Below are 457,464 nucleotides of genomic sequence, written 5' to 3'. Positions count from 1 at the left end.
ACCATGGCTCGGGGGATGCTCGGGGCGATGCTTGGGGTGGTGCTTGGGGCATTGCTTTGGGGGGATTCTTGGATTGATGCTGGGGGGATGCTCGGAGAGGGAGGCTGGAGCCCTGCATCCTGCCCCTGCCCCCTGCACGGCTGCGGGTCCATCCTCCCGTGTCCGAGGGCCGCAGACGCAGGGCCATATGGCAGGCGAGATTACTGGAATTTGATTTTCAGATAAATCACAAACCTGGATGAGCGAGCGCTGCTCCAGATGCATTATCCATAATCCCCTGGAAGGGAACCCTTTTGGAGGAGACGGTCCCGGGGCCAGCTTGGGAGCAGCTGGGTAATCCCAGCGAGGGATGCGGGGCTCTCCGCGTACACCCCGGTGTCACCGCGCTCGCCTCGACCCACATTTGGTCCTGCCGAGCCCGGGAGGGAGCAGATGGGGCCAGATGGAGTCACACCAGGAGCAGGCGGGCAGCAGGGCCAGCCCGTGCCGGGGCGCCCACGGGGCTCCGTGCTGCTGGAGGAGGCAGGAACGGGGCTGGGGGAGGCAGGGGGGTGCTGACAGAGGCCCTCCCGCTGCCAGCAGTGCCCGGAGCATCCCCACGCTGGCCCTTTTGGGGATGTGGGCACCATGGGGAGCCCCTTGGAGCATCCCCACTGTGCCTGCACATCAAGCCACAGATGCCTCTCTGCTTGCTGCACCTATTAATGCCTGGGCTTGGTGCACTTGCTGTCCTGGGTATATGCCCTGGGGGCACGCTGAGCTTTTGGGGATCCTGGGTTTGGCTGCAGCTTTCCCAAACCCCAGGACTCCTCCTCGCCTTCGGAAGCAGCCCCCTGGACCTCCCCTTATCCTGCAGAAATTCAGATTTAGGGACCACACAGCTTCTTCAAATAAACACCCCCCCTTGCTGGGGGAAGACGCGGAGCCCCCTCATCCCCGCTGTTTGGGTACGAAGCCACCTATTCCCCCGTGCTGCTGCTGACCCCGATTTCCAGCCGCAGCGCCGGGTCGCGCTGGCCCCAGCCGGGCCATCCATCACGGCTGCACCACGGCGGAGAGCGAGCTTAACCAGGGGCTGGTGCCGATCGATAGGCGCATTAACCTGTGCCCGCGCTCCTCCTCCCCGGGGGCCGAAGGTGGCCGGGGCAGGCAGCAAATATTAATTCCTCCCCGGCTCCTGGAGGAAGGGGAGATGGGGAGAGCGAAGCTTTGTCTGGCCGGGCACTGCTGACCCAGTGCCGCTCCTCCGAGGCCACGAATTTCCCCCCACGGTGCCTCCCCCGGGGCTCGGGGCTCCCCCCGGCCCCTGCTGCTGGCGTGGGAGCACGCGGGAGGCGAGCGGAGCCGTGCGTTCCCCCAGCGCTGAAATTTACATTGAGCCACAAATTAATTTCATAATTTTTTCCTCTCTAATTATGCCAACATCTGCTGCGAGGCCCAAGCTGTGCACATGCATTTTAATACATCCCTCCCCCCCCTGCCCACCCCCCCACCCCCCCCCGTGTCTCTCCCAGCACTGAACTTTTCGGTAATTATCGGCAGGAGAAGGGCTCCATCCGCGGGAGGGCGAGGCAGAGCGCGGGGAAGGCTGCGCCCTGCCCTGCTCCAAAGGCTTTGGGGCTCCTGCGTGCCATGGTGCAGGGAGCTGCAGCTTTTTAGGGGCTTTTCCTGCTTGTTAGAGGCTGTTTCCATGGCTGGGAGAGGGGAGGAGGAGGAGGAGGGGGTGGCAAGGGGAGGCAGCCCTTGGCACGCTGAGCCCCGAGGATGCTCCAAGCCAAGGCAAGGAGCCCCGTGGCCACTTGTCCCCTTCCCCTCGGGATGCACCAGGACACCTCAGTCCTGTTCTCACCCAAATACCTCCAGCTGTGCAGTGGGGTCATGGTGTGGCCCCCCCTTTACCTGCAGCACCCTGGGGTGGTGCCTAGGGGCGGGGGGTGTCCCCATGCGCAGCCCCCTGTGCTCTGTCCTTGTCACCGGCCGGTCTGGGTGACCCCAAAGCCCTGGCAGCCCCCTCCTCGTCCCGCTGCACGTCTGCTCCCACTCGGGGAGACGTCTCACGGCCTCACCAGCAGGTGCAAAAGGTCACTGGGATACCGAGTAATTAAAACCTGGCAATTACCAATTTCCAGCAGCGAGCTCCTGGCCCGCCGAGCGCTCAGACCATCCCCTGCGAGCTGCAGGGGAAACACGGGGGGGAAAGGGGGGACACGGGGCAGGCACCGGGGAGGGGACACGGGGATGCTGGGGCTTCACCTCCAGCACAAGCAGCTCGGGAACGCCACCAGAGATCTCCTCACGCCTTGCCTACGAGGCAGGGGCTGTGCGTGACATTTCGGGGCGCAAAGCCCCCGCGCAACCCCAACCCGTCTGGGGACCCACGCAGCCGAGCTCCCCCCTGGGAGCTTCCCCTTCCCGGAGCGAGCCCGCGGGTGGCGGCTCTCGCAGCAGCCCAGGTGTGACAGCAGGAGTGGGGCCGCGTCAGCCCCGTTAGGCTGCTGCCGCCCGCCTGACTCGCAGCCGGGAACAGATGGCAGGCGACAGAAGCTGCCGATGAATAATCCGCGGCTGATGAGCGCCGCTCCCAGCCGCCCGCGCTCCCCGCGCTGCCCCGCGCGCTCCATCTGCGCCCGACGCCTCGCTCGGGGCCCCACGCAGGGCGCCCCGGCCACCCATGGGTGCTGCCCCGTAGCCAGGGCACCTCATCATGCTCCTAGCACCCTTGGGTGCTGCCTTGTACTCAGGGCACCTCGCCATGCGCGTGGCACTCATGGGTGCCGCCCCGTACTGGGATGCCACCCACTACATGTATGGCACCCGTGGGTGCTGCCCGTATGGGGATGCTCCCAGCACCTGCACGCCCCCACGCTGGGGTTGTCCCCACTGCTCCATGGGTGCTGGAGCAGCAGGATGGCCGGGGAGGGTGCTGGACCCACCCATGGGGGATCCAGGCTGGGAAGGGGCTGCGCTGTCCCACAGGACCCTGGTGTCCCCGTTGTATTGGTGCAAGTCACTCAGGGTGGTGTGGTGAAGGAGAGGGGGCTTCCCTCCTTGTCTCACTGATGAGGTCCCGGCTAATTAGGGCTCAAGGGGGGCTGCTGCTGGGAAGGCAGCATCCCTTGGAGCCCCGAACTCGCTCCTTGTGAGCAGCACGTGGCCAAAGTCCCCATTGCCCCTCTCCTGGGATGCTCCCGTGCCAGCTCCACAGGCCCTGTGCCCCCAAATCCCGGTGCCCAGCCTGGTCCCCGACCACCAGCACCATCCTGCAGCTCTGAGCCACCCCGGTCCTGCCGGGAAGGGGAGGAGGAGGCCAGAAAACAAAACGGTGATGGATGGCAAAGCTATTGAAGCGCCGGCGAGTAAACTCCATATTTTTAACGGCATTTAAATGCCTCCAAGCAGATTAATAAGGTCTAGGTAATAGCAGAACCAGTCTATATTTATTCTATCTTAAACGCCAGTTTGTCAGGCTGTATTAATATTGATGGTAAGGCTTGGATTGAGGACAGTAAACGCTGGGACTTCACTTTATCTCTCCCAAACAGGCTGCCTCAGACCCTTTATCAGGGCTGCGGCTGCCGCAGCAGCTGCCTCTTCAAGGGCTCAGCGCATCCCCTCTCCTCCCCCCGCTCTCTCTTTTTAATCAGAGGAGGAGAAGTTGCTGGCTTGATCGTTCCATTTTTATCTCTTTTATTTACTCCATTTTCATGTCTTTCAGTGCATATTTTATTCCCATCAAGGCAGGACCATTGATAGCTTAAGCTGTCCCCCCCCCACCACTCCTCCCCACGCGGTGTGACAGGGAAGGACGAGGGGGAATCACGGGGGACTCGCCCCTCTGCCCTCCCCTCCTGCCCCTTGGAGCATCCCAGACCCACTGCCTGATGTCCCCAAGCACCCAGAACCACTTCCACCACCCGTGCTGACCCCCCAGCACGGCATGGGGCACGCAGGCACCCCAAAAAGTGCTCGGTGAGGAGCTGCAGCCCCGCGGGGCGCACCCGCTGTGCGCGGTGGTGGCGATGGGGCGAGGGGAGGCTGAGGACAGGGGCCTTTCCTTGCACATTCCCCAAAGCCCGGACTCCTGCCTGGCTGTTCCCTGGCAGCATTTGAAATTCAGGGCTTGCTCTGCCTCGATTATTTATACAAACCACCCAGCCGGGCAGCCGAGGGCAGCGGTGCCTCCCTGCTCGCAGCCCCGCGCGCGCACCTCGCCCGCCGCGCACGGCGCTGGGGAAATTTGCCCGTCGGCTCTCAGCTCCGCTGGTAATGAATGCTAAACCATCACAATAAATGCTAATCGCACGAGGAGGGCTGCAGCCTGCCACAGGTTTGGAGAGGATGTTCTGTAAAATGGTGTGGTGCTGGGGGGGCTCCGTCCTGCACCCCGGTCCTCGCCCCGTGCCGGCGCCCGCAGCCCCTCGCCCACCGCAGTGCCCGCGAGCAGCCAGCAGCCCTGCCAGCATCAAAGGGCCCCTCTGCTGGAAAATGAAAATCCTCATTAACTAATAAAAAGCCCATCGCTCGCTCTGCCTTTAATATAATTAATGGCAGCCAAGACTTCAATTAAGGTTTTATCCAAACTTCAAGACGCCACTCTCGCTCCGTAATTACGCCGGGCGGGCGCAGCCGCTGCAGCCTTCGCTGGGGCTCCCCGGCCGTGCCCACGAGCACTGGGGCTGCACGGAGCTGCTCGTCCCAAATAGGAAATGTTTGTGTGATCTCTCCTTGGCAGGACTCGGCCGCTTTGCCGGGCGGCTCTGACTTCAGCAGGGAAATATGCTGCCGGCGAGGGGAGGTGGTGCGGGGTGCTGGGAACGGGCCCGTTCTCACCGCCCTTGGGGCCGGGTGGGAAGGGCGAGGGGCTGGGGGATGTGGTGCCGAGGCAAATCTCTTTGGGGAGATTTGGAGCAGCCCCAAATCTCCCCAAATGAGCAGCAGGGTTTGGGTGTACGGGGCTGAGCTCCTGGTGCCCGCAGGAGGATGCTGCAGCAGGGTCAGTTCCCATCTGGGGCTAATGGCATCGCCTTTGTTAGTGCGGTGGGCAAGGGGAGCACTGGGGGGGGGAAGTTCTGGGGTGCTCAGCCTGTTCCCTCCTTCCTGTCCACTTTTTTCCAAAGGTGGCACCTCTCAGGGCAAAGAGCAGGGGCTCTGTGGCTGTGGCACCAAGCAAGCCCCCAGCCCACACCCTCACACCCTGCCCGGCTCTGTGCCAGCGCTGGCATGGCCACGGCGTCCTTTTCTGTCTTTATTGACCCCAAAAAAGCATCCCTGGGTTTCCCTTTTGCAGCACGAGGCATTGCCACGCTACTCCCCCAGCCCCACACCAGTGCCACAGGCTGTGATTTGCGGTGCACGGGACCCTGGGCTGATTTTAGGGCAGGATCCGGGAACCTCACCCGGATTTTCCCCACGCAATGGCCTCAGCGCATCTCCGGGGATGCCAGGAGCCCCGGGGACGTGCAGGGACGCTGGGCACTGTGCGGTGAGCAGGACAGCACGGCTCCTGCCCCACATGGCCACGGGCCCCTGAGATCAGTGCCACTGCCCCGGTGCTGGCCGCGGGCGAGGGAGAAGCCGGGCCAGGAGACGGCCACGCAGATGGCAGCGCTCTTGGAGAGCCGGGGACGGTAATCCTCCCTCCGGGCCCCATTATCATCTCTATCTGGTGAAAAAACTCCCGTCCTGGATGCGTCTAATCCTAATCGCTCCCTATCGCACGGGGCCACTTCAGACGGGCCAGACGGGCAGGCGAAGCCCCCCGGCCCCGCATATCTGCACAGGCAGCCCGCGGCCGGGGGGGGGGGGGGAGAGGCCACCCCTCTGCTCCTAATCCCTCCGCGAGGGCTTCATTTAAAAGGGGATTTGCTGCTTATTCCCTCCGCGGGCTGAGCGATCATTACAGGGGTCAGCATCTGATCTGGGCGAGCCTTGTTAAAAAATAATAACGGCACGTTAATTTGGGGGGGGGGGGGATGGGGGAAACGCACCGGCGAGTTTCCAAGCGCAGAGGTTTTCCTTCCCGAGAGCGTGGCTGGGGCTGCACGAAGGGCTCTGTGGGGCTGGGGGCGCTCCCCAGGACACACATTTCCCCCCCTGCAAGCATCCCCACCTGCACGTTTTGCTCAGATCTCTCCGTGTTTATGGGGGAAGCCAACGGGGCCGGCACGGGGAGGTCTCCCGGCCCCGCTGGGTGCCTGGGGCTGCTGGGGGCTGGCTGGGATTAAATCCAGCAGGGAAAATATCCTGCAGCAGGTGCAGCTTGCGACAGGTCTGAACGGCTGCCAGCCGGCTCTGAAATCCCGAGCACATCTGCGCTCCTCACTTGGACACCAGATGGGCCCCGCTTCGTATTTTTGGGACGGGGTTGGCTCCAGGGGGGGTGCTGGGGCGACGATGGGGTCCGGCTGCCCCGGGACAGCAGCAGGGCGCGCCCTGGGACGCTCACACACCGCCGGCATTCCCGGGTATTCTTAGCCCTGTATTTTTAGCCTGTTTTGCCAGCTGGAAGCCAGACACTGGCTCGGGGAGTGGGGCAGTTCGGGGCTGCACCACAGAGCCCAGCGATCCCCGACAGCCTCCGGGTTCCCCTGAGCCCCGAGGGCACCCCACATCCCACCCATATCCTCACCCGGACGGGGTCTCGCCGGGCTGAGAGCTGCAAACCCTGCAAAAGGCCTGAGTCAACCCAACCCTCTGCACCCCAACCCCGTGAACCACAGCCCCGTGCACCCCAACCCCAATGACCCCAGTCCCACAGGGGACCCCCCAGCCAGCAGCCAGCCCGCGGCTGCTCCGCTCCCTGCCCGCTCCCCGGCGCAGCAGACGCTGCTCGCCAGCCTCCCAGCTCCCAGCTATTTTTAGGAGCCCGTCGGTGGCTAAATCTGGCACCGTGTGGGCCCGGGGCAGCCCCGGAGGCGTGACGGCTGCCGCCCTGCTCTCTCGGGGCACGGCGTTTCCCGAGGTTGAAGAGCAAGCCCTGACACTAAGCATGGGCTTGACCAAATTTTGCTGCAGGGTATTACCCCACCTGGGACCTGCACACCACGAGGAGAGGACGAGGAGGAAAAGGAGGAGGAGGAGGAGTTGCCTTCCCCCAGCCCTACCCATACCCAACAGGGCTGAGCAGACAAGCCATAGGACTACAAGGGGCCTGCTCCCTACATCACCCTCCATTCCCACTGCCCACACTGACACAACCCTAATGCTGGTACCCATCCCCATCTCATCCCATCCCATCCCATCCCATCCCACCCCATCCCATCCCATCCCATCCCATCCCATCCCATCCCATCCCATCCCATCCTATCCCCATCCCCATCCCCATCCCCATCCCCATCCCCATCCCCATCCCATCCCATCCCATCCCATCCCATCCCATCCTATCCCCATCCCCATCCCCATCCCCATCCCCATCCCCATCCCCATCCCCATCCCATCCCATCCCATCCCATCCCATCCCATCCCATCCCCATCCCCATCCCCATCCCCCTGCCTGTCCCTGTCCCCATCCCCAGCTCTTTTCCCTGTCCCAAAGCCCCACAGACCCCAGCGCAGCCCCTGGGGACGCTCAGGGTCGGTCTGTCCCGGGCGCAGAGCCCATCCCAGCACCCCGGCTCAGGGTGGCTGTGCATCCCCAGGGCTCACGGCAGCGTTTCTTCTCCTCTTTCCCCCTCCCCTCTCTCCCCCTTTCTGAAAATTGATAATTAACCTTTTGTCCATGTGGCTGTTGTGTTTATTTGGTGCAGGCGGCTGCAGGACGCTGATATGGAAATCGCAGCCGGCAGGCAGCTCCGCGTCCTCTGCGCAATCTGCAGCCGTGCACAGCCGTTGGGCAGAGATAAGCAGGTGCTTATTCACAGCCCTGCAGCTGCCTGCGAGGGCAGCCCTACCTGATCACTCCAATCTCAGTGAAAAACTACTTGAGGTTAGGCTACCGTGATGGAGAGAGCCGATAGGGACCGCGCGAGACAGCTCCCCCGGCTCCCCGACTTCGCCTCCGCCTGCGCCTCCTGCCTCCCGCTCCCCGCGTCCTCTCCACTCCGTGCGTCTCACTGCTCTGTCTTCCTCTTATCTCCCTCTCCACATCCCTTTGATTTTTTATTTTTTCTTAAAGAATTCGTCTTTGTGTTTCATGTGAACTCTCGGCGGCTCCCTTCTCCCCGGCTCGGCCGCGGCTCTCCCTTTCATTCCCAGCTCCCTGCCTCGGCTCTCGCTTCCCCTTCCTCCCGTCCTGCACCCGCGTTTCCTCGGGGTGAAAGAGGCCGATAAGGGCACGGGGGGGCACGCCAAAAAGCCCCATCCCCTCACCCCCCTGCTGTGCCCACCCCAGGAAACGGCTGCATCCGGAGAGCGCGCGCCCATGGCCCCACGCACCCTGTGCCACCCGCCTTGGGACGCAATCACCGCCTTGGGGTTGAGAAGATGTTATTATTTTGCTCATGGGTTATGGCTGCGGCTTCCTCTGACCTCGGGTTTCCCAGCCGGGGTGGCCCCATCGCCCCCGCCGCGTGTCACACTGAGGGGACAGCGTGCCGTGCCGTGCCATGCCGTGCCGTGCCGTGCCGTGCCGTGCCGTGCCGTGCCGTGGGGGTTTCTTGCTTCCCTTCTCACTCCTGCTCTGAGTGTCGGGGCGGGGAGCGCCGCGCCTGCTTCTCCTTTACCACACGGGAAGTTTCTTCTCGGCCCCAAAAGCTCAGCTCTGACTCAGACAGAAAGCACCCAGCAGCACCGTGAGGCTCCACGGGAAGGGGTCACCTGCGCCGGGCACAGCCCAGGACCCCCGGGGTTCCCCCGGGTGGGGGCAGACCCCACGGCCCCGCGTTGGGGCATTCCCCACGCTGCTGCCCCACGGCCCCTGCAGCTGCCCAGCAGGTGCCTGCTGGAGAAAACCCTGCTGCTGCAGGTGACGTGGGGGACACGGGGCCGCAGCTGGCGGGGATTTTTCTTGCTGGCCCTGAAAGCCTCTGGCTTTGACTCAGTGCCCCGGCACGCGCCCCGGGAGCAGCCCCTGCTGTGTGATCTCCCGCACGCTTTCGGTCTCTCTTTGCCTGTGCCCTGCCGCAGGGCGCCTTGGCAAACCCCCCGGGCTGCTGATGCCGAGCCCACCTGGGGCCACAGGAAATAAAAGGGGAAGAAGTGGGAGCCCGAGAAGGGGAGGGAAACCCTCCGGCCCCAGCGTCGTGCCCCACGCAGCCCCACACCACCGAAACCTCAGGCAGCCCTCAGTCCCCACGAGCTGACTACTCTGTCCCTCCTGGCAGACCGTGGGCATCCGGGGGGGAGCAGGATGGAGCTGAGCCCCCCGAAATCATGGGATGTGGGTCCGGGGCTGAGGCTGTGTCCCCCTGAGAGGCAGCAGGCTGGGTGCACGCCGTCCTGCCTGCCATGGAGCTGTGTGTCCCCTTGGCCCCGTGCTGGGGCTTCCCCTCACCCCCCAGCAGCACGCAGAGCCACGTGCACCATCCCCTGGGGTGCCCAGCACCGCAGTGCTCAGCCCTCCCCGCCCCGCTGGCAGTGATGCTGCAAACCAGTGGCTTCCCCTTCACCCTGCTCTGTGCAGCCCCAGCATCCTCCTCCCCGTTTGCACCCCACCATCCCCTCCCCGTCCCCCCCCCGGCAGCCCCAGGGCTGAGGGGAACGGAGCGGGGAGCCCCGGGAGCCATCTGCGGGAGCCCAGGTGGCCGCCGAGACACGCCATCTGCTGAGCCACCTTCGGGGACCGTGCAGGCGCTGCTGTATTTTTAGGACACGTTTCCTCCCTCCCACCTGCAGCCCGGAGCAGCCTCTCGGTTTTCTAACAAGTCGCTTCTCTCGCTTGCGGCTGCTCTGCCCGACAGCGGCTGTTGGAGAGCCCCAACCCCGGCACTGGGGGGGCTGGCCTGGGGGTGCACGGATCCACGGCGCTGAAAGGGGGCTCAGCACCCACTGGGGGGGTCGTCCTGTGCAGAGAGCAGGCAGGGAAGTGCGTGGAGCAGGCACCAGGATAGAGCAGGCACCAGGATAGAGCAGCCAAGGGAGATCCCTGTCCCCACAGCCAGGCAAAGAGAGCAGCGTGCTGCAACGGGGTGAGCCCCTGGTGCCACAGCGTGCACTGGGCATGCCGTGCCGGGCTGCACCACGCTGTGCTGGGCTACACGACGCCGTGCCAGGCTGCACCGTGCCATGCCGGGCTGCGCCACGCCGTGCCAGGCTGCACCACGCTGCCTGTGCCGCCGTGCACCTTGCTGGCCGTGCCGTGCCACGCCGTGCCATGCTGTGCCGTGCCTCGCCACCCTGCTGCGGTGCTGCCCATGCCGAGCTGCACCGCGCTGGCCCCTCGCAGTGAGGAAGTGAAGCCGGCGCGAAGGGGAAGTTGTTGGAAAGTCAGACCGGAATGGCTGATAGGGAAGGCAGAGCTGGGCTTGGTCGCAGATGGTTCCTGTTGGGGAAGGACACGGGCGCAGCTGCCCGGCCTCCCCCCACCCGCCGCATTATCACTGCCCGGCAGCTGTTCACCTTCCCCCTCGCCATGGGACACGGCTCTGCTGCCACCCCGGCCCCGGCAGTCACATGAACGGCCCTCACGGCAGGGCAGGCACCGTTCGGGCAGGACGCCCCGCACCTCACCGCGCCGCACCGAGCACGACGGTGCTCAGCATCCTCTTCCCCGGTGCAGAGACTCGTGCCTGCACCAGGAGCGGGCTGGCTGTGCTGGGCACCGCTGATCCCGCACCCCTGGGATGCCCGGGGGCCCCCCCAAGCCCGACAGCCACCCCTCCAGCACCAGGGCACCGGGCAGGACCGGCCAAGGTAAGGCTGAGGCAGCGGTGGGAGCAGGGAGGCGGGGGGCTGTGGGCGACCCACGTGCACGTGGCGCGGTGCAGGTGACTTGTCCCGATGTCACACGCAGCCCTGGGGCCAGGCAGGTGCTGCCCAAGTGGTGCGTGGGGGTCCCCAGTGGGGTTGTCCCCATGGGGCCGGTTGGAGCTGGCAATAGGGCAGGGGGTTGGGGCACAGCCGAGCTCGTAGCACCAGCAGGATGGGGCACGGGGACCCGTCCGCAGCCCGCTCTGCAATTAACCTTTCTGTAATGAGCAATCAGCCGCGATTAGGTTTTATTTGCAGGGTTTAAATCCCCTGTTTACCCAGTGCTTTCTTTCATTATTGGGTCAGCAGCTCACGTGTGGCTCGGGAGCACATTCCCACGCTCGCTCCCCGGCAGCAGCCAGACCCTGCCCGCAGCAGCTCCATCCCCCCACGGTCAGGATGCGGCCCCGAGGGCTCCCCAGCTGCTTTTGCTGCTCCCTTGCAGCGTGACAGCATCGGGGCCAGCTCCGGGGGCTGGGACATCCCCATGCCTTGTGCTGGGCATCCCTCAGCACCCCGTGCAGGGACCCGGTGGGGCTGTGCCGGGCGCGGGAAGGAAAGCGGCGGCCGGCTGAGTCACCGGCGTTTGTCTGCCCCGAGCGAACAATGCTGGCCCTCTGCCGTGCTTCCCCTCACACACCCCTTCCCCCGGTGGCTGCGAGCCCTGCGGCACCATGCACCGGGCACAGCACCCTGCCCCGCTGCCCGGCCCTAATATCCACCGTGCCGGATGGGGATGCGGCCAGCTTGGGTTTGAGGACAGGGTTTGGGCAGCGTGGGGACCTCCCAGGTCCCCATCCTGGCTCCATCTCTTGGCAAAGGTGGCGTGGCCAGGGGTCAGGATGAAGCCCTCGCTGCTGAGCCTGCATGCTGGGCTGGGGACAGGGACATGGGGTGCTCCCAAGCTCCTTCTCCTGGGTGCTGCATCACTGTGGGAGCACAGCAGGTGCCAGCGCTGCGCCCCTCTGATGGGACACCAGCACCCGAGCTCCTATTTGAGGCAGAGACACCCAAAATGCTGAAGCCAGGGAGTGATCCCCTTGTGGGAGCAATGGGGACACCGGTCCCTGCCCCGTGCCAGCACACAGCACCCCGCTGATGCCCCCAGCCCCACAGGGCGAGGGGAAACCCCCGATAACACGCGGGGCCAGCGGGTGCCATTGACCGGAGGGGCGCAGCGAGCGGAGCCGTGCAGATTGCTGCGGGCTGGCGGAGGTGCCGGTTAGGTGCTTGGCAGGAGAAACGTTTATTTTGTTGGCCAAATATCTCGGCAAACTTCCTGATTTACTCGCAGCCAGCGAGGCAGCGATAGGGTTGGTGAGGCCGTTGCCTGCTCCTCGCTCCGGCTTCAGCGCGGAGAGCTGTTATCTCAGATGCACAGCGGGCAGGGAAGAGGTGGAGAAAGGGAAATGAAATACAACAGAGGTGGCACATTTTTTGCTCTTGATAACAAGCCCTGCTTTTAGCCTGGGAACTTGGAAACGATGCAGGTGGCCAGAGGCAGCCGCAACGTCCCCCGCTGCCACAGTGCATCTGGACCTTGTAACGAATCCCAGACCTCTGGGATGGCCCCGCCACGAGGCTGGGGCTCCCCATGGCACGGCGCGGCACGGCATGGCATGGTGTGGCACAGCACCAACACCCTCCTGGTGCTGCTGTGCTGTCCTGGACAGAGCCGGAGCAGAGGCAGGCCGTGCTGGCCCAACTCCTGCTCGTTCCTATTGATTTTTGCAGGGACCCGAGGTGCTGGAAGAGCAGTGCAAACTAATTAAATTCCCACCGTTAAAGAGCACGGCGCAGGCAGCTGCAGCCCGTCGGGCGGGGAGCTCTGGCAGGCAGCTGGTACCTGCGGCTCAGCCAGGGGAGCAAGAGCAGAAACTGCACAGAGCTGGAGATGGGAGGGCAGCCGTGGAGCTTCAGCAGGGCCAGGAGATGCTTTCAGCTCCCCAGGCCCCTCTGCTGCAGGGGGGTCTCGCAGGGAGCGCAGGGACCCCACAAGAAGGACGGGGCTCTCGGGGAGGCTCAGCTCCGTGTGCCCCCTGTCCGGTCAGGGGACATCACCGGGACAGGGAGCGGAGGAGCTGAGGGATCCTGTGCTGTGCTCCCAGTGTGCTGCGTGTGCTGGGCACCTGCTGGGGTTCTGCTCAGCACCTCTGGCACCTTCCCTCAGGCCAAGAAGGGGACGTGCTGCTGGCCGACTGCTGCTTACACCAGGGTGGCAGCGGTGTCTCCGTGCACCCCCAGGCACCAGGAGGCAAGGGGCACGAGGCCGTCTCCACTTAGGACAGTTTCCAGGCACCCCGTGGCAAAGGAAAGCTGCAAACACGGCCCCAGCAGCCCCGAAACCTGGAATTTTAAAGCATCCAGAGGGACGGCGACATATCCCAAAGCCTCCCAGTGTCTAAGCCGGGACGGTGATTTTTTGGAGGCTGCGGTGCAGGGCGCGCCGGGATGATAAGCAGTAGGGCCCGGTTTCCCTTTGAAAGGGAAGCAGGAACGAATCTGTCAGCCAGGAAAACATGATTTTTTTTTCCTTTTCATGTTCATGGAAGTTGTGCAGAAGCCACAAAGCCCTCAGCTCACTCCCCACAGGCAGTGACAGGCAGGGGCTGCTCCCACCAGCCTTCATCCCAACGGCGGCGAGGGCCAGGGCGGTGGCGGGGCGGGGGGCTGCGACGCCGGGAGCCCCCGCGAGCGGGCGCAGGGGGAAGCCAGGCACAAACGAAGCCCCTTTCTTAAGAAAAGCTGGCGAGAGGCGCTTCCTGAGCAGCAGATGTCCCCACGGCGGATGCAGCTGCGGCGGGCGATAGCCGGCGCGCGGGCGAGCTGTCTTCCCCGGCCGCTGGCTCCCCACCAGCCCCTTATCTCCCCCGCGCATTCCCTGCCAAATTGCCCTGCGGGGAAGGGGAGCACCAGCCTGGGCTCCAGCTGCAAGCAAAATGCCAAGGGGAGAGCGCTGGGGGCTGCAGGGGATGGATTTAGGAGCTGGGATTAAGGCCACCACCTCCGTGCACGCAGCCAGGGTGAGGGGCTCTGCATCACCAAGGGCTCACTTGGTGCTGCGCCGGGCTGGCACCCCTGGCACGGCCAAAGGACTGCAGAGAGGCACCCGGGGATGCTCAGCTCCCTGTGAGGCTGCGTGTAGAGACGGAGAGACCCAGACGGGCAGCCAGACTCCTGGGGGTGACACAGGAAACCTGCGGCATGCCGGGGCTGAGCGCGGGCACGGCTCGGTGCCTTCGCCCCCAGATGAGCCCCGGCGCGGCGGAGCAGGTCTGCGCGGCGGCACGGGGATGACTCACGGCACGGCGAGGGGGAAGGTGCGAGAAACCAGCAGCGAGGGCTCTCTTACAAGGCTTGAGGCTTGGGAAGGGGGGACATCCTCCTCTGTGCACCCACAGCGGGCAGCACCTGCGAGCAGAAGCGGTGCCCTGCGGTGCCATCACCACCCCAGGGGGCCGCGGCACCTGGAGGGCAGCGCTGGTGGGCACAGGGCTGGTGCTCAGCAGCAGGAGATGCCATCTCCTCGCCACGAAGGGAGCATAAATTGACACAACACGTGTGCTTCATCCCCACACCAGCCGGCTGCACGCAGGTCTCGGGCTGCTGTGGGACCCACGCGTGTCCGTGGGGTGCGTGGCAGCGGCGGGGAGGGCTCCGGAGTGGGCTAAGGGGCACGAAGGGGTTAAGGCGGGGAAGTTTGCTCACTCTCGGCAGTGATTTAAACCAGACAGAAAGGTTCTGTCATCCATCACGCTAACAGCCAGATCATTGTGTTTTAAAGTGTCTGTAATTGCAGCAATACAGAGACTGGGAGGAAGATAAAGGCTGGGAAGATGCAAATGCGGAGGGGAAAGCACCAGCCCCCAGCACCAGCACCCAGCACCCGCTGCGAGGGGAACCCAGCCAGGGACAGGGCAGCCCTGTGCAGGGTTGGGGCTGGATTGGAGCACCTGGGGGTCACCTCGGTGCCCCCCCGCCCTCGCTGGGGACAGTGCAGCCCAGGGAGCACCCAAAAAAGTACACAAACTGACCCAGGGATGAGCGCAACACTTTTGGACATGCCGCAGGTTTCATCCCCAAAATATCGCATTTTTTTGAGGTGGCCTCGCCGCCAGCTCCATCGTCATCCCTGGTGTAGCACAAGGTGACACTTCCCTACCCATCTCCTGTCTGCTGGGCTCCAGGGATGGCACAGGACAGCAGGTGACAGCCTGCTGCAGGCGAGGAGGTGGCACGGGCACGGGCACGGGTGCCAGGGTCTGTGCCGACGGCCAAGGCCACGTGCGAGCGCGCCGGCAGGGCATTATTAACATTCAGACGAGGCCCGCCGAATAAAGCGAGCTAACACAAATGTTTATTTTCTCAGCGGTGAATTATGACTTCAATAGACCAAAATTACAGGCTGCGCGCGCGGAATAGAAACGAGGCAGACCCTGCCACCCAAACGCCGCCGGGGGGGACGCGGCAGGGTCCCCCCCCTGCCCACGGTGCCCCGTGCACATCGTGGTGCCGCTGCCACCGGCTCGTCCCACCACGGGACTCAACAGCATCCTGCATCTACACCCAAAATGAACCAAAGCTGGCAAGGTTGCAGCTGGTACCTGCAGGTCGCTGGGCGCGGAGCCAGTGCTGGTCACCCTTGGGTTCTGGCTGGGCTTCACCCGCTGGACATTTACTGGTGGGTTTCAGCATGAATTTAACAGCTTGCAGGGTGTGGGGCGCACATGCAGGACAGCATATTTGGCTGAGAGCGTGGCCACCCCCACAGCCCCCTCCTGAAATTGGGGTTCAGCCTCGGGAAGCGCTCTTGGGATGCCTGGGTGCTCCAAGAACCGGGGACGTGTGCGCCGGGGGAGGTTGCACCATGCACCGCGTGCCCAAATTCACCCACGCCGTTGCATTTGCATGTGCCAGCCGGGGCTGCTGCTGCACGGCGTGCAGCTGTGCGCGGGGGCGGATGGTGCTGCGCCCGCGGGGCCTCGATGGTGGGGCCGTGGTGCTTCCAGTGAGGGGCTCCTGGGGCAACCCCAGCGCTCGGGGCAGGGAGATGCAGGGCAGGAGGAGGGCTCCGTGCACGGCAGCAGGAGCTGAGAGGGGGTGACCCTGCCAGCACCTTGGGGTGGGATGAGGCACCATCCTGCGACCCGAGGTGATGCAGGTGGGAGCTTGGACACGCAGTGGTTGTTTACTGGCCATGCAGAATTATTTACTAGCCACACAACGGCCACTTAGTGGCCACGCAATGGTCGTTTGGCAATTGCACAATGGCCACGCAGCGACCATGCGACGTGCACGTTGTGCAGAGCCTGTGCCCTCTGCAGAGGTGGTGCCATGAGTGCCCTGGCAGTGCTGGTGCCCCAGTGGAGCCCCACTGCCCGGCAGGGCCCTGCCGTGGTCCCCAGCGCCCCGCGCCCCGGGGAGAGCAGCGGATGAGTAATGCAACAAGCACCCGGGCGCAGGGGCTCCTGGCGGCAACTCGCAGAGGGAAGGCAGCTGCCAAGCCGAGTAATTACGCAAAGAGGCAGGGCTTCAGCTCGCAGGGAAATTAGCAGGGCTTGCGCTAGCCAGCAACAACATCGTAGTAGGGTTTGGGGGGGGGAGAGGGACGCTTTTAGTGCCCCCCCAGCCGGCACAGGGCACGCAGGATGGGTGTGCTGGGCACCCAGCGTGGGCAGGGAGCCACCTCCGTGGGCATCCCCGTGGTGCCGATGCTGTGCGGCCACCCGGGGCAGCCTGGATGAGGCCGTGTGGGGTGGGGGGACCCCGAGGCCAGGCTGCGTGGGTTGCGGGGTGCCCGTGGGGCTCGCCCTGCACAGATGTTGCAGCCGCATGTGGGGCTGCTCCCACTGTAACCCCAGCCCGTGGGCATCCCCGGGGCAGCCGGGGACAGAAGCAAAGCGAGCGCAGCCCCAGCCCCTCGCAGCCCCCCCAGTCCTTGGGGTGCCAGCCCCCTGCCAGCCCAAGCCCCACGCTGACACCTCCCAAACCCTGCAAACCCCCAGCCCCAGCCCCTTGTTGCCCCCAGAATCATTTACACCCCCCAACCCTCATCAACCCCCCAACCTTTCCCACCCCCCAACCCTCGGCATCCCCCCAGCCTTCCCCACCCCCCCGCAGCCCCCAACCCCCGCGCACCCCCTCCCACCCCCACCCCCTCTACATCCCCGTGTCCCCGCGCAACCCCCTCTCCCTCGTCCCCCCTCCCCCCCCCTAACCCCGGCTCCCACCGCCCCCTCCCCGACCGCGCACCGGGGGCGCTCCCCCCCCCCTTCTCCGGCGGCGGCGGCGGGGCGCCCCCTGCCGGGATCGGCTGCGGCTCGGTGTAAGGCGGCGGCGGGGGCGGGCGGCGCTCACTCCGGGGCGGGCGGGCGGCGGGGCGGCAGCGGGGGCTGCGGGCGGCCCGGCCCGGCACGGAGCTCGGCCGCGGGCGCCCCGGGGCCGGGGCGCGGCGCCGGGGGATGCGCAGGGGGTGAAGCGACCCCCGCGGCTCTCCCCCGGGCTTCTCCGCCCTCCCCCTTCCCGGCGGCGCCCCCCCTTCCTTCCCTTCCCTTCCCCTCCCCTTCCATACCCACCCCTTGGTGTCCGTCCCCGGGGGGGGGCAGCGCCCCGATCCCCCGGGCTGGCGGCCCCCGGCGGCGGTGGCGAGGGGCGGCGGGCAGGTGCCGGGGGCGGCAGCCGCCGCCGAGGGGCCGCGCTCCGGTTCTGCCGGCCTTAACGGGGCCGGGGCCGTCGCCGCCGCCGGGGGCCGCCGCCGGTTCTGCCCGCACCGCTCGGCTCTGCCTCGGGACTTAGCGCACGCCGCCGCCGCGCCTCAGCACGGTAAGGGCCGGGCACGGGGCGCCGGGGGCGCGGGGAGAGGAGAGCGGGGGGCTGCCGGTGGTGTTAGGGGGCTGCCGGTGGTGTTAGGGGGCTGCCGGTACCCGGGGGATGCTGCTGGTACTCGGGGGTGCTGCTGGTATTCGGGGGTGCTGCCGGTGCGCGGGGGACCGGGATGCTGCCGGTACCCGGGGGTGCTGTCGGTGTCGGGGCGCTGCCGCCGCCTGCAGAAAGCCCCCGGTGCGCAGCGCTCGGGGGATGCTGCCGGTGCTCCGGGGGTGCTGCTGGTACCCGGGGAACGCTCCCGGAGCCCTGGGGTGCTGCCGGTGCCCGGGGAACGCTCCCGGTGCGCAGCGGTCGGGGACGGGGACGGGGACGGTGCCGGGGAGGCTCCCGGTGCCCCAGCCCGCTCCGGTCCCTGGCAGGGCAGCGGGGCCCGGCCCGGTTCCCCCTCCCCGGAGGCGACAGCAGCCGGGGCGAGGGCGCACCGCAGCCTCCGGCAGTGCCCGGGGGCGCTCCCCGGGGGCAGGGGGCGGGCGGGGGGCGAGGGTCGGCGCTGCCCCGCTGCGAGCTGCCCCCGGGGGTCCGGGGGGAACGGGGAGGCTGCAGCTCGCCCGCCGCGCCCAGGGCTCCCCCCGCGCTGCCCCCGTTCGGCTGCTCACGGGCACCTTTTGCTGGATTTTTCTTTTTTTTTTATTATTATTTTTTTATTATTTTTTTTTCCCGTTAGCCGAGAAAAACTTTGCAACTTCCCTTCGGTGCCGGAGAGCTGCCGCCGCTGCTGCCGGGTTTCATTTTGTTTTTTTAATTCGGGGTCACGTGCGCCTTGACAGTGCCTTTGGATCTAAGCGATGGTCTCGTCTCTCGCTTAGAAAGGAGCTCCGGAGCTCTTCCCTCTGTTGTTTTCTCTCTGTTCAGGAACAAAGAGATTTTTCTGCCTTTAATTAAAAGGAATATTAATCCCGCGCTCCTTTGTCGAGCGCCTCGAAGACGCTCTGCAGCCGTTCGCCTGCTCGGCACCTCGGCGGGGTGAGCTCTGCTGCCTTGCACGGAGGCAGCCGGGGCACGGAGATGCTGGGGATCCATCCCGAAAGCGCACAGCGAGCGCGGAGCAGCGGCCGGGCAGGATGCTGAGGGCCCCGGCGCCCGCCGCCCCGCGCTGGTGCTCGGGTGAGGAGCTGCTCGTGGCCCCGTGGAGCCCTGAGGCGCATGGAGAAGTTTAGGGGCTTGCTTTTGGGGAGCCCTGGGAAGGAGACCGGAGATGTGCTGGGCTGTGTGCGGCTTTTTCCCCTCCTGCTGCCTCCCGGCAGGCCCAGCTGTATGGGAGACGCGTGGCTGTGGGTGTTGGGGTGTAGGGAGGAAAAGCCTGGGGGGCGCGGGCAGCAGGGGCCGTGCTCCCGTGGTGCTGGGTGCTGGCGCGGGGCTGGCCGCTTGTTTTGGGTGCGGCGGCAGCCAGGCCTCGCGTGGATGCAGGATTTGCCTCTTACAGCGAGGACTTGCAGGGTGAAGGATGCAAAAACGCTCTGGTGTTGTGTAGGTTCTGTGGGTTTGGAGGGTCGAGCAAGCTCCAGGCTCTGCCTGTTTCTGTGGCACGCGTGGGAAGGGGGCTCGGGGCTGCGCTGGCAGCTCGGGGACCCCGCAGCGTGGCTGGGGTGGGCTGCGTGCGCCTGTCCTGGGTTTGCCGTGGAAATGGGCTCTCGGCTCCGCTCGCTGCATGCAGGCAGCTCAAATCCCCCTCGGGCTCTCGGGGTGGTGCGGCTCCCTGCCTGCGGCCGTGCAGCCTCCCTGCGCCCCGGGGAAGAGGTGCGGGGTGCTGTGAGACCCCCAGGGCTGAGAGGCACCCCGTAAACCATTAAACATCTCCTAACGGGTTCAGGGCATTGCTGGTGAGCTGGACCCGGAGCACAGGGATACTGGCGAGGTGTAAGCGTGTGCTGGCAGCGGGATGTGTGCTCCTGTCCCCACGGCACAAGGGACACCAACCACAGCCACCAGCACTGGTTCTGCCCCCGGCCGTGCTGGCACCGTCGCGGGGTGCGCAGCATTCGGGCAGATCAGGGCCTGATCCTGCAGCCGGGCTGGGAAGGAGCAGGGAGCTCGGTGCAAAGACAGGGTGAAATGGGGCGACCAGAAGTGGGGGCACTCAGCAGGGGCTTTGTGATGGACTGGGCAGGGCGAGGCCAGGCTGGGGCACAGAGGTGAGAGCCCACCGGGTGCCGAGCTGGCGTTAGTGCCCCTGCCCGGCTCTGGGCTTATTTTTAGATTTCCTGAAGCTTGTTTTCTGCCTTCCCTCCCCGCTCGCTCAGCCTCCCCAGAGGCAACCCCACCTTGACAAGCCCACAGCTTTCCTTCGGAAGATGCTGACCAATGTTTCCAGAAAGCATCCGAAGGATTTCCTGTTTATTTTTCAAAATTCTCATTAATATTTTTTTTTATTTTTTTTTTTTGTCTCCTGCGTTATTGCATTAAATCTCGCACGGGCAAAATTGCCTTGAAATGGAGCCTGTGGTTAAAAAGAGACAAAGAGTCAGCGACGCAGCAGCCCGGAGGCTGTGGGGATGCACCGCTGGATTCGGCACCCCCCTTGGAGCCGTCACCGTCCTGGCGCCTCCGGGGCAGGATCTGGCCCGGCATCCCCGGGGAGCCGGCGGTGCCTCGGCGTTCCCACGCTGCGGGGACCTGCACGGAGCTCCCCGCCAGCTTTCGGAGAGGGACTGCTTCCCTTCCCAACTGCTCCGTGCCTCCGAAGTGCCCCCAGCCCCCTTGCTGCTCGTGCCACTTGTCCCTGCTCGAGGCCACCTCCGGACACAAGTGTCCCCGTGCATACGTGGCTGCAAAAATGTCATGGAGCGTTTCAGCCCGGGGCTCTGCCTGTTTGAGGAGCGCGTGGCTCTGCAGCTTGGGCAGGAGCCTGGTTTTGGGGTGCCCCTCCTGCAGCTCGTCACCGGATCGGTCGCCCTTTCGGCACGGACGCCGTGGCCTGGTGGCCTCATGGCACGCCGCTCGCTGCTGCAAGGAGGATGTGAGCGCAGAGCAGGGCAGCCCCGAGCCTCGCGCCGCCCTGCGTGCCCACGCAAAGCCTGGTGCTCAAGCCCTCTGTTTGCTCGCCGTGTTTGGAGAGCATATTTAATTTCCAGGTGCGCGGGACAGCTGGGGAGCAGCGAGGGCGTGTGCGTGCCCACCTCCTCCCGCGCCCACGAGCTGCTGGTGGGACGGGGCAGGCACAAAGCTCATGGTCATGAGCCAGGATCCATCCTGTGCTCCCCCAGCACCTGGGGAGCGAGTCCCACACTCAGAAAGATGTAGAGGGGACGTGGGGACCCCACTCGTGGCTTTTCTCCCTCAGGCTGTCCGGTGGCGTTGTCCCACGCTGCCGTCAGCTTTTGCGCCCCGGCGCTCGGTCCCGAGACGGTTTTACAGGCAAGGCTGAACTGCACAAAATGTTCGACTTGTAAAATATGTAGCGTGAGAAAATAGCCTTTTCTGCTCTCCTCCTCGCCGCCGCGGCTCCCCCTGCCCCATCTGCTTGCTTGGAAAGCTTCCCGCAGCCGGGGAAAGAGGGAGGGGGGGGGGGGGTGCGAGGCCGGCGCAGCTGACGGCACGAGGGTCACCCGGCGATCGCCGCCGGGACGGCCGGGCTGCAGGATGGTGCTCGCCCCGTGGGCATCGTGGGCACACCCAGGGTGTGTTTGGTCCACGATGCGCGGGCAATGAGTCCTCTGCAAGTGGCCGTGTGGCTCCGGGGGCTGCTGTCCTCCGGGGATGCGCCGTGGGGATAGCACCGGGAGAGGTGGCCGGGCTGTGCCGCGGTCCCGGAGCGATGCAGGCACCTCTGGTGGGGTTCCCAAAATGGGGGGCGTCACGGGGAGGGCAACGGGAAATACCCCTGTGAGGCACCCGGCCGGGGGCGAGGAGGGAGCCGAAATCCCCGGAGCTGGCGACGAGCCATTGTTTTCACCAGCCACCTTAATCCATCATTATCTGGGCATATTTCGGATCCTTGCCAAGAGCAAGGTGGGAAGGGGGGGGGGGGGGGGGGGGCTGTAAGCATGCTTTCCCTATTCCCCTGCCATCCTTTTTGCTGCCTGTGTGTAATTAACAGAGTAATTAAAAACAGGATGAGTTAATTGGTATTCATTTATGTGGCAGATGTTTTTAATTGAGATACGAAACAATTTACCTGTTTACATAAACAATAGCAAATGAAGGCTTGTAAAACAGAGAGGGCTTTTTTTTTTTTTCCTTTTTTTTTTTTTTTTTTTTGAGGAAAATCAGAATAACATCCCTCTCCCTCCTTCTCCCTCCACCCTGGCTCCAGCTGACCGGCAGCTGATGGCTGTGGCCCTGGGGGGGCTGCAGGTCCTTGGGGGGGCTACTCAGGGCAGCGGACAGGGCTCTGGGGTCCCTGAATCCCCGGGGAGCACGGGCACCTCTGCGGTGCCCACCCAGCCAGGGGCTGCAGGGAAAGGGAAGGAAATTGGGATGTGCCAAAGGGAAACCCACCGTGCTCCCCGCGTGGGGTGGCTGAAAGTGTCCCAGGTTAGGGCACGGCTCAGGGCACCCATGGGTGAGGGCTGCCCAAATCCACCGGCTGCATGGCGTGGTGCATGGCGTGGATTTTGGGGGAGCAGGGAGTGTGCTGCCCGTGGTGTGAGCATCTCTGAGAGCAGGGGATGCCCGAGCACCGTGGGGTGCCCGCAGTGCCGGGTGCGTCTGTGTGCTGCCCGGCTTCCTGGCGGCGGTGGCTCTGCAGCCACAGCTCCCCGTTTGCAGGGCGCCTGCAAGTGCCTCGCCGGGCCTGGAGCTGCCAGAGGCCAGGTTTCGTTTACATCTTCTGCAGAGGCTTTAATTAATTTGATTTCCTTTTAAAAGGCTTCATTTGTGCTGACTGGTGCTGGGGCTTGCATCGCTTCCCCGCTTCCACCCCCCCCACCAACTCCTCCCGCACCCTGCAGCCCGGCTCCCCAAAATGTGCTGCTTCAGGGAAACCTCAGAAAGTTGTCAGAGCGAGGAGGAGACACCGGTGCCACCTGTGTGGGGTGGTGGGACCCGTGGGGGGTCCCCATTTCCTCCTGCACCCCTCGGCTCTGCCTGGATCCAGCCCTTGGCAGAGCAGCCTTCCCTCAGCTGGGCACCGCCAGCACCTCGCCGTGGGGTTCCCCATGGGTCCAGCACCCCAGCCCCCACTGCTGCACCTTCTCCACCCCCTCACCTCTTTCCAAAGCCCCCTGGGGACATGGGACACCCCAGCCGTGGCTGTGTGATAGGCCTGGAGGTGCGCAGCATCCTTCTGGCACACCACCATCCTGCTTCCTTCCCCTTCATGTGCAATTTGGGGGTGAGCCACGTCCTCCCCCACTAGGTTCCTGCCATCGTCACCATGTCCCAGGGGTGGGGACCTTTCCCCACGCCGGGGCTGTCCCCAGGAGCTGACAGCAGGGTGCTGGGGAGGGTTTGTCCCGTGCGCCATGACCCCGGGGCGCACGGCTCCGGCTGCTCCTTGGGGTGCCCACGCTGGGATTTGGGGCATGGGCGCCCCCACAACACCCCCGTTCTCTGCGCCAGGAAGGCACCGGGGTGGCTGGCGCTGCGTGCGCCCACCCTGGGGTGCTGGACAGAGCTCGGGGGCGCCGGCGCCCTGCGGTTTTCCCCCCACCCGTGCCCGGCTCGCACACGTGGGAGCGCGGCCGCCCGGCTGCCGGCGCGGAGCGCTGCCCTAACGCGGTCCAGATGGAGCGGCTCCGGCCCTCGCGATCTTATCGGGGAGTTGTTCTTGGCCCCCGTGGCACCAGCAGCTGAGCAGCAGGAATGCTTTCCTTTGTTTGGGAGGCAGCCTGGCTTCGGGGAGACGTCGCCTCCAGCATCTGGATTTCATTTGTGGCCATTTGGAGAGCATGAAGGATGCTGTTCTTTTAATTCCCTTTTAACCCCTTCCTCGATGGCAGAGCCTCGCCGGGAGGCTCGCAGGCAGCCGGAGCTTTCCGACAGCCTCTGCTGCACCGGGATGGCTCCGTGCCCACGGGAGCAGAGCGGGCACTGCCTTTGGGTGCCACGCAGCCACACAGGGGCTGGCATGTCCCTGTCCTTGTCCCCAGCCACCCCAAGGCCTGGCTAAAGGGTGTGCAGAGAGCAGGGGGCACAGCAGGGGGATTTGCACCCCCAGGCTTGGGAAGCTGGCTGGCGCACGTGGTGCCCTGCTTTGGCACCCGCAGGGGTGGCCGTGGTCACGGTTGTGGCCGTGTGGCACCAGTGGGCACCGTCCCCAGCCAGCACGTGGGGGGTTAAGGCCTCCGGTGTGACAAATCGGGGTCGGGGGGTGCGTGGGGTTCGGCATCTGATTCCCACCGGGAGGCAGGGCGGGGTACGGCCCCGCTCCGGCCAGCGGAGGAGAAAATACTAATCCTTTTATTTTTATATTATTACTTATTCATCTGGGCTGCACAGGCCTAATGGAAACCAGATGTAGGAAAACAGACACAGCCCCGAGCGGCTGGGACAAATTACCCCAAAGAAAAAGAAAAAAGAAAAAAAAAAAAAAAAAAAGGGAAAAAAAAAAAAAAGGATTCCAGTGGAGTTTGAGCGGTGCCGGGGAATTGGTGCCACGCTCGGAGGCGCTGCCAGGGGGGGCAGAGCCTGGGCACGGGCTGGCGACCTCCTGCCGCCGATGGGGAGGGAAGGACGGACAGAGGGACACGTGGCAGGACAGCAGGACACGGCCAGGCTGCTGTCACCGGTGCTTCAGAGCCTCACAGGAGCTTCGTGGGGCTGGAGGCAAAAGCTGGGGCTTCCAGGGTGGTTTGGCGAAGCGAGGGGCAGCGCCCTGCTGCTGGCACGTGTGACGCCGCGGGGACGGTGCCACCGGGGCGCACGGGTGTCCCAGCAGCCTGGCTCCGTTTGCTTTGGGCTTTTCTGGGCTTCGGCACCGAGAAATCTGGCACTTCGGGGGCTGCCTCCTGCTCCTGTGCCCGCGCAGCGGTGTTTGGATTGCAAACGCAGCAGGAAAAACTTATGGCTTCAAGAGATGGAGGAGGGAAAAAAAAAAAAAAAAAAAAGTGAGAGAGAGAGAAATAACACACCCAGACGCAGTTTCCCCTGGTGTTTGTTCAGCTTCGTGGAGACTTTCCTCCTGATGGGAAGCTGCGGAGCAGCCGTGCCGGCGCCAGGATGAGCGGATTTGTGCTTTTTTCCCCCAAGCCCAGGCAGAGCCAGGCCCCTCTGCTGCAGCCCCTTGGAGCCAGATCTGTGCAGGGAGCGTGGGGCAGGTGCCGTGGCACAGGGTCCCCAGGGTGCCACCTCCTCACCTTCTTCTCCAGCTGGATGAGCCCCGTGGCCTCCGTGCCGTGCCCCTGCTTGGGGGGACGCTGGCCAAGGGGAAGGATGCCTGGATCCGTGCTTTGCCAAGGGGCAGGGAGTGCTGCCCGGGGGTGCTGTGCCCTGTTGCAAGCTTTATGGATGAAGGGACTGGCTGTGCTCACACCCACCTCGTGGTGGGCTCGTGGGGGCCACGTGGACGGCAGCCCCCCGGCCGTGCCAGGGCTCCCCCCTGTCTCCATGCATCCTGGGGACACTCGGCAGGGGCTGGGCTTGGCAGCATCGAGGGCACCCGTGGGATGTGGGCTGCAGGCTGACCTCTCCTTGTCACCCTTTTTGTCCTCGGGGCCGGATCCTGCTCTGCTGGTTGGCACAAAACCCGTGCTCTGCATCCCTTCTGGTGCTGGAGCCTCGTGAGCCTGCGGACACATCTCCATGTGGGCAGCCAGAGCTGGTTCCAGTCCGAAGCACTGGACCCACCACCTCTTGTGCCTCCCCCATGCCGGGGCTGTCCCTGGGGCTGTTACACCTGGCGTAAAGCTGCAGAGCCACACAACGGGCCCAGGAGGTGGGAGGGAGGCTGCAGGTCGGGGTGCGAGCCAGGCACCTCTCGGCATCGTTCCCAAACCCCCAGCATCTTCCAACAAGTCCCTTCTGTCCTGCCTGCAGGAGCTGTTCCCGAACCCCGTGGCAAGGAAAAGCAGAGGTGTTTTTCAAAGCATCCCGTTTATTTTGGCAGAGCCCGCAAACAAACTGCTGCTCCGTGGCAGAGGTGCTGTTTAGCCTTGGGGTTTCTCCTGTGGCTGGAGAAGGGAGAAGGGGGTGCAGAAAGGCAAAGCCCAGCACGCAGTGCCAGGATGGCCGTGCACACCAGCCAAGGACACTCACGCGGTGCCAGGGGTGCCGTGGGACCGCGGTGGTGACCTCCAGCCCTCCTGGCTCCCCGCTCCTCCCCACGTGGCATCAGCTGCAGGACGAGCCCTGCTAGCATCTTGCTCGGGACGAGGCCCCGGTTTTATTTAGCCCGGACCACGTGCTCTCGCCGGGCTCGATTAATCTCCCGACAGTTGCAGCGGATTAGGCGTGCGCGTTAGATGAGCGGGTAGCAGCCGTGCCTGGTGGCGAGCCCGCTGCGTGCAGCGGGGACCCTGGCCAGGATGGTGACAGACCTGTGCAGCTGGCGTGCTCGTGGCCACCTGGCACAGCACGGCATGGCATGGCACAGCATGGCACGGCAGCCTCTGGGCTGTGGGTGACACAGGGAGCAGCATCGTGTGCCACCCGTCGTGCACCCAGGATTTGCTGCCCGTGCGCAATCCCTGCCCGGCACCACGATGCCCGCAATCGCCCTGGGGCTGGCGAGGTGCTAGCGGGCAGCCTGGGCACGGGATCCCCGAGGTAGCTGCTGGCAGGCGGGTGGCTTTGCAGGGATGGCAGCTGTGATAATGCTGTGATAATGTGCCCAGGCCGTGCTGTGTGCAAGGTGTGGAGCTCACGTGGCACAGGGCAGTGCCTACAGAGCCGTGCCCTGTCCCTTCTCCAGTGCCACACATCCGTGGAGGATTCAGGGCACCGTCCCCACCACCCCACAGCGACACAGGGCACCGGGCACCGTCCCCGCTTGTCCCCGCGCTCCCTCTCCACCTGGGGACCGGTGACACCCGAGGTCCCCGAGGCCTTGACCCGCCGGGCAGGGGCTGTCCCCCGCGGCGCTGCCCCGCTCACCGCGCGCGCCCTGTCCCCGCAGATCCCGCGGCGAAGCGGGCCGCCACCATGCCCGACTCGCCGGCCGACGTCAAGACGCAGCCCAGGTCCACGCCGCCCAGCATGCCGCCACCGCCGCCGGCTGTCACGCAGGGAGCCACGCGCCACCCCTCCTTCACACCCAGCACCAGTGAGTACGGGGACGGGGAGGGGACGGCGCGCAGGGGGGCTGCCCGGCTCCCTCGGCCACGCGCTGCCTTCGGGATCCGTCGCGACCTCGTTGCGCTGCGCGGTGCTGGCCGTGCCGTGGGGTGGTGATCCTTGTTGGTGTGCTGGAGAAGGGATTTGGGCTGTGCGTGGGCTCTGCCTGTCCCCAGCGAGGTGCTTGGGGACAGGAACGCCCTGGTTTCCTGATGCGTGGTCACCAAATGGGAGCACGGAGCAGCTGGAGGAGGCTGCAGGGCTCGGAGCTGGGCACAGCCACGTGGGTGCGTGTGGCACCGGGCGGTGCGGGGCAGTGTCACGGCTGGCTGTGGTGGTGGGGACCTGCTGGCTGTGCCCAGGTGACAGAGTGGTGGCATCAAGGTGCTCTGTAGGGACTGCAGGTCCCTGCACGCTGGCTGCCGCGGCCCTGCTGCGCTCCCAAGCAGATGTTCTCTAATTAGAAATCGGATTGTGCTCTCTGCGCTCTGATGGGTTTTGCTTTTTAATCCGAGCCCTGCAGCGGATGCAGGGCTCCGGGATCCGTGTGCGGGGCTGGTGCAGGCGTCCCCATCCTGCCGGTGTGGGCACCGCGTGGGCAGCCTGCTGCCAGCCCCACCAGGGCTCGGGACGGAGTTTCGGTTGTTCTTGGTCTCGAGGAATTTCCACAAGCTGCCCCTCCAGCTGGGGCTGGGCAGGGACTGTACGAGGAGGGGGGCATCCTCGGAGCCTTTCCGTGGGCTGTGTGGGGTTGATGGACCCGGTTCCATCCCCGGCACGTCGGGCTCCACGCGGCTTCGCCCGCAGGACGAGCGGGCCGTGCCCAACGGGACCCCCGGCCGAGAGCTGCCGCCTCTGCTCTCTCATCATAGCGTGTTTTATTTTGCTTGCAGATCGAGACGCTGGCCCTCCGACGTTTCTGCCTCGCGGCCGTTTTCATGGTTGCTTGAAATGGTCGATGGTCTGTCTTTGTAAGTAAAATGAAACGTACGCTCTAATGAGAGACCCGAGACGCAGCCCGAGCCCCCCCGGCCGGTGCCCCGGGCAGGGCTCTGCCCCCCCAGCCCCTCTCCTTGCCCCGTCCCAAGGATGCAAACCCCGGCCCCGGCCCGGCCGAGGGACACGTGCGGCGTCTAACTTAGTCACCACCTGTCGTGGGAATAAAAGCAGTTGTGGCCGGGGGTTATTTTCGGCACCTCTTTAGCGGGCGGCTGGGACCGGCCGGCCGGAGAGCGAGGGGGAGCCCGTGGAAGCAGCCAGGGCAGGCAGGGCTGCAGCACCCCGCAGCACCAGTACCACCAGGTCAGGGCGATGGTGGGAGCAGCACGGTGCATGCCCGGGTGCTGGCGGAGGGGTTCGAGGCTGTTCTGCACAGGGGGGGACGGGCTGCAGGGTGCTGTCACCCGTGCTGCCCACGGAGAGGTCGCTGTGCCGAGGGCTGGCACGGGAACGGGGTGCGCCCTGCTGTGCGCCGGGGTCCTGCCCACCCCCTGGCGCTGGGTGCTGTGGGCAGCATCCAGGTGAAGGCTCCTGGATGGGCAGCGTGGGGAGCGCACAGCTTCTGGCAGCTCGTGGCTGCCGGGATGGCAAGGAGCAGGATCAGGCCCTCACCACAACCCATCCACCACCCCTGCGTCTGCCCCAGGGGCGCAGCAGCACCCCCGGGCACCCCAGGCCGTGGGAGGACGCTGGTTTCTCAGTGCCTAGCATGATGCTCGGGTCCCCCCAGCCCAGCGCCGTCCCCGCAGCGCCGTTCTCACCTCCCCTCCTCTCCGCTCGCAGTGATGAACGGCAGCAGCCACTCACCCACCGCCATCAACGGGGCCCCGTCCACCCCAAACGGCTTCAGCAACGGGCCGGCCACCTCCTCCACCGCCTCCCTCTCCACCCACCAGCTCCCACCAGCCTGCGGCGCCCGCCAGCTCAGCAAGCTCAAGCGCTTCCTCACCACCCTGCAGCAGTTTGGCAACGACATCTCGCCCGAGATCGGGGAGCGGGTGCGCACCCTCGTCCTGGGGCTCGTGGTACGTTCGCCGGGCGCGGGGACCAGTTTTGGGGAGCCCCTGGGGCTGGCGGGTGATGCTCCAGCCATGTCGCCGAGCGGGGCTTCTGATTTTTAATTTGGGGATGGAGGTGATGCTAAATGGGGAAGAGAAGCCTCTTGGCGCTGGGTTGACTTAAATTCTGGAAAAATGGGGGCGTCTTGCAGGGTCTGCATGGTTCCCAGGGTGGGAGATGGATGGAGTGGATGCCACCAGCGTGGTTGTGGTGTGGGGCTGGGTCCCCAATGCTGGCACCACCAGCAAACCCTGCGGGGTTTTCCCAGAGCAGGTGGGGAGCAGAGCAAGGGAGCAGCACCAGGGGGCACAGGGTGGGCTGGGGGCTGCGTGCGGCCGGCGCTGAGCCCGGGCTGTCCCCGCAGAACTCCACGCTCACCATCGAGGAGTTCCACGCCAAGCTCCAGGAGGCCACCAACTTCCCACTGCGGCCCTTCGTCATCCCCTTCCTGAAGGTGGGTGCCCTGCACGGCCCCGGGGCGCATAAATCCCCCCCTCACGGGCAGTCCCGTCAGGCCAAGGCGCTCGTGGAGCTGTTTGCAATAACACACGGGGTTAGGCCCATCTGGAAACCATTTGCAATTCATTAAAAATCTCCCCCCCCCTCTTTTTTTTTTTTTCTTTAATTTTCCTTCTGATTTCGTGCTGACTCTGCACTGCCACCCTGCTCCGGAGGGATTCGCTGACTGCTGGCACTCCTGGCACCACGGGCACGGGTGGCAGATGTTTGAGCCTGGCATCGCTCACCCCTCGTTAGCAGAGGAGTAAAAAAAAAAAACGTGCCCCCAGCCACCTTTGCAGCCCTTGCAGCAGGAAGCCACCCCGCAGGGAAGGCAGAGCCAAGCAGGGCTGATCAGGGGGGGCACGGAGCCCCCCACCACCTCGCCAGGGGGTGTCCCCGAGGCCAGCAGCACTCCCCGTGCCGCCGGCCGCCCCGGCACCCTGCTCCAGCTGCTTCCACCTTGGGCTCCAGCTGCTTCTCATTACCCTAAGTGCAAGCAGCCGGGCGCGGCGTGCTTCCCAGACTCAGGGGCTTTTTTGGTTTTCGGGGTCGTTCCCTCAGCCGGGGAAGGGGCGGGAGCTGCAGCGTGCCTCTCCTCCCCGAGCGCTAACGCGTCCAACAGATGGGGCCTTGGCTGCCGATCAGCTGCCTGAAGAGAAAAGCAGAGCTGGCAGCAGCAGGGCCCGGGCAGAAATGTGTTTCTGCTGCTTCAGGGACAGCTCTGGGAGGGGAGAGCACGGGTGCGTGGGCAGCTCACAGCACCCTGGTGCCCCGTGGGTGCCAGGAGGGTTGGGGGTGGCCCCGGTGCCGAGCGCGCACCCACTGGGGCTCCCCAGAGTTGGGGGCTCAGGTCCCCAAAGTGAGAACTGGAGGGATGGGGAGATCGAGGGTGGCTGGGGTGGATGATTTTTGGGGAGCGTGGCTGTGCCGTGGTGGGCTCTGGACTCCTGCTCCCCTCGCAGGCCAACCTGCCGCTGCTGCAGCGCGAGCTGCTGCACTGCGCCCGCATGGCCAAGCAGAGCCCGGCGCAGTACCTGGCGCAGCACGAGCAGCTGCTGCTGGACGCCAACGCCTCCTCTCCCATCGACTCCTCCGAGCTGCTCCTGGAGGTCAGCGAGAGCGGCAAGAGGAGGACACCAGACAGGTGAGGGCGCACGGGGCGCCGCTTTTCGGGGCGCACCCCCCCGGCACGGGGCGCTGGACGCGGGAACGGGCACCCGGGCGCGGAGCTGCGCACGGATGCTCGGGGACCCCGCGGGGACCGACCTCCTCTGCACCCCCCCCAGGACCAAAGAGAACGGTTTGGACCGCGACCCCCTGCACCCCGAGCACCTCAGCAAGCGGCCGTGCACCATGAGCCCCGCGCAGCGCTACAGCCCCAGCAACGGGCTGAGCCACGCGCCCAACGGGCTGCCCCCCCCCGCCGCCCCCCTGCCCCAGCACTACCGCCTCGAGGACATGGCCATGGCGCACCACTACCGTGACGCCTACCGCCACGCCGACCCCCGGGAGCTCCGCGAGCGCCCGCGGCCCGCCGGTGAGCTCAGCACCCCCCCGAGCCCCCTGGTTTGGGGAGGTGGGGGACACGGCGTGGGGTTGGGGGCGATGCCGGGGTGACCCCCCCTCATCCTGCGCTCGTCTTGCAGCGGTGCACGGGGCGCGCCAGGAGGAGGTGATCGACCACCGGCTCACTGACAGGGAGTGGGCGGAGGAGTGGAAGCACCTCAACAATGTACGTAGAGCCCCCAGCCTGCCCCCCCAAATTGCTGCATGCACGGGGCAGCCGTGCTGTGCCCGCCCCGCTTTGCTCCCCGCTCCCACCGTGTCCCCCTGTGGTTTTCCTCCCGAGCATCCTCAGCTCCCACAGCCCCCAGCACCACCCTGCACGGCCCAGATATCCCCCCAGCGCCCAGCGCTGTGTCCCCCAGCCCCTCCGTTGCCCCCCCCACAGCTGCTGAACTGCATCATGGACATGGTGGAGAAGACGCGCCGGTCGCTGACGGTGCTGCGGCGGTGCCAGGAGGCCGACCGCGAGGAGCTCAACCACTGGATCCGGCGCTACAGCGACGCCGAGGACATGAAGAAAGGCAGCCCCCCCTCCGCCCGCCCCCACAACAGCTCCTCCAGCTCCGAGGCACCCCAGTTAGGTATTGACCCGGGGGGGCTGCAGCCCGGCCCCGGCCCCTCTCCGGGGTGCCCGTGCCGTTCCCCTGGGACCGGCTCGGCCGGCGGGTCGGGTCACGGGGGGGGGGTTGCCTTTTGCTAACGGCGTTGTCATCTCCCCCCTGGCTCCTTCGCAGACGCTCACCGGGACTTCGCACCGCGGCCCCTCTCCGGTTACATGCCCGAGGAGATCTGGAGGAAGGCTGGTGAGTGTGGCCCCGCCAGCGTGCCCAGCCGGCAGCGTCCCCGCTGCGTCCCCTCCCCGTGCCCGCGGGGCCGGAGGGGGCTGGGAGCCCCCCAGGGTCCCTGCACGCCCCGTGCCACGCTCGCCCGCCTTCCTTCCAGAAGAAGCTGTGAACGAGGTGAAGCGTCAGGCCATGTCCGAGCTGCAGAAGGCCGTGTCGGACGCCGAGCGCAAAGCCCACGAGCTGATCACGACGGAGCGAGCCAAGATGGAGCGAGCCCTGGCCGAGGCCAAGCGCCAGGCTTCGGAGGACGCCCTGACCGTCATCAATCAGCAGGAGGACTCGAGCGAGGTGGGGCTGGCGGGCACGAGGCCGGGGGGGGGGACGGGGTGGGTGCTGGGGACCTGCTCAGCAGCACCGGGGTGGCTGCGGCACCGCTGGTGGGGATGGGATGGGGAGCGTGGTCTGGCACGGGGTGTGCGTGGTCTGGGATGAGGACGCATGGTCCAGGATAAGAAATATAAAGTCAGGGATGTGGCACATGGTCCAGGATGTGACACAAAATCCGGGATGAGGTGCACGGTCCGGGATGGGTTATGTGGTTTGGGCTGTGGTGCACGGACAGGGTTTGGGTACGGGGTTTGGGACGTGGTGCACGGTCCAGGATGGGGTGTGTGGTTTGGGATGTGGTGCACGGAATGGGATGGGGTACATGGTCCAGGATGGGTCGCACAGTCCGGGAATAAGTATGTGGTTTGGGCTGTGGTGCAGGGACTGGGTTTGGGTACATATTTAGGGCTGTGGCGCACGGTCCGGGATGGGGTATGCGGCTTGGGATGCGGTGCGCAGCCTGGGTACGTGGTTAGGGCTGTGGCTAATGGTCCGGGATGCAGCACCCAGCCCAGGAATGGGGCTCTGCACGCCCCAGCACTGAGGTTGGCCCCCCGCTGTCCCCGCAGAGCTGCTGGAACTGCGGGCGCAAAGCCAGCGAGACCTGCAGCGGCTGCAACACCGCCCGCTACTGCGGCTCCTTCTGCCAGCACAAGGATTGGGAGAAGCACCACCACGTCTGCGGGCAGACTCTGCAGGGGCTGCCGGCCCCCGCCACCGCCCCCACACTGCCGGGGGGCTCGGCGCAGCCCGAGGGGGTGCCCCCCATGGCCAGCAGCCCCAGCGAGACGGGCTCGGGGGCCGCGTCCCGCGCCGGCACGCCGGCCACCCCGGCCCCGTTGGAGAGCGCGTCCCGCTGAGCCGCCCCCCCCCCCCCCCCCGCTGCCGCCACCGCCGCGGCGCGCCAAAAGAACCAGACTGCACTCGATGCAATTTCCTCAGCTACCTGACTCGTGTGACCTCCAAAACGACCTCTCTATCTCTCACAAATAATCCTCACGGATCCTCAAACCGGGCTTTAAGTGGAGTTTAAGGCAAACGCCGGTTCTTCTCTGTTCTCTCTTCGGTCTTTTGTTTTGGCTCTTTTTTTTTTTTTTTTTTTTTTTGGTTGGTTTTCTAGCGTTTGGGGGATTGCTGTTCGTTGCTACCGGGTGTTTTTTTTTTTTTTAATATATATATTTTTATATTTTTATTTTTCTCCTCCTTTCTGGATGAGGGGTTTGCCGCAGGCTGGCCGCGCCATGCGGCGCTGCCCAGGAGCTCGCTCGCAGGAGGAAGGAAACTTCTTTTCTTCGTCTCTCTTTCTCTTTTTCTTTTTTTTTTTCCTCTTTTTTTTTTTTTTGTAAAAAAAAAAAAATAAAGAAAATAAAAATGAAAACGTCGGACTCTTTGGCTTTAAGTAAGATATTGTAAAAAAAAAAAAAAAAAAAAAGGAAAAAAAAAAGAAAAATAAAAAAAACAAAACAGACACCGCCAAGTCAAGCGGCGTGCCAGAAGCTCACCTGTAAACTACCTTGCTAGCTAGCCAAGAACAGACCAGACTCACCTCTGCTCCAAAGGAAATCCAAAAACGAGAAAGATCCAAACGTCTCTCCACTGCCAAAGTTCGTTTCGTTCTGTTGTCGCTTGCTCCGACGCTTCCCGTCCTCGCTGGCCTGGGGGGAGCCCAGCGCGCCTGGGGGTTGGACGAGTTTCTATCCTAAAATAAAGCAAAAAAAAGATTTTTTTTTGTTTTGGAAATAAACAGAGGAGCGCTCCCCAAGTGGCATGGGGGGCACGGGCAGGAGCCCCCGGGTTTCCCTACCTCTGCCCGCCGCCGGAGGAGAGGAACGAGGAGCGCGAGGGACGAATTCTGCTGCTCTCCCAGCCCCCGTGCGCCGACACCCCGGGGTTTTTGTCCTTTTTATCCGCTCCCCGTGTTGGATTATAATGTTTAATTTTTTTTTTTTTTTGCAACGATTTCCAGGAGGCAAGAAAAAAAATAATAAAAAAAAAAAAGGCAAGAAGGCACCACCTCCTCCCTCGCAGAGGAGGCGGACAAAGACGATGTAGGAGATGCTGTAACTTCGCGCAGCGTTGTACAAAGCGCAGAGGACGGGAGTGCAATACGGAAAGTCCCACGGCTCCGGGAGGAGGGAAGGAAGCCAGAGCGTGCCCCGGCGCGGCCGGGCAGGAGTGCTGTACGTTAATGTGAATGTAAATAGCGTCCGCAGAGGTCCAAAAATAATAATAATACCGACGGCGATAATAATAAGAGACACTTTGCCAAATAAAAGGGTGATGAGAAACCACGGGAGGATGTGGTGTGTGTAGGAGCTAGGCTGAACCGAGAAGAAGTCGTGTGCTCGATAGGAGCTGTAGTTTTCCGCATTTGCAAAAACCATCCTGTGTGTTTGCTGGAGGCAAGGCGGGAGGAAGACGGGCTCGGGGCCGCTCGGATGGCATCGCGGGTGCCCTCGTGCCACCCTCCTGCAGCAGGAGCTGACGTGGGGCTGTGCCGTGCCGTGCCGTGCCGCAGCAGGGCCTGGTGCACCCCAAGGTGACGTTTCCTGCCCCGTGCCACCAGCACCGAGCCCTGCTGCAGGTCCCTGCGCACCCCGAGACCTCGGGGCGTCCCCTCGGGGAGCGGGGTTCCCGCGCACCCCGCGCTGGGAGCGCTTGGCCGGGTGCCCCTCGAGCGAGCGTTGGCTTTATTTATGGTGTGACATATGTAATATTGTCTATTTTTCTTACGTTTCCTGAGAAGAGGTAATATATAAGGGTTTTGCAGATGCTCCTGCTGCGGGGCCGCCTGCTGCCCTGGGTGTCCGTCCCCTCCCCGCCGCGTGCCCCCTGTCCCCCCCGCACCGGGACCCTGCCTCTCTACCTCCGCCTCGCCGGGAAACCGCAGACGAGAGCATTTACACAGAGTCTGCTCTTGTTTCCACTCCTTTCTGTTTTGCTTTTATTTTATTTTTAATTTTTTTTTTCTGTTTTCCTTTGTGTTTTTTTTTTTTCTTTCTTTCTTTCTTTCTTAATAATAAAAATTCCCTAAAGAACCTTGCATTGAAACCAAAAGCCGAGGGAGGGAGGGGGCGGGCGGTGCGGCGCTAGCAGACGTCCAAACCAGAACGACAGCTTTAACGTGTGATATTTCCAAAAAATAGCGGTGCGGGGAGGACGGCGGCCGTGGTGGTGGCCAGGGAGGCTCTGACCGGGTGCTTCCATGGTTTTTTTTTTTGCCCCACACCGGTGCTGGGACGTGCGTGGGGCTGGGGCGTGCGTGCCCGGCGCGATGCCCAAGCCTTGTTTTTGGTGGCTTTGTGGCACCGGGTGCTGGCAGAGGGATGTGCCGCGTGGTCCTGGTACAGCTGCAGGGCTTGGGAACACCCCGGGTGCTGCGGGGTAGCTCGGGGACACGGGGGACAGGGTGGCACAGCCCTGTGCCGGATCAGGTCCCCGTGGCCACCCGCAGCGCCCGTCTTGGGTTTCCTGGTGGGGGGACAGCCTGCCTGTGGTCCCCAGGCATTCCCAAATGGAAACCCCAGCTGAAACCAAAGTGCTGCCTCCCGGCAAGGCTCTGGGAACCCCAAACCTCCCCGGAATGACCCCTGGCACCGCCTGCCACAGCCGCCCCTCGCCCACCTCCTCCGGGGCATCCCCAGCTCCTCGGGGGTCCCTGTGCCCGGGTGGGTTTGGGGTTGGGGGCACGGCGTCGCCTTGCTCCCGGAGCAGCTCCCGGGTGCTGTGCAGGGTGTTTGCAGTGGCAGGGCCGCCCGCAGCACCCGGCAGCACCCTGGGGTCTCCCCCGATGCCACCAAAAGGCACAGCCCCGGCAGGGAGGCATCGTGCCCCCGACCCCCCTGCCCACGGCTGCGGGGGCAGCACCGGTTCCCAAACCCTGCCAGCCCCGGGGACGGGGACACCGGGGTGCGGGGGTCCCAAGGGCTGGGGGCTGGAGAGCAGAGCCCCCACCAAGGGCCGGGTGGGTTTGGGGGCGCCCACCCTGCTCTGCTGCCTGGGTTTGCAGGGCCAGCACGGAGAGATGACGCGGTAGGACTTTCCTTCGGCATGCTGTCCCCCCCCCCCCCCGTCCCACCCCAACCCCTCTTTGCTGTTTCCTGCTTTCTCTAAGTGTACTGTATGTTTGACCTGTGGAAGATGTAAACTTTATGATTCAGGTTATGTCTGTTCTTTACTCTGTATCTGTGTAATAAAGACGATTTAATATCAACCCCAGGTCTCCCTAGCATGGGCTTGCGCTGGGTGCCCTCGCTCCTGCTGCCGGCAGCACCCTGCTACCCCTGTCCCGAGCCGGGCACGTTGGACCCCGGGGTCATGCAGTGGCCCCCACCCAGCCCTGGGAAGGGGGGTCCCAGCGGGGTCCCCCCCCAATTTTGCACCACACAGCCTAGGGCAGGCAGGCGGAGCTGTGCCCAGTCCCCAGCGGGGTCAGCAGACAGGAAGGGCCGGGGGTGTCCCCACACCGGGGGGGGTGTCCCCAAACCCATGGGGGTGTCCCCAAACCCGGGGGGGTGTCCCCAAACCCGGGGGGTGTCCCCAAACCCGGGGGGGGGCGCCACGCGTAGCCGCAGCCGCCCGCGGGACTCGAACCCGCGGCCTCGGGGTCCCAGCGGGGCGGGGCGGGGCCGCCCCCTCCCTTCCCGCCCAGCCGGCGGAGGGCGTGGCCCGGCGGCGCGGCGCGGCCCGCGATTGGCTGCTGATGTGTGAAAGTGGCGCGCCGGCGGGAAAAGCGCACGTGGCGGCGGGGCACGGCGCGAGGGCGAGCAGGGAGCAGCATGTTCGCGGGCAGGGGCAGGTAAGGGGCTGGGGGCCGGGATGGGGCTGCCGTGGGGCTGCCCAGGTTTTGGGGGGCTTGTCCTGGGGTGTGCCCATCCCTGGGCGTCCCTGAAGCACAATCGAGTCGGGGTCTGGAGGGCTGGGGGTTTTCCCTTCGCTCTGTGCAGCCTGGGGGTGATGCCTGTAGGGTAGGTCCTCCTCCCTGTTCCTTTTCCTCGGTGAGGTTGGGGTGTTTCCCACTTTTTTTTTTGCCCGTGGGAAGCTGCTCCCAGGTTCTCTGCGTGGTTCCCTGAGCTGGGCAACGATTCTGGGAACTGGAGGTGTCTCAGTAGTTCTCCCTGCTGCAGCTCTGGGGTTTTGCTGCGAGCCTGCCTGCAGCATTGAGAGCTTTGCAGGTGGTTCCTCCTCCTGGAAGTAGCCTTAAAGCCTTTGTGAGGCTGGCGTTCTGTCTTTGCTTCTGTGTTACGTGGCTGCCTGTTGAATTGCTTTTTACCTCTGATCCTGCCCAGTCCTCTCTTCCTGGACACTTCTGGGATCTGGTGGCAGGACCCGCCATCCCTGGCAGCAGAGGAGGCGTCGTGGGGCATGGCGGGGATGGCAGCTCCGCACAAAGCTGTGGATGAAGACTCAGACCTGAGCCACCTGGAGGGGGACAGCGCGGAGGAGCTGGGCGTGCAGGACCCGGTGAGCATGGGCTAAATGTGGAATTGCTTTTTCCCCTTTCCATAAGGGATCAGGAAACTTTCTACAGCTCTGTCCAAGTGCAGGGCTGCATCACCGCGGTCCGCGGGTGTCCCCACGCCGTGTGCTGCTCACACGAGTCGTGCTTTGGGTTTCAGGAGCTGGAGGCCATCAAAGCTCGAGTGCGGGAGATGGAGAAGGAGGACGAGAGGCTGAAGGCGCTGCAGCTGGAAGCTGAGAGCCGCCTCATCATGAGCTCGGAGGCAGGTACGGGCTGTCCCTGCTCCCAGGCTGGTATGGGATTAATGCAGGTCATACCCACTTATACCTCCCACCTTTGCCAACCAGCTGAGATGCACTGAATTAATTAAAGTCAATTAAGTAATGGAGTTTAGCACAAAAGCCCTATAAAGCAGTCACCTGGTGTCATTCTTTTCCTATGGAGAGATAGGACAAAGGGGTGGAGGAGGCTGGAGTGGTGAGGTTTGGGAATATGTGATGGGACTGTGGAGCTGGCAGTGTGGCCGTGCACCAGCTTGGTGCCAGCTGTACTGAGAGCCACCACGAGCTGGTCCCTCTGCTGTGGTTCCATCCATGGTGACCTCATTTCTGCAGGTCTCTTCCCAAAGACAACAGAGGAGAAGATGGAGGTCGACCAGCGGTCCATCTACGTGGGCAATGTAAGTGGGACACCCTGGGGCAGCGCCCACCTCCCTGCTCAATTCCTGGGGGGTGTTCGCTGTGTTCCCTGCCCCGGGGACCCGTCCCATCTCCCTGCTAGAGGCTGGTCCCAAACTGGATGCTTTGCTCCTGCTCAGCCCACACAGGGAACACAGCTTGAGCCTCGCAGCTCAGTGCCTGCCCGTAATCCTCAGCCACTTGCAGGTAACGTGCTGCAAGCGTCAGCCACCCCAAATACCCCGCTGGAAGCTGTGGGTGGTGCAGTGTTCCTTGTTCCCTCAAAGCGGGGCTCTCCCTTGGATTTGGGGTTTGTGGGCTGGGGGATTCAGGTGGAAGGGTCTCCTGAACCTCAGGAGGTGGTGAGGCCGTGGTGGCACAGCGTGTGGCCTGGGGGCACAGAGTGTGGCCCCTTGCTGGCTCGCCGAGGTGTGATGGTGAGCAAGGAGCTCCCTTGAGGTGCTCATGAGGCTGTGGTTGCAGGTGGACTACGGGGGCACGGCGGAGGAGCTGGAGTCTCACTTCAACAGCTGCGGGCAGATCAACCGCGTCACCATCCTCTGTGACAAGTTCTCGGGGCACCCCAAAGGGTCAGTGCTGGGTGTGGGGTGCCGAGGTTGTGGTGGGTCTCAGCCTGGCTGCCCTGCAGCATCGCTGCTGGTCGTGGTGGAGGACGTCTCCTCCAAAGCCAGTGGCTCTGGGACTTGGCTGAAGCTCGACTGGAAACGTCCAGTGCAGGGAACGGGTTGGTGGTGAAGGGGCATTCAGGCTGGGAGCTTGGCTTCAGCCCTACAGCAGCATCCTGCAGGTGCCTGCTTCCTAAAAGCACAGAGGATGGGGCTGTGTGTGCAGAGAAGGCAGGGATTTATTCTATTCTTGGTGTGCCCTCGAGAAGGATGCTGCTGTCCCCAAGCAGAGCCCGTGCCAGGCTCGATGTCCCTGGGGCTCTGCTCACCCCTTCCCCTCGCAGGTACGCCTACATCGAGTTCGAAGAGAAGAGCTCTGTGAAAGCTGCTGTGGAGCTGGATGAGAGCTTGTTCAGAGGCAGAGTCATTAAGGTAGGAGCAGGATGAGACCCTGGGATGTCCGTCTGTCCCTGCCCTGCTGTCTGGGGCTTGTGCTGAGCCCCCGCTGCCTTCCAGGTGCTGCCCAAGAGGACCAACATGCCAGGCATCAGCAGCACCGACCGAGGGGGCTACCGGGGCCGCTTCCAAGCCCGGGGAGGGCTGGGGCAACGAGGGGGCTTCTACAGGGGGCAGCAGGCGAGGCTGCGAGGGAGGATGTACAGGTGAGGCTGGGGGGTGTCCTGGTGCGTGGGGGGATGGAGAAGCCCTCTGGCCTTAGGGGTACCTGGGTTTGGTTGAGGTTAGCTGGGGCCAAAGGGTAAATATCTGCTCTGGGGGGGCTGTCAGCAGGTAGCCGTGCTTTTTGGCAGCACCCGACCCCTGGCACCTCGGGCTGAGCGATGCCCTGGTGCTCCAGGACACCCTTTTGTTCCTGTCTAGGGGTCGGGCAAGGCTGTTGCCTTGGTATTTTCCATACTAGAAAGGAGGACTGCGCTGCCCCGGAAGATGCCAATGGGACTGGAATGAAGAGATGGGATTGGAGAGACTTAAATGTGCCTACCCGAGCCAAAAAAAAAAAAAAAAAAGATTAATTTTAAAAAAAAGCCATCTGCCTGGCTGCGAGGATTACTGGTGAGGCAGCTGTGTGCAGTGCAGCTGGAGCTGGGCTGCCAGGGGGAAGACTGGATCTGCTCTGTCCATGCTTCGGCCGGATCCCTGCTGGCATCCCAGGAGGGGCTTAGGGGATGGGGTTTGTGTGGAGAAAGGCCCTGTTCCAGGGAACAGCGTGCCCAGGGATGGGAAGTGCTTCCCCAGTCCTCCCTTTCATCCTTTTTCCTATGGGGGCAGAGCTGTGTTGGGGGGTTTGTAAGCCTTGTTTGGGTTTTAGGTGCGTGAATGCTGTGCACCCTGCAGCGGGGGGAGTCCTGTCCTGCTCGGCCCCTGAAGAACCCTGCTCTGGGTGCTTTCAGATCCTCCAGCACACGAAGCTTTCCTCTCTGGCACTTCCTTCCTGGCTATTTCTACAGCAGCCGGGCCCTTTTTTCTCTTGCCCATAAGAAAATCCTAAAGACCTTTCCAAAGACCCCAAATCGGCGGGGAGAGCCTTGGGATGCAGCTCTAGGTGTGACTGCCGGGGAGCTTTTCTGCAGCTGGAAAGACTCAGAACTGGAAAGGCCCAGCACTGTGGATTTCTGACCTCTTGGGAGGAAGATCAAGCCTAGTGATGCATTTTGGGGTCTAGTTTTTTATCTTGCTAGCTACTCCACCTCTTAAGAACCAGGGCAGGGAGAAGGCACCCCTTGCTGTTTGCCTGGAAGCCTCCCTCTCTCTTCTTTAACCAAGACCTGGGTGTCAAAAAAACAAACCTTCCCCCTCCTGCTTTGATTCCAAAGCCACAGGGATCAAAGTGTGCTGCTAATGCATCCTTTTGCTTCATTCCTAGCAATAGCAGCATTTCAAGATGATCTGTTTTTGCAGATTTGGCCTGATCTTGCTCTTTATTCCTGGCTCTGTTCCTGCTCTCTGTTTGGGATGGGTGTGAGCTCACCTGAACTCGAGGCTCAGCACTGCCTGGCCCTTGCCCTTCCTGCTGATCTTGTGTTTCTGAGCTCTGAATCTGCTCGTTTTTAAAGGCAAAACTTTGTTAAAAGAGGCGGGCTGGGACACCAGCAATCAGCATTACCGCGTGAAGTTCTGCATTGCGATGGGTTTTATTACGTAATTCTCACGCTAATCTTTCAGGATCCTTGGTTAGGGTTCCCCTAACCCAGATGCAACTGACTCCTAAAGCAGCTTTTCACAGCTCAGGGGGCACTGCCAGACTGAAATCCCACTGCTTTTCTTTTTCCTTTGGACCTCAGGATTTTTTTAAAGCTCAGGGCCTTAACTCTTCAGTTGATTTTTGCCCTCTGCCCAGTGCGGGCTGTGCTGCCGAGGCTGGCCTTAGTTTCTCAATCTGAGCTACCCTTGGGCTCAGGCTACAAAACTGGCTTTTTCTCAAGGGCTTTAAACCTTCTATGAGTAGCTTTGTAAATTACTGAGATTTAATTTTTAATAAAAATTACTTTGGGGTGTGCTTCTAAGTGAAAAAAAATGAAGACTTTTTATGTGGAATTGTTTCAGAGTAACAGCATGCAGCTGTGCCTTGTTGAGATGCTGGGAGGGGCTCAGACACTTCCATCTCCCATCATTTGGCAGGTTGTTGTTGACTAAATGTATTTCTGTTTGAGAAAGAATTGTCAATGTCACTTATTTTTAAAAATAAATGATTTTGCTGTGTGAACTTGATCTGCAGTGAGAGGCTGGCTGGGAGCTGACACGCCGTACTGACCTGGCTTTCTCCAGGTTTTGTATCCTTTGGAGCTTTGTAGCTATTTTTTTTTTTAATTATTTTTAATTGATTAGGTGCTCAGAGCAGACTGCTGTGTGCTGCTGGTGGAGCAGCCTAGGTTGCTGTACTTCTGATCAGGAGTGTGTGCTGGGAGCTGCTGGGATTTGCAGATAATCTGGCAGAAAACTTGTCCTGTGGGGCAGCTCTGAATTTGCTGTAGCTGCACAGCCTCACTGAGTGTACTGTACAAGTGATTAAGAGGCTGGGATGACCTTCTAGTCTACTTTTTAAAATATAAATACCTGCTATTGATTTGATAGTCTTTAATTAGATCAGCAGTGAGCTGCAGGAGGAGATGTTAACAGATTAGTTCGGGATGAGCCAGGCATCTGCAGTCCTGATGTCTTCATCTGGGTGTGGGTTTATCCCAGCTGCACTACCTGTGCTCCCTGACCTGGCCCAGAATTGCTGCTCAGTGTGCCTGCTCTGTTTCAGGGAGCGATAAAAGCAAATGCTGTCAAATCTGAGTCACCCACAGATCTTCCCCAGGAAGGTAAGATCAGTGCAGGGCTCCATCAGGTGCAAGGTGGTGCTGTGAGAGCAGCTGTTTGTCTGCCTGCCAGATCCTCCTCAAGCATGTAAGCAGTGGCTGACTGTAAAGAGACCTGGAGCCTTCTGATCCGTGCAGCTTTCTCTTTCCAAGAACTACTGAAGTAAGTACATGCAGATCTGAGTGTTCCCAGTCAAGGCAAAACAGGACGAGGAGGCCACGTTTTTGAAATAAGCATTGCTTCGACTGTTCCTGACAGAACTGAACAGTCCTGAGCAGCAGCAAAGGGGTCTGGAAAACAGCAGAAGGGCTGCTGCTGCTGCTATGCTCCTTCTGCATTAAAGAACTGCTCTGAAGCACGGGTACTTCTGAGGAACAGTGTCACTATTTCAGCTGACTGAAATTCAGGCTGACCCCAATAACAATCTCTTAGCTGTCTCTCGTGCAGCTGTGCTTGCTCTCATCACAAGCACAGCAGGAACTGCTGTTTTTCTACAAAGCCCAGTTTCTACAGAAACATCTGAGTTACAGAGGAGCACAGCTGTGTACATTTCTGTGGGGAACAGGCCTCCTCTGATGCTGCTGACCTTCCTGAAGGAAGAGCTGGCTACTGCAGGGTACCTGAAGGCACAAGGAGTTGAGCAGAGACTTCTGTGCTGTACTTTGGTTTGCTGGAGTAGGAACGCACGCAGAGCTTGCAGGTGCCGAGTTTATTTTACATAGAACAGCTTTAAAGTATGACACAGAACAAAGACCATATATACATCACTTTGTAGGGCGCGTTCCTGTACACGGGGGAATGCTCTCAACACTTGGGTGAGAATGGGCAGAGCCTCAGCACACCTGCATCATCATGGAGTTCACCATGTTATCAAAAGCCCTGGGGAAGGAAACGAACACAGCATTAAAGGAAGCAGCTAGCCCTGCACACCAGCCCTCCTAACAATGCCAGCAGCTAACAATGCCTCTTGCTGGTTAACGAGCTGGCTGAATACGTAGTTTCACTCTAACTACAGCGTGTTCTGTTGAGTAATTACTTTAATTAAGCTGAAGTAAGGACAGGGCTTATCCTGGCAAAGCGTAGTAGTTTTCTTGCCTAGGCAATGCAGACTCCCAGTGTTATTAAAATTCCCTGTGAGATTTCAGCTTAGAAATGGGGAGCACTGGCCCTCACACAGGGGGAGGTTACAAGTGTTGATCCCAGCTGTTGTCACTCCAGGATAAACCCTGGCCAGCTGCAGTAATTTACTCCATTTAACCCCCTCTATTTACCAAGGTTCCAGCTAATCAGGTAACTCTCTGCCCCCAGTGACACCATTTTCTCTGTTTTTAACACCAGTTCTGAAGTGGGAGTGAGACAGCTCCGTGTGACTTCTCAGGGGATTTTCAGAGTTTCCTATTAGGCTGTAATGACCCAAAACCAATACAGCTGTTCTCCATCTGAGCAGTCTGAACTGGTCAAGCACAGGGGTTATGTTCCTGGTCCTGTTATACCACAGGTGTGCTGCAGGTCCCAGAGAGATGGCACAGGTCAGCGTCGTCATCCCACACTTACCTGGAATGGATGCGGTCCCCGGGGTTGTAGAAAGGGTTGCACATTATGTCTGTGTATGAATTATGCAGCTTTCGGAACATCTGAAAAGGGAGTGCAGCTTAATTAATATTTTTTTCTTTTTGGTTCTCAGCACTTTATGAATAAGCGGAAGTAGCAAAAACACGGATGGGGCAAGTTGTGCTCTGATTTCCTGCACTTACGCTGCGGATCTCATTGTCTCGGAGCGCTGTGTTTGAAGAATCCACCACCATAACAAACTTCACCTTTGAGTTTGTCACGTAGCCGTAGCTGGGCAGCTGTTAAGGACCATGCTCCTGACACACCAGAGGCTGGCAAAGCAACCAGTACAAGGCAGGAATACACTCAAAAAAAGCTGAGGAGAGGAAATATCTTGCTCTTACTGCACCCAGCACAGAACCAGGCCCAGGTGAGGTAAGCAAGACACCAGAGTGCTCCCTCTCCACCTGATTTCTGCCCCCTTTGGTAACTCCTGATCCCATTTGCTCCTCTGCTGGCCAGTAACGATGCCTTGCATTTTGCAGACAGCCCCATGTTAGCTGTTTGGTGAGGGTTTCTCTCTTCTGAAGAATGGTTTCATTGACCCAGCCACCTTAGCCTCATTCAGGAGGCCGCAGTCAGAGGCCTGGAGGCCCTTTCAATATCAGGGACCCCAAAAGTTAACCCATAAGTCAGGTCTGTTAGAGCAGATAACCTCTTAGGCATTCAGAGAACAAGCCAAAAAGCATTCAAAAGGTCACATTTTTGTGACCAAAAACCCTGGGACAGCTGTGACCTTGGGATCTGAGAGAGGCTGCGGGGTGCACCTGGGACCTCGGTCCTGAGAGCTGACCCAGTGACACCACCATGCTCCTGCCACATTCATTAGTGCTATTAAGGAGTCCCAGCCTTGTTGTCGTTACTCACCTGCTTTAATTAAGCAGAGAATGAGGAGAAAGAACCACATTTATGAAATGGTGCTGCTTGATGTAGGCCGAATGCCCGTAGGGGTGAGGCCTGGCCACCCTGTCAGGCAACAAACAGCAGCAGCAGCAGCCAAACTGAGCAAAGCACTGAGCCCAGCCCTTGATGTGCCTGCAAACAAGGCTGTGAACCTCCTGCTGCTGCCTTTAAGGTGGCACCAAACAGCAAGAGAGCTTCCTCACAAGGTGCAGGCATGGTTTGGTGAACAACAGCACGTGGTGTGACTGCAGGGAGAGCGTGCCACGCAGGGGTTAGATCAGATGGTGTTGTAAAGATACACTTGGTGTTGTAAAGATACACTTTGTAGTCCTCGGTGGGGTAGAGGAGCCCCAGGTACAGCTCCCTCTGATCCACCAGGGCCTTGCCCATGGCGGAGATCTTCTCATCCACCACATCCAGGGAGGTGTGCACCGTGTAGTGGAACTTCAGCTCGTTCTCCGTCGGAACGCTCCGGATGTAGAGGGGGTAGTTCTGAGGAGGATGACAAATTGTGCTCGTGAGGACAGGCTGCTCTGTTCTGGTGACCCTCTCAGGCCCCACAGCATGACCTAGACCCACAGCCTCTCTTAGGGCCCATATTCCCACCTGGCCCCGCTATCCCGTTGCCCCTCTCAGATCCCATAACACCACCTGGCCCCACTGCACCACCTCTCAGGTCCTACAAACAGCCCTTCTCACCCCTGCTCTGGCCCCACAACTCCTCTGAGGCCCTACAGTCCCACCTGTGCCCCACAGCACCTCTGAGGCCCCATAGCATCACCCTGGGCCCCACAGCCCCTCTCCCCAGGTTGGGCTCCACAGCCTCTTTTTGGCCCCACCTTGAGCCCCACAACCCCTCTGAGGCCCTATATTCCCACCTGGCCCTATAGCACCACCCTGAGCCCCACAGCCCCTCTCCGCTCACCCCTGCTTGGGCTCCATAGCCCCCCAGCCCCTCTCAGACCCCACAGCACCACTTTGAGCCCTATAACCCCACCTGGCCCTACAACCCCTGTAAGGCCCCATAATCCCACCCTATGCCCCCAGCCCCTCTCTGCTCACCCCTGCTTGGGCTCCACAGCCCCACCTGAGCCCCCAAAACCCCTCTGAGGCCCTATAACCCCACCTGGCCCTACAACCCCTGTAAGACCCCACAGCCCCACCCTATACCCCCAGCCCCTCTCCCCTCACCCCATCTCGGGCTCCACAGCCCCCCCGCGCCCCCCATCCCCCCCTTGAACCCTTAAATCCCCCAATATCCCCCCAAAACCCCCTCCCAGCCCCCCCCCCCCTTCGCCCCCACCTCCTTGGCGATCACGGCCACGCACACCGCCATCTTGCCCCGCCCCACGTCACGTGACGGGGGAGGGGGGTCACGTGAGGCGGGCGGGTCACGTGAGGCGGGCGCCGTTGCCATGGCGAGGGCGGTGCTGGGGCCGCTCTGCCTCTGCTGGGCCCTGGGCCGCGCCGCCCCCCCCAACCTGCTGCTGCTGCTCATGGACGATGTGAGGGGGACGGGGGGCTCGGGGGGATGTGAGGGGATGTGGGGGGGGGCGGTGGAAGCCGCCTGGAGGCTGTTTTGGGGCGGGGGGAGGCGGTGCTTGCCTCCAAGGGGGTGTTTGTGGGGTTGGGGGGGGGCTGTGAGGGGCCAGAGGGGGTCATTGGGGGGGTCTGCGGGGTCGGTGGGGCCTGTATGGGGCCAAGGATGGCGTTGTGGGGCCGTGGGGGGCTGTATATGGGGCTGAGGATGTTGTTGTGGGGCTGGGGGAGGGGGTATATGGGGCTGGGGGGGTCTCTGTGGGATCCCGGGGGTGTATATGGGGCCGGGGGGGGTCATTGGGGTGTCTGTGGTGTCGGGGAGTGTCGTTGTGGAGCCTGGGGGCCTGTATGGGGCCGGGGAGGGGTCATTGAGGGGTATGTGGGGCTGGAGGGGGCTGTATATGGGACCGAGGATGTTGTTTTGGGGCAGGGGGAGGGTGTATATGGGGCCAGGGGGGTTTATATGGGGCTGGAGGAGGTCTCTGTGGGGTCCCAGGGGTGTATATGGGGCCGGGGGGGGGTCACTGGGGTCTCTGTGGGGCTGGGGGATGTCTATGGGGACAGGGGGATCTCTGTGGGGCCAGGGGATCGTTCTGGGGCTGGGAGTAGGGGTCTGGCAGGCTGGTCCCGATATCCTGCAGGGATGGGACTGGGGAGAACAGCCTCAAGTTGTGCCAGATGAGGGTCAGGCTGGAAATTAGGGGCCGTTTCCTCTCAGAAAGAGCTGTCAGGCGTTGGGACGGGTTGCCTGGGGGGGTTGGTGGGGTCACAGCACCCGGCCCCGATCACTCGGCCGCTGTGCGGGGCAGCAGGGGGGCAGGGGCAGCGTCCTGAGTCACGGCCACGGGGCCGGGGCGCGGTGATTCAGGCTCGTGGGTCGGTGGCACGGTGTGGAAAGGTTTGAGTGGAACAAGCAGAGCATTTCAGGGGTTGGAAGAACTTACTGAGGGATCTGCCACGCTCGGCTGCTTTCCTTCTCAAGTCCTTTCCCAATTTTATGTAAAAAACATTGCTGATTTCAAGGCCCTGCCCCTCCCGCGGGGCACAGCTACCCCAGGGGACGTTTTAGCCCTTGTTTGTGGGTGTCCTGAGGAAAACACATGAGATTTCTCAAATCTTTATACATTTGAAAGCCTGCATTGAGGTCTTGTTGCTTGCCACCCTATGCCCCTTATCAAGAAGCTAAGTGACCTCGTCAGCCCGTTCCTAATGACTGAGCAATTAAACCAAGGATCGGCCTTGCAGCCTACAAAAAATAATAGTCCAACGCCTTCTAATACTGGAGATGGACGTGGTTTCGGATGGGGAATATTTCCCCTGAGAATCTGTCGAGATGATCAGCCTGCTCCAGGAGTGTTGGCGGGGCACGGGTCCTGGTGGGGCTTCCGCGGGCTGTTTGTGGATGTGTACGCTGCTCGTTAAACCTGCAGCTCCCTGCTCTCTTGCCTTTGATCCCTCAGTAACTCCCGTGTGAATCAGAGCACCCCAACATTCCTTTTTTTCTTTCTTTCATGTCGATAAAGACGCTGAAGAGGTGAGAACCGAGGGCTGATCCACGGAACCCGATTTAACTCCATGCCCTCTGTCAGGTCCCACCGTTTAATTGCCCTCTGCTCAAGCCTCAAAATCGGGCTCTACAGCTCTCCAGGAGTTTTTTTATCCAAACTGGAAAAGAAAGTGCAAACAGGAGGCTCTCAGCTGGGCCCAGGCAGATGGTTTCCTGCAGCTCTGGATACATCACCCCTCTCTGTTAGCTGCTCACCTGACACATGCCTGCGTTAGAGCCAGCTTTTGCGCTTTTTAAAGCACGATATAAGCTCTAGCAACCGTGGGGCCTAATTGCTCGTTAAGCTGTTCCCTTCCAGAACCTTCTGTTTGAAGTCGCTGGCTGTTATTGGTGTTATTACCCACCAGCGTTCTCAGCAGCGAGCACAGGCAGCACGGCGGTGGCTTTATGGCCCTCCTGGGTAGGGATGCACGACCCTGCTGTGCTGGAAAGGCACAGGATAAAACCCCTGGCTCGCACACGATGCCCCCAGCAGGTTTTTTTTTAGAGCTGGCTTTTAAAATAAGCATTTTTTTTTCCTTTCTAAGCTTTTCCTTGCCTCCGTAGTTGAGTACACGCGGGTGGACAGGCAGAGTGCTGGGCTCCAAGACAAAGACACGTGGCCAGGGACTGAGCAATTTGGCTTTGCAGCTGTGCAACACTGAGCAGATCGGGTGCAACTTCCTCCTTGCAAGTCTTCGGGCACTGCAGTAAGAGAGGAGATGTTAGGGTTCCTTATCCAGTTCCTCTGCAAGCTTTTAAAAGTCCTCCAGCAAGCCAGTTATCTCACATGTGCCTCAGTTTCTTGTTTGCCAGTGAAAACTCGAATAGTTCCCTGCTTCACGGGGCTGGGGGAGAGCATTTTTATGACGTTGGTGAAGTGCTCCCTGAGTAGGGAGATGAGCACTATAAAGACAGAAATGAAGGGATAAAATAAAGGTTTTATGTGAGCCCAGAAGCACTGGCATTTATGGAGGAGTAAAAGTACTTTTACGTCTTGTGCTGTGTTCTTTTTTTACAGATGGGTTGGGGGGATTTGGGAGCTTTCGGAGAGCCTTCGAAGGAAACTCCTAACCTGGACCAGATGGCTTCGGAAGGGATGCTTTTCATGGACTTTTATACTGCCAACCCCCTCTGTTCGCCATGTAAGTACGCTGGATGTGAGGATGCCACCTTCTGAGACGCTTGGGATGTTTGCCAGCCTCTGCCATCAACTAGCAACCAAACCAGTGATTACCCTGGGGGCAGAGTTGGGGTTCAGTGCTTTGATCTTTTGTTTTGTCTCCTTTTTCTTTACTTTTTGAGTGGGAAGCCTACAATCGTAAGTTCATTCAAAGCGGTGTTGTAGTGATCGAATCAGTGCAGTTAAAGGATTTTATAAAATATTCTGGTTTGGTTTTCTAGCCTCAGTCATTGCATTTTTAGTTCTTTCTCATTCTGGAACAGACCAAGCAGTATTTAAGTGATTGCTGAGCAGAAAGGTACGAAGGTTGTCTGATTCCACTAACATTGGTGAGACTTTTGTGCAAGGAAGGCAGCAGGTCCTGTCCTGTTGTTGACCCCCATGGCTTGTGAGATTCCTGGGGAAGGGACAAGAGACGAAAGAAACAGTTCAGTTTGGGAAATAAAGGTTATTTACTTTTAATCCTTCTTTGTGTGTGTGTGTTCCCAGCTTTATTGGCAACCAAGAACTGAAATGAAAATGAGGAACAGAGGCTTTCTGTTTGGGTTTTCATTTAGCAAATCATTTGTCAACGTGCTAATGACTGTCCTTGCTCAGAACAGGCATTTAATATATGCTGCAGTCCTGCTAAGTCCAGTAGTACTTCAGCATCTGTTTAAGTGTTTGCAGAGTTCAGGAGCTGATTTTTATTGTCAAAGCTGGACAGCTTCTTTTTGTTCACTACTACGTGGCTTCCATTCAGGCAAGTTTGAAAACTTAGCCTTAGATATGAGCGTGTAATTGATCTGTGCTAGGATTCCCTCTTAAATACACACACCAGGTATTCCTTTTTATTATTTTTTTTTATTAATTACTGGGGTAGGAGGGCTGCTTTGGTTACAGTTGGAAATGATAACTTCTCAGCAGTGGGTAAAGTAATTTAACAGAGGGGCCAAATTTCAGTTGGGTTCATCCTGGCATAACTAATGGTGTTGTATCACAACCTGGCCATCACCTTGGCTCCCTTGGGAAGGGTTTCTTGTTGAGTTCTGATGTGAGTGATCCTAGCAGCTGGCTGTGGCAGGACACTGACGCGCTTCGGTTGTTGTGTCCTCAGCCTGAATACAATAGTGCTAACTGTAACCAGAGTGCATGGAAAAAAAAAAATGTTTTTTGTTGTTGTTTGTAGCAAGGGCAGCGCTGCTGACGGGCCGTCTCCCGGTCAGGAATGGTTTTTACACCACGAATGGACATGCCAGAAACGGTATGGGCTTCATTCCCGATTCCTCTTGAGATTTCTCTCCGTGCTTTGTGCAAAGTTTTGCTTTGAACAAAGGCTTGGCTCGGTTATCTTCCCTTATGGGTCTTCCAGAGTGGCACAAAAAGATTACCATGTTAACTGCTGGTAATAAGCGTGAAATTTATTGCTTCCTCCTCATCAAGCAGAAAACCTTCTCAAATGAGGAGACACAAACAAGGCTGGTTGATCCGTTTGCTTCTGCTGGCAGAGAAGTGTTTCCTCTGCTTGGTGTAATTGGTGTCTGGTTAAAGAAAATCACACAGGGTGTGTGTTAACGCCCAGAGTAAAGAACAAGCTGCTTACAGTTTTATTCAGCATCTGGTTTTCTGCCCGTTTCAGAAAGGGCACTTTTATAGCCCCGTGGTGCTCCCAGGAAGGATTACCAGTACATAAAGTCTCTGGGTTGATTTTTGGTTCTGGAATGCCAGAAGCTGCGTGAGACCACGCGTGCTTGGGCAGGAGGCAGCAGCTGCGTGTTGCTTCACACACAGCTCGGCCATCTCCACCCTCACCAAAAACACACCAGAGAGCTGCAGACTGGGAGAGACCTCATTTCCTTCAGCTCTTGCAGCCTGAGCAAGTTCGTCAATCGTTTCATCTAGGAAAAAAATGCCTTCGTTTTGGGAAATATAAGGCAAATTTGCAGAAGTAAAGGCAGCTCCAATGGATGCTTAAAGCACTTGTTTTCTTTATGATCCTCACCCCTCTTTCTGCCCTATTCATGGGCCTTGCCTTCCTTCTGTGATAGCAGCTCCTTTTTTTTATTGGTCGTGGTGTGTAGGCAGATGGAGATTTCCCTTTACTTGAGGTGTGTGTTTGCTGAATCAACTTTTCCTCTTCATCTCCTGGTCCGGGAAGACTTCCAGAGAGCGATATTGCTGGAACTTCAAACTAATTGCTATTTCTGATCCAGTAATAATGCTTCTAATGATGGGTGGCCATGAGCTGTTTGCTGTAGTGCTTGTAAGAGACAGAAAGACTTCTTGTTTGTTTGTTTTACGCAGCGTACACACCACAGGATATAGTAGGAGGAATCCCAGATTCTGAATTACTGCTTCCGGAGTTGCTGAAGAAAGCTGGCTACGTCAATAAGATCATTGGCAAATGGTAAACTTGTTTTAAGATCTCTTGCTTTGAGATTTCAGTACGTGTGTGTATGTATCATGAAAGAGCAGCAGGGCAACCAGAAGCGTAGGAGAAAGCCTGTTTTGAAGTTCAGACGTCTGCCTTTTGAAATTTGTGGTGGATCTTCCCCCCTGCTGTGATCAATTTCCAAACTGAGTGTTACCATTACAAGTACACGCGTAGATCCATGCTTATATATCAAGCCTGCGGCTCTTTGTGCTTTCATCCATGTGCCACACTACTTAATGTTATCAAGAAGTGCCAAGATGTTTTCTGTTGGAACTTGCCTTCAGCACCTATGTGCTTTTTGTCTTTGGCAGGATGAGTGTATGGTACAAAAACAGAGATGCAGATGCTTGAGGATGAGCAAATTGATATCAGAGCTATGCTGAAGTCTGTTCACCTGCTGTAGAAGATCAGGGCGGGTAGGGAGGGACTTAATGAGGACAGCTGATACTTCTGGGTGTTTTAAAAGAACTAGAGGGCTGAGCCAGTACTCTCTGAACGTCGTCCTTTGGCTTTATTGACTTGCATGATAGTACGATAAAATCTTTGCAGATCTTGTGCAATGGCTGCGAAGGATTGGGAAGGAAACGCCTGAGAGGTATTCAGTTCAAACAAAGACCGAATTACGGGTGTAGTAGTTGAAGCTGGTACATTTGTAACATTCGAAATTCAGATGCACTCGTGGGCTGTAATGGAATCCCACGGTGTCTGGAGATCTCCAAACAGTTAATTCACAGTTTGGAACAGTGCTGTAATAAATAAATGTATAAATAGCAACTTCAAAACTACATAGACCCCCGACGAGTACTGCTTGGTTAACAGAGTAATTGTTAATGAAGAGGCTTCAGACGGGATTAGTACCAGGGGGATACTGTTTAGGAAAGTAATGGGATACATTTTATTTAGCAGTTTTGCTAACAAGTTAGAGAAGAGTGAGATTGAATTGTGGTTGGATTCACCCATGCTGCTGAAATTGGAAAGAAAGCAAACTAACCTAAGACAGTGAATTATTTATTACCATGAATCCAAACAGCAGAGTGGCCATGAAGAATCGGATCAGTGGGCTGAATGCAATAAGATGCAGTTCAGTGCTAATAAATGCAAATTCATACACCCAGGGAAAAGAAATAAACAACGCAAATACAGATTGGTTCCAGGCAGTTATTTGGAAAACAGCAAATCTGGAAGGACCTGCAGCTGTTAGCAAGCAGCAGCCTAAATATGGATGTGCAGTGTGCTATCATTACAGACCCAAGAACTGTTGTACCGGAGAGGACTGGGGAATGATACCGTGCAGCAGGAGTCTCTGGCAGTTGTGAACATCACCTGCTTCCCAGAAAGATGTTTAAAAGAAAAAGAAAAAGGCAGCGTGCAATAGTTAATTTGGAGTCTCATCCCAGCTCCCTGTAGAATTATGGGGCTTGTAGAGATCTTAAAGTTTTCTGGCAGAAGATTTTGTATCTTTTTCAGCATCCCTTTTAAAAGCATCTCAGAATGACAGTGAGTTCCACAGTTAAATTATACGTTTGCAAGTCAAGTATTTTCCGTGACCTTTTTGGAATTTGTTGCATCTATTTATTTTTGTATTGTAAAAGAGAGAGAACAATCTACCTTCTGTATCTCAGTAATTATTTGATACATTTTTCATGTTTCTTCCTTTGTAAGTTCTCTTAGGGCTTTCTTAGAATATTTTCTCTTATTCCCTGTTCTTGTGGAAACAGCCAGGAATAGCTTTGTAGTATTGTGTATATAAATGAGGAAACAGGAGAGTCCTGTACTGGAGATTTGCAGTTTTAGTTACATCACCAAGATACGATTGTAGCTGGAATGATGATTATTTTATGCTTTAACTCATTTTGGAATAGCTCAAAATGACATCACGGATCGCTTTAGTTCAGGTAATGCATTTTATGTCCCTTATGTTCAGAAAGTGTGCAGACAGCGATAGCACAAAACGGACAGGTTGCGAATGCAGGCTTGTGAGTAGAATCTGCAATGATTAAATAAACACTTGGGTACGAAGATCTAGAGTCTGAAAGGACGGGCATTCTTTCTTTTCAAGACAGAGAATTTGCAGTTGAGAAGTTGGAGATTAGAAAGGAGCGTCAGCTTGAAGTTAGGAGCGTTTTCAAGCAGCGTAGATGAATGCAGCTGTCATCAGGAGTAGCTAAATGTGCTTTAGGTTCACGTGTGTGTAAAGAACTCGTTCTCATTTACATTCAGGTCTCTCTCTACCGTTTTGGCCACATAAAGACTCCATAAAGGGAATGCAAATACAGTGGTATGTTTCATGAGTTTTCCCGTGTGTTTTTTACAGCTTAGTGGTATAAAAGTGACTTGTAGATCAGAATCCTCCACAAAACATTACGTGCAGCTTTGCGGTGGCTTTGAGCAGTGTAGTCCATCAGTGCAGATAATCAAGACAGCATGAGAGAAGGCACCGATAGAAGCAAATAACAGAAAACAGACTGGACAGTAGGCTAAAATGGGATGCGTGGGTCTGGCATGGTCTGCATGGGTCCGTTTGCAACAAGTAAGATCAAGACAATGCTCTGCAGTCATTTATTTAATTAAAATGCTTGAAGTTTTTCTTCTTGGGCAAAGATTGTTTTCTTGCATGCCATTCTGATGAGATTACGGCACTGAAGCAAAAAATAGAACTTAAATTCATCTATTTCTTTTGTTCCTAGGCATCTGGGCCACAGGCCCCAATTCCATCCCCTGAAGCACGGGTTTGATGAATGGTTTGGATCCCCAAATTGCCATTTTGGACCTTATGATAACAAAGCAGTCCCCAATATCCCTGTGTATAGGGACTGGGAAATGATTGGCAGGTAATTCAGCTGCTTGCCTGCCAGTTGTTTTCCAAACCGTGACCTCGTTGCTGGTAATGCTGCTCTCCTTGCTCTCCCTGCTGATACTGCTGTGTTGGAATACAAGTACTGGCATAGCAAAGCAGTTTCAGTGAAAAAGTGTTGGCAAAACCAGAAGCTGCTCCAGAATCAGGCAAATTTCCAGGCTTGGTTAGATGGCCAGTGACCTCCAGGTGATTCACCCCAAGCAGGGGACTTTTAGAGCATGTCACTTATTAAAAACATCCTGCTTCAGATGTGTTCTAAGATGCTTACTACTGAATGCCCCCTCTGCTCTGCAGCTCAGCAGTAAGCTGATGCAGAAAAGATGCTTGTAAAAGCTCATGAAACATAGGAACGGCTCTTCAGAGTCCAGCACAAAGCTGGTTTAATCCACTGTGCTCTGCAACGGCTACCTGCAGTGGGTACCTCGAGGAGGGGTATAAGAAAACAAACATGCAATCGTCCTTTTTTTATGTGGCTGTCCATCTTCCTGAACTGAAGGTTGTCTCCAGGTCTTCAAGTTTAATAGCCACTGCTTAACATCCATGAACTAATCTAAGGATGGTCATTTCCATTGGAGCTAGGGCAGAAGGGGGAATACCTTGTGGAAAAATGCTCCAGGTAGATAGAAACACGAGTCTGAGTGCCAAGCCCAACCTGCAGGTTGCACACAGACCGTGTAGGGATTGTGGCTGCTCTAGAGAACCTCTCAGAGATGTTTGCTTATCCTGTTGTGCCCTAAAGGCTTCCTGTGATGATTTCATTCCACTACTTCTCTTGGAAACTGGTTCCTTTCTGTACTGAAAGAATGCTTTATTCCTCCTCTGCCTGTTTTGTAGTAACCTTTTGTCTGTTTGCCTAATACCATCCTAGGCTCCAAACATGCAGTATGTACGTACCATTCTCACCCATTCGGTTTTCTGCCTGGTGTCATCTCATTTCACATACTATTATTCTCACGAGGTCTGCAGCCTGCCCTTCTTTGCATAATTGGTGTCTGAAGATGCTTCCAGCACGACGTTCTCAGGGCAGCCCAAGTTCTGATTCCAGGGTTGCTCTATCTCAATGAAAGTTTCTGTGCTCTTCTGAAAATATTACTCACATACCAAACAGCTCTCTATTGAAGGAGCACTGCCTTATATCCATGTTCTAATAGCTTAATATTGAAAAGCTAGTGTAGTGGCTCACATTTGTCCAAATCTTGCAGTTGTGATTCATTCAAATCTGGCCATTTCACTGCTTTCTCCCATAAGAGAAAAATAAGATGACGTTCTTTTAATTATCTGAAGAGAATTGGCTTGTTACGTAAGTTATGTTTTCACCTTTTCTGCTAAGTAGCAACAGTGCCTTGCTTGTATAAATAATGGGGGCAGGGGCAGCTTTTTTGTGTTGTGTATTCCTTAAGTTTTATTCTTTTTTTTCTCTCTGATTCATTTTATCTTAAGATATTATGAAGATTTCAAAATCGATCTGAAGACAGGTGAAGCCAACTTGACTCAGATCTACCTACAGGTACCATTTATTTCAGTACTGGTTTCTGACCCACAGTGACTTTATGCTTCTTTTTTTTTTGGAGAGACTTAGATGGCAGAGGATGATTCTGTTAAATTCATTTTTACTGTTGTTTACAGGAAGCTCTCGATTTTATTAGCCGGCAGCAGGCCAGCCAGCAGCCATTCTTTTTATACTGGGCAATTGATGCTACCCACGCTCCTGTTTATGCCTCCAAACATTTCCTGGGCTCTAGTCAGAGAGGACTGTAAGTCTTGTTTTTGTGTGTTTTGGTGGTTTTTGTTTATTATTACTATTTTATTTATTTATAATTAATATCTCATGCTGGAGAAATGGAAAATCTAGGCTGCATTCATTAGATCCAGCTATATAGATCAGTTCTCAAAGTGTGGGCTGAAGTACATGACGATATATATTAGTTAGTGAGAACTTTGGTTCTTTATTTTTGCTATAATCTGAAATGAGGATCATGAGACCGAAATGGAGGGGAGAAATCTAAGCTCCTTTGCCAGTTGTGTGAGTAATGAAGTGCTGTATGTGGCATAGATGAAGTTTTGGAAGCCCTTTGTATGGTTTGTGCCTGTTGTAAAAACTTATAAATCAGAGGGGCGAGTAGAAAAGCATGCACGAAAAATGCAGTTTACAGAAGGCAAGAGTAGCTCTGTAGGTGCTGTGAGCCTTGCTTCTGAGAGTATGATTTCAAACCAGCATTTATAAGAAAAATGGTGTAATTTGCTTCAAGACAACGGCAAAGTGGCATTGCCTATATCTGAGAACTTTATAGCTAAACTTTTATCCATTGCTGGTCTCTGTCCAAGCGTAGCTCAGATCTGAACAGATTCTGACTCCTAGTATCCAGGAGAAGTTGCTCCATACAGGAAAGAGGTTTTGCAGTGACCCTGGCAAACTTTAATATGGTACCTGATGCATATGAAAAGTATTTCCTTCTGTAGGCCAGGTGTAAATTGTGTTCACTAAAAGCATCGTGGCTTATTGCAATACATTATTCTGCATCAGACTTTTATTCTTCTATTGCCTTTAATGTTTTTTTCATCTACTTTTGCCTCAGATATGGGGATGCCGTACGGGAAATTGATGATAGCATTGGAAAAATCCTAAAACATCTTCAAAAGCTTGGTATCAGTGAGAACACTTTCGTGTTTTTCACCTCTGATAATGGGGCTGCTCTCATTTCAGCTCCTAAACAAGGTGAGTCTCGAATGAACAAACCTGGACTGGGATTGTGAAATCTAGGTTTATATTTCCATGTGTGAACAGGGGGATGGAAAGAGACCTGTACCTGTTTTTTGGTGGGTTTTGGTTTTCTTTCCTTATCCCCTGTGCAGTCAGGAGAAGCCTCAAAGTTCAGAGCTCTCATGTTTAGAGGTACCTCATGAAGGATCTATTTATGTTCGTTACTTCTGGCCACTGGTGGAGGAGAGGTAACTTTGGCCAACTGGACTTTGGCCTAACCTGGTGTAGCTGTTCACCTGTGTGCATTTCCACTTCGTGCTCCTCTGTCAGGGGGTGAATGTTTTTTTATTTTATTTAGGCCCACACAGGCACAAAAACTTCACAGGATTTTTATTCTCCAGCTGCCAAACGCATATCTGAACTTTCTGAGTAATTACAGTTTGAGACCCTCCCTCTTTAGATCTCCTGAAAAATTATTAGGAAGAAATAGTATTTTTATTGTTTCTACTCACGTTTTCCTTTGTTTAAATGATTTTTTTCTCTCAGAGTCATTGCAAATTGATTTTATAACCCACTCTCTTCTCTTTGGAGGCAGGCTGTCTAGTGGTTATTAGACCACAAAGCAGGGAGTATCCTGAGTTCTGATTTCAGCTGAGCCACTGTGTTTGACTTTGTGTGACCTGGAGTCAGTCATAGCCCTTCCCTGTTTGCTCTTCAGTAAGCTCAGCTGTAAGAGTGGCTTAAAAACACCAATATTCTTGCAAAAAAAGCCTTCCTAGCTCTGAGAGGGAAACATTCAGGGAATGTATAACTTATTTTTTTCATTCTCGTATCTGCATCTCATACTGGTCTGGTACTTTAAAAGGTTATGAAAAAAAAAATACTATTTCTTCCTGAAAGTGTCAGATTTCTCTAGTTACAAACAGCAGTTAACATCCATAAAGGGAAGGAAAATGCTGCAGTCTTATCTGTTTTGTTTGTTTTGTTTTGTCTTTGTCCAGCTGACAGCAAGTTGTGTTTAATTGTCAAGTTTCTCTCTGTGCTGAAAAGACACTCTTAAAATTCATCATAAAGGAATATTTAAAGAAAACAGCTCTGGACATCTTATTTCAAGAAGGATTCGTGCACAAATGAAAACTCATTTAAAACTAGCTTAAAATTTTTGTAGTTGCCAGTGTCCCTTTGAAATGCATTATTGGCATATCATGGGTTTTATGGGTTTTCTTCTTTCTCTAGGAGGAAGCAACGGTCGTTTTCTCTGTGGCAAACAAACCACCTTTGAAGGTGGCATGAGAGAGCCAGCGATCGCTTGGTGGCCTGGACATATTCCTGCAGGAGGGGTGAGTATCTGCTTTTAATGATTCTGATCAGTCGTGAGTGAACTGAAATAAACGGAAAGGTTCTTGCTGGATTCAGTGGGCTTTGGATCTGACTTTTAACACATCAGTCCAGCCACTTGCCTAAATAAGGAGCTGAATGCTACCCCTCAGAACAATGCCATTTCTGTTCATTAGCACAAATTTGCATCTCGAGTGTCTGTGATCAGCACTTCTGTGAATACCACACAGCCTGGTCGTTTTGTCCTCGTGGTCTAAACCCTTTAGTCTTCTGGTCCACAGTATTTTAGCGGGTTACATAGCTGAACAAGTAGAAGTATAAACACAGATGTGTGTCCCAGTGTGGAGCAGGAGCATGGTGAAAATGCACTCTCTGTGCTTTGAAGTATCAAATGATTTGACCCTTGCAGCTCTTGCTTTGGTGTTCAATAAAAGTTCCTCTCGGGGAGGTCTAGATACCAGAATATTGCTCTTTCCTGCCTGTAGACAAATTCAGATATGATCCCTTCAAAATAATCCTCTGGTGGTACTACCAGCCTCTCTTGTCCCAGTTCTCATTAAAGAAAGATGCAATCAATTCTTCTGCAGGGAGGGCTCATAGTAAATAACACAGATTCCCTCCCCTTTGTGAGCACCTCTCATCCCCGAAGAATGTGATACTTCATTAACTGGGCACTGTGCTTAAGATTGCAAACTATTCATAAATAAAACATTTATTTTTCTGAGTTGCATTCCTTTTCAGTGGTTTAATTGAGTCAGGATAATGATAATTTATCATTTGCATTTAGGAGAATACCATCAGATATCTTAGATCTGCAGCTGAGGGTACGAGGGTAGTTAGGTTTCATCGCTTTTTAGAGTCCACAAAACCTACTAAGGATATTTTATTATTTTTTTAATTTGAAATGAAAACAATCTTTTTGTTTAAATTTAAACATTTCCATAAAGTCTTTACAAGCCAAGTACAACAGCCTTGGGCTAGCATATGAGAACATGAAACTGAAGCCGACTGTTTTGTTTTCCATGTCCAAACTGAATAATGTGCTAAAAGTAAACATGCATTATAAATGAGGACAAGTAAATACCAAATTTTTAAATTCTTTCCATTGTAGTAACGCTAATGGTAATTAGGAACATGAGCAGAGAAATCCGTGTGCCTGTTCATTTTCTGACTGTAACTTGCTGGTACCACTCTTACAGGTAGCCTTTTGCATGTAGCCAGAGTGTAGCAGATGAAGCTTTGCGTGGTGAGAAACCTTCTCGGTAGCTTGGTGTGATGCATGGCTTCCTGCTTGAGGTTACAGCTGAAGCTGCTCTCTGAATTTCTGTGAAACAGTCATTTCTGTGCAGAGCTGACGTGTCTGCATATGCAGATGGACTGACCAGGGCTGTGCTGTGAGGACCACGTGCATGCTCAGCGGGCTGGAGAGCGTGCGTAAGGCTTATGGGGCACAAAATTCCCTCCTGCACCACCGTTGGTATCATCTTTGGCACTTAAGCATGTGCTTAACTCCAAATTCTTCCTATCCTGGGCTCCAGTTTGTGCCTGCCAAGTGCCTGCGTGTGCAGGTGTTTGGATCCCAGGTGTCCTCTTGGACTTGGCTCAGGTACCCTGGGAAGCCTGTTCTGAACCGTGGCCCTGGGATGCGCTGCTTTGCTCCGAATTGAACCCCCAGTGTGATGCTCCTAATAAGAAAATATGTAACAGCTACTTACATGTCTTTTCTGCTTGTATTCTTGCTGTCGAGGCTCCAGCAGTGATACCCACAGCAGCACTGACTGCAGGTGAGAGGTATGGCATTGCTTCTGTGAAATAGTTTTTGCTTCTCTAGCATGTAGGGTGCCTGGGGTTGCTGCTTCTTAATCTCCTCTTTGGACCTAGTAAGTGAGGAGACGTGTTTGCTAGTACATTTCTGGCTTCTTTTTGATATCTTATGGAGTCTGTAGCTTCAATACCTTCTTGACTGCAAGTTAAAACTAGTCTGTCTAAGTGGTGCGGAGTCCAAGTAGCTGTAAAATGTGGAAAAACTGCTTCAAAGTGCCTCGTTGCTTTTTCTTCTTGAAAGAGTTGATGGAAACAAAGGGTTGGGTGCCCTGAACCAGGGTGGAAGCACAGAGCTTCTCAGCACTGCCAGATGCAAAGCTTGAAGGGGCAGCTCATCCCTCCTGCGCTGGGGCTGTTCCATTCCAGCCACGGAGGTTTTGGAGCCACGGAGATTTTGGAGAGCAGGCAGTGGGCCAGCCCCCATTTCAGCTGGCACAGCTGCAGCCAAAAAAAAAAAAAAAAAAGAGTATTTTGAGGCCAGTGAAATCCAGTTATTGGCTGGAAGGCTCATCCTGCTGATGGGACCTGGCAGCCTGGTAATAACCTCATTGATGTATTTATGTTTTGTTTTGTTGCTGTTAAAGGGTGCGTGAGCTTATTTGAAGGAAGGAGCATCTTTTTACATAAACAAAAGAAGTCAGGTGGCAGGACCATGAGCACTCGACAGGATATCGATAGAGGGGAAGGATAATTGGTGCAGTCGGCTGACTTGCAGTTATTTTGGGGAGAGGGATGCCTCGGGAGCCTGAGTTGCTCTTGGCATCAACATTGAGTTAATTCTGGTCCCCCATCAGGAATATTTATTCGCACACAAACAGCCTTTCTGCAGTTTCTTTCTCGGCTGTGTTTTCCAGGTGAATTCACAACAAATCAGCATTTCAGCATTCCCCACATCACATCTGCCTTCTGGAAGGATCCAGCTGGAAAAAAAAGAAAAAAAAAAAATCATATTCTGTTGGTATTTGAATCCTCCTCCTCCTCTTTTCCCTCGCCCTCCTCCCCTTCCTCTCTCGTGCCTGCTTCCTGAAGGAGAAAAGAACATATCAACCCAAAGACAGCATTGCAACCTTTTCTTCGCTATCTCCCATGGGGCGCAAATTGAAATTGAATTAGACAGGGATATCAGGTCTGCTCGCTGTGATAACTGTAAAAGGATTTTATTTAAAAACACCCTGACATTTGTTCACCCAGTTTCAAATATTTAGCTTTCCTCCTTTCCATTCCTGGCGGGGGCGACTTTATTAATTGTCGCCTTTGATTCAGAGTTAAAGCTTGAAAGCACTGATAACAGCAGTGGTGACTATTTCTTCTAGCGACGTGGCCCACAGCAAAAGGATTTCATTTTCTTAAAGACGTTATGTGTATACTGAGAGTTTATTAAAAAGAAGGGGGGGAAGGAGGGGGGAAAAATCCGTTCTTACGTGCGTAATACCGGCTGTTTCTCACTGATACGAGCAATATCTGATCTCACTCTTTTTTTTTTTTTATATATTATTTATTTTCTCTGGGCTGTTGCCCTCTCTGGATTTTTATTTTTCTTTAAGAAAAGAAAAAGGAGGAAAAAAAAGGGAAAGGCAACTAGAATGAAAGAGCACTGTTGACAGGAGAAAATGGTAATTTTTTTATTTTTCTCTGAAAATACTTCAAAGTTTTATATAAATATTAACCTTTTTTCCCCACCCATTCTTCAGCGTGGTGCTGCAGAGCACAGATAAATCCAAGTGGCTGTGGCATGGGCATTTAATTTCCTTAAGAAGTTTTCTCTGCTTCATGGAAAAATGTTGTCTGAGACCAGAAACGTAATTGGATGATTAAAGAGAGTCATCTACATCTGGTTATGGTTAATAAGGGCCAGTACAAGAAGACTGGGGTGGCCCCGCAGGATTGTCACAGCGCGCTCTATAAATTAGGTGATATTAGAGGCACGAGTCTCAGGTCAGTGATTGCCTCTCGCGGCTTGTTATCAGAAGATTGAGGCGAGGGAATGGGGTGACAACAAGAAAAGTGCCTTTTGGATTTGCCGTCTGAATTGTGAGAGGCCTAATTACAAAAAGTCTCGGGCACCAGCCTGCCTGTGCCTGGCGTGGCAGGAACCAGGGAGCAGGCATGTGCCGGATCTGCTCCTTATTAGACTCCGAGCTCTGCATATGGTGTTCTGCTGACCCCACGGCTCTCCTAAGGCATGCTTGGGGGAAATTAGCCAGCAGATGAGCCTACGAGGGACTGAGCATCTTTGCTGAGACCCTGAGCTCTTGTAATCCCCTTTGACTTCAGGCAGAGAGAAGCGCTCCCAGCACCAGTGTTGTCCTGAAGCTGTCCTGCTGTGAAAGGAGCAAGCTGATTATTTATTTTTTTGGAACATGTGTGCACTGATTTGTAGGATTTCATTCTTTTCTGAGCACGTGCCCAAGAGGAGCCTGTGTAAGGAGACAGTGGCAGGAGCACGCAGCAGTGTCTGTGTCCCATGGATGATCCAGCCAGCTTCGGTTCAGTTTGGTTTCCCCCCTGGAGGGCTCAGTTGTGTTTCTTCCCCCACAGCTGTAAATCAGAAGATCCCGATCCTCTTCTGCACATGCAGAGAGGGAACTTCATGTGTACATCTGCTTCTTGTGAGGGATCTGTGGGTTCATCTCTGCTCATTGCTGCCTGATGCAGCAAAGCCCATGAACGAGGCTTAACTTTTAATGCCCAAGACCTTCCCCAAGACTATTGATCGGGGTCCACTGATCCAACTGCCTTCCTGGGTAAGGCTTTCTGTGGTCAGGGCTTCATCTTGAGCTTCGAGCTTGGATTGCTTCGTAGGAGTTGTGAAAGCATTCTTACATGCAGCTTTAATATTGTGTGTTTCTGCCAACACTTTTTGATGAATGAAAGCCATTACAGTTTGAAATTGCTGTAATCAAGTAATGTGATATTGTAATGTTAAACTTGTAATCAGTTCCCTGCATGTTGCTCTCTCCAGGTTTTTTTAACTTGCTAATTCTTCCTTTAAGTGTTCATTTTGTTCAGCCCAGCCCCTTAATGAAAGGCTTAGTATCCCAGCAAAAATAGCATTTTCCCTTTATTTTTTTTTGTTTCTCTAGAGCAAGGGAAACAACATCTTGCCAATACTCATTTATCATGTTATCAGTTGTTATCATTTTCTAATAATTAGTATCAGCCTCCAGGCTGGGGGGTCTGTTTGTGACTAGAGAGAGGATTCAGAGATAAAAAGACTTTGATAGTCTCAGCGTCGTAATGTTCACACTGACATTAGCGAGGCTGCTGGTAGGACTTGGATTTCACTCAGAATGTGCTTCTGAACTTACAGATGTGAGCTCGTATCAGATGGCTTCTTGTCTCTGAACAAGTGGTGTGGCTGAAAAGGCTCTTTTCATGTCACATCTTGTGCTGGTGCATCCTGGTGCTAAACATGCTTGCTCTTGCTCTTGATTTGAATGTATCTGCTTCCATTTACTGTGTCGCTGGCTAATTAAACATTCTACTGCAGATAACTGTAGCATACCCCAAGGAGGATGGGAGCAAAGCTTCAGAAAGAATCAGAAGAGAGTTTTAGGTTTTTAAAACATAAATAAGACCAGAGAGATAAGTATGGCTTCCAATTAAAGCAAAAAACAAACAGGAAAACAACAACAACAAAAAATCTTTGTAAATCTCCTTTGGAGCCAAAACCAGATGTTTTTCTCCCTTATTAAAATATATACTAAAAATACCACAACTTTATAGTTCTTGAATTGTTGGAAATGGTTTGCAGATGAAGTCATTGGGCTCTTTTTGTTGTTATCCATCTATCCTTGTGCTTTCTGCAAACCCTCTCAGGGTATTTTGGACTACAGAGATGATCTGGTGAGGGAACAAATCAAGGACTTTTTTTTTTTTTCTTTTTTTCCTTGTTTTAAATGTTGATTTTTCAATTCACAAGTGACTCAGAATTTGCTAAATGAGGTTGAACTCTGCAAAAAGATGCTCTGGTAGGTGGCCACATGGAGAGAAGTGAGAGAAAAGAGAAAAACGAAACAAAATGCAAATGCTTTTTGGAAACGAAGAAATATTAATCATCTCCTTTCGTTTTTCTTTTAATGTGAGGTTTGCTGGTGACTGCAGAGGGAGGTATTCTTAAAAGATGCTTAGCAGGGAAGGCGGATCAGGAAGCAATACTGCTGCCTGGGAGGAAACCAGCCTCTCATTATGGCTTTTACCGAAGGTCTTTTTGCAAAAAGCGTTTCTGTTGATTTTTCAGGTCAGTCATCAGCTGGGCAACGTGATGGATCTCTTCACTACCAGCCTCTCCCTGGCGGGTCTGCAGCCTCCGAGTGACAGACAGATTGACGGCATCGACCTTTTACCTGCCATCTTGCAGGGCAAGCTAATTGACAGGTTAGTTACGAGCCCAGAGCTACGACCCTTGCCTCCTAACTGAAGTGGTGCCAAAGTTTGGATTATTTAAAAAAAAATAAAAAAATTTACAGGAATATTTAATAAGCTGAGCTGACACATATTTGCTCCTACTCAGTGAAGTGAGGTAGCACCAGAGATTTACCCTGTGAATTAATCCTCTGCTGGAGCAAGCGGAGGTGACATTTCCTGACACGCAGCGTATGCCATTCAGTGGAGTCTGGGGACAGATGCAAATGTCAGGGGGTTAGCAGGGATCCCTGAAATAGCATATGGCAACAAGGGAGATAGGTCTGGGAACTGTAGCCAGGGTAGGGGCAAAGATATCATTTTTAATACTGGAAAAACATCCAAGACGTTGGCTCTTTGCAGAATATAATTCCAGTTTGAGAGAGGTTGAAGTTAAAGGCTGGGCTGCTGCAGGTAAGCCAGAAGCCCACCTCTTCCCAAGGTCCTGGTTCTTTGGTTGCCTTTAGAATCAGAGAATCATTCAGGATGGAAAAGATCTCTAAGGATATATTTGGATTAGAGACCTGGGATCTTTATGAGCACGGAGGAGTACTGTCAGCAGTTGGGTAGAGGCGCTAAGATTTGACAGCAAATATCCTTGATGCCCTCTTTGAAAGGTTTGGGGGTCAAGACAAATCTTTTAGTTCTGATTTTGGTAACTAATTTGGCACCCTGGAAATCTGAATACAAACGTATTATTTGTCTGTGACACAACAAGGAAACATACATATGCAAAACATTTGAATTCTTTTCTTTGTTGGATGTGAGCCTTTGTTCCATAAAATTCCTCTTTGTTAAAGCAAGGAATGTGTGCCAGTTACCTGAAGAGTTCGTCCAGTGGCTGCTAGGAGGTGTTGCATGTTCCTCAAACACAGCCTATCACCATCTTTACATCTGAAAGTTTGTGGAGCTGCTGTGTCTTATAAAAGAGAATTTCACTGCAGCCACCAATCTCTTGCAACAGTGCCATTTGTGTTACAATAATAGTCACTCAAGGGCACGATAGCTTGCTTTTTTTTTTTTTTTTTTTTTTTTTCCCAGACCTGAATGGGAGGTCACAATTCCAAGAGCCCCCAAAACGTTGCAGAGGATGCAGTTGTAGTGTTGTGGTTTTTTTCTTTTTTTTTGAAGTTTAAAAGGTTAAAGCAATCAAGGAAAAAAAAGTTGGTAACAACAGAATTTTGAGTATAAGGTGTAAGCCTCTTCCAGAGATGGATTTTTTTTAATTTTTTTTTTTTTAAATGCAAACCTAACCCCCACACCTTCAGTTCCATAGGTACTTACAGCTTGTCACACAATCAGTATTTATGGCAATAAAAAAGGAGACTAATGTGTTTTCAAGCGTGGCATATTTGTTTGGACACTTTATTTTGTTAATGGGCCTGGTTTAGATCAGGTTCTGCATTTTGTCACGTTTCTCAAGCAGTCTTTATTTCACAGACATTTCAGGTGTTAGGATGCAGGACTGGGCACTGTGAGCAACAGCATTTCCCCTTTCTTCAGGAGCAGTTCCTGCTGACAAAGGACAAAGGCTCATTTTTTGTGCAAGGAACCTGCAGGGGAGGCCGCAATTTTGCAATAGAAAAGATCTAAGGCCATTCTTGTCGTTCAGATGTGGAGATTTTAATCTTATCTTGTGTGTAGGGACTGTTTTTTTTTCAAGGTGGCATCACCAGAGAGGAGTTCTTGCTTAGTGCCATCTGAATCAAAGACGAAGATGTCTGCCCTTACCACCGTGATAAGCAACTTTGTGGTCTCATCCTGTCAGCAGCCTGAAGCAGCTGGAGAGAGCGATGTCTGATGTCCTTGTGTGAAGAGCTGCAGCGACAAATCAAACCTCTCTCCTGCAGATAGCCCATTTCTGTAAAAATTTTTTACCGTTCCCTCAAAAAAACGAGAGCACGTTATCAGGAAAACCAACGAGTGTGGTGCTGGGATGCCCAGGTAGTGCCCGTACTTGGGTGCAGACTGTGCTCTGCACGGGGGATCTGTAATCAGGAGAACCGTAGGGAAGATTTTGGAGGTTTCAGTGATGTGTTTAGGTGATGCAAAGGGAAATTCAGGGAAAGCAGACAGGAGTTCAGTATGGCTGGTTGCCAGTTTTTTTCACATGGGATTTTTCTGAGCTGACACCCAGAGCAGGTCAGCAGCTGGTGTCCTCCCCAACCATCCTGTCTGTCTGACAGCAACGGCATAGATCTCGGTGTTGCCATAAAGAGGAGTCTAAGCATTGCATATTCTGTGAATCCCTGTTTTTTTTTCACTCTCTGGCAGACGCACGCCACTTCTGAGACATTTGGTGTTTAAATCGGCGTGCTCTATAGGAAATAACAGGGTCTGATAGTTCAAGGATTAACAATCACTGGCAGCCAAGCTGTATAATGTTTCATTCTTGCGCCGTGTGAGCTCTCAACTTGATGAACACTTTAAAAAATGTTAATTGAAAACCTTGCAGTGGAGACTATTAGGAGGCAGCCTGTTTCTGACTGATAGCTGGATCGGAAGTCAGACGCCATTAAAGTGTTTGTCTCCCTTATCAGCAAGGCTGCGGCGGCAGCTGCCCAGGCCCGGCGTGTTGGTGTTTCTCATGCAGTTCTGCTCTCCCTTGCAGGCCCATATTCTATTATCGGGGCAACGAGATGATGGCTGTGAGAGTCGGGCTTTACAAGGCTCACTACTGGACCTGGAGCAACTCCTGGGAGGAGTACAGCAAGGTAACAGGACGCTGACCCTTGTCTCGTTCCTTCTCCCCTTCCCTGGTCGTTCTCCTGGGGGGAATAACCATTTACAGAGGAGTTTTAAATTGGGGGATGTCACAGAGCTCTTGCAAACCAGCCTTTTATCAACAGCTTCTGAAGAGCTACCAGATCTAATGGTACTGGTGTCACCAGCACGCCAGTACTGAAGTCAGAGACAAACAGAGGAAAATGAGCAAAGTCTTAAGTTGTTTTACATGGCACTCACTTTTAGCAGCACTTAAATTTCCTTAATGTTAAGCTTCTTTCCCTGCTGAATTCTGAACTTTCATGTGTATCCTTACAAAGTCTGGAAGCAAATTGGTCACGTACCTTGCAATATCTGGTGGAAAAGACTGAGTGTGCCCTGAACTATACAAATGGAGTAGGGCTGTGATTTGTGGTTTAATTTTGTTTGTTTGTTTTGGTGTTTGCTTGTTTTTTGTTCCTTTTTCCTAAATGGGAAAAGGAAAGCTGTAGGGACCTTGCAGTGGAAAGAACAGCAGTCACTGAAAACAGTAGAGTACATATGTTTAATCTATTACCAGCACTCTTTGCAAGCCCATATCACTCCAGAAGATGTTTTATATTTTGTTTGCCAAGTAGGCACTGCTTTTGTAATTTCCTCGCTGATCTTCTCACAATTAGATGTTAAGCGCTGTTATTTTTCTTCTTTTGTGTCTTTCTTGCCTCAGACTTGGGTACTAAACTCTGGGGCATTTCTTGAAAGGCAGGTTCACACATGTGCCTTGCTGATTATACCGTTAGCCATGAACTAAATGTATTATGGCACAGCTCTCAGCAATTTTGACAGCAGGCTGGTATTGGGGAGGAATTGTTTGTATGATTTATTTTTTATGTCTTTTTTTTTTTTTTTTAACTTATGGTGGCTCCTCAAGGCATCACAGGTGCAGAAATAAGTGCTGATGACATTTATAGATGTAAAAGTGCGTGATTTCACTGGGAAGTCCTGGAGGTAGAAGGAAGCACCAGCTCCGAGGGAATCATTTACACTCAGGGCTGTAAACGTGTGTGTTTGTCTTTTTTAGGACTGTATTGCTCCGGGAGTCAAAGTTTGTTTTACATGGAGTAGGAAGGAAAGTTGACTCAAAATGCCTTGCACGCTCTGTGTCAATGCTAATACTGCCCGGCTAAAATGAGATAATGTATTTGTTGAGGTTTGTACGTGAGCAAAGCCCACGTGTCATATGTGGCTCAGCGTGGAGGATTTTCCTGGGTGAGAGCAACTGGGAGCTTCTATGTTCGTGTGTGTGAGTGTAGGAATGGGCTCAGGCATGCTTTTCCCATGTGCCTGGAAGATAATGTCACACATGACTAATTGCTTTCTGTTGTAATATATGCACATACACACACCTACACACCTAGTTTGGAAATAAATAAATGCCTGCATTGATCTGAGCTTATTTGTAGATGTCTGGGTATGTGTGTGGCTGTGATAATGGGGAGCGGTTCCTCATTTCCAAAGCTCTCCTACTGCGAGAAATGGCAGTTGTGCAATTAAGGAATATTTATTTCTTTCTGAGTCTTTGTTTAACTGCTGTCTGATAAAAGTCAGCAATTATACTGTACATCAGAGAGATGATTAAAAATTCACTTGCTTTCCTGCAGCTTGTATCACATGTGGTTGATGCGGGTAAAATTGGAGCACATTAGTGGACAGACTAGCCATTAACAACACGCAGAGGAAGCTGAGGCTGAAATTTGTTCCAATTCTCCTCATGTCCTCGAGCCATTAATTACAAGCCTTGCAAGTTTAAAAATAGAAATAAATCAGAATGCAGAGCAGCTCCACAGTTCTGAGCCTTGGTTGAGGAGTTTTGTAATCTCACCTTATGATACGGTTGCCTCTCTCAGTGCCTCGTGTTCTCGGCTGTTTTGGTACTGGATTAAATTATTCTGCCAGAACCAAAAAGGCCGATTTGTTTGCTAACCAGCGAGTTTCTTTTGACCAGTAACTTTTGACCAGTGGGTTTCAATCCATGCATGTGTGGCATTAGAAATTCTGCCTGTCGTCAGGTTTGCCGTTCGATAAATTTGATTTGCCATCCCATTAGAACTCCAGCTAACGAGGCCTCATTAGTTGTGTGATCTCCATGGGTGCTTCCCTCGGTGTGAATCCAGTTTAAAGATTTATTAAACTTTCAAACGTAAAATTCTTCCTGTCCGAAGGGTCCCAACTCAGAGCTGGGATAAATAGCTGTATCTGGCTGGCATGTCAGTCGTTTGGAAGAGGGCTGGGGTTGGCCAGATGTGTCAAAACAGCTGTCTGCAGTTTTTTTCAAGGTTTGTTTTATGGGTAGTTGAGTATCTAATTATTTTGACGGATACAATGCACGTTTTAGCCAAACCTCCTTTTGCTTTCAAATTCCCTTGTTAATTGGCAGTGTGGGAAATCGGTGATTGATACAGAAATCGTGCACTGGTTTTAATCCGTGCGGTGTGCATTTTTGTGTGACTTTTAGATGAGATTATACCCCGAAAGCATCCAGAATCGCATTTTCATGTTGATATTGGAAAAACGTGCAATTGTTGCATGCCCTGGGTCTGAGCACAGTCGTGTCACTTTAGGACTACCAGGCCTTTGAGGATTAACTAGAAAGAATGTGTGCAATGTTGGCCTCTAACCTGGAAAGCTATGCGCTCGAATGTAGTGTAAGTTAGTTAAGTAATAAAGTATGTATGTACAAATAAAAACTCGACCAGAGAGAAGCAGCTTATAGAAAGCAAAGCCTTGGAAAGCATAACAGGCATGTGAGTACTTCTCTCTATATGGCACGTGGAGTATTTACACTGGAAAGGTCCCACACGAGCAGTGCGCAGGTTTATGGTCGTCCCACACTCCCATGACATTAGCATGCCCTTACTGGTCTGCGTCCCCTGCCTTATGGCTTGGGATTAAGATCTGTTATCTTTCACAAAGCTGAAGTGTGCTGTTCTGTTCCTCCTATTTCTTATTTTTTAACCCCCAAGCGATTTTTCCTAATTGACTCCTCTCATAAGCTCTTGCAGTCTTTCTCAGTGCTGGAGGACGCCCTGGTGCCATCTTTCCTGCTGCCTTAACGTGATTACTTAAGCAACTTACGTGCTTGAACGGTTTGTCTCCTGGAAGCATGAAGGGAGCACTCATCAGAAGTGAGAGTAAGCGCTCTGTGGGGCATTGTTCCAGCAGATTTTGGGACAGGCGTGTCCTCCAGTGTTCAGGAGATACAGCAAATGCCCACAGCTGTATCATAGCTTCACACTGCACCCAGGCAGAATTCAATAACTGGTCTTTTCCCAGCACGGGGCAGAAGGGAACACAGAACTAAGGATAAACCCAGGGAGCTCCCCTCCTGTGCAGCAGAAGACATGTGAGCCTCTTACTGGGTTGCAAAAAGGGTGACAAATAACTTGTGTGGACCTGGTGTTTCATGCACTGGTGTTTTATCGCTGCTGGTGCCCGCAGCAGTGATGCTGGGTGCACAGCTTCCCGTTCCTAAACTTTTTGCTCAGGGTTTCCATTGTTTTGTCCAGCTGATGGAAGGGAGAGGGACGTTTGATTGTCCTTGTTTGGACGCTGGGGCCTGAAAGAGATAAAAATAGGTGTTCTCTGTGGCTTTACCCGAGTAGCCAGCGAGCCTTTCAGGAACTGAACTGCCTCATTTAGTGCTGTGTGGAGGAGGCAGGAGTACGAGCCAGCAGAAGAAAGGAGATCTCCTCTCTACCTGCCACAGAGATTATCCAGCAGAGAATAGCTCTTGTGCCTTCCAAGAGCAGTGATGCACGAAGGGAAAAAAAGTAAATTAAAAAAAAATCATGGTAAAAGCCCCCTGGTTCATTGGAGAGTGGCTGATAACATCAACCTTGCTGCCGTCAGCTGAGGATCTTGTTAGTAGTCGACAGCGATTTTTCATAAGAGCTCCTGTGTCTTTAAGTGCTCGGGGTAGGTGCCGGTGAGAAGACCCCATTGTTTTAATGTGAAATGCCAACGGGGTTATTCCTGCACGGTCTGTCTGATTGCCCTTCTCGGCAGCGTGAAGGGATCGATAAAGCCTTTTCTGCAAGGGGGATGTGAAGTCAAGTAGAACCTCACAAATAATGACATTTGATTGTGGTCCTCCGAGCGCCGGAGCTGGCCATTGATCGCTTCTGCTTGGAGGCTCGCCGATCTGCCCATCTTCTGGGGGCTCTTCCAGACGCTTAACACATTAGGAGCAATTTTTGTTCGCCAGGGTTGAAACTTGGCAGTCACACTCGGAGGTGTCTGGTCCATCAGAGCTCCGGCCTGCGAGGCTTTCGCTGGGAATTGCCAGGGGAGCGAGAGCGGCCGCTTACCAGCGCCGTGGCGAGCAGCGAGAAGCAACGTCCCTGGCTTTAATTAACTGTTCTCTCCCTCTGATATGAGCACAGCTCTGCCGCTCCAGGTCTCGTGTGGTGGGACGAGGAGACGTGGGCAGGAGACGGACCCCGGATTTGCTGCGCCGCTATCGAAATCCGCAGCCGCTCGTCGAGTCGGAGCGATCTGGGATAGCGCCAGGGTGACGAATTGCCAGAGGGCTGACGTTGACACAAGTGGTGATTCCATCGCCTGGCGGAGAGCCCAAACTGGCAACCGGCTGTATTTGTCTCATGTCTATATTGACATAGCATCTGTGGTCCATTTGCTCTGGAAATTAAAGCATAAGCTGTGCAACCGATTGCCACTAGGTCTTACGAACGGAAAAACGATCCAGGTTACACAATTGCTGGGAAGAAGAGCAGAAAGACGTGCTCGCTGAAAGGTTTACCTGATGTGCAAGAAGGTTTTTTTTTTATTTTTATTTAAAAAAAAGGATTGCTGGAATTTCTCCTACAGCAAACAGCTCTGCATGGTGGTGCAAAGCACTGCCTGTGTGAGAGCTCTGGTGCAGAAGCCGAGATCCTTCTGGTTGCCATCTGATGCTCTTTTATTGGTTCCCGGAGAAGCAGAGCTGATGTGCTTTAGATAGGATCTTCTGGTTTGGCTTTCATGCTTTTATAGCTGAGGAGGAAAGCTCCAAGAAAAGCTTAAACACAGGGTGACCTTTCTACTTTGTTTGATCAGTGTTACTGTAAACATGCAAATTACCTTGGACTGTGTGCAGAGTGAAATATTAGGCATGTGCTTTAACTGGCTATTGATCCCCTGCATATTGTTATTAACAGCCTGCCAAAGAAAGAGCTTTGAGTAAATAATAACGGGCAGAGTGGGGTTTTGTTATCCTGGTGGGCAGGCAGGCGTGCCCACCTACCTCTTTGCTCTTTGCCACATAACATAACTTCACTTTTGAGGGAAGTTTGCAGTCCTGCTGGCAGTGATAGAGAAGCTGAGCCAGCCCCTTGCCGGTGTAAATCAGGGCAGTTCCCCTGCTGCCCGTGGAATAAGGTGGCTTTTCTCCAGCTGAGAATTTGGCACATCTGTGTTTACTGGTAAAGCCTGCAGTGTCCTTAGAGGCTATAGGGCATGTTGTCAGATCAGGCTTCTACAAGGGGGAAAAAAAAAAAGGAAAAAAGTTTAAGGAAGAGCAAGAAACAATTGAAAACATTGATGTGATTTAAAATGGTCATCTAGTGACCATCACCAACAAGAGGAGACTGCCCTCCCTCACCAGGTCTGTTGTCCTCCACCCTTACAGGGGAGCAGAGCTGGTTTCCCTTCTGCCCTGCTGGGGGGCAGCTCCAGCTCTCCCAGCAAAAAGGGCTTTGGCACATCCCTTCCCCATCTCTCAGCAGCACCCGTGGCCAAATCTGCACGCTTTCCAAGCAACTAGAGGCATTGTCCAGATGCTCCAGAGTGTGGGTTGTCTCATCGTTAAATGCTGCTCACATCTCGGGCAGCTTTAGTGTACACTGGTTTGGCTCCAGAAAATAAAAGCAATCCAGACTCGAGGATCCCAGACTTGCAGCTTGCTGATGGAGCTGACTTCTCTTTCCATCCTGAGAACCGAAAATGCTTTGAGATAAGAATCAGAAGAGAGTAGAGCTTGTGAATGATAAATTAAATGTTCTTTTCTGTCAAATGGGCAGAAGACCAAGCTCCACCAGCTGAGGCTCAGTGCGTTGCTTCCTGGGATGCTGGGCAGTGCCTTGAGAGCAGGGGAGTGAGGGTTATAATTTTATATCTTGTATTTTGCTCATTTGCCAATGACTGACTAGAAAACATTTTAAGCTGTCTGTGTTGGTTGGATATTAGCAGCCACACACTACATAAAGATAATAACGGCCTGTTATATTTGTGGAGATGAAGTTGAAAAGCCTCGGAAATTCAACGTGTGGTTCCAGCAGCGCTTGAGGAGAGTTATTTCTGCGTCACAAAACAGTCGGTTTGGTTATTGCTTTCCCCAGCAGCCTGCCTTTGAGCAGGGCATTGGCTGCTGGGGTTAGGGGACAGCTTTTGGCTGGAGGCACCAGGCGAGGAGTCGCAGCACCTTTCCGAGCATCCCCTGGGACCTGGCCTGGGCCGTGTTCTGGAGCCTCAGCCACGGGGAGCAGAAGAGGAAATGCAAACAGAGCAATGGATAAACAAATACCCAGGAGACTGAAATCTTTCAGACTAACGCATTTGCAGCTGAAGAGTATTGTACCAATTAGCAGGCTCTTAATTAAATTGCTTGTTTGATTTGCATCCAAATTATAATTTGGATGTTATGTAGGCTTTGATACCTTTTCATTAACTGTTCCTTTTGGAAGAAAAAAAAAACAAAAATCTATTTTTCACTCGGTTTCAGAGGCCTGTGGCATCAGAAGGTGGGAAGGTCAATCATTTTTGTATCCATTTAAAGTCCATTATTGGTCGGTCACTACAACCTATCAAGCAACTCTCTTATTTTTCCAGTCAGTGAGTCAGGAATCTATAGCTGTGTGCAGATAAATGGGATTTTATGGGCTTCTAACCTTCTTGCTTTATTGAAAAGCAGAATATTAACTGCTCCACTGACCAGCTGTCCATTAAAAACACGGGATATTTTTAGAAAATTGTTTGCCAATCAAATCCTACCCACATCTGTAGAGAGCCTTTCAGTTTGTTTGTTTTATAAGCAAATCCTGCAGCTGCCTTCCCACCTCCATTGAAATATTCCCACTTACCTTCTCTCCACGTCTCTGTCCGTGTCTCGGGGCATTTTGAGGCATTGTAAGGGCGCAGCGTGGCAGCTGGAATTGTAAAACCCAGCTTTAACAAGTCCGCTCGGTGCTAGCCCGTGCTGGTCTGTGGGGCCCCCTGCTTTATTTGCTGTTCAGTGAAATGAGCGCTTTACATTTTTTGCAGTTCCCAGGGCTAAATGAGCTCTGTTCGCCCCCCAGCCCAGGCTCGGGGTTATTAGGGAGCTTGGCATCTGGCTAATCACCCGCTGGAGCTGGGGAGACGCAGCCTGGCGAGGCGTGCGAGGGCAGATCTGCATCTGCTCTGGATCTGGGAGCAGACAGCTCGCTCTGTCCCTCGCCGAGCACTTGAACCTGTTGCTGCTGGCAAGCAGCGAGTCCCAGCCCTTGTGCCCTTCATGCTGCTGGGGAAATCCCAGCCTCTCACCCTGCAGACTTAAATGTTAGCAACAGGAATCTCTCCAGGCATAACGGGGTTCTTTCAGCACAGCTCTCGATCCCAGGTGAGTGCCTCAGTGCCAGCTTTGAGATGCTGCAAATCAGGTCAACAAATGCACCCCCATTTCTTTAAAATTAACTGGATTTTCTCTGCTCTTCAGTGAAGCAGATCCTTCAGGCCTGATGGCACGACAGGTTTTCAGGGAGGCTGGTGGGTGCCCACTGCCTCTCAGGGTGATGCCCCTCGGTTTGGCCAGATCTTTCCTGGGAAATTGCTGCTTTTTGATGAGAATTGCCACGTGATCTGAATCCCTGGTTATTTCCAAGCCATGGAAAACCAAAGAGAGGAGATGCTTTCCCCATGAAAAATTCTTATGATTAAATGGTTTCGTGTTTTTCGTCTTCTGTTGTGCCATTTCATTTTAATGAATATTTTATAGAGATTATTTTTTTTTTTATAAGGCAAAACTATAAGGCCTGCTTTAGCTTTTATGTCAGTACAGTGCCAATGTTGTCACCTTGTTTTACCTCATCAGATCAGAATACGTTTTGGACGCTATAGTGGACTCTCTGGGTTTAAACCAATTCTGGGGTTTGTGGCTGTGTTGGAGTAAGATGCTGAAGAAAGCAGCACCAGCTAAAACGTTGCTCCCTCACCTGCTTCACCCCTGGTGACCTCTTTTCTCCTCTTCACTGCAGGGCATTGATTTCTGCCCTGGGCAGAACGTCTCTGGAGTGACAACGCATACGCAGGAGGAGCATACCACGCTGCCGCTGCTCTTCCATCTGGGGAGGGACCCTGGAGAAAAGTACCCATTAAGGTGAGCGGTTAACAAAGATGTGCAAACCCTCAGCACCATCAGCGTTTGCTTTATGTGATTCATTTGCCTCAATAGCTGGTTTTTACAATCTGCTTGAAAACTGGCCCAAGAAGCTATCGCTAGTGAGAACAGTAAATAAAAAGGACCAAATATTTTCAGTTGGTCGAGCTTAGATGGATGTGCACATGTCCGTGGCTCCACTTGTGAGTCTTGTTCTGTGTCCTAGCACCCCTGATGGAGAAGGCAAAATGTTTGCTTTTGGATAGAACAGAGGAACTAAGTGAAGGGCAGATATGGAACGAAGCAGTGGTGAGGAGTGCGTGCACTGGAGCTAGTCTCCTGCAATTCCCAGTGTGTTTTGGGGCTAGGGAGGAAGCATCTAGTGATCTTTCTTGCCATGGTGTTTTTTCTACACGCTGCATTGGAATCTGGGAAGGCAAATTGGGTAATCTTCCAATTTCCTAGCCCCTGCTAGAGGAGCTTCTCCAGAGAGTCTTTGCAAGAGGACTTTCTGCCCAATCCTTTTCCCTCTCTGTCTCTCCTGGCTATCTAAATCCATTTTCCTATAAGCCTACTATTGTAATATTTATCTCCAGCACACACCATGCCCTGAGAGATTTCTGTACGGATTTATGTAGCCATCAGCCGGCGCAGTCCACACATCAATCTGGCATCTCCAAAATAGCTGCCAAGGTGTCCCCACCTCCCTCCCGCCTTCTGCTGGCTTCAGTTTTACCCTCTGGCAGAACAAGATGCAGCCAGAGGCCTGCAGCCTCGTCCCTCACTAGTGGCCCTGCCTCAGGGAATGTGGAAATAAATAAAGGGAAAACCAGTGCTGCTGTGCCTGCCTGTGCAGAAATGGTTTTGTGCAGCAGCTTTACCAGAGAGATGTTTTCGGAGCTGACAGGGCTGCAATTACTCAACTGTTTTAAATAATTGAGTGGATAGACTCGCTCCATTACTTCCAAAAGAACTGAGCCTGTGCTGTCCACTAAGTGTTTTCACTAGAGAGAGAAGGGGAGGAAAAATATTTTCACTTCTCTCTCACTTAACAGACGAGCACCCTAGAGGTACATTATACAGCGTATAAAGCTCTTCAGAAGCCCAGCACGTTAGCTCTTGCTTTCTATTGCATTTCAGCACTAATGAATAAAGCAACTCTGCAGCTCCTGTATTTTAAATTCAGCTCAGTGAAATGATGCTACTGGGTTGAGATTCCAGATGAGATTATGCTCTATTCAGTTTAACAGCTATTTTATTTTAGGAAGATGGATGGATAGAGAAAGACCTCTTTTTCCTAAAATCAAACAAATGGTAGTGTTAAGTAAACTGTAGTTTCTCTTATTTGTGTACTCTCAAATTCTCCCAAATGTGAGGGAGAGGAAATCTTGCTTAAAGGGTGTTTGCAGGACACATGCTTCCCTCTTATTAGCTGTTCCTTACAGCCACCGTGGGCTGAGCATTGAAATAAATTCCAGTGTTACATCTGCAGTCACTTCTTATATGGCTTCATTGATTATTTTTTTTATTATTATTATTATTTGGACACTCAAAGCTGTTTTCTTGATTGAATTTTTTTTTACCAAGAAGAATACACGATTGTGGAGAGCTGCGATGTTGGTTAATATACAGACCGTAATAGAAAGCTTCTTCTAGTAAATGAATCTTCCTTTCTGCAGCACGTTATGTTGCTATTGTCTCCTCTCTGGTCACAATGGAAAACTCATGGGAAGTGGGTCTCCTATATCCAACGCGGTAATTAAATTATCCTCATTTGTGGAGCTGTTTCTGTTGTGTATTTTTATTTAGCTTAATTATCCCCCTTGGCAGCCAGCCTGTTGGGAGTCCCGACACTGATGTTTCTCAGAAGGGAATCCAGCATTCCCCTCCAAGCATGTATCTGTCTGTCCGTACACGCTGGCTGTATTCAGATCACTTCAGCTCCTGCCTGAGGTTTTTGTGTGTTCGCAGTCCGTGTTGGCCCCGCTCCTCCCTTCGTCCTCAGGCAGCCGTGGAGGAACAGGGTGTATCATACAGCTCTTCCACCAGCGTGGCTCCTCTGGAGAGTCATTACGTTGCCAAAGCATTCAGAAAAAATTGTGTTGCATCCCTGATTTCTTGGTACCTTCCTCTCTTCTATTTAATTTACTTTTACTACTTTGCCTCGTGAAATCCACACTGGGTTTCGTTATTTTATTTTTGCTGCTGTTCTGAAGACTGGGAAGAGGCAGCACGGTACACTGATTTCCTCTGTTTCTCTGTCTGCTTTCAATTATTTATTTATTTATTTATTTTAGTGCTACCTTTCCTTCTCCCTAAGATGATTTTAGTCATCTGTTACGTCTCTTGATTTGAGTTAGTTTGGCACAGGGTCGCATGCAAAACCACCCGTAAAGAAGTTTCGTTGCTTCAGCTGAAGGACAGTTGTCTCACACACCTCCAAAGAGATTTTAGTGCTGATATATTTGGGCTCCTTTTAGGATCTTAGGAGATCTCAGAGCCAGGGCATCCTGGAAATCAATCAGATCAGTCAGCTGTGGCGATGCTCTTGGCTTACACTCAGGCAGTCTCATTTGAACAGGCTTTGGGTCGTGACACTGCGCACCAGGTACTGTGTGGCTTTTTCTAGGCTTTGATTTCAGTTCATCTCCAAACGTGGGGATTAGCTTTTTCAGTCTTTCCTGGAGAACTAAAGGGATCGCTGCAGATTCAAGCCCTTTGAGATCTAGGGACAACACGTCAAGTTCTCAGCTCTCTGGGTCTTGTGGTGAAGCAGGACAAGTCCTTCCTCTTCCTGACACAGCTTGCTGGATTTCCTGGAGTTTGCCTGGAAACATTATCAGCAAAAGCTTCTCTCCCCCAGGAGCACTTTTCATGCGGTGGAAAAAATGGTCAGGCAATTACAAGCAGCCCCTGTCATCATGTTGAGGACACGTCTGGCAGTCCGGGGCCATATGGCACCCTGCACTTCTGTTCCTTGACGTGTAAGATCGTGCACGCATCCCTGTGCATGTCTCTTCCTTCCTGCTCCTGCCCCTCTGTTTTGGGCTGGATCACCTCCAGCATCTCGGCTGCTGCCAAGGGGCATAATTGTGTTGGTCCCTGTTGCCTTGAAAAGATAATTGCTGACATTTCTCTGTCTGGTTTGGGACTTCACCCCGGCAGCCCAGCAGCTCCACCAGCTTTGCGTGTGGTTAATCGGAGCTCACAGCAATGCCAGAAGCACGTTATGAATTCTCACGCTGCCTGAGCTTGCCCAAGGCATATTCACATCAGCACGTCAGTGGGCTGCATGGGGCAGGATCCCTGTCCTGGAGCTGACCTTCAGGACTCGTGTGTTCAGCATTAGCATCAGAGACATTCACAACCAAGCTTTTATCCCCCTCTCTTCTGCAAGGAGGAGGATTCTTCTGATAGCTGTGGGGTTCTGGAGTTGAGAGGAGCTTGGCAAGCTCTACGTTTGTATGGCTGCAGGATGAGGTAGGGCACGAACATGTCTACAGGTACTGATAAGGCAAAATTGACATCTGGAGAGGTACCTGGAATAAGAACACCTGCAATCTGAAGGTATATGTGGGCAGTCTGTTTCAAAGAAGGGTGGTTACTGGTAAATAATCTTTCTTTTGGTTGCCAGACATGGTAATGTAACTCTTATATAAGTAAGTTACCTTGTTATCTAGTCCTTGTCTAGAGAGAAGTGAACTTTGTGTGTCTTGTCATCCAAGAGATTGACTAGATCTGTGTAGGCTGTGTGATAGAAGGGTTTTTTTCCTCGTTTGTTTTGTAAGCTCTCAACTTTTAAATCTAAATGAGATTGTGCGTTAAGCACCACACAAGCAGAAGTGTTTCTGTAAGCCTAAGCAGTATTTTGCTCCTTCCCTAGATGCAGTGTTTGTTTGGTTTTCTCTTCGTATGAAAGCACTCCAACTGCGGGGTGCCTCTGGTACCAGATTTATCAGAATGCAGGGCTAAAAGATCTGATCACTGCCTTTCTTTACCAAAGTCTGTTACGTTCAGGGGATTGTGTGGCCCCTAAATCACACACAGGGAATTTGTTTCTCCATCCAACCTGTATTTGAGAAATTCAGTCAAATTACCTGTTGGTATCTTCACAACCAATTGCCAGCTTTACTACCCACGTCAAATATTATTGGTTTTATACGCTTTTAGTAAAATACTCCATGCCAGTCAGGAAGAGCACAAGCAATAATACCTAGCAAAATCTGGCATGGCTAAAAATACAGTTACCAAAAGACACCACACAAACGGAAGGACAAAGTGCAGATCAGGTCAGACTCCGAAGCTGCCAAAGGAGTTCATAACAGAAACCTCTGAAATTGTCAGTTTGCACCAGAGGTACAAAACAAAGCCTTGATAACAATTAAGTGCAGCTCACACCTTGCCGGTACTCCAGGTTAATAGCGACTTCTGCTTTGAACTATTGGCTCTGCTCAGAACCGAGTTTAATAAATTGTGAATGTCAAAATCCCTATATTTTACTTAGGGCAATAGATTTTACTATTATGGAGGGAAAAAATGGAAGTGATAAGGCTTGGTTGATGAACATAATGATTTTAGAACACATTAATTAACAAAAGAGCTCACAAGTGCCTATTTTGAGCAGATGGAAAATCCTGAAAATCATCAGAGAGGTAATTGCACTGGTTATGGAACCAGAAAAGACGGGGAGAAGCTCCTGAAGGGAAGCTAAAGGGGAAAGGATCTGATAGGAAAGCTGCCAGTCTCACCTTACCCATCAGGGCAGAAACCTCTCTGTTGAGAAAAGAGAGAGAAGGTGCAAAACAGGGAGAAAAAAAAAAAAAAAAAAAAGTGTAACAAAGCCGGAATTTTGCCCAGGGGAGATGCTGACTCCTCATCTTGTTGAAAACAGAAGGAAATGGCAACAGCTGCATTGCAGGAGCGAATTCACTGCTGCCACAGGAGAGGTGGCTTCGAGGAGAACTACAACTGTGGAAACCGTGGTGAACAGTGGATAAAAAGCCTCAGCAATGAACCTGCTGTCTGGTGCCTTACAGCATGGGCTACCCCGTGCTTTTCTATTTGATTCCTTTTTGTTTTTTCTGTGGCTTTGAGTCTCTCCAGTAACTGCAAGTTGCCACGTTCTGGAGTCCTAAACCTGTTGTCTGTGTCATCTATTGTACAGACTTTACATTCCAGATAAATTTGATAATAGGAAAGAGGAACAGAGGAAGACTGAGTAATGGGACAAGATCAAAACTTGGATACCATATTGCGGAGCAGCCTCACAGCACTGATAACAGATAAAACCAAATTACCTGAGCCTGGGCGTGAGTATTTCACAATTACAAACCAAAGTTTAATTAAAATAATTCAGTGAAGAAGGAATTAAAATACACAAATTGTTAGCCAAGTTTTGTGCTCTGCCCTGACTTCACGTGTGTCTGGTGAAACATGCTGCAGATCTGAAAGCTGCTGTGGAGAGCCCGCTGTCAGATTTCAGTGAATTGCTCTGCAAAATAACCACTGGTACGTTCTTCTGAATAATAACGTGGTCCTGTCACTGCCAGGGCCGAGATACGGTGTTGTGCCCCTATATGAATCATCAGGAAGAGCTAGAAATTAATACATCAAGATCTAGATTTAAAAAATGCTGAAAGCGCTCTTTGATTTCCTGTGGTTTGGGTGTATTCATTAGGTGGAGAATCGCCCTGTCCTCCTCCTCCTCACAGCTCAGGATGTCAGAAGACCTAAAGGCAGAGGACTGAGACGCTGCTTCAACACCGGAATCAGGGTGTCAGACAAACCCTTCTCCTTCCAAACCCGAATTTCACCGGAGGGCACGGTGGGGTTAATAGCCGAGCAGGTTACACTCGGAGCTGCTTGGCGAGGGAGGAGATGGGAGCAGATTGCCAAGGCACAATTACACTAAATGAACTAAGCACAGGCCACACCTGTGCCTGGGACCCCGCGCTCGCCATCCAGCCCTGATTGGCTCCCCAGAGACTTCCCGGAGGTAAAGTGTCAATTAGTGTAATGACCCTGGACTTTGTCCACCCCGCGCGCTCATTCTGAGCGTGGAATAATTCTGTGTGCGCTGGGGGATCTCTTTTAGCAAACTCCTCACAACACCACCTGCTCACCCGCGCTGCTGCGCTCTCATTCTTCCAGTGATATTCCCAGCTCTCCTTCTGCAGGATTGTCGAGCTCGAATAGAAAGCACGGCGTGCCCTGGAGGCAGCGAGGTCTGGATCCTCGTTCAGGCAATAATGCCTGAACACCTGTATAGAGAATATTATTTTTTCTTGTCGTGGAGAATGCAGCAAGCCCTGCCCTTGCAGCCCAGTTCGTATGCACTCAAGGAAAGGATGGGACTCTGGTGTAAGAAGAGGAGAGGTTCTCGTCTCCATTAACAACTCAGACTGATTACCATGAAGCAATTATCCCCATCTTACATGCAGATTAAAGGCGTTCTTCCCTTGCAGATTTTGTCACGAAACGCATTTCTTTCATAGGGCTGGAGACAGCTTTAACCCACTGCATGCAGTCAGTAAATAATTCACAGAACATTGCGTGGATGCTGGGGCTTGTGAGGCGTTGTGGAGCTGAACAGCTTGGTCTGAGCAAGATCCGAGCTCCTCAGAGTGAGGAACGGGGACTCTCCAAGTGCTGTGATCCTTCAACAGCAAAAACAGCCACCAGCACTGTTTCATCTCGATGCTGGCTCCAGTGTCACTGCAAATGCAAGCCTCGGGTGAGTGCCATCCTGCAGGAATCGGAGACCAGACGTGCCTCTGGGTGAGAGGCACAGCTCCTGTGATTAACTGAGCCATCTGAAGCCGATCTTTGGTGATCTCCCAGCCTTGAATGACACCTTACGGCACTCTGTCGCTGCTGTGTACTCGGACACCAGGAAGACAGCTGCAATCGGATATGTTTTAAGCTAGTGTCAACAGGTTTAGTCAGCTTAAGAGCATGTTAAGCCCTACGGAGACAAGGTTTATAGGTTAGCAGTGTGACTCGGAGCATAATCTATACATGTTCTTTAGCTTGAGCCAGCTTTGTGCTTATGTGAGAAGTGCAAGTCTTTTATACGTGCCAAGCCATTTCTAGCATGCTTTGGGGAAGTCATTCAGCCTATGCTAAATGCTCAAATAATCTAAGAGTGGAGGAGCTGCAGGGGAGAGCAGTTCAAAACCACCAGGAGCTGAGGTTAGGCCAAGATTTCCTGTCGCTGCTGAGCTAGCTGAAACAGCCGGGAGCATCCCCAACACAGGAATTAAAGCAAGAGGATGATTTAAATGACGTGAGCCTACTTTGTTATGCTGCAGCGTTCACGTGGCTTAGGTCGCTAATGAGCAACAATGCTGTGAATAAATGCGGTATTCAAGATTACAGCAAAAAGATTTTATTTTTTTTTTTTGCACTGTAACAGGACTGGTATATTTGGAGCAAAAACCAGCAGTCACGACAACATATTGTTTATCGTTCATCCAGACCACAGCTGTGTTTTCCAGTGGTCTGTCCAGATTATAGCTAATTTGGAATCGTATGTATGAAAAGCCCTTTCGAAGGATGAAATTGGGCTCTTTAGCACTTAAATATTTGCAAAGATGCTGTGGAGCTTAATTAGTTAGCAGCAACACTATCTTATGCGTCCACTTCCAAAAGAAGATCTTAAACGCTGGAGAGATGACACGAGTATGTGACAAAAATAAACATATTAGGTAGTTACAAGAGCAGCAGCAGAAGGCATTAAATGATCAGATATCTGCGATATCTGTTAGACTCCAACAATTGATTGAAGTCTGTATTAATTGACATTAATCCTTAATACGAGGATTTTAATGAAGTGTGATTAGCTAGGGGCTTGGAAGAGCTTCCCAACCCCGGAACAATAAGTGCGTTAGAAAATCTGAAAACGCTGCAGCACGCGTGTCTCCCTAAGCCACGTTTTGTCACCATTTACATCCCTCGAGCGTGCAGGCTCTGAAATAAAGCCTGTGACACCCCCGTTTCCTCCGGTCTCAGCAGAGCAGGCTGCAGCTCCCATGTCCAACACGCTGCGTGCACCCCTGGCACTCGCCCTGGTTTTGGGTACGCTCCGTCTGTATGCCTGTCTGTTGCCTTTTCTCTCTGCACGCAGGCTCTCCCCTGTTGGCCGTCCTCTGTGTGTCACCAAGGGTTAGCTTGAAATGCTCTCTGCCTCTTTGAAGGATCTGTTTTGATTTTTTTTTTTCCCAAGCGTGCTGCTGCGCTGGCAGTCCTGCGCATCTGAAACGCGAGCGGAGGGCTGCCAGATAAAATCTTGCCGAGCCGAAAGGCCATTGTGCCACCAGGATGCGACGCTCCCACCTCACTGAGCCAAGCCACTGCTGCCTCGAGTGTCCTCAGCAAGGGCGTGAGTCACAGCTGGTCTTTGGCAGCTCCCAAACTTCTGCAGCCATCCTTTTTTCAGCTGCCTGCCGTGGGAGCTGAGGTATGGGATGCGCGGGAAGAGGAGCGCGCAAATTCGGGAGCTTCGCCGCAGCGATCTTTTAGGGTGATCCACGGGGATCTGATCCTGGTGATTCCCGCTCCCTCAGGATCCAGCCAGCTGGGTGTGAGAGCAACAGCTTCGTTTGCAGGAGCTTGTCATTTCCAATTCCCTTCCGGTTCTCTATCAGCAAAGCTCAGGCCCATCCCCGCAATCAGCTTCTCCCTGGATGGCTGCCGAGATGCGATATTTATAGGGCTTACTGGAAACTGTTGGCACATTGCTGGGCTTCGAAATGTGATTGTTTTTTAAAGAAGGAAATTAGCTGGAGTATGGGGCTGGTGGCCAGCTTGGACTGGAAGCAAAGGGAGCCTGAGGTCAGGACCAGGCTGCATTGTTCCTCTTTTATCTTCAGAAGCAATTTGCCGCTCTCTGTTTTTTGAAGTGGCTCTGAACGTGATGGGCAAAATGAGATCATTGGGAAGCCGTCCTCCGTTTTAGGAATACTTGAAATATTAGCGGAGTGCACCCCGAACTGCTTAAACAAGTGCCTACCAGGGTAAGAGTTTGGATACAAAGCTGGTAATTTATAACGTGGTATGAGGGCTTGGAGCATGACAGATGGGTCCCAGCTTGGAATAATAAAGCCCAAATGGAAGAATGTAGAGGGGCAGAACCCCGGGGTGGATGTTGCGAAACGGAGGAGGTATTCTTGTCTTGGACAAGTAACTTCTATTCTTCTCCATCTTCCTGTTTGCATAATGTTAGTTCTTTTTACTCGGTGATTGTGAAGTTTTACTGGCTAATGGGTGGTTGTGTTTGAAACCCTTCGCTTAAGAACACTTGAAAATCCAAGCATTGACATCGACTCCCTTCCCTTCCCTAAATGCCTCCGTGCTACAGAAAAGCCCTCGAAAGAGCAGAGGATGAAAATATCCAGAACTGGGTGATCTCACACGTGGCACAACCCCAACACCCTTCCTTCCTAGTGGCATCCCCCAGGGAATCAGGCATTTGGGGCCGTGGGGCAGGCGGTTTTCCAAGCTGAAGCCCCAGGCTGATGATCTGCGGGGAGCCACGTGCCTCTGTGCTGTGCTCCCCCGGGCTGGGCAGCTCAACCCTGCAGCCTCCAGGCCCAGCCAGGATGGATTTTGCCAGCTCAGATGCTTCATTCCCCCACGGACCCGTGGGCGGTTAGCGTCGGCTGCGTGTTTACAGGCTCTCCTCCTTTGCTATGGCCCAGAAAAAGGCTGACGTAGCTGAGCGATGTGGATGCTTTAACCATGCTCTGTCTCCAAACAGTTGCATTCTGGAAGCCCCGCTAATAACTTCCATCATTTGTTCCCGTTCTAGTTTTGCCAGTGAAGAATACCAAGGAGTTATGGAGCGAATATCGGCCGTGGTGCAGCAGCACAAGGAGACCATGGTGCCAGGAGTGCCACAGCTTAACGTGTGCGACAAGGCCGTCATGGTGAGTAGCTAAAACATCAAAAAAAATCTCATCTTAAACTATATTTTGCATTTAAAAACGTCACCTGCTGTCGGGAAGGGATGGAGAAGAAGGAGGCTGTCCTTCCACAGAGGGGAGGGCTGGGCAATGTCTGCCAAGTCCCTCAGCATGCTGTGATAAACTGTGAGTTCCTTCCTTCGAGATATCGACAACTGCAGATGCTTCTCCTTTCTAGTCCCCCCTCTGCAAATCTCACAAGTCCTCTACATTTCGAGTGGTGGGACTGAGACAGAGCCTCTTGTCTTTTTTTTGTGCTGTATCAGCGAGTATCTGTGGTGTAGCTCAGTCCTCTCCAAGTCCACCTGTGCCTGTCTTTTCCAAAGTCCTTCTGGCTTGAAGCAGGCCAAATGTGTTTGCAGTTCTGCAGGCCAGTTTGAATTAAACACTGGAAAGTCACAGTTTACCTTTCCTATCAAACGCCACTTGCTTTGTTGTGAACCTGGAAAAAACCTGGATGGTCCATAGGAGATAAAGCTGTCGGATGACAAGAGGTTGTGTAGTTTTAAGGGGATGTGCCTGTAAAGACTGACATGAAATAGTAACAGGCAAAGTCTTCCTGACACTGAAATAATCTCCTCAAACAAACAGTGAGTACCTGCTGCTTGGGGTCTGCCTCCAGCCAGATAGAAAAGTGCAAAATGTGGAGCTGTCTGTTAGTAAGAAGGCAAGGATCTTTTTTAGTTTAGTAACATCTTTTATTTTTGGATGTTAAGCAGCAAAAAAGATTTGAAGTACCATTGTTCCTGTGTTATTTTGTTATTCAACATTGCCCTTAACAAGCACTGTTCTGTGCACCTCTGGGACTTTCTGGGTTCAGGGACTCTCCCCAGTGCCTGCCAGACCACTTCACTGTAAGGGCATTTCTTCTGGGTGGACTCCAGCTCCAAATCTGCTTCATAAAGTGTAGGCATACACTAAACATCTCCTGGACTTCATCCCAAATCCCCAGCTCTCAGTTTGGAGCTGCTGACGGTCAGTTTTCTCCCTGAACACATCTGGTTCTTTTCTCAGCTGGGCAGAAGTTTTGCCTTTCCTCTCACCAGACCACAAGCTGCCTCTTCTGGCTTTGGCTGTGGCAGTATCCTGGCTGAGCCTAGGCCAGTTGTACCTGCCATCTATAAGCAAAAGAGGTTAAAGACTGCATCAAACCAGGTCATTCAGGCTGTCTGAGGGGGAGAGCCCTCCCCAGTGGGCTGGGTGATGCTCTAATCTCGGTAGAAATGTTCAAATCTCAGCAGGAAGCTTTTTTACATCACAAATTTTCTATTCGACGTACACTTCTAATTGGCCGATGACGCAGTCACAAAACTAAAATAAACAGGCACCAAATTATTGTCTGCCTTTTGAGACCAGAATCAAAGGTAACCAAATCTTCTTGGAGCACCAGGATTGGTGGGGTTGGTTGGACCCTAAACCTGACTTTGGGGGGTGCTGGGAGATAACCATCGCTTCTTAATGCCGTGCCCCAAAACGTCTTTGAAATTCTGCTGGCCCATCCGTAGCGTAGCCCACCAGCAGTGGAGATGGAGCTCCTCGGGGCTCTCAGCTCTTACAGCCCTGATCCACAAAAGCTGACTTAGACTGTGAAACTGAAGCAGATGCAGTCTGTTTTTTCCCTCAAAAAATGAATATTTTCTTTGTTTCTTTGAATCTCTGTTGCCTCTACAGAGTGGTCAAGCATCTGAAATTCCCAGTGGTGTGTGCGCGTTTTAAAATTGAGGAGCAGAGTTAGAAATCAGCATTAATTGCTCCTGAATCATCTGAAGCCCTTCACGCAGCGCTGTGTGCTGCTCTGCCTGGCAGATAGCTGGTGTCTCACTGCCATCTGTTGTCAGCTGGAGGGAACAGAAACCTGCTCCGGCATTTTTTCTGGGGTTAAGCTTTCCTTTCCCTCCATAGGAATTTAATCCCACGCAAACGTAAATGACTTGAAAAAATAAATAGAAGGCGATGGGTCAGGGCTGAACGGACCTTTAGTAGTGATAAAAACTCGCCTGTGGATGGGTAGACCTGAAGAGGAAGGGGGTCAGAGAAAGACCATAAAAGATTTCTGAAGGCAGAATGGGAAAACGGAGTTCCACCAAAACCTCATGATCTGTTTGCTCCTACAAGAAAGAGAAGAAATCACCAGAGTCCTGGCAGGCTGCATTTGTACAGGAGAGCCCACGGTACCCCAGCAAAGGGAATTGTCTGCTGTGTAACCATTTGAAGTCCTTCCTAAAGCCTTTGTGAACAGGATTTGGAGTTGGAAATGTGATGAGCCCAGAAGCATCAGTTGTGAGATGGGTTTTATTTTTCAAGGAGGACATAAGAGCATCTTTGTGAGAACTGAAAGGGGTCACTTAGGGTACAGGGCTCAGCACATACCTGATATGAATGCCTGACTTCATTTTTCTCTATATTTTGTTTGTTTCTAACAGAATTGGTCTCCCCCAGGCTGTGAGAAACTAGGGAAGTGCCTGCAGCCACCCGAGTCGAATCCTAAGAAGTGCTTTTGGCCTCATTGACCTTTTATGCAGCCCTCAGGAGCTACTCAGAAAAGCCATAACCAGCTGGACACGGCGTTTACAATGCATGTCTTCTCATGTTGGCACTCCTGTTTACACAGGAAGGGTGTGATGTATATGTGATATCATCATTTGCTCTTCCAAAAGGGCCAGTGTTTATATTGCTAGTGCTCAGGGTTTAGCCTGTACTCCTCTCTTGTTTTAGTTCTTTCCGTAAATGGTAAATTCTCAGTGAAGACTACTTCAACTCTAAAAGCTCTCTGGACAAGCACAACTTTGCTGTTAGCTCAGAACCACCACGGATGCACCTTTCCTCTGGCTCCTTCCACCCAACCTCTCAAATCAGTGCTCATGCGGATGCCCCAACAGCAGCCACGGGGTGCAGGAAATGTACAGTAGCCAGAAAAGCCTGCCCAAACTCCCCGTGTTTTCTTTGCCTGTCGCTTGTTGTTTTAACATTCGATTTCCATTGTGCACTCTTTGGACACCAGCCTGTTTTTTTCCCCGTTCTTCCTAAATTTGCAAGTACTGGGTGCAGCTTTACTGCTGAGCATCGCTGAGTGCCCACAAGTGCTCCCTCCTGTTCTCGACCAAGGGGTTGGCTCCAGGGACGACGCACACCCTGCGTTCGTGCCATCTGTAGCTGCAAACATTCTCTAGGTCAAGTTGTAAAGAAATTTGAAGACAGTGTTCCTGTAAGTATTGCCTTGTCGATGGCATGCAGCATGTTCTTGGGGAGCTGCGGGGCAGTTGTTCAGTTAAGGGGGTTTCTTCGTTTCCAAAAATCTAGGTCCAAATATGGTTTAAGTCACGCTTCTGGCCTCATGATCTGGGCCCAGCCCCAACTGCAGGCTCAGAAATGCCCGTTTACACCAGATGTTAACTCTTGACCCTGTTTGCAGTCTATGCTCTCTGAGGAATTCTCCTTGTGCAAACTTTCCAGGGCCTGGGTGCAGCACTTCTCTAAACAGAGTTCACGGTAAATGCAGATTCTTCGCATAACTTCGCATTGCAAATTTCTCCTCTGATTTTGAGCAGTTTTCACACTCCTCACTACTGCTAATAAACATCTCTTGGACAGAACAGAACCTAGCCAGGTTATTGCGGGTCTGCAAGAATGGCCAGAAGCAATCATGAACGCGCCGTTTGCACCAGTGACGGCTTCACTTCCAGCCCTCCTGTGTTTGAGACAGGACACATGCCCTTTCTGCGTGGCATTTTGCTGCCTTGGGACTATAAACAGTCCTGCTTCCGTCCCAAGCAAAGCCTGGGGCTGGCGTGAGACGTGCTGAGAGCTTGTGTTACCCGCTGTGTTCCGCCTGCTGCGGGCTCCTCCACTTTGTGTTCTTACCTGCCCTGTAATCCCAAACACTCTTTCTCCCCGTTCCCATGATTTATGCTACCTGTAATCTCCTCGGCAGTAATTCCTCGTGTACGTCTGATGGAGCTGGATAATCCTGTAAGATTGCAATGAGTACAGCCCCTGAGTCAGCTCCTCGCACCCCATCCATCAGAATCCCAGCCAGCAGCGCCGGCTGCCAGCCCCTCGGAACCTCGCTGCCTGCTCATCTGCAGATGACATTTGTTTGCAGTCCAAGCGTCTTAGCTGCTCTGCCTCGTTCCTAATTGTCCCCGCTGGCATCTCAAGGCATTTTTCAGTTCACTCATAACATTTCTCCCTGTTTTGGCAGGGTGTCATCAGTTTTGAGGCTCAGCTCCCCCTGTTCCTGGTGGTGCTGTTTGGTAGGAGGGCTGGCAGCAGCTGTGTGTCTGTCCACACACGAAACCCCCAGCTTTCTATTTTCTGGGTCTGAACCTCCTCTGCGTTAGTGCTTGTGTCACAGAGACGTGTTCAGAGCCCTGTTATCAGCAGATAAAGATCCCACCAGACGAGGGAGTCCGTCACTGCAGCTCCCTGAGAACTGCTGGCAGCTCTTGCATAGCTCTGCCCGTGTCTGCTGCAAACTGCACCAGCGCTTTGTCTTTCCGTGTGCTGCTTATTGAGAGATCCCAACACAGGCTCACAGCTCACCAGAGCACTAGCCTGGACACGTTTCTTCTTCTTACCACTTGCATCGTGCACATTGTGAGCATACTGAGCGCCTGTTGCCCCGTGTCCCCTGCCTGCCACTTCATTCACTTCATTCTTTTCTTTTTCCCAGCTTGCAGTTTTGCAGCTAGGGCTTTTCGCCCCGTCTGCAGGGCTTGCTCGGACAAGCCGTCCTGTTCTCAGCCTGCTCGGTGTTTGTCTGGTTACCCAGCACCCGAAGTCGTCCCCCCACTGCTGACACAGGCGCTCGGTGCATGGGTGCTGGGTGTAAACTTTGCGCTTCGAAGGCTGGCTGCTGCCACAGAGCCGACCCGGTGCTTGTTTACTCATCTGCTTTGTGTTCATTTATTATAAAAGATCAAAGCTTCGCATGAAGAAGCGACTGCTTTAAATTTAAATAAGCGTAGTAGTTTTACAGCTGGATGGCTAGGAATTTTAAGTCCGTTCCTTTCCCAAAGATGTACAGATTTTAGAGTTGTGAGATAAGGAACTGATGAAAATAAACTAACTTATCAGCAGTGCACAATGTGGTTTGTCTGCACACACCTGTAAAACAACTGACTGGCACCCTGCTTCGGGGTAGATTCACGGATGTGCCTTGCAGGTCACGGGACTGACTTGGGTTTAAAATAACTTGTTTTGTTTTCCCTGTATTATTTTTACCCTGGATCAATTTCGCAGCCCACACAGCTGCCCGAGCACAATTGGGAGGCTGGTGTGGGGACCAGGGCACCGAGTGGCTGCCAACAGCAGCACAGCCGCAGGGATAAACGCCTGGCAGCCTGCAGCTCTGCTGGGGGGCAGCTAAAAGCCCCCCAGGCACACCCTGGGGGACGAGGCAGCCAGCACGTGTTCCCACATCTGCCCTTAATAATTACCCAGAGCCCCTGATCCGCAGTTGGTCCCGTTTTGGGGGCATCCCAGGGGCTGCCTGGGGTTGCGCACACGATCGCTGTGGGTCTGGCAGGATTTGCTGACCGACAGCGGTGGCTTCCTTCCCCGAGCTGCAAGATACAGGGGCTGAGGGGAAGATGATGTCAGCCTCACTGCTTCTTTGTGGCATTCCTTCCTTTGTATTTAAATGCATCTCCAAAATGCTGAAAGCTTAATATCTGCTCGGGCTGAGAGTCCAAGGAATTCCTCTCCGGCCTTTAATTTCCAATTAGCTGAGCGACTCTCCCTCCTCTGCCCCTGAGGCTGTGTTATCATCCAGCCCTCCACGCGGAGAAGCTCCTGAAATTGATGTAACTAATAATCGTGGCCAAAGTCCCCCTGCATTTACAGGCTGTGGCTGCAAAAACGGAGCCCTGATGTAAAAACCGGCAGCGACAAATGGATTATTTCGGTGGCAAATTAGTCCCTGCGGACCGACAATTTGGGGATCTGAACAGTGGAATTGGAAAGCAGAAGATCAATTCCAAACACTTAGAGCCGAGGTTAATGCCCTTCAAGCAGCATTGAGTGCAGCGATGAGAGATAACGCGCCTTTGCATTTCAAGCGCGGAGCCGGGGAGCGCGGCTTGAAAAGTGAAAATGGGAAAGTTCGGAGCAGAACAAGAGCAGGAGATGCCCCGTGGTTGCTAATAAAACCTTTCACGGTGTCTGGGGACTGAGTTTTCGGGCAAGTATTGAGGATGCCAGCGGGCTTTTACTAAAGGAAGTGGAACTAATGGTGCCGAGAAGGAGGTTGTGGAACTGGGGACGGTGGCTGCCGTGCAGAAGCTTGGCAAGCTTGGCGCTCGCAGCTCTCAGTACCTGCCGAATCGAGCCTTGCCCAGCCGTGGTGGACGGCTTCCAAAAGCCTCCTGGCTTTGTGCAAAGTGAGGCAGCTGAGACGAAGCTCTCCTGGAGGTTTGAGAGCGCTCCTCCTTCCGCTGAGGGCATCTCCGCAGTCGTCACGCGAAGTAATTCCAGCAGCTGAAGGAAAATGTTTGAAGGTGAGAATGGTTTCACTCGGGGACTTGGGGGGGAGCCAGTGCTGGGAGGCAGCTCGGTGCAGAGCTGCAAGCAGCCTCTCCAGCACTGCTGGATGAGAATCTCTGAGAATCTCTCCCCAGGGATCCTGCTGTGGTCCTCAGCACTGGGAAGCTTTACAGCCTGCGCTCCAAGAGTTACTCCGAGTGCTTCTTCGTATCCAAATAACTGTTTTGCAGCTGGAGTGCCTTGTTTTCCGTTTTTCTTAACAGTTTTAATACTTGGAAAAAAACTTTTGCTTTTGTTTTCTGATGCTGTTTGGTGTTTCTCATTTGTTATCAGAAAGCGACACAGTGGTGCCTCTTGAATTAAACTGTTAGTATTAAAGAGCAACTGCAGGGGAAGGACTGAAATCCCATTTTTAGGTCCCTTCTTTTCGCTGGAAAATGTCTATTTTAGACACGGCGAGAAGCCCCTGTTTGCTGGTTTTCTTCATATCCCCTGCCGCAGTTTAGAGTTTTGTTGTTGCTCGAAGTCTAGTTCAGATTATATAAATCCTAAATAAAGGGGGAGCCCTAGCCAAAAGCCTGTGGTCGCTTAGAAGACCAGAAAACCCTCTGCCATCCAGCTTCTCGAGAGCCAATCTGGCAGCTGACGTGCGATTCTCTCTGCCTTTTTCCCTCCTGGAGTCACTTAACACCCTTCTGGGCGATACGGGGGCTGGCGGGGCGCTTCCCATCCGAAAGGGATGGGGACAGAGAAGCCCTGGGCCTCTTTGCCAGCGCAGCGAGGAACGCGTGCCAAATCCATTTGCTCTGGATCGGGCTCCAAACCCCCTCCTGGCCGGCTGGGGAAGGGAGATGAGCTCTGTGCCTTCTCCCAGGGCCTGATCCTGCCTCCTGCAGCGGGCAGGGGGTGCTGGGCGAGGATGCTGCGGAAGGGCAGAGCTGGCTGGCGGCGCCTTCGCCTCTGCTGGGGGAAACGAAGCTCACTGCTCGGAGCTGGAGCGTCGGTCCGGGGAGCTGGCTGGGGAGCCGCATTCTTGGGCTGTTGAAATAAGATATTTCAAATTCGATTTAAAAAAAAAAAAAAAGAAAAAAAGAAGAAAAAAAAAAGAAAAAGAAAAAATGGTTTTAAAGTGCATGCGTTTCTCAAGCTGAAATTGAAATCGAGCGTTCCAGTGGATTCGAGAGGAAAGTTGAGTTCCCGTTTCCCCTTGCGAGGCGTGTTGAAATTTCGGGCACTTTGTTCCACTTCACGCTGAAGTTTCTCAAAATCCCCTGACGGAACAGAAACTTCCGCGCTCAGCACAGCCCCGCTGACTGCCGGGGTAAGAATTAGCTCCCCAGCCTTCACGCACCCCCTTTCTGTGTTCATAACCTCAGTACCATCTCTCCCAGCAGGATCCCAAAGCACTTTTAATCTCTGCGTCAGAAGGAGAGGTGAGGACGGCGTTTCCCCTGCCCTGGAGCCGTGGGGGGGTCCGGCTGCGAGGCTGCGGTTCCCTGGCAGGCACCGAGCAGCCCTGAACCTCCCCGAGCCGCAAGCGGATGCTGACACCTCCCGGGTGATATTCCAGAACTGGAGCCCTTTGACATCACATTTGGAAATTGGTTCTAGGAAAGTTCTTTTTTTTCGGATGGAAAACTGCGGTAGGAGTCAGCGCTGCTGCTTGAAAGGTTGAACAATTACAGGGAAACTAATTTAGCTCGGATGTTAAAACCAGTCTGTGCTGGTAGGCGCAGTCCTTCGAAACGGGGGATTAACGAGGTGAAGTCGTGACAAAAGGTTTGAGGAGAGTTTTTAAACCCGAGCTGGCATGCGAGGTAACTCCTGGCAGCTGAAGCCTTACAAGTAGGACTTGGAGTAACCTCTCACGGGATGGCTCGGGGTGGAAGGGACCTTACAGATCAACTCGTGCCAACCCCTAGGGATGTCTCCTACTAGATCAGTGATCCTCTCTCTGGCAGAACTGTGGTGTTGGAGATTCCCCCCAGCTCCTCCTTCACCCAGCTTTGGGATGCCAAGGGAGCGGTGGGAGCCCTCGGCAGCCCATGCTGGTGAGAGCTGCTGGTTTGGTGGGGTCAGGAAGCACAGAGCCCGGGAACCTCGCTTAGAAAACCCGGTGGTGGCTGCTAATAACGGTGGTGGCTGCCTAGGAGGGTGACAAAAATGAATTCAGTTGCATCTCAGAAAAAAAAAACAAACACGTGATGAAGCCCCCAGCTCCTCCAGGGGTGCGAGCAGAAGGCAGGGCTGCCTGGCTTGGTGCTCCGGGAGGCTGCAGAAGGGCCCTGTCCCATCTCCTTGCTCGTTTCCATGGGTAGGCAGAGTAATTCCATCGCTTCCAGCCGCCAGGAAGACGAGGAGCTGCTGGCCTAGCTCGCTGTCCGGTGTTGTGCTTGGGAAGCTCACAAGAAAATCCCTTCCAGGTCCGCGGGAGCAGGGCCGCGGCGAAGCCCCCGTTCCAGTGGACGGCCGCGTGCCTCAGCTGTGGCTGCTTCTCTGGAACAGCTGTCGGGATTCTTCTGGTGCCAAAGAGATAATCTGACTTCAGGGAAAATCTTGCTTTTGGAGGGAATGGTTGTGAAAGGAGGCACGCTGACCTGTGTGGGCTGGCTCTGGCAAGAGAGCCTGGTGAGAGGGAACTGCTCTGACCTTCGGATGGCTCCTCAGCAGCCGTCCCTTACGCAGGAGCCCCGTGCCAGCAGGCCAAAGAGACCCACAGCCACCTACAGATGGAGTGGGAAGGAAACAGAGCAGCGGAGGATTCAGCTGCAGCGAGCAAAGAACCAGAGGCTGCCACAGGATGGGATGTGCGAGGTGTAGAGCAGGCCACCTTCCCCTCCTGTCGGCTTCTCCTGCCGTGCCAGACCTCATCTGGGAGCTGGGGGGACCCGCAGGGTGTTGGGGGGACCCGCAGGGTGTTGGGGGGACCTGCAGGGTTTTGGGGGGACTGATCCAGATGGAGCAGGGGAAGGATGCTGTGTCCCTTACCCCGCACACAGCCCTCGGCACCCAACCTGTGGGGTCTGCACCAAATCACTGCAAAACGGCAGCTGCTGGCTCGTCACCCCGTGGGACACACAGCACAGACGGGCCCTAACGGCTGTCCCAGGGGACGTGGAGCTGAGTTGTCCCCTGGCTGTCCCCAGGGACGTGGAGCCCAGTTGTCCCCACGCAGCTCCCAGCAGCGGGCACCCAGCTTGGCCCTTGCGGGACCTTTGCTGCAGCAGGGGCTGTGCCCAGCTGTGCCTGGAGCAGATCCAAGCCCCAGCTGCTGCCCCAGGAGATGTGGAACCGTCCTTTAGGGCTCCCGACCGCAGCGCAGGGCGCAGGGGAACACGGGGAGCGGGGAGCACCCTGACCTGCCCCACCAAAGCCGAGCCGCTTATCTCCCCCGCTGCCAACCCAAACCACACACAGGCTTTACAAACACATGGGAGACAGAAAAAGCAAAACAACCCAGCCTAAAAAAAAAAAAAAAAAAAAAAGGTGCTAACCGGGCAGGGGGAAGGGGCTGCAGGGGCTTTTTTGGGCACGGGACCCCCTCCGGAGGGTCTCGGTGCGCCGGCTCCCGGGCACAGCGGGCAGGGGCTGCGCGCCCTGGGGCGCACCGGGGGGCGCTGGGGCCGGGACCCCGGGGAAACCCGGCCCGATCCTGGGGAAACCCGGCCCGATCCCGGCGCAGCCGCACCGGGGAAGGCTCCGGGAGGGGGCACCGCCTGCAATCGGCGGCGGCTGCGCAGTGCTGGGGAGGCAATGGAGGAGAGGCTGAAAGCTGTGCGCGCACGGGTGCGCTCCTTCCCCGACTTCCCCGTGCCCGGAGTGCTGTTCCGGTGCGCGGAGGGGCTGGGGGGGAGGATAAAGGGGTTGGGGGGGGGGAAAGGGGTTGGGGATGGGGCAGGGGTTGGAGGAGAGGGGCTGGAGATGGAGCAGGGGGCCTGGGAATGGAACAACGGGGTTGGGGATGGAGCAGGAGAGCAGGGGGTGGAGAAAAGGGGATGGAGGAAAGGGCCTGGGGAGGGAGTAATAGGGTTGGGGAGGGAGGAAAGGGGCTGAGGATGGAGCAGGAGATAGGGCAGGGGTTGGAGGAGAGGGGCTGGAGATGGAGCAGGGGGCCTGGGGATGGAGGAAAGGGGCTGGGGATGGAGGAAAGGGGCTGGGAATGGAGCAAGGAGCTGCTTAAGGGGTGATTCAGCAGCATGGCAGGTCTGGGCTTGCTTCGTGGCTGGGGCTTTGGTCCCTCCCCAGGAAACCACAGATGCCTCTGCAGCAGCCCCGCTACCCGTCTTCCCCCGTGCCTGCACGCCTGCTCTGCTGGGCACGCTTCCCCTGGGTGCAGCAGCTCCACCACGTGCACCTCTGGGTGCTGGCTAAGCGCTCTTCCTGTCTTTGCAGAGACATCAGCCCCTTGCTGAAGGATCCCGTGGCCTTCAGGGCTCTGATTGATCTGCTGGAAGATCACCTGAGGACATCTGTGCCCCCCATCGACTTCATTGCAGGTGGGTGTTCACTGGGACAGAGCACGGTGTGCTGGTGCTGCCCGGGTGGTCGGTGTGGGGAGACGCCTCCCCGAGGGGCCAGGAGATATCGTAGCCCTCGGGTGTCATCCGAATTACAGCCTGTGTCATAGGTAACACCAGCAGGGGCTCTACCCTTGCCCCAGTACTGTGGTTTCCTGAAATACTGGTTTGGGATGTGGCAGACGTCATCTGATGATGCTGCAGTGCCAGTTTTGTAATTCACTCCTTCCCTCAATAAGCAAAGAGGCATTCACTGAGCACCGAAGCCCGGTGTGCCATGGCTGGAAGGTCTCACGCAGTCCCCAGGGCATGGAGCTCCTGTTTCCAGCATGTTTTCCTTTTCGGAGGGTTTTATCAAGCCAACTGAAACAGGCTTTGTGGTGATAACACACTGCAGCACACATTTTAAAGAGGCTGAGAATGAAAGTGCTCAGGAAGGTGCTGCTTGGACTGGGCGATAGCCCAGGGCTTGGGGAGCCTCAAGCAAACCTAGCCAAGTGGCTCGCTGATAACCAGGCTCTGCCCCTGGAGGTGCAAAGTCCCTGGGTGCGTGGCCGGACTGATAGCGGGGCTGAGCTGAGCTTGCTGCTGTAAAGAAGAGCTGGGAGGGAGGCAGAAAGGGCTGCCGAGCTGCTGGGGGAGTCACTGCCGTGCCCCACGGGTCCCCAGCAGCCCGTCTGGGTGAGCACGGTGCCGTGGTGCACGTCTCAAACCCCTGCAAACGACCACGAGGGCAAAATGCTCCTGCAGTAATTGTAGATGGCTTGCTTGCAGCACGGGAGGATGAACCTGGGGTGTCGCACGGTGGCTCTCAGGCGTTGGCTCTGCTGAGTTTTTCCTGCTCTGCCCCCCAGGTCTGGACTCCCGCGGCTTCCTCATAGGCCCCCCTCTGGCTCAGAGGCTGGGGGTGGGCTTCGTGCCCATCCGAAAGAAGGGGAAGCTTCCCGGGCCGACCGAGTCTGTCTCGTACAGCCTGGAGTATGGCAAGGTAACGCCCGGGGGGGGAAAAAGGGTTTTCCAGGCTGTGGTTGGGGCTGTGAGTAGAGGGGGCGATGAGGCTGGTGGAGGATGCCCCGGCCAGCCCCGATGGGTGCTGAGCCCAGGGGCATGGCACAAATTTTGGGAGCTCCCCGGGGCTTTGTCTCCACGCCACGCACCCGGGGTTGGTGTCGGCGAGCCGTGCTGTGGGTTTTTTTTTGGGGGAAGGCAGGATGTGGGATAAGAGTCGGTGCTAAATTGCTTTCTTTGGCTTGAATTCAAGGGCATGACCATCGAGCTCCCCCTCTTCCAGTAAGTGCTCTGGGTAAATGCCTTTACTGCATGGCTTCGGGGCCGGGCGCTCACCCCGTAACACCGCACCCCTTTGGGATGGCAGAGCCCTAGGCCCCGTAACCCGCTACGGCTGGTAACTAACAGCAGCAGGAGCTCCACGCTGCCACTACTCACGAGATCTGTTTGGGCCAAGCCCCAAATTCATCCGACAAAGGACGTGCCTGCAGCTTTTCCCCACTCCAGCCCTCTGCAGCGTGCGTTTTGGGGCTGATCTCGCTGAAGACGTGTCCGCGTTCCTCGCCGTGTGGGAGGTGTTTCCCTGGGAGGCAAGGCTAAAATGAGGCTGCTCTTTCCACCCTGCAGGCTGAACTTGAAATCCAGAGCGACGCCGTGGAACCGGGGCAGAAAGTGGTAATTGTGGATGACTTGCTTGCGACTGGAGGTGAGCGAAACGCGGGCAGAGGGCACGGGGAACGCGCATGAGAGCTCCACGTGCGGGTCTGCCTGCCATCGCCCTGATTTCCCCCCGGGGGAGTGACTTTAACCGAGACTTTGTGCATGGAAACTGCCACCCCGTAACGCTTTGCAACAAGGGAGAGGGCAGGAGCAATGCCTGTGGTGGTTAAAATCGTTGTGGGTGCTAAAACTTGGGCTGTGCGAGGCGCAGGAATGCGCTTTGGGGCTGCCTGTGGTTGCTGCTGACCCTCTGTGTCCTGCAGGTACGATGCGGGCAGCCTGCGAGCTGGTGAAGAGGCTGAAGGCGGAGATCCTGGAGTGCCTGGTGATCATAGAGCTCAAATTCCTGAAAGGGGTGGAAAAGCTCGAGTCCGTCCCCTTCTTCTCCCTGCTCCAGTACGACTGAGGCTCAGGCCGCGGACGGAGGCTGCAGGGTGCTCGCTGCCAGCCCCGGCCCCCTCCTGCCTTGGAGTTGTCGCTGGCTTGATGCCACGAGGGGGTGGGCAGGGGGGAACCTACAATTTCAGTCTGAACTCTGGGCCAGATGCTCCACGAGAGTAAGTCCCAGTCATTTTCCAAGCCACAGATCAAAGCATATTCAGCGCATGGATCCTTTTTTGGGTTCATCCCGTTGGAAATAGGGAACAGACTGCCTGGGGGGAGGGAGACCACAAAGGGGTAGATTTATTTTTTTTATTATTATTTTTTAGGATACCGAAGTGAAAATGTTGCTGCTGAGGCAGGGCAGGGCTGAGAGCTTTGTGGGGTCCAGCACATGCTGTTGTTTGAGCCGTACCTGGCCAGCCTCCTTTCAAGGGGTTCCTAAAAAACTCAGAAGGTGGGCACAAAGTGATGATTTGTCTCGGGGGTGACCTGATGTACCTGCCACCGGAGGAAAAGCTGCCAAAGCACCAGCTGAGGCAGCGTGATGGACTGAGGAGGGTTCAGCAGAGCCCATCGCATGGTTCGGGTCAGCCCCAAGAGCAGGCAGGACTCAACGTGCCAAAATTTGCACCACTGAACACAGCACAGCCTGCGGCCCCGCCTCAGCAGGGGCTGAACCCACTGGTAAAATAAACATTGACTTCTTTTTATTTTTTCTAAACGGTCTCAGAGCTCTCCTTGCCATAGCTGAAGCTGTTCCATACCCTCCTGAGCATCTCCCTCCGGTCCCAAGCCATCAGCAGAGGCTGTGGTGTGCGCTCCCCACGGCCACCCCAAATGCTTGGAAGGAAGCACCAACCAGGGAGGCAGGATTTGGCCCTTCCAGGTATTTTTTTTCTCCCCAGTCTGGCTGCAGGGGGGGCACCCAGGCTGATCCTGGTGGGCTTTCACGGAAATAATTTCCCTGCGCTGGGGATGGAGCGCACCCAGCCCCGTGCTTCCAGCTGTCGGGACCGTGGGGGCTATTTTTTATCCCCGTTTTCCTGAAAAGCCACTTCAGCGCTGCTCAGGGAGCGCTGAGGAACATCAAACATCGTTCCTCCCCCCGGGGGAGAAACCTACCCCAGGGCACTGGGATTTACAGCCAGCCCCTGCGTGGAGCCGGGCAGCGCAGAGCCTCGCACGCATTCTTGGCACGAGGCTGCGGGTCCCCGCTGCGAGGCAGAGAGGGGAAAAAAAGTCGGTTCCACCCCGAAGAGCTGTGGAAAAGCAGCTGCTCACCGTGGAAGCGAGCACGAGCCCCGGCCGGTGCCAGGGCTGGCAGCGTGCGAGGCCAAGGGGTGACATCAGGGAACGTGGGGACACTGCCTGCGCCTGGGCGGGCAGGGAGAGCCCCCCCCTTGGTGCAGGCAGGAGGAAGATTTTGGGTCCCAGCGGCAAACGGGAGTTCCCAAAGGGGGTCTTGTGCTGAGCCCAGCCCCATACCCTCACCCCACAGCCTCTGCAGTGGGTTTAAACCCCCCCTGTAAGCCCCCAGGGTTGCTCCTGCTGGGAGCGGGGCTGGCTGCAGGCAGGGTGCTGGAGGAGGCTTTCTTGGGGCATCGCAACCAGCAGGATGAAGGATGGGCACCTCCCCGCTGCTTCTTCCACCTTTTTAACCAAAATCTGCGATTCTGAGCAGCCGAGGTGAGCACACCCAGCACCAGGCAGCCCCCTCCTGCGCCGTGCCTGCCCCACAGCAGCTCCCCAAGCTGGGTGCACCCCGGGCAGGCACCTCTCGCTGCAGCCGGGACCCTTCTCAGAGCACCCATCCCTCCTCCCCAAACCCTACAACTGGTCCCCAGCAGGAGCAGCCGGAGCTGGGACCTGCCCCAAACCAACCCCCCGCTGCCTCCAGCCCTCTCCCAGCTCCCGTCCCGTCCCTGTGCCGCCCGGGGCCCTATTGACAAAAGCTGCATTCAGCTCTCGGCGAGCCCACGCTCACTTTTTCCAGTCAGTTTTTCCCCAGGAGTTGGCCGAGGACCCGGCCCTTCCCTGCGTGAGCGGCCGGGGCCCGGTGCCACGGGAGAAGCGCGGGGCGGACGAGAGCCGGCTCGATTTAAAACATTTAATGCAAAGATGTTTGGACAAAAGTCCCGTCGTCGTTTCCAGCCGGGGCTGGAGATGCCCGTTGCCCTCGCCCTTAAAAACACAACAAGGCCCCGGAGAGCCAAAACAGCAATTGGGGACTTCTCCTCTCGCTCCTTTCCTCCTCGTCACCCTCTCTCCCCTTGCCTCCACCCCAACACCAGTCCCTGGGGGGAAGCTCCTGCCTCGAGCCTTCAGGAGAAGGACCAGGACAGGTCAGAAACTCCTCGTCACCACCCCAGGACTGCCTGCCTTCACCCTGGGGTCAACTACAGCCCCCCGGGGACCCTGGCAAAGGAACTAGTTACAATTAATGCCCGCTCTCCTCTTCCTCAACCACCCCCGGGGCTCGCTACGCCTACGGAGACGATTGCACAGGGGAAAAGCCCGGACCCTCGTCGGGCTCAGAGCGCTTCAGCCTCCTTGGCCACCTTGGTGAGCCTCTCCACCACGAGCCCGACGTCCTTGTTCTTGTCCAGCTTGATGTAGGTGTCCGTCCTGATGGCGTGGATCCCCACCCAGTCGGGCAGCAGCTCGGCGAAGAGGCGCAGGTGCTTCTCCATCTCTCCTACAGAGGAAGGGGGAAAGCAAAGCAGCCGGCTGAGATCCCTGCACCCCATCCCACCCCAAACCAACCCCCCCCGGGAACCATCCCGGAGCCCCGGTGCGCTCCCCGTTTCCTACCCGCCGTCATCTGCGTGGGGAAGCTCTCGGCCATGCGGGCGCACGCCACCTCCAGCGGCAGCGCCAGCTTCTTCTCGGCCACGAAAACATTGCGCAGGACGCGGGCCATGGCCGGCAGCCTCCCCAGCAGGGCCAGCCGCTCCTCCTGCCCCGCGTCCCGGGTCATCAGCGCCTGCAGCCTCCTCGCCTCCTTGGCACGGATCTTGGGGGAGGAGGGGAGAGGAGGGAGGAGAAGGGGGTCACAGGTGCAGGCAGGACCCCTCCGGCCACGTTTTGGGGCCAGGATGGAATTACTCACCCGCTCCAGCAGCTCCTGGGACACCCCCTTCAGCGCGCCGGAGGTGCTGGCAGGGGACGGTGCTTTGGAAACCACCGGTTCCCCCGCACCGGCTTCAGCGGTTCTCAGGGCCAGGTTGGCAAGAGCTTTTTCCATCTGCTCATGTGGAAGAGGGAGGAGGAGTTGGGTTGCAGCTGGGAGGAAGAAGTTTCCCCTCCGCCGCCCCCCACCTCCAGGGGCCACCCTGCAGCAGCCCGGCACCCCCCCCACACCCCTTTGACCCATCCAGGGGGACAGCTTGGTGTCCTCCATCTCCTCTCCCAGCCCAAATCAGCTCCTCCAGCCCCAAACCAGCCCCAAGGTCGCGATATCCAAGCTGGGCTCCCCCCTGCCTCCATCTTCCAGCTCTCCAAGGCAACCCTTCCCCACTCCTACCCATTAACATCCTCCCAGAGGAACCAGTTTGGGGTCTGGGACCCCCCCCAAAAAGGCAGCAGTTGGAGCCAGACCCCATCCCCGCTCACCTTGGGGATCATCATGCCCCGAGCTGTGCTCAGCAGCTCCTGGGCCGTGGTGATCCTCTCCTCCTGCGGTGGCCGCGGCAGCTCCGCGGGGCTGATGTCCGGCACCTCGTCCACGTTGAAGCGGGGATGCCAGCGGGTCAGCTTGTCCTCGGGCACCACCATGGGGGGCGTCAGGCCGGCCAGGAACACCTGAAGAGGGGGGCAAGAACGGAATCACTGCACCCACAGGCTCGTGGCCACGCTGTGCTCCGAGGAGAAACCCCAGGATTTTCCCTATTCTTCATCCCACAACACTGCCTGCCCGCCACGAGCACCCACAGAGCCCACGGCCCCATAACATCCTTCATTTTGGGTGCCACCCCAATGCTGTGGGTAGCACCCAGAGGCCCCCCCGAGGCAGAAGGAGCAGGGGCTCACCGCGTGGTGCTGCTTGACGATGTTCACCAGGCTGCGGTTGAATTCCCTCCTGCGCTCCAGCAGGCGCGACGCCGAGAGGTGCGGGCGGCCGCACAGCTTCTCGTCTGCCAGGAAGAGGGGAAAGCATCACCTGCAGCGCGCCCCAAAAGCGTTTTCCAGCTCCAGCTCCTCGGTGGAGGGAGCACAGAGCGCTCCGGACACCCGCAGCTCCCCCCCAGGACCCACCTTCCCCCAGCACGGGCTCCAGCGTGAGCTGGTAGTCGGATTTCTTAATGCCGCTGCCGAAGGTGGGGATGTTCTTCTCCTGGCGCAGCCGGTACGAGGTGGGGTACACCGCCTTGATCTGGCCCACGTGCCGCTCCTCAAACTGCCTGCGACGGCAGCATGGAGCTCAGAAACCCCAAGGATGACACCAGGGAGCTCCAAAACCCCAAGGGATGACACCAGGGAGCTCCAAAACCCCAAGGGACGACACCAGGGAGCTCCAAAACCCCAAGGGACGACACCAGGGAGCTCCAAAACCCCAAGGGACGACACCAGGGAGCTCCAAAACCCCAAAGGATGACACCAGGGAACCAGCCCCAGCGCCTGAAGCTGGGAGCCCCGAAAAACCCATCCAGATCCTCTCCAACTCACTTGCGCATCATGTCCTGCACCCCCTGCTTGACCTTGGCGAAGGTGATGGTCTCGGCGCGGTTGAAGAGCATCCCGGCGATGGTGTCCACGCTGCGGAACATCTCGGCCAGCACCTTGTACTTGTAGGGCAGCGTGAGCCCCGGCGGCTGGTCCTGAGCGAGGGCGTGGAACCGCTGGTACGCGGGGAGCTTCTGGCCCCTGGGGGAAGGAGGAGAGGTGTCAGGGCACCCCGCTCTGAGCGGGCGCAGGGAATGGGGCACGGGGACAGCCCCGAGCATGCACGGGGGGGACTGAGACCCCTATAGGCTGGGACTGGGGTCTCGGAGAGCACCCCGCTGCCAGCAGGGCTGAGCTCGGAGCCGTGCGCCCACCCCGGTTGGGGCAGGTCCCCTCTGATCCCATTGTCTGAGCACCCCAACGTGGGTCCCTGGGTCACAGCCTGCCCTGTGCGCCCTGGGGACGGGGTTTGGTGGTGGGGAAGCACTTTTTGTGCTTTTTTTTTCCCCAAAAAGCCTCTCCTCACCCATCTCCTGCTGCTGCCGGAGCTGTTGTCTCCTGTGCCTGTGCTCCGCTCGCCCCCGCCTTGTCGCGGAGCCGCAGCTCCAGGCCCCGCAGGGTCTCCAGGCGGCCCCGCAGCTCAGCGCCGGCCCCAGCGGGGATGGGAGGCAGCTGGGACGGGGCCTTCATCTTCATCTTCATCCTCTGCAGGCGGCTCCGCAGCGCAGCCAGGTCCTCCTGGGGGTGTGGGAACGGGGTCAGGACGGGCTGGGAAGGGGGCAGGGGACGGGCAGAGACCCCGAGCCCACCCACCCCATAACCATCCCCATCCCCATCCCAATCCCAATCCCAATCCCAATCCCAATCCCAATCCCATCCCAGTACCGGCTCCATGCGCGGGGCTTTCCGTGGCACGGCTCCACCGTCCTGCTCCCGGTTGGGGGATCGCGTCCTGCCCACCGGGGGGGGCTCAGCCGGGGGGGGGCTGGCAACCTGCGGGACACCGGGGCTGCGTTAGGGACCGTGCAGGGAACCCCCCCGGGACCCCCCGGCCTCACACGGGGGGTGCCGTGGGGGCAAACCGGGGGTGCTGCCACCCCCCTCCCGTGTCCCCCCGTACCGCAGGCAGCTCCAGCCTCTTCCGTGCCGATTTCCCCCCACGCTCCCCGGTGCCGGTCCCGGTCCCGTTCCCGGTTCCCTGCTCCGCTTCCATCTCCCGGCGGCTCCGTTTCCTGCCCGCCAGCCCCGGCACGGCCGGGACAGCGCCGCGGGACGGGGTGCGGGGCGATGCGGGCAGCGGCGGGGGGGCTCCATCCTCGGCCTCCCGGTGCACCGGGGCTCCCCCGGGGGCTGCCTTCAACCGGGAGCCGCCGCCGCGCTTGGCGGGGACGGTGGCGGCCGCCTTGGCACGGCCGAAGAAGTCGGTGAGGCGGAGCTGCGCCATGGCTCCGGTGCCGCTCCCGGTGTCGCTCCCGGTGTCGCTCCCGGTGTCCCGATCCCGCTCTCCCGGTGCCGGCGGCGCGCGCGCGCCAAATCCTCCGCTCTTGGCGGGAACCCGCGCGCGGCCGCGGCTCCGCCCCCCAAGGGGGTCACGTGGGCCGGAATTGGCGCCACGGGGCTCTTAAAGGCGCCGCGCTCCCCGCGCTCCGCAGGGGCTCCACGTGGGTGGGTGGGTGTGGGGTCGCGGGGGGCTGCCCGCTCGCAGCCCCTATAGGGTGGAGGTGCCCAGGGTGCTGGGTTTTGGCCGTAGGGACCCCCCCCCCAGGGGTGCTGCCACTGCTGCAGGGGTGGGTGCTGAGCTGGACACAGCAGGGGCGCGCACCCCGGAGCGCAGTGCATGGCGAGGGTCCTGCCCCAAAATAGGGCAGGGGGCCCTCAGCCTTGTTCCTTCCCCAAAACTCATAGGGAACCAGCCTGTAAAAGCTGCTGCTGCTTGGTGGCTGCGCCCCATAAGCAGCCCTGGGTGCAGAGGCTGGCTGCAGGGTCCCCATCTGCATGGCTGGGAGTTAATTATGGCACTGCCCGGACATGGAGCAGCGTGCCCGCCCGGAAAGCTCCTTGCCGGGCACTCAGGGCCGTGCCCGCAGCTCATTATGGGGCCGCGCTGCTCTCAGCACGGCTCTTAGAGCCCTGAGCCAGGCCGGCAAAGTGGAGCGGGGCCGGATTCAGCTGCACGAGGCAGGGCTCAGGGGTGCCGTTCCCTGCGCCCATTTACTCCCGCAGCCTCCGCTCGGGGTGCTCGGGGCTGGGAGCAGGGGGCTGGGGTGGGCACCGTGCGCCGCCCCTTCCAGGATCTGCTGCGGGGTTGGGGATGCAGCCTGGGGCTCGTGCAGTGATGGTCTCCAGTGCCATGGCCGTGAGATTTACAGCCTCGTGGTTTGGTGCTCACGAGGGTTTTATTTGTATGAGTGAATTTTTCTGGGTGCCAGCCTCAGAGGTGGCTCAGGTGCCTGCAGCCCACCCCAGCTCCCACACGGGGCTGTGCCCACGCCGAACCCATTTAAGGGGGTCCTTGGCTCTGTGCTGCGCATGGTTTGGGGGCTGTAGTGATGTCCATATGGACAGGGCTCCTGTGGCAGTGGAAAGAGCCCCAGGGGAGCCCGGGATGGAGAGCGGAGCCCACCGAGGCAGGGAGCGGGTCGGCGGGGAGCCAGCTGGATGCCCGGCCATCGAGCGAGCGCGTTCGGAAAACAGAGGCGGCGAAGCCAAAGAATGCAGAGAATTTTACGGGCTGATGCTTCCTGCTCCCGGCAGCTTCCAGCACTGCCTGGGTGCCGCGGTGCTGCCCTCGTAGCTGGGTGCAATGGTGGGACACGGGACGGGGCACCCGGCCCCACGGGGACACGGCTGCTCGGGGGTCCCGGGGGCTCCTGCCCCAGCTCCAGGACCCTGCACGGGCATTCCCAAACCCCTGTGCAAGTCGTTCAGCCTCAAGAATCCCTGATCGCACATTTTTTTTTATTATCATTACCCCGAGGAGCAAACGGGAGCCGCGTCTTTTTGCAGTTTTCACCCTTTTCTTGCAATTTCCCCGCTTCCAACACCCCCCTACCCGAGGGCTGCCTGCGGGGCTGAGCCCGGCCAACTCGTGCCAGCGATGTCCGGGGGCTGCAGTGCCCACGGGCGGCGCTAGGCGGAGCGGGACCGGGCCGAGCCGTGCCGGGCCGAGCCGTGCCGTGCCGGGCCAGCCCGCCGAGGGGGCCGGGCGGCGCCGCTTTATAAAGGCGGCGGGCGCGGGGCGGGGGAAGCGCGGCCGCTCGCAGCGCTCCGGGACCGGCCACCGGGGCCTTGCCCAGCCCCGGCGGGGCGTGAACGGCACGGAACGGCACGGCTCGGCCCGGCACGGCTCGGCTCGGCACGGCATGGGCCGTCCCGCAGCCCCCTGAAGCCATGGAGCGGCGGGCGCTGTGCGCGGGGCTCTACTGGCTGCTGCTGCCGCTCGCCCTGCTCGCCGGTGAGTGCACGTGCGCCGCCCTCCGCGCTTCATATTTTTTTGGGGAGGGGGGTCCCCGGCTGATGGGGGGTGCCCCGATAAAGGGGGAGCTCCGGGGGGGGTCCCTGTCCCGGCTGGGTGCCGCGCGGGGGCTGCGCTGTGCCTGGAGGTGCGCCCCCCCCCCCCCCTCCCGAGGGGTGCATGGTTTGGGGGGGGCGGGTGGTGGTGCCCCCCCTTTGCCCCTCGTTTTAACCCCTCGTTTTAACCCCCTCCGGTGCGGTTCCCACGAGCAGCCCCCGGGTGAAGCGGGGCCGGGACGCTCCGGGGTTGGGTTGGGTTGGGTTGGGTTTGGGGGGGGGTGGGCAGCACCTCGGGGTCCCCTCGGAGCGGGGGGGAGCCCCGATCTCCTTCCCCACAACTTTTTTTCCCCCCCCCCTCGGGACTCCAAGAGCCGCGCTCGGCTCCGCGCAGCCCCGGGGGCGCGCCCGCTGCTGCCGGCCCGGGGAGGGGGGGGGGGGGGGCGGAGGTTGGAGCGGCCTCCGCGGAGGGGCGAGGATGGAACCGGGCACCGGGGACCCCCCCCGTGTACCCCCCTTCCTTATGCATCCCCCCGTGGGTTTGGCAAAAGCCGGGACCTTTTGGCAGGGCGGGGGCCGGGAGCGCCACCGCCCCCCTCCAGGGCCGGGCAGGGGGCGCGCACCTCGGCTGCAGCCCCCGGCGGTGCGGAGCCGGGAGCCGCCTGGCTGCTGGCCTGGAAAATGCCCGAGTGCCGGCTCTCCCCGGGCAAAAATCGTCCCTTTGAACCTGGGAAGCGTCTTCGGGGCTCTCCGTTTACCTTCACGTAGGCGCAAAGGGAAAAAGAAAAACCTCGCCGGGCTCCGTAAACAGGATTGTGCCACGGCCTCCTGGTGCCCGGCCGCGGGCTCATGCCACCCGGAGAGCTGCCAGGAGCTTTTTGGGGGTGTCACCCGCTGCGGGGACCCCGGGACGTGTGTCCCACTGGGGTCACCTGCAGCTGAGCAGCTCCCATCCCATCCCGGCTGCGTTTTGGGGAGCCCAGTGAGGGCGCACGGGGTCTCGCCGTGCCTCCAGGGGAGGCAGCCCAAATGGGGCGAGCCTCGCTGGCAGAGGAAGTCGGCGAGCGTTGAAAAAAGCTTCTGTATTTGCTCTCCCTTGCGAGTGACTCAGTGCATCGTGCAGGATGTGAGGAGGTTAATTATAACCCTGCCTGCAAACCGGGCTGGGAAGGTGGCCGGGCGCTGCTTGCACAAGGCCCTTCCAGCCGGGCGCATCCCCGGGGGGGGTGACACGTGTCCTCTTGGGTGCCACCCCGGCGCCGATGTCCCTCGTGCCCTGCTTCTGCTGCTTCTGCCCCGTGCTTGTCGCCCTGCTCCCTCGTGGCACGCCGCACCGGGGCCGGCCAGCTCCTGCAGCCACCGGGGGGGCATGGCACGGCGTTCCCTCTGCCGCACGCTCCGGGGGGGGGGGGCTCGGTTAAATTTGGGGCCCCACTCGGGCAGCGGCTGTCCTGGGAGATGAAACCCGCCCTGCTCGAGGCGTGAGTGACTCAGCGGGCGCCGGGGAAGCGGCCGTGTCCCAACGGGTCCCGTGCCGCAGGGGAAACTGAGGCACGGGGCTGGGGCTGCTGCCCCCCGGCTGGGAGGAGAGCCCGGAGGCTGACCTGCCTCCGGCCCTGCTGCCTTCCTTCCCCTGCAATTAGGCTTTTCCCCAGCGTCCGGAGGATGTTTGCTGGCGGCTCCCAGCCAGCTCCGTGCGGGTGGAGGCGCCGGAGCTGGGCCCCCGCGGCACGGCTCGGGGCACCCCCCAGCTTCCCACGGCCCCCACCTCGCTCCCAGCTGTGCCTTGGGCCAAATCCTGCCCGGCGTGGGGATGCAATAAACCTCAGCTCCATCCTGCCCGGCTGGGGTGGGTGGGGGGCACAGCCAGCTGCCCCCCCTCGCCATTTATCCGGCTGGTGCTGCAGCGCTCGCCGTGCTGGTGAGCCCTGAGGCACCTAGGGAGCACATCCCTGGGGGTGTCCCCCAAAAATTGGGGGTGCTGGGCTGGGGTGAGGTGAGGACACGGCCCCTCCTGCCCAGCTGAGCCCCCCCTCATACCCAGCACGGGGTTTTGGGGGTCCTGGTGCTGCAGGGAGCCGGTGCCCAGCTGGGCGCGTGGGCTGCAGCCAGCTGCCTCCTGTGGTCAGGTGCTTTTTTTAAATGAGGGGAAATAAAGGGAAGAGAGAGAAAAAAAAAAAAAAAAAAAAAAAAGTAAAAAAAACACATGCACAGGAAAAAAAAAATGCCACCGATGTCTCCAAGAGCAATAACTCCATTTCCTCCCAAGGGCAGGCCGGGGGCTGGGCTGCGCAGGGGCTGGCGCGGAGCCTGTGCGGTGCCCGCGCTGCCCTGCGGCTGTGGGGTGCTTTGGGGGCTCTCGGGACCCCCCCATGCAGCCCCGTGGGGAGCAGCATTGGGGCCTGCCGGTGTCCCAGCTGGGCTGGGTTTGCAGGGGGTTGGTGGTCCTGGGGAGCTGGGCACGGTGGGGTTAACCCGTGGGGTCCTCACCGTCCCCCCTCCCCAAAGGTCTTGGGATGCCCTAAAACATTTGGGATCCCCATGGGGGCTGGGGGGTGTTGTTTTGGCTCCGGCATTGCCCTGTGGCACGAGCCACACATGGAAAATGTTACGGTGGCTCCAGGACCCCCCCTCCATGCCATGGCAGCAGGGATTTGGGGGTCCCCGTTTACAACTGGGGTGCAACCAGAGCAGTGCAGGTGTCCTGGTGCTGAGCACGTGGCTCTGGGGCCCCCAGGACGGCTCCGTCCCCATCCCCTGCAGCCCTGCTGCTGCGAGACGTGTTTGGGGGGGATGAGGGGCATGATTTTGGGGGCACCCTGCCTGTGTAGGGGGACAGATGGCACTGGGGGACCAGCACAGCACCACAGCTGCCTGCTTAACCTCTCTGCTCTTGCTTCCTTCCGTGCAGATAAGGATTTGGGGCTGGAGGACCTCACTGTTTGTCCAGCAGCACTGTGGGGTCGTCAGGGCCGGCCCCATAACCCCGGGCACGGGGCTGGCATCGGGCACCCACCCCGCTGGTGCTGCGCTCCCCGTGCCGCTGCGTCCCGGGGCAGCTCCCGCAGCATCCCCGGGGAGCGGGGCCGGCCTCGGCTGCTGTGCTGGCAGGAGTGGGAGCTGCTTTCCACACAAACAGGATGCAGAGGGTGAAACAGCCGGGCTGGTCCCTCTTCCCGGAAAGAGGAGCCGGGGTTAGGAGGGATGGGGCCGGGAACGGGAACGTGCCCGCGGCCGGTTCTCAGCGGGATGGGGCCATGGGGGCACGGGGAGCCGTGCGCCCGGGGGCGTCCCTCGTTCTGCAGCTGGTTTGCTGGGTGCGAGGTGACACCCTGGGGACACCGTCCTGACCCCAAGGGTGCCCGTGGGGTGGGGTCTGGCTGCGGGACACGGGGCTCAGTGGGGTCAGGGGAGCGCAGCAGGGCGCGCAGGGAGGTCAGGAGTTTGGTTAATTAATCCTGGGTGGCCACGGGTCCCCGCAGAGAGCTGGTGGCTGCGTCGGTGCCAAGCTGCATGTGCCATAGTGTGTGGTCATGGGGGGGTCTCCATCGCTGGGGGGGTCCAGGGAGCCCCCTCGCCATGCGGCTGGGGGCATCTCCATCCCAACTGAGCCCCTTCGACCCCTCCTGCTCTCCCCAAATGCCTCCCTGCTGCTGAAACCCGCTGCTGCTGCAGCCCCCCACATGGAGATCCCCTCCCTGGGGGTCCCCCGGGACCGATCCAGCCTGGGAGGGCCCCCAGGAGACCCCCAGGGGCGGCTGAAGGCCGGCGTGCATCGCACCCAGCTCCCCGGAGCTGGGATTTCTCTCCTCCTGGCACATTCCTGCCGTGAACGCTGCGAGTGCTCCCGGCTGCCAGCTCCAGCCACCGTGACGGATCAGCGGCGTGGGAGCAGGGCTGGCTGCTCCCGTGTCCCCTGGAGGGGGGGGATGCTCGGGAAGAGAGGGCTGGGACCACGGAGCCAGCGTAACCCAGCTGGGGGGTGCTCAGCCAAGCCAGATCCTGCCCCCCAGAGCCAAAACCCGGTGGGCATGGGGTGCTGGGGAGCAGTGGGTGCCGTGCCCTGCACCCGGCGGGCTCCTCGCAGCGGGGAGGAGCAGGCTCGGTGCAGGAGCGGCCGTCCCGGTGCCGCGGGGCAGCTCGCCCTTGGCTCTCCCTGCTCTGCTCAACTGGTTTTTCCCCCCTCGCCGGCACTTTCCCCCGCACCGTCAGCACCGCAGGGAACCGGTTTCCTCCTCCGACAGGGCTGGGAGCCACCCCGGTCCCATGGGAGCCACCCTGGTCCCATGGGAGCCACCCCGGCCACCCCACGGCGCCGGCTGGGTCCCGGCTGCTCCCCTGGCGTTTGCTGGGCACTTTTTTGTGCCAGCCCTTCCCGGTGCTGCAGGTGACCCCAAATCCCTGCCACCACCACGGCCAGCTCAGGAGGGATGTCCCAAGCCAGGGCTGGGATGGGATCTGGGGATATTCCCCCCCCAAGGGACTGCTCAGGGTGGGTGCGCAGCGGGCGCAGCCCCGCTCGGGGTCGATCCCCGGCCCGGGGAGGGGGCTGCCTGCCCCCCACGTCAGCCCGAGCGGCAGCTCGCTCCCCGCCAGGCCAGCTCCTCTCGGCCCCATCGCCCGCTGGCGCGGGAAGAGGAATATTTGCTCCATGAGATCATGGCTTGCGAGACGCAGCGAGCAACCCTCGGCGTGCGGGGAGGTGACGCGCGCCGGGGTCACCGCCGAGAGGCGGCTGGTGGGATGCGGGGTTCCCCCCCCCCGGGCATGGGGACAGGAGCCCACCCCGCGCCCCACAACCTTGCCCGGGGGCTGCTGGAGCCCCCTGGGATCTTGGGGGGCTGGTGGAGACCCTGCGTCACCCCCAGACGGGGTGGTGGGGAGGCTCCCGCACCGCTGCAGGATGCGCCGTCCCATTGAAACCTCGTAAACACAGGAAGGGCCGTGCCTGGCTCGCGGTGCGCAGCACGTCCCCTGGCACCCAGCCCGCCCCCCCTGGGGCTGGGGGCTGCTCGCTCTGCCCCCCTGCATCCCCAAGGGACCCTATACCCACAGCGGGGTCCCCCCCGGGGCTGCCCCAAAGCGGGGACGTGTCCCTTGGGTTTGGAGGGGAGGGGACAGGGATGCCTTGGGATGCCCCCATAACGTCGTTCCTGGCCAACGGGGGCTTGGGGGGCGTCCTGCAGCCGCTGTTCCCATCACCGTGGCCTCGTGGCAGCTCCTGTACCGGGATTGCTGCGTCCCCAGTTCGGGGTGGAGCTGCCTCGGGGTGTCCCCAGCCTGCGCTCCCCGTCCCTGGGGGTGGCAGCTCCGTGGGGCGCTGGCTCAGGTGCGGGGTTGGGGCCGGCCCCGGTCCCTCCCCAGCTCCTCCGATGGCTTCACGCCTGCAAGCAGGCTGTAATTTGGGTCTAAAAATAAGCCAGGGGGAAGGCGGAGAGCTGCTGGCGTGCCCGGAGCGGGGCCGGGCGCAGGTGAGGGGCTGTGGGTGGGGGTCCCAACCCGGCCGTGCCACCCCCGCCAAGCTCAGCACCATCCTGCGTGGAAATGCAGCGGGTTTTCACATCGTTTTTGCGTCCCCATCACCTCAATCTCTAGGACTGCCCTTTCTTTCGGCCTCCCTGTCCTTTTTGGGGTGTCGGGGCGATGCGGCAGAGCATCCCGGGGATGCGAGGGGGGGGTCCTCGTGGGGTGGGGAGCCCCGGGTGCCGTCCCCGTGCCTCTAACCCTGCCCGTGCCTCTGTCCCCAGCCTGCCTGTTCCGCTTCAACGTCCTGTCCCTGGTGTACCTGCTCTACCTCCTGCTCCTGCCCTGGTTCCCGGGGCCCGCTGACCGCGCCGTCTCAGGTGAGGGCACCACGACCGGGGCTCGGGCAGGGGGTTTTGGGGCTATTTTTAAGGGGCAGGAGGGGGAGCTGCCCTCCAGCAGGTACCTGCCCTCATCCCTCTGTGGTTTCCCCTGGGCCGGGCGGCTCCGTGCGGCAGCCTCGTCCCGTTAATTATAGCCCGGTGCGGCTATTAATAGGCCTCCCGCTACGGAGTGGCCAATTTTGAGCCCCGGCCCGATTAACCAGAAACCTCAGGGCTGTGCCAGGCGGGCAGGGACGCACAGCACCCAGCCCTGAGCCCTGTTCCCAGGTGGAAACGAGGGGTGCGTCCCCCTCGGTGGGCGCAGGGGACGCCTCCCCCCCCATGGCAGGCACCCGGAGGTGCCGTGCCTGTAGCCCTGCTGGCTCCCTGCCCTTCAGGCTGAAAGGTGGCCCTGGCTAAAAGCTCTGCCCTCTGAATATTTCATGGCTTTCCACGGCCTCCGAGCCCGGGAGCTGCTGAGCAGCAGCACGGTGGTTTATAGGAAAAAAACAAGCCAAGGGAGAGCTTGGCACGCGGCTGCGGGGTGGCCGTGGGCTCCGCGCTGCCCTTCCAGCGGCCAGGAAAAGCGCACGGGGTGGTGCCTGCTCCCCCTGCACGATGGGATGGGATGGGATGGGATGGGATGGGATGGGATGGGATGGGATGGGATGGGATGGGATGGGATGGGATGGGTGCAGGAGCCCGGGGCGCGCCGCATCCCGGTGCCGGGGAAGCGCCTCGTGCCACTGGGGCAGCTGGGGCAAGGAGAGGGAGCATGGCCCTGGGGTCCCAGCTCCCTGCATCGCCCCGTGCCTCAGTTTCTCCAGGATTTCAGCAGGCAGGATGCTCCTGGCGAGGCTGTGCGGGGTGCAGGGTGAGAGCTGGCATCGCTGGCACGGCGGCAGCGCGCCCTTCCCAGCTCCCTGGGCGCTTCCCGGGGGTGCTGGGGGTGCTGGCAGCACCCGGGGTGGTGGGTGATGGAGCACCCGTGTCTCCCAGGTCACACCGGCCGCCTCCTCAAAGCTCTCCTGGGAACCAGCATCTTCTTCCTCCTCGCCCACTTCGTTTTCCAGATATGCCTCTACACACTGCCCGCCCTGCTGGGGCCCAGCAGTGAGTACCCGTGGGTGCCGGGGGGTGCCCGTGCCTCCCCCCCCTGCTCCTGCCACCCTGTGCTTGCAAGGGAGCCCCCGGGGGAGGGGTGACAGGGGGCAGGATCCCACCCTGCTGGGTGCTAAGGGGCTGCTGAGACCTGGTGGTGCTCTGGGTGCTGTGGGGCAGCGTGGCCCCCGGTGTGGGGCGGTCTCCTCGTGGGGGGCTGGTGCCAATCTCAACGCCTTTCTGGTTCCCTGCAGACAGCAGCTGGGAGGTCCTCGCCCAGCACATCGGGGTCACCAGGTAAGGGTTTCCCTGGTGCCGGGGGGGGGCCGGTGACGTGGTCACTGCTAAGGGGCCCCCCCCGAACCCTCCCCCGTGCCCGTCTCTTCCCCCAGGCTGGACTTGGACGACCTCCCCAACTCGGTGCGCCTCGTGGCGCCCGACGTCGGCATCCTGCTGGTCTCGTCCCTCTGCCTCTGCCTGTGCCGCCGCCTCGTCCCCAAGGCCACCGCTGCCACCCGCGGCCGGCCACCGGAGTCCCTGGAGCCCCTTGAGCGGGTGAGCGTGACGCCAGTGCCCCCGGCAGCATCCCTCCTGCCACGTCCCACCAGCCAGCCCCTGGGGATGCAGTCCCGTGGGACGCGTGGGATGCTCCTGGGGACCCGAGTTTTGGGTTGGGGTTGCAGCCCGGGAGGGGACTTTTGGCTGTGAGTGGTTGGGGACGGACCTCAGCCATGCCCCGGGTCGTCCCCTGCGCCTCCCCCTCCCCGGGGCCGGGGTGACTCAGCGGCGGAGGAGTGCCCGTGTTTGCTCCCGCGTTACCATAGGGATCCCACAAACAGCCCGGCCCCACAGAGCTGCTTTCCGTGGGGTGGCCGAGCCCCGGCTGCCCACGGGTGGGGACGGAGCCAGCGGGGTGCAGGGCTTGGGGGCAGAGCCGCCGGGAGCCGTGCCGTGCCGTGCCGGTGCCAGCGGGGCACCGGGGCGCCGTGCCCTGTGCAAGCAGCTCCGGTGTCACCCAGGCAGACAGCCCCGTGCTGATGGCACCCCCCAACCCTGCTGGGACCCCACACCAAGGCTCAGCTCCATTTTTGGGGTGAATCCCACTGGTTTAGGGCTGTCCGACGCCACTCCGGCCACGGCCACAGGGCCGGGCTGTAACCAGAGCCCGGGCAGCAGCGAATGCCTTTGCTGTGAGCGCGGGGCCAGCGCGGGAGGCAGCCTGGAAAAAAGCTCAGTGCTGGGAACCTGGGTGCGGGTGCCAAGAAAAACAGCCGTGTTTTGGAGGCGCTTTCCAAACAGCTAATGAGATAAACACGGCCAGGTGCAGGGCCGTGCGCCCGCGCTGCTCCGGGCAGGGCGCCCCCGCGGCCGTGCGCCCCACGCAGCGGGGAAACTGAGGCACGGCGAGCAGCGGGGTGAAATCAGAGGGGATCCAGGCTGAAATCAGAGGGAATCCGGGTCGGGCTGGGGCTCACGCCGTGTTTCCTCTCCTGGCAGGGGGGAGAGGAGGACGTGGAGAGGCGCGGTGGCGCGGCCGACGGGGATACGCCGCTCAGCGCCCGGCTGCGGGTGACGGCGCACTGGCTGCTGTGGGCAGCCGGGAAGGGGCTGGCCATCCTGCTGCTGGCCTTGGCCGGTGGGTACAGGGCCTGGGGAGGGGGGTGCACGATGGATTTGGGGGTTTCTCGGTGATTCTGCTCGCCGGGGAGGCGCTCGGCTGGAGGACGGAGGCGCGCGGGGGTGCTCGGCCGCGCACTGACCGCCCGCGGGGCGCTGCTCCCCAGGGATCACCCTGCCCTCCGCCTCCTCCAGCGTCTACTACCTGCTCTTCGTGGGGCTGTGCACGTGGTGGGCCTGCCACCTCCCGGCCAGCCGCAGGGCTTTCGACACCCTCTGCATCCTCGTCGGCGTCTACGCCGCCGTCCACCTCCTCTGCCTCTACGCCTACCAAGCGCCCTTCGTCCAGGGGGTCTTCCCGCCCCCCACCATCTGGGCACGGTGAGTGGCACACGGGGCCGCGGGTCCCCCTGCGTGTCCCTGGCTGCGTGCCCTCATCCCCGGGGATGTTTCACAGCCAGCACGGCTCCTGCTTGGCGCTCAGCCCGCTCCCGGCTGCGGCCGGTCCCCGGGGAGGGCGGCTGGAGGCTGCCCCGGTGCCGTGCCAGGGCTGCGCGCGGGGACGGGGACAGCGCCGTCCCCAGGCAGGATTTAACGCCCCCCACTTTGTCCCCGCAGGGTGTTTGGCTTCAAGGACATCATCCTGCACCGCAACGGCTCCCGGCCCAACGCCCTGGTGCTCAACACCAGCCACCCCTGGCCCGTCTACGCCAACCCCGGCATCCTGCTGCTGCTCTACTACACCGTGGCCACGCTGCTGAAGCTGCGCAGGCTGGACGCCAGGGTGAGGGGCTGCGCGTGGCCGTAGGCACCCTGCTGCTCCGGGCAGGGGGTTTACAGGGGGTATGGGGCTGGGGGACGGGGCACGGTCCTGCTCCTGGGTGCTGATTCTGGCTCCTTCCCCTCGCAGAGAGCGGCGGTGCCGGCGCAGCCGCCGGTGAGGGAGCTGGTGGAGCTGGAGAGCTGGCCCAAGGACACCGATGGCGTGGCTGAGGACACCAAGGTGGGGCTGGGGAGGCGGTGGGGGCAGCGCCCCGGTGTTCCTGGTGAGAGGGGGAGCCCCGCTCAGCCCTCTCTGCCCCCCCCCCCCAGCCCATGCTGTCCCCCAGCACCGGGAAGCCGGGCAGCGGCACGGAGAACTGCACCGTCCACGTCATGGGGGATGCGACGCCGCCGGGTAAGCCTGGCCCCAACGCCTCCCCCCTCCCTAAGCCTTGCCCTGCTCCCCCCTGCCTGCAGAGGGGCTCGGGGGGGGGGGCTCACAGCTCCTGCTCCAGGCAGGAAGAGTCCGGCGGAGCGGCTGCCCCTGCAGACGCTGTGGCACGTCATCATGAAGCAGAGCTACGTCTGCGCCCTCATTGCCATGATGGTAAGGGCAGGGGGGGCACGGGGGCACCCCCAAACCTTTCACACCTCTCCGGGCAGCCCCGCATGCGAGCGGCCGCATCCTGCTTCACCCCTCCCAGGTGTGGAGCATCACCTACCACAGCTGGCTGACCTTCGTGCTGCTGCTCTGGTCCTGCCTCATCTGGATCGTGCGGAGCCGGCACCACTTCGCCATGCTGTGCTCGCCCTTCCTGCTGCTCTACGGCGTGGCGCTCTGCAGCCTGCAGTACGTCTGGGGCATGGACCTGGCCCCCGAGCTGCCCACCCGCGTCGGCCTCATGAGCCTGGAGCAGCTGGGGCTGGTGCGCCCCAAATACCCCTGCCTGGACCTGGGGGCTAAGGTAAACCCCTCTGTTCCATCCCCGTCCCCCTCCCCGTGGTGCCCTCCTGTCTCCTCCGCTCACCGCCTGTCCCCGCAGCTCCTGCTCACCCTCACCTTCTGGCTGCTGGTGCGGCAGTTCGTCAAGGAGAAGCTGCTAACGAGGACGTGCCCGGCCACCCCGCTGCTGGAGGTGACCGTTTCGGACACGGGTGAGGGGTCCCTCGGGGACGTTTTGAGGGGGCAGCAGGGGTGTCCCGTTTTCCCCCCCCTAACCCCAAAGCTGAGCACCCCCGGGATGTGCCCGTGCCTTGCAGAGCCCAGCCGGCAGCGGGACGTGCTGAAGGCGCTGGGCGCCCTGGTGAGGGATTTCTACGCCAAGTACTGGATCTGCGTCTGCGCCGGGATGTTCATCGTGGTCAGCTTCGCCGGGCGCCTCGTGGTCTACAAGATCGTCTACATGTTCCTCTTCCTCCTCTGCCTCACCCTCTTCCAGGTCAGGGGGGGACACGGGGAGGCTGTCCCCAGCCTGGTGGCGCCGTGCTCACGTCCCTTGTCCCCCCAGGTGTACTACAGCCTGTGGCGCAAGGTGCTGAAGGGCTTCTGGTGGCTGGTGGTGGCGTACACCATGCTGGTGCTCATCGCCGTCTACACCTTCCAGTTCGAGGACTTCCCCATGTACTGGAGGAACCTGACGGGCCTCACCAACCAGCAGTGAGTGCTGGCATCGGGGCGCAGCCAAAAGATGGGGAAACTGAGGCACGGGAGGGTTGGGTTGAACCCCCCAAACCCTTCCGAGGGGCTGCCCGTGCCGCACGGAGGGGGTGCACGGGGGTGTCCCCGAGCTGACCGGGCTGTCCCCTCCCTGGCCAGGCTGGGTGACCTGGGCCTGGAGCAGTTCAGCGTCTCCGAGCTCTTCTCCAGCACCCTCATCCCGGGTTTCTTCCTGCTGGCCTGCATCCTGCAGCTCCACTACTTCCACCGCCCCTTCATGCACATCACCGACCTGGAGCACGTCCCCGCCGCCGAGCCGCGGCCCCGACACATCCCCAGGTAGGGCCCCGCGCACCGGGGTGTCCCCCCCCGTGTCCCCCATGTCCCCCGTGTCCCCAGTGCTGAGCCTTTGTACCCACAGACCCGAGGAGCTGCACGGGAGCCGCCTGCTGCGGGGCGCAGCCGTCGCCGAGAGCGCCGGGACCGAGGCGGGCGATTCCGACACCGCCTCGCAGGGTACGGGTTGGGATTGGGGTGTCCTCGGGGACTGGGAGAGGGTGTGGGGTGGGCTGGTGTTCTACAAGCCCAGGAGGGGCCAGGGGATGGGATGGGGATGGGATGGGGATGGGATGGGATGGGATGGGATGGGATGGGATGGGATGGGATGGGATGGGATGGGATGGGGCATACTCGAGCCAAAGGGGATATGGGGATGGATTGGGGCATCCCCTGAGCCAAGGAGGATATGGGAATGGACTGGGGTGTCCCCTGAGACAAGGAGGATAAAGGGATGTGTTGGGGTGTCCTCGGAGCCAAGGAGGATATAGGAACGTGTTGGGGTGTCCTTGGAGCCAAGGGGCATATGGGGATGGATTAGGGTGTTCTCAGAATCCAGAAGGAGGATATAGGGATGTTTGGGGATGTCTTTGGAGCCAAGGGGGTTATAGGGATGTGTTGGGGTGTCCCCCGAGCCAAGGAGGATGTAGAGGTGTGTTGGGGTGTCCTCGGAGCCTGGGAGGGTACTGGGGTGGGTTTATGGCATCCTCCAAGCCATGAAGGGACCGGGTGGGCGCAGGGCTGGGTTGGGGTGTGCTCCCACCCAGGGACGGGTGCGGGGGTGTCGGTGACTGTCCCCGTGTCCCCGCAGTGCCCACCAAGTGGGGGCTGGTGCTGGAGCGCCTGATCGTGCTGGGCTGGACCTTCTCGGACACGCTGACCCGCGGGCAGGTCTTTGTGGGGCGCCTGCTGGAGCTCCACGTCCTCAAGCTGGTGGCTCTCTACACCGTCTGGGTGGCTCTGCAGGAGGTAAGGGGCACTGGGACCCGGGTTTTTGGGGAGTAGAGGGGGGCTCTGCTGGGCACCCCGGGGTGCTGACGGCACCTCCCTTCCCCAGGTGTCGCTGATGAACTTCTTGCTGGTGCTGCTGTGGGCTTTCGCCATGCCCTACTGCCGCTTCCGCCACATGGCCTCGTGCCTCTCCACCGTCTGGACCTGCATCATCATCGTCTGCAAGATGCTCTACCAGCTCAAGATCGTCGATCCCAGCGAGTACTCCAGCAACTGCACCCAGGTGCCGGGGCGCTGGAGGGGTCGGGGGGGTCCTTCCCGGCTCCCCAAGGTGGGTGCTGACCCCTGTGTCCGCGCCCTCGCAGCCCCAGCTCAACGGCACCAACCTGAGCCCCGAGGAGCTGGGCAACTCCACGCTGTACCGCGGCCCCGTGGACCCCGCCAACTGGTTCGGCATCCGAAAAGGCTTCCCCAACCTGGGCTACATCCAGGTGGGTTGGGGCGGGGGGCGGAAAAAGGGCAGGGTCCCCTCTCCCCGTCCCCATCCCGAGCACGGCGGAGCTGAGCGCCCCCTCGCCCCCTCCCCAGAACCACCTCCTGGTGCTGCTGCTGCTGGTGTTCGAGGCCGTGGTGTACCGGCGCCAGGAGTACTACCGCAAGCAGCACCAGCTGGTGGCCCCCGTCACCGAGACCGTCTTCGAGGACGTGTCCCGCGAGCACCTCGACCAGGGCCTGGGCAGCTGTGCCAAATATTTCATCAACTACTTCTACTACAAGTTCGGCTTGGAGGTGGGCGGCGGGGGCACGGGGCACGGGATGGGTGCGTTGGGGTGTGGGGTGGACGCGTTGGGGTACAGAACGGACACATCAGGGTGCAGGACAGACAGGTGGGGGTACAGGATGGATGTGTGGGGTGCGTGGGGGTACAGGATGGACATGTGGGGTGTGGGACAGGCATGGGGTGGACGTGTGGGGGTATGGGACAGGCACGTGGGGTGCATGGGGGTACAGGATGGATGCATTGGGGTATGGGATGGATGAGTTGGGATATAAAATGGACACATGAGGGTACAGGATGGATGTGTGGGGTACGTGGGGTGTGGGACGGGCACAGGATGGATGCATCAGGGCACAGGATGGGCATGTGGGGTGCATGGGGGTACTGGACGGACACGTGGGGTACAGGACGGACACGTGGGGCTGAGCTGCCACCCTCCCGCCCTCCAGATCTGCTTCCTGATGACGGTGAACGTGATCGGGCAGCGGATGAACCTCATGGTGATCCTGCACGGCTGCTGGCTCGTCGTCATCCTGACGCGGCGGCGGCGCGCGGCCATCGCCCGCCTCTGGCCCAAATACTGCCTCTTCCTCGTGCTCTTCCTCCTCTACCAGTACCTGCTGTGCGTGGGCATGCCGCCCGCCCTCTGCGTGGGTAAGGGGCGTGCTGGGGGGGCCGGGGGATGGAATTTGGGGGTCTCGGGGGAGGGTGGTCACCCCGGTACCCCCCCTCCCCTCTCCGCAGACTACCCGTGGCGCTGGAGCCGGTCGCTGCCCATCAACTCGGCGCTCATCAAGTGGCTCTACCTGCCCGACTTCTTCGTGGCCCCCAAATCCACCAACCTCATCAGTGAGTGCCCCCCGCTGGGGAGGGGGCTGCAGGGGGGTCAGGAGGGGCTGTCTGGCCACACCCACCGGTGGGCGGGGCTATAATGTGGGCGGGGCTTTGGGAGGTGCCACGCCCCTCTTGGATAACGCACGGGTCAATGGATACCCAACGGGGGAGGGCTTGTAGCCATTTGGGGAGGGGCTTGGTTGAGGCCACGCCCATTTTTGTAGGATGGGAGGGGCTTTGTGTGATCACACCCATTTGTGGGAGGCGCCTGCTGAAAGCCACACCCCTCCAGGAGGAGGGGTTTGAGGTTGACCACACCTCCCTTTTGGACGCGCAATGTGCCCAAATCCGCATCCATGAAATGGGACCGCCCAAATTGGGGGGAGGAGCTTTCTGTGACCCCGCCCGTTTATTTATCGAGGGGGCGTGGCCTCTGGAAGCCCCGCCCTCCTTTTGGCTGAGCCGTGTGCCCCGCAGACGACTTCGTGCTGCTGCTGTGCGCGGCGCAGCAGTGGCGGGTGTTCGCGGCCGAGCGCACCGAGGAGTGGCTGCGGGCGGCGGGCGAGAACGCGGACAGGCTGGACCTGGGCAGGGACCCCCACAACCCCACGCCCAACTTCATCCACTGCCGGTGCGTGGGACGGGGGCCCCGAGGGCGGGGATGGGACCCGGTGGCACTGGGATGGGGACTGGGCTGGGACGGGACCCGTGCCACCAGGACGGTGCCACCAGGACGGTGCCACCAGGGTGGTGCCCCTACATCTGGGGTGGGAGCACCCCGAGGCTGTGGGGGGACCCTCTGGGGAGATCAAGTAGTCAAGGGCATGCTTGATCACGCATGGATTTTGGGATACCCATGGACTGGGACAAGGCACGTTGTACCCCAAGACTGGTTTGAGATGGGCACCAGGGTACCCAAGGGCTTTGGGACCCCATAACATGATCGGGACCTGCTGGTTTGGCTGGGGGTAGCACCCCAAGCCCAGGCGGTGCCAATTTTGGTGCTGGGAGGAGGCAGGGACCCTGCCCTGAGCGCCCCATCCCGCAGGTCGTACCTGGACATGGCGAAGGTGGTGGTCTTCCGCTACCTCTTCTGGTTCGTCCTGGTGGTGGTCTTCATCACCGGGGCCACCCGCATCAGCCTCTTCGGCCTCGGCTACCTGCTGGCCTGCTTCTACCTCCTGCTCTTCGGCACCGCCATGCTGCGCAAGCCGGCGCGGGCGCGCCTGGTGCTCTGGGACTGCCTCATCCTCTACAACATCACCGTCATCATCTCCAAAAACATGCTGTCGGTGAGGGCACCAGCCCCCAGGGGTTGCTCCTGGGGTCACCCGTGGTGTCCCCGGGGGTCTGACCCCGTGCCGTGCCCCTTTTCCCGCAGCTCCTCTCCTGCGTCTTCGTGCAGCAGATGCAGAGCAACTTCTGCTGGGTGATCCAGCTCTTCAGCCTGGTCTGCACCGTCAAGGGCTACTACGACCGTGAGCACCGGCACGGGGGGGCGAGTTGGGGGCTGCCCTGCTCTGCGTCGATGGGGTTAGGGGGATTTTTTGGGGTGCTGCCTTACCTGCTTCTCCCCCACACTTCTCCCTGCTAGCCAAGGAGATGGGCAAGGACCAGGACTGCTCGCTGCCCGTGGAGGAGGCTGGCATCATCTGGGACAGCATCTGCTTCTTCTTCCTCCTGCTCCAGCGCCGCGTCTTCCTCAGCTACTACTTCTTGCACGTCATGCTGGACCTCCAAGCCTCCGCCCTGCAGGCTTCCAGGTGAGCCTGGGGGTCCCCGGGGGTCCCCAGGGGTGCCGGCTGCGGGTGTCCCCCCCCCACCTCACCATCTCCATCCCCGCAGGGGCGTCGCGCTGTTCAAGGCCAGCATCCTGAAGAGCATGCGCTCCCACCGGCAGGCCGAGAAGAAGTCTCTGGCCCAGCTCAAACGGCAGTGAGTGGGTTTTGGGGGGGCACCCGGGAGCCCCCTGCGCCCCCCCCCAAGCGCCCTGCAGCCTGGCATCGTGCTGGGGTCCCTGGGGGTTTTGGGGACCTCTGGAGCAGCCTGTGCTGCGCCCCGCAGGATGGAGCGGATCCGAGCCAAGCAGGAGAAATACCACCAGGAGCGGCTGCCCGCCGGCGAGGGCCAGGATGAGGCCAGGCCAGGTGAGACCCTACAGGGGGCGTCCCAAGCCCCCAGCCCCTCCTGCTCCCCACCCCGTAGGGGTGGCCTCGACCCATCGGCGACGTTTTGCCCCCCGGCTTTCCTCGCTGAGCTGGGGGGAGACCAGCGGAGCCTGGTGGAGCGCAGCGGTGAACACCCCCCGTACACGCACAAACAACACCCCCTTACCCAAAAAAACGTCCCCCGCGCCGGGACGGCTCGCCCCCCAGCCCCGCTCAGCCCCCGCTGCCCTTCCACAGCGCCCGGTGGCCCGGCGGACCCTTCCCGGCAGAGGGAGCGGTGGTGGCGGCCGTGGTTAGACCACGCCACAGGTACTGCCCCGGCACGGGGCGCGGGCAGGGAGCAGCGGTGACGGTGCTTTCGGCGAGGTGACACCCTGCATGCCCCCCCCAGACCCCCACGCTGGGCATTAACCGGGCCGTTTTCTGCTGCTGAGCACTAACGGGGGGCATGGATGTGTGGGGTGCCCGCAGGGCTCGGCGCTGGAGGTACCCCTCTTTGGGGACCTTGGTGTCCCCAGCGGGGATCCTCGGGGGTGTCCGTGGCACCGAGCTGTGCCAGGTGGAGGGGACACGGTGATGGGGGCACCCCGTGACACCCCGTGCCACCCCGGTAGTGCTGCATTCGGGGGAGTATTTCCTCTTCGAGTCGGACAGCGAGGAGGAGGAGGAGGCGGCGGCGGCGGTGCCGGAGGAGCCGCGGCCGGGCAGGCAGAGCGCCTTCCAGGTGGGCATGGCAAGGGGCTGGGGGGGTCGGCCGTGCCCGCCGGGTGCTGATGGCCCCCTCCCCAAATCAGCTCGCCTACCAGGCCTGGATGACCAACACCAGGACGGCGCTGCGGCAGCAGGAGCGGGAGCAGCAGGAGCTGCCGGGGGATGAGCTCGCTGCAGGTGGGGCTGGCGGGCCCCAAAATGGGGCTGGGGGCCACCACGGGGGGGTACGGCTGGTGTTTGATCCTCGGGGTCCTGTAACAGGGCGTCATCTCAGCGGGGTTCCCAGTGGGTGTGTGTGGATTCTCTGGTGTCTAAGATGGGGTTGGGTGCGAGCTGTGCATCCCCCTTGGTTTTTTAAAGTTGGATGGAGAGGATGGGGGACCGGGAAGCCACAAAAAGAGGTCACAAACAATGTCCCATCCCTTTTCGTGGAGGGGCCCTGACCTGCTGCCTGCCTTGCAGGGGACAGCAGAGGAAGGGAGGAGGCGCTGGAGTCGCCTGGAGAGGCCGAAGGCCGGGAGGAGGAGGAGGAGGAGGAGGAAGGATCTGGTAGGTGCTCAGCAGGACCCTGCCAGCCCTGGTGGGGTGTCTCGGGGGGGTGCTGAGCGGGTGCGAAGCCGCGAGCCCCTCTCTCCTCGCCCCGGCAGAGCGGGGCAACGTGCTGCAGCGGGCGCTGAACACCCTGCGCTTCCTCTGGGTGCTGTGCCAGGCCATGGTGGACGGCCTGACCCAGTGGCTGGACGCCTGCACGCGGGAGCACGCCGACATGTCCACGGTGCTGCGGCTCGAGAGATACGTCCTGACGCGGCGCCTGGCCAAGGTGACCCCCCCGGGGAAGGGACATTGGGCATGGGGGGGACGGTGGCACCGCGCCGGCGCTCACCCCGTGCCCGCCGCAGGGCGAGGACGTGCACCGAGGGGTCCTGGATGAGCTCTACCTGCTGCCCCCTGAGGAGCCCCCCCCCGAGGAGCCGAGCCAGAGGGTGTCTGGGGGTGCGGACCCCCAAAACGGCGTCGCTTCCAGGCAGGTGCATAGATCCCCCGGGGGGTGCCCGCCCGGCGCCGTGGGGCTGGCGAGGAGCGCGCTCACCCGGCCCCGTGCCGTCCCCAGCGGGCGCGACGGAGCCGAGCGCGGCCGAGGGGCTGAGCCCCCCCCTGGCAGCCAGGAGCAGGGGACGAGCTGGGGGTCGCAGGAGGATGTGGCCGGGTCTCGGGAGCTCCTGGCCCTGCCGCAGAACCGCACCCGGACCGCCAGCGAGCTGCTGCTGAGCAGGTATGGGATGGACACGGGGACAGGGATGGGGACGCGGTGGGTCGGGGGCGCAGGCTCAGCCCCCGTGCCAACCCCCCCAGGCGGCTGTACTTTGTGGAGCTGGAGGAGTCGGAGCAGTTCTACCAGTCCCACAACCGCTTCCTGAAGCTGCTGCTGGCCCTCTACCGCTGCGTGGCCGCCCACTCCGAGCTGCTCTGCTACTTCGTCATCATCCTCAACAACATGGTGACCGCCTCCGTCATCTCCCTCTTCCTGCCCATCCTCGTCTTCCTCTGGGCCATGCTCTCCATCCCCCGGCCCACCAAGCGCTTCTGGATGACCGCCATCATCTTCACCGAGGTGGGCAGGGGGGTGGCCGGGGAAGGGGGACGAGGACACGACGGCACCACGACGGTGACCCCGGATGCCACCCGGTGACCCCCGCGTCCCCGCAGGTGATGGTGGTGGTGAAATACCTCTTCCAATTCGGTTTCTTCCCCTGGAACGGCTACGCCATGCTGGTGCGCAACGAGGGGAAGCCCTTCTTCCCACCCCGCATCCTGGGGCTGGAGAAGACCGACCGCTACATCAAGTACGACCTCGTCCAGCTCCTGGTGCTCTTCTTCCACCGCTCGCTGCTGCTGGTGAGCCCCGGGGCACCCGTTTCTGGACGGGCCCTCGCCGCGTTGGGCGCGCCCCATGGCCCCAGCGGGGTCTTGGAGGGCGTGCATGGGGCTGGGGGTGGCAGCAGCCACCCTGACCCCCGCCCTCCCCAGTGCTACGGGCTGTGGGACCACGAGGAGGACCCCTTCGCCAAGAAGAAGCCGGAGGCAGAGCGGGCGGAGGAGGAGGAGGAGGAGGAGGAGCGGCGGGAGGAAGCAGGACCCCCGGCGGTGGGCAAGGAGGGGACGGCGCCGCCGGCAGAGCCGGGGGCACCGGGCGCAGCCACGGGGCCGGAGGGCGATGCCGGGGGGCCAGAGGAGGGGGCCGGGGATGCGGCCACCCAGCTGCGCTTCAGGAGGAAGAGGAAGAGGAGCAAGGAGACGAAGGCTGCGCTGGAGGAAGGTGAGCGCCACGTCCCATCGCTGAGCTTCAGGGGGTGCTGAGCACCCCGGCACAGGGCAAGGCTCGTGGCCCCCCCGGGCAGGATACAGCCCCGCAGGGCCCCGAGGTCACTCGTGCTGCGTCTCACCCACAGGGGATGGCGAGGAGGAGGAGGAAGAGGAGGAGGAGGAAGAAGAGGTGAAGCAGAGCCACTCTCAGAAGAAGCTGAAGGCGCTGGGGCTCCGGGTCAAGCTCTTCTTCCTCACCGTGTGGGTGCCCTGCGGTGCTGGTTGGGGTGGGGGCTGTGGCTCCCGGCCCCCCCGGTGACCCCCTGTCCCCTGTCCCCCCCCCCCAGGGCGCAGAACACCTACCAGCCCGTGCGTGGCTTCTTTCGGGACATCCTGCACACCCGCTACCGGGCGGCCACCGACGTCTACGCGTTCATGTTCCTGGCCGACGTGGTCGACTTCATCATCATCATCTTCGGCTTCTGGGCCTTCGGGGTGAGCTGGGGGGGGGGGAGCTCTGCGGGGTGGATCCCGGCTGCGGGGTCAGGCCGGGCTCTGTCCTCACCTCGCCGCCGTCGTCCCCAGAAACACTCGGCGGCCGCCGACATCACCTCCTCGCTGTCGGACGACCAAGTGCCCGAGGCCTTCCTGGTGATGCTGCTCATCCAGTTCACCACCATGGTGATCGACCGCGCGCTCTACCTCCGCAAGACGGTGCTGGGCAAGCTCATCTTCCAGGTCATCCTGGTCTTCAGCATCCACCTCTGGATGTTCTTCATCCTGCCGGCCGTCACCGAAAGGTACTGGTCCCACCGAGCAGCTCCCAGGGCGCTGCGTGCTCCTTGGGTGCCTGAGGCCGTGGGGTGGTCCCTTCGTGTCCCCAGCCCTTCGTGGTGGCCCCGTATGGCCGGGGAAGGGTTGGGGTGGCCGGAGGGGTGACACCTCCCTCCCGCAGGTTGTTCAGCCTCAACACGGTGGCCCAGCTGTGGTACTTCGTCAAGTGCATCTACTTCTCGCTCTCAGCCTACCAGATCCGCTGCGGCTACCCCACGCGCATCCTGGGCAACTTCCTCACCAAGAAATACAACCACCTCAACCTCTTCCTCTTCCAGGGGTAGGGGACGCGGGGTGGCACGGGGGGGGGACACGTGGCCCCAGGTGGGCGCACGGAGCCGTAGCAGCCCCCTCTCCCCGTCCCCGACAGGTTTCGCCTCGTGCCCTTCCTGGTGGAGCTGCGCGCCGTCATGGACTGGGTGTGGACGGACACCACGCTGTCCCTGTCCAACTGGATGTGCGTGGAAGACATCTACGCCAACATCTTCATCATCAAGTGCAGCCGCGAGACGGAGAAGGTAGGACCCCAACGCGCCCGTCCCCATCGGGGTGGCCCCGGCTGGGTGTCCCCACTCATCCCCCTGGCACCCCTGCGCCCTGTCCCCGCAGAAATACCCGCAGCCCAAAGGGCAGAAGAAGAAGAAGATCGTCAAGTACGGCATGGGGGGGCTCATCATCCTCTTCCTGGTGGCCATCATCTGGTTCCCCCTGCTCTTCATGTCGCTGGTGCGCTCGGTGGTGGGCGTCGTCAACCACCCCATCGACGTCACCGTCACCCTCAAGCTGGGGGGGTACGAGGTGAGGAACGGGGGGCAGCCTCGGGGCTGGGGCTGGATGCCGGGGTCCCCCACACGTCCCCGCTGAATGCCACGTGTCCCCGCAGCCCCTGTTCACCATGAGCGCCCAGCAGCAGTCCATCCAGCCCTTCACCCCCCAGGACTACGAAGCGCTGACGAACCAATTTGAGAGGCAGCCGGTAAAAAACAAATCCCCGAAGCAACCCCCCTGAACCCTCCTGGTTCCGTGCCACCCGTGCCCAGCCGCGTGCCCCCGTCCCCTCCGCAGGTGGCCATGCAGTTCATCACGCTGTACGGCTACGAGGACATTGTCACGGCGCGCATCGAGGGCAGCTCGGGCTCGCTGTGGAGCATCAGCCCGCCCAGCCGGGAGCAGATGCGGCGCGAGCTGCAGAACGGCTCCTCGGACATCACCCTGCGCCTCACCTGGACCTTCCAGAGGTAACGCTGGGGTCACCGAGGGGGGGGACACAGCGGGTAGCACCCCCCGAGTCTGAGCCCTTTCCGCCCGCAGGGACCTGGGGAAGGGCGGCACGGTGGAGCACACCTTCGACAAGCACACCACCGACCTCCAGCCCGGTGCGCCCGAGCGCGTGGAGCTGGCCCAGCTGCTGCAGGGCACCCGCGACGCCCCCGTGTGAGTGTCCCCAGGCACGGGGAGGGGGCTCAGGGTTGGGGACGCCACCTGTGTCCCCAATTAATCCCCGCTTCATTGCAGCCAAGTGCCCAAGCTCTTCCCCAAATACATCCGGGCACCCAACGGCCCCGAAGCCAACCCGGTCAAGCAGCTCCTTCCAGGTGCTTTTTTGCGTTTTTTTTCCCCCTTTACGCATTGGTGGGGGGGTCTCAGCCACCACACCGTGCCCTGACCCCCCCCCCCCGTCCTCCCCACAGACGGAGAGGACAGCTACCTGGACGTGGAGGTGCAGCTGAAACGGGAGCGCGTGGGCTCGGGGCAGGGCAGCGACAGCTTTTTGGAGTGGTGGGTGGTGAGGCTGAAGGACGCCCCCCCTCGCGACGGCAACATCCTGCCCATGGTCATCTTCAACGACAAAGTCAGCCCCCCCAGCCTGGGCTTCCTGGCCGGCTACGGGTGCGTAAGGAGGGCACGGAGGAGCCGGGGAGGTGTGTGTGTGTGGGGGGGACACCCCGGTGGGATCCTCACCCCGAAACCCCTTGCAGGATCATGGGGCTGTACGTCTCCATCGTGCTGGTGATCGGGAAGTTCGTGCGGGGTTTCTTCAGCGAGATCTCGCACTCCATCATGTTCGAGGAGCTGCCCTGCGTGGACCGCATCCTGAAGCTGTGCCAGGACATCTTCCTGGTGCGGGAGACGGGCGAGCTGGAGCTGGAGGAAGAGCTCTACGCCAAGCTCATCTTCCTCTACCGCTCCCCCGAGACCATGATCAAGTGGACGCGGGAGAAGGAGTAAAGGGGAAGGGGGCTCCGGCCCCCTCCCCGGGGGGACATCACCGCCAATGCCTTAACCAGCCCCGCGGGGGCCGCATCCTGCCCGGGGGGGGGGGCACGGGACGGCGCGCTGGGCGAGCCCAGGCTCTCGCTTTTAAAAGGAGGAGCTTTTTGGTGTTTTTTTTTTTTATTTTATTTTATTTTTTTTTGCCTTCCACGATGCTTTCAAGCCGGCTGACCGGCCGAGAGCACCTCGTGCCTTCCTTGGGGAGCAGGGGGGGGGGCTTGGCCCCATGGGCACCCCGGTGTTTTTTTTTGGGGGTGGGGGGGGGGTCCAGGAGCTGGTCCTGCACCCACAGGGCACCCCGGCTGCTGGGGGGGGGCAGGAGCCAGCCCCTCCCTGCTCTCCCCAGCCCCACAACCAGGTTGAACTCTAAAGCAATAGCCCCCATCCCCAAATCGGGGGGGGCACAGGGCCACAACCCCCTCCCCCCAACCCAGTGGGGTGATGGCACCCCCCCAACCGGACTGAAAACACTTGTGACTTTTTTTTTTTTTTTAAATCCAAATGGTTTATTTATACAGATATCTAATAAAAACAAAGCTGAGGCCACCCCAGCTTACATGGGGGGGGGGGGAGGAGCGGGGATATGATGCCCAGGGGGTACCAGCACCCCCAAAACAGGCACCCAGGGGGTCTCTTTGCCCCCCTGCTGTTATAAAAACATTTAATTTGGGTGTAAAAACAGCATTTTGGGTGCCAGGTGTCACCGTGGCTGGGCAAGGAGCTCCAGTAACACCCCCCCCGACCCCACAGGACCCCCAACCCCAGTGGTTCGGGGCTCTGCGCCCCCCCAGCCCCATCAGCTCATCCCGGGCTCCTCCTCGTCATCCTCCAGCAGGAATTCCTGGATCTGCTCCTTCATCCGTGCCCTGCGAGGGACAGACCCTATGTGGGGGCCCTGCAACCCCCCCACAGGAAGGTGGGGAACCCCCTCCCCATCCATCCGTCCCCTACCTGCAGCTCCTGTGCCGGGCTTCGGTGCGCACGTAGGACGGCAGCGTGGCGGGGGGGCCCTGGGGACAGTGGGACAATGGGGACAGGAGCCTCGTCCCCAGTGCTCCCTGTCCCCAATGCGCCCCCCTGGGTGCGGGGGGGTCACCCCCGATGGCTCACCATTTCCTTGAAGGTGAGGCGGCAGCTGTAGCACAGCAGGGGGATGAAGGCAGCTCTGCTGTCAGCCCTGCGGGGAGAGGGATGGTAAGCGGGGACGGTGGCCCCAGCACCAGCACCGTGTCCCCAGTGCCACCACCGTGCCCCCAACCCTGGCACTGTGCCCCCACAGCATCCCCAAACTCGCACTCACCCGTCCCCTGTCTCCTCCGTCACCAGCGTGGGCTCCAGGGCCAGCTCCTCCTCTGCCAGAGAGTCACATGGGGACGTGGTCACACACTCGGGGTGCACGGCCACCCCCCCGTGTGTCCCCAAAAGCCCCATGTGTCCCCAAAAGCCCCTCACTCACCCCCGTCGATGTCCAGGGCGCAGAGGCAGAGCAGGCAGCGCTGCAGCTCGCTGCTTGCCTCGGCGGGGGCCGCGCTCAGCTTCTCGCCTGTCCTGTGGCCATACAGAACGGGTGAGCGGGGGCACCCTGCCTGTGTGTGTCCCCCCCACACACCCTAGGGTGCCGTACCTGTAGACGGTGCTGATGGTGGACGGGAAATCCGCCTGCAGCCCCAGGAGGAAGCTCTCCATCAGGCGGTGGATGCTGGTTTTCTCCCGGCGCTGGGCGAAGGGAACGGAGAGCGCAGGGGTGGGATTTTGGGGATGGGGAGGGGGGAATCCCACAAATTAGTGCCCTATAGGGCCCGGCTGGGGGCCTCAACACCCTACCTTGGTGCTGAGGGGCGGCGTGATGACGGTGGGGACGCCGAAGAAGTGGTTGTAGAAGGCGATCTCCTTGGCCATGTACTCCCGCATGGGCCGCACCAGCGTCACGTCGCCGTGGCGGCTGTCCACGAAACCCTACAGGAGCGTGGGTGAGGGGGTGCTGAGGGGCTGCCACCGAGCCGGGGACCCCCCCCAGGTGGCCGAGCAGCCCCCTGGGGGCTGTGCTCACCGTATCCACGGCGAGGAAAGCGCCGCGGCCCAGCGCCAGGTTGGTGAGGAGCTTGACGGCCACGCGGGTGCAGCTCTCGCCCGTCATCACCTTGGGGTAGCCCCGCGTGCGGGCGGTGTGCAGGATGAGGTGGCCCCTGGGGACACGGCGACACCGGCTCAGCCCCGCGGGTGCCACCAGGCCGTTAGGGCAGGAGGAGCCCCCCCTCCCTCACCGCAGCATCTGCAGCAGCTCCTCCTTGGCCGTCAGCGTCTCCGCCGCCTCGAAGAGCCGCAGCAGCTCCGCCGTCAGGGCGGCGGGGGGCAGGCGGGGGGCTGCCGGGTGCCCCCCGGGGCCGTGCTGGGTGCTGGGCCCCGCGGATGAGGTGTCCCCGTCCCCGTCGGCCGCCTCCTGCCTCTGCTGCTGGATGAAGCCCTCCACGGCCTCCTTGTAGGAGGGACAGGGCTCGCCCGCCGCCCCCGGTCCTCGCCGCAGGACCGAGCCGGGCAGCTCCAAGGCCTGCAGGAAGAGATGGGGGGCGTTGGGTGGAGGCGGGCGTGTCCCCCCCCCAATTCATTGTCCCCATTTTGTGTCCCCTCTGGATCCCAGCACGTCCCTACCTGCTCCAGCGAGGCCAGGTAATAGGGGAAACCGGTCTCCTGCAGTAGGGCCTCCATCCGGGCCAGGTTCTGCTCCCGCTGCGCCGGGCTCTGCCCGCACACCGCTCCCTCTGCGGGCACACCGGGCGCGGGTGGGCAACGGGGGCACCCCCATGGGGGGGCACAACCCCAAAACGGGGATGGGGACAGGGACGGGACCGTGTCTTACCATCGATGTGGATGAGGCCAGGCACGAAGCGCAGCCTCTTGGCCGTCTCGCGGCTCAGCCCCTGGCACGGCAGTGGGGTCAGCGGGATGCCCTGCGCCCCCGGCCCCCCACCCCGAGCCCCCCACCCCAAGCCCCCCACCCCGGCCCTATTCTCACCTCCTGCACCTGCCGTAGCATGGCGCTGGATGCCGGCCCGCCCGACAGCGCCAGCAGCACCTGTGGGGACAAAAGGGACAGTCACCGGCCTGGGGGTGCCCCCCGTGTGTCCCTCCTGTGTCCCCCCCACCCCGTACCTTCTCGCCGGGGAAGATGACGCGGTTCTTGCCCAGCATGGCGCGGAACTTGTGCACGAAGTACTCGCGGAAACAGGCGCTGCGGGGACAGCGTGGCACGGCCCTGAGCACCCCTGTCCCCAAGCCCCAAAGTCCCCAGACCCCGTGTCCCCAAGTCCTGATGTCCCCAGGCCCCATGTCTCCAAGCCTGATGTTCCCAAGCCTGATGACCCCCAGACCCAATGTCCCCGGACCCCGTGTCCCTGAGTCCTGATGTCCCCAGGTGCCATGTCCCCCAGATCCCCTGTCCCCCGTCCCTACATCCCCAAACCCAATGTCCCCAGACCCCAGGTCCCCAAGCCCAGTGTCCTCATACCCTGTGTCCCTGAGCCCTGATGACCCCAGACCCCATGTCCCCGGTCCTCATGTCCCCTGTCCCCATGACCCCAATCCCCGATGTCCCCAGCCCCCTGGTTCTCAGTCCCCGTGTCCCCTGTCCCCCTGTCCCCATGTCCCCGGTCCCCTCACCGGCAGAACCCATCCCCGACGCGGATGACGACGGCAGCAGCGCTGTCCCCACACTTCACGCATGGCCGCGGCTGCCTGTGGGACATGGGGCTGGTACTGGGGGGCACAGGGGCAGCGACCCGGGCCCCCAGCACCGGGACCGGGAATGGGACCGGGACTGGGAATGGGTACGGGATCGGGACTGGGACCGGGGTGGGGACTGGGACTGGGAACAGGGCAGGGACTGGGAATGGGAATGGGACTGGGAATAGGGAAGGGGATTGGGAACGGGACCGGGTACGGGACTGGGAATGGAACCGGGACTGGGAACAGGACCGGGACCGGACTGGGGTGGGGACTGGGACTGGGAACAGGGCAGGGACTGGGAATGGGAACGGGACTGGGAATAGGGAGCAGGATTGGGACCGGGACCGGGTACGGGACCGGGAATGGAACCGGGACTGGGAACAGGACCGGGACCGGGACCAGGAATGGAGCCGAGAACGAGATCAGGACCGGGAACGGGACTGGGAACGGGAATGAGAACGGGACTGGGACTGGGACTGGGACCGGGACCGGGACCGGAACCGGGACTGGGAACGAGTACGGGATAGGGATTGGGACCGGGACTGGGACCGGGATCGGGATCGGGATCGGGTACGGGTACGGGTACGGGACCGGGACCGCAGCCTCTCCCGTTCCGCTGTCCTCCCACCTGCACACCGCAGCAGGACGGCGCCGTGCGGCTCCCAATCCCAATCCCAGTCCCGCGGCGCACTCCCCGCACCCTCGGTTCGCCTCACACATGGCTCCCCCTTCCCTTCCCCTCCCTTCCCCTTCCCCTTCCCTTCCCCTTTCCCCTTCCCCTCCCTTCCCCTTCCCCTCCCGGCCCCTTCCCGTTGCCGTGCGGTGACGTCACGCGGCCGCCATGTTCCGCAGCCTGCTGGTGGCGGCGGCGCAGCGGCCCCCGGCCCCCCCCCCCCCCGGCCCCCCCCGGGCTCCGCCGCCCCCGACCCCGACCCCGGCCCCGGTGACCCCGCTCCCCGGTGGTCCCGAGGCTCTGGAGGCTCAGTTCAGCTGCCCCATCTGCCTCGAGGTCTTCCACCGAGCCGTCGGCATCGCGGGATGCGGACACACGTGAGGAGGGGGCACTGGGGGGGACGGGGGGGTCGGGGGGGAACGGGGGGTAATGGGGTTAATGGGGGGTCACGGGGGGATTACCCATCCCCATCCCATAGCCCCATCCCACATCCCCATCCCCATCCTATATCCCCATCCCATATCCCCATCCCCATCCCATAGCCCCCATCCCATATCCCCATCCCATCCCATCCCCATCCCATCCCATAGCCCCCATCTCATAGCCCCATCCCATATCCCCATCCCATATCCCCGTCCCCATCCCATATCCTCATCCCCATCCCATCCCATATCCCCATCCCATAGCCCATATCCCCATCCCATATCCCCATCCCATATCCCCATCCCATATCCCCATCCCCATCCTATATCCCCATCCCATATCCCCATCCCCATCCCATAGCCCCATCCCCAACCTATATCCCCACCCCATATCCCCACCCCATATCCCCATCCCATATCCCCATCCCCATCCTATATCCCCATCCCATATCCCCATCCCCATCCTCATCCCATATCCCCATCCCCATCCCATATCCCCATCCCATATCCCCATCCCATATCCCCATCCCATATCCCCATCCCATCCCATCCCATCGTGCTGCTGTAGGGTAGAAGGGCTTGGGACACTGCAATGGGGATCTGGGGTCACCCAATGGGGATCTGGGGTCACCCAACAGGGGTCTGGGGGCACCCATCACCGCAGCACACCCCTGACACCACCTCTGTGCCCTCCTCCAGCTGCTTTCTGGGCCACCCCGGCCACACATCGAGGACGTGGCTTTGCTTGGTGCCACATCCCGGTGTCACCCATCCTCCTCCCCAGCCCTTTTAGGGTTAGGGAGCTCAAGAAAGGGATCCCACACTGCAGTAATCCCCCAAACACACTGCAGGCAGCCCTAAATGTGTCCTCTGGAGCTCCTGGGACCCCCGCACCCCATCCCAATCTGCCAGCCTGGGCAGTTCCTCCCCATGCAGCTACTCCTCACTGGGTTTTGGGGTTCCCTGAGGCGTGTAGGAATCCTTGGGATCCCCAAACCCGTCCTGCACCAGTTTTGGGGTCTCACTCCCTGCTCTCCCCGTGCCCCCCAGGTTCTGCGGGGAGTGCCTGCAGCCCTGCCTCCAGGTGCCGTCCCCGCTCTGCCCGCTGTGCCGCACGCCGTTCGACCCCAAAAAGGTGGAGAAAGCCTCCGGCGTGGAGAAACAGCTCTCGTCCTACAAAGCTCCCTGCAGAGGCTGCAGCAAAAAGGTAACGCGGGCAGGGGGGCTCAGCACGGCCCCAAATTGCCCTGCGAGACCACGGGGAGAGGGCTGCTGCCCCCCGAGGTGAGCGGGGCTGTGATTTTTGGGGTTTTCCTGCACGCTGAGGTTTCCCTGCAGTGCAGGAGAGGCCGAGACAAAGCAGCTCTGCTGCTGCTCCCAGCGAGGGTAAGGATTTGGGTTTTGCTCGAGGTGCTTGGGATCCCAGCAGCTGGGGCTGGCTGTAAGGCCGTGCTGGAGCAGTTTGGGGTTGGCGCCCGTCAGCAGTTCCTCTTTTGGGAAGGAGAACGGAGCTAACGCTGCAATAACGCATTTATTTTTTGGCGTATGAACCCTGGCGACTCGTGCAGGGAGTGTGCGACCCCAAATCTCCCTGTCCTGCAAGGAAGGAGGGGCTGGGCAGCATTTCCACGCCGGCGTGGGTCATCCTCTGCAGCCCAGAGTTTGCTCTGATGTTGGTGGGCCAAAATGTGGCCAAAATGCAGCCAAAATGTGGCTAAAATGCTCTGGTTTGGGGGAGTGGAGGCTCCGGTGCTGTGCCTGGCAGGGGGAGGTGTTCCCGTAACCCCTGAGAACGTTTCTTCTCTCCTATTTCTCCAGGTGACCCTGGCCAAAATGCGGTCTCACGTCTCGTCCTGCGCCAAGGTGCAGGAGCAGATGGCCAACTGCCCCAAATTCGTCCCCGTTGTCCCCACGTCCCAGCCCATCCCCAGGTACCATCTTAGGGAGGCGCAAACCTCACGGGCGTTCCCCTCCATCCTCTCTAGAAGCCCTAAAACCCAAGCGTGGGCTGGGGTGGGATTGGTCTGGCTTCTCCCACGGGCAGGGGGGACGCAGCAGGAGGGGGAGCAGCATCGGGGGTGGCCGGGGGAGGTTGGATGAGGCCGATCCCGGTCCTTGGCAGGGCTCTGAGCTTGTCCTCGCTCCCTCCAGCAACATCCCCAACCGCTCCACCTTCGTCTGCCCGTACTGCGGGGCCCGCAACCTGGACCAGCAGGAGCTGGTGAAGCACTGCATGGAGAACCACCGCAACGACCCCAACAAAGTGGTGAGCGGGGCTGGGGAGAGGGGGGAGAACCGCTGGGAATCTGGGAATCCAAATCTACCCCATGACAGATCCTGCCTCCTGCGCCACCAGCACGTGGAGCTGCTGCTGGAGGGAAGGCACAGCCGGGTTTCGAGCTGGTTGAGTTGGTTTTAAACCTTTAAATCTTTTTTTTTGATGGGATGAACCAGCTCTGTCCTACAACCTGCTGGTGCTGGGCTTGCTCTCCCCACCCCTGATGAGGTGGGGAGCTCGCAGCTCCGGGGTCGTGCTCCTACTCCTGCATTTAACCTGTCAGCGAGCTAAAAGCAGCCTGGCCACGCACCCAAGGCTTTGTGCACGTGCTGTGCCCGCACAGAGAAGCACCCTGAAGGGAGCTGGAGGTGGCTCGGTGCCCACGGGTCACCCTTCTCCTGTCCCTGCCCTCCGCAGGTGTGCCCGGTGTGCTCGGCCATGCCCTGGGGGGACCCCAGCTACAAGAGCGCCAATTTCCTCCAGCACCTCCTCCACAGGCACAAGTTCTCCTACGACACCTTCGTGGTGAGTATGGCTGCGAGGAGGAGCAGCCGCCTTCCCCGCGTCCCACACACCGCCCCTAGAGCTTGGGAGAGCTCCCGGGTGCTCAAGCTGCTCGCTAGCACACACAGACCCAAAAAAAACCATCCCAGGAGGAGCAGAGAAATGTTCTCGCTCTCTCTGAAGATGTTTTTTTTCTTCCATGTGCTCTGTTAAACTCTTTCCCTGAGGAACTGTAACACAAAAGCCCTTTTCTTCGAGGCTTCACGTGGGGGGACACGAGGAAGAGGGGGGCAGGGGTCGCTCCTCTGTGTGTGGTCGGGGTGCGACCCTGCAGCCTCGCGGGGCCCAGCGGGTGGTTTTCGTAGCCTCCTGGATTTCGTAGATAAGATTTCAGAAAAAGGAACCTCTGACTGTTTACGGAGAAGTACCCGCAGCCCAGGAAGTGATTAATGCCGTGTGACCTGCCTGGGGTGCTCGAGAAGCCTGTGGCTCTGTGGAGAGCTCTGCCTTTGGCCCTGCTTTCTCAGACAGGCTCCTTCGATCCCTGGCTGAGAGCAGGGGCGACGTCAGGAGGTTTAACCCAGGGACTGGGGCACAAATACGGGGTACCCCAAAGAGCGTGGTATTCCGGGACCGTGCAGCCCTGTTTTCCAGCCCGCAGCTCCTCACCAACCCTTATTTTTTTTTTAGGACTACAACATCGACGAGGAGGCGGCACTGCAGGCTGCTCTGGCTCTGTCTCTCTCCGAGAACTGAGGGCTGCCGCGGAGCTTCTCTTCCCTTCGGCCCCCCCCTCACGCCCCTTTTGCACACTCGACCTTCCCGCTGGGGCGGCACGGGGCTCGTGGCCCCCCGGGACCCTCCGCCTCTCTTCCCTCTTCTCTCCGGGCTGATCCCACCTCCCTGGAGAAGGTGGAGACCCCTCGGCCTCACGGCGGGGCGAGCGGAGACGTCGCTGCCGGGAGCAGAGAGGCGTCCGTGCCGAAGGGCTGGGATCCTTCCTCGTGTCCGTGCCCGGAGCATACGCACCTGTACCCAGAGCTATTTATCAGTAGATGCTTTTCGGCACCGTTCGTCTTCATGCTCTTTGTCGCAGTTCGATAGGCAGGTAAAAAACAAACAAAACAAACAAAAAACGACACCAAACGAGGCGTTTCGTGCAGAAAATGCCCCGGTTCTGAACCACGCCCAGCCACGGCCCTTTCTGAAAAGGAAGAAGACAGCACGGAGCGGTTTGGGTTTTTTATAAACCCTGCGAGGTTATTTCTGGAGCCGTCGGTCTGTCCCGTCCCCCACGCCGCAGGCAGGAGGGAGCTGCCTCATTTTCCTGCAGCCCGGAGCAAGACTTTTGCCCTCGTGTGCCCCGTGAGAGCAGCGGGCTCGGGGCTGTCCCGACGCCCAGGGGAGCTCCCCAAACTCCCACCCTCCTGGTTTTGTACCGCCTCTTGCCCTTGCGTTTTTCTATACGAACTGGCAGGCTGCCTTTTCCACGTTTTGTAGAGCGGGAGCAGGAGCTCTTTCCTCTTTACGCTGCAATATCCGTCGCCGGGGACGAGAGTATTTTTATGGAACGTTATTAAGAAAGTCTATTTTTTAAGAAAAAGAAAAAAAAAGAAAAAAGACTAAAAACGAAAACCAAACGCGCTGTGGATTGGGAACTGGGTGGGAGGGAGGAGCTGGACCACGGCGAGCGTGCACGTTTCCTCCTCCATCACCTCCGGGCTGTCCCCTTCTGCTCTCAGCTTCCCTGCAGGAGGTGGTCAGCGCCTCGTCGCTCAGCCCCACAGCTCCTAGATGGGAAGAGGAGCGGGCAGCAGCGTGCTGGGAGCTGCCTGGTGCAGGACCAGCTCTCCTCTTTGGGTTCTCCGAGAGCTTCTTGCGTGGCTGTGGTCCCCGAGCTGCTACCTCCTGGCTGGGCTCTGCGGGATCTCGCCGTGCTCGGCGGCTGGAGCAGCTCTTCCGAGCTGGCTCCTGGCACTGCTCCGGGCTCTGAGTGCTGGCGCAAGGCTGGGGGCTGGATTTCCTTCCTCTCTCTGTGCCCGCTGATCTCTCAGACGCTTGTAATTAAAACACGAAGCGCTGCTGGAGAGCCAGGACCATGGGGTTCATCCCGCTGGGCTCGCACAAACTCTGCTGGGAATCGCCCGAGTTGGATTTTTTTTTTCCTCCAGAACTGCAGCGCTGCTGGAAACCCGTGGCCACAGAGATGGAGCGTGGCAGGAAAGGATTTCACCCAGCAGCTTCCAGCTCCTGCAGCAGCAGCACAAACCCTTGCAGGCAGGGCTGCTCTGAGGGATGCGCCGTGGTGTCCCCGTGCCAAACGTGGCAGTCCCCGCGCGGTGCCCAGGCACCCTGCCGCCCTTTTGGGGTGGCACCGAGGGGACCGAGGCTCATGGGGACATGCCCATAAGGCTGGGCAGTGCTCAGGAGGGCAGCAGCCCCCCACCCCGTGCGCTGAAGGGATGCTTCGGGGACCCCAAGGTGCTCGTTTGGGGCTGTTCCCCCGTGTCCTAAATGTCGGGGTGCTGCCGCTGCTGCGCCCTGGGGCTGTGGGGTGCCCGTGCCATTGGTGTACCCCGGGTTCTGCTGTCCCCATCCCTGCTCAAAGCATCCCTTTGTGGTGTATCCGAGTCCTGGCTCCCTCCAGCTCTGCTCTAGCAATACTGGCTTTTTCCTACAAGTCGTACCGAGTCTTTTGGGGTCCGTGGGGTCCCTTTGGGGCAGGCACGGACAGCGTCTGCTCCCCTGGCAGAGGGCAGGGAGGAGCGGGGGCTTCCCTTCCCAGCATCTGCCCAGCTTGGGGGCTTCCCCTGCTCCCAGTGGGACGGAGCAGGGGGATCTGGAAGGGACCCAGCCGCGTTTCCACGTCCCCTTTTTTTGGCTGGGACTCTCAGGTTAGAGGGCTCTGGCCCGTGCCGCTCTGGAGGATCTGGGGCAGCGCCGTGACCGCCTCCATCTCCCTCCTCCTCTTCCTTTTTGCCCCAAAAATGTCAGAGCAGGGGCAGCAGCGGCTGCTTTCCTACAGCACTTTAAGGCCGTGCAGGCAGCTCCTGCCTCTCGCCCCCTTGGCACGGGGTCGGGTCCGGCCCCGGCCGTGCTCACAGTGCTCCCCCCGACTTTTTGCATCAGGACTAGGACTTTTACTGAGACACACCGTTTTGGTTTGTTTTTTGAAGAAGAAGAAAAATAATCGATGATGTATTTGTAGCAAGCCATTTTTCTCAATAAAGGCAGTTTCATCCACGGGTGCTCTGGGTGTGCAGGGACGGGGCTGGGGGTGCACGCCACCGAGGGGTCCCTTCTGGGGGCTGCTCCCTCCGTTTTTACGGCCCCATCCCCTGCCTCATTAAGTGCTGCTGTTAATTGCAGGGCTTGGCGATGCCGTTACACGTCCCTACTGTGCTCGGTGCTGGCAGCGGGTCCTGGAGCAAGCGGGAGGTGCTGTCCCCATTGCTGGCACCGTCCCCAAAGCCCCGCTGGGCGCAGGCCAGGGCAGTGCCGCGGGTGTCCCTGCCCTGGGTGTCCCGGGGAGGGGTCCTGGCTCTGCGCCCCCGCCAGCCGCCCGGGGTTCCCCAGGGCTGCAGCACGGCCGGGTGCCTCTGCCCAGTTGCTTCTTCCAGCCCGGGCACCGGCTGCGTGCAGCCCTACAAGGGCTCACCCCGTGCCCTGCTCGGGGCAGAGGCATTGCTGCAGCTCCTGGATGCAGGGGAGACCCCCCCCCGGTGAGCCCCGAGGGTCATTGGGGTGGCCAAGGAGGGAGCTGGACCCGGGGACTGCTCCCTGCTGGGGGTGGGTTTGGGGTTTGAGCCGCACACTGGGGGTGCTGGGGGTTAAACTGGGGTGAACTGGTCCTCGGAGAGGTGTTTGTGGGTCCCCACAAACCAAAGCTGTGCCCTAACCCAAGGGCAACACCCAGGGGGATGCTGTGGGCGGTGGGATCCCATTTGGGGGATGTGTAGGGTGGCCGTGCCAGGGTGGGGGACGGGGCTGTCCCCACCACAGTCCCCGTGCTGGTGGCCAAGGCCAGCCCTCGGGCAGCGGTTGGCGCCGGGGCTCCCCGGGGGGCTGCCCATGCTAATGAGCCCCGGGGGCCTCGTGGCACCTGCTGGCACCCGCGGGGACACGGCGGGGGACACGACGGGGACACCGAGCTCGCCTGCTGGCCCAGCCATGCCCCGTTCCTTCCTGGTGAAGAAGAAGCCCCCCAGCACCCGCGGCCAGCTCCACGCCCATGGTGAGGCTGCCCCAGGGACCCTGGATCCGAATTGGTGCCTTGTGGGGGGGGAATTCCCGGGGCTGGGGGTGTGGGACCCTCCCCATCATCACATCCCACCCGCATGGGGGTCCCTGTGCTAATTTTGGGGGGGCTGGAGGTGGTTGCAGGGTGCCACGGTGCCCCAGGGGATGCGCAGATTTTTGGTACCTCCAGCCCCAGATGTGCTGGGGGGGGGGGGGCTGTGGCATCCCCATTCCCTTTTTGTTTTTTTTTGGGGGGGGAAGGACCATTTCTGCCCAGTTTTGCAGTGCACAGGGGTGGGCACGGGGGTGGGGGGATAATAGTTAGGGGGGGACAACTTGGTGTGGACAAGCCCCAAGCCAAGGGCAACCCTGGGGGGGGATCTGGTGACCGGGAGAGCCCCCCCCCCAAATTCACCCCTTGCCTTGCCCCCCAGAACCTGATGGCTCCTGCTCCTCCTGCTCCACCCCCCCCCTGCCCGACCACGACCCCCTCCTCGCCCGCCTCTCCTTCCCACCGCCCCCCTCCACCAAGAGCCCCGCGGACCCCGCAGGCACCCGCAGCCCGGGCACCCCCTTGAAGGACAACCAGACCCTCAACCGGCTGGGGGGGGCGGCCGAGCTGGGGGTCCCCAAGCCCTGCTGCCCCTTCCCGGCCCCCCCAAGGCGCTGGTTCAGCTGCGGGCGCTGCGCCAGGGCGTACGGCAGCCTGGGGGCCCTGAAGCTGCACATCCGCACCCACACCCTGCCCTGCGTCTGCAACCTCTGTGGCAAAGCCTTCTCCCGGCCCTGGCTGCTTCAGGGCCACCTCCGCACCCACACAGGTAAGGATGACCCCCCCCGGGTGCTCGCTGCTTCATCCACCCCCCCCCTTTTTCCAGCCCCCCTGCCTCAGTTTCCCCTGGCGCACAAAGCTCTCCGGTTGCGGGCACCCACCCAGCATCCCCATGCAGCACCCTGGGGCTGCGCGGGGGGATTTGGGGTGGGATGGGGGTCCCTAAACACGTGTCCCCCCCCCAGGGGAGAAACCCTACGCCTGTCCCCACTGCGGCCGAGCCTTCGCTGACCGCTCCAACCTCCGTGCCCACCTGGGGACCCACTCGAGCACCAAGCGGTACCGGTGCCGTGCCTGCGCCAGGACCTTCTCCCGCATGGCACTGCTGGCACGGCACCAGGACGGGGGGTGCTGTGGGGCGGCCTGAGCCCCCCCATAACCCCGGAGAGGGCTGTGGGCACTGTGCTGTGCCGTGCCACACCGTGCCGTGCCATGCCATGCCAACACAATGCCCCAAGGAAGGACTGGAGAGCACCACGGATGTCCCCTGCGGGTCACCGAAGCCGCCTTCTGCTCCCCAACGGCTCCACCGCGGCCCCCAGGGCTGGAGGAATCTCTTGGTTGTGCCCCCCACCCCGTGCTGTGGGCACCAGGGAGGGTTTTGGGGTTTCGTTTGCAGTCATTAAAAGCGGAGCTGGGCGCTGCGGGTGTGAGTGGCGAGGCTGTCCCTGATCACTGCCCAGCTGGCATCGTGTCCCACCAGCACCAGAGCACCCCCCAGGGATCCCAAAATTATGGGGACCACGGTGTCCCCATAAATGTGTCCCTGCCTGGCCTTGTGCCCCAAAATCAGGGACTCGGTGGCTTTTTGGGCTGGGGTCTGTGCTGTGGAAGGGTGGGGGCCAAGCCCAGCAGCACCCCTTGGACAGTTTTTTGGTTGGAAACCCTAAAAATAGGAGCAGGGAGGTTGTATTTTTCTGATGGTGGATTTAACCCAAACACGGGGGCTCAGTGTGCTCTGGGGTGCCCCTGGGGGGTGTCACCCCCAGCCCCCTGTGCAGGAGGGGACTTCTGGCCTGGATGCTCCTGCAGCATTTTGGGGAGGGGGGGACAGGACACACCGCTGGCTTGTGCACCCGTGCACCCCCCAGGGACCCCAAAATTGTCCCCGAGCATCCCCAGCAGGGGGATAACTGGGCTCTGTGGGACCCCCCCACCCCACAGCGGTGGGGACAGCCCCGTCACCCTGGTGGCTTGGGGCAGGGGAGGGGAGGAGGTGGGGGCATTTTTGGGGGGGTGCCAGCAGGAGGGAGCCGCGCATCCCCCCCTGTGCTATTTGCGGCCCAGCCTTGCTAAATCGGGCCCCCACCTGTCCCGGTGGCAGGGGAAAGAATCCCACACCCCAAAATAGCCGCGTGCCTTTCCCGTGCCCATGGAAAATGCTTAGACATCCCGGGGGGGGGCTGCTTGCACCCCGGGGTGGCCCCCACTGTGCCTGCCAGCACCCATGGGTGCCAGCGGGGAGCCCCCGCTGTGACAGCAAAGGGGTTCCCCAAATGCCCCCCGCTATGGGGAGGGGGGATGCTGCCCCCTCTGTCCCCAGTGGGTTGTGTTTTGTTTTTTTTTTTTTGGGGGGGGACCCCACCAGAGCTGTCCCCACAGTGTCACCCACATGCCAGGCCTGGGCCTGCTGTCACCTCCGGGCATGGGGACGTGCGAGATGTTTTCCACTGCGGCCCTGGGGACAAAAATACCCTGTGGAGGGTGGGGGGACACCCGTGGGGCCCTGCTGGGGGATACTGGGGCTCCTGCTGCTTGCCAGCCCCATGGGGTGCGGCACTGGGAACACTGGGAGTGCTGGAGGAGTACTGGGATGTTGAAGCATTGGGGTACTGGGAGCACTGGGAGCTATGGGGGTGCTGAAGGAACTGGGAGCACTGGGATGCTGGGAGCACTGTGGACCCTGAAAGCTCTGGGAGCATTGGTGTATTGGGTTTACTGGGAGTACTGGGGTGGGGCTGGGGTAAGTAGGAGCACTGGGGGCACTGGGAGCACTGGAATAACTGGGAGTGGTGGTGTATGGAGGTACTGGGCAATGGGGATACTGGGAGCATCTGGGATAACAGAGAAGAAGCAGGGTGTAGGAGCACAGGGAGCACAGAGCACACTGTGAGCACTGGGGACTGGTTGAACTGGGAGTACTGGGAGTGCAGCAAACTGGGAACACTGGTGTCACTGGGGTCAGGGCACTGGTGGCACTGGGGTATTGGGATAGAGCACTGGTGTATGACACACTGGGGGCGCTGGGACAGTGTCACTGACGGCACTGGTCGCACTGGTGTCACAGGCCGCGCACGCAACCCCACCCCGCATGCGCGCCGCCCTCCCTCCCCTAAGATGGCGCCGCCCTCTCCCCGCGGCTTCACGCCGCCAGGGGGCGGGGCCGGGCGGCCCGGAGGCGGGGCTTATCCGTGGTCCGATCGCTGCTATTGGCCGGCGGGGCCCGGCCGCTGCGGCCGCAGCCAATGGCGGGCGGGGCTGCCACGCGCGAGCGGCGGTGGGCGGGGCGGCGCCGTGCCGGGCTCGGAGGGATGGCGGAGGAGCGGGGCATGGCGCTGGTCACCTGCACGGCGCCCGTCAACATCGCCGTCATCAAGTACTGTGAGTGCGGGGCGGGGGGGCCGTGCCGAGCCGGGCCGAGCCGTGCCAGGCTGTGTTGTGCCGTGCCGAGCCGTGTTGTGGTATATCAGGCTGTATAGCACGCTGTGCCAAGCCGTGCCAAGCCGTGCCATGCCGTGCTGTGCTATATCAGGCTGTATAGCACGCTGTGCCAAGCCGTGCCAAGCCGTGCCATGCCGTGCTGTGCTATATCAGGCTGTATAGCACGCTGTGCCAAGCCGTGCCAAGCCGTGCCATGCCGTGCTGTGCTATATCAGGCTGTATAGCACGCTGTGCCAAGCCGTGCCAAGCCGTGCCATGCCGTGCTGTGCTATATCAGGCTGTATAGCACGCTGTGCCAAGCCGTGCCAAGCCGTGCCATGCCGTGCTGTGCTATATCAGGCTGTATAGCACGCTGTGCCAAGCCGTGCCAAGCCGTGCCATGCCGTGCTGTGCTATATCAGGCTGTATAGCACGCTGTGCCAAGCCGTGCCAAGCCGTGCCATGCCGTGCTGTGCTATATCAGGCTGTATAGCACGCTGTGCCAAGCCGTGCCAAGCCGTGCCATGCCGTGCTGTGCTATATCAGGCTGTATAGCACGCTGTGCCAAGCCGTGCCAAGCCGTGCCATGCCGTGCTGTGCTATATCAGGCTGTATAGCACGCTGTGCCAAGCCGTGCCATGCCGTGCCAAGCTGTGCTGTGCTGTATCAGGCAGTATAGCATGCTGTGCCAAACCGTGCCAAGCCATGCCAAGAGGTGCTGAGCTGTGCCATGCTGTGCCAAGTGGTTCCATGCCGTGCCAAGCAGGGCTGAGTGGTGCCGTGGCATACCAAGCCATACCATGCCGTGCCGAGCTGTGCCATGCTGTGCAATGCCAAGCTGAACCGTGCCAAGCTGTGCCATGCCAAGCAGTGCCATGCTGTGCCAAGCTGTGCCATGCCATGCTGAGCAGTGCCATGCAGTGCAATGCCATGCCATGCCATACCAAACTGTGCCATGCCATGCTAAGTATGGTGCCTTGCAAGCTAAACCATACCAAGCTGTGCCATGCCAAGCCGTACCATGCCGTGCCAAGCCGTGCCAAGCAGTGCCAAGCCGTGCCGTTCCCCACCATGCCACCTCCACCTCTCTTACAGGGGGCAAGCGCGACACGGAGCTGATCCTGCCCATCAACTCCTCCCTCAGCGTCACGCTGCACCAGGACCAGGTTGGTGCGGGGCCGCGTCCCCAACCCCAAGCCCCGGGGGGGGGGGGTGCTGCTGACCCCAAACCCCCAGCAGCGGGGCCGGGCCGGCCCCCCCCGGCTCAGCCCCATCCCGTACAGCTGAGGACCACCACCACGGCCGCCGCCAGCCGGGATTTCACCGAGGACCGGCTGTGGCTGAACGGCGAGGAGGTGGACGCGGCGCAGCCCCGGCTGCAAGCCTGCCTGCGGGAGGGTGAGTTATTTGGGGAGGGGGGCACGGAGGGAGGTCCCCGTGCTCCCCCCTCACCCTCCTGACCCCATCCTTTTGCAGTCCGGCGCCTGGCCCGCAAACGCCGCGGTGACGATGACCCGTCCCCCCTCAACCTCTCCTACAAAGTCCACGTCGCCTCCGAGAACAATTTCCCCACCGCCGCCGGGCTGGCGTCCTCGGCCGCCGGCTACGCCTGCCTGGGTGGGTGAGCGGGGACAACGCCGCCCCCTCGTCCCCCTTTTACCGTGCCAGGGGACGGCGGGGCGTCCCCGCTGACCCCCCGGGTGTCCCGTCCTCGTCCCACGCAGTGTCGGCGCTGGCTCGGCTGTACGGCGTGGAGGGCGAGCTGTCGGAGGTGGCGCGGCGCGGCTCGGGCAGCGCGTGCCGCTCCATGCTGGGGGGCTTCGTGCAGTGGCACCGCGGCGAGCGGCCGGACGGCAGGGACAGCGTGGCGCAGCAGCTGGCCCCCGAAACGCACTGGCCGGAGCTGCGCGTCCTCATTTTGGTGGTGAGGGGGATGTTTTGGGGATCGTAGAAGGCTGGCGGGTGCCCCCAGTGGTGCGCCCGTCCGTGGTTCAAGGTCCCCGTCGCGGCGCAGGTCAGCGGGGAGAAGAAGGCGGTGGGCAGCACGGCGGGGATGCAGAGCAGCGTGGACACCAGCCCCTTGCTGAAGGTAGGGGGTGGTGGAGCTCGGTGGAAGGTTTTGGGGTGTCGGGTGCCGAGGGGGGGCTGCGTGGAGGTGACCGCGCTGTCCCCGTGTCCCCCCCCACCCCATCAGTACCGCGCGGAGGCGGTGGTGCCGGAGCGGCTGTCCCGCATGGCTCGGCACATCCAGGAGCGGGACTTTGAGGGTTTCGGGCAGCTCACCATGCAGGACAGCAACCAGTTCCACGCCACCTGCCTCGACACCTTCCCCCCCATCTTCTACCTCAACGACGTCTCGCGCGCCATCATCGCCCTGGCGCACCGCTACAACGCCCACCACGGCCGCACCAAGGTACCGGGGCGCACCCTGGGGGGACAGGGGACACGGCACGGTACGGTGGCTCAGACCCCGTCCCTACCGACCCCGAGGGTCCCATCCTGGCCACCGACGGTGTCCCTGTCCCCGTGGCAGGTCGCCTACACCTTCGACGCCGGCCCCAACGCCGTCATCTTCGCGCTGGAGGACACGGTGCCCGAATTCGTGGCCGTGCTGAGGCGCAGCTTCCCGCCCGCCTCCAACGGGGACCAGTAAGGGTGACCCCCCCCTTCACTTCCCGGGACCGGGACTGGGCTGGGGGCTGACATTAAGCCCCCCCCAGCCCCGGTGCTGACCCCCGGCCGTGCCGCAGGTTCCTGCGGGGGCTCCCGGTGGCCCCGGTGGCGCTGCCGGAGGAGCTGGTGGCCGCCGTGGTGGCGGAGCCGGTGCCGGGGGCTGTGCGCTACGTCCTGCACACCCAGGTAGGGGCAGGACGGGGTGAAAGGGGGGGGGGCAGGACCCCAACCCCATTATGGGGACACCCCCTCGGTGTCCTCCTCGTCCCCTGATGTCCCCCCGTTGTCCCCACAGCCCGGCCCCGGCCCCCAGCTCCTGCGGGACCCCGAGCGGCACCTCCTGGGCGCGGACGGGCTGCCCCGACGCACGGCATGAGCACCGGAGAGGGGGGGGGGACACCGGTGACACCCATGGGTGGGGGGCACCCCAATGGGGACCCCTGCAGTGGGGTGGGGGCGCACAGCCCCCTCCGGGACCTGATTTTGCCCCTTTTTAACCAAATAGAGCGTTGTCGGCTGCAGCCGTGTCGGTGTGCGGTGATGGGGGGGGAGCGGGATGTGACCCCCCCAGGGACCCCAGTGGGGTCCTGGGGGGGGACAAAAAGGGGCGTGGCCTATGGGAAAGGGGCGTGGTCTATGGGAAAGGGGCGTGGTTTATCGGGGTGGGGTGGGGTTTATTGGGGAGGGGTGGGGTTTATCGGGGTGGGGTGGGGTTTATTGGGGAGGGGTGGGGTTTATTGGTATGGGGTGGGGTTTATGGGGTGGGGGCGCGGTTTAGGGCCGGGGCTCGGTCCCATACGCGGCGCCGCTGCCCTTCCGTGTCCGAAGCGGGCCGGGCCGAGCCGAAGCGGGCCATGGGGCAGATCGAGTGGGCGATGTGGGCCAACGAGCAGGCGCTGGCGGCCGGGCTGAGTGAGTGCGGGGGGCTTTGGGGGTGGGCGGGGGGCTTTGGGGGGGGGTGGGAGGCTTTGGGGGGGCTGTGGGGCACGGATCCACCACGCAGGGACCCCAGGGACCCCCGTGTTGTCCCCATAAGTGTGTCCCTGTGGTTTGTTTCGGGTTGTGCCCCCCCAATTTTGGCCTGGTTTGGGCTGGGGATGGAGGAAGTGAGAGGCAGCGGGGACGCGGAAGCGCGGGGGGGGGGAGGGTGGCACCCATGGGGGTGTCACACGGGGAGGGTGGCACCCCTGGGGCACCGTGTCACCCCATGGGGCTCACCCCGCAGTGCCCCCAAAGCTGGGGTCCTGGGGGGGGCTCAGAGCTGGAGGCGGCAGCACAGCCCCCGGGGTCCCCAAGCGCTGTCCCCCAGCCCCAAATTTGCCACCACCAGGGTGGGGGGGCTCCAAAATGTGCCCCCCAACCCCAACCCGCTCATCCCACAGCCCCCCCCAGACCCTAAATCCAGGGGGTCCCACACACAGCATCACCCTGGCGTCCTGCTCAAAGGGTCCCCAGGCTGGGGGGGGCACACGTATCCCCTTGTGGGCTGGGGGGGGCCACCAGCGTCTCCACTGTCCCCCGGTGTCCCCACAGTCATGCTGACCGGCGGCATCGTGGCGGTGGCGGGGCAGTTCAAGGGCTGGTACTTCGCCGTCTATGCCATGTATCCTTTTTTTTTGGGGGGGGGGGGGCACAGCGGGGAGACCCCTGCCCCAATTCGGCACCAGGAGGTGGACGGATGGGGAGGGGGGGGGGCACACACGAATCCTCCCTGCCCAAATTTGGCCCCAAACCTCTCCGTTCCTGCCCCGTTTCCCATGGGGGCTGCGCCCGGGGGGCTGATCCTGACCCACCGAGCACTGTTTTTTCCTTGACCCCCCCGCCCCCCCCCAGCGCTGCAGGCGTCTTCGTCTGCCTGCTCGAGTACCCCCGCAGCAAGCGCAAGAAGGGCTCCACCATGGAGCGCTGGTAAGTCACCCCCCCCCCCCCCATGCAGCCACCCGGGGGGGATTTTGGGGATCCCTTAGGGCTGGTGTGGGGGGGTCCCGTCCTTTCTGACCCCCCCGGCACCCCCCAACAGCGGCCAGAAGTACATGACGGCGGTGGTGAAGGTGTTCGGACCCCTGACGAGGAATTACTATGTCCGAGCCGTCCTGCACGCTGCGTAAGTGGGGGGTTTGGGGGGGTCGGGGATGGGGTGCAGCCCCCCCAGAGCCCCCCCCTGAGCCCCCCATTGTGCCCCCAGGCTCGCCGTCCCCGCCGGCTTCCTCCTCTCCACCATCCTGGGCACCGTCTGCTTGGGCATCGCCAGCGGCATCTACCTGCTGGTGAGCTTCCAGGGGGGGTGGGATTTGGGGATTTTTTGGGGGCTTGGGGGGGCCCGGCTGGAGCAGAGGGGCTCCCAAAACCCCCCCCTACTCCACCCCAACCTTGTCTTTGCAGGCGGCGGTGCGCGGCGAGGAGTGGAGCCCCATCGAGCAGAAGCCCCAGGAGCGGCCGCGCGGGGGGGACACCATCAAGCAGCCCCCCAGCAACCCCCCGCCACGGCCCCCCGTCGACGCACGCAGGAAGCAGCCGGCAGAAGAAGGGGGCCAGGTCAACCCCATCCCCGTGGAGGCCGAATAATACCCGGGGGGGGCGCAGCTTCTGCTGCTTGTGGCCCCCTTTCCACCTCCACCCGCTTCCCTGCTGCGCCCCGGGGGCACCGTGGTGCCTGGGGGGGTCCCCAAATCCCCGGGGGATGCTCAGGTCCCTGTGGCCCCCCCGGTGCTCCCCAAATCTCCGGGGGATGCTCAGGTCCCTGTAGCCCCCCCAGGGCTCCCCGTATCCCCATGGAAGCCCCAGCTGCCCCCACCCCGGCCACGCAGCTCCGCTCGCTGCACCCGCTCCTGCCTTGGTTTCATTTTTAACGTTTTTAGCGCTTTTTTTTGCAATAAAACAACCAAAAGGTCCCAGATCCTGCCTGCGTCCGGCTCCCTGGTGCTCTGGGTGTGAGCTTGGGGAGGGGGCTCGGTGCCCAAATCTTCCATGGCCCCAGCTGGGGGTTGGTGACAGCTTTTCCCCGAGGGGGGCCGTGCATTGCAGCGGCACGGTGTGCCCCCAAAAAGCCCCCAGAGCCCTGTGGGACCTCCCCCAGCAGGGAAATTGGGGCCACGAAGGAGGTCTGGGTGTATCACAGGGGGGGACAAGGGACACCTGTGTCAACCCGTGTCCATCCTCTGCTTGCTGGGGACAAATCCTTCCTGGCTTTGGGCACCAGCGGCTGCTCCGGGGGGGATCCCCAGCCCCCAGCACCCATGGGTGCCGCCAGGGCGCGTGGGGTGGCCCCAGCAGGTGGCGCTGAGCCCATGGGTGCCCGGGGGCTGAGCCATGGGAAAGGAGTGGGTGGCGGGGCGCTGCGGGTGCCGGGGGGGGGACACCCTGCAGTGCTGGGTGCTACGGGACTGAGAGATGCCCCAAAAACCCAGCACCCATGGGGGCAGCTGGCGGTGGGGACACCCATGCACGTCCTACAACCCTGCACCAATAATTCTGCCCCCCCCCCCACCACGTCACCCCAAGTGGAGACGAAGCAAGCGGCGTGCCACGGAGGGTCAGGATTTATTTTTTTGCACGGTGCCGACGTTAAATAGCACACGGAGGGCTCAATAAATAGCTCTATGGGGGAATAAATAACCAGCGAGTGCCCGGGGAGCGCTCGCAGGGTCTGCAGCGGGGGTGATGCTGGACCCCGGGGCCGCTGCCTTTATTTTTTTGGGGGGGAAGTCAGCAATAAATACGGGTTTTTTTAAAAAAAAGAAGCCCCCAGCAGGCGTCGGCGGCCCCTTGTCTCGGGGCAGGGCTCATAAATAACTCATAAATAAAAAGGTGGAGGTTTGGGGGTGCTCTAGAACAAGCACGGCGGGGGGGAGCGGTGACACGGTCACGCTTTTTGGGGGGCGGGGGGGGCTCCACGGGAGCAGGGGTCAGCGCCCGGTGCGGGGCAGGACGCACGTGCAGCCCACGGGCACCTTGATGTAGTCCACCTCGAAGGTGACGAGGCCGGGGCCGGAGGGGCGCGGGCAGGGCTTGCGGCGCAGCACCATCATGGTCTGGTGGATGGCCACCGAGTTGAGCGAGGTGGTCTCCCGGCCCGTCTTCACGTCCACGCAGCCGTCGCAGAGGCACTCGGCAAAGGCCAGCTTGCGGGGGTACCGGTTCTCATCCTCGTCGATGCTGCAAGCGGGGGCACCCTCAGCATCCCACCACGTCCCCCCTTAACCCAAAACCGCACCGGTGCCCACCCCGTGGTTGGATTTCCCCCTTTCCCAGCCCGTTTTTATCCTCTCCGGGTACCCACCGGTAGCGCCACGGGGAGATGGAGCGCTCGTTGGGCTCGCTGCGGAGCCCGGCGCGGAGCTGCAGCGCGGGGCAGGCGCGCTCGCGGTGGTGCCGGCGACGTCTTCGGCGTCGGGCTTCGTCCTGCAGGCGCTCCAGCTGTGGCACCAGCTGCACGGGCACGTAGTGGTCCCAGCGCAGGCTGCGGCTGACGAAGTGCGCGGGGGCCTCGCCGTCCTGCAGCTCGCCCGCGCTGTAGCAGTGCACGTGGGGAAGGTGCGGGTGGGCGCCGGGGCGCCGCAGGCAGCGGCACAGCGCCAGGGCGCTCAGCAGAGCCAGGGCTCCGAGCCAGCCCTGATGGAGAGATGGGGGTCAGGAGGCAGCCCCCGCGCCCAGCGCCCACCCGGCGGCACCCCAAGCAGCCCACGGACCCCCTCGCATCCTCCCCAAGGGAAGCTTTGGGGTGAGACTGGGTGCACCCCCCAGTTCCCCAGAGCACCAACACACACACGAGTGCGCGCACCACGCAAAGAACAGCAGCCCATGCAGGCATAAGGCTGTCTGCACAATCCCAGCTCGCATCCATACCCCAAAATCGCCCTTCCATGTGCAGAAGTACCGGCACCGAGATGTGCACGTGGATACACACACAAAAAAAAAACAGCTTAAGTGTGTTGGGGCACACCTAAACCCACAGCCCCTACACACACAGAGCTCCTGCCCCTCTCCGCACCCCCCTCAGCACACAAAACACATTCTCTACATATAAATATGTAAATATATATATATATAAATATGTACACGTAATATAAATATATGTCAGTACACACATATGCACATACGGTGGCACCAGCACTTGTGGCTCTCGCACACAACATTTTTTATATATTATATATGTGTATATATATATATATAAAATGCATATGTATTATATGTATATGTGTGGCTCTCATACACACACACGTCATTTGGCACATTATGCATACACACACACACACAATTATATATAATTTGACATATTATATGTGTATTTATATATACACACTGATATCTTTAGACGCACACTTATATACGCACACGGAGCGGCACCAGCACGTGCAGCTCACACCGAGGCACCAGGATACACTTGCACATGCACACACACCCCCTTACACACACATTTACACACACAGACTCACTTACACACACATTTACACACACTTGCACACACATTTACACGCGCACTCAGCTGGTGCCAGCCCTTCTGTGCGCAGGGGCACGCACGCGTGTACCCGGTGCCACCCGTCCCCTCCACGCATCCAGCACCAGCTGCACCCCAACGATCCCACAGTCACCCACGGCTGCCTACACACACCTGTGTGTGTGCAACACACGCACACACCCCCCAACTACCCCTCCACGCCCCCCCAGGTCCATACGGATGAGCAGCAGCACCTCCACGCACAGCAGCCGCCAGCCCCACGTGTGCACCGGGACACCCCCACGCGCACCCACGCACCTTCCTCTCCCCCTGGGCGGCCAAAGCCCAGCCTCGCACACCTCCCGTACCCCATCCGCTCCTCCAAGCAGCCCCCACGCCCCCTCCTGTGCCCCCCCCCCAAGACTCCCTGGGGTTACCATGGGTGGGAGCGGGACGGGAGGCACGGAGGGCACCCTGCGAGCTGCAGCCGAGTGGCGCCGCCGCCGCCGCCTCCACCTTTATATAGGGCTCGGGCAGGTGATGTGCACACACCTGGAAACTCCAGCTCTGGCTGCCTTCCTCCTCCCCGCGGGCCGCCGCACTTCCTTCTCAGCCCGGCGTGTCCCAGCCCTGCTCCTGGGGGCCCGGAAATCGTTTGCCCCCAAAAGGATGGATGGGGTTGGCGTGTTTTTTTTTTTTTTGGGGGGATAGAGGGGTGCGCGGAGGTGTAGGGATTGGGGGGTGGAAAAGGGGGTGAAGCTCGGTTTGGGTACTTGATGGCGCGGTGCTGATGGGCGCGTGGCAGCGTGGAGCATCACAGGACGCAGGTCCCAGGAGGGTTGGGGTGGCTGTGGCCTGGCCGGGCACCCGGGGGCATCTGCATGGATGGTCCCTGGGCACCGCTTCCCCCCCAGGACCCTCCTGGGGCCCACGGGGAAGCAAAAGGCACCCTAATGATGGGACAGTCCCCGTGCCCCGTGCTGTCACAGCCCTGGCCCCATTGCGTAAGCCCGGCGGTGATATCACTGTCACGTTCCCGGGGCTGCCACAAACCCGGAGCAGAAATCCCGAATTGGGCAACCCTGGAAAAGGGCTGAAGGGCTGCGGCTCCCCGGGGCACCCGGCAGAGAGGGCTCAGGCACAGCGGGGTCAGAAGAGGTGTTTTGGGGATGAGAGGAAGGTTTTCCCTGCCCCGTGTGGCTTTGTAGGGGCAGGCAGCAAGGGGAAGCCCCCTGGGGCGCTGCAAGGAGCCCCTCGCACCCCATTTTGCTGCCGAAGCACGGGGAGCAGTTGGGGGTCCCTGCTCACCACCAAGGGGCTTCTATAACCATGTGTCCTGTTAGAGCAGCATTGCATGAGTCTAAAACCCTTTGGGGTGCAAAGGATGAGGGTCAGCGCCCAGACCCTGTCCCCGCAGCACCCCAAAAAGCGTCTTTGTGCTGCTACACACAAGACCGAGCACCCTGGCACCAGGCACCGCGGTCTTTTCTCCTGGAGATGGAAGCTGCAGGCGTTCAGCAGTGATGTGCTGCAGTGCCACCAGCCCTAAGCAGGCAGGGATGAGGCACGTAGGGCCTCGGGGAGAACAGTGTGACAGCAGGGACCCCAAAAGCCTCCCCCAAAAGGGCTGGATGAGGGGCACACCCCTCCGCTGGGTGAAACGAGCAGCAGGAGGGGATGCAGGGTGGCTCAGGAGGGATTTGGCCTCACTGATGCTGAACAAGGTGGCAGAAGGTCCCATGGCACTTGGAGGGGGGTAAAAAGGGCACTTGGGGGTTTACCTGGGGAATAAAAACCACAGAGGCTGGAAACAGGGATGGGGACAGGCCCCTTAAGGCAAGGGAGAGGGAGGAGAGGGGCACGCAGAGGACAGCGGAGAAAGGAAGAGCTGGTTATCAAAATACTTTATTTCAGGGAATATCCCTCAAAAAAAAAAAAGGGGGGGAGGGAAAAAAAAAAACAAACAGAAAAAGGACCCTCCTCGTTAGACAGACATCCCACAACAGCTTCAGGGCTCCTTTTAAATCAACTGCAACAATCCGCTGCTTAAAAGAAAAGACAGGTCGTTTTCCCAATCAGGCTTCAGTCAAGAATATATATATATTTTTGTTCCTGGTGGAGGAGGGCGGGGGACAAGGTGATGTTGCCAGTAGTTCACAGCAGTTTTCGGCTCTCTCGTTACACAGTATTATAGAACTGCATTGCTGAAGACACTCAACACACAGCAGGGCTAACTAGGAGAATACAACTCAAGGCTAGCAAAGAGGAGAGGGCGAAGAGAGAGAAAGAGAGAGAGAGAGAGGAAGGAGTGAGAGCATCCAACAGGGCTGGAGTCCTCTGTGCATAATTTACATGGAAAAGGGGGGTGGAAGCCCCCGTCCTGGTGCTGGCACGGGCTGCCCGGCCCCACTGGGGAGCCGGGGCGCACGGTCTCAGCTGACAAACTTCGTGGGTCAGGTTTTTTTTTTTTTTTTCTTTTTTTGGGCGTTTTTTTTTTTTTCCTTAAAAAGAATGGCGGCCAAAATAAGACAGAACTGCAAAATCCCAAAGTGGCCGCTTTTCCCACTATTTATAAAAACATGAACAGTCACTAAGGGGGCACGGCCCACTATACTTTCCCGGGGATTTTGGCCCGCTTGCGAGCGATGGCATCTTCCACGGCCTTCAGCTGCTTCAGGAGCTCCTCCCGTCGCGACAGGGTGCTGGATTTGCCCGTCTTGGCACCCGTGGGGCCGGGCTCGGTCGCTTTGCCCGGTACGCTCGTGACTTTGCTGGAGCTCTTGGACTGAGGCGAGAGCTGGCGCTTCCTGGCAGGGAGAGAAAGGCACAGGGCGGTGAGGAAGGCTGCAGGCAGGACGGGGACAAAATCCAAGCATGGGTGGAAGGAACAGGTTGGAGAGGAGTCACTCTGGTAAACCGTCTGAAGCAGGGGAAGCTCAGCTGCCCCGGGGGGATCCCTGAAATTTCAGCTCAGCTCCTCGGCCGCTGGGATGGGGTGTGCCAAACCCTGCAGGCAACACTGCCAACCCCGACAGCAGCAGGCAGGAGAGGGGCAGAAGCAACGATGCGGTCAGCCCCGAGTCTGGAAGGGCTGAGGTTCCTCTCCAGCACTAGAAAACAGGACCTCGGGGCCAGCAGAATGGGGCTGTGGTGGCTTTGGTTTGGGAAGACACCGACACACAGGCACTGAGGCTCGCTCACACCCCAGGCTGGGGAGAGGGGAGGAGATGAGTCCTGCAGAGGGACAGGACAGGGCTGAGCCCGTTTGCTCAGGTTGGTCCTTGGAGCTGACCCCAGGGAAATGCAAAGTGGGCTACGAGGCCTGAGGAAGCTTTGGGAGGCACGAGGCCAGTGCTCGTCACCGCCCAGAGGCACCCAGGGGCCACGTCTCAGCGTCAGCAGCACGCTGAGCAGCTCGGGGTACAAAGAAAAGGAACTGGGCACCCGAGGCACGGGGAACTGGGCAGCAGGGGCTGCAGTTTCCCTCCCCCCAGCACCACATGCTCGCACCTAACCCACTTGGCTCCTCTTGCCGGAACCGACCTCAAGAAACCCCCCCCGGGTGCCGGTTCCTTCCCGAGCAGGAACAGCTCAGCGGTGGCTCCCGCGTGAACCCCTGAGCGCCTCTGGCTCCCGGCCAAGGAGCTTCGCGTCCTTCCTCTCCTCCCCGCGCCTCCATGGCAACTGGAAACCCTCCGGTCAGAGTCTCAGAGCTGCCCCAAGAGGAGGAAGGGAACAGCCGGGGAAGCGGGGCAACGGGAAGCAGCACGAGCGCTTCTCCGGCACGTGCGGGTCACCAGAAGCGCTCACCTTCCCCGTGAGAGCCTCACCCCACCCGGGAAAGGCTGGAGGAGAGCACAGGGCTCTGCTTTTCTCTGCAGGGCTGTTATTTGAGGGAGATGAGGGCCTCTACTTTGGCTGTGCTGCCCCAGCCTTGTCGCTGAGACCCCCACGAGCGCGAGCGCGCACTGACCTGTCCGCCTGCACGGGAGATGGTTTCGTGTTCTGGCCCCTCTGCCGCTCTTGTTTGGGTGAGGAGGCTCTCCCGGCTGCCTTCCTGTCACGAGAGCCTGCAGGAAAATAAAAGGTGAGATGTTCTGTTTGTCACTGAGGGCATTACCTGCCCACCGTGACACCTCAGCACAGACCACATGGGTGCCCCATTATCTGTGATCCAGTCTGTGGCCACAAAGGTGCCCGAGGTGGCTCTGCAGCAGGCAGCTGATGGTTTATCAGCTCAAGGAGCGCTGTGTGAGCACAGCTCTGCTGCTCCTAGAGCCAGCATCCCCCCGAGTGTGTTCAGCACAGGCTGAAGGGAGCTGCCCCATCAGAGCCGTGTGGATTTGTGGGCCTCAGGGGTCCTGCTTGGCTGCAGCGGGTTCCCCAAGCACTGATATCCCGGAGCACGGGGAGGAGCTACACCTGGAAGGCAGCCCACGTGCCCCCGGGGCTGTCCTGAGCCCTGAGCACTAGCCAAGCTGCACACCCTGCTGCCAGGACAGTAATTCCTGGGGCTGCTGATCTCATTTCCATCACCACTCCGGAGAGCAAAGGTGCTCAACGGCCCGGCGCAGCCGCTGCCCGTGTTCGTTGTGTCAGTGCTCTGCTCCCGACACCACGAGACGGGCAGCGCTGCAGATTTGATCACAGCAGGGTTATAGAGGAGGGAAGTGAGACTCAGCACAGCCACCGAGAGCTCCATGCTGTGATTTTTGAGCCTGGTGCCTCTGCTCAGTCCCAATTCCATCATGCTCGCCACTGTGAGGTGAGGCCGAATCGCTGCCGGGGCTCGTGTCCCACTTACCACTCTTTAGAAGCGTTTTATGGTGTACAGACAACAAATCAAGTGTGTCATTACAGCTACAGCTATAAAACCAGCACGGTTTGCTAGATCAACCCGTTTGTTTGTCTGCAGCTCAGCAGTTGTTGTGAACTAGGTCCCAGTGAACTTCCCCCTCGCCCAGTCCCTCTCCGCGCTGCAGCAGCTGAGCGCACGCGGGCTGTGAGCACTCCATTTTTTCTGGCGAGCGCCCAGAGTCAACAAGATACACCTACAGCTGAGACAACGGGGAAAACAACATCACGTGGCGATGCTGGCACGGGATGCCAAAAACAGAGGCACCTCTGGCCACCGACTTCCCTTCCCCCCCCCCCCTTGTTTTTCAGCAGTGGCTGGAGCATCACGTTCAGGTCCCTCGCAGCTTGGTTTTCCAAGTGCTCGTAACTCCTGCCAAGGACTCGGAGGCAGGAGAACACTTGGAAAGCCTGCGTCTTTCTAATCACACAGGGCAGATCAGGTTGTGTCACACACAAGTGGGGAAATCGGCTCATTTCACAGGCTGGATGATCTAGCCAAGTACTGCACCCATCCCGGAGCCTTGGCAGCCCGTGCTCCCTTTCTAAGCACTGCCAGAAGCCTTATCAGGAGCCTGCGATCCCGCGGTGATACACCCCAACACGAGGTGAAGCCCCTGGGAAGGGAACAGCCTCATCCAGTGCCACGACAGGACACGGGGCAGCCTTCCTGGGAAGGACGGACGCGCACCTGAGGTGGAGGTGAGCGCGCCGTGCCTTCAAAGCGAGGGATTCTCTGTTTTTTTTTTAATTTTTTTTTTTTACAGCGGAGGTGCACAGACACGGCGGAGCCACGGCGCTGGCAAGGCGCACCACAAGACAGCTCGGCACAGCCGGGCTCGGCCTGCCCAGGGCTGACCTCACCTCGCTTACTTCACAGCCAGCCCGCAGCGTCTCAGCGCCACCGCGGTTGTGCAGCACGGTGGCGAAGACGCCCGGGGATCTGGTGGCCACGGCTCACTCCAAGGCTTTGCTCGCAGGGAAACCCCTCCAGCAAGGGGATTCCTGCAGCGGAGGCTTTTAGGAGACGTTTGCCACCCGATCTGGGGTGCCTCTGGTGGCAGGGCAGGAACCCTGCCGGGGCCAAAACCCTCCTCCGGCCGATGTCTCACCTCTGTCGGGTGACAGGTTCGCCCGTTTGGCTGCTGGAGAGCTCGGCCTGTCTTTGTCTGCTGGCTCGTATCTCTTCCTGCTTCCTTTGTCAGCTGCCTGAATGGAATGAAGCAGACAACGGAGCTGAGTGGCCATTTCCCTCCGGGGAGGGAAGCCAACAGATTATTTCCTGCGGCGGCTGCCAGCGCTGCGCTGGCTCGCTGATGCAAACACAGCTCCTGTTCAACTCCTGCTGCGCTCCAGCCCCCACCATCCCCAGCACCGTGCGATTCCCCTGCCACTAAAAAATTCCTCTGCCACTGCACGGGAGCAGCAACAGCCTCTGGGGCCAACTCTGTGCTGTGTTTCATGGCTTTTTTTTGTTACTGCCAGAAACAGGAGAAGAGCAGCGCTTTGGGGAGGCTTTTTCAGCAGCATCAAGGATGGCAAACGGCAGCGAGGCTCGGGGAGCTGCGCCTTGGTCCAGCACCGACTGTGCCAGCCCGCAGCTCGGTGTAATTGCCTGCTCCTCCCCGCAGAGCACGCTTCGCAGCCCCGATAAAGTCACCTCGCGTCACAGCACGGGGAAGTAGGGAAAACTGCGGCCTCAGATTGCAACGGGAAAGAGACCGTCAGGGAAAAAAAAGAAAAAGAAAAACACCATTAAAACTATAAAACCAGGAACCCAGCCACGTGACGGGAGCCAACACCCTGCTGCGGCACAAAGCCCCGCGAGGTCAAACTCTCGCCTGATCTGGATTGAGTCTGTGCTGCGGGCACCCCAGCGGGGCATCGGGCTCCGTTGGAAGTGGGGAGAGCACCAGGCGGGCTCCTTTTTTTGCCACTTTTACCTCTTACCACAGTTAATGACCTGCCAGCAGCTGGCTCTGGAGGTGCCGGGGGGAGGCCAGCTCACCGGGAAGCGTGCGGGTAGCACGCTCTGGGCGGGCAAGGCCCCGCTGTGCCGTGGTCTGGCTGCCTGGGATGCAGCCTTGGAGAAAGCCGGGACCAGCCCTTGAAGCTGCAGCAGGAATGTGCCCCAGGGGAGCCGCCAACACAGTCCCGAGCCGAAGCCACCGCAGGGTGTGTGCTGCCAGACAGGTTCTGTGCCTCTCCAGCCCCAGCTGCAGCTACCCGCCCGAGCTCATCCCGACAGCACGGAGCCTGCAGCTCCCCTTCTGCCAGCCTGCAGCCCCACAGCACGGCCCCGTCCGCTCCTCGGAACCCCCGGGGTCCCTCCTCTCACCTTATTCAAGAGCGTCAGTTTGATCTCCTTGTGAGCGAAGCCTCCCTGCTGGGCCTGGGGGGCTGCGGGCTGCTGGGGCTGCAGGAGCTGCTGGGATTTGCTCCCCTGGGCGAGCTTGGCCGATTTCAGGAGCTGAGCAGAGGCGTCCCGTTTCCGCTTCTCCTCCTTAGCGCTGTCTTCTTTTTTTGATTTTCCTGTTGAAAGCAGAGCGCAGGCACGTGGCTCGCCACCGATTCCTTTCGCCTGCCTGCAGGGCGAGCGGGTGCTGCCCCAAGCCCTGGAAAAGCCCACACCAGCTGGCGTGGCCTCTGGCCCCAAGGTCAGGAGATCCAGGAAACCATAATTTCCGCAAAGAACACTTAACATAAAAGAACAAAAGGCTCTTGCCGCCACCTCTGCTCCAGTCTAAAAGGGACAGAGGACTTACAGCCTGATACTGGAGTCATCCAGTTTTTTATTTATATATAAAAGTCTCTATCACCATCACCTTGCAATGGTGAAAGAACAAAAGTAAAGGAGCATCAGGCAGGACTCCTGGGCAGGAAAAGGCATTTTTACAGCCACATGGACAAAAGGATGAACGTGTGTTTGCTCCACAGCCTCCCTTTGCCATGGTCTCACCTGTCTCTGCCAGACACTCGTGCCCTGCTGACTGATTTTCCTGGCGCCCGCAGCATCACCAAGCAAGCTGCACGCAGATCTCTGCTCCCCCCCTTTTTCCCCTGTACCCCGTAGAGATGAAAAGGCCAAACCAGGTACCTCTACCTTTCTTCTGCTGCGCCGGGGTTGGGGATCGGGAGCTGGCTGAGGACACGGGGCTGGCCAGGTCCGCGTACATGTCTTCGGAGTCAGCGCTGCGCACGGAGCTGCTGCTGGAGGAGGCACTAGAGACAGAAGAAACGCTGCTCACGCTCAGGGACCTGGAAAGAGCCAACAAGCCGTTACAGTCGCAAACGCAACGAGAACCAGGCAGCGACGAGGCAGGCAGCTTTGTTTTTAACTCCCCCAGTGTACCCAAAGAGAGCGGCTGGGATGTCAGAAAGCTCCTAAGGCGGGCAACATCCAGGGGAAAGACAAAGGCTGTGTCTCCTGGGGCACGGATAATATGAAAATCCTGAACGAGTTAAAGCCTAGAAAGCCCTGTTTATTTATAAACAGGATTAAGGCAAAGCTCAGCAGGTCACTGTTCCCCCAGGTAAACAAAAAGTGAAAGCAGGGTGTGCGCTACCACGTACGTGTCAGCGTTATGGCTCAGGTCAAGGGTTTCCTGGCAGTGCTTTTGCTGCACGAGTTTATTCACAGACCTCGAGTCCTCCAGCCCGAACCTCCTGCCCGGCTCCCCAGGGTACAGGAGAGCCCGGCTGCCTATTGGGAAGAGGCACACGCTGCCAGGAGTGGTAATGACAGGGAAGGAAGCCTCCGAGATGGCTATCTGCTAATGGATTCACAACATTCAAACTATCAGACAGTCTAATTCATCTAAGAAAGGCTTTCTACTTAGGAGCACGCCAGACAAAAAAAAAAAAAGCAGGGCTGTGCACAGGTGGATCTCCCTTCGGGGGCCCTGTCTCCCCTCCCCAAATCTTGCCCCAAATCCCAGCCAGCTGGGACGTGGCTTGCAGGGCTCCCAGCGCCGTGCAGGACCAGCTGTATCCTAACCGTGTGAATCTTCCCGCAGCCTCTCGAGCAGGTTCTGCAGGCCACACCGACTCCTGCACCCCAGCTGGTGAGATCCAGGCTCGCTCGGTGAAAGCCGGGCTGTGCACAGCTGCAGGGGCAGACCTGGAGCAAGCTGCTGCTTTGCTACCCACGGGCATCCGAAACAGGGCTAAATTTTGAGAGAAAGTCTCACTGAAAGCCACAGCGTGACCGGGCGAGCCAGAAACTCCTTTGGGAAAGCTCCTGTGGCAGCAAACCTGGTTTGGGTACAGGCTAATTCCTAAATTCCCTCCTCATCCACACGCCCAGCAGCTGGCACGGCCCGATGCCACAGGAGCAGCCCCTGCAGCGAAGCTTTTCCCATCCTCTCCTCTCAATCCCTGGTACAGCCGAGAGCTCTCCGAGCCTCTTGCATCACCTGCCTGATCTGAGGAAGGTGACAAGCACGCGGTAAACAAGCCGGCATTTCTGTCAAATCAGGCGGATATTGAGCCTGGGAGTTTCACACGTGGGAATTAACAATGGTCGGAGCTAAAGCCCGTTTCATCCGCCGGCTTTAGGTGACAGGTCTGCTTCTAAATCCGTGCTTCACCACTGGGAAGCTTTGCGTTTCAAGGCTGCTTGGGAAGTTTTTGGGGATTCCGGGCGTATGAACAGATGCAAAAAAAAAAAAAAAAAATCTGCAGGAAGGACTTGAAAGGGGTTTACTTCACAACTCCTTCCTGGAGGGAATGAGCTGTTTACAAATCTCCCAGATTAACAGCCTTCTAACTACCCACTTGGGGCTAAATACAAAGGGAACTGGTCGTGCAACTTCACCAGCAAAGTAAAAATATCATTAGCTGGGCCTTTTAGGTCTCTTCTGACCTCCCTCTCCTGGCAGGCCAAGCACCTTCCCTAAGGACATTCGGTAACTGGAGGCAGCCGAGGCTTAGAACAGCAAAACTCCCCAGCCCCAGACTGTTAATTGTACCTAAATTAATTTATGGGGTGTTGGTTCCCCCCCACAACGAGATAAAATGTTAAACTAAGACCTGGCCGTCAGGAGAAGGCGTTTGGCCATAATTTGGGTAAACGTGGACAGTTCAGCACCAATTATTTCCTTGGATAAGCCACAAGGCCCCTATCAACACAGTAGTACCACGATTTGGGACGTGGGATTCATAACCCCACACGAAGGGACAATCCTGGTCCGTGTCCTAGTTACCTACAGCCACCGACACCTGAAGCTGAGGGAGCTTTCACTGCGAGAACCCGAACAATTACAAGGGGTTCTCATCCAGCCCCCGCTGCTTCAGCAGAGCTGACGGAGGAGCAAGGCTGTACCTGGACTTCCTGGACCCAGAGGCGGAGTGGGAGACTGAGGCAGACGACGATCTGGAATGAGATCTGGAGAGAGACCGAGACAAGGACCGAGATCGGGAACTGGATCCGCTGTAGCTGCTGGCGCTGCCGCTGATGCTGCCGCTGATCGTCCGCCTGCAACACAGCAAACCACGGCCTCACCCCGCTGCGCTGGGCGGCCACACGGGGCCAGAAGGAACCCTTTAGGGACAGTTCCACCCGTGTCCTGAACCGTGTCCTGAACCATCTGAAAGGAGGGTGCTCTGCAAGTGTCATCGGTTCAGGTGTTGTTCCCAGCACTGCTTTCCCAATCTCTTTTCTGAGCTGCAGATGTTTGATGCAAGACTGAACAACGCTCATCAGAGCCAGACAAAGAGGGAGCTGAAGGCTCCTTAGTCCCCTAGTGATGCCAGGAGCAAACGGTTCCTACAAAGAATTGCTATTTTGGGACTACCTTGTGTTTCAGGCTCTGTAAATAACCATATATGTTTTTTGAGTAACACACCAGTGCTTGCAGATAGAGCTGTCTTGTTGTTGGTGTAGCAAGAACACAGGGCAGTGGAGGTGGTGCGGGTACATGCAAAAAAAAACAAAAACCAAAACCAAAACAAAAACAAAAACCAAGGCTGGAATACAAATATAAGGGAAAGTCACTTAAGGTATCCACCATGATTAGCTAGTTGAAGTGAAACAAGGTCGAACTGAAGGAGTTTCTATGGAAAAGAAATTCTAACTGCTCAGCCCCAGGCCTTTTTTTCAGCTACTGGGAAGAAAAAGGAGAGGTAATGCCATGCAAAATGAAGAATTGACTCCAGACGCTTCCAAAAAGCTGAACAGAAAATGGATTTACAGCCCCCTGCAAAACACACTGATAAAAAGTACCATGCCGTGCTCCATGAAAAGCAACGAATGCCTTACTGCAGGCACAAAACATCCTCAGACTCCTCACGTGCTCATCATAAGGACGTCTGCATTAAATTTGGGCTGCATTTTACTTCGTGTCCCCCAAACTGCTGCTTCCACAGGCTAGGCAAGCAGGCAGCACACCGCTATGTCAAATCCTGCAGCCTACGAAGGATGCACGAGGAGTTTCAGCTGCGTTTAGCTGACTCAGAGCCTCTCCAAGAACAGGCGACGCTACCTGCATCTGCTGCGTACCACTTCTAAACACAGCCTGGTGGCTGAAGCCCAATAACCACATTTACATCCAGACAAGTGCTCCCTGTCTGCAAGCTATCAGGAGACGCTCTCATTTCAAATGCAAAGGAACGAGAGAGAGACAACGGAAACAATTCGAGGACAGCCAGAACGAGTCTCTTGAAACGTTCAGGCTAGTCGCACGGGATGAAGCCAGGAAGAGAAGCAGGGCAGGGGAGCCAGCAAGCTGCACGCCGGGCTCCGAGCACGTCACAGAGCTCCTCGTCCCCTCCAGCTGCAGTGCTGGAGGCCGATGAACCAGCTCCTGGACCACACAGGAGAAATAAACACCTCCTGCATCCTAGCACGTGTAAACAGGGCCCAAATCCTGACCCTCCAACACGTCTGATCTGTTCTCCAGACCAAACACGCCTTTGCCTCCTCGCTGCTCAGCCTCCACAAGCAGCTGCTCCAAAACAGACCTTTTTTTTGCACTGCAGGCACTGCCTTTTGGTCCATTTAATGCATTCCACCTACTCCATCGCCCAGCCCCAGCCAGCCCTTTAGAGACGGGAGCCGTTTGCTGTGGGGCAAGACACTGTTGGTCACCCCAAACCTCCCCCTCTCTTCCCACTTCCTTCCTGCCCCAGGAAAATGACTTTAACATCACGAGTCCTTGGGACTGGGACTCCAGAGAGAAACCCAGGGCTTGCTCCATCTTCCAAAGCTCACTCCACCCCACTGCTTTCTTACCTCCTGGGTGGAGTCCTCGTCTGACGTTCCTTCCTTCTTGCCTCTCTATTATCCCCTGGTTTGGCTGGCTCTGGTGCAGCTGTTGTAATTTTAGCGAGCGGCTGAGGGACTGGAAGGGCAGCTAGTTTCTTCACAGATTTTTCACTACAAAAAAAAAATCAAGCATTTTCATGGGCACGATCAAATTCAGCAGATTACAGAAAAACAGGCATTTCCAAAAGTGGTAACACACACTCACACTTGGTGCTGAGCCATCAGCTACAATTACTGTAGCTACAGACACTTGAGAAGAAAGCTTCTGTCACAAACCACTCTGAAATACCACAGGTTCACTGAAAGGGATTTGTTTCCACTATTCTAAACCAAGTCACCTTTCCAGAGACAAGTTCCTATAAAACAGCCAATTTTGGATAAGTTTCCTACTTGCAAATCAACTCATGAAGCAGACTGTGCAGTGCACTGTTGTTCCTAAGCCATTTGAGTCTATACTTTATCCAAAATGCATATACCTACTTAAAATCTGTCCATCAGGCCTCAAAATCAAACTGCACGTGGTTTATGCAAAAAATGCTCTCTCCCCTCACTCAGATTTGCAAGGTGCAAAGGAGCACACGCGTGGAGATGTCCCTTTGACCTGTTCCCTGCTTGCCTTACCCTGCAGAACAGCGGATGGGTGACCACTACGCAATGTTCTTGTGACTTTATATGGCACCCACCACGTGAGATGGGAATTACTGTGGGACTGCTCACTTCTGGGCTCAGAGCACTCCAACCTCCAGTCTCCGGGCCGGTTACTGCTCAGCATTCCCTGCAGTGATGTCACACCTGCTATTAAGCGGGGAGGAGGCGGCTGTCTGCATACTAAAATAGAGACTGTTAATTCCACCTCTCGTGTTGAAGAATATCTGGATCCATCCCCTGCAGAGCACGCGATTAGGTACACGCGATGTTACGTGGCTAAACCAAGCCCCGTGCCGGTGCAGGCTGCTGGCTGGAGCTGTGTGTTACCAAACCAGCACCGCAATGCACACTGGAAGGGTGTAAAAACATTGCTGCAGGCAGGGAGCGTGTCCTTAAAGGGTTGACCCCTCTGAGTTAACAGGAAAAAAAAAAAAAAAAAAGCAGGTCAACAAGGTGCAAGAAGCCTGGCGAGGGCCATTGTCCCATATTCCAGAGAATTCAGGGGGATTCCCGTGGTGTAATTCATTTGCAGGTCACCTTAAAAACGGTGACATCACTACGGTGTTGTGACACCCTCCAACGGATCCATCATAACTTACCGTGCATTACAAGGGTTTGTGAAACAGCAACTTCAAGTATTTAAAAGAGCGGAGGCATAATCTGCTGAACAAACAGTCTCATAGCTACAACGCTGTTTTGATTTGTATCCAATATTAAGAGCAGACGAGCCTGACCCACTTTGTTATTCTAAGGCCGTGCATTAACTAAAGCCACGGTAGGTAAATGAATTAAACTGTCGCACAGCTCCTACGTAAGCGTACCTGCACACACACAATGTGTAAATAGCAAATTGTGCATGTGTTTAAACACGCAGGTCTCCATACACTTCTTAAGGATACTTGCACAGTTTAACTTGGTTTTAGTAAGTGAGAGTGCCATAATTTAATCAGCCACGCAAAGCTACACGCCATTCCACGGAGGTCACGTTTTGCATCTTCCATTTCTTCCTTAAACTCTCAGGCAGGTCAGAAGGGTCTGACTCAGGTCAGGAATTAGGCTGCCGTTTGGAGGCTTTTCTGGGCTGTGTTATCAGAACGGACACAAAGCCTTACCCTTTACCAGCAGGTGGTAACAACTCCCCTTTAGCCTTCAGAAGCGGCTTGTGTGGAGATGGTGTTGGGGAAGGAGATGGTGAAGACGAGAAGGACCGTGACCTAGAAAGGAACGAGAGATCACTCAGCTCAGTCTTTGGGGCTGCAGAAGGTTTTCGGTCTCCTCAGCAGTGCACTAAGCCCACAACTCCCTCCTTCGGCTGGTGACTGCATTTGAGGAACTAGTCCCAGGGAGCCTGAGCTTATCCTAGTTTCGTATCTGGACTCTGCTGAGAACAACAGGTTGTGTCACCAGGCTGGTGGTAGAAGCAGAAAACAAAAGGAAGAAAATACGGATGGCTGCAAGGAAGAGCCACCCTCAGATATTCCACACCAACACCTGGAGACTTTCTCCATATTCTTTCCTTGGGGGAAATATGTCTGAAGAATAGTCAGTAGGATTTTTGACTTGCAAGTTCAGCACGATTTGCTTCAACTCAGGCTGGAGTGGGGTGGTTGGGGTATGTCAGCCTTCTCTGCTAGAAAACCTAGGTGCTTGTGTCTAGAACAATTCCCACCTGAGCCTCTCCTGGAGAAACCACCTCTCCAAATGAAGCCATGCACCCTCACCAGCTCTGAGATCCACTCTGGCTCTGTGCACTTCAGCCCTTAAGAAGTGTCTCCCATCTAGGGAGCCAGTTCTCCTACTATGCATATTCCAGACTTGGGAAACTGTCTGCAGGGGCAAGGAAGTGGCAGAGTTATAAACATGCCTGCGTTTAATCAGCATGGGACACAGGATTGTTACTTTGAAGTGTCAAGACTATCACAAGACAAAACTGCATGGACTGCTTTATTAAAGAAATGTGATTTGCCTCTTTAAACAGAAGTCCCAGTGCTATAGACAAGAGATGCCAATAGCTTCTTCCAACCATCAAACGCAAATGATGGCAACGTTACGCTCAGCCAGGCTCCTACAACTGCTCCTTTACCACAAGGATGGGAAACAGCCCAGCCACAGCAGCAGGGTACACGTGGGTGGGAGAGCTGGGGTGGCTGACATCTCCTTCATTCAGCGACCAAAACAACACCCTGCCTTGCAGTCTATCCTATTTAGCTCACACAGGAAAGTATTTCAAATATTTTCTCTCGAGAGCTGGCTATATGCTTTTAAGTAGCACCAGAAGTAGCTGGTAGGAAGCGTTTGGGACGCAGCGTACCGTTACCTGCAAAGAGCCATTACCTGGACCTGCTGCCTGAGAAAGAGCTGTGTCGTGAGGAGCGGCTAGAGTAAGAGCTGTAAGACGACGATCTGGAACGAGATCGGGAGGAACCTGACCCAGAATAGCTGGACGACCGAGAAGAGGACCTGCAAAAGAAGTATTGAAGTTCAGTGCCTCTCAAAAAGTCCTGGGAGACCGAGGAACGCTCTTCCCAAATTCTCAGATACTGCTCCAAAAGCTGCCCACCCTCTCCACAAAGGACTGCGGTCTTCCCTCAGTCCCCACCCCACTTTTTTTTTTTTTTTTTAGAAACAATTCTGTTGCTGCCAGAGCCCTTTGTGTCCTTGAATAGGCTTCCGTCCCCTTAGCTAATGACTTTCCATCCCTTTTTGAGACCTCCTTCCACACAATTTTATGGCTTTTCACTGGACAATCCTCCTGCTCGGCTGGGTCACATGTGTAGGAGAAAAGAGGGAAATGAGAGGTGCAGCGAGTCCAGTGAGAAAAGCTATCTGCTTCTGGAGGGCTTTGCTTTATAAGATCCGTATCTTCAATTCGCCATGTTCCTCATTCCTCTCTGATACATTTTTTCCTCTTTGCAGGAGCTTCAAGTTCAAACGTTTACAGGAAATGGGTCCAGCTTATCACAGAATCACAGAATGATTTGGGTTGGAAGGGATCTTTAAGATCCAACCCCATCAAGGACAGGGAAAACCTTCCACTAGACTAGGCTGCAACTCCATTCTCCTAGATTCATGGCACTTCCTTCTGAACAGTGGATTTTATCTCCCATGCTCTGATTTCTGAGCCCCCCTGCAGCACCCTAGGGCTCCTGGCGAGCCTCCTTGACCCCAGTTCTCCCCCAGCAGCAGCACGCTCTTCCTGGAGCAGGCTCCCCTCCTCTCTCTAGCACTCCTGGAACGAAGATGCTCCAATTCCTACAGCTTCCACCTCCTTCTGCTCCTATACAGCTCAGTTCTCATCTAGACGAGCTACGTGGACCTACATCTAAGTCTAATTTCCCTTAATAATTATTTTTCCAAGGACCTGCTCCCCTTCTTACACCTCCTGCTCACGAGATAGAACCACACCACGTTCCTGATGCCCTACGAGGCCTGGACGTGACGTGCTCTTCACCATCACTCACCTTGAAGAGCCCGAAGCAGACGCCGACGAAGCGGAGGTTTTTCGGCGCCTGCGCGCGCGGCTGGGCGAGACGGAGAGGCCGAGCTTCTTTTTGGGGGACTTGGACCGGCGCCAGGGGTCCTTCCACTCATCCGCCCTCTTCGACTGCGCGGCGGTAATGGTGGTCGCCTCCTTCTCCTTCTTTGGTGGCTCAGGCTGGCGGCTGGAAAAGAAGAGAGGAGTTGAGATGCTGGGGTTGTTTTATACCATAAGGCCAACAGAGATAAATGTCAGGAATTCATCCTGCATACTCGTACTCATTAAGTTCCACTGCGGGATGTACAGCATCATTTGGGGCAGATAAGTGTTAGAACAGCTATTGTTTTGTACAACAGTGACCGCAAGCCCTTCGAAAAGCAGCACCTGCAGTTTGGTGAAGCACTTTGTCAGGCTGCCCTGGGACCTGCCGGCTGCTTTCAGCTTTGGCTCTTTGCCTCCAAGGAGCAGAGCACAGACGAGAGGGCAGGGAACCCCAAAGCTGGTCCTTCCTTCAATTATGCCAGGCGGTTCGAAGTGGAGCAACCTAAATCTGGCCCCAGTGCACTGAAAATCCTGCACAGACCCAGGCTGAGGACAGCCTTGGGGCGTGCATCCGAAGCTCCATCCCAACGGAGCAAGGTGCCGGAAAGAAGCAGCCGGCCCTAAGAGAAGAGCTTCAGCCTGAATCACTTTTGAATCACTTTCCTCCAGCTCCCTTATCAGGGCACCACGTGGGGCTGTGTCACGAGCCTCACCCCGGCCGAGGCACGCCGAGCCACTTTGACCCACACGAAGGGGACACCTACCTCCCGGGGGCTGTTTTATCACCGCGTTATTTTATCGCCGCATTATTCTCCAGGCGCTCACAAACACGGCTGGACGCGTGCTCTCCTGCTCCTGATAACCATGCAGATCTGTCAGGGCAGCCTAGACACCCAGACGTTTCTTTCTTCCCCTTCTTGGGGCTCAGGCTGTATTTAACCTGTTTCTTTAACCTATTTTTATTTTTTTTTTCCCATTCCTTTCATTCTCAGGGCTTCCACTGCCCCTCTGAAAAAAAAACAGCGCTAACTTTTCAGCATCCGCACGTTATAGTTCCTTAATGAGTTTCTTCAGGCCCGGGTTTTATCGCATCTCTTATCTACGGATGATTTAACGTGGGTTTTTTCCTCACCCTGACTCTAACCTGCAGATGACTGGTCAATTACCTGCTCGTAACCTTCTTCGTCAGGTTTTAGGCAAAGTTTATGCTTGCTTAAAGGTTTATGAAGCCTATTGCGCTCATCAAATTACCCGTATAATTATGCCTTGATTCCTTTTCTCCAGCTAATGAACCCTCTCACTCGGAGGGTTTGGGGGAGGGACAGCACCTTCCAGCCCCGGGTTCAGCCAGTCCCACCCTATTAGTCACGGCACCGTGAAGCAACCACTCCCCGCACGACTTCCTCTACCTTTCGAGATAAAAAAGCAACCTCCAAAGTTTTCTAATAATTCCACGGGTTACGTTTCTTGCCACAATTCGTTTTCAGCAGACGACGGGGTAATTAAAGCCCTTCATTAGCAGCCTCTTCTTCCCTTTGAAGGCTCCACCAGTCCCTAGGGAGCCGCATCACCTCCTGGTTTGGCGCTACCAAAAGCCGCCTTAACTCAGTTCAACTCCTTCCCCCTCTCACCCCCTGCCAAACCTGCACATGCACACGGTGTCCTGCTCTTTCCCTGTCTTTCCTGATACAATTCCATCAATTTTACCGTTTTTCCCACATTTATCTGCACATACAGAACGCTGGAGGGGAGAAACTCTTCTTTCGTGCTCACTGGTCCCACAAATCTCACTCCAGCCCCAGAAGATGCTTCTGAGGGTGACGTAGCAGCACCGAAAATTGCTGACTGCCGACTAAGAGAGCCCCAAGCAGGCTCATGGCTCAGCATTATTCACCGGGATCTGCGTTTAGCATCATCACCCTTTCCAGAGCTGCTCCAACACACGCCGCGTAACGCATCGCTTGCAGTGGGCTGGTCTCGTTTGCCAGGTTACATCGGCAGCTCCATCTGAGTACCTGATCACGGAGGAAGACCAGGATTCCAAACACTGAGATAGACCTGACCTACTAATTAGACTCTGATAAGGCTGAATAGCCCTCGCCAGGGCTGAGAGGGGAGGGTGAGGTACAGCCCAGTCGCCTGGTGTGAAGCAGCAGGACAAAGAGCAGCAGCAAGGAGGAGGAGAGCGCTGTGTGAGGATGCCAGCGGGTATCACTAGGCTGCGTCCCTCTCCGGTGTCCTCTCCTGGGGTTTTGGGAGATGCAGGGGGAATATTCTGCTGGCACAGAGGCAGCTCCCACCTCGAGACGTGGATAAGAATCCCACAGCAGTTCTCAGAAGGAAAAAACCCCTACAGAATCTCTCTTTCTCTCAAAAAGAGCACAAATCTGCAGCCTGGGTGCCGAGCCCCTGCTCAGACCCCACGTGGGAACAACTCGCGCTTAACTCTACGGCTTGGAGCAAAGGCGACTCGGAGAGCAAATCTCATTACTCGCACCCATTACCTGGTTGGATGCAATTCTCTCCCGGTGAAGTCACTTTCTGGAGGAGAGCTTTTTTTTTTTTCCCCAGGAAAACCACAACAGAAAGCCTCCTTTCTGGATACGCTTTGCCTTTTGACTCAGCAGCAACCACGTCACCTTCCTACAGCCCCGAAAGCAAGGCGCCGCGCGTGTCAGGACATTTTCCAAGTCTTTCCCCGAGAGCTACCCGCGTGCCCAGCACACAGCATCACCAATAAACTTCTTCAACTTCACACAAGGGACCCGCATCCGATGCCATCTGGCTCGCCTCCCCCGGTGGAAGTCGGGAGGCAGAATTGAAAGTAAAGCTGAGCAGCTGCCAAGCTCCTCGCCATCTGCCTCCGACTGATGTCCCGGTGACAGCCCAAACAGTCGGCGTTTCAATCACATTCAGTGCTGCAGACCGACGGGGTGCACTCGTTGGGGTGAAAGCAGAGGCTGGGAACGGGGCTCACCGAGGAGAGGAGAGCAGGCAGGGAGCTGGCCCGAGCCCAGGGGGCTGCCCAGCATCACACCGAGCACCACCGCGGCTCCTGGTGCTGTGCTGCTGGGGGGGCTTTGTGCACGGTTTGATCCCAGGGCAGGCTTCCTCCTCCTCCTCCTCGCTTTCATTCTTGTGACTGGGTCATTCCCACTTCCCGTCCCGTGCTGGATGCGGCACTGGTCAGAGCCAATTCACCTCCTTGGTTGAAGAGGGAGGAAAAATAAAAATCAAGAGCCGGTTTCCTGCTGGGTCAGCGAGTCCAAGTGGCCTGTGGTGGGGACTGAACAGCTGCTGGAGCTGGCACAAGGCTATCAGAGCAGGCAAAAAGAGAAACCTTTACTGTTTTGGGGTGCTGAGCCATGAGGTCAGGTCCTGTGCTTTACGAGCTCAGCCTCAGACGAGCACAATACTGAGCTGCAGCAAACCTGCTGGCAAAGGAGCCGCACGAGACCACGGCACGCGTGCGAACCCAGGGCTCCTTTTTCACCCAATTCCAGCTTTCAGGACACGTAGGAAAATCTTTGAGAATGAACTCCCTAATTAGCTGCATGACATCAGGTTTAAGAGCTGCAGAAGGAGGAAAAGGGGCTGAGAGGATGAAGTGGTAGCAGCTCCGTTTCCTTGCAGCGCCCGGAGCAGCAGCGCCGTGCGTCACCGGGGCACGAGCACGGTCCGCAGAGCGCAGCTATTTCCGACGCCCATTTTGACCTTAAAAGAGCTAAAAGCTTTATTTTCCAGAACGAAGACGTTAACGCAGAGTTGGCTGGGGCTCAAAGTACAGCAATCGAGCGGAGCGCTGGAGCCGAACGCCGCTTTGGCAGCGAGGAGGAGCAGCTCCCGACCGCCCCGTGCGCGGCTCGCGGCACCGAGGAGCCCGCCAGGAATTCGGAGGGGGGAAGCGGAGCCGCGTGGCCGAGCTTTCCTCCTCCTGCTTTTATGCAAATGACGCCGAAGCCTTTCTAATCTCAGCCGGAAAATAGGCTTCCCAGGGAAAAGTGCTTCCTTCCTTCCCCCCTCCCGGGGTGACGCCGCCACCCCGGGTAACGCAAACCTTATCGCTGACGTCGGCCTGGCTCCGGGGCTGCTGTTTTGGCCGGCAGCTCCGGCTCGATGTGCTCAGAGAGGAAAGTCCGGCCGTGCTCTCGAGCCCTTTCTTCTCTCGCAGGGAAGCGAGGGTTGTGGCACCGGCACAAGCTTTCCTTTGGTCTCGGTGGAATTTTCCAGAGGAAGTGAACTCGAGGAACGGTTGGAGGCACGGTGAGGGCTCTCTGATTTCTGCAGAATGAGCTCCAGCAGAGCACATGCAAGCAGGCAGATTTTCTGTCTCAGCACAATAAAGTCACTCATCCCCAGTGCCAGAGAAATACAACAGCCCCCAAAATCACCTACAGCAGGAAATCCCGACCCCTGGATCCAGTGTTCATGCCTACGGCACAGCCATTCATCCTGGGGAGGTGTGAGCAGAGGTTTTGCTTCTCTCAAGGTGTTTCCATCTCAAGCAGGGTTATCAGTTGCTTAGAAAAAAAAAAAAAAAAAGAAAAAAGAAAAAAAAAGATTTCTTCAAAGCCTGATGGGGAGAGGCTTTGAAATTAAATAGTGGAGATACAATCTGGAGTATGAAATCATCACAGCGGGCAGATAAACCTATCCGGGATGCGATCTGCCCCGAGGGCTGAGCATTTGACGCCTCGAGAGCCTTCTCCCAGCGGAGGTGCCCGCATGCAGCGATTCTCCCGTCTGCTTTAATAAAACCCGGCGTGTGGGATCTCTCCGGCAGCTCCAACCCCCGAATGCCAACGAAAAACACATTCCTTGAGATCCACATCTGAGTCACTCGATGCCCTTCTTCATCTTGATGTAGGGTTACGAAACCCGGCTCCTTCTGCTGTGGCACAACCTCAGGAACCACGGAGGCGAACGAAAAGTCCAGGCGACAGCAACGCTCCGTGGAGACCTTCGACAAGCTTTGCTGCTTTGGTTTGTGGAGCCTTTTTTTTTTTTTTTTTTTTTATTATTGCCAGCTTCCCAAACGAGCCGGGAGAACAAATAAAAGCTGAGCTAACCAGGCTCCATCGCTCGGGCTGGAGGCTGCGCCGCAGAAAAATGGGGATGTAAACAAGTTATCGCAATCCCTACCTGCACAGCATCACCTCGCAGGGGCTGCAGATCCCAAGGAGCACACGCAGCAGCACAGACACGTCCTGAAAGCGAGGAGGAGGAGGAGGAAAACCCTTCTGAGCATCGCAGTGCTGAGGAAGGCACGGCAGGGTGGCAGCGTGCAGAGCAGGAGCCCAGGTCCCGCTGCAGAGGACAAACCTCCCTCCAGCCTGGGAAACCCAATGGCCTGGGGCTGCTCGCTTTATTCTCTTATTTTGCTGCACCCCAAGAAGCTGCCCGGAGGCCTTGACAGCACTTCTGTGCCTGCTGACAAACGCCACCGTTTCCCTTTGGTAACTTCTCGGGGATTTTAGGACTTATTTGGAGAGTTCCTGGGATCCACGCCTGACCTGGAAGCGGGCAGAGCACACATCTCTCTGCCCAGTCTGCTTTTCCGCCTGTGGCAGGACAACAACCACGAGCAAATAAAGGAGTTAAGAAGAAAGGGGACAACATTTCTACCAGAAAACCCAAGGACCAAATCCACCAGCCGATCCACACCACATCCAGTCGGAGATGCTGTTACGAAGCCCTCTGGAGACCTGCATCTGCCTGAACGACAGCGGATTTGTCCCAAATCTCTGCCAAAAGAGCTCAAAGAGCAGATCCAGTGGCTCTGGTGGTGAGGGGGAGACCACCAGAAGCTATCGGGATAGGCGATAACGACCCCAGAACACCCAGAACTACAAATTCGTCCCTAAAACAAGTTGAGTCGGTTCGTGATCTCCCTCTCTCTCTCTCTCTCTCACACGCTCATGAATCACTCCATTTGCATTCCCTTCTTTTTGCCACTCCTTTATCTAATCAGCCTCCATTCTAACACTTTCTAACTTGCAAGCCCCGGGTAACCTGCGCTCATTGATTTGAGATTCCAGCTTCTCCTGCTCATTAAGGCGCTCACCCCGGGGACTAATAACGGCCTATTACAAAGGCAACGTGAACTAGCTTGAACAAGCAACCCAGGAGCTCTCCGAAAAGGGACCGCAGCCCTTCTGTCCCAGGGGCTGCAGCATTTGGTGGCATCTCAGGGGCTATCCCCACCTCGGGAGAAGCCGGGCAGAAGCAGAGGGCTCCTTGCAGGAAGGGTTTTCTGAAGGACTCAGGATCTGCTGCCCTTTCTGACATTGCTTTTAATTTGACAGCGTTCCTGCTTGCGAGTGTTATTTTTATTTTTTAATAGCTGCCTAAGTGCACTCCATCGACAGCCTCTAACCCAGCTGAGGCAGATTTCCTCCCGAAGGAGTACAGGAGGCTCAGCAGGACGTGCTCCCAGCGGGATGCTGCTCCTTGCCCTGCAGCTTCGCAGCTCCCCTCACCTCCTCTTCACCCTCTGCGATGTCTCTGAGCTCAACAGCCTCCTCCTCGCCCCACCTGGAACTGGCACACGGCAGATTTTGGAGCCCGTATCACGCGCCCAGCCCAAGCTAGCCCACCTGGAGATGGCGTTCAGGTCAGGCTGTAGGACAAACCTCCTCAAGAGCTGGACAACACCAAGTTCTCACCTTAATTTGAACGAAGGCGCACTTTGTCAAGCTGCTGTTAAGCCCAGAGCATGGAAAACCCAGTGCTTCTCAGAGGGGAGGAAGAAACCGAGATCCATCTCAGCACCCCGGAGCACAGGATGGTCTCCTCTCTTTTTGCTTGGTCGACCACGACCTCGTGCTACCCACAGCAGGGCACGATCCTGCCGCCCCGGCCAGTGGGTCTGAATCCTCAGCACCCCTCGGTGCTTTGGCAACAAACCCAAGCCACACGACACCGAGTACGTTGCTTCACGCCCTGCTGAAATGCTCAGATTCACCGGGATGATGATGGGATAAAGCCCTGTGCAGCAACAGGAGGATTAAAGCTGTTATTTCTGCGGGCAGGGTCACAGCCCCAAGCCAGCAGCTCCCCGGCTGCATCCAGCGCTGGGGTCAGGACACCCCGTACTGCCCCAAATCCCCTCCAACAAGGCGCTCCGTGCCAGCTCTCTGCCCCCAAAACGCTTTGCACAAGAGCGAACGACAGCGGCAAGATGAAGAGGCAGAGCAGAAGTTTGGCACTCAGCAAAATCAGTCACAGCCCGGGGCACCAGAACTCGTTCTGGGGATGGGGAGCGCGGGGCCAGACAGCCGCCTTATCCCTCGGATCACAAGGTGTCCCGGCTTGTCTAAGGGTTCGATGCCTCGGGAGGGAGGAGGAGGAGGAGGAGGAGGAGGAGGAATGATTTTACTAGCGCTGCAATCTCAGGTTGTAAACTTCTTGGAGAGCTTGTCTTGGGAAAAAAAAAAACAACCCGCAAATAACAAAGCACAAAGCGGCAACCTTGCTGCCTGCTCCTTGCACCAAAGCCTGATCCTTTTGTGACAATCCCACTCAAAGCCCCAGATCTGCAGCCTCGTCTCTTAAAGGACTGAATGAAAAACATTTGCCAGGCTTTGTGGTGCGTGTGTGTTGTTAAATCCTGATCCTCCCCACCTGAAGCAAAGAGCCACGCACCAAGTCCTGCTCTCTGCTGTTCTCAGCCCTAACTCTGCTGCTGTTTAGAGACCAGATGAAAGTTTCCTGCCTCCGATGCAGCTGAAAGGGAACTTGCTTTCGCATCCCAGCTATTTGCTCTTCAAGTTTTCTTTTATTCCTTGCACCTCCACATTTTGATTGTCGCTGTTTGCTCCTTCCTGCAGCCTCTACGAGGGCGAGCTCCTACGCAGGCAGCCCGGTGATTAGGGCCGTGATTAGGGCCATGATTAGGGCCGTGCTCAGCTCTGTGATGCCTCCTGGTTGCAAAACCCCACGGAGCAGTGCTCCAGCAGGACAGGAAGCAGTCGGAGGAACACGAAGGGTGCTGGTGTGCGCCAGCCCCTGGCACCATAACGAGGGCACCTCGGGGGCTGGACCTGCCAAAAATTGGGATGCGGTGAGTGGGGAAAGCACAGAGGCTATAAATAGAGCTGCAGGTGAGTGTTGTGCCACCGTGGTGCATCCTGCTACCTGGGGAACACAAAAACAATGGCAAAGGTTTTATGCATTAAGCAAACTCGGGAGCTGCTGGATGCCCAGGTGCCTGAAGTGAAGCTCTGCAGCCAGCCCTGGCAGGAACGGGGCTGGAGGAAAGGTGAGGATGCTCCAGCACCCCGAGCACTGGGAGGTCTGCAGCCTGTCAGAAAGGTTGTGTGGGACAAAAGCACGCTGCCCAGGGAGCGCTGACCCCGTAACTGTCATAAAGGCTTTGGGGGAATAGGGAAACACGAAGTGTGGGACGAGGGGATGTCTTCGCCAAGGGAAATATCAGCTGAATTATCAGCTCCCTGTTCAACATCCAGAAATACAAGTGCTTCTCGCTGCCAGCTTTTGCAATGGCACAAAAGAAGCCAAAAGAAACTCCTGCGTGCTCTGCCTCCCTCCTGGCTCTCTGCCTGGCCCTACAGGCACCTGCTCCGGCCTTACAGCACAGGTTCTCGATGATCTGGGGAAGACCAGCAGAGTTAACGACTCAAGAAGCAAAGAGGCGTATCAAGGACTTGTTAAATCACCAAGACTTGTCTTCAGAAGGCTGTTCTGGAGAGACAAGAGGCACAAGTTCTTCCCCACAGCCCTCCCCGTGACCCAGGTGTCAGGGGGAAGGAGCAGCCCCAGCTTTGCGTGCGGCGATCCCGGGCACGGTGACGGCTCGTGACTAAGGCCCCGCGCTGCCAGGCAGCTGACGTCGCTCTCCCCATCAGCATCATGTGGGTCTGGGCAGAGAAATCTCTTCCATCACTGACCCAATGAGCGCAGAAAGCCACAGTCAATGTGTAATTAAAGCGCACAAATTACGGCTGTAAGTGAAGATGGTAATTAAGTGTAGTTCCCTGTATTACTGTAAGCCTTGTGCCACGGTCACTGCACCGGAGCGCTCACGAGACACAGTCAAAGTGTTCCGAAACTGGGACTTCCTCTTGGAAAATAAGGGTCACCATCAAACACCGGTTTTCCCATGTAGGAATACAAACAAAAACCCTGTGTCAGATCCAAGACTAATCCCTTTTCCCACCTGAAACCACCCAGATCCACGTGGCATCTTGCTCCAGGCTTTCTGAGCCCTGCTCATCCTTAAACCAGGCTCTTCCTCATGTTCCTATTTCCCACTTTCCTCCAAGCCCCAGGAAGCAAACACATCATCCAGAAGGGGAAAAAAAATGCATCATCCAGAAGGAAAAGCTCCAGAGTCCTGGGAAATGCCTTCCCTACAGTTCCTCACCCCTACACACTTCTGTGCACACCATCAGAAGGCTCCACCTGCTTTTGATTCCTGAGGTACCAACGTTGCTGATCAGCTTCCCTGATGTGTTTTAGCAGGGAATGTGATTCTTTTCCCTGATTCTGAATCAAAAGGTGCTCAACATTAGGAATTCCCATAAGACAAGTTCCATATTCAGTTCTGGTATTTACACGATGCTTTACAAACAGGCCTCACGCACAGCCCATTAAGTCACTGTACTGGAGGAACCAACAAAGAAAATATTATGTGTTTTTGAAATTCCTAGGCTTTTAGTCTGTCTGGTTCAATTTTCTCTTTCACACAGGCCAGAACAAGAATTTTCAGAAAAACTGAACAAGTTGAGGCAGTCAGAGGCAAGAAACCCAACTCCACACCCCAATTCCATCCTAACACTGGGCAGAAATTGGTTTCAAGACAAAATCCGTTTACCTCTTCTAGTCTCTTTTGGGAGTTTTATTTAATGAGACTCCAGATACTTCTGTTATCCACAGACTCCCAAACCAGCCCTGGTTCCTGTCAAAGGGCATTTGTCAAGGCTGCAAAGAGTCAGCACCATCTGCAGGACTCCCAGCTGGGGCCTCGGCCAGCCTTGCACCATGCCCTAACCCCAAGGGACCGGGGACAGGCTGAACATCTCCGTACCTCGGGGACTGACAGGGCCCTTTCAGCACCAGGTTACGCTCCCTGCTTCTTATCTGATGCTTTAGCTCCACTTAGTGGCCAGCAAGGCTCACGTAAAGCATCACCTTGCTCTCCAAACTACAGCTTGACTGGAGAGCTGCGGATAATCGGGGTCTTCTCCACGGATGTGCACGAACCTAACCAAACCAAAACAAAGTCAGACCCGAAGCCAGCACTTACCTCGGTAGCAGCGGAGACCGGGGCTTTGGTTTTTCCTTCTCCTTGTCACGCTCCCTGTCCCTGTCCCGGTCTCGGTCTCTGTCCCGGTCCCTGTGCTGCCTGTCTTTTTCATCTCTCTTCACTCGCTCCCTCTCGCGTTCCCACTCTTCTTTCCTCCGCTGGCGCTCCTTGTCGCGCTCGCGCTCCCGTTCCCGTTCCCTCTCCCTCTGGCGCCGCTCCCGCTCCCGTTCCCTCTCCCTTTCTCGTTCCCTCTCGCGTTGTCGGTTTTCTCGTTCCCTTTCCCGTTCTCGCTCCCTTTCCTTTCAAAAGAGAAAAGGAGAAATCATTGCAGCATTGTGGTAACATCCGAAAGCGCAAGGTTTCAAAGTCGCAGACTTAAAAGCAATCCCATATTCCCTCCCGCGTTAGGGCAAAGAGATAACCCCAGAGCTCGTTCCATCGCTGTTTCCTGAGCAGAGAGGAGCTGGGGAGGATCAAAGCACCACATCACATTCACCACGGTTATAATTTTCAAAGGCAACAACAGTCCAAGGCTAGTTTTGCTTATTATGCCCGTTAAAGGAACGTGTTGATGTTTACATGTATTTACCCGTAGTGTTCATCATGCTTATAACCAGCTAATTAATTTTACAAACAAGCAGGGTGACAATAATTGATACGCAGCAACAGTTGGGACAGGCTTCTGCAAACCAGCAAAGCCTTACAGCAAAAAGAAAGCCACCTTTTTAGGGACGCTTACCAATGAGCAGGATTTATTCCTTCTGACACTGCTCTCAAGGCACACCAGTTTGCGTGAGGGCAGAAAGGGGAGGGAAAGGGATCCAAGCCCTATTTCCACGGAGCCCTGCACCTCACAGCAGTGCCTGACTGCACCTGGGATTTCAGCAGCCGGGTGCTTTCCTCGTCTGACTCAAAGCAACTCACGAGCAACTCCTCCAGCAGCGGGCAGACGTGCAGGAGCCTCCGCCTGTCCACGTCTAATCCCTTCCTAGGAACCAACGAGGAACCCGTTCTCCTCTCAAATCATTTCCTGGAGGCTCCTGCCCTCCCCCAAATTTCCGAGGAAGGCTGCACAACGGCCTCGTGTTCAGAGCAGCAGCCGGGGCACGTGTCACTCAAGGTTTAGCTACCTGGAGGATTTAGATTCAGCAGCTTGGACACAGGAGAAAAATCCTAAGTGAGCTGCACTGGAAAGGGGCCGAGCACCTGGAAGAAAGCTGAAAGGGAAAGCGCGGAAGGGGTGTTATTACCTTACTTACTCTGTAGTTACGGTACGGGTCTGGGTCTGTGTACTGAACCCTGAAATTCTCATACTGCCCACCACGCCAGAACCGTTCTATGTCATAGTCATAATAGGGATCTGCATAGGGGTCAAGCCTACAAGGAAAAAGAGGGAAGGTTAGAAAGGGAAATCAACAAACGCTCCGTGTTCTAGGTCAGGCCTTAAGTCGCTGCCCTGACAGGAAAACCCACGTTCAGGGGAATAGGACCGTGGAAAGCGGTGCGTTTCCTACACAGCCCGAACAGACAGAAATGGTCTTTTTTTTTTAAATGAAACTTATCCGAGAAAAATCACAACCCTTTCTGGATGAACACAAAAAGGACTGACCAAACCCGGCCTTCAAATCAATGCGGTAAAAACGCAGAAACATCGATTGCTTTTTACCAGCTGCTTCCAACGCAACGGAACCCGTTTTGCCCCATTGATTTCGAGCTGCATTTTGTGGCCCTGCGCACAGAGCTACCTCAGGCTCCCTCCCATGGGAACAGCAGGAGCAGAACAGGGCCAGCTCCTGCTCCTCTGCCACCAGAGGTGAGGGGCACGTCCCAGCGCTGGCTGGAAAGGAAACAAAGTGCTGCTGAGCCTTCTGGTGCAAGAAGTTGGGCTTTGGGGACAGGCTCGGCCCCAAACCCGAGGTTGCTCCATGCACTGAAGGTACCTGCAGTGGAAAACAGGCTCCAGCCCCCAGCATGCACGCGACACACCCTAGCTGCAAAACCCTAATTCCTTTTGGGGAGGAAGAAGATCTAAAACCCACCCCCTAAGTGTGCAAAGTGTCCTCCGTTTAACCACTTCTGTTAGGGTTATTTGAGGTTTTTTAATTCACGGACCCGACAACACGCAATCCCTGCCAGCCACCTGGAGTGACAATATCAGACCCGCTGTGAAGACGGGGAGGTGGGGACGGGGAACGAGAAACTTCCAGGGCCACAGAATGGCAGGGGCAGAATTGAGATTATAAAGCGAGTGCTCCCGGCTTGCAGATTATCTGCAGTGAGGCTTGACTTGTGAGCATGGGAAATAAATGGCCTGCTTTTGCACCCTAAGTGCCAAATAATCCAAACGAGGCCGAGATGGGAGAGCTGCCCAGCAAGTCAAGTGGCTACCCATATTCCTTTCGATGCTTTTAATATTTCTACTTCGCTGCCTGAAGTGATAAGCCAAGGGGAAGCATGCCAGGAACTGCCAATGCCTAATTCAGCAACAACCCCCTGATGCCAACCACGCAGCAATATAGACTCAGCGACATCAGGTGTTCAAAAAGAGAAAAAGTCTCGAGCTACACCAAAAAGGAAGCTTTTACTTTTCAACCCAGCTCAAATCCGAATCGCCCTACTCCCTTCCTCTGACGTTTGGGGACTTGCTGTTCAGTTAAACAAGCGCCCCTGCTGTGCTTTGTGACAGTTACTGATAAATCAGTGCTTAAACCCTCAGGTGAGTAATTGGTGTCACCCCAAAATCAAATCCAGCCGTCCTGTCAATGCGCTGCCAGCCACACCTGACGGGGCAGCTGTCTGTGGCCTAGGAAGTTTGAAGAGGTGCAATGGAGAGAGGAAAGGGAACACTTTCGTACGGTTGCAACAGTACCGGAATCAAAGACCTGCTTACCCATAGTTAATGTTTTCTTTGATGTCCACCTCCCTATAGTTTTTCAAAAAAGAAAAAGGGATTTATGAACTATTCAGACATCTGCACAGGTCACAAGACAGTCCTGAAAGCATTTAATTAACATTCCAGCTCAACCACCAGTGCTTAGTTTGCTGCAAGGTGTCAACCCACGCGTAACGTGCATGAGAAAAATCACTATTTTCTACAGTGTGCAGCAGTAACAGCTTCGTAACTTTTACCTCTATGCACAATTAATTTATTTTAATGCCACAGCCTGTTTATGCATAAAGATTCCTCAATTTTCAGAAATTCCACTTGTTTGCTTACTTCTGCTTGACACTGGCTACATGCAATATAACACTTTTTTCTCGACTGTATGAAAAAACAAAGCCCTGCACCTAACACGACAAATGGTTACATCAGTGAGGCAGTGGCATAAAACAAGCAGAAGACTCACTGGAGATGCTGGTTTCCATACACAACTCTAAACCAGTTAATCCACGTGAGCACTGGTGATAATAAAGCCCCAGGTACAACCAAAAGCCTTCTCAGAGGAACAGAAGACCAAGGCAGAGTGATTTCTACACAGGTAAAGAACATCAGTATGGGGCAACTGCTTTGTTACAGCCCGCAGAAGTGAGGAGATTGCTTCCTTTTTAAATCTGGGAGTGGAATTGCACTTGAGAGCAAATCAAAGCCTACTGAACAAAAGCTTAACCTGCTCTTTTGCAGTTTTTTTTTTTTTTTCCATCATTTCTTTCACTCAAAAAGATGGAGCCAAGCCTTGCAGACGCTTTGCTGTGAGTGGAAATATTGCCCAAGTCTGTACGTGCAGGAGGAACAGGGGATGTGTGCGCAAGAGGGAAATGTGCGTTCACCTAACTCCTGCAGAACGCAAGCCTCTCTTTTCCATCCCACTTCTTGGCTGGAGAACTACCACGTAAATCTCCCAGAGCTGCCTGATGCCTCCTTGCTCCCGTTTCAGGCCACCTGCCTGCTCTCAATCATGTCAGGAGGGTGGCTGAGGTCTCCACCATTTTATGTTTTACCTCCTCCACCCTACAACTTAAGCTTAGGACACCTGGTTTTGCCCAGGCGATGCCCTGGCAGCTAACAGTTTGCTTTCTGACCAGTGTCTTACTGAACAGCTTATCTGGGACAGGTCAAGGTGTTTTTTAAGCCCAACTCCTGTGCCAATACCCTTGCAAATAAACATTCAGCTAGCTGCAACAGCTCTGCCCTGAAGCTCTTGGGCACTGAGCAACTTTGCAACCCCAACTTCAGCATTTAAAAACTCTCAGGGATTGGAATAAAAGCATGAAAAGGAAGAAAAGTCTGGAGAATGTGCTGGTGTGAGGTAGGTACTATTCAAATAGTGTCCTTGAGGGACCACTGTGCCAGTGATATTAAAGGTAGAAAGGTGTAAAGAAGACTGCAAAGGGAAGAGAGTGTTTAACTGGCGTGAGTGGAGGCAGCTCCGGTTTGTAATCGTGTGCAGACTGCTTAACAGGTGTTGTTTCCATTTTCTGAGATGGGCATTCCTCTGATTTAGAGGCTCAAGTAACCTGAGGACTGCCACGCTGCGCTGCACATCCCACCCGTTATCCCACGTAGCAAAAACAAAACTGCCTCTTACGCTGGATCTCTGACATCTCTGGTGATGCGGTAATTCCAGTCACGGAAAAACTCGTTCTCTTTGTCAAATTCACGCTCATCCTCTCCAATAGTCACAGTGAATCTCTTCTCCTCAAAGTCAGGCTCCTGCTCTTTTCTCATAGTAGCCTTTTTTAGTACCTGCCACAACGCAGAAATGAAAGCGCTGTTATGAGAGGAGTTTTCAGAGGCACAGAAATGGATGCGTTAAAAATGGGAGAAGCCTGCTCCAAATTCTTCTGCCCAGGTCTTACAAATGTGCATGATAACAAAATGTTCTTGATGCAGGGAGTGTAATTCACTGTTCCGCCAGCTCAGAGCAGCAGCAGACAGGCACTAAGCTTCAAAGATGCAAACCCCACTGTAACGATCAGACACACGGATCCCATAGGTGCCAGAAAAACTGGGGCTGAGGAAAGGGAACTTGGACCAGCCTCAGCTTTGTGGAGGGCTCGACTTCAACATCCCTGAACTACCCCGGGCCACGAGCTCTCCCTAGCTCACGCTAACATAAAAACCAGACCTGTGTGCCAGCTCTGTGCAATAACTGCTCCTTGCTGTTTATCACAGTAAGTTAAAAGGCAAAAGGAAGGCTCCTTAAAAAGAGGAAGACCCCACATGCTCCAGAAGGAAGCTCTGCTGGCAGTCCGTTTACCTCTTTAGCGTGCCGGAGTCCTCTCTCCCAGGCACTTTCTGTTGGAGGATCTGGAGGGGGTGGAGGTAAGATTTCATCCACGACTGGCCCTCCCTGTTAGAAGAGGAAGAAGACAGACATTCAACATCAGTCCTAAGCAAGCACACGCTTCTATAAACACCCTGAAGTACCTCTAGATACTTTGGAAATGCAGCAGCAGCAGGACAGAAGCTAGGACCTGCTTGGAAAATGATTCCCCTCTACTAGGGATTTCAAGATTACCTTTTAAAAAACACGTACCCAACAGATGTATTGAATTTTGCTCAAGTACCAGCCCAAATAAAGCCTTCAGCTCCTCCTCAGGAGCCAAAAGCTTGGTGCAGAAGCCAGGAATTCCCACAAGAGGGATCCATACCCAAGGGTTGGCCGGCATCAGCGGGTGAGGGCCGATAGGTGGTGCGCCGTTTGGGGAGAAGGGCTCAGGCTTGGAGATCAGGGAGTAGTTTCCTTTGTCATTCACCCCAGGGTGTATAAATCGACAGTTCATGCCCCACGTGCAATGACCTGTGGAAATACAGAGTTCGGTTAGATCCACGTGTGCCTGAACACTACAGCAAGAGTTTCTGCAGCCCCACAACCACGTAGAGCCCAAGGAATGATGTTGTTTCAGATCCCCGACCTCTTTTCTCTCTGAATTTGTTGAGCGTTACCCACTTGAATGTTCTTGCCACCCCCAACCTCTCAGAGAGGGCAGAGTGAAGAGATCCAGTTGCAAATGGATGAATGCACAAGAACCTTATTATGGCAGGGAGCAGGAGTGATGGATGCACACACACGCCGTTAAGCAGACACAGTAATAAACCCATGAGCTCTTCAGGTCGTGTTAAAGACAAACACTTTAAGTCAGAACTCCATCTTTTACAGAAAACAATGACTCCAAGCTGACAGCAAGGGAAACAACACAGCGCGTTCAGAATAAACATCTCTCTGGTGAGGCACAAAGCACATCAAAGATTTCTCTCCAGCTGCCTCTGTGCTTGCCAGCACAACGCAGGAAAGGAGACGCTGCTGAGGAGGGCAGCAGACAGAAACCTGAAGCTGCTCCGCTCGTTAGCTTCAGTCACCAGCACGGCAACGCTCGGGGGGGCTCCGGCAGGAGACAAAGCTAATTCCTGATTTTAATTCAGCTCGTTTTAGAAACAAACCCTGTTTTTTTTTCATCTGGCAATTCACTCTTCAAGCAAGAGACGTTCTGCAGATTTCACGGCAGACAGCCACACCGCAAAGGCGTCGCTAGCTCTGCTCTCTCGGGCAGTAACACGTTGATCTCAGATGGAACAGAGCAGTTAATGCTGCCAAGGCCCAAGGAGGAACCTCCCAGATCTCAGCTGGAAAGGCAGCATGTCAGAAACCCACGCTGCACCTGAGTAAGGAGCACTCAGTCCCTGGAAACGCTCCCCATCGGTCCCAGACGAACCACGAGCTGCTGCTCCTGATCAGAGGTGTAACACCGGCTGCTTTTGTGCTGTCAAATATAATAAGAGCACAAATCCCCTCGCACGGGAGCTCAGCGGCTGCCAAGTCCTTTCTCAGTGACTAGCGAACGCCTGCCAGGAGAGGTCTGAGTGCAGGGGCTGTCAGACGCCTCCACCAACACCTCTCTCACCGAAATGTCACAGGGAATGACTGCCCTGACAAGCTGGGGGCTCTGCTACACGCGTCAGGGTGGCTGCACATCAAAAACTGCCTCTCTGGAAGGCTTCCCAGCCAGTCACTCAAGCCACAGGGACAGATGCAGCCACATGAGGGCTCCTCAGACACAGCAAGGATGAAAATCTTCCCTCGAGGTCGCACGTGGACAGCTTCCGAGCTCCCTGGTGGCACTGAGGCCCGCAGGGTGCACGCAGAAGCGAGTGTCAACGTTATCTGAACTGATGCCAGCTCAACGAAATCCCGGGGCAGGAGATTCTGCAGCCTGAACTTTGACTCAGGCGAACGCCTCAGTGCCGTGTGTCACGCTGGGGATTGAGGAACAAAAAGCTCACCTCGCACAGGGACTTCCCTGTTCCATCACCGCGCCAGCACGCTGGGTGTCTCAGCACAGGCAGAAAATTCAGTGCCGGAAGAGGTTCAGGAAGCCAGGTGAGTGCTATCTGATGGTCACAGCACTGGAAACCCCCCGAGCAATTCCCTACCTTGCAAACGCTACTGACGCAAGGGATGAAGGCTCCACCCTGCTCCCCACCCTTCTTTTAGTTTCCGATTTCAATAAATGGTTCGAGGATGATTGTAAATAAAACAAAGTAAATGAGTAAACATCCAGGGAGGGGGAGCTGGAGGAAGAACCGAGCTATAAGCAGCTCAAATAAGACAACTTTCTATAAAACCTGCTGTTTGTGCTAGAGAATTGCAAGGCATCTGTCACAGTCACACAAACTTCAGGGAACATCTCATTAGGAAGAATCAAAACAAGTAAGAAATAGAATCGGTTAGATTTAAAAGTCTCAAGTCCTTATTTAAGTCTCACGTGCAGTAGGAAATAGGTTATGTGACTTCCTGCCCCCATTTCTTCTTGGCAATCCAAATCCTATTTCAGGATCGTAGTACCTGACACAGCACAGGGCAATCTTTTGGCTTGAAAAAAGAAAATAATAATAAAAAAAATAACTGGGGCCAGCACGATGCCACATTATTTCTTGCAGGGAAACTATTTTCTATGTCCAATTAAAAAAAAGTCATCAGAGAATGCCTTTTAATAACTGGGGAAGCAAGCTGGATGTGGAATTAAAAGAAACAATTACACTTTGGCAAGGCGTCAGCTTGCTAAGAAATAACGAGACTTGCCACGTTGGTTTTCCAGGGAATAACATCACAGAACCTCTTCAAGCAATGGCTGGTTATTAAATCAGCCTGAGCAGATTTATTCCACGCTGTTTTCCTTTATTTGCTTCTGCCGGGCTCACCGTACCTGGGCCTGAGGTTTTTTTTTGCATATTGGCTCTATGTAAATCCAGCATCTGGCCACCAAGGAACAGAAAGGTGATATCAAGGATGCCTGGGGCAGGGATAATTGTGTAGACAGCAGCTTAGCAGCTGCAAAACCAAATGAAAAAAAACCTCCAGCACCTTTGGTTTTGCTTCCAGCAACCACAGCACGCCGTTACCTTTCATGAAGAACCTGCAGGTGGGACGTGGCCTCACTTTTCTGTCGCTGGGATCTTTAACTTCTCCCTCCTCCAGGTCGTCATCCTGGAACAGACAGACAGACAGACAGGCTGACATTTCACGCAGCGACCTGACATTTCACCACACAGCAGTCACTGAAAGTGCACCCCGAGGCACAGCACAACGGAAATTCAATAAAAGGCTGTGATAAACACCCCGAGCGTGCTGCTATGAACAGGAAAACGGACCAAATTCAGTGCTTCCACGCTGACTGCACAACCAGCAGGCGTTACGAACGTCCTGGTGCCATGCACAGACCAAGGGGCATCATTTTCCCCAATCTGTGCTTCCAGGCTCAAAAATGGTGTGGTGGATTAAGATATTAACATGCTCCAGATGAGTAAGGTTGGCTGATGGCACGTGGAAGGCAGTCAGGGGCAGCTTCACACAAATGAGACAAATTTTGTTACCTTTCCTTCCTAGGGACATGCACACCAGCAGCTACAGCAGCTCAGCTGGGCGATGCTGCCGCCCTTCTGAGCCTTCAAACTGCACCGTGGCACAGATGTTGAGCCCAAAACAATCCCTTTTTTTATTTAACTCAAAATACAGAGCTGAATTCCTGCATATGAGCACTTAATGCAACTAATTAGTACAGACAGGATGCACTCATATGCTAAATTCTGCTCTCACGGCAGTGAAACACGAAATGCTTCAAGGTTGAGCAATAATAGCCCCATGAGCTCTCCAGGAACGACGTGGGATGTATTTCTTCCATGAACCTACAAATCGGCCCTAACAAAACTCGGTGTTATCCCCGCACAACACGGGGCCAAATTCTGGAAGCTGGAGGTTTCTTCAGAGATGAAGAACCACCGGGGACGGGCGTGGATGAACGGCCACGGAACTCCTCAAGGGGAAAGAAGCTGGAAAGCACCAGCCTTCGCCTTTGTTCTCCAGGAAAAAAAAGGAAAAAAAAAGCCTTTGCTGCCTTCGTTAGGTCACACCTGAGAAGTCAAAAGAGCTAAAAAAGAGGGAACGATGCAGAGAAGCCGAAGTGACCTGAGAGCTGTCGGAGTTGGCTGGTGTGCTCCCAAGGAAATTGGTGATTTCTCCTAAAAGGCAGCATGAAATAAGAGCTGGGGGTCTCCTTTTCACACCCCAGAGGCCTTCCCACCGCACAGCCATCGGAACAACGCCATGGCCAGGAGAAGATTAAGAAAGTTGTGACCTTGGGTCAGTTTAACAGCTGGAAATGAGGAAAAAAAACATTGTTTGTCTCTAAATGGTCTACGGAGAGCTGGGTTAACAGCCTCTTGTGGGGCAGCCCTTTTGGGGCGACACAAGGAGCACTCTCCTGAGCGAGAACTGATCTTAAAGACACGTGGCTTCACATTCAAATCTGTATTTATGTCCCCCCTCCGAAGACAGAAGCCTGGAAGCAGAAGAAAGCGCCGAGATTGAGGATTTTCCCCCAAAGCCGGGCTGGCATTCAGGGATGTGTGAATGGCATCGCCAGCTCGGCTCCTTTCACAAGGGCCGTGTGAAGGCTGCGCTAACAAAAGGGGAAGTATTTATTTCTGGGGGGTCTCCTCGGAATCAGGCAGCTGGGAACCCCTGTTATGAGTTAACGTATGAAAACCAGAGCACGGATTCATCTCGGGCTTTGTAAGGAGAGCGCTCCTAAGAATGCCTCGGGTTCTAAAGGAAAGCATTCATATTTTAATCAAGAAGCAGGCACAGAATCAGAACTCCGGGATTTTCTTTTTCCTGCTTGGACTCTCCCACAGCACGCAGAAATTCCTTCTAACTGAATCAGAAACAGGCGACTTCCAGAGGCTTTCTGAAAATACCCTCACAAAACTGCCTGCAGAATGGGTACGGTGCAGAAAACCAACGTCACCTTTTAAGAAAAGCAACACAGAACTTGCCAAAGGACCATTAAAGTTAAAAAAAAAATAAATAAAACGACAGACAAACTTATTTTTTGGGTCAAAGAACAGCTGATTATGGAGCAAATGGTCATCTTCTGGTCCTAAGGGAACCAGGTAACCAGCCACCTGTGTGTGTGCCACGAAATATCACGCTGCCCCAGCCTGGTCTGCCTGCACGGGGGCATTTTTGGCAGGGGCAGGGAGGAGCAGAGCCAGCTGATGCTCTGGGCTGTCTCAGCGAGGGACCTACCAGCACCAGCCACTTCTCTGCGTGGTGCCCTGCACTCCTGCTGTTTGGATTTAAGCACAGTGTTCACCACCAGGAAGGGTTTCTACTCTCCTGCCAGTCGTCGTGTCCTTTTTTGCAAGAGGGACCTGGTGTTAGGCTACGTTAAATCCAGCTGCTGCACTGCAGAGCTTCTTACCCAAAGACAAACAGGGAAAAAACACTTGATTTTTTTTTTTTTAAAATAGCCTGACACCTCGAGTACGGAGCCACCCCACAGCTCCAGCCTCTCAAAGGAAGCTGCTGAGGCAGCTTGTGGTCCCCTAACCCCTTGCTAAGCAATTTGCTGTCAGCATCATCCTGAAGTCCTCCGAGAGCCAGAGCAGAACAGTTTAATCTTAAAGCACTGGAGCTGCTCCATATTGGGCAGGAAAAAACTTGTTTGCAGCTGCTCCAACAACACGTGGCACAAAATTTTTCTACAATACGTGGCAATGGGTGCCCTAACCTCTGAGTTTGGGGCTTGGCACACAGCGTGATCTTACCTCCAAGGAAAAAGCGCGTTACTTTGGGACCCAGCTAGCACGCTCAGGTGACAGAAGGGAAAAAAGGCATGGCATCCGAGAGGCAAATATTCAAACAAGGACAGGGCCTCTGCCCCCCTCGGAGCAGCTCCTACTTACATCGATTTCACCGTCGTCAATCTCTCCGTCGTCTTCTTCTTTCTTCTTCTCCTTGACGGGATCCTGGCCGTCCTTCTCGTCGTCGCTTTTCCCGCTGGATTTCTTCTCGTCCTCGTGGGCGTCGTCTCCCTTCTCCTCTTCCTCGTCATCCTCACCAGCAGCTTTCTCGCCATCCTCCTCGGCGGCGGCAGCGCTCGGCTCCTCGGGAACCTCCTCGTCATAGTCCAACTCGTGCTCGTCCAGCTCGCGGGTGACGGAGGACGCTTCATCCCCGAGGTCGTTGGTGCGCTCTTCCTCCTCCCCCTTGCGAGGCGGAGGGCTCTTCAGCTCCCCGCTCCGCTCGTTGTTCTCTGAGTCCTGAGACTTGGCTTCGCTCAAGCGATCCTCCTCATCCGAGTGGTTCTCCTCTTCGCCCTGACTCAGTCCCCGGGCTGTGTCTTCCTCCTCCTCTCCCAGGACGCTGCCTCGGCCGCCCTCTCCATCGAGCTCCCGCTCCGACCCGCTCTCCTTCAGGGCTTCGTCATCGGAAAGCCGCTGGTCCTCCTCGCCGGGAGAGCAGGGGTTTCGCTCAGGGCTGTCGGAAACTTCCATCAGTACCCAATTGTCTGCAGAGGGTAAAAAAAAACAAAAACAACAAAAAAAACCACTTGTTATAGAGAACAAGCTGGGAAACCGAGAAACATTTCCCTTGATTCGCCTTGATTTTTGTCTCCTAAAAAAAAAAAACATAGTTGAACTCATGAACACGGTTTATCTTACTACCTTCAAGAAGAAAACAGTTTAAATTACTTAAAGAATTTATTCCAGACTAGGTGAGAGACCCTTAACACACAAGGGTAGAGCGCGAGGCTGGGATTTCAGCTACAGGCTCTAGCAGGTGAGCTGCAGCAGCTCTCCCACCAAGCAATCCCTAGGAGGTCCCACGCTGGCTTTCTCACCCCAGGCACACTCGGTGGTGGCATTTCTTTGCCACCAGCTTTTCAGACGTTTTTATAACCGTAAGCACACGGTGCTGCAGACAGCACAGGCTCCCCAGGAGGCAGGGACACCATTTACAAAGATTCTGGAAAAAAGAGCCCATATTCTGTGAGTCTGGGATATACTCGCACTGGTTTTCACACTGCTTCCAGAACAGATATGAAAACGAGGATAGGATGCATTCATGAAAAATCCTGGACTTCTAATCAAGGTTAATTATTGCCAGCTAATCTCTACCTGCTTTATATAATAAGGAATCAGAACTTCTTCAAAGCAGCAGCAAACTTCTCCAACAGGCGCTTTTCCTGGGAGTCCAACAGGAACGTGTGCCTGGTATGAATACGGGTTAAAAATCCGACCTCTGCTTAGTGTAAGCATAATAAGTGCAATGGACATGGACGAGATGTAAAGCAGGGAAAACGAAAACAAAGCAGAACCCATACATTTACTTCTTTTACTCCAGAACACGAACCAGGGATTTTTATCAGGACTGTGCGACCCAGGAAGCGGCCGAGCCCCGTCTCTTCCTGCTAAGATTACAGCTCCACAGCTAGACAAAAGCTCACGGTGATGAAAACCCCTGGGCGGCCAGAAGTGAAAAGCTGGAGGCCAAGCAAGGCTCACAGAAGCAGAGTTCGGGCTAAAGAAAAGACCTGGGATTATGAACCGACAGGGTTTCTTCACCTTATTGTGCATCACGTTTCATTTCAGCCACTCCCAGCTACAGCCTCCCCAAAAGCACGTTTACTGCTGGAGCAACAAAACCACGGCATCAGCTGCCAGGTTTTTACCCGCTCTTTTTAGGATAAAAGCCACCGTTCTCTGCTGTGCTCCTCTGGTTCAGCACAGGGGGGTCGCTCTTGCTATCATGTATGGCAAAAGACAGGCAGGCTGAAGGCACACCAAGGACTGTCGTATTTATGTCCTGGGCACGGCCAGATGCGCTGTCATCGCTGCGATAACATCTCCTGCCTTCACCACAGCGAGGACATTATCAGCTGGTATTTGCAGCAAGCTCCCCAGATGAAAGCCACTCCGGAAAATCCCGCTCCTCACACCTTGGGAGCTTTGCAGAGGGACTGGGAATGTGCCTCAAAAAAATAAAAGCACAGAAACTCTCCCCGGAGCAGTACAAGCACGTATAAATCTTAGTCCCCTGTATCTGAGCTCTCCTTCAAGTTGTCAAAGCCCTGCACAAATATCAGCCAGTTAATAAATGTGCCGACCGATGGAGCCCTGGGGAGCAGCAGGGTCACGCTGGGAGCTGCCTGCGAGCTGCTCCTGTTTCTCTGCACTCTGGAGCAAGTCGGGTTCTTCCTCAAAACCAAAGCTGTGCTTCTGCTGAAAAGTTAAAAACCCAAATTAAAAGACAGCAAGCGCCTCTGGGCACTTAAACGGGATGGAACCTGAAACAAATCCTTCCTGAGCGCAGAAAGGTTGCTGCCGAGCTCATCAACGCTTTGCACAAATTGGTGCTGGCTTCGAGAGCAATTTTATGACAGCAATTTTAATTGCCGAAGCGCCTGGGAAGGTACAACTTCGCGCATCACACGTGGAAGGTCAGCCCTGAGAGGCCAGCAGGACTGTAAAAAGCTGTCAAGCTGTGATGCGCTCAGGAAATTTGTTTTCTGGTTTCTTCCAAACAAGCAGCACCAAAACAAAAGCTTTTAAGCAAACTAGATGCCTCCCTGCACTCGACACTGAGCCCCTCAGAGGGCTGGGAAAGAAAACAAATATGAATTTTTCACCCCCAGCTGAGCTGACGAGCATAAAGCACTCACCTCCACCGGCAGCTGTTACGGGCGTTATTGTAAGCAACTGATGCACGGAGGTTTTTTTTTTTTTTTTTTTTTATAATTTCCTATTCATTTCCATCAGCAGAAATGATAAGGAGCACAATCAGTGACAGCCGGTTGAAAAGAGCTCACAAAATCCAAGCAGCCTGCAAGATGCTTGATTTAACAGCCCCGCAGAGGGCTGAGCAGCTCCTCACCAGGTCACTGCCAGGGGTGAGATGGGGGCGATAACGTGCCCACTGCCATTCCTCACCCTGTGCAGACCCCCAGGACTGCAAGCGAAGGTTTAGTACCACAGAAACATCCTTACCTGCATTAATTAAGTGATTAATTAAGACTATCTTATCCCTGACCTGATCAGTATTACTTGTAGCCTCTTATTCGTAGAGAAAAACCATTTATCCCCAGTCTCTGGAATCCTGCAGGTTATTATTATTATTATTATTTTTTTAAATTCATCTTTTCCTTTCCACTCTCCTTTAATGACACCTACAGATGAATACCAGGAAAATCTGACTACATGGAAGCCTTTTAAACTGAATAATTCTGACATAAATGGTAGAGCAGAAATCCATAACCTTCATAACTCACAAGTTTGGAATTTTTGTGTCTTAAAAATTTCTTACTGTCTTCAAAACTGGCCACAGAAGCAAAAAAAATAATTGTTAAGCTACAGGAAAGATTGTTTGACTTGTAGCTCAGTGGCTGGGTAACAAAGCAGGTATATAACAACACTTCTCACTTGGCAGTGTTTTATCTCAGAGGTATCTTTAAAACCACAGGTAGTTCAGGCAAAGATGACTTCGGTCAAGGCTGCTTTTATTCCAATACTGACTTCATCTGATCAACTTTTAAGGCTCCTCACGTCTGAAACAGACTAGTTCAGAACAGCCCACCCAAGCATTTTTCAAAGTTTGGAGAACCTTTGGCAGGCTTAAAAAGTTGGACCAGCCTTTCCACTGGGAGATTTTGGAAGGAGTGTAATGAGGGGGTGCACTTCTGGCCAAAATTGTGTCTTTTACCGTCTCTAGAAGCACTCGCGGATGCCTCACTGAGTTGAAAACCCCTTAAAAGCAGCTCACATGATGTCTCAATAGAAAAATCGAGGACTTTGCAGCTGTCCCATGTGCAGTAAGCACGCAACAGCCTCCCAGCTGCCAGGTACGAGCTGGACAACGCTCGCTGTCCCCACAAAAGTCCCTCAGGTCGAGCAAAACTTCCCCTCCAGTTGCTCCTAGGGGATCTTTGTGCCCCCACCCAGCTCCTATCAGCTCACAGTGGCCTGACCACAGCGCCTATTTTTGGCAGAATTTCTGTTTCTTATTGCTCTGTTTCCAACCAGAGCGCATTAAAGCTCTGAGCCATGCCTTAAATTAAGCTGGCAAAGCTAAAACTTTACACACCGCTGACTGCCTCGCTGCTGGAGGCAGCATCCTGCGGGCAGGCTGAGCAGGGCTAGCACCGAAAGGCCCAACTTCCCTCTCACTCAGCACAGCACCTGTAAGATACAGCTGGCAGCTGAGACGGGACCTGAAACCAATGACAGAAACTCCTGGGAAGCGTTACTTTCATTCAGCACATTTCCCCCTTCGAGGTTCAGCCACAAAAAGCTTTTTCCCAACGAACGCGGTGCAGGAGCCTACAGCTCAGGCGTTTCCAGAGGCACTGAGTACACTACAGAAAACTGGATCTTGGCAGATCCATCAGCTTCAGTCTTTAAATATTATAAATCGCCAGGCAGATGGCAAGAACCAAGCTCAAACCCAACCTCCACAGCCCCCTAGGAGCTACCTCACAGCTCCCTGGGTGGCCACAGGACAGATCCCTCTGGGCAGGGGCTAAGGAAGGAGCAGCCTGATGCAAAATCAAAATATTTCCATTAATGAGATGCATGAAACTGTTGGTTAATGCAGGCCAGAAAAGCTCTGGAGCAGGGGCTAAGTCTAGCCACAAGGATGGGGGAAAAAATGATGAGTGAGCTGAGGAGAGTGAATGGGAAATGGCGTGGCCAAGCCAGAAGGGAAACAAAGCACAAAAAGGTTTTGGGGATAAAGACCTGAAAAACAGAAGCAAAATAGAAATGAAGGGCAGAAACCACACCGGGTGAAAATATGGAAGAACAGCAAGAGAAGGAGATAAAATGCCTTGAGAGCTGGGAAAGGAGCATCACAGAAAATCAAACAGACACACGGAACAGCAGCAAAGCACCTGGGCCTCTGCTTGGAACGAGCCTCTGGTCACTAACGGAGTTAGTTAGCTGACTGAAACTCACCCTCCTCTGACGTCCTCGGGGAAACTCTGACTTTGAAGCTGCACAAGACACCCCAATGACCTGGCGGCTGTCAGGAAAGCTTTTAGTGCAGGAACCGAGCCGCCTTTTGCTGGTAATTTAGGAGGATTGCTCGGTGACAGCCACCTGCAGCGAGCTGAGGTTTAAAGGTGAGCACAGAGAGCTCTGATCCAGAACGCTAACGCCAAGCCAACCGGTGCCACTCTCTGCTTTGTCGGGCGGGCTCGGGGCTGGAACCCGAAGAGAAAGGGAGCTGGAAGCAGCTGGAGTTTGTTTAGGGCTGGAACTGATTTTCCTACAGCTGGAGCATGCGGAGCTCTTCCTGCAGATCCGTGCTAGCAAATGCTAATGGTGAGCGACCGGAGCCTCGGTCCCTTGATAAAAACCTTGATAAAAATCAAGTACAATTGCTCCTGCTTTCTGTGGGATCTGGGAATAATCATAAAATCTAGCTCTACTCGGAAAATTGGATCAGATGCCTTGCAGGCAGCTAGTGGGATTAGATCTCGACCCTTTTCCTTTAATCTGGGCAAACCTTAGGAGGCAGAATTCACCCCCTGGAGGTGTTCCTACAGCCAAAGCAGCAGCCGTTGCAGGAGAGCTGAGTTACTGACAGCAGCAAAGAGAGAAAACGTTACTGGGGGGGGGCGAGAGGAGGGCTGGGAGAAGGAGATGGCCCTGCTGGGGCGCCTCGCAGGAGGGATTTGAGCCCCTGCAGCAGCTCTGTGTTCCCCTGCGCCCACCACGAAGCCTCCCCGGGGGGCTGCACCCCCCCCCTTTGTGGGACTGGGGGGGACAGGAGGGGACCCTAACGCCTTACCTGGGGGGGGCTCCTGCCAGGCCGGGCTGTGAGCGCTGCGCCCCGGGGCCGAGGCTCCTGCGGCAGTGCCTGCGGCCGGGGGACGGACAGACGGACACGGGGACACAGGCAGACAGACGGACAGGGACAGACGGACACGGTCAGCGCCTCCTGCGGGCCCCCCAACCTCTTTAGACCTCCCCCAACCCCCTTAGGGCCCCCCCAGCCCCCTTAGGACTCCCCCCAACCCCCTCAGTGCCCCCCCCCAGCCCCTTTAGGCCCCCTCAAGCCCCTCAGGGCCCCCCCCACCCCCTTAGGATCCCCCCAGCCCCTTTAGGGCCACCCCCAACCCCCTCAGGGCCCCCCCCACACCCCCACCCCCTCACCCCAATCCCCCCCCAGCCCCCTCCGGGCCCACCCCTCCCAAACCAGGACCGTCCCCCCCAAACCGGGCCCACCCCCCCCGACCCGGGGCCTCCTCCCTCACCCCCCTTAACCCCTTCCCCTCCCCTCCCCCTCTCCTCACAGGCCGCCCCCCCCCCCCCCGGCACCAGGCCGCAGCCGGCGCCAGGGCGGGAGGCGCTGACCTGGGCGGGCCGGGCCGGGCCGGAGGGGCCGGGCAGAGCCGGGAGGAGCCGGGGGGAGCGGGGCCGGGGCCGGGGAGCTGAGGGAAGGAGGCGGCGGCGGCAGCGGGGGGGGGGCGGCGGCGGCGGCGGCGCGCTCGGGCCGGGGCCTCTACTCGCGGCGGCGCAGGGCGGCCATGGCGTGACGTCATCAAGACGCGCCGGGCCGCGCGCAAGGAGGGGGAGGGGAGGAGGGGAGCGGGAGAGAGGCCACGCCCCCGGCCCGCCAGGCCACGCCCCCCCCGCATCCTCTAACCACGCCCCCTCATCGCCGGACCACGCCCCCGACTCGATTGACCACGCCCATGACTCGCCTGACCACGCCCACTCATGCATGGACACGCCCACTTCTCGCCCCGGCGCGCACCGTCCCGCCTGGCCACGCCCACCCCACATTGGCCACGCCCCTCCCCCGTCTGGCCCCGCCCCCTTTTAAAGGGGCACGCACCTGGGGGTGCCCCAGTGAGCACGTGGGGGTTACTGGGAGCACTGGGATGGTGCCTGGGGGCGTGGGGAGGGGCAGCCAGGCAGGGGGCGAGGGCTGCAGGCTGGTGCCGCCCCCCACAATGTGGTCTCGCCCCCCAAACTGGTCCCACCCCGCCCCCAAACTGGTCCCACCCCCCCCAAACTGGTCCCACGCCCCCCAAACTGGTCCCACCCCACTGTTGCCATCAGTTATATAGGGTGAGTGGGGCTGGGGGGCACTGCTGGGAGTGTGGGGTGGAGGTGAGGGGCTCCTGGGGACGGGCTGGGGGCTCCTGGGGACGGGCTGGGGGCTCCTGGGGACGGCTATTGGGATGGGATGGGGGCTATTGGGATGGGGGCTATTGGGATGGGGGCTATTGGGATGGGGGCTATTGGGATGGGGGCTATTGGGATGGGGGCTATTGGGATGGGGCTGGCTGTCGACCTCTCCCTGGAGCACCGGGGTTACCCTGGCCGGGTGGGTGCCCCTAAATCCATGCCCCCAGCCCCGGTGCCCCCTTGTATGGGGTCGGGGCGCGGCTGTGGCTGTGTCTCCGTCTCCCCTTTGCCCCGCCGCTGACTCAGCCCCACGCGCCGCTTTGCGTAAGAGCCGTGCTGGCGGGGACGGGAACGGGGATGGGAACGGGAACGGGAACACCGAGCCTGGCTCTGGCCAAAGGGCAGGCACAACCCCTGCGGGGAAGGCGTGGGGCCGGAGATCCCAAACACCACCCGGAGCTGAAAACCTTTTTCCTCCCCCCCAAACCCAGCGGGGTGCCGCCATGGATTACGCCAAATCCCTGAGCTTGCGCCTGGCCGCCCCCGTCTCCAAGTAAGTTGTGGGGTGGCACCGTCCCCGGGTCGGGCACACCGGGGTCCTCCCCGCTATGGCACGTTGATCCCTATGGGGATTTGGGGTGCTGGAGGGTGTCGGGGTCCCCTTGATGGCTCCATATCCCCGTCCCCAGATGCGTCTCCGCCAGCGCCTCGATGACCCAGCAGCTGCTGCTGAGCCCGGCCCCGCGGCCCCGACCTTTTCGGGTTTGCAACTGGGACCGCAGCCTGCGCAAGGGCATCATGGCCCCGAGCCTCGCCGAGCTGCTGCGCCAGGTGAGCCGTCCGTCCGTCCGTGTGTCCGTCCGTCCATTTAGGGGCTGTCTGTCCCGAACCCGAACCCAAACCTCACCCCAACAGGCTCAGAGCGCCCTGCTGGCCCCCGGCCCCGTTGTCCTGGTGCTGGAGGAGGACGGCACGGCGGTGGAGACGGAGGCGTTTTTCCGTACCCTGGAGGAGGGCGCCGTGCTGATGGCGCTGGCCAAGGGGCAGACGTGGGCTGCCCCCAAGGTGAGCCCCATGGGGTGGTTAATTAGGAAACCCCCCCAATTATCCCAATTTCATCCCCAAAACGGGATCCGCGGGGATCCGGCGCGACGCTGCGCCGCGAGGTGCTTTGGATACGGGGGGGGGGGGACCTATTGGGGACTCCCGACCCCGCTGTGCCCGTAGACCCCCGGCTACCAGCTGAGCCTTTCCCGCAAGCCCCCCCGGCGGATCGACGTGGCCTGCGTCACTTTTGACCTCTACAAAACCAGCCCCCGGGACCTGGGCTGCCTCAACGTCAAAGCCACGCTCTACGGCACCTACAGCATGTCCTACGACCTGCGCTGCCGCGGCGCCAAGCGGCTCGTCAAGTGAGTGACCCCGAAAGGGACCCCCAAAAGGGACCCCAAAACGCCAGCGGGTGCTCACCCTCCTCCCCCCCCTTTCCCCAGGGAAGCCCTGCGCTGGGTGCTCTTCACCATGCAAGCCACCGGCCACGTGCTGCTGGGCACCTCCTGCTACATGGAGCAGCTCCTGGACGCCACCGAGGAGCCCAAGGAAGAGGAGAGGAGCCCGGCGCTGCCCCGTGTCCTGCCCCGCAGCCTCCCCCCGCCGCCGCCGCCCCCCAAAAAGACCCCGCAGTGAGGGCTGGGGCAGTGGGGGGGGTCCCCTGGAGCTGTGCCGGGTGGATGCGGCCACGTTTTTGCGGTAGCTGTTACTCTGTAAATATATTTATTTAAGTAAATTTGGTGCTTCTCCTATTTTCCTTCTCCGCGTCCTTTCCCCTCCCTGGCTATAGGAATTGGGGTTTTTTTTTTTTGGCTGCCCCCCCTGCTTGGCACAGGGCTGGGCCAGGCGGTGGTGCAAGAGGGCAGTGGGGTGGGGATGCTGGTGCAAGAAGCCCCCCGGGGAGCTGCTCTTGTAGGATTGCCCCAGGCTGGGGTGGCACGAGGGATCCTTGCATCACCCTTTTTTGGGGGAGAGGTGGCTTTTTACCTCCCCTATAGGGCTTGGGGGGGCAGCTGGAGCCTCGTGCAGCCCCGTGCTGCCTCCTGGCCCCATGGGGACCCCAGATGCCCAGTGGCTCTGGAGCCACCCCGCTCAGCTACAGCACATTGGGGTGGTTTGGTTTAATTAGGGTTTAATTACAGATAGTGGCTCGGCTGCTCGTGTCCCCAACCCCTTGGCCAGGGGTGGCCCCAAGCTGGCTGCCCGGTGCCCCCCCAGCCCTTGGGGAGCGGGGACGTGGCCACCTCCTGCTGGTGCCACCACAGCCACCGACCCCAAGCGCACCAGCCCCCAAAACCACTCACCTGGAGCCCCCAGCCCAGTTTTAGGGCTCCGGCACGGGAACCCACGGCAGCTCCTCCCCTTCGTTAAGCAGCTAATTAACCAGCTGCCCCTCCAAGGGTGGGGGCTGCACCCTGGGACCCCCAGCCCTTCTCCCCCCCCGCAGGGAGGCGGCAGCGTGGCGGTGTTAGAGGGATTTATTTCTGTACACACGTATACACACAGCGCTCGCCTTCAGTGCTCTCCTGTCCCTGTAGTGTCTGCCCAGGGCAGAGCCCCCCCCCCCAACCCCCCTTGCCTCAATTTCCCTGCAGCACCGGGTGGAGGAGGGCGATGGGGCTGAGGTAGGGGGCTTTATAGGGCCGGGGGGTCCGGCCCCCCCTGCCCACACCCCGATGTCTCCAGGTCCTTGCGCCTTGGATGCGCGCAAACCCCTCCATCCGCTCATCCCCACATCAGAGGGATTCGGGGCGAGGTCTGGGGGCACCCAAGGCTCTGTGGGGCCCCCCCTTAATCCTCCACCCCCCCCAAGGGTCCACACACCCCCCTTTACCCCACTGTGCACCCACCCCTGCCACGGGCACGGTGCCGGGCACTGCGCCTCTATGGACACCCCTCGGTCCGCGGGGTCCCCCGGCACGGCGGGCGCCCCCCTGGCCGCTCCTTTATCCCACAGGACCCCCCCCAAAAAAAAAAAAAAGGCTGGGGGGGGCAGCACGTGCCCCTACTTGACGTGCTCGGCCGCGTGGGACGAGCAGTAGTACTTCTTGTGCGCGATGAAGGTGGAGAGGCTGCTGAACTTGATGTTGCAGAGGCGACAGTACCTGTGGTTGCCGTTGGGCACGGGGCCGGCCCCCCCTTTCGCCGGGGGGGTCTGCACCCCCCTGTCCGTGTAGGCGGGGGGCGTGGGGGGCTGGCGGGGCGGGGGGCCCTCCCGCAGCGCCTCGGGGGCGGCGGGCGAAGCGGGGGGCCGGGGTGAAGCGGGGGGCCGGGGGCTGCCGTTGGCGGGGGGGTCCCGCGCCTCCTTGCCGTTGAAGCTGTCCCGGCGGAGGCGAGGGGCGAGCGGGGGGCGAGGGGGAGAAGCGGCGGGGGGCTCGGGCGTCCTGCCGCCCCCGGGCGTCGGGGTTTCGGGGAGCCCGTGGCCGGCGGGCAGGGGTTTGGCCACGAAGAGCCCGTGGGCGTTACGGAAGTGCTCGATGAGGTCTCCCTTGACGGCCCCGTTGAGCGGGCAGTAGGGGCAGACGGAGAGGGGCACCTTGGCACCTTTGGGGTACCGCTGCAGCGAGTCCCCCCCCGCCGCCCCGGGGTAGGCGGGCGGCAGAGCCAGCGCCTTGGGGGCACCCCCGGGGCTCCCCGTTGTCGGTGCCGCCTTCTCCACATCGCCGGCGGCGCCGTCGTCGGGGCTGCGGCCGCCCTTGAGCACGGCGGGCACGGCGCCCTTGATCTTCTGCAGGTGCTCCAGGGCGCCGGGCTGCAGCGGGGTGGCCGGGCACGAGTATTTCTTGTGGGCCAGGTAGCTGTCGAGGCTGTTGAAGCTGATGCGGCAAGCCGTGCACTCGTGGTAGTCGGCCAGCGGCAGCAGCGGGGGCGCCGCCGGGGGCTCGCCTCGCCGCCGCGGCTTCTTGCTCAGGTCGATGGGGCCGTCGGCGTCGGGGCTGGAGCTGGGCGACGGGGCAGCGGCCCCCGGGGTTTTAGGGTCGGGAGCCGCTGGAGGGGCCGGCTCGGCCCCGTGGATCTCGTAGAGCTTGCGGCGTTTGCGGGTGCGGGGGGGTTGGGGCAGGAAGGGGACCTTGGTGAGGCCGGGGCGGCGCAGCGGCGGGTCGTGGCGCGAGGCGCAGTAGAAGCGCTTGTGCACCACGTAGGTCTCGTGGCGGCTGAAGCGGATGTTGCACGCCTCGCACAGCGTCTTGCTGGGGTCCTCGTCCCCCTCGTCCCCCCCCGTGCTGCCGGGGCTCTGGCTGTCCTCGCTGCACCGCCCCGACGCCGCCTCCGCCTCGGGGGACCCCGCTTTGCCCTCCTCCGGGGGGGCTGCCGGAGGTGGCGGTGGCGGCGTGGCGGCACGGCCCCCGTCTCCATCCCCAGCGGGCGTCCCCTGCCCCTCGCCCGACGCTGGGGCCAGCAGCGTCCCCGGGGGTGCCGCGGGCCCCTTGGGTGCCCCGGGGGGGGCTTTGAGCTTGCGCACGCCGGGGGGGCTGTCCTCGGCCAGGTGGCGGCTGGAGCAGTAGAGGCGCTTGTGCACGTAGTAGTTGTTGATGTTGTTGAAGGTGATCTCGCACTCGAAGCAGGTGGCCCCTTTGGGCACCGGCGTGCCGGTGAAGAGGGCGGGCGGCACGGCGCCGTGGCCCTGCTTCAGCCGGCTGTGCACCAGCTCCGACATCTTCGCCAGGATCTCCGACGCCTGCGGCACCACGGCGGCGGCCGCCTCGTGGCCGAAGAGGTACTGGGGCAGGAAGACGGTGCCGCCCGCCGTGCCCGCTCCCGGCTCGCTGGGCACGGGGCTGGAGCCCGGCGTGGGGCTGGCCAGCTCCGACTTCACCTTCCCCGCGGGGAGGCTGCGGGGGGACGAGGCTCGGGAGCCGGCTTCTGGCTCCGAGCCGGGGCTGCCGGCCCCCTCCCCGCTTTTCGGCGCCTCCGCCTCGCTCAGCGGGCTGTCGGCGGGCTCCTCCTTGACGCGGACGGGCTCGCCGGAGGAAGAGGAGGATGAGGAGGAGGAGGAGGATGAGGACGGCCCTTCACCGGCGGGGGCTTTGGCCTCGCCGTTCTGCGCCTCGGAGGCCGGGGGCCCCGTTGCGGCGTCGGGGGGCGATGCGGGCTGCGGGGGGGCTTCGGGGCCGGGCAGGACGGCGGGCAGGGGGCCGTGCAGCACCACGTGCTGCGGCAGAGCCGGCAGCCCCTCGGGCAGGAAGGCTGGCAGGCTGCACTTCAGCACGGGCGGGTTGTTCGGCTGGCTCAGCCCTGCCAAGGGGGGGAAAAAGGTGTTAAAGGAGCTGGTGGGGGGCTCCGAGCATCCCACCCCATGGTGACGCAGCCCTCGGAGGGGGTGCTGGCACACGTCCCCATCCCGTACTCACCGGGGGCGAGGGGTTTGGAGTTGGGCAGCGCCGGTGCTGGCGAGTAAACCTCTCCCTTGGAGCCCGGCTGGCAAATCATGTGGTTGGTGACCAGGTGGCTGTAGAGGATGTCCCGCGTGGTGGAGATGAAGCCGCAGCTGTGGCACACGCCTGCGAGGGATGCAGGGGCATGGAGGGGATGCGGGGACCCCGTTCCCATCACCACCATCCCCCGGTGCCGCCGTCCCCAGGACCCGCAGGGGTTGGGTGGCCCCGACTCACCATTAAGGGTGTCGGTGTGCACCTTGAGGTGCCGCTCGCAGTTGGCTTTGGTGGTGAAGGCGGACAGGCAGATCAGGCAGACAAACGGCCGCTCCCCTGCGGGACAGACGGGCGGACAGCTCAGCACCAAGGACCACGGGGACCGCAGGGACACCCCCTGTGCCCTAACCAACACGCAGCAACCCCGCTCCGAATTTACGCTTTTCAAGCGAGCACCAACAGCAGGGCGCTGCCCCAAACCAGTGCCCCAAACGGGGGGGGGACCCTCCTCTAACTGGTGACCGCGCAACCTCCCCACCCCTCGGCGTCCCCGTGCCGTGCCGCACCGCTGTGGCTCCGCATGTGGATTTCCAGGGAGCTGGCGCTGGGGCAGCTCTTCTTGCACTGCGGGAAGGGGCAGACGCGCTCGTTGGGGTACGTCTCCTTGGGCTTCTCGTCCACGGCGGGCGAGCCCGAGCTCTGCCGGCTGGCGCAGTAATACATCAGGTGGGCTTGAAGGTTGCGCTCGCTCCGGTACCAGATCCCGCAGTCCTTGCACGGGAAGACGTCCTCTGCGGAGGGAAGGGACGGGCGGGAGGGGATGGGGCGAGCGCGGGGACGCTGCGCCCCGCTGGGCGGCCGGGAACCCCTCGGCCAGCGTCGCCCCGAGCCCCCGCCGTGCCCCCCAGCCCCGGGGACTCACTGTTGACCACGGCGGTGGCCAGGATGGCTGCCATGCCGGCCTGCTGGGGCAGCAGCTGGATGTCAGAGTGCAGCGGGGCCGTGTAGGGTGAGTCTCCAGGCTCGGTTTTCAGCGCCTGGTTGGGGATGGCCGGCGGCTCGGCCACCACAAAGGCGCACACGGGCTCGGCCTCCCGCACGGCGCGCGTGGTCCTGCACCACACGGCTTCATCTGGATATTGGGGGGGGGAGAAAAGGCGAGCAGTTAGCGGGACCCCCACCCCCGGATCGTGGTCCCCCCCATCAGTAGCTCTGGCTGCGCTCCCCCAGCTGTGGCTAAGCCCCGGCTCGCCTGGAGGTGGCGGTGTCAGCCTGCGCCTGAGCCGCGCTGCCTGGCACAGCCCTGGTGCTGCCAAGGGTGCTCGTGCTCAGTCCTGCCCCAACACCCGCAGTACTGCTGGCACCGAGCGAGTATTGCACGGAACCGTGCACCAGTGCTGGCACTGAGCCTTGCAGCCGTGCTTGCACAACTGCTCGCACTGAATAGTGCACCAATTCCTGCACTGGCTGCACCAATGTTTGCAGTAATGCATGCATTGAGTCTTGTACCAATGCTTGTAGTACTGCTTGCACCGAGTATTGCACTGAATCTTGCACCAGTGCTTGCACTGAGTCCTGCAGCCATGCTTGCACAACTGCTCAGACTTACTAGTGCACCAATTCTTGCACTGACTGCACCAATACTTGCACTGTGTCTTGCAGCAATGCTTGCACAACTGCTCGCACTGGATAGTGCACCAATACCTGCACCGACTGCACCAATGCTTGCAGCAATGCGTGCATTGAGTCTTGCACCACTGCTTGCACTGAACATTGCACTGAATCTTGCATCAATGCTTGCATCGAGTCCTGCAGCTGTGCTTGCAGAACTGCTCACACAGAGCAGTGCACCAATACTTGCACTGACTGCACCAATGCTGGCAGTAATGTATGCAGTGAGTCTTGCCCCACTGCTTGCAGTACTGCTTGCACCGAGCATTGCACTGAATCTTGCACCAATGCTTGCACCAACGCTTGCACCGGGTCTTGCACCAATGCTTGCGTTAATCCCTGCACTAAATCTCGCACCAGTGCCCGCAGTATTACTTGCACGGAGGTGCTCAACTACCTGCAGTATTGCTCGCACTGACTTGCAGCACTGCTGGCAGTGATTTTGCACCAACACTCGCACTGCTCTGCACCACCGCTGCCAGTAATGCTTGCACTGAGGCTCACAAGGTGCATGCACCACTGCTGGCAGTAACACCTGTACTGCGTATCGAGCTGCATCTTGCACCACCTCTCCTCGCAGCCCCCCTGGCTGTGTCCCCCCGGCAGGTACCCACCCTTCCTGAAGATGACGGCGTTGGCGTCGGGCTCTCCGGGCACGAGGGGCAGGCGGGACAGCCAGCAGCTCTCGTCCCCCAGCACCAGCGTCACGGGTGGGCTCTGCTGCGGGCAGGGAGAGACGTGGGTGAGCGTGGGGACAGCGTGGGGACAGCAGGGCTGGGGGCACGGCAGCTCTGCCCATGCCAGCGCTGCGCCCGGCTTTGCCTTCCTGCATCTCTAATGAATATTAATGCGCGAGGAAGGGGCGGGCGGGGGGGGTGGTGGTTGGAAATTAATCTGCCTGATCCTCCGATGGCTGCCGCGGTAACGATATGAAATCTAATTATTCGTCCCAATATTTCTAAACCCTCCAACTCAGACTGACAGTCTCAGCCGGTTCGGGCCTTATCGCTGCGAGGAGCCGAGCGCTCGCAGCGTGATAAAAGCGCACGCGCGCGCGCGCACACACACACACAGAGGGGCTGGCACGCGCGCGTGCACGCCGCGCTGGTGCACACGCAGCACCCGCCCGCAGCTGCTGATGCTGCAGAAAGCGGCTCTGGAGAGCAGGGGGGGCAGAGCATAAGCCCCCCCCCAGTGAGTTTTCAGCTGTTGCTTTGCAGATTTGCTCCGTGCGCGGAGGAGCCGCGGTGCCCCCGCGCAGGTGCTGCTCCCCACGGTGCCCTGCAGCACCCCAGGGTGCTCCCAGTCTCCCCGTCTCCCCTCTGTGGATGCAGGGTGGGCTGCCCGTCCCGGCCACGGCCCCCAGCCCGTGCTGAGAAACCTCCCTTGTTTTCCCTCGAACAAAGAGGTCAGTGTCTCCGCACTGAACCGGCCCCGATAACCATCAGAAACCCTATCTGTGCCGCATCCGCCCGGGCTGGTGTTATCGGGGCAGCCCCACGCTGCCCACTGTCACCCCCCCTGCCTTGAGCCATCCCCCCTGCTCCATAGGGCCAGGTGGGCTCAGGGGACGTGGGACAGGCACCGAGCACTGCCCCCGTACAGCTGGCACTGCCAGAGGGGTTGGGCACCCTCCCGAGCGAGGGCATTTTGGGGAGCCCCGTGGGACCTGCAGGCATCCTCCTCCTCCGTCATCTTCACCCTGATCCCAAAGATGCCCAGGAGCCACCCGATGTCCCCAAATCCCCACTAAATCTCCATCCGCGAGCTGGCATTTGGGGACACCCCCTTCATGTCCCCCCCCCTGCTCCTGCTGCCCGCAACAAAGGCGAAGGGACCCAAGGGCGACAGCCCCTATCAGGGACGGGGCTGCGATCCCTTCCTCGCTTCCCCCAAGCAGAGATAGGGAGGGAGGCGAGCGGTGGAGGAAAGCAGGGCTGGGAATCATCAGCCCGGCTCGATAAGGGAGCTGCTGAAATGGGAGCAAAAATATTTAGACAATAAATGAAGTATCAGAGAAAAGCCGCGCATATCTTTAAGAAATCAATCATCCTGTACCGGGTGTCTGGACACACGGCGCCAACCGGGAGATAGGGAGCCAAACTGGGCAGATAAGGGTTAATCAAGGATTTAATTCGGCAAAGATAAACGGGCCTGAGCTAAAAAAAAAAAATAAAAAAATATATATATATAGAGAGAGAAAAAAGAGTGAGGGAGCGAGGAGGAGGAGGAGGTGGGGATGGAGCCAAGATGAGAGCCCCGCCTGCGAGGACCCTGAGCTGGAGCTGCCCTCGCACGGCTCCGGGGAGGGGGCAGAGGGGAAGGATGTGGCCGTGAGGGGCCCCAGAGCCTACAGCACACCCGAGAACACCCTCACACACTCGCACTGATGTTCTCCCTCGGAGCAGGCAGCAGTGACCAGCAGCCTGGCTCCAGTGTGACACCAAACCGCCAGGCACCGAACCTGAAATCCCAAAGGGTGCCACCCCGCTCCTTGCCACCTCTCTCCGCTTGTCCCCGTGGCCACCGGGCTCCCCTGGGAGCCCCAAATCACCCCCCCGAGCCCCATCTCCCCTGCACTGTGTTTTAACAGCCGTGGTGCAAAGGGGATGTGGGAGGGCGAGGGGAGCACCCCGGGTACCCAAAAGCAGCCGGGTGATGCCCATGGGGTCAGGGATCCCAGCGCAGGTGCAGGGAAAATCCCTCCCCAAAGATTCCTCTCCCCAAAGCGCTCACTGCTGTGGGTTTCCCCCTTCCCCATCACTGCCCCTTACCGTCTCGCCGTGCCCTGGCGATGCCGGCTCGCTGTGGATGCTGCCCTGGAAGGGACCCCAGGAGAAGCCCTCGGGGAGGCTCCGTCGGGCTCGCACCCGCTGCTCCCCATCCTGCACCGCCAGCTCCAGCTCATCTGCGGAGAGAAACCCCACATCAGCCAGGCCCCGGCACCGAGGGCAGCCCCGACCCCATCCCGATCCCAATCCCCTTCCCAAATGGTGCCCAGGGGGCGTTAAGAACAGGAAGGTTCCTTTCAGGCAGGTTTTGGGGAAAACCAAAGCAGGGCTGGAGTGCCCAACTGGCCGAAACCGCAGCCCCAAAGCCGGGAGAGCCCCGAGGGCACCACTCGGGCCCCGCATGCCCGCGCCGGGGGTCCGGGCTCGGTGCCGTGGCGGAGCGGAAGGAGCGCTTCCCATCCCCGCACCCAAAGTCGCAGCAGCTTCAGGGCTTAATGGCTTTGATGATCTGATAAGGCTCGGGTTTAATGGGTTAGATAACACGTTAATACACTATGAAGGCTGCTCTAAAATGTTTTAACTGTGCCTTTGTCTTTCGGAGCGCAGATAAGATGGCAGGTAACCAATACGCGGATGGGCGCGCGCTGGCTGCACCTCGCCACGCAGCGCCGCGGGACCCCAGGACAAAGGATGCTCCCCGAGGACAGCGAGCCACCCACGGGTGCCACCAGCACTGCGGGGCTCCCAGGGCCGCTCTGGGGTCCCCCAAAAGCCAGCCATGTGTCCCCGGGGACACTGGTGCCCAGCTCCTGCGCTCGGCCACGTCCTCCGAGGGCACCGCTGCATCGTGCGGGTCCTGTGGGTGGGGAGGAGGCTGCGCTCGTTTGGAGGCAAATTGCTTTCAGGGCTGGGAATGCGGGGAGGATAAAACGATCCCATGGCTGCAGAGATTGGAATCTGATGCGTTTATTAGCCGGGCTGACATCTGGATCCTCTCTGCGCCGGGGTTATTTCAGGTGAGCCACCGGCAGCGCTGGGTGCTGAGCGCGGGGCGGAGGTGCCTGCGAGCGCCCAGCCCCGCAGTGTCACCTCGAGTCCCCTCCATCTCGGGGGTGGGCGAGGAAGCCCTGTGCTGCCCTGGCTCCGAGCACATCCCAGGGGTGCAGCTGATGCCCCTTGGGGGAAAAAAACATGATCTAGCAGGGTTGGATGGGAGAAAAGGTCCGCAAAGTTGCCGAAGGTCCCAAAAGCTGAGGCATGCTGATGGGTACATCCCTCTCCACGACCCCACGGGGGCTGTTCCTCCCTGGCACCTTGCTGTCCACCAATTCGCACTTCCAGCACCCGGTTATTGCCAGCAGCCGGCTCTTGCTGGCTCCCAAAACCACTGGTGTGGGCTCGGGGGTCCCTCGAGGTGCCTCCATCACCAGCCCGGCCCCGGGACAGCACCCCCGGGCTGCCTCGGCCCCCCTCCGGTGCTCCCCATGGGTTCCGCATGGATTCAGCTCATCTCTGGCTTTTGCCTGGGTGTCCCTGGGGAACGGGTCCCTGTCCGAGCCCAACTGCCACCCCCCCAACCCCATTGCACCCCCCTAATGCCCCCCTCCCCCCGTCTCAGTGCTAATCAGCGGCGTTTGGGTCAGGAGACCACGTCTCCGAGATAAGCGCGTTCGCCTGACACTTCCCATGTCAGAGCACTTCATCTTCTGTGTATCAATCCCCAGCAGAGAAAACACACAGGCGCTGATAAAGAGAAAACCGTTCCAGACGGGGGGACAAAAATAGAGCCGGCCCCGCCACCGGGATGCACGCCGCAGCGGGGCGCATCCGCCCCCGTCCCCCCAAAAATGCAGCACGGGGCTGGGCCAAAGCGGGGCTCCCGGTGGTGCTGAGCCCGGTGCTGGTGGCTGAGGGTCTCCGGATGGGTTTGTGCCCGCACCCTGTGCACGATTTGGGATGCTGCTGGGAGTGGCTGTGCCCCAATTTGTGGGGACACGGGGTGACACGGGGGTGCCCAGCTGGGTTCCTGTCCCCGTGCTCCTTGCCAAAATGGCCAACAACACCTGGAGCGAGGAGGAAAAAAAAGGTCTTCCCCAAATAAACACGCAGGGCACAGGGGAAATAACGGAAAAAAAAAGGGAAAACAGGTGGCCCTGGGGATGCCACCCAAGCCGAGCACACATGCAGCGTCCCCAAATGGGGACAGCCACCCACAGGTGGCCTCGTCCACACATGAAACCAGCCCCGACTGCCCCAAATTCAACCGAATCGCCCTGTCCTCAAAGCGCCGCAGCAGGGACCCGGGACGTGCCAGGGCCCAGGCGGTGCCACCCCATGGGGACACTCGAGGTGACCGGCGCGTGGAGCCCGGCGGCCCCAGGGAGCAAAGTCCGGGTGCCCCGCGCTGCCCTCGCCACCGGCGCTCGGTGTCACCACCCCGCGGGGTAAGAGAAGCGACCCCGTTATCTAATCTCGCCATCGGTTCCCGGCGAGGCGGTACCCCGCGGGCGGCCCCGCCGTTATCGCAGGAATTCTCATCTGCGAGATGATTAACCACGTCGGGCAGGGATGGGGCTGCTGGCTTCGAGAAGGAAAAGCAGCAAAAAGGAAGGAAGAAAGGGAAAAAAAAAAAACACCGAGGGGGGTTTGGTCCCAATAGGGGCACCTGCTGGGCACAGCACGGGGTCCCCATGGCAAGGGGACAGCGGTGCCGCTCGGGGACAATCAATCCCCTGGGGCTGGCGCAAAAATGGGGCTGGTCCCCTCGCCCTGGTGTTCACCCAGGGGCCGGCAGCTCCTGCTCGCCCAGGCCCTGTGCCTTGCCTTATCTCCTGATCGAGAGATTTCAGAGAAATAGCCTGAGCTCTGCCGGGGAGCAAAGATTAATCCCGTCCTCGCGCCGCTGCCGTCTACCGGCGGGTAAATGAAAGAGAAAGCTCCTGGGGCACCCAGGGCGAGCTGGGGCTGGGGTCCCAGGGGGGTGAGGATGCGAGGTGACACACGGCGGTGTCCCCATGGCCATGGCGTGGTCTGCACCAGCTTGCTTGCACGACCAAAACCACAGGCATCCTTGTGGCAAGGTGCATCCATGGCACGAGGGCAGCGGGTGGGTGAGGACGCAGCGCCGGGACCCACGCTGGCTCCTGGGTGCTCAGGAGGTGCAAACGCACACCCCCACACACACGTGTGCGCACACACACGTCCGATTTTCCTCCAGGAGCGAGCAGGAGAGAAGGGCTGCGCCCATCCCAAAAGGCTCCCACGTCCCGGGGCCTCCATCCCCTCGCCCCAAACGCACCCGCGATACTCGAACCAAACCCTAAAGAATCAGATCTGCCCCGGGCTGGGATCTCCGATGTGAGGACTCCGCGGTGTTTGCAGCTGCCTGGATACTATCTGGATAAATACAGCTATCAGGGAGTCATGAGACCGCTTCCCAGCACCGGCAGCACCACGCAGCAGGCCTATTAATACAGCGCCCCGGCCCCTGGGGGGCTGCCAGGCCTGGGGGCCCCCACCCCAAATGAGAGACCCCCAAGTTCCAAAAAAAAACAGAGAATGGGGACAAACGGGTCCCAAGCCAGCCCCTCTGCGCCCTCAGGGTTGGGGACCCCCGGAGAGGAGAGCGAGTCCGTCTGTCCATCGCTTGGTACCCGGCCTCCCAGCTGGGAAAAATCGAGTTGGGGGGGAAAAAAAAAGGAGCCCCCCGAGCCCCCAGCCCCGGCGCCGCACGCCCCCGGCTGCTGTTTTTCGACGGCTGGAAGGCGTCGGAAGGAATAAATCCTGACAACTCAACTAGCGCAATGATGTGATGGCACCGCGCCGATAAGATGGAGGGAGCCGATTGGGAAGAGTCTTAAGCCGCGAACACGCAGCATCTCCACTCTTCACCTCCGCTCACAAAGGGAAATCTCTCCAAAGGGGCTAAGGAGATTATCCCGGCTTTGCCGTCCCGGGTGCTCGAGTAATCAGGGCAGCCTTGGGAACAACAAAGGAGCGAGCGGGGCTTAAATTAGAGCGGGCGAGGACGGGCGGCTCGGGGTACCCGAGGGTGCTGATCCCGGGGGCACCGTGGGCCAGCCCCGAGCCACGGGGGGAGGCTGAGCAGCCCCATAGCTTCGGGGTTTGGGCCTCACGCACCTCCCTTCCCCCTGCTGCTGGGGTTGGGGGGGGGATTTCTGCCCTTATCGCCCCGCACCATCGCTCGCCGCGTATTGATTTTTCGCCGCCCAACACCGGCGAGCCCTTATCGCGCCGAACCCTGACCCCGCTTAATGGAGGAGCTGTTACCTGCCCCCGCGGGTGCTTTACGGGACGGGGGGGGTGGTGAAGGAAGGGTGCTGAGCCCCGCTCGCCAGCTGGCCCGCAGCTGGCAGGCGCCGCGGCGGTGCCACGCTGTGCCCGGGTACCCCCAGCAGCCCGGGGCGCCCTGCCCCAGCAGGATGCGTCCCGATAAGGCTCCCCGAGACATTTGCCTTTGGGGTGTTGCTGCAGCCCGCAAACGCACGGGGACTCGGGGACGAGGGTTCCCCATCCTTCAGGAAGGGGTGGCACGAGGGAGAGCTGGAGGAGAGGGATGGGGACGCAAAGGCAGAGCGGGGGCCCCCCCTTTCTTTTTTCCCCCCCCCCGCAGACAATAGCGGCTGCCCTGGCGTGAGATGCTATCGCGGCTCATTTCAGAGCTGAATGGGTGCCCTCTCAGCCAGGATATGATCGGCCCCGCAGCCCCCTGGGCTCTTTGTCACACCAAGCTGGGCTCTATGGGGGGGCAGAAATAATCAGAGGGACACAGAAAGCGCTCGCGGAGGGCCGGGAGGAGGGAAAGTTTCGGGGTGACCCCAGCGAGGGGTGGCCAGAGCCCTGCCCAAGGGTTTGGCACCTCTTGAGTCCCTTGTCGCCGCTCTGCCCCGACACTTGGAGCTACTGGGACCCCCCCAGCACTGCCAAGACAGGGCAGAGGGGAACAGGGAGGTGCTGTGGGGAGCTGGGGGGCAGGAAGGAAGCCCCTGGGAGATGGAAAAGGGGAGCAGAGGGACCCGGGCTGGTGTACGGGGCAGATCCATGCCCCTCCACCCAGTGGTGTCCCCAGACTGCCCTCAGCATCCCTCCTACCTGTGGCATCCCCAACCCTGGCAGGGTGCTGCACCCTGCAGGTCCCCCTCCATGTCCCCAAACCAGGACAAGCGTCCCCATCCCCCCTGGGACAAATCCCCAGCCCTGCCACCAAACATCCCGCTGCCTTCTGTGCCGGCACGGGGCTTGGCTTTGCTTCCAGCAGGCACAGGCTGGGCAGGGGGGCTCCTCAGGACCCTAATTTCTCCCCTGCGCCCCCCTCTCTCCCCGGCAATCTACCACAACCCCGACTATCTGCCGCTCGGCCCGGCTGGGGATGATAAAGAGAAATAGCTGGAATAATTTTTCCCACCCACACATACCAGCGCGGAGGGGAAGGGGGAGCGCGGCGGGGCGCGCGGGGCTGTCCGTCAGGACGAGCCGTCCCCTCCTCGCCGTGCCCTGCTCGCCCCGATAATAAACCTTGAGGTTTGCACACAAGCTCCAGGCTGCGAGAGATTATTCAGACAGGAGTCACGGCGCAGATAAACACAACCGAACAAGAGAGGGAGGCGAACGGGAAAGGGGAGGGGGGGGGGAGAGAGAGAGGAAAGGGGGAAAGAGGAAAAAAGTTTGCAGTTTTACTCAGATGCGACGAAAAATAATAATAATAAAAATTCCCCCCCGCCGTGTGCTGGAGCTGGCGCTGCACGTGGTGGGCGGGCGAGGTGGGATTTGGGGTGCAGGGGGGAGGCAGAGCTGAGCATTGCTTTGTAAGGGACCCAAAATCGTTGTCGCAGCTTGGGGACGGCGAAATAAACCCCCAAAAAAACGAGGCAGCAGCGGGATGCTGGGGCTCAGCGGTACCAAAACACCCACGGGGTCCCCGAGCGCTGGCACCGCGGAGAGGGCAGCGGGCACCGTACCTGGGCGCCGTGGCAGCGTGGGGGGGGGGGATGTGGGCAGGAGATAGATAAGGCCCCTTTGGTGCGGTGGCTGATCGCTATCGGCAGCGGCGTGCCAGGGAGGAGGCGGGGGCGGCTGCCCCGGGGTCGTGGTTTTTGGGGTGGGGGACACGCCAGCGGTGCCGTGAGGTTGAGGCTGTGCCGCTGTGGGGTCCCTCCCTTCCTGCAGCAAGAAGCTTCGTGCTACCTGGCCTGCCAGTGGGGATTCTCTGGTGTCTAGTATTGAGGTTGAGCTGCCCGGCCCTTGATCGTGGCTCTGCTCTCCCCGTGCCAGCACCAGGTTTGCAGCATTTCACAGAGCATCTCGCTGTGCGCCTCCAGGACATTCAGCTGGGCTCAGGACAGGAGGGGACAGTCCCACGCCCCCAGCTCTCCCTGCTGGAGAGGAGCCGAGGCCGCAGGTGCTCCCAAAATCCTCATCACGGGCCCAGCTCCAAGGCAAACGACGACGAGTGGGAGAGATGGAGAGCTGGGGCAGGGGAGAGCGCCGATAATGGGATGGTTTGGGGGACGTGAGTGGGTGCCAAGTCCCCCCTCTGACCCCACTCACTGCTGGTGGGCACAGGCACTGGCGTTCCCTTCCCAGCACCTCTTCAGAAAGTGTCCAAAAATGACACGAAGCCACCAAAACCGTGGCCGGGGAGCAGCCCCACTCCGGCACGGTCACCGAAACAGCCCCGCACATCTGTAAACGCTCCCAAGTTGAGGATTATAGATTATGGTATCAGCTATTTGCATATCAGAGCTGCGAGCAGCCAGCCCACCCTGGCGAACAAGGTCATTGCAAAGATAAAAAAAAAAAAAAAAAATACTCAAAAAAATACTCCTCCTGCCCCACGGGGCCAAGGAGACCCAGAGAGAGTCCCCACACGGTGCTGCAGCGCGGAGGGACAGCAGCGAGGGGACGGGGGGGACATCTCCGAGCTGCTGTGCCACCCTGGGGCCTCATGAACCCCTTGGAAAAATATCCCAAGCTGTTGAGCACCCGCAGGGCAGCGTGCCCACCGAGCACCCATTACACGTGCCCGGAGGGCAGGGGGTTTGCAGACCCTAAGCACAAAACCCCCCGGCCCCCCGAGACCCCGCGGGGCGCGAACAAAGGCGCCCGGGAGCAGCCTTGCGCCCGCCCGCGTCCCCCCCCACCCCCGCCACATCTTCGCGGCTGCCATTGCTGACATACGGCGGATCCTGCCAGATAAAAAGAAAATTCAGGCTGCTCAGAGTTTCCCTTTTTGCCAGCTCCATCCCTGATAAGTGCAGAGCCTGCAGAGCGCCTGATAGACGGGCTATCGCGGCGGTTGGTGCGAAAGGAACACCCTATCGCTGCAGCATCGCCGGACCGCCATCAACTCCCAGCCACACAGAAATTAATACCACTCCAATTACCAGAATAGAGATGGGCTGGGAGAAGGCGATAATAAAATCTCTTTTACATAAAGAATGCAAATAACCCGCGCTGGTTGAGGGGGGAAGGGGAGGCAGGGCCGGAGCGGAGGCTTCGCACCGTGCGCCGCTCGTTTTGGGGAGCCCGCGGCGAGGGGTCCGGCTGGGCAGCGTCCTCCTGAGCACCCCGCTACGACCCCAAACGGTCCCACTTTTAGGAAACCCTGAGGTGGGAGAAGGGGATGGAGCTGGAGCTCGCTTTGGCCACGCAGATGGGCTGGGAAGGTTTGCTTTTAGGAGAGGAAGAAGGTCCCCAGCGAGGCATCGCGCCCACGGGGATGGCAGCGCAGGAGCCCCGCGGTCACGGGGACAAAAGGCCGGGGAGCAGATAAAGAGGAGCTGGAGCCTCGCAGCTCCTTCCTGCCGGCCGTGCAGGAAGGGATGAGGATTATCAGCGGGGCCGGCGCGTGCTTCCCCTCGGCTGGCACGGGATGGGGAGCGGGGCCGGGCGCCCCATCGCTGTCCCCCACGCCGTGGGGATTTCGGCAGCTGCCGGCACACGTGCGCTGGCCGCCGGCCCTTCCCAGGGCTCTCCAACACCCAGCCTGCCTGGGTGCCCACGAGGACGCAGCGTGTCCCCCCCAGCCACCCCCATCACCGGGCTGGGATCAGCAGCGAAGGGCGATCGCTATCCAGCACCGAGGTCACCCCTTCCCGTCATGTGCGGCGGGGAGGAAACGCGCTGCTGCCAAAACGGCCCCCAGGGCTGCCGAGGGGACACGGGGGCTGCGCAGCACCCCCGGGGCAGCCACCGGAGCCCAAAAGGTGGCACGTGCACCCGTCAGGCTCGACGTGCTGCCGCCAGCCCCAGCGGGCACGTGCCCGCAGCCCCAATCTGCGGAGGAGCCCCGATCCTAAACCCATCGGCGCGGAGGTTTGGAGATAGCGGCGCGATAGGGCGCGGGGCACCCACACGGCTGGCCGGCCCCCGCGCGGAGATGCCAGCAGGGAGATAGTTGGCTCTATTCGCTGCTTGGGGTTTTGATAAGCATCACGAAACCACTCGAGCTTCACTCTTGTGGTTGCCAGGATGTGTGCGAAGTGGCCTCGCCAGCGCGTGGCGGGGCAGGACAGAGTCCTCCCCGCACCGGGGCGCGCGATGTCCCCGTTGCCTCCAGCCCAGCTGCTCCTGGCGTGGTTTTTACAGACCCGAGGGATGTGGGAGAACATCACCATCACCTCCTGCATCTCCTGTCCCAGCAGGAGTCTTGGTGCTCGCAGCGTGCCCAGGTCTCAGCCCCACGACCCTCCCTGGAGGAGAACACCCCAATGCCTCCAGCTGCTGCCCGCTCCCAGGACGCAGCACGCTGACCGGCCGGGGACTCACCTGGCCCATTCCAAGAGTTTGGCTCCTGTGGGTTTTCTCCAGGATCCGGCTTCTCGGGCTCCTTCGGACTCTCCGGGACATCTTTCGACTCTGCCTCTGCAGCAGGAGAGGGGAGGCACAAGGTCACACGTGGAGAACTTCAGAGGCAGCCGCGACGCACCGGGGCGAGGACGCACACGGGGCTCGCACCCCAAAATCGCCAAACCATGGCCACAGCCAGGCCCACGTGGGGTCCCCACGGACAACCTGGGGCACCCAAAACCCCAGGTGCCCCCCATCCCACACCAAAGGGGCCACCAAAACACCCTGCCAGCCCCGGGGGGCACCCGGCTCTGCCACCACCCCCTCGGCACCGAGCGCCCCGCGCCACCCGGTTCGGTCCCGCTCCCGTCACGGCTCTATTTGTGGCATACTCATAGCAACTTGATAACAATTATTTTTCTCCATTAACTGCTGTTGGAGATGCAGCAGATAAGGCCTATCTGCATATGACAGTGTGGAAGATTAGCGCCCAAAGTACATGTTTGCCTTCGCGTCCCGGGCGGATAACCAGCGCGGAGCCCAATCGATAGGCGCCAGAGCGAACACCCAGGGGTGACGTCACCGGCATTGGAGATTATTAATACAGGTGATAAGCGGGATGATTAACATCAAATAAATCAATCACCGGGTATAAAAGTCCTATTATTTTTGGCTATAAATCAAAGTGCCTGGCATATTGATTTTTATCCATCTCGCTGAAAGCTTTAGTGGCCGTTATTGCTGCTCGGCGTTATCTCTGCTATCACCTCTTTATCAAGCCAGGCTAGTGCCAGGTGCAGCTCCGCGCCCGGGCTCCCAGCTCCCTCGCCCCCAGCCCCGCTCCCCCATCAGATAACGCTCCCCGTGCTGCCGAGCAAAGTTTGCCTCCGGCCACCCCTGCCCTCCTGCCCCGACCCCGGTCCCGTTGGGGCCCCGGTGGCCGCACTGACCCCGCGCTTTTGGGGTTCGGGCGCTTCCCGGGAGCCTCAGCTCCTTCCCGGCCGGCTCCATTAGCCTTGCCCCGCCGCCGTTATCTCGCAGGGCGCTGCAAACATTAACTGATTAGGATTTGCCCCCACCTCCACAGGAAGGAACTTAAAGGATATCTGGGGACCGTGGCAGCCCGGCCCTGAAATGCGGCCGTCCCCGGGGTGGGGCGCGGAGCGGCGGCAGGCAGGCGGCGGCAGCGCGGGCAGGAAGCAGGCAGCAACGGCACCGCGGGGGGCTCCGGCCCCAGCCCCACCAATGTCATGTCGGATGCCAGCCTCGAGGGTCCCTCCGTGTCCCCACATCCCTCCCACGCAGCCATCGAGGGGGGTGAAAGGCGCTGGAATGGATTTGGGGTGATGGTGCTTGGTGGTAGCCAGCAACCCAGCTCACCTTTGGCTTCCAGCAGCCCCATGTGTGACCCCCCCAGCAGGTTCCTGCCCCTGGGATGGCTGAGATTGCTCCTCCCTGTCCCCATTTCCCCCTGCTGGGGTCCCCTCTGTGCCGGGGAAGGGCCACAGGAGCCCATCAAAGAGCATCCATGCTCCTGGCCATCATCCCGGGACCACGCAGAGCAGCGGGATGGAGCACCCAAAGCCCACCTGGGTCTTAATTAATCCCCTGCTAATGATGGTGCGGGGAATGCTTCATTAGCTAATTAACACCAAACACCAGCAGCTGAGCCCATGCTGCGGGGAGCAAATGGAAAGCCCTGACGTGCTGCTCACCTTCACTGCTGGGGGGGCTGGAGGCGTCGTGCTCGGCAGAGCCCTCCTGATCCGAGGCAGCCCCTTCCCTCTCCGAGGGGCTCTTCTGCCCTGCCGGGGCGTCCTCGCCTTCCTCCATCGCTCCCAGGGAACCTGCGAAACACAGAGGGGTGGTCAGTGGGGTGGCAGAGCCCTGGAGCCCTCCCCAGGCAGGACCCTGCTCGCTTTGAGGGATGCTCATGGACAGGGACACCCTACAGCTCCGCACGGCACAGGAAGGGTGACCCCACACTGCCCAGCATGTCACTGATGCCCCTTGTCCCCTTTCTAATGGGGTTTACGGAACCACTGCCTTGTTTTAGGGTGTCCCCAGGCGATGCTTGGTTCCCCCCCAAGACGTGGGGCTGGAGGAACGAGCCCCAGAAGCGAGTGGGGTCCCCGTTGCGCATCCCCCACGGCATCCCCGCACCGGGAAACGGGGAGCGCGGGGCGGGTGGGTGCGGGATGCGCCGCGGGTACCCCACAGCCCTCGGCACGCTGCCATTGCCATGGCAACTCAGCATCCCACGGGGCCGAGAGGAGGCAGGGAGGGAGGAAGGAGGCCGGCAGGCGACTCGTGCCGGCACACGGCGGGCACCGAGCGGCCAAGCCCCCGGCATCGCCCCGGTGCGCACCGGGGCAGGGGGAAGCGCGGCGGGCGGCTGCGCGCAGACCTCAGCCGCTCTCTGTGACTCCAGGCAGGGATATTTACACCGGGAGAACAAAGGGCCCATAATCTATACAAAGCAGACAACAATGAGCGTGAATAAAGAGGCTGCCGGAGAAGGGAAGGCAATTTATTCTAATTCTGCTAATTTCAGTTCCAGCACAATTAAAAAGACTCTGATAATATTCAGAAACAATCGCCGGCTAACAAATCGTTTCTCTCGCTGTAAATGAAACATTGTTAGGCTAATTTTTTCTTTCACGCCTTCGCGGCTCTCGGGCTCCTGATAAAGTTAACCCAACTCGTGCCTGCACTGCCAGCACGGGACGGGACGGGGATGGGGCCGCGCCTGCCACTCGCCCCAGGGTGCCCAACTGGGTGCCCCATGGCACCTGCCACCCTCCCCGAGAGGTGATGGGGTGGAAACTGATCCTATAAAACCTCGTTGGTGGGTAATGCACCGGCACAGGGTGCCCATGGGGATGGGGACACGGGGGGACAGGTGGCACCCGCGCCGGCCACGTGCACCCAGTCCCATGTCACCAAGGATGCGTCCCCACATCCAGCGTGCCCCTGCGAGCAGCCCTGCCCCAGCCCAACCATCCCCAGGGGAGTAAAGCACCACGGCCAGGCAGGTTAGAGGAAATACTGGCTATTTAAAAAAAAAAAAAATGGGAAAAAAAAAGGGAGAGAGGGAGAGCGAGCGGCGGAGCAGGGAGCAGAGCGTCATTTCTCCGGGATTGCTGGAAGCCCTGCACAGTTATCACCGCACACAGCCTCCCTCGGCTTGCCTGATCTGTCTATTCTTCATTAAGCAAATACGCTGAAATGGAAATGAAAACATAATAGCTATTTGATTTTCGGCGAGATATTTTGCATATTGGTTCAGTGCTGATAGTGGAATTTCATCAACTCCCTTTTTTCATGCTTTAAAACTGAATTACCGAGGCTGGCTTTACAGAGAGGGGAAGAGCCAAAAAATGCTCTGGTCCAAGATACTCCGCTTGGCGATTAACTCTTCTTCCTCCTCCCTCCCTTCCTCTCTCTCTCTCTTTTTTTTTTTTTTCTGATAACAAGGAGGGATTTTTTCTTTTTTTAAATGACAGCAATTGGAAGAATTGGCATTAACCGCAGGCGACGCACCCAAGTCGCTCGGGTGCCGGTGGCGGGGTGGGCGCAGCGATGGGTGCCAGCGCCTGGCCTGGCCCTTCTCCACCATCACTCCCCTCCCAGGATGGGGGCCAGGACCCCCATATCCCACCACCAAACCTGCACCCACATGGCTACGTCCGGGCGCTGAGCCCCAAAACTGGTCCCCAGCAAGGAGGGGAGCAAGCGGCCGTGCGCCCTGGCGAGCGCGACGGCTCCGAGGGGCTTCTCCAGCATTGGGAAAATCACCATTGCCCAGGTAATGATTTGATCATTCCGCTCCAATTAAGGTTCTCCCAGCACAGGAACAATAAACCTTTTCTCCATGCCTTGCACTTATCTGGTAAATTAAATAAAAGGGGAAAAAAAAAAAAAAAAAGAAAGAAAAAAAAAAAAGGAGGGGGACTTTTCCAGGCTGCCAAGAGAGAGACCCTGGACGCTCCAAAAGCAGGCATGCAGACAAGAGCAAAGCGATAAGAGGCCTCGATAACAGATAGAAAATAGCAACAGATCCAGACTTTCCCACCAGCTCTGCGAGCGGGGAGGAGGAGGAGGAGGAGGAGGAAGAGGAGGAGGAGGAGTCCCGTGGAAGCGGGTCCCGGCCACCGCCCGCACGCTGCCAGCGCCGCTGTGACCGCGCGCATGTGCGAGCTGGGGGTGACCCGCGCTCGCTTCTGCTTTTTTTCTTTTTTCCTCTTCTTTTTAATTTTATCAGCACGCATCAAAGTCCAGGAGCTTATTTTATTTATCTTCTTAAAATAAAACGGATCTGCCGCTGCCAAGCAGGACGACGGCGCTCGGCGAGCTGGGGGCTGAAGGCTGACCACGTCCCCACGCCTCGCGGTGACCGCAGAGCCTGGGGCTGGGGGAGCACCACGGTGTCCCCTCGGTGTCCCCCCCGTGCCCATACACCCCAGGGACCTCCCTGGTGTCCCCAGCACCCCGGTGTCAGCGCTTGGCACAGCAGGACCACGGGTGCAGCCATGGGGCGAGCTGCTGGAGAGCAGAGAGCCGCCCTATTCTTCATCTCCACAGCATCCTTCAAACTCCTCCTCATCCCTACGCTGACCCCGAAGTCATCCTCAAATTAAAACCGCAACAAAAAAATCCCCAATGGACCAGCTGAGGCTCACCACCAGGTCCAGGTGGGCCCAAAGCAGCGCTCCTGGTTTGCAAACCCTCCGGGACGCTCCCTGATCACGTCGCAAGCAGGGAGACGGGCTTGGATAGCACCTCTTTGGGGTGCCACAGCTGCCTCGAGATCCCCAAGCTCCCTCTTTACCCCCAAACCAGCCCAAAATTTACGGACAAGAGCCAAAGGGCTGCACTGCCAGCAGGTGTGCCCTGGGAAACCGATCCTCAAAGAGGGGCACCTCCACTCCCGGCTATGGCATCGCCAACTGGAGGTGCCCAAACCACACATCGGAGGCGCCCAAACCATATACTGTGGTTGTGCCCCCCCTCCCAGCAAAGCCCCCCCCCCCCGATTCTGCAGCGATTCGGCCAGGTCCGGCACAGCCCGGGGATTCCCCAGGGTCTCGTAGCAAGGTTGGGCTGCGGCCGCCCCGCAGCGAGCAACGCCCGGGGAGCAACCTGGGCTGCAGGGCGATCCAAAAAACCGCCGCTATCTGATGGGCCAGCGGCCCGTGCTTCTCACCCAATTTTTCCTGGTACTTATTAAGGTTTCTCTTCCAGCAGCCCCGATGTTCTGCGTGGCCTCGGGTGCCCCGGGCAGCACCGGAGCGGGGATGCCAAGAGCCCCAGCCGAGGGCAAACGAGGTTTTGGTGGCTGGGAAATGACGCGAGTCCCCAAAGGTCACGCTATCCAGCGGGTTATTTTTGGCTCCCTTTGGCCGATCTTTCCCATCTCAACCTTACCAAAATTACAACGTATTCCGTGGGGAAGCCAGGGATGGAAGCAGCGGGAGGGACCTTCCCGCCCCGGGGACCCTGTTTTGGAGGAAAAACGAGCCTTGCTGAGCGCAGAGCAAAACTCTCCCCTATCAGCCCCGGCGCAGGTTTGGAGCAGCATCCCCCCTCCGAGATATCAGCATTTTTAATATCAACCCCATGCACGGAGCTGATAATGTTGGGGCCAGCCCCAGCCGTACCTATCTCGAATTAGGAGCCCTTTTCTATCGCGCCCAGATAAACTCGCCCCGCGGCTCTTCTGTGTTAAAAGGGTAAGGAGAAGAAAAATAGTCGGGGAGCTGCTAGGCGGAGGATTTGATAGTTTGTGATCATTTTTTAATTATAAATTATGATTTCGGCTTAATTTACCTGGAGGGACGGATGCTGCAATGGCTCACGCCTGCGCCCCGGGGTCCGCGGGTGCCGGGCAGCGGCACCCCCATCCTGAGCATCCCTCCCCAAAAACGAGCAGCCCCCTTTGTTGGGGGGGGGGAAAGAAAAGCCAAGCGGAGAGGCAGAGCCTGAGAAAAACCAGCCCTGCTGATAGGGGAGAGATTGGTTTCAGCCGGAGCTGCTCCCCCTGCCAAGTCCACATCCTATCTGCGCGGGGTGCAGTTACTTAACATTCATCACCGGCTGAACTCTGTAACTTTATCAGCGCCCGAGCATGGCGCCATCGCCGGGCCCAGCCATTCCCGGCGCTCAGATAGGTCCGATAAACTGCTGATAGATTACAGGAGATTGTTTCACTTCAGGGGACGCGATTACTAATACTAATAGCGAGGGAGCCCGCATCATATCAAACAGCCGCCGAGGGGAGGGGGGGGAGCGGGCCGCGGGGGGCACGGGAAAATAATGAGAAAGAAAATACAGGAACAATGACAATGAAGTGACTTTACGTTTCAGATGGGGCCGATAGCGCCCTGATAGATTTTAAGAGAGGAGAGCTTCTAATAGAGCCGTCCCCGGCCCCGGCGCATCAGATGGATAGGAGCAGATTGCTGCACGGAACGGGGACGCGGCTCGGCAGAGCCCTGCCTGGCTGCTGGAGGGGACTGGGGGGGGGAAAAGTGGGGGTCCCTGCGTGGGGATGGGACCCCGGTGGCTTGGGTACAGCGGGGAAACTGAGGCAGCACCCAGCAGGGCGCAGGAGGGGATGCGCGACCGAGGGGTGCCCGGCACACACGGATGGGATGGTGCAGCCATGGCAGCCCCCCTGCTCCAGGGGGGGGCGAACAGGGAAGGATCCAAGAGGATCCTTGTGAAAGACCCAAAAGAATCCTTGGGAAGGACCCAAAAAATCAGGATCCGAGCAGGTGCACCCAAAGCAAGCTGCTCCTGCACCAGCTGCCTCGGCTGCTGGTGGCCAAAGGGACTTTTTCTGGGTGAAAAGCCTCAATTCCCAGATTTCCCCTCCAACATAGGGTAACGCTGTTCCATGGGGAACAGGGCCTTTTTCTGGGTGAAAAGCCTCATTTCTCATATTTTTCCTCCAGCGTGGGGTAACACTGTTCCATGGGCAGCCTGCATGGGGCCCCAGCAGGACGGGATGCTCACTGCCGGCACAGCCCCACGGACACAAGGTGAGGGCGAGGCCAGAGGTCAGGCTCTGTGCTAATCCTGCGACAAATTACCCCGGAATTACCCCGGAGATCCTCACCGGAGCCGGCCCCCACCTCTGGCTGCTGCTCGTGGGAAGCGCTTTGGGTCGCCGACTGGCGGAGCTGCTGCAGCCCCGTGAGCCCACCCCAAAGCAAAAACCACCAGCAATGGACACAATTTTGGATGGATTTTACCCAGTTCTGAAGTTTCCGTGCACAACAGCACCTGGTGAGGACACAGACAGAGGGACAGGGACACGGGTGGTGCTGGATCCATCAGGCAGTGATGCTCCAGCTGGGGCTCCCTGCTGGCTCCCAGTCCCCCCAGTGCACCCAGTGCCAGCTTCCAGCACCACCCAGGACCGGTGCCGGATCCGTGGCCACCAACACAGGGACGAGCAGGGATGGGGGGGCTCCGGGAGCAGAAAACACCCCTCGCAGGGCACGAGGCAGTCTGTCTGCAAGCAGCAGGGCAGCCTGCCAGCACCGAGCCACGGGACAAAGGTCACAGGAGCTGCTGGCCCCAAAAACCATCACCGGGGCTCCTACATCCCGCTGGCAACCCGTGCCCCGGTGGGTGCAGAGCCCCCCCAGCACCCTCCACAGCCCCCCAGCTCCCTAGGGGCAGCGCTTTGTGCCCAGCTCCACCAATAACGGGTTTGTGTCTGTGCAAACGCGCGCGCCTGGGCTGCCTTTTTTTTTTTTTTTTTTTTTTTTTTTTTTTTTTTCCTGTTCTTGGCATTTTGGTGGAGCGAGATAAGAGTAAAAAACAACAGAGCTGCTCGGAGAGTGAAAAAGGGAGATAGATAACGCAGATACCGACTCCTACACAAAACAGTCCTGGCTTTATCGCTGCTTTTTATCACAGTGCCTCTAAAAAAAATAAAGAGAACAGCCCAACTGGAATGGGGCAGCGCATTAAAAAATGAACTTTATACTGTTTGCTCTTTAGTTTTATATTTAGATGAAACAAACTTAGATTCTTGCGGTCGATACCTTTCCGAGCGCGAGGAACCAAAAAGTCTGGGAGCCCCATTTGCTCTGGCAGGGCCGATTGAAGAACCTCAAGGAAAATTTAGGAAAGCGCCCGATATGGGTGATTTTTGGGGTCCTTGCCTGCCCTGCCTGCTCCCATCACCCAGCCCTGTTTGAGGCCACCGGGCACAATGGCTGGAGCCTCTGTAAGCTGGGATGGGACATTTGGGATGGTTTAATGAAGCACAGCTCGTGCCAGCAGGATGAGGCCGAGCCCAAAGCATCCCTGCAGGGCTGGGTGTCACCATCCCTTGGGGCTGAGCCCGTCCTCTGTGCTCAGAGCCATGGAGTGACTGGCACTCGCAGTAAAAAGCTTGGAGAGGGACCCTGGGGTGCAGAGCCAGCAGCCCTAAGGCTGCAGAAGCAGGTCGAGAAATGCAAACACCTCTCTGAGCATCCTCATGAGCAGCTGTGAGACCACGGGGGACAAGCAGGGGACAGGAGGAGGGTGCTGGGGTGGCACCGTGAGCACCAAGGTGGCACCGCCACGTGCCACAACCCCACGGCATCACCACGGCTGGTGACACCAAACACCCCCAGGAGGTGCTGCGAAGCATGGCACGAGCAGGTCCCAGGTGGCCGAGGGTCTCCGTGCCACCGTGGGGACACAACCGCCTGTGGCTGCACCGAGTGGCCACGGTATTTTGGGAGCAGGAGGCACGGAGCGGCAGCAGGACTGGTGGCAGCACCAGGAGGTGCACAGCCCCACGTGCTTCCAGCAAACCCAACGCACATAAACCCATGCAACCCGGCCCCGCAGCCCCAAAAATCCGCAGCACCCCTCTTTCTGGTCCGTCCCTGAGCAAGAGGGAAGGGAAAAAAAAAATAATAAAAATGGACTGGAGCTTTTTTCCCTCCCCTCGCACTCCCTTCCCTACCTTCTTTTTGAAAAACATAATTTATCTGTGTATTATCAAGAAATCCAGACACTTTAATCAGTGAGCTATGAAGTCAGTATTTCCATTCTTATCTAGCGGAGGAGTGGAAATGGAGAGCAGATAGGCAGCTCCGAGCCGGGCCGTGGTGGGGAATGTTAATGGGAGGAGCGGCAGAGCCATTGGCTACCGAGCCGCTGCTATCGCTGCCATTATCGGGGCGTTATCGAGGCAACCATCGCAGCGCAGTAATGGGGCCAGTTCAACTTTCCGCATTATCATAGGAGCTGCAAGTAGCACGAGAGGCCTCGCCTGGGAGACGGAGCAGCGCGCGAGCGGCCGAACTTCCCGGTGGAGAAGGAGAGGGGAAGGCACCGAAAGCAGGAAAAAAAAATTAAATAAAGCTCCGGGGGTGGGTGATGCCGCCCTGCACAGGGCGCACGCCGCGTGCTGGTGGCACCAAACGTGCCACGGGGATGTCACCGGCGCTGTCCCCGTCCCACACGTCCCCGAAATCGCCGCCCGACCCCCCGCTCGGAAGGCGAAGACAATGCGGCCGCGTCTCATCAGCTGCGCAGATCGCGGCGGCGCGTTTCCTCCGCGCGCCGCTGAATGGGAGATGTCAAGAAAAATATGTCGATGTGAGAAAGGGGAGATAAAGAATTATTTTGGAGGAAAAAAAAAAAAAGAAGAAAAAGCCGTGGAAGGCTCTTATCTGGAGTGACTCATAGGCACACACTCCTTAACCCTACTGCGGCCCAAGGTCAGCAGTTGCATTCCTTTCGGCATTTCATCCCTTCCCAAAAAAACATGTTGCTACAGGAACAATGAGGAGCCTTCACTGCCGCGGCAATCGGAAGAGGGAACTTTATTACCCCCGAAACACTTGAACTTTTCTGATAAAACACGAAGCAGGACATCGGCCTCGCCAAGCCGGAGCGTCCAAAAAAGTCCTGAGTCAGGCAGCAAAAACGGTCATGGGACGTGGCACAGAAAAAAAAAAATAAATAAGAGCTTGGCCTTCTGCTTCCATCCGTGCTCCTCTCCGCGGGGAGGGAGGAAGCCTCCTCTTCCCCCTCCTAGGGATCAAACCCAAGGTCCTGGGTGCCCGCGGGATGCGCAGAGCTGGCCAACAAGAGTTGGTGCTGGGTGCCAGAGGCATTTGTCACTTTTTCTTCCCAAATGCAGAAAGCCAGAAGGTTTCTCTGCTCCTGCCATCCCCCTGCAGTGCCCTGAGCCGTGCCTTTGGGCTTTCCCTTCTCACCACGTGGGAAAATCCAGGCTGGTTTTGTTCCACGGCACCACCAGAGCTTGCGTTTTCTGAGGCTGCAGTGGGAACAGCAGCGGGCAGGGCAAGCATCCTCCTCCCTTGCTCAGAAAGGGCGTATTTGACCCCAAATCCACCAACACCACGAAAAAGACGGCAGCTCCATCCCCAGGCTTCGCCAGCACCGCTGATCCCAGTTTGGGCACCTCAGGAGCATCGTCATTGTCACGGATGGGGGTGGCACTGACCCCATGGATGGGAGCACGGCTCCTCTGCGGGATGCCCCAGGGACGTCCCCATCACCAGCAGGCAGCAGAGGCAGACAAGGGCACGGTGATTCCTTCGGGATGCCACCATCAGACGGTGTCCCCGGGGCTGTCCCACCTGCAGCACGGCGCAAATCTCCTGCGGCACCCCCGGGGGAAACCGCTGCTCCCTTCCCAGCCCCGAGCGCCGAGCTGGCCGCCTCGCAACTCGGCGAAAGGGGAAGCTGCAGCTTGCTCGGTGGCCTTGATTCACGAAGGGAAAACACAGACCTTGCCCAACTGCACGAGTCCGGAGCCAGAGCCCCTCAGCCCCAGCAGGGGCTCCCCGTGGCTCCCTGCAGCCCTTTGGGGACGTCTCCATGGGGGTGGAAGAGCAGAGGGCACAAAGGGCAGCACCCATCCATCTCCCCACGGGCCCTGGAAGCCGAGCCCATCACGACCAGGATGCTGTTGGCAAACAGATTTTGCTGCGCTGCCACCCGGACGGCATCCCACGTGCAGCCAGACCCGCTGCTGGGGGCTTTTTGGGGAGAAACAACCCTTTAACAAGGGGAGAAACCCTTTAACAAGGCCTGGAGATGGGCACGCCGCGAGGGGAGCACCCACGGGGCATCCCCTCGTTGGCACAGCCCAAAGACTTCGCACCACAGCGATCAAATTGCTCAGGGGGACGCAGGGATGAGCCACCCCCTCTGCCCCCAGCCGTGGGGACAGCTCCTCTCCCACACCTGGGGCCCATCGGGACACACGCACCCAAACCCCTGGCAGATTGGTGACCCCACAGCGGCTCCGTGGGACCCCACAGCCCCTTCCCACCTTCCAGCATCACCCATTTTTGGTTGAACCCCTCTACCCAGGGGCTCAAACAGGGGCTGTGGCCCTGCTGGATGTGTCCCACCCCCATCAGAGCATCACCACCTTACCCTGGGGACCCCCCCACACGCCACGGGGACACCCCAAGGACCACGATGGGTCCTCCCCATCAGATTCGCATCCCAAGGAGCCAACAGCAGCGGCTGCGGGGGCAGAGGTGCCACGGGGCTTGGCACCCGTGCCAACACGGCTGGCACTGAGTCACGGCTGGCAAGCGCCTCCGAGGGGCTTGCACAAGAGGGGAGGGGCTGGCACGCAGGGTGGCAAGCACCCGTGGGAGCAGGACAGCCACGGGGGCCGGCCCCGGTCCCCCGGCATCGCAGAAAATACCGGTTTTGGGAGGCCGCCCCTGTCCTCGGGTCCTCCCTGCAGACGAGGCGGGGAACCCTCCCCAGCCAGCGGAGCAGCCCAGGGGGGGAAAAAAAATCCGCCACCCCAGCCAGCCCAACGCCCACCCGTCCTGGAGCATCCCTCCCCGGCAGGCACCCGTGGGGGAAAGCGAGGCACGGAGCAGCGGAGGCTGGCGGTGGATGGAAAAGTGCAGCAGCAGGGGAAAAAAAAAATATATTTAAAAAAAAATATATAAAATAAATCAGAAAGCGGAGGTAGTTAGTCACCTGCACGCTACCGAAAGGAAAGGACCGCTCAGAGAGCAAACAGCAGGAGAAGAGGGCAGGAGGCGTGCCGGGAGGATCAAAAGGCACGGGGTTACCACGCCGGCACTAAAAATAGGCTCTGGGCCGGCTACTGTAATCTTGACAAGAAATGCACTCCGGCTTTCCACAAGCACCCCGCTCCCGGGAAGGATGGCTCCCACGGCCCCGGCACGCAGCGCCCGCAGGCAGAGCTGAGCGAGGGAGGGGAATAAAAAAAAACAAAAAAAAACAACAAAAAAAAAGCACGCACACACAAAAAAAAAAACACCCAAAACACACCACCGCCACCCCGTCGAGAAGGAGGCAGGGTTTGAGCAGCGCAGATCTCGCCCGCTATCTGACACCATCTAATAGCAATTAAAAAAATATCCCCACGCAAAAATGTGACTGCGCTGCAACCCCCCCCCCCAACAAAAAAAAAAAAAAAAAAAAAAAAAAAGAAAAGAAAAGAAAAAGAAAAACAACAGCACCCAACCACCGCCGTGTGTTTGCTGCGCGGAGCAGGACGGGGCGATAGCGATCGAAAAAGAAAGTCAGCCCTCGAACTAATGCAACATCTGTAGGTGATAAAAGGCGCTGAGGAGAGCTCGGCTTCTACACCAGCCTTGTTTCGGAGCACCAGCATGTGGGGGGGGGTGAATAAAAACACACCCTGCGAAAGGAAAACACACATGCAGCTGCCCCCCATCAGATAATTAGAGCGCCTGCATTAATCACATTTGCAGTGGAACAAATTGTTGGAGCCCTTTTGCCCCTCTTTTCAGTGTTTGTTATTGTAGCGAATCCTGCTCCAGTCTGGTCGGGAGAGATAAGTGGCCCTTATCTCCCCTGGCAATCTTTATCAGGATGGAGATCGGGCCTCCGCGCTTATCGGGAGCTCAGATCTACTCTAGCTGAAAGCAGAATAGAAAGGGAAAAGAAAAAAAAAAGAAAAAAGAAAAAAAATAAAACACACAGGCAGGCTCCTGCAAACTACTACAAAAATGTTCGCTTCCAGTTAATTTAGGATGGGGGGGATAAAAAAAAACAAACAAACAAAAAAAAAAAACAACACAAAAACCAACACAACACACATGTATTAAAACAACAGCACCCGGCGAGAGGCACATCAGCAGCAGGAGATCAATCTGCGGCTTATCAGTTCCCCCATCTGAGGACCCGGCGCTGTGAGCGCACGCACACGCAGCTGCCAGGAGCCTCGCTCCTCAGCCCCGTGCCCGCGCTCCCCTGTTTGAAGTTAATAAATATAACAGGCTATCGGGGCGAGAGATCAGCTCCTGCTCTCTATCAGCCCCTCGCATCTATCTACCAGCAGAACAAAAGGCAGAAGAAGAAAAAAAAAAAAAATAAAACAAAATTAAAATAAAGCAGCAGCAGCAGCTGCAGGGAGGCTGCTGCGTTTTCAGCACTGCTGATGGAAAAGGGGGGGCTGAGCCACAACCGCCCCCCCCAGGCACGGTCCCCTGGGGTAGGTATCAGGCATTTGGGCCCCTGCAGAATGAAAAAGGTTTTGGCACCAGCTGAAAAGCCTGCGGGGAGCTGCCAGCGGCTGGCAGAGCCCTCCTGCTGCCGGGGGGATCCAGGCAGCACCCTGCATCCAGGAGGGGGGCTCAGGACCCCCTCCCCAACACAGCCATCCCCGGGGAAAGTCGCTGCGTCAGGAAGGCTTGGGCACAAAAAGCTGATGGAGAAGGTTAAAGCAGCTGGTTAAATATAGTCCAGGGTCTGATCTTTGTCTTATCGCTCTTGGCGATCGCCCGCTCTCCCTGCGATCTCCCCTCCGAGCCCTTATCGGCGCTGCTCATCGGGCTTCAGAAAAAAAAAAAGAAAAAAAAAAAGAAAAAAAAAAGAAAAAAAAATATAATAATAATAAAAAAAAAAGAGAGATGAAGACAGAGAGAGAACATAGCGTCACTGAGGAAAATAAAATAAGCAGATATGAATCTGGAGGAGGTTTTAATGCTCCAGCCGAGATGATAAAAAGGATAGACTTTGTGGAAACAGGTCCGGTCTGTACATTAGAGGAGTCTGGTTACCAGAGCCCTGATTCATGCATACTTTCCCTCCTCAGGAGAGAGCAGTCGGAGGCAGCCGAAACGCGCTCTCGCGGCGCTCCACGTCTCTAATGACTGTTTTCATGTTGACACATACAGGAAGGGTTCCAAGCTTTCAGCTTTTAATCAGTTTTGGCCATCGCTGGCGGCCTGAGATCAGCCTCCCACTTTATCATTTCTTCACATCTCGGCAGAAAGCAGCCGGGGAAGGGAGAGCCGAGCCGCCCGCGCCCCGCCAGCGCGCCCGCCGAGGCTCAGCGCCCCCCGTAGCCCCCTCTGCCCCCCTCTCCGTGGGCTCCTCGTGGCCGTGGCACGGAGCCCACGGGCCGGCAGGATGCTATCGCCCCATCGCTGTCGTTACTGGGGCTACCGGAGAGGCTTCTCCTGGTTTTTCCCCCAGTTGGAGCTCGCGTGCTCCATCGCCACCAGGGATGGAGCCGCCCGCACGAGGGGCTTGGCTGCCCGGGCACGGGGAAGGAAAGCCACGGAAATCAGGTAAAAAAGGAATTATCCAAAAGGAAAATAATAATAATAAAAAAAAAAAAATCCAGGAGGCAGCCGGGACTATTTTTAACTCTACCCGGGTAAAAGTCTAGCTGAGCTTTATCACCAGAACAATCACCCCAGGCAGGGAAACAGGTAGGTGCAACTCAGCCTTGCAATTATTTCAAGAGAAAGATAAAGCTGTATTATCACATGGTGGCCAGCCTTCCCTATCCTCGCATCTCGGCCTTATCGGCAGCTTCGATCGACTCAAGGGGAAAAAAAAAAAAAAAAAAAAAAAGAGAGAGAGAAAAGAAAACCAACAGAGAGGAAGGAGGGGGGTAAAAAAAAAGAAAAAAAAAAAAAAAAGCAACCAACAGAGGCCGGCACCGAAAAAACTTCCAGCACTTTGCCCAATTTCTTGGAAGACGCAGCGGCACATCGCGGCATCGCGCTGGTGGGCACCGGTAACGGGGCTCTGGGGGGGTCCTGGAGAGACACCCCCTGGATCCCAATCCCCCCCCAGCCCTAAGGAGCCTTTGGGTGCCGGGGGAGCCCCCACGGAGCTGGGGGAGCCCCGTGGGGGACGGAACCCCCGTGGGCGGCCCCGGGGAGCCCCGGCCCCGCTGCGGCTGAGCGGCGGGCAGGGGAGATAAGATCCCAAATTTGAGGCCGTCCCGACAGAGAGATCTTTATCGGGCCGGGACTCGCAGAGCGGAATATTTGTGAGCTTTATCGGGGGCCCCCATCGGGAACCGGTACCGGAGGAGCCACCGAGCTGGCGGGGAGGGGAAAAAAGGGGGAAAAAGGGGGAAAAGGGGGAGAAAGGGGGAAAAAGGGGGGGGCGGCGGGGACGAGCTGGGAATGGGGAACGGGGCAGGGACGAGATGGGGAAGGGGGACGGGGAATGGGGTCGGGGAATGGGGATGGGGAACGGGGATACGGAACGAGGGGGGGGGCGCAGCGGGCACAACCGGGACCGGGGCTCCCGGGGGAGGACCGAGGCAGAAGGGAAGGAGCAAGGGGGGGTGTGGAAAAAAATAAATAAGAATTAAAAAAAAGCGAGGTGAGGCAGCACCGGGGGGGGGGGGGGGGGAAACCGGGACTCACGTTTGATCTGCCGGGGGTTGCTCTGTTTCCTCCTGGACATCGCTCGGCGGGGGGCGAGCCCGGCGCCCCGGCTGGCTGCTGGGCGGGCGGTGGTGGTGGTGGTGGTGGCGGCGGGTGGGTGCTGCTGGTGCTGGGGGTGGTTTTGGGGGCGGCAGCGGCGGCAGCAGCCCCCCCCCCACCCCCCGGGGCTGCTCGCATCGCCCGCCCGCCCTCCGCTGCCGGGGCCGGGCCGGGGCCGTGCGCGGCGGAGCGGAGCCGCCGCCGCCGCGGGATTTTTCTCAATGGGGCGCGAGGCCGCCTCGAGCCCGCCCCAGCCCTCCGAGGGGGCGGGGCCGGGCTCCGCCGAGGCTTCTCATTGGCTGGCGGCCGCTCAGCCCCGCCCATCTGTTCCCAGACGGACACGCCCACCGGATGGCGTAGCCGGCGCGCGCGCGCGCCGCGTAAAGGGGCGGGGCGCGGGGCGCGCGGCGCGGAGGGGGCGGGGGGAGTGGGGTCGCCACCCCCCCCCCCATAGGGGTCCCATTTTTGGGGTCCCCGCCCCCCTGTAGGGTTCCCAAGGTCCTGCTGTGAGGCCTCAGCCCCCCCCCCAGTTTGGGGTCCTGACCTCATTTTGGGGTCCTCGGAGCATCCCGTAGGACCCCAGCCCCCCCAATTTGGGGTCCCAACGTCAATTTTAGGGTGTTCAGGGTGTCCTCTGTGACCCCAGCCCCCCCAATTTGGGGTCCTGGCCTCATTTTGGGGTCCTCAGAACATCTCCGTGACCCCAGCCCCCCCAATCTGGGGTCCTGACCTCATTTTGGTGTCCTCTGAGCACCCTCTGTGACCCCAGCCCCCCCAATTTGGGGTCCCAACATCAATTTTAGGGTCCTCAGAGAGTCCTCTGGGACCCCAGCCCCCACAATTTTGGGACGCAACATAATTTTAGGGTCTTCAGAGTGTCCTGTGGGACCCCAGCCCCCCCAATTTGGGGTCCTGACCTCATTTTGGGGTCCTCAGAGCATCCTGTGGGACCTCAGTGCCCCCCATGGGATCCCAACCCCTCCCTGGTTGCCCCTTTTGGGGCGCACCATGAGTCCTGCCCCCCCCCCCTTTTGGGGTCTCCAGCTCCCCTTTGGAGCCACCAAGCTCCCCGAGGGACCCCAAACCCACCTGGGACCCCCACCTCGGGGTGCACAGAGGGGCCCTAGCACACAGGGGACCCCATCCTGCTGTGCCCCGTCCCCCTCTGCATTGGGACCCTTGGGGTGCCTGCAGGGTGCTGCCCCCAAATTTCGGCACCCCCCCAGTTCCCCTTCTTCCTCTCCCCCTGGCCCTTCAGATCCCACCATGCGAGGAGCCAAGACCCATGGCCAACGGGTCTGCAACCAGAAAATTTCTGCTCTCAGGGAAAACCAAAAAAAATGGGGCCAAACCCAGACTTGGTGTGTCTGGGGGGGCTTTGCTGGGGCTGCTGCTCCTGGGACATTGCAGGAGCCCTCGATGGCACAGCATGGCCATGTCCCCTCTCCGTACACCACTGAACGCTGGGTGTGCTTTTTTATTTTATTTCCTTTTATTTTCTTTCTCATTTTTTTCCTCTATCATTTTTTTTTTCTCTATCATTTTTCCCCCTCTTTTTTTTTTTTTTTTAAAGGGTTTTTAATTAGCTTCCTGTTTCAATGGTGGGATAATGAGTTTTAAGCGGCACATGATTCCAGTAAAGAGGTCAAGCCGGCAATGAGGATGTCAAAAGAAATTAAGTTAGGAATTAAGAAGAGTTCCAGGGGTACGAGAGAAACCGGCGAGGGCGGGCGGTGAGGTGGAGGAGAAGGGTTTGCTCTGTGCCCGCTGTCTGCCCACCCCCAAAAGTCCCAGCGAGGCGTGGGGGGTGGTTTCACCTCGTTTGGCCCCGAGCTGCAGACCTGGAGACCGCCAGAGCTCGGGGCTGGTGGCTCAGCTTCCAGCGCCTTGCTGCTCCCTGCCACGTGCGTAACGTCACCGAGTGCCCACAAATGTCCCTGCGGGGCCGTGACACCGGGTGCTGCCCGTCCTCTGCTTCGGGTCTGCTCGGAGATGAACCCCTGGGGCATTGGGGGCTCCGCTCCCCGAAGCCACCTTTGGGGTTTTGTTTGTTGTTTTGGGGTCAGGGCGCTGGGGCTGGCACCCTTGGGTGCATCCCTGCACCAATATCAGGTAGCCGAGGGCGCTGGCTCGCACCGCATCCTCCTGGGGATACCCTTCAGTTCATGGGATTATCATGGGATAATAGAATATCTGAATGGGAAGGGATCCAAATGGATCATTGAGTCCGGCTCCTGGATCCCCAAAGGACCACCAAAAATAAGAAAAATAATAAAAAAAATCAGACCAGGTGTTACAACGCACGCCAACAAACACACGGATCCGTGGGGCTACGGTGGGGGGCGAGCGGGCACAAATGGGGTTGGGCACCAAGTGGCTGCCTCTCACCCTGCAACGAGCAGCCAAAAAACCCTCAAACCAGCCCAAAAGCCCTCAAACCCACCAAAAAACCCCTCAAACTAGCCAAAAAAACCCTCAAACATGCCAAAGGCTGCCCGCAGCACCAGCCCTGCCCCAGGGACGAACAGGTTGCAGTCCTCACCCTTGCGCATTCCTCGCCAGTGTCCTTTTAATTAGCTCCTTGGCACCCTCCCAAGCCCTCCGAGATCCCCCCCGGGGCCTGAGAATTTGCAGTCCCTTCAGAAACCATGGGGCTGACGGCCGGAGCCGTGCTGTGGGACCCTCCCCGAGCATCTCCCCACCCCATCGCCCCGCCTGGACACCCACGGGTGCCCCTGCGTGGGTGCCACCCGCCGTGGCGCGGGGCCGGCTGCCGGTGACAGCACCACATCTCCTCGTGGGTGGCGTTTTTCTTCCTCTCCCCCCCCCTCCTCCCTTCCCCATCCCGTTGTGTTTGCGGAGAGATTGTTATAGGGGAACAGAATAAATAGCGTGTTTTCCCGAGGAGTGAATTACATGCCTGCAGAGCAGAGATAATGCGCCGGCAGCCGTTTCCCCCATTGTGCGCGAGGTGACATCTTTTTATGGAGCTGTGTACATTTGTATTAGTGCCAATTAATCTGGGGCGATATTATTAGAGACGCGGGGAGAGGATGTGTCGGCGGAGGAATGTAAATGGAAAAAGCTGAGGCGCTGCCTCGGCCATATTTTAGGGCCGAGGGGCGGGCGGCAGCGGCGCCGGGCACCCCGAGAGGTGCAGGGCACCCATGGGAGCTGTGCCGGTGGGTGGCACAGCAGGGCTCTGCCTGGGGCTGCGGGAACAGCTGCAAAAAGTCGGATTTTAGGCTTTGTATTTTTGTCCTAAAAGGGAGGAATTGCATCCGGGGTGCCCCCGCAGGGCTGGGTGCCGGGCGGGCCCTGCCACCTACCGGTGCGCGCAGCTGGCCCTGCTGCCACTCGTCACCTGCTGCCAGGTGGTGGCAGGGCGCAAAGAAATGGTGCCCCTTGCTCCTGGGGGGGCGTCAAAGCCCAGGGGAAACGTGCAGACAATCTTTCCCAACCCCATGCCCTGCTGAAAGCCCCAAATTCAAGGCTGGGGTTTGGGTTGGGCTCAATGATCCTTGGGGGTCCCTTCCAACTCAGGGTATTTTAGGGTTGTATCATCTCTTGGAGCTGTTTTTTTTTGTTGTTGGTGGTGGTGTTTTTCTTCTTATTATTTTTTCCTATTGGTTTCACCCCCAGGAAAATTCCCTTTGCAACCCTCCCCAGTTTCCCCGGCCCTTACAGCCACATCTCCAGATCTGGCACATGGGGAGCACTGCACCCCCATCCCGCTCGCTTCCACATTTTCAATTCGCACCCTTAAACTCGTGCAGGAGGCACTGGGTGCACGTGTCCCTGGCAAGGGAGATGTGGGGGCCAGGATTTAAATGCCTGCTGTGCAAGGAACGGCCAGATTTGACTCAAGAGCAACAAAAAAATCTCCAGCCCCTGCTAGCAGCGTGACAACCATGGTGGATCCCGTTATCCGCCTGGCACGGCGGAGAGGCTTAAAGCACCTACAGCTTGGAAACTTGGATGCAGGGCTTAGAAGAAAGGGCAGCTGGGTTTGGGGGGGAGCTCTAAGAGCAAACAGCAGCTGGAAAAAAGCCACAGCAGCGAGGAGCAGCAGGGCTCATCCTTCCTTGCTGGCATCACGCTGGTGGGGGCCTTGCAATCTGCCAAGTGTCAACGTCGATGCGCGCGGGAAAATGCAAGACTCAGCAAACTCCGGGGCTTTAGGAGCTGATGGAGACTTGGGGGGGATTTTTTTTCCATCTCCCAGCTTGGAAGGGAAAAGGAAGAATTAAATATTCCAGCTGTGGCTTTAGCAGCTCGGGGAGCTGCAGGGAGGATGCTGGGCTGGTGCTGGGGCTCGTGGCAGCGCGCAGGGGGAGCGGTGCCTGGGGTGGGCATTGCTCAGGGCACGCAGGAGGAAGGTCGGGGCTGCTTCCAAACGGCATCCCCGCACCTTGCCCACCACAAACCTGTTGCTCCCGGTGGGATTTTATCCTCCAGGTGCCCTCGTTACAGAGCTGGGGGTGTGGGAGAGCTGCAGCAGCAAACCGGAGTGAAATACTCCTCTCCCCGGTAGGGCTGCAGCCCCGGTGAAATATAGGAGAGAGAAAACATAAAAGTCCCATTTCCAACTCCATAATATTTCCTGCCAAAACAAAGTAAAATGTGCTGCTTTAAATTTTCTGCAAAATTCTTTTGAGGTTATTTTTTTCCCTAAATTAAGCCATACTAATTATTTTCAGCCGCTTTATCTCCACTCTGCAACACACCAGGAGGGTGCAGGCGGCAAGCATTTTAAGCCTCCATAAACAAAAGAGTAGTTTGGAAAATAATTCTATCAATTAATCAAATTAATCCTGCAGTTTTAGTTACAAGCCCCAAGTGGCAAGGATTCTAGCCCGCGGTTATGAGCTATCTCTCATTGACAGCGTTTAAATGTTATGATTGCAACAGTAATTAAAGAATATAATATGCCCGGCTTTGTGTCAGCCTCCTACCTCCAGACCTCAGCGCGGCGCGGCAGAGGTCAGCTCGAGGACAAATTGGGGCTGACCAAGCTGGGCCCCCCCCCGGATAAGGCACCCGTGGGGCTGTGCCACAGCCAGGGTGTGAAATGCCATGGGGTGCTTGTATAGGAGGAAGGGAAATGTTAGTAGGGTCTGATGGCCATCCCGTGGATGTCCCCGTGGTGGGGACCGGGGTGTGAGGATGCTGGGGATGGGCACCGTGAGATGTGGGCACCACCCACACCAAGCCCTCCTGCAGCTGCTTCCTATGGGACACCACAAAAATGTGCCAAGAGTCCTCCTGCGGCACCGGCAGCATCGTGGCCGGGTCAGGAAAGGGGCCAAGAACAGGGCTGGGGTCGGGCTGTGCCAGCACAGCTGGGGAGAAGGAGCCCACAAACGCCACACAAGACAGGGAAATTCTGTGAAAATATTGGAATATATTTGAAAAGATTAATCAGGTATGATTTTACAGTACCACCCCATATTTTCATCTCATACTTTATTTAACAATATTAAAGAGGCACTTTAAAAGCACACATACAACATCATAAAACGGCGTTTCCTGCTCTCTCTCTGCTTCTCTGACAAAATATCAAAATAAAAACTTTTGACATAACACATTGCACCCAAGGTAAATTACCTACAATATTTTTATACAATACGAAGAATCGTAAAGGTACATATTAACAGAATAAAGCCTCTTTTTTTTTTTTCTTTTCTTTTTTTTTTTTTTTTTCTTTTTTCTTTTTCCTTTTAAATCTGAAACAAAACAAAACAAAACAAAAAAAAAATTGCAGGACAGACGCAAAGTACTCTGACTGTTCATATCACATCAGTGCATTACTTCACCTCCTTGACTTGGGAGTATTTCAATAGTATTTAGTTATCTTCCATGTCCTCGTTTGCACCTGAGATTACTTTCCGGTTCAGAAGTTCGGTTGTATAACGTGCTTGTCCAGCGTGACGTAACCTTCGCGACACTACGGAGTACCAGCATACAGGATTTTCCCTAACCTTTGATTTTCCTGCTTTGTTTTCTCTTCCAGGTAACGGCTACTTCCTAACGGTTCCCTTTTATTTATTTTATTTCATTTTTATTTATTTTTTTTTCGATCAAGGAAGTCTGTATTCACATTACGAAATAAGAATAGCACCAGTAACTGCATAGTAAAAAGCGGATACCTATATAGCCACTAACTCAATACAGTAAGATAGGTTTAGAAGTTATACCGTTGAGGGCACTCGGCCAGTACCGGTGCGGTGCGGTGAGTTGGCACAGTTTTGTCGTTGCGCAAAAACAAAAAAAAAGAACAAACAAACGACCCCACGTGAACAAAAACAACAACAAAAAAAAACAACAAAACCCCCCGAAAAACCCTAAAACACAAGAGTTTGTCACAAGTGTCAAGGTGCAGTTTGCTAGCGGTGGCAGCTCTCCTCCGTGCACATCACCTACAGTGGTCAAAGGGCGGCAGCCGCGCTCGGACAGCTCGCCGGCTGCTTCGGTATTCTCCTGACGACGTAGAAACAAATCCTTAGGGATGGCTGTCAGAATATGGGACACTTGATGCTTAATTTAATTTTTATTATTATTATTATTTTTTTTTAATTGTATCATCTCTTAGGCCAGCTCCCAATTAAATGAATTGTACGGGATTATTTGTGCAAAATCTTCAAAAAAAAAATTGGCTTTCTACAGTGTACTGCACCTTATGAATAAGACGTCTACGGAATGAAGTTCATCTCTTCAAGTACTTTGTACAAAGATAACACAGACACAGCCTCAAAAGGGTCTGAGATTTGCAAGTATCCTTATAACCTCAGCACTTCTGCAATAAAGCATTTGCTCTTGACGATTCAGTCTGCCCAAAGCGATTACAATTTCAGTTCATGAAAATCATCAGCAACATCAAAGTTCTAGCATTTGCATGATAAATCAGGTGAATTAAAGTAGATTAGTAGACACAAAGCAAACTATTTCACAGAGGCTGCAGTGCAAGTTCATTTAAGCTAGACAGAAAAAATCATGCTACACAAACGAATTTAATGCTTTGATAATTTCTCCCCTTGCAAACCCCGTGAAAGCAGCTGCGGATCACCGTAAGTCACTTCCATAAATTACTCTGAAGTCTCTCTCCTTAAAGGGATCTTAAAGCTGGTTAATTTCTGCCCGAAGAGTTGGCTGAGCAGGTTGTTCTGGGACTCGGCCGTGCGGTAGCTGGCCGAGCCGGCGGGCTTGGTGCCGCGCGCGGGGCGTGGGCTGTGCAAGGAGCCGCGCGGGGCCGGCGCCGTGCCCTTGGCCAGCACCTGGTGCAGGCTCTTCCCCAAAATGGCTTTCCTGCGCCGCACGTCCCCGTTGGCGTGCCGCAGCTCCCCCTTCTTCTGGTTGCAAGCGTCCAGGACCATCTTCTTCAGCTGGGTGCCCATCTTGGGCTTGGGGAGCAGCCTGTTGCCGTGAGCATCCCTCCTCCCCGGGGACAGGGCAGGAGTTTCGGCGATGCTCCAGTCGGCACGCTTCAGCTCGCCGCTGCTCTCGCTCCTGCCCGGGCCCGGTGCCCGGCCTTTCTTCTTCTTCCCGTCTCCCTCCATGTTCTCCCGGGAGCCGGCGCTGCCCCGGTGGCTCAGGGACTTGTGCTCTTTCCTCCTCTTGGGGTGAAGCTTGGCGGTGTGGCCGGCAGAATCTCCTCGCAGCTGGTGGCCGGAGGATCTGCTTGGGTTGCCACCGTGGTCCCTGGTGCCAGCGCTGCTCTCCTTGGTGCCACCATCGGGCGCGGATTTGTCCTTTGCCACGCTGCCTTGCTGGCCCTCCTCGGGAGCAGCCTCACCACCAGGCTGGTTCCCCGTGTTTTTTTTCTGGGAGGCCGAATCTTTGGCAGCCCTGTTCAGTGCGGGTGATGCTGTCTTGTCCTTCAGGGGCAGGGGCTGGTGGGCAGCCTCCGGAGAAGTGGCTTTGGATGCGCCTTCCCAACAAGAGGCCTCGCTGGCGCTGGGGTTGCCCCATTGTGTCCTGTGGGTCTCCTTGGCCGGTGGAGCCTCTGCCCCTTGGGAAGGAAGCTCCGAGACCTTCTTGGCAAGCTGGAGAAACGGGATCCCATCCACGGCATCGGTGGCTGCATCAGGGTTTTCCAACCCCCCCGCTATGTATTCGTCTTTGTTGCTTGCGCTTGTTCTTTTATGAGCATCGGCGTAGCCGCGCTTCTCGGTGAGGTGTGGAGGAGACAGCTTTTGGTCTGTGGCTTGGCTGCACGCTAATCCAGCCAGGTCAAGGCTAAACCCGGGCGAGTCCAGGAAAGGAAGCGGTTTCCCCTCAAACGCTCCTTTCTCCAGCTCCTCGATGGAGAGGGCAGCGATGTGGCCGAGCTCGGCACCGCCGGCCGCAGCCTGCGGCAAAGACGGGGAGAGGCAGGGTGGAGGCGGCAGGGTGTCGAACTGGGATTTCTCCATCTCCGCCAGGAGGTCGGAGAAGTCACCCACCAGGTCTTCGGTTTTCACGGGGGGTTGGGGCAGAGGTGCTGCCGGGTCCCTGGGTGCTCCAGGGAAGGGCTCAGAAGGAGGCTGGAGGCTGGGGCTCGCAGGATCCACCAGCTGCAGGTCACCGGCGTGGCCCAGGCGGTCTGCTGAGGTGCCGTGGGGAGCAACCTTCCTCTTCTTGCTCGGCGGCACGCCGTCCTCCCTCACCTTCTCCCTGCCCTCTTTGGAGGCAGCGCTGGGCCTCATGACCCCTCTGAATTTGAAAGTCCTGTTGCTGCCCGCAAGGTGCTTCTCCATGTGCCGGTCGTACTGCTCTTTCTTGGAGAAGGTGTAGTTGCACATGCTGCAGATGAAGGACTTCTTGATAACGTGCATGACGTCGGCGCAGAGCTCGCAGGCGTACAGCGTGGTGTGCTTGATCTCCTGCTCCTCCACTACCCCGTGCTCCTGGCTGAGGTGGTTTCGAAGCTCTTTGGTCTCCTGGTAGAACATGGGGCACTTGTGGCACAGGTAAATCTTCTGCAGGCTGTGCACCACTAAGTGCCGCTGCAGCTTGAAGGGCTTGGGAAACTGCTTGCCGCAGTGATGACAGTCCCTGGAAGGATCCTTGCAGTCGGGGTGCATGGGGACAGATTTCGGGGTGCCTTCGCTTTTTGCTGGGTGCTCCGGAGACGGACTGGCAGATGCTTTGGAGGAGCTGGGTGCAGGAGGCTTCACCTTGACGCTGCTGCTCTCCGAGGGCTCTTTCACCGCCTTGACCTCCTGCTCCGGAGGCAGCTCCCTGGGGCTCCTGCTCTCCCTGCTAGGCGTGTGCTTGCTGCTGGGCTCGGCGTGCCGGGAGGACCTGCTGGGCTTCCGACACATGATGGTGTTGAGGAATTGGGTGACGGCATCGTTGTCCTCACCGAAGCAGGCCGGCAGGCCCATCACGGACTTCTGCGCTTGCCCCTTGCGAGCGAACTGGGTGGCGTGCTCGCGGAGGTGCTCGTTGTACATCCAGACGTCGGAGATCTCCTTCAGGCACATCCCGCAGGCCCACAGCCCGGCCTTGTTCTTGGCGTGCTTCTCCTTCAGGTGGTCCCTCAGCTGCTCCCGCGAGCTGAACTTGCGCTGGACGCACATGTAGCAGGTGGGCGGCGGGGAGGGGTTGTGGGTGAGCTTGTGGAAATCCAGCTCCCCCAGCGTCAGGAACCACTGGAAGCAGACTTTGCACTTGTACTGCTTGTCCTTGGCCTTGATGGGGATGTCGCCGCGGTTTTTGCCCAGCTTCCCATCTTCTAGCTTACTTCTGCCGTGCTTGCTGTGCTGCCCCGGCTTCGGCTTGAAGCTTGAAGCGCCATCGTCCCCGCTGCCGGGGAGCTCTTCGCAAGGACTGAAGAAGCACACGTCCCTCATTTTCAGCTTGGCATTCAGCATCTCGATGTCGATGGTGTGGAATTCGGGAGAGCCTGAATCTTCGCTGCTCTTGCCATCGTAGGGCTCCTCTGCCAGGTCGGGGGGCTCAGAGCTCGTTTCTCCAAGCGAGTGCTCATTCTCCAGGCCCACCGGAGCCTCAAACATCCCCTCGGCAGCCAGGCTCTCTCCTTCCTTCCCCAGCCCGGCCCAGATGCTCAAGCTGGGGCCGTTGTCCATGTGGCTGTTCTGGCACAAGAACGTTAGCACGTTGTCCTCCAGGTCAGTGACATCTCTTCCAGGGCTGGCCTTCTCGCCGTCCGAGCGCAGCGCCGTGCTGGCGGATCCACCGGGACCTGCTTCCCCGCTCCTCGCCTTGCTGCCGTGACACATGTTCAGCATCAAGGCGTCGTCGATGGAGATGGTTTCGTACTCGCAGGGGTCCTCCCTGGTGACACAGAAGGAGCCGGTGTCGCTGAGGTCGGACGCCAGTCGGATGGAGAAGAGGTCGATGGCACCCGCCGGCCGCAGGCTCACCTCGGCGACGGGCTTGGGCTTCTTGCTGCGCTTCCCATACACCCGCGTGCACTTCCTCCGGATGAGCTGCTCGTCCCGGGGGAACAGCTGGGAGAACGTGGGGTCGTCGTCGAACAAGCCCTGGAGGTCGGAGGTGGCTGTGTTGTCCCCGTGGTGCTCCCGGCTCGGGGTCAGCTCTGCCTTCGCCCAGCGCTTCGGCTCCGCGGGAGCGGGGCTGGCCACTGGCGGGGGCTGCAGAGCTCCATGCGTGGGAGCCTTCTGGGGGGTTTCCAAATCATTTGTCTGCACATTTGGTACCCCTGGGGAAGGTGATGTGACACCCCCTGGGGCACTGCTCCATTTCCCAGCGCTGCTGCCTCCCGAGCTGCCTCCTGTCTCAGCCTCCATCTCCTCTGTGCCATCACGGTGCTGCTCCTCGCCTACCTTGCCCAGTCCCTCCTCCACTTGCTTCACGAACCCCCCAACCCATGCTCTGCAAGCCTGTGTGCTTTCTGCTTCACCTGGCTCTTCCTGCCCCTCGGGACAGGGAGCCGTGCCCATTCCTGGCTCCTTGCTGACCTCCTCTGTAGGCACCATCCTGTCGCCCGGGTCCTCCGCGAGCTCGGCTGCGCACGGGGACTGCTTCGCTTTTGGAGGGGATGAGTTGGGTAAATTTTGTTCCTCTGTGGAAATGCACCCGCCTGGCTCACGCAGGCCCTCCGTGACAGCGGGCAGGCTGGGGCTGAGGGCAGCAGGGGCAGGACCTGAACTCTTCCCCAGCTCACAGGGACCATCGGGCTCGTGTCTGCTGGGAAATGCCTTTGCTTTCCTCCGCCTCACTTTCCTGTTCAGCTTCTTCTCGGAATTGCCATTTATCCCTCCGGGATCTTTGCTCTGGCTCCTCCTGCCCTTCTCCCCTTTCCTGCCCTGCCTCCCTGGGTCCTCTCCTGCCCCCGTCTCTGCGTGCTGCCCCTTGGCTTTCACCTCCCTGTGCGCAACACGCGTGCGGTGCAGCTCCTGGGACACCTCGAGGGATATCACGCTCAGGTCACTGAGCACCCTGCTCACCACCTCCTGCATCTGCGCGCTGGGCTCCTTCTCCAGGCCCGTGCACATTTTCTTGGGCACGTGTTCAGCAGCATTTGGCACCTGGGAGCCGCAGGTTTTCTCTCTGACAGCCTTCAGGCTCCTTCTGGGGACCTTCTGGGCTGCCCTCGACGTCTCGTCCGCAGGAATCAAGGCGGACCTGGGAGTCCTGCCTGGCTTCACCTGGTGCTTGACAGCTTTGTGCCGGGTCAGGCCGGGCTTGGAGCGGAAGGAGGCTGAACAAATGTCGCAGGTGACCTGGAGCCCGTTGGGCTTCTTTTCTTTCTGCAGTTCGTTTTGGGAAGGGCTTGGGGTGCTGTGACTTGTGGTGCCCTCTCCTTGGCCCACGTTATTTAGCACGCAACTCACAGCTTCTCCACTGTGCTCAGCCCTGTGGCTCGTGGGTTTCTCCCCTTTTAAACTCTTTTCTCCGATCTCTGTGGTTTTGGAAGGATCACCAGTTCTCACCTCTGCTGCCTCTGAAGGCTGGTGGCCATTTGATTCGGCAGGACCAAGATCTCCTGTCCTTTTAAGCCCTCTACAGACAGCAGCTGGCACCTGCTGAACAACAAAACCGTTGGACAAAGCCTCCGGTTCATTCCGATGCTTATTTCCATCATCACAGCAGTTCTCAAGCTTTTTCTCCCGATTTAGGTTCACCTCTCTTTCTGTGAATACCAGATCTGTGGTGGGTTGCGTTGGGTAATTCTGGGTTTCCAGAGGAATGGAGTTAATGACCACGTCGGTGATGGTGCACGCTTGGTTTTCCCTAAAATGAGATCCTGGCAGCACGGCACCAGCACTTTCGGGCCCCTCTTTCCCACCCCGTTTGTGGCTGAAAGGCGAGCAGGGAGGCGAGCCGTCCTTCCTGCATGGCTCCTGGGCACCATCCACCTCCACGGCAGAGCCCACCAGGGCATCAGCGCGCAGAGGAGCGCAGGCTCTCGCCATCCCTTCTCTTTCAGGCTGCCCGTAGCTTCCCAAAACACCTTCGGGGGACTGGCGGTGACCGTCCCCACCTGCCTCTGTCGGTGTGATCCCGCAGTGGTGCAGCAGGGGGGGAAAAGCAGGGGTCCTGTTCCATGTCCCTTGCTCTGTTGGGCTCGGGGTGGGGTGGTGGGTGTGATTGCCATCGGCCTCAGGAGGACATCTGGTCACAAGGAATGAGCTCGAGGCGTTCAGCGGGGACCTGCTGTATTTGTTCTCTTCCGAGAGCTGACTGCTGAAGCCAGGGGATTCTCCTCCCTCAGTCCCACCACTCTGCAAGTATTTGGGGTGAGGAAAACCCATCGGCGAGGGCAAGCTGGCCAGAGATTCACCTGCGTAATGACAGCCGTTGGGGGACTTTTTCTTACCATTTCCTTCTCTGGGAAGCTTCGCATTTAATTTTGTGTCCTGCAGCAAACGGGGATGCGTGTGGGGCTCGTTGGAGGGGCTGAGTGTGCTGGTGGGGCTGGCGGGGGCACTGCCCGTGCCCACGGAGCCTGGTGCCTGCTCGTCCCGGTCAGCTCCCCGGCACCACGCTCTGCGTTCAGCCTCGTTTGTTCCCAGCCCCGCTGATGTTGCACTGCCCGGCGTTTCTTTCTCCATCAAACCACAGCTTAAATGGGATTGCTCATGTGTTTTAAATGCCAAGGCCGCTTTGTTTTTATCTTTACGCTCCTGCTCTTCCACGAGCTGATCAGCTTTCTTTCCTTGCCCTGGCGGTGGGGTCACCGCTGCGTTTCTGAGTGGCGAGAGGTCATTTTGCTCTCGGGAAGCACCATCTGCACGGATATTAATGTCATTTGCCTCCTCGTCTTCATTTGCTAAGTGCTGCAGCTCTGCCACATTATTCTGCAGCTCCGGGCCAGCAAACGTGGATAGTTTTGCACCGTAGGAGCCCACTGCACTGAACGGCTCCAGCTGCCTGCAGGCACCGGGGAATAGCACAGCCTCTTTAGCAGGGGCAGAGACGCTTTCTGCATTGCCCACGACGGGGACGTCCCCTTCCCCTGGGGCAGGGCGATACGCCTGATTTTCACCATCACCACCCTCCTCTTTCTGCTCCTGCTGGCCCTTGCTGGCAGCAGCGGGGTGGCCGGGGGCCAGCAGCACGGGGAAGCAGGGCATCAACAGCTCCTCTTCGTTGCTCTTCACCGTCCGTGCCACGAAGAGCTGGAGCTGCTGCAGCGGGTTGGCGTCCTGGGAGGCTGATGTCCTCTGGGAGCTGCTCTCCTTGGGCAGGCTCAGCATGTGGAAGAGCAGAGCTTTGTGCTTGCTGGCTTTGTCGCCGTGCCCGGGGGCTGGCAAGGCTGCGGGGCTCTTCCTCTCCTCCGCTTCTTCCAGCAACGCAGACCCTCCGCCATCCCCCTTGAAGTCCAGGGTGCTTTTTACCATCTGGGGTTCCCTGGACTTGCCAAAGGGTCTTTCTTCTGCATCTGGGACCTCTTTGATGTGAGGCGAAAAGGGGAGGTCCATGGCTGGACCCGGCTGGAAGCCGAGCTCAGGGTTATGGTTTGGAAGATGGGCATCGAACTTCTCCAGCTCTGCGGCATCACCGAAGCGCTCACCCGGTTTCCCTGGCACAGGGAAGCTCTCTGCACCCGGCTTGCATGGCAGGGGTGGCAGGGTGTCCTTGTTGGCTTCGGTTGCCTCCCCCATCCTGGCACTGGGGACAGCAGGAGGGCTTTTTGCAGGGGGGTCCGTGTAGATGGGCACCTCAGCTGTGTCCGGCACGCATGGGTTGCATGGGCTTTTGGAGGAAGGCTCATTCTCCATCCTTCTGGGGCCACTTCCCTCGGTGGCCACAGCTCCCTGCAGCTGCTCCCCGCTCTCTTTGGGGCAAAACCCATCCGAGGAGGGTGGCGTGCACATCCCGGCATCCAACGAGCCGAACGCCGCCGCGGGTCCGTGCCAGGGCTCCCTGCCTCCCTCGTAGCCACCACGGGCACCCGTGACCGCCGGCTTCTCGCCCCCCAACCTTTCCCCAGCACAGATCTTGGTGGCCAGGAGGCTCGAGGTGCCCAGCTCATCTGCCATGAACAGCCCCTTCTGGTGGCCCTGGTCTGCAGGCAGGGGTGGGAAGGGCTCGGCTGCAGATCCCCGCAGGGGTGCAGTGGGGTGATGCTCACCCTTTGGCAGGGCGGTGGGCGCCTCGCCGCTCAGCTTGCTGGTCTGCAGCTGGCTCTCCAGCTCCGTCACCAGCCGCTTGATCTCCAGCTCGTCGTCGGATATGTTATTGATAAAAGCCACGTTGTAATCCGTCATCCTGTCCGGCAGTGGCAGAGGCAGCTGGGCAGTGGGCACGGCACCCTCCTCGGGGAATTTTTTGGCGAGTGGCTTGTCCACCGCCAGGCCGTGGAAGTGAGCCATGTCTTCTGGCAGCATCGGAGCCACCTCCTCCATCAGGGACCAGTCCTTCTCCGGCATAAACGGTGGGTAGGGCTGCTCGAAGGGCAGCGGCTTGCTGGGGGCACTGCTGGGGCAGGCGAAGGCTGCCACGTAGCCGTCCTTGCTGGCGGACACGCTCTCGTACAGCGGTGAATCGAACTCGGTCACGGGAAGCTCTCCAAAAATCGAGGAGGAGTCAAAGCTGAGAGGGGAGGAGACCTTGGTCTGTGGGGTCTCTGCGGTGTAGGGGGAGATGCTGGCGTGCTTCTGCTCAAAGGAGCCGGTGCCGATGTCCTCCCGGCACAAGTACATCTCATCCATGTGCGAGGACCCCAGGGCTGGGGGCTTCGAGAAGAGGTTGGCATCGTAGTGAGCAGGAAGGGCTTTGGGATCAAAAAAGGCGCTGTCACCACCGACGTACGGATCGGGCGCCTTGGCAGCCAGCATCATCCCCACTGCATCGCCCCCGAATGGGGCACCCGGTGTGGCAAAGCCCTTCCCAACGTCAGTGACCCCGTGCGCCTTCCCGTACTTGCTGCCTGCTCCTGAGAAGGCAGCGCTGGTGCTACTGGGGCTGGGCTCGCTCCTGGATGGAGCCATCAGCTCTTCTGCGTGGTACTTCACTGTGTCACCCGTGTAGGGGGCAAACTGCTGCCTCTGGCCGACCATCACCAGCCCGGCCGAGTCCTGAGCCTCCGGGCTGCCTTCTCCTGCCTGGTTTGCTGCTCCTCTGGGCTCTTCTGCCTCCTTCTTATGGGGGAGCCTGATGGGGCTCCTGCCCGAGGTGGCCGTGCTGGGGAGCTGCCCCTCCTGGCTCGGCGGCAGTGGCTCCTCCTTTGCATCGTCCCCTGCAGAAGCATCGGGTGCAGTACTTGGATGGGACCTGGGGCTTGCTAGCAAAGGTTTGGCTGAGCCAACCTGCCTGGTCCCCCGCGAGACGTCATCCTTGCTTTTCTGGCTCTTCTTTGGGCTCCTGTCCTCGGGATGGCCCAGACCAGCCCGTGGTGTCCGTGCCGGGCTGCCCGAGCGCCTCCTCCCCGGCACGGCTGCCTTCTCCCCCACCAGGTCGGTGGGACCAGCCTCGGTGGCCACGCTCACACTGGGATTGCTGCCCGTGGACGACTGGCTGCTCCTCCTGCGTGCTCTCCCGGCACAATCCCCCTTCTTGGCAGCCTCCGGACTGGAGACCCTCCTGTTCCCCGGTGCCTCCCTTTTCTGGCGGTCTCTCCTCCGGCTGTAGCTCCAGGCTGGGTCTTTCTCTTTGGCTCTCTCGCCTCTCCCCGGGCGTTTCTTGCTGAAGCTGTATTTGGCTCTCCCCATAAACGCTGCCCCTCGCTTCCTCCTCCCGCGGAGCCTGCTGCACGCTGCCCCTTCGTCCTCCGAGTCGGAGATGTAGTCGTACTCCTGGAGCCGGCCCTCCTGGCTGGGGGGCTCCAGCCTCTCGTGGTGCAGGGGGGGCTGCGCCTGCTTGCTGCTCTTCGCGTGCAGCTGGTGGAGCTTGTTCTTCTGCTGCACGATCTTGTGGATGAGCTCCTTGCTCCATGTCCCGCTCCGGGGCTTCCTCTTCTTCCCTTCCTTCATGGAGAAGCGAGGTGGCTTGGAGCTCTTGGTGGCAGCACCCTGCCCGGCCTCACTTTTCATCTGAGGCTCCTGGCTGAGCTTTTTGGGCTGCTTTTGGCCGGAGGCTGACCTGGAGGACACCGGTGGGACGCTGTTCTTCCTGCCCACCCGCAGCCTGGCCGTCCTCTCCTCCGCTGCCGGCTCCGTCCGCTCGGCCTCGCGGGCCACCAGCCGCCGTGCCGCCCTCCCCTTGTGGCCGTGCTGCTTTCCTGCTCGTCTCTTCACCCTCTCCCCCGCCGTGTGGCTGTCCTCATCACAGTAACCCTCCTTCTCCTCCGCCGCTGCGTGCCTGGGTTTGCTCTCCGAGGCCAGGGCTTCCTTCGCCTTGTGGGACGCCCCGGAGCTGGCGGCCTTCATGCCCGTCAGCTCCTCGTCGGCAAACACATCTATGAAGCTGCTGTCGATCTCTGGGTTGTCCGACTGGTAGCCCAGGCCGTTGAGGGCTTCGGTGATCAGGCTGTCCAGCTTGGCATCGTCAATGTCCAGGTCGGAGGCGGTGAGAGGCAAGGAGCTGGCGGCGAGGCCGTTGAAGAGGCCGCCCTTCAGAGCATCCTCCTTGCCGTCGCTCTTGCTTTCCCCATCCAGCAGAAACTCCTCACCCTTGTTCAGCGCCAGCAGATGTGCCTGGGGGTCTGGAGACAGCGGCAGGCCAGCCCCGGTGGTGGTGGTGGGGGGCTTGGGGAGCTCGGGGGGCAGCCCTCGTCGCCCCTCGGTTAGCCGAGGGGGGTCCTTGGCCTCGGCGTGGGGCGCGGGGTGGGATGCGCAGAACTGGCGGTGCTCCAGGAAGGAGGCCAGGTTGCTGTAGTTCTGGTCGCACTGCTTGCAGGTCAGCAGCACATCCAACTGGTCCAGGCTGGCACTGCTGAGCGAGCCGGCCAGCAGGTGATGGGATGCGTAGGGTGGCGGCGGTGGCGGTGGCTCCCCGTCCAAGCCATCCAGGCAGCTTTTGGCCACCTCCGCGCCCGCTTTGTGGAAGGGGCTCTCCGGGGAGCATTTCAGGAGGTGGTCGTCCTTCAGGGCGTCGGGAGGGAAGTGGAAAGGCTTGATGGAGTCCTGGGGGTGGTAGTGGAGCGAGCCCGAGGTCAGCACCTCGGAGGGGTGGAAGGTTTTGCCGCCCTCCTTGGGATGGCAGGGGTGGTGGAAGAAGGGCGAGGGGGCGAGCGCCGCGGATAGCTGGCCGTCTTCAAAGCTGGGGTTGAGCGGGCTGCTGGACACGGGGGACAGCGAGGAGCAGGTGCTGCCGCAGGTGGGATTGGGGACAGGGGACGGCAGCGGGGACCCGCAGGGTGAAGCTGCCACCAAGGCTGACGGCGGCAGGACCAACGCTGAGCCCGACGAGCTCCTGGAGGGAGGAGGAGGCGGCCCCGCTTGGCCCATGCTGTAGAAGAGGGCTTTGCTTCTCGAGTCGCAAGCAGGAGAGGCTGGGTCCTTGCCATTTTCGAAGGAAAAAGCTCCCGTCAAGCCGGGGTCCCCACGCTGCGCCCCGAGGCTCTCCCCCGACAGGAGCTTTTTGCCGTGATACCCTGGGGAGCTGTTTAGGGGGGGCCCTTTGTGGGCTTTGCTGCCCGGCCACTCCGGCGTGCCGAGGGGGAAAGGGAGCTTCTGGCCGCTCATCTGCCTCGACAGCTCCATCCTGTTCTGGCCGGGCACCGCAGAAGCGAGGTGTATTTGCTGCCAAGGCATCCTGGCGTTTTTCTGCCTGTGCTGCCTCTGCTCGGGGCCAGGCTGGCACTCGAATGAGAACTGGCTTCCAACAGGGTTTGAATAAGGTGCTGAGTTCTGCTCCATGGGAGAAAACGCCTTGGCGGCGCCCTCCCAGGCTTGCACGAGCCGGGGGTGGGTGGGCGCCGTAGTGGGAACGCTTGTCTCGAAAGGCACAGGTCCTGCGCTCGCGCTGCCCGCGGGGGAGCTGCAATAGGCTTTGCTCTGAAAGTGCACTTGGGAGAGGGAGTTTGGTGGCATATTCCTTCTGAGAGGGCTGCCCGGGAGCAGCAGCCGCGGGCTGGGCACACTGTCTTTGGCTGAGGCTTGCCCCTTACCGACTGGCTTTGGCACACTAGGCGAGTGTAAACTAGACGGAAAAACAGCTTGGTTTTCTTGGAAAGTGCTTGGGTTTTGGTCGATAGCACCAGAGGACGAGAGAGCACCGCTGGGGTCGGCGGGGTGCTCGCTCCTGCCCTTGTAGCACGGCAGAGGGCCGCGGTGCGGGGCGGGCGGCGGGGCCAGCAGCGGGGTGGGCACGCCGTACAGCCGGCCCGGGGGGCACGCGCCCTCGAAGGACCCGATGCCCGGAGCCTCCTCCTGCCACTCTCGGGGGGACGCGTGGAAGCCGAAGGCGCCGTGAGCCGCCTGGCCGGCGGCGAGGGCCACGTCCAGGTACTCGGCATCGCCGCGGTACGGCTCCTTCCCCGAGTCGTGCAGCAGCTGGAAGGGGAACTGGAAGGGCAAAGCGCCCAGCGCGTGGCCGCCCGCCTTGCCGCCCTCGGGGAAAGAGCTGGGCTTGACCCCGTAGCTAGCACCTGCGAAGCTCTTCTCCGGAGAGGGCCACGAGCTCGCCCCGTTCGCCTGAAACTCTAAGTAATGTAGCTGCCCATTGGTGCCGGGGCTCTTGAGGGGGATGCCGGCGGGGGGCTGCCCTTTGGGGCCGTGGGGCGGGCGCGGGGGGCCGGCGGGTGGTGAGGTATAGTTGGCGGAGGTACGGCCGGCGGTGGCCTCGGGGAAGCAGCGGCCGAAGCTCAGCTCCTCTTCCTCGGGGACGCCGGGCACGTGGAAGCGGTAGCTGCCGGCCGCGGGAGCCCGGCTGGTTTCGGGCACTTTCGGGGGGGTCACTTTTTGCTGGGGGTAGGCGATGCCGATGGTGGGGCTGGGGCGGGCGCTGGCGATGCTGAGCCGGTAGAGCTGGTGCTGGCCCCTCTCACCCTTCCCCGCCCGGCGGCTGCGCTCGCGGGCTCTGCCCTTCCCCGGGGGGGACTGGGGGCTGCCCTTGATGCCTCCCCAGCCGCTCTCGCCCGCGAATTTGGGCTTGTTGTGGAGGGACTTGAAGTCGATCTTGCCCGCCTGCTGCGGCCGGATCACGGCTTCCCGCTGGCTGTGGGGCTCCTTGTCCTTGGTGGCGGGGAAGGGCGACGTCCCCTCGCCCCCGCCGGGCTGCGAGCCGCCGCCGAGCGCCCTGCCATCCTTCTTGCCGCAGCCTTCGAAGCCAAAGTCCTTGTCCTGCTCTTTGGGGCCGGCCTCAGCGTCGCTGATGGTGTAAACATGCTGGGTCTCTCCGGTCATGGTAGCCGGGGAGGGGGGCTACGCAGCCCCTCTTGCCCGTCCTGCTGCCGGCTCCTGCCCGCCCGTCATGGCACGGTCCTGCGGGGCCGGGTACGGGGATGGGGACGGGGTGGTGTGGGGTCCCGGGTGGCAGCAGGGCTCTGCCGCATCCTTTCAGCCCAGACCTGGAGAAAGGAAGAAAAAAACATCAGGGGGTGAGGAGTGCTTGGGGGGCAGAGTGGGGTTTGTGGTGGGGGGAGACTCTGGGACCCCTTCCCTTCGTGCTGTGATGGGGTGAAGCTTTCGGTGCGTCAGAGGGTGCTGGGGGAACATCACACCTTCACCGCGAGCTGCTGAGCCAGGCACTTTTTCTCCTCCCCGGGAGGCTATTTCTGGGTTCTTCTCAGCAGCATAAGCAGAAAAAAGATGACAGAAGAGCTCCACCTACGGATTACCGGGAAGGGCTGGCGGCCGGGCTGGGAGCCGTGTCCCCAGGGGGGCCCCCACGTCCCAAATCTGGCAGCCAAGGCCGGAGGGATGACGAGTGCCCTCTCGGCACCCCAAAAATCAACCCCAGACCCTCAGGGCTGGGCTCCTGCCGGAGGATGGGGTTGTTTCCCAGCCGTGCTCCCCACGGCCACAAATTATCCCTGCTCCGGATTTTAGGTGCTGCTAAGTAGCTGAGGGTGTTAGAAAATCAGTCGGGAATTTACCAGCTGGTTTTACAAGAGAGGATCTGTGGGCATTAGGCAGGAAGCAAATGTCAGGAGCAGCTTTTAAAAAGCCCTTAAATTTTAGCCCCAGACATGGGTTACATTAACGAGAAAAAAAAAAAAAAAAGGAAAAAAAGAAAGAAAGAAAGAAAAAAAAAGGCAACTCCCCTTTTTGAAGATTCTCTTTTTAAGGAGCGATGGGATTTCTTTCTTTTTCCCTACTAAAAACACCTTTTTAGGGTCCACAAGCCTCGTGCTGCAGGGGTCGAAGCCGCGTTACCGCCCTGAGCTTGGGAGGGGGCGGCAGGCTGCAAATAGGGGCGAGCCGCAGCTCATTAGCGTTCTGCTGATTAGCAGTTCTGTTAATTACCCAGCCCCGTTTCCACGCATGCCAGCTCTGCCTGGTGCTACACAGCCTCGGCGTTCCTGCCCGGGGAAGATTGGGGCAGAAAATGAGGGTTTCTGCAAGAAAAAGCGAGCGACGTGCTCCTGCAGCTCGCGGTGCCCCAGCCCTGCCCGCGAGGATGCTGCAGGGAGGTGGCAGCAGGCAGGGGGACGTTTTGTGCCACTCGGCGAAGTGAAACAAAGCCCGGCGTGATGCGGGATGTCGCGCTGGCCAAAGCCAACAGAGCCCATCGGCACGCGGGGCTTGGGCTGGCAAAACAACGTGCCGCTTATGCGCTTCGAGCTGCAACTGTAAAGCCTGTTTGCTGCTGCTGCTGCTTAAATTTGCAAAGGCTCCTGGCCAAGATAACATAACCAAGGCCAGGGCTCGCTCCCTTATCACAGTCGCGCTCTTTCAGCCGCATAAAGGAGCCATTTTTTTCCGAGGAAAGGCTCATTTGTGTATCCGAAAAGCTGCAGCGTGGGCACGGCGAGGGCTGGGGATCGCAGTTGTGATGGTGCCGAGCGCCAGGAGAAACAAACCCCGCGCTGGCAGAGGAGTTTGGAGGTGGGGAAGGTGGGGAAAGAGGAGCTGGTGGCACGCAGGAGCTGCTGGAGAGCCATGGGTGCCGGCTGCTGCGCCGTGGTGGTGGCAGAGCCTCGGCAGGGCATGGGGCGAGCTCACCCCATAGATGGTGCCTGGGATAAGGGAAAGGCGTAAATTAAGGTTTTATGCCCCAAAAATGTGGCTGAAGCATCCCTGCAACAGGGCTCGGGGAATCTGTCCCCACTGGTGGTGGCCCTGGTGTCCCACTGTGCGCACAGGACCAGCACTGGTTGTGTTCCTCTGGCTGTTTCCTCTATATTTATATTTATATTTATATTTATATTTATATTTATATTTATATTTATATTTATATTTATATTTATATTTATATATTTATATTTATATTTATATTTACTCTCAGCCTGCTCCTCTGCCTGTCTCTCAGCTGGGCCCAGGCTCCTCTTTGGGTTTTAATTGCTTCAGCTGCTGGAAGAGGAGCTGGGAAGCGACAAGACAACTGCAAAGGAAGTTTGCATGTCCAAAATGACTAAATAAAAAGTGATATTTCTTAAAAGACACCTGGCTGGTGGGGAGTCTCTGCCTGCTGGTGTGTGGGCTTTGGCTAAGCGTGGTGGGGACGTGGCCACCATGGCACAGAGCAGCGTCCATCCCACCTCCCCTGCATCGTCCTGGTGCTTCGTGTCAGTGCCAATCCTGGCAGCCCCTTTCCTGGAGAAAAGAGCCGTGGGTGCCACCAGCTCTGCTCTCAGCCAGGGACACCACGAGGGGACCACAGCGTGAGGACCGAGGTGGCCACCACGTCCCCAGCAGCTCCTTTGGGGCTCACCTGCCCCCCGCTCCAGGACACGGCAGCGAGGGAGCAAACGGCTGTGCGGAAACCCCCAAAAAAAAGCAAAAAAGGAAAAAAAAAATGCAAAAAGCTGCTGAAACAAAGCGGGAGGAGAGGGCTGAAACCACAGCGCTGCCTCTGCAGAACCCTGCTGCGGCTCCAGCCTTGGGCCAGAGGGACAGGGAAGGAAAAAAATCTCGTGCCCTGCAGCGGGATGGGAGGACGGAGCCGCTCGGGGGCTTTTGGGCAGCCCTGGGTTCAGCTCTCGGCTCGGCGTCTCCCCTGCGTGCCCTTGGGGAAGTCATTTAATCGCGGTGACTCAGCTCTCCATCTGCACATCGCCCAGATAAACGCTCCCCCTCGCCTATCTGCCGCTTGTATCGTCTGCTCAGATAATCGAGGCAGGAACTGTTCTTGCCATTTTGATGGACGCTGCCCGGCACCGCGAAGCCCTGATAGGGCTGGGAGGTGTGTGGGGCTCGGCGCAAGGGGGTCCTGGTTAGGGTCGGGGGGGCCCGGTTGGGGTTCGCCCCCCCCTGTGGGTAAGCAGCGAGCCCAGAATTGGGGGCTGCTACCTTGGGGGTATCGGGGCCAGAGGCGCTGTGCTTCCTGCAGCCACAGCTCCGAGCTGATGGAGGTGGGTGTGGGAGCAGGTGGAAAGAGAAATTGCAAACCCAAACGGGCTGCATCCTCAGGGAAAAGCCACGGGGCAGGGCAGGGGGCACAAAAAGAGCCCGTGTGTGTGCATTTGTCCCATGTAGGGGCATTTTAGTGCTGCATGAAGGGCACCCATCCCATCCCATCCCATCCCATCCCATCCCATCCCATCCCATCCCATCCCATCCCATCCCATCCCATCCCATCCCATCCCATCCCATCCGCACGGCTCAAGCAGCCGCCTCTGACGGCGAGGCTTTGGCTGGGGCTGTGAAAAATCCCTTCCTCTTGTGAACTGGCCCCTTCTCAAAGCCGGGGCTGTTTAAACTTTCTGTCTCTTGTGGCCGGGCTGCAGTGGGGCCGCGTGGCCAGAAAAGCAGCTGGGGAGGTCACAGCCTCGGGGGCTGAGCCCCGGCATCGCCGCAAGCAGGGATTCGGGGGTGAGGAGCTGAGCTCCTGGCTCCCAAAAATAGCATCGGATCCTGCGCCGTCAGCTGGCCGTACCTTGGCACCCCTCCGCCGCTCCGCTACTGCCGGGACTCACTTCCACCTCCCATGAAATATGAATTTCTTGGCTGCAAAGGAAAGAGAGAACTATGTCAGGAATCCGTGTTTGGCTTGGCTGCCGGCACCGTGGCTCCGAGCGCCTGGGCTGGGCTCTGGCAGGAGGCTGTGGAAAGGAGGGGTTCCCTCCCCAAAAACGCCCTGCCACGGCCACACCGAGCTGGGTGCCCGCAGAGCCAGAAAACCAAAGTGGGGATGGAAAAACAAAGGGTTTGTGTCCTCTTCTGCATCTCACCCCATCCCCTACATCCCACCCCATCCCCTGCATCCCACCCCATGCCCTACATCCCACCCCATCCCCTACATCCCAGCAGTACCCCCTGCATCCCAGCCTGCAGGCTCCTCGCTTGCGTTCCTACTTGGGAATGGGGGAAAAGGGCACTTTTACCAAGTTCAGGGGGTTTTCAGGGGTTGTTATTTCCCCGACAGCTCCTGGTCCAGCAGCAAAGCGCTATGCCTGCTGCTTGGGCAAACCCAGCAGCAGCTCATCCCTCGGACATGAACCTGCCAATTAAAGAGAAAAGCACAACGGGGCCGGCTCCTGCGTGGCACAGCAGGTGGGAGCATCTCCTCGGGAGGGACACAATGCGTCCCTCATCCCTGCTTGTCCCCAAGGAAGGAGGCTGGGGACTGGGGTCAGCACCACGCTGGGGAGCGAAGGAGAAGGTTTGGTGACAGATGTGCTTTAGCTGAGAAAGGCTGGGGTGTCCCGTGAGGAGAAGCCACGGGATGCTCACAGCATGGCGGGGCTGAGCACTCGTGCCGAGGCTTGAAAAGGACCTGGAGGGGCTGGAAGCGATGCTGGTGTACACACACACACACACGGATGCTTTGGTCTGGCTCTGTCAGGGCGAGGAGCACCGCAAGAGGCCGTTTCCAGCAGATTTTTTTTTTTTTTTCTGGCCAGATGAGGAGCTGGAAGGTTATTTATAAAGTTAGCTTCTTGCTCACGATGGTCAAAAATTGATTTTCTGGATCCGAACAGCTTTGAATTTCCAAGCTGGTGAGAGTCCAGCTTTCAATCTGGATCCAGATTTCGCGGAGTCCTACTCCTTCCTCGGCCTGCTCTCACACAGCCTCCTTCCAAACGAGCCGCGGGCACGTCCCTGCGCCGAGCCGAGCAGCTGCCCGGGCACCCCGTGGGATGTGGGGGTGCTGCATGCCAGGGTCTCGGCACCGTGCCCAGGCTCCCTCCCAAATATCTGCGCCGCCTGAGCTGGAGGTGCTGGCAGGTCTGGAAAACGCCCCCCAGGGCACCTCGGAGGCGTCCCACGGATGGAGAGGGTGGCGGAACGAGAGGAGGCAGGGAAAAGGGCTCAGCCCTGGCTGGAGGTCACCCCAGCATGCTGGCAGAATAAGAAGGGATGGGTGGATCGAGGCAACCCAGCAAAGAAAATCCCGTAACGCCCAACCCAGCGCCCACGGGAGCCTGGAGGTGTTGGGTGTAAACCAGCTGCAGCCCACCGGTCCCATCGCAAGGCTCAGCCAGCAGCTGCTGAGTCCTTCCCAAAGGCAACAAGCAGGCTGATGGCAAATAAATGGTTCGGGTCTGTTTTGGTATGGGCGAGCAGAGCCCTCCGAAGTGCCTGATTTCCTCAAGAATCCCACGGAGGAGGCACCTGAGCACCTCCTCTCGCCCTGCTCGCCAGGACTGCGTGGGTTTAATCTCCTCCGGGGATCAGCAGAGGGGCTGGGACTGACAGCAGCATCTTTGTGGGGCGGTAATAAAGAATGACTATTTTGACATTTATTTAAGAAATATTAATCTTTCATTTTCCTTCTAAATGCTCCTGTTTGCTAAGGAACTATCTGTTACCTAAGTGCTCCGATAAATCTTCTAAGGTAAAATTACATGTTAGATGCTGCCAGAAGGGTACATTTAAGAATGCTTCCCAAATTATCAGCTGCATTAATCTTAATTACTTCGGTAAAAGTAGAGTCTGGCATTAGGGTGAACTAAATTGAACGGGTGTTTGTTTGTCTTTATCATATCACATATTTGAGATCATTTAACAGGACGCAGATAAGAGGCGCGGGGCAGCGCGGGGCAGGGCAGCTGCCTGCTGAAACCGATGGCTCCGGGTGACAAAGAGCAGCCAGGAGGGGACCGCAGGAGCAGCAGGACCTGTCTGGGGCAGGGCAGAGGAGCAGGGAAAAAAGAGATTTAATCCAAATTAACTCCTTGGGCACTGCTTGGAGTCATTAAGGAAGAGCAGGAGGCTCAAAGCTGGCTGGTGCCCCGCCGAGCACGGTGTGGGGGCTGCCGGAGAGCACCGGGGCGCGGGGTTTTTTCTGCCTGAATCCACCTCGTTTGGATGAAGGAGGCACGCCTGGATGGGACCGGGCTCTTGCTGAGTGCTTTGCTAAGTGCTTCGGGGCACAGACACGGAACTAAGCGCGGGATTAAGCGCTCTCGTTAGCCAGGGCCTTGGAGAGGTATCGAGTGCTGTGGCTGCGCAATCGCTGCATCTCCCCAGGTCTGCGTGACCCGGGCAGATCCGCTATCAGCACAGAGCGAGCTTGCATAAGCCAAAAGGGGCTGGGGAGGATTTTCCTCTCCCTTTTTTTTTTTTTTTTTTTTTTAAATATTTTACAAGACCTTCTCCATCCACACCCCTGTGTAAACCATGACGAGCGCGCAGCTGCTTAAGGGGAGCCGGGGGAAGATGGTGAGAGGTGACGGCGCGCGCTCACGGAGGTGCTGGTGGGGGACCAGGTTTTGGGGAGCCCCGCTGCGACACCCGGGTGCCCCCAGCACCGTGGGACAGGGAATGAGGCCAATGTCACCAGGCAGGAGCTGGGCTATCGGCGCGGCACGTCGGCTGCATCCCCCGTCCTGCTTTCCCGAGCTAGGGCCCCGCTCTGCACTTCCCGCCCAGCCTGTCGTGACCCAAAAAAAAAGGGGAAAAAAAAAAAAGAAAAGAAAAAAAGAAAAGGCAATGACACCATTCCCAGGCCAATATCACATTTCCTTCCTCCCGGCAGAGCCTGGGTCTGCTCCAAGCTGCCTTCCCCTCCGCTCCTGCTCACAGCCCTGGTCAAACAGGGACAGGAAACCCGAGAGCAGATGAGAACATCACCGTTATTTTCACCCAAGCCTCATTTATCTCTGTGTCCTTTTGGCATCCTTTTTGTCCCCTTCGCTCCACGGCACGTCTGCTGCAGTGGCTGTGCTGGGGCGGGGGGGCCATGGCCACGGTGCCAGTGTCACCCTGTGCCCCCTCCTGCCATGCCCCAGCCTCTCTGCAGTGCCACCAAGGTCCCTCTTTGTGCTGGTCCCTTTCTCACCAAGGCCCACACGGGATGAACGTGGTGCTGGCACGCACCCGGGTGCACCCAATGAGCTAAAATCAAGCCCCCCAAACTCTCCCAAACCCAGCCAAGCTGCCCTATATCCCTCGGCGTGTTCCTGCGGCACCAGCAGCGCCAGCTCTTCCAGCCCCTCGCCATCGGCATCGTCGCGCCTGAGCCGTGCTGGAGCCAGGTTTGCCGTGGGAGCGGGCGAGCTCCGGTGGAGCAGAGATCAGAATCTGCCCCGCGCTCACCCGGCCTGCTCTGCCTTTGCATAGGCACACACACATCCATTGCTCCGAGGGAAATTAATTGGCTCGTGGCAATTAACACAGCCACAGACTTCAGATGAGGTGGGTGCCGTCTCCGAGCTCCTGGTTCCGCCCTCGCTGGCTGCTGCGGCTCCTCAGGTGCTGGGAGTCCCCTTTCCATGGGCAAGTGGCTGGGGACAGCACTGGTCCCATCCTTCCCAAGTCTATGCTGCTGTCCTGTGCAGGACGGGTGACATCGGGTGGCAGTGGCCACCCCAGCCATGTCCATGTCACCCCCAGCAGGGTCGCTCCCGTCCAGCCCGAACTCGTTACCACAGGATCTGATAAGAGGAGACTTCGGCTAGATGTGGGGAGCTTTTAAGCTGTCAACTTTCCTATAATTGTTAGCGATGTTTTAAATAAGCTCTCCTCTGAAATTTTTGCTTCTGAAAGACAAGATTAATGAGCATTTCCTTTGGGGCTTTATTGCGCTGTTAATTATTCTCTTCCAGAAATTTGGTTCAGAATATTATCAGCTTTTTTTTTTTTTTTTTTTTTTTTTTTTTTTTTTTCAATTAAAAGCGATAATAATTTGCCCCGTATAAAAGAAAAACGGATTTTAAATATATACATATATATATGTGTGTGTATATAACCCTTTCCTGATTAAGTCTAATAGCCGAGCAGCGAGCTGAAGGCAGCGGGGGCGCGCTGCAGTGCGCACCCGAGCCCTGCAGAGGGAAGCAGAAGCCGGCCGCAAATTGCAGCGGGGCCCCGGGGCTGCTCCGAGGGGCCGGGAGCGGTGCTGAGACCCGTCCAGGGCCTGCGGTGCGATTCCGGTGCGAATTCGGTGCGAATTCGGTGCGATTTGGGTGCGACTTCCAGGCACCCAGCTCGCCAGGAGGTGGCCGGTGGGAGGTGGGTGCCGGTGGGAGCGCGCAGGGGGGGAGATGGCTGCGGAGCTGGTGCTTTGCAAACAGTGCTTGATGACCAAAAAGCCAGGATTTCACCCCAAAAAAAGCCTTTTTGCACTGGGAAAGTTGTAGGGCTCGCAGCGGGAGGTTCCTGGAGATGGGACTGAGGTCTCCAAAGCGCAGCCTGGGCAGGGCACAAGAGTGTCAGCGGGTTCGCACGCTGCTCGCGCTCCCCAGCAGACATTCCTCGTGTGGCTCCCAAATGCAAAACATTCAGAAAATGCTCCGAATACAAATGCTTGCTTGGTGGGGGACGGATCCGATTACACCCAGGGCACAGGGGGGAGCAGGCCCACGCATGGCTTTGCTGGAAAACACCCTGCAGACTGAGCGAGAGCCCCAGACCACGTCCACTGCGAGGTTTGCTTTAACCCCAGGCTGTCCCTGCTGAAGTCGCGCAGAGAAATAGAAAGTGAACGGGGTGCTGAGCTAAACGCAAAGCTGGCTGGAGATGCCGCATCCTGGCAGGTATCTCATGGGGGTGGGCACCTCTGGCAGGCCCCCGGTGGGACACCCATGGGTGCGCTCCCATCCGTTCCCCTGGGGATGATGGAGACGTGCTTTGGAAGGCACCAGAGCGAAAGCCCTTCAGCTGTGGCTCTGAGCAGCACCCTGCATCGTGTACCCGTGCCCAGGTGAGAGGCACATCGGGGATCAGGTGTGCTCGGAGGCTCGGCAGGGCAGGGGCTGTGCTCCAGGAAAAGAGCAGGGCTGCACCGCCCTCTCCCCACGCTCCATCCCTCTGCCCACCCACGCTTGCCCGGCACACAGGGACCTCAAAATGCCCCGCCACGCACGCTCCCCCTCCCCACGCCCCACGTGAGCTCACACCCACGCCTGTCCGTGCCACACCGTGGTGTCCCAGTGTCACTGGGGACAACACCCAGCACGTTCCTTGCCTTACCCACGTGCTGGCGCCGTCCCTGTGCTCCAGCCAAGCCCTGAGCAGTTTTTTGCTGACCCGATAAGCCCGGAACAGAAAGCCCCACTGCGTACCCAAAGCCTCCTGCTCGGGAAGCTGCTATCAGCGCTGCCGGGAAAGGCAAAGCAGGGCTGCGGGGCAGGGCAGAGGCCAGTGCCTGTCCCCCTACCCCAATGCTGCCCCGTTGGATGCTCACAGCCCCCCTCAGCTGCCCGGACCTGCAGCTGTGGCGCAGACCCTGAGACAAAACCCACGCACGCAGCTGTCCCCATCCCCATCCCCGTCCCCGCCAGCCTCCAGCGAGGGTTTTAACGCGGCTTCTGCCTGCCTGCTTAATTTACTGCCTCTTTCCTCCTTTCCTCAACCGATGTCCTCTGGAAAAACCGAACGCGACCAGGTCCGCACTGCCCAGCCCCTTGATTTATGTCTGCTCCAGAACATTTCCCCATTGTTCGGCCAACGGTGTGCGTCAGCGCCTTGCAATCCTCCGCGCGGCGAAGGAGAAGCAGATGGCTCCTGGCCTGGGGGAAGGGGAGCGCCTGCGCGAGGCAGCGGCGGCCAGGCAGCGGGGAGGGGGCTTTTTGGGGTGTCCCTCCCCAAATCCGGGTGGCTGGAGGTGCTGGGGGGGCCTCCAAGCTCCCACCTGCCCCAGGGGCTGGAGCAACCGCATCGGCGCAGGGAGCTGCACCTGATGGAGGGCACGGAGCAGGATGGGTGCCGTGGCAATTCCCTTGTCTTTTGGTGGAGAAAATCCATTTTGGCTTCCTCCACTGCTGGAAGACCAGCTCGCCATCACCTCCAGCATGTCGCATCTTACATCTGCAGGACGGGAGCAAATCCACCTTCAGACAGGAGGAGGATTCCCTTCCCTCTTGCATTTGGGGCTTTGCAGCAAACAGCCAGCACCAGAGGACGCAGCCAGGACGGAGACACCGGGGGGACGAAATATGCTGACAGCAATTCTTGCAGCTCAGCGTGGTGGCAGCGCTGACGGTGCAAACGCCGCGTGCCACGAGCTGCCGAGGTCTCTGCCGGGCTCCCGGCACGACGCTGCCTTCCCATCTGAGCTGCAAAACGCATCGGTGGGGCAGTGCCAGGCTTTCAGCCCGCAGCGGGGCACGGCTGAGATGCGAGTGCTGCGTTTTGGGGAGCTGCCTGGCACCCGCCGAGCCCCCTCCCATTTGCCTGCTCCGTCTCGCGGCGGACGCCGAGGCTGAGAAATGCCCCTCTGTGTTCTCCCCGGGAGCAGAAAAGGCTCGGGGGCCAAAAAAAACGCGCGGGGCTATAAAAAGGCCGATGAACAGAGGCGCATTCATGGCGCACTTCAATCGGCTGCTTCGTAAAGATGCTGGGAACGCGCGGGCGCTTTACTGGAGCCGGCAGCCCCAGCTGGAGAGCAGCAGGACGGCAGCGCCCGGCTGCCTCTGCCTGCACCAGGGGCCGGGACGGGTTTGGGGAGGGTTTGGGGGCTGGCATTAAAGCCCTGATGACTGCACGGAAGGCCCCAAGGCAGACGTGCTCTGCCACGGTGCTTCGTGAGGTTTCCTCTCCCTTTTTTCCAGGTGAGACCAAGGTTTGGATGCGGTCATCTCATGCCCACATGTCTCCAAATCGGTGCCTGGCAGCGCAATGAAACCCGTGAGGATTTGCACATCCTGCGCCATAAAATGCCCCGGGTGGGCTGCTTGGACCAGGACTATTGCCGTGAGCCCTGCACAAGCACAGAACTTCATGGAGAGCCCCACAAAAAGCATTCTGACAAAGCGGGGCACCCGCAGCCCCCCCGGGTGGCACATGGGCAGGGGGCACAGCACCAGAGGTCCTTGTGGCTCTCGTGCCCTCTGACAAAGCCACGGCATCGCGGGATGCTGCGGCGAGCCCACCATCATCCAGGTGACAAATTTTGGTCCCAAAAGCTTTTGTGAAGTCCCTGTGCCCCCAGCACAGCAGGAGAGGGCGCAAAGCACAAAATAGCAAGGTGGGAAAACTTGCCGAATCCCCATGCATTTCTTCTGCTTTTTTTTTTTTTTTTCCCTTAATTTCCTTTTCTTTTTAAGCCGGCACCATCCGTGTGCAAGCGCGGCTGAATAATGCCAATATTCATCGGCGGGACAAGCCCAGGCTCTGTTTGCTTGGGAGGCAGGTTTGCTCCCGAGGCCCGCCGAGCGACAAAATCCCCTTCCTCACACTTGTGTATTTTTCTTTCATCAGCTGAGAAATTAGCGCGGGGGGTCGCGGAGGGCTGGGGGAAAGGCATGGCGCAAATATTTTCCTTTGGCTGGAGGTGAAAAAGCTGCGGGCACAGCGCCGTGCTCCTCGCCCTGTGCTCAAAAGATGCAAAGGGAGGATGAGGACGGGGAATTTCCCTTCTGTTTTGGGGCATCGCTTTCAGGCCGAGCAGGAAGATGGGTAAAGCTCATGGGCGAAGGAGGAGCGGGTCTGAGGGAAGGATGCTGCTGCCCTTCCTGCAGAGAAAACACAGCTGCAGCTGCTCCGTGGGCTGAATCACCGTGTCGAGGTGATGCTGCAAATAAAAAGGAGCTGGAAAGCTCAGAAATAGCCCCAAAATAGGGCCTGAACCCAAGCACGGTGGCTCACTGCCCCCCACTAAAGCTCACACACCCAGTGGGCACCTGCACGGCCTGCAGGGAGCTGAAAGGCGCTGGGAAGGAGACGGGGATGGCTCCGAGCATCCTGCAGGTTGGCCAGTCCTGCTGAGGAACTGGGAGGAACTGGGGGAACTGGGGCCAGCACCCTGAGCCCGGGGCACGTTGTGGTGTCAGGGACCCGGCTCCAAGCTTTCCAGCGTGTCTCAGCGCTCCCCTCGCCTTCAGCCTCTGGAGGATTAACGAAAAAGAACAAAAAGATCCCAACCCTCTGGGAGCCTGGATAGAGGAAAAAATGTGTATTTTTGTATCCTGGCTGGAAAACGGAATTCTTCCAAAGAGTGACAAGTTTTCACACACACACAAAAAAAAAAACACAAATAAATCTCACTCCTGAAAAAAGGGAGAATCCCCCTCCTTGGGGGTTTTCTCCAGCTTTCCAGCAGGGGAAGGGGCAGGGGCAGGGGCAGTGCCCCCCCTCCCAGAGCCGCCTCAGCCCACGATCGCTTTCCTTCCCGGCACAGAGCACCCCAGACAATCCCTAATGCCAGGGCCACCGGAAACTATTCGTTTCCCTCTGCTATTTAGCACCAAGCGACGCGGTGCTGCTGCAGCCTCAGCACGCCCCGCATAGCTGTGCAGTGAATTCACAGCCCGGCTGGATTTTTCCTTCACCTGGAGTTTCAATCCGGGGAGGGGGAGAGCACGCCGGAGCCGCTCGCAGGAGGATCCGCGAGGGTTTTTGCGCATGCAACGGGACGAGGATGGGGCACAAACACCCTTTATCCTCTCCTTGTGCACCCTCCGAAAACCAGCATGAATTTGGAGGTGGATTTGTGAAAGCCACCACGGGGCCGCGGCGCAAAGAAGCGCACGCAGCGCTCGCCGCCGTGCTCTTTTTTTTTTTCTTTTTTTCTCTTTTTTTTTTTTTTCCTCCCTTTTTCCAACAAAACGGAGCGAGTAATAATTTTCGCACATGGTGCCGGGCGCGAGAGCTGCCGTAAAGTGGCTGTTTATTTCATTACCGAGCCGCCGGCTGCTCTCGGCTTCAGGGAGAGGGGGTGTTGGAGAGGGGGGCCCCCCGCGCCCCGTGGGGTATCGCTTTACCCCGCCGCTTCCTGCCCAGGTGAACCCACACAAACCCGCCTGTGTGATGGAAAACCCTTCGGCACCCCAGCCGCCTCTCCCCCGAAAACACAGCCCGCGATTCAGCTTCCCTCCCCCGGCCTATCCGAGGCGCCCTCCTTTTAACACAGAAAGTGGCATTTATCTCGGGATTCCTCAAACCCGCAGTCCAAAAAGAAAAAAAAAAAAAAAAAAAAAAAAAAGAAGAATTAAATATCCGTCTGCGCGCCCGTCTGTGCGTCTGGCTCCAACCGCACCCAAACGGGGCTTTTCCAGGGGTTTTGGTGGCCCAGGATGGGAGCAGCCACAGCAAAGAGGTGTTTTTAGCCTGGATTCCCCCAAAAGGGAGCGTGGGTGCAGGGGCTGGCTCGCGGGGTGGTGGCAGAGGTGTCACCAAAGGGAAACCAGCAGCGGCCATCCCCAGCCTGCCCCATATGTAGTAGGGTAAAAAAAACCCTCCTGCACGAGCGACCCTGCAATAACAAGCAGGGAGCGCCAAAAAAAAAAGGGATTTCTGGTGCTGAGTCCCCCAAAACTGAGCCGAGGCGAGGAGATGGAGGCACAGCAGGAGGACAACTCCCTCGCGCCCGCGTCCGTCCCAGCATCCTGACACCCAGCCTCCTTCCGCTGGCCACCCTTTAATCTTCCTCGCCGCGGGTTTCTAAACTGGGAATTACAGGAGGCGACTAGAGCAGGACTTGTTTTTGTTTTGTTTTTTTTTAAAGCTCTTTCTCAAAAACACGCTACGAGGACAGCAAAACCCGCTGCCTGCCTCCGTGCCATCCACAACCACGGCGGGGGCTGCAGGGGGCGCGGAGGACTTTGCCCGTGGTGCCAAACCCAGGGGAGCCGGGGGGGTTGCTCGTCCCTTTTATTGGCTGCCAGGCTTCAGACGGGCAGATCCAAAAATCCCTGGAAGGCAGGGCTTGGCACGGGGGGGAGCCCAGCTGCTGCCTCTGCCCTGCTGCTGTAATTACGCCACCAAACTTAGAAAGCAGCGGAAGAGCCGCGTGTAGCGCTGCAATTAGGAGGCTGTTTAATTGCGGGGCGCTTGTGTATTGTTTTCCTCTCCGTGGCTGCAGCTGCCAACAACCAGCCCAGCACCAGCCCTGCAAACCCAGGCACCGGGGCTCCTCAGCTCGTGTCCCCAAGCACTGACACCACGGTGCTGCACGGGGACAAGGGCTTGGCACCCCAAATCCGATCCGTCACACGCGTACGGCACCAGCTGGTGCATCCATCCAGGGAAAAAGCCTCCAGAATTGTGTATCTGCTGATGGAAGGTGCTTTCTTGGAGCAGCAAACATCGCTCTCTCTCCAGGACTCCCCTTCTCCTGCCCACGGCACGCTGCCTGTCCCCAGAAGCGGCGAGGAATGATTTCTCCCTGTCAGCCTGGAGATTAAAAGGGAGCTATGCGTGGGAACCGGCGGCGGCAATGGAGATGACACAGGAGAGCAGCTGATTTATATCACGCTGCCCCTGCGCGCGCGCTGCGCATAAATCTGCTGCTTTTCATGGAAAAGCGTGAGTCGGAGCAGCTCCTCGCAACGCCGCTTATCTCCTCGCCGGGTGACTCAGCCCCGCAGCGCCAAGCTGGGCTCTTAGGCCTTTAAAACGAGCAGTCACAATGACTGAACTCTCCCATTTCATTAATTTCATCCCAGAAGCAGCTACGGTGATGCGAGTCTGGATGATGAGGAGCACCTGAGGATGCCTTCAGGCAGGGAGAAATCCCTTCTTTTTCTCCATCCTGCTCCTGACACTTTCCCCAAGAACCATCTTCACCATTTGGGTCTTTTACTGGGCTTTGTGCACAATTGCGGACCGCAGCTCGACGCCCATTTAAACTTTATTCTCTGCTCTGCCAGAGAATCCCTGAAAGCTGCTGCTGGCACCGGGCATGCTGAGCTGCACCGACCTCTTCCAGCTTTAACAGGGCCGGGTGCGCTCCTCCTGCTCAGACCCAGCTGCCCACGCGGCACCGCTCGCCCTGCGCCATCGCCGTGCTTTGCCTCCCCGTGGGCGCAGGGGCTTTGCCGGAGGAGCCGGCTGCATCTCCCTGCCCCGTGCTCCTGCTCCTCTTGTTTTCACAGCTGACGGCAGGGCTGGGAGGCTGCGCGTGGGGATGATGAGAGGAAGCTCGCCCGAGGGGCGGGCGGCAGCTGCGGCCACCGCTGCCTGCACCTGGGCTGCTCGGGGACCCGCCGCGATGGTGAGCGTCACCGGGGCGGTGGCACGCAGCCAACCCGGCTGGATGGGCAAAACCTGGTTCCTCGAAGCTCGGCATCACCAGGTGATGGGTGCCCAGACCCAGCTGGGTCTTGCAAAGCGTTGAAGAAGCTGCTGCTGCTTGGCCCGAGGTGGCCCAGGGTGTCCCAACCACTCCGGGCACTTGGTGGGAGCAAGGATGCTGCTGGGGGAAAAGTCGTGGCTGAGCCACACGGTGGGGAAAAGGCGAGAGAGCCCTTCCTTTAGTGAGCTGCCCTCTGCTCAATAATGTCCCAGGAAAAAGGAAACATATATATATGAGCAGACCTTCTGGGAGTTCCCTCATCCCTGCTGTTGGATGCTTCCCACCAGGCTGCGGATAGCTCGGCCGCATCCAACGCATCCAGAGCATCCAGCCAGCATCGCCGCGCAACGACTGCCACCGGCGTGTCCCCCTCTGCAACAACAACAGGCGAAGAAAGAGCACTTTTGTTTCTTCCTCCTCTATTGACACAGCTGGGAGGGCTGGGGCCGGGACAGGGTTCCTCCTCCGCCCAAACGCTCGGCGCGTCGGCTTTGTGGCGCGTTGCAGTGGAAGAGAAACGTTCAGCTGCTCCCCACGGGCACCCTGCGGGCTCTCAGACCCAGGAAGGATTTGTCTTGGGAGGACGGCTGCGTGCAGCACACGAGCTGTGGATGTCGGTGCAAAAACCAACCTGGAGGAGCCGCTGAACCCACCCTGGGGCTTTGCACCTTGCTGTACCGCACTGGTGAGACCGCAGCCAGCTGGCCCCTCGTGGTCCCATGCCACACTGCCTTTCCCATTAAGGCACGGCCCCTCTGCCTTCGCTTTCTGCAGAAAAAGTCACTGTGCTGGCTTTTGATGATGTCTAACCCAAGTATTTCAGTGTCATTTCTTCGGAGCACCCCGATCAGCGCTGTGGCAGCGTGTGGAGGAGATTCACCAATAAACCGCGGAGAGGAGCCGCACATCCCCCAGGGAAGAAGCCCCCGGTGCTGCTGTGCTTGCTGGAGGCAGCGCAGCTCCTGCACCCACCTGGGGGAACGGAGCAGCCTCGAGCATCGCCTCCGAGCTGCGGGGATCGGGGATTTGGGCACTGGGACGGGGCCGGATCCGGCTGCCCAGCGGTTGCGTGTTTGGTGGGTTTGCTCCTCTTCGCCTCCGGCCTCCGAGACGAGAGACAAATGCAAAGCATTCCTTTATCTCCCTGCCTCTCCGGAATGACAGGCAAAGCAATAAAATGCATTTTTTTTTTTATAGAGCTGTAAATTTAATTTCCTTTTAAAGCATTTGCTTCCACTTAGAACTCAATGGAAATCCTGCGCTGCTGGCAGAGCTGCAGCTTCCCTGTCCTGCGATCAATGTATGGAAGCAGAAGGCTGCAGCTTTTGGATGAGCTTGAAAGTTTATGGAAGGGAAGATGGGCTGGGGGAAAGAGAAGAAAATTCTTGGGGCATTAAGGGCCTAGTTTCCATCTTCCTCGTGAACCTTTCTCAAGGGAAGAGCTTGAACTGCTTTGTGGTGGCCTCAGCAGCGCGATCAAAGCGGTTTCCGCCTGCAGCACACAAGTTCAGGGCACGGCTTGCAAAGGGGAGAAAAATCACCATTTTCTGCCCTAAAACACCCACGGGGTAGTAGGATCAGTGCAAACCTAGGGGGAACCCAGCAGCTCAAGGCGTCCAGCCGCCAGAAGCAGCACAGGCTGAGGCACGTGTCCAGCATCCTTATGCCATGGGGAAACCGGAGTGGATTTTCCCTGCTTAAAACCAAACAGCAAATTAGGGAACGGTGCTGGGACAAGCACCCAGGGTACGGGGAGAGGAACGTGAGCAGAGGTGTCATCCCACGGAGCAGAGCAGCAAGGAATCTGGGAAACCTCCGTGCTCCCAGCTGGATCCACGGCACTGCTTCGGACACCAGGGGCGAGGAGCAGGGTGCGTTTTGGGGGTGAAGTTGTGGGCAGGTGCTGGCCGCCCGGCCTGGAATCCAGGCAAATTGCCGAAGCCAAGCAGAAAGTTGGCTTCAATTTTCCAACGACCCAGACAAGCACAACCCTGCGAGCACCACGGCGCCGCCGCGCAGCAATTCAGGACTCAGGACGTGACCCATTTCCACCGCCCCGGGTCCCAGCGGCATGGCCAGACGCTGAAAACCACAGCCACGCCTGGCAGCCGAGTGCCCCAAACCCCACGGGCTCCTTGGAGCAGCAAATCTCCCGGAGCAGTCTGCTGCCATCAGGGAGCAGGGACGGGGCAGATTTGTGCCATGGGATGCTGCTTCTGCGAGTTCCTGACCCCGATGCTGAGCCGGTGTGCATCCTTTGCAGCCCCAGCCCCGTGATGCGCGGCCGGGGCGATCTGTACAAAAGATGTCCCCGGTGCTGGAGGCTTCAAAACCCCAGAAGTTTAAAGCGCAACATGAAGCCCACTTCAAAGAGCTGCAGCTTCCTACTTGATAACATCAGGAGCCTGGATCAAAGGCTGCGTCCTAGGAAATCCAGCACGGGAAGGGAAAATAAAATTGCTTCCTCCAGAGCATTCCTCACTGCTGAAAATAAGCTGCTGGTTTAGGAAAGTTAGACCGTCATGTTAAAATTATAAATGATGTCAGAGCGCGTTTCTCTAATGGTTTTGTGGGGTATGGGGGTGGCTTGCCTGCGGGGTCAGGGGTCTCCGGATGCAGGTCCCAGCCTCGTCACAGCCCACAGAAGCAGCTCTTCGCTGCTGCCACAAAGCAAATCACACAAATCACTCCACAACCAGGGGATGGGCTCGTCCCTGAGAAGCCACCAGCAGGGCTGGTGCCCCGGCACTGGTTCCAACTCAGGTTTTCCTCCTGGCTTTCTGGATGCCATCACCAAGACACGGGGGAAAAACAAACCACCTGATCCACAAAGCCGGCTCTGATCGCACAGCACTGAAACAATCCCAATAAAACTCCTGGAAAAATCACCAAGACCCTGCAAGAGCACGCAAAAAAGCCTCGTGGCAGCAGATCCCCTTTGCACCGATGACCACGTGTGGCAGCATTCGGGATGCTCAGCTGCACCCCGTGCCAAACGATGCCGCCGAGAGCACGGGGAATCACTGCTGGGACAAACCAGAGGGAGGTGTCCTACACGCATGTGCCCCTGATCATTTTTGAGAGCCCTCCTGCAAGCCTGTCCCTGTCTCCATCCCAACGTGCTGGGATGCTTTTGGGAGGTCCCCATCCTGCGGGTGGGTGATGGCTCCCCACCTCCTCCTCCTCCTTCTCCTCCTTTTTCTCCTTCTCCTGCCCCCGTCTCCGCATCCTACCCTGCTCCAGCGTGGGGACAGCGGCCCCTTTCTCTGCCGGCCGCCTCCGCGATGATTAGTGCCTTTCAGGAGCAGGCTGGTTTTTTATTTCTTTTTTTTTTTTCTTTTTTTTTTTCTCACTAGCCGGCCCCAGATGAATAGCTCTGGGCAGAAGCGAGCAGACAGCATCCCCTGTATTCCACGCTTCATATGAAAACCAGATGCCACGAGTATGGTTACAAATCAAAGCTGACAGGGGGACGAGAGGTTTACTTAGGAATTGAGAGAGGGCACGAAACCTTGCAAACGGGGCTACCGTTTGCCCCCCCCCCGGCACACAAACCCGTCACTGCACCGCCCCGCGCCGCGAGGGGCTCGACGCAGCCTGAGAAATGCCACCAAGCAGCCCCTGGGCCTCACCCTTGCTTCCCGTTGGACTTTCTAAAAATGATAACCGGGAGAAGAAGCCGTTACCTGGGGAGCCCTTTTATTTTTGTTAGTTTTAACTTATCGCTGCCTGCATTTGGACAGCTGCTTCGGATCGCGCCAGGCGCGACCCAGCCGCGTGCGGGGCTGCGCCGGCAAAGCGGCGAGGAAAAACCTCTCCCAGCCAAGGTGGTGGCAGGATCCCGACGGGCACAGCGCCCTAATGAACCGTCAGCTCGCAGGGGGGGTGGCGCTGATGAAACAGCCGGGCTAACGTTTAGTGACAGCCGCGATTTCCTAATCCGCCCCAGAAATAAATGGGAGCCGCGTGGAAGAAAAGCGCGGAGTTCACGCCCGGCCCTCGCCGGGGCACCAGCGATGAAACGAAACGTCGGGGTTTATAAATGAGCCCTGGGGGTAATTCCCCACCGGGGTGTGGGAATATGCAGGGGGAGGCTGCTCGGGAAATGGCTTTGGAAGCTGCAGAGTCGGGGCGCTGGGGATGGCGGAGGGGTGCTCTGCAGCCTGCCCGGCACGGCACGCACCAGGGTGCATGGCACACACAGCCAAGGGAATTTTTGACACCGAGCAATACTGAAACGAGTTGCTGCTGGCCTTCAGGATCGATCCAGCCCCATTGTGAAGGTCTCCTGGCCTGGACAGAAGGCTGAATGGAAATCTCTGTGCGCTGAACCCTTCGTGGTGCTGGTGCCACTCGTGCAGTCGGTGCCATGAGATTTCCCGGCCGCAGACGAAGCCGCCCAGCAGACACGGGTGGCACGTCAGATTGCAAAACCCACCAGGACGCAGACCAGATCCGCACCCCGCGAGCCCTGCATCCATCCCCGGGACCCTGCTGTGAACCCAGGGTTGTGAAACCCTCCCTGGCCAACGATCCCGTCGGGGAGCTCCGTTTGGAGGAAGGATTCCTCTCTCCTGGGAGCAGCGGCTCTGCCGAGCAACCTGGCCCAGCCTCCCGGCAGCCCCCGCTGCCATCCCAAGCCCAGGAAACGTTTCAGCCCGGGTGGTTGAAGCGAGCGCTGCGAGCAGTTGGCAGCGGAGATGGCTCGGCCTGGGGAAGTGCTCTGGGATGAGAAGTATGTGATAAATTAAGCTTACTACTATTCCCTGCGATCAGCCAGTCGTTGGCTTCCAGCGCGCCGCTGGCCAGCAACGTCTCACCGAGGGATTCTGGCCTCGCCCCGAGAGCCTGCGGTTGAATGAAAGCAGATCTTTTGCACCGGCGTCCAGAGGCTGATGCAGGCTCTCTCAGTGACAGAGAATTCACCACGGCTTTCGTAATCTCTTCCAAAGTTAATTACCCCCACTTCTAAAAGCTTTCCCGTTTGAATTGCCCAGCCTGCAGCCTCGGCAGCACAGACGGCTCAATGGGAGCCTCTGCCACCAGGTGCCTTCCATCCCTGCTGCTTTTTCCAGCCTGAAATCAAACCTCCCTGCTCTCCAACAAGCTTAGGAGATTCAATTCCTGGATTCTCCCTCCTTTTTTTTTTTTTTTTTTATGCACTGAAGCTGTATTAAAGCTCGTCCCTAGGCCCTCTGCGGCATCGCACACTGCTCAGACTTGGGCTCACAGCCCCGACCCGGCCACTTTGCTGTTGGAAATTTGCTTCTCCAACTTCCACAACACCTACAGGCTCCTGCAATATCCCCTGGTGCTCCTCCAAATCAGCAAACAACCACAAAAGCACCTCAAGAGCCCCCGCAGCCCACCCACCAGCACACCCTGCGCGCACGCGGTGCTCGGCGGTGCACACCCACAGCTCGCCCAGCCTGCAGCACCACAGCCAGATTACAAACGCCTCAGAAATGATATCACAGTCAACTTGGCACAAAAACCTGCTGATTTCGTGCAAAACGCAGAGCAGCTGATCGTCACAGGCAGTGGGGCTGGCAGGAAAGGGGGTACAGATGGAATTAAACTGGGGAGCTGTGGCAGGGGGCACCCATCCCGGCACAGCTCAGCCACTCTCCAAAGCACGGCTTCACCTGCTCCCACCCGCAGCTGGCTTCAAGGGAACAAGCTCACGTTTAACCTGGCCGCTCGGGGTGATAGCCAGGGTGGGTTTTCATTAAAATCATCACCAGTCATCTGCACCAGTCATCTGCACAATAATTACCACCACGGCACCATCACCACGCTGTAATGTCACCATGCTGCAGTGTCACCAGCTGTTGGGGTCATATAAATGGCAATGAAATGCTTCTCGCCCTGGAGAGAGGCCACCAAAACACGCTCAGAAGGACTTTGCATGAAATAAACCCCCAGCCTGGCTGGAAATGCTACCGGGAAGCACGGCACTTGCTGCACTGCTGGAGCTGGGGGAAGTATTGTGGAGGAAAAATTACCCAAAAACACAGGTTGGAGCCACCGGAGATTAATGTCCAATGAAAAAAGAGAGATGCACAAAAAAAGCCCAAACTTCTCATTTCAGGAGCAATACTGGAGCAGTAAATACATATATTTTTTAATTTCTAAGTGGCCAACAGTCACCGTGACGACGCAGCAGGTCCTGCACACGCGGCCACCCCCCGGGCGGCCGTGCAGCACCGTGGTGCTGAGCGGCTCCTCCGGCAGCACGGGGGAACCCTGCTGGCTGTGACACCCTGCCACCAGCTCCCTCGCACGCCTCTGCACGCCGGCCAAGGCAAACACCATTGTGTCAGGAGCAGACAAGGGGCCGGTGCCAGCGAGGGCCGAACAGGCGGCTCTTTGTGCGCCCCGGCTGCCGGTTTAGCTCGGGGTTAGGGCAGCCGAAGCGTGCAGCTTTTCGCTCCGAGCCCTCGTTAATGGGTAGAGGAAATGAGCAGCGTTAGGCAGCAGGGCTGGGCTGCAGGGGAAGAGAACGAGGAGGAAGGCAATCCTGCGACACAGGGATCCAGCAGCGGCTCGGCGGGTCCTTGCACTCATCCCCTGCACCCCGTCCCCTGTTTACATCCCCTGCATCCCGTCCCCTGACACCCAGGGACATGGGGACAGTGCTGGGTAAGGACAGGGATGGTTCCCGATGTCCCCCCAGGCTGCACAAGGTGCACGAGTCCTTCTGGGCTCGTTTCATGAATGGACCGAAATGATTTCAGTTCGGTTCAGCCGCTGCAACCTCCTCCAGCAGCTCCTTCAGCTCTCCAAGCCCAGGCTGCCTCCTGGGCATTTCCTGCCCATTTTAAAAGGGTTTTTGGAGAGAGAAGAGCGGGATGCGTCCTTGGCATCCTCCCGCCTCTCTGCTTTCAGGTTAGACACAGGGATTTTAGTGAAACCCTTGGCCCGGAGTGCCATCTCTCCCTGCCTGCGCTCGTGGAGCTGTGGGGACTCTCTGGTGGCTGCTGCGAGGTGCCCAAGTCCCCAGTTGAGTGTGAGCAGCTCCTCCTTGCAGCCCGGCCCCTCACCCCATGCCCAGCACCCCAAATCTGGGCAGAGGGAATCCGACGGTTTCACGGGCACACGAAGCATCCCGTGTGCCACTGCCACGCTGCAAGGAACAGCCATGGCTCCCCGTGGCCCAGGAGCTTCACGGGCCCTTGTTTTGTTTTCAGCAGAGATAAAATGTCAACATTTTTAGGCACAGAGGGACGGCCGGAGAGCCTGACCTGTCAACATCCAGAATGGAAAACACGCTCGTCAAGTGCTTGGGATGAGGTTCTAATTACTCCCCACATACCAGCCTGCACAAATACAGCAGAGCCGTCCAAGAAAAGCACGCTTCAAGTACGGAGAGCTTTCCCCGGAGTTAAACGCGGTCTCCTTTTCCTTGGGAACCAGGTTTCCTCTCCTGCAGATAACAATCTGCTTCTGCTGGGGTTGCAGTGCTTTCTCCTGGCCCTACAAGGTGCTGGCTCCACGGATGTTTCACCCTGGAGGAAAAGAGCAGCACCCTTGGAGGCGATGGGAGTGGCGATGCTGCAGGACACAAGCTGGGCAGGAGCGACTGAAGGGTGCTGGGGTGGTCCTGGGGGATTTGGGCACATCCAGCTGCACCGACCCCAAAGGATGCTGCTGGCATCTCAGCCGGCTCTTGTCGTGCCCTGCGCCTTCTCAATGCGGGGTTCTGCACTCTTGGTGCAGTCCTGGAAAGGGAGATGTCTTTTTAAGGTGCTTGAAGAGGATGAGGAGGTTTTCTAAAGTAATCCTCTGCCCCCAAAGCTCGTGTTGCTCCTCATCCGAAGTGCCGGATTTCCTCCTGCACGACTTCACCTCCTGGGAGGCCTTGGAAAGAGGAACAGGGAAGAGACCTGAACCTTGTTTTGTGGCACAGGTCAAAGCTCTTCATCTTCAGCAGCAGCTTCCCGGCTCCCAGGTGCCCACCAAGCATCGCGCACGAACGGATACATCCCCAGAGAAAGGCAAACCCGGCCACCAGCCCTGGGATGGTGACCACGAGCAGCAGCAAGGCCGGGCTGTAGGGACAGGAGAGCCTTCAGAAAGCAGGGAGAACACCAGCTCTGGGCCAGCACTGCCTCAGTTTCCCCTCCAGCCTTTTCCTTGCCATGGGCATTTCGGGTTTGACTTGCCAAGTGACCCCCGAGCAATGGGGTCTGAGCCGGGGTGGGTGCTGCTCCCCAAAACGCTCCCATTTGCCACCCTGCCATCTCCCCAGAGCTTTGCAAGGAAGTTTCTCAAACCCCCCCAGGGAAGGAGAGCAGAAGTGCAGCTCCGTGCATCCCTCGGGGCCGCCCCTTGGTGCTCGCTGGGCTGTTTGCAGCCCCACGTGGGGGCCCTGCCCTCTGCAATCCATTTACCGCTTGGCACCGCGCGCGGAGGGCTATTTTTAAAAGGTATGCAACTGTCCCAGAAACCCCACTTTGAAGTGTGCTTCAAGGCTTTGTTGTCGTGAAAAGAAAGGGCTTTTTTTTTTTAACGTTTTGTAATTAAATGCAAACACGAGCAAGTTACTGGCCCGGGGCCGGCCGAGCAGGTCAGCTCTGCTCCAGCAGCTGGCTCTGGAAGCCGTCCACAGCTCGATGGACCTTCTCTCGGCACTGCACAATGCTGTGTTCAGCTGTCAGCTGGAAAAATTTGCTTCCTGGACGCTGATAAGTACCAGGAGAGCACGGGGTTCATTCTCATTCTCTGCAGACTGGCGTTGGTGCACGAAAACCATTCCCAAAGCTGCCCAGGGTCAAGGCAGCCTCCAGCTGCTTGTGCCAACTGTGCCCCCCTGCTCCCAGCCTGCCTCCTCCTCCTCTTCCTCCACAAACCCCGACTTTGCAGCATCCCCAGGCTGGGCTGATGGGGGCTGTGAAGCCAGAGTCAGGCTGCGAGGAAAAATGAATGAATTCAGCACTGCTGGGAGAAGCGGGGGTCCCCTTGCGCTGCCTTCGCCGGGCGGTGATCCCAAGGTGTTCCTGTGCCCCGGGCTGCACGCCCGCTGTTATTGCAGCCTGGGTTTAACCCGGGCTGGGGCAGGAGGGTGCTAATTAAACACGACAGCTTGACAGGAAGGGGCGTTGGATAATTCCTGACGTCTGGGCAGCGCTGCCCAGCGCCGGGGAGGGGGCCGGCGCTTCCCCGTAATTAAAAAGCAGCAGATCCCCAACCGAAAATGGATGAGGCTCTTCTTTTCAAGGGACACCGATGCCTGCCTGCGGCTGCATTTTTCACATGCCTTCCTTAGGAGATCTCTATCGAGGCAGGGTGAGGATGGGAGGTTTGAGGCCTGTGGTTTGCAAGCCGCTGTGCATCGCCCCGGGTGCCAGGAGCTGTCCCCGCGCGAGGGACACGGGACAACCCGCAGGCAAAGCCACAGGCTGGGGAAGGTTTCAGAGCGCTGCCTGGAAAGCAGGTGGGCAGGCAGCAAGGGCTGCTGGCACGGGGGAGGACGGCCTTGCAAGGAGGCCAAAACGCAGAGCAAATACCTGCTGGCCTCCCTGCCAGAGCCCGGCACACGTGTGCTGCGCTCCCGGCCCCGCTCTGCGCCTGCCAGCCCAGCAGTGCTGGGAGCAGGTGCCCGTTAAACGTGTCCATAAATCAGACGGTGAGATTGCAAACCAAAAAAAAAAACAAAAAACACCAACAAAATCCACAGGAATAGCTCGGGGAAGCTCGGAGGACCGTGAAGGCTGAGGGATGCTGCATCACTGCGCTCCAGAGGGACACCCCGGCTCTCGCACGCAGGGTTTTACCCCAGGAAACCCACACAGAGAGCTCCAATCCACCAAACCTGGGGTTGGAAATCACTTCTTCCAGCTCCTCTGGGGTGCGGAGAGCCCAGGACAGCAGTGGCTTTGGGATTCCTGGGGTTGGAATGCTGTTAAGTGGCTTTTGGACCTGGTGTCACACATCTCCTGGCTGTGCCATGACATGGTGCCGAGGCTGGTCGCTGTAGGGGCTCCAGCCAGTGAGCAGCAGGGATCTGGAGGGACGCAGACAAACCCCAAACAGCCTCCTGGAGCCTCCCGGGGTGCACAGCCACCATCCCATGTCCTCGCCTGGCTGGAAGCTGCGGGAGCAGGCTTTGCTTGTGATAACAACAAGGCAAGAACGGGGTGAGACTCCCCGGGAAGCTGCATCCATGCGAGTGGGCGTTCGGCCACCAGGAGCATGGCCAGCTGTCCCCTCCAGGAGCCCTCTGCCCCTCCGCCCCGCTCCTTTCTGCTTTACAGAAGAAGCACGAGAGCATCGAGGTGCTGGTCCAGCAGCAACAGGGACGTGCTCGTGGGGGGAGGATTCATTAATCACAAGTCCCTGGACGAAGAGCCACGGTGACAGACGAGCCGGCGGAGCGCGGCGCACAGAAGAAACCCGACCGTGGCGAGCCCGCAGGGCTCCCTGCCCAAAATGTGCAGGAGAGGCCGATAACGAGGAGAAGTCCAGCTTCCAAGGCCGAGCAGACAGCAGTGCCGAAGGAGATAATGGTTTTCGACTCGGCAGGCAGGCAGACAGTCGATCCTTTTTAATAAAACTTTCGCGGTGAGGTATCGCAAGTTTCTTGGCAAGCCACGACCACACTCCCTGCAAGCAACTCCTTGGAAGCCCAGCCCTGAGTTCACTTTCCCCACGTGTAAACGAGGTCTAACCCCACTCGGTCCGCTGCTGCTCCTCCTCGGACGTTGTTATCTCTGGGGTCAGGGATTAAAAGCTGGCCTGCAGCTGGAGGTGAGCCTGTGCGGCGTGAAAGCCCCGCAGTCAGGCGGCAGATACACGCAGGGGCTGATTCCCAGCTACATTAAGGCCCCTTTATGCTCCTCCAGCCACGTAAAGAGGCCTCTAAGTGAGTGTAAATTAAATTTAAGTTACTTTTGCTTCCTTTTTAAGGCCCCTTTACACTTCCAGCGTGGGGGAAAGGAGCCGTGGCGTGCTGGTGGGGGCGGGCGGGCTGCCCTCCAGGCGCAGCGCGGGGCGCGATGGGGACCACGGGGCACGGGGCAAAGGCACAGCGGGTCTGCAGGAACCACATCACCACATCCCACATCCACACATGGCCAAAACCTCCTTTGCGAGGGCGGAGCAGCTCCAGGTGTGAGTTCTGCACGTCCAGGAGGGTTTTTCCCTGACAGGTGAAGGTGTTTCCCCACGTGCCCTCACCAACCTGCGGCACAGGTGACTGCGCCCTGCTGGGGAGCACCTCCCTGCAGCAGCCCCGTTGGGGTGTCCTTTGAGCACCCCCTCAGAAGGTGTTTGCTGGTGGTGCTCTGCAGCCAATTCTCGCTTTTTTTTCCCCAAAACATGACCATGCTTTCACGGTGCCCAAAGCAATTCCTCCCATTGCTGTTTGCATGGCCGCTGGCTGCGGGAGCGGTGCCGTAGGGCCCCGAATGGCACAGCCCAGGTGTGCTGAGATGCTGGTGCAGCAAAACGCATCCTCAGCCTCTCCTCTGGCGCACGAGGACCCTGCTCAAACCCATCACCACCTCCCACAGCTGCACCAGGGGCTCTTTGCGTTCCCCAGAACCCCGCTGAGGATGAGGACGAGCATCCTGGCTCCCCCACAGGGTGTCCCGGGGGCTCTCTCCAGGTGCCAGCATCTCTCCTCCAGCACCGGTCCCAACAGGCAGCCCCCTCCCCAAAGCTCCTGGGTGCCTCCTCCTCCTCCTCTTCCTCCTCCTGGGCTGTGCACATTTCGGGCACGCGCCTCCATAAGGCGCTCGGCCCCGAAGGAGTTAACGGAGCAGAGCGCGCCTCGGATTCCTCCAGCGAACCCTCCCAAGTCCCCGTATAACCAGACTTGGCACTTGGAGAAAGCTCCACAAATCCAGAGGCTAAAACGCGCTGCCTTCCGTTCGTCAAGAGAAGGCAAGTCCCAGCTAATTGAGGAAACAGAGCCTCCCCCCCCAGCCCCCTTCCAGCCTGCTTATTTATTTAGGGTCTTTTCTTTCTCTCTCTCTCTCTCTGTCTTTTTTTTTTTTTTTTAAGTTCTTTTTCGGCGCAAACATTAGGAAAAGAAAGTGCGAATTAATTTGGTGGGGCACGGCTGCAGATTTATGATGCTCCCCAGCTGGCGAGCGCCGTTAACCCCATCGCTGCCCGCTGCAGCCTGTGCCCAGGGGGTGCCGGGGGGGGGGTCAGGGGGTTCCCTCCCCGCCACTGCCCAATTCCTCCACTCCCCACGCAGGGAAGAGGCAACGGGATCGGAAAAGCAAAGGAAAATTGTAGCAGGCGACTTTTTTATTAAAAAACCACTCATTTTTTCCCTTTCTCCCCGCATCTTGCTGCTGCTGCAGAAGGTTTTGTGAGCGTACAGTAGTTGTGTTTTTTTTTTTCTTTCTTTTTTTTTTCTTTTTTTTTTAAACTCCCTCTAACTACTGCACACAATTCAAAGGAAATCTGGGAAACCAAATTCTCAGCTCTCCAAAGCAGCAAATGGAAAGTCGCTTAAAGGGACTGCTGCCTTAAAGCAGCCGCGGCGATTTTCCCCTCGGCCTCGAAGAAAAGGGGTTAACCCCCCCCCAACAGACCCCCCCAGGAAAAAAAATAAAGAAAAAGGAACTGGGACCTGGCTCGGAGCCAGCCCTAGGGACAGGCGAGGTGGGGGGGATTGGGGATTTTTGGGTAGGGGACAGTTTGCCCAAGGGGGGATGCCCAAGGGGGGCGGCTGCTCCCAGGGGGACCCCCCCAAGCCTAAGACTGTGGCTCTGCAGGGAGAGGTTTCGGTGCTCTGAGCCCCCCCAGGGAGGTGGCCAGCATAGGGAGAAGAGTTAAAAAGGGGAAAAAATGAGGAAAAAAAAAAAAAAAGGAGAAAAAAAAATTTAAAAAGGGAGAAAAAAAAAAAAGAGAAAAAAATAAGAAAGGGAGCAAAAAAATTAAAAAGGGAGCAAAAAAAAAAAAAGGAGAAGGAGGAAAGGAAGGGCTGACATCAAAGGCAACTTCTCTGCTCAGCAGATGAGCAGATCCATCCTCACTTCATATTTTTTGCAGCTGAACTCGGGGCGGGGGGAGCGGGATTAACCCTTCGCCCGCCGGGCAGCCGCGGGGCCCCCGCCGGTGACAGGGACGGGCTGAGCCCCGGGCGCAGAGCGGGGCAGTGGCGAGGGGAACGGCCAGGCTTTTTGGCTTTTTTTTTTTTTTTTTTCTTCTTTTTTTTTTTTTTTTTTCCCTTTTTTAAAGGTCCGGGATGACACGAATAGCCCGAATACTTTGCAGCGCGGCGGCATCATTTTTTAGCGCTGACAAGCCTGGTTGAGTCATTGAATGAGCGAGAAATGGGGAGAAAAGTTGCATTCGGGGGGACTCGGCGGGGCGAAACGCGGGACCCCGCCGGCGAGGCGGACCACGCAGGAGAAGCAAACCCTAGGAAATCGCCAGGGCTGAGGTATTAAAAGGCGAACGCTGACATGTGGCAAGCAGCACATTCGCCTTTCCCTCCCCGTCCTTCGCCCCGAACAAAAAATAATATTTACGTTCCACCGGGGAGCGAGCCCCCAAACGACAAAAGGGTGTTCACTCACCTCATCATAAGCCGGCCGGAGGGGAGGGCTGCATTCTCCTCGGCGACGGCTGGAAATTCAAAAAGTCGGGGAATTAAGAGCTGCCGTCTCAGCCCGTGCAGTTCCTCCGTAATCTGGGTATAAAAAGAGAAGTCTTCATTACTGACCACAGGCACGGAGCCGCGCTGCTCACGCCCCCTCCGAGCCGCACCAGCCAGTAGCGCACAGAAGTTGGGCTACGGGAGAAGGAGACGAGCCGAGCGGAGGCTCTAATGATTTATCTGCACCTCTGGTAGGGGAAAAATAAAAAAAAAAAAAAAGAGAGAAAAAAAAAATAAAAAGGGAAAAAAAAAAATAAATAAAAAGGCTCTGCTCCGAATATGACACGGGAGGAAAAGTGACTCCGTAGTTTCGGGAGGGTGACAGACGCGAGGATGTGCCAAGTCCCTAAGGACAAGAAAAAAAAAAACACACACACACACCTCTCGAATCAGCCCTTTAGCCAGAGCCTTAATTAAAAAAGCTGCTCCAAAATATCAGATAATGGATTGCATTTTCAGGCCCCTCTGGAAAACCAGCTCATATGGCAATGTTTCTCAACTCCTGCCAGAGCAGGGAAAGCTGCCAGTTTTAGGTTACAATATCAAAGGCACACATCCTCCGCACCAGCAGCCTGCTCCCAGTTACACCGGAGTAAATCCAGAGCCACCCCGCTGCCCTCCCGGCAGCTGGGGCCGATTTGCGGCCGTCCCGGGGCGAGCAGGATCAGGCCCTGCCCGCCTGCGAGTTTGGCCCCTGCGCGTGTGAAAAGTGAAGAACCAAAAAGCCAATTCCTGAGGGTGAGAGGCCGAGGGGATTGTCTGCCTCGCTGTCCTCCGACGGGAGTGGGTTTTGTAAAGCCTGGAAGCCGGGCTGGGGTCGGCACCACTCTCCGTGGACCGCGTCCGCGTTGCGCCGATTATTTCCGCAGCGCCGCGAAGCGCAGAGAATCAGCTGTCATCTGAATCACCTCGGCCATCACGCGGAGTTTCAGCACAAACCCTCGCCTGGCCGGTGTCCAGGCAGCCCCCGGACGAGCCCGAGTTTATTTACAGCAACCTCCACGAGCAGCCTTTCAAAAGCCGGGCTGGCTCCTGCGGGCGGGAATAGCGGGGCTCCAGCAACTTTTGGGCATCGTTTGCGATAAAGCGCGCACGGTTTTGAGTTACTCGTATTTAACATCTTCCTCTCGCTCTGTTTTTATTCTTTCCCAGAAGCAAACAAGCGTTTCTCATCGTTGTAGTGAAATCTTGGCCATGCCCTCAGACACCTTTCCATCCATGCTGCCCACACGAGGTTTTCGCTCCCGTTACGCCCCACGTCCCACGGAAACCTGCTCTAGGGTAACGCACACCAGTTTGGGCCAAAAGCTCTCCAAAGGCCTGCACAATTTCAGCGAAGGCCTGTTTTGATAAAAACCAGAAGGAAGGGGCTGAAAAAGGCTGCCTTTGCCCGGCTCGCCTCCAGCCTGTTGGCAGCTCCAAATATGATGGGGGCGATGGGGACGGGCTCGTGCCACCATCGTGCCACCAGCCCGGCTCCCCCAGTGCCCCCGGGCTTCGGCACCACCTTGGCTATTGCCTTCCAAGGTAAGCCTGTGCAAGGCTTTTTGCAGGTTTGGCTGATGTGATGCACCACTTTGGGGGGAAAAACCCTTAAAACAGCCCCTCTGTAGCCTCCATGCATCCATAGGATGCCATATTCCAGGAAGAAGAGCACCACGACGCCAGCCTTTAACATCTATCTGGCGAGTGTCACCACAAAACACTGCATGGATGAGGTTCCCAGCACATCACCACATCCAGCAGCAGGGATGAAGGCAGAAAAAAGCTCGTTTTAGCACATGAGGTAAGTCCCGAGGAACTTCCCCAAAGCCAGCGGAGCTACTTGGGGCTGAAACCAGTCTAGCAGCGAGCTGGCTCCGGATCCGTGGCGGGGACTTTTTTAGGAGACTCATTCAGAGGCAAAACAATGAATTTTAAAATACATGCTGTATTCATAGATTTGTTTTGAATCCGCTAACATGAAACCACTTATATAATTGTCGCAGAGCAAACGTCTCATTATGCACCATAAAAGAAGAAGTTCGTGTCCCCCTCCTCGCTAGGCTCTGTGCTTTTTGCTCTGGCCAAAATGTTTCTCGTGTAACATAAATCAAAGCCAGGTGCATCTTTCTACATGAAATAATTCGCTAATAATCGTTGCTTAAAATACAGATAGGGCTGTATCAAAATAAAACCCAGCCCATCACTTGCAGGACTTGGACTTCACTTCTTGCCCAGGAGCCCTGATTTCCCCCCCAGGTGGTGAGGACCCCAGCTTCTGTTATACAAAAGCAAATGATGTTTGCACGAATGATGGGGTGAAAAAAGGCTTTGGTCTGACCGTAGCGTGCACCATGGATGCCTGATGCTGGTCTGAATCCGCAGCCCACGATTGCACAGATTTGGAGAGCACGGGCTGGCCAAGCAGTCCTGAGATGGCCCCGGGGCAGGTGCTGAGCACCAAAGCTCAGAGCGGAGCCAGAGGCTGATTCACGGCTGGGAACGGCGCAGGCAGCACCACTCATCTTTGCCATTTGCTCGTTCTTTATTTCAGGCTTCTCAAAACCACAAGCCGAGCGACTACGGGCTCGAAGTCAGAGAGCAGGGTAAGGCAGATTGTGCCTGCGCCAAGGACATGGGGAGTGGCACCCCGGGTCCTGCTGCGAGGATTTGGGGACATTTTTGGACAGTGGCTCCAGACTGGGCAACACAGCCAGGTAGCAGCGAAGCCTTTGTGCAGGCTGATCAGTGGGATGAGCAGGTTGAATAGCCAACAGCTCTATTTATTTCAAGGCCAGCAGTGTCTGCAAGGGAGATTTTGAAGCCTTGGCACGCAGCAGTTACCGCCCTTGTTAAAAGCTTGTGGGGACACATCCCTGGGGGACAGAAGGAGCCCACGCCATCCCCACCACGGCGGAGGGTGCAGGAGCCCTGCCAAGCCACAAGGAGCACCCGTGGGGTCCTGGCACCAGGTGTCACCACTGCTGGGGAAGGGACGGAGCCTTTCCAAAGCCCCTTTCCCACCTGGGTGCTCCTCACCGGGGTCCCCCCCATCACACACCCATCCACGCCTTGTCTTTGCACCCTTACACGGAGAGAGGACAACCACCTCGGTCAGACGAAGGGATAGAGCCATGGAAAAGCAGCAGCCCCACAAATCTGGCTGCTGAGCAGGAGAGCAGGGCCAGGAAGGCTGCTTTCATCTGCAGGGGGGCAGAGGGGGCGGCAAAAGCTGCGGCTGTTCCTCATGTCACTGCTCCGCATGTCACTGCTCTGCGCTGATCACCGCCCCTTGCGCCCCGCCGTGCCCGAGCACGGATTCCTCAGAAACTCTTTTTCTTGCTCTCATCTCATCTTCCTCCTGTAAAGGCTTTGCTGACTAGCTTGAAGGGAAGCCGACATACCCCAAACCGCGGGCTGCTGGGGCATGGCCATGCCCCGATCCCGCTCCTGCAGGGGGCTTCTTTCACCCACCCTGCAAGGGTCTTGGGGTGGCACCAGGACGTGTGGCAGCACCCGCTGCTCGTCCCACATCTGCACACGCACACGGGGCAAAGGCTCATGAAAAAAAACCATCTAAGGTTATCGGTGATGCTCCTGGCTGCGCTCGTGCCCCACTCCAAAGGGCCCCAAAACCATCGCTGCCGTGGGTGAAAGCAGCGGGGTGTGGGAACCGGGCACCCGCGGGCTGTGCGTGGGGAAACTGAGGCACGGGGCAGCGCTGCGAGTGGCTTTTCTAGCTAGATTTTTGAGGAAAAAAGAAAAGAAAAGAAAAAAAAATGACTACAATGAGCATTTTTGATGGCAAACGGCAGGAGCGCGGGGCAGCGCCGCGCAGAGCCCCGATGCCAAGCCGGTCGCAGCATCCCTCCCCGGCCCTTCGCAGACATTCAAGCTGGGAATCCTGCTAATGAAAGGAAAACAGAGAGACGCTGCGGAGCGGAGGCCCAGGGTGTGGTAACTCTAGAAGGCAGCGAGGAGGCATGAATGAAACCTTTCACTGGGGGCCAGGGAAGCCGGTGGCACACGGGCCGGAGGAATGCGAGCGCCCGGCGCACCGAGGCGCGCGCCGCGGGACGGGGAGAGGCGGCCGGCGTTAATCAGCGGGATTAATTCGGGGCCGGGGCCACGGCGAGGAGCGGGACGCTGCGGCTCAGCAGCTCGGGGAGGGGAGCGGGAGGCCTTGCTTCCCAAAGGCTGACAAGCTGTCCTTATTTTTTCCTGTAATTATGTCTCTGAGGGATCCCGAACGTTTACATTTTTGTGCGAGCTGTATGGTTTATTCACCGGCCCGCTTCGTGAAGGGCTCCGCTAATAAATGGGCGTATTGAGGCTCGGCGCTTCTATACATTACGCTCCGTCCCCGCTCAGACAACCAGCCCATTTTACCCGGGCTATATCGTGAACAAATGATCCTCCTCCCGGCCCGAGCGTGCCCGCCGTGAATGGCCGCAGTGTGCGGGGCCGCTGCCTCCTGCCTCGCCCAGCACTTGCAGGGGGAAAAAATCCCCCCGAAAGCAAAAGCAAAGGGGTACGAGGATCCCTCCACGCTCTCTGCCCTGGATTATTTCACCCCCCTCCAGCCCCTCTTCCCACTTCAAAAATAAATACATCTGTAGAAAGTGGAGGAAATTATTCCTTAATGCTCCTGCCCAGAAAGCCTCCGGCCTCGCTCCCCTCCGTCCTCCCCCTGCGGCCAGAACAAACCCTTTTCTCCTGCCTCTCGCTGGGGGATGTTCCTACAGGGAAATGTTTACCCTCCCACACGCTCAGCTGGCTCGAGATTCTTTATCTGGAACCTCTCGGGAAGCCTCTTCCCAGCCTGAGCAGGGGGAAAGCCCGAGCGAGCTTGGGAATGGCCATAAATTGCCCTTACAGGATCCATGGCACACAGGAGACGAGTTTGAGTCTCCGTGCTCTCTGCTGTGCCACGCACCCATCTCCAAAAAACACCTCGTGCACAGGGGGTTTTGGGGAGCAGGGCTCATCCCTGTGATGTGCCATCCCCTGGTCCACTTTTATTCCTTTTTCTTAGAGCCAACACCTTCTCCTCAACTCCTTTTCCTCCTTGCCCCGTGCATCCTCACCCCGGGCACGGGGACGCACCCAGCACCAGCAGCACGAGGTGCAAAGCCCCAAACCAGAGCCAAGAGCTTCCCATGCCCCTCATCCCTCAAGAGGGATAAACCCTCAGGGGGATAAACCCTCGGAGGGGGGGGATGAAAGCACTTCTTGCAGACAGGAGCATCCCGGCAGCGCAGCTCGTAGCGCAGCCCCACGCTCCGACCACAAATAGTACCCCTCTGTGCCTCCGGCTCGCCGCGCCACGGACACATAGATGGCATTATATTTAGCTGGCCCCAGATCTCGGGCATAATATTTTTTTTAGCAGCGGACTAAATATTTTTAACATATGCAAACACGCATGGCTGAGGCAGCTACAGAGCCGGGACGCTGAGGGCAGAACAATGTCACCTTTCTACTGCCCGTCCCCGAGCCGACGGCTGGGCAGCTTAAAGGATGGGGGGCAAAGGAAAAGGTGGGAGCGTTTGGGGGTGAATTTTGCAATGGCACTGCAGGAGAAGGGGCCAAATTCCTCGGAGGTGGAGGAGCGGGGATGCACAGAGCTGCAGTTTGTCTCTCGGGCACGGGTGCCCGTGCAAACATACCTGCGTGCGCGCCAGGCTTGGCCGAGAGGAAACGTTCCCGGCTCTAAGCAAACAGAAAGGTGCCGGGTCAAACAAGTGGAGCAGAAAGTTCTGCTGTAGGTAAATAGGTCACTGTCAGCTCTCAGCACAGCCAGGGACGTGCCAGATGTCCCGGGCATGTACCCGAGCACTCCTACCCTCCTTGCAATGGGGAAACCGAGGCACGAGTCCCCCCCAGGAGGTGTGCGCGTTTGGCTGCGAGGATGCTGTGCTGGTACCTACCCCAGCACGGTGCCCCAGCAGCTCCTGGCCACCCCTAGAAGTGCTGTGCTCCCCACAGCCACCCCTGGGAGCTCAGGGAGACCCCAAGGAGGCAGCTGGTGGTGAAGTGGTTGCAGGAGCAGAGCGAGAACTCCCCACCGAGCTGTTACGTTGCACCACGAGCAGCAACTTCGGGCTGCACCATCCCTGCTTCACCAGCTCAGCCCAGCACAAATCCCCCATTTCCATTCCTTAACTCTTCTTTTTTTAATTTAATTTTATTTTTCACCATTGCTATGGCAGGATACCCCTGTGCTGAAGCAGAGCAGGAGCAGGGAAACTGAGGCGGGGAGCGGAACCAGCAGCTGGTGGCTGCTGTCCTGCCACCATGCCATCCCCATGCCATCATCTGCATTTCTGGCTCCTTATCTCAGCATCCCAGACATTCCTCCTTGCTGAGAAACGTGGGTGTGAGGTGCTCAGCTCGGCTGCACAGCATCGTTTTCTGGGGCCCAGATGTGGGCAGGATGCATGCCTGTTCCCGGCACCCCGCATCCTCCCCTCCCCTTGCCAACAGGCACGTTTGCTGCGCCAAAAAGTACCAAATTGTCAAAAAGTAGAGCCAGGATGTTCCCCATCGAAATGCAAGAGCCAGGCTAAACAGGAGAGCCTGTGCATATTATTCCTGTCGTTCCTTCCACATCCCCAGACATTTGGCACAGCCTGCAGTGACCGAAGGCACCCACCCAGGGCAGTTCTGGGACCAGAATAGCAGTTTTTCAGCCCAGAACGGTGCTGGGAGCAAAGGGGGAACCCCAGGGCCTGCCCAGCTCGATGTGCTGAGCTGGGGGGATGGCCAACAAGCAGCACGAGCCCCCAGCAGGGGACAGGGTTTGGCTGCTGGGTGACACCAGCTTTCTGCAGCTGGGAGCCGCACAGCCGACGTGAGGATTTTGCTACTTGGCTGTGCTGGCACGGCTGCGACGTGCGGACTGGGCTCAGAACTCGTAGGAACGTCTGCTTTAAAGCTTCCTTTTTAAGTCTAATAAAAACAACCAAAGCTCGCCTTGCCTTTTCTCCCGCTGAGCCAGAAAACTACATCCTTGTGCCCAGCGGGAGCAAACCCAGCAAAACCTGGCAGCGGACAGGAGCGAAACGTCCCCGCGCGGCAGCGGTGGCACCAGTTGCGCCGAAGGGGACCGCTGCGGGGTGGCACCAGGCTGGCACGTGTCCCGCCGCCCTGCCTCGCCCGCCGCCAGCTCTGCTGCTCTGCACGGCGGTCAGACTTTTATTTGGCTTGGAAATACGTGCCATGCCTGCTAGAAGCACGATGTTCCCTCGCAATTGCAAGCCGGGGGGAGGCCAGTGCCAGCGCGGTGCCGGGGGAGCGGCGGTGGCGGCAGGGCGCAGGGCGCATCCTCCCCTCCCCTGCACAAACACGGGCTGGATCCAGGCCTCGGCACCTCGCAGGTGTGAGACTCAAAGGCTCGATTTTCTGGCTGTTTAGATGCTGAACGATTGTGGTTGTGCCAAGATAGGCACAACCTGGAGGTGGCTGCGCTTTGCTCAAGGCTTTCCTGTACCCGCGGAGGAGAGCGGGGGATGCGCAGCACCCGGCCAGCCCCACGCTCCCTGCTCCTGGGCCATGGCTTCATGCATCACGGGGGGCTGCCGGGGTGCAGCATCCCATAGGATATGGGATTTTCTCCTCCAGCATCACCGCTGCTGGCAGGACCCTGGCAAAGAGCAGGTGAGCAGTGCAGAAAGCAGCAGTTGGGTCGAAGCTGCGTGGTTTGCATCCACAGGAGGAGGATTCACGGTTCCTGTGGCTTTAGCATTGCCTTGTGGCCATGGCACTCCTGGTGCACACCTCTGCTTTGGGGTGTCCTCAAGGAATAAAAGCTGGAAGGGATCCACGGGTACCACCACGTCCCAGCCGTGGCCACCTTTCCCCTGCCACCCCGACTCCTGCCACCATGGGCCACCTGCCGAGAGGTGTCACCACGTCGGCTTCTCCCGTTTCTTGCTCTTTCACAGACCAGCCTCAATACTGGGACAGAACTGAGTAATTTTCATTTTCCGTTTGCAACCAAGCTGCTGTTGGGTTTTCCAGTTTCAAAGCCTTGAAGTGAAACTGGTGGGTGCCACCTGCGAGGGCGAGGGGAATCGCTGAGCCTGCCCACCTGCCCAGATGGAATTTAATCCTTTTTTTTTCTATTTTTTTCCATTTCAAATTCAATTCCTCCTAACCTCACTTGGACTTTCCCCTCACCCCTCCTCCTTCTCCATCCCAGATCCCTTTCGCAGACCCTCTTCAACGTGTTATCGTAGACGGAGCAGTTCTGCCCGGATTTTGTACAAGTGTGCAAATAAAAAGAAGTTTTTCCCAGAGTTTCAAGCACCACGAGCATCAAGGACATCACACCCACAGGAGGAGGACACCCCGCGGGTGCTCCCCCTTTCCAGGCAGCTCCCCTGCACGGGAGCTGAGAGGACACCTCGCAATCGCTGCCTAACGCCGGGGAATTGTTTAATTGTTTTCCCTCCAAATTACGAGAGAGGAAATGCAATATTTTTTTAGGACTTGCCTTTGCATAATGAGGCATGGCGCGGGGAGAACAATTCGGTATTTATGCTCAGCACAAACAGGCTCACTCCAAAACCTTGCACCCCTAACCCGAACCCAGCCACAGGTCAGGCATCGACCTGTCCCCAGCTGTCACCCTCGGGGCTGGCACATGCTCCCGAGGCTGCCCATTCCCCTTGGGGACAGAAGGGTGACAGCTCCGTGCTGTTTCCCACCCCAAAATCCTTCCCAAGGCTTGGAAGTGCAGGATGCAGAAATATTTATTTATATTTAATGCAGCATGGGGTGGGGAAAGAAAGAAGATATCCTCAGGGAGGAGGAAAACGCTCTCTCACCTTCGTGGTGGGAAACTGGAGAGGCAGGGGCATGGCAGGAGAACATCAGCTTTGCCCAGAAACGCCAGATTTCTGCCAGCACAGAGACCAAACCCTAGCAGGAATGCCAGGAGAGACATCCACAACGTGACATTGGCTCCTGAACCATCGGTTCAGGGCTCCTGAGAGGTTTCAAAACCAAGGCGAGCAAACCTAAGGCACACCAAGGCAAGGCTGCTGCAGCCCCACCAAAGCCATGCGGGCAGCTGAAGGTGGAAACCAGACCCACGTGCCCCCACACAAAACCAGACCCTAATTTTGGACCTTTCTCCCCAAAACCTGCCCGCGGAGGTGAGACCTTCCCGACACGCGTTTCTGAGGAGCAGCAGCCAAGGCCAGCTCCGCAGCTGGACCCGCTGTGACGTTCTCCCTCCTCCGGGGAAGCCAGGGCATGGAGTGTTATTTACTTTCGGATAAACACTGACACATCTCCTGGAGCAGAAGGCAGCTTTCAAAATACACAGCAAAAAGGGGGGAAAACGAGAACCCAGCTCCCCAACCTAAACTTGTAGGGGGAAAATTTGCTCTATGGAGTGGGCTGGAGGCCGTGCCCCTGATCTCATTCCTTCCTCCCTCAAATCCTGCTTCTTCTCGTCTCCATCTTCTGCTGTTTATTCCCTCCTGCTCCCCTGCAGCCTTTTCTGAGCAGCTGCCCTTTGCTAGTAAACAGCGCGCTGCCCCGGGGCCAGCTTTCCCAGCACTAAAAGCCCACTTATTTCTGTTTGTCTTGACAAAACAGTAGCAGATTTGTGCTATAAATCCCCATTAATGGAACAATCTATGTTGGCTCGTTCCCATTAGCACTTTCCAAAAGAGAAAACCCCTGTGTGCGTGCACATGCGTGTGAGCGTGCACACATCTCCCCCTCGCAGCCAGCAGCCAGGGCTTTAAACTCAAGATCCCCCCACTAAATGCCAAAATCCGTAAGCGGAATCTAAATATTTCAAATCCCCGCAAATTTAAACATGCCTATGCCTCGTTGCATCATTTTCTAGAAGGCTTCTTTCAAACAAAATCCTGATGCTTAATCCGTGCACACGCTGATCACGGAAACGGGGAGCACAGGAGCATCTGTCCAAAACACTTGGATACCCCGTAGGTGTTGCACAGGCACAAATCAGCTTGAAGCATCGAGGTGATGGAAGATAAACCCACGATGTGTGTAGGTTCTCGGTGCATTGCCAGATATCCGAAATATCCACTGAAAACCAGTGAAATCTGCTGAAATGAATGAAGGGAGCTGGGTGAGCCCAGTGCCCTGATGCTCAGCCCCAGCCTTGCTCCACGCAGCACAACCCCACAGCCTGGTCTTTTCCAGGGCATCCTCCTTTTCCAGCAGGAGGAGTGAGTTTTGGGGAGCAGCCCCTGCATTTGACAGCAGACTGGCTTCAATATGATCTGATCTGTGGATCCCCAGTACAACGCAGCGGGCACCGAGTGCACCTCAGCTCGATCCCACCAGTCCCAGCCTTAGGAGATCCGTGAGCATTTGGGAAAGGGGAAGCCCATAAAGGGGTTTGGCTTGAGGGAGAGAGCAGAGCAGGGGGGATCCCTTCGCTGCAGCCCCCTGGTTTTCGAGCTGCCACTGCAGAGCAGATCTTCCAGCAGCCTCCCAGGGGGTGTCGCAGCAGCATCCATCGCTTGCGTACCCAGCAGCTCACCCGCAGCCTGCCATGTCCCGCTCTCACTGACTTGGCTTTTTCGAGCTTAAACCTCTTGATGTGGGTAGGAAAAAAAAAAAAAAGCACATTAAAAAGCTGGTGGTGAAGGGCTCTGGGTGAGCACGGAAGGGTGTGGAAGCGGGAGAAGCGGCACCAGCACCGCAGTGTCCGCGCCAGGATGGGACCAGCAGAGCCTCCTGCCTCCATCCCCTCCTCTCCTCCCTCCTGCCCTGCCTTCGGCTGTGCAGGGGCTGCCTGATGGGACCCACTCGGGTGGGATTATCCTGATGGGATTCTGCTTTGGGGACTCATCCTGATGGGGTCCATCCTGATGGGGTTCATCCTGATGGGGACGCATCCTGATGGGGTTATCCTTGCGGGGTGCATCCTGGCGGGATTTATCCTGCTGTATGTTCGCATGTGGCAAACAGGTGGCGATGTTGTACTCCAGGATTTCAGCTTCCAGCCCCAAAAGCCGGGCTGCCGGCACAAAGCCGCTCTCGGAGCCTCCCCGGCCGTGTCCCCCCCAGGAGGATGCCCTGGGGAAGGTGCCCCCTGCCTGGGTTGCTGCCACAGGAGCTGCGCCTGGGAAGCACGGACCTAAAACATCACAAAGTTTGGAGCAGAGAGAAAAATCCCCGCAGCAGAGCAGGGATGTGCCCTGTGCAACGATTTCTGTGCACAGCAGCCAGCACCGTGCCGGAGCACGGGGCTGCAGGGACTTTTGTGCACCAAAGGCATGGGCACAGTAGAGCAAAAAAAATCGAGTTCTGCTTTTTTTTTGCACCCAGAGCCACCTGCACAGCCAGTGACAGCCACAGCCCTGCCAGCAACAGAGACAATGTGCTGGTGTCCTGATGTCCCCTGTGCCGGAGCTCACCCCTGACACTCCTCATCCTGCAGAAGAAAAGGAGGTGGAAGCTCGTGGAGAAACTCTGAGCCTTGTCTTCATCGCGCCTCCAGGAGATGCCCCTGGTGTAGGATGTGCTGAGCAGGTCGGGGAGCAGTGCCAGGTCCCTGCAGATCGGTGGCATTTCTTCAGCAAAGCCCTTTTGGCCACGGAGTCCTCATCCTGATGGCAGATGATGGAGAGCAATGGGAGAAGGGGCTCCAGGTGGCACCGGGCTGAAGGGCTCCATCCTGTCCCCAAGCACCAACCGTGCAGAAAGAGGCGAGTGTGCCGGGGAGGTGACAGCCCAAAATTCGGGGCGAGCCTCAGCAGGGGAGGCTGAGGCTGCAGCAGGAGGGCTGGGAGCACGAGGCAGCATCCAGAGGCACAGCAAGGACCAGCAGGATGAAAACGGATGGTGGTGTGCAGGGTAAGAAAAGGATTCCCAGGGTGAGGTGAGACGTGCTCTGTGCTGTGGGATGTGCTTAAAAGCAGATTTAAAAAAAATAAATAAAATAAATCTTTTCCTGGAGGAATTCTCTTCTGCTTTTCCGTGTGTTTTTAGTGCCTCTCGTGCAAGGATCTCCGCGTTTTGCTGGCTGACCCCCAGCACACATCCCCAAGGGGCCATCTTGCAGAGAGGACACGAGTTATCTGAGGTCACAGCCAAACCAGGACACCTTGCAGGTCCCCTCCACCACCCCCAGATCCCATCCTCATCCTACCACAGCGACTGGTACCTCGGGAAAATCAAAGACACAGCCTGTGGGATGGCAAACGCCGACACTTTTCCTTGCAGAATCCAAGGCAAGCAGGTGGAAACGCTGCAGGTGGCAGCCCGGCCACCCTCCCTGTGCTGTCACACGGGGCAGAGCTACAAGCTCTGGCTGCTGCAGCAGGAAAAGTCCCCCAAAGCCTCTAAATTACGGAGCACACCTTGCCAGGAGAGTGGGGAATGCCTGGGTGGGTGAGCTGGGACAGACGGACATCTGCCACGGACACAGGCTGCCGATGTGGTTACTTGCACAGAGCTGAGAGCAGCAACAAATCCACCCGCAGGTGGAAGCGCCTCTGCTCGCACGATGCCTTCCAGCCCCTCCAAAATCCTTGGCAATCCTGGGAAAGCCTCCTCGGACACCACGCATGCAATAAAACCACTTTTTTTTTTTTTTTTTTTTTTTTTTTTCCCCAGAAGCTTGCAGAACAAAGGCTAGCTTTGCTCTGGCTTGATATTCCCTCGAGCCCTGGCAGTGGGACGGGCATGCCCGAGAGCCAGACGGGGCTCCTGGAACCGCTCACCCAGCGCCTGCAGCGGGAAAGCTGCAGCTGAAACCCTCCCTGCGCCACCCAGACCTCGAGTTTCTGCACAAAACCCAGCACCGAGCACCGCCGGGATGAGGCCCTCCTTGCTCCTAGGCAGTAATTCAGCAGCTGAATTATTTTCTAGCTGGCACGTGGTCAAGGTTCGAGGACCTGACCTGCAGTGGGGTGGCACAAGCTGGCTGGGGGTTGCAGCAGTGGTCCAAAACTCAGACAGGAACAGCTCAGGGCACTTGAACTGCCCGCTAACTAAGCTATTTAAAAAAAAAAAGCCCTAAGAACAGAAACACGTAAATCCCAGTTTCTTGCCCGTGTTATCTAGCAGCCAGAGCAATGCGCGTTATTCGAAACCGTCATAAATATTAGGGGATGTCTAATCTCCAAGGGCCAGCAGATTTGATGTGTGGATGCTGTCATCTAGGAACGAGCAGGGAGCAGCAGCCATGCACTACTGACTCACATGGCAGAGATGCTGGGAATCAGCTGCAGTTCCCCTGTTTTCATAATCTCACACATTTTATTTGCTTAAGGTTGTTGGTAACTGTTGCTTAGTAGTGGGCCACTGGCCCTTTAACACCTTTCTCCTCCAAGGACAGGCAGCCAAAGTGGCCGGCGGACAATTTGAGGGTGTTTAAGGGCCTTGTTTTGGGGGCAGCTCCTGTTAAGGGACTTTTGGGTCCCTGGGTGCCTCGGTCCCGAGCGCGATGCAGAGAAACCGCAGCGAAAATCACAGCAGCGGAACCGTTCCTGGCACGCCTGCTGGCTGCAGCACAACGCGAGACCCTGCCTTAAACAACACCAAATTTGGGGTGTATTCAGCAAATATCCCCCCGAGAGCACAGGGCAGCCCAGGGGGGCCGTGCACGAGCAGGTCCCAGCACCCAGGAGACCTCCCCAGGGGTCACCGGGGACTGTCTGCACCCAGGGTCCTTCCGTGGGACTCCGGCTCGCACCCATCAGGGCAGCACGAGGGAGAGCAGGAGGAAACCCTCCCTCATTTTTCTTGTATTTAATTAAAGCCACGATTGCAGCAGAAAATCTCAGCCTGCACAACGTCCCCAGGTGCCGAGCTGGGTGCGAAGATGCTGTCCTGCAGCGTGGGGCTGGAGCTGCGTTTCCCACGTGGAAGGGCAAATCCTGGTCGATTTTGGAGTGACCCTCATTAAGATTTTTTCCAGATAGAACTGGATCCAAGGAAGCACGGCGCTTCGGATAGAAGATTAAAAAGTAATCGTGTCGCCGATCTCGCCGGAGGTCCCCGGGCCCCAAAGATTGGGTTCTGACATTATAATGCTGCGATAGCGGGGATAAACTCGAGGGATGTTATTTAAGGCGGCGTTATTAGAAACGCGGCGCATCGCAGGAATTCACAGCAGCCCAGAAGCTGGGCGTCTGTCTTCCTTGACAGCTCTCAGTGTCACAAGCTGGGATGTCTCTGCAACGCTAAAAATTAAAACTATTTTGAGGCAGAAAACGCCAAATCTGGGGACCAACCTGGAGACTGGCAGAGAATCCGTCCGTGCGCTACGCTCGCGGCAGCGGCCGGGTCGTGCGCTCGTCGCTGGCGTTACCCCAGCACGTCGCACGAGCTCATCATCGCCTCGAAGGGGTTAATCACATCTGGCGAGGAGCGAAAGCTCTTCTGCATATTTTTCTTTCGTTTACCATAAACACAAATGCATGCTTTCACGGTGCGCCTTTTTGTAAATTAAACAACATCGCCGAGTCATCAGCTCCAGCGTGGAGTTGCCTGCGTAAGAACTGCTGGATGTAGCCTTAGGGCAACGGGGTAACTGAACCTCCTCTCTGCCCTAGGTTTCGGATTTATTCCACGAAAGCTGTTTTTACAGAAAAGGTAGGACCTGAGCCCGCGAGCCGCCGATGCTAACGTGCGCACGCTTTGAGAAAAAAAAAAAGGATGAGAAAAGTTTCGCACAATTTCTCCGCCAAGCCCCGAAGCAGGAGGACAACATTAGTTAATGTTACTAAAACCGCCGACGTATTTTCAAAGAGGGGCTGCAGATCCCCAAAGGCAGCTGGGTTTCGGTGCTCCTTGTGGGATTTGGTGTCCCCAGGGGGCAGGATCTGCCCCTGCTCTGCCAGCTCTGCTGCCCGGCGCAGGGCTTGGGGCATCTCCAGCCCCACGGGGGCATCTCCGGCCCCACGGGGACATCTCCAGCCCTGAGATCCCAGCACAGGAGGAAACTTTCTGGCTGCAGAGACAGAGCGAGCGTGCAATGCTGCCGCTTTCAACCACTGCTGCCACCAAAAAAGCCCAAATCGTCCCCTTCACCCCACCCCCGGCATCTCCCCAATCCAGCGGCGACACAGAGAAACCAAAGGGATTTTCCAAGAGCGTTCCCTCACCTTTCCCTTGGAGTCGGGAGCTGCCCTTTGCCGTTTTTCTAGGCTCTCTCTGCACTATCTCCAGTCTTCCCGCAGCTCCCCTGGAGCTGGAAATATCATCAGGCTCCGGCGAGGCGCAGAGCCGGAGCGAAGGAGCGCGACATCCAGGGGAGCGCAGCACAGCCCCGACCGCTGCCGTCGCCTCGCTGCGAGCCCCCGTCCACCTGCGCGGCCGTTCGTGCAGCCCAGGGCTACGACACGGCGTGGAGCAGGCATGAATCCCTTCGCTGGTGTCTGCTGATGACTTCACTTCATTAGCATGCTCCTGATAGTTCTCTCTGACTGTCTTTTACTGACTTTAAGGCTCTGCTAATCAAAATACTCTAGCGCTTAACTATTTCCTGGCTCCGGGGTTTCGAAAGACGAAGCCCCGCGGGGTAAGGAAAAGCCAAGGGGGGGGGAGGAAAAACTCGAACTGCTTCGTGCCCCAACCTCAGCCCCGCTCCCAGAGCGGTGTGCGCTGGGGAGGTTTGTAGCTAAAGGGCTGCGCCGTGCGCCCTGCGCGCACCCGCAGCGCTCCTCTGCCGCGCGGGACCTTTTAGCACAGGCGGATGCGGCGAGGAAAGAGCCCTTCCACTTTCGGGGACAAGATTTCACCCCCTGGAGCCGGGATGGTTTTATTTAAAGGCAGCTCGGGCAGAGGGTGCACGGGGTGCACGAAGCCGTCACGGTGTGTGTCCCCGTGGGACAGGGTGGCGGCACCCAGGCAGGTCCCACGCGGTGCCACCCTCCGGCAGTGCCACCGCTGCGTGCTGGCGTGCAGGGGGAGCAGAGCAAAGCTCACTTGGTGAGAAAAGCTGGGCGAGAGGAGAAATGAGCAGGACGCAGACACACCAAGCAGCTCTGGCACATGGGGCAGTGCCGAGGCCGGTGCCCGGGGCTCCCAGGTGCCAGCCCAAAGGTTTCACACCGTGGTTTGTTGCTGGTTTGGAGTCCATGTCAGGTTTTACTTGAACTAAGAAAAACGGGAGTGGATTTTGCAACAGCAGGATAGAAAAAAAAAAAAAAAAAAAAAGAAAAGAGAGACTGGATAAGGCTGTGTGCAGCCTGCCCTGGGTGCCTGCTGGGTACCTGGCTGCACGGACTGGTTGTGCACCCCGTGATGACGGACAACGGAGTTTCCTTGTGCGTGCACACCGGTGCCCAGCAGCGTTTGCGCACACACATCTGTGCCCATGCTCCCTCTGTGCATGCAAGCACCCGTGCCCCTGCACACGTGGATGCTTCAGCCGTGTGTGCACGCACACCCGTGCTGCTGCGTGGCCGTGCACACGTGTGTGCGCGCACACGGGGCGGGAACGCCGGGTTTAACCACTTCGGTGCTTGCCCCGAGCACCTTGCCCATCCCCAGCTCTGCTCCCCAGAAAAAAGGGAATAAAACCCCCCATGCCTGCGCTCTCACCCAGTTAACGCCCCTTTGGTTATAACGAGCAAACCGGCCCCAAAAAGCTTTTAATAAAAGGGCTGACGTGCGGCCGGGTAACCCAGCGCGGAGCCGCCGGCGCAGGAGCAGCTGTGGGGTCCGGCGGGCTGGGGCCTGATTCATACCCAGCAAAATGAGGTCAGGAGCGGATGAGTCTCTGAACGTTCATTTCTTCACACAGGAGGTGACCCACATTTTTTACCACTGATTCACGGCTCAGCTGCAGACACGGCTATCTTTAGCCCCGGAGAGAGACACGGAGAGGCCGCACAACACTGCCAGCCCCAGGCCCCTCCGCAGAAGCCTTCTGGGGGCGATTATTTTTATGGTTATATACCTTCCCCTGCTTCCTACGGCTTCTCTTGGAGGAGAGCGAGACCAGCTCCAAGCACGGGATTTCTGCTCCAGCTACAAGGAGAAATCCTGCCCCGGCTCCAGGGAGAAGGGCGCATCCCTGTGTGCCATGAGCCAGGGAGCACCCAGTGGGTGCCCACCCCACGCAGCCTTTTTTTGGGACCCGCTGGACCCGGGTCCAGCCACAGAGGGTCAGGAAACGGGGAGAGGGGGGTTCCAGCACCCCCTTGCTGCTGGTGCCACGTGGGTCAACGGGACCAAGGAGCTGCCAGCACCCACCTTGCAGTTGTCCCCGAGATGAGGACCAGCAGCTGTCTGGTCAAACGCCCCGGTCACCCCCCCCAGAAGACGGGGGCTCTGTTTATGCTGATAAGGGCAGAGGATGCTAAACAAATCTGCTTGCTGCTCCAGCTGGTCCCAGCCAAGCTCCCAGGCACTTCCCCGTGCAAGGGAAGGAGCCCTTGCGGTTGTGGCCGCATCCAGCACCCAGAGCGCAGTTGCACAAACGATAACATTTTAGCAATGTTTATCCTTCTCCTCCAGGGCGGGATATTTTTTTTTATCTGTTTTCAGAGCCCTAGAGCACATGTTTACTTTTTTTTTTTGCGATGAGCAAAGTCTCCAGCGCTGGCGTGGGGGAGCCTCCAGCATGGGTGTGAGGGTAAGCCCGTGCTTAAAGGGCTGCGACTAAAAATGGCTTGGCTTTTTTTTTTTTTCTTTTCTTTTTCTATTTTTTTTTTTTTTTAAGCCAGGCCACAACACAGCAAACACCAGGACAGCAATGCACACGGAGCCTTGCTCCCTGCACCCACCAATCTCCCTGGGCAGAGGCTGGCAGAGAGAAGCGAGCTTTAGGGCTGCCCCTACATGGCCCAATCCTGACCACTGCAGACAAGTCTTTGGCATAAACTTGGCTTCTCTTGCTGCTTTTGGTGGCCTCCCTTTGAAGGCAAGTGGCTCCCAACAATTCTTTTATGGATGTCAGGAGGCAGCAGCTTCAAAACCATAACCCCCAAGCGAAGGTGCTCCAACAGGAGGGAGCCCGGGCACGCATCCTGCTTGCACCTGTGGGGTAACCACAAGAAATCCAGCTCTTGCTCTGCTCAAGAGCTAGCGTGGATTAGCAGGGGGGGATTTTAGGCTTTTCCTGACTTGTTTTGTGTGTGGAAACAAGCTCCATAACCCCTAACCCTGCCAGGTGGGGATGGTTGGTGCTCCCTGTCTGTCCCACGCTCCCTCTGCCCCTTCCCTCCCGTCTATATGGAGCATGACTCAACTGTTTCACAATGAGCATGAGTTGGGGAAAACCGGGAAAAAAACACATCCCCAAACCAGCAGCATGTGCTCTCTTAAATAATAAACATATAAAAATGTTAATTAAATCATGCTTTTCAACGGAGAGCGGTGGGAAAATGCTTTCACACGCTGCCGAAAGCAACGCAGCCTGCTTCTCCGTGCCTCCTCGCAGCCAAACGGATGCAAAGACCACGCTGGATGCGGGGAGCACACTGTGCAGGGCTGTAAATTGAGGAAGGACACACTTCTCTTCTTCAGGAAAGCATCTTCTGCTCCGAGGGAGGATGCCAAATGACTTCACGTGCCATGAACGTCGCTCTGAACGAGGCTGTGGTAAACAGAGATATGAGGCCCAGATGTTCGATACTGGCCTCTGAGTCCGGGTGTCCACAGCCTCACGGTTGTGCTCACGAAGCTCGGGGAAGCTGCAGGCTCTGGGGCCTCTCTCCTGGGAGCATCAGCCCTCCAAAGGGGGCACGAGTGCAACCCCAGCCTTGCAATTTGCAAGCGCGACCGCGCTGCTTGAAGCACCGAGTGGCTTTCTGCTTCCCTCTGCTCCTCCCCTTGCTTGGACCCCTCTCTGCTTCCCCAGAGCACGCCCCATCTCCCCCAGAGCTCTGTAACGATGCCACCAGCAGCAATTAAAGAGGGATTTCTGTGACAGGAACATTTCCGGAACGAATCCCAGCGGCAGCACAGCTCCCTAGGAGGGCTCTGAGCACAGCTGCAGGAGATTGCCACTCGGAGGGACTTTATTGCCTGGTCACTCCCGGGGCTCTCCCTCTTACAGCATTGCTCATGCTGCTGCAAGCTTCTTGGGAAGGTGTCAGCGTGGGGTATCCCCAGCTGTCCTGCTTGGTGCCAGGACAGGACCAAAACCCTGCACCTCCAGAACAACCCGCAAGCATCAGCCGTGCTCCTCCTGGACACCACAACGGGTGAAAACCAAGCGTGGATGCTCGGTGCCCACCAAACTTTCCCACCCTGCGTAATCTTGACCAGGGAGGGGACAGGGAGGTGGGTGACGAGTGGCTTGGGGCCCCAGGGCGCTGCCTGCCTCCTTGCTGGCTCCCCCAGCAGCTCTGCTGACACTGCAGTGCTGCGGGTGGCCGGGTGCCAGGGACACCCAGGGAGCGCACGGCCGCGGCTCGGCTATCAGTGGGGAGCTCCTCGCCAGCTGCTGCCTGGCACAGCGTCTGCTCCGCTGCTGCTATTTAAAGCCTCAAGCACTCAGGGAAAAGAAAAAAAAAAGAAAAGAGAGGGAAATCACAAGGGAGACAGAGGTAAGCAGCAGTGAGAGCGGTGCGCATGCCGGGGCAATATGTGCCGGCGTTTTCCATGGGATGCTCCCAGCTGGTTTCCTGGGACTCTCTTAATGCCTCCTGGTCCCTTTGCAGTCTTGAAACTGGGAGCTTGAGCTCCCAGGGGGCTTCTGCAAATGTGACCATTCACCTTCCTGTGCTCTGCAGCCTTTGGAACCTGCTCGTAAAGCTGCCGGTAGGACAATAGCTGAGCACGAGCCCGTGGATGGGCTCCAGCCTGTGCCAACGGTGATGAAAAGCCGGAGGAGAAAGGATGGGGTAGCTTCCTAGAAACCCAACAGCCACTGTGCACATGGTTGCTGGAGAAGGGAGGAGGCATTCAGTGGCCTCTGTGTTGTGGGGAGATGCTCCGGGACGGCATTGAAGTGGGATGAGCCAGACAAAAGCATCCCAACAATACTGCTCCGAGACCAGACGTGAAACCCGAACAAAAAGCTGGAAGTCACCCAGCAGGAATAATAAGGCATGTGCTGGAGCTCACTGACTCCCAGCTTCCCACTAGGGTTTGTTGCCTCCTATCACTTCAGACAGTGGCGGCTGACGAAGGTTGGCAGGAAGAAGTTTTTTGATGGAGGAATGCTTGGAAAAGCTGCAAACTTTGTTTTGCACGGGACTGGACCAATATTGCTGATGGTTTGCAGATTGGGACTGGGGAGCAATACGGAAACTAGTTTTTTGTCATCTAAGACAGAATCAAAAGGAGCTTGCAAACACCTGCTGCCACATTGCTTCCTACCCAGCAAAACAGACACAATCCCCTCTCCTCTCCTCCTTACATGACCCCACAGCACTTCTAGGGGTGTGTTTGGGGAGACAGAGCTGAGGTTGTCACAGCCGGCCTCCAAGATGCATTTTCTTTGAAGAAAAGGGCTCCTGGTGCTGCAGGGACTGAGCTTTGTGACGCCCTGGAGCTCGGTCCAGCACCGACCCCATGTGAGCTCCGTCTTGGTGTCACCAGAGCCAGTGTTGGAAGCAAGCACGAGCCAAGACACCAGCACCAGGGCGCTGGGAAATGCCACCTCCTCTGCTCCTGCTCCCTGGCACCCACCCGGCTCTCCTTGGTGTCATTCCCACATCTCAGAGCATCGCCATCTGATAGAGCCTGTATAGGATCAGGCCTTGGAGAAGAGCCACCTCTAAGCATTTTCAAAAATCAAGAGCTGTGCTAGTCTTTGCCTTCCTCTTTTCTTTCCTTTTTTTTTCTTTTTTTCATTCTCTTTTTTTTTTTTTTGGCAGCTTTTTAATGCCTCCTACCACTACAAACAAAGGAAATTGCATTAAAAGGCACCGCGTTAAAATAGCTTTACGGGCTTGACTCTCACTGACACCTAGAGCTCTAGCAGGTTTTGCCAGAGCGTGAATCATGCGCAGATTATCGGCCAGCGTTGGCGATTTCCATTATGCAGCCCAAAGAAGCTCAAACCTCCTGCTCTCTTTGCACAGGGCTTGGCACGACCTGCTCGGCTCCTGTCCCGCTGCTGGTATCATTTAATTTGAAATCCTTCCACCGTTGTGGTCCTCCAAAGCAATCGAGGCAAAGGTGGAAGGGGGTGGGCACAAAAGGGGGGAAAAAAAGGCGTTTTGTGGGGCTGGCCCAAGATGTGAAATAGAAATCTTCCAGCACGGAGTGGAGAAATCGCGTCTTTCAGAAACACACGTGGTCGTGGAGAGGGAGAAGGGTTTGTTTCTTGCCTTATTAACCTCAGAGCCAAAAGAAATTTGGTGAATTTTCTAGAAGTGGCATTTTGCTCCATTTTTAGGAGAATTCGGAGCAATTTAGTTTATCCATCCTTCCATGCCTGGCCCCAAAAAGCTGCTCCCCTCCGAGCACAGCCGGACTTTTCAGCGCTCACCCACATCCACGCTTCCCAAGCAGACCCTCCCCACCATCCCACCAGATGGGACAGAGAAAGCCAGCCAAAAAGAAAGCCATTTCTGGGATATTTCATAAAGGGTTGGTTTGTAATTTTCGCTCCTTGACACATACAACAGGGGAAAAGTCGGTGCTTGGAACCAGCGCTAGGTCAGAAGGGTTGATTTCTAATAAAAACGCAGTTATTGCCTGATTTTGGAAGGGAAATGAAAACGTTAAGCCTGGTCAGATGAGGTGTTTTCCCTTCCAGATCCCACCTAGGGTGGGAGGCAGGAGCACGGTGCCACCACGCAGGCAAGGTCCCTGCCCCAGGCACCAGCCACAGGTGGGGCCAATTCTGCACCCCCTGCTCCTGTGAAACATTCCCAACCCCTTCCCAAGCAAGAAGCACCTCTCAACAAGACCTCAGACCTCATTTTTCCAAGGCAGCTGTCAAATCCCAGGATGCTACCCCGATTTCCTTTATTTTTTCCAGGTGTAATGATCCCAAACATGCAGAGTTAAGATGTTTGTGCCACCCGAGCACCTGGCTGCTGCCAGATCGTCATCTCACTTGGGGCACTGCTGCTGCTGACCCCCTGAAAACCCCTCCCTGGGCGCAGAGCAGCCTCTGGCATCCCCAGAAATCTCACCTGGGGAATAATTAATTGGAAAATCTTTGTCTGCTCGGACCCACGCCTGCCCCACGCGCGGAGCAGCCTGGCGAAGATGCGGCGCAAGCTCCGGGCACGCCGCCCGGAAAAACAGCGCTGGCTTTTTGTCAATTTTTTTTTTTTTTTCAGGTGAAAACCTGCGAAAGCCGGGCTCGAAGGGCAGGTTACCTGCAGCGAGCACGCGGCGGTGGCCGGCTGCCAAACCGCTCCTTCGCAGCCTGCTCCTGCTGAACTTTCCAACAGCCCGCGGCCCCGCAGCATCTCCTGCCCCGGCCGCTCTTCCCCATCCCACCTGCGCCAGCTCCCCCTTGCCCCGAGGGGCCCGGCGGCGAGTCGCGGCACGTGGGGCTTTGGAACGGTTCCGAGACGCTTGCCAAGCCCGAGAGAGAGCAACCCCAGCAAGGTCAGGGAGGAATTTTTAACTCGGCTGATTGCCGGGAGGCAAATCGGAGCCGGAGCGCACCTACGTAGCCAACGCGCAGGGATGAGATGGAGCACGCGGGAGCAGAGCATTAAAAGCTACAGAAAATGTGAGGGGATTAGCTCAGGTTATTATTATTATTATTTTTTTTGGGAAATCACACGCTCTGCCAGGCTTTCTTGGAGTCCAACATTTTTGTACGGCGTCCAGCCTTGCCAGCCCCAAGCATGCAGAAGTCATGAGTCAGGGTTTGAAAGGCGAAGTGATACTGACTCAAAAATAATTAGACTGAAAAAAAAAAAATTAAATACAGTTGCATCACTTGACTTCTTACCCTACTCTCCATCCCTTCAGCATGCTCTTGCAACACCTTTTGATGTTTCCACTCACACCAGTTTTATTTGAAACGGATGGGTGCTCGTCCCCAGCCTTGCCTCCTTGATAAATCCCTTCCCTTGGCTTCCTCGGCCCCCGCCTCGCGCTGCCCTCCCTTCCAAGAATAATGGAAAGAGGAGACGGAGGAACTTTCCAGAGCCGCATCCAGCTTTGCCCGCTGCCAGATTATCATCATGATATTGTATTAACGTGCAAATCATGATTGCTCGCAATAAAAAACATGAAAGGAACAGAACACATGCGAGCAGGGAGCTGTGCCCGGCCAGCCCCGGGCAGGATCCAGCCCCGCAGCCACAGCCCCGATCCCTGGGGTCTCTGCCCGGTGCCTCCGTTTGTTCACAGGGCTCTGAGAGCTGCTGGGGTTGGTTGGATTTGGGGAGATCAGGACTGAGTCACATCAAATTCTTGCTGGTTTGCTTTCAAAGGCACGGTAGTCTCCAAAATGATCCCCTTTAGCAAAGCAAGCAGAGCCTCAGGAGGCAGGATTTCCACCCCTAAGCTGTTCATTTAAAGTGCTTATAGGTTCAGCCCTCTGACTTCTAGGTTTCCGCATGAATAAAACCCTGAAAATGGCAAATGTTAAATAACCACTTGCATTTATACAGGGCTTTCTATCCTCTGACAATCCCAAAGCTCCAGAGGTTGATGCTACTTTATAAACTATCGACTGCACACACACACACGCGCGCGCGCGAATGCGCCGCTGACGTTATTAAAGGAACATTAAAGCTGCAAAAGCAAACACGCCGAAGTTAGGAAATTCCAGAATTGCCGTTTCCTGGGCAACCTCAGAAAGCCTTCTTTGTGCATTCGCATTTTGATACCTGCTCTCCCGGCCGGCCCCCGCCTGCCCCTGCAACAAGCCCGCTCCTGCCCGTGCTCGCCCCTCGTGCGCCCTGTGCCCAGCAGGAAGCCGGGGCTGTGACGGATGGGTCCTCGCCGAGGGACAAAGAAGATGCTGGATGGGTTCTGCTGGGTTTGGGAGCTCTGCGCCCTCACCAAGCTTGGGCAGGTGTGGATGGGTTGTGTTGCATCCCTCACCTCCAGCACCATCAAGATTTGAGCACAGGAGGATGGAGACCAGGTCCCGGTGGAGTGGAAGGGCTGTTTTCAACCCATTTCCTTTCCATCCATCCTTTTCCAAATCTCTGCACTCAGCTTTCATCCTAAACACATCTGCATGGTGCCATCACGTGTAGGCTGGGTGAAGAACAGAGGGGATGAGACTGGCCGAAGATTGGATAAAAGGGACAAAGCCCCATCAGGACTGTTTGGGACAAACGCTGCTGAATCTGTCCCCAAGTTGCCCTTCTGTTCTTCCACCCACATCACCACTGAACCTGCGGAGCTGCTACTGGGAAAGACTGGAGAAGCCAAAGAGAGAGGGAATTGCTTTAAGGACCCATGCAGGGCCTGGGAAAAGAACGGAGGCAAAGCATGGCTTGGGTGCACCCCGTGTGCACGTGTGTGTGCACAGAGCGCCCGTGCGCCCTCGGAGGTGTGCAAGGGGCAGCGACGCACAGAGCACCCGCTACCTTCATCTCTGCAACTCGCAGCCTAAATTAGCTCCAGGAAAATCAAAACAAGGTAATGAAGAGCAGATTTGGCCCTTAGCACTTTTTGTATACAAAAAAAAAAAAAAAAAAGGTTTTGGAAACTAATTAAAGCCCCGTCCAACGCAATGCCGTTCCGCATCCAGACTGCCACGAATGTGCTGGCGAGCGCCGCTGCTTGGGGACGGGGAGGCAGCCCCAGCATCTCCCACCAGCCTCCGGAGGCAGACGCTGGATTTATGAGGTGTCAGGGAGAGGAGGGAAGGGTGCTTGTGAAGGATCGTCCCCTTCCCACGTGGGAAACACGCTGCTTTTTAAAGCCGATGGGAAACCTGGATTTGTGCTCACGGGCAGCTGGCCTGGTGGGAACTGGTACATGATGCTCCTGATTAAAAAGCAAGGATGTATCGGGGCTCTGGAGCATGGTTTCATGCCTCTGCTGTGCAAAGATTACCAAATATTTACATTTATTACCAAAGAGGCCAGCACCAGCATCGCTTCTGCAGGAGGGGTCGGAGTGGGCTGGAGCTGGGGACCACCCCAGGGCACCTCTGGCTTTTCAGCCACCCTTACCCTCATTTGTGTTTCTCTTTTAAGCAGAAAAATGCTCATTTCCTGAAAAGCTCAGCAAAGCTATCCTCGAATGTGCCACGCTTTAAAAGCAGCAGAAAGTGAGGGAATAGGAAGTCAGGAAAATCACTGTGAAAGGGTCAGAAGGAGGAGTCGCAGCCTTGGGAGCTGAGGAGAGCGGGTGCAGCCCCACGCAGGTGTTTCATGGCTGATCCCTGGGCTGGGTTTTGCCAAAACCAACATGTCTGGATGGAAGGGAACACATTTTCATGCCGCGACGTGGATTTTGTTACTAATTTCCCTTAGTCTTGAGATCGGCCCAAATCACAGCGGAATTACAGGACAGGAACTTGGCAGTAGCCACGTGCCGGCATCCCCACGTAGCAGCTGAACAAAGCCCTTGCTGCAGCTTCTATCTCCAGACAACAACAGATAAAAATAATAAAATTGCAGGAAATTAAAAATACATAATGTTTGTCACCACTTCCACGCTACAGCTCTGATATATATATATTTTTCCCAGCAGAACCAGACAAAAGCCATTTTCTCTGCCTGTTTACTCTTGGTCAACCTTTTGGATTTCAGACCTTCTTAGGAGGAAACCCAGTAAGAAATGACCTTTCTTGAAGCAAATAAACCTCATCTAACTTCTTCTTTTTCCCATTTGTCTTAATGTTCTGCGTACTCATTGGGATGCAGAGTTATTCTCCCTTTTTTATTTTCTTCCCCCCCTTTTTTTTTTTTTGCCAGTGGCTGAGTTTTCCATCGTTTCTGGTAGCAAATTCTTTATGTTTCAGTTTGGTCTTTTGTGGCTTTGAAGCAGCAGCTCAAACTGCAGAAAGGGTACAGTTGGGCCAAGGAAATATGAAACATCGTAATATTTCTAATGTTAGAAGAATTTTTAAAAGGTTACATAGTGGAAAAACAAAATATGAAAAGCTTGTGGAAGGAAGGAGGTTCCTCGAATACTCCTGCCAGCCCCCCTGCTACTGCAAAAAAGGGCAAAAGAAGGGGGAAAATGTCAAAAATGCCCCCTAAAAGCAAGTTTCACCAAACAGAAGGAAAAGCATTTTAAAGCCTGCAAAACAGAAAAGGATCCAAAGTGCCAAGGAGGTTTTTCTCGACGTTTTTCCCATAGCTGACCTATTCTAATAATCATTTTCACTCTCTCCTCCTGGCACAGCAGCCCAAAGCCGATGTGTTTATGTCACTAAAGCCGCCTATGTACTTTTAAAAACTATTTTAATGGAAATGGAGCAGTAATGGAAACATTTCGATTTCCTATTAGCTCTCCTAAAGCCCTTTTACTACAAAAACCTAAACTTTGGGCTTTGGCCGTGCTGACAGATGTCTCGCTTTAGCTCTGCGTGCTGTTGGTTTGCAGGGCTGGCCTCCCGGTGTCCCCCTTCTGATGTCCCCAAGGGCCACGGGGGGGCACGCTGGCAGGACCCCGAATGCTGTTGAGAAGGGGACAGCCCTTGGTGACACTCGTGGAGCAGCTGGAGAGATGTCCTCTGCTCTGCTCGGGGGGATTTGCAGGGTTTCTAAGCGCTCCTCACGATGCTCAGCAAACGACAGCTCCCTGGGGCTCCTGCAAGCCTGGGCGCAAAAGGTGTTCCCTTTGGGTTGAGGGCACGGCATTTCAGGAAATATTTCATTTCTGCAGGCTGAAACAAAGCCAACGAGGAGCTGAGGCATCCGTGCTGCCCGTCAGCCCCGCCTGCCCCGAGGAAGAGGAGCTGGCAGCATCGGGCGACCCACACCAGCGCTTTTGGGCATGCGTTGTCCCTAAGGAGCTCTAATCAAAACCAGGCCCCTGCTCGTTCCCTTCTCCTCCTGGCTTATCAGACCAGCAGGATGTTGCCACTCCGTTCTCGAGCCAAGAAAAGCTCCCTTTCTCTCGCTTTTTTTTTTTTTTCTTTTTTTTTTTTTTTTTTTCAGCTGTTCTTTCGCTTGAAGAATGAGGTGGTTTATGAGGATTTTCTTCACAAGGGAAAAAATGCTTCAAAATATCAGACCGTGAAGGCAGAGAATAAGCTGATTTTTCAACACTTCAAAATTATGTCATAAAGGCCCAGAAAGAGGCTTTGGCTAATACATAAACACAGAATCCAATACAAGTTACAGAGTGATTAACTAAAACCAGCGTTTCCAGAGAAATAATATCTACACAAACAGCCACATGCTCTGCTAACTAAATGAGTAACAGCACTCCGGGCTCTGCCAAGTGTCCTTTTTGTTTTAATAAAGGAAAAAAAAAAGAAAAGATTTGAGTGATTGTCTCTTTCATATAAAACGCAGAAACAACTGTTGCACCCTTCGTGCCCAGCCTGGAGAGGTTTTGCATTTTTGGGGTGAATCCTTGCCCCCTTCCCTTTGCTTTTGCTTTGGGGTCTCTGCGCCTGCGAGCACAGGAGCAAAAGCGAGGATTCAGGCCCAGAGGCCAGCAGATGTGGTCTGATGGTAAGTGCTGCTAGGAGGAAGGGGAAGCTCCTCTTTATAAGCCCATTAATCATAAGTGTGGTCTCACTGGGAGGGCGCCAGGACGCGATGTTTGCTACCTGCTCCTGCAGCTGCAGGCAGCGCTGCAATAGCAGCTCCTGCTGCAGCGCACGCGGCGGTGGCCAAAGCTGCACCCTGCACAAGCCAACCCCTCCGAAAACGATGCTCCCCCCTCCTCTGAAAGTGATTTTCTCCCCCTGACAGTGGTGCAGCCACCCAAGGATGCTCGTGCCGGCTTCCAGCAGCATCTCCCGTGCACCACCGGCGACGGCGGCACCGCTCAATCCGCGTGGTTAAAAGTCAGGGGGGGGGAAATCCTTCTCCTAAGCAGAGGAGCAGCCCCTGGGTTGTGCAATCGCTTCAAACTCAGAGCAAAAGCTGGGCCCCGGAGGGAAGTTTCCTATGGAAAGATGTAAAGTGCAGCCCCTCCGCCCCCCCAGCCCGGCAAGGTGCCGTAAGCGGAGCCCGCCGGCCGCGGCAATGGCTTTAGCAGGGCACGTTCCTCCGTACAGCCTGTGCCTCCGGCCCCGAGTTGCCATGGAAAAGGGTGAATCTCTGAAATAAATAGTCTGTGCAGTGACGTCCCAGGTCGGGTTATAGGCTTGCATCATCTGATTTGCATGCTGTTCTCATTCCCCCTGCTTTTTTCTTTTTTTTCTTTAAGTGGAGACGAGCGCAACCCCCCCAGTGGCAAGGACCCGTCTATGGCTCGGCTGCACCGGCTGAGCTTTCAGTTAGAAAGTTTTCCTGGAACAAAAGCAAGGCAGAAATGGGAAAGGAAGGCAGGCGCACCAGATTAAAGGTTAGAAAATGCGCTTTGAGCTTCAGCAGTCCCCGAATCCGCAACCTAAATCCTCGCCCAGGAGAACAGTTAAGCATGCAGCTGAAGGGAAGCAGACATTTGGGCTCTCTCTCATCCCGACACACGTAAACGCATCCCACGGGGTCACTGCCCCGACTGCTTGGGCACAGGGGGGGTCATAGAGGGACTGGGGCAGATTTTGGATGGGGCTGGGCGGGGGAACAGTGACCACCAGCAGATTTGGGGCAGGGGCTGCCCAGGTCCAAAGCTCGGCACCTGGAAGCCATATCCCACCCCACGATGAGGGCAGCAAACCAACCGTAAAGGAAATATTCCAAAGCTCATCCAGAATGAAACGCATCCACTTTGCACGCCCATCACCCTCCGTAAGCCCCTTGCACGTCTCTTGCTCCCCTGCTTGCTTTCCTGCCCGGAGCTGGGGGTGCAAAACGGGGACGGGAGTAAGGAAGTGGTCGTGGACCAGGTGGGGGATTCACAGGCTGGAAACCATCCCCGGGAAAGCGTGCACAGAGGCAGCAAGGACTGCGTGTGAGAAGAGGCAGAAGCTTCCCTCGGAAGATGTTGAGAGGCAGGAAAGCTCCGGAGGAAACGCGCGCGCTGCCAGCAGCGCAGAGGTGTGGAAATACAAAGCAATTAAGACAAATGGCAACTGCGAAACAAGAGCCTGCTGGACAGCGAGAGGCTGCTTACAACAAATAAATAAAACCAGAGCCTGATTGCAAAGACAGATATTCACGGGAGCCGCTGCTGCACCGAGACCTGGAGCGTTTCTGCAGACAGCGAGCGCTCAGCGCGGCGCCGGGCAGGGACGGGGGTTGGAAGCTGCATGGGGACAGCACGGGGACATCAGCGGTCACACGGGGACACTGTGGGGACAACAGCAGCCCCAGCCTTCCTGCTGTCCCCCCACATGGACACCAGCACCTAGAGGGGCATCATGGTGGAATATCCTACAAGCAATTAGTCGCTGCTCTGGTTTAATTGACTGCCAGCTTTAATTGCAGTACAGCAGGCTGTTGCCTCCACTTCCCCTTCTGGCGTAGATTTTGTCCCTCTTAAATTAGCTGTGTGGGAACACCTCATTAACACGTGTGTAAGAGAAACTTGTTTAGGCCAGAAATAATCGGGTGCTGTCTGTTCTGCTCACGTCCTTCTGGCCATCTCAAAGCCTCAGCCCTGAGCTCCAGGAGATGTCCTGGATACCCAGAGTTGGAGGAAGCCCTTGGCCACGCTGGTCCCCAAGACCTGGCCCTTGCAGGAGGCAGCAGCTGGTCCCATACCAGCTCCCATCACAGCCCGAGCACCGAATAAGTGCCCTTTTTTCACGGAAAGAGGACCGGAGATAAAGCTCGCCATGAGAAGCGGTGCCAAAAACCGATTAAGCATCCAGGAGGGAGAGGCTTAGCCTAAGAAGCGTTATTTAGAGGAGAACAGGTACTGCAGCTGGATTAGGTTCGAAACGGACAGATTTGTTCGAGCAGCAAAATCTTTAAAGGAAAGATCTGCATAGGATAATAGAGTGTAAAAATGTAACGCATGCGAGCAAAGTCCTAATAACTTCCTAGAGTCAGTCAAGGGAATTTTGGGATTACTTCTCGTTTTGGCAGAAGAATAATCCCTAGGATAATGGCAGAAAGGCTTGGACGGTATAAGCCAAGCAAATGGGCTGGCTAAAGAGCCCCGTGCGAGATAGATGTGCCGATAAGCCGGGGTAGATATTATCTTTTCAGCACTAGCTCTGAGAAATCACTGTCTGTGCTCTTCACTTTCTAACAAACTTAATCGCTTCATGATGAACCGATGGCATTTCCCCTTCCATATGCTTTTGATATTACTTAATAAACCTAATTAGAAAGCAGCCATCCTACTGGAAAAATAACATTTCAGAGGGTTCCCTTTCCCTGGTTAGGAGCAGGCCACGTTACATAACCGGAGAGCTTTGCTGTTCCATATTACCACAATTAGGTTAAATTCCACTATTCATTTTTACAGCGCACAGTAAAGCTAATGACGGGAATCACTTTGCAGGTAGGTAATAAAATGCCTGGCTGCCCCAGCTTGCAGGTAATGCCTTAAAAGATATTGGGGATTGCTAAAAAAAAAAAAGGATGTCCTGAGCCCGAATCTCTTCCTGCACGACCGAGGCATTAAAGCCACGTCCGTCCTGTGCGCAGGAAGGAGAAAAGGAGAAAAAAAAACCTCAGGATAATTTGCAAAGTGGTGAGCAACGCTATTCTGCGGGATGCTGAGACAAAACCTGCCTGGATAAACTCTTCTGGGGTAATACAGAGGGGGTGGCAGCCAGGAGACCCCTGACGGTGACCCCAAATGGATGTTGGGGTGCGTTTTGGCTCCTACCTGCTGGTTCCCCCCCGGCAGCGGGCACGTGCCCTTTCCAGATGATTGCAGCGGAAAGCAAAACCATCTGCACGGGTTTGCGGGAGGCTGACAACAACTAATATACATTTCAGCCCTAATGCGAGGCACATTGCCGGCATCGGGGCAGGGGGCTGCCTGCAGATACCTCCTGCCACGCGGCGAGCCCGGTGCATGGAGCTGCAGAGCTCGCTGCTTCGCCTTCCTGCCACTTGGGGCCAAAAAAAGCTGACGGGATCTGGACCAACTCCATCGTCCTGGTCCAGCCCCATGGTGTCACTGGAGGGACAGGATCCCTCTGGGCAAACCCCAGAGCTGGCACTTTAATAGCTGATGTCCCTTGCTCCAGGTGGGCTGCGTCCCCAAGGGGTGTGCTCGCACCCATCCTTCCTCTTCTGGTCCTTCCTCTTCTTCCCTGCAGTGGCCTGGAAGCATCTCAGTTTTTTTATTTTTTATTTTTTAATTTATGGCACATTATCCGACGGGATGCACTTATTACTCACAACCGACCTCCTCGTGCAGATCCCAGTCGACGATAAAGCTGCTGGCGTGCTCAGCCATCCATTAAGGGTTTTGTTCTCTTGCAGAGCAGTTTGTTTCAACAGACAAAAAGCTGGACCGGCTTTAGCAGCTCCTCCCTGATTTGGAGGAGATTGGGTTTCAGAGCCAATATCAATTTCAAGGCCTTTTTTTCTTTTTAAAATGTGTAGGAACAGTCCCCAAACCTGCAGGGTCTGAAGTGCCCCACACCAGCCAGCTCTGCCCTGCTGCAAGGGAAGTCAGCCCACACGAGCTGTGGGATGCCTGGAAGGGGCTCGGGGCTACAAACGGGAGAAAACCTCAAAAGGGAGCAAAGATGAGGTTGGTTTTCAGCCCTCAGCTGCTTTTTAAGGCTGAAGATTTTCTTCCACCTTTGCTTTTGCACAACGGATTTCCAAGCTTATCACCGCATCCCACGAAAACAGAGATGAGCTCACGAGAAACGTGATCACCTCGTGATGGTTTCGGGAGCACGCAGCCGGTGAACTCTGTTTTGTCGCTGAGGATATTTTCTGCCTATGTTTCATGACTGAAAACCTCATCTCGACCGTGGAGCTTATCTGTTTTTCCCATTGCCTGTTTCCACTGACGATCCTCAGTTCCTCTAGAAGCTCGGCAGCCAGGAGCGCAGGCACCTTTTTAGGCAAAGCAGCTTTAAAATCTGAATTCCAGCGCTGAAATAACTAAGTAACAGACCTGGTGGGATGCCTGGATCGTACGCGGGGCTGAGCGAGAATCATCTGGAAAAGGATGGGACGATTACGAAAGAGAAGGCCTCTCACTGGTCGTTTTTAGCAACCAGATATAAAAGCGAGAAGGGCTGGAGGAGAGCTCAGGTGCATCAAAACAGGATGAGGGAGGATTTGGGGCTATTTAGAGGGCTTGGACTTGCGTTCAAAGACCTTTCGAGAGCCATTAAGCAAAAGAGGCAGGAAAAGAGACTCGGACATTTATTATTTTGTCTAGTTCCTGGGTTAGCTGAAATGAAACGCCTGGGTTTATCTGGAACCCTCGCAAGGTTTGGATCTCTGTGTACTTTATCTGTCACGTTTCCTTGAAGAGGTGAATTGCAAAATCTCCACCATTTCCCCCCGTTCGCGTAGGATGAGCTTCAGCTGCTGACTTCTCCCAGGGAGTCAGCCCCGGCCACGTGGGCCTGCAGAAGCTGGGCCATGTGATGGAGAGAAGACCTTTGGTTTGTGCCCAAGGTGACCGAATCCGAAAAAAAAAAAGCAGCTTTAAACACCGAGCTCAGCCTAGCGGGACCCAGCCCGACAGGGGAATTTCGCCGCAGCTCTGTGACATCCATTAAGTGACATAACCTTTCGAGGAGTGCATACCGAGGACATTACCTGGTGTTATACTGAAATATGGTACGCCAGCAGCTCGGTGTGCTCGTCAGGCATGAAATGAAACCCAAGCAGTGCTTCGGCCACGGAGTATGGGCAAAGACTTTCCGTGCTCACTGCACAGCACCTGGGTGATCACGGGGGGATCCCTCGGTCCATCCCCATCCTTGGAATCACATCTCCCATGGATGAAGAGCTCACAGCCATGGCTATGCTCTCTTGGGGTGACTCCTGCTCCCACCACGGCACCGTGACAGCCAGCAGAGCTGGGAGGAGGAGGATGGGGATGAAGGATAAATGCTCCTACGCGCAGACGGGGGGCACCGTAATACCTGGCTACATCACAAGCTATCAAAAGCAGCCTTTCGCCCTGATTTTTCTGGCCCCAGCAATAACTGCGGTGTTGTTTTAACGCACCATCGAGTGTTTCACTGGGGATTGCTGGCGTGCTCGCACAAGGCTGTGACGGGGAGACAGGATGCACTAATATTTGCCAGTGAGACAGAACAGAAGACAAGAGATAAAGAGCAGGATTACGCATGGCGCACTACATGTTCACACAATAAAGAGCATTATTTCATTGCTCTTGGGACCGTCGTGCAAACTAATTAAAATGGTATTTCAGCATATTGAATTAATGACTCCACTGAGGGCAAGAAAGATCTTATCAGCAGGCGTTTTGAAACCTCATTTGCTTTCAAAAATGTGCCGGATTGGTAATAATCTCCACGGCGAAGTGGCAGAGTCAAGTAGGAGCACACGTTTTGTCAAGGTCGGCGCAGAGCAAGGCACGGCGGGGCGAATACTGCACGTCAGGCATGGGTACTGCTCTCCTCGTGGGTATTTCTCCCCTCTCTTTAGGTTATAGAAAGGGCTGCTGGCTGCAGGTTGGGGTATTTTGCCCAGTTTGCCTCTCCTGAAGGCTCCTGTGCTGCTCCTCCAGCCACGTACGTCTCCCACACAATGCCCAGCTCAGGACGGGGGGACTCTGCTTTGGGGTCCTATTTACCTGTTCTATTTCCTAGGCTGGAGATACTTCCCATACGACCGACATCACCTCCTGCATCACCTGCTAACACCAAACCCCATGGTGGGTAATTCTCACAGACACATCCAGCTCCTGCCCAGGACCAGCAGGGTTTTTACCCCAACATCTCCCACAAGAAGGATGTGCGGGACTCGCTGCTGTGTGCTACGTCAAAATGAGGTTTTGTGTGTCTGAGGAATAAAAAAAAAAAGATGTAAAACTCCTTGCCTCCTGCTGGCAGCCTGGGTTGGACCCTGGGGTGGTGTAGCCCACCATAGGTGATGCCTGGGTGAGCAGTGCCTCTGCTCAGACATCTCGCTGCCCCATCGCAGCCATAAAGCCTTTCCCATGGTCCCAAAGTCAGTCTCAGGGCGAGAATCAGTGCAAAACCAACAAAGATACACAGAGCGTGAACCCATGCCAAAAAGATAGATGGGAAAAACTCGCATTTCCAAGTGCCAGAGAAGACAATGAGACATAACAAACCTCTTTGTTTGGGAGAGGGTTTTCTTTAGGGAAGAGGGGAGAAGACTGGGAAGGGAATGGGGGGAATAGTAGTCCCTCTCACACCCACTCCAACAGTTGAAGAATTACATCGAAGCCAACACTTTTTCCTATCCAACCATCACATTTTGGTGCCAGAGAACTCCCCGTCCAGATAACCTCCCCCAGAAGGACACATCCTGCTCTCGCCAGCTTTCCATACACGAGATGAAGCCCCTCGCCCTTCGCTCTGCTTGCACAGAGCTGAGCTGGCAGCGGGGATGTGCCGGGGGCTCCGTGCCCACGCAGACCACCTGCAGTGCCTGCACACAACGCACGGGCGCTTTCCCAAACTGCCCCAAATGCACGGAGGCTCGTTGGAGCCCCAAACCCCAACTGGGGATGCGTAGCCCCACGATAAATAAATCTGCATTTCTCGGCACGCCGTGGTGGGGGCAGAGATGCTGCACACACGTGGCAAGGTCTGGCTTGTTGGGGCTGGTGGATTTTGAGAACTTTTGGACGAACATATTAAACCTCACAGATGGAAGATGAAACATGTGGGTGCATTATAATGTTGTTTTAGTGCAGCCTTGCCCACGTACAATTTATTGCTCGCCAGCTTGTCCAGGCACTGCCGTTGTCCCCATTGGAGGGAGGATGGGGACACCAACAGGGCTCGGGGACCCCACAAAGCAGCAGGGACCCCACAGAGCAGCAGGGAACCCACCACGCACCGCCCCCCAGTGCTGTTTTTTGAGGTAGCTGCAGCAGCAGCTCACTTTGGGATGTGAGATGCCACAGAAGGGGCCGAGCAGGTCCCTCAACCCCAAAATGCCACCGGGCTCTGCACGGGGCAGGGCAGCTCCCTCAGGATGCACAGAGCATCCTTCCCCTTCCCAACCACAAAAGCTGCAGTCGTTGCCCTCCAGTGCTCCCTATTGACTTGCTCTTGTTTCGGCACCTCCTCCTGCTACAAGAAGCTCTCAGGGCTCTAAAACGACCCGGCTGGAGCTGCACCGTCCCCCTCCCGGGACGGATGGCCCAGGATCTGAAGGCGCATTGATGTGCTCGGTCTCCTGGTGTCTGCTCCTCGCCCAAGCCCAATTAAGGCAGCGCCGCTGTTTGTCCGCCTGAACTCTGCGCTCCCCACATAGTGGTAGGAATTTCCTGCTTCCTGAGACAGCGGCGAACGCTTCGCCGTGCTCGAGGTGCTGGCTTTTGTTCACGTTTTGGGGAACGGATCCTTGGCTTCTGCAGGAGCCACCCCAGAGCAGTGCCCAGCCCAGTCCTCAGCCCAGTTCAGTGAACATTTGGCTGGGGCTGAAGGAGAGCCAGGTCCTTTCTCCCTCCTGCCTGGCCGAACACAAGGTTTTGGGGCCAAAAATAAAAGATGTTTGTGATGCACCAGTGCTGGGATTGCTGGGGACGGGAAAGAAATTTCTTCCAACCTAGAAATTCTGTGATTCTGTGAAATCCTTGCAGCGAGAGCACCCCGGGAGGGAAAACGTGAAGGCTTTCTGAAAAGCAGCAAATACTGCAGTGTTTGAGAGAGTTCCCAATTCAGCAGGATTTCATGGAGCTTGAGAACAAAGTCACTTTTTTATTTATTTATTTTTTTTTTAAAAGAAATCTTTCTCCCTGTTGCTGCTCTACTTCTAATTCTTAATTGAACGAGGCAGGTTCTTTCCTATTTCCAATAGGGCCGTGCAAAATTATGAGATCCATTAGGCTTTGCAAAAAAAAAAAAAAAAAAAAAAAAAAAAAGCCTCCTCGAATGATTTTCAAGTTCTTCCTCAGACCACATGTGCTCTATGGCAGGGTAATTTTGTTTAGTGTAATTCACTTGCGCTAATTTCCTGTAATTCTTGCAAGATATATGACTATAGTTTTTGGTTATTTTCCACATATATTCAACGTTAATTTCCCTCGGAGCAATATTTACGTGCAGAACGTCCCCAGAGACACGGGAAGGTTTTTGTTTGCAGGAACAGTGGAAATGCCCGGTGGATCAGATCACCAGCTCGCTCACTGCAGCTTTCAGCTGAGCTAGCAAAGGGCTCTTATCCCAAAACCCAGAGATGCTGCCTCTAACGCAGCCCCAGCTTTCCCCAGGGTCCTGAGGCTCTCCGAATTAGCCTCCTAATTAGCCTGGGTGACTTCATTTCAGCAAATTGCTCATAGCTGAAAAATGCTGTTTCTGGAAACCGCAAGCTGCTGGTGAGCAGGTTGAATGGGGAAGGCTTGTAGTTCGGTGGGATGTTCGGGGTCTGAAGTGGGTGCAGCGGGGTTGCAACGAGCATCCAGGAAAGCAGAAGCATGCCCGGATGCATGGGCAGAAAACTCAAAACCTCACTTTTGGCCTCAAAATCTGAGCGAGCTCATGGTGGTAGAGCTTTCTTTCCCATCGCAGCCCCTTTCCCTTAAGAGAGCTCCATTTTCAGGTCGACACAACACGCATACCTGCCCTTTTTTTTTTTTTTTTTTGGTCCAGCTTCTGATCTAAAACCACCAGCCGGCCACAAAGCCCCCGTTATAATTTGCTTTCACCTCCAGGTGGAGCGTTTCGGTTGCTGTTGCAGGGATGAGCCCCGCTCTCCCTCGCCGGCTGCTGCGGGGCCCCAACTGGACACAGCACTGCAAAAAAAAAAAAAACAAAAACCACCACCCCATGCACAAACCCAAAGCACAAAAAATCACAGCCCTCTGAGTCACCGCTTTGCTGAGACACACGGATGGCAGCCAAGAGGTCTGCGCTCCCCCCGGGGTAAATGAATGGGCGAGGAGACCCACCACCACCATCCTGGATGGTGACAGAGAGAAAAATGGGCAAAAGATGGGATTTTTGGGGACGGCACAGCGCAGGGCACGCAGACGAGGGGCGCAGCACCTTCCTCACAGAATCAGCATCAGCTCCCGGCTCGACGGCAGCAGAAAGTTTCCTTTTTTTTTTTTTTTTGCTGGAGCAAGCGTGCTGTTCCAGGGTGGATTTTCACGCTCCGAGAGGCAGAACTGGAAAGCCGGTCGCAAGCCAGAAAGGAAAAATTGCAAAACAGGAGTTTGGAGGAGGGGAGACCTGGATCAAAATCCACCCTCCTCACTTACAGGAAGGCAACTGGGAGAAAGCACGGTGTGGAAATGAACTTCCCAAAATAAAGGGAATTTAATGCTAACCAAAACACCCAGCCACAGATGAACTTAATCATCCCGAAGTGAGCGAAGGTCATTAAATAAACAGCGCAAGTCGAGGCGTTGAGATGGGGAACACAGTCAGCCATCGGCTCTTCGGGAGGAAAAACAAACAGCGAGAACGGCGAGGCAAAAAGTTATCAGAAGCACCGAGACAAAGAGAAAAAAAAAAACAGATTTGAGGCTGTGCTGACACACACAAACAGGATATAAAGCTTTATGCTGCTGCACCTCCGGCTCTCCTTTATATCAGGCTGGCAGGAGCCTGCGTTTCTCGTGCAGATGACCCAGGGTTCGGCTCTCACTAATGATTTTCACCTTCCTTCCTTTTGCTGTCACAAGAAAATCCGCACAATGAGTGCGAATAACTGCAGCTTTTGCGTAAATCCATCCTGGAAAGCATTTGGGAGCATTTTCCCAACGAGATCCTCGTGCTTGTGATGGGACAGGGCCGTGCCTGGCAGCTCCTGTGAGCAGAGGTGTCCCTGCCACGCGTGGGATGCGAGGATCTGCCCGGCCCCGTGCTCTCCAGAGCTCCTGATCTAGAGCCACCGAGGAGGAGAAGGCTCCTGAGCTGCTTTGGGATGGAAATCGGATTTGGGGAGTCTGCGCTGCGCTCGGCAGATCCATTTTCCACCTCCTGGATGTGGAGTTCACTGGTTTGAATGGGACACTTGCTAAATGAGGCAACTGAGCCGACCTTCTCTGTTACACCTGCACCACAGAAACATCTTTGTAATTACCAAGTGGGCGACCAGACGGGTGGTTTTCCTGATGGGAACAAGCCAGGGCCCCTCTGCACAGCCAAACAGCGCTCAGTGGGGATGACAGGATGCAAAACTGCTGCAGGGCCCTGTCTGAAGGTTTAGTCGTGGAGCTGTCACTTTGAAATGCGAGGGAATAAATCACCCTGCCCAAACTGCAAGTCTGCAGCAAAGAGGTACCCGAACTGCAAACGCCAAAAATGAATAAATAAAAATCAGAGCTAGAAATTAGGGCTAAAATCGCCCCCGAGGGTCAAAGGGGATGTGCACCTGCCTCTTTCAGCTGCTTGTAGGAGCACCAGCTCCAGCCCTTGGTGCCAGCACAGCCTCTGCTGGGCCCTCCCAGCGTATACCGAGTCAAGAAATCAGCAGGCCACTGGATGCCTCACAAACCCCGATAAAGGCAGCTATGCTATACAGGAACCAAACCCAGCGCCTACAAATTTCCGCTCCCAAAAACATTTTGATGATTAGCTTTGATTAATGGGGCTGCCAGAGGATCATTCATCGGTATTAACAAACAACATCTTTTTCCACATTATTTCCAACTCCCGAGAAGCTGGAAAGTGAAACGTGTTTCTGTTTTACGATTTTCTTTTTACTCTGCTTGCCATTTGCGCACTGGTTTGGTGTTTTTTGTAGTTTCATTTTTCCCTGCAGGAGGGAACTGCCGTGAAGTTCTGGGTCTGGAAACAAGGCACAACCTCGATGCTGGAAACCAAAAAGTGCCGGGTCGCACGTGCACAGCCTCGATGGCCGAGATCTCTGCTGCTCGAGGGGTGCCCCAGCTCTGACAGCAGGGCTGGGTGCTGCCTTTCACAGCCTGAGCACTTGGGTTTCTCCCAGAGTCTCAGGAATTTCTCTGAAGGCGCAGTGTAACTGCAGCTCGCCCTGCAAGCAGCATCGCGGCACGGATACACGCGGCGAGGTTCTCATCTCTCAGCACCACCGTGCTTTTATTCATACAAGCCTTACCCTGAAAACCACTTTGAATAACTCCAGGTTTAAGCCATTACGGAGCCATTGGTTGGTAAATCTTTCAGCCTAAGATACTCGAACCCAAGCTGATCAATGCAAGAAAAAATCAGAGAGCTACCTGCATAGAGCACGCTTGCTGCCTTGTGACCTGCAGAGGCTGCAATAGCTTTCTGCCACAAAGACACCCCATTCCCCAGCTCCTGGCTGATGAAGCTACGTATTATAAACCACCATCATTTCATTTTACAGTTCAGTCCTTAATAAAAAGGCAGAAGCTCAACTGTTCAGCCTCAACAAATCATAAGGTGTCCAAGCAACGCAATACAGAATCTGTTTTAGAAAACGAGTTTGCCAGGAAAGTAAAGAAAGTGTGTATTTCACCTTTCCCTTTTAAAAAGAATATTTTGTTTGTGTGATTCATATTAGAATTTTAAATAAGAAAACGCTATGGGAATACAATCTACATTTCATTTTCATTTAAGTATGCATATTTGGAGAATACAAAGCCATGCATGTGCACACATACTTACAGATACACACGTGTAAAACCTCATATCCTCATATCCTAACTCACAGTGGAACTGAGACTTTCAAACAAGCGTGCCCCACATGAACACGAGGGCATTTCCCATCCCTAGGGAGTGCCTGGCACAGGACCATGTCTGCCCCAGAGGTGCTGGGAGCTGATGCAGAGCAGACAGACGCCCTGGGAAGGGATGGGGCCACCTTCACAAAATCCTGCCTCTGGTCCTGGGCACGAGAGAATCGCAGGGAAAATGTTCAGCAATTTATGGGGTGATTTATCCATGAGGCAGAAATCAGAAGTTGTTTCCTTACCGTTGTCTGATGAGGTCCCTGCTCTGATGCAGCCTAGGACAGATCCGGTGTCACGCCGTGCTGCCCGCCCCGATGCAGCCCTGGCCTGTCATCTGCTGCCGGACACCTGCAGGAGAGAAAGAAACCATTAAGAGATTTTTCCTTTAGCAAACTAAAACAAAAATAACAAAAATTGAAAAAATGGGGACAGCGCCTACAAAATATTAGAGCAGAAAGCTGATGGAGCGGTGGGGACCCGAGCTGCAGGAGCAGGGGAGGCTGCTCCTCTCCAGCTCCTCTCCGGCACCACCTTCCCTGTGCTGAATTTCTGTGCCCAGGAGGAGAGAGGAGATGACAATAAAGCTTAGGGAAGGGCAAAGCCCCTGCCCCTGCTTTCTGCTCTTCCCCCGTTCCTCTCCAAAGCTAAAACTGCACAGTGCAGCCACCCACTGAAGCACCTCTTGGGGCAGACGTGCCCTGTCCCCAGCCTCCCCCTGCCACCAGCATGCTGGGCAATGGGCAAACAGCACCCCATGCCCTTGCCACAGTGGGGTCAGCTTCCCCCAAGCTGCAGAGAGCAAAGCTGCCTTCCCCTGCCAGCTCGGGGTACGTTTCCAGCCCACTGGGCTCGCTTCTTGTCACTACGAATAGGAAAAAATTCTCCAGTCATCCATGAACAGGCTCCAGCAGCCCCTCCAGGTAATTCCTCGTGCTCGAGACAGCCCCGGAGAGCCATCGCTTGCCTCTTAATCCCCTGCAAACATCCCCGGGCACGGCGAGCAGGTTTCCCCATGCCTGCTCCTTCCCTGGAGCCCCAGCTCCCCGTGTCTGCGGTCAGACAAAGGCTGCCTCCAGCCCCGGCTTTCCGCAGAGTTTCCACTCAGGTCAATGGGCCCATGAAGAAGAATGACAGCAGAGTGACATGCCACATGCCATGGCCATGACGAGACGTGGCTGGGAGGGTTTTCCCCTGTCAGCTATGTTATGCTCAACCCCTGGATGCTGCCCCATCCCAAAAACACCTCGCCAGAGCAGGGGAAGCCCCAGAGGTGTGCTCAGCTGGCGGCTCACCGCTCATTTCCATCTCCACGCTGTTGCTGAACTCATGTTTGTATTTACGTAGATCGAGATCCCAAGGGTAAGAAAAACGAAGCCAACCCCCTGCTCCTCCAGCAGATACATGAAGACAGGCTCGTGTATGCTTCTGGGGCAATTTTCAGTGCAAACAGAGCAGCCCTTCCCAAAAAAACAGAGAAAACCTCCTCCTGCCAGGGCACCTCCACCTTTATTTTGGCCTTTGGTGCAGTGTTCTCCACCAAGGTCATGCACACACCCTCCCAGGGTACACTGACCTGCAAAACCTGCTGGAAATAAACCAAACCCAAGGCACGGAGCATGCTGCAGGAAGGCACAAACCAGAGTGACTGTGAGAGACGGACACAACAATGAGTGGCTCTCCGTGCACGTGCTTTTTTTTTGGCTAGGAAACACCAGAAAACAAGGCTTTCTGGATCTAAACGGCCTCGCTCTGCTGCAAGTGCTCTCCACTTTTAAAGCCTGCCTGCAGTTGTGTATATATTGCTCTATAAATATTTCATTGGCTCAAGAAAAGGGGAGCCCCCAGCGCAATGCCTTCCTTTCGCCTTCCTCCTTCCTCGTGTCCCATACGATGCTCAGGCACAAGCTGCCTTGGGCTGACCCCAAGCCCTCAAACTGCTGCCAGCTCCCCATGACAGCAGTGACAATGTCTAAAGGGATCACATGTTATAATTTCTAGAGCTGGGATCATCAGGATGCAAGTTTTTTTTTTTTTTTTTTTCCCCGCAAAGAGGCTGGAAACAGAACTGTAAAAGATTTTTTCCCCCCTCTCCTAATCATCAGCTTGTTTGAGTAATGGGCAAAAAGCGTGATATCCTACCACCTCCTACCAAAACCAGCTCCAGCAGCATTCCTGCTGCATAAAAAATGAGGCTCAGAAGGTGCAAGGAAGGAGAAATGGGGCAGCACCCTTCTCGGGCGCCTCCAGCTTGCTGCAGGCACATGGACGTGCCAGGTGAAATGCCCCTTTTCCCAGTGCATCCACAAATATTCACAGAGAGAAGAAGAAGAATTAGCAAATTAAGGTTTCATGCCATTTGGGGCTGGTCAGGTGAGAGAGGCAGCAGCACAGCGAAACCCTGGGCAGCCAGGATGAGAAGCACAACCCGGAGGTTTCTCCTCCGAAAGCCTTTTGGTGACCACCACCCAGGTCCTGCTGGCACTGCTGGGGGTCCCCAGCTTTGCAAAGGGACTTCACAGAAAGGTTTTTGCTCTCCCCTTTTCCTCTCTCCCTTGGGGAGCTCGCTCTTCCTTCACGGTAATGTCCCTTGTGCTCCTCCCAGCCACCCTCCCGGGCTGGATCTGTCCCTTGGAAGGTCCAAGCCAGTGTGAAGGATCCTACCCAGCCCATCTGCAACCAGCCTTGAGACAAAAAAAAAAAAGAAAAAAAGAGCAGGTCCTACGCAAAAGAAGGAAAGGGAAGGAGGAGAGGGAGAGAGAAAGCATGACGCCAGCAGTTTTCGTGGTATTTGGCAGGGCTGGGAGCAGCGATGGCAATAATTTGACCGTAGTCTCCTGAAAACTGCTTGTCACAGATTTTCCAAAGGCTGGAAAATACAGAGATATATATTTGTAAGTAACCACCAGCCCCAGTCAGCTCATCTTGACCAGCTACTCCACAATGACATTATTCCACAATGGCATAATCCTTAGAGAAAAACCACAGCATTCTTGGAGCCCAAACAGAAACTCGACACATGCAATACCTAATGCCAGAGTGTGCTTTATGCCCCGCTTTCCTATGAGTCATTTTCCATCCCACTGTCTGTCGAAAATGCTTTTTGTTTATTTGTTAAAGATCCTCTCAGTGGCTTTATTGATGACAGAAGAAGGGAGAGAGCGGGGCAGAGATGGGGCATCCTTGGGACCTGCCACTGAACCTGGCCAAAACGAAGCCAGCCACTCGGGACGGCTGCCGCAGCCAGATGCTGAAGGGACAGGGCTAGAAGGGGCAGGGTCTATGTTTTTAAAACAAAGTTTTAAAAAGAAACTGGACCAAAAAAGTGAATTTGCTGCTCCATAATCCAAAGCAAAGGCTCGGCTCAGCCCTCACCTGTGTTAGCATTCACGGGAGGCAGCTCAGCATCGATCCCCGGGGCGCACAGCAGAAGGAAGGTAAACCACCCCCCATCTGTTTAATAAATAAACCGAGTTGTGCTGTTTGATCAATCTGCACAGCCTCTGCAGCTCAGGCATTGTTTTCCAATTTGTTTTCCAATTTAATCTTGGCAAGACCCGTTGAAATGCTAGGAAGAGAGCAGCATCTTGTGTGGATGCTGCAGAAGCTGAGGGATGCAGGATGGAGCCAGGGCTGCTGTGAGCCTCCACCAAGCCAGGCGAAGGCAGAGTGGGTGTCACTGTGCCTACAGATCCCATCTCCACTAGAAATTTGACCACCTAAACCCCTCCACATTGAGGTAGGGCACTTGGGTCTGCTGCCCCAGTCTGTCTTGGTGGTAAGGTTGCTTGATAAGCATGAGGCTGACCTTTCCTTCCCCTCCACCAGAGCTCCGAGGCTGTTTATAGACATCATGCTGGATTTTTGTGCTGGGTTTCAGGACTTTCTAAAGGGAAACAAGCAGAAGGACGTGTAGGCAGGAGGCTTTCTGACAGAGTCCAGCTGTGGCTAGCCAGGGGCTATGGGCAGGCAGACATCCGAGCTTGCTCCATCGCGCTCAAGCTACGCAAGACTGGCAGTCAGCAGCCCGCGGGTGGCGGGGCAGCCCGAATACCAGGGAGCAGCAAACAACGTGACCACAGCCCGTCTGTGCTCAGAAAACACCCAAACAACGTCTGCACGGTCTGCAGGAGGCGAGATGAAGCGAGGGTTGTGATCCGTGCCATGAACCAAAGGGCCCCGGCAGACGCGCGTGCCACCGCCGTGAAGGGGCGCTTTGTGTGGGGCTCTCCCCAGATGGTGGGACTCGCTTTTCCCCTTAAAACTAATAATCACCCATCCGAAATGACAACATCAGGAAGGCCCCGGCTTCCAATAGGGGTTCTGTCTTCCCCAGCTTCAGCCCAAGACAAAGAATAAACTTAAATATCTCTATTTATACACGGGCATCGGGAATGCACGGCACAGCGAGACAGCCGAGGCGGCTCCCCTGCCCTACCTGTGGTGCTGACAGCAGATCCCCAGTGCAAATGCTCCGTGTTTGCCTTACAGTCATTCCTAAACAACACGAGCAAAGGTCAAAACGGAGTTCCCATAGCAGGGCACATTTGCTGTCCAGATGGTGACAAAATCTGAAGGCCTTTTCTGTGAGCGGAATGGGCAAAGAGACGCTCTGCAGCCCCAGTGTCGCTCTGACCCTGATGCTGTACAGAACACAGCTGCTCTTTCCCTTGGGTTTACGCACCAGAAACGTGGTTTCCTTATCCATACAGTACTTGGGCTCACATCACGCCAAGCCCAGCGATGGTCAGGCTCCAGCCCCTATGGCTGGAGTGCAGTGACCGAGTCCTGGTGCAAAGCTCAGCCTGGGGTCGGGAGCCCTGCCCGCAGCAGAAGGGGGCTCCTTTCCAGTGCTTGGCACAAACCCTGCACGGCCGAGAGCAGTCCCACAAAACAGTGGGGGAAGAAGGGAAAACAGACCCAAAACTGAGATCTGCATCAGTTTACCGCTGGTTTTCAGGACACTGGGATTAGCTTGATGGTTTCTAACACGCACAAATTAATTCGTTGTCTTCTTGTCTTTGAGCAGAAGGAGGCGAGGTGCTTTGGAGCAGGTTATCTTCAGCAGCAATAGCTGCACACCCTCTAGCAAGATGCTTCAGCTGGGGATTCTTGGTGTAGCAGGGCTGCACAAAGATAATAGGGCTGGTGACGAGGATCAGGGACCAGGGGAACGGTCCTGCCATGACTTTTGCCATTTAGCACTGGAAATCCAGCTGTGCCCAAGCCATACCTGGCACTACAGGGCACTCAGCCAGCTTGGGGACTGTGCCCCAGGTCCCACATTGGGCAGACACACGTCACTGCTTCATCCAGACCTCAGCACAGAGCTCGACACCCCCGCAGAAAGCACAGTGCGAAATCTCAAAGGAAAAAGAAAAAGAAAACCAAAAAACCAACAGAGCCGTGGCCCCAAGTCAAAGCGCTCGGTCCTATGTCCTGGAAGCGTTGCAGCAGACCGAGCACTGCAACCAGCCCCAGTTGTTTCTGTTTTGTTTTCTTGGCCTAATTTCTTTCAGGCTGTCAATAGCTGCATGTCCTCTGCAGAGCCAAGTATAAATCTAGTCAAGTCCTGACTTATCCGAGAGCAAAGAAATGTCCTTAGGATTTTTCTAGCCAGGAATGCGTGTGTTTACGTTGGCCCGAAAACGGTGCTGTCCACCTGCCACCTCCTTTTTCTCTGTCCCATGGTGATCAAGCTTCCTACAACCAATTTTAACGAGTCCGTGCTACCAGGTGAGAACAAATGGCCCCGATGGCAGGAGAGCTGATGCTCTTTGAGCAGCGATTTTTATATCTCACTCCAAAGGCTGAAGCTAATGCAATGTGAAAACTATTACTCAATCACAGAGGAAAGCTAATTCTCCGGGACAGTCTGAAACATGCAAATATAACAATGATCTTTGCCATTTGCAACACAATGGAAAATTGCTAATAAAAGTTCCTATTGTGTCGGGGATGTAATACTAACCGCATGGTATTTCTCTTTCCCTCCTCCCTCCCTTCCCCTTTTCAGCCAGGCAGCTAAAAATGGCTTAAAACTTCCCAGCTCGAATGCTCTCGAGGTCAAACAGTGAGGCTGAAGGATGAGAAGGAGAAGACCGGGGACCGGCTGCTGCACTGTGTGCTGCTTGCCCTGGGCTCTTGGTGGCTCTGCCCACAGTGCTGCCTTGAGGATGGACTCACCCCAAGTGCAGGGGGCTGGAGCATCCCCCTCTAGTCCCCGTTAATGCCACTCCATGCTCCCAGCACCATGCTGTGGGGTCAGGGCTGTGAAGTCCAGCTGGCCTCCCCCGTCCCCAACATCTCCAAAATGCACCTTCCTGCCCACGCCACCGCTGAGCTTGCGCACCTGGGCCCTATATAACATAATAGGGGCCCTTTCCCCATCCTCACGGGCAGGGAAAGCTGTGTGCACGTCCATATGCTGCACTGACCCCTGCCTACACCCTTGTCCCAGCCCTGGGGAAGGAAGCACAGGCAGGGGTTTCAATCCGAGCCAGCACTTTCACAGCTGGATGCCTACAGCCGGGCTCCTTGCCCCATCTTTTGGCACGGAGACGGACCCGATTGCTTCACCACCCACTCCAGCACCTGCAGCTCCATCAGCTCCCTCCTTACGCGGGGTCAGAGCTTGCAGGGATGCCAAAGGAGGGGCTGAAAACCCCGACCCCGAGCTCCCTGCTTCTGAGCTTCCCCGCGGGCCCTTCCGACTCTGACTCACTTCCTTCCTCCCCAGGTTTTTCGGCTCATTCAAGGAGGCTGCAGCAGCAGGACGGGGGTCAAACGGGTGAACAGAGGCAAGCACAGCTCACGCCTCTGCCCTGCTTCCTCGCGGGGCGTTTGCCTCTTCCACTTCACACATTTCCCTGCAGCACCCCCTAATCCTGCCAACCTCCGTGCCCCAGAGCATCGGCACCTCCGTCCTGCCCCAAATTCTCCCCACGAGGGAAGTTTGGGATCAAACACAGGCAGGGAGCAGAGCCCCAGATCTCGACAAGCTGCAGGAAATTTACCCGTTACAGGGCAAGCGGGGGCAATTAAAAGATTTCAGCTGAAACCAGTGGCTTCAGCGCTTCGCCGAGGCAGCCAAAGGGCTTAATTTCTGTGTGTTCGTTAATAATCGCATTATTTACCGGACCCATGTGCTCCCCATTACCTTCCATATTCCGATATTGAAGGGACATCTGAGGCTGGTTAGCCTGTTTGTAACGGGTCCATCTTCAGCTTTTTGGTATTTCCTGGCTGGCACGGGACCAAATCAACACACCACTCTTTCCATTTAAAAAGAGTCCCTCCGAGGAACCGCATCAAGCAATTACCTCCTTCAGCAATTCCTAGCACACGAGCCACCCCGGGACTTTAATATAGATTTTTAGGGGAAAAAAAAAAAAAAAATCAAACAACTAAACTCAAAACTGAAAAACAACAATAGAAATTAAAACTCCTTGACCCATGCCGTTGTCCACTGGTGAGCTCATGCATGAAAAACAGTTTGGGAACTGGGAACACTTCACACGAGGAGGTATTCCAGGGTTTGGCTCTGTCTGGAAGGGGGTATTGATTTTTAAGAGGATCTGAGAGCTGCCTGCAGATGTCAGCTGTACGTCTGCAAGCGCAGGATGCGCTCCCAGCACCTGAAACTCTTCTGCTGGTTTCCCCCTTTAGCTTGCAGCTGTTGGGGGCTCAGGTGGAAGAAGCCATGCGAGGCAGCAGCATCCCTTCCTGGATGCTGAAGGCGTCTGCTCCAGCTGATTTAAGGGGCAGAGGTCGAAACCAAACCCCTTTTGCAGCTCTCTGTCCCATGCCTTGGGAGCATTACTGCTCCACGAGGCGTAGTTTTGCTTTCCCTGCTGCCATTCCTACGTTTTGTGGTGCTGGTGTTTAGCAAAGCCCTGCTTACAGTATGTTGCTTCTGCCCTGGGAATCTCAGCCTGGCTTCCACATCTGGTCTTCAAGGAGATGAAGCCTGGGAAAGGGCTTCCAAGTTCAGGCAGAGGCAGTGACTCACCCGTGGCTTCAGCACGAGCTGGTGACCCATCCTCAGCCCCAGACAGGCTTCCCCCAGCCAGCACGAGCCCTGGGCAGCAAATGTGCTCCGGCCCCAGCTGCACCACCCCTGAAGCTGGTCCCACAGCCCAGTCCATCAAGCGCCCTTCCATCACACCAGGAGGAAAAAAGACCTCGACCACCACACAGATGACTTCTGCAAACCACACCTGGGGACCAACAGGCTGATTTCTGCCCCGAACTCATGCCCACGCACCCGTGTGAAGAAGAGAAACGTTTCTGGGCAGTTTGTGTAGCACAGCCACAGCCCAAACTAGTAGTTTGTAGTGAGTCAGATCAAATTCTCCTCTAGGGCAGCCAACGACGGTCACAGCTGGGATCCAGCAGCTGACATGCGGGGTCTGAAGCTCTGTGAGAAGGCCTGCTGTCCTGCAGCGTTGAGGGATCAACCCACACGGGTTGTTTTTTGCAGGAAAGGGCACACCAGGGGGCTGGCAGAGCCTGTGAGGAAGGCTCAGATGCCTTTACAAGCCGGGCAGAAGGGAGCTGCACCCCCAGGCGGGTGCGATGCGCATTTGGAGAGATGCTCCTGGAGACTGCACCTTCTTCCACCCCACCACGTTCTCCCAAGCTAAAAGCCACGAAAACCCTGATAACTTTGCCTCTGTCGTTCCGAGGAGCCAGCCTCCTCATCAGGACCTTACCCACGGTGCAGGGTGCGATTACCAGCAAGGATCCAGCACGGCACGAGCCCCTCGGCCGCGGGCAGGGGGACCACCACCAGCTGCTGCAGCTCGTGACCACCTTCAATGCTGCCAGATCCCGCCGGCACGGCTTGATAGGCAGATCTGCTGGCGTTTCTAACCTCTCCAAGGTTCACGGGTGGCCCAGAACATGACAAAATATTGAGTTGTTAGCAAAGCAAAGAGATTTGGGCTGCGGTTCCTGGGTAGGACTGCCAGATGTGTCACTTTTACTCAGAGCTGCGCGGGGTGGAATTGGCAGATCATCGCCGCTGGGGAAAAAGCTGGAGGGGAAGGAAAGGAAGTCAAACAATTTCCCAAGTCACCTGTTTTCTTTATGCCAGTGCTGCCAGCTTCAGACCAAAAAGTGCAGCCTGCAGATTTATCTTGCATTAACCGGGATCCCCCTTCCACTCCGCTCTTTCACCCGCTCCCTCTGCATCCCTTGACTTGAGCCACTCGCAGGCATTTCACACCTAATTATTTATTATCCTTAATGAACTCTCTCGTGCATCCAAGCCCTTCTCCTCCTCTGTAGCTGGTTTTAATTGGGCAGCTCCGTCCTCGGCGGCGAGGAGTTGTGCAATCTCCTGCACACATCTGCCACCAGCCCTGCTCCATCTCTCCTGCTATTTGCTTTAATCCCCAAAAATGAGCGCTGGGGCCTTTCTCCAGCCCGGCTGTTCAGGGAGAAGTGTCAGCCACTGCAGAGGGAGAGAGACCTCTCCAAGATAAAAGTTCCAGGCCGAGGCTTAATCAACACGACGGCCTCATTAACAGCACGGCCCAGATAACGCAATCCTTGCAGCGCTGGCATTCCTCCGTGCTGAGCAGGCACATCATAAATCAGGGGGAGATTGGGTGGGAAAGAAAAGCCCTGCGCTGTTCCCACGTGCCCCGATGGCACAGCTTACTGCCCCAAAGGCCCCAAATTTCTGCTGGGGTGGAGCACGTCCTGCAGGCACCCCCGAGGGCCAAGGCACCGGCCCAGCTCCCACTGGTGGAGGCAGCAGCATCGCCTGGAGCTCTGTAGCAGAGATGCTACAACCAATTTGCCCTGAGTAAAATCAGCCCCCGAAATCCCCACGGCATCAGACGTCCGCTTTGGAAAGCTGTGCTTAGAGCCTCAAACCTGATACGGGGTAAGGGGGATTTGGGCTCGTTTTCCTCGCCTTCTAGGGGCTCTTTCAGCCTGTCTGCAAATGTAACCTGAGCTCCTGCCTGGCCATCGGAGGCAGACAAATAAACGAGGCTGTGCCGCCCACAGCCTGCCCCAAAAACCACGGTGTCCTCGCCCCAAAGAAGCCGTGCTGCAGAGCAGGCTCCCAGGAGCACAAAGTCCAGGCCCTCGAAACGCTCTGCAAGCAGGAGGAACAACAGGGGATCAGTCCTCGGTCCTTCAGAGAGGAGCTCTGCCCGGCAGCTGCCTATGCCACAGGGGAAAAAACTATTCCACAATGTCTGTTTATTTTCCATCCCTCCTTTCGAGGTAGCCTGTGATGTGTGCTCGCCTTGTGTGCGCTCTCAGCCCTGGTACAGAGCCACGTTGGCCTCTCTGGATGGGCTAAAGCATCATTAAGTAAACCCTGGTCTATAAGAGGAAGATTTCAGGGATGTTCTGGAGAATTCTCCTCACCCCACAAATGCTCACAGCCTCCTGATGCTGCCCGCGTCCACTGGGGGGTGAGAGATGAAGAAGAAGGCAGGGAGTTGTCTTCTCCTTGTAGCCCCCATCTGGAGGTGGCACCAGGGGGCTTCATCTCAGGAGCGTCCCAGCAGAGGCTCAGGGAGAGGCTCAGGGCAGAGGGATGGAAGGAAAGGCCAAAAGCAATCCACCAGCACAGCCCGTTTTCATTAAGACTGACTTCAGATTTGGCTTTCGTTCCCTCCTCATGTGCAGGCTGCTTTACATAAAAGGACGTTTTTCACCCCAGCAAACAGCATGGTTTAGATTTACATCGAGGCTTTGGGTTTGGGTCTGCTCTGCCTGCTGTGGGAGCTTACGGGTAACAAATTTTCCCCGGGGAGCTCCGGAGATGATGGAGACCTTTCCCAAAAAAGCCTCCTGCATGCTTCTCGGCGTCTCACCTTGCACTTGGCAGCTGGGGGAAGGCGGCTGCATCTACCTGACACCAGGCAAAAATCCCTGCGGTTTGGATGCAGGGCAACAGGCAAGAATTTTGAAAGAGGAGGACACAAAGAGTCCCACAGACAAAAACCACTAACATCCAAACAGCCTCGCGTCGAATGCCTCGCTGCTGCTCTCATGTTCCCCCAGCACAAGGCTCTGTTGAGTCTCCGGAGCTGTCGGGAGGCAGGCGGTGGCTCAGGCAGCCCAGCCAACACTGCTGCCTCGGCAGACCTCCTCGTTCACAGCCCTGTAATCAGAGACAGGCCTGAGCAAAGCCCCGGATCCGAGGACTTCTAAACCTGCTGGGGGCAGGAAGAATCTAAACCCAAGCCCCCAGGTTTGTGAGACACCTTGAATTTCTCGTGGGGCTCATGAACACAGTGGATATGGATTTTTAAGGTGCTTGCAGTCTGAACCAAAATGACATTTCAAGGCCCAGAGCCATCTCTTCGGTTCATTTTGCAGCTCCTCTTTCACTTGAGAAGCAGTCGTCTCTCTCCTGCCTCGAGTGTACTGATTTTTTCCATTTATCCCAGAATAACAGCGCTTCTTCTTCAAGCGTTACCCTACGGGGTACCTTGCAGAGAACATCTTGGCAGCCTGTAAAACCAAACTCTTCCCCGCAGCTCCAGCTGTGTGGTTTGCAGCCTCTGCCTGCGAGCAGGCAGACAGCGACCGAGGCAGATCTTCTGGAAACCCAGTCCTGACTGTCAGTGAGCTTCACCTCCATTTCCTCCGGGACTCTGGGACCTTCGTCATTCCAAAGCCCTTTTAAAATGTCATCACTTCAGGAGAGGCAGCCGGTGCTCGAGCCAAGGCGGGCCTGCTGGGTGATGGAGTGATGAGACGAAAGCTTTGAACTTTTAAACAGCCTGGAAAGCCAGGAGAAGCCAGAGCAGGAGCTTACATCACCCTATCTCGGAGACGAGCACGCACGGATTCTCCCCAGGCTCGTGCGTCGCAGCCACTGTCGGTCGGTGACGGGAAGCCAGGATGATGAGGCTCTGAGTCACCGCAGCGAGATGCTCTCCTGGGAGGAAGGAGCAAGAGTTTCCTCGCAAGAAGTAGCATATTTTTTCCACCGTAAATCTTCTAAGCACGGGGATGAGTCTGAAAGGTCACTGGGGCTTGGCACCGGTTTGGCACCGGAGCGCCAGATGGCTTTGATAGGGAGGAGAGCAGCCTGCTGCTGAGCTGTGCTCTGCCAACAGCCTTCACCTACAGCTGGACCTGCCTTCCTCACCTCCTGCTCTACGACAGGCAGAAGCCAAACTCAGGCTCTTTCAGGGTTGGAAATCCCAGTCCTACCTCAGGGAAGGGGAGTTTTGTCTGCATCTTTGCATGTTGCTTGTCTTTGTTTTGTCTTTTCCCTTCAGCAAGGGAAGGATTGCAGCTAAGGTCCCTGTTTGTGTTTTGAGAGGGGCTCTGGAGCGAGCAGTGAGCTCAACCTGCGTGTATTCTGAGCATCCTCAGTTGTCCCAGAGCTTCTGAATTTGTGGCAACGGCCCTGAGCACAGACAGCACCTGCACTTAGCCCCCGTGCAGAGCTCACATCAGTGGGGTTCCTGGTAAGAGTCAGAGGTCCTTCCGTAGGAGAATAATTGCTGTTAATTGAAGTCCCTTTACAGGGGTTTGGAGGCAGAGCATCAGCAGCAGAGGACATGCAGATAGGGAACCCTTCATCTGGAAATCCGCAGGAGGTTTGCGGCACTCCGTGATGGTGCTCACACCGCCCTGGCAGCACGGTACCCGAGCGGAAAGCCCTCGAATGCTGGAGCTCTGAGCATCCCCAGGAGTGCTCGGGAGGGTGGGAGACAAAACCCCAGGAAAGCAGCTGTGCACAGCTTTAGCCCAGCCAAGACTGACCTCTTCAGAAAGGCTAGTGCTACCACAGCCAGAGAATAAGCACAGTACGAGCAGAGAGGCTTCGGAAGAAGGGAGAGAAGAAAAGCAGGATGATGAGGACAACAAAAAAACCCTTGGTGCAATTACCTGGTATTACTTCTATTATTAATTAAAAGACATGGGAACAGCCAGATGATGCCGAGATTAAGGCTGTAATAATGTCTTTCCAAGGCTTCCAGTGTCTCTCCTAGCTCAGTATTTTGTCACTACAAGTGGCTGAAAGCAGATGCCTAGGGAAGGGTTTAAGAACACAATAAACATGCAGTGATTTTTCCCCCAGAATATTCTCCCAGCCTCAAAAAATATATATATAAAAAAAATTGCAGCTCAGAGATTTCCTGCGCTGAAGGAGGTGTTGTCTTTGTATTAAACACGACCCAGGGGATTTCTCATCTACAAACCTCCCCATTGTCCCCTGGCTAATAACAAAACAGGAGAAAGAAGCATTTCAAACTGTATCGATGATTAGGTGTCAGCCTGACACGCAGGGAAAGAAATCTAAATGAGTTCACCTGCGCCTAAAAGGGAGGTCAGAGAAAGCCCCGCTCCTGCCTTTGACAACAAAACCTCGGTTCATTAACAAAAGTTCTGCAGTAAAATCTTTCCCCTGACTTAATGTGACCGCGCTCCAACATCCTTGGAAGGATTATTTCAACACTACAGGCTGAATGAGTTGGTTCATTAAGCAGCAAAGGTTGACAAAACCCACGAGGGATTTCTTCGTTGACCGTTGTTATTACTTCTACAAAATGTCTCCCTTGATTTTTCAACCAGCTGCGCGCGAGTTTTTGCTTTGAAAGCAAACGAAGGGGGGACCCATCGGCACCCAGACACATCTGTGTGCAAGTGTTAACGGGCCTTCGGGGGTGAGCCTTCGGGCTGGAGAACGGCGTTTAAAGGCGCTGGGCGAGGAGGGACAGCAGGGGAGATAACTCATTCCTCTTCTCGCAGCTGGGAAGTGGCCGCAGCTGGCCGCTTCGCCCCTCCACGAGGCCACTTTTACAGGGGTTTTGCCATCTGCTCCGCGTTGTTCCCAGTGACACACAACCTGGGCGAATGCAGAATCGCGGGGGTGATGCAGGAAACGATGTCCCCCTCGCACATCCCGCCCTGGCTGGCATCCAAGGAATGCTGCTGAGGGGCTTTCTGCTCCGCTGGAGAAGCCGGGGAGCGCGTTCAGCGGGACGTGCCCGTGCAGACGGCTTGGCCTAGGGGACCTGCCTTAACCTAATGCCTCAATCAGGAATTTCGGCCTGGTTTAAGGAAGTTTCTTCGCCACTCAGTAATCATGATGGAAAATTCATCGCTCCGAGATTTTTTTCTGTTCCATACTCCGCCTCTCTTCGCCTGCCTTGGCACTGCTTCGTGTTATCTCCGCTGCGCATCTCGGCCAGGCGCTAGCAGAAATGTAAACTCCAGGCTGGTTGCAACATCTCCACGGCATCTGCCAAATACAAGCTTCTAATTTGAGGTAGGGAGCCGATTCTATCATGCGACGAACCTCCAGCTCGCTTGAGTACCCACCACATTTTTTTCGGGGATCATGTTGAAATTGGGCAGAAAAGGATCTAGAAGAAAATTACACAGCCTTGCAGCCCTCGGCTGGCGGTTCACATACCACCAGCATCACTCAAAATAACTGAGAGAAACACACAGACATGATCCTGCTCCTGCACACAGGGCAAGCACAACATAGGGAAAAAAAAATCAAACACGGAATGAACGTTCACATTTTAGCTTAATTTTTGATGGCCCTAAAAGAAAGCTGCTTGCACATGCAGCACTTTTTGGCAATGGCTGCTAGGCAAGGCAGATGTTGGATTTTTATTTTTAAATGTTATAATAGTCCTTTAACTAAAAACTCTGAGATGAGTTGGTCTTCCTCAGCCTCAAGGTGGGACCAACCGCATATCCCAGCCTGTCTGAGGACTGCCTGAAGGACTGGATCCAGACCCGGTGTTCCCGATTTTCCAGCTACTATTACTTGATCATGCCAGAAATCCCTTATAACCTTGGGGTGGAAAAAGCTACCGGTTCCAGCTTTGCTTTAGAGACATGGAAAAATATATTTGTCTACGAGATATTTCCCTGTTTACTTATGTGTAGACCCATGTTCACGGGCACCTCTAGATAATGCAACGATACCACTAGATGTGAGAAACTCGTTTTATGGAAAAGAGAAGAATGGGAGTGACTGGAGGGGAACGTCTGCCCCACCCAAACCCTTTAAAACAACCCAGAAGCACAGAGGCCTTCAAGAACAATGCGGTGTGTGGGGAAGAGCACCTAACCAAAAAGAGTGATGGGAAGATTTTGGGAAAAAAAAGGAGGAGAATGGCACCAAATCAACGCATTGGCAGGGCGGATGAAGAGAAGAAGAAGGAAAGAAGTTCTGCATCACACAAAGCTGCCAAATCCTTGTTTCAGTGGCACAAATAAATACATTCGGCCATCTCCATGCCTTGCCTTTGTCACTCCCACACGGTGTCAGAGCAGCTAATTGCCATTTAAACCACTAGCAGAGCACCAAATTAGTGTCAGGGCCTCCCGCACCCTTGGGCCGCTGGCTTGTTTGTGTAGCCCACGTCCCAGCGAGGAGGCCCTGCTCTTTGTTAATGAGGCATTTCAGCACCTACTCGGGATCGTTACTGGTCTCTAATGAGGGCAAAGGTGTTTGTGGTATTTGACCACTCGCCTAATTAGTTTATAGCACAAATGCTCCCCGCCGAGCAGGAGATTTATGAGACTGAGTTTGTCCCAGAGAGCAGTGCTGGGGGCTGCAAACTCCTCGTTTCTCAGAGCAGAGCTCCCACCTACCTGCTGCCCCCTGCCTGAGAACCCAAAAACCCAAACAGGGACCCGTTGGGCAGCAGCAGCACCCCTAGCACACAGCTCATTGCCCCTGCACCCCGCGTGGGTCTTCCCTTCCCTCTGTGCATCTTTAGGGACACCGGCAGGGCTGAAGACTTTGCAAGCACCCACGTTCGATGACCCCAAAGAGCCTCAGGCGAGATATTTTTCCCCTTGACGCATCCAGTGCTCAGCAAAACAAGGTCAGCTGCTAACACAAGAGCTCTTTGGGCTCACTCCCTGGCTTGCAGTCCCCTTGGTGGCCGTGGCCCTTCCTACAGAACTGCTGGCAGGTAGGAACAACCCCCTCCTGGCATTGCACAACAGACAAGGACAAAATCCTGTCCATGCATTTGTGGGAACACGTTCTCACTGCTGGGTATGGGGTGATGACACCGTGCGTTGGCTCATGGATAGGGATGGAGATGACTCTCCCAGGTCTTCACTCCCCTCCCTGAACCACACACTGGGTTTGCCTCAGTTCTGGTCCCAAGAGAGCATCCCTGGCACCACACGAGGTGGGAACAAACTCGATTCAACCCGTGCTTGCACAGCTCCTCCCCGCCCACGGCCAGCACTGACGGACACCGAGGCTAATTCCACATCCTGGATTTTGGTTGTTCCAGAGAGCACGCTGGGCTTCGTCCTTAATGAGAGAACAATTGTGGTGGAGCTTCAGAAACTGCTCACATTAAGCACTTCAGAAAAAGCATCAGAAATTTGGGGCTTTGACTCAATTGCGTCTGAAACCTTTGGGATTGGAAATCCCTAACGCCACTGCGGTACGGAGAGGAGCGCTACTATTTGTTGACAACCTCATGAAATTGTACACACAAAAATGCCCAGTTGACTGGAAATTATTTCCCTCAAATTTTTCAGCTAAATAGAAAAAATGTTACGAATGCATCTTGGATTGCTAAAAATGGTTTTTCCTCGCTTTCAAGCATTAGATTCTTTCGCATACATTTTTTGAAGAAGATTTAGGAGGACGTCCAATGAAGAAGCGGTTTCATCCTCCCTAAGAATGCTTCTCTTGAAAACTCCCAAAGCCCTAACATCTAAAAAATGTGCTCCAAATGAAAAAAACAAAAAAAACAAAAAAAAACAAGCCCAGCGTGCACATGCAATCAGCCTCAAACACATCCAAGTCTCCCGCGCGGGATGCTGAGAACATTTAATGCAAGACACGTTGGAGCTGCTCGGCTCTGCCGCGGACGAGCCCGGTGACCCCGAGACTGTCCCAGGGCTGCACAGCACCCCGAGGCACGAGCCCCGCCACGCAGCCCCCTTCCAACCACCTCTTTTCTGTTTGCCTCAGCGGGAAGAGATGTTTGTTTGGTTTTGTGCGTGGCGGCAAAGCTTAATGCAAAGCAGGAGCAAACGAGCGGCGGGACTTGCCAGACGCATAGCATCTTTCCTGCCCTTCGCTGGAGGCTGTGCTGATTCCCTTGGCATTTTTTTATTATTTTTTTTGTTCCTGCGAGTGTTTGGGCTGAGTTCATAAATCATTTCTGACAGTCCCAGTTGGTAACTTTGATGCCAGCCCATGCAGTAGACTGGAAAGCAGCATCACTGCTGCTAGGAAGAGGCTTAATTTGGCTGGGGTAGCAATAGCCCCCCACTGACAGCCGGTTGCCTCCTTTCCTCTTGGTGCCCATTCCTCTGATCCCAAAGGATATTTGTCATCACAATTGCCCATGGTGTCAGCAACCCCCAGCTCCTCTCCAAAATCCCACGGTACAGAAATAATCAATGTCAATACAGAAATAATCAATCCTAATCCTTTAGCCCCATTTTCCTTTGCTCCTGTATGGCCTCTGTTTGTCCACAGCATCAGCTTACAGAGGCTGCGAAATAGCTGGAGGACAAGTGGAGAAATCACACTTGTAAGGCAAATTCCGTCTGTACAGGACCATAAATCAACCCTTAGACTCTTCTAGCTTTAAAATATGTAGAGCAGAGGGCCAAGATGCGGCTGACAAAGGAAGACTGAAAGGACTGAGGTTGGTTTTGCCAGAAGGAGAAGATGACAGCTGAAGAAAGATGCAACAGCACTCTTCAGATAGGGAAAAGGCTGTGGCAAAAAGGGAAGGAATCAAACATGCTCCACATCCACTGAGTGTAGGACGAGACGTGCTTGAAGATATTCACCACTGCAGCCTAACAATGATTCATTCGCCAACCATGTCATATTCCTGAAAAGTCCCACTAAAGGCACATTTTGGACAACAAAGTAAAACCAAGCAATGTGTGCACGTTTCCCCATCACCCATGGCCAACGCATCCTACCAAAGCTTCTCAGCACCCTCAAAGGCTTTTTAGCTGTGATTTTATTCATTAGCTGGAGAAACGTTGGTGTTTGCTAATGGATCAAACAAGACTCACCTGTACAACGGGCACAACGGCCTCACATACACAAGGACACGGGAAACATGCATGGAGAAATGTGACATAAAAACTACACGGCGTTACCCTGTTTTCAGTTTAGCCCACAAGGACAGCCCCTTCTTTCCGATCCCTGGTTCATCAAGCCTTAGGAGAAAGTCTACTCGAGTTGCTTAAATGGCAAGGGGTTCAGCATCCCTCTCCTACCGGGCTTTCAATTTAAAAAGCATTACACAGATGTAATTGGATTCAATTGCTACTACACATGCCATCTGGGGCAGCAGCCACTGAGTAATATTCAATATCAAAAAGATTGCGTTTGGCACAGCCCCTAATGAGGGCAGCTGCAGCAAGCCCCAGCCAAGAAACTGTCAAAAAATGACAATCAAAAATAATTATGTAAAGAGAAAAAAAAAAAAAAAGAAAAAGTGTAATTGCCACAAAGACAAACGAGCGATACGTTTACCTCATGTGCCCACAGAGGCTGTGTGTTTTATACCGTCTGCTTTAAATCAGGAAGACAATAACCGAGGGCAGGGGAGTGACGCAGAGCAGCTGCTGTCAGAGGGGACCCAAAGGTGCAAATTCGACGTGTCCTTTGCCACCAAGGCTAAAAAAGATGCCAAATATTGCCACAGCCCCACCGGCAGCTCCTCCTGATGAGACCCATCCCCTGCTTTAACCACCGTGGGGAGGATCGCCAACACACAGCACTTGCTCGGGAGGAGGACTTTCTCCAAAAAGTCTGGAGTTGTCTACACAAAACTGGCTGCACACCTGCTGCTGGCTCCTCTCCGTTTCCAGCTGCTAAATAATCACTTAAGCTGTGGCTCTGTTTACATCACACATTATCCTCCTTTTCTCTTGCCAGGTAAGCGCTCGCTGCAGCTTCCCAGGGAAGCTCTTCGATCCCTCGCACCGAGGAACGCGAGCCACGGCTGCTTGTCCAAGCACACTTCTTGTCCAAAGGAATGAGGCTGGGTGGAGGTGACAGCCTTCTTCCTGAAGTTTCAAAATAAAACACGCTAAAAATCCCGAACTAGAGCCATTCACTAACTAAAGCAAATCTGAACCGAGCTCCAGACTCACGGTGCCATTGTGCACATCCTCTCCAACCCCTGTTCCTGGAGAAACCACTGCAGAACCGTGGGTTGGATTTCTGTCTCCCATTGAGGCTTTGCTGGATCTTTTCTCCATGTAGATAACTGAGCCACACCGCCCCGGTTCCCAGACATTACCATACCCTTACCAGATGCCTGGGCTCTTTTGGTCACCATTTGGATGCTAACCAGAAGTGGAAGACTCCATACAGGGCATCACCGACCTCCTGAGCTGCCCGATGCTCCCTGCACCTGGGTGTTAATTCTTCTCCTCTGCCTCTCCTCGTGGTGCTCTCAAACCAGCTGAGCCCCCCTGTGTGATCAGACACGGGGGGAGTGGATACAGCAACAGCTTCCCGTAGCCACGAGGCTATTATTCAGATAAATGATACAAAGGGATTTTAAAATTAGTCAATAAAAATGCAAACCAGGCACGATCTGGGTACAGCTTGCATTCAGACACGGGGCTCTCCATTAATGTTCTCTACAGCGGGGCCAAAAGTGCACGCAGGGTAATTTATGCACTGTTACGGCCTGAAACCTTGGCTATGTATTCATGTCATCGATTCAAAATCTGCAACCAAAACATCCTGCACCCCAGTGGGAATGCATAATTTAGAGGTAGGAGTCTCTGCTTGCTCTGCTACAGACACAACTTGCGCTGACCACAGGGAAAGTTGCAGGGCATTATGCAGAGGGAAGAAGAGACCCAGAAAATAAATTCAAGCTCTCCCCTGCTTTGCAAGTCAGATTCTGGTTTTGTTTTCAATGGCTCGGAAGGTAAGCCTTCAGAATGGGTCCAAACCACAACACTCAGCTCCAAATCTGCACTTTCCCAAAGTTCAGGGGTGCGAGGAGCCAAGGTTTTGGTTTCTCTCAAGTTCAGGGAGGTGTGGATCGAAACACCATTTCTGGTCCATCTCTAGGAAGTGTCGTACCTGCTTGGGGTGAGCAGGGAAGGCCAGGAGGGGGAGGCCAGCCTTTCTAACCCAACGAGACATGCACCAAGACCTTCATGCAGACAAGAGGTGAGACAGGCACTGGGTGCCCCAGGGGAAGCCCAGGAGAGGCCCGCAGGGGGTCCAAGAGGTAAGAAGGTGACCTGGCACTTGGAACCCCTCCTCACCTTATTTTTAATTTACCACATCCCTGCTTTCTGCCGCTAAAACAGCAGCAACTCCCGGCCTCAGAGGGGTGTCGAGAAGGTAAATAACAAGAGAGGCTGAAGAGCCTGGATACTCGTGTGTGGCAGCAGCCACAGCTCATCACGCGAGGAGCTGAAGATGTTAGAACAAGTAGCACTCCACTTACTTGATCTTTTTATTCCCCCTCGTTTCCATTTCCTTATAATGGCTCAAAAGCCACCGGACGATGATGTTTCCCATACTTTGTCTAAACTCAGAGAAGAAAAAAACACAAACATTCAAGAAACATCTACTGAGCTGTTTTACTAATTGGCAAATGAGGCGAAAAAACTCCACCATACTTTCTCCATATGTTTCTAAGCGCATCGAGTGTTTACGATACCAACCACAACGTTGCATTAACTGTGCTCCTCGCAGGATCGCTGCACATAGCTGGAAATCACGATCCTGTCCTCAGATGGGGAAAGGAGACAAAACAACAGTGATTTAAATAATAAGAAATTAATAACAGCATCTAGCAGCAGTGAGCCTTTCCCGAACGCTTTACATCTCCCAAGTATTACACAAATTAAGGATTCCCACAAGCAACATGAATGTCACTCGATGCGCAGCTCCAGAAGGACCACGGGCGATGCTGAAGCATGAGGAATCATTTTGCAAACCATTTGTCACCCCAGCCTGCCCACGTCCCCCTTGGTTAGGTGGGAGCCCACCAGGGACGAGACTCAAAGCCCGTGTATATCAGGGCAGCCAGGAGCACCAGGGCCACGAGAGAATCATCCAAAGAGAGACAGAGCGGTGCCAACGCTCCTTCATGACAAAAGGGAACTCTAATCGCATCTGAAATAGGGTTTTTAACAGCTAAAGCCAGATCCATAAATAACCCGAGATTAGGGATCGCAATTTATTTTGCTTTGTATAATAATATCCAGACCCAACCATGAGAAGGAAATTCTGCACCGCATTAGCATCCTGCGCAGGGCCAGCAGCGCTGGGCTCTGGCTGCGGTGCGAGGATGCGCAGAGAGGGTGCTCCTTGCAGAAACACCAGCCTGCTGCCCAAACCGTGCTGGTGGCACCGCTCCAGCAGCATGCATCGTGCTGGGTGACAGTCACCATCATGGCAAGGATGCGGGCTGAGCCCACAAACAGCCCTACGCCAGCTACGGAGGCGATAACGAATGGGAAAACCGCCTTGAACCAACTTTATGTGAGCCTGGACATAGGAAAATGAGGGCATAGAAGGGTTTCCAAGCAAAAGCACACGTGCACTAACCCCTACGGGGAGGTGGGTGCCCTGCCTGCTTGCACAGAGGGGCTCTGCCTCATGTTAAGAGCATCCACGAGCAGAGCTTGCACCCTGCAACTCCGTGCCATCGGTGAGAGTTTCTTTACGTGGCTATGTCCAACACACTCCTTTCCAAGCACTCCAACAGTGGCTTTGTTTTCAAAGCTGCTGAACAGCCAACATTTTTGTAGAAGCTGTTGTGGACCGTGGGCACTCACCACCTCTGAAAATCGGGCCACTTATCTGCCAAACGCCCTGTTCAGCAAACACACGACAAGAACTCGAGCAGCTCCGCTGAGCAGAGGCAGCTTTGATGCACGGGCTGTGTTTTGGATCAGCCACACGCAGATAGCCCAAAGGATTTATTCTCTCTCCACCAAGCTTTAGGATAGTCAGGCCCATGGGATCCAAAACACGCCGTGAGCTGCTGCAACCTGATGGAGGAGGCTTGGCAGAAGGCGGGTTAAGCCCCGTGCTGGCCCATCTCGAAGCCTGCGATCACAACGATGCTTATTTAATATTTCTGCTACGGCGGTACCCAGAAGCTCCAGCATGGAGCAGGATGTCGTCCTGCTCCGCTCTGCACAAACCAAATGCTTTAAAGGCAGCAACCCCTGCTCTGAGGTGCTGCAGGAGCTGCACCAGCGGCTTCCCAGGCCCTCTGCGAGGCCAGACAAAAGCCATAAAAACCGGGCTGCGGGGAAGAACCAGGAAAGGGGTAATGTGATAGAAGGAATTTCTCCATCTATAACCATCACGACTCTATACGGTTGTTTAAAATAAGGAATAGAGACTGTTTTCTTTGTGGAAATCCTATGTTTATTATTAGTTATGCCTCTGAGTATAAATAAATATGTAATGGATTGCATATTGGTTAATTCCCTACATTGTGCACTTAATTGCTTCCTTGTTTGCTTTATACTTTCCACTCTGCTATATCCTCATATTTCAGCATAAGCTCATCCCTTCCACATTTGTTTATTGTGTCTACGTTTCCAGAAACTGAAAGGTCAAGAGAAAATATGATTTGTTATGGAACTTGCTAACACTAACACAGCTCCGACGTACACTGCAGCTCCCTGCCCTGCCTTGGCACCGGCTTCCCCCGGGGAGGCAGCTCCTTGCTCAGACACCCACCAGCCTCAACGCCGGGCAAACCAGGTCGCTGAGGACCTGGAACAAGGAGGCAGCTTCCCTGAAAAGTCCTCCCCCCCTTTTTTTTTTCTTTCCTGGTACAGGAGGCTTGTGTTTGAGGGCTCTGCTCTCCTCCCCAAAGAGGACATTCTCCGAACCCACAGGCCAGAGGCTCCTCGGGCAGGGATGCAGCCAAAGCTGGTGGCCTCCTGCCAGCCAGCACCTCCTCACCCTGCTTTGCTGGGGCTACCACGGGCTGAGAAATGAGTCAGCAGCCCCGCTGGCACGGCTGAGGGCAATTCCCAGCAGGACCAGTGGGTTTGGGGACGTGGATGCCCTCATGCACAAGGCAGAGCCGAGATGCTGTGTGCTCCGGAGTGCACTGAGCACCACAAGGAGACCCCCGGGGACAGGGACAGGGTCTCTCCGGACCCATAGCAGCCACGTGCTTTGCGTGGTTTTGAATGGTGAAAGTGTCCTTTAGTGCTGGCAGCCTCTCCATCTGCTCGCCAAGCCCCAGCAGCATGAAGCCCCCACCCTGGCTGCGCAAACCTGCTCACAGCAACCTCTGCAACCCCCTGCATACGCCGCGATCTTCGTCTCCAAAAGGAGAGGGGAGGAAGCAGCAATTCGGACGACGCACACCGCATGCCTTACTGCTGAAATCTTCGCAGACACCTTGGGACTGCATGGGAACGGGTTGCCATTTGGGCTTGTTTTGGGGGCAAAGCACTGCTGCTGCTTTGCGGCAGAAGCAGGGGTGGGAAGCGCGCGTTCCCACTGAGAGCATATTTCGAAGGTGAATGCATGAGGGAAGTTGCTCTGAGTTCATTGTTGGAAGTCCAGAGAAAGACACGCTTTTTCCAAGCGAATATTAGATCAAGCTGACGTTTGTGCGCAGCGTACAGATGCACCAGCTGCGGGCAGGGAGAAACGTGTCCTGCAGGACACAACCACACAAGAAGTGTGCTGGGGAGCGTGGCCACGTTCCCCCAAAGCATTCAGGACCAGGCAGACTCGGGATGGCACGGAGGGCCTCCTGATCCTCCAGGAACAAACTAGAGACAAGCATCACCTTTCCCACTGGGCTGTGATCCTTCCCCAAAACGTAGACCTCCCGTAGGTACCTCCTTGGGCAAGAAGAAGGTGTTGCTGCTCTCAGCACCGTCAGGCAATGCCATGTGCAATGTTTTCCTACCCCATCCCCGAGGATGAAGGCTGTCACCACCACCAGTGCCTGACTAGCACCGTTATTTATTTTTTTGCAGACCTGTCCTCAGACTGTAAAGCTGCCCAGAGTTTCCAATAGGCAACCGTCTGTTCGGATTCCCACCCTCGGTCCGGTTAGTCCTTGTGCTTCTCCAAAACCAGGGCCAATTTCTGGTAAGCAAGCAGAGGCTTAAAATTCCTAGCTCAACCTTATTAGAGGTAAGGAGAAAAAATATTCAGAGAGATGAAGTGAATTCCTGGCTAATTCCTCGGGAGACCCAATCAATGGAAGACTTCTCCTCTCTGTTTATTTTCTTCCCAGCCCAAGTTCTGGTCTGTCGTCTTCCGATTCCAAAAACCTATTGCGCTCCACACCCAGGAGCCATGACATCAGAGGATATTTTAGGAAGACAAATTCGTCCCCAACCCAGGTTTGGTCTCGTTCCCTTTCCCTCACACAACCCCACAGCTCGCCGCCGAGTAAAGTCAAAGCTGGCTACTGGGTGCCAAACCTGGAGGTGAAGTGGGAATCTGAAAAAGAAGGAATTGTCTTTTCCAGTAATTTCCCTCAGAAGAAATAATATGCTTGGCTTGTCTCTGTGTTGATACAAGGGTGACTCATTAATCCAACAATGTGAGACTGTTTTAAGGTTAATGGCAGGCATCTAGAACTGGCACCGTGTCAGTTGGCAGCTCCCGAGCTCAGCTAAAAAATGCACTTTTATCACTGTAATATATCCGGAATGCAGCCGTACCTAAAGATTTCATTCTCAGACTCATTTTTTTTAAGGGAAGGCTATTCTCAGAGTCCATTTGTTCCTGGCTCTGAGCTTTGCTAGAAGATTACTCTCGCAAACCACTTGTGCCCATTCTTTGTGTTTTTGGGGAACACCAGGGCTCGGTCGCACCTCTGCATTTCCTCGTTTTACCCCGGTTCGGTCTGACCCCAGCCTTTGGGGAAGATGTTGGACTTGGTCAGCTCACTGCAGGAGACCACGAAACTTGCTCAGAGGGAGCAGGAGTTTTATAACTCTCCCAGCACCATCCCTTGGAGCATATCTGGGAGCAAGCTCTGCGAGAGGAAAGCCCCAAACGTCTACAGCCCTTCACCTGCGAGCTGAAAAACGCCGCTCTCTCTCCCCACAGTTTACTAGTTTTGCAAGGAGACCTCCAACAAAAACAACAACCAACAGTGGAATTTCTGCTATGAAGGAAAAAAAAAAACAGAGGAGCTAAAATAAGTACTTCCACCCTTCCTACATCATAAAAAGGAGGAGAAAAAAAAAAAAAAAAAAAAAAAAAGGCAAGAATATTCTCCTCTTGCACGTCACCTCTGAATTTTCCTTTAACTTTTAAAAGATGTTTGCTTGGTTGGTTACAGCCATCCTGTGGACAAATGCCTACATCCTTACTCACAAACTGCTCCGGCAGAATTCCCAGGGAAAACAGCTGGCCGAGTCTTCAAACGCTTCATCCAGCCCTACCCACGCCAGGGCCATGCCGAGAGCTGCAAACTCAGCCCCCTCCAAGACAGCCAGGCTGCCATGACAAGAGAGGAGAACGGGGAAATTTAGTTTTCAGCATCAAAGGCTCCTGCTCCCTCCTAAGACAGGCGCTCGCCGGCTTTGAAGCGCTCTCCTGCAGCACCGCGGCCGAGCAGAAGGGTGATTCAAGCTCCACGCACCGAGCACCACAACGGCCACCCCGGGACCCGAGAGCCATCCAGGCTCGGATTTGCTTCCAGCAGTGGCGAAGAGCCATGGGAAGAGTATAAAAACCAGGAGCATGAAGTGATACTCCCCTATTATGGTCTATTATCAGCCTCCAGCTTTTTTTTTCTGTGTGGCGGAGACGGACCGAGCCAGGTGCTCTGTCTTCGCAGTTATTAGTCCCGGGCTCGTGCTCCAGCCAAGGGCCATATGGGGCTGGCCCGACGGTTCTCTGCGAGGTTTCCAAGTCCCATAACCCCGCGTAGCTTTGAGGTGCAGCCTAGCAGCGCTTGTGAAAGTGGCCCGATGAGCTTCGTGTTAGGTTAGGCCTCATTACACATCTGCTTAGCGTTTGTAGGACCATGCCTCAAAGCTTAGGGTTGTTTTTTTTCCGTAGATAATGATCCTTTTTCGGTAAGGTTCCCAGTGACAGCACAATACATCATCCTAACCATGGGCAAAGCTCTCAAAATGCAAACCTGCTGCTGCAACTCTCCCAGAAACGCATGTAGTATTTTAATCAGTCCTGTAATACACCTATACGCTGAACAGACAACTCCCAGAGATTCGGGATTAGAAAACACAGCTGCTGGAAGGCTTTGGAAAAAAAGTGGCCTCTGTTTATTAAGCACAGGGAAGTTACAAAATGTAAATAAGCCCAGCAAGATCTCTCTGCTTTCCATCTTAAGAGATCTCCTAGCTTTGTCCTGAGGAACAGACCGTGGCATACTCCAGGACTTGTTGCATAGTGACATTCGTTCACAGGCTGCAAACCTTTATCTTCCTCTCCTGTACCTGCACCTGTTTTGCTGAATGCCCCATAAAAAGGTCATCAACAGCCCTGCCCCGCAGATCTCCGTCCACTGACAGCCACCTGAGGACCCTGTTGCAAGGAAACGTCTGCTGCAGGCTGAGCACAACCCTCCTTTCTAGAGGAAAGCCACTGGGACAAACAGAGAGAGACACTTGCTCCCATTTGGGCATCCTGCACCTGAAGATGTTTAATTCTTGAGGTTCCAGCACCCTCCTTCTTTCTCTTACATCTGCTCAACACCTAAAACACCGATGCACAACCAGAACTCTTGGGCATATCTGAAATAACATAAAGCATTAACAACGCTGGGCTTACTCCAAAGTGGATAACAGCATCCTCATGAATAAAGGACCAACTCTGTGGGGCAGAATAGGACAACTCCAATAATACTTCCATCGCATTCTTCATCATGCAAGAGCAGCCCATTTGCTGCTTCCCTATTCACCAACTGTCACGCCAAAGAAGCCTTCGCTGCAATAACCACAGCCTCACATGAACTGGTGTCGGCAGCCACCGCCTCACCGAGCTGCCACCAGTGCCACCAGTTTGCAAATCTCTGCCACAGTGGGAACCTGTCCTCGGCTGGGCACGACGGGTGCTGTTATTTGCTAAGTGCATCATCTATACTGTAGGCAACAGCACTGAATTTCCTGGGCAGAGCCATACTGGTGTGCAAACACCTCACCTGCACGAGTTGCATGCAAAGGGCACCCCAGGTTTGCTGTGATTTTCCATTAGGCAGCAACATTTTCTGCTCCAGAAGCCCCAGGCGCTGGTGCAGGCAGGAGCAGAGCGGGCTGACGGCAGCAGAGGGCAGTGGTAGATTCACACTGGCCAATGTGTCAGGATGAAAACACAGGCACACGGTCCTAATAACTCACCCCACCAACTCCAGGCGTGCACAGCCGCAGCTGATGGGTTAAGCCTGGAAACCGAGGGGAGCAGGTGAAATTAAGGAGGGCACAGAAACCATCAGTTACTGACTGCTTTGGCCCATATAGGTAGAGACTGCTGCTAGAGCTGCCTTTATCTCCATGAAGGTGCGTAGCCTGGGGTCAGCACTTTGCTCCAAGAGGAGAAAAAAATAAGAAAAAGTTTGCTCAGCTCCAGTAATGAGAATTTTTTTAATTCAGCTCCAACCACGGATCTGCTGGGGATGGAGAGGTGAGGGGGCCAGGCTGGGTGGAGGAGCCAGGGCAGCCCAGCACAACCTGGTCTGCTCCTGCAGCACACAAACGTTTCCCATTAACAGCCCCGCTCCTCTCACTCGTACGGGACTGAATTTTTACGGCTCTTCCAGCTCGCTTTATGAATGGCTTTTATTTTTACCACGCTTTCTCCCCGGGCCGGAGAGCTCCGTGAAGAACAGCAGCAGCAAAAAAAAGGACAATTAAAGGCTTTTAACAGCTCCGGAAAGCCAGGCCACCGAGCACGCTAATCGCTAGCAGCTTTTCCTTGCTCCTCTCCCCGCGTTTTGCTGCACGTGAAGCCGGCGTGGTGTGCTTACGGCACGGAGCTGACAGCACGAGCGAGAGGCAGGCCGAGGAGGACCAGCTGCTCCTGCCAGAGCAACGGGCTCCATCCAGCTCCGTCATCCCCATATTCCCCCAAACCCGAGGGAAAGAGCCCCCACAATGCCCGATCCCAGCCTCAGCAGCCCCCCGGCCACGTCTGGTGCCCCCCAGCCCCACGGTTCCCCCTCACGCCAGCCCCGACCCGGCTGTCCTCCAGCCCAGCTCCTCAGCGTGTCACCCTGACATTTCGCCGTTTCGGCTCCTAAGCAGACATCTCGGCCTTGGCCTGTGGCACCCAGCGAACAGAGAAACAGCTGCGGAGAGCTTCAGGCCAGACAGCAAAGCCCTTTTCTCGAATCTGAAAGGTCGGGAACTAAATCCATCTCACCGCAGCGACGGGCCCGACCCTTCCACTGCTGGTGTCTCCAGCGCGTTACCGGAGCCCTGCTGGGCACGATGCTGCTCGTGACAGACACTGGAGACCTGTCGGGGGGCATAAAGTCAAGAACCACACAGCCTCCGTCCTGCGAGTTCATTTCAGTGTGTGTGAAGGCTTTCCCTTTCACGATTTGGCCCCCTTCCTCGCTGGCCGCGTGCCTGTAGCTGGCAGTTCCAGCATCCCAGCAGATCCATAAATAATTCAACAGCTTGCTAAAAAAAGTGATCAATCATGTTTATGGTTCTGAAACATGTCGAAAACGTAGGCAGAGACCCAGAGTACCAGGAAGGAGTCAGGAGAAAGCAGAGGGGCTAGCATAAGGCGAAGCATCGGAGGGGCCAACTGCAACAGGACTGAGCTGCTCAAAAAAAAAAAAAAGGAGAAGAAGAAAAAAAAACACCCAACTTTTAATTAAATCTTCAACAAAATAATAAAAAAACCCTTTTCCTTTCCAGCTGAGAATAGTTCAGGGCCCTAAACAGCCGTGTGAGAAGTTCCAGCTCGAGCAAAGCTTTTACACATCTTCCAGTAGCATATGCTTTAAAAATCACACAAGAGAAAAGCGTGCGTTTCTTTGGCTATTTGTGCCTATTTATTTCCCGGCTCGAGCAGCAAAGTATGCCACAGAGACAAATTTCAGCTATCCTTACGGCTACTGCTCCTCCACTGATATGCAAATACCAGCATTCAGTCATGCTCTTTTGGAAGTTTATTAGTCCATTTTCTACACCGCTGTTATTTTAGTAACGCCACCCGAACCAGAAATCGTAATTCCGCGTCCTGTACCGCGCCGATACGGGTGTAAAATTAAAAGCCTGCTTTCTCCTACAGACATCTCCGGATCTTTCTGGCAGGGAGACTTTTTGACAACCGCCTGGGCTCCAGCCCATGCTGCTGAGTGCTGTTTTTCTTTTCAGTCTTCCTCCCTTTGGCTGTTGTGCGAGATGTAGTGAAAAGAGACAGAGGCTTCTATTTTTTTATTTATTTACAGGCAAGCTATATGTAAAAGCAGGGGCTTACGTTAGCAGGGGAGCGTGCCAGCATTCCAGACCCTGCTTGTCATGCGTGCTGGGGAGGTCCCCCCCCGGCGCTGCTAGCAGGACACTGCCCCCGTTTTCCACAGGACCACACCAAAACTCTGGGGTTGAGGCAAACATTCCTTTTCTTCCTTATTCAGCAAGAAAAACGGGACACGGAGGCGAGCTTACAGCTGAAGCAGGCCTTCGGCTGCCCGTCCACCTGTGATGCTAACGTCAGGGTTTGGAGCAGGATAAATGGGTCAGGCGTTAGTGCCACATGCAGCATCTCCCATCATGGATTAAATGGCATTAGAGGAGGATAAAGGCAACAAAGGAAATGGGGATGGAAAAGATCCCTTTATTCCTGATCTGCCCAGGTGCAGGTGTGTTCACAGTGAAGCATCCCGCTCAGTTTGCAGCGGTTGAAGCAGAAGAATTCCTTCTGCTCTGTTGGGGACACTGTGTTAGACCTTAAGAAAACTCCTCCTGTAGTAAAACATGACACTGAGCCCCCTGGGGTTCCTGATACAACCCCACTTCTCATCTAAACTGCAAACCAGAGGTGGTTCCTGGTCCTTTTCTGTCCTGTCCTCATGGTACCATGCTCCACGTGGCTATGGACAGAGTAAGATAAGAAGCTGAAAGACTGAGAACATCTTGAGGTCCTTATGTAAACTGTCCTCCCTCTGAAGCAAATAATCCTATCCCAAAGTAAAAATAGCAAGGAGAAGTGCAGCTGCTTGCTAACAACAGGACTGACTTATTCTCATGGAAGCAGGCAGACAGCTGAGGGACGAACGCTGTGGACATTTTGGCCTAAGGAAAGAGGTCCTGACACATCTCCTAGACGTTGCAAAATGCTGAATTACTCACCCTATTGACACCGCATGCTCCATGCCATTTATCTTTCCGTGAAGCACTAATATCCAGCTTTTTTCAAAGCCATGGATGGAGGGGACACCTGACAGCCTCCCACTGCCCAAGGTACCCAGCCTTATAGGACACATTCAGGCACGTGAAAAGGTTGGCACAAAGATGCCGTTGCCTCTCAGCACGCTGGTTTGCCACGGCCTCAAGCACCACCCTGCAGCACTCACCGTGCTGGATTTGTGGCCAGCCAGGATCACGTTGGTGCTCCGTGGCAGCATCACATGTGCCATCAGGTCAGCTAAGATCCCACAGTTAGCTCACAGCACTAATATAATTCAAGAGGTTTGATACATGTAAATAGAAAACCTCAGCCTCTTTTATTAGCAGTAGAAAGATAAATGCAAAGGAGGAAAAATGATAAAGTGCAAATTGGGCGCGTGTTGGGCAGCCCCCTGCAGGCTCCATCACTATCTTCCTTAGGTGCTTCAGACTGATGGCTTTTGGGGAACTACTTCACTGCCTGCAGAGTTTTCCTACACTGCCAGAAACAGGGGAATGGGGTTAGAGGTACCCTCAGTTCCTCTTGCACCCAGTCCTTCCTGGACTTCCATCAGCAGGGAGGCACGAAGCGCTGACCCCTCATCTGGCAGCGCATCCTCGGGCTGTGTCCTCCTCCCAGCCAGCAAGCAGGGGCCACATCTCTCCTGGGGACACCGGCGGGGACAACAGCACAAGATTGGCACCAAGGTTACGTTGTGCAATGCTCAAGGAGCAGGAGTGGCTTTATAGGACTGGCAAAAACAAATGAAAATAAAAAGCAAAGAAGAAAGGAGAGAAACAGTGGCGTGGGTGGAGACACGGTGGCTGCACCCGGTGCCTTGCGCCCAGGAGTTGCACATCGGGTGAAGCAACAAAGGCACTTAGCAGGACGGGGTGTCAAACCCATCTGCAACACGTCTCCCGGGCTGTGAGGATGGGGCTGGCTGCAAGCCTGGGAGCGAAAAGCTGTTTCCAAGATGTAATTGCCTCTGGCACCTTCTGTGGGGCGGGTGGGTTTAGAGGGTGCCTGTAATTCAGTTGCCTCCAAAGGATGAAAGAGACTCGTTTCCTTTTCCCAAAGAAATAAACATTAAAAAAAAAAAAAAAAAAGGAAAGGAAAAAGGGAGAAAAAAGGGGGAAAGTGGGAAAAAGAAAAACATCCAGGTAAGAGTTTCCTTTGGGAACAGAGTCCTCCAAAACGTAGGTGGTAGGACAAATAAGTTTCTGGAGAAGCTATACTGAGAACTTGGCCACGGGGAGCTTCCATCCCAAACACGCCTTATTGCTGTTGGGCTAGGAGGCGAACTGCAAGTCCAAAGGAAAGCAAAAAAAAAAATAATAAAAAAAATCAATGGAACTAAGCTTTAAAGACAGTAACATCCAAATGCTACTTGGACACTGGCAAGCACACGCTCCCTTTCAAACTTGAGGAGAAGCAAAAACAAACACGCTGCTACTGGGAACACGCTGGAGGTCCTGAGCAGGAGACGGAGAGGAAGCTCCTCGCCAGCACACACAAACACCCACAGAAGAGGAGGAAACATGAAGCACCCCGGGATGCTGACACCCGCCTCATGTCCCCACCAACCTGCCCGCTGCTGTTTCAGGGTGGAGGAATTGCCAGCCAGCAGCTGCCTGCCAGGAGGAGCAGCAGCACAACCCTAAGAAGATCTGCAGCATCTTCATGGGGTCGGTTTCTTGCCACGTGCCTCGTGCATCTGCTCCTTACGTTGTGGCAAGCATCCACGGAATAGCACATTTCAGGTATTGTTAAGGAAGCTACACTACACCCACCTATAGGGTAAATGAGGGATTAAGGTAATTTAATGTTTTATGAAGCCAAGAAAAACTCAGAAACAAAGAAAAAAACAACCAAACAAACAAAAAATAGGGTCTTAAGGGAGCAAAGTTGCCACCCATTCCCCCACATGGGGTGAAGAAAGATGAGTTGGGGGCTGCACTCGAGGTGGCACACAGGGCAACAGCTCCCCAAAAGGGTTTACGCTTCTTAATCCTCCGGCAGGGTTTGGTAGGAGGCTGAGTGCCTCTGCTGGCCGCCTGCACGTCATTAAACACCTGGGAGTGCACCTCTGGCAGGTAATTTTACCGCCCTCCTCCTCATCTGTTTTTTATAGCCCCCCTTGGCAAAGCATTTGACAGCTTCACGACCTTGAACGCATTCGGCTGTGCGAGGGAGGGCAGAGCTGGGGTTTCCATCCCCAGCAGGGGCAGAGGAAAACAAGGCAAGTCGCTGGGGAAACGCAGGAGAAAACAGAAAGGGGACTTGGATTCCCCTGAACCAAAAGCCGCTCTGCTAGAACAAGGGAAAATCTCCCTGGTTGAGGCCAGCTGCCATCACACCAGCAATTAAACAGCTCGAGTTCGTTAGCAAGGCTCTGGCACAGAGGCAGCCGTGGGAGTGCAGCGGGGGGCGGTGGCAGCGCGGTGGTGACCAGCGCCATGGCCCTGCCAGCAGCCATTCCTCCCAGGCCCAATTTCATCTTTGGCTCTTCTCGGCATTTTTTGGGTTTGTTTCCCGCAAGCATTGCAAAACTGCTCATAAAAATCACTGGGGCTTTGCAGGGTGCCTCGGGCAGGGCCTTTGTGAAGGCCCGCGAGCATCCCCGGACACACAGGGGGAGGCCGCACGGTGTCAACAGAGAAAGGAAAGGAAACAGTGGGATTTGTGGATGCTTTGCTCCTATAGATGGGTTGGTTCCCAGCCTTTCCTTAAAGGAAAGGACTTCCTTTGCTTCTTTTGGCAGTGAGAGATGTGGAAAGCCAGCACTCCCTCTGCTGAGGGGAGTGAGGCGAAAGGAGGGAGCATCAGGTCCTGAGAGCCAGGAGCATCGCAGACTTTTTAGGTCAGGTAAAGGTGTCCAGGAGGGTACTTCCAGGGGCACAGAGATGGCTGGAGGGCGGATTTAGAGGACAGAAAGGTAGAAAAAATTAAGAAACGGTCACTGAGTGTTGCCACATGCAGCATGTACCCTCGTGATGTGTTCAGCAGCATCCTCCCTGCCCAGCACCGCTCACATCAGCGCCAGCTCCCGCATACGGGGCACGTTCCTCTTGAGGGGGGCACGAGCATGAAGCTGCCATCGTAAAACACCGTGAGATGGCAGGGGACTGGCTGATCCGGCCTGCAATACAAACGACTTGCCAGAGACCGGCAAAGAGGTTGTATTTCCTAAAAACATTCGCAGCCATCCTAGGAAGGGTAATTCCCATTTGTCAACTTGAGGCTTTCCTGGCAGTACCTTCTAATCTCTTGGCACCGCTTTGCGAGTTAGAGCAAACAGATGTGTACGGTCGCAGATCTAACTCGTGCATGCACGTCAGGTGTGCGAGCTGATCAAAAGCCTCCCACCAAATGTCAGGACTGCATTTTGATGACAAATTAACTTTTGACTAATTCTTCCAAGCGATCCGTTTCCCCAGAAATTATCACCCATTCATCAAAAGTTTGGGAACAAATTTGTCTGGGTTTCAGTCTGTAGCGTTTTGTTCTCTCCAGGAGGAAAAATCCCAGCTTTCCCTCGGGCAAACCCCGTTTCCTTTTAGCTCCAGCACACCACGATCTGCGTATGCCATCAGTGAAACTGTGCTCTCTTGAGCTGGAGGAATCATAACAAATGGAAGAGAATCAGCAGCAGAAAGCTAAAAACACTGCTTTTTTTTTAGCACCTCTTTGCCCTGAGCACTTCCACACAATTTATAGTATATATATGTATAAATAAATAAAAATATAGTGTATGTATGACACTTATGGCAGTATATCCACCTTAGGAGCAGAGTGGAGCCCAGCCAAGCTGACTGCCCACCTGAGCAGCTGGACAAGACCTGGGGCTCCCCACACCATTATGGGCAGCATCTCTCTGCCCACTCACACCCATGCCCCCTCTGAAGGTGCTGAGCTGCAGGTTTCACCCCCAGCAGCACCTCAGCAACCAGCTCAGCCCCACACAACGGGCACGAAGTGATCTCAATTCGGGCTTTTACCACCACGTCCAGCCCATTCACACCAACGCCGCTGAATTTCTGCAAGGGTGGCTGCTACGGCATTTCCCTTACACTGCTGATGGGATGGAGCCCGAGTCGGATGTGGATGTTCAGAGGTGCCTGAAGAGCAAGGGTTTTGCACGGGTTTCATCTGCTCGCAGGGGCTGGATGGGATGTAGCACTCCGATGCGTCCTGCTGCCAACAGCAGCCACGCAGGATCCTGCGCAAAGCCCTTCTCCTTGCCGACTTTGCTGTTTTCGCCTCCTTACAACCCGGCCAGCAGCAGTTGTCTGTGGCGGGGGAGGAGGGTGTTGTGCAAAGCCTGCAGCCCCCGGGGAGCCTCCGAATTCCCTATCAGCAGCCAAGTCCTTTGGACAAGCTCCTCTGCACGCAAAGCTGCTGGGACAACCGAGGGCGTTTGTCAGCAGGATTTCCCTCACCGTAATTTAAGGCAGGCGTGTGCTCGGCGAGGCTGCAGCCTGCCTTCCTCCAACAAAAATCCCATCCCTGCTCTCTAACCGCTGGCTGCCTTGCTAACACCTAGGTACACCGTGGTTTAGGGACGATAAAACAAACCCTAAACTGTCACCCTGCTGTCACCATCAGCTGCAGCACAGGGTCAGGGAGCAGGGTCGGTGGTGATTCTGGAGATGCCTTCACTTGCCCACAGGCTTTATCAGCACGTGGGGGAGACCATTCTTCAATGTGTGCTGACCAAACATCACAAAAAAAAAGGGCTTAAAAATGTCATCTTGATGGCTTTCATCTCCATACCCTGGAAACCCCTTCAGGACTTCAGAAATTTCTGAAAGGGGCAACCCCCTGCGACGCGCTCTTGGGTTGCGCATGTGTGTGACATGCTAGGGCTATTCCTCCTGCCCCATAACCCAACTGAATAGCAATTTTACTCAAGTTATTTTGTTTTCTTAACTTAAAGAAATCAAAACGTGTTGAGTTTTTGATCTGGCACCACCTGCATGTGAGCTGCATCACCTACGCCTGCTCACTGCCACCTCCGAGCACCTTCTGGACCTCAGTTTCCCTTCCTATGTTTAATACCACCGAAGGAAAATGGGATTGTGCAAAACTAAAATGTAAAAAGCAACAGAAGCACTTCAGAAGTAGTAACAGACAGCCCCATCCCTTCACCCCAAAGCTAATATCCTTTACAGAGCTGTCTCATGGGGGCTTGAGAGCCAGAGGGGCAACAGTGAAAAATGAAAGAGCAAGACAGGTCTATAATTCAAACACGTAGTGTTGAACAGATCCGAACGGCTCTGAGAAGATACAAGTTTTTGCCTGATTAAGGGACTTAAGGATTTGGCCCACACTGCTTTTCTGAGCGAGAATACCAGAGGAATTGAGTCTTTAGGAAAGCTGGGCAGTTCCCCCCTTAAATCAGTTATCGCTGCAATCCACAAACAGCTGAGACATACGAGCCTTGTCACAACTGACATCCTAATGAGTCAACACATAATATAACAACAACAACAACAAAAAAAAGTTGGCTAAGTTTTACCAGGCCAGGTGATGGAAATAGTTTAGTCACTTAAAAAAAAAAAAAAAAAAAAGAGAGAAAAGAAAGGGAAAAACCTTCTGATCAGCTACAAATCTGAACAGGCAGCATCGGACGTCTCCGCACCAAAAAGGAAGGCAAGGTTGGAAAAATGAGTCTGGAAGGCCCAGAGACCAAATGTATTGATAGGATAAATCGAGCTTGTGCTGCTAGGGGAGGAACACACCAATAGTCACTGTGGTTTTGGAGGCAGGGACTCGTCTAAACCAGAAGCAAAGGAGCCTCCAGAAAGACAGTTTCCCTTCCCTCTCCTTTGCTATCACTTAAAATACCAGAGGCCAGATAACAACACGTAACTGCTGACCTGTAGGCTCCAGCTTTATAGCACTTCTTGTCGGTGCTGTTACAGCCCAGAATGTTTTGCTTCTACTACAAAGACCAGAGAGCCATCAAACATTTAACGTGGGGTCCCAAACGCAGCAGCCCTGGAAGGACCAGCACGTGGAAGATCCTCCTGTGATATTCAAAACAGCCCTGCCTTTCCTCGGGGAGACCTGGGCGATCAGCTGTGACTGCTGAACCACCACTCGAGTCCCTCCAGCCCCATGCGTGCCCAGCAGCAGTGGGCACGGACCCGAGGGGCACTCAGAGCCATCACCCAGAAACCCAGCACTGGGTCTCGGCTCTGCCGTGGGCTGTGTGTGCACTGGAAGGAGTACAAACTGGGAGACCTCGGCACAGGACCACTACAGCACCAGGTATGTGAGCATTTGCAACGTAGGAGCACCCCTGGCTTTCAGCCAGACCTTTATCACCAACCCTACAGATAAATATGGTTGTGCACGCACCCGGTTGCAACCAGTAACTAGCGAGGGCAGGGCAGAGGGCCACCAGGCATTTTTCCAAGCAGTTGTACTGTTTGGATGGGAGGCAATCTGAAATTCCCCCCAGAGATTTGCAAGATTGCTCATAGGACTGCGAAGATTTATTGCGCACATACGACACAACTGGGATGCTTAAAAAGAAACATATTCTTTGTGTAATCAGCCAAAGAAGGTAGGAGGAAAATATCAATTATAGGAAGGGATTACATTCTGCTTTAATTCCAGTAAGAGTGAAAGCTGGGAACTGATGCACTTCATTTTTTCTTTATTCTTCACAAGCATAAGGCTTGGCAGGAGCACTCCCCGAGCTCAAGGCGAGGAGAGGCTGCTCGGGCACATCTGAGGCCTCTTGTAACTGCTGTCAGGGCAGGATGCAGAGCTGAGCACAGCTCAGCACCCAGGGCAGTGAGTGCAAAAGCCCAGTTTTCTAATTTATTTTTATTTTTTAAACTCATCCCAATTATCAGCAGTCCAGAAAAGCCCAGCCCAGGGAACAGGCTCTGCTCAGCGCCTGCCCCACAAACCTGCCCCTATCCAAGCATCCTCACCAAACCCTCCTCCGAGCGGGGAAGTCTTTTCCAACCTGCCAGCTAGAAATCCACAGACCGATTCCCAGCATTTACGGGTAGCTTTGCGACGGGGCCAGCTGCTTTGCAAGGTGCTAAGAGGTCGGTGTGAGCCCTCACACCTTGCCAGCACGCACATTGTGGCACCTGGCTCAGCTCCTAATGGGGGACCCGGCACCGGTGGCCATTCGAGCGCAGACCACCTCAAGACATCCCAGAACACAGCTTCCTCCGGCCTCTACAGCAAGCTTCCAGAAGAGGAAACACCACAATTTGCACTTTCTGACCTGTGCAGGATTCATTCCATGCAGACTCGGCAAGGTTTGCCATGAGCAGCCCCGAGTGTTGCAAGAAGCCACAGAAGAGGTGACGGCTTTGCTGGGAGAACCGGCACGTCCCGGCTGCTGCCGGCTGCGGCTGTCTAGCCAGCATCTCCCTCTCCCAGGCCTTGCTGTCTCACCCCCACGTATTTCAAATTCTTTTAAAGGTCTCGACTTCCCAGCCAGCTTTCTGAGATGCTGGGAATCTCCATCACTGAGTCAGGAAGTACCACAGATGGGCAATACCTCCAAAACCCAGATCCGACTCACTCCTGGAGCATTCCTCCAGCATGAGCACGGCTTGTTCTCCAACCACAATCAAGAGGACAGAGAAAAAAAAAAAAGAGGACAGAGACATTGAAAAAAAAAAAAAAGCACAGGGGCACGAAGCACCACGACCTGCAGTCACAGCATGGAGGCAGGAGCAGGCTCAGGAATCACCAGCCCCTGTCCCTTTGCCGAGCGCCTCCCCATGCGCTCTGCCAGCGAGCTCCGAAGCGCGCGCATGGGGGACGGAGATCTGAGGAACGCAGCAACGGCTTGTTTGTGTTCCCGCCTGACTGCAGCTGGATGTTGCTCAGAGGCAAAGCTGATGGGGACTTGATTTATTTATTGGATGATGTACGCAGTTCTAAAATATGGCACCGCACCCGGAGCTCCGGAGAGCCTGTTTAAAGGCGGACATAAATCAAAAAGCACGGCAGAAAGCACAAGGGCCACGCGGGCTCCTGCTGCACACCTTCTCCACCTGTCCCTGCTGCATGTGCCCCAGCTCACGGGGGCTCACGGGGGCTGTGGCCACCCCCCTTTGCAAACCGGTGCTGCCTCGAGCTGCTGCACGGGCACAGCCCCACGCCGCGGGACGCTGGCCCCCCTCCTGCAGCGCTTGCACAAGCCCCAGTTCACACAGTGCCGTGCGTGAAACCCGCTCTGACTCATCCCTCACAGCAATTGCAAGCATCAAGGAAAACTGTAACCAATGTGCTTGGCCTTTTTTTAATATATTTTTATTTTTCTTCTAAGGATGATTTCCCACATTGGCTTTTGGCTCCTGCGTACGGTTCTGCCAAAGCTCACCCCACCACCTGCCTCAGACCAGGGAAAGGCACCTCGGAGGATTTGGGGCTGCCTTCTATTTATGCTTTGTGTCAACAAATCTTTTCATTTTTAATAACGTTGTCATCTCACCTATGTAAAATATGCATTAAAATTAAAACCCACAGAGTTTGGGTCTGTCGCTGTAGGTTAAGTAAACATCGCTTCGATTCGCTCTTAGTCCTATGGCGAACGCTCAGATTTTTCACATTATTCAGCCAAACCATTTTTATTAAAAAAAAAAAAAAAAAGAATCTACAGCAGAATAATACAATTCATGCTCAGAATATGTGGCTAGGCCATGAGCTCTCCTCGCTCCCAAGGGACAAGACACAGGATTGCGTGCCTCTCCCAGCAAAGCCCTGCCACGAGTTTAAAGCCCGGAGGGGTGGCTTGGTGCTGGACATCTGCTGCTTAATTGTCAAGAGCTGGAAGTAACCCAAAGCAGCAAGCTTGTCCTAGAAGGCAAAACCCTATAAAACACCCACACAGCCAGATCAGGGGCTGACACAGGTGAAGGATGCTCTGGAAGAAAGAATTTGCTTCCCCAGTCTCTTTTACACCAGCCACCTCTCCTCCCCAACCTGAAATCCTCACCTCCTCAGCGAGGTGGATCTGGGGACAGGATTATGGTGGCTTTACGTGGAAAGGGCATTAGGAAGTTTATAAGATTAAACACCTTCTAAGCACAACGCACACGTGACCAGGAACCTCTCCAAGGGAAAACTTTACTTCCAACTTCTCACCTACAACGGAGGGAGAGCCCCTTTGCTCCCGCCAAGGCTGAAATTTAAGACTAAGCATGGATTAAGCCACAGAAAGAAATTCTTTGTCTCTGCAAGGTTGAAATCTGTGCAAACCTACAGCGGTTCCACGGCGGCGTAAAAGCAAGCCTCGTCCATCATTTCCTCCCGGAGAAAGCCCAACAAAGCAAGTCAAGTCTTGCTTCCCATACATGAACTCTAAACATAATAAATATTATTAAATTCCATTAGACACTAAAAACTTGAAAGCCTTTCAGGGGGAGGGGGTAACTCCTGACACGGGGATGATTGATTTCCAGTGGAGTCAGGAATGTGACGCTTGCTCAACAGTAGTGAAGTACGTGCATTTAGGCTTTTGTCCCCAGCCAGGAACTGCAACGCACGTGGCTCTGTCCAGTGCGGTAACTGGTGATGATGGGATCCTCAGCAGCAAGGTAGGTCCTGGCCAGCACTGCTCACAGCTAAGCCAACACCGCTGCAAGGTGATGGATGAGCCCCGGTGACCGCACATCTCCAAAACAGGGAGCAGAAAAAAAGAAAAAAAAAGATACAGTGCATACTGATGCTAACATGCCAAAGGACCTCGCCTTGTGTAACTCCTGCGTTTGAGCTGAAAAACATCCCTGTGTGCACACAGAGGCAGGTTTTAAGTCTCTTTGGATATCCTGTAGTGCTTTCCCACCTGGATCCTCAGGCAGAGAGAGCTGCCAGCAAAGTCCAGGTTGAGCGGCGCGCAACGCGGTGTGCTTATCTCACTGCTCCTTGGCTGCTCCTCCCCAGGCAGCGCCGAAAGCTCGGATCCCTCTCGGAGGACGAAGCTGGTGAGGTGCCATAACTGAACATAACACCAGGACTCCCACACGCTCCCCGGAGGCCGGCCGAGCCCAGCCCTTCCACCCCGGCCACGTCCTCGCACCGCTTCCACGAGTCTAAGGTTTCTCAGAACCGGCCCCAGATGCTTGGAAGCTCGGGACGGCTGAAACAGCTCACGTGGCCTTCCAGCCTGGAAGGGCAGGAGAAACCAAGCTGGGGTTGGATAACAGCGACCCGTGAGCCTCCCACTCCGGCCGAGCTCGGGGAACGCAGCTGCGGGAAGCCACGCGGGGGTGAGCACCCCTTGCCCTGCTTTGCAGCCGAGAGCTGGGGAGGGAGATGCTAACGTGGAAAACCCGGCGGCGTGAGCTCCAAGATCCCAGTTCTGCGGCCAGAGGTGAAGAGCTGGGGACGAAGTCTCCAAGGTCTTGTTTTCTACTTGGCCAAGGATCTGTTGTGCGTGCTTGGCCAGCAAAGTGCTCTGTTGCACCCAAGGAATGGAGATAATGGAGATGGAAGATGCTGCATGCGTGCAAAGAGCTAATTATTAGCACTGCTCATGTGTTGGCAGGCAAAAATGCGGGTCCTGCCCTGGGCAGGGCAGAGGGTAGCACATACATGGCCTGTTCTGCCTATTTTTTTTGGTCTGTAATCATCCTCTGCTGTCATTAGCGCTGTACATTCAATAGGAGGCTTTCCTGATGTTTGGAGCCCAGCCACAGCCTCTTTCCTTGCTGCATACACGAGGTTTTCCCCACTGTCCTCACTGCTCAGCGACCTGAGCTGCCTGTCCTGGGAGGGTGCAGCTTCTGGGGAAAGGTTCAGCTGCAAGTGGTTTGCAAGCTGAAGGCCCCATCGAATTTGCAGCCTTGGATGTTGGGGCAGTAACTGGAAGCTGCTCCAAAGGCTTCTGGAGAGATGTTTGCAGAGAAAAGGAGAAAGGATTGGGTGTGGAATTGATCAAGAGCAGGCGATAACAAGGGCCAGGTGGTGCTGAGGTGCAAACTACACGTTCATGACCTGCCCTTACAGCAGTTTTAAGCATTGGGTCTCAGACAGAGCACACAGGAGCCGTTAACTGAGTTAACTACATCAGAAACCCTCTGCTTTCTCTGGACCACAACTGGCCAAACGTGGCTACAGGCCACTGCTCCTTCCTCTAGGTGACACACGGGTGACAGGTTTCACCTTTTCAGGCAGCAGAGCTCACTCACAAGCACAGAAGCCACCCACGTTCATCACCAGCATCTTTGCCTACATGGATAAATCCATTCCCACGCAATGAAAAAAGTCAAAATATTACTGGAACTAAAACATCTGCTCAAAACCTACAAACGCTCCCCATCAAGCCCCATCACATGGATTTGGGGAGCTTCTTTTGCCAGGGCTGGCGGCAGGGCAGCATCCAGCAGGATGAGCCCCACTGCCCTCTGCAGTCAGGTGGCAGCTGGGGCTGAAGCTTCCTCCAAACCTCGCTATTTTCAATCTTTTGTCAGAAAATGGAACATGTGAAGAGATTTGTGAGACAAACCCCTGTCAGCACCCTAAGCTGTGGCACGTTTGTTGGCACAGACAAAACCAAAAGGGTTAAAGGCACTGTGAGAACCACGCTGGGCTTGGTGGAAAACCCAAACATCACCGGTGCCGGAGGAGCAGGAAAGAGGAGGGGAACAGAATCGATCCAGAAAGAGTTTTTTTGCATTTTTTCCAGGAACAAGTCTACCTCACAACTCCCCTTAGCTCCTGTTTTCTAGGGACACGCAGACATGTTGTTCTTCAAAAGTGTTATCTAGGCCTTGACTAGGCTAATCCCAGTTAACAGCAGCATTTCAGCTACCACCTCCCTCAAAGCGCAGCGATCTTTCTTTCTAGATTTCCTCTGCTGGCCCAGCAGCAGGTTGCTGTTAGCTTGTCCTGGGCTACGTCAGCGGAGGCTAAAAATAATTATCCTTAAAGGAAATCCAAACACTGCAATCTCCTCTTTCACTCACTACCTAATTAATAGTTTCCAGGTCACCCTGGCTTTCCGAGAACATCTGTTTGTTTTCACTTTGCTCAAGGAAAGTCAAAGCTGGCCTGAAAGGGGAATATGAAAACGTGTTTAGTGTTTGCACAGTCTCCCCTCCACAGACGTATCTGGACGCGGGGGCCTTGAAGCAGAAAGGCGCATCCACAGAGGCAGAAAAACGTGCACATGTCCGTGGTTCAGACAGATGTCAATCCCTGCAGTCACTGGGGTGTGTGGGCTACCTGCAGCTATCTTCAGGAACAAAATTTGCAAAAATATGGGAACTAAATACAGTTGTGTAGAAAGAGACCCATGAGTTACCTTGAAGTCTTTGGCGGCATCATCTGAGGAAGGTGCACTCGGGCAGGTTTTTGGATTCTGCACGCATTAGACTTGGGCCAACACATGAGCACATCCACAACAGGAAAGGTCTTTTTTTCTTTTTTTTTTTTTCCCCTCTGAGTTATTCTTGCATATTTCCAGCCCCGCATTCTTTGCAGGACAGGACGCCTCGTATCATTTTGTGCAAACTCGGCAAGAGACAGAGCGCAGGCTGGACGCTCTGCAGAAACGCCACTGGAGCGCAGCACCCAGCTGGATCTGCACAAACCACCCAACGCCAGGAGATCCGTGCCCAGCAAGGGTACTGGAGGTGCGTGGCGAGGAGGAGACACCAGCATGGACAACAGATGTGCCATCGATAGGGATGGAAAATCACGCCAAGACAGACAACCTGCTCCAGACAGCCGAGGCTGCGGAAATCAGGGAAATGAGAAGTCAATAGCAGGAGATGAGCAGAGGAAAGAGCAGGGAGATGCAGCCTGCAGAGGGAGTCCCTAAATGAAAAGCCATGGGTAAGAAAGCGAATGGTGGCAGGGAGCGGGCTGGAAGATGACGGCGATACGACTGTTCTGGCGTCCCATACACCCAGGGACAGAGCCCGGCACCAGGAGCTCCCCCGGAGTCTGTCATCGCTTTCAGCGCAGTCATCACTTCACAGCGCGGCCCCGAGGCGGCTCGCAGGCTGTAACACAAACAGCACAGCGCTGAGCTTCGCGTCCCAGCTCATCTCCGGCCGTGGCCAAGGACGAACATTCCTGCGAGCTGCCTGCCAGGAGGCAGCGCACTGGCTGGGCCGGGAGGCGCTGACAGAAATTAAGCAATCACTCATTATTCTTCGTTGTCAGAGTGCCGTCCCTCCCAAGAACACCAAGTTCTTGGGTGACAGGCACTGGAAGGGCCTTTAGTGGCTTCCCAAGTGACATCAGCTGTGCAAGAGCTGGCAGCGAGCAGACACAAGGCAGAGCTGTGCGTCCCACAGCACCTTGCCCCGTGCTCCGGGTCACTTATGCCCTACGTGCCCGTGTCCTCCCCACATTTGGGTATCAAACCAGCATCCCTGTCTGGTCGGTGACCAGCACCCACCTGGGCTTCATCATTCTCTGCAGGAACTTCTCCAAGCTACAGGATAAAACCAAGACATGAGGCCAAAGCCAAGCTGCATGGCTTTCTGCACAGCTGCCATAGTTGTTACACTGGCCACCCCATCCTCCCCTGCCCCAAAATTTCCCCTGTGCTGGGGCAGCCTCAGGAATACACCTGGGGTTGCAAGAATAATCCTGCCTAAGCTCTGAGCTCACGGGATGTGATGGTGTTGCAAGGGAGTGGGTGCATCTCAGGAGTCATTACCAGGTTACCTTCCACAAGGCTGAATATCAGTTATAATTATCTTTATACACTATTAAATGGACAGACAGTACAACCAGGACTTGCATTTCACCTCTTTTATCCTCGATTTTATGCTTTCACATCACTCCGCAGGCTCCCCAGCGCCTGGCTCTGATGTTTCTGCCCTGGCTGCTGAGAACATGGGCGAAACGAGCAGATTGCCACGCGGAGCAGCGTCACAGCTATTTGTTCTGCTTTCAGAGGAGCCACATTTGAGAGCCAAGTCCCACGTGCCCTCCTGTTTACCATGGGCAGATGGAAAAACACACGGCGCCTGCAGATGCCCGGGCTGCGGGACAGCACGTGTGCTGGATGCGGTTTTCCACAATGGGTGGAACATCACGGCAGGGCAGCTCGGACTCATCTCCCACAGATTTTCTCTGCCTATTAACGTTAACCGAGCAACCCACCAACATCGCAAAACCTTCACTTGACAGTTTTCTCTGGCACGGGGGAGACCACGGCTGAGCCTTGTGCTTTCAATTCCAGACCAGCACAAACATTTCGCATCAGTGTCATCGAGCAAGAGCCCTCGCGTCCTAACCACACTGCCCGAACCGCAGCAGGGATCCTCTTTGACCACAAGAAATACTTTATCTTGGAAAACAAGGACATGTGGAGGCATTCGAGCAGCTTACACTGCTGTCCTAATGTGCAATGTATTGCACAGCTTACAAAAGCACATCCTGATCTTCCTATACGCACTGCTGGCTTGCACCACGATTAAGGGCGATCTGGATCTGGCCACCTTGCATTTTAGAGCACCAGACCTGCGTGCACTGGAGTCCAGAGCAAAGTTACCATTGACCTCAATCATCTTAGGAGCAGATCTTGTCTGGGGACGACGGCTCTTGAGAACAGGCACAAGGGAACGAGCATCCGGGAGATGTCAGTGCCACTTCCCCAGATCAAAGCATTAATAAAATCCTAATTCATTCCCATGATGAGAAACTGCGGCAGAGAAAGCACCCATGATGTGGAGATTAGCACTGAGACTCGCAACCGGGCAAATAATAAATGCAATGATTCACTGGCTGATTCAAGGGGAGGGAGGAAGCTATATTTTCCTTGGGATGATTATCCCCCCCGCAGCCAACGGAAAATAAAACAAAAATAATCCTTTAAGCTCAGGTTGACCAAAATGCATGACAAATCCCTTCGTTTTGGTTTGGTGCTCCGGATAATTTTTCTCTTTTGCAAAAGAAGATTGAAACGCAGGCAAGTTACAAAATGAAATGTTACTTCAGAATGGAAGAACACCAACACCTTCTTCTCAAAATGTTGAAACAAAACATAGCTGCCCTTTACCAAAAGATTAGCTGCTAGTGCCAGTTCAGTAAACAGTTTCAGTCAATCCCCAAATTGCATTTCTCGGCAACTGAACTATTCATCCCGAAAAAGGTTGCCCAGATCTACTCAGATTCCAAAACCCAAAGCGCTCAGCTGCTCGAGCTAAGAGTAAAATCACCATCGCCGCAACCAAGCTCATGACTTGGATCCACTCTGAGCATTCCCAAGCCACTGGGGAGAAAGATATATTTAAGAATAACTTCAACAAAAGTTATTTGTTGGCGTTTTAGGAGAAAAGCAAGGGATGTGATGGTGGTTTGCTTCCTCTCCAGGACAAAAAGGGTGTGGGAGATGGGAATTTCGCCAGGCACTTACACAGGTTGAAGGATCCTGGTACGATCACCGGTTCCAAAACCACACAACCCCGTTAACCAGCTGTAAATGTTTCTACATCACCCGCTGCCTCACCAGCCCATTCTGTGGGCTTTTGCAGTGGAAGGGACCGAGGGATTTTATTGCAGTGGCTTTACGGAAAAAACATCTTGGCAGATAATAGTGGCAGAACCATAGTCCCAATTGAGTTGGGTTTGTTATGGTTTTATTTTTATTTTTGTAACAGTGTTAACAGCAAAATCTTTTCATCTTCTGGGAAAACAGCAAATGGTCTCTAATGGAAGGGCAGGACTATGACCTTGCCAATTAAAGTCCTCCAAAACAGGCATCTCGGCACCCCACATGTTGAGGCTTTTGCTCTGTTCCCAGCATCGCTTCCGCCCCAGCAGAGTCCAAAACAAGAGAAAAAAGCACCCAAACTTCACAGATTGTACAGCAAACAAACATCCACACCTGGTAAAGACCTGCTTCTGCATAGAGGCAGCTCTCAAAAGGTGACACACGGACATCAGCAATATCAGCAACTGGTCTGGACCCTTCCTTAAGAACAACATCAAAATATCAAGCACGACCCTGAGCTCATGCCACTGGAAGCTGGACTTGATCTGAACAGATTCAGCAAGTTTGTTGTCGTTGTTTTAAACGAAAATACCACCCAGAAGAAACAGAAGAAAAACAAATAAACAAAGCCACCAGAACTACTCACCGAAAAACTAAGGTTTGAAAAATGAATGGTTCAGCTGGAGCTGTAAGAGGTTACACCTATGGCTTAGGTCTCGTGTCTGACATGAAATATGACTAAATGTGACTGTTGCAGGTATGAAAATTTGCACAGTGAAATTTAATATACATATATATGTATATTAAGCAAACCTAGGGCCGTGGCTTGCTTTACAAGCAATGTTTTGTCATTGAGGAGGGGTCCCCACACCACTGCCCATGAGGCTCAGCCCTCTCCCCTTCACTCTGCTTTTCCCTCCCCAGGATTTTTCCACTCTCCATCGCTAGTATCAGCTTTCCCAACAAACTGAGAAAAGGGCCGAGCCCGGAACAAAAATAGCCATCATTTGACATCACATGCCCCAACAATGTGTCTTGGTAAGCGGGACAGATCCAGTCTCAGCTCCTGGCAGAGCTCCTCCTGGAAGAAGATGACCTCTCAGGCTAGGTCAGCATGGGATGGGAGTTTGCTTGCTCCTCAAAACAGAAACGTCAAAAAAATACTTTGGGCCTTATTCTGTTCGCATTTACAACTGGCTGCGTGCTGGGGAAATCCAGCTGATTTCCTTGGAGTTGCTCACAGTTTACATCACCACGAGCACGAGAAGAGTCGGGCCATTTACTGTGCGTGCTTCACAGCGCTGGCTCGGAGCCATAATGATCTGATCTCAATCTACATTTTCATTAGGCTTGTGGGTGGTTCAGAGAGAGGGTTTTATTGGGCTCAGAGACAATAGGGTGCAGCTGTGAAGTTTGCATCCGGATCTGAACTTGCAAAGAGTTCAAGTCCAGGTTTTTGGGTCAGATCCATCTCGAGCATTAATTTTCTAGATATCAAAATACCACCCTTGGGACTTGCAAAAGCAAGGCCAATTCTGGCTTACAACGGTGTAACAGCATTGCCCTCCACGGAGTCTGTCCTGATTTACACTAGAGGGAGATCAAAACTCATGCCAGGGCAGCAGGGAAGTTGTGCTTCACGCTCGCTGCCACGATTTCAGTGGACACAATAACATCTGTTTGCTCCAGCCCGGGGAAAATATACTAATGCGCTTCCCATCCATTGCTTAGCATTGCCAGAAGAACTCAGAGTGCATTCTGAGCTACTATTTTTGTTTTGGGAAGATGTGCACGACTCCTCTGCGCTCGCATCCAAATGGTCTTTTTCATCCTCCTCTCGCTGCATCTGTGCCTGCGGGGTGACCCGTGTGAGTGTGCTCTGCTCAGAGCTGGGGGCTGGCACCCACGGCTTCCCTACCTGCTGTGCTTCAGCTCCTCACAGGTTTAATCAAAGCCTCCCGGGACTCTGAGATCCCCTGCTTTATGGAGGTTTTGCAGAGGGTGTTGCAAAAGCGCCGTCTGCGGTGATTGAGCACGAGGAGCTCTTGTGCTTGCCGTGAGCTAAGCTGGACAGGGACCAACGAGCAAGGGATGGATGGACAGTAAGTGGCCGCCTTGCCAGTCAGGTTTTCAAAGGTTTAGGCACTGTAAGATGCAGTGGAGCTCTTTAGGCACTGTAAGACACAGACAAAACTATTTTTTTTAAACCTTGGTAGGTACACGTCTGCATCTCCAAACATTGAGTGCTTTTGTAAAACAGTGATATAATATTTAAGCCTCTGATTTACCTTTCCTTTAGGGAATTTACCTTAGGAAACATCGCAGAAGTATTTGAGGAGGTCTCAGCAGACACTCCTGACTCCATTCGGAAATCTTTTGCAAGTCTGTGGCCCTGGGTGCAATGCTGTGCATCGCCTCCTGCTCTTTTGGGAAGGGTTCCCAGCTAACAAGTCTGCATCACCTGCGACAACTTTGCTATTTGCCAACTGAAAAAATCTCTTTTTCAGTGACAGATTGTGTCCTCCTCTTAGCATCACACCTCAACAAATCGTTTGCTTCAGATTCATACCCTTTGAGAACCCCAAACCCTTGGAGCATTCAGGTTTTGGTTTCCAAAGAGCCAAATGTTGGAACAAAACCGCAGATCAGAAACCTGCCCGCTGGTCAGTGCTGGAGGCAGAGCAACGAGAAGCAGCTGCAAAGCCTGCCCTGGAGCTACGAGAGATTGGTCTCACCTCAGGAAGCCATAAGCAAAACAAAAACTCTTCTCAGTGTACCAGCTTTAAAGGTCAGACTCTAGCGATGGTGCACATAGCTTCGGTCAGTTCCAAAGGGGATGATTTTCACTCCAGGACATGTTACTGTTTTTCAGTGAATTCACCAAAAATACACAAAGTGCCTCTCACAAGCAGGACGAGGAGGTGCAGGATGGGGCTGCCACAGCGGGTCTCAGGTCACCTGGCTTCTCCAGGCCTGGAGAGGCTGGGGGATGCTACAAATGGGCCCCCCACACAGGATAAAAGAGCGCTCTGACCAAATACTTGCACAAAACCATTAATAATTGAGCACCGAAGCATCTGCTCTATTTGGGAGGAACCTCCCAGCAGAGGCTGCTGATGGTTATATTGCCTTTGGCACACGGTGGGATCAGTGACACCTTTTGGCACGTGCCAGCCACTCTCTCCAGCTTGGTGACCCCCCCAGGACCTCCAGCATCGTGGCTGCCCCGGGGAATTTGGCCCGGTCCGGTCGAGCACATTTGGTTTAAAAGGTCAGGCTGAGATGGGCTCGCACGCTCTTTATGTATGGAAACAGGAGGTGAGCGCAGCCATTAAACATGGCAAAAATACATCTTAGTAAGAGATTCTTGGACAGTCTCCTGGTCTCAAGGGTCTTCACCTTTGGCCAAGAGCAAAGGAAGGCTCGCTCCTGCTTACTCCATCTCAATCACTACCAGGGGCCCTTCTCCAGCTGCATAAAACTGATGCTGGTGGGAATTAAAACGCAGAAAAATTCCTGTGGATAGCCAGTCCATCCCCTCCTTACTACAGGGAAAACTTAGAAAAAGAAAAAAAAAAAAAGAAAAAGAAAAAAAGGAGAAAAAAAACACATCAACATCAGCACACAGGTTCAGGAGGCGGCGAAGCAGCCACATCACTGCCACTGAGCCACCAAGTGACCAGAGACAAATCCCTGCCTGCACCTCCAACCCTGCTCAGCCTCAGCTCCTTGGTCCGGCTCTTCCCCCCTTGGCACGTTGCTGAGAACAGTGGCACCCTGGCTGAGATAAGGATTTTTTCTGCTGCTTTATCACCACTGCTCAAATCAAGCGTCAGGGAAACAGGACAACGTGCCAGACGAGAGGACGCACCTCGTCTGTGCCATCTAACGCCACTGTGATTTGTGATCAGGTCACTGGGGAGCTGTGTGAGAGACAGTGATGTGCAGAAAATACTTGTCATTACCCTGACAACTTGGGAAAATATTCGTTCTCCAAATGGATTCCACTACTACAACAGAGCCATTAATGTCTGATTTGTTTTAGGCGAAGCCTGGGGGAAATGGTGGCAGTGAGACTCCTAAAGGAAACCTTTACAGAGCCCAAGAACAGGAGAATTTAAAACATTTCTTCACAAATCTAACAACAAAACCAACAGCCCTCACTGCTACAAGATCTCACAGAGGCCAAGAGGCAGGGAGATTCAAGAAGATTTCATAAAGCAACAACATTGGGAGTTCTAACGTGAAGTAATGAGAAAAAAAGTTTGGAAAAGCCATCCAGCCCCTCCTCTTCACAGCTTTGGGTAAAATTTAGCTCTCAAGGGTTGAACCCAACCCCTTCCTTCAGCAGGGAACCCCCCGCCGGTCCTTTTGGAGCACTTGGGTACCAGGTGGGAAGCCCCAGCTCCGCTGGGCCGGCGCCTGCACACCTGAAGGGGACATGAATCAGAGAAATAAAAGGAGAAAAGTCACCCGAGTGGAAAGAGCAGCAGCAAGCCGGGAGGAGTTTCTTCCCCCTTATTCCTCCCGAAGGAAGAGCAGCTGGCCCAGAGCGCAGGCAAATCGTTTTGGCCCCCCTGACCCTGGCAATCTCCCTCCCCTGTGCTCAAAACCCGAAATCCCACCGCAGGGCTGCGGTGCCAGCTGCGAGGAGCGGGGCAGGAAACGGAGCCGGCAGCTGCTGCAGCACAGCCCCAGGTAGGCAGAAAGGGAAAAGCACACAGCCAGAGCCCGGCCAACATCTGGCTTCACTTTGTAATCGCCGTCGGTGCCGCGCACGGGGACGCAGAGCACCCACATCTTCCTCTGCATTTCTCTCTTCGGATCCTCGCCGCAGCCCCTTGCTTTCGGCTGCCGCGTTTTATTGGGTTTGCACTAAAAAGCGGTCTTTAATTAAACAGTCATCTTGTCTCTAGCAACTGGGAGTGTTTCTGATTGTATCGTGTTTAAAACCAGACCCCTGAGTCCAGATGTATTTTTCTGACACAAAGCAGAAAGCTCTCCCCAGAACAGTTTCCTAAACCTTTAATGACTTTTCTTCATGTTATTGCTTTTTTTTTTTTTTTAGCTTTAGGGGCCAATACGAGGTCTTTGACACAGGGCTTGAAGCTGCAGCCCTGAGTTTGCCCACAAAGAGAAGACAACAGCAATACCAGGTTCCTGCTCGCTGCTTCACCAGCTTTGTCTTTTAGCCAGGTGCTGTTAAGAAAACCCCAATATTTCACATCCAGTTCAGTCCCTGACTCTCCAAATAGCAGGGGACAAGCTCAAACCTTTTCAGTGTGTGGCTAAACACTCAGATCCATCCTGTAGGGTAACCACACAGGTTGCTCTTTCTCCCACCACTTGTGTTTTTTACTCTGAGGTCACCAGCTCCCCTCAAATCTTCAGGCTGACACCGAATCTTTTTGCAGGACAGCTAACAGGTGCAAACTTTGGGGATTTTACAGCCTAGCTTTTGGAAACCCTAGCTGGAAAAGCCATCAGCCTGGAGCACGCTGCTGTGCTCGCCTCGAGGTGTTTCTCCGAGGAACGGCCACCAGAAGGTGCGGAGGCACCGCGGCCCCAGCAGCAGCTGCGCAGCGGAAGCCAGCCGCGCGCTCCAATTAAACAGCCGACCTTTCACAGCCTTCGCTAATTGTCTGCAGGCAAAGGGAAGCACTGTCCAGTTAAGGAAGTTGGAAGGCTCAGCGAAAAGCTCAGGGAGTTCAGAAGGCTGCTGATGAGCGGATTATGTTACTGCTGGTTCTTAGACTTCCTTCCATAGGGACACTTACATATATTGCAGCCTGCACGGAAAAGCCACGCGCTCGTCCGACCGGCCAGCGTTTAGACCGTAGATCTAAAACTCAGAAAAAGGGATAGAAAGGCTGAGGCAAAGTCCCGTACAGCGTCACGGCACAGGGGCTAATAAATCTACCTTGGAGTTTCCAGGAACCCAGTGCATCTCAGTTGCACATGGGTGCTTTTCTTTCCAATGCACATTGTCAACACAATGACATCAACCAGCGCATAATCCCCGTCCGTGCACCTCTTGTCCAGCTCGCCGTTTCACTTGACTCACCATAAACATGCAACTCCCACTCTTTCGACTTCCACTGTCATTAATCTTTCTTCTTGGGAAAGTTTCAGCTATCAGCCTGCCTGAACCTAACGCGATGAAGTCATGATCGCGGAGCCGTCGGGGGAACTGACTCATCCGCGTGAGACCAGCTCGCAGATCTCCGTGCGCTCGCTCCTGGGCAGAGCCCTTCAGGAGGGCCGTTTTAAAGCACTGGTGGCTCAAACATTTTGGGGACAACTTAGCACAGATGCATGGGGAAGGCTCAAGGATTGAGCGGTGCAGCAAGACTGAGCATGGTGTGCATGAACGCGCAAACACCGACCTCCACGTACGCAGCTCTCTGCCAACACGCCTTGGGATGAGAGGTGAAAAAGGGGAAAAAAGAAAAAAAAAAGAAGCAGTCTCGTCTTCACGGCTCCCTGGGAAGGCTTAGCTTTGTCTCCTGCTCACATGCTTCTGTGACAGTCTGAAGCTAAAGTTAGGAGGAAACCTAGACCGGAGGGGAGCTTCCAGAAGTGCTCTTTGGCAGAGCTGCCTGGGAGCAGACGCACAGTGAGGATGGTTTTATTTGGCAACTGGCTTGTAGGAATATATATACATACACATATATATTTTAATACCTTTGGCAAATAAAGGATCGTAAAAAGAAAAGTTGGTTGGCCTTCCTGGCTGGGCAAAGAACATACTTTAGGTTAAAAAAAGACTCTTGATTGAACAGAATGAAACGAGAAAAGGTTTTATCTGCCTCTGAACCTTCCATGTGTGTTGCTGATGCCACAAATCAGTGTCAGTAGGAGCATTTTACTTATGGAAAGCAGTTGATCAGCAAAACATAGGCGTGCCACACCTTTAGGAAAACATATTAGAAACTAATATCTTTTCAATCAGGTCCAAAAACACATATTTATTAATCTGCTCTCATGATCTGGAATGAATTTCATCCAGCATAAATCACTGGGCTGACATTAGAAATGAGGCAAAAGAGCAACCACATGTTTCGCTTTGGAGTTGTTCTCTTTTTCCCTTCTCCCCTTCCCCTTTAATTGCTTGATGCTAATTCCAAAACCTGCAGACGTTGCCCTCCAGCTTCTTACTAGCCTTGGGATTGCACGAGCACTGTGACAATGTGAATTTCTTTCATACCAAGAAGAAAGAAACTGGCCTGATGCAGGTCTTCTCACAAGAACTAAGGCAACTCAATGGTGCTTTAAAATGAACATTTTTTTTTTTAAAGCAATAGTAAAAAGCCTATTTCAGTATGATAGATGCATAAAGTCAGTTACAGACTGTTCAAATAGTGCCACTTCTGTGTAAAATGTTCATAAAGGTAATTGACCTGTCCCTTACATCGTGTAAATCACTTCAAAAGAGCTCCAGGAGTGCAGCGTTTGGCCAACGCAACGCGGTCCAAGAAAGAAAATTACCTTGCACGTGCAAAGGAAGTTTATGGACAAGAATTCCCCCATGCACGTGGCTGTCTAGGATATTTCAGTGAGGCAGGGGAACCGAGGTGTGGTGGGGTACACCCGGCCAACCTGCGTTTTTTGGGGATGTGACACTTGGCCCCGAGGCTGCCGGCAGTGACAGCTCACCGAATTGTGGCAGGAGCAGGACTGGTGCTGGCCCAAGGCACGAGGAGTTACTGGGAACCTGCCCACTGACACAACTGGGCTTCGCACCAGGCACTCTGCAGGTCTGGAAAGATACTTAGGAGATTCCTATTCTTAGGCATCCACGTGCTTTCTGGCATCCTGTGAGGGGCCTACCTGCATATATTTAATTTTTTTGAGCTATACTACTTCAAGAACCTAGTCCTAAACAGTTATTAATGATGAGGTTATTAGCACAAAGATTACACCCTCATGATGTTTTGCACATGTTCCCACATCGTTTAATTGAATACTATTTTTATACGTGGGATTTCTCTCTCAAGAATAACCATTAGTGAAAATTCATTTGCTAACTGAACAACACATCTGCACTCAACTAGGGTGGTATTGCAAACACTGAGAGGTTTCCACACCGACTAAAGCTTGCATGCAAATTACACCAAAATTCGCCTTTCTGCCAGCATTTTTAAGGTGTTGCTGCACACTTTCGGGCAACCCACACTTTGTCCACGGACATTCACGTAGCAGAGACAGGTGAAGCAATGCTGTTTGTATTACTATTTCCATACCATAAAATAAATGCGTGCAATGTTTTACAGCATGTAAAACACGCTACCTGAACCACAAAAATCTCTACCTTGGGGACCTTTAAATATTAAGAGCATCCTTAGGTACAGCTGCTAGTAAGTCAGAGGTGCAAAAATAAACCAGGTAGACACAAGTTCAACAAAAAGGAGAGAAGTCAAGAGAAAAAGTGCCTAGATAAGGGAGAAGTCTTAGGGCTTCGAGCTCCCCTTCGGACATTTGTGCATCAGAGACCAGAGGATCTCTGCCAGCCAGCTGAGTCCTATTTATTTGCAAGTTGTCAAATCCATGCAGCCAGAAAAATAAAGTTGTTTTGGCATTTTGAGCCACATTTCACCAGAAAATTCCATGGAAAGATTAAGTTACATTAAAAAAAAAAAAAAAAGTCTGTTTGTTCTTGACTTTTTTTTTTTTTAATAGAAGCCATATTCAAGCGATAACGACAAGCTGCATTTCAGTGCTTCCCCATCCTAGCTACCAACACCATCACAACAAAAAAAATGACAGAACATCAGAAATGCTCAGTGAAGGGCAAATCATTTTACCAGTCGCCTCCTTGACCTTCATCCAAAGGCTGAGAAACCCTCTGAAATTGCCCTACCTTCCTTGGGTATCTATAAATCTTTAAGAACCCAACCTTTAAAATCAGAGGGTTCCTGCATTGTGCAAGTGGCTATGGGATTAGGCAGTTGATAGCTGGCTTACAACCTTCGTGCTTTAATGGTTGCAGGTGGGAGAGCTCTGTACAGCTCCTCGCAGCCTCTCCCTGTCCCATCAGCCATCCTTGGCCAAGAACAGCTCCGAGATGCCTGCAGACCCAGGGGAGATGCTGAGCGCTCCCAGCACCATCCCCGGAGCCTCACAAGCCTTGGCGTGGGGGGTACGGCATGTGTTAAAAGAAGACTTCAAGCCAGTTGCGATGCTTCATGCTTTAATACCTCTCCACCCAAGCCTCAAAACCACCACAAAAATGAGAAACAATTTCAAAAATCAGGGAGAAACCGACCAAAAAGCGCAGCTGACCCGGAGCCTCCCTCCCCATGGCTCACCCCGCCAGGCACGCACACGAGCGGCCGACGAGCCGCGGCGCTGGGGCAATGCAAAAACTATTTGTTCTCCACGGCCTGACTCATCGGGGGGGGGGGGAAAAAAAAATCACAAGCCATCAGCCGAGGCTTGCCCAGGTCTGATGCATTCGCTGAGCTGTCGGTCGGAACATTATACTCCGATAACACATGGCTGAGAGGAAGCCTCTGAAGTTTGCTGTCATTTTGGGAAAGCATCCTCCTCCTCCTTCTCCTTCCTTCCCAGGAGGAGAGCCCTACCATGCGCCCAAGCTCCCAGTTGCTTTCCAGGCTTGCTGATGACCCTTGTGTTAGCAATACTTCAAAGAGCAGTGGGGTACGTCCACGTCCAGCAGCATCCTGATGGGAAGGGAGATCTGAGCTACTTCTGGAGCCAAGACGATGACATCTGCCTGGGCTTTCAACACCCAGCCCGGCATCTCTGCCTGCAGCTCAACGGCCCCACACCACCCACTGCGTGCCCCAGGAACCTCAGCTTATGTCCACACGAGGCAGGCATGCCCCATGTCCCCTTTCAGCCACATCTCTTAATTTTATGCGTATTTATTTCTATATGATAGATAACATCACAGGAAGCCCAACTGAAAAGCTAGAGAGAGGCTTGGTTGCCCAAGAATTACTGGTGATAGCCAGAATCCACATCCCATATGGGGCGTTTCAAACTGACTTCATAAAAATCCTAAAAACATTCCTGGGAACTGGTTCTATCCAGGGACAAACATGCATCCAGTGAACAGAACTGAGCCCAAGCCGTCATGCTAAACAGAAGGGGAGGGGGGAAAAAAGAAAGAAAAGAAAAAAAGAAACCCTCTTCCCAAGTCAATAGCACTTAAAAAACAATTTAGAAGCTTCCCAGCCCTATGGATGTGACCTGAGCTGGCAAGTCTGGCAGCGCTCCGGTTCTCAGAACAAGCCACCACGAGGAGCACTGGTGTTGGGAATTTTGCCACCAAATAGAGAAAAAAAAAAAAAAAAAAACAACACACTTAAATCTTTGTCATCTTCCTGTCTGTTAGAATTGAGGTTCTGGTTGTTTGCATAAGCTCCTGGCGCAGACCCAGCTCTCTACAGTGTAAATACAGCCGCAGAACATGGGGCTTTTCAGAAGTTGTTTCTTCTGAACGTGTTAATGTGGCTTTTCAGGCAGTGCGAGATGGAGAAGGAGTATCTTCAACGAGCCCTACGTTAGTCTGCTTGACATAAAACAGCACCACGCAGCAGCCAAGTGGTCTCGATTTCTGACTCCGACGTTCACCAGTCTCATTGGAAACCCGTTGCCTGACGCTGACAAGGGGAGTTGTTGAAATTAGAGAGGTTTGGGTCTTTCTAAGGAGGTTTGCAGAGACAGATTCCCAAAGCTTGCTCCAGAGGTTTGCCTGGCCCCTCTCCCAAACACTGCATGCGTCTAGGCTATCACCAAAATTCATTAGCATTTCCAAGGGAGATGGGTCTAGACCAAAGGATCGGATCCAAATATCCTTAAACTGGATACAAAATCCAAACCAAACAACTGAAGTTCAGCTTCGCTTTCGCCCATCTCTCCTCTTACAGGAAGAGAAGAAACTCCACCTACCAACACCTCCAAAACTGGAAATACTTTAACATCTAAGTCTGCTGCTGCAGACATCAGCACATCCAAGCCAAAGCCTCCAGAGATTTAACTTCAGAAGGAAATTGGCCACGTAGCTAGAGATCTGGGCAAGGACCTGGGAGACTGAAGCCAGTTCCGCACAGGTACCAGGGTTAACCTCTGTCAGTCTGCAAACACTGCGTGCCCATATCAACCTCATTTTTGGAGCACAGACACTCTTATAAAGCAACTTTGGACTCCTCAACAAGCAGCGAGTGGAAAAACACGATTCAGATGTGCTCGAGACAGGCTACAGAACAAACTACGATTTGGAAACCCGACAACTTTTTGTCATATGGGCACATTCAGTTTTGGATCCGGAGCTGACAACTCTGGCTGATCCATAAATTGCATCCAAAGCTTGCGAGCACAATAGGTTGACACTTGTGTAAGCTCTCCATAATCCAAGTAGCAGATTCTTATCCAAGGCAAGCAATCTCTGAAGACTTGTCCGTCAATGCTTTTTAATGCTTCCTAATAAGCAAGCTTAGCAGTTTTGAAGCCATTAAGTTTGCAACGAAGGGATTTTTTCCCATTAATACTGCCAAACGTTTCAGTTTGCAGAACAGGAGTTGAAATGAAGCAGCCAGGTTACACCTGCAGACAAGCAGCTGAGTAACAAGCTCGCATAATTCTCTTTCAACAGCACACACGTGTCTGCCTGAGGACTCTTTGATGAGCACGAGATGATTATTGTAAAGGCATCACGCTGGCAACACTTTATCAACCACCATCTCTTCTGGACACTCTTCAGTTTAATCATTACATAAACACACGCGTTATATGTATGATTTATTTTAGGTTTGGGCCAGACACAGCAGAGCACAGAAGCAAAGCTCTGCCTGGTTTGCTCAGCGGAGCAACACTGAAAGGTCAAAGAAAGGGAACCCGAAGCGTGTTTGCAGCGGTGCAGTCTCAGGTTTCTAACACGTCTTTCACCTGGAGCAATCAAGCCAAGCGTTTCCAGAGCTACACCCTGGAAACCTCCCTGGAGCTGTGCCTGCTGCTGTCGGTCACAGCTACACCTCCATGAGGGTTGTGCAGCCACCGGTGTATCGGGGGGAGCAGAAAGCTCTTGGGGCAGGGGGTGCTGTGTCTTGTGGCAGGGGGTGCTGTGCAAGGTGCTTCCCAAGTACAGCCCAGAGAGGTGGCCCCTGGCCCGGGATGTTTGCTAATAGGATGGCACAGGGGATGGAGGATTCGAGGATGCTACGAAATGGGGCAGTTTGCTCAGCAGGGCCTGAAACCTGGCTGCAGCTTAGCAAGCAAGAGAGGGAAGATGAAACGGATTCGAAGATATCAGAAAAAAATTTCCCCAAGGTTGAAAGGCAGCAACAAAGGGGGTTAAAAAAAAAAAGTTAGAGGGAGATAAAGTTTCCAAAGGAGGAAGGGAAGCAGGTCTGAGAGAGGTTGGAGAAGCCCCCAACTGCAGCAATGCTCAGGCTGGGCAGCAATCACTGTCCAAACCAGCCACTTCTGATCGTGTCAAGGTGATTTTCCAGGAACAGGGTGGGCTTGGTGCCGCGGGTGTCAACTAAACAAAAATCATCGAGTAGTGCTGCTTTAAAGAACGAGAGGCTCAACAGCTGCCTGCAAATTATCCTGCTACTTTTTGTGCAAAGAAAACCATTATTGAAGGTATAGAGCTCCTCCATTCACGTACGTGCAGCAGAGATCAAGTTTATGTTTCTCTTGCAACTATTAATATAAGCAACTAAACCAGCAGAGGAATCCAGGATCCTCACAGCATCTTAAAACCCCAGAAATATTTATGGTCAGCCATTGGGCCTCGATATCTGAAGGAGTATTTCAAAGAGCGACTGGAGAATGCTCTTTAAAAGATCTGCTTGCCTCCCGCTGGGAATTCAGTGCCTGAACCAGGAACAAATTTTAAAGCGATGTCATATTTCATAAAGAGCAATATGGCACAAATATTATGTTTGTACATAAAAATCAGAGTTTTAATTAAAAGAAAAACATATAGAGGTCTTATCAGGCTTTTTGGCAAGAAGTAATCAATACGTTCAGTATTATACAACTGAAAATTACTGGAGTTTTTATTTTTTTTGACTTCATTTTTATCTACCCTGAGACACATTTCACAGGCGGTTATTGGAAAGCCCTTATTCTGCTTTTGCTTAAAGGAACAAGATGGATAATCCTCTTCACTACGTGCATTTTAATTGTGTCACTGTAAATCAGTCCCCTCAAGGTCACCGTCCCAAGTGCCCTTACAGAGATGAGTGCGTTACCTCTCAGCCTAAATCCAGCCCACCCCATGCAGAGCTTGGCTCCTTCCCCTGTTTTTGGTGTTGGCACAGTGCCTTCATTTGGCTGTGGTTTGTGCCGACTGCGATTCCAGCTAATTTCTCTTGGAGCCAAACTCAATGACTCAAGCATAGCGTGGTCCAACACATCAGCTCCTGCCTGGTTTTTGGTGGAAATCAAGCGACCTTTCCCCTTCTTTTCACATGGTTCCCACCCTAAAGTGTGAAACGACCTGCCCTCCTACAAAGCACCAACTTGGGATCAGTCAGCTCAATTTACACCTCTATTTGTTCTGTTTGGGGAAAACCCTTTAAAAGCCTGTTGCAAAAACCCAATGCACAGCCTGGACATGGTTGAAAAAAGACCCAAACTCTCAGATCTTTCCCTTTTTTGTCTTGCTGAGTGCCAATGCTGCTCAGGGAGAGCATCGCATCGAGAAGGCACACGCATCGCTGCCCTGTCCCATTGCTCAGCATTCCTGTTATTGCCCAGCAGAGTTCAATCTTCATTATAACAATTCCCTGCAAAACCACCCTATTTTTGCTGTCCTGATTCACTCCAGCCATTCCAGTGTCCTCCAAGAGCAGCTCCCAAAAGGATGGGAGGCCACACATTGCTTAGGGCCACGCGAGGCAGCAATCCCAGCCATAAAAACCAACCCTTCAAATCATCATGAAACAGACCAGTCCCCCGTGCCCCTATCTTGCTCATACACCCCGATAAACCAACCAGTGAGTCAGATAATATTCGAGCAGGGTTTAGGCACCCCACGGTCATTATTTATCTCACAGCAGGGCTTTCCGTGCCCTCCTGTGCCCCTCAGCAGGGATCTGCTGTCTGATCCCCCAGAGCAGGACAGAGTTTCAGAAGTCTGGAGATGACTCACGTCACACATATCAGTCCGGGCTTCTGGATTTTATTTTTATTGCAGCAAAATACTCAGCTTGCCCCGGAGCAAACCTATTAGTCACGCTCACTTCTGGGAACAGTTAGAGTCCAGAAGGGATCAAGAGTTATATGTGGTTTCCCTCTTTGATTTGATTATTATTCATCAGTGGTGAAATTCCTTCCTCTGCAGAATCCCTATCTGCCATGCATCCCTCAGATGGAATATAGGTCACCTAATTTCACCCTTGAAGAAATAAACATTTACTGAGAAAAATCCCTTTCAGATTGCTGAGAACCTTTTTGGAACAGCAGAAGCAGTTGCTCCCTAACCCCCCAAACCCAGCTCTGTCTCATTGCAAGTCAGAAACGCTCGAGTTAAAGCACGCAGCCTCCGTCCTTTCAGGGGAGAGATATCCAGGGAAAACAGAAACTATTCAAAACAGCAAGTCGTATTAGCATAGCAGTAGAACAAGACCCAGACGCTGATTAAGGGCTTTAGGAGGACCCTCGGGACTTTCTGCACGCACAAATTATTTGTTGTGCTTATTGCACCAGTGCTCTGCGATTCAACAAAGATAAAACTGTCTGCTATAACGTATAGGTACAGGGAAGACAGCAAATGGATCTCAGAGCACACACGTGCGGTCCCTGGGATGCTCTGCGGTATGCACGGACAAATTACTTCAAGAGTGGCCAGTGCAAGGCAGCATCACCCCGAGCAGAGAGTTCCCAGTTCCCTTTCCAAGGCAGAGGAGACCTCTCGGCTCTGCTCCTCCACACGCAGAACAGGCATTTAAGCACTAGATGCAGCAAGAAGTCAATGCTTTTCTCATCCTTTCGTAGAACAACATGTCCTAGGGGAGAGGGGTGGGGTGTTCTTGTTAATAAGCAAAGTTAAAAGAAGATAAATTCAGCTCCAGCCCACTTCCAGCCATGGGTGCTTGTGGGGATCCTCCCTCTAAACTGCTCATCCCACAGGCTGCAATCATCTCTCCAAAGACCCTTGCCATTTCCTCTCCATCCAGGTGGGCAGTAAATCACCATCAGGAGGTCAGCAGTTCTCATTAACTGCTTCCCAGCAGAACGCGAGACTAGGAACAGGACAGGATGTTTCGAGCAAACGCTGACAGGTTTTTGCAGATTCTTTTTTTTTATGGTCGAAAAACTGCCTTTTAAGAAAAAGACCATTAAAAACATCGCTATTTTCTTCAATTGCTTTCCCTGGGATGTCAAGAATGTGAAAAGTTTTCACAGTTTTAGTTGGACCGCAAGTACCTTTGCATTAGAAATGTAAATAGCAACTTAATCTGAGCCAGATTTTTTCCCAAAGAGAGAGAATCCCTCAGCCTTCAGCCCATCCAGATTTTATCTGACTCACAGCTAATCCAGCTAACTTCTGAGCTACCAACAACAGCGAGACAAAAAAAAATCACCGTGGGAAAACAACAGCTTGTTTTAGAGCCTCATCACCCAGAGCCGCTGCCTCTCAGATGCAGCATCCTTTAGCAATGGGGATGGCATTTGTCACTTCAAACCGGCACGACCCAGCCTTTCTTGTCTTGGGAAGCTAGGAAACATGGCTTGTGAAATTGGGAGAATGTGAATAAGTCTAAGAAATTAAGGCAAGTTGCATTGTTGCTGCATCTGCATGCTCCTCGGCATCCCGCAAGCACCCCCAAAAACACCACTTGGAAATGCAGCCGAGCTCCCATTGCTCACTCCACATCAGTCATTTCCCTACCAGCATTTTATTATCTCAGTTGTCTCCCAGTTCCCCAGTTTCAACCAGGACCTACAAGCAAAGACCACAACTGTCTCCAGTCTGGAGGCAGTGGAAGAACCCAGGGAGGCCCAGAGGCTTGCACAGAGGCAAAGTCTTGCACGCTGACCACTTGATGGATCCTGGTTCCTACCCAATTCTACAACCATGCAATCACCTGGACTACAAAATCAGCTGAACAGGGCTAAAATGTTTCACCTGATCTGCAATCTTTATCAGGTTTGACCTACTGTGATGTTTTAAAGCACTCAAATCCCTGCTTCGGGTTGGAAGCCATCACGGCAAAGCATCCAAGCTTCACAAGCAGGACTGCCCTCAAACTTTGTCTGCTCTTTTGCTCACAGGTATGTGCACAAAGGCACGTAATGAACCTGCAGATCCTCATATGCACAAATAATTACACAAACAATTAAGACCCTAATGCAATATCGACTCGTATAGGCAAATAAATGGGTGCACATTCAGGAAACTCCAAATTTCGTCCTCAAAACCCACTCTGAGAATGACTGCTCAGCTTGTGAGAGCAGCGCAGAGCTGGATCCTTATTTTATGCTGTCGGACACAGGAAGAGGATTAAGGAGAAAAGTGCTGTAATGAATTCTGAGAGGAAAAGCCATGCATAATTTAGTGTCTCGATCTGCTTTAAAGCACTTCCAGAAGACTGCCTTTTTCTTTTCTTCTCTCAGATTGAACAATAGCTCTATATCTGTCTGCATGTATATAGAGCTAAAATCAGCATATACTTTAGTATGGCAAATAGGTGTGTATTTCTAAAGAAAAACAACACAAATTGGGGACTTTTTTTTAAAAAAAAGAAAACAAATCCTTCAGCTAGACTTGCAAAGCATGCACACGCTTGCATTTCACAGCAAGGGTGAAGAGCACAAAGATCCTTTGATTCCGCAGCTCCCCCAAACACAAACACCCCCACAACCGCTGGGCAAGGCTCCAGCTGGAAACAGAGAAAACCCATTAAGACCAAACAAACAAACAAAACCCCAAAACACACACACACAAAAAAAAATCCCCACCAGAAAACTGCCAAAGCCATCCCAACTCCCCCTCACCGCCCGCTCCCTCCAGGAACAAGCTCGCAGATCCCGCGGGCCGATAGGAAGAGGGCCAAGCCCCGCTGAGCTCTCCCCCCCGAAATATTTGGGAGAGGTAGGTGGGATGGGGGGCACGGACACAGCAGACCCTGGGGTGCTCAGCCATGAGAGCACAGGGCTTGCTCTGACCTCCCAGCGCTCCCGAGCACGGAGGTTTCCAGCTGCCGAGTGGGTGGCAGGGCTTGGTGGTCCCCAGCCAAGCCACGGCAGACCCTCACCTTGAAGGTCAGTGCCTTCTTATTTCTCACAGCTCCATTCTTCCTCGCTTTCGCCTCGGGGTGACGGGATCCCATGGGATCCTCCTGGTTCTCAGTCCCAGATTCCTCTCCGGGAACGCCGCAGCGATGCCGCTTGGCTTCCAGCTCTAGATCCCGAGGCAGCTCCTAGGCCACGTTCGCTCTTTATTACAGCATCCCCGTCGCCGGATCCCTGTTTTTTTTTTTTTTTTTTTTTTTGCCAGAGGAGGGCTGTGCAGCCAGCTGACGCAAGCGGTGGGCGATCCGGAAGGCAGCTGCAGCCCCTGGGATCGCTCCCATCCTGCCCACTCAGCCCTGCTGCAAAGTGTCCACGGTCACCGGCAGGAGCAGGGACCTCCAGCTCCGGCCACAGGGAAGATGTGTCAGTGCTATGTGCTCCTCGGAGAGCCCAGCGGTGCTGACAGCCTCTCCTCTCCCCCACTTTTCCCCTACCCGAGCCCGCTACAGCTCAGCCCATCCTGGGCTTCAGCATCTAGAGGAGCCGTGGCAAAGTCTGCATCCATGTCATTGCACAAACTCTCCTGGCACATAAACGCCTTCCTGTCTTGTAGAAAAAGCCCAGCACGTTCCCAAAGGCTGAAAAGGAAGACAGCAGCATGGACTGGTGCTGTCTGCATCCCCTTCTGCTGCTGGGAAGGGGTGCCCAGGAGATGGGAGGGCAGGAAACAGAGCCTACACAGAGCCTATGGTGGTGTGGTGCTCCTCTGAGCTCCCCCAGCCTTATCACAAAAGAGATGCCTTGGTTGGAGGGTTTGAAAGCCCACGGTGCTCACCACCCCCTGGGTTATTTCACCTTTTTCTCATCCCCAAAAGCCCAAGTAAACCATTATCCTTGGAGGCAGCAGGTTCAGTACCACCAGGAGAAGGGACACCATTGCTAACCATGGGGAACCACACAGGGAGAGCAATTCCTCCCAGACCAAGGAAGACAATAAGAGGGCATGATGGTGAGGGGTACCTCAAACTCATTTTGAGGTCAACCCCAGCCCCATTTCCCAATTCCTCTCCACGTTCCCTGCTCCCTTCCCCACACCTGGATGCTCACAGAGGGCTTTCCCACTCCTACCAGCAGCTCTGTCCACCCACCCCTCCTGCCCAGGCTCACAGCTTGCATTTACAAACAGCCTCCTGGGCAAGCCAGAGAGACCCCATGCTCCGTGCCAGCCTCCAAACTCCACCAAAAATCAGAGTTTCGACCTGATGGGAGCTCACTGCAGCCCTGCAAGCATTGCGACAGCTTCGGTGAACACACAAGATGAATGGATGCAGTGATTACTCCCACTAAACCTAAAAAAGGAAAGGTTGAGGAGGTTTTTTTTCCTCCTCCCTAAATTGCTCCATACATCAGTAACCACAAAGCAAACAATTGCCATCTGCAAGGAGAGCGTTCGCCTTGCAGGAAGGAGAGGGGGTGTGGAAAGTGCTCTCAGGAGAGGGCTCAGCTGCTGGAGAGGATGTTCCGATGAAAGACTTAAATCAGAGCTGGTTAAAAGGAGGCACACTTCTCCTCTCCCTTTTTTATTTTTGCACGCACTGGTATTTGTTACTGAGGACTTTGCAAGAGGGTAACGATGGGAACGAGGTCCGTGCCCCAAAGCCAAGAGCCATCAGCTGCGTTTTTGTAGGATGAAAAGCAGCACAGGAAGGGGGAATGACGTGCCCAGGGCCACACAGCACACCAGTGGCAGGCTGAAAACCGAGCCCGTAGCTCCAGTTTCCACCCTCTGTCTCTAATCAGAAGACAATTTTCCTTTCCGAGGCAATTTCCCATTCCATGCTTCTGTGCAGAGGCATGAAGCGAAGGAGAGCCCACAGACCGAGGAGGAGGAATCTTGTGTTTTCTCCTGATTCATTAACACGCAAGCCATCCAGCATTGCTCAGCTGTTAATATCTGCTGGCAGCCCAGAAGAGACCAGAAAATACCTCATTTTCACAAGAGCACAGAAGATTTGGATGCTCAGAGAAAAGCAAAAGTGATCTTCACTGCACCATCACCTTGATTCTGCCTTTTCCTCCACCACTTCAAATGAGGAGAATTCATTTCTAATTATTATTAATAACAGCAGGAAATGGGAAGCTGCAGGACGACCCCCAGACACACAGTATCTCCAAGTCAAAACCTGAGCTGCCCTTGTGTGAGTTAAAGCTTGAAAGCTTGACTAAAGGGATTTTTCCTTCTCACTTGAGCTGCAATCCTGCAAGGCACTCAGCCCTTGTCAGACTCCTCTAGCATCACCACCACATTGTGCATCAACAGCTGATGTCCACTAGGGAAAATGTATAAACCTACACTTTGTTTTCAGTTTCAATCTATGTAAATATGAATACAGATGAAAACCTAGTCCCTTTTCTATTCTCCCACCTACATACCATCCATTTTCCACTCAAAGAATTACAGCATTTTCAAAAAATATTGAGTTATCCTCTAAAAAAAAGGAGGCATACAAAGTAGGTGACTGGTACCTGTGGAAACATTTTCAACTAATGCCAGTGAAGAAATTCTCATCCAAACCAAATCCAAAAGCATCCCTAGGAGCGATGCACAAGGACAATGCTACACGCTGACCGATAGTCCCTGTATTATTTGGTTTTTGTTATGCAAGACTTCTAATAATGCTAACAATGTTAATGCTGTGTTCAGAAACTGGTATTTTACTTGCAGTGGCCCACTACAGATATAAAAAGAAACAATTTGTGGAGCAAGCTTCATTTACATTTTATACATATATTATATATTACATAATACATACTTTTCCTTCCTAATTCTTCCCTCTCTATGCTGAACAACCCACCCCTAAAATCCATTTGCGAGGAGCCTGTCCACAACAGGCAGGAGCACAGAGATTTCAGGCTATTTTTAAGCAAAGGCAGCCAGTGAACTAAGCTCCTGAACTCACCCTTCTTTCTCCTGCACCATTCCCAGCTAAGATCTATGGAAATGAAAGGACGCTGGCCCTTGCAGGAGGGGAAAAGCAAAAGCTGAAAGCTGCTGCACACAGATGCATCCCAGCCAGCAGAACCACACACTTCGGTCACCCCGAGCAGCATGCTTTTGGGATTGGGTTGGTTCCTGACATGCCATTGACCAGGCGCAGTTTTATGAACAAGGCGGAGATCAAAGGTTCATTTGTTCGAGTGCTGAGCCATTTGCAACATCTGCTGGGCTGTTATTCCTCAGAAGTGCTTGGGAACCCTGCACAAATACATTAGCTGGAAGGAAAGAGCAGCAACATGTCTCCCTGCTTGGTTCTTCACAAGATGCGTGTTTTTTATAGCTCAAAACTACACATTTTTCTTTGGACACAGCTTGCTAGGATGAGCAGACAGTTCAGAAAAATGACCCACGCCCTGAAAATCTTTTATCGCCAGCATTTCGACTGAAGACAGACATTTTTTTGAGGTTAGAAAACCCATTTACTTTTGAGCTTGTAAACTTCTACCCCTCTCTGGGAATCCAGGAAATTAGAAAATACTCTAAGAAAGAGGTTTTCTGAGGAGCTTTATCCAGTCTGGAAACACAAAGAGGCTCCCCACACCGCATGGATTTGGGACACAGGCACTCCCCAGGCTCAGGATGCTCATAACATCGATGCCAGCTCCAACCCAAGCCATCCCCAGCCTCTTGCTGCAGTGTCTGAAAGAATAAAATAAAAAACCAGCCCCTGGCACTCTGTTCCCAGGCTGTTTTCGTGTGCACTCACACACATCCACAGCACACGAAGCCAAGCTACAGCCTGAAAGCACTTCAGGGACGGGGTGCTCCCACGTGCAGTGTGGTATAAATGTCGATATAACACAGAACTCGTGCAGGCTTCTAGATTTAAGGTTTACGAGGACATGCAAACAGCAGCAAAGCCCTGGAGCTCTGCCTCATGAGCACGAGCTCTTACCCTACGAGTTGCTGTCCTTACACCTATGTCGGTGTCCACGAGGCTCGGTGGATCCGCTCCGTGGCATTTTCTGAAGGACGGACACTTGGAAAGTCTAGCACACTTGGAATTCGAGCCGTTAGTGCTTGCACACATGGTTGTAACCACAGAAGGTTCAGCTGCAGAACGCTTTACAAGAAGTCATGAGAAAAGACAGAGCCCTGCCTGTGCAAAGAATGAAGCGGAGGCGCAGGAAAGCGCAGCGCAATTTACCACGAGTGCCCTTTTTACCTTCAAACAAGGGTTCATGTGTCCTACGGGCAAAAACCACTGTGACCACAAGTCTGCTCAGTTTGAATTATTGTGTGAAAAGGTCCTCTTACAAGACATGGAGGTCTGTCACGGGGTTAGAGCAGCAGACGTTTTATAGCCTTGCTGTTGTTCAGGCAGTTGACTTCATGGCAGAAAAGAGACTTCAGGATAACGTGCAAGAGAAAAGTTATTCTTGTATACCTTTTAGCCTATAAATATCGTCGACCCAAGCTGTGAGGTCCTTCTGCTGGCAAGTTTTCAAGATGCTATATGCAAGGAAACTGGATCCCCCTATCCACGATCAAATCCAGTCTGGTTGGGGAACTCGCTAAGTAAGACAAAACACGAGCCTGCTTCCAAGTGTACTCAGCTCAACTTCAGAGCTCAATTACTAGCTCGGTGGTGATGGGAGAATAAAGGACTTTAAAATAAAATGGAGGTGAGCGTATCAAGGTCATTGACAGAAGGAAAAGAAAACTGAAGAAATGAAGGACTAAAGACAGGAGGAGGAGGAAGCTCTCCTCAAACACGTAACAGAATCAAACAGCAAGTTACTGGGAGGGTTTGTGGACACCTTTAGTACAAGCAAACCAAAAACTTTTAGAAGATTCCCATTTAAAAGCTTTTTTTTTTTTTTTTTTTAAAAAGAGAAAACAGAGATACACCAGTATTGACAAAAACATGGAAATTTCAAAGCAGCTACAAATCATGCACTTTTCTTTGCATAATGTTAGCTTACTGTACAGTCAAAATTTAAATACTAAATTTCTGACAATATCAAGATTAAAAATTGCTTCTTCTTTTAGTAACATCTTTGATAGACTCCATTCCACATAAGTTTCCTCAAGTACGCTGTTACTCACCCCAGATAGGGCTTTTTTTTTTTTTTTTTTTTTTTTTTTTACGAGACGCAGAAACTTTTCAAGAAGAATCATTTTAACTTCTTTTCCAGCTATTTACAGTCATCATCCATTTATGAGCCAACATCTCAGAGGAGCTGGCTCGCAGGAACCAAGGCTTCACCTAGAATCTTCTTTACAAGGCTTATTTTGTGCTTAGTGGATGCATTCAACTTTATTAGAAGCGATAAATATCTGGTTAGAAACAGGACAGAGAGAAAAGGATGCAATCAGGAAAGGATGCAGCCCAACTGAGAGGAAAGAAAGCTGAAGTGACGGTGACCTAATGTTTTTATCACTTTCCAATCTGCATTCAAATCTTGTCCATTCTGAAAAAGACGGGTAAGGATTCTGTGCAAACGAGATAAATAAATTAATAAAAAGAAGGAAAGGATTACTTCTGTTAAGTCAGATTAAATTTCCGCACGGGAAGGCAGGGCAATGATGTCAGTGCACCTCCTGCTTTCCATCAACGAGACACACTGCGTGCGTATCACTAATTACAGGAGGACCCGGGGCAGCCGTATATCACAGAACTATATGGCACAGGAAGGTTAGAGAAAAGAAAGAAGCTAATTTCCTATTCAAATGCAAGGCATTATTGCAATCTTTCTGCATTCAAGTACCACTTTCCTAGTCCTCACAACCCCCGTGAAGTGGTGATGAATTATCAAATTAGTATTTTCCAGAGAAAAAAACCTAAGCCAAAAAAGAGCTCTAAGCCAAAGGCTAAATCCCAACTAATCCCTAAGGCTTCCTGACAGGCCATCCCATGGAATTTGTTCTTCCAGAGCTGGATCCATGCTCAAACGTGCTCCGGATCTGACAATTAACTTCCTTAAGGAAACATGTTTCTTCCTTCCCTCCACCCTTTGCAGATTATGGCTGGTCTCGATGCTTTGTGAGGCTGCAATAAGATGCTGAAGTCTTTGAAGACCTCTGTTGTGCAGCATTTGTTGCTAGCATTTGTTTTCATGGAGCCTTTGCTGTCTCTGTACCAGAAGCATCTTCAGATTTACTTGAGGAACCAAGTGATGGGCTATTAAATTTGTTAAAGTGACTTGCCCTAATGCAGAGCATGAGCCCTGGGCTCGAGGCTGTGCTCCTAGCGAGGTGACTCACCATCAAAAGAATTTGGTTTCCTTCCAGGCTCTGGGAACTGGTAATGGTACACGGAGCTAATGGCTTAAAACCCAACCCACATCAATGCAGCCCAATGAGGCTGCCATTCGGGGGGTTACGAGAAAGGAGCTGGAAAGCTTTTGGGCACCCCCAGGAAAGGGCCACCAGCACTGGCACCTTCTTTGGCCATCTCCTTTCTGCTGGTATGAGGGATTTCATGAGCTGTAAGACCACCCAGGAGGCATTTTGGCAAACAGGACACATGCACCATGGCCGTTCAGGAGAAAACTGGACTCAGGAGGAAAGCAACATTTGAGTGTTTGCCACCAGGAGCCTCTCCTTGGGGTGCTCCAGACAAGGACCACGCAGCCAAAGCCAGCCACACCGACCCAGACACTGCCGAGCACATCTGGGAGCCCAGCTAGCAGGAGCAAAGCAGCTAAAAACAGCTGGATCAGGAAATTAAAAGGGGGAAAAAAGATCAAGCTGCCACACTGGAGCGCTCCGTCAGGCTCGGGAAGCTTGCAGAACGCAACTAAAAACGCAAAAGGTTTTGTTTGCTGCGATTCGGAGACAAAACACGCCTAGCCTTATCTGAAAGGATTGCTGCAAACCCAAAGCAGAGCCTGTGCCTTCCTAAGCAAACACCGAGGAGACCAAGAAAACAGAACCAGAGACAGTTCATCGCAGCATTAGCTTCTCACAATTAAATCCGCGTGTGTTTGTCCAGAGCAGCTCGCTGAAATTTAAGCAAATAGAGGCAAACCTCAAAGAACAGGAGAAATCTCACTGCATCCCCGAAGTATGCAGCAGCGGAGATGTTGCAAGGATGCCAACTGGCAGGAAATGAGGAGGGAACACAGTATTCCTAAGAAACCTCCTCATTTTTCCCATTGATGATCTGCGCCAATCTAAAGGAGCAAGGGGAGGAGGGGGGGGAGCTCAAACCTTTCCCCTAAATCAGGGTAAGAGGGAAAGAAAACACTGTAATTTCAAAATGAGCAGACCACACAGTAAAGGAGAAATAAAAATAGTAACAGAGAAAGCGAGCTTATATTCCCTCAGTCTTTATTCCCCCAGTCCTTCCTCATTTAACCGTTTGTTCAAAGCCGACCGGAGGAGAAGCACCAAGCTCCACTCGACAGCAGTTTTCTGCTCATGGCCTTTCCATGCTGGGGGAGCGAGGACAGCCAGGCGGCGATGAAAACTCACCTCCAGACCAAATCCCTGAGCTTTGGGATGAAGAAAACACAGACGGGTGGTCTGCTGCTTTGTGCAGAGGAGGAACTGCAGAGGTGTGCCAGAAATTGGTGACATTTTAGGCAAAAGAAGTACACTGTCCTCCAGAGGAAGCAGGAGCAGGTGTAATTAGTTTTCTCCAAGGCTGCTCCAAGCCCTGAGACAGTTTTTTGGGTAAGCCACAGTCCCACTAGTGACAAAACCCAGCAGCCGAGCCTGTTGTCCTCTCATCAAGGCTTCTGCCCTCGCGGGACTGCGTGGAAAAACATTTATTTAGCTATTGTTGGCCACGGGGAGAAGCGTGAGTAAGGAGGAATTCGCTGGAGCTGCTGCACCAGAGGTAATGGACCAAAATCCAAGGAGAGATCAAAGTCTCCCAGGTGGCCTGGAGAAGACAACCGGGAGAAATGCCACAGCCTTGGCTGAAAGCTTTGAGAGGACTCCCCTGGAGGATGCAGTAAGGTGCTGGCTCACCAGGACAGGCAAATTTCCTCCAAAAAACCCCACTGAGAACAAGCTGCCCCAGCAAACCAACGGCAGCTCTGAAGGGCAGCTTCCCTGGGAACAATAGGTGGAGGCAGCTCGCCCCTCGGCAGCCCGAGGGCTGGTTTGGATCTCCAGCAGCTCCGAGGTTTGGTGTTTTTATCGGCTTTCCCCATCACCCACTGGAGGGGTCCCCCAAACTCGTGGTGGCTCTGGTGGAGAAGGGCTCTGCTGCAGCAGGGCAGAGCTGGGGGAGCTCAGAGAGCTCCAGGAAAGCACCAACCTCCCCCACAGGGTGCCACGGAGAGCTCGGTCCGGAGATCTCCTTCTGCAAATCCCATTTCACAAGCAGATGTTGCTCAAAACCCCCGGGGCAGCCAAGTGACTCTGAGCACTTACGCTGGGGCAGCCTCTGGTCCGGGCTGCCTGCTCGGAGAAGGAGCTTGGAAAATAGCCTCAGGGCCAGGCCAAAGAGTTTCGCTGACACGAGAAGAGCTCCAGCAGCTTTCCTCGGGGGAGCCTGAGCTCACCCAGCATGCCAGAGCCTCGCGCTGCTGCCACAGTAGGTGGTGGGGTCACCTCCTGCCACCTCCCCAGCTGCGTCCCTTCAGCAGATCCACAAACGCCCCTCACCAGCTGCACTGCTGACTCAGCTAGAGCAGCTGAACCCTCGCCAGAGGTGCTTCGAGCTCATTCACACCCCCTGCTTAGCTCGGGGAAGAGCAACCCACCAGGGACATCTCAAACACCAGCTGCCAGTTGTGCACCAAGCTTCTGCCCGTGCCCCATTTAGGTGCCCGCCCTGGTACCACGGGCACCTTCCCCTGAATTCCTGGCACGTTTCTTCCACGCCAAAAAAAATAAGCTATTTTTTTTCAGAACTGTCAAATATCCTTAAAAACAAATCCCTCCTGGGAGCTAACCAGGAGGCACTCACGTGGCAGCAACCCCTACGACTCCGAGCCCCGCTGCGACCGCGGCTGTCAGAGGCAGTCCCGGCACAGCTTGTCTGTTTGGTGCTACCAGCGCCAGCTTTGCAGTGGGGGGAATAAAAACAACAAAACGCTTTGTATACAGAAGCGTTCCAGAGTCGGACGAACACGCACTGGCCCACTTTCCTGAATCCCAGCCCTCGCTCTTGTCACCCTTTGCGTGCGTTTATCCCCGCGGCCGCGGGACCGCGAGCCAGGCCCCAGGCTGGCGCGTGCCTCGGCAGCAGGGATCGCAGGACGGGGCCGATACTGCTGCTGCTGTCAGGCCCAGCAGGATTCTCATCTCCCAGAGGGAGTTGTCTTAGCAGTTAGCATTTTTTTTTTCCCCCATTCTAGTATTTTATTGGAAATCAGCTGAAGCCAAAGCTCTGGCCGCGGCGCTAGCTCAAGCGCTCGGGCTGAGTGCTGGTGAGCGCCATGGGGAGCCCTCGGGGGGCTCTGCAGGGACCCCAACCCCATGGGGACACACCTCTGAGTTCCCCCAGGTGCCGTACCCCTGCTGCAAGAGGGTGAAACAGCCGCATGGAGGCCCACCGTGAAAGGAGCTATGCTGTTGCAGCAAGGGATGCATCCTGCACATACCTTCAGCAGTTAATTAGGCCAGCTCCACCGACAAGCACCACAGGAGCTGTGGCAATGGCTTTCCAGAGGACAAGATAAGCCATTGGATTCATCCCAGTCCCCCTTTAAGAGCTTATTTCTAGCTGCTCTGCAAGCCATGGCTTTCCAGAAGTCCCCCATCCCAATTCACCCCCCAAAATGCTTGTTCTCATGAAGGGGATCCCAAAGGAGCCCCACACCTGGCTGCTCTGACACATGGGGTCCCAAAAGAGCCTCACACCTGGCTGCTCTCTCTTTGCTCGGCTGTCTCAAGCTGAAAACTGCCCCCAAATCCTCTCCAGCTCCCTTCAACTCAGCCAGGGGAGCTAGCACATGCTGAACCACCACCTCCTCCTGGTGTGCCACCGGGCAAACCCAACACAACGCTGCCCTTATCCAGGCTGGCATCAGCCCCACTCACACCAGGAAAACCCAGCCACGGGCACTGCTCGATCCCTTTTCTCTGGGGTCTGCTCGCCCTTTGGCAGAGGCCCCAGGCTGGCGGTTTTGGCCACCTACAGCATCCTTTGCTTAGCTGCAGGCAAACTGCAGCAGCTGAAGGCAGCAAAGGGAGGCACAGCGTGGTTTGATGGGGGACACACTCAAAGAAACCTTTCTGCAGGAACACAGGCTGCTTGTAGACAAACAGATTTTAATGGACAGATCCCCTTTGCTTCTCGGTTTATGTTCACAGCTTGACTTGACCTCTGTGTACAGAAGTGGTCTGAAAGCTTCCCCAAGCCATTTATTTACACCTACAAACCACGACTTTCTCTCTTCCACTTAAAACACCGGAGCACTGCCAGCAGTGCCTTATTTTGCTGTTCCCCAAGACTGAAATGTTTGTTGGGTTTCGGGAACATTTGGGACTGGAAATACGGCCACCAGACAGAACTGAGTTGGGACTAGCCTTGAGGACGTGCCCTTCCTACAGCTGCATCCAAGCCAGGAAAAAAGGGAAAGACCTGAAGCCTGCTGGAAGATGGTGCCACGCAGTGCTTTCTCCTACAACTTTGCCTTCTCCTCCTCGCCCTGTAGCTCTCCTTCACCCCATTTGCACTTTGCTCTGCTCGCACTCTGCTTCTTGTTCTGTGTAGGTGCCACACTCAGCATGACAGATCCCAGCTGTGGCCTCCAGGCACTTCCGCGACAGCATCGAATCACGTTTTTAATCATACCAAGCACATCTAAAAAGCCGTCACGGGAAGTTTTAGCACTCCATCTCCTAAGCCACTTTCCCCTCTGCTATCTAAGATATCCAGTACTGAATGGAGCTCCCGGAAAGCGTCTCACCAGGATGCAGGGTTGAAGATGAAAGTTTTCTTTGTAAGCATCTAACATCTGCACAGAATGCCCTTTTTGGCTAAAAACCTTACAGCTTATTCTCATCTCATAAGGGACTGAGATGTGGGGAAGGTCTGGAGGAAGTCGGACAGCCCACACCAGAGGCAGAGCAGAACCAGAACCATCTCCCCAGCCCCCTCCATCACTTCTCCCCACTCTCCTACCAAAAACTCGGGCAAATAACGAGGAATTTCTTACCACCCCTACATTACACAAGTGCACTTCTTGCTTTGCTCACCTCTCTAACTTCATGGGCTCCCTTTGTACATAGCTTAGCTGCTTTCTGATCACGTTACCTGCAAGTATCCTCACTCTTCACATACCTTCATGCTATCCCTGTCACATCCAGCCAGTTACTGCAGCAGTACTGACCATGGCTCTGCTCAGGCTTTGCACCCACCTGTGAATACACCAGGATTAACCCACCGTATGGCCTGGGGTCCTCCCCGAGGGGAATATTTTGTCCCACACCTGCCTACGTGCCACGTCCCTGTGCCACCCTTCCCACGGGAGCTGCCAGATGAGCGAGGAGAGCCCAAGCCCCTGGTGTCACAGCACCCGTGTTCACATCACGCACCCAAACACGCTCACACTGCCCCAAATCATCTCCTTTTGGTGCTCTCGTGCACACGAGGGTGACAGCTGTCAAGCTGGGCACGTGCACGCACACAACCCGGGGCTCATGGAGTAATAAGCACGGAGCACATTGCTGTGAAAAATTAGCCCTCGGAAATTCCTCGCTGCGGGGAATTCAGCTGGACACGGAGACCTTTCTCTGACATGAAATATTCAGCGCTCCCGCGGACAGGATGTGGTAAGGCTCTCTTCCCCCTCTCCTCCTCATCTGAGGAGCTGGCTGCAGATCCTGGCTTTCATTGCAACACCTTTATTCCCCCTGCGTCCTTTCCCAGACAGCGGCGCTCCCTTATGTCACAGCTCCGACCACGGGATGCTAATGCGATGGAACAGCTCCTAAAGGTCAAGGCAATTAGCTGATGCTCTCAAAACGTCTGGATTCTTTCAGGATCCCCCCTGCTCTCTCTCCCGCTGCAGCAAGGTTGGAATGAAGGAGAGGGGGGGCAGCCGAACGCCCGGCTCCAGGTGCAGCCCACCCCAAACCCCTCTCAGGCAGCTGAGCTCCCCTGCGGGCATCTGCTAAAGCCCCCCATGAAAGCAGGAGCAATCAGGTGGTCATGACACATGGAACCGCTGTCAGGAAATTTCTCCACCGTGGTTTGAGGTTATGTATTTCAATATTATTTTCTTCAAGCTCCCTCTTCGTTTCTTGAAAATAATCAGTTTGCTCGGATTCTTGTGGTGAAAAGCTTCCAGTAAGTTCCAGCGTGGAATCCAGGCAGAGGGACAGATTATCTGCTTGCAGTAGGACACCTCACTTAGAGCAGCCTAATAACATAAAAATGATATATTTTAAGTCCTGCTCCCTCAATAATACCTTTTAATGTACTCAACTTATTTTAACATTATAAATAAAAGTGCTGGCACACACTGAGGTTTCTTTTGGAAGGGGGAGCGCCGCGCTCTCCAGCTCCTTAGCCTCTCCGAGGTTTGGTTGCCAACCTCAGAGCTGGAACTCCAAGTTACTTTAATAAGCAAAATATTCCATTTTCCATGTATTGTTGCTCTTCAGCATGGATCCAGTTCTTTGGGAGTGACGATGAGAAGCTGCAGATTTCTTCAGAGCAGAAGGCGAAGCTCATCAAAACCACACGGCAGCTCTGACTGTCGCCCGGGCAGCTGGCTCCGTCCTTCCCCAGGAGAAGGGGACCAGCTCCAGGGTGCTGTGCTGGTCTCTCATCTCCATCAGCTGCTGCTGAAGGGTTGGTCACTCCTTCCACACTAGCCTCCGTGCCACAGAAGCCAAAAGATAATTTCGAGCCCACATCCCTCTGCTGTTTGGAGTCCCAAAACTCTGGAAAACTGGAAACCCAAGCCCAAAACTTGGTACTTTGAGCTCATCTTTTAACGTGGGAGGTTGGAAATAGCCCTGAAAAGATACTATCAGTGGTGTTTTCCAGAGCTTCGTGAACGAAACTTTCTCTACTTTTTGTTTTTAATAAATCTAGTGAAGATTGGAAGCTCCAGGGGATTTTTCCACAAGCACTAACACATCGCCTACATCCCCCTTGGATGCAGGTCTGTTGCTGCAGGGATGGCTCACGCGGTGCTGACAGAGCTAAGCACCTCGTTCTCCAGGAAAGAAGAGCCGAGAGCCTTCTGCTGGAGGGAAGGGAGAGAAAAGAGGAAAAAAAAAAAGAAAACTTGGCAACTTTGAGCCGATCGGGGAGAACGAGGCAGTATCACTAGCACCCGTATCCACAGATGGCCGAGAATACAAATACCTACTCATAGCATGGCCCCAGGTGGACCAGCAACTCACGATTGCCTTCAGGCCTTCTGGAAGCAGGTTGGCTCCCCGGATAAATCATTCTGCTGCTTCCAATGACTTCATCACGAAGAAGGGTGGCCCATGGGTTTGCGGGGACTGCTGGCAGCCGCGCAGAGCCGCTCTCCAATATTCCCTGGCTCAACCATCTCCCCAAGCCCCATTATCTCCAGTCGTGCACAGAGCTCATCTCGCTGCTCCATGTAGATTCCCCAGGCACCGGCTTCCATACGATAGGTTTTTCTTTTGCCAAAAAAACACTGAACAACATTGACCTCCACGTTCTGGCATCACCGCTTCTCATGGAACACGCGTCTACTTTCACATCCAACTAGGATAACTGAGGTTGTTTTTGTTGTAATTCTGATACAGCTGCACGAGTGAGGAGTCATAGACGGAGCTGTTATGGAGTAATTGACCTGGTCCGCTGCTCCCCAGAATGATGATCGCTAGCAGACCAGCTGAAGAGTGGGTGTGGAACTGGCGGAGCTAAACCAAGGGGTCCCCACCCCATCAACTTCTCCTTTCCCAAGGGCCCCGCGTTAATAAAACAGGGTGTGTCGGTATTATGCCAAGAAACCAGAGCGGGATGTCAGTTGCATAAAGCGGGCGAGCTGCTCCCGTCCTCGCAAGGGCTCGGGGTCTGATCCCAATGAGAGCAATGGAAAGATGCCCTGGGATGATGCTCTTCCAGCATCCACACAGCAACCCCATTTCAAACAAGCCCATTCAGGTGTGTCCACTCATTCCTTACCTTATCACATTGCTTGGGGCCTTGTGCTTTCCAACCAGGCTTAGTTACCCAAAGGTCCTACACCAGTCAGACTCACAAAGCACACAGCATACCCACCAGCGAGGGAACCGAGTTCACGATCAGCATTCCTTGGTGGGACCATAATATAAAAGCCACTCATCATCTGTAGTGTCCACCCCTGGAGCTGAAAGCAGAGACTTTTGGAACGGGCTCAGTGCAGCCGTCTGAGCGGGTGCAGCTGCAAGCCCCTGTAAGCTTCCCAGCCGTGCCGGTGACGGCCAGCTGTGGGCTGCTCTGCTGAAAGCTGGGTCTGAGCAGAAGTCCAGCACTGTGGAGAAGGTAAGGTCCATCTCAGCAAACATTCATGTTTTGCAGTGTGGCTTCGATCCAGATCAGGGAAAAAAAACACACACACACACAAAAAACACAACCAAAAATCTTGAGCTTTCTGCAAAGATACAGCAAAGTCTAGGGGAAAAAAAAAAAAAACTTCAAGTGAAATTAAATATTTCACTTTACACTCCATATATGTGTAGAGTTGGGTACTTTCTTTTCACTGATACTGAAATAAAGAGAGCATAGAGCAAGGGCAGACCTGTGCAGTGCCAGGAGTTGGACTTGATGATCCTTATGGGTCCCTTCCAACTCAAGATATTTTATGATTCTATGATTCAATACCATTAGAAAAATACTGTACCGTTTCATTTTCAAATGAAATGTAACATTTTCAAACCAAGATGTCTCTCCTCATTCTCAAGACCTTCTTTCCCCACAAAAAGCAGCAGATTCCACTTCCCAAATCACGCTGAGGGTGCCTTACAACTGCTATATCTCGGCCAGCCCTCCAAGCTAACAAACACATCCTGATCCTATCAATCCTTGCGAGACTTCTGGAATGGTTTTTGTTTACAGAGGCAAGACCTACAGCAGGACACTCAAAATATTTCATATTCCGCTATGCTGCAGTGCCTTCTTGACTGGCACGTTCAAAAACATTTGGAATAGATATGACTGGGATCGCGAGCCTTGTCCTGTCTTGGGGAATCTGCACACAAAGCCAGGAGTGATAAGAAAAGGAAGGAAGGATGGTGAAGAGAAGATATTCTCAAGAAAAGCACTGGCATTGTCCAGAAACAGGAAAGCCTCACTGTGGGAACTCTTATCCTGTTTCATACATGTATTTGAACTTAACACTTCACTGAAATCTCTGTGCAGGAAGGCTGAGCTCTACAGCAGCAGAACTAACATCAAAGAGTAACTCCAAGTGCCCTAGGAAAAAACAAACAATAAAAAACCCACACCATCAAACAGAAATTCTCCCAAGTTCTGCTCTTCATTCATTCCTGCAGGCAAAACCAAATATACTCTGGTCTCACAAGCATCTTGCCCAACAAAAGTGAGGGGAGAAGGATGCCGGTGGCTGTATTTCATCACAGGAGATTTACAATATTTCCTTCTGGAGGCCCTCGCCTACATTTGTGCTACACTTACCAGCCTAGGATCTCCCATGGGAGCGTACCCCCACAAAATTGTCATTTTTACACTCAGCCCAACAACAAATGTTTGCGGTAGGGAGTGGTTGTCCTGTCAAAGCCATCAGCAGTACTTGCAGCATCTCCTTATCTCAAAAATAAAGGCAGTGGAAGCTGAAACCAAGCAGGGGAGATGCGGGGCTAGCTGGCTATCTACCAGCCAGATACATCGCAAAGAAAGGTGAGAAAAGTTAATAAGTCATGCTAGTACCTCGAAGTTACCTGTCTTACAAGTGTGTTGCTGTTGCTTTGATACAACATTGTGCTACACGTGCTAAGAAATGACCATTTGATGCTCATTAGTGCCTCAGAACCATGGACTCCCCAAATTATTCTGGATTCCTGGAGAGTCCGGGAGTCAAATTCATGTCAGCCCATTAAACAGAAAATATCAAAGCAACACTCAGTAATCTAGGTTCAGTTTGGCAGCAGATGATGATGCTGGTTTAGTTTCCCCTCTTAGGAGGAAAGCAAGAACAGGGAAAGTCCAGAATAGATAGCTTTCTAAAAATTAAACCACTTGGGCACACAAATGGTTATTTGACCACACGTCTTTTGTTATTTATCCCCCGGCTGCTGCATGGTCTTTATAGCCACCAGTAACACACCGATGTACATATAGACACCCACACACGGTGCTTTTCAAAATTAACTGTTGGGAAAACATCTGCAGCCGCAGATTCCTATGCACGATCACACCACGCTCTGAAACTCCAAGCTCGGTAAAACAGATGGACGGACCTACAGAATAAGAAAGAGGTTGAAGATACGCATACACATAACCCACACCTAAACTAGGTATCCAGTTGCCTGTGGTGATCTTGTATAATTCTTTCTGGAAGACTCACAAAAGAATAAACAGATCTTAGCTAGGTTGAAGTCAAGGGCATCTTTTGGATGACAGCAAGTGGGACGCAACAGAGGACATTTGTGGCAAACAAAGGGGACAAAACCTATAGTCTCAATCCTTCCTCCCCTCCAAAAGCTTCCAAGAACATCAATCCAAGATCAAGCTCAGAGGGCACAGACTTGTTGACCTTCAAGATCATAAAAACTGAACTTCTCTTTGGGTAAATTGGCTCGGGGTAAAACAAAATCTCCGAGTATTAAATTAATGGAGACTTGGGACAGCAGGTTGGAAGCCCTGACTTCACAAGCAATCAGCACCAGACTTTGAGGGAGAATTAAACCCTCCCCATCTCCTGCCCCGGCTTGGAGATGAACATCACCAGGGACTTCTTCCTTGGCTCAGGAGAAGAGTATGATAAGGAAAGATTTGCTCACGTGCACATTTTTGAGATCTCAGTGTGTTCAAACTTGGCTATACTTCGGCACTTAAATACGCTCCAGACCTGGATGGCTCAAAGGGACAGCATTGTTTGAAATCTCCAGACCTCCTGGAAATAAATGGAAAACTTTTCTACTTAGCATGCAGAAGGGTCAAGAGTGGAGCATGTGTGCAGTGCGTGAGTGTTGAGATGTACATTTAGGAAAATCGATTTGTGCATCGAAGTTGGAAGGGTCGGGGCCTGTCTAATCACTGAGGGACCAGCTCCTCCACCCCCATCGCATAGCGGGGAGGGAAAACGGGGGGACTGCAATGTTCCACACGTGGTCCAGGAAAACCAAAGTCATCCAGTTGCCCTTTCCAATGCAAGATGATGGATGTGAAGTAATGCGTGAAGCCAGCACAGGATACGTCCCTCCTTGCAGCGAAGGGGAAAGGGGGAATTTGACTGACTCAGAAGTTTGCAGCCTGCTCTGCCATCTGCTCCTGGAACAGCAGGATCGTACAGCGGCCATCACATAGGGCTTGTGGAAAAGTTACAGCGTGGTGCCAATCCTCGCTGGCTGGAGTTTTTTGGGACTATATTTAGCCCTTTTGGAGAGAAAAGGGGGTGTTATTGGTTGTTACTAGTAGAAAAACATGTGATTCAATCAGTAATGGCATTCGGTTCCACTGGACCACAGCATCATGTGATTCCTTGCAACATCCACAGCTCCCCGCTTCTAACTTCCCAAGCAATTTTTAGCCTTATTTTTCTTATTCATTGCACGCTCCATAAAACACCGAACAAAAAAAAAAAAAAAAAAAAGACTCGCTGCATACCGAAATTTAGATCCACCATGCCCCATGCAGATCAGAGCGGAACAGCTTGGGATTGGAAAATACGATCTGCTGCACAACAGGCTTTAACCCATAAATCTATGATTTCACTGGCACAGCTGCTGTTTTGTAACATCAGACCAGACATCAATAAGGAAAGAGTTTGCTGGCACTGCGAAGGCCTATCATGTGGCTCAGCTAATTAAAAACTGACCTAGTCCATGATCATTAAAATGTTGTAATCACATGCCTGCAAGAGATTAGATGTAGAAACAGACCTCCCCTTGCTCCCAGAGATCAGCAGCTGAGTAAGTCTAGCTGAAGGGCCTGATGCTCAACCCTTTTTCTAAAGGCACGGGCTTGGCTTTTCTCATAGACAAGGACCAAAAAGTTGAATGTTCCTTGCTTCCTCTTGCTCCAAGACTATGCTTTTACCAGACACGGAGTCAGTATCGCCTTCAGATCCTCTGCTCTCACAAAAAGAGGCCGCTTCCTATATCACCAAATGCTTTTTACTTGAACTGGATCGCAGCCAGGGTGCTAAGGCTAATATATCTTAAGCAGTGCTAGAAAGGTGATTTAGGTAGGGGCGATAGCATCAGCTATAGGAGGACAGATTCCAGCCTTGGCACTCAATCCCTGACAGGTACCTGAAGACAGAGAAATTGATTTTCAATTCTCTTGAAAACTTTGCACTCCTTCTTACATTAATCTCTGAAGTACGTACACTCAGCAGAATGGGAAAAGTTAATTAAGGGCAGATGAAAGATGATGGAAGCAGAAGAATGGATAAGAGGGGACAGATAAGAGACAGCAGGCTCCTCAGAGAATGGTGAGAAGTTGCACTGGGAACCCACTGGCTTATGGGATTCCTCAATCCCCCCAAATCCCTGAGTCTGTCCACTGCTTGAAACCCTGGCTCACAGAAGAAATTCCAAAGGTAAAAATATCTTCTCCTCAAATTGCTTGGATATGCCAAAACATTACAGCCATACCTCCTGTACTGGCTTTTTGGGGCTCTCTGCCTGCATTCACATTGTGAAGAGGAGGAAAACTCTCCAAATCATGAAAGTAAACAAAAAAAAATCATGCTCAGACACAGAGGTAACAGTTTATTTACCTAATTGGCTAATAGCAAGAAATACAAAAATATATTTCTTGAATTTGTTAGATTTTGATCATCATACTCTTAAATGTTAGGGTATTGGGTTGCTGTTTTCTGAGCCTCATTAAACTCACATCTCAGGGGCAACCTGTGGAGCTCACAGTCACGCTGTGACCCTGCAAGGTACACAAGGCCTTCAGACAACCCAGCTCGCTGATTCAGTTTAACTGGGCATGTATTCTGTTGCACGCTCTGAGAAAGAACATTTAGTCAACTTGTCTCCTTGCTTTATACCCCTTCCAGTGATTTTAAAATTCATTCTGAGGAAACCGCTCCAAAATATTAAAACGCTAACCCTTTTTCATTTCTCTTGCCTCTGGATTCCTTCTTATTTTGCTATGTCCCTTATGAGATGAACTTAATAGAATGGAAGACAATATTTCAGGCAAAGGCATTCAGCCGATTTATATAATGGCAAGATATTTTTCCATGTGTTTTGTATGCCTCTTAACACTTCTGTTTGCTTTTTTTAACCACTGTTGTGTAGGGAGCCAAAGGCTACATTGAGCAACCACAAAGAAGTTTAAGTACTTCTTCCCGATTAACATAATAAACTTAGAACAGAAAAATTGTAGAAGCAGCTCCAATTATTCCCTCTACTGTGGCTTACTTGGCATTTGTCAGTGAAGAATTCATTTCTTATTAGCTCCTTTCAGCTTCCTCCTAGCACCCAAACAGCGCTCCCTTCCAATGCCACGTTGAAGCTGAAAAGGTGCCAACAACGAAACCATGTGGCCAAAAGGCTACTGCAACTCCCAGTCCTGCTGGCCTACTGCTGGAGGCAGCACCGAGGAGGAAATGGATGATCCACTTAGAAGGTAGTGTAAAATTAAGCACAGTGCACTTATCCAGGACTTACTGGGTGGGAAAGAGGGAGTAAACACCAGGACAAGAGACTCTACATGTACTCAGTACTTTCACATTATCTTAAATTCTTAAGATAGTCCAAAAGTCTTTTCTTAAGAAGTTATTTGGAAGTCCACATTCATAAATGTGAAGACTTGGACTACAGACCAGCATAGTCACCAGCAACACACTGCAAAAGCAGATGCACTAAAAGTGTTTTGAATTTGTTCGTTCCCCTTAAATGAGGGCTCAAGGCCTTTCACATATTTCCATGGAATCAAAAAAAACCCCAACCACTAAAGACATTTAATTGGATAATGGGAAATCCAGGTTCAAATCACACCCAGGGCAGTCAATCTTCAGAAAGCTAGAGCACACCAGGGGAAAAGGCAATGCTCAAAGATTTATGCAAAGAAGAGCACACAGGAAAGCAGGAACTGGGCATGCCTATGTTGTGTGACAAGTTCTAAAAATTGGTCTTAATGAAGCTTTATCTTACATGTATGAGCTACAATACTGAAACATTATTGTCAATTTTAGCCAGAAACCCAGTGTTGTCTTTACAAATCTTGACAATTATTTCAAATTAACATCAATTCAGCTGAGGCAGACGCTGCCTTCTGTGGCCTAGTTTATGAAAAAACTGTTTGACTTGGGATGTAACTTGTATGGCTCTTTCCTCCGTTGCTGTACAACAGAGAATAATATCGTGGTACCTTCAGTTACCTGAAAGTGGTAGAAAAATCTCTATTGATAAATATAATCACCAGGACATCCAAACTGAGTTGTGGGGCTAGACCACTTTTAAGTATAAAAATTAATATTGCATTCTTGTTTTGTTCTCTAAAGCCTGTTAAAAGCTGTAGTTCTCAGCTCAGTGCCAACGTGAGTGACATTATTTCTTGGAGAGACGTGCATATAGACTGGCATCAAGTCAATATTTACCCTGGATCACAAGCATTTTATGTCAGGATTTCAACGTATCACTCACAGGCAGTTCACAAACCTCCCAGAGTGTCTACTGAAGGAAGTGTCAGCTCCACGCCAGGACACTTCTACCCCACCGTGTGCCAGTCACAAGTGGAAATATTGCATCTTGCAACTGGGAAACTGGTTAGGGTAATGTTTCCTACCTCATCCTTGGATTATTTCTAGTCACGTCTCTCTGGACATACTCCATCTACTGCCTTGGCCATCCTTTCCTCTGTTAGCTCTACATGTAACCCACAGATCTTCTGCTCCCCACCCTCACGCACCCCAATCCCCTCTCCTGGAGGGGCAGCTTCCTCCTCTCTCTCTCTTCCAATATCAAAAGGAATTTTAGATTTCTTCGCTTGGCTGGCTAGTCACATGTCTTCAAAGCTTGCCAGAAAGCTCCTTTCAAACCTCACCCAAGCAAAGTGTTTTTTTTGTTTTGTTTTGTTTTTTTCCTCCTATTGCTCTTCTGTGCTATTTCCATGCTCTATGCAATGGACACATTGCAGAAAGCTACCTTACTGTTCTTGCACTCTTCTCCTTTATTATTAAATGCAGTCCTTCCATCGTTCTTAAAGCAGAAAAGCACTTTAATAGAAAGACCAACTCCCAGGAGGCTGCTGGATTTACTGAGCATTGACAGGGCTCTTGGTGCTCTGCTAATACAGAAAAGAAAGAGGAGCTCCTTCTCTGAAACGCACATGATCTAAACTGGAGATGACAGGATTATGGCTGTGTTAAGCAGTGATCTGGCTCCGCACAACCCCCAGAAGATGACATGTTCCCAACCCTTACAGCACTTAGAGGCCAAATAGATGTACAGTATAAAACAAGCTCCAAAGGAAAGGTTTCTTGGAGAATGTTTTTTTTCTTAGATATTTAGGCTCCGGTTCAGCGTGTTATTTCAGCATCAGACCAGTCTCGCTGGACGCACCGAAGTTCACCCCATGCCTTAACCTAGGAATGTGCTTCAGATGCACTGCTGAACCGTGACCTCCTGGATTATGTGGGGTCAGAAAACACACTTACAGCAGGGGAGACTCTTGAATCAGACTGATAGAGCACAAACCAAGATCCAACCTCCCAGCTGTGTTGGGCGTTTATTTTCATTTTACTCTTCAACATCTCATCACTGAATGGTGTCATGCAAGAACTGCGTGCGTACATCCAAGAGGCTCGCTCTGAGAAGACCCAAATGTGCAAAACAAGCAACTGAATTTAAGAGCTGTTTTTACATGGAGGACAAGCAGCCAGATCTGGAAGCCTCATTCAGTCTGACTTGTAGGCATTAAGGAGCTCCAAAGCTGCTATTACGTGACTGTGCCGAGATCTCCCTGTGTTCAGTCCCAATTTCTGCAGTGCTGACCTCTGCATTTGGCTGACCATTAGGTACAGACCAAATCAGCATCACAGGCACCGTGGAGATTGCATTCAATGAGATGTAGCCCATCAAAAACAAGAGTCAAGAAGAAAGATTTACGTATCCTTTTTTATACTTGCAGAGTTTCTAGCACCAGGAGCCATATACCAGTCCAGTGATATTTCTTAAGGCTTTTAATTCTAAATCCAGAACTATTGCAGACCCCAGTCACACCACAGTGCAACAACCTTCACCGTGCTCTTAAGGCAAAGGAAGTTCCCAAAGGCAGAGCAACAAATAGCACTGAGAGCTCCTGATCTAAATAATTACCCGCTTTGAAGACCTCAAACACGAGAGGGGTTTGGTAAGGGGTCCAGTCCTTCAGTGCTCTAGATAACCATGTTATAAAGAGCTATTTACAAGTTTAGTGCAACCTCTATATTAAAATCAACACAAGTTTGTCCCTCTGCATGTCTATTAAACAGCACTAAACCCACCCCTTACTAAAGGAGAAAAATCCTCTATTTCGGTCCACTTCCATTTGTTCCTAGTACAAGTCACTGATGCTTATTTTTAAGAACCTAGCCCCCTATTTGAGATTTTTAATTTTTCTTTTTAAAACCAAAAACAGTTTTATATATATATATATGAGACTAAAGGAAGTACACCCAGAATCCATACCACTTCTGGGACCAAAAGGCAGGGAAAAAGCACCCAGCAATGCTTGAAAAGACTGGCACTTTCCCTGCTAAGTTGTTCTCATGTTTCTTTAGCTCTGCAAATAGCAATGCTGTTGCACAATACGCAAAATAGATGTGCTTAGAGACTTTTTATCTTCGAAAAGAATAAATGCGTTGCTTTCTGATAAGATCAAAAATCCACAGAATGGGAAAACTCTAGGAAGAAACTAAATGCTATAAAATCCTGGAAAATAATTAATAGATTTTTCTGTGCTTTCATAATAGCATTCACTTGGGTAACCATAAAAAGCGATTATTATGGTAATAAAAAAGGATGAATAATTTATTATAAATCACAGACAAACCATTCCCTTCCAGAATTCTAAGATGACTGCATGCATATGAAAATAATCTCTTAAATGTGCATGCTTGCTGTAACTGTTGGGACAGAAATCATCTGCCGATCTCCATAGTTTTATCGGATTTCTTTTCTCTTTCCCAAAGTTTTCCTAGGGAATTCAATTAAAGTGGAAGCATAAAACTGCTCATATTGGCACCCCACTGTATCTGCAAGACTTTTTAACCTGCTTCTTATCATTTATTTAGCACAGGGTTCTGTTTTGTTGTCTGGGGCTTTTTAAAACACGCAGAAAAGGTTGGGGGAACTGCACACTGAGACCCTCCCCTAATACCAGCATCTCCTTCAGAGATGAAACCGATCCCCAGCATACATTTGCTTGTAAATCTCATCAGCAACAAGTGCTCAGAACCTCAGGCATCTTTTTATATGGACTCACCATCACAGCGACTGTAACCTGTGAAAATGCAGGGAATAAAGCAGCTCCTCTCCCCATCTCAGGTCCCGAGAGGGATGTGCAATACCCCCATGGTTAGTAGTGTAGGGCAGATGTTCCTCGTTACAAAAGCCACCCTCTCTCCATATCTGCTACAGCAGTAGGCTCGACAGGAGCCCTGAATTATCATAACACAGGGATTACCACCGAGTACAAACAAGAGAAAAATAAGTGAAGGTCCTTCCAAAACAAACAGCCGTAATTCAGTGTTTGAGACCTAACAAATTACCTATCGAGAAAAGTAGAAGCTAAATCTTAATAAAGCGTAACTGCCTGGTTTGGATTTCACAGATGCTAAAAATGTTTGCAATCTGGAATTAAACTAGGCTAATCTGAACCGTAAATATGAACCATAATTTGGACTATATCTGTAACCCACTGGTTCAATTCACAGCTCATTTTTCTAGAGTTCAACAAGCTACACATAAACCTTAGAGAACGAAAAAGAATTTGGTTAGCGTCTAATGTAATCTATTAAGTCCTCACACACAGGCCATAATAAAATTCAATTTATTATAGTTTGTAAAATGTGATTCCCCCCCGTGATAATTAAAAAGATATTGTAATAAAAGTCTTTAGTCCTCATGTGCTCACATTTGTCAAGATGCGATTTTTATCGGAGCAGGATTATAAGGACACGGAATCGCTCTTACAGCCTTTACGTGCGGACGCAGCGGGCGGGGAGCTGGTTCTGGTGTTACATCAAAAGCAGGAAATTGAGAGCTCGGTGCCCTCTGCGTGCTGCTGGACCTCCTCGGGCCACCACGGACCATCCGTGCTCCAGGGGCACGAGCCCAGCCTCTGGGTGAGGACAGCAGGGCATCATTCAGCGACGCTGCTGCCACCTGGAGATCTCTGCACCCCTTCCAATGTACATGTGCACAGGTCCTCAGGCTGAACAGCAGAATTAATGCCAGTGCTCTGCTTTGGATTCAACAGCAAGCTCAGAGCAGAGCCCCTGGTGTGAAAGCAATGGGCAGAGGGATTGGAGGCGCAGTATTGGCCCTTTCAACCTGCACAGTTGGGTTTATTCAGGATCTTCTTGCCCGGTTTCCAAAAGAAAGAGTCTAGCAGCTTCCTGCTTAACTGAAGAGATGTGCATGCCAAGTCATCTTTCCCTGACTCAAGCAGGAACAGAAGGAGAGTTTCCTTGCACACGTTTCCAAGCCTACCTTCGTAGCCAGCACTCTGCCTGAGAAACCTCTCATCCTCTTGGCATCTTCCTGGGGCACAGCACCGCTGCTCCCGGGGCTTTTTCCTGGCCCATTTTCCCGTTCTGACACATACAGACCCAGCCCAGCCAGGGCTCCAGCCCCACGCTCACACTGGGAAAACCCTGCAAGCTATCCCATCAGCTCCATGAGGCTGCTGCTCTGCGGGGTGCTTTGTTGTGCCTGTTCTCTGAGCCTAAAAAGAGCTTCGTTGCTTTTCCCATGGAGCCAGCGTGGATTTCCCTTACCGTGAGAAGAGGAGCAACAGACCACAGATGGCAAGGCTCACGCTGGAAGCTGCATCCTCATAAATATAAGCAGGGGCTGATGCAAGGAGTAAAATAGGACTGAACGTGGGGAATGCCATCATTGCAGTTTACTGCTTCCAGAAGGGAAGATGCTGCACCTTGCACGCAGCCCTGCTGAACAGAGCCTTGCTGCCAGGGGTGACAGCCCCAGCTTCACCTCTTCTGAGCATCCTGGAGCTGAACATCAAATCTCAGCCGTACGAGGAAGCTCAAAGGGAACCAGACAGCAAGCATACAATGCCTTGTCTAAAACACATCACTCTTCCTAAAAATCAGGCAAAACCAGCCAATTCCAGGAAGTACCTAAATTTAGCATGTTGTATTTAACATGCATTCCTCCACCTTGTGAGGGATTTAATAGATCCAGACATAACACATGACAAAAAAAAAACAAAACAAAACAGCTCTATTCTCTCCTTCCACAGCACCAGCAAAACAGGGTTATAATCTCCTACAAGGTTTCTAAGTCTTATCCCTAGATTAATTATTTCTAAATATGCTGAGAAAGCAATCACTGCCCTACCCGTGCTGATCCCAGGGCAGGATTTCCTATACCAGCACTCTGCACATTGCTGCAGCCAACCTGCACGCCAAACCATGACACAGACTGCTCCCTAAGTTTCTGTTCATATCTAACTGTATACAAAAATGTAAAATCTCTATATAAAGTATTTCAGTGCTTGAGGCAGGATATCTTTACTCAGACAAGTGACTGGAGAAGCAGAAGATGGATCAGAAGAACTGTTAACTATCTGGAAGAGCACCCAAGGAATCCAAATGACTGATTTATTTCTTTTTTACATAGCACCAGGCCAGGACTGAAAGGAAAATCATACTAAGAGCTGCACAGGGGACAGCGCAAAGGTTCATCTAATTTGTGGAATCTACAGCAAACCAAGCACTACAACTTCACTGTGCATTTAAAACAGCCCTGCTACAATCTCAAGCGATAATGAAAAAAACGTGTAATACATCTATTAACATTCAATCTTTCCCTTTGGCACTACTCTGAAATCATGTTCTACACCTTAATCTCCAGCTTCTCACACATTAGCACCGTTGCTGCAATCTGGATGCAAATCAGCGCTAGCCATAGCAAGTGAGCCAGAAGAAAGCAGGTGAAACCTTCGGGCATTTCATCCCCCCTACTAGAGGGAATCAAGTCACTCCGTGCATTGAGTTATCAGATGAGAAAAATTTAAAGGAACGCGGTTGCTTACATAGTTCAAATTATCACTACTCCAAAGCCTCTACGGCCATCACACCACACAAAATCAGGGAGAAATGAGCGGAGCAATGCATGGTGACAGGGGGGACGTCATTTCTCACCGACACTGCGAGAAAACAGCTAGTTCGGAGCAGGATTTGTATCTCCAGCTCATCTCCGTGCTGCACACAAGAGGGCACTGTTCTGTAGGCTCAGGGGATGGAGGAGCACACGTTCATCGTGCGCTGCAGATGAGATTTGTTGTGCTTGCGCCAAGCAATTAGACCTTCTCTGGAGAATTAGCTGCGGAGCTGGAAGCAGACCTGCCAATTAATTCAGCATCTTCAAACACCTGAGGTGATTTGCAGACACCTTTGCTGACCAACAATACCCATTTCCCACCAAAAATGAAAAAAACTCAAGCCATTTATCTTACCACAATTATCATGTTAACACTTTTTGGAGGTTTCAAGATCAGAGCCAACTCCACAAAGACACCAGCTCAGTGCTTATCAGCACGGAGATCACACATGGCACGAAGAGCTTCAAAAGCCCGAAAGGTCCAACCCGGGCTGGATAAGCAATGCAAGCTTGGCTGCGTATTTGAGGCTGAATCAATCTCTAATTGAATCCAGGGGTAAAGCAACTGGCCAAAAATCAGTGTGACACCACAGGGCCTCAAACTTGTACATCAGGCAGAAAGGAGGTGTCAACACCCCGAGCATCTTGGTCTGCTATCAAGTGCTCGCAGAAGTGGAAGGGAAGCAACCGCTGGAGTCAAAGAGGCGAAGCAAGGAGCAGGTGTAGGGGAGGTTACAAAGCCTGCAGAGCTGTAGTTCCTCCAGACTAAATGCTGCTGAATTCATTTTAGGAAAATCATTCCAGCTTTACCTTGGCACAGCCCACGTGGGCCATGCTTTTGCCTTTGTCCCCAGGCTGCCACCTTTCTGTTAGCTGCTGCCTTTGTGACAGCCTCTCCCCTCCGAGTGCAGGAGCACAACATTTCCTACAGCCCTCCCTCCCCTGCAGCTCACCCAAGCCGAATTAAGAGGAAAGACGTTTTTATTATTTAAACACAGGCATCCACCCGCCTCCTGTCAGGACCCAGTTTTAGGCTTCTTTATTTCTCCCGCAGCCCGCTGACAGATGCTGCATTCCTCCCGCTGCCGTGAATCTCTGCAACAGGGGAAAGGCAGAGGCAGACTGGGGCCTTGAAACATAAGCGAGGCAGGAAATTGCTATCTGATCATTTGGTATAAAAATAAATGCAAGTGCAGCTTCTCTGAAGACAATAACATTGTTCTCACTGAGGAACTGGGACCAGTGCCTTCATATCCAATTACCTGCACCCCAGAGCATTTTATTACCCCCTTCCTCACATTATAGCTTTCTAAATCTTATAGTTAAGAGGCCAAAAAGCCTATTTATCTAGTCATCGGGGCTATTTTTCTACAGATTTCCTCCTCGCTGTGTGCCAGAGGATGAAAAGCCCCTCGCCATACAGACAGTGCTGGTGGAGTTGGGTGCCCTGGCCACTCGCTGCCGGGCTGGCAGGCGCTGGGGAGCGCAGGGAGCCCAGCACATCCACATCCCCCCGTCCTATTTACTGAAGGGACTTCCCAGCAGAAGTGTTGTATAAAGCTTCTGGATTAGAGGCATCCTGCGAGTGCCAAGTCGATCGTCCAGTGGAGGCTGTTCTTCTCTTAAGTAACCTGAAGACGTTCTCCGTCCAGCAGCGCTGCGAGTTACCAAGGACAAAGTGCATGCCTGGAACAAATCTTTTGTCCTTAGGTAGCCTCTGAACTTCCTGAACTCATCCGAGCCTACGAATCGGGAGTTCATCTCTACATGCCACACTGAGGGATATTCATGTCTCCCTTGCCAATGCTCTGTATTACTATGGAGTCATTATATCATCAACTGCGTTTCTGAAAGATGTTTCAAACATCTGGTTAGCTTTAAATGCACAAAACCACATGCACGCATCAGTATTTTTCATGTTAATCTGCTTCTCCCGTGGTTATGAGGGAACGCTCCAGCAGATGAACCCCGATGACTCCTGATTGATGATGGACGTTCTGTTTACATTTCAGCTGACAACACCAAGGTATTTCCTCTCCAGCTGCAGCCAAAAACAACAGCGGAGAAGAACGAGCACCACCAAACCCCCTAATCACGAGTCACGGAGCCTGAGCCCGCTGTCTCTGGGCCACATGAGCTCCAGGGGTAATAACATCACAGCAGCAAACACCCAGCATCCTTCATCCCTACTCCAGAGGGATGCAGATGGATAACATTTTACCTATTGCTTAGAGGCACTTACCTCTGATCTGGAAACCATTTAAACCAATGGCCAAGATTAAACCAGAAATCAAAGAATCTCCTGCTTACTCAATTCCATTTTTGCTTCTATTATCACAGAACTTGACCACAAAGCAAGGTGGGCACCTTGCGGGCTGCCAAAAATGCACTGCAAGTTTAAGGGTCTCCAGGGAACATCGCTGGGATCAATTCCCCAGCTTCACCACAATATAGTTCTAATCTGGTACTACACAAGAAGTCATCACAAATCCCTTATCTGACCTGAAAGTGTTTTTCCATATTTTTGCTATAAAAGGTCTAAAATATTTGCTTTCTCCAAAGGAAGTGTTTCTTTTGGTAAATGAAATAACGGGCATTGGGGGAGTGGAGAAGGGGGAAGATTCGTTACCACTCAGAAGCATCTCTTCTGATAAAAACTGAGAAATAAAATGGTACCTGCAATGTAGATGTCTTGAGGATCAGACAGAAGTGAAATGAAGGAAAAATCCATCAACAGTTTCCCTTGCCTTGGAAGAAAGAAAAAGCTTGCCTGTGCTTCAGAGCTCCTGGAGCAAGGTATGAAACTGCCACGGACTGCACAAAATTCATTTTGTAATGACAACTCAGCATACCTAATAACAAACTACTTTAATAACCAGATCAAAGACTGGCCAAATAATTACCATGCTCTCTGACAAGAGAAAACCCCAAGCCCTGTGGCTGGTACCACAATTAGCACCACCTGCTTCAGTCCTTTGGTGAAGGTACAAGAGAAGAGATGAGGCAGGCTGCACCGATGCTCCAGCCAACAAGGACACAGTCACGTTTGCAAGTCAGTCTCCCCTTTTAGCATCAAGAAACACCAGCCCTTTCCACTGGAACACAATAGTATTTTCTAAGCTTTATGAACAAATGCATTCGAGTCCTGCAGGGACCATGATATCATCACACCAGCCATTACATTTCACCCAAGCACTGGCTGCGTAAAGCCCAGGAACTAAAGCCCTACAATTACAGCTTCATTTGGGTTCTGGCTAAAGCACCTGAGCACGCAGGCTTGATTTGACGAGCATCAGGAGACAGTAAATCCTCTGTGGTACTCATATTCAGAAACACGTGCTTTGTATCTAAGTCTGAATGTGTTGGTTTTAGCTTCCAGCTAGGATTTACATTATAACTTTTCCTTTTGTTTCCAAAGTTTTCTCCCACAAAATTATCCCAGTGCATAAGTACCAAATCACTTCATCTTTTTTTCCACAAATTCAGTAGATTAAGAGCTCTTAAACATCTCACTTTCCCCAGCTCTCAAATCATTTGCCTAGCTCTTTTCCAAATTGACTTTGTTTTTTAAAAGGGCTGTCAACAAATAAAGACGACCAAACCCACAGAGCTCGGTGGGAGAGCACAGGGCCCTCCTGCACACACAACCCAGCGTCACTGCAGCCTCTGCTTTGCCAGCCTGGGACGTGGGGAGCTCATTCAGTTACTGTCCTGTCCCCTTCACCAAGGCATATTTCTGCAGCAGAGTCACAAGTGCCATAGGTGCCCCTTGGATGTAGAGCTACAACCGCATCAAAGCGCATTTTATGTCCATGGCCTGGGTTTGCCAAGCCTTCCAGACTGCGTGGCATTACTTCTTTGCTCACCACTGCGCCCTTCCCAGCCAAAGCGTGAGCTGTACAAAAGCTTTATCAGCAGTAATTTTATCTTGACTTTAGGTTGCTGATGAGACGATGGAATAACAACGTGCCAAACTCCACAAAGCCCAGCTAGCAACCTCTCTTATTTCATAAGGGTTCCCTGATGATGACTTTTTTTAATGTATCAGCCAATTCTTAATCCACTTGGTACGTGCGCTTGATGCTGTAAAAATGCTAATTGCTTTCTTCAGCTTCAAGTCCAGCACTTCCAAAAAACTATCTAAATGTATTTCACCTACCTTTGTCAACCAAATCTTAAAAGAACGGGACAGGTTCTGTTTGACAGTTGGCTTCCATTTATGAAGTGTCCACCAAAACCCACATTTGTTTAAGGAACCACAACTGGAACAGTTTATTAGTGCTTTCTTCTCCTCTACAGGGAAACTCTCAGGAAAACAGAGCAACCAGTCAAGCAGTGCTGGTTGAGTCAATTGGGAAGCCCAATCTATCTAGGTAGAAAGGCAAGAGCTGCTTTTCCCCGTGCTTTGCAAGAAGAGAAGCAGAAAACCAGATAAAAGCATCAATCAGTGCAGGGCACTCGGAGCAGAGAATTTGGGAATCCCACGAGATAATCATCACTCAATACCATCTCTCCAGAAGCACAGCCATTAACTGGTAATTGCTTCAAGAACACTCAAAACCGAAAGGTAAATAAAGTCTTCATGTTTCCCTAATGTTGGGCTGTTCTCTGCTCATTTATCCAGCAAATCCAGCTCTTAGTTTAAGTCATAACAATCTATAAACAGACCGTGATTCTTCCCCAAGTTTCTCCACCGTTTAGCTCTGATGAATAACTTGCACAGGCAAAGCCAAGCTGCTACGGACAGCAACGAGTTGCTCCGAGCCTGGACTACCAGTGCCACTCAATTCATCACCCAGCCCAGATGCTTTCATTTCTGTCCCAAACCGGACGATGAAAGGCGTAGATAAATTACAAGTCCTCCCAACTTGCTCGCCAGTTGCCCACCAAGCAGCTATAAACGTTCGACAAGTCCCTTTGGTGAGTAATCGAAAGAGAATTTGCAAATGGCCGTGCGAGCGCTTCAGACGTGGATTCTCTTGTGAATATTTACTCGCGCAAGTATGCAGCGTGATGTTGCTTTCCCACAAGTGTTCCTGCCAACGCAATTTTGCTCATCTGAAGCGGTTGGGGAATAAACAAAGAAGCGTGGTCAAAAAATACCGGCAAAGCAGATCAGCGAATTATAGATGGAAAAAAGTTCACGGAGAATGGTCCTGACCGTGTGATGAGAAGTGGCTCGGTGCCTACGCGCCGTGTTACTTGCCCAGCTCTTCTGATTTCCCTCTGCACAGGAAGAGCACAAATTTGACTCCCTTTCTTCTCCCCTCTACGCTTTTACAGCCAAACACGCGTTTTCCAAGTGGAAATGGTTAAATGTAACATATAGTAGTAAAAACCAATAAGAAGACATATGAAAACTATCACATAAATGGGTGAAGCACTTCGTGCAATTTAATTGTGTAGCCAGAACTCAGCAGTGCCTTGGTCTCTGCGGTCACCAGGGAATACCATAACTCTAAAGTGATGAAAAGAGTTTGACAATCAGTTTGACAAAAATGTATTGCAGTATTTCAGGCACTTCAAAAAGTGGGGGATGTCTCAGGTCATGCTTGGGGCTTTCCTCCTGCCACGCTGCATCTGCAACAAGCTGCAGCTGGAAGTCAGCGCAAGCCCTCTTCACAGGCACAGTACTGAAGGTTGTGAGAGCGCAACTGAGATCAGCAGGGCCCTTTATCCAGCCCTAATCTCATGCTCCTCAAAAATGTGTATTATTAATAATATAAGGGCTCCATCTAAGACATTTCACAAGACCTCCTTGTACCATCCAGTTCACCCAGAACACCACAATATCCAGTCCCTATTTCCATGAGTCCCATCAACTCTCTGGTTCCCATATGCAGAAGCATCTTGGGGCAATTTAAAGATCTGGGACCTTTCTAAAGTGGTATTAAACGTGAAGAAACATCAGAAAAATCTTGCAACCTAAAGCACTTGTGATGAAAGAAAAGGAGCACCTGGTGCAGGTGTTCAGGAGAAGAATTCACAGTGGACAGAATCAGTGCATTGAATCAATATTCCTGCCCAGAAAGAGACAAAGAAAAATCTGTATTTTTCAGAATATAAAATAAAAACCTCTTAAATCATTAAAAACTTTCAACAGAATAGCTTTTGAGCACACTTATTAAGAAGCACAGGCAGTTTTTTGTTTGCTTTTCTTTAAAGCAGCCATGAGCCTTACTCTGTCCTATAAAGGAACAGCTATTAAGTTCTGCATTGATATTGATCATTCAGCTTTCTTCTGTCCTCCAAACATAACAAATTTGTCCTAACAAATAGAATGCTTGGAAGAAAAATCTGAAGCTTTTAAAAAGACTTGAACGTGGAAGTTTCATAAGCAAGCTTCTTCAGCAGCTGGTTCCTTTATGTCAGCATCAAGCCCGCCAGATAAATTCTTGATAGCACAAACCCTAGCAGCAACCACACATTCCATTCACCCCACAGAAATTTGTAAAAACCTTCATGAAAGACTATTTTATTATTATTTTGTTTTAATCACTTCAGCACTAAAAAAAAAAATAAATAAATCAGAAACAGTAAAAGTGTTTAAGCAAACACGTGAAGCTTCAGGGACAGGGTTGGGGTTTCCATTAACAGCATCCTCCAGAAGCACAAGTGGCTTTGCAACCAACCCATTTCCTTTGAGCAGAGAGAACAGGGTTTGAAACTCCAGAGCAACTACAAGCCAGGTAAGCTGCTCATCTGTTGGAGATCAGAAGGTTTTTTCTTGCCCCTGCAGCGTGCAGACAAGCAACAGCTGGCCAAGGCACACTCAACCCATGCTGCTCACCCAAGGCCACCTTGAGTCATCTCATCCACAAGTTTCCAAACATCAGACGCATCATGTCTCAACACCCAAAGGCTCACACGACAGCAAAAATTTTATCTATTTCCTTAAAATTAAAGGATAAATCCCAAGCCACTGGGACAGCAGAGAAATCCAGAGCACAGCTATCGATTTAACCCAGAACCTCCGTCAGAAGGCAAAGTGAAGTACCCCTCCGTTTATTTATTTATTGTAAATCTCAGGATTTGTAGCAACTGACTCATGATTTCTAAGTGTGCGGGGCTGGCGGAGCCGCAAATCCTTTTGACTCATAACCTCAGTGGGGGAATCCCCAACTGGCCTTCCCTCCCGCCCTGCAGGGCTGATGCAGAGGCAGCTTTTACCAGGTTTATAAACACGTCTGGGAGAGAACGTGCCTCCCCATTCATTATGGCCATCGGAGACTGCTCTGAAACGTATCTATGGCAAACAGAAAGCTATTGCACAATAAACAACGCCGAGTGTCCCGCTCTAATACGGCCAGCGTTTTGAAATCGTACAAAGAATGCTGAAAAGATAAATATTTATGGGGTTTGATGAACTGCAGCACTGCGCTAATGAAATCAAGACTTAAATGTGCTTCGACCGTCCTCTGCCCAAAAGGAGAGAGACCTCACTGTAAATATTACTATTCAAAAGGAACAATTTATAGGCTGCCTCAATAGCAGAGAGAGATCAAAGGCAGATAGGGGAACCTTTTAATGGAGCTGCAGCAGGAATTGGTGGAACAGCCACACTGACCCCTTCCTCCTCCTCACCGGTACCCTGCTACCAGCACCGACCTGCAGAGGAGCACCTGGGCTGTTCTGACCCCAACATCACACTCATTTCAACTCCATCTCCCCGACCACAGGAGTCGAGCCAAGGAAGTTCTCCTGCATTTGGCGACGGGGGATCGATTCCTTCCTGAATATGCGATGGTTCAAATCCATGGGATTGCAGCAACGCCTGGTTTTCAGTCTCAGGTTAAGGACGGGGCGGCCGGTAGCACTGGGAATTTGGTCTCACCAAGGCACCGAAAGGGCTTTGGGATTCTGCAGCACAAGAGTTACAACCGCAGAGCAGCACCGAGGCACAGCTCGTTTCCAGCGAGCCCTTACTGCGAATTCACGGGCTGGACTCTTTTGCAGACATCCTGCTTTTCCCACCCTATAAAAAGCTCTTCCAGAAATTCCATATAAACGCCTTTCACATTGCATTATATTCCCCCAGCAAAAACAGCCGGATAAGAAATGCCTGCCTACGAGCGTTATGATCATGCTTTTAACACGTCTGAACTTCAAAGAGACCAAACAGCAAAAAGCTGCTCATCCCAGCAAATATTTGCTCCGGCTCCTACCTCCAAGTGTCTTTCAGGTGTCTGATAATCGAGTTATGCCATGAAAAATGTGCAAATTAAAGGATTCCCCAACCGTTCTTAGGTGGCTGATAAGCTTCTTAACCACTGACCTTCTAAACCCCCGAAATGATCAGCAAGTGAGATTAAAAAAAAAGAAACAACATATGGTAGCACACCCGAACGCAACGGTCTTAAAAGGAAATAAAAGCTCTCTGTAGACTCCACATCCTCTAACTCCATTCTGCGAACAGATAAAAGCCACATTGTAGTCCAGTCTCCACCTAAACAGCGAAAGCAAAATCTAGGTCAGCGTCCTCTCCTAGGAACTGATATATTAATCAGTGGCGCTTCCAAAGGGGTTTTTGACTAATGCAGTGTTTTATATAGGAACTGGCAGCCACCACCTTTTGCAACTCAATACTCTCTCAAAGACTCCGAGAGCCAAGAGTTACACTCGGAAAGCACTTTTAAGCTGGTTGGAAAAACAAGGCTGGTTTCGCCTTTATTCAAAGGAAAAAAAGAAAAGAAAAAAAAGACGAAGAGAGAAGGAAGAAAGATTACGCCATGGGTTGGTAACGGCAGCTCCAACGCAGATTTCCCTACCCTGCTCTTCCAAAGGGAGAGGTGACCTTTGGAGGTCCTCGAGGTCCTGCAGCGAGCAGCAGCAGACCCAGGAGCACAGCCACCAGCCCAGGACCTGCACCGTAAGCTGCAACCGTCCTGAGTGCGATGGGAACTGTGCAAAACGGGAACCAGCCACGGGAAGCTTGCTGGGGCACTAGATTTAAGCAGGACCATCTCTGCTGGCTGGAAACTCAGTTTCTCATCCCAGCTTTTCAGGACTAGGACTCAGGACATGGTTCCTCTTGGCTGCAATGAAGGAACTTCAATTTTCCTGCCCAAACAGTCCACAGAGACGTCTATTAGTTTTAACATTATTTGGTGGAAAAGAATCCGAGGTCCAGCGTGAGCCATTCGCTGCCTCCAGAGAGGCAGGGGGAGGCAAAGTGGTGGGAGGGGAGCCTTTGCTATCCAAAAAGAGAATGTTTTGTCTCCATTCCATTCAAAAGAGCAAAAAAATTAAAAACTCATTCTGAAGCCTTGTTTTCATTCCTCCGTGAAATGAAACCACATTTCAAACCCCTGCATTTGTCCAGAGCAGGAGTTTGCTCGCTGGCCATTGATAACTTCCACTCCATCATCAGCTCGTGCTGCTGTGAGCCAGGGCACCAAGGTTTGTCCCCAGCACGTTGGAAGCCACCACAAGGGAGAAAAAGCAGGGACAGCCCGGCCCTCTAGTCAAAAGCACAGATTCTCTTATCCATCATCTCTGAGCCTTCCACACCCCAAAACCTTTTGGTCTTAGAGGATGCAGGTTTTGACCCTGGCTGAGCTCCTGCATGCGCTGCAGCAACAGCAGCTGCATGATTTAGGGCAGAGAAATGCAAGAAACTGAGGGTCAAAGGAAGCAGGTTGACATTGCCACCCAAAATGAGCAACACTACAGCATCTGGGCAGGCAGATTTGGTGCCAAGTTCTGCATTCCCAGGCTGGGCAGGACGTGCCATCTGTGCCTCCATTTTCACTCCTGTTTATGCAGTGGAAGCAACGTTCAGGGTTTTCCTTGTTGAGCACTTGCCTTGCCACATGCCACAGAGCAGCTAAATCATGGTGCCTTCAGGGCAACAGGAGCCATCAGGGCTCTGCTAAAACCCAGCTCCTGTTGGTGAGGAACCCTCCTGGGACACCTGCACGGTGCTGAGAGGGGACACCAGGAAAGAGCTGCAGGCATGAGCTAAGTCCTGCATGTCCGATTGCAGCCATTTAAGGAATAAAAATAAAAATATATGATCCAATTGGTTGCACTGTGTCTCCACACATGCCTGATATTGCTCCTGCTAACCAACACAGGTGCTGCTTTCTAGAGCTGCAGCTTCAGCCACAGGAGATGCAGTAGGGGGAGGACAAGACTGGGGGGCCAGCCCATGGGGACGTATTCTTTCTCAGGCAAGCATCCTTCCTGCCCCATTTTATTTTTAGGGCATTAGAGGAGGAGTTTCTTGCCACACCAGGCTACACTACGGAACATATCCAACACCCAAATAGCCACAGCCACTTCTGACCTGCTATCACCCACGTGCATGGGCAGGAAAAAAGCCCTGATGGGGAACGTGCCTACCAAAAGCAGCAATGAAGCAGTTGCACCCAGCTTCCCGTCCTGGATTTTGCAAAGGGTTTTATTTTGTTTTTCTACTTGCATCAGTTTTATGTCCACGGTGCTGGTTTTATTACATGCATCTCCCTCACTCTTCTGACCCGGTATCTCTTCCAGAGATTGCAATCTCACTGTATGAGCTATTTATCTAAAAAAAACAAATAAGGAACATTTTCAGGCTGTGCCATTGCTTGGGAAAGATGTACTTTAAGTTAACAGCTTGAATTAATAAGCCAGTAAAACTTCAGATGACCTTCTTTGTTGTTCTTGGCACTAGAGGAAACATCAAGTCTTGCCTTTTCCTTTTCTTTGTTGTGAGCATGGCAGAAGACAGGTGAGCAGAGAGCTGCTTGCAGCATCATGTTCCATTTCAGTTGTGATCTCTAACAAAGAGAAGAAAAACCCCTCTCCTTCCCTAAAAAGGCTGCTCTCAGAGACAGGCTTTTACTGAACGATCAGCAGTATAATTATATTTTAACTAGGGTGCCCACAAAGGATCAGGGTACAAACCATCCACCGCATCCTTTGCCACAAAAGAGACTTAGCATAGAGCATCAGGGACAACCGAGGCACTATCAAAGTCACATTTCAACAGGCTCCCAGTATTTTCTCCCAGCACAAGCTTTTTTTTTTTTTTTTTTTTAATAATTTATTTTTCTCCTCCTCCTCTTGGTCAGCTCTCTGCAGACCCTGCCACTGGCTTGTGTAGGAACTCACAGACAAGCAAGGCTTTGGGATTTGGCTATTTTTCCACCTTCCTTTTATTATGTGCTGGAAACGCTCACTTTCAAACAGAAAGGACACTGATAACAGTGCTTAATCCTCCCTATCTGGGAAGGAACACGCCAATTCTTATCCTTAGTTAGGCCACAAAGGTTAAGGCATCTGTTTAGGACGTTTATGTGCACAGCCTGAGGAGATTTACTGTTTATTTTTCTATACATGTTTGGTGGCAGAGCTCTCCACTTATTGCAGCTGCAATGAGACGACACTGCTGGGTAAAGGAAAGCAAGAGACTTTTAGACAAAAGCAAGGCAAACATCACAACCTACTCCAAAGAACATTAAATCCGAGGAAGTCTTCTCTCAAACAATTTCCAAGGGGTTTGGAGCAGCCCCAGAAGCTGCTTTTCATCCGCAGCTCACAACGATTTTACTAGAGAGAACAAAAAGCCTTTTTGTTCCCATTTTCCAGATGTGGAGAGCGAGGAAGAGAGAAAGCTGATGCAGAGCAGATCGCAGTTACAAAAAAAAAAAAAATAAAAAATAAAATACAGCAATGCAGAGGGGAGACAAACAAAACTCATCCTTTTCACAAGGAGCAGCAAGGGCTTGCACTTGTTTCATTATTGCAACATCGAGAAGTCAATTTTCAGTGGGAGAAGGTTGCTGCTCTCTCCATGTGAGAGCAGAGCAGCAGAAGGTACCAAATAATCACGTAATTATTTAAAACTGCAAGGTGCAATTGTCCTCAATCGAGTGTACAGGAGTGCAAGGAGAGGGACAGAAGAGGCTAATAATAACATCTAGCAATAATAATAAAAAAAAGACCCTCAATACAGCCACCTGCCAGCATTTGGAAGCTATAAGAGGCTTGTAAGCAACCCCACGCAGACGTACCTTTCGATGACACCGAGGAGCACTACACCAAGAGGGACGAGGTGTTGGGAGAAACAGAAAGGAAAACAGAGAGCTACGTTGCTACCAGGGAATAGCCCTCTGAAACCACGGCAGTTTCTACACTCTGAGATTTCACAGACCCAGGGCTGAGGGGCTGGCACCAAACATCGCTCAAACAAGAGGGGAAGGAGCAGGATGAGCTTCCCACCCGAGGCAGCCGCGATCCCTCCTAGCCCGGAGCGTGCAGCACAGTAGCACCACTGAACCGAGAGGGAGTTAACCCAAACCACAGCTCAGCCTCCCACCCACACACACGCACACCAGGAAATCACAAACCATTAGCATCAAATTGAGGCGGTTTCGGGACACCGAGGGGAAAGACACCTCACTGACCTGCCGGGCTCACGCTGCAGCTCCAGAAGCCAAGGAGAGAGCTGGAAGGTGCCCAAAGCTCCAGCCAGGTCCCCAAAAAGATGGCAAACTTCTCAAGGTCAGCACTAATCCAAGCACAGCACCTTGCAACCCCAAATCCTGGGCACCAGGAGAGACCTTTGCAGCCTCCTAGGAGGAGGGAATTCACTGCACATCATCCCAGTCCCTCACTAGTCCTGGCGAGCTATGAAATGAGAAATAAAGAGGCAGCTCCAGCAGCTTCTGCCCTATTAAAGCCACCTGGCAGGGGGGAGGGCAGCCAGCACTCATCTCCAGCCTGGTGCCAGGTGGGGAAGCTGGGCTGGGCTCTCCCCGTTTATCTCTTTCAGCTGCCCCTGTTTGCCCACCTGGGAGCTCCGGGCCACCTCTGCACACCAAGGGCAGTGCCAGGGTGAGGGCTGCTCTCATGCCTATGGGTGCCTCTGCCTAGAGTCACACCAGGAGCTGGTTTTCAGCCCTGCTCCCCGTCTATCCATAATATGGATGTTGTCCTCCCCAGCACATCTGCTCTGGGAGCCCAAGCAACGTCAGAGCAGCTCCTGCAGCCCCTCACACGCAGCACAAGCAAGGTGCTCTTGCAAATGCTTCTGCAGGCCTTGGCTAAGAGGAGCAGGGGTCTTCATCACGCGCTGCAAGGAGCTACCCCAGCCCTTCCAGAGCACGCATGGGAGGCTATGCATCCATACACGGACCCCAACAACGACCAGGATGCAAGAAGCTCAGACCTATGCTTGGCTTATCAGTTGTGGGCCAGCAATTCTGTGAGCAAACACATGATATGGACCCTGAAATGTGCTGAGCAACTGCCTGCAGCTGTGCTAAATCCTCCCCTTCCTCCTTCAGTCCATCCCTGTGCTAAAAGTGAGGCTGGACACACACCAGTGCCCGTCCACCCCACAACACTTTTCCTATTGCACCCCACGGAGCTGGGCTCCCCCCAGCCAGGCGTCAGCTCCCCTTGCCCAGCTCAAGTTTTTGATATTTTTTGTTTTTCTCCAAGTAGTAATTAAAACAAACAAAAACCTGATCATTAGTGGGTGAAGAGCTGCATCTGAAGCATTTCCCAGCAGGGGCAGGCGGGTGCTTTCGGACAAGCCCCACTGCCCACCTCCCAGACCAGCAGCTCCTGAAACTGCCTGGGTTTATCCCCCAGGCAGAGCACGGCCACGTGCTGTAAAGCTGCCTGATGCGGCCCCTCCAGCAGCTGTAACCACGCGTGCCCACCTGCACCTCGGTGCAAACTGCTCTGCTTCAACGAGCAATTTTGCTGCTCATCACTTGTAAAATCCCTTACGACCAGCAGCTGTGAGCGTGTGCTGCAGCTGAAGCGTGTCCTTCTCTGCCAAGCTACCCCATGGGGAACAGGCATGTTTCTCCTCTGCCTTCTTCCACCCAGGTTTCTTCATTTTTGTTCATTTTTTGCCTGTTTCTGTGTCCTCAGGAGAGAACGGGAGAGTGCTGCTCATTGAACAGGACTGCGAGGCTGAAGCTCAGGCCATGACAGCATGGGATGGAAGTTATCAAACACAGCTGCCTTAATCCTCTCCCAAAGGCAGCCTTGGAGTTTCTCAGAGCCTCCCTGAAATCCAGGAGGTGCCCTCACCAACGACCTACGGAGTTTGGGAGCAGCACCAGAGCCAGGAATGCTGCTTGGAGGAGTCCCTGCGGCTCCAACCGGGCTCCCTCTGCCTCATGGGTGCTCCCGATCCTCTCCTGTCCAAGCTTCCCCCTTTCACAGCCTCCTTTTTCTTTCTTCCCCGACTTTTTGTCCGTTCCTTCCTTCTTCCAAAGGCGGCCCTTGATGCCACCAGTCCCCTTGCTGCGCTCACAGGTCCCTCACCCCTTGCTGCTACCCAGGACCTGCTCCCGCAGCTCCCTGCTCCCTGATAATTCATCAAGTCCCTGAATCACACCAGTACCAGGATGCTTGACTGAAATCCCAACCTTTGCTAACAGAGACAGCCTCTGTAGCTGGGTCCTTACTTTTGAAACGTGCTTTCTTGTGACCCAGAGCAGGGCCAGGCCATCCAAACACCTCCCTGTGGGCACTCTGCATGGCCCCGTTTGGCTTTAATGCCTAATCCCATTGCGAGAAACCTTTGTTATGCTCTGCTTTTCCCAAACCTCGCACGTTTTGCTGACTTTGACGAGTTCGTGGACGTGCAGAAACTGCAGAAGGACCCTGAGCAATCAGGCAGGAAAGTTTCTGGCAGGCAGGGACCCGCAGCTCTTCTCCAGCCTGGCATTTGCAGGCTGACTTCTGGGATGTAGTTCCTATGGAGAAACCTTTCACCGCGCGGTAACGGTGTCAATTCTGCTTCTGGAAAAGCAAAAAAAGGTTCAGAATTGCCAAGATTCCTCGTTCCCCAGCAAAATACGGCCAAGAGAAAGCCAGCTGTGACACCCCTACAAATATGCTCTATATGAATGCTGGAGGGTTGTATGGAAACTGGATAGCACACCTCTGGTATTTGCAGCGTATGCATTTTTTTCCGAGACCGAAGCCCATTTCAGGGGGTTATAAATCAGCCATAATAAAAATTATTTCTCAGCACAAAGCACTGCCCAGCAGTAAATTAAAAAACTTGTCTTTTAAAAATCATTTCGGGTCGTGCTTCCACAGGTTCCCCTCCTGAAGTTTTGTCCCCCACCTGCCTGGTGCTGCAGAGCGGGACCACGCTCCCGATTTCGAATGAAATCTTCCCAAAAATGGGCTCAGATTCAACTGCCTGGGCTTGACCCCCGGGAAAACAGCAAAGGGAATGCCTGCCCTTGGCAGGTCAGCTGTAATCACGCTGCTAAACCCTGCAGAGTGTTTGCATACCACCGAGATAGGTGTGCTGAGTAAATACTTAGGAAGAGCTATCTCTGCAAGCATTAATTGAATTTCCCAATCATTCCAGGCTCAGCCGTGGTGGAGAGCAGATTTTCAAAAACGCCCGGGGGATCTGGGAGCACAAACTACTGCGGGTTGGCAGAATCTGCATTTCTCACCCTGTTGGTGCCTTCAAATGACAGTTTTAGGAATCGGCACGGCTTTTTGTCCTCCTTTTCCCTGCTCAGAGATAGCAACCGGGGTCCCCAGCCACCTTTCTTGTGAAGAAGAGGCCAGTTTTGCAGTCCTGTAGGGGGGTTTGTAACACAGGGCCTCTTTCTGCTTACAGTTATATGAATTTCTAGGTTGCACGTCAGGCCATCCATTACATCTCCCATGCAGAGGGGAATCTTTGGGGCTACGCTTTTCTTCTATGTGTTTTTTAAAAATTGTGCTTTTATGAGGATAAACCAACACTCAGCCCTGTTAACTGTCGGAGAGGATTTCCTTCTCCATTCTCCTTCTGCCCACGTAGGCAGCGTTTTTGCGATGTCAATAGCCAGAGCTTGCAATCCCAACCCGCTCCTGCCTCAGAAAGCAGCAGACGCAGGCTGCTGCGGGGTGAGTGCTGAAACAACCTCTAAATACAGATATAAATTCCATGGGAGAGAGGACACTGAACGGGGACAGGGGTGGTGGCCCAGAGCACGATGACAGCGAAGCAGCTGAGCTGCAAATGAAGGGACCCTGCTGAGGCTGCGGGCATGGTGCAAGGTCTCACAGCAAAAAACGAAGCAGAAACCTTGCACAAAGTGTGCAAAATGCCATATAACATAAATAAATACATAAATAAATAAATAAGAGGAGACAGACAACAACCACAGCTGCACACCAAGCCATCCATCCACTAACAGGGGACCCCGGCCAGCCTGGCAAGCACTAGCTAACAATATTTTCCCTGTCCAGCTTTGCACGTGAGCCACGCCAGCCCTAAATCAGTGCATTCCAATTAAATTCCAATTAAAAGCCACCTAAAATAAGGAACTGCCATCCGCTTGATGGAAAGTGATAACAGGAGAGCTGCTGGGGCCAGGAGCCTGCAGGATGCTGCTCAGTCACCCTAAAGCGAGACGACGGCTGGAAGGATGGATGCTTCCAAAATCAGCCGTGCACATGCCAGGCAGGTCCCCAGGCACGGCGCACTGGGAATTATTAAAAGTGCAGCCCTTGGCAGTCATCAGCAACGGGCAATTTTAAGCCAGAAACACCAGGAATCCGCGAACGCACCTACTTCATGAACCACAAGGACCTGCAAATTCCTCCTTTTCGTTTGGGCTTCCCATCACCATTTGTCTGCCCCGACATCGTTTTCTCTGTTCCTTGCTTTCCTTTCATGGCACACGACAACTTTGTCCTCGGCTTTGTCACATTCTTCCCACCTCTCCAAAAATAGTCCGATTTTTTCTGCTTTACATTTATTTTTAGCCATTTCAGTCCTGTCATCAAAGCAGAGGCAGCAAACATTTTAAAAGATGTTTATCTTGATTTAGGGGCCCAACTCTGACCTCACATAGCATGGAATAAACTGGGAGTAAACTGCCTGAAGTCCAAGAGGTATTGAATGTGTGTAAAAGCAGCACCGTTCTTCCCAGCAGGAAATGTTGCCATAAATTGTCCCGGTTTCAGTCTTAACCTTACCGAGAAGGAGCTAAGCCCATCACATGCCTGGAAGCCGATTTGGTTTTGTAAAATCTGGCAAATCCGATGGAAATGCCATTTGCAGTCAACCAGCTAGCTCTGATTGTCTATTAGGAAAATCAGTGGGCATGGTTAAAAAATACAACGTGCTCCGCAGTACAGCATCGTTTGCAGAAAATGCTTCAGACACGTGAAATATATCACAACGCTTGTGTTTCTGGTAGCTGAGCAGCTTTATCTTACAGGGCGAGTGCCACACATGTGTGCTAATTGCTTGACAAGACGAATTCAATCTCTTCCAAGCAAATAGCAGGGAGTTTGCAGCATCCAACCCCCCCCCTGAAGTGGCCAGGAGGGACGGAAGGGAGCACACCTGAGCTTTGTGTCTGCTCCTTTGCCTCTCGCCCATCAGCAAGAAGAGCAAACACTCATTTTCAACACGCTGCCTCTTCCTCGTCGTGAGCTCCGAGGAATTTCCAAAGCGCCCCGGCTCCGCGAAGAGGGAAAGGAAAGGATGTGCTGCAGGCTCAGCCGCCGAGGAACTATCCGGACTGAGCAAGCAGCTGGTCCGAGAGGCACGAGACCACACGAGGCTGAGCAGAAGGAAATGACAGCACTAGGAGCTGTCATTTCTGCAGCTCGCGGGACCACACTCCACAGCATATGTGCGGGGTGCTGCCCTGCGCGAGGCACCCATCTGCAGCGCTATCGGCACCAGATGTGCAGCGCAGGCAGCTCGTAGGCTCGCCCTCAGTTCAACAGCAGCAGCAGCTAGCACCTGAGGTGGGGTGGATTCGTGTGCGGAGCAAACATCTGCCAGCCTGCCAACGGGGGAGCCAAGAAGCAGCGGGGGAAAGGTTGAAATTCAAATAAAACTCAATCGCCAGCAAATGGGAAAGGTCAGACGGTGCCACTGCAGCGCTGTGTTTCATTTAGTTTTGGACGCGGTGCAAGGCGGTCTTTAAGGCAGGAACGTAATGCTGGTGTCATCGGATTTTTCTTACACCACACTTTTGCAACTGGCAGTGGAAATCGGGCCGGTCCAGGTCCCCTGCACAGGGAGCTGGTGCGTGGCGAGGCTGCTCGGCACATCCCCTCACAGGGCTGCACAGCACAGGCACGTTCTGCAGGCAGCTCCGGAGCAAGCCACATTTCTAAATAAATACAAACCTCTGAACAACAGAGGTTGGGAAAGCAGCTCCCGGAGAGCTACGCTCCTCATTTGGCTGCAGGAGCTGGGGAGCCCAGGAGAGGATGCTGCTGTTAACCCCCAAATCTCTGCCCTGCCCGTCCTCACCTCTGCAGCTGCAGGGACCCCCACCTTCAGGGACCCCCACCAAAGCCCAGGCATTTCTCAGCTCGCACAGTCAGCAACTTTGGGGCTCTCGGAACTTTTAAGCAGTGCCCTAAGCTTCAGAGCCTTTTTTTTCTAGGGGAAAACAGGCAAATTTGCCTTTTCCCAGGGATTTCTGGTCCAAAAAGAAGCAGTCCCAGCACCTGCCTGAGGGGTCTTGCAAGGGTTTCCCTCGAATGAGCTGCAGAAAAAAATGAAAGGAAAGAACAAGAAGAGAAAACAGAGCTGGAGAAGGAGGAAAAAAGCCATTTTCAGTCCCCAGCCCGGGGGAATTTCACAAGGCTCAGTCTGCACCAAAGCTCTGCCACATCTACAGCCCAGCGCCTTGCCCCAGCCCTCCAGCCCATCACCAGTTTTAACAGCCTGGGCAAGCCCCACAGACACCCAGGATACTCTGCCCTGTTCCCTGCTGCTTTTCAGCTGAAATCCACTTTGCAGCATTATAAAATTCCCACACGGGTCCAGCCTTCCCACCCGGTGGCACGACGGAGCGCTGCTGCCCGTGGCCGTCAGCAGTGGCAGCAAGCAGATAAGGGGCGTGCTTGAGATGCAGGAGGCTTGGCGGGGTGCAGGGGGGGCAGTAATTGATGTGGATTTCTTCCAGCTCTGGAGTTTGCAAAGGTGAGAAAGCAGAACAAACAAACAAGCAGCAAAGAAAGGATCTCTGCGATCTTGGAATAAAATTAAGCCGGGGAAGATTTCAAAACTTCGGTGCTTGCATCACCCCTTTCTCATCTGCCCTTGAACAAAGACAGATAGTGCAACACCTCTGAAATAAGAAAAAATATTTAAAGTGTGATATAAGTGCTGCTAGCGTGGGGCAGTAGCACAAGATGTTTTATCTCGCTCACCAGGACCGAGGGCTCATTAATCATGCTGCACTATTCTGCGCACCGTATCTTATCTGCGGCGTGCTCCCTGTGCTCTCTGTTACAGGACATTTGTGAGCAGGAGTGACAGCACTAAAATATCGATTAATATGATTATATATTGAGGTTCGTCACTGAAATTGGTTTATTACTTACAACGATGTGAACACAGGCACTGCTCTGCCCCAGGAGGCAGCCACCTCCTGGGTGGGATCTGTCTGCGGAAGAGCATTTAGGATACGGAACAGAAAATCCTGCAACAAGGAGTAATTTAAGCCCGTAAGGGAGGTGGAGTACACGGGCACAAGCAGGAATTAAGACAGAAGAGCACAACATCCCTTCTCTCTTGGGACAACGCTTACAGATCTTTGGAGAGCATGACTGGTAGAAGACCCTAATTCTTCATCAGAGGCAGAAGAAATGTCATTTGCATGCTTTATGGCTCCCAACCATCTATTATTGTGCTTTACGTTTGTTTTTTTTTTTCCTAACTGAATCTCTCAGCAGGTGTTTCCATTCTCCAACACGTTAACTGTTGTGTGTGCTTATGATTCTTAGTAGTCTACGGAAGGAGAAAACCCAAATTCCTATCTCCCATCCAAAAACACATCAACAAATCGTCCAGAACAGGGCTTCTGATCCAGCAGGAGAAGTCCAGCTGACATCAACCTCGTGTGACACAAAGCCTGAAAGGAAGGAGCCAGCCAACCTCGTTACTCCTGGCGCATAGACACGGCCACAAAAGGAGAGAAGGGGTGGCAATGAGCTGAACGGGGCTGAGGATCAGTCTGGGGGGGCTTTGGCAGGGAGGCGACACGAGTTCTGCCAAATTCTTGAGCACGGCTCTGGGAGGAGTTGAAGCTTTTTGCACCTGCACTGTGGAGAGCCGCCTGCTGCACCCACGGGTGCTGCACCCACGCCAGTCGCCACCGCTCCTATGGCACGGCAGAGCTCTCCGTGGATGACCCAGAGCATTTGAATAATGCAAACCAGGGGTTTGTGGGCAGAGAAACGGCGTGTTGGTGAAGTAATGACCTTCGAAGAGGTGGAGACTTATGAGTTATGAACCTATCACTGCTCCCCCCGCCGCCTCGCTCATGTATACACTTACGCAATGATTTATTTGCATCCTGCACGAAAACAAATGGATGTTTTACATATTTATATCATAAGATAAACCGATATTTAAACTGATCAAAGACAGCGGCAGATCTGGAGGCGATTACAGCAAGTGTTTTCTTAACTGAGGTCACGCTGCACTTGGTGCGGGCGAGGCTGCGGATCTGCTGAGCACATGTGAGCGCGCGAGGAAGGTCAGCAGATAGAGGCGCGCACGGAGCCCCGGCTTTCCAAGAGCGCTGACAGTTCAAGCAAAACTGAACCTGGCTCCCCGCGTCAGGCCTCGGTAATTACAACAGTGGTCAAGGGGATGAATACCGTACTGCTTGCAAAATTAAAAATTGAGTCCTTATGGAGCTTAAAGCCCTTCGTCTCCAACGGGTGGCAGATCTGTCCAGCGGTTTTGGAGATCTCTCGGGGGATGCGCGGATTACTGGAGCCCCGGGACTATGATTTCATCAGTTCTCATCCCTCAGCTGAGCTGCGGTAACGGGCTGGACACGTCCTCTTGAGCTGCTGGAAGTGGAAAGAAACACCGTAGGCAGCAGGCGAGTGGTCTCCAGCCCGGCTGACAGGCGGTGACTTGTCAGCCCGCACCGCCGCGGTCGCCTGCAATCAGCCGTGGAGCGTGATAGATCTGATGGGTGGAAAAAGTAATTGCCAGATTGCGAGGCACAATGGCTTCTTTCGGTCCCAGATAATGCTCCTGCAGTTTTTCCAGGTGCGCATTCAAAATCCTCATAGCCAGGGCTCTGATTTGAAAAACTGCAAGCTGTCTGCGGCAGCAGAGACGGATTTAATCCTGCAGACCGAACCTGGCACACCGCAGGCTGGCCTTGGAGGGATTTTCCTCTTCCACGTCTCAGGTTACGCACCGCTTAACCGCAGCGTTGGGCAGGTGCCCCCGTGGAAACGGGCAGAGGATAAAATGGATGTCACACTTCCACTTGCAAAGCCTTGCAAAGGCCGGGTGGAGGCTGCAAGACCCAGGGAGGACCGGCTTGCTGCAGCCTGGTGTCTCGCCATCGGCGTGCCGGGGGCGCACAGCCCCTCGGAGAGGCTGGGATCCCGCTCCCGGAGACATCTGGGTCCCCACTGGGCCGTGCTGCTGCCAGGAGGGGAACGCTTCTCCTTCTGTTAACGTGATGTGGAACTGGAAGCAGCGCAGTTATCTTCCACCCCCTTGTCGGCCATTTCCTCTGCCCTCTCTCCTTTCGGCACGGGGGTCATGGCAGGGAGGGCAGCGCCTGCAGCTCGCGGTGTCTGCGCAGGGCACGTGGCGGTCCCCAGGCTGCAGCACCCAGGCGAGGACATCCCTAATGAAGATCTGTAATGAATCTTGGGGCACGAGAGGGTCCTTTGCCCTTCTGCTCGCTCCCACCAGCAGCCTGAGCATCCCTCCCTCCAGCGTTGGTGGCTGCGATGAGAACATGCTCGCCAAGCCCCCAGAGAGCTGGTTATCAGCCTGTCTGAGGCGGGATGGGAAAATCAGCCACAGCTGGCTCCAAGGGGCGCGTGTAACCCCTGCTGCTGTGAGGTCTGGTTTAAAGCACAGAGCAAACAGCCTCGCTGCACATGGAAAAGTCCTCCAGACGCTGAGAGTTCAGCAACTGCAGGAATTTTTTGCAAGTCTTTCCCTTTGGTACCTCTGAAGGTGACTGCAAGGCCATGGACTCGATGGCCGAACACCTCGGTGACACTCCTGGGTGGATGGAGCCAGGTGCCAGGCAGCGAGCTAAGAGCCGTCTCCTCTCCCCTGCAGTCTCATCATCCCTGAAAAATGGTGAGGCCTGAGGATTTAACAGAAAAGCTTCAGACTTGTCTTTTCACTTCCTTTCAGCAGCATGAACAGGTTGGAGCAATCTGTCTCGCTGCACATAGGTCAGCGTGACTGCATGTTTGCAGTCTCTTCACCACAGAAAAGCAATTATTTGGTCTATAAAGGGATTTAGATACAAAATATGTGAAAGAGCTAAGACTTCCTGCAGCCAAATTCCTGCATAATGCAGAGAAGAGCAGACTTCAAACAGCATTTCTCAGGAAATCTCATGTTTCCCGCCACCTACGATCACCAAAAAGGGCTCCCTACGAGTCTTCTTGCAGCACAATCCCAGCGTTGGCTCTGTGCATGTCCGTCTGCACCTCTCTCTACCCTAAATCCTGTTCTTGGGGAAAAACCCACTCCAGGTGAATGCTCAGGTCAGGCTCATTGCTTGGCCATACCTTGACCTGTTTGCTGAGGCTTTTGGAAAAGGTGTGCGGTAGCACGGACAGTTTTGGTGGGGTTTGGTGAGGTGGACACCAGCCCTGTGTGACGTGGCTGGAGGCCAGCAGGCTCCGCTCCCCATCAGCCAGGGAAAGCCCCTCGTATGCTCCATCCTTGTGTTTCCAAGACTTATTATCTCCAGACTACACAGGGACAGCCTGTGCATAACCAATCCTACAGAAACACGGCTTGGCTGCAGTGGAACAAGGATGGAAATACACCAACGACCCGATAACAAAGGGTTTTCAGCCACCCAGCCACCACGGTTCCCCTCTCGTGTGTTCTTGTTCAGCCTCCGTGCTCTTGGCAAGTCTGGTCCCGTCTTCCCATCTGCATCCCCTCCAAACCTCCGCAAAGCCCTCGGAAAAGGACAGATCTCATCCTTCTTATCTCAGCTTTGTAGACAACATTTATCTTCCCTGACAGAAATCAACTTGGTTTGCGAGCGGGGAGACAAATTAAAAGGCCGCGAGACCCAGGAGGGCCTGGAGTGTTGGAGCTCGAGCTTTTTTTTGGGTTGGAAGGCTCCGGGATCAGCATTTGTTTCCCGTTTGTCCCTTCACATGCGGTGCACTGTGGCCCTTCAACGTGTCAGTGTTTGGGGTAGACAAAGCAGAGCCAACGTTCACGTGGAGCGCAGACCTTTTGGGGCACAACCGTGCCGTTTGTAGGATGGGGGCCGCTCCGTCCCCACAGTCCCCCGCCCTTCCCGGGCCGCTGTGGCTGTCCTGCAGCCACGTTTCTGTTGGCTCCCGTGCCGGCTGGGCTGCGGTACAGGGATGAAATAATATTTGGACACGCTTAGTGTTAACAGCGAGGGCTCGCTCGCAGTAGCGTTGCGTGCCGGCAGGTTGCGCAGGGTTTCAGGAAGATGAAAGGCCGTTTGGTTTGTCCTGCTTCACGGGTGGAGAAGGGTTTCGCAGTCCAAAATTCGATCTGGTAAGCCAGGATAGGATCCTCTGCCATACAGTGCCCTGCTCAAATTGGGAAATGACACTAAAATGGTGGGTCAGGTCGCTAAAGTCTTGCACCTGTTGAGCAAGAGGGGTTTTGGTGGAAACCCAAATTGCTGGGCTGCCAGAATTGGCCCCAAACTGATGAAAGAATGAAGGCATCCTGGGCATCTCAAGGTCCAGCACGTCTATCAGCTGGGACAATGCAATGGGTGCCAGGATTCAGACAGAGCTGAACTCCCCCCCTTCTGTGGAAGAAGTGTGGCAGCAGCTTCAGTGATGGCAAGTGAATCAAAGCAAATTCCTGCCCGAGACAGAGATCCTGGTTTTGTAGACTTGGCCCATTTCTTTAGGAAAAACTCCGTCCTCCCACACCCTGCACAGCCTGGATTCGGAGTAGAAAGGGAGTGAGCATCTGTCTATAATGACAAGAGACATCTGACGTGCTGCCTCTGCGCACTGGTGAGCAACTGTGCTTGCATCAAATACCTCGTCTTGGTTCACCCACGGTCTGCGCGGCTTCCTTCAGCACGAACGGACACAACACCCGGCTCAACAAACGAGCCCACTGCACGCTCTGCGCTGTGCCAGAGATCTCCAGCCAGGCAAAGCAGCCCAGGCTCAAAAAAACACAGTGTCCTGCCACGGAGAGGGTGTCTCCGCTGACCTTACTCTATCAAAGCTTCCAGGTTTTGTTTGCTTAAACTCTAAGTTCCTTCTTTATGGTTCCCTCGAGCTGACAGACTCATCGCCGCCTGTGCTCCAGAAGTGACCCAGCGCACCGAGATCAAATGGCCAGACAGACTCTGCGGAGGCCAAGCCAGCAACGCGCAAAACAGGTCCTAGGAGGTGGTGAAACCAATTCGCAAGGAAACAGCCGAGAAGGCGGCTCCGGTTGTAAAAAGCCCCCGGGGAGAAGTTTCTGAGCGCGTTACTCCAAGCCGAGCAGAGCCAGCTGAGCGGTGCAAGGAGCCCAGGGCTGGGTTTATCCCAGCAGCAGGTGCAGCAGCACAGCCCCGCCAGCCAGATCCGCCTGCACAGAGCACGGGGAGGCAGCTGGAGCCTTGGCACGGGCAGCCCAGCGGCACCAAGGTGCTCCTGCACGCGGCTGAGCTCAGCCTCCAAAGCCACTCATCCGTGGGGCCTTCCGGCAAGGAGCTGCTCCCTGCCAAACAGAGCCATTTGCGCTTTTCCCTGCAATTAAATTAACATTTGCAGCACCGATCCGTGAGATCAGTTCTTTTTTTTTTTATTTTTCCTACCATGCCCATATCCATGGTGCACCAGCTACATTTCGAGTGGCACAGCGTTTTGCTTACAGGACAGTTTGGCTGGTGGACTTTGGCAGCAGTTTTCCAAAGACTTGAAGAGGAGCAGGCACCAAACAGTCATAAATTGCAAGGGGAATTACGTGCACAAGTGCCTCAAGCTCCACGGAAAATCCCAGCTGCCTTTAGGAAGGGACTGATCTGAGACACTGCTCCGAGTTACCGCACACATCCCGCTGAGCTCAGGTCCAGCAGAGCCCAAGGTCCAACCTCTGCGGAGACCTTCAAGGTCCTCAGAGATGTGGGTTTGTTCTCCACCACCCTTTGAAGGCTGCCATCACACGTTTCACCTGCTGAAGCTGGGGTACAAAATTTTTCCCCGAGCAGCCTCTGGTCTTATGGCATTAAATTCACAGCTCGAGGGCTTGTCCTTTAAAACATTTCCAAGAAGCCAACTCCGAGCAGTGGGAGTTCACCAACTCTGCAAACGAAGCTGCTGGAGCCTGACTTCACTCCCGAAATTAGAAACGATTTCTTTGCAAGCGGTGACCTTAAACGACACGCACAGGGCAACGCGCTGAACCCGTCCCGGAGCCAAGACGAGGCTCCAGCTCTTCTGGTTTCCGTTCCTCTCCCTGATCCTGCTGTCCTTCCCATGCTCGCTCCCTTATGCACTGGTGGAGCACGAAGCCAAGGGCTGACACCTCCAGCCCTGACAAGCTCCGTGCGCTCCCTTCCCACCCCACCTGCTCCCGCAGCGCCAGCCACATCCCAGCCTGGCCCCGACACCGTGAAAATCCTACAAGCCAACCCGAGTTCAGCTCCTGTAGGGGCTTCCACGGGCACATCTGCACAGAGGGAATGAATTAGCTGCTTCCCTGAAATAACTGGTGCACAAGACAAAACAACTCGCTAGAAAAGGAGGCGGTTGCCACCCGCTATTGCACAAGCCCAGCTAAAAAGAAGAACCAGCTCCAAGGCAGAACAGGACGGAGGGAGGCTGACGAGGACGAGGGTTGGGGTTAAGGGGCAGGGACCCCAAAAAGAACCAGCGGTCCCCTCCCTCGACCTTGCCAAGGAGGAGAGAGCACCGCTACCTCCCAGCAGACAGCAAACTGGGGAGGTGACAGAGCTGGTCCTCGGTGCCAGCCCCGTCCCCGTGTGCCCCGCGTTAGCTGCTGGGGAGGGAGCTGAGATCGCAGCCTGGCTGGATGCAGGCTGGGGATGCCTCGAACGCTCCTGGGAAGAGCAGCCCCGCTGTGCTGAACGCGGAGCTGCCATCAATTTTAGTGCTATTTTTCAGAAATTCCCACTGCTGATGGGAACGAAACCCACATCCTCTCATGGCAAGGTCTCCGTCCATTAGAGCAGCAGGAAATGATGAGGCACGCTTTTAAGGAACAGAGACCCTGTTTACATAAAGGGCCAGGGTAGAACAGAGAGAATAGTCACTGCAGGGTTGGAAAAGAGGCTTTGGGGTGTGGGTTGGCCATTGAAGTGCTCAGGCATGGCAAAGCTGAGAGGGATACAGCTTCCCTTTAGGTAGGGAACACGCAGCGCTTCCCACTCACTGCTCTCTGATGCTTTTTAGGAGGCAAAGCTGTGGAGTGATGCTTTAGACCCGGTCCTGTTTCTTACAAAGGTCTCCACAAATGTCTGAGAGACAAAGCAAGAAGGATTTGAGTCTTCTCTACCGGTCTGAACCAAAAAAATAAAAAAATAAAAAGTAACACTGTGTAAAAATTATCCAAAAAATCTGTATTACAAAAAAATCATCCCCTGTTCACCAACCTCAACGGCACCACCAGCAACTTCCATCCCTGTTCCCCATACACCTCTCTCAATCCCTGCGGACGGACCCATCACTCCCTGCCCTGCCATCCCTTTCCCCAGGCCCCTGTAATTTCCACCCTAATCCCCATCCCACGGCACCCTCTTGCCAGGGCTGCTCTGCACCCTCCCCGGTGCCCAGGGGTGGATTTACCCAAGGTGGTAGCTCCAGGACACACGTGGGTGCTGGGCTTCCCTCCCTCCTTCTCTGCAACCACTTCCCAAGCACTTGAAGAGCCCCAAAATCACACTGCAGGAGTCAGCCAGCAGCACGCACGTCTGGAGGTCCCCCAGTCTTATTCCAGCAGCGTGGATGAGGAATAGGAGATGCATTTCCCCCTCCCTGCCCCAAGAACTTAATGCCTGGAGCAAAAGAAGAAAACTTGGGGCCAGTGCGGTCGTCAATACCCCTTGGCACCCAGCGCAGGATTCCCCAGCTCGGACCAAGCCCAGTCCTGCAGCAAACCATTCCCAGCCTCACAGAGGCACAGTTCAGCCCCGTGCAAGGACACCCGAGGTGTGTGTGTGAAACTTTCCATCACCTGGGCTCTGAGCAAGGATGCTGAGCAGGGACTGTATCACCGAGGCTGGGCAGGACTCTGCCTCACTTTTCCTTTTGAAGGGCTTTTCTCGTGTTGTCTGAAACCTTGGTTTGTTTATCCATCTGGTTGTAATTCTGCTGAGGTTTGGGTGTTTTATAGTTAATGAGAAATTGTTTTCTGCACCCCGAGCTATTGTGAGTGGGAGAAAGAGTGGGGGCTCTTGGAAGCTATCGCCACGGACAGCTGAGCAAAGCCCATTGCCTGCGAGGCCACTGAAGTTTTGAGTCATGGCACTGGGGTCCTCTGAGGGGCCTTGAAGAAGCCTCTGCTCAGCCCAGATGCCATTTTCTTGCTCCTTTTGCTCCACCAGGCTTCCAGCAGGGAGCCTGCTGTCCCACACAGACACGTGCCATCCGTCCTTCCCACCTGGCTGGGGATGCTCTCAGGTCGTGCATCACCAGTCCCCAAATCACCCCGGGTTTGTTACAGACCCCAAAATGACTCAACGCTAGACCTGTGCTACAGTGAAAGTGAAGAATTCCTTCATTTACCAGAACATGAAGATTAATAAAACCATTACTGTGCTTTAAGACGGGCTCATAGGAACTGAAACACATCCTCAGCAACCCACGCATCGCTTTGGCTCCCTTTGGCTTCTCCCTCTGGGTCTTACCCAGCAGAAAAGCTGCCTGGTAGCACACGCAGCTCTCACAAGAGTACTGGAGCTTACTCAAGACCTTATCCTGGGTGTTGTATCAGCACAGCCTGTCCTTTTCTAACCATTTTCTCCTCCCCATGGGTCCCCTCCTGATTCAAATCTCCCTGCCTGTGGTTTCCTCTGGTTCATGAGCTCAGTGCTGCATCAAGATATCAGCTTCTAACTATTTGCTGAAGGATTCATTCCTCTCGCTGCCTGGCTTTAGAAATGCTCGTGCCCCTTGGTCATGGCTAGACTGAGTCATTTTCTGGCCAGACATAGCAAAACTCTGCTGAATGGACAGGCGAAGCCTAAGGACCAGCTTGGTCCTTAATCTGACTACAAACAAATCATTCATCCGCTGTGAATGAAGTGTTCCCAGCAGAGAGAGGGGAAAAGGTCCAGACTTTATTGCACGGCCTTTATGCACTGAAAACTCTTTCCCAGCAATGCATGCACTTCCTATGGTTGTCCCCCTCGTGTTTTATACAGCTGTGTAAGATGGCAATGTCTTTGGCTCGCTGGTTGCTCAGGAGAGATGCTGAATACAGCAGCAACACAGGTTGTGTAACCTCAGGTTTGGGGTCCTGAGATTGAGTGGCTTTGGAGAATTTTAATAAAACTGGCAAAATGCTGGAATATAACCCACTGGGAGCAAATCCCTGGGAGGTGCTCACTGCTGGAAGGGGCTGGGGAGGATGCTGGTGGGTCTGTAATCCTCCCTCAGCACCTTGTGCCACTGCCAAAGGTGGAGGAAGAGGGGACGGAGCGGGTGGCATCACCTTGCCACTCTTTGCGCTCATGAAAAATGTGTTGGTTTCAACCCTTACCCAAACTGCAAGGAGTTTCAAATCCTCAGCATCTGCTCCCTTGCTGGTGAGCTCTTCCGAGACCTTCCTCTAAGAGCACTCTTGGCTCTCTCCTCCCCAGGGTCTGACTCCCACAGGACACAGATTCACCAGTCCAGAAGAACCAGAAGGGAATACCAACAGACAAACACTGACCTGGCTTCATTTTGGCCGCCACTTCTTTTAAAACTAAATAGGGCACCTGGGTATAGCGGAGTTATCACAGGAACAGAGTTAAGTCATAAATAACAGCAAAAGCAGAAAGAAATTAAGACGTGTGGGCAAAGAAGAACAGGCGTGTTTACAGCTGAGATCTGGAAGGAGATAAGGAGATGAAGGCAGACGCTGCTCCAGATGGCAGGAGCAGCAGGGAAGAAATGCTGGCACACGCAGCCCTGGGGCTGCTTTAAGCTGAGCATGTGGTGACCTGCTGTCTAGTTCTTTTTGGGGGTGGATCATTGTTTTTTTTTTTTGGCCAGGACAAAAGCAGAACCCACAGCAATGCAGCGGCGAAGAGGCACTTTACCCCAAAAGTGGGAAAGAGACAAAGCCCAAGGCAAAACCCAAAGCCTCTTGAATTCTGCTGGCAAACACTCCCCTGGTTCTGCTTCACACCTTCGAGGCAGTACCGGTGGGTGGAAGCCAAGGTGGGCTCTAGATATTTTGGAGATAGTTTTTCATGTTTTATTATTTTCTGGGGGATCGAAACAAACCTTCCATTCCTTATGCCTCTGGGAGCTCGAGCAATACGGCAGGGTGCTGCTAGACCTCTGGAGCTAATTAAATCCAAGCACCGAGCCCCGGCAGCCGGAGCAGGCTTGCTGAGCTTCACTGATTATGTCAGCGCTGCCTAGGTATCTGCTCAGCAGGCTTTCTGGCTCACAGCACGTCCTGCAAAACCCCCTGAGGGTCCGTCTCTGGATATGAAGAAGCCCAGGGCAGAAAGGCAGTGGGTTTGTGGGTTTTCCATACCAGCAGTGCCTCGATGGCATGCCCAGGCTCCAAGCCGCACGGTGCTGTCACCCTAAGGACAGGAGCAGGACACCGTCCCCAGCGCAGGGCGGGCAGGGATGGAAGGAGCTGAGCCAGGCAGATCGCAGCCACAACCCCGAGCTCGCAGCAGGGAGAGGGAAGGCTCCTGGGAGAGCACCGGGATGCTTTTAAGGAACTGGCCTCAGTGACTTGCCAAAGGGAGGTTTACATCAGAGCCTGGACTGGGCCCATCCTCCTCCAAGCCCTTTCCCAAGCGACTGCTCTGCCTTACGCAGAGCAGGGACATGTGCAGAGCTCGAAGCTGTTCCACAAAGCGCATCCATGCCAAGTGTCCCAGTGCACCCCATTTGATCCGGCAGATCTCACCCACGTTTCCACTCACACTGAGCAAATGGTTTTCCAGATGGCACCACGGAGGGAGACAAACCCGGACGAGGCGGAGGAGCCGCGTGAGGACTTGTGCACGTGAACGGGGGCAGCTACCAAGTCTGCAACCGAGAGCAAGCGGCTTGGAGAGGAAAAAAACAACAGAATTAATAAACCTCCTTTTGTTCTGCTGGGACCAGCTGAAGGAGGTTGATATAAAAACGCGCAGAGAACTGACACGGAGGGAGAAGGCTCGCTTGCCTGCCAGTTGTGTTGTTCAAATCCAGATCGCTCTGGGTAAGAAAACAAAACCCAAAGCCAAGACCAGCCCCGCGCGGAGCTCCACGCTCACATCCTCATTTGCATTTCCCCAAAAAAACACTGCAGTGCAGCGCCTCAAGGCCTTGAGAGCTCACACCCACCCCTAGGAGCCACTGGTGGAGCCTAGGTGGCCCGGCTTGGCCACCGGCACCCGGCCTGGCCACCGGCACCTGGCGCCTCGAGCCTGCCCCGCGCCCTCGGGTGAGCGCGGCTCCCGCAGGGTGGAAACTCATCAGCGTCCTCCGCGGCTCCCTGCTGATTGTTATTAATGATTTTTAATCTCACACTAAAGAGGTGAGGCCGCCAGCGCCGCGGGTAACAGCTGTCTCTGATTAACTCCGCATCATGGAGTCGTTTTCGTTTGGAAGCCCACAGCCAACTATAAACTCCCTTTGGAAGGCCTTGGTGCCATTGTGTGAAAGGAAAAAAAAAAAAAAAAAAAGAAGTAGAAATCTCAAGAGGAGATTAATTTATCATCTGCTTCTTGCTAACGTGTGTCCACAGGATGAACCCCTGTCACAAGACAGGGGAAAAACCAGCCTTTGTCAAAGCCAATCTGGAGATTTCCTCAATCCCCGAGGAAAACAAATATCTGCTAATCTCAGAGTCTCTGGGCCAGAGCTGAATATCCATTAGCCTGGGCTAAAGCCAAAACTTCAACTCTAGCCCTCCGCTTTTCCTTGTTTTTGTTGTTTGTTTTTTTTTCTGTCTTTCAGTGAAGGGGCGAAGGCGGTGCCTGCACAGCACCAAACGTGAGCCTCACCAGCCTGCCTCCCTGCGGCACAGCACCAGGGCACTGTGCTTGGTGGTGGTCCCCTCCTGGGGACCTCCTGGCTCTGCCAGACCCCCCTGGGGACCTCCTGGCTCTGCCGGAGCTTGGACACGGTGCCACCATCCCGACACGGCCACCGCTGCCACCTCCCCTCGCCTGGGATCCCAAGATCCTCGGATCCAGCCCCCTTGGCCCCGCTGTGCCAAGCTGCCCGGTTGCATGGGTAAAAACCTCTGTGGTTTGGGCCAAATTTTAACAAGGATCTTTAGAAGAGAGAAGGTGGTGATCGACCCCTCCAACACATCCTCCTTGGCCCTCTGAGAGCCAGGGAGAACTTCCAAAGAAGCAACTCTGCAGCGGAGCAGACCACACAGATGTAACCAGCTGGGAGAGAGGGCTGTCATTTCTTTTATGGCTTAGTTTTAACCTGCAGATGATAATTCTAGGAGGGGTGATAATTCATCTCCTTACCCTTCCTTCTGCCCAACCTTAAACAATATTCTCAGAGACAGAGAAAACAGTCCCCCGGGTAACTCCTGAGTCTGTACGCCTGCTTCCTACATCCCAGGACAGAGCCTTCAGGTGCAAGCAAAACCACCACCAAGAAAAATAAATAAATAAATAAATAAAAAATGAACAAACCAGAGATTTGCCTCTCCAAAGCTGTCACTTGTCCAGCTGACGCCAGACTCCAAGATGCTACCATGGCTCTGATATGTAAAACCTCCACAAGGAGACAGTAAAGGGTGACATAACGTGCCAGGACCCCTCTTCTCTTCTCACACCCACGACAGAGCCAGCTGGTGAGCACATGTGCGTGTCGCCAGCCCCCGGTGAACAGCACCAGGCCAACCGTGCCGCCAATTTGGCGTTATTTTGTTAAAACCACAGGAGAGCTTCTCGTAACTCAGCGAGGGAGGACGGGCACCCACAACGGGGCTGCTGCTCCCGCTCTTGCTACTGCCACGAACCACAGAGCCCGAGGCACAAAGCCCACAGCCAGCCCCAGCACCGTGAGACCAGGCTGATAAAACCTCATCCACTCATCGCGTTTGTCGGGGAACTGACATTTTTTTGCATGAAATTTCAGTTCGTTTTGAACACAGCGGTTGAATAAGCATTTTTGTGCGATTATCTGTAAAGAAAGGCTCAAGGTTTCCTTCAAAATGATTAAAGTCTGATTTTAAGGGGGTGAGAGGGCTGTACACATTGAAGAGTACAGACCTGTGCAAGCTTCAAGTCTGTTTTGGTCTTGCAGGCTAAAATTATTGGAGTTCAAATCACTACTATTTTTTGGAATAGCATCTGGGAGGAGGTTTAACCCCATGTATAAGCATAAGTCATTTTAAAAAGGGAATTTTAGTAGTTCTGTTCTTCCAAGGAATATAACTCCTGTATTATTAGCAGAATCTGGGATTACTAAAATGGTGACAGCAAATTAGAATTTAATTCTCTTCTCACCATTTCCTGACTTCTGATGCTTTTCCTACCCTGGAGCATGAGATGTTGCAGAAGACTGGAGGGACGGAAGGAGCAGAGGATGGGACGGGGACACAAGGCAGGGAACTTGCCTTCAGATGGCTTCCCTGCCACCACCAACTGATTCACATTTTCCAGTTCTGCTTGTTCTCACTTTTTGGTCCGCACACGCTGGGAACAGAAACACTGGGAGTTCCCAGAGCCACAGCAAAGGGGGTTGGATTTTTTCCCCTCACCTCATAATTTGCATTTTTATTTTCTTTTTGCATTGCATTTTATAGAATTGTTTCCATCAAATAGCAAAGGAAACGTTGGCTGCTGATACCTGGATATAGCCCTAGTGCCTAAGGAAAGCTGGATGCTGAAGGGACCCAGCAAATTAACTCGTTCCTGTTTGAGCAGAAAGCTGGCACTGTTAGATGCATCATTGTTAAACACGAGGGGCCTAATGCGAAACAGCAGCAGGAGAAGAATTAACAGCCAGTTCCTCGCAAGCTTTCACTGGTGTTCCTGTTTGATCCTTAATTTATGGTAGGGCCAAGCCATGCGAATTGCAACAACCACTTGTAAGGCACCAATTACTTGGCTCCCGAGATGCAATCAAACAAATGCTCATCTTCCATCTAGAACTACAGAGAGGTAGGAAATAAAAGAGATTCATCTGCTTACCTTGCTTTCTGAAACATCCCTGCCTATCCCTGCGAACGCTCACGTGCAGGTGATGTTTATTCTCTAGCAGGTGATCTCACAGGCTGGTGCGCTTCCAAAAGTTTTCTCAGAGGGACGTGAGAAAATCGCCTGATCTTGAACTACCGGGGGTTCAGAGTGCAGGGCTCCCTGCAGATTGCTCACTTGTGAACCAAACCTGTTCTCCAGGGGGAGAGCAAAACTGCCTGGTGAGGACGACTGGAATCAGCTTTTGTGTCAACGTGCTTTTTCTGGCCATAGCTCCGCCTCAGAGGTGAAAATAAAATAAATAAAAGCGGTTAAGAAACAATTGGAAACAGTTGATTTCTATTAAATTCCACGGGACTTTTCCTGAGCCATTGTTTTCAAGATGTGTCCCGTCTTACAAGATCAGACGCACAAACAGGTGCCCAGAGTTTGGTGAGCACACAAAACCCCTTTAATAAATCACACGTGCACGCGCTCGATTATCTACACACGACTGGTTTTCATCTTTGTGCATTTGTCAAAACAAGAACGTTTTCCAGGGCAAATATCATTCCTTTTTCGAAACGTCCCATCTGTGGATTGCTGCGGAGCACGGGAGAGGTTTGCTTTTCCCAGTTACCTCCCCAGACCCCGTGACAGCAGCCCGTAAACACCTGAAAGCCTGCTGCTGGCAGACTGATCCGAAGCTCCAGACAGCAAATCCACACCAGCATCACGTGTCCTCAGGGTATGAGGGCAAGTGAGAGAGGATGCAAACTTCATGCTCTTGTGGACGTGGCTAAGGAGTCTCTGAGTGATGCAGGGAACAGACTGGGAGGACTCCGTGTACGGCTGTGTGTTGAGCATTTCTCTGAAACCTCAGATTAAATTCGTAAGGAAAACCTCTCTATTAGGCAGAAAGGTGCAGCCCCACCTGCCCCTGAGTTTCTGTGCCAAGGAACATTTTGCAGACTAAGATGTTATAGCTGGTCATTTTGGGCTTATGTCCTGTTTATCTAAAACCCCAAAGAAAACCATAAAACCTGGTGAAAATAAATCTATACTATAAAGCAGATGATATATTTAAAAATAAATAAAAAAATCCATGCTGTCCTCATTCTGATCTACCCAGGATGTCAGATCTACCCGAGGCGCTTTGAGGCACACGTGTAGGAGCACTCTGGGTTAGGAAAACATCTGCCAAAGAACCTGTCCAGCAAAAAGAAACCCTTCAGCCTGACATACCACAATCAGCAACGTAACTGTCCCCATGAGAAGCATAACTGGGGTGCAGTGAGAACAGAGAAGGGATTCAGTGCTCGCTGTCTCAGTCTAAGCTTGTGTATCTGTGCCAGAGGAAGCACATGGGTGCTGCTAGGACTAGGGCAAAATGTCCCCACGTGGATGGGAACAGACCCAGAACACAGGAGCTGTCCCAAGAGTCCCCAACAATCCTTCCGAAGTGGCGTTTTGCTCTAGACATGTGATTTTCCTTAATTCCCCCTCCTGAGCCATTCTCAGCCCCCGGGCTGTAACAGGAAAACACGTTCCTCCACAAGCACTTGTGGGTTATTCCCAGTCTCACACCTTCTGCTTTATTTACTAAATCTGCTCACCCTCTCGGGGAAGTGAAAATCACCGCAGGCGCTTTGCTGCCGTCTGGAAAAGGATGCAGGGAAGAAAGGGAAGGATTTGCTCTGTGTCCAGCTAAGCATAAGGTCCCTGCATCCTCAGGAAATAACTGCTATTACCTAAATTTCCTAGGGAGGCAACAATGGGCTCTCCCAAGCCCTCCATCCCTCTCCTCCTCCTCCCACGTGCCACTTGCCTTTCTCCCTCGTAGACTTTTTGAGGCAGGGTGCCAGGACAGACCACAGCGGCAGCACGAGATGTTAAACAGGGTGGGCTCTCGCTGCCTTGTTTTCTGGCCTGAGGCCACCGAAGCAGCTGGAAAGGAGCAAGCTGTTTATTTACCACAATGACTCTGTTAAGGTAAGAAGAAAAGGCGAGGAGCCCAGCCAGGGAGCGAGACCCTCGGCTGTCACAGCACTGAGCCCGGGGATCTGCTGCCAAGCACAGCCTTCGTGACAAAGGCTACAGGAAGCAAACGTACAGTGCAGTTAGGGCACACTTTGGGAAAACAGAAAGCTCTGCTGGGGGGTACAGAGAGAGCAGCCAGGAAAAGCCAGGGCTAGAAGTGTAGGAGACTGCCAGGACAAAACTAAGTAGTATTTTGTAGTCAAAGACATCTGTTCCTTTATTTTCTGTCCTTATAAAGATTATGAAAAACAAAATCCACTGAGTGCTGTGGAGGACAGAGCATTAAGGTTGCTGCTTGCTCTTGCTGTGCATTCGCACAGTAACACACAAATCTTGGCACGAAGCATGGCTTGCCATGAAAACCTCTTGCCACAACGTCAGGGGCAGATGAGAAGCAGGGTCCCCACATCCAGTGTTTGGAGGGCATAAACAGAAACAACAGAAAGTGCCACTTCCACGGCTTCTTTTGCTCAAGAAGTGAAGGTTGAGCCCCGAGAGCTCAGCCCCAGAGTGAGCTGAACATGAACTAGTTTCCATCCTACCAAGGCTCCAAGAAAGCTGGAGAAGAACTGGACAAAAGGCACGTACAACTCCTTTGTCCTGGTAAATGCAAGCAGTTACTAACAAGCTCTGCTGAAAGAAATGCCACTTAGCCTGCAGTGCGACTTCATCCAGGGACAAAATGAAAAAAAAATGGCAAAATTGGTGCCAAGCCTGTATCTCCTGACACTACAATCCATTTTCCTTTCCATTCAGCACGCACATCGCTGTGTGGCATCTGCTCTGATCGCTTACTTTTTACTGTGTAATCACCAATAATCATTTCTATGTGCTAGGACTATTAGGCACGGTTGTAAAATGATTTCCTACCCCTGTGAGACCATGCAATCGGATACCTTGTGTGCTAACCCATGAATTTTATCTACTTCAACATATACAGGGGCCCGAGGCCTCGAGGAAATTAACAATCCAAACAAATTCTGCTGAGGTTTAAAAGATGAATTATTTTAATAATACCGAACTTACATTAGGTTCTGGTTTGGAGACAGCTCTCTGTAAAATCAGGCAAAATGTTTCATACAAAGAGGGATTTGACTGAATTTCAGCTCAATTGTCACATGGTTTTCTGTCTCCTTTCCCTGCATTGCTGATTAACAAGATTATTTATGTCTAAGCACAAGTTTAGCCTCTTTTCCTCATCCAGCAGCTTGTTCTTTCCACAGAAAAATGAAAGTTAGTGGCTTAAAAATATAGATAAAAAAACAAACCGTTATCGCAAGTGACTTTTGCTTCTGGCACTTCAAAAGCTGTTCCTCGTTTTGTTTGCTTTGCTTGCTTTCTTGCTTTTTTTGTCTCCCTCTTCTTAACAGAAGACTGCAAAGGTCAGACCCTACCATGATCTATACGCCTTCCGCAGCACTTGGCAGCCAGAAGAAGCAGACAGTTCCTTAAGCAAGGTCGCAGTCCAGCCTTGGTACGATCCGTGGTGTAAACAAGGCAGGGGAGCCCTGACTCACAGCCTGAGTGCGAGGGAGCAGGCGTCGCTCCCACGCGGATCCCGGAGGCAGAGCAGCAGGGGAAGGTGCACAACACCTCATAAATAGCAAAGAAATGAACCGAGCAAAGGGTGGGTGTCGGATCATGCATGCCACAAAGGTAAGGAGGAACTCGGCTCTCTCACACTTCTAGAGAAGAAACCAAATAAAATAGCTCACAGGCAAGAAACATTCCTATGGGTGACAACCCTCTCAAGCTCCTATAAGCCCTATAAGCCCTACCAGGTGGCTCGTGCTCCTCAGATGCCTGCCCAGACCATGCACATGTGTGCGTTTGCCTGTGAGCAAGTGAATGTGAGTCCAGCATCCAAATCTAGAGAGCAGCAGCTCTGAAAGGACAACACAGACAGCGCAGAAAGCTCTTCTCTGTCGCTGTTGGACAGATCTGGTGACCTCCATAATCGCCGTGATCTCATGCAGCTCAGGCTGGGGGTGAAAGGCAGTGTTCATGCAGGAACTACCCAGCAGCTAAAGCCCAGCCACAGTAACAGCAGCAAATCCCCTGGTTCAGGATTACTTTAGGAGTTTCCAAAGGTAAATACACCACAAAGCAACACCAGGGGAAGAAAGGGAAGGACTCTGGCTTGCAGGAAGAACAGCACCACTTTGGTGTGAAGAAGTTAGTTTTCTCCCTAGCAATTCACTATCATCACCAACACAGTTACTTCGTGGTTAAAAGCGTGGGTCACAGTATTTGCCTGCAAACAGGGCCATGTCCCTTTCCCAGTTACACAATGCGAGCTCCAGCTAACCCAGTAGAGGTTTGTTCTCAGCTGGCGGTGGTGCTGTGGGTGAAGCACGGCTCCAACCTGGCTCCCAAATGAGAGCAGACGGTCTCTGTAGGGAGCCCGGCCACCCTGCCTCTCTTTTTTGCCCAAAAGCACTTCCCCTCGCCACGGCTCCCAGACAAAGCTCCAAAAACCAAAAGAAACCAGCTCCCCCTGCCCCAGGCTTTCTGCTTTGGTTTCAGTCTGGCAGTAGCTTGTTAGGTTCCTTCTAGGAAAAGAAAAAGCCACCAGTGGTAAATCCAGCTCCTTCCAGGCTCTCTGTGATGAAGCAGCAGCTGCCTACACGTGGTGGTCCTCCCTGCTGTGTCCTGAAGTTACCAGAAAACTCTCACACTGCCCACTGCTCCTAAAAGCTCTGTGAATATGAGGACGCTGGCATATCCACTCTGGATTATCAGCATTTCAGCTCTTCTTGGAGAAAAAATCTGTTTCAAAAGCCCCATGCTGCAAAGCACGACTGAGATGCACTAGTGCACGTGTGATGCGCTCTGTGATGTGGAGTCTGCTCTGTGCCCAGCCTGCACAGGACAGGATGGGGAGATGTCCAGCATCTCTGAGATTCAGGCTTTAAATTATCCACATCAGTGATTCAGTTTTCCTACCTATCAGCCAAGCTAAGACCTATCTCCTTGGCAGAAAGGAGATCCCAAATTCAGTCCCTCAATCACCATCTCTTTTCTGATGACAGTCAAACCTGAATAGAACCAACGACAGGACTTACACCTGAGGACACCAACGTCCACGTGGCTGTAAGCACTGCACCTTCATGTGGCCAAGAGCCTCACGGGGTACACCCCAAATGCTGGAGAGGAGGAACAGGACAGAAGGGCTGGGAACCGTGCTGCATGTGAAGGGGTCGGTGCTTTCAGTGGTCCTCCCGCTGCACACTCACACGGGTGTGATGAGGCAGGGCAGGGGGAATTCCGTGCTTCGTGAAGGTGACGAAGGCAGACATCAGTCCCGTGAACTCTGGGAAGGACAAGTCTCCGCAGGACAGCTGTGCGTGTCTGATGTCCTGCCAAAGGCGTGTTGGCGTTCGCGATGGAAAAAGATCTTCAGCACTAGCTGAAATCCAAACTGCGGTGTTGATGAATTACAACAATATATATCTGCAAGACCCTGTTTTATTCATGTATAAACCAGGATCACAGAACAAAGATAAAGGGAACTCAGCTGAATTCAGTCAGCTCTTTAACTGAGTGGCTGTTTGCATAGCTTGAAGTGGAAGCCTCATTTCTGGGAACACACGAAGCTAAATCAAAGGAAAAATTTGAAAGTGGATTGCAGGAAGCAACTCTATACTATTGAGAGAATGGACTAGATAAAACCTAGAAGGGCATGGATGATCTATTCATGATGAGAACAGACACAATAGCCATATAATGATGGTGTTGGACAATGAAGTAGGTGATCTGCATTTAGTCTTTTGTCCAGCTGAAAACTGCACATGGTGAGATATTGCTTCAAGCAGCTAAAGGACTGGCCTTAAAATACTGGGAGGAGTTGAATGACTTACTTAAGTTGGTATTGGCTTCATCTCCCTACCATAAAAACAAGTGAATTTAAGATGCAGGATAAAAAGAGGTAGCAACAAGTGCAAAAGAAATAGAAAGTTTATGTACGTTAGCTGTTTATAGCAGGAGAATGAGTCAGTCTATCCCAGCAGTTTTCATTATGACCCAGATTAAGCCTTCAGTGAATCTCCACCTTGAAAATGGAAAAAGCCTCTGTATGTGATATATAAATAGAATTTTTCCAGACACATGAGGACAAGAGCTCAGACTAACTGGGCAGACATCACCCACAGTGTAAAACTACTGTCAGGTTTTCTTATTATTATTATTACTTAGAAACTGACCTTATTTATGGCAAATGTTAAGAAGTAGAATTGCGGTTGAAAGGGAAAAGTTGTGTATGTTTACATGCTGCAGGATTCTTTATTTCACACACTCCAACGTGGTGCAGATTGTTGGTTCCCCCTCTGGGATCGATAAGGCTGTACAAAAGGAGAGTTCATTTGTCACAGGGCCGACTCTGCTTGATGTAAATCCCCAAAGAATTAGTAACCCAGGCAAGGATGACAGCCAGGACACACTGAATCGATGGTGACTACACTATTCCAAATCCGGGCTTCTCCCACGGGGGCCTGCGTGGGCATTATGGACGATTGCCTGTTATCCCAAGCCTTGTGTCCCTTCCACAATCAGTACAGCTCCAGCCTGCTACTTCCACGTTCCTTTCGTCCTATGGCTGACTTGCCTAGAGGATTATTGCTTCCCTGGATCCAAGAAAACATCAGTGAGGGAAAGGGAAGACAGCTGCTAACGCACAGCAAAAAGGAGCCAAGCGTGGAAATACTTCCTGCACTCTCAAGAACCCCCTCGGCTACAGCCTGCTCGCAAAGGGACTCGTTACCTATAAAACTGAACTTCATTAAAGGCAGCTAAAGGAGCTCTGGGCTTTCCCTATAAAAATGCATTGGATTCCAGGGGTGTCTGTGATCCCTACCAAAGCCCAGCAGCTGTCCACAGCTGCTCCCTCCATCAGCCATGCTTTGAGAAGGTCGTGCACAGACGAGTTGGAGTAGGGTTGGTGTGCTAGAAGAAGGCCTCTGCTAAACAGCACTCAGTAGCTGGAAGCAGATTTATGAAACTTGCCATAAGCACTGCAAATGCAAGGCAGCACTGCATGGCCTTGATACCTTCGATCAGTCTTCGGATGGGGGTGTTGATTTTTTTTTAATTTTTTTTTTTTACTTCTTTGTTTTTAGTGCCCTGGCTCTAAGCAACTGCTGAAAAATTGAGGCCAATAGTAAAAGAGAAAAAAACAAGTAGTAAAAAGTCTCACCAGAGCTGAAATCCATGACAAATGAATCAAACACAAAGTTGACTGTAGTAGCAGACAATAGTGTTAGCTCAGTGAAGGCTTCATAGAAACAAGAGACAGTGCTGCAATGGGAAACACAAGCATGGAGAAGAAAAGGGGAAACGGTAACTGAAAAGCAGAGGTGCACAAAGCAGTAAGGAGCCAGGAAAAGCAACAGAAGCACTCAGAAGAAAGTAACTGGGAAAAACTCACAGGTTGGTGCAGAAAGCTTGGTGTTACTAATGGCAGCTGGAACTGGCAAAGATGAAAGTTATTATGGACTAACACCATGGTGAGTGAAAATGTGCAAAGAAATGTAATCAGCAGGCACTACTGCGTGAACCGTATCGGCCTGGGTAGAGAGAACAGCTCCTGAAAGTGCAGAATGAAGCAGAAAGTTATTGTCACCTTAATTCAGAAACTGGGAGGTTGGAAGTATTCGCCATTTGGGGAACAACAGAGCAAGGAAAAGAATCAACAGATTTGTTATACTCACAGGTTACTGCAAGAAAAAATAATGCATACACAAAAAATTACAAGAATACATTAAAAAGGCACATTTTCCATTAGCTACAAAGAAGGATTTTTATATATGTCTGATGCCAAATGTATTTCTGTGCTTGATGCATCAGCAGTGTTCTGGCAGGTGCCCCTAGAAAAATAAAGTGCATGTTTGTGGGTATTCAACACTCTCTTCGAGACACTTTCCTCAGCCTGTCACTTGGGTTGAGTTCAGCACCAGAGGTGTTTCACTGGAAAATACAACATATTTTTGTTGGTGTATCCAGGAGAGTTCCAAAGTCTACAGAGCTGATGCTTACATCTGGGGAAAATCTGCAGAAAAAGCATGACAGAAGCTCCAATTCACTTTGGAAAGAGCTGGAGCTGCTAGGCTGAAGCTAAATTCCAAGTACTGGAAATAACGAGAAGATATCAGGCAGAGCAGAGCTTGGCTAGAGGTACCCGGCTGCCACAACAGACAAGGAGGAGAGTCAAGGATTTCCTGGAATGACAATGTGCAAACAATGCTGCCCTACTTCAGCTGCTCAAATTAGCAGCCTGAGAGCGCTACTGTACAAAAAGCTGTCCCAGGGAACAAAGGATGCTCATCCTTGCCTGAAAAGGCAAGGCTTCAGTCCTTCTGTGCCGAGAGATGCCTCCGGGGAGGGTATTGGCACAGTCCCTGTCACCAGTGCAGGCAAAACCAAGACCTGTGCATGCATACCTTGGTTCCATAGAACTAGCACGCCCAAAGTGTGATGGAGATTTTGGCCACAGTAGGTTTTTATATGTTTAAAAACAGAAATCCCTCCTTGAGGACAGGCCAAGAAGGACCGCAGAAGCACAGACAAGTATTTGATGTGATAGGGAAGAAAAAGCCAAACGAGAGGAAGTTTTCTGAATGGATAGGGTTTGGGCAAAAGTCAGTGTTCATCAAAGCCAAGAGAAAAGGATGTTGCATTAATCGAGACATGATGAGATAACAACTTGGACAAGAGTTTGAGCTGTGAGGAAGAAAAGGTTGAATGGTTATGGCTGAAAACACTTAGTATAAAAACAGGAAAACAAAAAGATGTTTATTGGCCAGAAATAGAAGGAAAATCAATCCACCACCTGAGTTGTATCAGCTAAGACAAGTCCTCCCAGGAGACCTTCCTTCCCCTCCCACTTTGTGCAGCTTCCTCCTTCCCTTCCCAGCTTTCTGTTATCATTTGGATGTGTATCTTTTCTTATGCAAAGGACTTGAACAAGGAAAACAGAGGGCTTGTAAATCCGCCTGCCCGAATGTGGCTTTTTGATGTCTGGAGTACAGAGACATGCTGCTGAAATTTATGGTTTCCAAGGAGGACTGAGAAATTTATGTTAGGAAAATGTGACTGTCATCTTAGTTTATCTCCCAGTTTTGTAATGGAAAACAGGCGTTCTACAAACACATACACACAAAGCCCAGCATGAAACTGTTTATGAACTGGAGCGCATTAACCAAGAACCATTCCATAAAGACTGGCAATAATAATATTAATAATGCAATAAATCACACACCATCTCCAACATCACCAACCACCTAGCAGAGGAGAAGGCACCCCGTTGAGAAGCAAAGCAGGAGCACCTCTTTCCTCTTCCATCCTTTATTCTGCCTGTATCAACTCAAAGAATTTGGATCCTTCGGGCCAGCAGACTGACCACAAACACCCTGCAGTCCGTACAGAAGCTGTTGTACATTACACAGGCAGCAAATAAAAATGCAGAGCAACACCAGACTTACTGAGGACGCTTCAAAGCCTTAAAGTGACAGCTCCAAGAAAGCCAACCCCAGGCACGTGGATTACCTGAATATGTTCAGTCCATTGCACTGAAACAGGCAGATAACTAGAGCGACTCAAACAATTAGCTGGAAGGAGTTAAGCCATGAAAACAGAAATGTCCTAATTTGTATATTAAAGAACAGACAAATTTGCATTCTTTCTAAATGAGTGTGCTTTTCAGTCCTTGGCAGTTCATTTGGAGTTTTGAATTTACGGCAGGAAACAATATAGATTATGCTTCAGACAGCCACAGTTTATTTCTTGAGACCATTTGCAAAGAAACCTAAAACTTGCATTAAGATAAAGAGCATCTAATTGATCTGGTACCGAATAATTTGAATTCAATGCTACCTCAATTTCTGAAGTTTACACCAAGCCATTTCAAAGTATTTACACCATTCTGCAAGCATTTAGACAGGAAGCTTTTCTATACTCACCCTGGAGGAAGTGATGGCATTATTGATATATGTCCTGCACTATATTAAATGTGGCTGTGGAGTTATTTATGTGCTTTTCCTGACTTCTTTTGACACAGGAGTTGATTGCAGTGCTGTATGATTACGTCTGCATCTCTGAATCTTTCTTTCTCAGCTGGAAAGTCTCAAGTTCCAAGCTGGGATTCCCTCTCCACCCCCTTCTCATATACTTAACTCTCCTTCTGCTGGAAGTGTCTAGTAAACATCCACAAAAAACCTCTTAGGTTCCACAACAGCAGAGAGGGAGGAAGTGGGCAGGCTGCATTTTAAGAGAAAAAAACACATTTTCTTAGATGCTCCCTGATTTTTTAACTGTGCACTGGAAGAAAACACTTTTAAATTATGGTCTTTTTAACTATGGACCCTTAGAAATCGATCCCAAAGGACTGGGTATTTCAAGTCTTCTTTATTTTTTATTTTTTAATTGTTTTTGTCTTGAATACTCTTTCTTATGATCTTTATCAGCCCTCCTCTCCTCCCTCGGCTCCCAGACCACCTACAGACAGAAGCATTGTTCATTAGTAAGACATTTGCTGTCGGCTAAAAACAAGCATCTGTGTACTAGAACCTATCTCATTTCTGGTTTAGGGGTTGCATCTAACCCAGCACAACCCTCGTATGTTGGGAACTATGGAGCAGACAGGGGAATACGTGCTCCTCCAGCCACGGACACTTAGGCAGAATGAAAGAGCTGCCACTGGCACTTGATTTCTAAGCCAAAGGCTATCTACGAGACAGTCCTGTGATCTCTTGCAGCCAGGCATGCCTGCCACTACCCATTCCCTATCACCTTATTCAGGATTTTTGCAGATCAATAGGAAGATTAGAAACAGCACCCTACAGCAGAGCTCAGATGGCCGAGAAGGTTTTGAGTGACCCCGGTGCAACGTGCTAGTGCTTGGACGGATACTAAAAACCCTCTGGTGACTGGCTTGTGTGTTTTATTCTTGGGTTTAATTTTGAACAAATCACCAGATTTAGATTCAAAAAGGAGTGTTTGTGTTTGTTTGTTTTGTTTTTTTTCCCCAAAGATCTTGGCTATAAGCAGTTAGGTATCTCCCTGCTGACTGCATAGAGCAGTCCCATTGCTAAGACTATTTGGATATCTCCTCACTGCAGGTTTCAGACACTGCAGGAAACCAGGCCATCAGCAAAGCCCTCAATCTTTTCCACTTTTAACTCGTACATTTTAATTTTCTGGCTTTTGAATTTAGGATATTTCAGACATCATTGGGCTGTGCTTTATAGCATGTGTGTGTTGGGAGAGAAGACAGGCAATGTCCTCAGAGGTTTCAGAGTCCAGAGAATGGGTTTAATGACTATGTCCTTTACTGCGGGGATATATTTTTGTGAGAACAGTTATGCTGCAGACTGTAGGAACCATGGGCATCCCCTGGGATAACCCTTGTACACTTATCACTGAGTCCAGGCTTCTGGAGATCAATGTGTGCTCCCACTATCGGCATTAGGCATGCCACAGCATCGTGTGGCTGCGTTTGGTGATAGCCTACCTTCTCAGTGGCAGCCCATCAAGAACAGAAGATACCTAAAGATGAGGAATCCGCCTCTCTTGACAGCCTGTTCCAGTCATTAATCTTCTTTCACACTTATTGTCAAACACTGTGCCACATTTCCCACCTGAATTCAACCGGCTCGTGGTTCTTGCAATTCCCTCCCTGCCCAAACTGAAGAGCTCATCACTAGTCAGTGTTTTCTCCCCATGAGGAACACTCTCATTAAGAGCTTTTAAATCTTACCCTCTATTTGCCCAAGTCTGTGCACTGATTAAAGCAGCAAAGATTTAGGGGACTCAAAAGTCTGCAACTGTGAGGGAGCTCAAATCCAAGCACACACTTCTCCATCAGGTTCATTCCTGCAGAGCACAGAGAACTCCATACAGTGAATCTGATCAGAGAAAGGATGCAGGTAAAGACAAAATAAAAGCAAAACCACACACAGAAAACCTTCCTCAAAATACCCAGCCACTTATTACCTATGAAGCTTTGTTAGGCCCAAGTGAGCCACATTTGCTGAAAGAAAGGAATCAGAGTGGAAAAGCGTGACAGTCTGTGCAAAGACATTCCCAGGGGTCAGTTTCATGCATGTAAATATTCCTACAAAAGTTGATTTTCTGACAGAAAAGATTAATGCCTTCCATCTTTTACAAAAGGGAAAAAAAAAAAAAAAAAGAAAAAAGAAAAATAAGATTTTCACGAAAACTAAGGAGCTACAAAAACTAAGGACTTTTGACACAGAAGAAATCTGCATCAAAATGAACGAAAATGTCAGAGGTGGAAAGTGGGGAGATGCACTCTTCTTTTTGCTGGATGTCTGAAATTCCGAGAAGAAAAGTGCTAGAGGAGCTCCAAGTTTCATTACAAAAGTCAGCTTAATGAAACACAAAAGAATTTCAGGCAGAGCCCAAAACCGATGGAATACCCTCAGATGCTTACAAGCTATTTAAAAACATAGTAAGGCATAGTAAGATGTTTAGAAACAAGGCAAAAGGCTTACACAAATTACAAAAATTAAAAGAGAAAAAAACAAAAGCAGAACTTGTAAGTCTCCTTCTACCCTCCACCCTGCCCCTGCCTACCTCCAAAGCTGCTGTTCCTGCGATAAAAGGAGGATTTTTGGTCAATACTGTATTTCAAAAAAATGAAGGACTTCTCTCTGTGGACCACCTCCCTGGGCTGCACGTTTAGCTGCTGAAAGACAACCTGGATGAATGGAAAGGGAGGAAGGGATTCAAACCAGATCAACAAACAGTTCGTTTCTCAGCTGTTCCTTGATTCCTCCCACCTCCTCTTTTATGAACATTTGGGCTTTTTTGTTTTTCTTCTGGTTTTGCTGAAAAGAGCTGGGAGCCCATTAGAGCAGGGGGATTAAGAGAGTTGAAGTAGGATTGAGTAATAAAATTGCTGTTAAATAACAGCAATTATGCAAGGCAGATGGCCCCAACGAGAGAGCACAGTTTCAAGCGAGCAGGGACAGGAAGCAGAAGTAAACTTGCTCTGCTTTAGAAGCCTCGTTTGTGTCCGATTAAATCATCCCAGCCACCGATTGCTAGAGAAGAGCTGCCCCAGGAGGGTTAGGACACGGGGCAGAGAGATGGAGGCATGCATTTGGGGAAAAAAAGGCACTAAATGGCAAGTTTAGTTGATGTTTAGCCTAGGCTGGAAGTTTGAGCTGAGCTCTCTGTGCAGCCCACGGTACCACCTACTTGGGTATTAACCTGAGTGCCTGCAAAGGAAGTTTTAATTTTGCTGCCACCTGGGAACACCAGGGCAAAATCTGGTTATTAAACTGAAAACGTTAATAATTAATGGCAGTCACAATTTCCAATTGTGGCTTTTTTTTTTTTTTTTACCTCTGAAATAAGGCAAGGAAGGGAGCTACTTCTCTGTGCACACGGTAATATCTACAACTGCTTTTTCTGTTAAATGCAGTACAGAATCCAGCAGCCCGAGGGTGTATGATTTATTATTTTTTAATTGAAGGTAGCTGGCCAACCTCCTCTGGTATGATCGACGTAGCAAAATGAATATTTTTCTTCTTGAGATTAAAAATAAATGCTGTAGAAGTGGGGGAAATAAAAAACATCAAAACAAAGTGGAAAGAGGGGAGAGGGAACTTTTAGCCCTGAAGTAGTAAGAGGTGAGCCAACCCCTGGCAAACTCAAGCAACAAGATACCCAGATAGATATGAGTGTATACACACATATTTCACACACACATACACACCCACCCACACAAAGCCAGCTAAATACCCTTTTTTATTAGTCAAATGGTGTTGGCCAGCTCCCCATTTTTCCCTGCTTTACCAAGAAAGCCGATAGCAAATTTAATAGTTTAGCAATTAAAAATTAAAATAATTTAAATATACATACAGGAGATTTATAGATTTATTTTCCCTGTGATAAAAACATAAGAGTAAAGTCCCTTTTATTTCATTTGGCTTGCTTTAATTCTCAGATCCTGATTTAATGCCCTGAACAGTTTGGCAAGCAAACCCCAGTGCATCTTGAACACAAATCCCAAAGACTCCTTAAGGAAAGCAGAGAATCAGTGTGGACAACAGGGGGTTTTACTGTTTTCAAATTAAATACCATAAATATCCGCGGCACAGTGAGGGACAATGAACAGACTGTCCTTAGAGCTGGCATCACAGTGTAGGATGGAGAGAGATGTCAGGCTAAGTTAGCTTTCCATCCAGGTTTTTGTCAATCTGTTTCAGAACTGGATAAAGTTTCCATTAAATAGTATGAAAAATCTGGAAAAAAAAAGAATGTTTACTGGAAGATTATATAGCACACATTAACTTATGCTCAACCCAAGCTATTGGACAGAGATGAAACTGGATAGTTTGCTTACACATTCAAAACCACAGATTAACCTGAGGGACTAGCAGAAGCACAGAACTTTTCCCTGTCTGCTAGTTAAATGAAAATACTCATACAGATGAAAAAATCCTAAAAATGTCATTTTTTGCACCAAATATAAAATTTTATAAAGTTTAATTAAAGGACATTTTTCCTTTGCCAAATATAAATTTTACAAGTTTTTAATAAAAAAAAAAATTGAGAAAGCTTTCAAAACCAGAATTCACTTAAGTTTAATAAAATGGCAAAAAGGCCAAGAAAGGAGACATATGCTCTTGAATGAAACGTCCCATGTGAAGCTGTAGATGTGGAAAAAAAGAGGTTTTCTTCCAGTTTATCATACTACAGAAGACTTGATTAGAAGTCCCCCAGCCCCTTTTGAAGGAGGATGAGTGTTAACCCCTTGCCCTGTGTTTCCCATCACATCCTGCCCACTTTGTCTTAATTCCA

At 55.1% G+C, this 457,464-nt stretch overlaps 16 protein-coding genes across 30 annotated transcripts; 9 read left to right on the top strand and 7 right to left on the bottom strand.

Moving 5' to 3' along the window:
• Window positions 1-9,656: 9,656 nt before the first annotated feature.
• CBFA2T3 (CBFA2/RUNX1 partner transcriptional co-repressor 3) lies at window positions 9,657-36,363 on the top strand. Of its 6 annotated transcripts, none has more exons than XM_082770278.1 (12): window positions 9,657-10,788; window positions 26,723-26,869; window positions 27,774-27,851; window positions 28,663-28,904; window positions 29,303-29,392; window positions 30,402-30,583; window positions 30,726-30,976; window positions 31,086-31,171; window positions 31,391-31,586; window positions 31,740-31,808; window positions 31,951-32,138; window positions 32,747-36,363. In XM_082770278.1, the coding sequence occupies exons 1-12, from the start codon at window positions 10,719-10,721 to the stop codon at window positions 33,035-33,037; spliced, it is 1,890 nt and encodes a 629-aa protein (XP_082626404.1). In that variant the 5' UTR covers window positions 9,657-10,718; the 3' UTR covers window positions 33,038-36,363. The 6 variants fall into 6 exon arrangements, with proteins under 6 accessions (XP_082626404.1, XP_082626403.1, XP_082626405.1 ...); XM_082770277.1 differs by having other exon boundaries at window positions 31,948-32,138; XM_082770282.1 differs by lacking the exon at window positions 9,657-10,788 and adding an exon at window positions 17,350-17,667 and having other exon boundaries at window positions 31,948-32,138.
• On the top strand, window positions 36,202-39,860 carry PABPN1L (PABPN1 like, cytoplasmic; the record flags this gene model as incomplete). The annotated part of the gene is made up of 8 exons (XM_082770213.1): window positions 36,202-36,209; window positions 37,466-37,640; window positions 37,796-37,904; window positions 38,253-38,317; window positions 38,799-38,905; window positions 39,286-39,373; window positions 39,458-39,603; window positions 39,821-39,860. The coding sequence occupies 8 exons, from the start codon at window positions 36,202-36,204 to the stop codon at window positions 39,858-39,860; spliced, it is 738 nt and encodes a 245-aa protein (XP_082626339.1).
• A 3,090-nt stretch (window positions 39,861-42,950) lies between these two features.
• On the bottom strand, window positions 42,951-46,132 carry TRAPPC2L (trafficking protein particle complex subunit 2L). Its single transcript, XM_082770418.1, has 5 exons — window positions 46,080-46,132; window positions 45,096-45,268; window positions 44,017-44,104; window positions 43,817-43,896; window positions 42,951-43,141 (listed from the first exon to the last, which is right to left on the bottom strand). The coding sequence occupies exons 1-5, from the start codon at window positions 46,110-46,112 to the stop codon at window positions 43,096-43,098; spliced, it is 420 nt and encodes a 139-aa protein (XP_082626544.1). The 5' UTR covers window positions 46,113-46,132; the 3' UTR covers window positions 42,951-43,095.
• A 52-nt stretch (window positions 46,133-46,184) lies between these two features.
• On the top strand, window positions 46,185-93,522 carry GALNS (galactosamine (N-acetyl)-6-sulfatase). 2 transcript variants are annotated; one of them, XM_082769949.1, is made up of 14 exons: window positions 46,185-46,281; window positions 48,883-49,006; window positions 50,213-50,287; window positions 51,328-51,430; window positions 54,145-54,288; window positions 55,755-55,821; window positions 55,941-56,068; window positions 56,891-57,030; window positions 58,252-58,355; window positions 64,418-64,554; window positions 67,193-67,295; window positions 75,573-75,694; window positions 85,503-85,620; window positions 88,080-93,522. In XM_082769949.1, the coding sequence occupies exons 1-14, from the start codon at window positions 46,192-46,194 to the stop codon at window positions 88,164-88,166; spliced, it is 1,542 nt and encodes a 513-aa protein (XP_082626075.1). In that variant the 5' UTR covers window positions 46,185-46,191; the 3' UTR covers window positions 88,167-93,522. The 2 variants fall into 2 exon arrangements, with proteins under 2 accessions (XP_082626075.1, XP_082626076.1); XM_082769950.1 differs by lacking the exon at window positions 88,080-93,522 and adding an exon at window positions 87,328-88,010.
• Window positions 93,523-95,064: 1,542 nt separating this feature from the next.
• APRT (adenine phosphoribosyltransferase) lies at window positions 95,065-99,463 on the top strand. The gene is made up of 5 exons (XM_082769951.1): window positions 95,065-95,969; window positions 96,532-96,635; window positions 97,511-97,644; window positions 98,292-98,370; window positions 98,648-99,463. Exons 1-5 carry the CDS (start codon window positions 95,893-95,895, stop codon window positions 98,788-98,790), a joined length of 537 nt encoding a protein of 178 aa, XP_082626077.1. The 5' UTR covers window positions 95,065-95,892; the 3' UTR covers window positions 98,791-99,463.
• A 1,404-nt stretch (window positions 99,464-100,867) lies between these two features.
• CDT1 (chromatin licensing and DNA replication factor 1) lies at window positions 100,868-104,978 on the bottom strand. The gene is made up of 10 exons (XM_082770344.1): window positions 104,551-104,978; window positions 104,316-104,423; window positions 103,957-104,168; window positions 103,434-103,631; window positions 103,023-103,168; window positions 102,798-102,901; window positions 102,381-102,569; window positions 101,878-102,012; window positions 101,580-101,781; window positions 100,868-101,463 (listed from the first exon to the last, which is right to left on the bottom strand). Exons 1-10 carry the CDS (start codon window positions 104,872-104,874, stop codon window positions 101,300-101,302), a joined length of 1,782 nt encoding a protein of 593 aa, XP_082626470.1. The 5' UTR covers window positions 104,875-104,978; the 3' UTR covers window positions 100,868-101,299.
• Window positions 104,979-106,694: 1,716 nt separating this feature from the next.
• Window positions 106,695-129,659, top strand: PIEZO1 (piezo type mechanosensitive ion channel component 1 (Er blood group)). The gene is made up of 51 exons (XM_082770370.1): window positions 106,695-106,884; window positions 112,688-112,783; window positions 113,786-113,899; window positions 114,142-114,184; window positions 114,280-114,442; window positions 115,385-115,523; window positions 115,672-115,885; window positions 116,123-116,288; window positions 116,415-116,507; window positions 116,597-116,681; window positions 116,782-116,873; window positions 116,971-117,231; window positions 117,310-117,421; window positions 117,527-117,705; window positions 117,775-117,923; window positions 118,083-118,262; window positions 118,345-118,439; window positions 119,071-119,228; window positions 119,317-119,493; window positions 119,576-119,701; window positions 119,799-119,999; window positions 120,438-120,642; window positions 120,733-120,837; window positions 121,300-121,453; window positions 121,871-122,114; window positions 122,204-122,300; window positions 122,417-122,585; window positions 122,668-122,757; window positions 122,887-122,969; window positions 123,228-123,299; window positions 123,605-123,714; window positions 123,785-123,878; window positions 124,164-124,250; window positions 124,349-124,521; window positions 124,601-124,725; window positions 124,813-124,974; window positions 125,055-125,313; window positions 125,409-125,597; window positions 125,730-126,018; window positions 126,152-126,266; window positions 126,353-126,500; window positions 126,591-126,805; window positions 126,961-127,119; window positions 127,210-127,357; window positions 127,449-127,637; window positions 127,723-127,815; window positions 127,905-128,077; window positions 128,151-128,273; window positions 128,355-128,434; window positions 128,531-128,729; window positions 128,819-129,659. Exons 1-51 carry the CDS (start codon window positions 106,821-106,823, stop codon window positions 129,066-129,068), a joined length of 7,506 nt encoding a protein of 2,501 aa, XP_082626496.1. The 5' UTR covers window positions 106,695-106,820; the 3' UTR covers window positions 129,069-129,659.
• On the bottom strand, window positions 129,380-133,562 carry CTU2 (cytosolic thiouridylase subunit 2). The gene is made up of 15 exons (XM_082770371.1): window positions 133,465-133,562; window positions 132,771-132,845; window positions 132,264-132,342; window positions 132,127-132,186; window positions 131,971-132,031; window positions 131,763-131,872; window positions 131,378-131,661; window positions 131,164-131,299; window positions 130,938-131,069; window positions 130,738-130,829; window positions 130,570-130,661; window positions 130,414-130,465; window positions 130,224-130,290; window positions 130,065-130,123; window positions 129,380-129,979 (listed from the first exon to the last, which is right to left on the bottom strand). Exons 1-15 carry the CDS (start codon window positions 133,554-133,556, stop codon window positions 129,910-129,912), a joined length of 1,461 nt encoding a protein of 486 aa, XP_082626497.1. The 5' UTR covers window positions 133,557-133,562; the 3' UTR covers window positions 129,380-129,909.
• A 115-nt stretch (window positions 133,563-133,677) lies between these two features.
• RNF166 (ring finger protein 166) lies at window positions 133,678-139,966 on the top strand (the record flags this gene model as incomplete). Its single annotated transcript, XM_082770417.1, has 6 exons — window positions 133,678-133,886; window positions 134,982-135,138; window positions 135,750-135,862; window positions 136,083-136,197; window positions 136,627-136,734; window positions 137,404-139,966. 6 exons carry the CDS (start codon window positions 133,678-133,680, stop codon window positions 137,467-137,469), a joined length of 768 nt encoding a protein of 255 aa, XP_082626543.1. The 3' UTR covers window positions 137,470-139,966.
• A 4,331-nt stretch (window positions 139,967-144,297) lies between these two features.
• MVD (mevalonate diphosphate decarboxylase) lies at window positions 144,298-147,611 on the top strand. The gene is made up of 10 exons (XM_082770333.1): window positions 144,298-144,385; window positions 145,520-145,590; window positions 145,708-145,822; window positions 145,901-146,041; window positions 146,149-146,348; window positions 146,439-146,513; window positions 146,619-146,837; window positions 146,958-147,073; window positions 147,175-147,283; window positions 147,393-147,611. Exons 1-10 carry the CDS (start codon window positions 144,316-144,318, stop codon window positions 147,471-147,473), a joined length of 1,197 nt encoding a protein of 398 aa, XP_082626459.1. The 5' UTR covers window positions 144,298-144,315; the 3' UTR covers window positions 147,474-147,611.
• Window positions 147,612-147,875: 264 nt separating this feature from the next.
• Window positions 147,876-149,993, top strand: CYBA (cytochrome b-245 alpha chain). Its single transcript, XM_082770188.1, has 6 exons — window positions 147,876-148,009; window positions 148,631-148,700; window positions 148,931-149,005; window positions 149,118-149,201; window positions 149,283-149,364; window positions 149,480-149,993. The coding sequence occupies exons 1-6, from the start codon at window positions 147,952-147,954 to the stop codon at window positions 149,660-149,662; spliced, it is 552 nt and encodes a 183-aa protein (XP_082626314.1). The 5' UTR covers window positions 147,876-147,951; the 3' UTR covers window positions 149,663-149,993.
• A 1,009-nt stretch (window positions 149,994-151,002) lies between these two features.
• On the bottom strand, window positions 151,003-152,990 carry IL17C (interleukin 17C; the record flags this gene model as incomplete). Its single annotated transcript, XM_082770012.1, has 3 exons — window positions 152,972-152,990; window positions 151,377-151,708; window positions 151,003-151,252 (listed from the first exon to the last, which is right to left on the bottom strand). The coding sequence occupies exons 1-3, from the start codon at window positions 152,972-152,974 to the stop codon at window positions 151,003-151,005; spliced, it is 585 nt and encodes a 194-aa protein (XP_082626138.1). The 5' UTR covers window positions 152,975-152,990.
• Window positions 152,991-154,435: 1,445 nt separating this feature from the next.
• Window positions 154,436-196,857, bottom strand: ZC3H18 (zinc finger CCCH-type containing 18). Of its 7 annotated transcripts, none has more exons than XM_082770273.1 (20): window positions 196,723-196,784; window positions 196,157-196,225; window positions 190,273-190,877; window positions 187,429-187,513; window positions 184,680-184,828; window positions 184,286-184,378; window positions 183,614-183,771; window positions 181,978-182,010; window positions 180,338-180,464; window positions 179,088-179,386; window positions 168,762-168,962; window positions 167,635-167,760; window positions 166,413-166,514; window positions 164,620-164,763; window positions 162,712-162,864; window positions 160,486-160,610; window positions 159,727-159,920; window positions 158,501-158,597; window positions 156,508-156,604; window positions 154,436-155,341 (listed from the first exon to the last, which is right to left on the bottom strand). In XM_082770273.1, exons 3-20 carry the CDS (start codon window positions 190,861-190,863, stop codon window positions 155,143-155,145), a joined length of 2,973 nt encoding a protein of 990 aa, XP_082626399.1. In that variant the 5' UTR covers window positions 190,864-190,877; window positions 196,157-196,225; window positions 196,723-196,784; the 3' UTR covers window positions 154,436-155,142. The 7 variants fall into 7 exon arrangements, with proteins under 7 accessions (XP_082626399.1, XP_082626401.1, XP_082626402.1 ...); XM_082770275.1 differs by having other exon boundaries at window positions 154,437-155,341; window positions 160,486-160,646; window positions 196,723-196,857; XM_082770276.1 differs by having other exon boundaries at window positions 154,437-155,341; window positions 160,486-160,646; window positions 180,347-180,464; window positions 196,723-196,857.
• Window positions 196,858-197,364: 507 nt separating this feature from the next.
• CIDEC (cell death inducing DFFA like effector c) lies at window positions 197,365-199,288 on the top strand. 2 transcript variants are annotated; one of them, XM_082769759.1, is made up of 6 exons: window positions 197,365-197,442; window positions 197,994-198,055; window positions 198,192-198,333; window positions 198,418-198,567; window positions 198,730-198,914; window positions 198,996-199,288. In XM_082769759.1, exons 2-6 carry the CDS (start codon window positions 198,006-198,008, stop codon window positions 199,186-199,188), a joined length of 720 nt encoding a protein of 239 aa, XP_082625885.1. In that variant the 5' UTR covers window positions 197,365-197,442; window positions 197,994-198,005; the 3' UTR covers window positions 199,189-199,288. The 2 variants fall into 2 exon arrangements, with proteins under 2 accessions (XP_082625885.1, XP_082625886.1); XM_082769760.1 differs by lacking the exon at window positions 197,365-197,442 and having other exon boundaries at window positions 197,839-198,055.
• A 1,085-nt stretch (window positions 199,289-200,373) lies between these two features.
• On the bottom strand, window positions 200,374-232,065 carry ZFPM1 (zinc finger protein, FOG family member 1). 2 transcript variants are annotated; one of them, XM_082769754.1, is made up of 10 exons: window positions 231,817-232,065; window positions 217,852-217,983; window positions 216,116-216,211; window positions 207,371-207,504; window positions 205,211-205,316; window positions 203,848-204,057; window positions 203,492-203,716; window positions 203,166-203,261; window positions 202,905-203,054; window positions 200,374-202,788 (listed from the first exon to the last, which is right to left on the bottom strand). In XM_082769754.1, the coding sequence occupies exons 1-10, from the start codon at window positions 231,854-231,856 to the stop codon at window positions 200,558-200,560; spliced, it is 3,420 nt and encodes a 1,139-aa protein (XP_082625880.1). In that variant the 5' UTR covers window positions 231,857-232,065; the 3' UTR covers window positions 200,374-200,557. The 2 variants fall into 2 exon arrangements, with proteins under 2 accessions (XP_082625880.1, XP_082625881.1); XM_082769755.1 differs by having other exon boundaries at window positions 205,211-205,313.
• A 6,896-nt stretch (window positions 232,066-238,961) lies between these two features.
• On the bottom strand, window positions 238,962-251,576 carry ZNF469 (zinc finger protein 469; the record flags this gene model as incomplete). Its single annotated transcript, XM_082769850.1, has 1 exon — window positions 238,962-251,576. The coding sequence occupies one exon, from the start codon at window positions 251,574-251,576 to the stop codon at window positions 238,962-238,964; it is 12,615 nt and encodes a 4,204-aa protein (XP_082625976.1).
• Window positions 251,577-457,464: the final 205,888 nt, after the last annotated feature.

This window comes from Aythya marila (assembly GCF_965140915.1).
Source record: "Aythya marila genome assembly, chromosome: 12".
NCBI classification, from domain to species: domain Eukaryota; kingdom Metazoa; phylum Chordata; class Aves; order Anseriformes; family Anatidae; genus Aythya; species Aythya marila.
This window is presented reverse-complemented; position numbering and strand designations above follow the sequence as displayed.

Bases quoted from the DNA above. Each gene is read 5' to 3' on its own strand.
- CBFA2T3 (XM_082770277.1), top strand. From the start codon at position 10,719: ATGCCCGGGGGCCCCCCCAAGCCCGACAGCCACCCCTCCAGCACCAGG. The intron at 26,870-27,773 runs GTGAGTACGGGG...TTTTGCTTGCAG, and splicing joins CTCCTTCACACCCAGCACCA to ATCGAGACGCTGGCCCTCCG. The intron at 30,977-31,085 runs GTGAGCTCAGCA...CTCGTCTTGCAG, and splicing joins CGAGCGCCCGCGGCCCGCCG to CGGTGCACGGGGCGCGCCAG.
- TRAPPC2L (XM_082770418.1), bottom strand. From the start codon at position 46,112: ATGGCGGTGTGCGTGGCCGTGATCGCCAAGGAG. The intron at 45,269-46,079 runs GTGGGGGCGAAG...CATCCTCCTCAG, and splicing joins TGGCCGTGATCGCCAAGGAG to AACTACCCCCTCTACATCCG. The intron at 43,142-43,816 runs GTAAGTGTGGGA...TTCCTTCCCCAG, and splicing joins GGGGACCGCATCCATTCCAG to GGCTTTTGATAACATGGTGA.
- GALNS (XM_082769949.1), top strand. From the start codon at position 46,192: ATGGCGAGGGCGGTGCTGGGGCCGCTCTGCCTCTGCTGGGCCCTGGGC. The intron at 55,822-55,940 runs GTACCATTTATT...TGTTGTTTACAG, and splicing joins TGACTCAGATCTACCTACAG to GAAGCTCTCGATTTTATTAG. The intron at 67,296-75,572 runs GTAACAGGACGC...TCTTCACTGCAG, and splicing joins CCTGGGAGGAGTACAGCAAG to GGCATTGATTTCTGCCCTGG.
- APRT (XM_082769951.1), top strand. From the start codon at position 95,893: ATGGAGGAGAGGCTGAAAGCTGTGCGCGCACGGGTGCGCTCCTTCCCC. The intron at 95,970-96,531 runs GTGCGCGGAGGG...CTGTCTTTGCAG, and splicing joins GTGCCCGGAGTGCTGTTCCG to AGACATCAGCCCCTTGCTGA. The intron at 97,645-98,291 runs GTAACGCCCGGG...TCCACCCTGCAG, and splicing joins ACAGCCTGGAGTATGGCAAG to GCTGAACTTGAAATCCAGAG.
- CDT1 (XM_082770344.1), bottom strand. From the start codon at position 104,874: ATGGCGCAGCTCCGCCTCACCGACTTCTTCGGCCGTGCCAAGGCGGCC. The intron at 104,424-104,550 runs GTACGGGGGGAC...GGTGTCCCGCAG, and splicing joins AGAGGCTGGAGCTGCCTGCG to GTTGCCAGCCCCCCCCCGGC. The intron at 103,632-103,956 runs GTGAGGAGAGGC...TCCTTCCCCCAG, and splicing joins CCGGCAGCAGCAGGAGATGG to GGGCCAGAAGCTCCCCGCGT.
- PIEZO1 (XM_082770370.1), top strand. From the start codon at position 106,821: ATGGAGCGGCGGGCGCTGTGCGCGGGGCTCTACTGGCTGCTGCTGCCG. The intron at 117,924-118,082 runs GTGAGTGCTGGC...CTCCCTGGCCAG, and splicing joins ACGGGCCTCACCAACCAGCA to GCTGGGTGACCTGGGCCTGG. The intron at 127,638-127,722 runs GTGAGGAACGGG...GTGTCCCCGCAG, and splicing joins TCAAGCTGGGGGGGTACGAG to CCCCTGTTCACCATGAGCGC.
- CTU2 (XM_082770371.1), bottom strand. From the start codon at position 133,556: ATGTGTGAGGCGAACCGAGGGTGCGGGGAGTGCGCCGCGGGACTGGGA. The intron at 131,662-131,762 runs GTAGGGACGTGC...CTCTTCCTGCAG, and splicing joins ACCTGGCCTCGCTGGAGCAG to GCCTTGGAGCTGCCCGGCTC. The intron at 130,662-130,737 runs GTACGGCACCCT...GTATGGCCACAG, and splicing joins ACCATCAGCACCGTCTACAG to GACAGGCGAGAAGCTGAGCG.
- MVD (XM_082770333.1), top strand. From the start codon at position 144,316: ATGGCGGAGGAGCGGGGCATGGCGCTGGTCACCTGCACGGCGCCCGTC. The intron at 146,349-146,438 runs GTGAGGGGGATG...GTCGCGGCGCAG, and splicing joins TGCGCGTCCTCATTTTGGTG to GTCAGCGGGGAGAAGAAGGC. The intron at 146,838-146,957 runs GTACCGGGGCGC...TCCCCGTGGCAG, and splicing joins CCCACCACGGCCGCACCAAG to GTCGCCTACACCTTCGACGC.
- CYBA (XM_082770188.1), top strand. From the start codon at position 147,952: ATGGGGCAGATCGAGTGGGCGATGTGGGCCAACGAGCAGGCGCTGGCG. The intron at 148,701-148,930 runs GTATCCTTTTTT...GCCCCCCCCCAG, and splicing joins TACTTCGCCGTCTATGCCAT to CGCTGCAGGCGTCTTCGTCT. The intron at 149,006-149,117 runs GTAAGTCACCCC...ACCCCCCAACAG, and splicing joins GGCTCCACCATGGAGCGCTG to CGGCCAGAAGTACATGACGG.
- ZC3H18 (XM_082770275.1), bottom strand. From the start codon at position 190,863: ATGGAAGTTTCCGACAGCCCTGAGCGAAACCCCTGCTCTCCCGGCGAG. The intron at 183,772-184,285 runs GTAAACGGACTG...GCGTTGTGGCAG, and splicing joins GACTCCGGCACGCTAAAGAG to GTACTAAAAAAGGCTACTAT. The intron at 162,865-164,619 runs GTAAGAAAGCAG...GCTGTGTTGCAG, and splicing joins ACGAGGACTCCACCCAGGAG to GCGGACGATCAGCGGCAGCA.
- CIDEC (XM_082769759.1), top strand. From the start codon at position 198,006: ATGGATTACGCCAAATCCCTGAGCTTGCGCCTGGCCGCCCCCGTCTCC. The intron at 198,056-198,191 runs GTAAGTTGTGGG...CCCCGTCCCCAG, and splicing joins CTGGCCGCCCCCGTCTCCAA to ATGCGTCTCCGCCAGCGCCT. The intron at 198,915-198,995 runs GTGAGTGACCCC...CCCTTTCCCCAG, and splicing joins GGCGCCAAGCGGCTCGTCAA to GGAAGCCCTGCGCTGGGTGC.
- ZFPM1 (XM_082769754.1), bottom strand. From the start codon at position 231,856: ATGTCCAGGAGGAAACAGAGCAACCCCCGGCAGATCAAAC. The intron at 203,262-203,491 runs GTGCGGCACGGC...TCTGTCCCGCAG, and splicing joins CCACATGCGGAGCCACAGCG to GGGAGCGGCCGTTTGTCTGC. The intron at 203,055-203,165 runs GTGAGTCGGGGC...CATCCCTCGCAG, and splicing joins GCACACCGACACCCTTAATG to GCGTGTGCCACAGCTGCGGC.